The sequence below is a fragment of the Sorex fumeus genome, unplaced genomic scaffold (assembly GCF_029834395.1).
Source record: "Sorex fumeus unplaced genomic scaffold, SorFum_2.1 ptg000007l, whole genome shotgun sequence".
In the NCBI taxonomy this organism is placed as follows: domain Eukaryota; kingdom Metazoa; phylum Chordata; class Mammalia; order Eulipotyphla; family Soricidae; genus Sorex; species Sorex fumeus.
The window spans coordinates 43,553,595-44,130,310 of record NW_026606064.1 but is presented as its reverse complement, the minus strand read 5'-3'; the positions used below and the strand labels follow the sequence as shown (position 1 = coordinate 44,130,310).

The following is a 576,716-nucleotide window of genomic DNA, read 5'->3' as shown; positions in this document are numbered from 1 at the left end:
CTGTATTTGTAGCATTCTAAATGAAAAAAAATAAGGATGATCACTGCCACAAATACCCTTTAATTTAGGAATAAGTGTTTTCTCTTCAGGCAGATTTAATTAAATATCTAAATGTTAATAAAGCATTTGTCAGTGGAGTGCTTAATTACTTTAAAAGCAATACACTCCCCCCATGTTCATTTTCCAGATGAGAAAGTTAAGAATTACAATTGAGGAGATAATCTCCAGGACAATGGACCTCATAATCTATATAACTTCATAATTTATAATATGAAGTTATAATAGCCAGAAAGAAAACATCTCATCTCCTCTTTATTGTAAAACCATTGCTAGTCATTGTTCTTTTAATTATTTGAAGTCAGGAGATAAAAATCTCCTTGAATTTAGAGAGTAAAATCACTTTTCTATTAGTTCCTCTTAGACTGGACTACAAATTGAAAAAAAAAATCCATCGTACTCCTCTTCTCTGTATTTATATATTCTGTATTTACATCAGAAGTGAATTTTAATTTAAGAAGCACAACAATTTGCATTTTAAGAACAAATTAGCCTCTTTAAATGGTAAGTATAAAATGCTGCTCCTCCAGCTATCATTCTGAAAAATTTTTTTAATTGGATTCATCTTTCTTTTGCCATCAGAAACCAATCTTCAGATTAAATGACAGCTTCCAGTCGCAGAGAGATAATATAAAGATCAATTTATTGCTATTTGTCACTGCATTTGTAAATATCAGGAGGATGCCCCAAACAGAATTTATCTGCCACAAATTCTCATTTCTTTTATAAAGCGTAGGCTAGAAATGTTTTTTTTTTTTTAAAGTTCATCTCTAAGTGGAATTCTGCAGAGAAGCAAGCATCCAGGGAAACTTTGGGGGTTTTGATAAACAAGCAGTTTTATTTAACTCTTCAATGTGAAAGGGTCATGATCAAGGCAAATCAATGGCTTTGGAATGAAAAGTATGATAAAAATGCAAACTCATACTTTCCCAGTCATAATCCTTCTTTCACTCCCCTTAAAGAGATAGTTTAACCATGTCATGGCTTTCATTCACAAGAAATTTGATTTTATTTTTAATTCAAGTCTAGACTTCTGTGCTAACCTTAATAGTGCTAGACTAAAAGGCATAAGATAAGAAAAAATATGCATTTAGATATAAAACTTTGATTCTTATTACTCTTCTAAGCCAAACCACACAATCCAGTTTTCTTATAAATCAGCCCATCACTTCCTAATCATTCATGTTGCTTTATGCTGATTTCCCTCTAGTTCATCTATATCTGCCTGTTCCCAAGATATACAAACCTGAAGACAGCATTCCAGGTGTGCTTCTGCCAAGTGCGTTAAATTACTTCACCTCTCCCTCTTGACGGGATGTCTCTACACATACAACCCCAAATCACATTAGCTTCCGTGGCATATTGCAAACACTTCTAATTTGTTGTCCATTCTCCCCCAGTGTCCCTGGCATTGTTACTCTTTTCTGAATTTTTTTCTCTCTCTGCTTATCTAGCCTGTTTTCTCCATCCAAATCATCAGGGTTATACCTGTCCACCCTAATTCTCATTTTATTTAGTTCTTTCCATATTTTAACCTCAGAAACCCTGTGTAACATTTCTTTTTATTTACTGGTGTGTTTCCAACAGTCTTGATTTAATTTAATCTGTAAATCTAATTAACATGCTGTTTACTACATTTTTTTTCAGGTTACAAATGGATATGCAGGGGTAAAAATAGCACTAAAAGGGATTCCAGGGACCTTCTCAACATTTCTTCTACCGGGACAGCCTCAGAAAGTGCAATTAACTTTTTCTAGCTCAAGGGATGGCTGCATCAGCTACTTTACACCATTTTGATGGACAGCTGGGTCTCTCCCCTAATCAGCCAATTTGGAGATAGAACAATTACAAAAGACAGCAATTATTGAATGCAGTCTGTCATTGTGAAGAGGGAGGTTGAGGGGAGAAAAAGGAAAGAGGAAAGGGCCTAAGTTTTAGCCAGATAATAAAATAGATCTCAGCCCTGTTAAGAAAGTGGGGGAGGGGGTCTGTTCAGGTCAGGGGTATGGGGGAGAATCTGGAAAGCAAAGAGACTCCTACATTGGAGGATATGTAATTATAAAGACCTGATTTTCCTGATTCTCCAGATCATCTTCCCCTCTGCTAATAACCAAAGAGTAAAAATTTCTTTTTCTTTTCTTAAAGATTCATAGTGTTTTAAAGTCAGGCTCTAACATTTAATCAATTACTCTTACAGCAGTTCCTTATGTCTATCTGATCGGGATTTTTTTTTTGTTATAATTAAAGTGTATTTCACTTTATTGGCAAGATATTTCTTACAATGATTACAAACCATAGAGCTTTGAACAGATGTCCTCTCAGTGTTCCTTCCCCGGGCTCAGTAATTCCAAGTTCTTTATCTTTCCCTAGATTCATGTTAGCAATTGTCTTTTAAAAACCCTCAAATACCCACTCCAGTGGTACTAATCAATGAAACCAGAGTACTAATCAATGAAAAATATTATTTCTCAATTTAAATGACAATGGTGTTTTGTGAATTTTTTTTAAAAATCATAGAAGAAAAAAATTCTATTTAAATATATATTTAAAGATAAAAGGCCCTCCCGTTGTTTGTCGATTTGCTCGAGCGGGTCCAGTAACGTCTCCATTGGAGACCTTGTTGTTACTGTGTTTGGCATATCGAATACATCACGGTAGCTTGCCAGGCTCTGCCCTGCGGGCAAGATACTCTCGGTTGCTTGTCGGGCTCTCCGAGAGGGGCGGAGGAATCGAACTCGGGTCGGCCATGTTGGCTGCGTGCAAGGCAAACGCCCTACCGCTGTGCTATCGCTCCAGCCCGAAGATTCAGAATGTTGTCCTAGAATTTGAAAGGGGTGAGCTCAAAGGGCACCGAGTTAATCAAAATGAATCAGAGGGAGAAAGACAAATATAGGAGGCTCAATTTCAAGAACTCAATTCCCAGACATCTCATGTAGTTTCTCTGAGCACTGCCAGGAGTAATCTTGAGCATTAAACCAGAAATAGTCCCTGAAACTGCTGAGTGTGACTCAAAAAGCGGTCACGGTCACAGTCCTCCCATTTTTCATCAATTTGCTTGAGTGGGCCCAGTAACATTTCCATCATGAGACTTGTTGTTACTGTGTTTGGCAGATCGAATACATTGCAGGTAGCTTGCCAGGCTCTGCCATGCAGGCAAGATACTCTCAGTAGCTTGCCAGGCTCTCCGAGAGGGACGGAGAACTCAAACTCGGGTCAGCCATGTTGGCTGCTTGTAAGGCAAATGCCCTACCGCTGTGCTATCGCTCCAGCCTCAAAAAGCAAGAAAAGAAAATTTGTTCTTACTAATTTTTTGTAAATAAACTGTACCCAACATGTATTGACTGTTGACCAGGAAGGACATTTAAAAAGATGACTATCAGGGAAAACTTTTTCATATTTGGGGAAAGAACGGAAAAATCTCATTTAGTTTTCCTATGGATGTTTTACAAAAGTCTTAAACCTTCTTCTCTCCAACTTTTTTTCTGTTCTCATAAAAGAAAATTATAGGGGAACCACATAAAAATACACTTTTCCTGTGAGGTAAAAAATGGAGAAGATATTTTAAGATGATGTCCAAGAGAGATGAAAATTGTGACAGGAATCTACTATCCTCTGTCTGGTAATGAAAAGTGGGTTCTGACACCAGAACTTGCTGGAGGCCTGCAGCAGAATGTGCTTACTGCAAGTTTCCACAGTGCTTTGGGTAGGCATGAATTCAAAATAACCAAATCTCTGTGGATCAAAGTAAGTTACATATTTTCTCTCTGAACAGATTGTAGTAAAGTGCAAATTGTGAGCCTGATCACAGCCTTTATCCTTTGCTGGTGTGACCTTGCTTAAGAGTTTGTCCCTATCTCAGCTTTCTCATCTATTCAGACAGACTCCCACTGAGTTGCAGTAGTGAACAAATACAATAATGGCCCAGTGGAATAACTTCCTAAAAAATTAAGTTAGTTTTCATAATTAGGATTTCACAAAATTTGTTGTAACTGAGAGTGTTTATTTAGCATTATTCACCACTAGAAAAGAATTACATTTCATGATTATTAATCCTAGGCAAGTGATATCAATACTTTCACTTTCAAATAGACTAGGAAACAGAAAAAGAGATACACAAAGGAAACTGAAACTGAGAACCACTTTCCAGTAGAAAATTCACCAAAGGGGAGAACAGGGGGGTGCAGGGCGGAGACACAGAAATGATGGTGGAGGAAAGTGGACACTCTGGTGAAGAGTTGAAGCTGAATTTTTATGCAGGAAAATCTACAAGTAGCAGTTTTGTAAGTCATATTGCTTAAAATAAAATGTAACCAAAAATTAAAATTATAAATGCTCAAACAAGTCATAATATAGTGGTGAGCAATAAAATATATAAGGTAAAAGGTAAAGGCCCTCCCGTTGATCATCGATTTGCTCGAGCGGGCCCAGTAACGTCTCCATTGGAGACTTTGTTGTTACTGTGTTTGGCGTATCGAATACGTCATGGGGAGCTTGCCAGGCTCTGCCGTGCGGGCGAGATACTCTCGGTAGCTTGCTGGGCTCTCCGAGAGGGGCGGAGAAATCAAACTCGGGTCGGCCATGTTGGCTGCGTGCAAGGCAAACGCCCTACCACTGTGCTATCGCTCCAGCCCTAATAAAATATATAGTTAAATTCAATTATCCATTAGCATTTCCAAAAGAACTGGAACTGTCCCTTGCACACTAGCTATGTCTCAATGAAAAGTTGACTCGTTTTAGCTGCATATATGACTAAAATTAATGAGATATAAAATATTTACTATGATTGTCCCAATTGTAACTAATCAATCATCTATTAGTCATTGATGAACCTATAAAATACCTATATAATAATATATTTAGTTGTACAAAGCATGTTATAATTTAGATTTGGCCCCAACAATGCATAGGCCAGAAAAATACATACAAAGTATGCTGTGGGAAAATTATGTCCATGTTTGTGTATGAAAAGTTGATCTTTCCCATTGTATGGTTTTTAACAAAATAACTCTCAGAAAATATTTTAGAACTTTCTATTGATTGTACAGAATAATGAGAAATATGTAGCAAAGGTTTGAAATAAAGGTAAAGGTAAAGGCCCTCCCGTTGATCGTCGATTTGCTCGAGCGGGCCCAGTAACGTCTCCATTGGAGACTTTGTTGTTACTGTGTCTGGCATATCGAATACTCTCGGTAGCTTGCCAGGCTCTCCGAGAGGGGCGGAGGAATCGAACTCGGGTCGGCCATGTTGGCCGCTTGTAAGGCGTGCTAATAAATATATCTTAAGAGTCAAGAATATATACCACTTGGCTACCTCAATAGCAATAAAAATGAAATAAAGAGATGTTATATGCTCTTACCATAATGTAATAGAAAATAGTGACATACAACTGGAGGCAATCTGGAGGGGGACGCCTATGCCCAGCACCTGTCCAAACAGAGTCTCAGCAGCCAAAAACCTCCACATTTCACAATCACCTCCATGCTCATGGCTGGACTCCAGTACATAGGAAGAGCTGCATCCAGAAACTGATCTGTTGAAAAACTCGGCTATGTGGGTTTTGTGATTGAAATCTCCAGACTCTCATGGAGCCGGGAATTGGCTTCATGGAGCCAGGAATGGGTGAACTTCCTCCATCTCCCTGTACTTCTGGAAGCCTTGGCAGTCATGCCCATGAACTGCCTCTGGTGCCAAATAAGCTCATTAATCAGCCATGATCCTGGACTCATAAATAAATCTCAAAAGAGATCAACAAATTGCAGAGATGCTTCTGACACCATGCAAGACTGAGTCATCAGGGGCACCCAAAATCACCATGCATTTAAAAATTTATTTCAACTGTATCACATCACTCAAAATTTTTGAATTCATGGAACACATAGTTGCAAATGTGGCCACATGGTATCTCAAACTCTACATCACTGATAAACCAGGAATAGCACATGACATTGGTTGGAATGTAAAGTAGAAGGCAACCAGTCTTGATGAACAAAATATAAATACACAGGGCTTGACCTGTAACAACATTTTAGTAATCTTTTATACTAGTGCTTAATGGCTCTATGGTTAGATTCAACAATCTTCACATACTTTCTTCTAAGGAAACATCTTTTGATCATTTTTGGCAAACTACGTATAGCAACAATATAATATTGTTGATGGCCTCCTATAGAGGCAGGTTTAAGGGGTGGTTGGGAAAATTGGAAATAATGTTGTTGGGAAAGAATAGTGGTGGTGGGATTGGAGTTGGAATATTGAATGTAACAAATCATCATGAGCAATTTTATAAAATAAAGAAATTTTTTTTAAAAAAAGGAAAGAAAATTGAAATAGCACCAATTGCAAAATGTCCTACCTAAAACTTTGCCAGAATCTAATCGAGTCTAGATCATGTAAATAGGATTTACAGAAAATCCATGGATAGAGGTTCAGGTTAAATGTCCTCATTGACAAGTGACCTGATACAGGTTGCTAATTAATAAAATGGAAAAGGAGAAAATGGAATAACTTTTAGGGTTGTAGGTAGGATATTTTGGGTCCTGAATCAGATAAACTATTTAAACACACCTCTGCAATAAACAGGGAAATCCAAAGACAAACTAGGATGAAGAAATATTTTTGGTCTTCTGTTTCTAAAAAAATTACTCTTATCTGTGAGGAATGATTATCAAAGCATTTAAGTGGAAAGGGTATATGTGTGTTTCTGTGTTTATGTGAAAGAAAAGGTGAAACAAAATTGGAAATACGCTAGTAAATATTAAATCTAAGTGATATATGTACAATAGCTTCTTACACTTATCATTAAGTTAAAAAATATTTTTTCACTGGGTAAATGTATCTATACTTCAATGAACTTTTTATTCCCATAACACAATAATAAATATCAGCACAACACTTTTGGAAAACAAAATGTAACTTAAGTCTTGATTGGCTTACAAGTTCAGGACCACAGATATCCTATGATAAGCTGAATTCTAAGATCCAATGATAGTCTTCATGCCTGGAAACCAGAAGTCTAACCCACAGCATTCTGTGCTTAGCAAGGTGTGCATATATATGTGTATGTGTGGGTGGGGAGGTGGGGTGGGGAGGGGGATGGTAACATTGCTTCCACACAAACAATCTTTGTGCAGAAGTTGACACTCTTGACCCCAAAAAGAAACAAAGGTTTAAGTATAGACTTAAAGAAAGACCTGTAGTCAATACTTCAGAAAAGTTCTGGGGAAGTAGAAGGCTAAGTCTGCAAATAAAATTTCCTAAATTCTTAAAATATGATTTGTATTTGGCTTTGCATGTTTTCATTTTAGATGATGTATTTATGTCCACCACTTCTCCAAATAACAGATTTTTTAAGCTTAGGAAAGAGATATATCCAGGTTGCTATGTGCAAAGAGAAGTCGTTCCAGGAACAGTGGTGAGGAATAATGCAGAGCAACTATTTGAAGGGTGGAATGGAAGCACATCCTGATGTCTTGGAACTGAGAGAAGGAAAAAGATATTTACATAAAATGAGACGCCAATAAATTGGAGAGTTTAATGTGCTTAGAAATAGAGGCGGAATCTCACACCACAGAGACTGGCTCACATCCAAAAGAACAAAAGCAATTGGTGCTGGTGTGGATGTTGCGAGAAAGGGACCCTCCTTAACTGCTGGTTGGAATGCCAAATGGTTTAGCCCTTTTGGAAAACAGTATGGACAATTCTCAAAAAATTAGAAATTGAGCTCCCATTTGACCCAGCAATACCACTCCTGGGAATATATCCCAGAGAGGCAAAAAAGTAAGGTTGAAGTGACATCTGCACTTGTTTGTTCATTGCAGCACTGTTTACAATAGCCAGAATCTGGAAAAAACCTGAGTGCCCGAGAACAGAGGACTGGTTAAAGAAACTTTGGTACATCTACGCAATGGAGTACTATGTAGCTGTTAGAAAAGATGAAGTCATGAAATTTACATACAAGTGGTACTACATGGAAAGTATCATGCTAAGCGAAATGAGTCAGATACACAGGGCCAGACATAGAAAGATTGCATTCATCTGGGGAACATAAAGTAACAAAGTAGGAGACTAACACCCAAGAGTGGCCAAGATTAGTACCAGGAATTTTGCTCTATGGCTTGGAGGCCAGCCACACATGCTGGGGGAAAAGGCAGCTCAGATAGAGAAGGGAGCACCAAATAAAGGGTGTTGGGAGATCCTCCCAGGATGGGAGATGCATGCTGAGAGTAGACTCTAGACCGAACATGATTGCCACTCAATGCCTCTTTTGCAAACCACAGCACCCAAGAGGAGAGAGAGAACAAAAGGGAATGCCCTGTCACAGAGGCAGGGTGGGATGGGGAGGATGGGCTGGGAGGGGTACTGGAATCAGTGGTGGTGGAAAATTGGGACTGGGGGAGGGATGGGTACTCGATCATTGTATAATTGAAACCCAAGCACAAAAATTTGTAAGTCTACAACTGTACTTCATGGTGTTTCACTAATAAAAATTTAAAATAAATAAATAAATATATAGGAAACCAGGTTGAAAAAAAAGAAATAGAAGTGGAGACAATAATATAAGAATCAAATTGCTAATTACTACAGCAGTTGAATTTTTATTTATTCCTGAGGAAGTCGGAGGCTCAAAGGAATGTCTCAACCCCAATCTCTTCTTCTGAAGACTTTGCCAACCTCTCAAATGCCAAATTCCAGAAATACCTCTATTTGCTTTTTCCTTAATTGATGATTTTCCATAAAACATTTGTTGACTATAAGTAATATTAATCTGAGTTTCAGTCACCAACCAGTGTTTCAGAGCAAAAAGTATTGAGCATAGACACTTTCTGCCTATTCACCCTGACTAATTTACCTGTCATCATCTTTGTGCCCAGAAAGAACAGTGATCCCTCTAACCTCCTCTTCTATCTCTTAGTTGCTCTATGTCACAAAAGTACAGTTAACAAATTAAGATATTTTATCTCTTTAAAGGAGAAACATTTGTGTCATCTCAGTCAAGAAATGAACTAAAGTCAAGTGATAGAATTAAAGTTCTGAATAATAAGAAAAGCTTAGTTGGGTTCAACAAGAGGTTAAACAAAGTAGAAGAAATGGGAAAATTGAAATAAAATATGTTTAAGTGATTTTCAAAAGTTTTTAGTATTAAATATAGTTAATAACATACAAGGCCATCTGGAAACAAGTAAAACATGTTTCCTATGGTCAAGAATTTGACATTATGAAAGAAATAATAAACCTTTATTAAAATGGTTTCCCAAATGGCTCAAATACATACAATACATTCACTGTGTTGCACTTATAATTAAAATAAGTTGGTTTACTATCCTTATAATAGTTCAAGGAAAACTCAAAAAACACTAAAGAATTTTGGATTTACATGGAGACATAGGGTAGATGACATTCAATTCATCTTTCTTATCTACGATTTCCCTAAGGGGAAAGAATTTGGCTAAAATGTTTGTACCAAATTTGAGGCTCTATGAAGCATTGAGCAATTTACTTTGTTTCTTCCTAACAGAAAATTATTATTACATTGATAATGATTATTGATTTTTAAAGGTCCGAATATTGGTGCTTATTATCCATAGTTTCATTGATTCAATAAAAATTTATATAGTGTCTGCTCTGTTCAAGAAAATGTGCACATGGAGGAGACTTAAGAATGCTTTAATTCTTTGTGATGTTTTATTTATTATAAGTTGATAGTAGTTTAGGGATTTCCCATAATATAAACATTTTTTGCAACAATAATATTAGAAGAAAAAAGTGTTTACTAGTCACTAACAAGTTGCTTTGTTCTCCCAACTTTTATCCTGCCATTAAATGTCAGTGCCCAAAAGATTATACTATATTTTTTTAATCCAAGCCCAAATTATAGCATTTTAGATAAAAACAGAGCCAAATCCCATTGGTATTTGAAAGTGGCAATATCATGCTTTCTCCATATTATGGATTCCAGCATTTTTTTCTCCTCTCCTCAACCTGTTCTGTAGACAGGTTTCCAATTCTGTACCATGTCTTCAAATGTGATTCTATCAGAAATTTAATATAAAATTGGGAAGTGCTTATTATATTTTAGAAACAAATAGTCCTTTAATAAGGTGAATGTTTAAATGCAAAACATACTTTTATTACTAAGTATCTGCCCTTTATTTACAACAAAATTCCTATGAAGATATTCCATTCATGAATTTTATCCATACCAGAACAAAAATATCTAATTGCCTCTTCATGAAATCTGTATTTATCAATTATGGCTTTCTCAGGGAAATTCTAATTTGCAAAAATGCTCCATATTCCAAGCTTTAACAGTTGGAGGTGGATGTCCTTAAGGATGGAGGGGGAAAAAGTTCTTTTTTAAATGGCACATTTACTAATTATAAAATGCTCTTATCTTTCTGCAGCCAAAGCCAAAATGAACATGTGCCTTGTACTAAGAAATCCCAGGATTGTCACAACTTGTGCCAGCTGTTGAGGTTATGACACCTGTGCCAGCATCGCCAGCTCTGCCCACTGTCATCTGTTCCAACTGTTCCATCTGCACTGTTTGTACCAATTCTCCCATTTCTGCATCTGTACCTTCTGCAGAAACGTTTCCAACAATGCCAGCTGTGTCATTGGTGCCAAATATGCCAGATGTTCTATTTGTCCACCCTGGGCCAAATCAATGCAGTTTTGTGCTCATTAGTTTTAGCTGGTAGATTCTATTTTACAATTTTTTGAGATGTATTTAGATTGAATCCAGGGGAAAAATCCCCTTGCAATTATTTTATATCTATCAATTTATCTTTTTGCTACCAAAACTTTATGTAACGATATAAAGTTTGTCAGTATTGTCATCATCAGATTAAATCAGCTTGAGATAACTAGTTCAAATAATTGTGATAAGGCATTTCCTACAATGTAAAATTATATAAAAGAAAATATTGCAAAAACTGTAAAGCACAACATTTTGGCAAAGTAAAAAAGAATAAACTTTGTTCTGATAAAAACCACTGAGAATTTCAAAAATCATGTTGAACTGATTAAGATACGGCATTAGTCCCATTAAGTTATTTGACAATTACATGTGCACATTAATGTGTACACCATACACTCTCATTTTCTTTGTTCTGCTCTATAGAGTATTAAATAGGGGTGCACATTGGTAGTAAGGCCAGACCTACGACATCCACCACTCCTTGCTAGAATGAAACAAGCTGGTTTTCTGCCCAAAAGCTAGCTTCTATCTTGTTTCTCAAATGCCAGTTCTACCAGTGCCAACACAAACCATTCTCTTTCAGTTTTAATGTGAAAACAAAGTATTTTCATATTTAAAACCTCAACTACCACAGATCAGTCTACACTAACTACAAATCAAAAAGTAGTTTTCCTCTTCTCACATTCAGGAAAACCATTTTAAGGAATACTGACAGTTAATCTATGAATTTAACCCAAGTTACTTCCTTTCAAATCATTTCCCAATGTGGAAGATGGCCCAGAGGTTGTCGTTTGAAACTGATGCATTACCAAGATCTTGAGGTCCAGAGGACGCAATGCTACCTCATGTTTATCCAGCTTGGATAATATAACTTGCCATTCCAATAATGAACTTTGCACCTATTCACTAATATTTGAATATATTAATGATGACGTTCCTGTCAGCTCACAACTGCACCTAAAATTTTGTATTCAGCCTTTACCTACCATGAGGTAAAGATATGTCTCAACAACTTAGAAGATTTTCAAAATCTATACAGAAAGCACTAACTGTCCACAGTGAATCACCTACTTACCTAAAGACATATATATTTATCTAGGCTAAGGCTAAAAATCCTGGTGACATGAGCTAGAGAAGTAGTACAGGGGTTAAGGCATTTGCCTTGCATGCACCACAGATGTTTCTCAGAGTGTTGCCAAGAGTGATCTTTGAGCACAGAGCTGGAATTAATCCCTAGGCACCATTAAGTATGCAAAAGCAAGAAAGCAAGCTAATAAATACGAAGAAAAGGAAGGAAAGAAGGAAGGAAGGAAGGAAGGAAGGGAGGGAGGGAGGGAGGGAGGGAGGGAGGGAGGGGGAGGGAGGAAGGAAGGAAGGGAGGGAGGGGGAGGGAGGGAGGGAGGGAGAGAGGGAGGAAGGAAGGAAGGAAGGAAGGAAGGAAGGAAGGAAGGAAGGAAGGAAGGAAGGAAGGAAGGAAGAGAATCATGCCAATATCATTTCTCCCCATACAAGGATCTGTATGCTGTGGTTCCAGAACCTAGCACAGACAGTGGCTTTAGTACCTGATATTGAATATTCTAAAATATTCTAACCTCAAGCATGTGCTTCCCAGACTAAGGCTTAGATCTGTGGTTATTTTTCAGTAACTCAAATTCTCAATTTTACTACCCACAATTTTTTGTTCCTTATCTTCTTACACTATACTTTTTCTTAATTCCCTCTAAACACAAAGAAAGGTGGAATAAATAATTTAAGAAGGGGCTCTCTGTCAAAATTTATCTAGGTTTTAGAGATAATATTCTAAGTTTACTAGTCCTACTTCTAAAAATGAAAGAAACTTTAAAATTTTAAGCTTCTATATTACTTTATGCCAGGAGGGAACATCCATAATTAGAAATAAAATAGTTATATGACACGTTAGCGCACTCTGTACCGTCTCAGAACATTTTAATTAATATAACTTCTACTCCCTGCTGACAGAGATGTTTATGATAATGTTTTGGATCAACATATTTACCGCCTTCATTGATGTGAGTCATTTTAATATTTGGAAGAATTCATAAACTTCATGATTCTGTGTAAAATAGAGAATTGCGTGTTGGAAGAACCAGGTAGGCATACACAGCTGAGAATATGTCTCATCATCAATCTGGTGTCTTTTACAAAAGTTGGTGGGCACGAGAACACTCAGAATCACAGAAAAAGATCAAAAATCAACAAGATTTCAATGACAAGGCAGAGAAAAAGACCTGAGTGATTTCAAAGTTGCTGCAACTACATTAAACTTGCTGATAAATTGGCACCTTTCTAGAATTAGTAAGTCACAATGAAGAATAATGTTCTTTATCTACAAGACATGTGGATTAGAAGACATCAGTGCTCTTAAGTTACTTGAGTACTTTTCTATCTTCTTCCTCCATCTCACTGTCCACACTTCAAATTTGGAAAAAGAATAGATAATAATGCTCGGGGCATTCAAACTCAATACATCAGGATCCTCCGTGAGCTGTATTACGGATTCACTACCAGGATCTCACCATTCTACAAAGAAGTAATCAGTGATGTCAAGAGAGGGGTTCGGCAGGGTGATACCATTTCACCGAAACTCTTCAATGCCACCCTCGAGAACATCATGCGACGACTGGAATGGGAAAGAATGGTAGTAAAGATAGATGGTTGGCAACTACACCACCTCCGCTTTGCTGATGACATCGTTCTAATAACACCAAATATTAGCCAAGTGGCACAAATGCTGGCCGACTTCAACCGTGAGTGTGGAAAGGTCGGACTACAGCTGAATCTTACGAAGACAATGTTTATGAGAAACAGCCTCGTTCCTGACACTCCATTCGCTCTCAATGGAACGACCATCTCTGAATGCAACAGTTATGTGTACCTAGGTCGAGAAGTCAACATGATGAATGACTTGGCATCTGAGTTGCACAGGAGGAAGGGAACGGCTTAGAACGCCTTCAAGAGTATCGAAGAAATAGCTAAGAGGATGAAGAACCTCCAGCTCCAGGCACATCTTTTTGATTCCACTGTTCTTCCTGCATTAACATACGCCTCAGAGACCTGAGCCCTACGCAAACAAGATGAGAATGCTATTCAGGTCTCCCAAAGAGGAATTGGAGTATCACGCTTCACTCAAATGAGAGAAAGAATTCAGAGTTCTGACCTCCACCGATGGTCAAGAATCAGGGACACTGTCTTGTTTGGCAAAGCATCAAAAATCAGATGGGCTGGACACATGATGAGATTTGGAGATGACCACTGGACTAGAGCTGTTACCCACTGGATTCCACAGGACATCAAAAGACCGTGTGGCCGCCCACCTACCAAATGGTCAGACTTCTTCATCAAGATCCTGAAAGATCGGTTTGAGGCTCTTCGTGCTCCTAGAACGAACAGACGCCATTGGGCTACACTAGCATGTGACAGGGACAAATGGAGACATTGCTGATGTCCATTCGAGCAAATCGACGATTAACGGGAAGTCAAGTGATCAAGTAGCTGAGACCATTATTAGGTGAATTAGTATACTGTTGTCTTTCTTTAAATTACAGACATACTAACAGGCATATGACTAGTATTTATAAGAATTTTATTTAAAAAATAGCAAAAACACTGAGATGCCTTAATTTGTATTGTTGCTCTCATCCTTTATCATTACCAATTTTACAGTTATTTTCAGATTATGTCATTGTTTAATTCACTGATGTTCCAAGACTTCTATATTTAACTCTTAAATGGCAGTTCCCAAACTCTAATGGTGGTGCATAAACAAGGTATTTGCATCTATAAGAAAAGTCAAGATGTAGAAAAGTTTGAGAGAAAGAAAAGAGGTTCATAGAAAACAAGTATAGCAAAGATAGAAAAGAGTAAATCTCTGCAATGAGAGACATCCTCACCTATCAGAATGGTCTACACCAATATAGACTTATAAAATTCATATATACACACCACCAACCCCCCCCCCACACACACACACATAATAGCAGTGTTGAACATTCTCAATCTGGAGCACATGCAATTTTCATTTACCTCTTTTATGTCAACCACAGTTTTTGAGGTCTTGGTAAGCATAACGTAAAACAAAACCACAATAATTCTGGAATGAAAAAACTTCACTGCAAATGAAATGAGTTAACCATGATGAAAAATTAGAAAACAGAAAAGATATTATAATGAGTCAGAGTAATAGTACAGAAAATAGGGAGCTTGCCTTGCATGTGGCTGACCTGGGTTCTGTCTCTGGTACCTCATATAGTCCTCCAAGCCCACCAGTGCAGTGTTCACTGAGCACAAAACCAGGAGCAAGCCTTAAGCACTGTTTGGTGTAGTCAAAAACAAACAAACAAGAAAAATTTTGGAATCAGCACATAATAAAACTAATCTACTATGTTTGTAAAAACACTTTCTATTTCTCAGTATCTTAATGTCATCTTTTGGTTCAATACCTGACTGTATAATATCTCAGGGGGTTGGCCAGGGGGAGGTCCCAACAGCAATTCCCCTAGCCGCCCGGGTTCGGGTGGGCCTCAGGTCACTGTCCCATTCAAGGCGGCCGGGGCCATGGGGCAGACAGAGGAGGAGACAAGGGTCAAACCAGTTGATTGATCAGATGGTGTTTATTCCATTCTTTCCACGCACCTGACCCAGTCTCTCTGAGCCTCCCATTCTAATCTCGCACTGTCCCTCATTCCCGTCTCCTTCTGTCTCTCCCGCTCATCTCTCCACCCTCCATCTCGCAACTTGGGTTCTCTCTTGCCATGTGCCTGTTCCTGTATTCTTCTTCTACATTCTTCTCTCCTTGTTCCCCTTGCTAGTCTCTCCGCACTCCATCATGCTGCCCTGTGCTCTCTCCTCTCTCTCTCCAGCTACTCCAGCTCTCTCCAACTCCCTAGAACTCTGGGCAGACATTGCACCCAGTCTGGCAGCAAAATCAACATAAGAAATCCCTTCCTGAGGGCCCACCAGTTTCAAAGGAAACACCACCCAAGAGGTATTCCTGATTGCCCAAGGGCAAAATACCTCTTAAGGTGTTTTTCTCTTTTCCTCAGTCCAAAAAATATCAACATCTTAATACTAGTTATTTTTGTATGGACACAGTAAGAGATAACATTGAAACTTGTAGGGCAGCTCTCCTGGGAACATATTTCCACAGACTCAGACTACAGCGCTCAGGCCAGATTAATCAATCCTAACCCTAGCAGGGACTGAATCTAGTTATTACTTTTTGGATCATAACAGCATTTGTTCATGACCAAGCTCTTAACTTAGTTAAGCATTATGGCGCTTTGGCCAGGCCCATCTCTATCCCAGGGTAGCACATAGCTTACCACTTGACCTGGTTCCATCCAGTTCCTGGTCGGGACCCTGCTTTGGGGGGCGCTAGGAAGTAAGGGCAGCTGGGGCTTAGGTCGAGAGAACAGATGCCCAGGAGGAAAATATCACTGAGAGTCATGTTACAGAAGCATAGCATACACTGTCTTCTTGTGTCCATACAGAAAGGACATTGCTCTGAATAAACTATGCAAAGGACTTAGGGAGAAGAGAAAAACAATACTTACAAGTAAACAGAGCACAAAGAAAAGTTACAAATAAACACAGAGGAATGGGGGTACTGTGATGGGAGCAACCAAATAAACCTAAACTACCTGAGGCTATGCAGGAAGGGTAAAACAGTGTTATCTTACACCTGACCACATATTAGATTCATCTAGTACAAGGTTTGAAGAATAAGATGCCATACCAATTAACTGTGACTTTCCTGGTGATAAGATCAGGTGTCTATGTTTTCTGAGATATTCACCAGGCCCTTCTAATGTGCCAGAATGATCAAGAAACCTATTTTCAATACAGTCAAATACAGTAATTCCCTGAGTATTATATTCTCTTCATTGAAGCAGTGTTCCAAAAGCAATATTTTTATTAATTTTAATTTTCAGAAGACGATTTGGGGCTTTAATCATTCATTGTTAGATCATTTCAAAGTGTTGGATTAAGTTTTACCCTTATAAAGTTATGTTTTCAGATTTATTTCTTGCTTCATCCCAAGACATTCAAGTGGGATTAAATCACAAGAGCCAAAGTGTGAATATTAACTTCTGAAGTTTCTCCATATGATTCTGTGGGAGTTTGCTTTGTTGATAACATTCTAAAGACTCAAGATCTATCATAACAAGTGTGGTGGTGATTGATGATATAGATGGAAACCTATTAGAGAAATAAGTCACTATTCTGGTATTTGTTGCTATCACAAATGCATAACTATACCTAAGCCTCATTAATGGTATCATAAGTATAAATTTATCCATGTTGAGCATATGAAACAGATTATTTTCTCAGACAAATGTTTTGAATTATGTTTAAAATGGTTCATAGCACTTTTATATATGGAAGCAATGTGGACAATGTGGACAATGGCACACTTGTGTGACCCAGATGGTTCTTGGGTATGCCAAAATAGTAACCCCTTCATCTCAGGGGCAGCCAGAGTTTCTGGGCTAGTTGCCTTCAGAAATTAGCAGCTTCACCCCATTGACCATTTGACAATACCCTTTTTGCCATTATCATTTGCTGTATGTTCCAGGACATGAAGAACACTGTTAAACACTGAACAGTACACTTAAGACATCTAGATTTCATGATCCGGTGAAAATAAGAAAAAAATCAATCTATGGTCATCAGGCTTTTGATTTTAGATATTAATTCAAAGCAACTAATTATATAATAACAATAAAATATTTTACTAAGAGACCAAGTCTTGTTTTGTTTTGGGAGCTAACCAGCAGTGCTCAGGGCTTACTCCTCTCTCTGTGCTCAGGATCACTCCAGGTGGACTCAGGGACCATATAGGGGACCATAAAGGGGTGTACCATACAGAGTGCTAGAAATCGAAACTGGGTCAGACATATATAAGGAAAGTGCCCTAATCACTGTACATTCTCTCCACCTCCTGTTTGGTATCTTTAAATCTAAAACAATCCCCCTTGTATATTTAAAAGATGGTTTGCTTTTTATTACGTTGATCCTTTTGAAGAAGACAGGTGACTTGTCTTGCATAATTTTCCCTCCACAATCTGGATTTGTCCGTTTATTCATGTTTGTTTAGATATTGGAAAAAAGGTTATTGTCAAGTTCCTAAATTATGAAAGATATAACTATTAAGTTATGAAAGATAATAAGTGAATACACTAAACTTAAAGGAAAACCCCTCTCCACAGTGTCTGTCTACTACAGGCCAGGGTTAGGTAGCCATCATTCTACAGAGAATTATTCCATCATAGACTATGTACCAATCATGGCATCATCAAAAAAAATTAAAGATACCAAATTTTCAAAAAGACTAGCCTTAGATTCTTAAGGAGTTCATTTACAGATATAAAGTAGTAGTTTATCTCCATATAGAAGTTAGTATATAAGTATATAAGTTAGACAGAAATGGTCTATTATTGCATTTTATCTATGGTCAAACTAAAATTTGCTGTAGTCCCAGATCCATTAAACAGAAATTAGATTTCAGCATTCACTTAGTGCTGAGGAACCTACACAATTCTAATGTTCTCAGTACCTATGCTGTACTTAGAGGTACCCATGTTCAAAGTACCCGTGGTGTTTGGAAACTAGTGCAAGGTTTGCAAATGAAGTGAGATAGCCAAACTTTAAGCACAGACTCACAATAGTATCTTGCTCACCAACCTGTTTCATGAACATTCTAATTACTCTCATTATTCCTATTTGTGACAATAATTTTCTGTTGATAACAATAAAATGCTCGAGCGGGCCCAGTAACGTCTCCATTGGAGACTTTGTTGTTACTGTGTCTGGCATATCGAATACTCTCGGTAGCTTGCCGGGCTCTCCGAGAGGGGCGGAGGAATCAAACTTGGGTCGGCCATGTTGGCCGCGTGTAAGGCGAACGCCCTACCGCTGTGCTATAGAGGACAAAAAAACTCTATCACAACACCCTGACTTTCATCAAGGAACTTCCTTATAGTTATTGGAATTGCAAGGTGATGTTGGATAACACTGGGTTGTTCTTCCTGCTCCCACAGAGAGTTTAGGTTTATTGAGCCATTCCTACAACAGTGCAATTGAGACACACCCAATTCCATCAGACACTAATAATTCTATATTGCTTTCCTCTTTCCTTTATGTAATTTGTATGGTTTATTTAGCAATGTCCTTTTTGTATAGACACAGGAAGACAGTTGATGCTATGCTAAGTAACATAGTTCACAGTAACATAGTTAATTGACTTCGAAATAATATTTACTCCCAGGCATCCATATTTACTTGACTTAAGCCTCATTCATCCTTAGTTCCTAGCACTCCAAGAGCAGGGTCCCGATGAGGGACTAATGGACCTAGGGCAAACTGTGAGCTACCCTGGCATCAAAATGGGCCAGGCCATGCATCATAATACTATAAGTTAAGAGCACAGTCATGGACAAACTCTGTCATGACCCAAAAAGAGGGAACTGAATAAGGACCCTGCTGTTGTTAAGAAAGACTAACCTGGCCTGAGGACTGTGGTCTGAAATATGTAGTGCAATGACCCCAGGAAGAGCCAAACTTTAAGCTTAATATATCTCTTGCTGTGCTTATACAAAATGATATTGATAGAAATATTATAAGAAGTAAATTTACTATAACTTTAAATGGATTACTAGCTTAGGAAAGAAGAAAGCAGCACACCCTGGATGGAATCCCACCCTTGGGCAGATCTCCTAGTAATCTGAGTAATTTCATTAGATGAGATTTTGTCCTTGAGTTAATCTCCTGAAGAAGTGACTCTTACATCTCTTTGTTGTTATGATAATGTTCAACCCCACCTTTGTATCCCAACCCTACATGATTTCTATATAACTATTCTATAAGGGGCTGGAGAAGATTGAAGACAAAAACTTGAGGAGAGAGGAGATTGAGATAGAAGACTTAAGAAGATGAGAAGAGACTTGTGGCAGAGAAGTGAAGAGGATGAAGACTTGTGATGGGGAGAAGAGACTTGTGGCTGGCAGAGAAGCTCGTAGGAGGTAGACTGGACTCTGGGAAGGAGATGCTGAGAAGAAGATAGCGAAGACTAGACACTGAAAACTAGATGTTGAGAATGAAAAAGTCGACACTGAAGACAAGGAGGAGAACTGAGACTTTAGAGACTTTGAGGTCTATGAAGGGACTAGGATGATGGAACTCTGATGACTGGGACTATGGGCAAAATGACTATGACTGCACCACAAAGAGAGATCAAGTGATGCCGGGGAGGAGAGAGAAATAAACCAACTGCCCACCAGCCTGGGGTCCAGTTCCTGTTTCGCCGTTTCCCTCACCTGTCCTTCACCCATTGTCTGACCTGTGCAGGCGGCTCTTTGTCCGCTGAATGCCATGGCTGTGTCCTACCTGTGTGGGCCCACAGCAACCACCATCTCATCTTTTATTGAAACTTACAGTGTATGACCACAGGCTCCAAACTAGGGACAGACATAAGGCAAAGCCAAGGAAAGCAGTATGGATTTGAGAATACTTCTCCACTGGGTGTATTCCCTCCACCCTGCAAAGTAGCAGGGGAAGAAGGATGAGTTGCAACTGCCTCTACCTGTCTTTTATTGGATAATAGCCCCCATTTGTACCTGACTGCTCCTCCACCCTGGTGTCCTGTATATAGTATACAGGGAAAAAAGGCATTCAAGTATCACAATGAAACTACCAATATACTTTAAATGAACACTCAGCTGTATCCTTAAAAGTATTGGCTGTAGGTGAGAGAGATTACTTAAAGGACCAGTGTGTCCTCTGCATGTGGCAGAGCCTGGGTTTGATCCCAGGCAGCCCATGGTCCCCTGAGCATCATTGAGAGTGACTCCAGAGCATAAGACTGGTAGGACTGCAAAGATTACACCAGGTGGACACCAAAACTAAATATTTAAGAGCTTGTAACAACAGACACTGCTTACAGTTCCAGTGTCAGCTTTGGCTCTTGAACTTCTCTGTGACCTGATGCTTTTCAGGGCAGTTGTTTCTTAGATCAGAGTCAGCAGAAACTACACATTGTGTTCTATCATTCCCTTTGGCCCAAGCGGGTGTCTTTTCAATCATTCAGTCATCAAGTCTTCATCTCCACCATACCTCAACAGGTTGGAGGCTGAGCACCAGAATTCAGAGCTATGTAAGAAAAGACTTTGGATTAGATGGTTATAATCAGGCTAGAAGATGAATAAAAATAATGATGCAGATGGTTGTGAAAATCTTAAGGGGATTTGTGCTTAAAATTTTCAAGAAATTAGGAACCATGGGGCAGACCAGACAGAATGTGTTTTCTGCAGACAATCAAAGGTAAATGTAGTCAGGCAGGATAAATAAGCATTCAATTAAGATATAGGCATTGTCAGAGAAAATAATTAATTGACTCAGAGGTTTCTATCTCTAAATATAAACAAATTAGGGCTGGGCATGTTTGGGCCACAACTGGCTATATTAGGAGTTTACTCCTTGCTCTATGGTCAGGGATCACTCCTGGTGGGGCTTGGGGACCATGGGATGTGGTACCCAGGATCAAACCTAGGTCAGCTGCATGCAAGTCAAATGCCATGCTTGGGGACCATGTGTGTGATCGAATCTAGGTCAACTGCATGCAAGTCAAGCATCCTACCTGCTGTACTATCTTTCCTGGCCTCAAAGGATTCTATTTTGATATCTTAATCTAAATATCAGTGCCAATTACTTATAAAGGAAATTCAAAGGTATTTGATTTGGGATGGAACAGAATACATTCATTTCTCCATCAAAAATATTTCTTTGTTGAGAGCTGAAAAAATAGTACAGTGGTTAGGGCACTTGCCTTGAATGCAGACAACTCAGGTTCAATCTCTACCATATGGTCCCTGAGTTCTGCCTGAGGTGACCCATGAGTACAGAACTAGACCTGAGCTCCTCCAGGTATTGCCCAAAATTTAATACATTTTATATATATTTTTTGTCTGTACTGAGAACTTTTCTAATTTGGGAAATCATAATAAGTAGATCAAATATCTGTTTAACGAATTTCAAACAAATCAAGCTTAAAGAGCACCTAAATATCAAGACCTACTTAGAAATAAGGAATGCCCCTTTACCAGTGTTTCTTCCTAGACAAATTTTATTTTCTCTTTGAACATATACCTTCTATGCACAGATCATCTCTTTAGATGGATTAGATTATCATATGCTTATTTATCAAATGTAGCTATTTCCTATTTGTTTTTCTGTAGTTCTAGGAGAAAGCCTATAACTTACTGCTACCTTTGATTAAATTAAGTTTCACAGACATACAAAAGAATCTCGAAATTAAGCACTTCCCTGCGGAGAGGCCTCCGAACTTTGTGCCAGAGCAATTTCACCAGGGTGCCTCAGACAGGAGCAGGTGTCATCTCTCCATCTGCCCCCTAGGAATCCTGGTGGCTGCCAATTTACAGAATCCAGTGAGAAGTCTAGGTATGGGGATCAGTGACAACAAACACCAGGTCTCAAGGGATAAGGGATGGGTCAGTTCTTTCATCTCCCAGCCCCATGGGACCATGGATGTCACACCCACAAACTGCCTCTGGCTGCTATTTAAGTTCCCTAACAGCCATGATCCAGAGACACACAAAAGAATCTTTGAATGGAGCAGCTCACTGCAGAGATTTATCCAGACCCAAATTATATAAAATTTTAGAATTCCAGGAGCATGTGGCCACTCTTGCGGCCACTTGACATCTTATGCTATTTATCACAAGTAATACAAAATAAATCATTTAGCATCTGCCTTTTCGGCAGGCTTGAGTAGTGGCAGGAAAATTAAAAATAATGGTGGTGGGAAGGTATAATGGTGGTGGGATTTGTGTCAAAATATTGAATGCAATCCGTTATTGTGAACAACTTTATGAAAACAAATAAATTAATTAAGTTTTACATTCCGGGGAATATTATAACCTAGAGTACCTAAGACATATTTACAAAATGAAGAAAACAGAAGTAAAACAGAAGCCAGAGAGAGAACACAGCAGGTAAAACATTTTCCTTGCATGCACCCAATCCAGGTTCAATTTCAGGCACCACATATAGTCTCAACAATCTTCATCAGGAGTGATCCCTGAATGCAGAGCAGAAATAAGGCCTTTGCACCACCAGGTATAGCCCCCAAGAAAAATTTTTTTAAAAGAAAAGGGAAGGGAAGGGAAATGTAAAGGGAAACAGTATATATTTGAGACTTAACTAAATGTTTGGTGCTTAGAAATCTGTGCAAAAGTATTAAAATGGTAAAAAGTAACTTATTTCCAGCTATTATCTACTATCCTATTCTGTGACCAACATGTTCATCTGAGTTAATGATGGATAATTTGAAATCAAATAAACTGAACAAATCGATGAACAACAGGAGGACAGTGCTACAGTGCAGCTATAATATGGATCTTAAATAAAATACTTAGCTCTTTATTTCAATCATGACTCCAAATACTGCCCACTATATAGAAACTTAATTTCCTGTTTAATGAAACTTGAAGGGCACAGGATAAAATCAATAAAGTGATATAATATGTTAGCATCTTCCTTATAGAACTCACCATACTAATAGTCAAACTACATTGATCCATTCATACACAAAAAACCTCTACTTATTCTTAATTGAACTTATATCCTTCATCAGTATCTCAACATGATCAAAATCACTTGTAATGGAAATTCCCAAGTTATTAACAATGTAGCAGCATATCTTTATGAGATAGAGCTCCCAACCTTTGGTTAAAAAAACGTTTTTTTCCAACCAATCTCTTGGTTCAGTAAGCTGAAACTTTAAGACTTGAACTGTTGTTTGTTTTAGCTGTTAACATTCCTTTGGAATCTGCACAATTCTCTCCATTTTCTAATATAAGAACATATCTGTTTGATTAAATTAGCCTGTCTCAGAAATCAGCAGATATGGTCATAATTTCTTAAAAAACCAAACATGGAACCTAATGTACAGTCTACATTTTGGGATAACCTGATTTGTTAATTTTTTAGGAATGCTACAATAATAAATACCACAAATTGGATGTATTAGAACAACAGAAATGAACTCTTTCAAAGTTTTGGGAGATTGAAGTTCTAATTTAAATTGTTTGTAGAGTTGTGCTCCCTAAAAAAATGTCTAGGGGAGTCTTCTTGCTCTTTTTATTTCAGTGGTGGTCAACAATTTTAGGCAGTCCTTGGCTTGTGACAGCATATCACCAATCTCTGTCTTATCAATGGTATTCTCATTGGATGTCTGATTTCTGAAGAGGACACCAGACACTGGATTAGTACACACCCTAACCTAATATGACCTCATCTTACAGAAATTATAATTACAACAACTCAATTCGTTACTAAGATCATTTTAACATCTAGAAGAGGTTAGAACCTAAGCACATCACTTTGGAAGATTAATTCAATATAATGAATACATAGAAAAGTCCATAATATAAGGATATTGTATCTTCATGACCTTTTTTCTTTGTAATCAAAGGAGGTATAAAAATACGGTTTTTTAAATGTAAGTTAGGTTGGTACACATGTTCTATAAAAGGCAATATTTAAAGGTTATATAAAGTAAGTGAGACTTCATTATATTTTTTATTTCTTTTATGCTTAACACATGAACCAAAAATACTCTTAAGATTCATGAAGAGACAGAATACAGTACAGAGAAATCATGTGAACGCAAAAATGTAGGTTAAAATAACTCTTTGGACCTCCAAAGATTAATATTTTTCATAATTTTTAGCACCTTCAGAGACTTTCAGCCATTTCAAGCATTTAAGATTCCACTGCAGAAACATGGCATGAAATAAAAAAAAAACAAGATATACATATTTCCATACTTAGAAATGGCTTTGTATTAGATGCCTCACAAATCAAAATTTAGACATAAATGCCCAGACTAGATTTGTGATCTAATTTAGTAAAGACAGCATTCCATATTGCTTTGAAAAGAATTACTATAGTAAAAGTAAAGGCCCTCCCGTTGATCATTGATTTGCTCGAGCAGGCCCAGTAACGTCTCCATTGGAGACTTTGTTGTTACTGTGTCTGGCATATCAAATACTCTCGGTAGCTTGCTGGGCTCTCCGAGAGGGGTGGAGGAATCGAACTCGGGTAGGCCATGTTTGCTGCGTGCAAGGCAGACGCCCCACCCGCTGTGCTATCGCTCTTTCAGCATGACAAGTTATTCTAACACTTTTCAGTCCATATCATCAAAGTAATAGGTTTTCGAAACAACCTGAAGAATTTTGTTTCTCAAAACTACATGTTGCCTGGACACGTAGTTTTATAGTCACCATTTTCTCATGAAGCTAAAAGGGTGAGTCTTAGTTCCACCCTTGAAAAAATATTTGAACAAATAAACTTTTAGTCACGCTAAGATGATAGCAACTTTTTGACACCAGTATCTAAAACTCATGTCAAACATGAAAAGCAACGGAATTGTCAAAGATCAAAAGATAGACAAAATTAAGGCACTCTATCGTTGGGTCAGTCTCATTGTGCATTGTTCTCTATGAATTAAGGCTCAAGAATAAGTTAGCAGTCATTTTTTTTCCCCTGCTTCTTATCTGAGTTCTTATGATGTAGTTTCAACCTACATTCTAACCAAATGATGTGGGGCAGAAAATATTCAAAACGTGTGAGCCGTACTTCCTAAGTCACTGGTCACCACTCATATGGGTGAAGGTGCACAGGAAATACTTTATAGACTATCATATTAAAAACATGCTTAGATTTCTCTATTCTGTACTATTTTCTTTGTCACTGGAATTAATATTTGAGTTTCTTATTTTTTTTTAGACATTATCCTTTGCAGTTGTATTGAAATCATTATTGAAGTCAGTTGCAGTGTTATCAAACCAATTTTTCAAGCTCCTACTTCCATTATCCCATGCTTCCTCTAACCCCTCAGTTTACGGCTTTATTGATAAAATCTTAGGGTTTGTTTTCATTGTTATCTAATTAAGATTCTCAATTTTTGTTGGAGGGTGGGCCACAAAAAAGTAAGTGGTGTCAGGGCTTACTTCTAACAATGCTCAGCGGACCATGTGTGGTGACAGGAATGGAGCCCAAATTGACACGTGGAAGACAAGCACCATATCCCATGTTAAATATGTCTCTTTCCCAGTGGCTGATAGCAAAGATTTTTTCCCCCAGGCATGTGTTCTCCTTCTCTCCTTCCTTCCTTCCTTCCTTCCTTCCTTCCTTCCTTCCTTCCTTCCTTCCTTCCTTTGTCTGTCTTCCTTCCTTCCTTCCTTCCTTCCTTCCTTCCTTCCTTCCTTCCTTCCTTCCTTCCTTCTTTCCTTTCTTTGTCTTTCTTTCTTTCTTTCTTTCTTTCTTTCTTTCTTTCTTTCTTTTTTCCTTCAGTATTGGGGCCATGCCAATTGATGCTTAAGGTCTACTCCCAGCTCTGTGTGTCAGAGGGCTTGGAGAATCATCTTGAGCTATCTCTCTGGTCTCCAAAGATAATTTTATAGTCAACTTTGTACCCCCAGGACCTAACTCAGTGTTTGATATATAGTAACAGTACAGTAAGTTTTTTGATCTATAAAAAATATTTTCAGGAAGGGTCATACATAAGGCCTGCCTTTAATCTGGGTATAAATTCAATGTGTTGAAGTCATTAAATTAGTTATTTTACAAGTCACTAAGGAAGTGAGATGTAATTTGCATGCAAACCTTTTCTTTGGGTCAGCGGGAGAGTTAAAATCACAATTTAGGTGAGGATAATTGCATACATAGGCCAAGGCACATGAATTGTAAGGTCCTGCACCCAAGATTTTTTGAATATTCTGAGTCCATCATAATTTTGCATTTGACATTGTGAAGGGTTCTTCACGTGTACAGTTACATATATACATTCTGTAAACTTCAATCCTTATGGCAGGAGCTCTCCCTGATCTCACATATAAACTCACAATCATACCGTTTCTCAGATTAACTACAATGTCTATTGGGCAGCTTAACATGACCTAGAAAATTCCACTTCCCAAATCCAATCCCTTAGGCTCTTCCAACTGACACAGCTCTCTATGTCTCCCCATCTGTTTATCACAGATTACAACTTGTCTCTGATCTCTCTGAGCTTTCTTGACCAGAATCTGGGGGTGTGCAGATAAGAGCTTTGTCTCTGCCTTAGCATGCTTCTTTGTTTGTTCTTTTTTTCTTCCCTTTTCTAGTGATTTTTGCACTATTGTGAGTATATTTCTTACTTGCTTTTAAAGGCACATGTCATGGTATAAACTAGAGTTGTATTGGGCAGTAAAAACAGTGTTACTGAAAGTATTAATATAAAACTAGTGGAATTTAAGGTCAATCTGTTAAGACAAAGAACTAAATAATTTCTCCTTCCTTTGAAATGATAACCTGAAATAGATTCAACATTAATAGTCGATTTCTTTTATTTAAATTAGTCCATTTTAATTTGTGCATTTCTTCCTGACTTTGGGTGATGGTAGGAAAACAACTTGCATCATCTTATTGGTTATTTTTAAACCCATTTTGTACTGGGGTACCAAGATTTATAATACTGTTATTCATACTTTTCATGAATAAGTCATTCCAATACCACATCCATCACCAGAGAGCCCACTTCTCTCCACCAGTTCCCCAAGGAAATATACCCCCTATGCAAGCTCAGGTCTCTAGACAAAATCTTCCAATGACCTCATCTCTTAAAAGCCCTCTTTAAATTAAAACAAACAAACAGTAATCTCTGTTCTAACCTGAGGCATGAGCCTATGTTTCCCACAGCCCAAAGTCAGTCCAAATGCATTTCACACTCTAGTAGGCTGATTCCTTCTCGTTTTTCAGAAAGTCAGTGATAAATATCACCTCTTAGAAGGGATCTTCCCTAAGTACATCCCTCTGTTTACATCTTATCTATCAAAATATAGAGAGATAAGATGTATACACAGATACACACATGTATTTACTTCATTCCTTTTTGTTCCTCTTATGTCTGCCTTCAAACCATAAGTTTCAATAAGGTAAGAACATGCCTGTATTTTATCCCATTGTTTTGGCAACACCACACACAGTCAGGAATGAACATCATTGCCATGACAATGGATCAGATCACGTACTCATCTTAACTTTTTTTACCAGTCCAGATAAGAGAGAATGTTTGTTCCAGACTCCTTGAAGAATGTTCCCTAGGGGTAGAGGAACAAAGGAACTTTATTATTGTCATCTATTTCAGAGCTCAGGCAAGTGCTTTTAAAGTGCTACTATAATAGCCTGCCATGTCTGAGGTCTAAGTCTTCTGTGCTTGCTTAGTGATTCACAAAAGATAGGCTGAAATCAATTACATAAGAATGAAAGGCTTTACAGTTCCAAGAGAGCTTCCCTCTTTTTGATATAGTGGAGTTCCCAAAGGCATCAGCATTACACAGTTTATCCATAAATGAGGAGATGGGTTAGATTTGTTTACTTCAATACAAGGGATGGTTCCCTGGGCCTGAAGAAGACAGGAAACTTGTGCTCTGGGCCTGAATGAGGTTTCTGGAATTTATCCTCTGACTCATTCTCTCCTTTGTTACCATTTTGAGCCACACTTCTCTGTTATAATTCCAGAGGTTCAGAGAACATTAAAAATATATAGTGAATTCAATGTTAAGATCCACTCAGCTCCCAGAGCTCAGGGATTTTCCCCTTAGAATCCCAAATCTTGGACTTACTCCTGCCATACTTGGAATGTGTATGGCTGGGGTTTAGGGTAGGAGCAAGTTCAGAATCCCAACTTCTTCTTCTTCTTCTTCTTTTGTTTGTTTGTTTGTTTTTGGGCCACACCCAGCAATGCTCAGGGGTTATTCCTGGCTCTACACTCAGGAATCACTCCTGACAGTGCTTGGGGGACCATTTGGGATGCTGGGAATCGAACCCAGGTTGGCCACGTGCAAGCCAAACACTACTGGCTGTGCTATCGCTCCAGTCCCAGAATCCCAACTTCTTCCATCAGGAATTTAGTCTGGTTCTGTGTGACTTAGTCTTGGCAAAATAATAACTTGGAGATCATTTGTTCTTACTACTTTTACCTTCTGTTGATTCCTGTAGAATGCAGTCATTATATGGATTCTAGCTCAAAATGTATTTAAAGTTATAACTACCCTTTAAGATGAATGGAAACAAAGAATTTTCAAATACCTTAGAAATTTCCAGAACGCAAGTCCTCCATTTTCCTTTAAGACCTAAAAACATAGCTAAGAAACTCTAATTGTACCCCTTAAAATGTTCACACTGAGATTGCTAAAACATGTTAACTGGTTACTGAGATTAGCACAACTCTATAAGCAATATTCTTGAGATATCTACAACAATAATTTAGAAGGGATTAGCCTGATGTCCCTGCCTTTAGTAACTGGCAGGAAAAAAAAAATAAAAACCACTAGCAAAGATTCATGTTTGAGGCAGAATAAACTGCTTTCTTAGAAGTTTTGTTCTAAACTCAGAGTATTGCAACCCAAGGGAGTTAGCAGGTCAGTGAGAGCAGAATAATGCAGAAAATAAATGCAAGAGGCATTTCTTGAACTTAAAAACTATTGTCTTTTACAATTTTTATAACTATTGACCTGAAAAGATTCATAGCATCTAACAATTCTTTTAATGGATTTAGAGCTAGATGAATTAGACGCAGAAACATCTACGCATTTTTTTAAAACACAATGTGTCTCTTTATACAAAAAAAACCCACCATATTCTGTCTACATTCATTTTATGATAAATACATAAGTATATGGTCTCTGCCAATACAGGCACATACAGGCATTGAATTTTAACTGCCAGTCTAAGACAAAATGTCAAGACTTAGTCCTTCAGATAACATACTAACAAGCAATGATATGGTTTGTTCAAAAGGATAAAATACCCATGCAGTAATCATGTACTCGTCATCAGACATCAGGTCAATCCTGAATCTTCTGACTAAATAGAAAGAGGCACAGGTATGGATCTATCCTATAGAGGAAGGCTAACAAGAACTAAGTATTGTATAAAGCAATTGTTCTAGCAAGCTAAAGGCCAAGACAGAACTCTACTAGTAGAACTGGTACTACTAGAATCATCAAGCAACTGATATATAGAGCAACACTGGCATGGTTGGTAGGATGACTCCACTCAGGGAAGGCATATGAGAGATATGTTCTTGGCATCAAAGAACAGTGAAGAGCAACCCGAGACATCCTGAGTCTGCAAGGTATTTGATTTCATTCTCAGAACTACTGAATATAGGTTAGGGCTGAGATTGTAAACATCTTTCTGTCATAAGGACTGTCAGGATTGAGACCAGACTGGGTCAGTCATAGGGACATTCAGTTAGACTGAAACCAGCTCCAGAGGTAAATGGATGCAATATACAAACCCAAGAGAATAACAGAATACCCTAACTTCATAACATACAATGGCACATACTCCCTAAGATTCTGAGAACTCAAGAAGTTATTTAAGAAGAAAAAAAGAGAAACATGAAATAATTGCAAAGTCTTCCCTCTTTTTTTTGCACTCAACATGCATAATTGCATTCAGTTGGGGAAAACATTAATACTTAGGGCCTCACTTCCAAAAAAAGAAAACGAGAGTGAAACAGCTTTATGGGCAGAATCTTTGTGGGCTCTCTTGATTCAAATCCTTATTGTCATTCAGGAGCCAAAAGATTTTCCACACCGCCCCCACAACTCAGACTGAATCTGCCTCTCCAGACTGGAAGAAACAGCTCTTAGAAACAGCTCCCCTCCCTAAGCCCTACAGAAACAGTTCCACATCCTTTGTCTATGCATCAAAAACAGGATGATTAATGTAGATGGTGGTGAAGCTTTAAAAAGGATCACTGAAGTCTAGGGATGTTATCTAACTGCAAGTTTCTCAAAAATGCTTTTCACAAACCTCAAAGTGCTTTCCATCAAACATACCCAACAGAGCAGCCACAGAAGACCAGGACAATAAATTGAGAGTACCGGTGTTCAGAATAGTACACAATTCTAGGAATGATCTAAAGTCAAAATAAGCATTTTGGCAGGGAGGGATTATTCCCAATGATGAGTATGCAGGGATAGTAATAAATAAAAACTTCAGAGAGAATGAAAAAGCCCAAGCCAAAAAATAGAGCAAGAATTGGCTAGGTAGGACCTTACTTACAATGCTAATGGGTGCCACATATGGACAACCCTACCAGAAAAGGATCCCTTTTTTTGGCAAGAAATAATTTTAGTTTATTTAGGAGAAAATTTTCAGATGACACCGTATTCCCCTGTGCTAGCACAAATCCTTTGAGACCATAAGGATTCCCACTCAGACTGGAGTCTCTTCATGGCCCACATAGTAAGGCAAGAACTTCAGGTTTGGTTATGTTTGTTTTTTTGGGGGGTTTTTTTTTTTGGTTTTTTTTTTTTTTTTTGCCTTTTTGGGACATATCCCGGCAATGCTCTGGGGTTACTCCTGGTTCTGGAATCAGTAATCACTCCTGGTGGTTCTCAGAGGACCATATGGGATAGCAGGAATCAAACCCGATTGACCATATGCAAGCCAAATGCCCAACTCGCTGGACTATTGCTCTGGCCACATGGCAAGCACTTTGGGCAGAACTCCAAACTGGCTTCCAAGGCTGTCTCCTCGAACTTGTAGGAAATTCTGTTTCCCCCCACCCTTTCTGGACACCTTGACATTAAGACACTCCACAGGCAGTGAAGGAAGGCTCATTCTCATCCCATCTCACCACTTTGCTCTTCCACACAGATAAAGATCAAAATGCTTACCACCTCTCCCCCTCCACCACATTTAATAAATAGTAATAAAAACAGAAACAAGAGCTAGCATTTTTTACTAGTGAATATAGGCTCTGCCACAGGCTATCCACATGAAAGTTACTATCTAATCCAGGGTCCCTGGAGAAAGGGATATATTTTGTTGTCATTCATTCCTTCTCTCTTTAAAGGGACCCTGATCAATCTCTCTTCTGTGAAGCACAAATGACTATAGAGTATTTAACTCACTCCTTTCTTGAAGAGTTGGTCTAAATTAATCATGAGAGCTCATCTCCTTGTCAGACATTAATGTGTTCAGGGGTGCAGACACCCACATTCTACCTCTGTCTCTGTCTCTATCTCATCTCTTCATGAACTGCCCCTCCCCCCACGACCATGGTAAAAGTCATAATTCTCAGAACAAAGTCAACACATTGAGATTCATTAGATAGACAGTTCCCAAGAAGTTAGCACAAAACCTTAAACACAGATACTTTGTCTGTCCTACCACAAGGTATCTTAATATATAAGGCATGTTTATGCCAGTTTGAATAAAATGTTATTTACAACTGTATCATCCTGACTGAAAATTTTCTCTCTCTCGTCTCCCCTATTTTCATCCACTCTCCTTATTTTCTAAGGAGGCTATCTCACTCTTCTGATTTTTTAACTGATCAAGTCTCTCATTCAACCTTTCTATAGTGTTAACTAAGGAGCTAAACTATAAAGATCTGTGGGATCCCTTTAACCTCTAATATGTAGAGTACAAAGATTACATAATATAATATTCCTAGCAAAACGACAAGTGTCAGAGTTAGTAGGTAAACCACTGAGAGTACTTCAAACTAGCTTAAGGCAGAGAGTTGCCAAGGCAATAAAATGATGGCGTGAGAAGACACGAAGCAAACTCCCATACACAGCAGGCTTCAAGTCAATGAACACAGAAAATCAATGAGGCGAAAATCATGTACCCTGGAGAATGAAGAAGGTGAAAGAAATTGACCACAAAATTTTATATTCCCTTTTACCCTCAGCCAAATATACACTGTATTTCCAGTTACTCTGTCATGACTCCTGGCTCTGACTACTCAAAGATAAATAGAAAAATGACCCTTATTCATGAAAAAGGACAGTAGAAAACACTGGGGATGACTGAAGGAAGAAGAAATGTTATATGGGCCAAGAGGTTCTGAGACAATCTTGGCAGCATTTTTTGTCCCTTCAATATTGTTGTGAGCATTTTCTTCATTTTTGGTCTCTAGTTATTGTATACTGGAAAGACTGTTTTCAGCATGGAGTAGTTTTGTCCCATTAAAGGGCTATTTGTGAAGACTTTTTATACATATCTACCCTATATATATATATATATATATATATATATATATATACCTATATATCCTATATATCCAATGAGGTACGGATACTGTGAAGGAATCACAAACACGGGTAGTTAAGTGGAAGAAAATTTAGGGCTAATAGAAGGAGAATACTATGCTTAAAAAAAATAACAAGTGAACATTCTATATTATAGGTAATGATGACAGTGAGAATTTGAGAACAGTGTGTTAAAATTCAAGCAACAGCAAAAAAAGGACACATTTATTATATTGTCTGAGATCCCCTGCAGTGGGAACACATTGGCATTAAAAGTTCTACAAACAGTTGTTGCAGTGATGACACAAGTGGGTAAAAGTATACATCTCAGTCAATGAGAATAATTTATGGCAACTAAGATATGGTGGAAATTGAGCAAAGGTAGAGATTATTGGGAATTATGCCTCAAAGGATAGGGTCCACTAACCAAAAAGATATTTATAGTAACAAATTTAAATTCTGGGTTCACTTAAAATCAGGAGGAACTGAGGAGATAATAAACTTTTAATACTGAAATCCCATCCCAAGATTTGGTTGGTCTGGAGGAGGGTTAAAGTTTGGAACCATTGGGAGGAAGTAAAAGCATGGCTTAGATCAACTGGTTACTGGATGAACTGTTTACTGGATCTCCTGGTCCACAGGTTCATGACAGGGTAAAGTACCTTTTTATAACCATATGACTTGTTCTATGTCTTTATTTTTGCCAGTCACCCACAGAAGTGTCTTTCCAAAGCTTCTGCTTCATAACCTTAGTGATTCTCTCTTCAGGTTAAAAACACTAAGACAAAATAATGGTTTCATTGGGTCTTTTCTTTCTTGTGATCTGTCATTAGCAGAGTCATTCTTTATACTTCAACATGTCCCAGGAATATTTCAAAACTAAAAAAAAAAAAGAAGAAGATCAAAAAGAAAAGAAGAACATTAAACTGAGTCATGAACATTTGCTTCAAAGGAAAGATCCGGAAACGAATCAATTTAGAGATTTTTTTCTCTCTGTACACATTCTTGCAGGTAAAAAGGAAAGCCCAAAAATGAAACCTGGTTAAAGATCATTAGATTCTTGACTGACAGTTCTCTGAGTAGGTGGGACGCTAATCTCCCAGAGACAGGTTCTCTTTAAGCTTGTTAAATTTTATTTAAAATTACTTTAGAATTTTGTCAGGAATATTAATATTTCCCAGAAGGAAGTTGAGAAATACATCATAGAAAAAGTTTTATCAAAACTAGTTTGGGGACTCTTTTTCATTTTCAGTGGAGACATCAAAACGTTAGATAGTACCCTTTTTAGGACCATTTCAAATTCAGTTCTAAAACCAGAAAATAATGAGCCATATTTTCAGACTTTTCAGAAAAAAAAAATTGTGAGGTTCAGAATTTCTAGATCTGACAATAAATTATTTATCTGTAATTTTTTTCATAAACAGATTTCATAAATCTGAAATATTTTTCATAAACAGAATTCCAAATGTACCTCACATTACTCTCTTTCTTTAAGACAAAACTGGTGAGATAGATAATGGAAATTGTATGTCTAAAACACAACTATGAATAATTTTATAAATCACAGTGTTTTAATAAAACGAAATGGGGGAAAATCAAGGACTTAGGATGTGGCTCAGTGGTAGAATATTTGTTTTGCACAGGTGAAGCCCTGGCTTCAGTGCCTGGCCTTATCTTTCCTCCCTCTGAAAAAACAACAAAACTTCTAGAAAAGGGGTTTTTAATTTATTTGAATAAGTAAAAAGTCAAATTGGCTTTATTGAACCATTCACTAACATCCCATGTAGCAAAAAAAAAAGAGGAGTTCCGAGTTACAAAATGGAAAACATGGCCAAAGAGAAAGCTCAATGGACAGGAAGGCATGCTTTGCATACAAAAGTCACACATAGTCCCCTGAGCAGGAATGACCCCCAAGCACACAGGAGGAACCTCTGAGGACCTCCAGATATAGTCCTGAAAACAAATAAATGAAAAAAATAAAATGAAAGACGTTTGTAGTGAGGAGGGACCAAGATGAAGAAGAAAATAGATTATAGTAGTGGTCACCTTTTTTGGAGGACAATAGAGATAATTACCTTTGTTTACATTAGGTTGCACATTCCACGCTGAGTTTAAGATTACATTCAAGGGAGGAGCCAGGGCAATAGTACAATGGGTAGGGTGCTTGTCTTGCACCTGGCCATCCCAAGTTTGATCCCTGTCCCATATGGTCCTCAGAGAACCACCAGGAGTAATTCCTGAGTGCTGAGCCAGGAACTCATAAGCATCATGAGTGTGGCCCTAAAACAAACAAACAAAATTACATTCATGGAAGAAACTAAAGCTTTTAAAGATTTGATTTGGGGAAGTGAATTTGCTATAAGTGACTCCATTCTGGTTCAAGTATATATTTTTATTTTATTAGAGTGATGCAAACTATATACAAATTATGGGAACTTATTAAGTAAAATGTAGTAAAATAGGTGATAATGATGATCTTATAAATGTAAATATAAAACAAATGTTAAGAAAGAGTTTAATAGATGCATGCAAGAAAAAGCATTAATATTATATTCTTCATTTTTTCCTGTGGCCATCATTACCTCTGATTTTGTAGTGATATATCTGCCTCAAGACTGATTTTTTTTTAACGTACTAATCATACAGCAAAAATTGCCCTTTCTCCAGCAGCATCAATGATGGAGATGGTCTGAACTTATTCCTAAACATGGCACTCCTTAGAAGTAAGTTAAAAGGACATTCAAAACTAAAGAGGTGAAGGACCAATAGAGAGAAAAATACAAAAAAACACTACTTCAAGAAATAAAGGAGGACACTAGGAAATGGAGACACATTCCCTGCTCATGAATCAGGAGGACTAACATCGGCAAAATAGCAATCCTCCCCCAAAGCATTATACAGATTCAATGCAGCCTCTATAAGGATACCCATTACATTTTTCAAAGATGTAGACAAAACACTCCTGATATTCATATGGAGTAATAAAACCCCACGAGTAGCCAAAGCAATTCTTGGGAAAAAAAGATGGGTGGCATCATCTTCCCCAATCTCAAACTGTACTACAGAGCAGTTGTAATTAAAACAGCATGGTATTGGAGTGGAAACAGACCCACAAACCAATGGAACAGAGTTCAATCTGTTGAACAGTTCAAACAGTCTCTCAAGTATGCAATCACTTAATTTTTGATAAAGGAGCAAGGAATGTGAATTGGTGCAAGGAAAGCATCTTCAACAAGTGGGGCTGAGAAAACTGGACAGCTACATGCAAAAGAATGAACTCAGACCTTTTTATAATACCAAGCACAAAAGTCAGATCAAAGTGGATTAGAGATCTTGATATCAGACTTGAATCCATAAGGCACATGGAAGAAAGTGTAGGCAGAACACTCCATGATATTGAAGCTAAAGGCATCTCCATGGATGAAACACCACTGACCAAGCAGGTGGAAACAAATAAAAACAAATGAGATGACATTAAACTAGGAAGCTTCTGCACCTCAAAAAGAAACAGTGATTAAAATACAGAAAGAGCCCACAGAATGGGAAAAAATATTTACCCAATACTCATCAGATAGGGGCTTAATATCCAGGATATTAAGGTGGAGTTCCCTTATGGCCCAGTAATACCACACCTGGGAATATATACTGGAAATGTTAAAAAAAAAAATAGTAGAAATGACATCTGCACTTGTATGTTTATTGCAGCGTTGTACACAATAGCCAGAATCTGGGAAAAAAAAAAAAACAAGTGTCCAAGAACAGATGACTCGTTAAAGGAACGTTGGTACATCTATACAATGGAATATTATGCAACTGTTAAAAGAGATAAAATCACAAAATTTGCACATAAGTAGATGGAAGTGGAGAGTACCACACTAAGTGAAATGAATCAGAAAGAGAGGTACAGACATAGAATGAGTGCACTCATTTGTGGGATATAAAGTAGCATACTAGGAGACTAACACCTAAGGACTGTGAAGATAAGGACCATGGAGATAAGTGCCAAGAGGATCACTCCAAGGTTTGGAAGCCGGCCTCACATGCTGGGGAAAAGGCAGTTGGGACAGAGAGGGGATCACTAAGTAAATGATGATTGAAGGGATCACTCGGGATGGGAGATGTGTGCTGAAAGTAGACTAAGGACCAAACATGATGGCCTCTTAGTATTTGTATTACAAATCATAACGCCCAAAATTAGAGAGAAAGAAGGAATGTTCCTGCCACAGAGGCAGCAGGTAGGATGGAGTGGGAATAGCAGGAGGGACACTGGGAACAATGGTGGAGGGATGGGTGCTCAATCATTGTATGACTGAAACATAATCATGAAAGTTTGTAACTATCTTGTGGTGATGCAATAAAAAATTTTTTTAAGATCACACTTGGAGAACTTGCGGGGTTTTTTTAAAAAGAAAAGACTTTTAATACATACAGCAAGAGATAATAGTAAGTGTCTTAATATATGAAAGTGGACAGAATCTTGGACTTTTATCCTCCTAATAACAAAGCACAGAGTAAAGTTTCATTTTTCCAAGCCACCCTCCATAAAGAGGCTAAAGGAGAAATTCCCTGACCAATTGTAAGCAATGCATATTTCTCTGGAAAGAAATCAAATAGAAACAATCAATATCACTGACTCTCCTTTCTGAAGTAATCCATAAAACTACATTGGCCATATATGATAATCTGTCAGTACCTGTATTGCAAGCCATAATGACCAGAAGAAAAGGCGTGGGGGGAAGTAAGGAGGGGAGGATAGGAACTGGGGGTAGTGGTAGGAGGGAAACTGGGGACATTGGTGATGGGAAATGTACACTGGTGAAGGCATGGGTATTGCAACATTCTATGACCAAACCCCATTCATAAACAATTTTGTAACTGAAAAATAAAGAAAAAAAACTTCATTGGACAAATAATGTGCAACCACATTAAATAACTATGAAGATTCTTGCTCATCTCATTTGTCTGGACATGAGATTGCAGAGCCTGGCCTTTAGTAAGTGTGCTCTATTCCTTATGTGTAAGCTTGCAACAAAGATGTTTTGGAGGTTAAAAAGGTGGGAGGTGACCATTCCAGAGCACGGAGAATGGGGGCACAAAGTCATGTCAAAGTGGCCAGCACAGACTCAACCTTTCTGCCCACACCTTGAAGCCCTCTCCCATCACTAACACCCGCCCCTCCCCGCACCCCAAAACCACTGTTACTCCATAGCCTTCAATCTCTTGCCCTACGAGGACAGATTTTTTGTAGCTCAAGAAAATTTGGAGTTCAGAATAGAAGCATTGGAAAGTTGCCAATTTATTTTTATTTATATTATAAACAGAGATTTATTTTAAAGGTAGTTTCTATTTGTTTTGTTTGTTTTGTTTTGGAGCCATACCCAGCGATGCTCAGGGTTTTCTCCTGGCTCTGCACTCAGGGATCACTCTGTTGTTGGTGGTGGGGTTTGGGGTTTTTTTTCTTCTTCTTTTTAATTTAAAATATTGGGGTTAGGGTTTACAATACTATTAGTAATGGTTTTTCTGGAGTATAAACACTAACGTATCCAATTCCCTCCCTCAGAGAACCCAGCCCCCCTCCCTCTCAGGGCTTTTGGTGTGCCTGGAAGGAAGCTGACTGGGTTTGATCTTGGGCACCACACATGATCCTCTGAGCTTGCCAAGAGAGATCCTTGAGTGACCCATTGTACTCAGTCCAACTCAGAAACTGAAAACAATTAAAGTAAGAACTTCATCTTCCAAACACACACTTCTCTCTCTCACACTCCCACCCATCCTGACATTCTGAATCATTTTACATGGACACTAATAAGCAGCATTCAAATTTGATGTTTGTGTCTGTGAAAAAGCAAGCCTAAGACTCAGGTCCTACTTCTAGTCTTACTCTTGATTTAAACTGTTTTCTCACTCTTGTTCCTGCTATCTGTAAAATGACAGTGAAGGTACAGAGAGTGCCAACTGTTCTTCTGCAAGAGAATGAAGCCACCACCCCATCAGATCTCAATTTGCATTTTCAGAAAATTCGAACAGATGCATGACATTTTCTTTCTCTTTTGTATGTCTTTACCTTTTCCAGAAACAGTCTCTTTTAAAATAACCAGGAGTTTAGCCCAGATGCTGTGCAACTGCCCTGGCCAAAGCAGTGAGTCTTCAAAATAAAGGAAAAACCGCAGTGCTTTCCTTTGCTTACAAGCCTTTTGGGGTAGCTGAAATGGAAAGTGCTGGGTAGTGGCAGGCCCTGGGGGCCAGGGTGGCCTGGGGCTATGTGGTTGCCCTGTTGTTCTTAGATAGGCTTGTTTTGCTGCTCTGCTCCCACCACGGAAATCTTCGAAGGAATGAGAGGAATGAGCCAATGTTGCTGCAATGCTTTATCAACTGCCTCGCCCCCTTTCACAGCCAGGGCCTTAATCCCCTCTTTGTGCTTTCAGCAGGCACCAGTCATTTAATTCCTCTCCCTTTTCCAGACCCAAAGACTCACAGGAGAGCTCTCTTTGGTGTGCCGGGGGTAGCTTGGGTCCAGAGGCAGAGATTTCAGCTTGTTACCAGCCCACCAAGGCCTGGGCAACACTTCCCACACTCTCCAATGTGGGAGTGGAGTTGCATTCTGATGAGCGCAGAGGAAGTGGCACAGCCAGATCCTGGGGCCTGAGGGGGCCCTGACAGATTCCTGCTCTTAAGTGAAAGCACTTACAGGCCCCTTAAAAGTGAAAGTGGCTCGCCTTAAAAACAAACCAGCAAAACAAAACCAGAATCCATGTTTATGAAGTCCCAGGGGAAAGGACTAGAATCAACTCTTTTAGATTTGCTTATTGCTCAGAATGCCAAGGCATGGTTCAAAAATTCAAGGATAGAAAAGGAATAGAGTAGGGAAGTAGGAATTGAAACTTCTACCCAGATTTGACTATTTCTCAGAATGTTATTGCAGGATGACAGAAAATGGAAGAATAGCCTGCGAAAGAGAGAAGGGAAAGAAACAGATCCAGACAGAGAATAACCACTGGCCAGCAACATTATGTATGGCAAGCATCTTCCTGAACTGCCCAAGGCACATGTCTCATCACAGTGCTTTGCACCTCAGGTAATGTTATTCTTACCATTTTGTCGATAAAGACACCAAAACTTTAAACAAATCTGTATTTGAATGAAGACTTGAGCCAAAAGTCATAACCCAGAGCGGTCAAGAATTTCCCCTTAGCACTGCTCCTTTTCTATTTCACAAAACTAGGTTAATTAGCAGATTCTTGGGAATTCACCTGGTTTTAGATAAATTCTAGATCCTCAGAATGAAATGACAAGTCACTTAATCTCTTGAATTTGTTCCTTTTCTGGAATAATTATTGCTAACTTTTCAGAAATGTGAAAATCAAAAGAGTTTGCTTGTAGTTTGTGAGTCAAAAGATCTTACCCTTAAAGCATTAAAAATATATGCTAATTATTTAATTAATAAAATAATTTTATATTGTCCCATTCCATACTTGGCATGGAGGCCTTAAAAATATCTCCTGAGTAGGGTACTCATGCACATATATTAGCCTTCAAAGAAACTTATACCTTCACTATTTGCAAAACAGACAACGAAAAAAGAGCAAAACAAAAATCTTATTGCAATTAGGACTCTTTCTCCTTTAGCAGTATTCTTTGTTCATACATTCAGTATGTTACTGAGTTCAAGTTGCTTCCACAGATATTTTCTTGTAACTTAAAAACAAATTTTTAGAGGGACCAGTGCAATAGTACACCATATAGTTATATGCCTTGTACACAACTGGTCCCCAGAGCCTGCCAAGAGTGATCTCTGAGCACAGAGTCAGGAGTAAGTCTTGAGCACTGCTAGGTGTGACCCAAACTACCCCTCCACACCAAAATAATTGTTAGACATCATGGTGGTTCTATGGTTAATATCCTAGTCTGGGTTTTAGAGATGGTTCTTTTAAGCATGGAGGGTCAGAGTGTGCTGCCTTTTTATTCACTGCTTAACTCAGGTCTCCAAAGAGTTTATAGGTCTTCCCCTATTTTTCAAATCTATCTGAGGGAGTGTCTGGAAAATTAATTAGGAAAATTTAAGGAGTTCCTTCAGGAAAAGAAAAAAAAATAGTGTAGAAGCTTCTACACATGTATTGAATTGTTGCCAGGGTCGCTATAAACAGAATGAGTGGCTTAAACAACAAAAAATAGTTGTTGTTTTAGAGCTGCTGAAGGATACCATGGGGAGCAGGGTGCTTGTCTTGCACCTGGCTGACCTAGCACCACGTTATGGTTCTCTGGACACCACCAGGAGCGATCCCTAAGCACAAATCCAGGAGAAAGCCCTGAGTACTGCCAGACGGCCCCACAAAACAAAACAAAACAAAACAAAACAAGCATTTCTCACATCTTGAACTAAGAAAGCCTAAATCTAGACCAAGGTCTAGTTCAAGTCTTAATGCCTTCCCACTGACCCCCAGTGCCAGCACTACTGCAATTTTATTGTCACCTAGGTTTTTGTTCTGCGCCCCACATCCCCTGATTACTTTCAAAATTTCCCCCTGGGATTCTAAATTCAGAATACTTAGTTGACAAAATAAAAATTTAAAACATTAGAGGCAATATTTGCTATTATGGTATTATAATCATAATTAGACTCATAAAAATAGGACGCTTTAGTTTCATAATGAAGCCTAGGAAAGCAAGGTACTGCTGTCCAAATATTGTTCATGAAGGTGGCAGGAGATCAGACAGCACACAGAGCGGTGCTACCCAAAGGTAAATTATCACTTAATATGCATCAGTAGTTGATGTCCAGAAGTCAGCATTGAGCATCTTGATAACATGATGAGCAATGGCCATCTGGCCCCACAAAGCCAGGCAGCATGACCTTCAGTCCCAGACATTGCCAGCATTGTGCTCTACCATGATGATGAGAGAGCAGCTCTAATTTTTTTTTAACAACAGCAAAAACCCAAGTGCTTGTCCTATATTTCATTACATATTTCCTCCTAGAAGAATAGAAGAGTTAATAGAAACCTGGACAGCAAGTTAAAGCTTAGGGATATCTGATTCTCTTTTCTTATACAGAAGATGTAGGCATATAATTAATATGCAATCAAAAAATAAAGCAGAGCATATGCATTGTAACAGAAATTCCTTCATGTTTTATTAATCTAAACTACATGACAATATCTGGCTAGAACAAAAGCCATAGCTCAAAACCTCGGCTACTAATCTCTATTGACAAACAGCATGTCACTCTAAACTGTGACTGCTGTAGTTGGCAGTGAGAAGTAAACAGTAACAGAAATAGGTGAGAACAAATCACAGCAAAACTACAACTTCACCAGTGAAGGGTTTGTAATCTAGATGGACTCATTAAATACTTATGTGAATTGAATGTCTCCCCCCCACCACCCATTTGTCTCCTACATTCTTTTCTGTGTCTGTCATGAAGAGATCACAAGCATCATCAGAACAGAAGTGGGATGTAAGGGGGAGAAACTAAGAGGCTGCTTCTCGGTGGGAATTCATCATTTGACAGAGTAAGATAACCATGTCCAAGATCAACAAAACCAGACATTATAAAATGTTTCTTTAAGCCTGAGAGTTTCTCACAATATCAAGCAAATATGTATGCACTATGTTATTTTCGTAAAGAATTCCAGTTTTCCATAACCTTTTACTCTCAGATTTTTTTTAAAAAAAAGTTTACAAAAATATGTCATTTCCTAAGGAATGATTTAATAGATGATTTAAAGGAATAGAAAACATAATACAGACATTGGTTATGTATCCTTAGCATGAGTTAGGCCATAAGGGAAAAATAGTCATGGGTTATTTGTTAAGGATAAATAAGACCTAAGAATTACTTATTACCCTCCTCTCAAGACTCTGGAGGCAGGATGGCATTAGAGTAATTCAGCAGATAGGTAGCTTCGAGGGCCCAAACTCCATTCATCTGTTCTACCATTCTCTGTGTCACAGTTTAGAGTCTCAAGTTGGCTGGCAAACCTTAGGTACACATTCTCTCACTGGAATCAGCATGGAAGAAAAGGAAGGTTTTGCCAGATTCCCTTGTCTGCCCCCAGATTGCTCGTTGCTGCTGCCTCTTGCCATTGTCCTACTGTTATCTGTCATGGGGCACATGGGTGGAACTCTCCTAGATCTAGTTTTGGCCAAGACCTGCGGAGAATCTGTATGGAGGAAACAGAATTCCCAAGAGCTGTAGAGACTGAGTTGGGAGGGCAGTGAATATAAAACAGTAGTTTAGGCCCATGGTTATTCCCTCTAACTTCAGAGCAGGAGTGCTTGTGGGCTTGGCAAAAGCCTCCCCACATCTCACCATTTCCTTTAACTTTATGAAGAATTACCCATGTGAAATAACTGCATTTCTGATTGTATATGATAGGCAATCTCTCTACTTTCTATCTTTTGGGGCATTTTCTTACATGTTTTTATTCTGACATTGGCCAAACAAACTTTATTTGTTCTTCTGGTATTATCTGTTTCTTTTATGCTTGTCTCTGAGTCTTCATTTCTATTATCTCCCATATTTGAATAACCTTGCACTTACATATCTACTGATTCTTCCCTGTTTCACTGAGAAAATTAAAATAAAAAGCTCAAGAAATCTGCTTATAGTTTCTAAATTCAAGTTCAATTTCTTGAAGCTATGATTTCAGTATCTGGAAACAGAGCTGAGAAGAGTAAAGCAAGTTCCTTCAAAGAGAACAGAGATAAAGGCAGAAGGGCAGAGACCAGGCACTGGGAGTTCATGTTATTGGCCTGTGCAGACTGTGAGCCACTTAACCACAAGTGTTGCTTTCTTAATTATCTTCTATAAGCATCTCTTAGATGCATTTAGTTGAAAAAAAATCCCATTTTCTAAAACGAAGAATTCCTGTCCAGTCAGCAACAACGGCTTACTGCCTTTCTCAACCCAACCCCAGCCTCATATGAGGTCTAATTTTGAGCCAGGTCTCAGGGACAAGCCTGACATAAAGTAGGACATAATTAAGTAGTTCTTTGCTCACAGGCTGTGATTCTTATCACTTGTCTGGTCCTAATAAAATGATAAGAAAACTGCAGGTTTCTTCCCTTTAAAAGAAGGGAGAGAGAGAGTAGGGAAACAGGAATGAAGAGAGTGAGTATGGGAAATAGGCAGAAAGAGAGAAAGAAGTCAAGTTCTGTCTGGGTGGTTGACAGAAGATTCTCCTGGTAGAAAGAACTCAGAGTACAGTAGTCTGTGAATGATTCTCATCAATTTCACCTCAATTAAAGCTGGTATTCTGGGGCAAGTGGGGGAAAGGGGAAGGCTGCATTCTATCCCTAAGGCCCCAATCTCACCATTTCTGATTTCCGCTAGCTCAGGTGAGGTTGCAACACATAATTAAGACTTTTCTAAAGAGGTAAGGGGGGAAAAGGAAGTAGTTACTACTAAATGATTTAACTTACTGCAGTGCCACTTTGAACTTGGGGGTCACTTCCAACTTGGCTCTAGATTCACCGTCTTAATACAAAAGAAATTTTCATAGAATGATCAAATGGGGCTACTACTGATAACTAACATTAGAGACCAGGGGTGCTGCTAAACATCCTGCAACAGGCCTCACAAACTGTAAGGTTAATGGTGCTTTTGTTAAGAGCCTCCAACCCCTACCCCAAGACATAGCATCTCACCTTTCAGGAAAAGCTGGAGACTGTGACCCTGATACTACTTAGCCCATTGCCTGCCAGAGGCTTAAGGGTAGGTAGAAAGTGGCATGAATGACTGTATGTATATTTGAGAATCTGTGGTGATCACTGGTTCATGAGAGGCCAAAGGGTAATTTTTCCTCACTTTGAATCAGAGTAAGAGATTTCAAGAAACTCACCCCACTTCCTTGCTACTGGTATGTGATTTGGGGGAAAGTAGTTCCCATATGGTTTCTCTGAAATAAAAATTCTGACATCACATCCTCCACTAGAGTATCCCCCTACCCTCAGCCCACTTCATCCACCCAGTCCCCCCCACCCTCACCCTAGCCATGGTAAGGTCAGTTCTACAGATCAGTTTTCAAGCTCTGTTGCCTTTGGGCATTTTTTTCTTTATAATCTACGTATGAGAAGAGCATTCTACATCTGCCCCTCTCCTTCTGACTAACTTCCCCGAGCATAATACTCTCCAGATTTACCCACATGACAGCACATTGCATGATTTCATCTTTTCTTATAGCAGATAGTAACATTCTATTGTATATACATAACATTGTTACTGGGAGAAAAATCTAAACATAAGGGGCTGGAGAGATGGCACAGCAGGTAAGCACACTTGACTCCCATGCGGCTGACCGGGATTCCTTGGCACACCATATGAGCCTCTAAGCTTCGCCAGGAGTTATTCCTGAGCACAGAATGAGGAATAAGCCCTGAGCCCAGTAAGTGTGAGCCAAATCAACAATAAGAACAAAATCTAAACATAAGAGGCTGACTATAGCTGGCAGAACAAAAAGAAAAAGACCTGCAGTGGAGGTAAGTTAGCTTTCTACCAATAGCAGCAACAGGTGATCTGGAGTTGTCCAACAAAATGAAGAAGAGCAACACAGGAATGGATTGCTAGAATTCCAGAAATTACAGCACAGACAAGCAGTCTATATTATGGTAGATGGTCTTGTTTTGAGGGAGTGGGGAGGATGGAAAGAACAGCTAACCTGTTTTTCCCTTCTAGAAAAGAAAGTGAAACCATTGGAATCTAGGTATTGTCATGAGTATTTTTCACCTATACAAATACCTTCAATCAACTCTTATGATTTGCTCGAGCGGGCCCAGTAACGTCTCCAATGGAGACTTTGTTGTTACTGTGTCTGGCATATCGAATACTCTCGGTAGCTTGCCGGGCTCTCCGAGAGGGGCGGAGGAATCGAACTCGGGTCGGCCATGTTGGCTGCGTGCAAGGCGAATGCCCTACCGCTGTGCTATCGCTCCAGCCAACTCTTATGAATTTATTCTTCATTCTGCTGCATATATTGCCTTATAGACCACCTATAGTAATGGGGCTATTGTGAATCAGTAATAGACATTGAAAATAAACATTGAAAAAATTTCTATGGAGTCATGAGTCAATTACATGCCTGGCAAGTCTGAGACTGTGGGTTCAATCTCTAGCACTTTTCAAAAAAAAAAAAGGAAAAGGATTATTGATTTGAATTCAAATTCTGACTCTGTCACTTACTAGTAGGGCCTTGCCCTTGCCATCTTTGTGTTTTGGATTTTTTATCTGAAGCTGTTATCTGTAGGTGTATGTGTGTTCAGTCAATTAATAAACATTTAGGACTGAATAGTTGATGGATAAAGGACAGCCTTTTATGCATTCAGCATGATCTTGCATGGAACCCATAAATGCAGGACATAATAATTTTTTTCTAATTAAAATCTTTATTGTAAAAAAAAAAAAAAGACTCACTTCCTCTTGCCAGACTAATGGACATGTAATGGTGCTTTCCAGGACTAACTGTATCTGCTTTCTGTCACAAGAATAGAAAACCTAGCTTGAAGCAATACAGGATTAATTATCTCATGCAACAATAAGACTATAGGTTGAGTCTCACCAGAATTAATTGGAAACCAGGCTTAGAGCATCAAGAATTTTTTCCCTCTTATTCACAGGAATATGATGATTGTCCTCAGTCTTCTTACCACAGGATCATAAGATGACTTGCAGAGGCTGCAAGCATTTTCATCTTCACACAATAACAAATTGAGTGGAAAAACTAGGAGTTTTGGAATTTTCTTTTAAAAAGCAAAAACCTTCCAGACAAGGTCACTACTCAGCACTCTTCCTTTTACAGCTACTTGGCCTGAATTATATTAAGTATTCTTGCTTAACCAATCACTGTTAATGAGAAATGAGCTAAGAACAGCTTGGACCAATCAAGATTGGCCCAGGAGTAAGAGGCATTTTCTCCTTTCTGAGTACAGGTCACTGGAAGATGAGGAGACAAAGTTTGGTGGGTACACCACCCAAAATGCCTGCAGGCAAACACATTGTGAGAACCGCATTCCATTTTATCCAAAGTACTAGGTAAATAAAATAACTGAAATATAGCTATCTATAGGAATGGGAGTAGTGTGTTTGGGTATCTCTCAGAATACCCAAACTTGGCCATTAGAAAAACTTGTTTCCTTCGTTTCTTTTTATTTATTTATTTATTTATTTATTTATTTTTCTGCTTTTGGGGGCCACACCTAGCAGTGCTGAGTGCTTGTTCCATTCACTCCTGATGGGCTCAGGGTACCAAATGGGATGCTAAGAATCAAACAAGGTCAGCCAGGTGCAAGGCAAACACCCTATCCAATGTAATATTACTCCAGCTCCTCCTTTGTCTCTTTTTGGGTAGTCTTCTACCTCAAGTTTTGGTCTTTTTTGACCAGTCATGCATATTTTTAAACTAATGACTTAATTGTTTATATTAAAATAATGTATGCTAAATACTTTTTGAATGAAAAGTACAAAAACATAACCAATCACTCCAAATCACACTTCCAGAACTAACTAATGTTAACATTTGATAAACATAATTGAAGATTATGTGTATGAGGTGGGTATAAAAAAAAGGGAACTCAATTTAATAAAGATGGCATGCCATTTATTCTCTCAATGATTTGAAATGTGGAATTCAATTTGACATGATTTCAACCTGCAGGAATAATAATCTGAAATAAAATTGAGTGGGTAGTTATGTCCCTGATTACCAGTCACAAATAGCAAAGCCAAGTACTTCACATTCTTTCGGACAACACAGAGAAGTACACTCCTAGTTTCTTGAAAGGAGATGATCTACCAAAGAAACCAATAAAACAAGTGGATCATTTCCTGTGGAACCATGTGAATAAATTAATAAACTTTTGATTTTTTTTGGTTTGGGGGGCCTGACCCAGTGGTGCTGAGAGGTCACTCCTGACTTAGTAGTCAGGGATCACTCCTGGTGGTGCTCAGGAGACCACTTGCAGTGCCTGATGTTGAACTCAGATTAGCAAGTACCTTGTCTGTTGTACAATCTGTCACCCAAATGAAGATACTTTTATCCTAGAAGTTATTGATTAACAGATATCTTCTTTTTAAAAAAGAATTATTATTGAATCACCGTGGGATACAGTTACAAAGCTTTCATGATTGAGTTTCAGTCATACAATGATTGAACACCTATCCCTCCACCAGTGCACATTTTCTACTACTAATGTCCCCAGGAGAGATAGCACAGCGGGTAAGGCGTTTGCTTTACACGTGACCAACCCGAGTTCAATTCCTCCGCCCCTCTCAGAGAGCCTGGCAAGCTACCGAGAATATCTCGCCTGCACAGCAAAGCCTGGCAAGCTACCCATGACATATTTGATATGCCAAACACAGTAACAAGTCTCACAACGTTACTGGCCCTCTCCAGTAAATCGATGAACAATGGGAGGACAGTGACAGTACAGTGATCCCTCCCATCACCCCCACTCCACTCCACCCCCTGCTTCTATGGCAGACAATTTCCCCTTTACTCTCTCTCTACTTATGGGCATTATGGTTTGCAATACAGATACTGAGAGATCATGTTTGGTCGTTTATCTACTTTATTTACTTTCAGCACATATCTCCCATCCCAAGCAGTCTCTCCACCATTATTGATTTAGTGATCCCTTCTCTATCCCAGATGCCTTCTCCCCCAGCTCATAAGACAGGCTTCCAACCATCTTCCTGCCCCTTGTTCTTGAGTGTTAGTCTCATAATATGTTATTTTATATTTCACAACAAGTGCTGTCCTTCTGTGCCTGTACCTCTATTTCTGGCTCATTTCAACTTAATATGATACTCTCCATGTCTATCCACTTATAAGCAAATTTCATGACTTCATCTTTCCTAACAGCTGCATAGTATTCCATTGTGTAGATGTACCAAAGTTTCTTTAACCAGCCATCTATTCTCAGACACTCAAGTTATTCCTAGGTTCTGGATATTGTAAACAGTGCTGCAATGAACATACAGGTGCAGATGTCCTTTCTACTGTGCTTTTTTGCATCCTTGGGATATATTCCCAGAAGTCATATTGCTGGGTCATATGGAAACTCAATATTTAGTTTTTGAGGAATTCCCATATTGTTTTCCAGAAAAGCTGGACCAGTCAGCATTCCCACCAACAATGAATAAGAGTCCCCTTTTCCCCACATCCACGCCAGCACTGGTTGTTCTTATTATTTTTGATGTGTGCCAGTCTCAATGGTATAAGATGATATCTCATTGTTGTTTTGATTTGCATCTCTGTGATGATTAGTGATATAGAGTATTTTTATGTGCCTTTTGGCCATTTGTATTTCTTTTTTGAGGAAGTTTCTGTTAATTTCTTCTCCCCATTTTTGATGGATTGGAGGTTTTTCTTGTAATAGATATCTTCTATTTTTGAAAATCCCTATTTATTTGTTTGACAAATATTATTGCACAACTGCTATATACTAGGTTTGAGCTTGCTGAACTTGATGTATATTAACTCTGTTCACAAGGAGAACAAAGGAGTGAAAAGATAAATATTAAACAAATTTAAAACTACTTTGATGGATAATTCTGGAGAAGAGTTGCAAATGATAATTGGACCCACAAATTTGAAAAGGCTTCCCTAAGGAAAGGCTATTTTAAGCTAAAGGGAAAGGGAAAAGAAAAAAAAGAAAAAAAGGAAAAGAAAAAAGTTCACTGGATTTTTGTTTGCTTTAGGGAAATTTTCACTGTGGTTTGTTTTTGGCTAGGAGGGAGAGGGTGTTTCTGTCACACCTGGCTGGGCTTAGGTCTTACTCTTGGCTCTGTGCTCAGGGATAACTCCTGGCAGTGCTCAGGGGATCATATGTGGTGCTGGGTTGGAACTGGAGTCTGTTGTGTGCAAGACAAGTACCTAATTACTGTACCACAATTACAAGTACCTAATCTCTCTAGCTCCCCAAAATTCACTGAATAGAACCTTCTAGTGGAAGATTAAATTCAACAAAATTTTACAAGCAAGTATGGAGTTAAATATCAATGCAGGCAGAATGATTTCTTTAAAACATTCAGCATTGAGTGAAATGATTAGCATATAATATCAGGGAAAACCAGGGTTAGGAGGGCTAGTCAATGGTTGGAACCAACCACAATTGTGTGTGGGGTGAGGGTAGGTAGGATAGAGAAGAGAATAGTATGACAATAATAAATGGGAATGATCCTGCTGGAAAAAATCTGAAGGCTAAAAGTAGGTAAAAAGTGTATTCTTGATTTTCATTTTATAATTTGTCGATTGCCTCGAGCAGGCCCCAGTAACGACTCTTTCATCCTAACCCTGAGATTATATTCAAGGCTCTTTAGGAGAATGAGACCCATCATTGTTACTGGTATTTGGCATATTTGGTACGCCACGGGGAGTTTGCCAGACTCTGCCCTGTGGGCAGGCTACATTCGATAGCCTGCAAGTTTGTCCAAAGTAGGAATGAGATAATAAGATGTCATAAAAGATGTCCTGATAAGATTCGCAGCCGCAGGGTTCCGGGAGCTGGATTTTATAGTCTCTGAGTCTTGGCCGTTGATGGGATTACATGGCACCAGGGGGCCAGGTGGTGGGTGTGACCCCCGCCTACTGGAATTTGGAGGATCTGGGTGGAGGATGCTCGACTCCAATCCGAGTAGGCTGGGAGATCTCGGCCCCAGAACCCGCGTGGATTTGTCCCTCTGCCAGTACCTTCAGGTGTGCGGAGAGTGGTCTCAGCATGGTGGTGGCTGGTCCTGGAGGTCTTCGGCTGCCGGAGCCCTGGTCGGGGCGGGGAGGAAAGCTCAACCCGCTCCCCTCCAACAGGCCCCGGCGAGGAACAGCCAAGCGCGGGGGCAGATTGATAACCTATTCTTGATAACCTTTCAATATCAATGTTGCATGCTACAATGTCCAAAAAGAGAGAGAGAGAATGAGAAAAAGAGAGAAGTACCTGCCATAGAGACAGGCAGGGGGTGGAGGGTAAGGGGGTGATGGAAGGAAACCTGGGGACACTGGTGCTGGGAAATGTACACTGGTGGAGGGATGGATGTTGGAATACTGTATGACTGAAATCCAATTATGAACAGCTTTGTCTGTCTCCCAGTGATTGAATAAAAAGTTAAAACAAAACATTCAGACGTTCAGCAATGTTTTTTTTTTTTTCCCCCTTTATTTTATTTTATTTTTTTTTAAAGTTGTAGATTTACAATTTTTTGTGCTTTGGTTTCAATTATACAATGATCAGATACCCATCCCTCCACCAGTGCCCATTTTCCACCACCATGGATAATATCCCTCCCACCCCCATCCCCCCATCCCCCCGTCTCTGTGGCAGGGCAATGCCCTGTGTTCTCTCTCTCCTTTTGGGTGTTGTGGTCTGCAAAAGAGGCATTGAGTGGCAAACATGTTCAGTCCATAGTCTACTTTCGACATGCATCTCCCCTCCTGGGAGGATCCTCCAAACATCCTTTATTTGGTGCTCCCTTCTCTATCTGAATAGCCCTTTCCTCTAGGATACCCGGCTGGCCTCTAAGTTATGGAGTAATCCTCCTGGTGCTGATCTCAGCTATTCTTGGGTATTCATCTCATACTTTGTTACTTTATATCCCCCAGATGAATGCAATCTTTCTATGTCTATCCCTCTCTTTCTGACTCATTTCGCTTAGCATGATACTTTCCATATTGTACCACTTGTATGTAAATTTAATGACTTCATCTTTTCTAAGAGCTACATAGTACTCCATTGTGTAGATGTACCAAAGTTTCTTTAACCAGTCATCTGTTCTTGGGCATTCAGGTTTCTTCCAGTTTCTGGCTATTGTTCAGCAATGTTTTAAAGCAATAATAAAGAAGAGGAACTAACTAGAAATCATGTATTGTCCTAGTATTTGTCAAAAGGCATGGATATTTAAATATAAAATAGGAATTCAAGCTTGATCTTCTTGGTAGAGATAAGTTAATAAATTTCCATCCCCTATATTTCAACACTTGTTATTACTGGCTAGTTACAAAGCTTAAAATAGAAAAGGTCAGTTACTTACATTTCAGTTCTAAGTAATAACTTTTCCCACAAGCATCCTGAAAGCTTTTTCTGTCACTACTGATTATATGAAAAGCTGAATGGCCATATCTTTTCCAAAAATATATCTACAAACTAATGACACATCAGTCTGTTTTATAAAAATATTGTTTGCCTTTCATCCAATACTTTTATCAGATATTTCTCAATCACTAGAAAAATATGTCATTATATTAACTGGATACATTCCAGCAGTGTGTGTACTTGTATATGCATATGTGTTTACTGTTACAGAAGAACCCAAAATTAAAAGCTCTAAAATGTGGGTTTCCTTCATCTATTTCTACCAGGGAAATACAAATGTCAAGCTAAAGGGGAAAATAAATTCTAAAAAATATCTTTGAATATAATTTTTGCAAAAGTATCTACTATGCTTTGGAAATAAATAGTTTACTTATTCACCAGTGGCCAAATTAGGTATTTCTTGTTTAGTTTTATTGCCACATGCAGTTTCATTACCTCAAACCATCTCCCCACCTCCCCCATGTTGGTCACTCTGCTTTGAATGGGACCTCTCAGCTGCCTGCCACAGAATCAGCTGATCTGTTAAATACAGATTCCTGGGGGGGGAGGGGGGGATAAGGAATAAAGTTTAGGAATAGGAATTTTTATTACCTTATTTCAAAGTAGGGGAAATTGAGGACTTTATGACAACACACGTATCAAAAGCTACTTCTTAGAACCCTCAGTTTCTCCTTCCTTACAAACATATACATATTTTCTTGTAATTGGTGTTTTAATACTCATCACATTGTAGCCTTGAATTTCCTAGTTTCTCTTCTTCTCTAAGGAAGCCCTCCAAAGCAGTCTCTGTATTATGTTTTTCTTTCCAGTCCTTCGTGTTTATCAAATGAATCAATAAAAGGACAAATTGAAGGGGAGGAAGATTTACTCTTTTTGAAGATGAAAGGGTTAAAATGGGATTTGGTCTTTGGATGCCCATAGGTGTCCTCCAAGAACCTTAAGTGGCCCCCTTCAGTGACCCCTTTTCCTGGGGTTCTCAGGCACCAGGATGGTCCTTCTCAGGATCCTCCCGGAAAGCAAAGCAGTTAGAACGGCTCTTCTTTGCTTTTGATCAGGAGTGAGATTGCAATAACAATGAACAGTGATTAATTGCACCAAATTGCAGACTTGGGACTCTGGGTACTGAACTCGATCACATTTGAAAGAGAAACACGTGTAGCTTGGGGGAGAATTGTGATAGGGTTCTGCCAATACATAGATCTCCTGCTATCTCCACAACCACCAGTGAGTCAGTTGTCACTTTCTGAAAATTAATTGTTGTAGTGAATGTGTATGGACAATTATCTACTAACAATTTTTCTGAAATCGTCACAATGACAGGAGGACAGTTTATTTGAAGAGAGAAGAAATAAAATGGGGGAAATAATTGTGTAAATTTGACATTATCCTCTCCAAGAACTAAATCAAGTTTTGATGGGCAGACAGGCCTTGCCATGGCACTTCTGTGGCATCACTTCAGCAGTGCTGCTCTCTGGGGGAGGATAAATGGGAGATAGATGGGAGAGGGAACAACACTGCCTTTTACACTCCCCCCACCCCCACCCCACACACACACACTTAAAAGGGAACCAGAGGACGTAGTTGGATAGGAATGCCTACATAGACGACTCTTATTTACCATTGCAGGGTTTAAGCCTCCCTGCATACGCATTCACAATATAAACAGGAAGGATTAGAGTGACCCCACGTCCCAGAAGACTGAAGCAGCCCGGGAAAAGCTCGAGTTACCTTGCATCCTGAGCAGTCTGCCCCTTGATGACAAATGTCCCAGATTCGGGCGTTCTTTTGTAGTTCATGGGAAAGCACGACTAATCCGTGCAACCCTGTGCGCACACATATCAGCTCCATTCAGCTGGCTCGCACAAAGCGCTGGCTGAGCTCCGCGGCCGCGTGAGGCCCGTGGGACGCGGCTCTTCCAGCCCGACCTTGCCCGGCTTGCTCAGCCTTACCTCCAGCGCGCTGGCTTGTCGCTCTACCAATTCCCTGCAGAAGCTGGGCGGGCTGCGGTCGGCAAGTAATAAAGAAACTGCATTCCTGTCGTTGGGGGTGAGGCTTTAGTAAAAGGGAAAAAACCAAGACTTGATCAGGCTGGTCTTTTTTCACAGATCAACTCTTCGTTTTTATCTGGGATGTATACCTGGTTGTTTTCAACCCTCCACACCCTGTTCCCATTTCTTTTTTATTTTCTTTGTTCATTTAGCATTCCCAGTGCTCCGGGCTCTAAAGCTTTATAGGAAGTGATAGATCCAACTTTAGCAACGACTTTGGGAAGTGGATGCATTTTACAGGTGAGAAACTAAGTCACAAACTAGCACCAGGGCACCGGAGGTAGACGGACTTTGTTCTCCTTTTAGCTACATGTTGTGGCAGCTCTCACTAGCTCAGAACTCTCTAACCTGCAGAGGTATTCACTCGAAAATAAACACTTCGTTTGAGGTTTCCATCTCAACTCTGGAGAACTTGGGAATTCAGACACCAGTCAAATGGAGAAGACGAGACAGACAAGATGCAGTAGATATACTGGGATTTAGTTTGTACCAGCATCGCTGGATATGGTCCAAAAACAAACCAAGGAAAGCTTTCATTCAACAACATAGAGTGCATACACAGTTCTTAAGCTCTTTCCAGAGAATTTAACTGCAAAGTGCTATTGTCCAGTGCTTAGCAAATGTTCATCCAAGAAGAGTAAGATGCAAAGAAAACTACAACTTGCCTAGTGTCCATTCTTCCTCTAAGCATGTTTTAGCATGGTACTACCAGTACTTCACACCAGTTAGATTATTAGATTTGCACACAGACCTCATTAAATTAGTATTTCTACAGAAATACTTTTAATGAATTACACTATCAAGTCACATATTTAATGTCTGTATGGACTTGAAATGGTCATATGAAGAATTCCTTTCCTTTATGTCCTTTGCTACATTGTTTTAAAATGTCATGTAATAGCTCTCTGTACTAATAGTTCCATGATGAAACCCCTTCAAAGTTTCAAAGTAGTGGTACTTCAGAGCTAACTTCCCAAAATCCGCTCAAGGGACTGAAAATCAAAGCCAATTTCCCTAAAGGACTTTACTTTTACTTGTCTTGCCACAAATGCCAAATGTAAAATCATTTCAACGTCGAAAATTAGCTATCAAAGAAGAATTCTTATATTTGAATTCTTAAACATTATCCCATATTACAAGATTTCTAAATCAATTATTTTTTTTACTGGAAAATGTTATCTTGAAAGCAAAAAAAAAAAAAAGCCTCCATAGATTTAAGTAGCTATTTCTAGAGAATTTTCTTATATTAGAAGTGTATATGTGTACTGAAACAAATCTTTATTTCTTAATTGAGGGAAAATTTGTTTAAAAGAGTGTAAATAGTTTTAAGTCAGGGGTTCAATATTACCACTCCATGTCCACCACCAAAGTGTCAGTATTCTCCCATCACTGTCTCTCCACCTGTGGTAATCTTAATTAATCTGAATTATGTTGCAGAATCTAAGGATTTATTTTCATTTGGCTTTGCCTATTTTTCTGCTTTGTTTCTTTGAATAACACAAGACTATCCAATATCTGTTTTTTATCTTTATCTACCAACTTTTTTTTCTTAGTATGACACCTTCTGATCCTATACATGCTATAATAAAGGATAATATTTTATCCTTTATTACAGCTGAGTAGTATTCCAACATGTGTGTATGTAAACATCTTCTTTATTCAGTCATCTGTTGTTGGAAACTTGGGTTGTTTCCAGACTTTAGCCATTATAAGTAGTGCTACACATTAACATAAATGTGTATGTATAGATATACGTGTATGTATGTGTATATATTAAATGTTCTTGGTGCCAAGGAGTGAAAATTTATTCATTTGGAGATGAATAAATTAAGTTTATAGCTAAGTTCTAGTTTCAGCTTTTTGAGAAATTTTCATATTGTTTCCAGAGGCTAAACCAGATAACCTTTCTCCTAACACTAAATGAGAGCTACTTTTCAACTCTCATTTGGAAGCATCCCTTACAGCACTGATTGTTCACAGATATTTTTTTTAAATAGGTCATTTTCACTGGTGTGAGGTGTTAGTCATTGTCACTTTTATTTGCATCTCGCTGACATGCAATGAGGTTGAACACTTTTTCAAGTACTTTGTGCTCATCTATAGACCTTTGAGGAAGTGTCTGCTCATCTCTTCTCTCTATATTTCGATGGGCTTATTTTAGAAGGGAGCTTTAAGGGGTTTATTTCTTGGAGGTATTTATTTTGTGCTTTATGCCTTTGATATTAGCCTTTTGTCAAATGTATGGCGTAAGAATATTTTGTTCTAGTTGGTGAAGTATGTTTTAATTTTAGCTATCACTGTGAAGAAACTTTGCAGTTTGATGTAGTGCTTTTTTTTTTTTTGCTTTTATTTTCTTAGCTAATGGAGTTGAGTCATTGAAGACATCTCTGAAATCAATTTTTCTTGGCATATGCCTAATCAGTACCATTTGTTGAAGATGCTTTCCTTACTCTGCACAGATCCTTTGTAGTAAATCAGCTGTCTACATATGTGAGGGCTTGCTCCTAGATTCTCAATTCTATTCCATTTAACTGAAAATCTACCTTTTGTATAGTGCCAAATAAGTTTAATTATGATAGCTTTGTAGTATGGTTTAAAATTAAGGACTGATACCCTTCGGGCCTCCTGAATGTGGTCACAAGTTTTCTTCAGCTCTGGAAATGTTGTAGCAATGATGTCTTTGACAGTTTCTTCTTCATAGAGGTTTTCTTCCTGTCCCTCTGGGACTCCAATAATTCTTATGTTACCCCTCTTGGCTTCATCACGATCTTCTCTTGCCATCTGTTCCCGAATTGTGAGTCTCTTTTCCATTTTCTGCTCTTTTCTGGAGAGTCTCTGAACTTCATCTTCGAGCTCACTGATTCTGTTCTCAGCCGCTCTTACTCTGCTGCTGAGGCCTTCCACTGAGCTTTTCAATTCGCCTATGAGATTTTTCAGGTCTGACATTTCTGATTGCATTTTCCTCATTTCTGCCTTCAAATGTATAGTTGAAGTGACATCTGCACTTGTTTGTTCATTGCAGCACTCTTTACAATAGCCAGAAACTGGAAGAAACCTGAATGCCCTGGAACAGATGACTGGTTAAAGAAACTTTGGTACATCTACACAATGGAGTACTATGTAGCTGTTAGAAAAGATGAAGTCATGAAATTTACATACAAGTGGTACAATATGGAAAGTATCATGCTAAGCGAAATGAGTCAGAAAGAGAGGGATAGACATAGAAAGATTGCATTCATCTGGGGGATATAAAGTAACAAAGTATGAGATTAATACCCAAGAATAGCTGAGATCAGCACCAGGAGGATTACTCCATAACTTAGAGGCCAGCCGGGTATCCTAGAGGAAAGGGCAGTTCAGATAGAGAAGGGAGCACCAAATAAAGGGTGTTTGGAGCATCCTCCCAGGAGGGGAGATGCATGTCGAAAGTAGACTATGGACTGAACATGTTTGCCACTCAATGCCTCTTTTGCAGACCACAACACCCAAAAGGAGAGAGAGAACACAGGGGATTGCCCTGCCACAGAGACAGGGGGGATGGGGGGATGGGGGTGGGAGGGATATTATCCATGGTGGTGGAAAATGGGCACTGGTGGAGGGATGGGTATCTGATCATTGTATAATTGAAACCAAAGCACAAAAAATTGTAAATTTACAACTGTAAAAAAAAATAAAATAAAATAAAGGGAAAAAAAAAGAAAAAGAAAACCAAAAAAAAAAAAATTAAGGACTGAAATGCCTCCCACGTCTTTTTTTTTTCTTTGTGTTTTGTGTTTCTGTTGTGTTTTGTGTTTCTTTGGATATACAGGGAGTTTAATAATTGCATATAATTTTTTAGCAATATTTGTTCTATATTCTTTGAAAATATCATGGGAATGTTAATATGAATTGCTTTATATCTATAGAATGCTTTGGGTAGGATGGTCATTTAAACTTTACTTTTCCATTTCTGCAACAGTAATTCATAGCATTAAAATATGTCTTTCACATCCTTTATTAAGTTAATTCCTAGGTACTTGAAAATTTTGGACACAATTATAAATGGGAACTTTTCCCCTCAACTTCAATATCAGTTTGTAAATTAAAATGTGGCTGGTTTTAGGCACGTGCAAACTGGTTAGGGACATGTACACTCAGTGTGTGGTCTGTTATTTCTAACAATATTTTGGCAGAACTTTTATTACTTTTTAATAGATAATAACATGATGGGGTCAGAGAGATAGTTCAGTGGGTAAATCGCTTGCCTTGCACACCGCCAACCTGGGTTTGATCCCTGCACCACATATGGTCCCCTAAGGTCACCAAGAGAAATCTCTGAGTGCAGAGTAAGCCCTGAACACTGCTAGGTGTGTTCCCCAAGCAAAACAAAACAAAAGTAAATAATAACAAATATGGCCAGGAATGCAATTCTGGATCACAGAGTAAGTGTATGTTTAGGTTTTTTGTTTTTTTTTTTTTGCTCATTTCTTTTTTTTAGCTTTTTGGGTCACACCCTGCAATGCACAGGGTTTACTCCTGGCTCTGCACTCAGGAATTACTCCTGGCAGTGCTCGAGGAACCATATGGGATGCTCAGAATCAAACCCAGGTCGGCTGCGTGAAAGGCAAACGCCCTACCCGCTGTGCTGTCGCTGCAGCCCCTAGTTTTTCTTTATATTTTTAAATGTCAAACTATTTTCCAAATTAGCTATACAATTGAACCCAGATCCATTGTATATACAGGGCATGTACATTTCCATAAGCAACATGAGAAACTTTCTCTGTGTACTTGCCTATTATGATTTACCACAAAAAAAAATGCCAACCAGATTGGCACCTTTTGATGTAGGCAGGTAGATAGGGAAAGGCCCTGGACAATGAAACAGGTCAGCAAAAGTCCTGGGAGGAAAATTCCAAGGCTGATCCACTTTGTGGATAGGATGAGACCTTGAGCAGCAGACCCTGAGGAGAATAGACCACGCCCCATGAAGGAGATTCCTCGAATTCCCTCGGACCTCTCCCTCAATCTGATTAACTTTAGTGATTCAGCCCAAAGAAGACCATGACCACTCCCAGCTGGCAACCTTCTTAGCAACAGACTTTTACCTGGGAAGAAGCCCCACATGGGGGCAGATTGGAAAAACCCTATAAAGGACACCTTGATCAAAGGAAGGAAGCGCATATACTGCCAGAGCCTATGTGGCACCTGAGAACATGTGTCTCCTGCATCTCCCCTCTTGAGATGTGTACTTTCATGCTTTCGTGTCTAATGCTAGGATGTGTGTAGCGGCTCTCTCCACCCGTAGAGAAGCCCTTGTTCTCTCATGAGTATATTATTCTCTCTCTCTCTCTCACTCTTTCCCCCTCCACACCTTAAAAACCCTCCAAATAAAATCTATTTATTTCACTGCTTGTCTACTCCTGCAATTCTTTTATGTGAGGTGAGACAAGAACCCAGTAACCCTGGGTCCTGGGTGGCAGAGGAGGTTGAGAAGAAAGTCACCATCTTTCTCCTCCCCACTTCACATAAGTCACCCGTGGGGCCAACCGACATCACTTTGACCTCTGGTTCAGCAAGCAGCCTCAACAGCCCCAAACAAGAGGATAGACTGAACATTTATCAAATGCAACTCTTTCTAACCCACCCTGGTTTCCTGGCTGCAAACACATGAGCCATTATTTAGGTTAACAGGTACGTTAAGAATAATTAGTAGGTGCATTAAGAGAAACGGCTAAAATATTTACATATGTATCTTTGGAATAATAAACAATCAGTACCTTCAATGTATAGCATGGTTGTTGAATTATAGTTACAAGCATTTTTAGTTTAACTTTGGTTTGTCCTTTATCCCCCATCTCCCAAGGGCTTAGTTTTATTGAGTTACTCCAACCACAGTGCTCTTGAGACACATCTAATTCCATCAGGCAATCCCAATTCTCTGTGTTTATCTTTAACCTCTCCTTTATGCTCCTTTGTGTTTTTCTTCCCTGTTAATCACTTATATTCCCAAATCAGACCCTGTCACTGTCACTGTCACTGTCCTCCTGTTCATCGATTTGCTTGATCAGGCCCAGTAAAAATTGTGAGACTTCTTACTGTGTTTGGCATATTGAATACGTCATGGGTAACTTGCCAGGCTTTGCCGTGCGAGCGAGATATTCTCGGTAGCTTGCCAGGCTCTCCGAGAGGGGTAGAGGAATAGAACTCAGGTCTGCCGCGTGCAAGGCAGACACCCTACCCACTATACTAGTAAAGTCAAATTCTTCTGAGGGTTCTAGATTTTGTACATGTAAGTGAAATTTTCTTTTCTCTTTCCTTTACTTCCTTTATATTCTTTGCATAGTTTATTTTAGAGCAATCTCCTTTTTGTATGGACACAAGAAGACAGTTAATGCTATGCTTTTGTAACTCTGGAGTGAATTGAGTCTGAATAATATTTAGTCCTGGACATCTGTCATGTTTACTTGAATTGTGCCTCAGTTGCCCTTAGTTCCTAACACAAAAGTGGGGACCTGGTGAAGGACAAGGATGGACCCAGAGCCGTAAGCTACCTTGACATAAAAAAGGGACAGGCTAGGGACCATAAAAAGTATAATAAATTAAGAGCATGGTCATGGAACAAACTGACATGATCCAAAAAAGAAGTGACTGAATAAAGATACTGCTGGGATTAGGAAATACTTACCTGGTCTGCAGACTGTAGTCTAGAATATATAGTGAGATGTCCCCAGGAAGAGATACCCTTTAAGCTTATATACCTCTTACTGTGCCCATACAGAAAGACTAGACATGTTATTAAGAAGTAAATTTAAGATAACTATTTAAATGGATTGCTAGCTAAGGAAAGGGGAAAGCAATATGCTCTTAGATGGAATTCCACCCTTGGGCAGATCTCCTAGTAGGGATCTAGAGTACTGAGTTCTTATTTGAGATTTTGACCTTGGTGAGTCTCCTAGAAGAACTTTCCTGGAAGGAAGGGCTTTACATCTGTTCACTGTTTATGATAACACCTAACTATGTGTATTTGATACCTCCAACCCTCTATGACTTCCCTATAACTAGTACTGTGAGACTTGAATTAACAGCCACTAACTACCAACCAGCCTGTGGCCCCTGTTCCTTCACTCATCTGTCACCATTTGCCAGCAGCGGGGCCAGTGATTGGCCCCAAATGCACCAGGGGACCTTCAGGTCACCACAGGTGAGCCGTGACCCCATAAACAGTGACAATAGTAATCTCCCATTTTATTCTAGCAGTATATTTGCTGCCCAGCTACACATTTGCATTCCTCATAATTTAAACTAAACTGAACTTGTTTTACTCAGGACACTATCCCAATCACGGAGCTCTTATTAAGAGACTATTTCTCGCTCTTGCCAGCATTTGATGTCACTATTTTTTAATTTTAGCCATTGTAATTGCTGTGTAGTTAATAGTATTCTATGATATTAATCTTCACTTCTCTTTTAATTAGTGCTATTGAACTTTTATGTGCTTATAACATATATATATTCCAGTAATTATGTCTTGTCTTTTGTCTACTTTCTAATTGAAATTTTATTGAATTTTTATTGGTCTTTTGGTTAACTATAGAGAACTTTTAGAATTTCTAAAATTACTTTTAGAGAATTTTTTTAGAATTTCTACTTTTAGAGAAAGTTTTTACAATTTCTCTACTTCTTTGTGTTAGAAACACTGTGAGGGCTGGCAGGATGGCAGTCTAGAGTTCATGCTAATCTCACTAAGCCCACTCAGAGGCTGTAGTGCTAAGTTGGCATTTCCCTGGACCACTGCTGGGAATTTGCAGTCACAAACTTACTACATCAGCTGTATCCCTAAGGACTGAGAGACAATGCTGCATCCCAAAGTTCTCAGTTGCTGGTGCCTGACCATGGCTAGGATATAGACATTATGCAAATGTGAACAAATTTGAACAGCAAAATGATACTCTCAGTTATGAATGCCTGACAGCATCTTTTCTTTAGTCTCTGCAGAAAGTCTCCTTTATGACTCTAAAGAAAGTCTGCACTCAGTCCGATGTGATTGAGAATGGATGCTATTATTTTGCCAGGGGCAGGAAGATGTCATTCAGCTTACCACTGACCACAGTTCCAACCAGTGTTTAGAATGGTGTAAGTTGCCCCTTTCTGAGAGGATTCATAGTTCCCTCTCTGGCTTGCAGAGGATTATAGATGTACATTTTCTGTAATAGCAAGCCCCGCATTGGCCTAGTTCTTACCTCCTTATAAGGCTATGTGAGTGTCCAGTTTTACCTTATTTTTATTGTAGTTAAGTAGCATGGTTATTACATTGGTTTATAGTTGTTTATAGTTTTAACATAGAAAGTTACAGTACCACACTGCCCTTCATAGCACCCAAGGTTCTCTAAAGGTCTTTATACCACCTTTAACTTACCTGTTTTGCTTTGTTTTGCTTTTCTTTAAGGGCTACACATGTGGTGCTCAGGGATCACATCTGTCAGAGCTCGGGGAATATATGGTGCAGGAGATCGAACCCTCTGTATTGCTTTGTAACCCTAGTTTTAAAAACAAGTCCAAGGATTTTTATTGCTCTGCTAGATACTGTCCATTGCCTTGTTTTGTGGCTCTATACATCACAAATGAATGACATCATCAGGTACTTGTCTTTCTCCCTCTGATTCATTTTGATTAACTCGGTGCCCTTTCAGCTCACCCCTTTCAAATTCTAGGATAACATTCTGAATCTTCAGGGCTGGAGTGATAGCACAGCAGTAGGGCATTCGCCTTGCATGCAGCCAACATGGCCAACCTGAGTTCGATTCCTCCACCCCTCTTGGAGAGCCTGGCAAGCTACTGAGAGTATCTCGCCCACACGGCAGAGCCTGGCAAGCTACCCGTGATGTATTCGATATGCCAAACACAGTAACAACAAAAGTCTCCAATGGAGACGTTACTGGACCCACTCGAGCAAATCGATGAACAACGGGAGGACAGTGACATTCTGAATCTTCAGTCTTTTTGCCTCATCTATGTCCCTGAGTTCAAGTTCCTTACCTGCTTACTGTTCCTGATTCCATAATGGAAAATCTTTTGGAGTTGGTTCCTGGTTTCTCCCAAAGGTTTCCTTTTTGTGATGACATATGGGATTTTGTGTTAAATTGCAGGTTTTTTAAAAATGCAGTTATTTTCTTTGGAATCTCAGGTATATTCTCAAATTGCTCCCTCTTCTGCATCTTGGTGTCTAACATTTTTTAAAATTTCAGTATATTGCAAGTATCTAGGAATTTAAGTGAATTTTCTGTGAGAGTCTTACATCCTACAACCTTGCTGAACACACTGCACTGCACTCATTGATTTGCTCAAGCGGGCCCAGTAACATTGGGAGACTCGTTGCTACTGTGTTTAGCATATCCAATACATCATGGGTAGCTTGCCAGGCATTGCCGTGTGGGCGAGATACTCTTGGTAGCTTGGCAGGCTCTCCAAGAGGGACGAAAGAATCAAACTCGGGTCGGTTGCATGCAGGGCAAACGCCCTATGTTATCACTCCAGCCCATTGAACACACTAATGAGTCTTAAATTTTGTTTTGTTTTTGTTGATTTTTTATTAGTTCCTACAAAGGAAATTCTTCTAATTTTTTTTTTTTTTGCTTTTTGGGTCACACCTGGCGATGCACAGGGGTTACTCCTGGCTCTGCACTCAGAAGTTACTGCTGGTGGTGCTCAGGGGACCATATGGGATGCTGGGAATCGAACCCGAGTCGGCCGCGTGCAAGGCAAACGCCCTACCCTCTGTGCTATCTCTCCAGGCCCACCTTCTAAAATTTTTTAAATTTTTATTTTTTAATTGAATCACAGTGAAATACACAGTTACAAATTTGTTTATGATTGGGTTTCAGTTGTATAATGTTAAAACACCAATCCCTTCACTGGTCTACTTTTTCTACCACCAATGTCCGAAGGGGAATTTCTATATAGACTACTATAGACTATTAGAATAGAGTTTCTCAACAGGATCAAAAGGCCCTCAATGGCCTCTTGTGATATTCCAAGGACAATGATAATCTATTGTATTCGCCATATTTTTTCATTTATTCTTTTCTTTTTTTTTAAAAAAAGAATTCAGGGGGCTGGAGCAATAATACAGTGCATACGGCGTTTGCCTTGCACACAGCCAACCCGGGTTCGATTCCCAGCATCCCATACGGTCCCCCAAGCACCATCAGTGCAAAGCCAGGAATAACCCCTGAGCATCGCTGGGTGTGACCTCAAAAAAATTTAAAAAGGAATTCAGGTACTCTTTTATTTATTTTTTAAAAATATTTAATTAATTAATTTATTTATTTGCTTTTTTGGGTCACACCCAGCGATGCACAGGGGTTACTCCTGGTTCATGCACTCAGGAATTACTCCTGGCTGTGCTCGGGGGACCATATGGGATGCTGGGAATCGAACCTGGGTTAGGCTGCATGCAAGGCAAATGCCCTACCAGCTGTTCTATCACTCCAGCCCCTCAGGTGCTCTTTTAAAGATCTACTTTTAATAACTTTCTTGTTTTTCTTCTAGAAAGTCTTAATTTTCTCTTTATTTTCAATTTTTTATATGGGTCACAGCCCTTGGTTCTTGGGGCACCAAGGGCTCTTCCATGAGGGTTAGCCTGGTCACGTGGACCTTCTGGTTTGGTACTCAGGCCCCCTACTGTACTGCTGTGACCCAGCAATGCTAAAGACCAGCATGGGAATCCAGGGGTTTCTCAGGTAGCTAGGCCATGCTAGGGATAAAACCCAAGTTCTGAACATACTAGATATGTACATCAGAGCTCTCTCCCTATTTGTGAGTATAAGATTTTAAGTTGTGCCACTTTGTTAGATCAGAAATCTGTCTTTTGAAATGTTTTACTCTCTTGTATGTAAGTGATTTTTTTTCCTTTTTTTTCGTTTTTATTGAATCACCATGTGCTACAGTTACAAAACTTTCATGATTGAGTTTCAGTCACACAATGATCAAACACCCATCCCTTCATTAGTGTACATTTTCTACTACAATATCCCCAGTATCCCTCCCTCCCTCCCCTCATCTGACCCTTCCCCCTGCTTCTATGTCTATTTTCAAGAGCTTTCCCTTCTATTATTTTCAGTTTTCATAAGCTTGACTAATGTGTCTTTTTTATTTTTCTTTTTGGGTCACACCCGGCGATGCACAGGGATTATTCCTGCCTCATGCACTCAGGAATTACTCCTGGCTGTGCTCGGGGGACCATAAGGGATGCTGAAAATCGAACCTGGTTCAGCAGCATGCAAGGCAAATTCCCTACCTGTTGTGCTATTGCCCCAGCCCTCTATAATGTGTCTTGATATAAATTTGTGAGGGGTTTATTTTATTTAGGACTTGCTTAGTTTCTAGAACCTCTAGGCTTACATTCTTGTCAAATTTTGGAGATTTTCTAACACTGATTTGATTGTTTTGAACCACCTTCTGTTTCTTTTCTCCAGAACTTCAATGACATGAATACTATATTTGTTATAGTCCTCATAGATCCCTAAGATGTTCTTCCTTTTACATTTTTTAACATTTTTCTATTGTTCTTCATATTAGCTGTTTATTTGTTCTACATGCAAGTCTATTAGTTCTTTCCTCTGTCCTCCATTTTCTTATTAAGACAACCAATTCATTTTTTATTTCAGTTAAAAGCTTTTTACCATTTTCTCATTGCTTTTTTTTGTTGGTTTCAGTGCTGGGTATCAAACCCAGGGCGTCACAACTGTGGACAATGTTCTCTAACACTAATTCTCATCTTCGGTCTCATTAACTGTAACTTTTTCAGTTTGAAAAATCTTCATTTGTCTCTTCCTTACATTTTCTATGTATTTGCTTATATTTTAAGTTTCTGTTGAGACTTTCTAAATTTGGGGACCATTTATTGGAGAGGGCAATGCAAGACTTCTGAATTCCCACCAGGTCAGGTCACACACACACAGTTACACACGGTCCTCCCGTTGTTCATCGATTTGCTCTAGCGGGCCCAGTAACATCTCCATGAGAGACTTCTTGTTACTGTGGCATATTGAATATATATTTGCAGGTAAGATACTCTCAGTAGCTTGATGGGCTCTCCAAGAGGGGCAGAGGAATCGAACTAGGCTTGACCAGGCCGGCTGTGCGCAAGGCAAATGCCCTATGGCTGTGCTATCGCTCCAGCCCGCCAGGAGAGGTAGGAAAATATATCTCACTAGTGCTCACCACAAGCCTCCACTGACACTGCAGGTTAAGGGAGGTTGACCTTACTACCCATGTTTCTTGGTCCAATGCACTGTCATCATAAAATACCATAGATGGGGTGACTTAAACCACAAAATTTTATTTTCTCAAAGTTCTGGAGGTTCAGAGTTTTCTAAATTGCAGTTGATAAAACAAATAAAATTAATTTGATTGTTATTGTATACAAAGTAAATATTTATTTGCATCGTGAGACTCAGAGACTATAAAACCCAGCTCCCAGAAGAGAACAATGCAGAGTCCTGCCCCCACGCCTGACTGTTCTCGCCGGGGCCCCTTGGAGGCATTCGTGGCCACGCGACATCTTATTATGACATCTTATTATCTCATTCCTACTTTGGACAAACTGGCAGGCTACCGAATGTAACCTGCCCACATGGCAGAGTCTGGCAAACTCCCCGTGGCGTACCCAATATGCCAAATACCAGTAACAATGATGGGTCTCATTCTCCTAACTCTGAAAGAGCCTTGAATATGGCACTCTTTTTAAAAATCTCAGGGTTAGGACGAAGGAGACATTACTGGGGCCTGCTCGAGGCAATCGACGAATAACAGGATGGTCGTGATCGTGATCGTGAGACCTCTACACTTTATTCAAAGCACAGCGGGTAGGGCGTTCGCCTTACAAGCGGCCAACATGACCGACCCGAGTTCGATTCCTCCGCCCCTCTCGGAAAGCCCAGCAAGCTACCGAGAGTATTCGATATGCCAGACACAGTAACAACAAAGTCTCCAATGGAGACGTTACTGGGTCCGCTCGAGCAAATCGACGATCAACGGGAGGACCTTTACCTTACCTATTAAAATGTCAAGATCAGTAAATCATGCTAAATTAAGTAAATGTAATGCATTATTTTTTTAAGCTACATAAAAATATACACTCAAAAATAGTCCTGGATCTTGTAGTTCAACCTCAAGGTGCTGGACAGGCTTAGTTCCTATTGTAAATGCTCTTCCTGGCTCACCAACTTCTTCATGCATCCTCACATAGAAGATAAAGGAGAGGAAGAGGTATAAGATTAGGAGCGAGAGAGGGGGCATGGGAGGAGGTAACCAGGAGGGGAGAGATTAAAAAGACAGAGGGGGAAAGATTTTGAGGGACCCCTACATATTCTTTCTTAGAAGGACAGTAATAATACTATCAGTGCACAGCCCTTATAATCTCATTTAACCTTACCTATGAGGATCATAGGCCTATATCCAAATAAAATCTCATTTGGGAATTTGAGCTTCAACATGAGAGTTTGAAGGAGACACAATTCAGTTTAAAATATGATGCAGTGGACGGTCATAGAAGCCTTATATCGTGGATGGTGTTTCTCTGACACAGTTCAAGTGTGGAGAAAGAGGATCAGTTCATGACCTCTGAAGGGGTACAGGGGTCTCCATTTTTCAAAGACAGTATCACAAAGGTGATGGACATAGTTACTTTTGAGATTACTTAGGTCTTGTAAGACTCTGCTTTACCAAAGTAGAGTGAGATCTGTTGCCCTTAAAAAAATTATGACTGCTGGCCCTGCTTTGATCCCTGCCATACTAAATAATCCCTCAGCCCATCAGGAGAGATCCCAGAGCACAGAACCAGGACTAAGCCCTGAGTACTGCTGGGTGTGTCCCCAAACAAAAAACAAACAAAGAAATAAAAAAAGAAGTTGTCATGTGGAAGGGCCTCTGAGAGGATGCATAGTCAATAACTGTTATGGGTCTTTAGGCATTAAAAGTGGCTCTGTTGACAACCAGCAAAAGAAGGAGTGCTACATTCCTATAGCTGAAAGGAACAGAATTCTACAAATAAACCATCTAAACTTGGAGGAGGACCTTGAACTGGGGAAAGGAAGCAGCTTGACTGTAGCACTGTGAGAATCACAGAAGGCCCAACAGATGTTTCTATACATAATAAAGGTGTATATATTTTATGCACTATTTTGTACATATTTCTAACATTATTGTGTAAAAAATAAAAATTTCTGTATAGAACTGTTGTGTAGCAAATGATTATATTTTTAGGCAATAATTTTTTGGTAATTTGTTACAATGTCTGAGATAACTAATGTCACAGTCTAAGTTATTATCATTATTATTTTTAAATAGGGACCATCTACAGTGGTGCTTGCGGGTGGAGAGAGAGGGCAGAGCAAGTACCACATTCAGCAATGTTTAGTCTAGTGGAATGGGTCTGGAGGTTTGGTACTTAAATCCCTAGTAGTGGGATGCCCTGGCCCAGCAGGGGTACAGGGATACATTCAGCAGTTCTCAGGGTTCCATGTTGTGGTAAAGATTAAACTCAGGGTTCATTCGTGTTAAGCATGTGCTCTACCATTTAAGTTGTCTCCCAAGTTTCTAAGTCTTCCCTTTAGACTTTTAATCTCCTCTCTCCCACCCTACACACTGCATTGCTGACAAAGAAATGGTTAGAATAAACATTTGGGGCATGCTTTGATGATTTGTATCCATCAAAAGCTGGTACGTTTCTTGTCATTAGAAGTAAGTGGGCTTATGGAGAATAGTATCTTCTGCCAACAGTTGGAGGGAACAACAAAGGATAATACAATTTAATATCAGAGGATAAGGTAACAGATGGACTGTAGGCTTTTGAAAATGTTGGAATCTCTAAGGTGAATGAATACTTTTAGACTGAAAATGGAAGGAAGGTTTGTAAGTTTGATATACAGCATGAAGAAAAGCTGGGCAAAGTTGAACAATAATTCAAAAAGTTTGAAAATAAAATTAAGAGAAATTTATGACTAGAATAAAAATACATTTGTGCCAAGAAGTTAATCAAAGAATAAAACAAAATAATTTTAATAAGGATGATATTCATAACTTGTTATGAGACACAAAAGTCAAGATAAAATCACTATGGAGTAAACAATGATGATGCTGGCATGGGTGCTAAAATATCACCAAAAAAACTGAAGCACAAACATGTCAGTCATTTCTGGCCCATTTCAAAATTCAAAAAAAGGTTTGGTCCAAAATACAGCATGAATCTCACACTAGCCAAACATCATATTATTTTCTCTTCAATTAAATCTTCTTGGTGAGCTACAAATATGTCTTTTGTAACTAACCACTCCAGGTGGGCCTTGTTAGCTCCCAATTTATTGCCAGATTGTTAAACCCACTGCTCAACTGAGTGCTGTCATTTCCTCCTCTTCCCACATTTGCTACCTCCACTCTCTTAAATCACAACTGCTTACCACTCCCACTCTCCCCTTATATTTCCACCTCCGCATGTGCTTCCACATGGCCCTTATATGGTGGAAACTAAATTCTCTTATCCATCTGACATCACCTTTTCCCTACATACTTACTTCTCCAACTAAGCCTCACCTCTTCTGGGTATGCAATTCTGAAACTATTTTAATGACAAATTTAAGTGCCTAGAATCTACTAACCAGAATAGTATTTTAAATCTCAACAAGGCGATTGGTCCCTTTCCCACATTCTTAAACATAGTCCTTTCCCTTCCATATGCCTCTGAGTCTTGACTGCTAAAACAAATGAATTATGAGGCCTACAAGCAGTTGCTAAGACCCTGAGAATATGTTCTAGGTAAGATCTCTCCTGCTCTGAAAGAATAGCAGACATAATTCTTAACTGATTGGTGGGAAAGAAAATTATTGGGAAATTAGCATCCAGTTTTGAAAAGTATATTATTTAACTGATTAATTATCAAGTCCATAAATGATTCTTTCTAGCTTGTATGTGCTATGTGCTATATGTACATGATGAAAAGGGGACAGGCTGTCCAGTGTAGGAGGCAATCAAGTTTAAAAAAAAATAAAGGAAAAATGCAAATTGTGACAAGTGTTTTGAAGGAAATGGAAAAGAGCTGGGAGTGAAGAATAAGGTGAGAAGGAAGTGAGTTGGTTAGCTAGTCCTAACTGAAGTTATTTTCAGTGACAACATTTTTGAGAGTTTCTCTTTTTGGTTTTAGTTCCATCCTTCTTTGGTTACAAATATCATTTCTATTCCACTTTCGTGCTCCTACCTGAATCAGTTTCTCTCTCTCTCTCTTTCTTTCTTTCACTAGTACTCACCTGCTGCATTCTTTCTCAAAAACTAAAGGGAGGAGGAGAGGGAGGACAAGCTGCACAAGTTTAACTTATGCAGCCCGCCTTCATCTGTCCTGGAATCATGGCTTTGCATCTGTGCAAACTTACACAAATTTCTTCTCAGTTCCTCACGGATAAAGTGATGATAATTATGATTTCTGGGATCTACGGTAGTTGAGAGAATTAATTAAAATAGAACATGGTAAGGTAAGGTAAGGTAAAGGCCCTCCCGTTGATCGTCGATTTGCTCGAGCGGGCCCAGTAATGTCTCCATTGGAGACTTTTGTTGTTACTGTGTCTGGCATATCAAATACTCTCGGTAACTTGCCGGGCTTTCTGAGAGGGGTGGAGGAATCGAACTCGGGTCGGCCATGTTGGCCGCTTGTAAAGCGAACGCCCTACCCGCTTAATACTGGCCTGGCATACATAAAAAATCAACAGATATTAGCTACTCCTATATTTCATGTTGCCTGCACTTAAACTAAACAGTATTTATAGGCATATGTGTGTTCATGGTATTGATTTATGATTTTATGGTCTCTAAGGATCCAAACATTCCATAGGCATTATTAAACATTTTTAAAGACTATCCATATCAGCCACCTAGTTTTATATAAATACATTTCCTTACTGTTGTGGTTTCATACACATGTTAAAGAACAGTATAGTCAGTTAGAACTACTCTAGTTATTTATAAATAAAATTTAAAGAACTATGATATACCCAAGAAGCTATAGTATCATTATAATTAATCTATTAAATCATTACTTATCCCAGTACAAATTTTCCTTTAGAATTCAACAACAGCTAATAAGAATTAGAAAGAAAATTAAACTCATCTCAAATCTCACTGGAGTCAGACCACTTGTATGTGTATTTTAAGGCTTTATGCTGGGTTGGCATTGAAGGATTTGTGGAATACCACACTGCAGCTCTAATTATTGTTTTCTTTCATTTTACTGTATTCATCTGCTTAGGTTGATGTTAAATATACTTGAGTTTCTACAGAGCTTCTGAACTTTGGTATTAATTTCTGTACACTCTTTCATCACGGTAGAGCTTGGCAATCTACCCGTGGTGTATTCAATATGCCAAAAACAGTAACAATAATGGGCCTCATTCTCCTGACCCTGGAAGAGCCTCCAACGTGGCAGTGTTGGGAAAGATGAGTAAGGAGAGGCTGCTGAAATCTCAGGGCTGGGACGAATGGAGACATTACTGGTGCCTGCTTGAGTAAATGGATGAACAACTGGATGACAGTGACAGTGATAACAGTGATACACTCTTTCATATTACATGCTATGTGCTTTCAATCTTTAAATTCACTTTGCTATTAAGCTGGATCCCTTTGGATTTTTATTATATTTTCTTTGGACTTTTCTCTCAATAAAATATTTTGACCACATTATTAATATCCATTCATAAGTATGCCTTTATCTTTCAAATAAATAAACATTTATCACCTGCCCAACTGCCTCTCTTCATCTCAACATTTTACTTTATGCTACTAGAATCTTACAACTTTTAATTTTTGCACAATCCCTCATTGGTTATGTCTTTGTACTTTTGAAAAGCATTTAATATAATGTTCCCATACAAGTTTTATTTGAAAATGTGGCCAACTCTATATGACACGTATCTCCTTGAAGATAACGTCTTTCTATTCCAGCACTTAGAAGAGTTCCAGATACATGGTAAGTGCTCAGGAATGTTTGCTAAGAACTCTTTTATCATCTTTGAGGGGTGAAGGGGTCACATCCAGAAGTGCTCAGGACTTACTCCTGTTGTGAGCTCTGGAATCACTCCTGGAAGTCTCAGGGGACTATATGGTATGCTGAGGATAGAACCTGGGTCAGCTGCACACAAAGCAAGCACCTAACCTACTGTACTATCACCCCAGCCCTGAAAAAATTGTTTAAGAATGATGAATAGACAATACTTAAATATACCCATGAAGCAGTTGTAATTCATAATAAGATTACTCCTTTAACATAGACTAGGTTCTGCTGCATAAATATAATTACATGCAAAATTTACTGAAGTCTGTAAAATAGACTGACTAATAAGCAGATTCATCACCATTCCTGTACTTTAGTAGGTGGTGGTTAGTTTAGAAGTACAAACTATTTTTCTTCCTTAAAGGTCATTTTTAATAATGAAATACTTCTTCGGTGTGATAATAGAATATGGTGACCTGCCTGTAATTCTGAGTGAATTAGAATGCACCAATTTCTTTGTATATCTATGTTATCTGTCAAGGTTCCACATCTGACTCAATATTAGTAAGTACATGTAGAAGCACTGTTACATACCAAAGACTTGAAAATGCATATGGAGAAACTATTAATAACATTTAAGTAGAAAACTACTAATTCTTAATAAATATTTTTAAATAACATGCAGTCCATCTGGGAGATGCATAAATTTATTTTCATTCATTAGGGTGATACACTAACTTGCTCATAATTGTAATTTCCTGATTTGAAAAATTAGTCACTCTATGTGGTAACATTAACAGTACAACTAAAGGTTATTATTCTGCATTTGAGTAATTTTTGAATACTATCTTTAAATCCTAGTTTGCTTCAAAGTTATAAATTGTGTATGGATAAAAAACTCAAGGCAACTTAGTGCAACCTATGTAAGCTTACTATCAAAGATCAGAAATAAAAACATTTTTTATGTTATTTTAACAAAAACTGTTATTTGAAATGAACTCAAGAAGCAGCAATAACTTTTTGGCTAAGCTGTTTTCCTTTATGATATTTAGTATCAATATTTACTCTTTTAATAAAACCTTTGCTTTATTCCTCTTCCACTTGCTCTCCCCAAACACACCTAAAAGGAACAAGGGTGGTTGAGAAAAGCCCGACTTTCTCAAAGTTCCCAAGAGTTGTTCTCATTCTCTGTAAATATATATATATGTAAACATATATATGGATAAAAGATGTATATATACCTATAAAGATGACTCCAAAAGAAAAAAAAGTTTCCAATACTTATGTTCTTCTGAAGATGTATTCTTTTGTAATGTAGCCTGATTTAGCAGAGTTTGAATAGGGTCTAGTTATGCTCTCCAAGAAAAAAAAAAACTAATATCTGCAATAGTTTTTCCTAATTTTCTGTCACGAATCTCAAGAATACTCTTCTGGAAAAGGGTATAAAAGCTATTTGATACTACTGCCTTTTAGATGCACCTTATATCTAAAATATCATTACAGAAGAGAACAGTTAGAAAAGAGGACAGACGGGTGAATTTCACTGAGCAATTGGGGAAGAAGAGATTGAGTTTCTTGCAGAAAAAGGAACAGATGGAAATCAGAGGCTCATCGTTGCCTTGTGTTAGAGGATCCCATTCAACATAGAAGAGACTGCCTAGCACATGTTCATTTCTGTATCAGGATGAAAAGAATAATGTTTTTTTTGGCATGTGTAGGGATAGAATTATAGAATTTGTAGCAAAGGACTTGTTTGTAAATATTCCTTTGATGATTTGCATTGAGTTGCATTTAACTTTCCTTGGAATGACTTAGGGGATATGAAACTGAACTACTGAGTGAATTCTCTGTTATCTACCTCCCTCTACAAGGAGAGAAAATATAGAGTGAAACCATGACATGAGTTAACAGAAGAGGGAAAGTCAGTTTCCAAAAAGCAAACTCCTCAAAATTCCCTAGTTTCAGATATTAGGATAGAAAAGAATGACTGGAAATTTCTGAGCCATAATGTGATCTTAGTAATTTCACTAGAACATCAAGGATGAGGTGCATGATGTTAGATACTGATTGCCTCTGGATGGAATTAGAGCTTTTAGTGTTTCTTCAAGAAGGCTTATTAATAGCAGAGAAATGAAGTAATAAGTGTGTGCCCTGTATGGCAATTGGAGGAAATGAGCAATGCCAGAGAAGTTTTATCAGGACTTGCTGTTTGTTCTTTCTCTACCCCTAGGGAAACAGATGTATTGATCAGATTTTTAGAGTAAAACAGCCTGCAGTGGGTTTGCTGTGCTGAGATAGGGTAAACGAGGAGCTTTTTTGCCCCTTAATGATAGTCCAGGAAACGTCCTGCCAGAAATACTCAAAGAGCTACTGGCCTCAGTAACAGAAGGAAGGCTGTAATACATAAAGTGAAAAATGTCTGTTTGCAATTTCTGTTTTAAATCTCTTATTCTTTTAAGGTTAAAATTGTAGACTTTCAATAAAACTTATTCAAGATCGTTGTACTCCAACTTTAATGGATCCTTGATTCAAACAAGCTACAATATTAAAATTCCCTCCTACCCCTATGACAATATCTCTATTATATCAAGCACTGTAAAATAGACTAAAAATGTAAAGGATTTTTGTAGCTAGACACCTGAAAAACAAGATATGTAAATGATTAAATATGTCAAACTAAACTAATGACAAAGTGAGTAAATATAACATAATATACAGGATGCTTTAATATGTCTAAATTGTAACACTACCTTTTCTATCTGACTGAATGTATTCCATATGGAAATAACAATGTGATATAAATTTAGAATTTTGGTTTAGTGGTTCATATAACAGAGATCTGGGGCCTGACTTCAGGCTGAATAGAGTCTAAATATTCAAATGAAGTCAATAGACTTACCCTTTACTATTCCTCCACTACACCTTACCCTGCATTGGCTTCACTGTTAGGGAGGTCTACCCAGATAACAGTTTTCCAGAAGTTACAAGCTCACATTTTAACTTGGTGAACCCAAACAAAAGTATGTTTCTCTTTTCAAATAGTTTTTTTGCCAGCCTTGCGATTGAATTTTAGATTTGTGTTTGGGGCCATCTCTGATCCAAGAACTGCACACATAGTGATGGAAAGCATTGGACTGATTTGGAGTTGAACACTTTTCAGGATCTAAAAGGACTTAAAGTAGGTGAGAAAGGAGCACATAACTGTATTATTCTTTGGGAAGAGGGAAGGATCCGCACACCTGGGTTCCTCTGCTGGTTCCTTCATGCGTGAGGCTCGTCTGAGCATGTGGAGAGTGGTCTTAAGCATGGCTGTGGCTGGAACAGGAGGTCTTCAGCTGCTGGGGCTCACACGAGCCTCATGCATGAAGGAACCAGCAGAGGAACCCAGGTGTGCGGATCTGGGGCGTAGATCTCCAAGCCTGTTCGGATAGGGACTGGGCCTCCTCCACCCAGATCTCCCTTCTTCCAGTATGTAGGCGTTACACCCACCAAGTGTTCCCAGTGCTGTGTAATCCCATCAACGACCAAGATCCAGAGACTATAAAATCCAGCTCCCGGAAGAGTGCGACCACAAATGCGGCCGCAAGACATCTTATTACCTAGTTTTTACTCTGGAGAACCTGGCAGGCTACCAAAAGTATCCTGCCCACACGGCAGAGTCTGGCAAACTCCCTGTGGCATATTCAATATGCCAAAAACCAGTCACAATGATGGGTCTCATTCTCCTGACCCTGAAAGACCCTCGAATGTGGCACTTTCTAAAATCTTAGGGCAAGGACGAAGGAGACGTTACTGGTGCCTGCTCAAGGAAATCGATGAACAACAAGATGACAGTGATTCAGTGATTACTTTGTATTGATTTTCTGTGATTTGCAATACTGTTAATAATGGTGTCCCATGCACAAAGTTGAAACATTACACTCATCACTAGGGTAGGATAACATTTGTTTGTCCTTTCTCCTCTACCCTTTTTCCTCTGTTGCATGGAGCTTAGGTTTACTGAGTTACACCCATCATGGTGCTCCTGAGGCACTCCCATTTCTCTGTGTTTATCTTTAACTTCTCTTCTGTTCTCTGCTTTCCCTATCTGTTAATCACCTATATGCCCAAATCAGTTCCTGTGACTTGTAAGTTTAGATCCTTCTAAGGACTCTGGATTTTATATCTGTAAGTGAAATATTGCTTTTCTCTTTTCCTTATGTCCTTTGCATAGTTTACTTTAGAGCAATGTCCTTTTTTATAGGAACAGGAAAACAATGCTATGCCTTTATAACTTGGGAGTTAATTGATTTCAAATAATATTCACTCCTGGGTATCTGTCATACTTACTTGATTTAAGCCTTAGTTGCCCTTAGTTACTAACACATCAGAAGGAAGGTCTTGACGAAGTAACTGGATAGACCCAGGGCAAGCTGTAAGCTACCCTGGCATTGAAAGGGGACAGGCCAAGAGCCTTATAAATTACAGTCAATTAAGAGCACAGTCATGGACAAATTCTGTCATGACCCAAAAAGAAGTGACTGGACAAAGACCTATTGGAATTAGGAAAAACTAATCTGACCTGAAGACTATAGTCTGGAATCTATAGTGAGATATCCTCATGAGAGCCATCCTTTAAGCTTGATATATCTCTTACTGTGCCCATACAAAATTTCTAGAAAGATTACTAACAAGTAAATTTAAGATGACCTTTTAAATGTATATGGATCAAGGTAAAGAGAAATAGGCTCTTAGAGGAAATTCAGCCCTTGAGCAGATATCCTAACAGGATAAGACCTTTGTCTTAGAAGGAATTTTCCTGAAAGGAAGGGAAGGGCTTTACATATGTTGATTGTGCTATCTGACCTGTGGGTATTTGCTATCTCAAACTCAAACTCTGGGGAATTGGTTTGATGACTATGGCTTCAGGACTGGGCTCAGGGAGACTAGCCTAAGAATAGTAGGAGATGAGAATGAGGGGGAGGGTATTGGAATGGGGCATGAGATTGGAATAAAGGGTGACTGATCACCAACCAGCTTGGCAGCCCTGTTCCCTTCTTCTGTTGGTGTTGGCAGGGTTGGAGGAAGCTGCAGGCTGGGGTGGGGAAGTGGCTCATGGCCACTGAATGCACATGGCGAGCCTCCCACACAACTATTTATTGAACACACAACTAGTGTACTCTCCTTTCTTCCCCAAGGACCTCAATGCCCCTGCCTTTCAACCTACTCCATCTCCCCCCTATCCTCACAATCACCACCCCCCCGCACCCTGTGTGTAGATCACTTCTAATTTGCTTTGGTGCTTTGTTGCTACCTTATTTTGTATCTTTAAATCCCAAATGGTCCCCTAAGCACCGCCAGGAGTAACCCCTGAACATCACCGGTGGTAGTCCAAAAACAAAACAAGGTAACCAAAAAATAAACCTGCAAATATTAGAAAGAGCATTCTGTATCTTTATCTTTCTTTCTGACTGACTTTGCTTAGTATATCCTTCACTTTGTACAGCCTTGCACAAATCCATGTTGCCCACCCCACGTTTCTTTCTCTCTATGTGACTCACCACCCTAAGAGAAAAGATTTTATTGAGAACCAGTTTTCTTTTCTTTTATTGGGGGGGGGGGTGGATTTGGGAGGTTCTTTTTGGTTTTTGTGTTTACTCACCTTGCCTTGCACACATGGCTTACTCCTGGCTCTGAAATCAGAGGTCACTCCTGGCAGTGTTCAGGGGCCATCTGAGTTCCTAGGAATGAGGTGTTAGGAATTGAACCCAGGAGAGCTGCATACAAGGCAAGTGTCCTACTCACTGTACTATCTTTCCAGTCCAAGAGCCAGTTTTAATCTAATAAGGGCCATCAGCCTTACCTCTTTTTGACTTCCTCACCCCTTTTAAATCTGCAAAGTTAGTCTTTGATACTCAGGTCTCCTCCTAGGCCTGTGACTATCTACCTCCGGGTCAGAGTTTTGCTCAGCTATGGTTATTATGGTAGAACTCGGGTTATTATTATCTTATGGTTATTATCGGGTTATTATTATCGTATGGTTATTATGGTAGAAGATAGCACATAAACAGTTTGACTTTTAAAATTCCTACAGAAGGTCCAGAGAGATCACTGTCACTGTCACTGTCCTCCAATTGTTCATCAGTTTGGTAGAGCAGGCCCAGTAAAGTCTCCATCGTGAGACTTGTTGTTATTGTGTTTGGCATATTGAATACTTCACAGGTAGCTTGCCAGGCTTTGCCATGCGGGCGAGATACTCTTGGTAGCTTGCCGGGCTCTCCGAGAGGGGTGGAGGAATCAAACTCGGCTCGGCCGGGCCGGCTGTGCACAGGTGAATGCCCTACCACTGTGCTATTGCTCCAGCCCCCAGAGAGATAATGCATATTATTATGTATTATGGGAGATAATAGGTAAGGCCTTATACAAATCTGATCTGGGTTCAATTCCAAGCACCGCATATAGTGCCTTCAACTTCATGAACCATAAGTAAGCCCTGTGCTGAGCTTGGTATGACCGCAAATCAATCAAACAAAAATCCCTATGAAGGGGGTTGTGGGTGTGAAAGCCCTCTGACGCTTCTGAAAGGAAAGACTCAAGCTGAATAAACACACTGCAAGGTAGACCAGAGGCTAGTTATCAGTTGAGGTTTTGCACTGTGGGAGTGATATCAGAATAAAGACAGGAAAATGAAGAAGATGAGAGGAAAGCAAGCATGTTATGGGGAAGCAGAACTGGCTGAACTTGGTGACTAAATTGCTTAGGTGACTCCTAGGTAACCATGACTCCTAGGCAGTAATGAACTGGTTCTGCCTAATAATATTTGGTAAATTAGGAAGCCTGTAGAGGGATGAAATGCTTTGTTATGGGAGGAAATGGAAGTTTGGTTTTTGTTGTTGAGACTTGAGACATTTATAGGACCACTCGTTTTGTTGACACACAGATAGTTGATTAATATCTGGTGAAGGTCTTAGTTAACTTTATGTAGAGATTTAGCACATTCTGGAGCAAAGAGAAACACCTGAAGAACAACCAAAGTAGACATCCAGTGAAGGTAGAGCTGAAGCAACCAGGCATTTACCTCCCTGGAAAATAAAAAATTCTGGTGGGAGAGATAGTATAACAGGCAGGGTTCTTGCCTAGCATGTGATGATCAAACTCAATCCATACCATATATGATGGTCCCTGAGCATCACTAGAATGATCTGGTGTGGTCAGATCACACAGCTGGGTATGACCCAAAAATCAAAAAGGAAAAAGAAAAAAAAAGTCTGTAATTATAGCTCTAATGTTTTAGACATTTGTGAGGAAACTTATCAGTCTCTGAATGTATTTAATAAGAACTGTATTTAAAGCTCAGATTTCTCTGCTGCATTTTGCAAAATTTGGATATATGTTGGAACACATCTAACAATATCAGATGTTTGCATCACCTTCATCTTCTTTTTAGACTGCTAAAGATGTAGTGCACAAGTGTTTCGAACAGATGTAGAATAAAAGATTAAACGTGGGTAATTTTTAGCTATTTATTTTTTTCCATATTCATCGCCATTTGCATGATATCAAGTCCTACATTTCTCTGTGATTTAGTAAGTGCCCTCTGGGAAGCATACCCTATTGAATCTAAGCTTGTCACTTTCAGGTCAAAGAATGCCCCATATTTTCCTGTGGATAAGACTTATGATGTGTCTACCTGAATACTATAACATTTTAGTAACATCTCTTGCTTTTATTTAAAATATACTTCTTGAAAATTCTCTGACTATTTTTAGCTTCATGCTAACCTATCCCAGACCACTCTTTTTCAAATTGCAGGCTTTAACAGTAGGCTATGAAAACAATTTAATAGGTCAGGTAAATACTTAAAAATTAAATAAAAAAAGAATGAAAATATAGTGTGTCATATGTAGGCTATTTGATTTGTGGATGTTTTTCTTCAGTTTGCATGTGTGTGTGTCAAAATATATGTATGTATGTGTGGGGAACAAAGTTGGGATACAAAGTTTATTTCATTCAGTGCTGCATAGAGAAAAAAAGGCTTTGGTTTTGAAAAGTACTTTATAACAGTTTGAGTTTATTACATATTAACGTAGTTACTAGCATACTATGAAAGCTTTTTTCATAGAAGTCCAGAATTTAGCACAGTGCTTTGCAAATACTCATAGAATAAATGAGTGAGTAAATACTTGTGTGTGCATTAGTGGTCTATGAGTTAATTTTCTCTGAACTCATTATCCTACTATTTTCTGATATTCAGGTAGGTTGTGATAATGGGAGAAAATAAGGACAAGAAATCAACTCAATCCCTTCAGGAGTTTTAAAAAGGGAAACCTGATTTTGACAGAACAATTATTCTGCATTGCAGTCATTCCACTTTGCAGAGAATGCCTGAAACACTAAATGGAAATTCAACATATAGAGTGTGCTTGTAGTTTTGAAATATTAGCATGCATTCTTGTTCATTCCATTTAGAGGAAATAAATTTCTTGTTTTCAAAACTTCTTTGTTCTGTTTTGAAATAATTTCTCCTGGTGCCTGAGCCTCCATGTAAAATAATCCAGAATGTGTACAATCTTAGCACTTCAATAAATAATTCTGCCATCCATATAAAAGAATCCAGCCTAAACTTAAAGTTTTTTAAGATAAACTAAAAAAGACAAAGACAGGCATATTGATATTTTTCTCCTTCTTGACAAAATTGTGAACCTCTGTATTTCTCAGGTAGCTAGGTCATAATACTTTGTCCGGAGATACTTTCCAGTGGGAGCTATTCTCTCTGGAATGAGCTAAGTTTAGTCAGGTTCTCAGATGGAATTTGAATGCAGAGAAACTCAGAGTTAATAGAAATAGAAAACAGCAGATGAATCCCACACTCCTGGCAAAGAGCAGCTGAAATCATTGGTGCAACATCCTGAGAAATTGATCCTTCCCCCTCCTTCCACCTGGGGGAAAATGTCAAATGTCCTCTTTTACAGTATCTGAACAGCTTGTGCAATTTTATCAATAGAGAAAAATCTGCAATCTAGTTTATTTTTCTCTTATTTTTCTGTTAGAAATTCAAGTGAACTGACTTAAATGTATTATATTGAGTGACCAGAATTCAAGGATGAAAATATCAAGCCACTTATTTTTTTTGAAAAACTCTAAAGATGGCAGAGGTTTTTTAAATTTGAAATTATCCATGGCCTTCCAAATGGCTGCTAGCACATTCTAACAAAAAAGTGTTATTTTTGAGCTCAGATAATAATAAATTATTTTGTTATAATATATTTTTATGATCACAGTATCTCAAAGTTGTAAGTACTCAAACTACCAAATAATTTGCACTTAGTTTAGAGGAAATTTTCCTGGTTTACAAGTGAGAATCTAAGGACTAGGGAGTGTTTATCTTCAATAAGTTAAATGATTATATTTAAAGGACCATACTTTATTCTGATATTATAAATATTAAACCTTTTATTTTTTTAAAAAATAAACTATGATTAGGGGGTATGGTGCTGCCAGCAGGTCAATCTGTACCTGTGAGGTGAGTGCATCAGCAGCCTAATGGTGCCGTCAGACTTTCAGATACACGAAAATTGCTGCTGTGCCTTTGGCCAGATCCCAGAAACTTGGGGCAAAGTTTAGCAAGAAAGTAAACGGCTAAAAGTTAGGTATGTGGGAGACACACCCACAAACAACCTCTGGCTCAGCAATATAATTGGAGGTGTAGCCTCTCTGGTTCCTTATCCAACTGCTTACTGGCCATGATCCCAGAGACTCAGAAACAAATCTTGAAACCCAACGGCTTTTGGCAGAAATGTGTTTGGACCCTGCAGTAGGTTACTGTCACCGGGCCACCCCAGGGGGGAAAAGGTGTTGTCCATCCACCTGCTCCCCCTAGGCGACTGATGGCCACCATCCTCCAGAGGCCACTGAACCGTCAGATTTGGGCCCTCAGTGATGAGACATGCGGGGCCTCTCTGGCTCCTGATCAAGCTGCTTAATGGCCATGATCCCAGAGACTCAGAAACAAATCTCAAAACCCAGCGGCTTTTGGCAGAAATGCGTCCGGACCCTGCAGTAGGTTACTGTCACTGAGCCACCCCAGTGGGGAAAGGGTATTGTCCCTCTGCCTGCTCCCCCTTGGGGGCTCGGTGGTTGTCAATTAACTTTCAAGTTACAAAAGCATAATATTAACTGTCTTCCTGTGTCCATACAAAAAGGGCATTGCTTTAAACTGCAAAAGACATAAGGAGAGGAGAAAGGTAATATTTCACTCATGAATAGTCACGTGTCCTTAGAGGAATCTGACCTTACATGTCAACAGAATCTGACTAAGGGGAAAAGGTCATTAACTGTTTGGGGAGTAGAGCACAGAGAAGAGTTTACAGATAAACACAGAGGAATGGTAGTGACTTGGGAGCACTGTGATGGGTGTAACCCAATAAACCTAAGCTCCCTGTGGCAAGAGAGAAAGGACAAACCAATGTTATTCTACAAAACTTTTTTAGAGAAAATTGAAGCATATTTTGGTTTTATTATAATAGTATTAATTTGTATGTGGGAAAAATCGGTTAAAATCTTCATCATCTATACCATGATCCTTTATCTTGAGAGGTTGTGAATTTCATGGCTAACCATTTTAAATTATCATGTTTTTAATCCTTTGCATCGTAGGGTATTTTGCAGTTTACCTAAGTGATTTACATAATTTAATTTATGATAATTATATAAGTAAAACTTAGGTGGCGTTTTGTTTGTTTGTTTTGGTATTTTTTTATTTGTCTTCTGGGTTCTCCCAAGCAGTGTCCATGGAACACAGGGGCAACTTGAAGAGATACTCAGTCAACAGGGCCAGTCAGCTGAGTCCTTGTATTCAGTATTGCATTTCTGCCTGGAAAACTTAGGGTCTCTGTTGTCACTCTGTTGGAACTTAGGGGCCACAAGGCCTATTTGAAACAGTACTGGGGTGTTGGGCCATGGAGAATCAATCCCAGGCAAAGCCTGTGCCCCTGATCCCTGCATTATTTTCCTGGCCTGTAAGGGATACGTTTTTAACCTTTGCTTCATAGTTGGTCAGCTAAAATAGTTCTAGTTTAAATTCAAGTAACTTGTAATTTACAGGCAAGAATTTAATCCTAAACTCGCTCACTCCAAAACCATAGTCTTCCAAATCAGGAAAACTTTCATTTGGTAGAGAATTAATTCATTCTTCTTATTTTCAAGTTTTCTAACATATAGTGTTAAATCCACTAAAGAGACGGTATATCAAAGAACAGATGAACAATGGTGAATCTCCGGTAAACAGACTTAGATCAATTTGTTCTATCTAAATAGAGCCAAACAAATAGCAGATAAGCCTTCTACTGTTCTGTGTACTTATGAGACTTCAGCAAATAATGTTGACAGACTGATGTTACAAAGCACAAAAAAAATGGATAACTAAAAAGTTGTGATACTTCTGTCTTGACACAAGCCCCAAAAGTTTACATATAAATATACTTGGTACATAGAATTCCCCACCACTCACCTTATGATTTTGAATGAACAACCCAAAATAAGATTTTCTCTCATATTTTTTATTTCACAAGAGTTATCAGTTCAAAATAGTAATAGCAATTAGTATTCTGTAAGCATCAGCCCATCTTCAGCTGCAATGAAATGGCAGGGTCTAAATAGCTTAAGCCAGAATCCATATGACAGAAGCTCAGTTCTTTTTATTTATTTATTCTAAACACATGTGGTTTCTGTAACCCATAGCTTAGGACTGTGACTATAGGGGCAGGACAACAATTTCTGCAAAGGAAAATGCTTATTTTATTAGCTAAAGGTTAAAGCTGTGACAGAAACTACTACAAAATAGAGAATTAACTTGTACTTTTACCTGATTGTTTTTAACAAGTTAGCCACGTGCAATAGTTTTTTTTTAAGGATATGGGAAAATTCATCCTGGTTTTGTATCAAGGAGCTAACTCCAAATAGACAAGAGAAACAAAAGCAAGAGCAGATAAAAGAGGCCTTGTTAGTGGACTAAAGCATTTGCTACAAATAGGGCAGTGGAAGGAAAGTTGGGAGGAGGGAGAGTGAAGCAAGGTCAAAGAAGGATGATATCAATAGAATATCTCCAAATAGCACAGAATGCAGCAAGAAGTAGCAGCAGATGTCAGTCCAGCCCAGTGTCAACCCCTGTGGAGCTATGTAGAAAGATTTGGAAAGAAACAGAATCACTGCAGTTGGTGTAGGAGTAAAGGGAGAACAGATGATACCTTTCTCCCCATGAATTGAAAACCATAACTTGCCACTGGCCACGCCTCATCTCCTTCCTGACTGACCCCATTCAAGCTTTCAGTTGTTTCCCTGCTCTTTATTTCAGGTCTTTCATCCTCTCCTTTCTTTTTGATTTCCTTTCCTCTCCCAGACTCTTGCTGCCAATTCTAACTGTTCCTCACCCCACTGGTTGTTTCATGCCTATGCCACCAGGTACTCTGATTCCAGATGCTTACCCTGGCCTCAGCAACGTTTCTGAACTGATGATGCATATCCAGGAGAATATATTTACTGCAGCACTCAGAAATTTCCCATCGTGATTTTAGACATTACTGGCATGGATTGACTTTCATAACAGTGGAGGGAAGCCAAAAATGTATAAAGGAAGTCTGTTTTCAGAGTTCATATCCCTTAATTTTAGTGAATGGATGTGGGTGTGTTGAAAACTTAGTTTCTTAAGAGCTGCCTAAATTTCATAATTATTTTATTTTCATCCGCTCACAGATGGCTTTGCCCTGGGTGTAAAAATTAAAGAGTCAATATAATATGATGCTACCTTTACTCTGGCAGTTAAATCTTTCGTTTCAAACATTGGTTTTCAGAACCTTGGAGAGCATCAAGCTCAGCCTACATTTCCCTCACTGGAATCAGTTCAAATGTAGGCTGATTTCTTCTACAAATGTGAAAAATAAGAAATAATCGGAGGGAGGCTGAAGAGATTGTATAGTGTTTAAAGCTCATGCCTTCCAGGCAAACATCCCTGGTTCAGTCTCTGATACCATAAAAGGTCCCAAAGCACCACCACATATAATCTTTCTGCACAGGAGTAAACTCTGAACACTGCAAGGCGTGGCATTAATGTGTCCCCCTTACCTCATAAAAAAAAGAGAAAGAATGGGATACATTGACAGAAGAAATTCATTATACAATAACATACTTTTTAAAACTTTTTTTTTTACTCTTTGAGTCACACCCGACGAGGCTCAGGGGTTACCATGTTTTAAAAAATAATCATATAGGAAAAGTGGCAAAACTTGTGAACAAAACATATATATGAATACACACATACACATATATATAAATTTACTTTTTATATTTTTTATATTCTGCCAGCAGAACTAGACCTAGTAGTTCTCAAAACAGTGATGATTGGGTGGACCAAGGCCATACCAAAATCGGGTGCTGAGAGTATGGGTTGAGAAGTAATAAACATGCTAGGCATGTGTGCTATCATTTATGCTCTATCTCACTCATGAGTAAAGTATTTTACTCAACATATACTACTTGAACTTTGAAAAATTAAGATATAAAGAGGAAAGCAAAGTTTAGACCACTTGATCACTTGACTTCCCGTTAATTGTCGATTTTTTCGAGCGGGCGCCAGTAATGTCTCCATTTGTCCCTGTCGCGTGCTAGTGTAGCCCAATGGCGTCTGTTCGTTCTAGGAACATGAAGAGCCTCAAACCAATCGTTCATGATCTTGATGAAGAAGTCTGACCATCCGGTAGGTGAGCGGCCACGCGGTCTTTTGACGTCCCGTGGAATCCAGTCCGTAACAGCTCTAGTCCAGCGGTCGTCTCTAAATCTCATTACGTGACCAGCCCATCTGATTTTTGATGCCATGGCAAAGAGACAGCGTCCCTGATTCTTGATCATGGAAAGAGGTCGAAATTCCGGATTCTTTCTCTCATTTGAGTGAAACGTGATACTCCACGCATAGCTCTTTCAGTTGCTCTTTGGGAGACCCGAATAGCGTTCTCATCCTGTTTGCGTAGGGCCTAGGTCTCTGAGGCCTATGTTAATGCAGGAAGAACAGTGAAATCAAAGAAATGTGCCCGGAGCCGGAGTTTCTTCGTCCTCTTAGCTATTTCTTTGACGCTCTTGAAGGCGTTCCAAGCCGCTCTCTTCCTCCTGCGCAGCTCGGGTGCCAGGTCATTTGTCATGTTGACTTCTCGACCTAGGTACACATAACTGTTGCATTCGGAGATGGTCGTTCCGTTGAGAGCGAATGGGGCATCAGGAACGAGGCTGTTTCTCATAAACATTGTCTTCGTAAGATTCAGCTGTAGTCCAACCTTTCAACACTCACGGTCGAAGTCGGCCAGCATTTGTGCTGCTTGGCTAAAGTTTGGTGTTATTAAAACAATGTCATCAGCAAAGTGGAGGTGGTGTAGTTGCCGATCATCTATCTTCACTCCCATTCCAGTCGTTGCATGATGTTCTCGAGGGTGGCACTGAAGAGTTTCAGTGAAATGGTATCACCCTGCTGAACCCCTCTCTTGACATCAATTATTACTTCTTTGTAGAATGGTGAGATCCTGGTAGTGAATCTGTAATACAGCTCACAGAGGATCCTGATGTACTGAGTTTGAATGCTCTGATTGGCTAGGGCTTCAATGACCAGTGAACTTTATTTAATTTTGTGGGGGAGGCGGCACACCAGCAGTGCTCAGGATTTACACCTGGCTCTGCACTCAGTGATTACTCTTGGTGGGACACAGGGGAGAATCAATATGATATGCTGAGGAAAAACGCTTGGTCAGCTGCATTCAAGGCCAGCATCCTATCCATTGTACTATTGCTCTGGTCTAAGATTTAAGAACTTTGTTTTAGTGTGTTTAGAACATTAAGTGATAGTTCCAAAAGCCTATGTTTTTGTACTTGCTTTTTATAAGTGCCACATAAGTAGAATTGACACTGATAAGTGTGGCCCTAACTTAGGCATAGGGCAACTACTGGGGCTGAACTTGACCTGGTGATTGTCGGCAGTCCTCAGGGGCCATTGGAGACACACTCACCAGGGCTACTGGTGGGGGCAGGTTGGTGGTATGCAGTCCTTCAGATTGAAGTCAGGACCTTACACAGCTAAGCATATGCTCTACCACTCGAGCTTAGTCCCATACCCAAGAGAGCCATTTTTTTTAATCTCAAGTAGAAATTATTTAAGATTGGTTAACATTTAAGATTTCAACCTGTTATTTTACTATATACACACACAGAGACACAGAATATATATGCATATATACATTTACACACTGCTATTATCATCCTAAACATTAGTGTCAGTGCTTTTTTTTGTTATTTATAAATTACATAATTATGAGTCTAATGGCCTTTCTCTTAAGAGAACAGTACTGGAGAAATAGTTCAGTTAGTAAACTGCTTGCTTTGTAGATGACTGACTGAAATTGAATCTCAGCACCACTGAAGTCTCCTGAGCAGCTCTCATGGAGTCAAGAATTGGCGACTTCTCCACATTTCCCTGTGATTCTGGTATCCCAGTAGTCATACCCACGAACGTCCTCTGGCACCACAAAAGCTCATTAAATAGCCATGATCTAGAGACTCACAAATAAATTTCTCAGAAGAGAGAAACACAGCAATATGCCATAGAGATGCCTCTGGACCCCCAAATCATCAACCAGTTAAAAAAATTTAATTCACTTCAGCTGTATAACTGTATTTAAAATTTTAGAATTCATGGAGCTCAAAGCCATGAATGCTGCTGCATGACATCTCATACTCTACATCACTCTTGTACCAAGAGTAGCACACCATATTTTGGGGTATTACTAGAAGCCAACCAATTTCAGGGAGAAAAAAATATATTTATAAGCACACAAGGCTCAACCTTTAACGATATTTTAGTTATCTCTTATACAAGATGTTACTGGCTCTATGGTGATATACATCAATCTTCATACAGGTGTAATAGTGATGGGATTGGTGTTGGAATATTAAATGTAATAAATTATTGTTAACAACTTCATAAAATAAAATTTAAATTAAAAAATTAATTTTCTTTTAGTTAATAAAAAGAACTCCTCTGAGCAATACCTGGAGTGATCCCTGAACACAAAGTCAAGAATAAGTCCTGTGAGTTATGGTTATGGCCAAAGAAGAATAGAAAGAAAGGAGGGGGGAAAAGGAAAGAAGGAATTCAGTGCCTACCTTTGAAATTTCTTTTTGTTTGTCTCATTATTTTTTGTACTTATTATCAATAACTTTTATGCTGCAGCCAGCAGCAAATAGAACCAATGTGCTTTGTGCTACTTATGATAAAAATAAACTCAGATCAATAAAGGTTAGTCTTTTGTAATATTTCTTTACGAGATCCATAGCAACTCAGAGGTAAAATTAATCTTATCTTCTTTCACTTGAAAATAGCATCTTCTTTTTTTTTTAAAAAAGTTAAATTTCAGTGCAAATTATTGATTTTCTGTTTGACATCTTGTTTTTGTTGTATTATTTAATCCCATCATGTGTATATAGACATTAATTTCTATAATTATTAATTATCTAAGTTCTTCTAAAACAGTTGAGAACTTCTACATATGCCTTGGAAATTAGCAAAATAACTGAAGCATCCATTAAGCATCCAGAAGGGCAGTGTTCTTATTGGGTACCTACTACACCTTTCTTGACCTCCATAACTAACTACTAAACAGAAAATGTTTGAGTTGTAAAAATCCCTATTATGTTTTAACAGAGCTCAAAGAATAGATATTTAAACATCTGCAGGAATAGGCTGTTCAGAATGAACGTTTTAGTCTATTGACCTCTTTAAGGTTTTCAAATAGGAAAGATTACTTATTTAGAAAGGAACGTGAAATTTGAAGCAATATTAATAACAGAAATTAACAAACATCAAGGAGTGAAATGGTAAGTGATTTTTAAAAAGCCGGAAATAAGGATAGACTTATGTAAACTATGGAGGACTACTGAGGGGTGGAAAGACAGTACAGGGGGTAAGGTGTTTGCCTTGCACACAACCAACCTTGGTATGGTCCCCTGATCACTGCTATCACTCTGAGTGATCACAAAACCAAAATAATACCTGAGCACAGCTGGGTGTGATCCCAAAAGCCAAGGGGGAGATTTCTAAGAGTAAGTTTGCTTTTTTTAACGGAAAGCAGTCATTTCTGTTTAATTAGGGAATTTATTTTTGGGTTTTTACTGAAAAGAAACTACCTCTAAAGCCAACAGTTGTATTTTGCAGTATGTGAATAATATTGAAAGACAGTCGAAATAAGGACTAGGAGAACAGGTAGGAAGCATGCCACCAAGGGGAGAGAGGGAAATTGCAGTTAGGAAAGAGAAAGGACCACTATGACAATAATTGAAAATGATCACTCATGTTCTAGAGGGGAAATAGCTAGGAAACAAGCAAACACATGGGAAGTAGAGGGTACAGACTGGAAAATATATTATTGATAAAATTTTGTGCATCAACAAACTATTTTATATTTTGTACAAATGAGGTGAGACAATAACTTAACTGCTATATTATTTGAAATAGTGATTTTGATTAAAATAACTAGTGTAAAATCATCTAAAATTAAGAGCTTCTGCAAAATGTTCATTATCCTGAAATTCTTTAGAGAGAGAAATAGACTTTCAAAAAGTGGTTTTAAACATAATTTTTCCTCTCCATGTTATTTAATACACTCAGTACTGGGTAAAAATTTAGTTACACTTTTAATTTTTACTTCCAATAAGTGTTTATATTTTTATTTTCCTTTCTGAGCCATCTCTTCATCTTTTTCTATTCTTTTTCATTTTGAGATTGCATTTATTCATGTGCTATCTTTTTTATTCTAAAGCACACTTTCCCGTTTATTCTCACTTGACATTTTTTAGAAGCATAGTTGAAAATACCCTCTTCCTTTAGACAAATTACTTTTTTTTAACACAAAAACTTCTTCAGGGTGGTGATCTGTCAAAATAGTACGCAGGAGGTAAAATCACTGAGGCTGGTATTTATCAATGAGAACTGCATGTCAACTTGTGTAGAACGATTTGAAAATTATCCCTAAAGAACAGTGGGAGTCTAAGCTGAATACACATATGAATCGATGTCAGAACAGTTACTGCAGAAAGGATTCATTAAATGCAATGCTGGCAAGAATTTTTTTTAATTATGGCAAAAAGAACTACTTGGAAAATTCTCCTTGTCTGGAACAGCCTATTCTTATGAAGTGTGTGGATTTAAATAAACTTCATTATGTCTGCTATTAAATATTCTTTTTTAAAACTTTATTGAATCACCTTGAGATATTACAAGATTTAATGTTTGGACTACAATCAAACAATGATCAAACACCCATCCCTCCAACAGTGCACATTACCCACCACAAATATCCCTGTATACCCCACCCCCCTCCCACTCTCCCCCAGCCTCCATGGCAGTTATGATTCCCCATAATCTCTCTCTAATTTTGGACATTGTGGTTTGCAATTCAGACCCTTAGAGGTTATCATGTTTGGTTCCTTATCTACTTTCTGTACACATCTCCCATCCCGACTGATTCCTCCAGCCATCTTTTTCTTAGCGATCCCTTCTCTATTCTAGCTGCCTTCTCCCCTTTTGCTCATGAGGCAGTCTTCCATCTATGGAGCAATCTATCTGTCCCATGTATCTACTATCCTTAGGTGTCAGCCTCATGTTATGTTGTTTTATACTCCACAAATGAGTGCAGTCCTTCTATGTCTGTCCCTCTCCTTCTGACTCATTACACTTAGCATGATACTCTCCATGTCTATCCATTTATAAGCAAAGTTCATGACTTCATCTCTCCTGACAGTTGCATAGTATTCCATTGTGTAGATGTACCAAAGTTTCTTTAACCAGTCATCTGTTCTAGGGCTCTTGGGTTGTTTCCAGATTTTGGCTATTGTGAACAGTGCTGCGATGATCATATAGTTACAGATGTCATTTCTACTGTGCTTTTTTGCATCCTCAGAATATATTCCCAGAAGTGGTATTACGGGGTCATATGGAAGCTCAATTTCTAGTTTTTGAAGGACTGTCCATATTGTTTTCCAGAAAGGTTGGACTAGTGGGCATTCCCACCAACAGTGAAAGAGTGGTCCTTTTTCCCCACATCCACGCCAGCATTGGTTGCATTTGTTCTTTTTGAATGTGTGCCAGTCTCTGTGGTGTGAGATGATATCTCATTGTTTTGATTTGCATCTCCCTGATGGCTAGCAATGTGGAGAATTTTTTCATGTACCTTTCGACCATTTGTTTTTTTTTCTTGAGGAAACTTCTCTTCATTTCGTCTCCCCATTTTTGATGGTGTTTGAGGTTTTTTTTCTTGTACAATTCTACTAATGTCTTGTATATCCTGGATATTAATCCCTTATCAGATGGGTATTGGGTAAATATTCTTTCCCATTCTGTGGGCTCTTTCGGTATTCTGGTCACTGTTTCTTTTGCTATTAAATATTCTTTAAAATGAGCCAAATAGAAATCTATCAGTCTCTTTGTAACTCTAAGGATTTGATTTCTTTTAAAGAATGCTTGCTACAGTGACAAATTAAAATGTCAATATAGAGTTTGCTCTGTGACAATTTCCCTTCTGGTTTGTATGTTACTCATCTTTTCACAACCTGTAATGTACATATAGCTATTCTTGGGTACAGCTGAGGACATTGAGCCTCTGAGACTTTGAATAAATCACTAACATGCAGAACTGACAAGGACAAGAAGGACTTGAACCCAGAGTCATGTCCTTCCAAAAGATATATTCTTTGAAATTCTCTTATTTCAATAAATTGTAGCACTGTCCTCCCGTTGTTCATCAATTTGCTCAAGTGGGCCCAGTAACGTCTCCATCATGAGACTTGTTACTGTGTTTAGCATATCGAATACATCACGGGTAGCTTGCCAGGCTTTGCTGTGTGGGCGAGATACTCTCCGTAGCTTGCCAGGCTCTCCGAGAGGGGCGGAGGAATCGAACCTGGCTCGACCAGGCTGGCTGCGAGCAAGGCAAACGCCCTACCCCTGTGCTATCACTCAATTGTCCCTAAAGACCTTTCTTCATATGCAAGCAGGTGTCCAATTGTTTTTTTTTCTATTTTTTGTGATTTACAATAAAAACCAGCTCTTGTTTGATGTCATCCAAGTGCATTTGGGAGACTAATTTTGGCTCTTCTCCACTGGAGGCATCACTGAAGAAAGTGGGGAGAGTGAATGAAAATTCCTTAGGCAGTGGGACCATGTTGAAAGATAAACCTGCAATATTTTTAATTTGTATTGCAAATAGCCACATATAATTACTTGATAAGCATTTATTTTTAATGATTTATATAGTGGCTTATATCCAGATTTTGAATATGAATCTGGATATAAATCTGGTTTATATCAATATAAATGTGGTTTATATCCAGGCTCAGGGATACTGCACTGAACAGGACAGACATGATTACCTGCTATCATGGAACTCATGTTATGAAGGAGAAAAAGACAGGAAACAAGCAAATACATGGCAAGTATGGTTATAGGCCGTAAAATATATTATTGATAAAATTTGAGCCAAGGCTTCAAGAAATAGGATGTGAAAACTGCATGGAAATCTGAAGACACAAACAGATTGTGACCACACCAAGAATGTTATAAGCCTTAGGTATTCAAGGACAGAAAATGTTCTGAAGGCTGAATATAAAGATAGGAAGAGAGCAGGAGGACAATCTCAGCAAAGATTTTGGGAGGTGTAACTTAATAGAACTTGGTAATGAGGATTGAGGGACAGTGAGCAATGAATATAAAAAATTCCTCTGTTTTGGATGGTAGACAATCTACTATGCTGTGAATGAACAATGAATCAACATATTTAGTGAGGGAAATTAAAAACATTGCTTTTAATATGTTAACAGTGAGGTATTTATCAGACACTCAACTAATGATAGAAGGATACTGTGATTAAATCTGAAGTATGAGGGCGCAGCTTGATAGTAAGAATAACAAAGAGAAAGAGAAAAGTTTATTATATAATAGTATGTATCTTTCTTTTGACGCAAATAGTTATATTTCAAGAAATTTACTTAAAGTATATCAGCTAGGGCATTGAATTGCACATGACTGAGCTGGGTTTGATTCCCAGAATCTCATACTGGTCCCCAAAGTCTATAAAGAGTGATCCCTAAGGACAGTCAGGAGTAAATTTTGAGCACAGTAGGTATAGCCCACCCCAGAGCTCCCTCCAGTTTTTAAATGTATGTACTTAAAGAAATGTGAAGGGAGAGAGGGGGAGAAAAGAGAGGGGGGAGAAAGGATGGAAGAGAGTGAGAAAAAGAGATAAAGAGAGGGGGGGCAGGAAGGCAGGAGATTTGTGTCTAAGAGAGAACGGGTATTTTCTTTGTGGATAAAAGCAGAGAACAGATTTTGGGGAAAGTTTGTATACAATTTTTTCAAATTGTCTTGGTCTGAAGTTCTCTGCCTGCATACATAAAAGTTAATCTGGGTGTTGTCAGAGAAAAATCCTTGGACACTTGATATCCCTTACGATTTGTTATTCTTTAGGTTCTTCTGTAGGTTTTCCTTTTCTCAGAGGATTCACTTTTCTCTTGGTGGAGACTCAGTTTATGAATCTGAAGTGATGGTGCCTGTTTCTCCTTCTTCAAAGAGCACAGTTCTTTCATCTCAAAAGGATGTGGACTTAATGCCTTTGGGCTACTTCTGGGATAAGTGATTTTTTCTTAGTTTGATTATTTCGCAAATAACTTATTATCAGGGTCTCCAGTATGTACCTTTTCTTTACTAATGCATTACATTTGAGTATCTATAAGTAGGTCTAATTACAACAATAATTTTGAAGTTATAATGATGCATAAATGATATTTTAAGATATTTTCAAAACTATGGTGCAATAGTAATACATCTACTTTCTACTGTTGATTATTATAGAAAGTCTTGCTAGTACTATTGTAATTTGTTTAAGTGGTGAAAATATAGAGGTGTAATACATTGTTTCATGGATTTGGCTACCATTTTCTCCTTGAGACAAGTAAGGTTGACAGCTGAGAGTGGGGAGAAAGAAGAGTAAGGAGGTATAAGTAGTAAAATACATCACTCTGATACAAAAAACAAACCCTTAGGGAATAGGAGTAAGCTCAATATGTCTCTTTTTTTCCTTCTTTTTTTAAAATTGAATCACCATGAGATATACAGTTACAAAGCTTTTATGATGGGATTTCAGTCATACAGTGTTCCAATATCATCCCTCCACCAGTGTACATTTCCCACCAACAATATCCCCAGTATCCCTCCCACCCACCCCCATACCCCCATCCCCCATCAGCATGCCTCTATGGCAGGCATTTTTTCTCTTTCTCTCTTTTTCTACCTATGGGCATTATGGTTTTCAATAAAGATACCAAGAGGCCATCGTGTTTGGTCCGTTATCCACTTTCAGTGCACATCTCACATCCAGAGCGATCCCTCTAACCATCACTGTCGTAGTGGTCCCTTCTCTATCCCAGCTTTCCTGCCCCCAGCACTTGAAATAGGCTTCCAACCACGGGTGAATCCTCCTGGCCCTTGTTTCTATTGCTGTTGAGTGTTATATTCATACTATGTTATTTTATATCCCACAAATGAGTGAAGTCATTCTATATCTGTCCCTCTCTTTTATACAATAGAAGTACTAGGTATTGAAGATTAATTTGATTAGGGATGAATAGAAAATGTCAGGTTGATTTGTACGGCAAAGGAGTTAGCTCAGTGGTCAGAAGTGTATGCTTTGCATGCACAAGGACCCAAGTTTGATCTCGAACACTTTATGACCTCCTAATACAATCAAATATCCTGGAGGCCCTTGAGCACTGCCATGTATAGCGCTAATTGCCCCAGAGCACTGTTGGTGTGGCACCAAGCACCAAGAGAACTGAGCAATCTATATCACCAATTGAATGATTTAGGCAGAAGCAAAGCATCACCAGCAGTTGCCCCTGTGTCTCCTTAGCACAGTCTGAACTCCCCTTTCCCCAGAAGAAGCTTTTGTACACTGAATAGAGGTTTGTGCCATTTTCTAACAAGTAGAATAGTGATTTATGGTAATGAATAGGAAAGAAATTGAGAAGGGGAAAGTCACAAGTGTCTCTCAAACCCAAAGTTATAAGGCCACAACTATAGGAGGTTGTTCCATCTCTGTGTCGGTGTCATAACTTGGTATTTCATCTTAATGGATTGGTAGAAAGCACATTCTTTTTATTCTTTTTTTTTATCATTTTTTTATTAGTGAAACACCATGAAGTACACTTATAGACTTATAAATTTTTGTGCTTGGGTTTCAGTTATACAATGATCAAGTACCCATCCCTCCACCAGTGCCCATCCTCCCCCACCACGGGTCCTAGCATCCCTCCCCCCCCCGTCCCCCCCCCATCCCACCCTGCCGCTGTGGCAGGGCATTCCCCCTTGTTCTCTCTCTCTTCTTTTGGGTACTGTGTTTTGCCAGAGAGGCATTGAGTGGCAATCATGTTTGGTCTATCGACTACTTTTAGCATGTCTCTCCCACCCTGGGAGGGTCTTCACAACACCCTTTATTTGGTGCTCTCTTCTCTATCTGAGCTTCCTTCTCACCTAGCACATGTCATGGAGCAAAATTCCTGGTACTAATCTGAGCCCTTCCTGGGTGTTAGTCTCCCGTTTTGTTGCTTTATGTTCCCCAGATGAATGCAATCTTTCTGTGTCTATCCCGCTCTTTCTGACTCATTTCGCTTAACATGATACTTTCCATGTAGTACCACTTCTATGTAAATTTCATAACTTCATCTTTTCTTTTTTTTTCCCTTTATTTTATTTTATTTTTTTTAAAGTTGTAGATTTACAATTTTTTGTGCTTTGGTTTCAATTATACAATGATCAGATACCCATCCCTCCACCAGTGCCCATTTTCCACCACCATGGATAATATCCCTCCCACCCCCATCCCCCCATCCCCCCTGTCTCTGTGGCAGGGCAATCCCCTGTGTTCTCTCTCTCCTTTTGGGTGTTGTGGTCTGCAAAAGAGGCATTGAGTGGCAAACATGTTCAGTCCATAGTCTACTTTCGACATGCATCTCCCCTCCTGGGAGGATCCTCCAAACATCCTTTATTTGGTGCTCCCTTCTCTATCTGAACAGCCCTTTCCTCTAGGATACCCGGCTGGCCTCTAAGTTATGGAGTAATCCTCCTGGTGCTGATCTCAGCTATTCTTGGGTATTAATCTCATACTTTGTTACTTTATATCCCCCAGATGAATGCAATCTTTCTATGTCTATCCCTCTCTTTCTGACTCATTTCGCTTAGCATGATACTTTCCATATTGTACCACTTGTAACACATTCTTTTTATTCTTACATCAAACCATCTTATTTCTCTTTGCCCAGGTTTGATATGAGGAAAGTGACCAATAATTCCTAAATATAAGCAATTTTGGGATGCTCTCTTCAGATTTTTAACTTTAATATTCTCTCTTCACTGTATCACTGTCATCCTGTTGTTCTTCGGTTTACTTTAGCGGGCACCAGTAACATCTCCATTCGTCCCAGCCCTGAGATTTTAGCAGCCTGTCCTTACTCGTTTTTCCCAAATGTATTGGAGGCTCTTTCAGGATCAGGGGGATGAGACCTGTTATTATTACTGTTTTTGGCATATCAAATATGCCACGGTTAGCTTGCCAGGCTCTGCCGTGCAGGCGGGATACTCTCGGTAGCTTGCCAGGCTTTCCGAGAAGCATATATATGTATATTTCTCTATCAAATATGGGGTGGCAATTATGGAAAATGGGTAAGGAGTGTCTCATTATGTGTTGTGTGGTTGCAAAAGTGGGAAAGCAGTCCAGGAATAAACAAACAAACACAAACACAGTCCTCCCATTGTTCATCGATTTGCTCGAGTCCTGTAATATCTCCATTTTGAGACTTGTTGTTACTGTATTTGGCATATTGACTACATCACCGGTAGCCTGCCAGGCTTTGCCATGTGGGCTAGATATTCTCGTAGCTTGCCGGGCTCTCCGAAAGGGGTGGAGGAATAAAACTCAGCTTGGCCAGGCTGGCTGCATGCAAGGCAAATGCCCCACTGCTGTGCTATCACTCCAGCCCAGGTCCAGGAATATGTTCACTCATATGTGAGGCTTGGCCTGAGCATGGGGAAAGTGGCCTGGAGCGCGAAGGTGGTTGGGTAGTGGAAGTCAGCAGCTGGGGCTGGGCCCCTTGTGGTGGGGGGGCTCTCACCCGCCCCTCTCTGGGGCACCCCGAGTGAAAACAGCCTGGCGCAGAATCCCAATATTCTCTCTTACTTACTCTGTTTTACTTATTGAAGATGCCCCAATACATAATACACTTTGAATATCCAGGTGATATTTCACATGAAAAAGGATTAAAATTTGCATGTGGAGTTTGTGTGTGTGTGTGTTGCCCAGGATTGAACTCATGTATGAGAAGTGATGCATCCCCCAAGTTTAATAATTGATGGTCCCCAAATATGACAGGTAATGCTTCACAACAATCATGCCAGAAACTGCCCTAAAGTATTGACTGTCAATCCATCTGACCTGCTAGAATTATATGGTCATATAAATAGATACATAGAAAACATTTGACAGGATTCAATATCCATTTATGACAACTTAACCAAAAGGGGATAAAGCAACTTACCTCAATATACTAGGACTCACATACAGCAAACCCCAGTTAACATCAATCTCAATGCTAATATAAGAGAGTCTTTCCTCTAAGATGAGGCACAAGAGATAGATGTCCACTCTTACCATAATATTCAACATAGTATTAGAAATTTTGGTCACAGCATTTAGGCAAGAAAGAGAAATTAAAGAGATTCAAATTTAGAAAGTCAAACTACCACTATTTAAGAAAATATTATGCATAGCAATCATAAACATTCTGCAAAAATATAAAAATATTCTATAAGCAATAAACACATGAAGTAAAGTGATAGATCACAAAATCAATACAACAAAAATCTGTTCCTTTTTTGGGTCACACCTGGTGATGCACAGGGGTTACTTCTGGCACATGTACTCAGGAATTACTCCTGATGGTGATCAGGGGACCATATGGGATTCTGGGAATTGAACCAGGGGCGGCCGTGTGCAAGGCAAACGCCCTACCCACTGTGCTATCACTCCAGCCCCCAAATCTGTTCCATTTTCTTTTTGTTTTTTTTTGGGGTTACACCCAGCCGATGCTCAGGGGTTACTCCTGGCTCTGCACTCAGGAATCACTCCTGGCAGTGCTTGGGGGACCATATGGGATGCTGGGAATCAAACCCGGGTTGGCTGTGTGAAAGGCAAATGCCCTACCCGCTGTGCTATTGCTACAGTCCCAAAATATGTTCCATTTTTATGTGCAAATATTGATGTAGAAGAGAAAGAAAAAATAAGTATTATTTAAAATGTTTTAAAAAATCAAATATCTATAAATCTCTTAATAGAGCAGGTAGAGGACTTACTTATGAAAAATTATAAATATTGAATAAAAAAGAAGAAAACATAAAGAAATGGAAACATGTTCTTCACCCGTGAATAAGAAGAATTTACACAATTTAAATGACACCGTACTCAAGGCACTCTGTAGACACAATACAACCCCTATTAATATTTCCATGGCATTCTTCAAGGACATAAACAGTGTTAAAATTTCTATGGAATTGAAATATTCCCTGAATAGCCAAAACAACAAGAGAAAAAAATATGGGAGGCATTATATTCCCTGACTTTAAGTGATACTTCAAAGTATGTCAAATTAGACTAGAGAATCAAAGAGACAACACAGGGGGAAGGAATTTATTTCGCACACAGCAGGCATGTGGTCCCTTAGTACTACCAGAAATGATTCCTGAGCAAAGTACCAGGGATAATCACTTAGCATCACCAAGTGTGTCCCAAATACCAACCTGCCCTCCCCCTCCTCCATCAAAAGACTGTGTGTTCTTAGGTTAAAGGCAAGTTTGTCAGGCCAGCAGAATAGAATTGGAAGTCCACAAATAAGGCCTCAGATATATAGTTAATTTGTGACAAATAATTGGGACCATAAAATAGAGGAAAAAATCTCTTCAACAAATTGTGCTGAGAAAACTGATTATCATGAAAGAATGAAACTGGGTCCCTATTCACATACACAAAAGCAATTCAAAATAGATTAAAGATCTTGGCTCTTCTTAGACCTAAACCTACTAAATATGTTGAGGAAGTCAAGAAATCACTCTCCATATATTGATGGCAGAGACAGAACTTCAGTGATTTTATTTCATTGGTTAAGAAAAACAAAAGCTAAAATGAACAATGGAAGTATGTCAAACTAGAAAAGTTTTGCCATGCAAAAGAAATTATGTGTCAATGAAATGACAATCTACTGTGTTGGAGAAAATCTTTGCACACCATGCATCTGACAAATAGCTAAATACCCAAGATAAAAAATAAATACCCAAGATAAAGGTAAAGGTAAGGTAAAGGCCCTCCCGTTGATCGTCGATTTGCTCGAGCGGGCCCAGTAACGTCTCCATTGGAGACTTTGTTGTTACTGTGTCTGGCATATCGAATACTCTCGGTAGCTTATAAAAGATAAACTCACCAAATTCAACAACAAAAAAATACAAATGACCCCATTAAAAAAATGGGGAGAGGAGATAAACAGACAAGTCCTTAAAGAAGACATACAGCCAGATACCCCAAAATTGATGCTGTGCCTTTGGCCAGACCCCAAAAACTTGGGGCAAAGTTTACCAAGAAAGTAAATGGCCAAAAGTTAGGTATGTGGAAAACACACCCACAAATTACCTTCGACTCAGCTATATAATCGGAGGCAAGGCCTCTCTGGTTCCTGATTGAACTGTTTAATGGCCATGATCCCAGAGACTCAGAAACAAATTTCAAAACTCAGCGGCTTTTGGCAGCAATGCATCCGGTCCCTGCAGTAGGTTAACAGTGCTGGGCCAACCCAGGTGGGAATAGGTTTCATGCCTTGGCCTGTTCCCCCTGGCGTTCTGGTGGCCACCATCATCCAGAGGCTACTCGACAGTCAGGTTTGGGCCTGCAGTGACGAGACGCAGAGCCTCATAGGATGGGGGTGGAGCAGGTCCTGACCTCCCCACCCCATTGAGACCCCCAAGTCATTGCCCACGAATGGCCTCTCTGGTTCCTGATCAAGCTGCTTAATGGCCATGATCCCAGAGACGCAGAAACAAATCTCGAAACCCAGCGGCTTTTGGCAGAAATGCGTCTGGACCCCGCAGTAGGTTACTGTCCCCGGGCCACCCCAGGGGTGAAAGGGTATCGTCTCTCCGCCTGCTTCCCCCTGGCGGCTCGGTGGCCGTCATACTCCAGAAGCATTGACCCAGTCAGGTTTGGGCCCACAATGATGAGACATTTTGGTCCTCACGGGATGGGGGTGGAGCCGGTCCTGTCCTCCCCACCCCAACGAGACCCCAAGTCATTGCCCACGAACGGCCTCTCTGGCTCCTGATCAAGCTGCTTAACAGCCATGATCCCAGAGACTCAGGAACAAATCTCGGAATCCAGCAGGTTTTGGCAGAAATCCCTCCAGATTTAAGTGTCAAAATTTCGGAATTTCAAAATCGCGTGGCCACTACTGCAGTCACGCAACATCTTATGTTATTCATAACCAGCAATAGAAAACAAATTGTCTACTGTTGCCTTTTCAGCAGATCTGAGTGTTGGGGTAAAATCTCAAATAATAATGGTGGGTCTGGTGTCAAAATATTGAATGTGATCGAAGATGAGAGTAATGTGGAAATCATCTGCCCCACAGGTAGCGGGAGGGTGTGGGATAGTGGTATACTGGGGTTTTTGGGGATGGAGAATGAGCACTGGTGAAGGTATGGGTGTTTCATTGTATGACCAAGTCTTAGACCCGAAAGCTTTGTTACTGCTCTCACGGTGATCCAATAAATAAAATTATAAAAAATTTTTAAAAAAGACATACAGATGACAAACAGGTATACAAATAGTGTTCATTTTCATTGATTATCAGGGAATTGAAAATAAAAATGACAATATCACCTCAGTCTAATGAGAGTGGCCTATTTCAGAAAGTCTGTAAACAACCAATGCTGATTAGGTTGTGGTGAAAAAGGAACCCTCTTTCACTGCTGGTGGAACTATAAACTGGGAGCTTCATGGAAAAAATATGGATATTTATCAAAAAATAAAAATAGAACTTCCATCTGATCCAGCAATTCCATTCTAAGGTATTTATCCCAAGAATACAAAAATAGATATATTTAAATAGCTATATGCACACCTATGTTCATTGCTATTTACAATATTAAAGATTTGGTCCAGAAACAGATGAATCGATAAAGAATTTTTGGTATATAAATATATGTCCAAAATAGAATACTATTCATTTATAAGAAAATATTAAATCCCACATTTTGTTGCAACTTGGATGGAATTAGAGAGTGTCCTGTTAAACAAAGTGAGTCAGATAGAAATGGACAAACACCGGATGATCTCATTCATTTGTAGAGTCTAAAGAATCAAAGAGAATAGACAACGACCAATGAAAACAAACTCTGAGATGCTTCCAAAAGAACTGCCTGTTTGCCAAGTGAAGAACTGGGGAAGCAGACTAGCAGGGATTAGGGGCAGTTATGGACGGATGTTGGCACTCTGGTAGTGGGTGTGGTGCAGTAACATTATAAGCCCAGAACATTGATATTAATAACATTTTATATTATGATGCCACAATTTTAATATAAGTCATGATACCATTTTACAATATTCCAAAATTAGGAAATTTTAGGTGCAAGTCCAACAAAATATGTGCATGATTTGTATGCCAAAACCAAAAATTATGCTGATGAAAGAAATGAAATATCTAAATAAATGGAAATACAGAATGTGTTCATATAAATTCTCTCCAAATTGACACGTATGTCTAAAGCAATTTCTATCAAAATTTAAACAAGAATGGGGACTAGAGCAATAGTACAATGGGTAGGACATTTGCCTTGCACACAGCAGACCTGGGTTCAGTCCCAAGCACCGCAAGTGGTCCACTGAGGCCACCAAGAATGATCCCTGAGGTCAGAATCAGGAGTAAACTCAGAGTAGAGCAGGATGTGGCCCCAGATCAAACAAAATTTAACAAGGTTTTTTTGTTGTTTGGGGGCCACACTCAATGGTGCTGAAGGATTACTCCTGGCCTTGTGCTTGGACATCTCTCAGCATTATTTTGGGGATCATGCAATGCTGGGGATCAAAGCAAGTCTCCTAAAAAAGATTTTAAAGGTCTTGTATCAATTGTATCACTTGTCATCCCGTTGCTCACCGATTTGCTCGGACGGGTGCCAGTAACATCTTCATTTGTCCCTGTTGCGTTCTAGTGTAGCCCAATGGCATCTGCTCGCCCCAGGAACATGAAGAGTATCAAACCATTCATTCAGGGTCTTGACTAAGAAGTCCAATCATTTCATAGGTGGGCGGCTAGGCATTTTTTTTGATGTTCTGTGGAATCCAGTTGGTAACGGCTCTAGTCCAGAGGTCTTCTCCAAATCACATTATATGTCCAGCCATCTGATTTTCGATGCCTTGGCAAACGAGGCAGCATCCCTGATCCTCAATCATGGACAGAGGTCCGAACTCCGGATTCCTTCTCTCACTTGAATGAAGAGTGATACTCCAAGCATAGCTCTTTCAATTCCCCTTTGGGAGACCCAAAGAGAGTTCTCATCCTGTTTTCGTAGGGTCCAGGTCTCTGAGGCATATGCTAGTGCAGGAAAAATGGTGGAGTTGAACAGATTTGCCCGGAGCCGGAGGTTCTTCATCCTCTTAACCACTTCTTCGACGCTCTTGAAGATGTTCCATGCTGCTCTCTTTTTCCTGCAGTTCTGGTGCCACGTCGTTTGTCATGTTGAGTTCTCGACCCAGGTACACATAACTGCTTCTTTTGGAGATGTTTGTTCCATTAAGAGCAAAATGAACATCAGGAATCGTTGGTTTCTCATGAACATTGTCTTCGTGAGACTCAGCTACAGTCCGACCTTTTCACACTGCTGCTTGTCAAATGTTTGATGTTATTAGAATGATGTCATCAGCGAAGCAAAGGTGGTGTAGTTGCTGACTGTATATCTTCACTCCCGTTCCTTCCCATTCCAGTCATTGCATGACATTCTGGAGGACGGCACTGAAGAGTTTTGGTGAAATGGTATCATCTTACCGAACCCCTCTCTTTACATCAATGATCACTTCCTTGTAGAATGGTGAGATCCTTGATGGTGAATCTGTAATACAACTCACGGAGGAGCCTGATGTACTGAGCACTCTGTTTGGCTAGGGCTTCGATGACCTCTTCAGTCTCAACAGAATCAAAGGCCTTCTTCAATTTGATGAACGTTAGACAGAGCAGCATCTTGAACTCTCGCCAAACCTCAATGACCTTGGTCACTGTGTGGATATGGTCAATTGTGCTGAACCCTTTTCAGAACCCAGCTTGCTCGCATAGTTGTCCTTTGTCTAATGTTCTGCCAATCCTATTCAGGATGACTCGAGTGAACAACTTGTAGACAACGGACAACAGGCAGATCGAGCAATAATTGCTGATGTCATAGATGTCTCCCTTCTTGTACAAAAGAATGGTCTTGCTGGTTTTCCATTGGAATGGAACCTTGCATTCAGAGAGGTAGCGTGTGAAGAGCCGAGTCAGTGTATTGATGAGTACTGGCAGAAGATTCTTCAGGTGTTTGGGTCTTACTTTGTCTGGACCAGGTGCTGTACGCTTCTTTACTGACCAAATGGTGTGTCTGATTTCAGAAGGGAGAACGCTGGGAATGACATATCCATCCTGCGGAATTTGGTATGTGCGTTGACGGATGTGGCTATTGAAGAGATCCGAGTAGAAGTCGTGGATAACTTTCTCCATTGCCCTTCTGGAAGATGTGATAGATCCATTAGGATGTCAGAGGGCAGTCATCTTGGTTTTATAGTTGGCAAAGGACAGGTAGGCATTGCGAATACTTTTCCCGGCTTCTTGCGCATCAGTAAACACTGCTGCTCTTCTCTCTTTGAGATCTTTATCACTTCTCTGCACAGCTTTGCAAGCTCGGACATTAGCTTGTGATTGCCTGAGGCTTGCGCCACACCACGTTGGTGAATGAGTTCCAGAGTTTCTGAAGACAGGTGTCTTTTTGTGGCTTTCTCACTCTCGGCATTCCTTGCACAGTCATGGAGGTGCTGAACCAGTTGATCATATTCCTCGTCGGTGTTGTCAACAGATGGCATGTTCCCATATTGCCACAATAGTGCCAAAGAGCTCTCAGTTGGTGGTCATTCTGGGAGTTCTCTTCTTAAACTTTGCAGTCCTTTCTCCCCTCTCCATGAAATAGAATTTCACACAAAGGAGACAGTGGCCTGATCCTGTTTGGAATTTTGGGACAACAGCAGCAATCAGTCAAATGAATATGATGTGGTCAATTTCATTGTGGAACTGTTCGAGAGACTCCCATGTCCAACGTTTCTGGAGTCTCTTTTTATGTAGTACTATAGTTATAGAAGAGTTAACCAATGGGAAAAGCAGGAGAAAGCATATTGAGGATTTATCTATATTATTGCAATTTGCTGTAATGGGTCAGCTGCAAGCAAGGAAAGTGCCCTACTTGCTGTACTAGCTCTCCAGCTCCAAAAGTATACAGATTTTATGATTTAAAATATTTGTGTTTATATTTCTGTATATATTCATGTATTTATTTCCTGGTAAAGTCAGTATAGCTTTCAAAATGTCCTGTTTTCTTTTTTAATAAACTCTGATGCCATTGGGGGCTGTAGCAATAGGATAGTGGGTAAGGTGTTTGCCTTACATGTGGCCGACCTGGGTTCGATTCCCAGCATCCCAGATGATCCTCTGAGCACTGTCAGGAGTAATTCCTGAGTACATGAGCCAAGACTAACCCCTGACTAACTAATTACCTCAACCATTTATTGATTGGAAGACTTTGAGTAACTTATCTGAATCTGCTTATAGTTTAAAATTGGGATGATTAGTCTATTCCACATGCTCAGTGGGCCAATGGTCAAACAAGGTACACTTAGGAAAGACTCTAGCCCCTTTATCTCACAAATGATAAACATTTAGAAAAAAGTAACTTTTTTCCTCTCTTGTTTTTGTTTTTTGGTATTTTGTTTGTTTGTTTTTTTGTTTTTTTGAGGGGGAGGCACTGGCAGTGCCCAGGGATTTGAACCATTGAACCATTGTTTGGGCTGCAGCCATATGCAAAGCATTTTTTTGACCTCTGCGCTCTCTACTTAATAAATCCTTCCATTACTTAATAAATCTTATTTCTTGTTGGATTTTAAGTTTTATTCTGGCTCCAACATATCATATATCACTCCTGCTTCCTTCTCTCTTTGGTCAGGATACAATGAATTTAAATGAGTCAGTTTCTACAATTATGAACCTTTCTAGAGAGAACTCATAAGAATTCTCAAAATAATGCCTCACAGCTAAGGCAGATGTATTTAATCAAATAAAAACCTTTTGGATAAAAGGAATTAAAATTCTTTATAGAAATGTTGACTCATGGTCTAGGACAGGAAATGTCTAAGATAAGTTTTTATTATATTTTTGTGCTGTAAAGTGAGAAAACTGTCATGGGCTAAAGGGATTAGTTTCCTAAAGAAAACAGAAGTATAATTGAATGTACATGATTTAGCTCTCAAATCCAATGCTAGAGAATATACCTACTTCATAGAGCATGTCAACATTCATGAAAACTGATGTCTTAGGCCATAAAGTAAATAAATTATAAAGTATTTTCTGGAAGTAATGATATCCAACTAAAAAATAATGAAACTTTTAAAAAGATAGAGTTTTTTCTATTGAAAAAAAAAGTGGAACATGCAAATAACAACACCTAGATCAAAGGATAAGACATTGAGAAATTATATTATTATTTATTTTAAATAATACTGAATAGTGGGAAATTGGGTTGAATCAATTTGAAAAGAAGGGATATTGAGTTCTGGGGAAGGGAAGTAGGTACACTGGTGATGAGAAAACATCATTAACATTCCTGTAAAACATCATTAACATTCTTGTAAACAAAAGAATCTCAATTTTGAAAATTAACAAATAAGTAAATATTTATTAATTAATTTATTAAAGATATCAATATCTGGGGCTGGAGCAATAGCACAGTGGTAGGGCGTTTGCCTTGCACGCAGCCAACATGGCCGACCCAAGTTCGATTCCTCCGCCCCTCTCGGAGAGCCCGGCAAACTACCGAGAGTATCTCGCCCGCACGGCAGAGCCTGGCAAGCTACCCGTGATGTATTTGATATGCCAAACACAGTAGCAACAAAGTCTCCAATGGAGACGTTACTGGGCCCGCTCAAGAAAATCGATGAACAACAGGAGGACAGTGACAGTGACAGATCAATATCTGGAATATGATAGGTTAGTGCCAAGCAGAAATTTTATGATTAAAGTAAATAAAAATTAAACTCAAAAAATTTTGAAATTATCAAGAAACGTAAACCAAATAAAATAGGAAGACTAAAATAAAAGCATAAATTAATGTAAAAAATATAGAGAAACAGTAGCACTCTTAAGTATATCTAAAAGCTAATATTATATCAAATTTAAAAGGTAAGCTATGATGTATTATTTTTGATGATTATATAATGAATTATCTCAAAATGTAACATGTTAAGTCAACCAATATTTATTATCTCATAATTTCTATAGGTCATGGATTCAGGCATGGTTAGCCTGATAAACTTTTAGTTTAGTGATCCTCTCATGGCTACAGTGAAGATGTCAGCCTGAACCATAATCATTTCATGGCTCTTCTGTGTGATCTACTCTCAAGCTCCTGTTTGCCTTGTTTGCCTTTTGTGTGCTTTACTAACTCAGATGTCAACTTCCTGCACCAATTTATTAAATTAATTTTGCTTCATTTTTTTCATTAGCCTCCATTTTTAAACAATCATTTTAGTGTAGTTTTTAAAGGGAAGAGAGAAATATGCATTTATCCAGATAGACACCATCAAAGTACCCTAACATTTCTTTTTTTTTTTTAATTATTTTTATTAGTGAGACATCATGAGGTACAGTTGTGGACTTACAAATTTTTGTGCTTGGGTTTCAATTATACAATGATCAAATATCCATCCCTCCACCAGTTCCCATTACCCACCACCACGGATCTCAGTATCCCTGCCACCCCCCATCCCCCTTATCCCACCCTGCCTCTGTGGCAGGGCATTCCCTTTTGTTCTCTCTCTCTTATTGGGTGTTGTGGTTTGCAAAAGAGGCAATGGGTGACAATCATGTTTGGTCTATATTCTACTTTCAGCATGCTTCTCCCATCCTGGGAGGATCCTCCCAACACCTTTATTTGGTGTTCCCTTCTCTATCTGAGCTCCCTTTTCCCCTAGCATGTGTAGTTGGCCTCCAAGCCATGGAGTAAAATTCCTGAGTACCCTAACATTTCTTAAAACTTCATTTGGTTCATCCATAGAGGACTTGTTGCATATGTTTGAGTCCCTGAGTTTGATACTTTCACAAAAGGACTCACAACTTCTTAGTGTCCTTACTATAGATACCACAAACCAAAAGTCTTTTTGTAACTATAAGACTTTCATTTTGCCTACCACATAGCATACACAAAATATATATTCATTACATGAAGAAATGAGAAATATTTACAAAGAAACATAGAATAAAAGGATGAAAAATGAAGAACTATAAGGAAATTCTATATAAAAGATTTTCACCTTGGCTTTGCAATGGAACCACCAGTAGATACAAAAGCTTCAGTAGCTGTCTTAGAATTAATTGATAAGAGTTCTTAGAAGCAATATTACCCTAATTGTATTAGCAGCCTCCAATTCTTATAGCTCTTCATTCCATAATTTTCACAGCTTTTAGAGTTCTCACTGAAAAACTTATGCACTGTTTGTTCCTTCTCTATTAAGATTCTGGCTCTTCTAACTTTCAATTTAACATGCACATTTTTTTGCATGGAATTTATCTATGCAATATAATCCCTATCACTTTTGAGATATAGTTACATATCTCTTTTGTTACAATTTGCCTCCTCCTTATATAGTGCTATAGATGTTCAGAACTGTTTGAAGTACCCAAACACATATGTCTGTTTTCTTATTTTTTTCTCTTCCCCACCCCAACCCCACCCACTGGTTAATTCTAAGGTCCTTAAACAGATCTAGAAGCTTCCTATGAAGTTTTTCCTTATTCCCTTGCCACCTCACCCCTTCTCTAGTGAAAGATGCCCTTCCTTTTTAGTTTTGACAATTCCATCTTGTATGCTTCTATCCTGTCAGCTAAAAACTTTCTATAAAAGTTTATACTACATGGCTAGGTCACAGGAACCTTCAAGGCAGAACCTGTTTTGTATTTGTCTTTGTCTAACTCCAGGCTTAGTAGAATATATGTTATAAAGTAAGTTAATAAAGATTCATTGAATACACCAGTTATGAAAATGCATTTAAATGACAGTTCTCTATGTTACTTTTGGTTTAATTTCATGAATTAGGTATGATGAGCCTAATAAGTGTGTATTATATCTATTTAATATTAAAGCCACAGAAGTGATTCTAAGTCCTAACTTCTATAACAAGTTGCAATTTGGTATAGAAAGACTATCCATTGATAACATTAAACTAAAATTGTACGACTCTGCAACAGGTGTTCTAAACTTAATTAAATATAGGATATGATAGGATATGATAGAAGCTGGAGTGATAGCACAGTGATAGGGCGTTTGCCTTGCACGCAGCCAGCCTGTCTGAGCCGGGTTCGATTCCTCCACCCCTCTTGGTGAGTCCAGCAAGCTACCGAGAGTATTCAATATGCCAAACACAGTAACAAAATGTCTCAAAATGGAGAGTCTCAAATGGAGACGCTACTGGGCCTGCTTGAGCAAATTGATGAACAACGGGAGGACTGGTACAGGACAGGTACAATAGAAATTTGCATGAGTGAAAGATAATTTCAAATTAGGGGAAATATGCCCCTTCTGAAGGAAAATGTCTTCAAAGACACCTCTAAAACAGGCTTGAGTGCTTCCAGAGCGTCATGGCCCACACCTAACGACCTCTGGTATAAACTATCTAAATAAGAGCAAAGGTTATATGTCTGGATGAAAAACAAGATCAAATTAAATGCTGCCAATAAGACACACATTCTAATTACATAAAACAAATGTATTAAATGGAAAAGTAATAAAATATACCATGTATACCATGCAAATGCCGGTCCTATGACAAGCTTCATGAAAAAGCATATATTATAATTAAAAGGGATATTCATAATGACAAAAGTCCAATTTTCTAAGGAGATATTATAATAGTGAGCTATAATCCTGTATTGCAATAGTAATACTGTAGCACTGTCTTCCTGTTGTTCATTGATTTGCTAGAGAGCACCAGTAATGTCTCCATTGTGAGGCTTGTTGTTACTATTTTTGGCATACCGAATATGCCACGCGGAGCTTGCCAGGCTCTGCCAGTGTGAGCGGGATACTCTGGTAGCTTGCTGGGCTCTCTGAGAGGGATGGGGAGTAGAACCTGGGTAGGCCACATGCAAGGCAAATGCCCTAACCACTGTGCTATCGTGCCAGCCCATTGTAAAGATATTAAATGCACACATACATGCACACCAAAAAGGGCAGAAATAAAAGAGGTAGACAATTATATTTGGAAATTTCTTCAGTGCTTTCTCACCAATTGATAAAACAAGAAGAAATTTTAGTTTCCCCATTCCTGTGTAAGAAGCTTACAAATCACCATTTTGTCCTAACAACTAAAATTCTGAGCAGGATAAAAAAAAAGAAGCAAACTTTCTGATTTTTTGATCCATAACAGCAATTAGGACCAGAGTTAACCCCTAAACCCAAGACTGGAAATATATACAGAAAAAGAGGGTTATAGTATCCTAGAACAGAGACCTATGAACAGATGTAACCTGAAATAGAGATTTATGGGAAGATACAGCCTTGATAACTAGAACAAGAATGAGGAAACCTGAACTGAAATGAATGAATTGCTAAAGGATCAGTGAAGACAAGTCTAAGAACTTAATCATTCCAGGAAAACTTAGTCATAGAGTGGACCCCACAATACTAAGATTTATTTCCAGAAACTCAACCAGGTTTTCAGCAAACATAGGGGAAAGCCTCCATGGTGCTTCTGGAGAGGGGTTGTGAAAGACATCACTTTCAAATATGCCAGCTCTAGGCTGGAGTGATAGTACAGTGGTTATGGCATTTGCCTTGCACACAGCAGACCCCCCCCCCCCCGGGGTTCGGTTCCCAGCATCCCATATGGTCCCCTGAGAACCTCCAGGTGTAATTTCTAAGTGCAGGACCCCTGTGTATTGCCAGGTGTGACCCAAAAAGCAAAAAAAAAAACCCAAAACAAATATACCAGATCATTGGAGCTTTGTAAACCAGACCAGTCCTCTGGAGAAACTAGTTAACTATAACCTATCCTGCTTGGGGGTATTTTTAGAGAGTTAATGACCCAGGGGAAATAAAGTACTCATGTTCAGTGTATTTTGTCCTTCCACTAATGAGAATGGGGGGGGGGCAGGGGATGGGAGTGGGTGCTGCACATCTAGCAGTGCTCAGGACTTACTCCTGTCTCTGCCTTCAGGAATTACTCTTGACGTTCTTCGGAGGATCATGTGGGATGCCAGAGATTAAATCTTGGTTGGTCATGCACAATGCAAGAGCCTACCCATTGTACTATCGTTCAGGCTCCTAAAAACTGATATTTTAATTAATTAATTTAATTTTCTACTCTTCATATCTTACCATCAAATTACTATGAACTTAATTGTAACACTTTACTTTTGCCTGATACATTATACCTAATTATCAAGAAAGAAACAACTTGTTAAAATGTATACTGAAATTACAAGACATATAATCTGAAGAAACAAGATAAGCATCAAAGCTAGAAGTGGCAAGGGGCAAGGATAGTGGAGTCATCAGACTAGGAATTTAAGATAACTATGATTTCAATGTTAAAGACTCTAATGGATAAAATAAGACAGCATACAACAGATGGGTTGCTGCAAGCAAAGAGTTGAAAGTACTTTGAAAGAAATAGAAAGAAATGCTGGAGATAAAAAAAAAAACTGTAACAGAAATGAAGTAGAAGATGAGAAAAGGCTTAAGAACAAATCTCTGAAGGTGAAGATGGCCAACTAAAACTAGTAGAGAGAGAATCTATTAAGGATACAGACTTTAATGTTAGCAACAAATCAAACCTAATTCACATTTATAAAACATGATATCCAGCAACAGTAAAATGTATTTTCTTTCTGGAAAAACATTTAGCAGGGTAGTCACAAAAAACGTCAATTCATTGTTAATGATTGAAAACATACAGGGTTTGAAATTTACCTGCAATGGATTTAAATTACAAATCAATAATAAAATAATTTAGAAGCTCCCAAACTGTTTGGAAAGTTAATAACACACATTGAAGAAACTAAAGCCAAAAAAAAAGTGAGACAGAGAGCCAGAGAGACAGTACAGGGTTAAAGCACTTGTCTTGAACACAGTGGATTAAGGTTCAATCCCAGGCACACCAGCACTGTTAAGCACAGAGTCAGGAATAATCCCTGAATGTCACCTAAAGTTGTCTTTCAAAAAAATCCAATATAAATTATAAAATATATTGGATGCCTTATAATATAAATGTAATACATCAGGAAACATAGTTCATCAAAACATGTGGTATCAGTGAAGCAGTGCTTATGTGGAAATTTAAATGATTATTTTGTTTGTTCATGTTCTTGTATTAATACTAACAAACAAACCTCTCAGGGCAGGAGCAATAGTACAGGGGGTCGAGCACTTACCTTGCGCACAGCTGACGTGGTTGAATTCTCAGCATCATACATGGTCCCCTCAGACCACCAGGAGTGATCCCTGAGTGTGGTACCAGGAGTAAGCCCCGAGCATCACAGGTGTGACTCAAAATCAAAAACAACAACAACAAAATTCTTTCTTGGGAATAAGGAATGTGACTCCATCATAAGGTAAGTTTATAAGATTTATGCACGTTACCTGGGTTCATTTCCCCAGCACCACAAAAGCAGAACAAAATAATAAACAAAAAATCTCCAGACCACAATAGCACTGCAGCACTGTAGCACTGTCCTCCCGTTGTTCATCGATTTGCTCGAGCGGGCACCAGTAACATCTCCATAGTGAGACTCGTTACTGTTTTTGGCATATCAAATACACCATGGGGAGCTTGCCAGGCTCTGCCGTGAGGGGGGGGGGATACTCTCGGTAGCTTGCCGGGCTCTGGAGGAATTGAACCCGGGTCGGCCATGTGCAAGGCAAATACCCTACCCCGCTGTGTTAACACTCCAGCCCAATAGCAAAACAAAAACAGCAAATAACAAAACCCTGTCTTGGACCAGGGATTTATCTCAGGTGGTAGAGGATATGCCTAGTATGTGTCAGGTTCTGAGTTTGATCCCCTGCACCACATGGCCTGCTAAACTCTGCTAGATGTGGCCCCAACATTTCCCCCACACTGCTGAACATGGCTCCCATAATATTGGATTAGGAAATGTATTGTAGTAAAAGGGAGATGCTTAGATAACCCTTGACTCCAGTGTTTAGAGAGGAGATAGAAAAGGAACGAAATCAAGGGGGAAGAAGAGAACAGGAAGTAATGAGTTAATGGGCATCAGGGCTACATCATACCAGTGATATGAGTGAGGGGCATACCCCTATATCCAAAACACAGATTCAACAGAACTGAAAACATGAGATCTAAGCAGAGAGTTTCAAGCAACAAAAAAGTCAAGTAAATGTAGTCTATCATGTTCATTGAATAGGGAAGAAAAAACAAAGTGTCCCGGAGAAATGCAGAAAATGTTTTAACATAAATTCAACATAAAAGCATGATAAAAGTCCCTCATAAACTAATAATATAAGAGATTTTTGTCAACTTTATAAAGGAAAGCAATCAACACCCTAGCATTTTACTTAATGGCAAAATACTAAAGGCCTCACCCCAGCTCTACCCCTTATCAACCGTATTCAGCATCATGTTGTAAATCCTAGTTAATGTAACAAAGCAAATTAATGAAGGAATACAGATTTAATGTGGAAAAAAAGAGATACCTGTACTTACACATGATACAATAATATGTACTTATAAAAGTTTTTAGAAATGATTAAATTAGCTTACAAGAAACTATGATACAAAATCAATATTCAAATATCAGACGCATCTATATGCCAGTGAGACTAGTGAGAAATGACTAGAAAAGCAAGTGTATGAAAATAAGTACCAGGGTCAGAGAGATAGGAAAGGGGGTGAGACACTTGCTTTGCTTGCAAGAAACCTCAATTTAACAACCAGCATTGCAGAGGGACTTCCCTTGAGTTCTGCAAGAACTGAGCCTTAATCACAGAGCTAAGAGTAAGCTCAGAGCACTGTTCAGTGTTCCCTTTCCCCCAATAAAGAACATATTGTTTACAATAACTTCAAAGACTATTAAACACATAGGATAAGATTAACAAATATATATATGTACATTAAATATTAAAATGTCACTGAAAAAGAATTGAAAATACTTAAACCAGTGACAAGGAGGTTTAAATATTTAAAATGTTTGATTACCTATTCATTGATTAAAGATTAATGTGATTCCAAACCAAAACTGCACAGTTTCAATTTTTTTTGCAGTCATTGACAAGGTATCTTTAAAACAATTACAAAGGCTTTTTGTTTGTTTGTTTTTGTTTTGAGGCCACACCACATCTGTACTCAGTAATTACTTCTGGCAGTGCTCAGGAGGCTGAGGGGGGACATAAGGGATGTCAGAGATCGAACCTAGGAAGGTCACATGCAAGGTAAGCACCCTTCCTGCTCTACTATCACTCTGGTCCTATAAAGGCTTTCCCCCCCAACTCTGTGGAAGCCTACACTCTCTCTTGAGCATGTATCTTTCTCTTTCCAACCTTTTTATTTCACAAATAAATATGTTTTTACCTAACCAAAAAGACTATAAGAATGGAAATAATTTAGAATAGACAAGACCATCCTGATAAAGAGACACAGTATCAAGGATTCTACAGCTATTCACAATTTATAATTAAATTTTAATCGTTATTAAGACACTATTATTTACAAAGTATTAATAATTGGATTTTAAGCATACTATATCCTAACACCATCCTACCACCAGTGTCAATTTCCCCCCACAAGGGTGCCCAGGTTCCTTCCAACACCTCCCTACCCGCCATCCTGCCTCCTTGACAAGTATATTTTTAAGTTTCGTTGTGTAGTTTGGATTTCTCACTTTAGTGTTATTGAATCTGTGGTTTGTATATATAGATACACCACTCTCCAACACCACTGATATACTCAAGACCCTTGACTTTGACTCCCCACCCCCCCACCAACACACACAAACACACACACACACACACTATTAATTCTTGTCTGCCTCTTCTTGCTACCCTGCCTCAATTTTCTTTCCCTCTCTGTTTTCCTTATATACTAGGGCCAAAGGTAATTGAGTTATCCCCTTATATGTATGTACTCCTTCACCCAGTTATCTGTATGTCACAGATAAGAGAGATCATTCTGTATTTGTCCTTCTTCTAGCTTACTACACTTAACATGATATCCTCCAATCCCATCCAAGTTGCAGAAAATTGCATCATTTTCTCATTTCTTGCAGCTCATAGTATTTCAGTATGTGTGTATCATATTTTTAATAGTAACTGATCTGTCATTGGGCACCTAGGATGATTCCATATCTTAGCTCTTGTACTCAGTGCTGCAATGAATAATGGTGTGCATATGTCCCTTTGAATGAATGTTTTTGTATTCTGGGGATAGATACCCAGAAGTGAAATTGCTGAATCACATGGCAGCTCAGTTCTGATTTTAATGAAAAAAATCTCAAGGCTGAAGAGCTAACATGGCAGACCCCTGTCTTGCTTGTAGCCAAATGGGTTCATTCTCCAGCACTCCATATGGTCCCCCATGAGTTATCAATGAATGCAGAGTGGGTGTGGCTCAAAACATGTTTAAAAATCTCCATACTGTTTCCATAGAGGTTGAATCAGACAACATTCTCACCAGCATATGATGAGTTCTTTTTCAATCATATCCTCACCAACACTGATTGTTCCCAGTATTTTTGATAAGTTCCATTCTCACTGATGTAGATGACATCTCATTGTCATAATTCAGTGAGAGCAGGCAAAGAAGAAAGTAGCTTCCAGCCTAATCCCTCAGCACCTTCCATGGGGGTCTAACTACAAAGATTCACCCCCAGAAAGCAAGGACACTAGAAAACTAATGGTAGAATCATGTAGAAACCCACCAAGTTTACTAAGTGAAAAAAATATCACCAAAGACATAAACACCAATCAGCTCAATAAATTCTCAGACAGTATCTTCAGTGACACAATGATTTGATTAAGTTGTTCAGTGATCTCAAAGAAACTATGGCACAGGTAGTCAACATAGCACAAGAAAATTAGAAGAGTCAAAATTGGAAAATGACAATAAGAAATGGCAGAAATAAAGATTATGGTAGGTGATATAAAAAAACAATAGAAGCTCTGATAAACAACTGCTGAGTGAAGAAACTGAGGAGCTTCAAGCTGAGGAGGAAACTGCTATGATATAGTAAAATGAGGAAAATAGTCTAAAATAAAAGAAACAGCATAACAGAGAACTATGGGATGTGTTCAGGAGGAACAATATAAGAGTTATAAAAGCATCTGAAGAACAGTAAGGAAAATGTGGTGAAAAACAATAGCCAAAGAAATCATCATAAGAATTTTCTAGTTGAGAAATCTATGCATTGATATCCAAGAAACCCAAAGGGTTCCAGTGAAAAATAGACTAGGAAACACCAAGACACATTAATTCAAAATGAAAAAATCCAAATACAAGGATTATTGAAAGCAGTAAAATCAAGAAAGGAATTTACATACAAAGGAAAGCCCATAAGATGTACAGCAGATCTATCAAATAAAGCTATATGAGCCAGAAGAGTATAGAGAGAACGCAGTAGTATGTACTTTGATGGAAATTATCTTTATATTGATTGGTGGTGTTTTTATTTATATAAAAAATTGGGGGGACTGTACACATAAGTAGATGCTAGTATTTTATGTAAATAGTGCCTGGGGAAAATGAATTTTTTAAGAGAAGCTGAAAATTTGAAAGTCTTAAAATGTGGTAACCCATAAAAACTTTTAGAAAAATACCCATATGAAATGAGATAAATACATCTGTGACCCAAAATTCTTTTCTTTTTTCTCCTTTCCACATTTTTTAATTAAAGCTCTGTGATTTACAAATTTATTCATAGTTGGGTTTTAGACATACAATATTGCAATACTGATCCCACCACCAGTGTCAACTTCCCTCCACCAATGTTCCCAGTTTACCTTCCAGTTCCACTCCCCACCCCCTTCCACACCCCAACCTCACTGTACCCCAGCCTGCCTCTTGACAGGCACCTTTCTAAGTTTGGTTGTTAAAGTTGGGTCCCTTGATTTCAGTGTTGTTGACTCTGTGGTTTGGATACTTGACTCTATCGTTCCTTAATACCACCTTTATACTGGCTCCTCTGTCCTGGTCCCTATTCTTTCTTATTTGTCTCTTCTCCCTTTCCCCTCCACTCTTTCTCTTCTTCTCGCTACACACTAGGGCCAAGATTGTTCAGGAAATCCATCCTTTAAAACATCATATTCCCTCATACAATTACTCTAAGTACCACGTATGAGTGATATCATCCTATGTTTATCCTTTTTCTTCTGGCTTACTTGGTTTAACATGATGTCTTCCAGCTCCAACCATGTTCCCATAATTGCATCATTTAATCATTCCTAAGATTTGTACAGTATTCTATTGTGTGTATATACGGCACCTTCATAATCCACTTATCTGTCTTTGGACATCATCTAGGTTGATTCCAAATCTTAGCTACTTACTGAATGCTGCAGTGAATAATGGTGTGCATAGATTCTTTGAATGAATTTTTCTCTTCTGGAGATAGATGCTCCAAAATGGAATTGCTGGGTCATGAGCCAAAATTCTTTTCTATAGACTACCAAGCTCTAACAAGCCATATATGTTAACTTTACAATAACCATCATTCTAATTACCCTTACTATCTCCATCTCACCAATTCGAAAACTGAAGGCTCAATATATCGGATCAACTTTTATAACAAGCTGTAATTCGGATGAACCTCACGCATGAAGGAACCGCCAGAGGAACCCAGGCACGCAGGATCTGGGCCTGAGATCTCCAAGCCTGCTAAGATCGGGACTGGGCCTCCTCCACCCAGATCCCCCATCTTCCAATAGGTAGGCGTTACACCCACCAACTGCTCCTGGCGCCATGTAATCCCATCAACACTATAAAACCCAGTTCCCGATTTTTCTTATTTTTCTTATTATCTCTTGGAGAATCTGGCAGGCTACCGAGAGTATCCTGCCTGCACAGGAAGTCTGGGAAACTCCCCGTGACATATTCAATATTCCAAAACCCGGTAACAATTATGGGTCTCATTCTCCTGACCCTGAAAGAACCTCAAATGTGGCACTTTCTAAAATCTCAGGGCTAGGACGAAGGAAACATTACTGGTGCCTGCTCAAGGAAATTGATGAACAACAGGATGACAGTGATACAGTGATAACAAGTTTTAATTCAAACTAGAATCCCAAGTCTTCAAATATCTATTTATTCCACACTATAATTATTTGCCTGCTTTTTCTAGAGAATATATTATTCTAATTCTCTTTTTCTTAATAATCTGAAGGAATTAATGAGCAAGATATCTAAAGATACATTTAATTCAGCCTTTTTCTTTTTTTACAACAGAAATAATCTTAAAACTGTACTTAGTATCAGCTTGCTTTCTTTCAGTCTTTTATCTGTTCACTGCAAGAGTAGTGTTCTACTGTTCACTGTAAAAGTATCTTGCATTATGTTTCTCTCCAAACCAAGTTTCTGTTCTTAGGAATTTTCCTAGTTATTCCCTCAGTTTCTATTAATAGGATTACAATTTTTAATTTATATGTTATCACTTCTGGTTGCTAAATATAACATGACAGCCAGGTTTAATGTCCATAATCTAAATAAATGTCCATAACTAAAGAATAAAGCAGCATAAGCATTAGGGACATAGTTCACTGGGCTGGGGTACATGACTTTCATGTATGCCCAAGACTCTGAGTTTGATCCCCAACATCTCATGGCCCTCTATGCATTATCAGGCATACAGCACTGTCCTGAGTATTGCTTACAGTGACTCTCTAAGCCCCTGAGCATCACTGGGAAATTTCCTTCCAAAAGAATAAGGAAACACAAAATATTGTTCAATTAATATTTTATCTTCCAAAAAGTCACTGCTTTTCCACCCCCCCCCCAAAGATGATGGGTCACTAAAAAAATAACAGTTATCAAATAGCAAAATAATTTACATTAAGAAAACAAACATCAAGTTGGAGAGGCTCAAGGGACTGAGCACATGCATTTAATGGAGGACACCTGGATTTTATACTGGCACCATATGGTTCCACAAGAACAAAGGCAGAATTAACCCCAGCATCACCCCAAAATTCATTAAACAAAAATAAGATAAACATAATTTATCTGTAAACTGTTATGATCCTAAATATGCAAACTCACAGGTACCACAGTTATTCTACTCAAAACAAATTTGGAACTCAGTACAAATTTTACATTTAAGTTCTAAACATATTTCTAAATAAGAATAATTACTCAACTAGGGAAAAGAGAATCTTCTACAAATATGAAAGTAAAATAACAGAAATTCTCATTCCTGGTAACTGTCGATTTTCACATATGGAACCTCTTTGGCAGCATGTCCTAGCTTTCTTATGATCCAGTTGGGTCTTATGACCCAATATTTCCATTCGTAGATACTCAAATGAAATGCATACATATGTATGCCAAACGTCAGGCATAAATGTTCATAGATAGATTATTGATAACAACCACAATGAAAAACAATCTACATTTGCATCAACATAAAATGAAATTTATGTTTCAATGTGACATAATTGTGCAGTGATATACTATACAGTAAAGCAAAGAATGTGAAAAAACAATCACGATCACGACCATCCTGTTGTTCATCCATTGCCTCAAGCAGACTCTAGTAACGTCTCCTTTGTCCTAGCCCTGAGATTTTTTTTTAAAAAAAACAATGCTACAGACAGTAAAGACACAAAGAAATCGGCCAGAATTTAAAATCACATGCAATTGATTTCACTTAAATAAACTTTAAAAGCACATAAAAGAAATGTATGCTCTTATTAGTTATAATAGTGGTTACTCTGTGGGAAAATAGTTGAGTGGTGACTTGGATTTTATATCCTGACCTAGGAGGTAGGAAGGTGGATCCACCTCATGATCTTTTATTTAGCAATCAACTAATGACTGGTGCAGTTTTTGATATATGTTTTGTGCCACGTAAAATAGTTCAATATTTTTAAACTGAAGGTTTTAAAAAGACGTGTTCAGACACACACACAAAAATGTGTAATAGATTACTGACAGATAGGTTCTCATTAAGGAAAATGTTGGGTTTATAGAGTAAGACCAGACTGTGAGCATTTGCAACTGGTCCAGATGAAAGAAATTTAAGAAGTTTAAGGTAGGCACTCAGAAAAAATTTTAGCAAAACAGAGCACTTTTATTTTCTTTGAATCTATTAGTAAAAACATGGCTGTTTAATTTTATAATTTTAAATTTAATTTTTATAGTAATTTGTGCAGCCAAACTTGACTTGATCCCTGGCAGTCCATAATGTCCCCAGAAAGCTGTCAGGAGTGATCCCTGAACACAGAGCCAGAAGAAAGCTCTGTACACTGCAAGGTGTGCCCACTCGTAACAGAAAAAAAAAGGAACTTAGAAAAGGGATAGCACTGTTCCTCTTCGCCCCCCAAGCTGTGCTGATCTTTTTCCAAACCCAGATCAGTTCATCTGCTGGTACTTGAACCTGGGACTTGGATTTCTCCCTGCAAGCCCCCCAGTTGTCCTGTCGAATACTGGGAGAAAAGCAGCCCTGAGCGTCTGCCTCTTCCTCTTTGCCCCCAAAGCTGTGCTGACCTTCTCCCAAACCCAGGTCATTTCATCCACTGGTACTCTAACCCGGGACTTGGATTCCTCCCTGCAAGCCCCCCAGACTCCTCTCGAACACTGGGAGAAAAGCAGCCATGAGCGTCTGCCTCTTCTTCGCTTCCCAAGCTGTGCTGATCTTCTCCCCTACCTCTCAGACAAGCTGTGCTGGTCTTCTCCCCTACCCAGTCTTTACTCCCTGCTCACACACCAGGTACCTGTGGGGGCGTGACCTTTTCAGAAGTGGGAGTGGCTTCTGTAGAAGTGGGCGTGGTCTAACTTTCATCGGGCCAACGCTCATGGGACCGCAGGTAGTTTAGCCATACCAAGGAACCTAGTCCCCAAATCTACACACCAACATGAAGAAACAATGCAAATCCCCACCACATGGGGAGTGTAGGATGACATTGCTTTGTCCTTCCTCCACAAAGGATACAGGAAGACTGTTAACATTATGCTTTGTAACTTAGGATTTGATTGGTTTTGAATATTATTCATCCCTGGGCACCTGCTTTCTCAATTTAAGCCTCAGTTGCCCTTAGTTCCTAACACCCCAAAAGCAGGGGCCTGGCGAGGAACTGAATGGACCCAGGACAAGCGGTGAGCTACCCTGGCATCGAAATGGGCCAGGCCAAAGTGCCACGATTCTTAACTATAAGTTAAGAGTTTGATCATAGACAAATGCTGTCATGATCCAAAAGTAACGACGAGACTAGGATCCTGCTAGGGGTGGGAAAGACTATCTGGCCTGAGCACTGTAGTCTGAGATCGAGATCGCCCTAGGAGAGCAATTCTATAAGTTTAAGATATTTCTTACTGTATCCATACAAAATGATTTATATTATATATGCTTATATGCTTGTCGGATGAGGAGAGGTGTAACACACCCATGGGATTCTGCTCTAGGGTGGGTCATCCTGCTGAGAGAGGATCTGTCCTAGGAGCGGATTTCCTCGAGGGAAAGAATTCTACCTCTATTGTTTGTGATCGCACCTATGTGTAATTATTACCCCAACCCCTCATGCTTTGGGATTTAACTGTACTGTAAGAGTGGGCTGGGGGATCAGAAGGAGGACAAAGGAGATCAGGATCAGAATTCAGACTCCAGAGAAGGAAGATGAAGGGGGATGGAGAAGGAGAATGAAGTAGCTTAGGGGAGGAAGAAGCAGAGGCAGAGGCAGAGAAGAGAGACTGGTGTGAATGGAATAAACTGCGACTAAAACCAACCAGCCTGACCCTCATTCCTTCCCTTGCCTGCCCATCGCCATCAACCTCCCCAGGGTGGGGGAAGTGGCGTGAGACTACCGAATGCAGGCGGTGGGAGAGATAGAGCCACCACCGCTGAGCTGTGCCCCCTTTGTTGAGTTTACACAGGGGAAGACAACGAAAAGAATCCAGAAGCCTCTGTCGATACTGCTCACCTAAAGGACCTCTCTGACAAGGAATTCAGATACGAAGTCATGAAGATGTTCAATCAACTCAATGAAACAATCAGACAGATATCCAGTAACATGACAGAAAAAATCAACAAATTATGGGAAGAAATGAGAGCAGAAATTTTACGAATCAAAGATTCCATAGATAAAATGAATAACTCAGTCTGTGCCCTCAACAGTAAAATGACCGCAGCTGAAGAGAGAATCAGTGAGCTGGAAGATCAGCTGCACCAAGCCAACAGGCAACAACAAACAGTGGCAAGGGACCTCAAAATAGCTCTAGAGAGAATCAGAGTTCTAGGAGATGATTCCAAAAGGAACAGCATTAGAATCATTGGACTACCAGAAGCTCAGGGAAACAATACCAATGAAAAAACATGGTTAAACAAATCATTGCTGAAAAATTCCCAGAGCTCCACAATGCAGCCATTCAGGTTCAAGCAGCCCGAAGGGTGTCAGCTAAAAGAGACCCTAACAAAAACACTCCAAGACATATCATAGTTAGAATGATTGATGCTGCCGATAGAGATATAATACTGCAAGCAGAAAGGTCAAAGAAGGAAATCACATACAAAGGAGCACCCCTTAGATTCACAGCAGACCTATCAGAGGAAACCCTCCAAGCCCGAAAGCAATGGCAGGATATAGTAAAAAAACCCACTGAAATGAATGCTTCACCAAGAATACTCTGTCCAGCTAAACTCTCACTCAAAATCGAAGGAATGGTACACTATTTTCTAGATAAACATCATCTCAGGAACTTCATAAACTTAAAACCAAACCTAAAAGAAGGACTAAAGGGTCTACTATAAGACAAGACAAACCCTACAAGCACAGCAGACCCTTACAGAAAGATGACACAAAACCCCATAACAATAATTTCTCTCAATGTCAACAGTCTAAATTCACCAATTAAGAGACAATCACAAAATCACAAATCATCCTGTTAATCGTCGATTGCCTCGAGCAGGCCCCAGTAACGTCTCCTTCATCCTAGTCCTGAGATTATATTCAAGGCTCTTTAGGAGAATGAGACCCATCATTGTTACTGGTATTTGGCATATTGGGTACACCACGGGGAGTTTTCCAGACTCTGCCATGTGTCTAATTAAGAGACACAGAGTGGAAAAATGGATTCAGAGACAGAACCCAACATTCTGCTACCTACAAGAAACTCATCTCAACAGTCAGAGCAAACACAGACTCAAAGTGAAAGGATGGAAAACAATCCTGCAAGCAAACAGGATGCTTCTATGCTTTATGTCTTTCTGCAAAAAATATTACATTTCACATTTTTCTTAAATCATGATAATCAATGATGGATGAAAAGTTATATGACATTCTTTATTTCATACACTTTAATTCAACTACTCTCTCTCTCACTCACACACACACATACACACACATATCCTCCTGCAAATATATACTGAGGAAAAGAGTAGAGCTAATATCTTTTTCTCCTCTTAAAACTGGAACTTTTACTACTGTGATAAAGTAGTTTAGATTCTATAAGTGTATTTGTTAAAATCCTTTTAATTAAGAAGTTATAAAGGCCACAAAAGAATTCAATGTTAAATTAAGTTGTATAAATATTTCTACAAATTATAATCATTAAAGTATTGATGTTCAGTTGAAATTTTTTGTTCTAAGGTACTGGTGAAAATGTTTAACTAGTAAAAGAATATTCTAAAGAGTCCAGACCATGCAAATTTTCTCTTGGTAAAGAATTTTCAAATGCTTGCTATGTTTCACACTCTAAATGATCAACCTCGCCTTTTGATGTGGGGTCTTTTATTAATTGTGGGGTGTTATCAATATTTCTGTAATGACTTAAAGTTCACTTATTTTAAAGATCCTTTTGACATAAAGAAAAGTTTTCCGGGGTTATGGTGCTGCCAGCAGGTCAATCCATACCTGTGAGATGAGTGTATCAGCAGCCTGATGGCAATGTCAGACTTTCAGATACCCCAAAGGCTGCTGTGCCTTTGGCCAAACCCCAAAACCTTGGGGGCAAAGTTTACCAAGAAAGTAAACGGCCAAAAGTTAGGTATGTGGGAGACACACCCACAAACCACCTCTGGCTCAGCTATATAATTGGAAGTGCAGCCTCTCTGGTTCCTGATTGAACTGCTTAATGGCCATGATCCCAGAGTATCAGAAACGAATCCTGGAACCCAAAGGCTTTTGGCAGAAATGCGTCCTGTTCCTGCAGTAGGTTACTGGCACTGGGCCACTCCAGGTGGAAATAGGTTTTGTGCCTTGGCCTGTTCCCCCTGGCAGCCTGGTGACCACCATCCTCCAGAGGCCACTGGACAGGCAGGTTTGGGCCTGCAGTGACAAGACACATGGGGCCTCACCACATGGGGGTGGAGCCAACTCTTTCTCCCCATCCCAACGAGACCCCGAGTCGCCGCCTACAAATGGCCTCTCTGGCTCCTGATCAAGCTGATTAATAGTCATGATATCGGAGACTCAGAAACAAATCTTGAAACCCAGCGGCTTTTGGCAGAAATGCATCTGGACTGCATACAAGGTGGCTGCTGGCTCAGAGCTTATTGGAAAGCCAGGTATGAGCCGGTGGTGACAGGGCAACTGCAGTCTCATGGGAAAGGGAGCGGTACCGGCTCATCCTTCACGCCCTACCGAGGTCACAAGTTGCCCCCCACGAGCAGCTCTCTGGCATGGCCATGGCTTCAGAGGCAAAAGGACTTAGTTCAGAGCCCGGAAGCTTGCGGCAGAAAAGTGAATGGATCATGTGTTAAACTATGGCGCCATGCCTCCCTGGGAGGAAAAGGGTGTTGCTCCCTTCCGCCTTTTCCCACCCTGGCAGCAATGTGGCCACCATCTCAGAGCATATTGGAAAGACAGGTATGAGCCGGCAGTGACAGGGCAACTGCAGTCTCATGGGAAGGAGAGTGGTATTGGCTCATCCTTCACGCCCTACCAAGGTCATGAGTTGTCCCCCACAAGCGGCTCTCTGGCATGGCCATGGCCCCAGAGGCAAAAGGACTTAATCCAGAACCCAGCAGCTTGCAGCAGAAAAGTGAATGGACCATTCATTAAACTGCGGCACCATGCCTCCCCGGGAGGGAAAGGGTGTTGCTCCTTTCTGCCTTCCCCCCCCCCCCCCCCCCCCGGCAGCAAGGTAGCCACCACCTCAGAGCTTATTGGAAAGCCAGGTATGAACCGGTGGTGAAAGGACAACTGCAGTCTCATGGGAAGGGAGGCAGTACCGGCTCGTCCTTCACGCCCTACCAAGGTCATGAGTTGCCCCCCCCCCCCCACACCGCAAGCGGCTCTCTGGCACTGCCATGGCTCCAGAGGCAAAAGGACCTAGTCCAGAGCCCAGCAGCTTGTAGAAGAAAAGTGAATGGACCATGCGTTAAACTATGGCACCATGCCTCCCCAGGAGGGAAAGGGTGTTGCTCCCTTCCACCTTTTTACCCCCTGGCGGCAAGTTGGCCGCCGCCTCAGAGCTTATACAAAAACCAGGTATGAACTGGCGGTGATGTGGCAACTGACGTCTCATGGGAAGGGGGGGGGCGGTAGCGGCACGTCCTTCATGCCCTACCGAGGTCACGAGTTGCCCCCACGAGTTGCTCTTCTGCACGGCCATAACACCAGACACACAGAAACCAATCTCATAATTATTTGGCTCTTCGCAGAAATCCAAAATCGTGGCCGTGTGACACTATATGATTCTCATAACCAGCTATAGAAAACAAAATATTTCACAATGCCTTTTCAGCAATTCTGATTGTTGGGGGGGAAATTCTAAACAATAATGGTGCATCTTTTGTCGAAATAATGAATGTAATCAATGTAGAGAAGAGTTAAGTAGAAACCATCTGCCTCACAGGCATTTGGAGGGGTGGGAGGGGGGGTATACTGGGGTTCTTGGTGGTGAAAAATGAGTACTGGTGAAGGGAAAGGTGTTTGATCATTGTATGACCGAGACTTAAGCCTGAAAGCTTAGTAACTTTTCCCATAGTGATTCAATAAATAAATATAAAAAGAAAAATAAAGAAAGAAAGAAAGAAATGTGGAGTTCATGCCCAATTCAATCAGCTAATCAGTGGCTGAATAAATAGGAGTACTCCTACCAAAAAAAAAAGTTTTCTGAGAATTTAGGTAAGGAAATTTTTTTCTTTTAGGTGCAGGGATATTTGGAGCCACGAATAGTGGTGCTCAGGGCTTACTAAAGAATGTGATCAGGGATCACTTCTGGAAGTGTTTGGGGAACCATATGTGATACCTGGGATCAAACCAGGGGCAGTCACGTGTAAGGGAAGTTCTTCAACCCTAGAACTGGCACCCAGGCCAAGAAAATGCTTTTCTATTGTTTATCATGTGAGTCTGTTGACACCCTAGAGCAATGCTGCTTAAACTTTTTCATTCATGACCCCTTTGACTCTTGAAATGCAGTGCAGGCAAGTGTTGCCAAAAACACATTGGATTCATTACATGATTGATTTTTAATTAATTTTGGCTGTTTCATGTTCAGATACTACTCTGTACGCGGTTGTAACCCACAGCTTAAGAAGCTAGGCCTTAGAGCACCCGATCCATCCATTTCTACTAGGCACTAGGTTCTACCATAGCATGCTTGACTGACAACTTGTGTCTTTTTTCATGTTTTATGACTGAAAAAAAAATTTAAGTTTCAATTGAACTGGATAAAGGCATAATCAGGTTAATCATGAATAGAACTGATGGAGAAAAACTAATTAAATATTAAAAGTTTTGCATTTAAATGCATCACATTGTTAAGATCCATGCTCAACTGAAGTCTAACTTAAATAAGTATAGAAGATGGACTTCCATCTTTCTGCAAAGTGTTTTTAAAAATCCAGATATGTAATCGGCAAATGGATTTAAAACATTAACCTGGGGTCAAGATAAAAATAAAACAGAAGAGCACTGAAACAAAGAAAAATAAAGTGAGGAAAGAGAGTTTGAAATCTAATATTTTTTGGGGGGAATTGTGGTTATTGGGGTGGCAATCCTGGAAGCTGTCATTGGGCAGTTATGAAAGCATGTCACAACAATTTGGAAAGTAGTTCTGTAATTTACAATGGAGTAAGGTACTTAAAAGATAGCCAACATGCCTCCTGTATTGTTTTCAATACCTTGGAGGTATGTATTGAAGAATTGTTACTATTATTCAAATAATTATTTAATTTTTAATGATTCCTTATGTTGATTTCTATTAATAAAACACTTCTATATTCAAAAATGGTCTCTTTATTTTTCTGAGGTGATGGCAATACTATTCAAAAATACATTGTTGAATTTGAGACAGTACTCTAGTGCAACCAGATTCAATTGCTGAATAGATGGGTTGACAAATGAGGACACGGCTACCAGTTTAATCCCCATATGGGCCAATTAGTTTCACATTGAGAAGAACTCCGTTCCAAAGCCACAGATTGCACCATTAACCCCAGTCAGACGTCTCCAAATTGTGTATCATTGATCACCAGAGGCCCAGGTATAAGTGTTGATAGCTCAGAGCAAACCCATCATCACCTCTGAGTAGAACCATTCTGTTATCTCATATATTTTTCATATTTGTAGATGGCAAGAAATATTATGAGATGATAGAGAAGTTGCAGGTCTTTTTGTTCTCCCATTTTCTCCCATACTCCATAATCTTACTATAAAAGGTCAAAAGTGATAATTATATAGTGTCCGTTTTTGCATAGAACCTGGTTGCTTCAGAAGAAACTAATAATGGGTCTTGTTAATATGCAATTAGCTGGGAAGCAGCAAACAATTTATGAAAGTTTGCTGATATTTAATGGTACCTTAGACATTCTAACATTTCCCACACATATAAGAAAAAGCAAGATACATGCTTCCTCGTTCTCAAAACCTTCTTGCTTCTGGTTAGTCTGTTGAGTAATGACTATCCAGGATGTCCAGGATGCTCAGTGGCTAAGAGTGCCTACATTGCAAATATAGGCTCAGAGTTCAAACCCTGTACTGCTGCTTACACCAAGTACCATCTAGGCAGCTCTATTGTCTGGGAATCTCAATATCACAATGATTTGATTTCTACCTGTATCACAGCCAGCTATGTGCGTGCACTGTAACTAAAAGACATGTGAGCACTATAGCCATGCATGTGTCTGTCTCCTAGTCATGCAATAATAACAACAATCAAGGCAAGGAAGGGAGGAAATCAGTATCACAACTAGAATAATATTAAATGTGAAATGTGAGGCCTGAAACACTGAAATGGTTTAAAAATTTGAATTTGAAATGGTTTAAAATTTGAATGTTTCTTAGTCTTATTTTTTTTAAATTAAAGCTTACCTTATTTTGTACTTCAGAAAAACTTTCAATAACATCCTTAATTTGAAAATAAGTCTGAAAAATTATCTTAAAGGGTAATTTGGGGTAAAATGAGGTCAAATTAAAGTAATTTAAAAATAGGATTTAATAAAATAGTGTCATTCTTACCATTACTTCTGCAAACCTGTAATAGATGTTTTGATATGTGGATCCATTTAGCATACTTATCTTTTGGTAATAAAATGTAATTAAGTTAATGGTAAAACTGATTTTAGCAAAAAGCTGATGCAGTTCTTCTTTGTAAGTGAGCCAACACTCTTTGGAGAATAAAGAAAAATGATTTAAATCTAATGACTGGTAGCCTGTGATTCATTCCTTCTCACTTCTTCTCATGTAGAACTTAGTTCATGGACATTTTAAAATATTGGAACAACAATATTTTTCTTAGTAAATGCTCTACATCATGTTTATTTATTTATTTTTGCTTTGGGACCACATCCAGAGGTGCTCAGAACTTACTCCTGGCTCTGTGCAAAGAGATCACACCTAGCATCTGCTGAGCTGGGAATTGAAGCCTGTAAGCCATTTGCAAGCCATCTTACCCACTGTACTATCTCTCCAACTCATCATATGTATATTTTATATTCGTTGTCACACTTGCCTATTTTTTATTATAAAAAAGTCACTCAAACATTAGTGTTTCCTTATCTTCTATTGATGTTGTTAAGGTAAAGATATTAAGCCAACAAATTAAGCCCCCTCTCTCCTTGTGAATTTGAATCTTAGTTGAAAAATACAATACAAAAATATGCATTGGTGAAAAGTTATCAGCTCTGCATTGGTAACAATTGGGTTGTAACATGTACGTTTAGGCCTGAGACAAGTAAACTTGCTAATCTTTCATCCTAGAACTAAAAACCAAGACCATAACACTGGGAAAATACTCTTTTGGCATAAAGTGGGAGTCATACTTATTTCTCAAACAGAAACCTCAGAATAGGCCAACTGTCTAGATGCTCTCATCTCTCCTCCTGCCCCCAATCCTCCAATCAGATAATCCCTGGAAAATGGGTATAAATGGTCCTGGGGACTTGTTTTGAACTAACCAAGGGCTAAACCTTAGATTCCCTGATTGAACAGCCATTGAGAAAGGATTGCTCAGGAGTATAATTTCAATCCACATTCAAAGAAGAGGATGTTATAAAAAGAAAATAATAAAAAGAAGGAAAGGAGGTGTTGCCCACCATAAAGTCATTTGTTGACTAAATTTTGTCAAAGCATGTTTTTTTTTTTATCTCAAGTTGTTTTTATCCCAGTGAAATAGGATCTGAGGTGAAGATTGGCAGGAAGTTTGTGGGGTGGCGGGGGCGTGGGGGGGAGGGAGTGCTTTCAGGTTAGATGCTTGAGGAAAGAACATTAAGAAAGCAGGAGCAGGTGGAAGGAAAATCTTAGTGTTATTTCCACAGACTTAGCCAATCCTATGTGAGAGAGTGGGGTGGGGTGGGGAAGGGAGGACAAAGGGAGGGTTGGGAGAGTGGTAGAGCCATGTGGGATATAAATTGTCCTGTAGACTTGTCCTGAACTAAGAAGGGCTGAGCATTACATTCCCTGACTGATAAAAAAAAATTGGGAAAGAGATATAATTGGGGTAAAGTATTCTCTCAGTGGAGAGAAATTTCTGGAATGGGGATTTAAATAGAAGTTTCAGTGACCAAACTTAGCTGTCCAGAAAATGCCTGCTTCAGATTCATGAAAGAAAGGGTTGCAGATCTGGATACAATGCCTGTGCAAGGCTGAAGGAATTCTATCGAATGCACAGATATATAACTTCTTATGGTCAAGACACGAAAACACAAAACACTGTGATTCAATTTTCATTCTGCATGCACCCCACAAGTATTGCTCCTTGACCCTTCTTCCTTCTTCATGTCATGAAGCTTAATGCTGTCAAATGTCTACATCTATGCAAATCTTTTCATGCTCACGCTTACCTTGGAGAAGTGCTCACCTTCAATTTAAGATGTATCCCTTTGGGTTTTCCTCTCATATATGTTAGAATCATTCCTTAAAAAACAATTCTGCCTGTCCTTCTTTTGTAATTTATCCCCCTGAGTTGGTGCTTTTCCTTTTTCCCATTTATACTGTCTCATTTTTCTCATTCTTAACTTTTGTTTGTTTGGGGGCCACACTCAGCTGTGTTTGGGGCTTACTCCTGACTCTATGCTCAAGGATAACATTTGGCAGGGCTTTGGGGAACATATATGAAGCAGGGCTGGGGATTGAAACCTGGTGGGCTACATGCAAGACAAACACAATACATATTGTACTATCTCTCTGGTTTCTGACAAACTTTTTGAAAGAGAAAAACAGACTGTTGAAGAGGACAGTGGCTACAATATAAGTAAGACTGTCCCATGAGTAACTGAGTAACTGGCTTATTAGTGTGGGAAAGTGTCTCGTTTTCTCTGAATTTATTTTATCAACAAGTAATTCCACTTCATGAAGCTACAATGATTAAATGTGATAAGTAGATATGGTGTGCGTGGAATTTATTCCCTATATGAGGCATGAATAAAATATAACTTTATTTTACTTCCCACCTTGATTTCTTATTTCAGTATCCATTTTCCTAGGTGGTCTGAAATTTTCCTTTACCAGTGGGTGTGATGAAGTTCTCCAAGATAGGCCTGGGAAGATTGGCTTACAGGGTAGCCATATTGCAAGTAGAAAGGACCATTAGTCTTGGTCCACTACGTGCACTAGCATCCTCTGAAATGTGACCGCTCAACTGCCCTGGGGTTGTTTGTCTTCCAAAGTTACTGCTGAGCTGTCATCACATGCCTTCAGTGTCTGTGCCGACAGCCACAATGCGAACACTGCACCAGAGCCAAGTGTGGGAATCTCTGCTGATTAAAAGACTATGCAGGCTCAGAAATAAAGTCACTCTGGGCCCCAGGAATCTCCTGGGGCCTGAAAAGATTATATTCAGCACAAGGTAAGTCAATCTTCAGGCTTTCACAAGAAGGGAATCACAACTCTGTCCCACTACTTCCTTGTTGCCCCTTAAAAAAAAATCTGAAGATTGATTGTTTACTCATTTTCCCGCTCTGACTGGTCCTGCAGCATCAATCCACCCATCTACTCCTACACTCTTCCTGCTGGCCTGAGTTTTCTCCTGTAGTGCTGGTGGTACAAGAATGTAAAGTCTTATTCTTCCCATAACATAATCTCCTGAATCCTAATGGACATTTTTTTTTAAATTTTTATCACTAGAGTCATCTTCCTTATCTTCTAAGACTTTAAGGTCTTGAAATTTTAAAAACCGGAAAAAGACTCCTTTTTGTATTAATCTGCTCTGCCATTTCTTTTCCAGGCAAAGAACTTCTCGCCCTCTAAATGGCAGGGAAGAGCTACTGGGAATTAAAACAGAAAATGAAGGTTAATGTTTCAAACAAGCAAAGAAACTTTACAGATATTAGTTTATAGTAAACTTTAATAAATATTACTTCCTACCCTCATTATTCCACCATCCTCTCTTCCTCAATTTTCCATTTTCTCTTTAGGGCAGTTTTGTAAAACTTTCAACCTTATTATCCCATAAAATTAAATCCACAAAGAACATCCTGTTGTAAATTTCCGTAAGCACTTCTTAGATTTTCTCATTGATTTGCCATCCTCTAGCATTTTCTCTGAATATCCTCTCTCTCTCTTTCTCTCTCTCTCTCTCTCTCTCTCTCTCACACACACACACACACACACCACAGCATACACACTCATAAAAATACCTCATCACTCCTGTCCACCTTCTGATCACTCAGTCTTGATTTCACATCATAAATTACTGAATATTTTTCATTTTCCCTCCTCCCTTCTGCTGCTCTTGCACAGATATATACTACTATTTCTTCTCAAGATTGCTCTTCAAGGCCAGCTCAAATATCAAGTGTCACTGACACCTTTCCCTACACATTTTCTTTTTCAGGAGTCCTTGTTATTATTCTCCGTTGCAGCTCTTAGTGTTCCTTTTATGACTGGAATGTTCACTCTCGCTTTTTCAACTGCTGACCTCATTTTAAAGCTCCACTATAATGCCATTAACCTCTGTTTCAGTTGATCTGACCCAGTCCCTCTCTTTTCACTATAATTTTTCCTGTGGTGTTTTCTTAGTCATTTATACATATTATGTGATTGTTCTCATTTGTGTTATAGTATTGATTTATGAAATCAATAGAAATGAATAAAAATATGAACTGTCATGTGAGGTAGAAAACCCTTTATCTGAGAACCCAATAGAACTAAGTAAATTAATAACTTCTTTAAAGTCCCAAATAAAGATTTTTAAAAAGAAGTTATGATAACCTGTCATATTTATGTGAAAACTCATTAAAAATTACAAAATTGAGGGGTTTATCTCTTTTCTTCAGTATTATTTTTCCTTTACAAAATCATCAAATAAACCTTTTGTTTTTAATGAGATTTCTAGGTTGCATTTTACTTGAGGAGTTCCTCAGATATTTAGAGAAAGACAATTGTAAGGATGTAACTTTTCAGAAGATATAAGGTGGATTGAAATCTATACTAGGCAAATCATGACATGTATTTAGTAAAGTATTATTCTCTCATGAATGCACTAGGCTCACAATAATGCCTTTTTTAACACTAAAGATTTTTTTGTTTTTATTAATATTTCTTTTTAGCGGGTAGGGCTGCTGACTTGCACGCATCTGACCCAGGTTCGATTCCTCCACCCCTCTTGAAGAGCCTGGCAAGCTACCGAGAGTATCCCACCCTCACAGCAAAGCCTGGCAAGCTACCAGTGATGTATTCGATATGCCAAAAACAATAACAAGAAGTTTCACAATGGAGACGTTACTGGGCCCAATTGAGCAAATAGATGAACAACAGGAGGACAGTGCTACAGTGCTACAGTGCTTATTTGTCATGGGTCTATAATAAGAAGAAACTTTAGGGATTTAGCCTCATACCTCTACATGTGTATATGTTCTACCACATTTATCCTGAAAGTTGTAGTGCCATTTCATCATCAAAAATTTTTATATTCATTTTTTAACCCTTTCTCCCCATTCATTGCTGTAACCACCATAGTTTTTATTGAATCTAGTAGTTAGGTTATTTTTTTCTAGTTTGGTTTAGTCACTTACATTCCACGTATGGCTGAATCCTCACAGTAATTGTATTTTACTTCCTTACTTTGCACAATCAAGTCAAGATCCAACCATTTTGTTCTAACAGACAGTATGCTTTTTTTAATGGCAGTGTAGTATTCTACTGGGTATAAATACTAAAATTTCTTTCTAAAATTTCTTTTTCTAGTCTCTGATGAACAGTTGGGTTTATTCCATGTAGAATAACTTCTTGGGTGGAAAAAGAAAAAAGTTAGAGTTTAAACTAAACACCAAAGTATAACAATTTTCTGAATCGACATAGAACAAAAGAAGATAAAATTTCTTTGGTAATCATGGTTATTAAAGGAAAATCAAGGGAATCTTTAGTGTTAAAATGTCATTTTACGTGAGATTATGTATGTATCAAGGATTCTTCATGGTGTAATTTTACCCCGCCAAAATTAGCAAGCTTTGGTACAAATTACTCTTTCTTATTTGTGTCTTGATTTTGTGCTACACTTGAATGCTGATTTTCAAGTGAAAATAATTTTATAGTGTTTAATGTAAATTTTTAAGAAATTCTTTTAAAAATTAAATAAGAGCAATAATCTAAATATTTGATATCAATGTAAATAACAATGCATAAATATAGTAAATTTGCTTTTGCATATTTATCTAACAGAGATATGCAAAAGGGGATAAGACATTAATACATTTTGTGCCTTGACACCTAAGGACATGTGTGTGTGTTAATAGTTGAAACAAAATATTCATACTATAGAAAGAATGAGTATTTTCTGTTTGTCCCCCCCCCCCATGAGAAATACTTGTTATACATCACTTTATAAGTTTGAGGCATACACCATGCTTATTTCATTTATATCTATTTGCAACACCTGCCTGTTCTTCACCAACTACAAGACCAAGATGACTGCCCTCCAATGTCCTGATGGATCTATCACATCTTCCAGAAGGGCAATAGATAAGATTATCCATGACTTCTACTCCGATCTCTTCAACAGACACGTCACCTGCCCACATACCAAATTCTGCAGGTCGGGTATGTTGTTCCCAGTGTTCTCCCTTCTGAAATCCGACACACCATTTTGTCCATAAAGAAACAAACAGCACCCGACCCAGAGTAGGTCAGACTCAAACACCTGAAGAATCTGCCGTCAGCACTCATCAATACACTGGTTCGGCTCTTCACACGCTACCTGTCTGAATGCAAGGTTCCGTCTCAGTGGAAAACCAGCAGGACCATTCTATTGTACAAGAAGGGAAACATCCATGACATTGGCAACTATTGCCCAATCTGCCTGTTGTTCGTTGTCTACAAGCTGTTCACTCAAGTCATTCTGAATAAGATTGGCAGAACACTAGATGAAGGACAACCATGCAAGCAAGCCATGTTCTTAAAAGGATTCAGCACTATCGACCATATCGACATGGTGACCAAGCTCATTGAGGTTTCACGAGAGTTCAAGATGCTGTTTTGTCTAACATTCATTGATTTAAAGAAGGCCTTTGATTCTGTTGAGACTGAAGTGATCATCAAAGCCCTACCCAAACAGGGAGTTTAAACTAATATATTAGGATCCTCCATGAGCTGTATTACGGATCCACCACCAGGATCTCATCATTCTACAAGGAAGTTATCACTGACGTCAAGAGAGGAGTTAGTCAGGGTGATACCATTTCACTGAAACTTTTCAGTGCCACCCTTGGAAACATCATGCAACGACTGGAATGGGAAGGAATGGGAGTGAAGATAGACGGTCAGCAACTACATTACCTCTGCTTCACTGATGACATCGTTCTAATAACACCAAAAATTAGCCAAGCAGCACAAATGCTGGCCAACTTTAACCGTGAGTATAGAAATGCTGGACTACAGCTGAACCTCATGAAGACAATGTTCATGAGAAACAGACTGTTCCTGGCATTACATTCGCTCTCAACGGAACGAACATCTCCGAATGCAGCCGTTATGTGTACCTGGGTCGAGAACTCAACATGACAAATGACCTGGCACCTGAATTGCGCAGGAGGAAGAGTACAGCTTGGAATGCCTTCAAGAGCGTTGAAGAAATAGCTAAGAAGAAGAACTTCTGGCTCCAGGCATATCTCTTCTACTCCACCGTTCTTCCTGCATTAACATACGCCTCAGAGACCTGGGCCTTACAATAACAGGATGAGGGCGCTATTCAGGTCTCCCAAAGAGGAATTGAAAGAGCTATGCTTAAAGTATCATTCTTCACTCAAGTGAGAGAAGGAATCTGGAGTTCCGATTGCTGTCAATGATCGAGAATCAGAGATCTGTCTCGTTTGCCAAGGCACTGAAAATCAGATGGGCTGGACACGTAATTTGATTTGGAGATGACCTCTGGACTAGAGCCGTTACCGACTGGATTCCAAAGGACATCAAAAGATCGCGTGGCTGCCCACCTACGTACGAGATGGTCAGACTTCTTCGTCAAGACCCTGAACAAACAGTTTGAGGTTCTTTGTGTTCCTGGAGCGAGAAGACACCATTGGGCTACACTAGCACTCGACAGGGACTAATGGAGATGTTACTGGTGCCTGCCTGAGCAAATCGATGAATGAATAACAGGATGTCAAGTGATCAAGTGATATCTATTATGAAATGTTTATTGTAATTGGTTAGATAATACCTACAGAATGTACTTTTTAATCTAATAGGAATTTAAAACTGAAGTTTCAATGAGATCCTAAGATATAAAAAAAACATGAAATTTCAAATTAGTTCACTACTATAAAGTAAATAGTTAAGTTTCTTATATGGCTCAAATACTATCCTTCACTATAAAAATATAAAATAGAGGCTGATGAGATATCTCAAAGACTTGGAATGTCTGTTTGCACACACGTGACACAGGTCCACCCACCTATCCAGAATGACCCCTAATCAATGAGTTAGGGGTAGACCCAAGCACTACTGGGTATGCATCCATCCTCCAAAAGATATAATAGGGGATGATTTTCAGATAGAGAGATTTATCAAGGGATAATAGTTGGAAGAAATGAAATCACTAACACCAATTCTATTGAGAGGAGGTAGAGGGTGTTTTTTTGTTTTTTGTTTTTGTTTGTTTGTTTTTTAATTTCCACTCAGGGGTTTCCATGGGCATCCATGAGGTCATATGTAGAATATGCAATATTTTCTGCAATGGAAAATTCTGTCGAAACTGAAAATCAGACTGCCCAGCTGCTTCTATAGCATAATTAAGAGGGAGAGAATGACCTGCTGGCAAATGATGTGACAAGTGTTTCCCTTAGCCCGAATAAAGTATTGTGGTGGAGAGAGAACTGGCCTGTAGCCCTCTTGAATACTTCCCAGGGCACCTTCTGCCATAACTTGAGAGGATTCCAATAGGGAGATAAAAATAGAGGTGAATAAACAGAAGCTGGAAAGTGATTAGTAACCACCTAATGAAAATAAAAAAGTTTCATCACTCATGTCAGAAGGGTGGCAGTTAGAACCCAGATATTTTCTCCAAAGATGCTCTCATGGTCAACCTTAAATTAAAACCAATAGCTTCTGGTAATGTGACCTGTGCATAGGTTTAATTTTCTACTGCCATCTTGAAATCCTTAACTCTATTTAGAAAGATGTCTGGAATTTTCATTTCATACTGGGTCTTGCAATTTCTATAGCTCATTTTACATGCCAGGCAGAGAGTGTGCATTGTTCCTACAATGGTAGCAACTAGATAAGAACAGTTTTGTCCTTCACTTACAGAATGACTTTGGGGTTGATGAGGAAAATAAGATAGAAAAATAGAGAAGCTAAGTTTACCTGCTTAGCTAATATATCTTCCAGTCTAAAAGCTTGGCTTCTAAATAAAAGAATCAGTATTTTGATTAAAATCTAAATTTTAATTGAGATTGTATTTATAACCTAGATCATAAATCTGTGTAATATCTAAATGTAAACAGAAACATTCTAGGGCTGAATTTCCTTCTGCTATAAAAATGAAATTGATTATATTTAACAAATTATTTAAAAAGCTGGGGCCAGGTGTGATTTGTGAGTACAACGGAAGGAGTAAGCCCTGAGCAAAGTGGTATATGGCCTCAAAACAAAAACAAAAACAAACAAGTGAAAAAAAATATAGCTAGGCAGATTGCTTAAAGGGCTAGAGTACAGGGGCTGGAGCGATAGCACAGCGGGTAGGGCATTTGCCTTGCACGCAGCCAACAGGACCAACACAGGTTCGATTCCCAGCACCCCATATGGTCCCCTGAGCACCGCTAGGAGCAATTCCTGAGTGCATGAGCCAGGAGTAGCCCCTGAGCATCGCCGGGTGTGACCCAAAAAGCAAAAAAAAAAAAAAAAAGGACTAGAGTACATGCTTTGCAGGCCTGAGTCCCAGGTTCAATCAAAAGTACCAAGTAATTTCATAAGTACCACCTGAAACAACTCTATGCCCACCACAGGAACAGGTTCTAAGGCCAGCTGGGAATAATAGAAAACAAAACAAAACAAAAAGAACACAAAATAAAATAAAACAAAACAATATCTCACAGAATGGAACTAAAGTCTATGACAGTGGACATAGCTGCTGGACTATTCCATCTTACATATAAAGAAATCTGGAATTATGATTTTAAAATCATACAGCATGTTTATAATTTTCTCAGCATTTCATTTGTCACTGTCACTGTCCTCCCATTTTTCACTGATTTGCTCGAGCGGGCCCAGTAATGTCTCCATTGTGAGACTTGTTACTGTGTTTGGCATATCGAATATGTCACGGATAGCTTGCCAGGCTTTGTTGTGAGGGCAAGATACTCTCGGTAGCTTGCCGGGCTCTCTGAGAGGGGCAGAGAAATCAAACCTGAGTTGGCTGGGTTGGCCAGGTTGGCCACGTGCAAGGCAAACGCCCTACCCACTGTGCTATTGCTCCAGCCCATTTTATTTGTAAAGAGCTAAACTATAAACTAGGGCCCAGAGCAATAGTACAGAGGGTAAAGCATTTGCATGACATGCGGCCGACTTGAGTTCAATTCCAGGCATCCCATATCATCCCCCCAACACTGCCAGCACTAATTCCTGAGTACAGAGCCCGGAGTGAGCCCTGAGCATTGCTCAGTATGACCCTGAAAGTAATTTACATACAGACATATATATGTGTGTTTGTGTGTGTGTGTACTAGTTAATGTGTAATAGAAAGTAATGAAATTTTCAAAAAACAGTATTAGAAAATATATGATGAAGGACTTTGCATCAGTCCCCTGAAATAAAATAAGTCACATAAAGATTTGAAACTTCTGTTTTCCTGAAGGTATTTTATTAGAAAAGAAGTTTTTTGTTTTGTTTTTGGGCCACATCTGGATGTGCTCAAGGCTTACTCCAGGCTTTGTGCTCAGGGATCTCTCCTGGCAAGCTCAGGGGGTCATATGGTAGAACACGGGACAGGTGCATACAGGGCATTTGCTTTACCTTCTATAAGAAGTTGTGTTTTAAAATGTCTGGGGGAGGGATGCTGAGGAGATAGTTCAAAACATGAGAGCACATACCTTACATTGTGAGAAGCTCAAGTTCTTTCTCTGGTACCATGTGTCATTAAGAAACATTCTGTGTGACCTGGTGACTCCCAAGCACTACCCAGTATGGCTCTGGTGGTCCACTGCAATATCCAAAAGCAAACTCTTAGATCTGCAGTGCAAGCTGAATATCACTGGGAGTGGCCCAGTCTCCTGAAAACTACTAAGGAAGTTCCCACACATCAAAAAATAAGTAGTATAAAAGTAGTATAAAAAGTTTGGAAAATAGGACACTTTCTGAAACAAAAGTGTATCTACACAAGATAACTGAGCAAAGAAACTGGATAATTATTTAAGTATTAGAAATTGCTGTCATTTCATTGCTTGTTGAAATAGTCAACAGCCATACAGAAGATTCTAAAATAATTAGAAACACAAATAATTTAAAATTGCATCCTAGATTAAGGATTTGGGATTATGATGTGTTTGTATTAGTTTGGGTACATACTTTGATTCACCAATAGAGTAAAGAATAATAAATATGCTTTACTATGCTTTCTTGTTTTGGAATTAGAGCACAAACTTTATGTCAAACCTCCTTTGTTTCCCTCCTTCTCTCCCCATATACAAGCAGTTATTTATTATTGGTCAGTAACTTCCTGAGACCCACATGTCCTGAAATACTATACTTTTAGATAAAGATACTGATTTATTTGTAATAGACTTTGTTCTTAAAAGAAAAAAAGAAGATAGGAGGCTTTTTAAAAAAATTATACTAAAAATTTCTAGTAACAAAGACGTTGTGTTCCTGGAATAAAGACAAAGCAATGGAATAGAATTAACCCCAGGGAAAGACCCTCAGACAAAGTAGCTAGAAGTATGAAGGAAAGCTTCCTCAACAAATGATGCTGGGAAAGCTGGTCAGTCACCTGTTAAAAAAAATGAACTGAGAATCAGTTCACTCCAAGCACCAAAGTCGATTCAAATGCCTAAAAATATAGCATGATCAAGTGGAATTCATTCCAGGGATGCAAGGATGGTTCAATATATGAAAATCAATTAAGATAATACACCACATCAGTAAAAGGAAAGACAAAATGATATGAACTTATCAGTCAATGCAGAGAAAACTTTTGACAAGTTCTATCATCCATTAATTATAAAAAGTAAAGACCTCAATAAAAATGGAGGTGAACCTTCCTCAAGATAGCGTGGCTATTTCTAAAAGAGTCCATGGCTAATATTAGTCTTAATGGTGAAAAACTAAAAGCATTTTCACTGATATCAGGCATAGGCAAGAATACCCACTGACTTCTAATACAATGTCAATGTCAACAGTGTATTAGAAGGCCTAGCAACAGCAATCAGGCAAGAAAAGGAAATACAAAAGATCCAAATTGAAAAAGAAGAAGTCAAATTATTTCTATTTGAAGATGACATGACGATATATATTGAAAACCCAGAACCTATCCCATTTCAAATAATGTCTGAAAACAGCAAGTGTCTAGGAATCAACTTAACAAGAGAGGTGAGAGACCTATTATATGAAAACTTCAAAAATACTTACAGAAGAAATTGAAGAAGACCTTAGCAAATGAAAAATAGCCCATGTTTATGAATTGGAAGAATCAATACTGTCAAAATGACCATCCTACCTAATCTACCATATAGATTCAATGCAATCCCTATCCACATTAAGTCAACATCTTCAAGGATATAAATAGTCCATCAAAAGGTTATATTGAATCAGAAACGATCCCAAATAGTCAAAATCATATCAAAAAATAAGAGACTCTGAGGCATTTCATAACCAAACCTGAAACTATACTATAAAGCCATAGTGATGAAAATATCATAGTATTGGAATAGGGAGAGATCCAATGACATCTCCTAATACATTTTTTTGATAAAGGAACTGAAAGTATAAAATGAAAATAGCCTTTTCAACACATGCTGGTAGAATTGGATAACAACATGTAAAACATTAAAGTTGGATTCATATCTCACACCTTACACAAGCATCAACTCAAAGTGGTTCAAAAACCTTGAGATCAGACCTGATCTACAAGTACACTGAGGAAAATATAGGTAGAATACTGCAAGAGCTGAGCCTCAAAGAAGTCTTCTGATGTGATGTCAACAGCTACAGAACCAAAAATAAATATATGGGACTACATCAAACTAAAGAGTTTCTGCATAGCAAAAGAAACACAGGTTAAAACCAAAAGATAGGAGAAATATTTACAATTAACACATCAGATAAAGGGTTGATAGGCTATATAAAGTACTCATAAAGATCAATGATAGCACATTTTTTTTAAAAAAATCAAAAAATGGAGAGAAGAAATGAACAGGAACTTTTTAAAAATTTTTTATAATTTTATTTTTGAATCACCATGAGATCAGTTACAAAACTTTCGGGTCTAAGTCTCAGTCATACAATGAAACACCCATATCTTCACCAGTGCCCATTCTCCACCCCCCAAAACCCCAGTATACCCCCATCCCACACCCTCCCCCTACCTGTGGGGCAGATGATTTCCACATTACTCTCTACTTTGATCACATTCAATATTTTGACACCAGACCCTCCATTATTATTTGAGATTTTACCTCAACACTCAGATCTGCTGAAAAGGCAATAGTACACAATTTGTTTTCTATTGCTGGTTAAGAATAACATATGATGCTGTGTGGCTGCAGTAGTGGCCACGCGATTTTGAAATTCCGAAATTTTACCACTGAAATCTGGAGAGATTTCTGCCAAAACATGCTAGGTTCCAATATTTGTTCCTGAGTCTCTGGGATCATGGTCATTAAGCAGCTTGATCAGGAGCCAGAAAGGCTGTTCGTGGGTGATGATTTGGGGTCTTGTTGGGGTGGGGAGGACAGGACCGGCTCCACTTCCATCCTGTGAGGCCCAAAATGTCTCGTCACTGTGGGCCCAAACCTAACTGTCCAATGGCCTCTGGAGGATGACGGCCACTGAGCTGCCAGGGGGAAGCAGGCGGAGGGACAACACCCTTTCCCCCCTGGGGTGGCCTGGCGACAGTAACCTACTGCTGGGTACGGATGCATTTCTGCCAAAAGCTGCTAGGTTTCGAGATTTGTTTCTGAGTGTCTGGGATCACGGCCATTAAGCAGCTTGATCAGGAGCCAGAGAGGCCTATCATGGGTGACGACTCGGGGTCTCGTTGGGGTGGGGAGGAAAGGGCCAACTCCACCCCTATCCCCCACGTATCTCGTCACTGTGGGCCCAAAGCTGACTGTTCATTGACCTCTAGAGGATGGCGGCCACCGGGCCGCCAGGAGGAACAGATCAAGGCACAAAACCTATTCCCACCTGGGCTGGCCCAGCAACGGTAACCTACTGCAGGGACTGGACTCGTTCTGTTCCTGCCAAAAGCCGTTGGGTTTTGAGATTTGTTTCTGAGTCTCTGGAATCATGGCCATTAAGCAGTTTGATCAGGAACCAGAGCCATGCCTACAATTATATAGCTGAGCCTGAGGTGGTTTGTGGGTGTGTCTCCCGCATACTTTTCGTTGTTTACTTTCTTGGTAAACTTTGCCCCAAGTTTTTGGGGTCTGGCCAAAGGCACAGCAGTAATTTTGGGGTATCTGGAAGTCTGAAGGCATCATCAGGCTGCTGATGCACTGCCTCACAGGTACAGATCAACCTGCTGGCTGCACCATACCCCCTATGGAGAAGATTTATAGATGAAAAACAGGCATATAAAAATACTCATCATCACTTATTATTGGGAAAATCCAAATCATCTTGTAAGAATGGCAGATACCAGAAATATTGAGAACAACTTGTGTTGGCGGGAATGTGATGAAAAAGTATTAGTACTAGTAGGAATGTTGCTTGGTTCAATCTTTCTGGAAAGTAGTATGGAAAATTCTCATTAAATTTTAGAATCAAACTACCACATGACCCAGCAATTCTACTACCTGCAGGACAGAAAAACATTCATTCTAAAGGACATATGCACACCATTATGCATTGCAGCACTTAGCATAACAGCTAAAATTTGGAATTAACTTATATGATAGGTAAGTGAATCACAAAGATGTGGTATATATACACAATGGGATTCTACACAGCTGTCAGAAATTATGAAATCATGCAATTTTCTGCACGGTGCCAGGGGGCCAGTTGGTGGGTGTGACCCCTGCCTACTGGAAGAAGGAGGATCTGGGTGGAGGATGCTCAGCCTCAATCCGAGCAGGCTTGGAGATCTCAGCCCTGGGACCCACATGCCTTTGTTCCTCTGCTGGTACCTTCATGCGTGTGGAGAGTGGTCTCAGCATGGTGGTGGCTGGTTCTGGAGGTCTTCGGCTGCCGGAGCTCTGCTCGGGGCAGGGAGGAAAACTAAACCTGCCCCCCTCCAAGGGACCCTGGTGAGGACAGCCAGGCGTGGGGGCAGGAGACTCTGCGCTGTTTTCTTCTGGGAGCTGGGATTTATAGTCTCTGGGTCTTGGCCGTTGTGACCCTTGCCTACTGGAAGAAGGAGGATCTGGTGGAGGATGCTCAGTCCCCATCCGACGACTCTCCACACGCATGAAGGTACCAGCAGAGGAACAAATGCATGCGGATTCTGGGGCTGAGATCTCCAAGCCTGGTCGGATCAGGGCTGAGCATCCGCCAACCAGATCCTCCTTCTTCCTGTAGGCAGGGGTCACACCCACCAACTGGTCCCCTGGCACCGTGTAATCCCATCAATGGCCAAGACCCAGAGACTATAAAACCCAGCTCCCGGAAGTGACATCTTATTCTCTCATTCTTACTTTGGCTGGAGCGATAGCACAGCGGTAGGGCGTTTGCCTTGCACACAGCCAACATGGCCGACCCGAGTTCGATTCCTCCGCCCCTCTTGGAGAGCCCGGCAAGCTACCAAGAGTATCTCGCCCGCACGGCAGAGCCTGGCAAGCTCCCCGTGACGTATTCGATATGCCAAACACAGTAACAACAAAGTCTCCAATGGAGATGTTACTGGGCCCGCTCGAGCAAATCTATGATCAACAGGAGGGCGTTTACCTTTACCTTACTTACTTTGGACAACCTGGCAGGCTACTGAATGTAACCTGCCCACACGGCAGAGTCTGGCAAACTCCCTGTGGTGTACCCAATATGCCAAATACCAGTAACAATGATGAGTCTCATTCTCCTAACCCTGAAAGAGCCTTGAATATAGCACTTTTTTAAAATCTCAGGGCTAGGACAAAGGAGACGTTACTGGGGCCTGCTCGAGGCAATTGATGAACAACAGGATGATCATGATCGTGATCTCAATTTGCTACAACATAGATGGGACTGAAAGATGTGTTAAATGAAGTAAGCCAGAAAGACAAACGCAGGATAATCTCACTTATATGTGGTGTTTTAAATAACTGGATGAAAGAATACAGTGGATTAAATAGGGCATACTTAGATCAACTGTGGATCCAGATTATAGGAAAGAATAAGAAATGGGGTTGAGGGAGAGAGATAGAAAAGAAGCAACAGAGGGTGGTGGTCAAGGGGACTCAGGTACATCAGTGATATGTATAGTGGAGCCAAATATCCAAGCCACAGAGTCAACAACACTGAAATCATGAGAGGCAAAATTTAATAATTGAACTTAAAAATGTGCCTGTCAAGATACATTCTAAGAGTAGGAGGTGTGGGGAGAAAATCAGGGAACACTGGTGAAGAAAAGTTGGCATTAGTGCTGAGAGTGGTGCTGGAACACAAGATATTCAAAAACTTAACTACAAATAACTTTGTAATTAATGGCGCTTTAATTAAAAAATTTTTAAAAAAAGATTTAAAAACCTTGGTATCATATCTGAATCAATTATGTCAAGGAAAACAATTCAGGGCACTTTATGACATTTAGTCTGGAGGAATCTTCAACAACTTAATGTTATTGACAAGCAAACAGAAACAAAGATAAACTAATGGGACTTGGTCAAATTAGAGATCTTCTGTACCATAAAAGAATAATGATACCCCAGAGAGAAAAAGATGCTCACGGACTAGGAATTGTTAGGAGAGAGATATGTAAATGAGAAAAAAATCATTCATACTCTCACAATATAACAAGAAAAAAGATCTTGACAGAGAAGAGTGATTTCCAAGGGCTTGAAGCCTCAAAGTACATAAATTAGTGACATATCTATTTCTTAGACGTCATTCAGACTCTGACCAACACCTTAAGAAAGACATCTGTGAAAAGAGACGTTTAATAACATTGCAACGGACTCGATATCTGGATTGAGACTATGTTCTTTTGGAAATTGCTCTATTAATCATTGAGGATATTCATTAATTATAGTTGTAGACATAACGTGATTATTTCAGAAACTAACTGCAGCAGAGAAATGGCTATTCATTGAAACTATTTCTTTTTCTTTCTTGGTTAGACTGTCTTAAAACCTGGTGGTTTGTTACATAGTAGAATGTGAATGAGAGCAATAAGTATAAAACCTTCTTTCATGCCTTTTCCCCTTCTACCAGCTGATATACGTTGAACATGTCAGAACTTAAATGTAAAGAAATTTGGGCCCAATATCATGGGCAACTTTCCTGTCATTCAGAACTTTACATCGATGAAAATTGAAATTTTGATATCGTATGCTTATAAAAATCTTTGCATTTATTTGTTGTAGCAGCAAGTATTATGTTAACTTAATATATTCACATTATGCTAAAAGGTTTTGACTTGCTGAATATTAAATATGTTTTAGATGTTATCTAATATTTCATTACATTAAAGTCATATGATAATCGATTGAAGTAGTTTGTTTCTTTCACAAGCCAGGAAATCAAGGTTTAGAGAACTTAAGGAAGCTCTCCGAGACATTAATTCTGCAGAGAAAACTTGAAATCTGGCTTTACTAGTGTCCAAAGTGCATGTTTATAATCTTTTCAATAAAATATTTTTCATCATAAGAAGTACATATAAAATACACATAGGACAAATTTATACACAACTGTTCACTAAACAAATATTTATTCTGTGCATATTTTATTGGGTGTTTCACTTTAGGGATTCTTCTGAAAAGGATCTGGGGCAACTCCTCCTGGGGTTCAGAGCGGTGCATGGGTTGTGGGACAGGCAGTGCAGTGGATTGAATACAGAGCCATTCTGCTGCAATATATGTGTTCTAGCATGTGTGGCTGGCCTCCAAGGCATGAAGCAAACCTCCTGGTACTAATCTCAGCCACTCAGCTACACATGCTAGGGGAAAAGGGAGCTCAGATAGAGATAATAAAATAATAAAATAATAAAATAATTTGGTTATCAGATAGAGATAACCAAATAAAGGGTGTTGGGAGGATCCTCCCAGGACGGGACAAGCATGCTGAAAGTAGACTACAGACCAAACATGATTGCCACTCAATGCCACAGCACCCAAAAGGAGAGAACAAAAGGGAATGCCCTGCCACAGAGGCAGGGTGGGATGGGGGGGGATGGGGGGGTGGGAGGGATACTGGGACCCGTGGTGGTGGGAAATGGGCACTGGTGGAGGGATGGGTATTTGATCATTGTATAATCGAAACCCAAGCACAAAAATTTGTAAGTCTACAACTGTACCTCATGGTGTTTCACTAATAAAAATTAAAAAAAAAAGATATGTGTTCTACCACTTGAGCCACACTAACAGTCCTTTGTATGTGCTTTTAATTAAATCCTATCCAAGGCACTGAAGACATCTATTAAAACTGAGACATCCATTAGAAAAAAGCAACAAAAACAAAACAAACAAATAAAAAAAACTTGAACAGCAGTAATTTGACTTTTATTACATGATGACTTGAAATTGTAAATGTACCTTAGAATTGTTCACTTCCAAGAAATGGTGAGAGTACTAAAAAGTAGTTCTGATTACCTAAATTAATCATTCTCAAGCAAGAAGAATTTCTCTCCTTGATCCCCACCAATAACATAAAAAAATAAACAAAGATAGATGTCAAATTCTAGTGGTTTCTGATATCTTGATTTATGGATAAGATACCAAACAGATCTTATGGCTATTCTTTGATCTGCCTAGTGCCAGATGTTATAAAAGCCCACTGCAAAAGCACCATTTTGAGAAGGCTGCTCAGCATGTGTACAAACTGTCCTGGTTCTTTTATTTATTATATTTTATTTATAAAACATACTTTTATTAAATTGCTGGAGCGATAGCACAGCGGGTAGGGCATTTGCCTTGCATGCGGCCGACCATGGTTTGATCACTCTGTCCCTCTTGGAGAGCCCAGCAAGCTACCAAGAGTATCCCGCCTGCATGGCAGAGCCTGGCAAGCTCTCCATGGTGTATTCGATATACCAAAAACAGTAACAACAAGTCTCACAATGGAGATGTTATTGGTGCCTGCTCGAACAAATCAATGAACAATGGGAGAACAGTGCTACAGTACAGTGCTACTTTTATTAGAGTATATTCCTTTTGGTTTGAAGAATAAAACTGATTTCATAAGCTCAGATCCATTATGCAATTTTGTGTGTGTGTGTGCCATAAAGCAAGAGTTCACGAGTCCTGGAGATTTTTTATTAGCAAATTTGGCATCCAATATGGGGCTGGGATCATGGTGATCATCACAGGCCACTAAAGGACGCAGGGAGTCGTGAACTGAACTTCAGCTGGTAACAGAGGGCTATTTTACCTCTTTGTGTTTTCTCAGTTGAACTCTCTGGTTGGATGATAGTTCAATGGAATGCTACCATTTCCCTCTAAGCCAAGAGTTAAGTTTATCTTTTGATCTGTTCACCTGTCTCTCTCTCAGAGTCCAAGAAAAAAAAATAGCTATCTTATCTTTAGCTTTTGAAACCAAAATCCCTAGGACATTTTGAGTATTTCAAGAATTAATTCATTAATTTCAAGAATTAATTATTTCAAGAATTAATTCATTAATTCATTTTCTCTAAACTATAGGTGATAGTGGAGGATACTGATGAAAAAAAAAAACCACACACCTCTATATGGGGTCAGAAAGATAGCGCAAAGGAATGGAATGTATGCTTTGTATCCAGAAGACTCAGGTTCAGTCCCTCCCACCGTGGTACCCACTGTATCATGAGCAGTGACACTTGAGCACCAAACTGGGAGTATCCCCCAAGCACTACCAAGTGTGAGTCAAATGAGCAAATAATAAAAAACCAAACAGACTAAAAAACCTCCCTACAAATTTCTGAGTCATTGTAACATCAGCCTAGTATAAGCTCCAGTGCTCCAAATTTAACATTACTTCTTAACATCATATATGAGTCCCACCACAGGCCTTAATAAATCCAGAGCAGTCTTCTATGCCTTGCTAGCTACGTGATGGGAGGACTTGATGGCCCAAAAGTAACCTAGCTATAGTTGATCCAGAATGTTGTCATTATGAGACAAGTTCTGATTACAATGAGTATCATGTGATAAAATAATCCCTTTATTTCTTTCTCCAAATTTTAAGTACTCTCTGGGGCTAAGAAGGTGAATACAGATTGATTTGAAAGTGAGATTACTTTTCCTATATAAACCACTTAATTAAAATTATAACAATATATAAGGGTAACAGTTATTATATGATAAGGCCCACAATCTCTTGTCTGAACAGTTCTGACTATCACAGACTGACTGCAGAAAAGGAAAGACCATTAGTAGCTCAATCTGAACCAGCAAAACAAGTTAGAAGAATCTATATATTTTTACTATGCTAATGAAAAATAATTGATCTAATCCATTAAAAGTAAACTTAACCTGCATTGTAGTTTTTTTGGTAAAATAGCAGTGAGGGTGAAGAGAAAAATGTTTCCAAAACATACCTTTGTGAAGATCCCATATTTGGCTAAGGATTTCTGAGCTTATGTTTTCAGTTTTTCTAGTTGGCTTACACTGACAAAGAATTGAGGTTACTTCTTTTTAAAGGCGATGTAATCTGGAGATAAAGAGATTGATACATGCAGTCTTCTTCTTAAACTTTTTCTACTCCTGATCTCATTTTACCCAAAAAATGCAACACTATCAGAAACACCTTGGATTCATTATGTCTTATTTGAAATTTTTGGTTATGTCATATGCAGAAAACTTTTACTCTTGTTAACCCACAGTTCAAGAGACTAAGATGTAGGACTGGAGAAACAAAACAGTATTTAAAGAATTTGTTTTGCATGTAGTGGACCTGGGTTCAATCACTGGCACCACACACACATATCCCCTGAGGTCCATCAGGAGTGATCCCTGAACACAAAGACAGGAGTAAGTCCTAAGCACAGGTGGATGTAGACCCTGCCCAAAATAATAAAGTAGAATATAGACTGCAGAAAGAAAAATCAGAACAAAATGATACCAATTACATTTGGATAGAACTCGAGGGATTTTTTTTGGAGGGGGGGGTTACACCCTGCAATGCTGAGGGGTTACTCATGGCTCTGCAATCAGGAATTACTCCTGGCAGTGCTCAGGGGACCACATGGGATGTTGGGATTGAACCCCAGTCAGCTAAATGCAAGGCAAACACCCTACAACACTGTACTACTGCTCCAACCCTAATTTGTACTTGTTTTTTTGTAGGTTGAGCTCCTTGAAAATTTACATTTCAGCGTGAAGGATCAGGTTCTTATAAAAACTTGGAGACAGGGAACAAAACAGTATTCAGCAGAAAAAGGGACTAGACACAATTTAGTCTTCCTAATCATTAGCTCTCCTATCAAGTCCTAGGACTTCCCTCCTGGATTCACAATGATAAGCTAAATCTTAGAACTGCAGTTAGAATACAAATACAACTAGAATAGGATCTGAGATTTCCATGTAGGTTCACATTCCTAGTGCCTTAGATATGTGGGCCAGAATCCCTTTAAAAAGAGCTTTTTTTTTTTTTTTGTCTCTTTCCTCTGTCTTTTCAGGGGTCCTGTTCTTTAAGGAGGAGATCCACTCTTAGTCCTACATAAGCATATATGCCTTTCTGTCTCATTCCCCAAAGCCTTGTTGGTGGTGTAGATATGAAATTGGGGCTTCAGGTTTGAGTCATTCAAGACAATCAAGTACATACCTCACTTTGCTAGTTGAGTATGGAGCTGATAATGGACCTCTATGCAAAGAGGACAACTTTTATTGTGGATTTATGTCTATTGACCTGTCTCAGCAGGAAACTGTTAAAAGACACTTAGGACTCCTACAGATTCTGCAATAGTTGTATTTTGGGGGAAATTAGCAAGTGTTATCATAGTTCTAGTATTTATGACAGTTAATATATTTTAGTGACCATCATTATTTATCATGGCAGAGCCTGGCAAGCTCTTCGTGATGTATTCGATATTCGAAAAACAATAACAAGTCTCACAATGGAGACGTTACTGGTGCCAGCTCAAGCAAATCGATGAACAAGGGGAGGACAGTGCTATAGTGCTATTATTTATCAGGATCAAGATAAGACTCCTTTCCTTGTGTGGGTTAGTATTTGTGACACCACACTTCTGTTTTTTCTTAAGCCAGGTGGAGGCTGAGGGGAGAGAAGTCAAACAAAAGCCTTCTCCAGACTCTCGTCATTTTTCTCCTTTTCCCCTACCAGAGATTTTTTCAAACTCTGAGTTTCTGCTTCCTCCACATTCTTTATACGACAAAGCGCCAAGTCCATGGACCTGCTTAGAGAAGAAGCTTACAAATGCCCACTGCAGAGAAGCCCTAATTGAGATGTCTGCCTTGCACTAATCTTGGTAGGGAAAACACAGCATCAAGGCTTCCCTGAAATCAGTGGAAACTAATGGCTCTAAGAATAATTACTTTTGGTGGGAGTGGGGCTGATGGGTTCCACTTGGCTACACTCAGGGCTTACTCCACATGCTCCACATGCCAGGGACCAAACCAGGCTGGCTTCATGCAAGGCAGGTGCTGTACCAGCTATACTATCTCTCTGGCTTCCAAAGGTTGTAATTTTAAGAGTGAATTAAGAATGCTCTGCAACTTGTGTCCTAAGTGTGACTGTGACGGTCACGTTCACGGTCACGGTCCTCCCGTTGTTCATTGATTAGCTCGAGCAGGCCCAGTAACGTCTCCATCATGAGACTTGTTGTTACTGTGTTTGGCATATCAAATACGTCATGGGTAGCTTGCCAGGCTCTGCCGTGCAGGCGAGATACTCTCGGTAGCTTGCCGGCTCTCTGAGAGGGGCGGAGGAATCGAACTCAGGTCGGCCATGATGGTCGCTTGTAAAGCAAACGCCCTACCGCTGTGCTACCGCTCCAGCTAACAGGAAATACTGTGGATGGCTTTTTGGAGGGAGAGGTTCTTTTTTTCTTTCATTCTTTTTTTAAAGTATTTTTATTGAATCACTTTGAGCACTTTGAGAGCATTACAAAGACACTCATGACTGGGTTTCAGTCATACAATGTTCCAACACCCATCCCTCCACCAGAGTACATTTCCCAGCACCCATGTCCCCAGTTTCCCTCCCCTCCCCCAAACAAACCCCACCCCAGCCTGCGTCTATGGCAGACACCTCTCTTCTCTCTCTCATTTCAGGCATTCCGGGCTACAATACAGATGCTGAAAAGTTATCACGTATATGGAGGGAGAGGTTCTGTAACTGGACCTGAAGGTCTTCCTGGGAGTCGGTGTGTGTGTGTGTGCGTGCGCTACAATACAGATGTTGAAAGGATATCATGTATATGGAAGGAGAGGTTCTGGAACTGGACCTGAAGGTCTTCCTGGGAGTCGGTGTGTGTGTGTGTGTGTGTGTGTGTGTGTATGTGTGCGCGCGCTACAATACAGATGTTGAAAGGTTATCACGTATATGGAGGGAGAGGTTCTGTAACTGGACCTGAAGGTCTTCCTGGGAGTCGGTGCGTGTGTGTGTGTATGTGTGCGCGCGCTGCAATACAGATGTTGAAAGGTTATCACGTATATGGAGGGAGAGGCTCTGGAACTGGACCTGAAGGTCTTCCTGGGAGTCGGGGTGTGTGTGTGTGTGTGTGTGTGCGTGTATGCGTGTGTGTGTGCGCGCGCTACAATACAGATGTTGAAAGGTTATCACGTATATGGAGGGAGAGGCTCTGGAACTGGACCTGAAGGTCTTCCTGGGAGTCGGTGTGTGTGTGTGTGTGTGTGTGTGTGTGTGTATGCGTGTGTGTGTGCGCGCGCTACAATACAGATGTAGAAAGGTTATCACGTATATGGAGGGAGAGGCTCTGGAACTGGACCTGAAGGTCTTCCTGGGAGTCGGTGTGTGTGTGTGTGTGTGTGTGTGTGTGTATGCGTGTGTGTGTGCGCGCGCTACAATACAGATGTTGAAAGGTTATCACGTATATGGAGGGAGAGGCTCTGGAACTGGACCTGAAGGTCTTCCTGGGAGTCGGTGTGTGTGTGTGTGTGTGTGTGTGTGTGTATGTGTGCGCGCGCTGCAATACAGATGTTGAAAGGTTATCACGTATATGGAGGGAGAGGCTCTGGAACTGGACCTGAAGGTCTTCCTGGGAGTCGGTGTGTGTGTGTGTGTGTGTGTGTGTGTGTGTGTGTGCCCGCTACAATACAGATGTAGAAAGGTTATCACGTATATGGAGGGAGAGGCTCTGGAACTGGACCTGAAGGTCTTCCTGGGAGTCGTGTGTCTGCGCGCGCGTGTGTGTGCGTGCGCCTGCTACCTGCCTGCGGAGGGGAGGTGTTCCCAGACGAGAGGCTGAGCGGCCACCACCCCTCCTCAGGTCAGGGAGCTGGGGATGTGCTGAGGGCGGCCCCAGGAGCCTGCAGAGGAAGCGGGCGGCGCGCCAAGGCAAGGCGACAGGCTCCTTCCCGCGAAGCCAGGCTCGGCGGCCGGGCCTAGGTGCCCGCCGCAGGCCACGAGGCCGCCAGGGAAACCCAGAACTTCCCGCCTCAGGAACTACTGCCCCCGTTCCCGGCTCCGGCGGACCGGGGTGGGGTGGGGTGGGGTGGGGTGGGGGTGTTCTCGCGAGAGGAGAGGGGGCACAGGGCACCGCGGGTTTGGGGGGCGCGGGGAAGCGTGAGGAAGAGGGCCGGGCAGGCGGGAGAGCTGAGGCGACGGGCAGGGCCGGGGACACGGGGAAGCCGCTCCCGCCAGTCGCCGAGAGCCAGCCCCTGACGTCAGGAGTTTTCCTCAAAGTCAACAACAAGCCCCGCGGCGGCGGCGGCGGCGGCGGCGGCGAGCGAACGGCGGCGGCTGCGGCCGGGAGAGGGAGGAAAGAGGGGGCGGGGAGGCGGCGGCGGCGGCGGCGGGGTCCTCCCGGTTAGGCGCGGCTCGGGAGTGGAGGCCGCAGCCCCCGGACCCTCGCGGGCTGAGCCGCGCCGGCGTCACCCTGCCTCCCCCCTCCCCCCGGCGCCGCGGGCTTTTCTGGTGCTGAATTGACTTTGTAGCCGATATCCGATTCCCATGTAGTCCCCGCCTCCTTCTCCCCCCCGCGCCGCCGCCGCCGCCGCCGCCGCCGCCCTCCCGGCTCGCTCCCCCCCTCCCGCCGCCGCCGCCGCCGCCGCCGCCTCCCGCTTCAGCTCGCGGCCCGGCCCGGCCGGCTCCCTCCCCACCCTCCCCAGCAGCCCTTCGCCTGCCCTTCCGCCGGCCGCATCAGGCTCTAGGGGGGCCAGAGGCTCTGCGGGGTGGGGGGAGGACAGGAGGGGAGGAGGAGGGAGGGGGACCCCCGAGTCGCCCCCTCTCCTCCCCCCGCCCCCCCCCAGCTCCATCCTCCGCCGCCGCCCGAGCAGCTGCGGGGCCGCCGCCGCCGCCTTTGCAGGTAACAAGCCGCCGCCCCCTCCTCTCGCCACCCTCCCCGTCTCGCCCGCGCTCCCTCCGGCCCTGGGCCCCGACCCTGCCTCCCGGCCCCTCTCGGGCAGGGCAGGGCGGGGTGGGGTGGGGTGAGTTGGGGGCGTCGGGGTTGTCACCGTGCCGGGGACGTGGGCGGGGGCCGGGTCAATGGAGGCTTCGGGTGTAGGTGTGGAGGAAGTGGGATGCCCGGCGCGGCTGACACCGGCACCCCCTCACTTTCCGGGGGAAGCTGGGGGCCGGCGGTGCGCTGGGGGCCGGCGGAGGGTGTTCCCGGCCTAGCGGTACGGTCCGTGTCGGGGCTGCCCCGGCCCTGGCGCCTCCAGTCTGCGCAACTCTCTCCCCTCTTCTTACCGCTCCCGATCCGCGCCACGGGACGTGAGGAGGGGGCGCCCGCCTCGACCCGGGGTGGCGGCGAGGTTATATAATGCGTGGAGCGCCCGTGTCAGTGTGTTTGGGTTGGGGGAAGGGGGCTGTCTGCCGCGCGCGGTGGAGCTGGGGCTGTCTGAGCGCTTGGGGTGGGGCGGGGGCAGTGAAGGCGAGGATGCACCGGCGTCCCTGGGGGTCTCCTTCGCACCTCCACTCTATCCCGCAGCCCTCACCCGAGAAAAGACGGCACCCGAGGGCCGGGGTGTGTGTAGCGGGGGGCGGGGGGTGGGGAGGTGGGTAACGTGCTTCTGTGTTTTTAATAGTAGTGGGTTTTTGATCCGCTTGGGAGTTGTGTGCCAAGAATAGAAATGTGCGGAAGATGATGCGTTTGGCGGATCCAGTGATGCTGTCGCTGCTGGCGGCACCGGTGGCGGCGGCGGCTCTGGCTGCAAGTAAACAAACCGTCTCTTCCCCCACCTCCTCCTCCTGCGCAGCGGTCTGCATCGGCCATGATGCTGGTAGTGCACTTCAGAGCCTAAAGTTGAAGCCTAGCCCGACTCCTAAGCGGGATCAACCCCTGCTTGGGATTTCTAGGCACCTACAATCTCTTTGGGGCCAGATTGTAAATACCGAAAATAATCTGTTCATTGAAGCAAGCAGAAGAGATGCTTATCTATCAGGCTAGGATGCCCACTTTGCCTTCACATTAAACTTAAGAAAACAAGACCAACTCCAATTCACCAATGTGGTAACTGGTTGAAACTAGTTTGTGATTGGTTACATTTCCAAATAGAAATTCAGCGTGAAACTTACGGATCCATTGATTAATTTCTAGTATTAAGAAAATGTTCACACTTTAGTTCATTATGAAGTTAAAGGATGCGAAATAATGACTATTTACAATTAATACATTGCCAGATGTCTCAAATCATCAATTTCGATGTGTGCTCCATATTAAACAAAAGTTGGTCAAATGTTTTAATTGACCAGATCACTAGATAATCATCGGTGGTGTTTGGTGGCGGGTGGGAAACTTAGTAGAGTCTACATTAAGAAACAATGGGAAAAGTAAAATGTTGAAAAATCCAATAAAGATGAAACAAAATGAAAATCAGTCTAAGAACTCGAGTTCCATTGCGTGTCTGTGTGTATAAAGATTCCAGGAGTTGGTGGACTAAAACATGAATGAATGAATGCACAATTATATGTAAGATAGGACTGTGATTTCTCTTTTTTTGCCAATACATAGTCTTAGCTTTGAAACTTTACCAAGGGAATTAAATTTGAAGGTCTGCTTTTTTGTTTTTCTTACTAGGGTTAATCCCAACACCTTAGTCTTTAATATAATTTTAAAGTGACGGGAGCATATAGAACACATGAATCAGCATTGAAATTTAGATGAATGTAGATATTTAGTTTTATGTTTGGGAAATTTACGTTTAAAAAAAAACTTAAACAATATTTCAAATGTAATGTGTAGTCTAAAGTAGTTTTTGCAAAATTTATAAAACTTGATTTTGTCTCTTATCTCTGGGTAATGATTATTTTAATGAATTGCTTTCTAATTTAAAATAAATTTTCAGTTTGACTTTGAGTAAATTGTATGTTGAGTTCCAAAACTCTTCTTTGAACTTTGTGTAATTTTATAGCTGTACATTCTATTTAAGATTTCACTAATTTCAGCGGATGTTAGTGTGTGAACTGGGTGCTAAGGACTAGACTGATTAAACTATTTCAGTATATACATTTCATCCAGGAGACCATTCTTTTTAGGAAGATTGTTTTCAGAATCATTGACAATAAAGGTGCATTGGTTAAACAATATGGGACAAATGAACTGAGCATTGAATCCTTGTGTATTTAAGGAATTAAAAAAAAACCCTAGCATTTGGGGCTGCTGTTTGCCTTGCACAGAGACTGACCCTGTTCGATTCCTGTCATGCCATATGGTCCCCAGAGCACCACCAGAAGTGATTGAGCACAGCTGAGTGTAGCCCCCAAACAAGAATCTAGTTGTTGATTGAAATATTTGAGGGATGTCATACAGAATGATGGAAAATTCCAGCGATTTTGTTTTTTTCAAAATAACTTTCACAAATTCATTTTATGGAAGGTTAAAATTTACTTAAACTGCTTATTTTTGAGAAATATAGCTATACTCTCTTAGTTGTTTTACCTTTTAGTTAAAGAATTCACCCTTGGGAAGATAAGGCAATTATTGTTAATGACTTGATAATTGGATTTTTACCTTGATTTGATAGGATCTTATTTTTATAGTGTGATTAAGATTCAAGCATTAAAAATTTAATCTTAAGCTATTTAGATTTGAATTACATAAGATGCAATACAGAGAAACAATTTTTATATTGTTTTGACCAAGTCAGTTTTATAATATTAAAATTTTTTAGCTGACATATGCAGATCATTTTTTTACATTTATAGTAAAATAGTGAAATCATTTGAAGTATTGTTCTTGACCCCAGGTTTCAGAGTTTATCAGTATTCTAATTGGGTTCAGCATGTGTTGTAATAATAGTCCTGAATTACGTGATATTACCTTAGATACATTATTATCAAAATCTTTAACATGTGATAGAACTAGATTCAATTTAGAGTTAATGTCATGTGCTTGTGTTATGTTTGCCCTTTACTCATACAAATTCATTTAGTTTTCATAACAATTCCAGCTCCAGTTTTGAAAGTGATTTTCACATGAGAAATTACTTTGACACTATAAAAATCCATTTCATTTTGATGTTCTTAATTTTGATATTTTCTTTTAGTGTTTTTTTTTAACATGTTTTATTATTAGGTTTCAATTAAGCAGTGCTGAAATCTTTAGACTGTAGTACAATGCTCCTCACAGAAATTAAATTAACATTAATAATGTTCAAATTTGTTGCTTAATAAGCCTCAGGTAGTAATTTTATTGTAGCACTAGAAACTTTTAGCAAACTTTTTTGTTTTGTTTTTGGGCTATATCCAGTTGCTCATGACCTACTGCTGGCTCTATATTGAGGGGATCACTTCTAATGGGCTTGGGGGACCATATATGGTGTCCTGGATTCAACTTGGGTCGCCTAAAGCAAGTCGAGCACTCTACCTGCTGCACTATCACTCAGGGCCCACTTATAGCAAATTTTACGTAAACAAGAGTCTTGCCAGGTTGTCTTCTGTAGTCTATAAAATAAATTCTTGGCCTATACATTTGCTTTTTAGATTTTAGTTAGGTTTATAACCAATTAGCATAATTTGTTTTCTGAATGGGTGTTTATTTACAATATTCAAGGGAAAAGTAAAAACATAAAAAAGAAGTAAAAACATTAATAGAAGAAATCTCTAGATGCCTTTTAACTTGAGAATTTTTCTCTGCTATATTAAAAGCCCCTGTCTTTATGAGATTGTGGATTGCAGGGGGAGAATGGAGGGGTTTAGAGTGGAATAATGCTTGAATATTTTATCCTGCTATCAACTTGTGTGCATAGGGTCTTTGTATAATTAGGATGCTATTTCTATATAGGGATATCATCTATAATAAGTATATACTCAACAGATTTGAAGTTGAAGAATCATCAGTATTAGTTCTGGAAGTGTGTTAGAGCTACAATTTTATTTTTATGGTTGAGGAATTGGTGGCGTAGAGAATTAATAGACTGTATAGTATCTTGGTGGAAGAGCTGGAAACATCTCTTGGCCTATCCAGTGCTTTTTCTAATTCACTATTGCAGTGAACTTTGTGTAGGATTCATATCTGCCTGTTAACTTGGTTTCAGTATCTGTCAAGCTGATTCTTGGCATTTGGTGGACCATGTACTGACTTATTGTGTGTTTGGACAAATTTTTTCCACTTCATTATCAAGGAAATGTCAAAGGCAAATTTTAGAATAATTTCTTACCTGTACCAAATATGTAAAGAAATTCTTTTATAAAATTAAAATTATTTATTTTTTATTGAATCATAAATTATAAAGTTATAAGGATATTTTTGTGAGTTTCAAACATATATTGGTCTAACACCAGTCCCTTCACTAATTCCCACTACCTTGCACCAATGTCCTCAGTTTCCCTCCAGTCCTTCAATCCTATCTCTGTGGCAGGCACTTTTCCCCTTCCCCAATTGGTAGATCAGTCTGTCTGTGTGGTAGGAGTAATTTTTCCATAGCAGGTTTTGTAGATTAGGTGAGCCTGTAAGTATTTTCTTAGTATTTCAAATGAGAATATTATGTGTCCTCCACAATAAATTCACTGTTGGAGAATAATGGCTATGTACCTGAAATGCTACTTAGATGCCTTAAATAAGGGTTAGGAAAAGAGGGGATGTGGCCTATGTTTTTGTATCTATTTAGATGTTTGTAAAGTTGATTTTTAAGATGGGACAGACAAATTGTGTAAGTTCAAATTTTGGTGCTTATTCAGGTATTTTCCCATAGTGTAAAACTCAGTAAAGGTATCTGTAGTTTTAAAACAGCCCACAAAGTGCATTGTGATTGTATTACGAAAAGCGGAAAGGTATCCACAATGTATAGCTTTTTCATTTCAGTGGGTTAACAACTCTGGTTTAGTTATCTGATGTGAAAAGCAAGTGTCCTTGCATTTTCCTTCCATTTTATCATTTTTCTATTCTTGAATCCTTGAAAAGTTTTAAATATCCTCATTCATGTAACATATTGGTTTGTGAATTCAGAAATATGATAGAATTGTATTATGGTTATCCTTGACCATTATAACCTATGCTTCAAATGAGAACACTTCCTCATTATTGTGCTAGCACAATCTATTTTTCTGACCATGGTCCTCATTCAAACTTGTTTCCTTCCTGTGGCTCCCATCTTACCTGTTGACCTCAAGTTTTATGTGATGACACCCCATTTACATGATATTCACCTGTGACCCTCTGGAATATCCTGGGGCCATATGACCTCTGGTTGAGAGATGCTGGGCTTGTGTATCTAAAATTAATTTTAAAATGTGTGGGTAGATTGAGTATATACTATGTAGTATATGTAGTATTGCAGCTAAATTTATAGTTTAGAGAAAGTTATAGGATGGTATTACGGCTTTTAACTTAATAGGTGGGATATTATAGGGAATTATTCACCTATTTGTTCTTGTTCATGAAAACAGAATATACCTTCTAGTTTTATCAACATACTTTAGTCTTTGTATAATTTGTTTTATGATGCCATGCTTAATTAAATTTCAAATTTATTTTTAAGTGGTTTACTGGAAAATAATTTGATATAAAATGTTCATAACGTTCACAAATATTAATTTATAGTTGAGAATTTACATTATGTTCTCTAGAAAAAAAGTACATCAGATTGATGGATGTCAATTCATTCTTTTTACTTTTTACTTGTCACTCTCCTGTCATGATACTGGGAGAAGTGATGTCATAAGTCGCAATTTTTCTGGGTGGGTTCAATAGCTACTACACAGTTTGTTTTTAGAGTCAAATGATTTGTATAAATCACTTTGATAACATTTATAGGCTTGGAAAGATTTTTGAATGCTTTATTTCACTTTCCTATTTTATATAGTCCATGTTATGGAGTAGATAATAGAGATTTATTGGCTGACTAAATGCATATTACATATTGTTTTTTGAGTAATATTTTAAAAAGATGTTTGAAGAATAATTTCCTCCAAACATTAAATGGCTATTTGACATAGTCAGAATCTTTAAAAAAAATTCTTAAATATGAAAAGAAAAATAGGCATTATTTCTTCCTTTTACTCCCATAATGGATACTTTTGGGTAATGTTGATGTTTGATTTATATAATATTTGAAGTGACCATTTCAAATTGCTAGTTCTTAAAATTAATAGAAGCCTATAGGAAATATGTTCTAATAAATAAGGAATGAATATTTGTTATGCTTTTAATTATCCTTACATATGGAGGTAATTTCATTCAAAAAAATTTTTCATTTTTTCCCAACTTTGCCTTTACGGTAGCTTAATACTAATCTCTCTGTTGACTTACCTTATTAGTTTGCTTACTCTGTTCTTTATTATCTAAACTGTATCATTCATCTTCTCATTTATTTATTTTGTATTTGTTAAGCATCTTTTATGTGCCAGACATACTAGGATTGCTTTACTAAATTATAGTGCTATTGCATGACCTAAAATATATGAAATGTCATTAAGTTGTATGGTAACGTTTAGTTTACTTTTCTTGTTTTTTGGGCCACACATGGCAATCTCAGGCCTTACTCCTGACAAGTTTACGGGGGGACCATCTGTTATGCTGGGGATCCAACCTAGGTAACTGTGTGTAAGGCAAGCATCTTACCTCTGTACTATCTCTCTCACCCTTAAAATGACATTTAAATGCAGTGATTATTATCAGAGTCTGAAGTAATTTTGTATAAAGTTAATTTTGGGTAAATTCTAAGGTGAATTTGCCAAGATTTTTGTGTGAAAAAATAATTCTATTTTGGGGGGTTTGGGTGGGCACCTGGCGGTGCTCAGGGTTTATTCCTGGCTCTGCACTCAGGAATCACTCCTGGCATGCTCAGGGGACTATGTGCACTGGGGATTTAAGTAGGTCAGCCAAGTGCAGGGCAAGTGCCCTACCCACTGTACTCTCTCACTGACCGGAGTGTGAAAAATTAGATTTTACAGTAATGAAGTGTTTAAAGAAGTAGGCTTGAAAGAATACATCAAATTTTGGATAATAAACATTTTAAGAAAAGTTTGGAATGTAGGAGGAGGTGAAATTTACTATACTGGGAAGCATATTTGGCGTCCTAAAATCCAGCTCATCATTTTGCAGATCACTGTTTTTAGTAACATGAAAGACTTGAGTAGGAATGTGTAAGAAGATGAATTAGTACAAGAGCATTAACTACTGTAGGAAAATTATTTTGTTTACTGCTTAAGAATCAATAGCATTTATTTTTTTACACAAAGGTCTGCCTTTATTTCTATCCAAATGATCATAACAAAGTATTTGGTAACTTATTATAAAGCAAAACTGATTTGGGTAATGTGAATATTATGATTTATTGTTTTGTATAAAAGAAGTACTGCAAGTGGGAAGAGTACAAGTGGGAAGAGTATGTTCTGATTTTGTTCTTGGGTCTTCTATCAAGTGATGTGTGACCTTGGGCAAGTTACTTTAATTGTGATCATTTTGTATCTTTAGGCTATAAAATGCTTCTAGTCTTAAGTTTCTAAGAATGAAATGTATACTAGTGTTCTTCATGAGTGTGTAATATAAATTATTTTAATAGGAAAGTAGATTAAAATTTTTGTTATTGTATACTTTTTCTTGTTACAGATTGTTGATTTCTAATCTCTAATGTTTCCAACCCAAACTGTTAAGATAAGACTTTTCTTTTACTTAGTTTGTAGTTTCAGATAGAGAATGTCTTTAATACATGTGAAATCCTTTGCTAGTGTATTGTTGAAGAAATCTGCTTTGCAGCTCTTCTGAAAACACCATTTTGTGATAGTGTTCCCAGAACTTTAGTTTCCTTATAATATGTATTGTAAACATTAATTCTTTCAGTTACCTAGAGCTATATTTTTTTGTAGCAAGTTAGGCATGTTGAGATCCTTAGGAAGTTACATAGATCACATTGAAGTGTTTGGATTAATTACTGGTGTAATGGATCTTGTTTTGAATTGTTTGTTTTCTATGATTGTTTTTCATGTCTTTTTGAATATATACTACTAAGGGGGAAAACTTCGTATATCAGAATGTTTGCTTTATAAATACAGTTGATTAATTTATCTTATTTTAAAATTTCTCATTTTTGACATTTCTTAGTTTTCTATGAATCATATTTTGGAAAATACACTGAGAGTATAGTATCCAACAGTAGTAGACTAGAATGATTTTGAGTCTGTTCTTTGCTCCCTCTCCCCACCATGTACTGCCTTCAGCCCTATGGCACATGAAAGGTTGGCCTTTTTTTCAGTCACATCAGCCTTGTCAGACTTTCTTAGAAGGACAACGTTAGTCATAATTCCTGGTTGCTCAGTGGTTAGGGAAATCAATTCTGATAGGCACTATTTAGCAAAATCCAGTTGGAGAAAACTGTGTCATAACATAGTTCATCCATTCACTTTTTTTCTAGTTATTTAAAAATGTGTGTCTGTTTTTGAACCACACAACATCAGTGTACATGAACCACATTTTTTTTCAGGCCCCTTTATGTGGCAGTAGGGCTGGAGCGATAGCAACAGCGTAGGGCGTTTGCCTTGCACACAGCCAACATGGCCGACCCGAGTTCGATTCCTCCGCCCTTCTTGGAGAGCCCGACAAGCTACCGAGAGTATCTTGCCCGCACGGCAGAGCCTGGCAAGCTCCCCGTGACGAATTCGATATGTCAAACACAGTAACAACAAAGTCTTCAATGGAGACGTTACTGGGCCCGCTCGAGCAAATCGATGATCAACGGGAGGGCCTTTTTACCTTTTATGTGGCAGCACTTTAACTCAAGTTTTCCTTGACTTTTTCATTTTTAATTAAGTTGAGAAGGACAGTAAGAAATAGCATTGTAAAGCTCATTGCTATGTGTGTGTATATATACATATATATCCTCACAGTCACGGTCCTCCCATTGTTCATCGATTTGCTCGAGCGGGACCAGTAACGTCTCCATTTTTTTGAGATTTGTTGTTACTGTATCTGGCATATTGAACAGCTACACCTGGCAGTATGTGTTGTGGGGTGCAAGTAGGGGGTCTGGGGAGGGTATGTAATACTTCAGAGCAAACCCTGGGCCTTATGTATACATACTGGAAACACATTTCTGAACTATGTGAAGATAATTTTGAGGACATGACACTGTAAGATGCCTTATAAAGATTCATTTAAATTCCACACTTTTGTCCCAGGAAGAACTGAGTATTTTTGGCTTTGGGCCACATCTGACTGTGATCAGGTTTTACTTCTGTGTCCTCAGAAATGACTGTTGGCAGCATTTGAGGGACTGTAGCATGCAAAGCTATCTTTCTGGCCCCCTAAATTTTTTTCTTTCAAATTGGAAAAATGATGCTCTTAAGTATTGAAATACTGTTTTCCCTAATTTACATTGCTTTGAGAAAACCTGTTGCTTAAACTGTAAATTTGTTACAAGTTTTCCACAAATATTTTGGCTTTTATTTTGGAAGCAGGAGCTCCCAAGCAGTGTTCAAGAGGTCTGAGCCCCTTTGGTATGCTTGGTCAACAGGGTCAGCAGTTTCAGTGTAAGATCCAGAGGATGCAGTGTTGCCCTAGTCCTGGGATGTTGGGTCTACTCCAGTTACTGCAGAGATGCTAGGGATCACCCGGGCCACAGATGGTGTGGTCAGATACATTCTAGGCATCTTGGTAGTATACTTTCTCCCAGCCTATTTGGCTTCTTTTTATCTTAAAGCTGTATAGTTTTGTAGTGAAGAATGTAAACGCTGGGGGAGGTATGGGGAAAGAATGTAAACTCAGGGCTATCGGGAAACAGGCTGAGCACATGTCTTACATACTAGAGACCCCAGGTTTTAACCCTAGCACCAAATAATCTCTTTAGCAGTCCTGATATTCAGCAAATAGGTTGTGAGCATGAGTTTCTACATTTGTAAAATGGAATTAGAAATAATTGTATAGAATTATTGTGAAGATTGCCTGGGAATAATAGAAGCAGGTATGATAGCTTTTGACATAATTTGAATATTGCATCCTTTTTCACTTTCATATTAACTTTACTACTCTAAAAAAGTAATTGATTTGGGGCCATAGAAATAGTATAGGGCTTAGATGCTTACCTTGCAGGTAACCAACTTCTCTTCAGTCCCTGACACTTATGTTTCCCAGAACACCACCAGGAGTGAGGTTTTTTTTTTTTTTTGCTTCTTGGGTCACACTCAGCAATGCAGATGCTGGGAATCAAACCCAGGTTGGCCACATACAAGGCAAATGCCACTGTGCTTTCACTCCAGCCCCCCAGGAGTGAACTTTAAGTGCAGAGCCTTGAGAATTGCTGGGTGAGGTCCCCAAAGAGCAAAAGAAAAAGTGTTTTTTAAGGTTATTTCTCTTACTTAGTATCATATACATTAATTTGTTCCTGGTATCAGAAACATAATCATGAAAAATTTCTTAGCATTTTATATTTTACATAAAGTACAGCATTTAAATTTGTACATAATTTATGATGTGTTTTAGAATTTACAGGAATTTTGAAAATGTACATACATGATTTAGTTTGCTTAACCCTCATTTTTGTTCTCTTTTCACCCCAAACCCATGTCAAACAAACTTTCTATATTATATGTGTAGGTGTGATTTTCTTAAGATATTTTCTGTTGCTGATTTGTAAGTTAAAAGTTATTTGAAATCTGTCACAAGACCATGGAAAGTGCATTCATTTTAGAACTATTTAATAAATACGTTCTCCAGCTTAAAGAGCTAGACTTTTATGTTAGGTCAGGCCAGTTGAAGACATTTACAAAGAATCAGTTGTTTGTTATTGCCCTGTGAGTTGCAAGAATGGAAAAAAAAGAAATTCTTTCTTCAATACTTCCTTCCAGGCTGAGTCATCACTAGAGAGTGGGAAGGGCAGCAGCAGCAGAGAATCCAAACCCCAAAGCTGGTATCACAAAGTACCATTTCTCCAAGTTGGGGGCTCAGAGGGGAGCCATCATGAGCGATGTTACCATTGTGAAAGAAGGTTGGGTTCAGAAGAGGGGTAAGTGTTCAACAAGGCAAAAATAATTTGGTTGGTAAGTGTACTAAACAGTTAATGGTGTCCTCCAAGTATTTTTTCTCATGCTGTTTACAGAGAAACTGACATACAATGTCCAGTAAGAAAGAAGTGATATTTAACGTATGTGTTAGGAATTTGTTATTTAGGGATTCTTTGTAATTCCTAAATGATTGTTAGGATAGTTAGGATTTCATGTTATATATGTGCATATTAGAGAAAGCTTGTGCTGTATTTTTTTTCATTTGTTTTGTTTTGACCAAATGTTCTGCCATAGTAAAATGTATGTAGAATGATTTAATATGAAGAAAAACATAACACATGCATTTAAGAACATGTGAATATATAAGTACTCAGACACGTTATCTTTTGGGGTGGTGATGGGGAAGGACTTCAATTACTAAGAGGAAAATGATTTTTCATAAACTCTTGAATTCAACAATCCCAAACATTAGGTAAGTAAAACTCTGGAGTTAAAGACTCAATGAAGAAAAACTTATTTCATTTTTAAAACTTTTTTCGGTATGTGTTTACTTTCATATTTTTTAATTTTTATGATCTTTTAACTATTTTTTGTTCACTTCTGCTTTGGATAACTAAATAAGATACATTTTTAATATTCATGAAATAACTTGGTTTATCCTTTATGAAAGCATCTGCTTGTATGGTCAATGTATATATTAGAAATCTAATTTAGACTAGTTGCTAGGAAACTTCTGTTTATCCACATGACCAAGTTGAGTAAGATGAGGGGAGGTTCCATTTAGAGAACTTTTAAGTTCCTTTGTATCTATTTTAAACAATCTTAAATAGCTCTTTTAGTACTTTTTTTTAAAACATGAAGTTAATACCTGTGTTGAAAAACTGTTACCAGTAGTTAAATGTGATTTGTATTAGTGCATCAAGAGATCAGATATACTACTAAGTTATAATTTACATGCAGTGGAATTCATAGAACTTTGAGTTATAACCGATGAATTTTGCCAAATTTATGCAGCAGTATAATAAACACTAGAATCATGATATAGAACGTTTCTATCACTGCCAGAGGTTTTGTCATTTTTTTTGCACTCAGTCCATTTCCTTTAACCTTGGCAACCACTAATATGCTATTACTATAATTTTATAGTATTTAGCATAAATAGGATTGTAAAATAGGTATTACAAAATATTTATATAATATTTAGCATAAATAGGATTATAAAGTAGGTATTGTGTCTTGCTTCTTTCTTACTGCACTTAAGATTTATCTCTGATGTGTATATCACTAGTTCCTTTTATTGTTGAGTAATATTCTGTTGTCTGGGCGTTCCAGTTTCTTGAGGGGCACTTTGGCTATTTCTAACTTTGGACTATTTTGAATAGTACTGCTATGAACGTCTGAGTGCATGTCTTGGCATGATTTGTTTTCAGTTTCATTGGAAAGTAACCTAGAAATAATAGTTCGGGATTGTATGGTAAATGTACGATTAACTTTATAAAACTATCCAAACTGTTCTTTTTTTTCTTTTTTAATGTTGGAGTAGTGCTATTTATTCAGCTATTGATTAGGCTGATTGAATTGGGCATGAGCTCCACATTCCTTTTTCAAAGAAATTTTTTAAATTGGATATCCGTGAGATAGACCATTACAAAGCTGTTCATAATTGGGTTTCAGTCAAACAGTGATGAGCACCCATCCCTCTACCAGTACACATTTCCCACCACCAGTGTCCCCGTTTCCCTACCATCATCCCCCAACCTCCCATCCCCTACCCCTAGCCTCCCTCTATGGGAGGCACTTTCCTTCTTGCTCTCTCTCCTTTTTCTCTTATGCATTATGGTTTGCAATTCAGGTGCTAAGAGTTCATGGTGTTTGTTCAGGGCATTTGGTATTTTTATTGAGACAGTAAGACTGGAGTAGCTTTTCAGTTGGGTGGCAGCTTTTGGGTGAAAGTCTGGAGATTTCAGTCACAAAACCTGCGTACCAAAATTTTCAGCAGATTATATCTTGGTGAGATCCATCCTGAGATGCTGGAGTCAGGCAGGGGGAATGGTGGCGATTTTATATTGTGCAAAGAACTGACTGCTGGGGGCTCTGTTTGGGCGGGCCCCAGGCCAGCTTGCCCTTCCGATTTACCCCAGTCTTTTTAGCCATGTGCAGGTCTGAGCTTAACTGCCTCTTTTGATCTCTTTCAAGATTCATTTGAGGGTCTCTGAAGCAAGGCCAATAGTAGAGCTTACAGGGTGCCTCTGGAGTTGGTTCGTGGGGTGACTGCCAGTGATTCCTTGAGTATTGGGAAGAGGGGGTGATGTAGCTCACTCCAACTCTGGGAAAGCCTAGAAATTTCAGTCACAAAACCCGCATACCAGAATTTTCAAAAGATTATATCTTGATGATGTCCATCCTAAAACGGTGGATTTAGGCTGGGAGTATGGTGGAGATTTTGGATTGTAGAAGCAAGTGGCTGCTGGCGGCTCTGCCTGGGTGCACCACCAAGCCAATCTGCTCTCCTCTGATTTACCCCAGTCTGTTCAGCCATGCATGGGTCCAAGAGTAACTTTGGCTTTTAATCTCTTTTGAGATTTATCTGTAGACCTCTGAAATAAGGCCAATAAGTGAGCTTGTATAGCTGAGCTTTGTGGTTTGTAGGTGTGGATCCCACATACCTAACTTTTGGCCGTTTGATTTCTTGGTAAACTTGGTCCCAAGTTGTTGGGATCTGGTCAAAGACACAGCGGCAATTTTGGGGTGTCAGGAGCCATCAGGCTGCTGATGCATTGTACGCAGGTACAGATTGACCTGTTGGTGGCACCATATCCCAAACTGTTCTCAAAGTGATCAACTGTTATGAGAATAAAATTATGAGAATATCATTAGAAATTAAATTTAGAAGTAAAATTTGAAATGATTTTAGATTTCAGTGTTGTAAGATGATTTTTAAACTTCAACTTTTCTATTTACATCATTTTATTTCCTTTTAAAAATTATTTTGTGGATCATAGTCCAGTGATGCCCAGGGACCACTTATGGTCACACTAGTAGTGCTCAGGGTCTGTGCCTTCCCCAGGATTGACTGAGGGACCTTAGACTTGCAAGTTATGTGCACTTCTACTTGAGCACAGCCATGGATCCTTCTGATTTTTTCTGGTGGGAGGTTTGAGCCACACTGGTGGTACTTCGGGACTATTCCTGACTTTGTTCTTAGAGGTCACCTAAGTTCTGGGTGACCAAGTATGGTGCTGGGCATAAAACTGGGGTCAGCTGCATTCAAGGCAAGCATCTTAACCACTATCTCTCTGGCTCCACTGCTGGTTTTTCTCAGGTTGGCAAATCACTAGAAACCATTGGAATTTCAATTGATCTCTAAAACCTGTTCTCATAAGATCATAATGAGGAATAAATGATATAAGGAATGTGGTGTGTTTTGAAATGTTTAATGGATATAAGCTGTTTCTGTTACTAAATTTTATGAAGAATTTATAGTGGCTCTTGCCTCAGATTGTTTTTCATTTGCGACAGTATAATAGATGGCTGGTGTAATATATAGGACATAGGAAAAATAAAAAGTGAATAGGCATTTCTCTAGTGTTTTAATAGGGTTGGTTAGGAAAAGGGAAGCAATGTGTAAGAGTGTGTGAGCACTTGCTGGTGTGTGTGTGTGTGTGTGTGTGTGTTTGTGTGTGTGAGCGTGTGCACATATTTACTTTGGGAGGTAAGTCATAAATGTAAGAGTTTGAATAACAAATAAGGCATAAAATGATATTTAAAATCTTTCAGTCATCTGCTCTTTACAAACTTGTTTCCCTCTTTAAAGATAAATATCTGGTTTAGATTTATTTTAGTAACAGAACTGCTGATTATTATACTGTTTCATTGTTTAAATCCTTTTTTTCCTGTTTGGGCCATATCTAGTGGTGCTTAGGTATTAATCTTGACTCTGCTCAGGGATGTCTCTTGGCAGGGCCCGGGGAAATTATACAGGGTGCTGGGAATTAAGCCTGGGTTGATCAGTTGTAAGTAGGTGCCACATCCACTGTTATTCCAACTTTTTAATATAAATTTTATATGTTGGATGTGGCCAAAAACCAAACAAATAAACATTCAAAACAGAAAAGACATGAGACCTATGAATAGAACTTATCCCAAAATTCAGTAACATATTAGCTGAACATCATACCCAGAATTTAAATCCCTTAAATTTAATATAAATTCCCATACCATATATTTAATATAAATTTTATAGACATTTTTCTCAAGTGACCTACTATTCCTCATGTTCATTGGTTTTGAAAAGCAGTAACAATATTAAGTAAATAAGCTCTAATCTCTAACTCTTGCTAATTTATAAAAAGTAGTATGGTTGAATCCACAGAGAACAAATTAATTTCTTATATTTTGTTGGTACTCAAGATCAGCCATATTTTAGGTTTACCTGTGATTTACCTGTATCTTCCCCTGGTATTTTCTTATTGCCATCATTTTGCCCTCTAGTTGAAGAGTCTGTATTTTTATTTAGTTTTTCAGTTATTTAATTTTACTATTGGTTGACATTCTAAAACAAATTGATAAATTTTCTGGGTATGATATTCAGCTAATATGTTGCTATTTTTGGATAAATTCTATTCATTCTTAGATATCATGTCTGTCTTCTGTACTGGATTTTTGTTATTTTTTTTTTCTGCCACATCTGACATTGCTCACCTACTCCTGGCTCTGTGCTCAGGGATCATTCCTGGTGGTGCGTGGGGCTTCATATGTGGTGCTGAGGATAAAACCCAAGTCAGTTTTGTGAAATGTAAGCACCTTACCCACTGTATTATCTCTCTGGTACTGAGTTTTTGGATTTTGTAGTTTTTAGAGTGAATCCCAAAGCGAACTTAAAAAAAACAAAGAGAATGTATGGGGGTTGGAGAGATAGTACAGACTTTATGGCACTCACCTTTCACACAGATGACCTGGATTCAATTGCCAGCACCCATATGTTCCCTCAAACCCTGGAGTGATCCCTGAACACACAGAGCCAGGAGTAAGCCCTGAGCATAAATGGGTATGGCTCAAAAAAACAAAAATCAATAAAAATAGAATGTATATAGGTGTTTGTTAGCTTAAGCTGAAAAATGCCCTTTTACACATTAACACCTAGTATATTTGTTGGCTGGACATGAAATTCAGTTTTAGGGGTTCAGAGCTAGCACAAGTGATATTCTGACCTCTCAAGTGTGAAGCATTGAGTATAGTTATGTGCTACACAGTCTCTTCCTAGCACTACAGCGTGTGTTCCTAAGGGCCCCCAAGCACTGAACTATTAGGCTGGAACCCTTGGGATGAACATTACAGAATGATTCTAGCCCGGTAACACTACTGGAGCAAACTTTACTGAAAAAAAAAGAGGGGAGTTAGAGTGATAGTATAGCAGGTAGGGGACTTGCCTTGCATATTGCTGACCTGAGGTTTGGTCCTTGGCACTCCATTTGGCTCCTTTGTCCTTGCCAGGAGTGATAACATGAGTATAGAACCAGGAATAAGACCTAAGCAGTATTTGGTGTGGCCCCCCCAAAACAAAAACAGACAAAGGTATAACGTATATATTTTTCCCTGCCTTTCTGTCAACACTGATTATTTCCATTCTTTTGATGTGGGCCACCCACACTGATAAGAGAAACTTCATTATTGTTTTGATTTGTATTTCTCTGATAATATTTTCCTGATAATCAGTTATGAATATTTTTTCATCTGCTCCTTGCCATTTTTATGTCTTTTTTTATTAAAAAAATTTTTAATAGTGAGACATCATGAGGTACAGTTGCAGACTTACTTTATGTCTTTTTTGAGGAAGTGTCTGGAGTTCATTTTCCCTTTTTATGATGAAGTTGCTCATTGTAACAGAGTTTGTGTATGCTTTATGTATTTGGAAATTAGTCCTTTGTCCTATGAATGATGTGTGAATATTTTCTCCTGTTTAGTAGTGTGTCTTTGTATTTTGGGTATTGTTTCTTTGGCTATTGAAGCTGTTAAGTTTGATACAATCCCATTTGTTTTTATCTGCTTTTGTTTTCTTTGCCAGTAGGGCTGTTTCACTAAAGACTCCTCTAAAGTCAATATTGAAGAGAGTACTATTTATGTTTTCCTCAATGCATTTGATACTGAGTTCTTTAATCTATTTTGAATTAATTTTTGTGTGTGGAGTGAGATAGGGTTTTAGTTCCTTTTCTTATTCCTTCACAAGGCTGGCCAGTTTTCCCAGCACCATTTGTTTGTTAAAGAAGCATTATAACAATAACATGGAAACCTGTTAAACATGGTGCCTCAATTAAAATAAAAGGTTATGCTCAATTTTTTAGAAGAAATAAAAATCACACTTTGAAAAATGGAAATTGGCACAATGTAACCAACAGAACTAATGTAGTTCAAACTTTATGGTACATTTGCATTTATTCAATATGTTTTACTTGTGACGTACTGATGGTTATAGTGCTAGTAACTGCAAAAAAAGGTGAAACTTCCATAAAATCCTCCTTGCCTTTTTATAAATGTCTGTTTTAACATTTGTGGTATAAAAGATATATACTTTTCTGACAAGTGAAAGATGATGAGGATATTTGTGTCCTGCAGTTTTTTTTAACCCATCATATTTTAGTCATTTTCTTTTAAGTTTACGTTTTCTTTTCTTTCTTTCTTTCTTTATTTAAATTTTCATTAGTGAGACACCATAAGGTACAGTTGTAGTCTTAAAAATTTTGTGCTTGGGTTTCAATTATACAGTGATCAAATACCCATCCCTCCACCAACTCTTTTTAAATATCTTTTTAAATGTGCTTTTATCATAAAATCGGGGCTGGAGTGATAGCCCAGCGGGTAGGTGTTGCTTGCATGGGGCTGACCTGGCTGACCTGAGTTTGATTCCTCCGTCCATCTCAGAGAGCCTGGCAAGCTACCGAGAGTATCTGGCCTGCACGGCAAAGCCTGGAAAGCTACCCATGACGTATTCGATATGCCAAACACAGTAACAACAAGTCTCACAGTGGAGATGTTACTGGGCCCACTCAAGCAAATCGATGAACAATGGGAGGACAGTGCTACAGTGCTATCATAAAATCATTATTGTTACAGATTTAAAAATTACTTTCTAATTAAAATATGCTTCTACTTAAAAAATTGGTATCCCTTCTTTTTCTTTTTTGTTTTTGGGCCTCCAAGGTGGTGCTTGGGGGCCTTCAGGGTGTTACTCTGCAGTGCTTGGGGAGCCATGTGATGCCGGGGAGTAAACCAGGGTGAGCACATGCAAGATCCTATACTATTTCCTCAGCCTCCCTTCAAGATTTTGGAAGATTGCATTCCATTACCTTTTAATAAAGTTTTTATGGTAAGAGATTTGTTTCGTCAATAGGTCAGTTTAGTAAAGTGGCAGGCTACAAAATCAACACCCAAAAGTCCATGGCTTTCTTATATTACAAATAATAAAAGAGAAGAAAGAGACATTAAAAAAACAATCCCATTTACAATAGTACCTCAGAAAATCAAGTACCTCAGAATCAGCTTAACCAAAGAGGTGAAGGACCTATATAAGGAAAATTACAAAACACTTCTTCAAGAAATAAAAGAGTACACTAGGAAATGGAGACACATCCCCTGCTCATGGATAGGGAGGATTAACATTATCAAAATGGCAATGCTACCCAAAGCACTATATAAATTCAATGTGGTCTCTATCAGGATACCCATGACATTTTTCCAAGAGATAGACAAAACACTCCTGAAATTCATATGGAAAAATAAACCCCCACGAATAACTAAAACAATCCTTGGGAAAAAGAAGATGAGTGGCATCACCCTCCCCAACTTCAAACTGTACTACAAAGTAGTAGTAATTAAGACAGAATGGTACTGGGCTAGAAATAGACTTGCAGACCAATGGAACAGAATTGAATATTCTGTCACAGACCCCCAAAGATCGCTTAATCTTTGACAAAGGAGCAAGAAATGTGAAGCGGAACAATGAAAGCCTCTTCAACAAGCGGTGCTGGGAAAACTGGATAGCTACCTGCAAAAAAAATGAACTCTGACCTTTGTCTAATGCCAGGCACAAAAGTCAGATCATAGTGGATTAAAGACCTCAATATCAGACATGAACCCATAAGGTAGATAGAGGAAAATGTAGGCAGAACTCTACACGACATTGAAGCTAAAAACATCTTTCAGGATGAAACAGCACTGACCATGTAAATGGAAGCAAACATAAACAAATGGAACTAAATCAAACTAAGAAGCTTCTGCACTACAAAAGAAACAGTGACCAATACAAAAAGAGCCCACAGAATATTTACCCAACACCCATCTGATAAGGGATTAATATCCAGATATATAAGACACTAGTAGAATTGTACAAGAAAAAAACCTCCAACCCCATCAAAAATGGGAAGAAGAAATGAACAGAAGTTTCCTCAAAAAAGAAATACAAATGCCAAAAGCCACATGAAAAAATGCTCCACATTCCTAGCCATCATGGAGATGCAAATCAAAACAACAATGAGATATCATTTCACACCACAGAGACTGGCATACATTCAAAAGAACTAAAGCAACCAGTGCTGGCGTGGATGTGAAGAAAAAGGGACACTCTTTCATTGTTGGTGCGAATGCCCACTAGTCCAGCCTTTCTGGAAAACAATATGGACAGTCCTTCAAAAACTAGAAATGGAGCTTCCATATGACTCCGCAGTACCATTACTGGGAATATATCCTGAGGATGCAAAAAAGCACAGTAGAAATGACATCTGTAACTATATGTTCATTGCAGCACTGTTCACAATAGCCAAAATCTGGAAACAACCCAAGAGCCCTAGAACAGATGACTGGTTAAAGAAACTTTGGTACATCTACACAGTGGAATACTATGCAGCTGTCAGGAGAGATGAAGTCATGAACTTTGCTTATAAATGGATAGACATGGAGAGTATCATGCTAAGTGTGATGAGTCAGAAGGAGAGGGACAGACATAGAAGGACTGCACTCATTTGTGGAGTATAAAACAACATAACATGAGGCTGACACCTAAGGATAGTAGATACATGGGGCAGATAGATTGCTCCATAGCTGGAAGCCTGCCTCATGAGCAAAGGGGAGAAGGCAGCTGGAATGGAGAAGGGATCACTAAGAAAAAGATGGCTGGAGGAATTGATCGGGATGGGAAATGTGTGTAGAAAGTAGATAAAGGACCAAACATGATGACCTCTCAGGGTCTGTATTGCAAACTATTATGCCCAAAAGTAGAGAGATACTATGGGAGATCATGTCTGCCGTGGAGGCAGGGGGAGGGTGGGAAAGGGGGGGTATAATGGGGATATTGGTGGTAGGGAATGTGCACTGGTGGGGGGATGGGTGTTTGATCATTGTGTGATTATAACATATACATAAAAGCTTGTAACTATCTCACGGTGATTCGATAAAATTTAAAAAAAAAGAGATTTGTTTCTAATCTGAAGTGTTGCATCAGATTCTAATCTGATTTGCTCTCTAGAAGTGTATGTTGTTTTTTGAACTGCCCCTTGGTATTATGACATCTAAGATTGTTATAGTACCTTTTTATTCATCCTATAAAGCAATGGTGAGTTCTTTATTAGGCTTATTTCTCTCTATATATTTCTTTAATTCTGGGAAATCTGTAATTCTTTCCGTTTGTCTTCCCATTTGTGTTTTATGATCATCCATGTTCTACTTTCTCTTTGTGAATGTGTGTACCCTTTTAGAAAGTGTCTTTCCCCTCGATTCCTTCCCTGGCATTCCATATGATGACCCTAGCCCACCAGGAGTGATGTGATCCTTAAACTCAAAGCCAGGAATAAGCTTGGGTGTACCTTGTTTCCTGTGCTATCCCCCCCCCCCGCCTCTCCATGCCACCCTCCTGCCCCCCACGTAAAAGAAAACATTTCCCTTGAAAAAAGGAAGAGTAAAGGTAAACATTGGTATTATTTGTAATGGGTGCTTTCCTTATTTTGATATATCAGTATTAGTGGTATATAATGACTAATTTCAATACTGAAACCATTTTCTGTGCTTTTCTGGAGCAACTGCAAAATGGTATTGAGATACCACATTGGTGTGTTTGTGTTAGAAATGACGATGAAAGAAAATCATGTAGCAAACATGTAGAAAATATTATCACTGTCACTGTCTGTCACTGTCCTCCCATTGTTCATTGATTTTCTTGAGTGGGCCTAGTAACGTCTCCATCATGAGACTTTGTTGTTACTGTGTTTGGCATATCGATAACGTCATGGGGAGGTTGCCAGGCTTTGCTGTGTGGGCGAGATACTCCTGGTAGCTTGCCCGGCTCTCTGAGAGGGGCAGAGGAATTGAACTCAGGTCGGCCATGTTGGCCGCTTGCAAGGCAAACGCCCTACCCACTGTGCTATTGCTCCAGCCCAGAAAATATTGTATGCATTATTATTTTTTTATGGTTCTGGGAGAGCACCTTTAACTTGTCTGCACAGCAGTATGGAAGGCCTTTTTGTAAAGTATTAAACATTTGTTAAACTAGACCGCCATATAGGTATACATATACTGGGTCATTCAAAATCTCTAAAATAAATGTCAGACAAGGGTTATGATGTATACAACTTTATATCCCCTTATATTCCAAAGTTTACTCTGGAACTACTTTGCCTTATTCAAAGTAAATATGGCGAAATTTAACTCGAACTTGGAAAACACTTATTTCTACCTTTGCTCCCACCTCTGTATTAGGTCCTACTACTATCTTTGAAATACCTTTGGTTCATGGTCCTTGAACTTTTCCTCAGAGTAAGATAAACCAATGTGCCCATATTCTATCAAATTTCTAACAGGATCCTCAGAAATTAATAGAGCACTCTGGGGGAATCTTCCCAGCCTTAACAGTCCTCTTTCCCTCTCAGTCACGTACCCCAGATAGCAGCATTATATGTACTGTGAAGATAATTTTTTTGGGTGGGGAAAGATACTTTTTAAAGTTTATTAAAATATATATTAATGAAGACATATACCAAATTCGTATTGGTCGTACCATTAGTAAGTTTCAAGTGTTCCCTTAGACAAATTGGAAATTTCCTATTTTCTGATTAGATTTCTGAAGTGGTAGAATTTCAGTATGTAATCTATTTTGATTTAGGTTCCTTCCTTTATTACTCAAATCCATTAAATTATATTTTTTATAAAGTGTACAGTAGTCAGCATTTGGTAGTAGATATTTATCTTTTTAAGGTTGCTAGTATACATGTAAGAAAATGTTAGCTTATTAAAAAACTACGTACAAATAAAAATAAAATAAAATAAATGTCAGACAAAAGTTTTACTTTCAATTTGTTCCTTTACAGAGTGGTAATATTTTCTCTGAGTATTGAGTACTGCATTAATTGAAATGAGAAATTTAAGTTAAAACTGTCACTGTCACTGTCCTCCCGTTTTTCATCAATTTTCTCGAGCGGGCCCAGTAACATTGTGAGACTTGTTACTGTGTTTGGCATATTGAATATGTCACGCATAGCTTGCCAGGCTTTGCTGTGAGGGCGAGATACTCTCGGTAGCTTGCTGGGCTCTCTGAGAGGGGCGGAGGAATCGAACTCGGGTTGGCCATGTTGGCTGCGTGCAAGGCAAATGCCTTACCAGCTGTGCTATCGCTCCAGCCCAATTTAAAACAAAGAATTATATAAAGTTCTAATCATCAAAAACAAAGAACAATAATGCGAGTAAAAAATAAATAAATTCCAACCTAGAACTCTATTAACAAATTTTAAATTCTAGTAAAAATAACTCTTATGAATGTTAGGCAAAATAAACACTGTCACACAAGTAAAAGATTAAAATATATTAAGGGCTGGAGCGATAGCACAGCGGGTAAGGGCATTCACCTTACACGCGGCCAACATGGCCGACCTGAGTTTGATTCCTCCGCCCCTCTCGGAGAGCCCGGCAAGCTACCGAGAGTATTCGATATGCCAGACACAGTAACAACCAAGTCTCCAATGCAGACGTTACTGGGCCCGCTCGAGCAAATCGACGATCAACGGGAGGGCCTTTACCTTTACCTTTACCATCAAAACAGACTGGTGGGTAAGAGGCAAATGGGGTTGGGGAACATTGGTGGAGGGAGGTGAAAACTGGTGAATGGATTATTGTTGAGGTATATGCCTGAAATCCAGTTATGAAAAATTGTAAGTTCACAGTGAGTAAATAGAAATTACAGAATTTAATTAGATGAAGAATTATTAAAGACATTTGTAATTTACAGAATTCCAGTGTTTTAATACTGTTTCTTAAAGTTTAAGTGTCATAAGTATGGGAAGTAATTCATTACTAACAAGTTGAAATTTTAATATAATGCTAATCAATTCATGATCTTATAAAATACTGAACGTGGTAAACATTGAAGAGTTGGTTTTATTATTAAAGACTTTTGATTTATAAAATTGTATGTTAATGTCTCACACTTTTTGTTGTTTTAAATCTGAAAGTTGCATTTATGCATATTTTACCATTTTGATTTATTAATAAGAATTTGCTTGTATTTCCTAAAATATTTCTCTGTACTCTAAATTTCAGGTTACAGTATATACTTGACTCAAACAGTTCTGGAAGTGACTTTTTTACTTTTTAAAGAAATTTACATAAGATAGGTTTTAATTATGATTATTTAAAAGAGTGTTGTTGAATTTCAGAATATGTAGGGATATTTTAAGTAACTTTGTGCTTATATGAAAGGTTTTATGATTTTTTAAAATAGTCTGCCATATGTGTGGCCTTATAATTTTCTGCTGTAGTGGGTATAGTGTTTTTAGGTCTGGTCAGGATAGTGAGTCATATATTCTATATTCTTTTTTCTTTTTTACTTTTTAGTTTAGTTTTGAAAATTGGATTTTTATTTTTAGGTATAATTGGGAATCAATCTCTCTCTCTCTCCCTCCCTCTCTCCCTCTCTCCTCTTTGTCTTTTTGGTCTCAACCCTGAACTATAGCTTTGGCTCCTCTTGATTTTATTAAAAAAAGATATTGTTCGTATCTTATTATTTTTCAAATGCTTTAGCTTGAGTTTTATATTTAATTTTCTTCTCCTGTGCTCAGGGCCTACTCCACGGTCTAAGGGGTCAGGGATAAATCCTTGTCAGGGATAAATACTGACTTAACTTGGATCATATTTAGTGCTGGGGATTGAACCCTGGTTGACTATGTGCAAAATAAGCACCATATCCACTGTACTCTCTCTTATCCCCCAAATTTATCTTTTGTTTTTAGTTTTACCTGCTTCACTTTGTTTGCATTAACATTCATGATTATCTTCTTGCTAATCATCTTTTAATTTCTTAATCAGATATGCCCATCTTTATCTCTGATGCCCTTTGTCCAAAAATTCAGTGTGTTTGATATCAATATAAACACACCAGATTTCTATTTTTGAGGAATCTCTCAAGTAGTGCTCAGGAGGCCTGGAAGCCCCTCCCATTGATTCTTGGCCAACTGAGCTGGCAGTTTATTTCAAGAGAATGTGGTGCCAGGGATTACTGGGGCCACCCTGGCAGTGCTCCGGGAGCTTCCAGGGTTGTCCCCTGTGATACTTGGGAGACCATATAGTGCTGGGGATTGAGTCAAGGTTGGTTGTATTATGTTGTATGCCTCAACTCCTGAACCATATTTTTGGCCCTTCTTGATTTAAAAAAAAATAATGTTTATATCTTATTTTCTCCAAATGTTTATTTACATTTAGCTAAAGTTTTATATTTAATTTTCCTCTCTTATTGATGGCATTAGCACAGCGGTAGGACGTTTGCCTTGCACGCAGCCAACATGGCTGACCCGAGTTCGATTCCTCCGCCCCTCTCGGAGAGCCCGGCAAGCTACCGAGAGTATCTCGCCCGCACGGCAGAGCCTGGCAAGCTCCCCGTGACGTATTCGATATGCCAAACACAGTAACAACAAGTCTCATGATGGAGATGTTACTGGGCTCTCTCGAGCAAATCGATGATCAATGGGAGGGCCTTTACCTTTACCTTTATTGATGGCATATGACGGGGTCTTGCTTTCATCTTTTAATTGGAAAATTTTAGACTACTCATATTTAATATGGGCTGGAGCGATAGCACAGTGGGTAGGGTATTTGCCTTGTAAATGGCCAATATGGCCAACCCGAGTTTGATTCCTCCACCCGTTTCGGAGAGCCTGGCAAGCTACCGAGAGTATCTCTCCCGCACAGCAAAGCCTGGCAAGCTACCCATGATGTATTTGATATGCCAAACGCAGTAACAATTGTCACAATGGAGATGTTACTGGGCCCGCTCGAGCAAATCGATGAACAACGGGAGGCCAGTGACAGTGACAATGATATTTAATTATATATTTGGGTTTTCTATTCCACATTTTCTTTGTTCTTCTCATATCCTTCTGTTCTTTGGCTGTAGCATTGTTTACTGCACCATTTTCTCAGCTATTGATTCATTATGCCTTATTTTTGAAAAATTTTAAAGGAATCAAGAGGCCCTGAGTACTGTGGGAGTGGCTGTGGGTCCCTAGAATTGCAGGGCACAAGTAGCTCTGCATCTCTAGCTTTGAATTATCAGGCCTGGTTGGCTGTATATAACCAGGACCTCCTAAGTACTGCTTGAGAGACCCAATAAGACAAAAAATATTATTACTTAAAAATATTTTGTTAGAACTTGGTATGGTAGGAACTCAGAACTCTTGGACAGTAGGGTTTTAACACCTCAGAATGGTAAAGGGAGTATTTTCCATCTTGTGGAATCTTCATACAATTTAGATAGTACCATCTACTGCTTTGTGTTCCAGTGGAAATTGCAGGAATGCTATACCCCTGAGCTTGTGTCATCTCTTTTGAAGATACTATCTTCATAGTTTTTCCATTCTTTGACATAGGAAACTTTCCCTAATTATGCTAGTATTCAGTTATCAGTTACATTATCTTTTTTGATAACCATGTACCTACCACTGTATTTATTTGTTTTTTGAGTCACAGCCGGTGATGCTTAGGGGTTACTCCTGGCTCTGCACTCAGGAATTATTCCTGGCAGTGCTCTGGGGACCATATGGTAAAACTGGAAAATGTGACAGCAGCGTTAGCAGTAATAGCCCTACAGATTGTGGGAGTGACAATCCTGCTATGATCTTTCCAGCACTAACCACTATGTAGTTATGTTCACTTCTAGGTTTCTTTTTTTATGGAGAGGAGGACCATACCCTGCAGTGCTTGGGGCCATGCAGACCCAGACCTTCCACCTGTAAAGCGTGTACTCAGCCCTGTGGGATATCTCTCCTACTTCTGAGTCCTACATTTTAAGAAAACCACTGAAAAACTGACATTTTCACAGTAGGATCCCAACAGGGAGAGACCTAGAAACCATTTCAAACAATAAACAAAGGCATAAAATGTTTTGCTTAAAATGATTTTAGGAAAAACAGTGATAGCCAAAGGCCTATCACATGAGAAACAAAAGTTTGTTTTAAACTGCCAAAGCAAAAGTTATATGCATTTCATTTTCTTCACGCAAGATTAAGACAGGGATGATCACATTTTAATGTACTATTTAAATGTTGACTACACATACTTGTTTATAGGCTGACTGGAGACTGTACCAGGGTTAAGGCAAGTGCATTGCTTGATCCTCGGTATCCATGTCCAGCTGGGCCAGTGGCTCAGTGGTTATGGTAAATGGGGCCACCAGGGCCTCCTCATCTGTAGTCTGGGACCATCAGAATCACATGTAGTAGTTCTCAGGGTTCCTGTGGTACCAGGCCTTGTGTATGTAAGACAAGCCCTTTGACCCCGGAATAAGTGAATGACTTTTTTTTTTTTTTGCTTTTTGGGGTCACACTTGGCGATGTATAGGGGTTACTCCTGGCTCTGCACTCAGGAATTACTCCTGGCGATGCTCAGGGGACCATATGGGATGCTGGGAATTGAACCCGGGTTGGCCGTGTGAAAGGCAAACGCCCTACCTGCTGTACTATTGCTCCAGCCCTTCAAACAGTAGAAAAACTGAAAATAAAATTAGTAAAAATGGTGAGAAAAGGGCAAGGAAGGAAGTCAATTTCTTATGGCGTCATGGTGGAAAGTCAGAATATGTGGCTTGTTATAAATGATAAATCAAGAAAAAGGAGCATAACGAAGTATTAAAGTGGCAGTTTTTGAGGAGTGGAGAGATGGTATGTGTATGGAAATGGTGGAAGAGACTGTTACTATTTTAATAGTACTTAAGTATTCTGCTTGATTACAATTTCCAGAAATATACAATCTTCTATGTTTATAGTTTTATAAAAATTTGAACAAAATATAGCAATATAAACAGCATTATGTTAAGTTCGTTTTACTTACCAGTTAGATTTATTTAGTCTCAAGTTACTTTTCATAATACAAAAATTACCTTTTAGGGTTTGGTTTCAGGGTTGGTGGGATGCAGGGCCAGTGTCTTAACCGTTATGCTACCTCTTTGGTCCCAGTTTATTATTTTAGGAGTTTTTGGTAGAGAGCCCGGCAAGCTACCGAGAGTATTGGATATGCCAGACACAGTAACAACAAAGTCTCCAATGGAGACGTTACTGGGCCCGCTCGAGCAAATCGACGATCAACGGGAGGGCCTTTACCTTTACCTTGGTAGAATCATTAGCGTTCTCTCTCTCTCTCTCTCTCTCTCTCTCTCTCTCTCACTCACATACACACTCACTCTCTCTCTATTTTTCTTTTTCTCTCTGTGTGTGTTTGTGTACATGTTATTATATTGTCTTCAAGTAGTGATGGTTTACTTTATTTTCAATTAGAATTGCTTTTATTACTATTTTTTCTTTCATAATTGCTGTGATTCAGACTTCCAACTTGATGTTAAGGAATAGTGTTGAGAGTGGATATCTTATCCTGTGCCTGATTTTAGAGGAAAAACTAAAAAATTTTGTTGATAAGGTGCATTAGATTAATTGATTTGCATATATTGAACTATCTTTGCATTTCTGCTATAAATCCAATCAGTTATAATTTTTCATTGAGATCATTTTGCTAAGATTTTGTTGGGGATTATTTTTTCATCTGTTTACCAGAGATACTAGTTTGTAGTTTTGTTTGTGATTTCGCTTTCTGCCTTTGGTATTGAGGTAAGATTAAATAGAAACTCGAGAATTATTTAAATGGTTCCTTAAGTTTTTGGAACCATTTAAGAAGGATAAGTAAAAAGGCATCTTTGAAGATTTGGTGTAATCTCATTTAGACATGGGCGCTTGTTTGGGGGGAGTGTTGTCATTACTGTTTCAGTTTAATTCATTATAATTGGTCCGTTTAGTTTATTTCCTGCAGAGTTAATATTTGGAGGTTGTAAGATTTTAAAATTCTAAGATTCTAAGGACTTTTTCTTCTATGTTTGTCAATTTAGTACCATAAAATAGTTCATAGTAGTCTCATGATTCTTTGGATTTCTCAAAAAAAATCCCATTTACAATTACTTTAAAAAATTAAGTACCAACAAAATACCAAATTAAGTATCAAAAAATTAAGAAACAACCAAGAAGATGAAAGATATGTTAAACCCTTTAGTTACTACTAAAATAAATTGAAGAAAACACAGGGATTGAAAAAATATTCCTAGTTCAAGGATTAGAAGAATTGAAACTGTTAAAATGACCATTCTCTCCAAAGCACTGTTGAGTACAGTTATTGTTAAAATTCCAGTGCTATTGTCAGGGACATAGAGCAAATAATTAACTTTGTATGTAACAAAACCCCCAAATAGCCAAAGCAGTCCTGGGGAAAAGAAGATGGGAAGTATCACATTTCCTGATTTTAAAACTATCCTATAAAGCTCTATTAATACAAAAGTGTGGTACTGGAATCTTAGCACTCATAGGTCAGTAGGATTAGTATGAAAGCCCAGAAATAAACCCTCAGAATTACAGATTAATTAACTTATGACAAAGGAGTCAAGAGAGTATAATGAAAGAATGACTGCCCCTTTGTGTTTTCTGCATGCAGAAAAATGAAATTAGACCATTATTTATAGTTTGACATATACAGAAATTATAATTATATAATGACATATACAAAAATTGTTATTGTATATTGACATATACAAAATTGTAACAATTTTTGTTATTAAAAATTGTCATATATAAAATGAATGAGGAAACCCAATAGCAAAAAAACAGAAACAAGAAACTCAATCAAAAAGGTGTAGAAGAGTTGAATACAATATGGCTAAGAGGCACATGCATGAAGTGCTTATTATCACTGATTATAAGAGAAATGCAAATCAAAAGGACTATGAGCTATCGCCCCACACAAGTTATTATGACTTATTCAAAATGGCTAGAAACAAGTACTTGCATTAGCAGATGTGTAGAAAAAGAAACTCTTACTCAACTATTAGTGATAGTGTGAGTTGATTCGTTCTCTGAAAAACTGTATGAAGAGTTCTCATAATATAAAAATATAACTGCCAATTCCTACTATTTCACTTCTAAGATATCTCTCCTGTCACTGTTTGTAAAATCTTAGCATGCTGAAGGTTGTGTGTTCTCAGGCTCTCTGGACGGCTCTATCTCACCGCCCGCATTTGGTGCTCTGGAGCCGCTGTGTGTGGCCTGGATCAGGACGGCTATTGGCCAAGGGCAGACGAAGGAAGAAACGAGGGCCAGGCTGGTCGATATCAATTGTAGTTTATTCCAATCCTCTTCACTCCTGTTCCTCCCTCTGCCTCCTTCTCTCCTGGATCCCAATCTGGAACCCTTTCTCAGTCTGCCTCTGAATCTTTGGGGCCCAGGCTCTCTCACTTCTGACTTTGCTCCCTCCAAGCTTACATTCTTAGTTTATATAGCAGTCACATAGGGTGGTGACAAAAGGGTGGGTTGAACATCACAAATCAGCAAAGAGAGGTAAGACCACTCCTCCAGGAGATTAATTCAAGGATAAAATCTCAATTGAAGAGATTACTCCAGATTACTAGGAGATCGGCTGAAGGGTGGGATCTTGAGGGTGTGTTCTTTCCTCAGCTAGTATTCTACTTAAATAGTTGTAGTAAATCTATTTCTAATATTTCTAGCAATGTCATTCTGTGTGGTCACAGTAAGAGATATAAACTTACGGTTTGGTTCTTCCTGAGAACATCTCACCATACATTCTGCAGTCCTCAGGCAGGTTAGTCTTCCTAGCCCCAGCAAGGTCCTAGTCTCGTCATTACTTACTTTGTGGATAATGACAGCATTTGTTTATGACCATGCCCTCAACTTAAAGTTGAGTATTGTGGCGCTTTGGCCTGGCCCAATTTGATGCCAGGGTAGCTCATAGCTTGCCCTGGGTCCATTCAGTCCCTCGTTGGGGCCCTGCTTTTGGGGTTCTAGGAACTAAGCAGATGCCCAGGAGTAAATATTATTTGGAGTCAGTCAACTCCCAAGTTACAAAGCATAATATTAACTGTCTTCCTGTGTCCATACAGAAAGGACATTGCTTACAATAGAAGTTCAGTCTCCTTAGAAGGATCTGATCTTACAAGTTATCAGAATCTGATTAGGGCAAAAAGGTGATTAACTGTTTGGGGAAGAGAGCATAGAGAAGTACTTAAAAATAAACAAAAGAATGGGAGTGACTCCGAAGCACTGGAATGGGTGTGACCAGATAAACCTAAGCTACCTGAGAAAGGACAAAACAGTGTTATCCTACAATTGTCACTGTCACTGTCCTCCCGTTGTCATCGATTTGCCCGAGTGGGTCCTGTAATGTCTCCATCATGACATTTGTTGTTACTGTGTTTGGCATACTGAATACGTCGCAGGTAGCTTGCCAGGTTTTGCCGTGTGGGCGAGATACTCTCGGTAGTTTCCCGGGCTCTCTGAGAGAGGCAGAGGAATCGAACCCAGCTCGGCTGGGATGGCTGCGTGCAAGGCAAATGCCCACCGCTGTGCTATCGCTTAGCTCAAATAAATAAAATAATGATGTCAAGCTTCAATTTTTGTTCCATTTTGCTAAGTTTCCGCCTATGATGATGGTCTCACTGTAGGTATGTGATTTCTGGAGCTCAGGACAGTCATCATGACTCACTATCCAGAAGAAAGGTGGTAGGCTTTTTTCCACAGGCTATGTCCTAAATATTAGAGTAGATTGTAACATTTTCCATCCCTGATTATCACTATATTGAGGAACCTGGCTTATGTGGTCCTTTTTTGAAGGAGAGTACTGTTCAAGGAATTGTGAGTTGAAGGAGTAACGTGACTCTGAAATTTTGGCGCACTTTCTTCCAGCCTGTATGTGTACAGTATATCAAACTAAGTAGGCTAATGAAAGCCTTGTGTTGAAATAAAATTCCTAAGGAAAGAATCAAGCTTTTGATTGCTTATGAGAATGTTAACAAGATTTTTAGTTTAGTTTATGGTTTCATAAAGATACTGAAGAAGCCTTTTCTCTTTTATAGGTAAAGTCTAAGTGTTTTATATGCCACACACATTATTTTAGGCCTTCACATAAATGCAGCAGTTGTAAATCGATCAATTTCAGTAGTAGCAAAAACTGAAAGAAATAAAACTTATCCATCACCCTGGCCCCTCACTCCACAAAAAACACATCTTAACACCTACACCTGCCTAGATTTTTATGTGGGTTTATGAAAGTATGAAAGAGGAGAAACTGTGGCTGGCTTTGGAGTCATAAACTCTAGACTTTCTGATTTTTTAGATTGTTTGGAGATGAAGGGATCAATATATATTGAAGAACTCATACTCCTAAACATGTGTGCACCTAATGAGAGACCATTAAAATAGTTAAAATAAGCTTTTATACATGAAGACATTGATAGTAACACAATGGTAGTAGGGGACTTTTATACTTCTCTGTTGCTGCTACATAGGTTAGCTAAACAGAAAATCAAAAGGAAATACTGGTCTTAAAGGAAGAAAGAAGTGGAAGACATGGGTCTAGTAGATGTATACAGGTCCTTTCACCAGGTGTACTCGCTCCCTCCACCCTCCCCTTCCATTGAGTACACATTCTTCTCCAGAGCATACTGGGCATTTTTGAAGATAGACCACATGCTGGGTCACAGAACATATGAAATCAAAAAGCTAGAAGTCAGGTATTAGCTATCCTTCCAGAATCACGGTGCTTTGAAATTAGAAATTAATCACAAATAGGAAAAAAATTTGAACACTTGAAAATCAAACAAAAAACAAACATAAAATGAATTCTGAAGAAAAGTAAAGGCCCTCCTGTTGATCATCAATTTGCTCAAGCGGGCCCAGTAACGTCTCCATTGGAGACTTTGTTGTTACTGTGTTTGGCATATCGAATACGTCACGGGGAGCTTGCCAGGCTCTGCCGTGCGGGCGAGATACTCTCGGTAGCTTGCCGGGCTCTCCGAGAGGGGCGGAGGAATCGAACTCAGGTTGGCCATGTTGGCTGCGTGCAAGGCAAAGGCCTACCGCTGTGCTATCGCTCCAGCCCGTGATCGTATAGTGGTTAGTACTCTGAAGAAAAAAAAGTTTAAAAAAAAATCTAGACCAGTGCTGGAATGATAGTCTCCCAATGTCCAAGAGGACGCCTGGGGGGCTTGCAGGGAGAAATCCAAGTCCCGGGTTCAAGAAGCGGCGGATAAACTGACGTGGGTGGGGAGAAGACCAGCTCAGCTTGGGGGATGAAAAGGAAGAGGCAAAGGCTCAGAGCTGCTTTGTCTCCCAATGTCCGAGAGGACGCCTGGGAGGCTTGCAGGGAGAAATCCAAGTCCCGGGTTCAAGAAGTGGCAGATAAACTGGGTGGGGAGAAGACCAGCTCAGCTTGGGGGACGAAAAGGAAGAGCTTAATGTGACTTTTAATGTCATTAAAAGCAATCATAAAGTCTTTTTATTCTGTTTTTTATTCTGCAACTCCAGTGGCTGTGATAAAATAACAATAAACTAATTTTGTAAAGTGCATATATTCTTAGAAAGTATTCTTATAAAATGCATATAAAGTACTGTGAAGACTCACAAGAGATGCTTGGTAAGTGATAGCTACTATAATAATTTTTATTATTAAGAAGCATTGATTATAATGCTGAAGAGAACTGAATGTGAGTCTAGCAGAAGCCCCGAGGTTTGTTTTTTTCTTTTTTTTTTTGCTTTTTGGGTCACTCCCAGCGATGCACAGGGGTTACTCCTGGCTCTGAACTCAGGAATTACCCCTGGCAGTGCTCAGGGGACCATATGGGATGCTGGGAATCTAACCTGGGTCGGCTACTTGCAAGGCAAACGCCCTACCCGCTGTGCTATCACTCCAGCCCGAAGCCCTGAGTTTTAAGCTTAACTCTTAGTAATCAACTTTGATATTTAGTACAAAAAATGGCTTGATGTCACTACTAAGTGGATTAAAAATATATTTTTGGCATTAGAGGTCTGAGTTCATTTTTTTTCTTTTGCATGTAGTAATCTAGTTTTCCCAGCACCTAGTTTTCCTTGCTCCACTTTACATTTCTTGCTCCTTTATCAAAAATTAAGTGATCATATACTTGAGAGTCCTTTGTCAGAAAATTCAACTCTATTACATTGATATGCAGACCTGTCCTCTTTTATTTCTTAATAGCAAGCATAAAAGTCATATCAAAATAGATTAGATATCTCAATATCAGACCTGAATTCATAAGGTACATAGAGGAAAATGTAGGTGAACCCTCCATTATATTGCAGCTAAAGGCATCTTTAAGGATGAAACACCAGTGACCAAGCAAGTGGAAACAAAGATAAACAAATGGGACTACATTAAACTAAGAAACTTCTGTACCTCAAAAGAAACAGTGACCAAAATACAGAGAGAGCCCATGGAATGGGAAAAATTATTTACCCAATACCCATCAGATAAAGGGTTAATATCCAGGATATACAAGACACTGGTGGAACTTTACAAGAATAAAAACCTCCAGCCCCATCAAAAAATGGGGGGAAGAAATGAACAGAAACATTCTCAAAAAAGAAATACAAATGACCAAAAGGTATAGGGAAAAAAAATGCTCAACATTGTTAATCATCAGGGAGATGCAAATCAGAACTTCAACGAGATATCATCTTACACCACAGAGACTGGCACACATCAAAACGAATAAGAATAACCAGTGCTGGCATGGATATGGGGAGAAAGGGACAATCTTTCATTGTTGGTGGGAATGCTGACTGGTCCAGACTTTCTGGAAAACAATATGGACGTTCCTTCAAAAACTAGAAATTATTCTTCCATATGACCCAACAATACCACTTCTGGGAATATATCCCGAGGATGCAAAAATGCACAGTAGAAATGACATCTGCACATGTACGTTTATTGCAGCACTGTACACAGTAGCCAGAATCGGGAAACAACCCGAGTGCTTTAGAACAGACAACTGGTTAAAGAAACTTTGGTACATCTACACAGTGGAATACTGTGCAGCTGTTAGAAAAGTTGAAGTAGTAAAATTTGCTTATAAGTGTATGAACATGGAAAGTATCATGCTAAGTGAAATGAGTCAGTAAGAGGGACAGACACAGAATGACTGCACTCACTTGTGGAATATAAAATAACATAGTATCAGACTAATACCCAAGGATACTAGAGACAAGGGACAGGAGGTTTGCTCCCCAGTTTGGAAGCCCTGTCTCATGTTCTGTGTATAGAGAAGGGACCACTAGTTATTAATGTTTGGAGGGATTGCTCGGGATGGGAGATGTGTGGTGAAAGTAGACATGGGACCAAACATGATGGCCTCTCAGTATCTGTATTGCAAACCATGATGCCCAGAAGTAGAGAGAGAGAAGGAAGGTGCCTGCCATAGAGGCAGGGAGTATTGTGGATTGGGGGTGGCAGGAGAAATACTGGGGACATTAGTGGTAGGAAAAGTGCACTGGTGGAGGTATGCGTGTTCAGTCATTTTATGACTGAAACTCAATCATGAAAAGTTTGTAATTGCATTTCACGGTGATTCAATAAAACAGCTATAAACAAAACAGAAAAATAAAGATCTATTTTTCAAAATAGGACCCACTCCCAGCTATGCTGGTGGGACTGTCAATGGTATTTATGTGGCCATGTGGTACTGGGGATTGAACTTGCTCTTTCACATGCTAGACATGTACGAAACCTCTGGAATTATCTGTGGCCCATAAATTCCTGCTGTTCAAAGTAGAATCATTTGTGTTACAGAAAAGTGTAAAATAGGAACTTTTGTATTAAAAATTATTAGTGACCTTAGTTTTGGTGTTAGACTGAGTTGGGTTTTGATTCCAGCTCTTTTCTTGAGCTCTGTGAACCTGGACAGATTGCTAACCCTTTTCCCTGTGAAAAGAATGGCAATTGTAATAATCTGTAAAATTTAAGCATGAAATGGATTTGTTTTATGCTTAATAAAATTTTACTTTGATTAGTATCTGTAAAATCCTTTACAACTCTGATGTCGTATTTGAAATTATTTTTGTTACATGAGATATTTACTTGACTCATCTATTCTTTTAAATTTTGAGTTATAGCACTGTAGCACTGTCCTCCCATTGTTTGATTTGCTCAAGTGGGCACCAGTAATGTCTCCATTGTGAAACTTGTTGTTACTGTTTTTGGCATATCAGATATGCCGTGGGGAGCTTGCCAGGCTTTGTCGTGCGGGCAGGATACTCTGGGTAGCTTGCCTGGCTCTCTGAGAGGGATGAAGGAATCGAACCTGGGTTGGCCATGTGCAGCCTACCTGCTGTGCTATCGCTCCAGTCCAAATTTTGAGTTGAAGTATTAAATTAAAAATATCATTACAGTAAATTAAAAAAAAATCGCCGGAGTGATATCACAAAGAGTAGAGCATCTGCCTTACTTCTGAGTGTGGCCCCCTAAAAAACATGAAATAGAGGTTACAAATGTTACACTCAGAGCTACATTTTTTTTCAGCAAATAAGATTTTGTTTTTTTTTTATTTATTTAAAAATTTTTTTTATTAGTGCAACACCATGAGGTACAGTTATAGACATAAATTTTTGTGCTTTGGTTTCAGATATACAGTGATTAAGTACCCATCCCTCCACCAGTGCCCATCCTCCACCACCATGGGTCCTAGCATCCCTCCTACCCCCCATACCCCCCATCCCACCCTGCCTCTGTGGCAGGGCATTCCTCCTTGTTCTCTCTCTCTTCTTTTTGGTACTGTGTTTTGCAAGAGAGGCATTGAGTGGCAATCATGTTTGGTCTATAGTCTACTTTCAGCATGCTTCTCCCACCCTGGGAGGATCCTCACAACACCCTTTATTTGGTGCTCTCTTCTCTATCTGAGCTTCCTTTTCCCCTAGCACATGTGGCTGGCCTCCAAGTCATGGAGCAAAATTCCTGGTACTAATCTCAGCCATTCCTGGGTGTTAGTCTCCCATTTTGTTGCTTTATGTTCCCTAGATGAATGCAATCTTTCTGTGTCTGTCCCGCTCTTTCCGACTCATTTCGCTTAACATGATACTTTCCTTTTTGAGGCAATAAACTATAGAGAGGTCAATAAACCTCTTTTAACAGGACACCTGGATATTTGGCTACTTTATCAGGAATCAAACTTAGTAGTGGGTTATGTTAGAATGTACCTTATAAAAGGTAAATCAGACTAGCCACACAGATTAACAAATTTATAAAAGAGAAAATTAAAGCAGGTATTTGGAAATAAGCTGTGGATTTTGGATATACTGATTTCGATTCAAGCTAGATAACCTAATATTGTTGTGAAGATCAAAGAAAATTTGCAACCCTTTTAGTATAATATTTTACACATAAATTATATTTTGTTTTTATTTTCTTGAGGTACCTTTTCTTATGGGGCCATAGCAATAGCATAGCAGATGGGGCGTTTGCCTTGCATGTGGCTGACCTGGGTTGATTCCTCTGATTCCTCCGTCCCTCTCGGAGAACCCAGCAAGCTACTGAGAGTATTCTGCCCGCACGGCAAAGCCTGGCAAGCTACCCGTGATGTATTCCATGTGCCAAAAAAAAAAAAAAAAGAAAAACAACCAGTAACAACAAGTCTCATAATGGAGACGTTACTGGTGCCTGCTTGAGCAAATCGATCAACAACAGGAGGACAGTGCTACAGTACTACCTTTTCTTATAATCATACCACAGTTGGTCAAAAGCAAATCCAGTGAAAGTTTAGCACAGTATGTACCCTGGGATTATACTGAAAAAAAAATTTCTTCCTTTGTTACTGGTTTAATTTCCCCCCCTGCAACTAAGATGATATGTGAATTTTAAAGGAAAAGCATGGGGGCACGTGGGACAAGAGCATTCGATGGCTGAGAACCATTTCCCTGGCCAGCCCATGGCAATGGATGGACGTATGACTGGGGAATGGAGAGACAGAGCCCCAGGCTGTTCTTTAGACAGTTTTTTTTTTTCTCTCTCCTCCCCAGCATACTCAGTCACTCCCTTACAGCACAGTCATAGTCATAGTTTTGGTTGTAGTCCAACTCATCATAGTTCCATCATCCTTGTCTCCTTGTAGACTTCAAAGTCCTCTGCTTCTAGTCCTCGATTTTCTGGTCCTTGTTAGAGTCCCCCCTCACCCCCTTACCTCTTAGAGCATAGTTATAGAGAAATCATGAAGGGTGGGGATACACATAGGTGGGGTTGAAAATTATCATAACAAGAAACATGCAAAGCCACTCCTTCAGGGGAAGTTCTAGAAGATTAATTCAAGGACAGAAATCTCATCTGAGGGTTTAGCACTCTAGTTTACTAGGAGATCTGCTCAAGGGAGTATTCCGTCTAGGGTGTATTGCTTTCTCCTTTCCTCAGCTAGTAACCCATTTAAACGATCATAGTGATTTTACTTATAATCTTTCTAGTCATTTTGTATGAACATAGTAAGAGATATATTAAAACTTAAATGTTGGCTTTTCCTTTGGACATCAAGCTATGTATCCCTGACCATAGTCCTCAGGCCAGGTTAGTCTTTCCTAACCCCAGCAACCCTGCTTATTCAGGGTTAACCTTATTCAGTTACTTCTTTTTTGGTCATGACAGAGTTTGTTCCATGACCATTAACTTATACTTATGGTTCTTAGTTTGTTATACTTATGGTGCTTAGCTTGTCCCTTTTTGATGCCAGGATAGCTTACAGCTTGCCCTGGATTCATCCAGTCCCTTCATCGGGACCTTCCTTTTGAGGGTGTTATGAAGTAAAGGCAGCTGAGGCTTAAGTCAAGTAAATATGGATGGATGCCCAGGAGTAAATGTTATTTGGAGTCAATCAACTGCTAAGTTACAAAAGCATAGTATCAACTATATTTCTGTATCTGTACAAAAAGGACATTGCTAAATAAACCATGCATATGACATAAAGGAAAGAGAAAAGCAATATAGAATTATTAGTGCCCGGAGGAATTGAGTGTGCCTCAGGAGCACTGTTGTGGGAGTAACTCAAACCTAAGCTACCTGAGGGAGAAGCAAGGACAACCCAATGTTATCAAGCAATGTTACACTTTAATATTAAATGTATATATGTGTAGGGCTATTATTACTGTACTGATAAGAGTTCTAGCGTTGGTGCTTTTTATACTTTTAATGGAGTTTTTTTTCTTTTAAATTGTCCTACTGTAAACAAAAGTCACAACCGTTGATATAGATCTACAGTTGAAACTGATTAGATAACAAAAGGTCCAATATTAAAATCAATGAGTGTAAATCATTTTATGTGTGAATTGTTATATTTCATCAAGGGGTATTAAGTCCTTGTCTAAGAATTTGCTAAGCTATTTGCTGCTAATTGAGTCTTCTGTGTTACTGTTTTTGTTTGTTGAGTTTCTTCTACTTCTATGTTATTTTCCCATGTACTTTGGTCTGGTCCTACTGGTATTTCGGTTTTGAGGAATTAGGTATCACACAGTCCAGAGAATTCAGGGTCTATGGTCTGGGCACCAGGATACCTGAAATTATTTGCAGTTTGGCATCTTTGGAGAGAATATTAGTGAACCTTTTGCGTGACTGCAGTGATGTAGTATGAATGTGGCTGCTGGGACTGTGGCAGGGCAGGTACTTGGCTTGCCAACCTCCTGAGGCTACCCCAGAGTTTCCAGCTGCCGGGATCTATGTGTATCCATGAGTTTTTTTTTTAGGCCATACTTGACTGTGCTCAGGGATCACTTCTGACCGGTTTTGTGTTGCTGGTGATTGAACCTGAGTTTACTATATGCAACTATTTACCTACCCACTGTACTGTCTTAGTTTCTGATCTTCAGTTTATAAATTCATCTATCATGAGGTGTTTTTTGGTTTTCTGCTGTTCATTCGACAAATGTTTACTTAAAATTAAACGTGTTGGGGCCAGAGCAATACTACAGTGTGTAGGGTGTTTGCCTTGCACACAGCTGACCCGAGTTGGATCCTTGCCATCCCATATGGTCCTCTGAGCACAATATTGGGTTAAAAACATTTCTAGGGTCTAAGTTGTTGTTATAGGTATTAGTTTATGATTTATTCTGTATTTAATGAGTGGCCTGGTTTGCCTAAAACAGTTCTGGTTTATACTGTTACTCTAGTGTTGCTTTAAATATCAAAAGTGTCCACTTTTGGAGACAGTACTTTGTCACATGTTACTCTTTGATATTAAATGTATATATGTGTAGGGTTGTTATTATTCTGCTGATCAGAGTTCTAGCCTTGGTGCCTTTTTTACTTTTAACTTTTTTGCTTTTTACTTTGAGTACTTTTTCACTTTTTATTTGCAAGACAAGCGTCCTACCCACTTTTCATCCCTGGCATTCCCATATGTTCCCTTGAATTTGCCAGGAGTGATTCCTGAGCTCAGCCAGGAGTAAGTCCTGATCACCGTTGGATGTGTAACCCCCACAAAAATGTGTCCCCCTTTAAAAATGAATGTTGCTGATTTCCTGTTGGTATACAATACAATAAAAATTTCAAGAGTATAGTTTATCCACTTTATAACTACGAAGTTTATACTCACATACCCACCACCAAAGTTTTTTTAATGCCTAGTTTTGATAATAAATTGTATGGTACACCTGTAACTGGCATTTTGGGATCACATAGTCCTTTAAGCATTTGATCTTTATTAACTGTTGTACATTAACTTAGTAATTATAACAACTCTGCAAAGATGGTGTACTGTTTATTCTCCCTCCCCTCCTTTTTTATTTTCTAAATGCGTAAATGAAGCAAAGAGAAGTTAAGTCTTAAGATTTTACACCTAGTGAGTAATGACATCAGGATTTAATTGTATGCATGCACATCTGGTTCTAAAGGCTACGCTCCTAACTTTTGTGTCATTTTGATGTAGATAGGATTGCTCAGTGATATTTTTTAAATTTATTTTTAAAATTTAAATTTATATTTATAAAGTTGTTCACAATAGTTCATTACAGATAATATTCAAACACCAATCCCACCACTGTGTACCTTCCCACCAACATAAGAGGAAACTATGTGGAGTGTTGTATTTCATCCTGGAGCCATTTTAGCCATTGTATAAGAGATTAAAAACATATATGTTAAAAACCCAAACAAATGTTTTCTACTTTTGTACATCAGTGGACTAGAGTGTGAGGTCGCATGTCCGGGAATGTGGCCGTGTGCTCCAGGATGTTCTGTGTCACTCTTTTCTCAGAGCTTTATTTCTGGATCTTGCCCATTGATGAGATTATATAGTGCTGGAGGCAGTTTGTGGGTATGACTGCCAAGCTATTGGAAAACTGGGGATCTGGGGAAAGGGGGCCCAGTCCCATTCCAAGTCAACTTGGGGGACTTTTTTTTAACCACCCAAACAGTGTTTAAGGCCAGGAGGCCAGACAGTTCAATACTTGGGCTCAGTGATGTAGTGCTGCTAGGGCCCAGCAGTGCTGGGATCCACCAGGTGTCCATACTCAGTGGTGCTTGGTTCCCTCTTGGTCTATAGCTGATGGTGCTTGGCACCTAATGGGAATTGAATTCATGTTCTTAAAGATGCAAGGCATGCACTGAACTCTCTAACCTTTATAGTGAATATTGTTCAGAGAAGATGGGTAAGGGCAGAACCCTGAGGAATTGTGATTTTTAAAAGCAAGGGTGGGGGAGAGAGTGAGAGGAAGGTGGGGAGAAAGAAGGGGAGGAAAGGAGGGGAAGAAAGAGAGGGAGGGGGAGGAAAAGAAAAGTGCCTGCCATAGAGGCAAATGGTGTGTGTGTGGGGCAGGGGGGAGAGAAACTGGGGACATTGGTGGTGGGAACTGCACACTAGTGAAGGAACATTATATGACTGAAACCCAGTCATGAAAAACTTTATAGTTGTGATTCTCATTGTGATTCAATTTAAAAAAAAAGAAGAAGCTAGTAGTAAAGCAAAGACTAGGAGCTAGAACCAATAAGCTTTGTTACGTATAGCAGAATTTGGTGAAGTGTTTCTTCAAGAATTGATCGCTACTTCTAATTTGAAAGATAAAATATTTTAATTTTCTCTTGAAATATAGTTGGGCAAATTATTTAAAGCAGTTTGTGTGTGCTTTCTTTTTAAAAGTAGAGGTAGCTATTTTGGGGAGATAGCTTAAGTGGTTGATAGAGCACATATCTAACATGTGTAAGGCCCTGAATTAGTGTTTCAGGGTTCTTAAGCACTGCTGGATGTAGATCTATTGATCCTTGAACACCTCAGGGTCTAAACAGTACTTTCTTACTGGGCTGAATATTGCTGTTTATGGTCTTATGCAAGTGAATATGACAATTTATTTTGTTTTCCTTTAGAAATCAGACCTTTTTGATTTTGCTTTTTTTCTGATTTAGAAATCAGAAAGAACTTTTAAAAACTACCCCAACTTAATTAGGCATTTTTCCCCCATAGATGTAAAAGTTAATTTTAGAAAATAATATTGAGCTTTTCTTTGACACCCTATCTACAGGCTTCACTGTTGTCCTTTTTATCTTCATTTCACATTGAATTTGACTTCATTGTGTTGCCCAACACTACCTCTCCATGCACTTCTCTACCACACCTGTACCTTTTGAAAATTGGAGAGCTGGAGAATGTTAAAATGTTATTGATTTTAACATTCCCACACCTGTACCTTTTGAAAATTGGAGAGCTGGAGAATGTTAAAATGTTATTGATTCATTGACTAGTAATTTATAAAACTGAATTTGCTGAGAAAAATTAACCTGCAACTATAGTAGAAAGAATAATTTTTACAACCGAGCCATTAGGATAAATGTACAGTTCATATTTTAAATGTGAGTGTGTATTGAAATTGAACAAAACAATAAACAAAACAAAATGTATGCATTCAGTTAGATTCACCTGGACTGGGGTGATGGTACAGCAGATAGTGTACTTGTTTTGCATGTGACTGACCTTGATTTGATCGCTGGCACCTCACATGGCTCCAGTTCCCGGAGTCTCAGGAGTGATCCCTGAGCTCAGTGCCAGGAGTAAGCCTGTGTGCTGCCTCTCCCTCTTTGCCCCCACCCACCCACCTCCTAAAAAGAACAAAACCCAACAAACCAAAAACAGATTCACCTGAAATTTAGGATTCACTGAAAAAATTTTTTCATGCTTAACTTCTGCTTTTCTTGGGATAAAAAGGTGAGTACAGCTGTTATTTGATTCTTCTTCCCATCCCCTGCTTTTTTCTCTTACCACTAGCTCCTCTTTTTCCTTTCTTACCACTCAAAGACCTTTATTGAGTGTCTACTATGTGCCAGAGTTTTAGGGATAAGAGATGTAAATATTAGTAAGCTCCTGTACTCACCCTCCTTGGAAGACTCTGTGGTATTGGTTTGAACAGATAACAAACAAAAATCCGAGTCAGATATCTAAAACAGAAAGTTGTTTAGTGTTGGAGCCACTTTCATAAACCCAGACCTGCCTGGTTTCCTTAAGGTTGAGCAGAGTATAAGTATCTGGAAAGAGGAGCAGAATTTAACTGGGCGGGGAAATATGATGACTGTCAGTCAGAGTTCTTTGCTGACCCATCAGTGACTGCAGGAAAGGCATTTGCTATATTCAGGTATTGACAACCATATTTGCCATGAAGATGGTAGTTGTAGAATCAATAGAAAGTGAGATTGTACTTTTCCGAGAAGTTGTTCCAGTGAAGCAGAATAGAGAACATTGTAGAAGTAAGCCTTGGAACTGACGAAGTGAAATTTGAATACAAGAGAAAAGATAATAAAATCCCATAATAAATTAGAAAGATAGTGTCATAAACAGAAGCTGAATAGAAATGTTTTATTTTGCTGCCACATCAATTTAATCATGTTGTAAAATATATCTTTTCATATCTTTATGACGTGTGGAATCTTTTAATAATAGTTGTATGTGCTAAAATCTTTCAAGAAGATTTTCTTAAAAGAACTAAGCTGTCATGTTATTAGATATTCCTCTATGCTGGGGATCAAACCAAGGGCCTCACTCATACTCTACCTCTGAGATACATCCTCAGTCCTAGAAATACTTCTTTTATTCATATCTTCTCTATTGTGCAACTCTATTCAATCAAAACCAAGTATGTTTTAAATGATGAGAAGGGAGAAAAATAAATATTTGGTTAAGGGTCAGATGTGATTGTTTGGACCAGCTGTCAGAGTATGCTATTTAGGCTGCTAAATTTCATATTGGTGATTATGCGTCAATGAGCTGGAGCGATAGCACATCAGGTAGGGCATTTGCCTTGCATGCGGCCAACCTGGGTTCAATTCCTCTGCCCCTCTCGGAGAGCCTGGCAAGCTACTGAGAGTATCTCACCTGCACGGCAAAGCCTGGCAAGCTACCCTGACGTATTCGATATGCCAAGCACAGTAACAACAACTCTCACAATTTGTTGTGAGATGTTATTGGTGCCCGCTTGAACAAATCATTGACAAATGGGAGGACAGTGTTATAGTTGCAGTTATAAATCAATAGGATATTTACTTAAAATGTATGAATTGTTGGGTCCCAGAAACCAGTTTATTGACTTACCAGTTTATTGAGAACTTTCCTGTCTTATTCTTATTTTCATTATGTACAGATAGATGTACATGTAATTAAATAAACATAATTTCATATTCGCAGGTCTTCCAAAGAAAGTAAACCATGGTATATACCGGAAAGTTACCCTTGCCTAGGAGAGAGATAACTCTGAGTCCATCTTTGAGGGTCACCTTTTTACAGAAAAGAAAAATCTTGAGATTTAAAAAATTACTTTCAAAAATTGTGGCAATAGACCCAACACAAAATTTGCCACTTTAATAATTCATGTGTGCTTTCTTGTATGAAGTCATATTGCTTTATAACTATCATTATCATCTATTTCTAGGACTTTTTTTCATCTTGCAGAACTAAAACACTGTGCCCATTAAGTAATAAGTTCCCATTCCCCTCCCTGAATGAATGAGATTACAACAGAACACAGTAGTTACTGCACTTTTTGAAATATGGAAGCAGACCAATAGGTGGTGACCAGTTTAACAGAGAAAAGTCTAAGTACCTGTGAGTGGGAAGTTTTTAAAGCAAATGTAGCAAGTTGGTATTCTAAATTTCCAGTAGATTTACCATTGTGAGTGCTACTCAGGTTCTCCAGTTCTGGCATCCCCAAGGGCACCTCATTGCTTGGGGGCCTCCAAGTCATACCTGGCAATGCTGAAGAGGCCATCTGATGATAGGGATTGAATCTGAATCACGAACATGCCTTGTACTATTACCCTAACTTCTGTACGCTCTCCCTCACCTGAGTAAGGTCTATTCATTTTCTGAAAAGTGCCTGCTTTTGAAACCAGGGGCAGTAGAAGACTTTTAAATAGATTAAGGGACATACATACCTGAAAGGGCTGGAGCGATAGCACAGCAGATAGAGCGTTTGCCTTATACGCTGCTGACTGGGCTGACCCAGGTTTGATTCCTCTGCCCCTCTTGGAGAGCCCAGCAAGCTACCGAGAGTATCTCGCCCACAAGGCAAAGCCTGGCAATCTATTCGATATGCCAAACACAGTAACAAGTCTCACAATGGAGAGGTTATTGAACCCGCTCGAGCAAATCAATGAACAATGGGCGGAGAGTGGTACAGTTCTACATACCTGAAGGGACATAGACATCTGAACTGTGGAACTCAGTTTGCTTCCTTTGTTCTCCTGAGTTCCAGAGGTTTACTGTCAGAGTACCACAAGTAAATATTAAAAGTTGACAAGCTCTGTCCATCCCCCTCCATCTTTCAGTTCTTTTTTACAACCTAATTCTTTGTTCTAAAATGTGAAGTAACAGTCCAAGACCATAGGACACTTTGGGAAAGCCTCCGTTAATGAGAAAGGTCAAAATAAGCAAATCAAAATAGGTAGTACCCAAGAAGACTTTACTTCAAGAAAAACAACAACAAAAACTCTAGATACTGTTAACAGAGAAGCTGCATATTCTCTCTTCACTAAAAAAAGAAGAAAAGCCTAATTCTGAGGACAGGTAGATTGAGGAAGAATGAGGAGACAGAAAATATCACTTGAATATTGGAAGCTGAGAACCTGATGCATGAATAGTAACTGATGTAATGATATAACTATGTATTCTAATTGAAACTGTCAGTGTGTCGTCCATCAATGCACTAGCACTAGCACTATCCTCCTATTGTTCCTCAATTTGCTCGAGCGGGCCCAGTAGCATCTCTATTGTGAGACTTGTTACTGTGTTTGGCATATTGAATATGTCGCGGATAGCTTGCCAGGCTTTGCTGTGCAGGCGAGATACTCTTGGTAGCTTGCTGAACTCTCTGAGAGAGGCGGAGGAATCAAACTCGGGTTGGCCAGGTCGACTGCATGCAAGGCAAACGCCCTAGCCATTGTGTCACTCCAGCCCGTCCACCAATGGAAAAATAAAAATTATTAAATCAGTTATTTTTTTACACTTCTCAATTGTCATATACTATATTTTTTTGCCCTCATTTGGGTACCAACAATTTCTAGAAATGAATAGCTATTTTTTTCTGGTGGCAGGGATGATAGGTTAAAAAGGATGCTGTAAAGAAATAATAAACTCTTCCCTGGTGCTACTGATGGCTCCCAGCACCACCAAGTCTGAGCATATCACATGCCACCCCAGCAACAAACCATCAGACCCATATGACCAGAGCCCGGATACTATTGGGGATGCCCTTGTAAAAAATAAATAATGAAAAAATAAATGACATTCAACCTAAGGATGAATTTTGAATTTTGTTTGGAAGTAGTTGTTTAAAACTCAGTGCTTCCTTTTGAAATAATGCAATAAAATTATTAGATTATTTGACCAGACTTAAAAAGGACTTTTCATCAGTAAATAATGATTTCTCAGGGTAACCAAACTATTTTGTGAAATATTTTTCTACTAAATAATACATTTATTATAGTTTTGATGCTAACCCTGCTCTGCTCAGAGCTCATTCCTGGCACTGTGGTCAGGGCTCACTCTGATGGGGCTCAGGGGACTATTTGGTGACAGGAATGAACTCACGTTAGCTCTTATGTATAATTTGCAGTATGAAAATATTCTATTACAAGATTTCTAACGTCATTTCTGTATAAACATTATATGATTACTGATCTGTGAAATGGAAGACGTCATTTTGCAACTCTGAGTTTTATGGAGAGTTGACCTGGGATACTTTTACTGTTTTAAATACTCAATTTATGTGGCCAGAGTTTATGTGGGCCATGAACAGCTGAACTGGGTGTGATCAACAGAACTCCAGATGTTATCTCGAACTCTGCCAGAAGTGATTCCTAAACACTGAGCCAGTGTAACTTCTGAGCACAGCCAGGTGTGGCCCCCAAACAAAAAGAAAGACAACTCAGTTTAGGGACAGAGAGATAGTACAAAGATTAAAGCCTTTGCCTAGCATGTGACTGTGAAACTGTTTTGAATTCTGTCATTGCATATGATGTGTTCTTTGATTTCTTCTCTCCACCACACATGGTATATCCCATTTGTCTCCCCTCTTCCCTAGAGCTGGTAATGTGTGTGTGAAACAGCCATCATAATTTTCTGAGTCATACAGATTTTACTTTTGTTCCTATTGTTGCTATTGTGGACATTCTGACCCCTAGAATGATTTGGTGTGGGTACTTTTGTTATAATTGTATTTAATGATTTTCTACTAATGTCAGTGCTAAAGGAATCCTCTGACAGCTGGGCTAGACTATATTATTTTATGTGACTTCTTCATAGTCTGGATTATACATAGCTAATAACAGTGTTTTTCCAGCTAGGTTGAATATACATGTATATATTTATTTTTTGTTTTTTTGTGCCACACTTGGCTATGTTCAAAACTTAGTCCTGACTCTGTTCAGAGTTTATTCCTGGTGGTACTCAGGAAACCATATATGGTGCCAGGGATTGAAACTGAGTCACCATGTGCAAGGCAAATGACTTAATCTCTGTACTATTTTCCTGACCCCAGGGTAGAATATTATTGGAGGACAGCAACCACACTCTATTGTTTGCCCTCATTACAATGCCTGGTATATAATTGACATTAAGGACTTAAAAATCAATTATGATCCTACTCCTCCAAACAATAAAATATAGTGGAGAATAATAGCTCAGTTCATATTAAAATTAATGATTGCATTAGTTATTTTGCTGTTACCAGTTACCTTTGAATTTAAATGAATATTTAAGATGGTTATATAAAATTGGCTTTTATTATTGTTTGTATAATGGTCACGGTCACGTTCCTCCCGTTGTTCATCGATTTGCTCAAGCGGGCCCAGTAATGTCTCCATTGGAGACTTTGTTGTTTACTGTGTTTGGCATATCAGTACGTCACGGGTAGCTTGCCAGGCTCTGCCGTACGGGCGAGATACTTTCGGTAGCTTGCTGGGCTCTCCGAGAGGGGCGGAGGAATTGAACTCAGGTCGGCCATGTTGGCTGTGTGCAAGGCAAACGTCCTACCGCTGTGCTATCGCTCTGGCCTGTTTGTATAATAAAAGAGAATATTTATTAGTTCAGCAACTTCTGAAAACTGCTGGAAGAAATAAGAAATTAGACTGTTCTTGAACCTTAGATCAAATGTTTTAGAGACTGAGTTTCCATAAATCATCTTCAGTTTTGTATAAATATTTAGGTGCAATAAAAATACTTATTTTATAACTGATTCATCAGAGCTTAACTAAATTTGCTAAAACAAAAGGAAAAATTTTCTAAGTTTTACTAGTTTCATTTTCAAAGTAGTTGATTTTCTTTAAAGCTCATAACATTTTAAAATTAGCTGAGCTATATTAGCAGATAAACATGTTCATTCATTTGGCCTCAAACTACTGAATGAATGAATCCTAGAGGGGCATTATTTGTTCTTTTCCTAATGGCAGAATATTTTTCTTCTTTTCTTCCCTTTTGAGGGTAAAGAACTGGAATTAGTGTAATTTCACTTGAATTGTTAGGAGAGAAGGAGAAAATGTTTTTCATTGACTTTTTTTTCACTCCTTTTGGCTTTTATTTTGGTTAAGATAAGGCACGTACTTCTCACCCAGTGCAGTGGGATAGTCAAAGAGTAACCTCAATATATTTACATATATGCATATAAATATAATATATACTCATTGTTGTACAATTTTTACAAAAACACTAATGCTCTCATTAATACTTAGTTGTGAGTTAGAAGTATCTTTGGATATGTTGCTCTTTGAGGATGGCTTAATTTTGAAAGAAAAGAGAATTATAGCCAGTGGTTTGAAGTAACAGGTAGGGCCACAGCAGTAGTACAGTGGATAGGGCACTTGCCTTGCATGCAGCTGACCCAGAATCAATCCCCAGTATCCCATCTGGTCCCCTGAACACCACCTGGAGTCCATCCTGAGTGCAGAGCCAGAGTAACTCGAGCATTGCCAGGTGTTGGATATAAACAAACAAAAAAATCTATTAGAATATAAATTTATGATAGAGATTTTATAAAATATATACTAAACTTTTATAAGAAACAAGATGATTCTTGGTATTTTGGGACGGTTTTTAGAAAATGACCAAAATAAATCTATTTTCTATTATATAAGCTATAAACATTTGTTTCTGCATACATTTTATGTTTTAAATCATACTATATGATATAAATGTAAAGATAGGGTATTCTCAGTAACTTTTGTATCACAGTTTCCCTAAGTGTAATTAATAGTTGTTCCTCAAAAACAAAATATTCCCTTTAAATAATTTTGCAAAACTTTTGGGCTAAACAGAACAGAAAGTTTCTTTAAGGTTCTCAAACTTATATATTGTAGAATTCCAAAGAGAAATTATACTTTGTAAGATTTCCAAAATTCCTTGATACAAGTTTTTTTCTCATGAAATTTTCTGGCTGCGATCCAAGGAGAGGAAGGGTAGGAAAGATAGTGATAGTCATATGTTTAAGAAGAGTATGATAATGTGTCATGGAAAAACCTTTGAACACATTGGACTAACATCAGACTCTTATTTAGCTCCTGGCTGTGAATGCAGTCTCAAAAGTCTAGCATTTGGTGCAGAATTTCTGTTTTTGCTTCTTAAATATAGCAGATCTTTTCAGGAAAAAAAAAGTCATTCAGCAATCTCCTGAAAATCCACCTTCTTTAAGTGAACAAACAGAAAGCTCCCCCAAGAACTGCACCTTAGGCTATTACCCCCACCTTCCATTTCAGTCTCCTCCAGGTTGCTGTACAGAATTTGTGTAACTGTAATATCCTCCAATGATAAACATGCTTTGAAATACTCTCTGCTTGTTTCAGACCTGTATCACTTTATGCTGCATTGTTTATATTGAATTTTTTCTCTAAACCTTCAACAGTTTATTATTGAGTAGGAAGATTGTCCAAATGCCTTAACCTGGTGCTGTTGTTGGATAGCAATCTACTTTTGATTTTATGCCATATGCCTTTTCTACTGATAACATTGCTGTAAATAATTCTGTAAATTATTTTTACAGCTTCTATTAGGTGGCATATGTCATTATAAGTGGAATGCCTATTTGTCACATATTTAATAACCTACATTTTAACAACCAGCAAAACTCACTGTAAATGCTTATACTTCCTTGGAAATCCCCAGGAAATCCCAACTGAAAGTATGTTTTTTATTCAGAATTCTCTTTAACTTTGTAATATTTAGATGCTATTTTGATGTATGTAATAGACACTAATATCCTTGGCTGATCCCCTTTAAATATAAATTTCTTGCAGGAGTGTTATATAGAACATGGCAGTTGGAATAGAAAAATTTAAACTTATAGTTTAAAAAATTTAAATGTTTAGTAGAATGAAATAACAAAGTTTTGCTTTATCAAAAATTTGTGCAAATCAAGTTTGGTATTTCAAGTGCAGTATGGGTGGTAGGTTTCTTGTGGCTATGCCGTTATTTTTTGCAGATGATTCCTGTTAATAATATTCACTCATCTGCTTGAAGCGAAATAGAAAGAACATGGGAAGATTACTGAGAAGAGGGGGTGATTTTTAGTGGGCCACACCTGAAAGTGGTACTCTTTAATTATCAAATTTCATTAACTTGAACTCAATTAAGTGCTTATATTTGAGAGGGAAATTTGTAAACGTGAAAATTGTGAACGTAAGTCAATTTTTCAAAACACTTAAAAGTTTATCTTTCATACCAGATAAGCCTGGGTTTTATATCTGGTTGTGTCACTAATCTTGGACAAGATGACTTAGTTCTTTACCTGTGAGATTTCACTAAATACAGGTGAGATACTTGGTGCATATAGTAATTACTTAATTTTAGTTGTCAGATTATCTTTAGAGACATACTTAATACCTTTGTTACATAGATTTTTATTAAATGTTAAAATAAATGTAAACTTGGCTAGGTTAAGGAGTTTTTTGTATCTCATTTAGTTAACAGTATTAAGGTGAGCACTATCAAGAGATACAGTTGCACCAGAACTTAAACTAATAAGTTATAGTAGTCATAAAAAAATGAGGGTGATTGAGAAGTACTGAAGGTGGCTGGATTTAGGAAACGGAACTAAATTCCAAATAAGGAATATGTAAATAAGGAAATAAATTCCAAATAAGGAATATGTAATATGTAAATAATGTAATATGTAAATAATGCAATAATGAATGTAATAATGAATATGTAAATAAATAAATATGTAAATAAGGAAATAAATTCCAAATAAGGAATATGTAAATAAGGAAAGGAATATGTAAATAAGGAAAGTGAGAAATAAAATGTTGAGGAGAGGGCTTTAGGCTCGTTTTGTTTTGTTTCAGTTTAACAAGCTATATCTAGTTGATTTTAAAAATACTGGTTATGCAACATTTATTTCTGAAATTAGATTTTGGAGAACCCACTAACTTTAGCAGAGGTTTTTCATAGAATAGCAATTTTTCGATTGTTCCAGCTTCTCACTTAACTGTTAAATTAAGTTAAAATTTCTGTAATGTGAAGTTCAGTCTTGAATACAGAGGTTGGATTTCAGAATTCAACAGTGGCTGTCTGAAAAGTTGGTGTAATTAACAAATATCACTGTATCACTGTCATCCTGTTGGTCATTGATTGCCTAAAGCAGGTCCCATTAACATCTCCTTCCTCCAAGCCCTGAGATTTTAAAAAGTGCCACATTTGAGGCTCTTTCAGGGTCAGGAGAATGAGACCCATCATTGTTACTGGTCTTTGGCATATTGAATACGCCACAGGGATTTTGCCAGACTCTGCCGTGTGGGCAGGATACTTTTGGTAGCCTGCCAGGTTCTCCAGAGTAAGACCTAGATAAATTCGCGGCCCTGTGCTTCTGGGAGCAAGGTTTTATAGTCTCTGGGTCTTGGTCATTGATGGGATTACACAGCGCTGGGGGGGTGGGTGGGGCAGTTGGTGGGTGTGACCCCTGCCTACTGGAAGGTGGAGGATCTGGGTGGAGGATGCTCAGCCCCAACCCGAGCAGGCTTGGAGATCTCAGCCCTGGGACCCGCCTGCCTTTGTTCCACTGCTGGTACCTTCATAGTAATCTTCATAGATCAAAAAAATGTGAAGGTTTTCACAAATTCGGAAGAGATCATTAAACAGCATTAGCAGCTTTAGTTGGGAATCTGAAAGGAATTTTTTAAAACTCTCAGGAATAGGAAACAAATTTTCATGTCTAGGGATATGGCTCAGGAGTAGAACACACACACACACAGACACACACAGACACACACACAGACTCACACACACACACACACACACACACTCTTGCATGTGTGAGAACTGAGGAAGAAAAACCAGACAAACAAAAACTCAAAATAATAACAGATTACCACTTTCTATTTTGGTTGGTTGAAAGATCAAATTAATTTCACAGAAAATATTACAGTCATTGTCATGTAAAAAGGCAATCACATACTGTACAGCCAAGATATAAACAAAACCTGCCCACATGGCAGAGTCTGGCAAACTCCCCGTGGCGTACCCAATATGCCAAATACCAGTAACAATGATGGGTCTCATTCTCCTAACTCTGAAAGAGCCTTGAATATGGCACTTTTTAAAAAATCTCAGGGCTAGGATGAAGGACACGTTACTGGGGCCTGCTCGAGGCAATCGACGAATAACAGGATGGTCGTGATCGTGATTATAAAATTATACTGGGGACCAGAGAGATGATGTGGTTCATCTGGGTTTGATCAGTCTTGACTTGGTCCCCAGAGCAAGAGTGGGCACAGTGATGGAGGCTTGCAAGTATTGTCCCAAGTAATTGCTGCAAGTAATCTTCAGTACCTCAGGGCCTTAGTGAGACCTCTCTTTCACATTGCTCTGAGAGCCTAATTGTCTGAAAATTGCAAGGGGGGTGAGGGTGGGGAGGGCAAAAACTCAGAGCAGAAATGCTATTTGCACTTCTGTCTTCTTGCAACACTGTTCACAATAGAATCTGAAAACAACCTGAGGGCTTGAGAACTGATAACTGGTTAAAGAAATCTTGGTACATATACAAAAAAGAGGGAGGGAGGGGGCAGGGATGGGGGAGAGTGGGAAAGAGAAGGAAACAGAGAGACAGACTGTGGGGAGGAAGGCAGAAGGGAAACTGGGGACATTGGAGTGGGTAATGTACACTGTTGTAGGGATGGGTGTTGGAACACTATTTGACTAAAACCTGACTATAATCAGCTTTGTAACTGTATCTCATAGCGACTCAATTAAAAAAAAAAATTGCAGGGTGAGGCCTCCAGTTCTCCAGAACACCCCTTGGGAGGCTCCTCCACTTAGAAAAATATACCAGGAAATTTTTAAGTTGTACCAGAGAATTATTAGAATGCTGTTATTATTTAGGATATTTTGATGTGATTGATAACTTGAAATGTTTGTATTTGGTGTGGAGAGATAGCTCAAAGGACTGAGCACATGTTTTACATGCAGAAATCCAGAATTCAATCCCTGATACAGCATGGCTTCCCACATACTGCTAGGATGTACATTGACACCAAGAACCAGGAGTAGTCCCTGGAGCCTCTGCTGGGTGTGATTCCCAAACAAAAACAAACAGGAAGTAAACCAAAGCAAAAAATCAAAAAACGATTTGTGTGTGTGTGTGTGTGTGTGTGTGTGTGTGTGTGTGTGTGTGTGTGTTTGGATCAAACCCAGGGTGATGCATAGGGATTACTCCTGCTCTGCACTCAGGAGTTACTCCTGGCAATGCTCAGGGGACCATATGGGATGCTGGGAATCTAACCCGGGTCGGCCGCGTGCAAGGCAAACACCCTACCCGCTGTGCTATCACTCCAGACCTCCTCAAAAACTATTTTGTGAAACTATATTGTATTGTCCTGAGTTAATACAGAATTTAGGAACTACTTTTGTTTATGTAGCCCTATGTTCCTTTTCTTAAGATAATCTTCCCCTCCTTGCATAAATTTCAACTATACTTATCCCTACACTTAACCATAGTCCAGAAACATTCATTGTTTTGTCCCCCAAATGAAGTATTAGTGAAAAACCATGTGGTACAGTTGTAGACTTACAATTTTTTGTGCTTGGGTTTCAGTTATACCCATCCCTCCACCAGTGCCCATTCTCCACCTCCAGTGCTCCCAGTATCCTCCCCACCCCCGTTCCCCCCAACCCCACCCCATTTGTGTGGCAGGGCATTCCCTTTTATTCTCTCTCTCCTTTTGGGTACTGTGGCTTACAAAAGAGGCATTGAGTGGCAGTCATGTTCGGTCTATAGTCTACTTTCAGCATGCATAGCTCATTCTGGGAGGATCCGCCCAAAACTCTGTATTTGGTGCTCCCTTCTCTATCTGAGCTGCCTTTTCCCCTACTGTGTGCAGCTGGCCTCCAAGCCATGGAGTGAACCTCCTGGTACTTATCTAGGCTATTCTTGGGTGTTAGTCTCCTATTTTGTTACTTTATATTCCCTAGATGAAATTCAGTCTTTCTATGTCTGTCCTTCTCTTCCTGACTCATTTCACTTAGCATGATACTTTCCATGTAGTACCACTTGTATGTAAATTTCACGACTTCATCTTTTCTATCACATCTTTCAGAAGGGCAGTGGAGAAGATTACCCATGACTTTTGCTCAGATCTCTTCAATAGCCACGCCCACCTGCCCACTTATCAAATTCCTCAGGATGGATATATCGTTCCCAACATTCTCCCTTCTGAAATCCTACACGTCATTTCATCTGTAAAGAAACGAACAGCACCCAGCCCAGACAAGGTCATACCTGAACACCTGAAGAACCTGCCGTCAGTACTCATCAATATGCTGGCTCGGCTCTTCACACGCTACCTGTCTGAATGCAAGGTTCCGTCCAGTGGAAAACCAGGAGGACTGTAGTACTTTACAAGAAGGGAGACATCCACAACATTGGCAACTATCGCCCAATCTGCCTATTGTCTGTCATCTACAAGCTGTTCACTCGAGTCATCCTGAATAGGATTGGCAGAACACTAGATGAAGGACAACCATGCGAGCAAGCCGGGTTCCGAAAAGGATTCAGCACCATTAACCATATCCACACGAAAACCAAGCTCATTGAGATTTCTCTGCTCTGTCTAATGTTCATTGAGTTAAAGAAGGCCTTTGATTCTGTTGAGACGGAAGTGGTCATTGAAGCCCTAGCCAATCAGGGCATTCAAACTCAATACATCAGGATCCTCAGTGAGGTGTATTACGGATTCACTACCAGGATCTCACCATTCTACAAAGAAGTGATCATCGATGTCAAGAGAGGGGTTCAGTGGGTGATACCATTTCACTGAAACTCTTCAGTGCCACCCTTGAGAACATCATGCGATGACTGGAATGGGAAGGAATGGGAGTGAAGATAGAAGGTCGGCAACTACACCACCTCCGCTTTGCTGATGACATAGTTCTAATAACACCAAACATTAGCCAGGCAGCACAAATGCTGGCTGACTTCAACCGTGAGTGTGGAAAGGTCGGACTACCGCTGAATCTCAGGAAGACAATGTTTATGAGAATACAGCCTCGTTCCTGATGCTCCATTCACTCTCAATGGAATGACCATCTCCGAATGCAACAGTTATGTGTACCTAGGTTGGGAAGTCAACATGAGGAATGACCTGGCACCTGAGTTGCGCAGGAGGAAGAGAGCGGCTTGGAATGCCTTGAAGAGCGTCGAAGAAATAGCTAAGAGGACGAAGAACCTCTGGCTCTGGGCATATCTCTTTGATTCCACTGTTCTTCCTGCATTAACATATGCTTCAGAGACCTGGGTCCTACGAAAACAGGATGAGAACACTATTCAGGTCTCCCAAAGAGGAATCCAAAGAGCTATGCTTGGAGTATCACGTTTCACTCAAATGAGAGAAAGAACCCGGAGTTCAAGAATCAGGGATGCTGTCTCATTTGCCAAGTCATCAAAAATCGGATGGGCTGGACACGTGATAAGATATGGAGATGACCGCTGGACTAGAGCCTTTACTGACCGGATTCCATGGGATGTCAAAAGATTGCGTGGCCGCTCACCTACCAGATGGTCAGACTTCTTCTTCAATACTCTGAATGATTGGTTTGAGGTTCTTCGTGTTCCTAGAATGAACAGACACCATTGGACCACAGTAGCATGCGACAGGGACAAATGGAGATGTTACTGGCACTCACTCGAGCAAATTGATGATTAATGGGAAGTCAAGTGATCAAGTGAAGTGATCATCTTTTCTAATAGCTGCATAGTACTCCATTGTGTAGATGTACCAAAGTTTCTTTAACCAGTCATCGTTCTCGGGCATTCAGTTTTTTTCCAAAAGATATTTTGGCTATTGTGAATAGTGCAGCAATGAACATAGAAGTGCAAATGTCATTTCGACTGTACTTTTTTTTGCCTCTCTGGGATATATTCCCAGGGGTGGTATAGCTGGGTCAAATGGGAGCTCAATTTCTAATTTTTTGAGAATCGCTCATACTGTTTTCCAGAAGGGCTGAACCAGTCAACATTCCCACCAGCAGTGAAGGGGTTTCCTTTTCTCGCCACATCCACACCAACAGAGGTTGCTTTTGTTCTTTTGGATATGGGCCAGTCTCTGTGGTGTGAGATGATATCTGATTGTTGTTTTGATCTGCATCTCCATGATAATTAGTGATGTAGAGCATTTTCTCATGTGCCTTTTATTCATTCAGATTTCTTCTTTGGAAAAGTTTCTGTTCATTTCATCACTCCATTTTTTGATGGGGTAAGATGTTTTCTTCTTGTAGAGTTCAAACAGTGCTTTGTATATTTTTGATATCAACCTCTTATCAGATGGGTATTGGGTAAATATCCTTTTCCATTCTGTATATTGTATTCGTATTCTGGTCACTGTGTCTTTTGAGTTGCAGAAGCTTCTTAATTTAAGATAGTCCCATTTGTTTATCTCTTCTCTTTCCACTTGGTTGGTCAGTGGAGTGTTGTCTTTGAAGATACCGTTAGCCTCAATATCGTGGAGGGTTTTGCTGACCTTGTCTTCAATGTATCTTATGGATTTTGGCATGATGTTGAGATCTTTAGTCCATTTTGATCTATATGACTCTTGTGCATGGTGTTAAGTCGAGGTCTAAGCCCATTGTTTTGCATGTGGTTGTCCAGTTATGCCAGAACCATTTGTTATAGAGGCTTTCCTTGTTCCACTTCACATTTCTTGCTCCCTTGTCAAAGATTAGATGTTCATACATTTGAGGTTGTGTGTACAGATATTCCACCCTGTTCTATTGGTCTGCATCCCTGCCTTTGTTCCAGTACCATGCTGTTTTAATTATTACCGCTTTGTAGTAGAGTTCGAGGTTGTGGAGGGTGATGCCTCCCCATGTTTTTTTCCCAAGAATTGCTTTAGCTGTTCGTGGGTGTTTGTTGTTCCATATGAATTTCAGGAGTGCTTGATCTATTTCTTTGAGGAATTTCATGGGTATCCTTACAGGGATCGCATAGAATCTGTATAATGCTTTCGGGAGTATAGCCATCTACAACAAATGCATGGCAAGCATTATCCTCATTGGGGAAAAACTAAGGGCCTTTACTCTAAGATCAGGGACAGGACAAGGATGCCCACTATCACCACTTCTGTTTAACATAATGCTGGAAGTACTTGCAATAGCGATTAGGCAAGAAAAAGACATTAAAGGCATCCAGTTAGGAAAGGAAGAAATCAAGCTCTCACTATTCACAGATGATATGATACTGTATCTCGAGAATCCTAAATCCTCTACCAAGAAACTCCTAGAAACAATAGACTTGTACAGTAAAGTTGCAGGCTATAAAATCATTGCCCCAAAATCCATGGCCTATACACTGCATTTAACATAGAAGTACACATGGCATTTCTGCTGCTTTTGTCCTCTGGGTTATATTTCCAGAGGTTTTATATGGAAGCTCAATTTCTGTTTTTTTGAGGAACTCCCATATTGTATTCCAAAACGGCTGGACCAGTCAGCTTTCCCACCAACAAAGAATGGGAGTCCCTTTCTCACCACATCAATGGCAGCACTGATTGTTCTTTTTGATGTGTGCCAGTCTCTGTGTGGTGTGCTGAGATATCTCATTGTTGTTTTGATTTGCATCTCCCTGATGATTAGCTATGTTGAGCATTTTTTTATGTGTCTTTTGGCCATTTGTATTTCTTCTTTGATGAAATTTCTGTTCATTTCTTTTCCCCAATTTTTGATGGGATTTGATGTTTTTGTAAAGTTCTACCAGTACCTTATATGTCTTGATTAATAACCCCTTATTTGATGAGTTTTGGGGTAGATTTTTTTCCCATTGTGTGGGCTATTTCTACATCTTGCTCATCGTTTCTTTTGGTGTGCAGGGACTTGTTAGTTTAATGTAGTTGCATTTCTTTGTCTTTGTTTCTTCCACTCTTTGGTCAGTGATATTTCATTTTCAAAGATGCCTTTAGCTTCAATGGAAAGTTCTTCCTATGTTTTCTTCTATGTACCTTGTGGATTCAGATCTAATACTGAGTCCTTTAATCAATTTTTATCTGCTTTTGTGCCTGGGGTTACCATGTTAATTTTATTTTACTTTTTTTGCAAATAGCTGCCCAGTTTTTCTAACACCACTTGTTGAGGAGCCTTTCCTTACTCCACTTCACATTTCTTGCTCCTTTATCAAAGATTAAGTGATCATATATTTGAGGGTCTTTGTTAGGATATTCAACTCTATTCCATTGGTCTGCAGGTCTGTCTTTATTCCAATACGATGCTATTTTAATTACTAATGCGTTGTAGTGTAGTTTGATGTTGGGGAAGGTGATGCCTCCCATCTTTTTCCCTAGGATTTTTTCCTCCATCTTTTTCCCTAGGATTGCTATGTAAACATACACAAAAGGATGGGCAAAGGGACCGCAGAGGCCTATATCCTGCCGCCCTTGTTCGGTAGTCTCAGGCAGTTTTCCCACTCCAGGGAGGTTGATGGCGATGCTCAGGTGAAGGAAGGAAACGAGGGCCAGGCTGGTTGGTCTTAGTAGCAGTTTATTACATGGAAGAAATGTATGTCATGGAGGCCCCAGGATCTCTCAAGCACGTGCTCTTTTGTTCTCTCAGCTTCTGTTCCCATTCTCTCAGACCTGTCTCTTTGGTTCTCTCAGCACATTACACCCCCTCCATCCCCCCCTTCTCTCTTTCTCTCAAGAACATGTTCCTGATTCTCTCAACCTGTGTTCCCCATTCTCTCAGGCAAGTGTTCCCCCAGAGGGCCCTGAAAATCTCTTTATATAGATCATGGTACCTCTAAAGGGTGCAATACAGGGATGTCATCAAAAGGATTTACAGAAAGAACATTGAGCTGGCAAAACATGCATTGTTTCTTTAAATCTGCAGGCCAGTAATTTTGGCCTCAGAAAAGAAGATACAAAACCAATACTGAAACCTTGCACAAGCTACTAGCACTTGGATTTGCATCCCAAAGACCAGTCTTCTAGAGCTTGGAATCTACATCCCAAAGACAAGTATCTGAGCTTTGCATCCCAAAGACTAGCCTGCCTAGAGCCTGGAATCTACATCCCAAAGATCAGACTGGCCAGCACCTGAGATTACTGAGAGAAAAGGGAAACTGCCTCTTACAATTTACTGAAATTATTTACTGAATGAAGGGGAGAAATGTTCAGTCTCATCCAAGCTAGTCAGGACAGATGGGAAAGCTGCTTCTAGGACAGATTCTCATTTAGCAGATCAACCCACCCTAGAACAGATTTCCCTGGGTGTGTTTCTCCTCTCCTTGTCCGACCAACATATAAGCATACATAATATAAATCATTTTGTATGGACACAGTAAGAAATACCTTAAGCTTATAGAATTGCTCTCCTAGGGCCATCTCTATCTCAGACTGCAGTGCTCAGGCCAGATATCTTTCCTATTCCTAGCAGGGTCGTAGTCTCGTCATTACTTTTGGGTCATAACAGCATTTGCCTATGATCAAACTCTTAGTACATAGTTAAGAATCATGGCACCTTGGCCTGGCGCATTGCGATGCCAGGGTAGCACATAACTTACCAGCTTGCCCTGGTTCCATCCAGTCCCTCGTTGGGACCCTGCTTTTGGGGGTGCTAGGAAGTGTGGGCAACTGAGGCTTAAGTCGAGAAAGCAGATGCCCTGGAGTGAATAATATTCAAAGCCAATTAAATCCTGAGTTATAAAGCATAATATTAATTGTCTTCCTGTATCTATACAAAAAGGACATTGCATTAAACTATTCAAAAGACATAAGGAGAGGAGAAAGGCAATATTAACTTACAGTACAAGTTCAGTGTCCTGGAAGGATCCGACTTTACAAATTGGTTGGGGAAGAGAGCACAAAGAAGTGGTTACAGACAAACAAAGTAATGGGAATGACTTGGGAGCACTGTGATGGGTGCAACCTAATAGACCTAAGCTCCTTTTACTCCAACAGATTGCTTTAGCTATTCTTGGAGGTATATTGTTACATATGAATTTCAGGAGTGTTTTTTTTCTTATTAAAAGTGTTGTGGGCATCCTTATAAAGACTGCATTGGATTTGTATAATGCTTTTGGGGGAGGATAGCCATTTTGATAATGATAATCCTCCTGATAAATGAGCATGTGATGTGTCTTCATTTTCTTATATCCTCTTTTCTTTCTTGAAGTAGTATTTTGTAATTTTCTTTGTATAGGTCCCTAACCTCTTTAGTTAAGCTGATTCTGAGGAACTTGGTTTTCCTTTTATTGAATCCCTATGAGATATAGAATTGCAAAGTTCCTCATGGTCATGTTTCAGTCATAAGGTGTTCCAACACCCATCCCTCCACCAGTATACATTTCCCACCATCAATGACCCCAGTTTCCCTCCTGCCACCCTCCCTTCTGTCTCTATAGCAGACACTTTCCTTCCTTTTTCCCCTCCCTCTCTCCCTCCCACTCCCTTTCTGGACTTTTAGGCATTATGGGTTGCAGTATAGATACTGAGATATTATCATGCTTGTTCCTTTACCTATTTCAGCACACAGTTCTTATCCAAAGTGTTCATTTCCAATTATCTTTGTCAGAGTTGTCCCTTCTCTATCCCAACTGCCTTTCCCGCCAGAACTTGAGTGAGGCTTTCTTGTGTATTTTTTTAAAATATCGCACAAATGAGTCTGTTGATTCAATGTCTATCCCTCTTTTTCTGACTCATTTCACTCAGCATGAAACTCTCCATGTCCATCCATCTATAAGTAAATTTTAATACTTCATTTTTTTCTAACAGCTGCATAGTATTCTAATGTGTAGATGTACCATATTTTCTTTAACCAGTCATCTGTTCTTGGGCACTCGGGTTTTTTCGATAAGACTGTATTTTCAGGGATCATTTCTATAGTATGGTACTTGATTTTCTGAGGAACAATTGTGAACAGGATTTTTAAAAAAAAGATCTCTTTCTTCTCTTTTATTATTTGTATATAGGAAATCCATGGACTTTTCATTATTGATTTTGTAACCTGCCACTCAACTATATGAACCTATTGTTTCTAGGACTTTTTTATAGAGTCTTCAGGATTTTTTGAGTGTAGTATCTTGTCATCTTCAAGTTGTGATAGCTTGACATCTTCCTTTTCTATCTGGATTTTCTTGATATCTTTTTCTTATCTACCTGCTGTGGCAAGTACTTCCACTACTGTATTGAATAGAAGTGGCGAGAATGGGCAACCTTGTGCCTGTTCTTAAAGGGAAGGCTTTTTGTTTTTCTCTCTTGAGAATAATGCTTGCCGTGAGTTTGTGGTAGATGGCTTAGAATATATTTAGAAAAAGTTCCTTCAGCTCCCATTTTGTTGAGAGTGTTTATCATGAATAGGTGCTGGATCTTGTCAAATGCTTTCTCTTAACCTATTTATAGGATCATATTTTTTTCTTTTATTGATGTTTTATTATGTGACTTGACTTACAAATGTTAAACCATTTGTAAATCAATGAATCCTACTTGGTCATGGTGTAATTGTTGGATTCTTAGTATTTTGTTGAGGATCATTGCCTTGGGGATATTGGCCTGCAATTCTCTATCTCCCTCTCCACCCCCATCGTGTGTGTGTATGTGTGTATGTGTGTGTGTGTGTGTGTGTGTGTGTGTGTGTGTGTGTGTGTGTGAGCTTTGGGTATCAGGGTGAAACTTGCTTCATAGAAAACTCTTTGGGAGTGTTTTAAAATTTTCCTGGAAAATCTTGAAAAGGATTGGCAGTAGGTTCTCTTTAAAGGTTTGAAAGTATTCACTGGTGAACCATTTGGGCCTGAGTTTTGTTTTGGGAAGACTTTCAGTTACCGTTTTAATTTTCTCGATTTCTTCAGGTATTTCAAATCTTCTTGGTTCAGCTATGTAAGGTTATCAGAATCCAGGAATTTAATCATTTCTTCAAGGTTTTCTTATTTCATGGCATAAAGATTCTCAAAATAATTTCCAATAATTCTTTCAATTTCTGTAGTTTATATTCTGATGTCTCCCTTTCCTTTCTCATTTGGTTTATTAGGGTTCTCTGTCTCTGTCTCTGTCTCTCTCTCTCTCTCTCTCTCTCTCTCTCTCTCGCTAGTGATTTATCAATCTTGTTTATTTTCTCAAAGAACCAGCTCTGGTTTCATTGATCTTTTGAATAGTTCTTAGTATTTGAGCATGTTAATTTCTGCTCTAAGTTTTATTATTTGCTTCTTCCTGCCTGGTTTGGGCTCTTTTTGTTGTTATTTTCCAAGATCTTCGGCAAAGCCTGGCAAGCTCCACGTGACGTATTCGATATGCCAAACACAGTAACAAGTCTCAAAATGGAGATGTTACTGGGCCTGTTCGAGCAAAAATCAATGAACAACGGGAGGACAGTGATTTTTTTATTTGGTTTTCCAAGATCTTAAGGTGTGAAGTTCAGTTATTTATATGAACCCTTTTTTCCTTCCTGATGAATGCTTGCAGAGCTATAAACTTACCTTTTAACACTGCTTTTGCTTTGTCCCACACATTCTGTTAGCTTGTGCATTCATTTTCATTTGTTTCTGGGAATCTTTTGATTTTTCTCTTTGATTTCCTCTCTAAGCCACAGGTTGTTCAGTAGTGAGCTGTTTAATTTCCATGTGTTTAATTTGCTTTCTCTGCTTCTGTGTCTGATTATTTTATATTTTCAAGACCTCATGGACTGAAAAGATAGTTTAAAATTTCTATTCTCTTGATTTAATTAATGGAGGTATGTTTTGTGGCCCACCATGTATTCTGTGTTGGAGAATGTCACATGCTTATTATACACAGGAGAAGAATGTGTTTTCAGCACTTTGGGGATGAAAAGCCCTGTATATATCTACTAACCCCCCTCTTCCATTTCTTCTCTCAAAATATTTTCCTGATGAACTTCAGTTCATCTGCTGGGAGGTGACAAAGCAGTGTTGAAATCTCCCAACTTCTATTGTGTTGTTACCAGTGTCTCTCAAGTCTCTTAGTTGTTTTAAGTATTTTGCTGGTTCCTCATTAGCTGCATGTATGTTTAGGAGTATGAGTTTTTCCTGATGTAAGATCCCTTTATCATTAAGAAATGATTTCACTGTCTTCTATAACCTTCAACTTGAAGTCTATGTTGTCTGATACTAGTATGGCCAACCCTGGCCTTTTTGAGGGAGTTGTTCGCTTGAAGGATTGTTTTCAAGTCTTTGACTTTGAATCTGTATTAGCTCTGACTGTTCAAATGTGTATTTTTGGAGGCAGCAGATTGTTGAGGTCAATTTTCTAATCTATCCTGCCACTCTGTGCCTGTTATTGGTGCATATAGCCCATTGACATTGAGAGAGATTATTGTTACTTCCCCCCCCTCCATTTTTCTGCAGGAGTTTGGTGTGTTTGTTGTGGGGCTTATCTTTTTTTTTTATTAAAATTTTTTTAATAGTGAGACATCATGAGGTACAGTTGCAGACTTACACATTTTTGTGCTTGGTTTCAATTATACAATGATCAAATACCCATCCCTCCACCAGTGCCCATTCTCCACCACCACTAATCTTAGTATCCCTCCCATCCTTCATCCCCTCCATCCCACCCTGTCTCTGTGGCAGGGCATTCCCCTCTGTTCTCTCTTTCCTTTTGGGTGCTGTGGTTTGCAAAAGAGGCATTGAGTGGCAATCATGTTTGGTCTATAGTCTACTTTCAGCATGCTTCTCCCATCCTGGGAGGATCCTCCTAACACCTTTATTTGGTGTTCCCCTCTTTATCTGAGCTCCCTTTTCCCCTAGTATGTGTGGTTGACCTCCAAGTCATGGAGTAAAATTCCTGGTACTAATCTCGGCCATTCTTGGGTGTTAGTTTCCTATTTTGTTACTTTATGTTCAGTGGGGCTTATCTTAAAGTAGACTGTTTAGTTCTTATAACAATGGTTTTGAGTCTATGAAGTTCTTGAGTTGTTTACCTGTGAAATTGTGTGTTGTTTTTTCAAATCTGAATAAGAATCAGGCTGGGTAAATTATTCTTGGTGACGTGTTCATTTCATTGAGTTTTTTCACTATGTCCAACCACTATCTTCAGGCCCAGAGGGTTTTGTCTGGTAAGTCTGTGTGAATCTTAAGGGTGCTCCTTGAGAGTAATTTCCTTTGATTTTGCTGCATTCAGTTTGTCTCTGTTTGCATAAAAAGTAATGATTTTCTTTATTCTGTTTATGATGTCTCTTGGAGCATTTTTGTTCATATATTTTTTAGCTGGTATCCTTTGGGCCAAAGTGAGCACTGTGATAGCACAGCGGTAGGGGTTTGCCTGGCACATGGCTGGCCTGGCCAAGCCGGGTTCGATTCCTTCACCCCTCTCAGAGAGCCCGGCAAGCTACCGAGAGTATCTTACCCACACGGCAAAGCCTGGCAAGTTACCTGTGACATATTCAATATACCAAACACAGTCACAACAAGTCTTAAAAAAATGGAGACATTACTGGGCCCGCTCGAGCAAGTTGATGAACAACGGGAGGACAGTGCTATCCTTTGGGCCACCTGGATCTGGGTGCAAGCAGTCTTCATTTCTAGGAACTTCTTAGTAGTCGCAGCTTTGACAGTTGATTCTTCATTAGGCTTTTCTTCCTGCCCCTCTGTACTCCAGTTGTTGTTCTTGAATTAATCACCTTGTTCTCTTGTCATCTCTTGGTTTATTTTGAGGTTCTTTTCCAAAATTCTGCTATTGTCTAGAGGTTCTCTGCACTTCATTTTGGAGCTTTCTGATTCTGTCCTCACAAGCTGTTACTCTGCTGCTGAGGCCTTTCAGTGAGTTTTTTCATTTCACGTAACAGGTCTTTCAGATCTGTCATTTCTGTTTCTGCTTTTGTTTGTATTTTCATTTGTGCTCTCATATCCTCTTCTATTTTATTGGTGGTGTGTTCCATTGTTTCATTGAGCTCCTTATGCATCCTCAACAGTTTCATTCTAAATTCTTTATCAGAGAGCTTATGTAGTTCATTATTACTGGTTGGGTCATCTGGGTTACTGGTTGGGTCATTTGGGTTAGTGTCTTCACTCACTAAGCCTGATGGGTTTTTGCTTGCTTTACCATTGTGATCTTTGCAATTTGGAATTGTTTCTTGTGTATTGTTGTGTACTTAGGAACCTACAGTTTGGTCATCTGTTTGTGGTAAGTTATGGAGAGATTAAGAAAATGGGCTGCCTTTTCAGGTGTTTGTTCCTGATCTGGGGAGGAACTGTGATGTTCCTGAGCTGCTCCAGAGCCCCCTAATCAGTGTGACACTAGCCTTTCTTTAACTCTCAGGGACTTGGTTGAGATGGTCAGAGCCAAGCCAGGATGGCTGGTTACACTTCCCTCATTGCTGTCAGGGTTCACTTCTGACCTTGTGGATAAATAGCTGGTCCCATCTATCTTGTGGCTCAGGGTGGATCACTTGTGGCACTGAACCCTACAACCTTCTTTCAAAGGGTCTTATCTAATCCAATTCCCAGTTACTCCATTATCAACTTCTTGGAAAGTGACAAGTAGGTCACTTCTGCAGTCAATTCTGAGCTTCTAGACAATACTACTTAATATATATTTTTTTTGTATTCCTGAGACAATACAACTTTTCTAAGGTTTTCTGCTTTTCTACTGATTCTTTCTGTTTTGAAAACTGATGATATTTCTGTCTCCTAAGGTCATTAAGAGAAATGATTAATTTCATTTGATTTTGAGTCAGTTTTTCATATCCCTGAAATGTTCTATGGGATTTTGCTTATTTTAAAGAATATAAAGAACATGACTTTTTCATTAGCACGTTGCACTGTCCTGCTGTTCATCGATTTGCTCTGGTGGGCACCAGTAACGTCTCACAACAAATTGTGAGACCTGTTGCTGTTTTTGGCATATCGAATATATCAAGGGTAGTTTGCCAGGCTTTGCTGTGGGTGAAATACTTGCGGTAGCTTGCTGGGCTCTCCGAGAGGGGAAGAGTAATCGAACCCGTGTCGGCCACTTGCAAGGCTAACTCCCTACCCACTGTGCTGTCGCTCTGGCCCAGGGCTTAGTAATAATAAAAAAGAAAAGAAAATGTCAAGAAACAGAAGAAGGCGCTGCTTACTGAGGAAGCTGGAGACTGGCCCAGGACTCCGGCCACGTCCATGCAAGGGAAGAGCTGCCAGGACAGGCACATTCTCCGTGGCACCCTCCTCCCTCCTGCGTTGGCCCAGAGCCCCAGAACTTGGCTGCAGGAACAGGACAGCCCTGCCATGCAGGGATCCCTGCTGTGCCCGGGGCAGAGTTTGGGGATCACGATGGGGCCAGTAGCCTTCAGTCTGCCCCTTCACCACTGCCACACCCGGGAAGGCCCCAACCACCAGCCAGTCTACTCGGTCTGCGGCTGACTTCGGGCCTCAGGCTTCTCAGGTCTCTCGGGTGTCGCAGGTACTGTCAGGGGCGACGCCCGGTTCTGGCCATGACTCCCTCCTTTCCCACTGCTTGACAATAGCCTAAATCCAGTGAGACAAAACCTCAGAGGACCACCGAAGAAAAACCAGTGATAAGAAGTGATAATCCAAACGTGTGAGGAGTGAAGATTTGTTACCCTTCATTCTTCTGTTGGTTTGTCTGTAAATACGCAGTGTCTGCTTCATGCTAAGGCAACTGTTGAAGTCTCTTTCTTATTCTGAGTTTGGCTCTAATTTCGGAAATGCCTTTTTTCCTCTCTGCCTGGGTCCCTTCAGAGTTGGCTACTTTTCTTTAGAGCTTTGCCATCAGGTTTTCTTTTTTTATTTTTAAAGAATTTTTCTACGTTATTTCAACTACTGTCTCATCTTTTGTCCTCGTTCTGGGATATATTGTTATGTGGTTATCAGTCCTTTGTGACATGTTTTGGGGTATTTTGCCTTTTCCCTTTTGTCTGGGAGCTGACCTCAGTCCAAATTCCCTCTAGCTCATGCCTCAGGTGAAACACTCTCTCCTGCTTTGAGGTTTCTGGTTACTTGTGTTGTTTGGAGACTCGGCCTCATTGCTGGGGCAGCTCTTGGTGCAGTACCCTCTCCTGGCTATCACCCAGGGCCTGTGCGGTCCCAGAGTTTGGACCCGGGACTGTCTCTGTGCAGTGTGTGCTCCGGCCCTGAACCCTGACCTAGCCCCAGCCCAGTAGATATACTCTTAATAAAAAATGTCCGAATTTTTTTTTTTAAGGTTTTTGGTTCACACCCAGCAATGCTCAGGGGTTGCTCCTGGTGGTGATCGGGGGACCGTAAGGAATACCTGGGATGGAACCTGGGTGGGCCAGGTGTGAGGGAGATGCTGCCCTCCCCGCTGTGCTGTCCTTCCAACCTCCTGTTTTCTTTCCTCCTTTCCACATGTGATGAAGAGAAGTTTAAATTTGTAATCTAACTTTTTCATTAAAAGATAAAAAGTGCTTTATAAACATATAATCCCATCACCAAAAATAGCATTAGCAATCCATGATGATTTGATTCAGCAAAAACCAAATCTCTATAACAAAAGTTATCTTGTAGAAAAAAAACAAGTTAAAAAGTAAAAAAGTAAGACAATATTCCTGTTATATAGCATGTTTTCATAAAATCATCAAATAAGTGATTCTATAGAAAAATGAGCAAAGATTATGAACAGACACTTCACAGAGAAATATATACACATAGCTAAGATAAAAGAATTGAGGTAATATGAAGGTATGCAAAAATAAGCTAGTTTTTCCCCAGAAAATTTTATGAACGAAATTTTCATTTTTATAAAAAATGAAAAAATGAAAATCTTAGAGACATTCTCAAATACTTACAGAAAGGAACTGGTACAGTTTTATCAGAACATCCATGTGATGGAATTTTAATCATTTATTGAACAATGTGAGAGGATTTTTTAAAAAATTTTTTATTAGTGAAACACCATGAGGTACAGTTGTAGACTTACAAATTTTTGTGCTTGGATTTCAATTATACAATGATCAAATACCCATCCCTCCACCAGTGCCCATCCTCCACCACCATGGGTTCCAGTATCCCTTCCACCCCCTATGCCCCTCATCCCCCACCCTGCCTCTGTGGCAGGGCATTCCCTTTTGTTCTCTCTGTGAGAGGATATTTTTAACTTTGTATAATTTGGATTTTATTATTTTTGCAGAATAAAAGTTTATATAATGTTATGTATATAATGTATATGTATATGTATATATGTATATGTAATGTAAATATACATATGTATATATGTATATATAATGCTTGAGCAAATCGATGAACAACGGGAGTACAGTGCTGCAGTGCAGTGCATATGTATGTATATAGTTTTCTCTTAAGTCATTTGAGAGGAAATTTTTGATGTAAGGTCTCTTTTTATACTAATAGACATGAATCCGCTTTTTTAAAACAAGGTCTTTATATTCTATTATAAAAATACGGTTATAAAAATTAAGAAATGAGCAAAGTTGTAATACTATTATCTAGATATTTCTATTAGTGAACTTTATTGTCTTCTCAACAAAAGTCATGTATCATTATGTAATCACTAAAGTCATCATAGCATGTGTCTCACTTCGTTGTCATGCAATGCGACATTATTGTCATATCTTTATTTTTCTTTAATCATGAGGCACATGATATTGACTTGCCCCAATCATGTGGTGTTAATCATGGATTATAGTGGTAAATACCAAGGTTTTTTCTTCAATTGTACATTTATAGTTTTCCCTTTGTAATTAAGAATCTCGTTACATGACACTTTGTGACTATGTAAATATTTGGTTTCTAGAATTGGTTTACTAATTTATGCATTTATTGTTTGAAGTAATTATTAATGATCAATGGTAATTTTCTTGTCCTATTAATTTTAATTGGAATTGTAGTATGAAGAATTACTTTTCCTCCCTAAGTAACATTTTATTCAGTGAGTTGTATTATTTTATTAGCGCTGTAGCACTATCATCCCGAATTGCTTGAGCAGGCACCAGTAACATCTCCATGGCGAGACTTGTTGTTACTGTTTTTGGCATATCGAATACGCTACAGGGAGCTTGCTAGGTTCTGCCGTGCGGGTAGGATACTCTCGGTAGCTTTCCGGGCTCTTCGAGAGGGACGGAGGAATTGAAGCCAGGTTAGCCACATGCAAAGCAAATGCTCTGCCCACTGGGCTATGGCTCCAGCCCTATATGGAGCCATAGCCCAGCGGGCAGGGCATTTGCTTTGCATTTGGTATAGGACTGGAGCCATAGCACAACGGGCAGGGCATTTGCTTTGCATGTGGCCAACACGGCCGACCTGAGTTTGATTCCTCTGCCTCTTTCGGAGAGCCCAGCAAGCTACCGAGAGTATCTTGCCTGCACGGCAAAGCCTGGCAAGCTATTTGTGACATATTCGATATGCCAAACACAGTAACAAGTCTCACACTGTTACTGGGCCCACTCGAGCAAACCGATGAACAACGGGAGGACAGTGACAGTATATACATATATATGTGTGCGTGTACACATGTAAAATATAAGCTATTTCAGCCTACTTCAAAAATAGCTTTTCCTACACATAATTCGGTCACACACTTCTCTCATTGATTCATTTACTTGCTATCTTTTTCTGAATACTTTTCATTTCTAAATAAATGTTTTGAAACATGTGAAGAGAAGGAACAACAATATTCTAGGAATAGAGATACTATTTTATAAATATATTTCATTATCAATAAAAGGTATTTATATTTTATATAAAACTGTTTACATTTCTGACTGCAGTAAGATATATCAAAGAGTTAGAAAGCTAAAGGAAATAATATACCACCAATAAGCCAAAACCCACACTTTTTGGAGGAAAAAACACAAGGTCCTAAAAATCCACATGTATCCCAAGTTGGTGATAAAACTTGGTATCACAACTTGGTGATACATGTATTATTTTATTACTATCATTAATTTTGAAATGCTCTAATTTTCCTTTTTGGCTCAATCAAGCCTCTTGAAACTACTTCCTAAATTCTTTTGACATTTCTCATAATTTTGTGAAGATTTTCTCACTGTCTGACATATGAAATATTTCAGGCTCGTCATATACATTTTTTCCCCTAATATATAGTATATATATCTTAGTTCTGTAACTTGTCATTTGTCCAGGGAGTGCAGATTCTTTAAGTGGAGAATATTTGATTTAAAATAAGAATAAACTCTTAGTTAAAAAAATTTATTGCATTTGTCTTTAATTATGGTATATTAAGTTGTCTTCATCTGTTTTATTTGCTTATAAGAACAATAGTGCCTTAATTATTTGTCTTATGTTTTAATCAATTATTTGTCTCATTGGGCTGGAGCGATAGCACAGCGGGTAGGGTGTTTGCCTTGCAAGTGGCCAACATGGCCAGCCCGAGTTTGATTCCTCCACCCCTTTATCTCGCCTGCACAGCAGAGCCTGGGAAGCTACCTGTGTTGTTTTTGATATGCCAAACACGGTAACAAGTGTCACAATGGAGATGTTACTGTGCTCGCTTGAGAAAATCAATGAACACTGGGAGGACAGTGACATTGACAGTGATTATAATTATCTACTATCAGTTTGACACTGATGAACAATCATCTGTTCTCTCTGTTTTTCTGTTTGCCACATATGTTAGGTCAACTTATGCTTGTCTTTCCTGTCTTATTTTGCTTAAAGTGACCTCCTCATTTCCATCTGTGTTATCAAAAAACAGTAAGAATTCATCTTTTCTTAGAACTGAGTAATACTCTATTGTGTATATAGGCCATACTGTTTACTACTACTACTATTATTATTATTATTATTTTATTGAATCACCATGAGATACACAGTTATAAAGCTGTTCATTGGTTGGGTTTTAGTCATACAATGTTATAACACCCATCCTTCCACCAGTGTACATTTCCTACCACCAAAGTTTCTAGTTTCTCTTCTGCTACCTGTCCCTCACCCTGACCCTACCTCTGTGCCTGACCCTGCCTCAGTGGCAGGCCCTTTTCTTCAGTCTTTCTCTCCTTTTGTACATGAAGAGCATACTGTATTTATCTACACATCTGTCTTTGGATATTTGGGTTGTTTCTTGACTTGATTATTAAATAGCAAGAGAGATATTTCAGGGGTTAAGGCACTTGCCTTGCAAGCAGCCAAACTTTGTTTAATTCCTGACACTATATATGTTCTCTGAACACTGATAAAAGTGACTCTTTGAAACACTGTATGACTGAAACGCTTTAATGAACAATTTTGTAATGCTCTATGTTGGTGATTCAATTTAAAAACAGCAATAAAAAGGAGAAAAAATGTTAAGAGAATGAAAGTTACAAAATGAAAAGTGACATATTGGTAAATAAGTTGTATTTGAAATTCATTAAAAAACCTGCCTCAGTGCAAAAAGCACAGTAAAAATGACATTGCACCTGTATGTTTATTTCAGCAGTATTCACAATCTTGAAACAACACGAGTGCATGAGAACAGACAATTGGTTAAAGAAACTTTGGTACACCTATAAAATGGAATACTATGCAACTGTTAGGACAGATGAAATTATGAAATTTGCTTACAAGTGGATTGTCATGGAGAGTATCATGCTAAGTGAAGAGTTAGAAAGAGAGGGACAGATAGAGAATTACTGTACTCAATTGTGGAATATAAAATAAGATAATATGAGATTGACACCCAGGAACATTAGAGACAGGGCCAGGAATATTACTCCATGATTGGTAGCTTACCTCATGAGCTGGGGGAGAAAGCAGCTGGGATAGAGAAGGGATCACTTAGTCAGTGATCATTGGAGGGATTGTTCGGGATGGGAGATGTGTGCTGAAAGTGGATAAAGGACCAAACGTGATAGCCTCTTAGTATTACAAACCATAACGCCTAAAAGTAGAGAGAAAGTGTGGGGAAAATTGTCTGCCATAGAGGCAGGATGAGGGGTGGGATGGGGGTATACTTTGGACATTGGTGGTGGAAAATGTGCACTGGTGGAAGCATGGATGTTTGGCATTGTATAACTGAAACTCAAACATGAAAACTTTGTGACTGTATCACATGGTGATTCAATAATTAAAATCCCTCAAAAATAAGAAAAAGTGACTTCTGATCACAGAGCTCTAGTAAGCCCTGAGCAATGGCAGTTCCTCCCCCCAACCCCTATAGAAAATAATTAAGTACCTAGGAATACACTTGACAACGAATGTGAACTACTTTATGTTGAAATTTGTTCAAAAATACAAATGTAGCTAAATGGTGGAGTGCTTGCCTTGCTTATGTATGACCCTGGATTAGATCCCCAGGAATTTGGAAAATAAGTACATTTCTTTGATTAAATAAAGAAGATTGTTACTGTTAAAGGAAATGGAGGGGAATACAAAGAGATGAAAAGATATTCCATGCTCATGGACTGAATGAATTTACATTACTAAAATGACTGTCCTAGAGAAAGCTATCAATATCACATACTGGATTCAATCTCAGTCAAAATTCTAATGCTGTTCTTTAAGAAAGAAATGAAACAAAGGTTGCTTAAAATTCACAGAATCACAAAACACAGCAAATAGTCAAAGCTGTCTTGATTAAAAACAAAGAATAAGAGGCATAATGTTCTATAATTTTAACTACAGTGCAAAGCTATAGTAATCAAAACCATAGTTTTGGAAATAGATAACAAAAACAATTGAATAGAATTAAAAGCATAAAATTAAATCCTGATGTGTGGACAATTACTTTATGATAGAAGAACCAAGAAGATGAAACGGAGAAAGGAACTTTTGATAAATAATTTTCGGAAAACTGGATAGCCACATGTGAAAGAATGACACTGTTTAGCTATCTCGCATCATGTGCAAAAGTTAACTTGAAAAATGGATTAAAGACATAGGTTTTAGACAGCTAAATCATAACATGTATTGACGAAAATGTAGGCAAAATGTACATCCCCTTCTCCCAAAATGGCTGTCCAAGATAACTGGTTTTCATTACATGTTTGGGAATTTAACTCTATTACATAAAACTAAAATGCTTTGTATAGTCAAAGACTTAGCACAAAAGACATCCTACCAAATGGGAGAAAATATTTGCACACTATACATCTGGCAGATGGCTGATATCCAAGATATATAAAGCACTGACAAAACAACAACAAACAAACAAACAGCCACATCAAAAAAGGGGGAGAAAAGCTGAACCAAGAAGACATACAGATGGCCACCAGGCACATGAGAAAATACTTAACCATCCTGACAATTAGAGAAATAAAAATAAAAATGACAGTGAAGTATCACTTCATACCACTGAGAATGGCCTATATAAAAATTGTTAGAAACATTAAGTACTGGCAAAAGGATGAAGAAAAGGTACTCTAGTCGAGGGGTACAAAGAAAATGCTACCCTCTACACTATTAGTAGCAATGTAAAGAGCTGTAGCCTCCTTGTATAAAGTGTGAGCTTTCCTTAAAATACTAAAAATATATCTACTTATGATCTAGCATTCCCTTCTGAAGATTGTGTCTAGTAGATACACAAATACTGATTACAGTTTTAAAGGTTAGAGCTTCCTAGGCTTCTGCCCTTTCTGGGGAACCAAGGCCTATCACATGCTCATATTGTGTGATTTTCTTCACATGTCAACAAAAATAATAGATCACAAAATACTAGTAAATCTCAAGTGTCTATTAATTGTGAGTTGCAAAGTAAATTATGATGCATCAGCAAGTGAAATATTATCAAGTTAAAAAGAACAGGAAGAATATATATGAAAATTATTAAAAAATAATGGCAAGTAAGAAAAAGTAGTAAAGAACATTATATATAACATGATGGCCTCTCGGTATTTGTATTGCAAATCATAATGCCCAAAAGTAGAGAGAGAGTAAGAGAGAAATTACCTGCCACACAGGCGAGGGAAGGGGTGGAATGGAGGGGGGAGGTATTTTGGGGACATTGGAGGTGAAAAATGTGCACTGGTGCAGTGATGGGTGTTTGATCACTGTATGACTGAAACTCAAACATGAAAGCTTTGTAACTATCTCATGGTGATTTAATAAAAAATAATAAAGGAGATAAGATAACATGGTTATATTTGCTTGTATTTGACATAATTGAATTCTGGAAGGAAAAAATAGAAGCTAACGGATCAACATAGAATGATCTCAGTTCAAAAAATTCTAACTCCTATGTATTTGAAGAGACAGGTTTCTATTAAGTCATGATGATAGATTCCCTCCATACTGGGCAAATGACAGGGATAAGATGAAACTCCTTTCTGAATATCTTATAGTATGTTTGCTTTTACATGCATATAGACAGATACTGAAATAAAATTTCAGTATCTGAAATAAAGTATCTGAAGCTTAAAAAAGAAAAAGAACAAAAATAAGCAAATGGATTAGGAGAACACAGTATTGTTCACTACAGGGGAAATCTGGGGCTACAGATGGGTAAGTTGGGTTAAGGGTGTATCAGTTATATAGTGGTGAATGATGCTAGACCTTTGATGAGTATCATGGTGGTAGTGTATACTAGAATTATAATGCTTGGAACTTACGTAATTTTGTAAACTAATTACATAGTAAAGTAAAATATTGATAGTACTTGTTAATTCAGTTTTTAAAATACCTTCCATTATCATTTTTTTAATTTTATTTTTGGGCCAAACCTGGCAGCACTCAGGGGGTAATTCTGACTCTCCATTCTAGAATTAATCCTGGTGGTGCTTGGGGGACCATCCGGGATGAGGGGGATCAAACCTGGGATGACCAGGTACTAGGCAAACTCCCTATCCAATGTGCTGTCTCTCCAGCCCCTTCCAGTATAATTTAAATCTAGTTTTGACTAGATACAGTACAAATGTATACTTTGTAGTTTTAAGCAATTGTTCTACATACAGCATAGTGCTCTTTAAAACACTAAGTGGACTTTTTTGTCTCTCAACAGTTTTTACTTGGCTACTTTGAGCTCCCTATTTCACGTTCTAGCAACTTTCTGTTTCTTGTAGTTTTTCTTGTATACAGCATTGTTTCTTAATTTGTGTATGCTATATACTGTATCTTCTTTGTGTTAATATTCTAGGGATGTTTGTCAACTTCTCTGAGAAACTATGCTGTAATGATTAGTTCTCTATTGTATCTAGACAAACTGTCAAAAGTCCGCTTTCATTTTTTCCTTTGTAGGGTAGAGACTATTCCTCAAATAGCTTATAGTCTTAGATGAAGATTGAATACACAAATGTAACTACAATAGGACAGTGTAATAAGTGAACTGTTGGTCAAGGAATTCTTGAAGATGCATCAGAGTCCAAAAGGAGACACTTTAATATATCCTGTTTAGAAGCAGCTAACTGGGAAGAAAGGAAAAATTGGCAATTTATGAGAGGCCATCATTCTAGTTTTAAGGAATTTAATTATTATCTTTTGGGTACAGTAGGACTACTTAATGTTATGAATCACTTTGATATGTTATAGGATGATTAATTTTATACTTTATGCAAGATGGTCTATAGGGTACCAGTTGAAATAGCTTTGCACTATAAACTATAGTGTTGAACATGGGATCAGAAAAGGAATAGTCATTTTCAAACTCTGTTTTTGTCTATATATTTCAACATAGAATGATATCATGATCCAAAAAATTCTAACACCTATATATTTTAAGAGACATGTTTCTGATAACAAATCATGATGATAGATTCCCTCCACATGTTATTGCACACTGTTCTGACTGCATTTCCTCTTTAACATATAGTAGCTATACTAATGACATTTGAAATTCATTTCTTTCTTCTAGAAACCCCTATGTTACTTTATTTGATACACTCATGTAATACTTACTATATTACCGTTACTTGATGGTTTTTCTGTTTTGTTTCAAAAAACGTGTCTTGGGTACTAAACCTTGAAGAATTCATACTTTGGCAGTCCATATGTATATATATATGACCTTTGACATGCAGCTCTTATTTTTTCCAAGTATTTGTTTTATTTTCTTTGATTCAATTGGTGGTAGGTTTTTCTGTGAATTGATGAAAGCAGAAGTATCATTTAGGTCTTCGTTCACAAGTAATACTAAACATTTTTTTGTTGGATTTTAAAAAATTTCTGATTCAGTCATTGATCTTGGACATATTTTGATATTTTAAAGTTGGAATATAATCTGTTCCTACTCTGTAGCTTTTGGATATAGGCTTTCTCCTCTCTAATGAATCAAGGACTTATTTGTTATCCTTTCTAGAACTATTAAGAATCTTGATTTCTTTCACTTTTGGCAATAATTGTCTCCACATTTACTTTATAGAGTCCTCTTTGGTGGAGTCCACAGGAGGAGAGGAAGCACAGGATTCGTAAGATGGCGGGCGGGTGAGTGACTGAGAATTTGGGCTGAAACTTGGGAAGAAAAAGTGGTTAGTGGTTTCTCCTTAGTAGGAAAAATTTAAAGTATAAATTTTAGTATTGTATTGTCTTATTAAAACCTATAAAGACAATCTAAGGGTTTTAAATTTTTTTAAAGTTTTTCTTTTTTAATGTAAATTTTATTAATTTATATGGCATAGCTGTTATGCCATCTGCTTATGATTTTTATCAAACTTCACAAGTGACTCAGAATACAGTTGACAGTTTTGAGAAACAGAACAAATAGTTTATCCTATAGTACATCTTTTCCTTGATGATTAAATTGCATCGTTAAATTGCAGTTTGGAGCTTTGTTTTGTTTTAATAACAAAACTTAAAATTAAGTAATAAATACTAAATTGTGATAAGCAGACAGATGTGCTTCTGGAGTTAAATAAATCAAACTTTAGAGAAATAAAATAAGAGAACTTCCAAGAGGATCAGGAAGATAATGTACAGAGCTGGAGCATATGACTTAGAGTTTGATCCACTGAATTGCATGACTCCCACAGCACCTTCAGGTCTATCCCTAGTTATTCTAGTACTGCAGACCTAAACATGGAATTGTCAGTCCTACACAGTTTGGCTAAGCATCACCAGGAGTGGTATGTGTCCCTGAACACTGATAGGGATCTCCCTCACATTTAAAATCTATAAGCAAGATAGTTTGTATTAGCATAAAATAAATGGCAAACATTTTGTGCAGAAGGAAAATTATCTGTGTTCCACCCAGATCAATTTTATATTATTTAAGCTCAAAGTCCTGATTTTAATATGACTAAAAGCTGGTCATAAGAGGAGTGGAACCTCTAAAAGTGGGAAGTTAAAAATCCCTGGGTCTGTATTTATGACAGTTACTATGCTTTTCAATCTAAAAATAACCTTGAGTAGGTGATGAATTCATAAGTTTTCTATGAGTATATGCTGTGGCATTTAGTTATATGAGGCTAATAGTAAGTAGTATTAGGAAGCAGAAAATGGTTTGTTTTTGGAACCCTTTTATTTTTATCTTATTTATTCATCCTTCACATTTAGTAGTCACCCTCCAAAAGTGTTTTCATTTTACACTATCAGTAAAGATTTCCAGGGACCCAGAATATGTCTCAATGTTCTACAAGTTTGGCTGCTTCTAAACTATGGGTTGTGATCCCAAATGGGGGTCATAGAACTTTAAACATTTTTTTGTTTTAATATAAATTTCTTTATGAATTATTGTCAGTAAATGATTTGTATACATTTTTAATATGAATATATGCCTGCTGTCATGCAAAAATGTCTTAAATGTCTTTTAAATGGTTTTAAAGTAGTAGTAGAAAAAGTTTAAGAAACTTCAGTTTAAAGCATTTCCTGTACAAGTGCCAGTCCCTAAGTTCAAATCCCAGTGACTTGTATATGCTGAGGCAGTTTTGGAAACTCTGTTATTATGGATCCCCAGTGAGATAGGACTTTAAAGATGACTCAGTGACTTAGGAAACACTTTAGGCAAAGCAAGTGTGAGGTCATGAGCTTAGATTCTGATAGTTCCTGGCAGAATGGGGTCCCCAACAAGTGAAAATATTTTTTATTTTAAAAGAGATTTTCTCTAAGAGCCTTGAGGATATATATTTGAAAGATGAATAGACATACTAAATGACAAGATTACTTTATATTGAATGGAGGCTTTGGAAAATCCAAACAGAATTTCCTTATGATAAACCTTTAAACATTTATATTTGTTAGAAATATTTTAGAAAATAGAGTTTTTTGGACTCTGAAATAAGTTATAATCTTTTGCCTGGTAGAAAGGGAGTTTACAGTGTTAAATTACAGTCCTATTATTTAATAGAGTCTTGGAATCTGTTCTGGGTTTTTTTTTTTATCTACACAGCAGTCATTTGATCCGGACAGTGAGCTTCACATTCTTATATACATTTTATAAAGGAAGAACTGAAAGTGGCATGAAGAAATAAAGGTCACAGTGGAGGCATATCTTAAAACAAGGAGGTCAAGCCTCCAAAGCTTTAACCTTTACCACTAGACTAGTATTTTCCAGTAACTTTTGTTTCTTTTGTTTTACCCGTACTTCTTTTTGGTGACTTATAATATGTTGCCCTCAAAAATTTCTTCATATGCTTCTATAGTGATGGTTCCAAACTCTTTGTGTATTACCAGATTAGACCAGGCTGCTTGTGATTGATTAGTTTCACTCAAACCTTTTATTCTGTTTTTGTCTGGGGTATAGAAATTCCAGAAATTATTAGACATTTAAAAATATTGAAAATATCCATTCAGCGAAGAGTTAATACAAACTGAAAACATGTTTTTTTTCCTGTTCTCAGTAAGATGATAGTTCATAATGGAAACAAATTATTTGTTACTAGAATATGATTACAATACTTGCGGTAATTGTTCAGAAGGAGTGGGGTTGCTGTAAATGACTGTTTAACTTGCTTTAAGCCATTAACTGCTTTAAGATTTATGGGATAGATTATAGTGTTGAAATAGTTGAAAGTGATTTATGGGGCCGGGGGGTAGTTTAGAGTATAGGGTGCTTTCCCTACATGTAGCTGACCCAGGTTCAATCCCATATGGTTCCCTGAGCTCCACCAGGGGTGATTCCTGAGCACAGAGCCAGGAGTAAGCCCTGAACACTGCCTGACATGGCGCACAAAACCAAAAAACAAGCAAACATACCATCTCACCCTCTAAAAAATAAATAAACAGAACCCAAAGCTTTAATATACTTTTGGTTACAAGGAAATTTATCCTCTTCTTATACAAAATATGTACTCAGCATTTGCATAGACATTAACATGAATGTAGTGCTAAGGTTGAATACTTCACTTTTTCTTTAATTTATGCATAATCATGTAAGTGTATTCTCCCCTTATTCCTGCATGCTTTACAATAGTCAGTAGTGAGTGTGCGATCACATTGGTGGGAAGTGGAGAGCAGTCACCGAGTCAAGATAAGTTCTTGTGCTAAAAATGAAAGTGAGGGCAGCTTGGAAAGAAACATTGTGTTTGCGGATTTATTATTTTTTGGTCCAGTTTAGTTTTTTGGTGAGTTATAAAGGATTTCCCAAAGATTAAGTATTCATATCCTTATATTTGTCTCTCATTTTATGTATTTGCTAGTTCTCACTGGCCCATTAATGAATGTTTAAGCAGTTTTGATTTATTGAAAAGTCTCATGATATTGAAAGAGCTCTACATCAAAAACGAGGGTAGAGGACAGGAGAGAAAGATCAGGGTTAATGTACTTGGACTTGCTTGACCATGGTTTAATTCTCAGCACTGCGCATGGTTCCCTAAGCACCATCAGGAGTAAGTCCTGAACACAGCTGGTTACGGTTCAACCCCTTCCCATCACCCCCTCCCTCTCAAATGAGTAGACTTCTGATTTTAGCTCTGCTTTTAATTTGTTTGCTGTTTTTGAGCAGGCGCCTTAGACCACCCGGCCGTTTGCCTTGCACGCAGCCAGTCCGGCTGAGCCAGGTTCGATTCCTCCGCCCCTTTCAGAGAGCCCGGCAAGCTACTGAGAGTATCTTGCCCACACAGCAAAGCCTGGCAAGCTACTTGTGATGTATTTAATGTTCCAAACACAGTAACAACAAGTCTCAAAAATGGAAACTTTACTGGGCCCGCTCGAGCAAATCTATGAACAATGGGAGGACATTGTTTGTTTGTATGTTTGCTGTTTTTGAGCTTTTTAACCTCTTAACCTTAGTTTCTTATTTTTTTAAATATAAAGAGGATAATGTTCTCTGAGATGTGCCAACTCTAAAAGTCCTTATCAGTTTATTATTGACATCGATATCTGTTCAATTACCAAATTTTTATTGAATGTTTCCTTTTTTTTAGGGAGGCAGACAAAGGATTTACTATGTTAGGGGCAGTCAAAGATTTACTCAGCATATGCAAGGCCCTGAGCTCCACCCATTGCCCTGCGTAGACCCCTGAACACCAACAGATCTGGCAATGATGACCCCCAGCACTATTGAATCTGAATTCTACAGTGCTGGAGCTGAACACTAGAGTCTTAGGCCTACACTGCTGGGAGTACTGCCAGGAATGGTGCCTGGACCTACCTTAAAAGAAAAAAGGCAAAAATGAACAAATAAGAGATAGTGGTACCAGAGATACAGTATAGTAGCTGAGGCACAATCCTTGTATACTGCTGACCCTGGCTTGACCCCTACCACTTCACTGTCCTTCAAGCAATGCCAGATGTGACACCTTGAAAGCCCCAAATACTTTAGGAATGCCCATATAATCTCTGGCAGTGTACCCCTTCCTTGCATTGTACCGCTGTCCTGGTTGGCACAGTGGTATAGAATAACAAGGAGGGTTCTCTGGATTTCCTGAGCACCACTTGAAAGACATCTGTATTCTCCAAAAAAAGACAAAAAATAAGAGTCAGAATTAAATAGAGGTATAAAGAAAATTGAAAGTCCAGAAATATGTATTTTATGTAAGTTATTTTTGATTTATCTTTGATCATTTGGTTTTCAACAACAATAAGAATATTCCATGGGGAAGAATAATTTCAACACGTTATTCTGATTTGATTTTCACATGTAAAATAATTTGGACCCTGGCTCCTATTATGTACAAATCATGAATCAAAGTGGATTAAAGAACTAAACTGTAGCACAAAACTGTAAAAATTTTAAAAGAAAATCACTAATTCTTTGTGACCATGGATTGGGCATTAGTTTTATAGTTTGACATCAAAAGTGTAAGCAAACAATGAAAAAATTAATGAAATGAATTTCAACAAAAATAATTTTTTTTTTTTAGTTTGGGGCCACACCAAAGTGCTTATTTTCTGTTCTGTGCTCAGAGGTCACTTCTGGTGTGTGTGGGACCATGTGTGATGCCAACATTCCGCCGGGATTGGCCAAATGCAAGGCAAGTTCTTTAATGCTTGTACTACATCTCTGGCCTCTCAAAGCTTTCCATACAGTGTCCAATTCAGGGACCAAGGAGATAGCACAGAGGCTGGACACATGCTTTGAATGTGCAATATCCTGGTTTACTTCCTTGCACTGCATAGACCTCCAGCACTACTTGGTGGCAGGTACACAGTAGATTATACAGATGATGATTTAAAAAGTTATACAACTGGGACATAAAGTTTAATTGTTTTTTATCCTTAAAAAAAATTTTCCTTCTTCTCCTTTTGTAGGTGACCTCCCCAACGGTGCTCTGCAGGCCATATAGTTTGATGTTTGGATCTCACAGTATAGTACAACTTGACCCACCAGTGCTTCGGGAACACCAGGGCTACAATTGGCCTTGCTGAAGGCACCATATAGCACTGGGGTTTGAACTGGTGGCCTACCTGAGACTTGTTTTGTGTCCCTTTTATCTGTCTCCCTGCCCATCCCCTTCCCCACAGTGGTGGAAAAAACAAACAAACAAACAAACAAACAACTTTAATATGGGGGCCAGTGAGATAATACAAGAGGAAAGGCACTTGTTTTGCATGTGCTGCCTCAGCCATGGCCCTAGTTGAGTCTCCAGTTCCACAGTACAACAGATAGTCCCTTGAGCACTGCAGGATGCTCTTGAGCATAGAAATAAGAGGTCAAAGCTAGTTTCAGTTATAACAGATATAAACTCTGTCACTATGTAATCAAGAACCTTTTGCCTCAAGTAATTTTATTGCTTATTTCATATATGTATATTGTTGTGTATATATATATGTATATATATATATACACACACATATATATCTTAATGCTACCAAGAGTATCTCGCCCGTACGGCAAAGCCTGGCAAGCTACCCGTGATGTATTTGAATATGCCGAACACAGTAAGTAACAAGAAATCTCAAAATGGAGACATTACTGGGCCCACTCGAGCAAAATCGATGAACAACGGGAGGATAGTGTGTGTGTGTGTGTGTGTGTGTGTGTGTGTGTGTGTATGAATATAATTAATATATCAGCTTCTAGGCCTGGGAGGTAGCTCAAAAGGCTGGAAAGCATGCTCTGCTTTAAAAATGTAAACTTAAGGCTAGTTTTATATTAAGCATATCCTTCTGTTCTTTTCCTCTTGAGTTATTTATAGGCAAATCCCATACCTGTATCATTTCTTACATGTTTTTTCTTATCTATATGACAAGAATTGTTTTGCTGTAATTGTTGCTGTACTATAGCAGGAATCCTAGCCAGAAGTGCTGTGGGGCCACAAGTAGCGTTGGTGGTGGTGTGAGGAATACTCTAGCACTGAAACAATGCCCTGGTTAAGAGTCCTTTACTTTCTGAAAAGGGGGATGTGGTCCACATGGGTGGAGCTCATGGCTTAGCAGGGCTTGCTCCTGGTTCTGTACTCAGAGATCACTCTTGGCAGAACTCTGGAGTGACCGTGGATCAGTTGTGTCCAACCTGTTGTATTATCTTTCTGGCCAAGAATTATTTTAAAGCTTATTTTAGTAATTTTTAAATAATTTTGAATATTTTATAACTTGGAACTTTTGCTTGTTAAAAATTACTTGAAAAATTTATTAATGGAAATGACTAGTTTTTATCCTCATGCTCTTTTTTATAGTTTTTTTAATGCATATTTGATTCTTTTGTTAAACATATATTAAGAATATTTATAAAATTATAAAACCAGAACTTGGTTATATGCTTGTCTTTATTACCATATTTTAATTAGGATTAATTAGAATTTAGGTATGACAAACCTAAATCGAGTATCTCCTTATACTATGTTCAGAGTTTATTAATTTGACTTTTAGATGTGTCTTTATCATTTAGTGTTCTTGACTGCTCACTCCTAATAAACACACTCCTCTCTTGACTTACATGGTATTTGACTTTTTAGGTTCATGCCAGGTTTGGAGAGTGCTCCTTTACTGATACTTTTTTGGGGGTATATAACAATATGCATGATCACAATCATTCTGTTCATCGATTGCCTCGAGCAGGCACCAGTAACGTCTCCTTCGCCCTAGGCCTGAGATTTTAAAAAATGCCATATTCAAGGCTCTTTCAGGGTTAGGAGAATAAGACCCATCATTGTTACTGGTATTTGGCATATTGGGTACGCCACAGGGAGTTTGCCAGACTCTGCTGTGTGGGCAGGTTACACTTGGTAGCCTGCCAGGTTGTCCAAAGTAAGAATGAGATAATAAGATGTCGCTTCCGGGAGCTGAGTTTTATAGTCTCTGGGTCTTGGCCATTGATGGGATTACATGGTGTCGGGGGTGGGGGGGGGGTGTCAGTTTGTGGGTGTGACCCCTGCCTACTGGAAGATGGAGTATCTGGGTGGAGGATGCTCAGCCCTGATCCAAGCAGGCTTGGAGTTCTCAGCCTTGGGACCCACATGCCTTTGATCCTCTGCTGCTGCCTTCATGCATGTGGAGAGTGATCTCAGCATGGTTGTGGCTGGTTCCGGAGGTCTTCGACTGCCAAGGTTCTGCTCATGGCGGGGAGGGAAACTCAACCTGCTCCTCTCCAAGGGGCCCCAGCAAGGACAGCCAGGCGCAGGGGCAGGAGATATGCAAGAATATGTTATATTATTTTTACATGACCTCCTTTTTACTGAAAGTATTTTTCATTCATGGTGGATGTTTTCTGTGTTTTACCTCACATTTTAAATTTCTACATTCAAGAAGCATAAATCCCTCCAAAAGGGATCACTGGTTAGAAAACGATGGCATACTAGATGGATTGAATATATTTAATTGAAATGCTAACATTCTGTCTAATATGTTAGACAGGAAACACAATTTTGAGTCTCCAGCCAACATTTTAAAAGCTGAAAGGAGTAAAACTGAAGAGACAAGTCTTCAGGTCAGATTAAGAGAGCACTGATATTTATAGGCAACGTACAGAGAGTCTGCTTGATACAAGGAAGCTGGAAGTCATCCTCATATTTACACATTTACTTCAAGTCATCTCTTGCCTGGTCTTAACTCATCAAAAAAAATAATATATTGTTAATTCTGTTTCAGATAACTTATTGCAAATTGCTTTTTTTCGCAGTGTCAACTTGCAGTAAGTCACCTTAGTGATTTATTTTTCTTTGAATTAATAAGATTAGTGCCTTATTTCTTTTATTTTCTGCTTGATCATATTGGCAGCAGTGTTTCTTGTAACATCAAGCAAATCTTTGATGTCTGGATAGATTGCAGCCAGAATAAATTCAAAAAGTATTCTTTGGTCCCCTTTCAAGAATTCTTGGTCCAAAACAGGGTTATGATCTATCCTATTTTTTGTCTGTTCTCTTTTGTCTGTCATCCTTAGGTGGAGAAGGTTCATGCTTGCTATGCGTATATCACTAAAGAATGCTTTAAAAAATATTTTTGTTCCTGGGTGAGTTTTATATGTTGACATTGAGTGAGATTATTGCTATAAAAAGATTTACTGATACCAGGTTTGTAGGAGTTACTTACAATTGTGGAGTTGTATTGTCTTTCAGAGAAGATCCTGAGTGCTACTTGTAGATTGGTTTTAATGCTATGAAGTTTCTTGGAGAGTGCTGAAGTTTTGTATCATTCCATTGAATCGGAATGATAATCTAGCTGGATAAAGTATTTTGGAGAGACTTTCAGTCAATATTTTTACTATGTCTTCCCATTCCTGCTTTTATCAATATTGTAAATCACAGTGACTAAAATAAAATTTAAAAAATATATACATTAACATTTGGGAAAGAAATGAGTCATCTCCTATATCAATTCCCAACTCTTAACATGATATTGATAGTTATTGACTGACAGTTACCACTGTAGCACTGTAGCACTGTTCTCCCATTGTTCATTGAGTAGCTCAAGTGGGGCCCAGTAACATCTCCATTGTGAGACTTGTTGTTACTGTGTTTGGCATATCAAATATGTCATGGGTAGCTTGCCAGGCTTTGCCTAGAGGGACCTGGGCCAGCTGGGTCGGCCTCATGCAAGGCAAATGCCCTACCCATGTGCTATCGCTCCAGCCCCATATCAACTTAAAATATCTTCCACCAAAACTCTTCAGTTAAATTGAAGGCATGGTATTTGGTCTTGAGAAAGGAGACAATGGGTCACATTACATTAGGTCTTGAGGAAATGCTGGGATGGGCCAGAAGCTGTCTGACAAGTCAGTTGGGAGAAAAGTCAGGGGGAGAGTAGTGCTACTAACCTATTATCTCTGAGCTGCTTCTATCTTTTATGCAAATTCTTAGTTCTTTTATCATGGTTATGTAATACATTATCTATGCATTTGTACAAATCCTGTATTTGTTACTGGTAAAAGAGAAAACTTTAGTGAGTGCTCTAGTTGACTCTTTTAATTCCTATGGATATCCAATTGTCATCATAAATTCACATCTTTAAAATGGAATCCTTTTAAATTTTTATTTACTTTTTAGTTTTACTTGAACCACTTTGTTCAGGTCTTCAAGTTCAAATATTGTCTTCTTCCTTCTACCTCCATATACACTGTGTTCTATCAATTCTTCCTTCTGAATAGGTAACTTATTTTAATTTTTTTTAATTGCTTATTTTAGGCACTTTCTTTCTTAGAGAAATTTCCTAACTGGTTTTAGATCAGCTAAGTGTAATTTTTTTTGTGATCCCATAAGTCACATGTGTTCTGCACTGTCAAGATGATTTTTGTATGTGTCTCTCCCTCCTGTACTGTTTCTCAAGGCCTTGTAAGATTGTTGTTAAGCATGTCTTCTCAAATTTCTTTTTTTTGTTATTTGTGTAAGTTTTAAAATAAAAGTTTACTACTGCAGTCATATTATCTCAATTTTTAATGCACTGTAGAACTTTATAGAAAATTTAAATTTCAGATATTTTAACCTAGATTTCGCTGTGAAATGAAGTATTAGTAAATGATCTTAACCTTAGATTATTATTTTTGAAATGGTGCTAAGCAAATGTGCACCAAAAGTAAATAATGTGTAAATGACTTTACATTATTCAAAATCACAGAATTAGACATCTGTCTAATGAATGCTGTTCTAAATGTTGCTAAATGATTAATAGTAATTAAAAGGTTAAATATAAGCTGAAGAAAGCTTTGAATTTTGAAATGTTTGCAATAGCTAGTAATCTGACTGATGCAGACGTTTTTGTCAAAGTTGAAAAAGTTAGAGCTAATTAATTTCTTGGGAGACATATGATGAAATTGTAGGTGTGATAACATATTTGCGTAACATATGGTACTTATGGGGCACCTTTCTAATGAATGAGCAGCCAGTTAAATATAGACTTTTTGATATTTTTTTCTTACATTACCATTCTTTGTTGCTGTGTGTTTTTAAGCTGGTGTTGATTTTTAGAGGTCAGTACTAAGGATTTAACAATTCATGTTTGAATTATAAATGTGAACATGTAATTCTGTTCTAAATTTTAGCAAAAAGTTCTCTTATAAATATAGTCAATCTTCATTTTCCTTTGGCATACACAGGTATGACTTAATAAATTTAAGATGCAAGGAATTGTGTTCTCAGTTCACATTGCTTCACTAAGATAATGAGGACTGAAAAAAGTAGTTCTGTGTTTACCTTTGATATATATCAAATATAGGTATAAATTTTTTAAATGTAGCTATTTTATCCTCATAAGAATTTACTGTTCACATCGTGCTTATTTTAGTTTTTTTTTAATGGTAATTTAGATGCATGTTGGTTATTAAAATGGATTAAAAATAAATTAACTTTTATTAAAATAGTATGTATTATCTTGGTAACAAAAATTTTAAGTTAAGAATTTTGGAAATATGATATGGTGTTAAAGCTGTGAACATGGGACACCTTCATTTTATAATTATTATTGTTATTTAATTGAGGGCTGGAGCAATAACACAGCGGGTAGGGCATTTGCATTGCATGCAGCCAACACAGGTTCGATTCCTCTGTCCCTCTTAGAGAGCCCAGCAAGCTACCTAGAGTATCCTGCCCGCATGGCAGAGCTTGGCAAGCTCCCAGTGATGTATTCAGTATGCCAAAAACAGTAACAACAAGTCTCACAATGGAGACATTATTGGTGCCTGCTTGAGCAAATTGATGAACAATGGGAGGACAGTGCTAGTGCAGTGCTATTTTATTGAATCACTGTGAGATACAGTTACAAGCTTTCATGTTTGAGTTTTAGTCATACAACAATCAAACACCCATCCCTTCACTAGTACACATTCTCCACCACCAATGCCCCCAGAATACCCCCCTCCCCTTTCTACTCTTCCCCCTGCCTCTGTGGCAGAAAATTTTCTGCCCCCATACTCTCTCTCTACTTTTGGGCATTATGGTCTGCAATACAGATAATGAGAGGTTATCATGTTTGGTCTTTTATGTACTATCAGCACACATCTCCCATCCCAAACAATTCCTCCAACCATCATTGTCTTAGTGATCCCTTTTCTATCCAGCTGCCTTCTCATGAGACAGGCTTCCAGCTATGGGGCAATTTTCCTGGACCTTGTGTCTACTGTCCTTGGGTGTCAGTCTCATTTTATATTCCACAAATGAGTGCAGTTCTTCTATGTCTGTCCCTCTCTTGCTGACTCACTTCACTTTGCATGGTACTCTCCATGTCCATCCACTAGGCAAATTTCATTTACATCATCTCTCCTAATAACTGCATAGTATTCCATTGTATAGATGTACTAAAGTTTCTTTAACCAGTCATCTGTTCTTGGGCACTCGGGTTGTTTCCAGATTCTGGATATTGTGAACAGTGCTACAATGAACATACAGGTGCAGATGTCATTTCTACTGTGCTTTTTTGCACCCTTGGGATATATTCCCAGAAGTGGTATTGCAGGGTCGTATAGAAGCTCAATTTCTAGTTTTTGAAGGACCGTCCATATTGTTTTCCAAAAAGGCTGCCCTTTCGGCATTCCCACCAGCAGTGAAAGAGTGATGGGACACCATCATTAATGCTGTTTAATATTAGTCTAAAATGTTCTAATTTTATCACTGTATCACTGTCATTCTGTTGTTCATTGATTTACTTGAGCGGGCGCCAGTAACATCTCCATTTGTCCTAGCCCTGAGATTTTAGCAGCCTCTCCTTACTCGTTTTTCCCAACGAACTGTATTGGAGGCTCTTTCAGGGTCAGGGTAATGAGACCCGTTATTGTTACTGTTTTTGGCATCCTGAATACTCCACGGGTAGCTTGCCAGTCTCTGCCATGCAAACAAAGAAACAAACAAAAAAACCCACATTATTTACCATTAAAAATCAACTTGAAACCAAAGTAAGAGAATTTAAATGGAGAATTGGTTGTTGGGACACCACTGGCAGTGCTGGGGGTGAGGGGCTCTCCTGGTTCCTTCCTCAGGGGTCAGCTAACTGGTGCTTGGGGACTATGCAGTAATTAACCACCCCCAGCTCCTGACCTCAGAATTTTATACCCAACTAAACTGTTCCTTAAAGTTAAAGGCTAACAAGAATCAAAATTAAAACATTTTAAATTTCTCGGGTCTGTCTTTCTCCAAAGTGAGTAATACCACCCTCTGGAGGTAACAGAATGATGGGGATCAGGGAATGTTCTGGATTGTAACTGAAGTGTCTTGTGTCTACTGTCCTTGGGTGTAGACTAAAATGTTGGGGGAGGCTAAAATGTTCTAACTAGCATTCAAAAATAGCCATGGTGAAATAGTTCAGATGAAAATGATTTTCCACTGAAGAGTGATTAAGTTAACTTCTGATGGTTTCAGCATTTGACTGATTAGGTTGATCAAATACAAAAATAAAATAAATGGAGGCTGTGCATATCTAAGTTTTCTGATATTAAAATAAAGGTATAAACTGAAAGGAAATGTTATATTTAAACATAAAGAAATGTGCTGGTTATATTTTTAGAACAAAGAAGAGAATTAATGACATTTGTAAACTTTGTACTACTACATCTCTATTGTGACCACTCGGTTTCAAAACATGATATTTTGAAATATAGCTTAGCAATTTGAGAAATTACTTTAGAGATTTATTTAGGGCTATTAATGTTAAATAATTCAATTTAGTTGATAGGATTATTATAGAAATTAGAACATGGTCTCACCAGAATAGGAGGTGAGTCTGGTTTTGGCTGGCTCTTCTCCATTCATTTACCTATTTTGTCTGGAAATACGAATTGTTAATGTGCCTTATAAGCAAATGATAGAGATAGCAAAATAGAGGGTGTCTATAACATACTAGAAAATTTGATGTGCTAGATATATTAGTTGATATATACTAGAAAATACGAGAAAATTAAGGTCTGCAAAAAGGATGTGAAATTTTCAGGTTTGCAGGCATTGTGCAGAGGTTGTCTGGGTTAAAATTTTAGATAGAATGGTTGAAAGGATATGTTATATTAATTGAGTGTAGGACAACCACTCCAATAAAGAAAAAGGATTAACTTGAATAAAGACTTTGTGATTGGAATTTGTTTCACATGTGACCTCTGTGAAATTTCTCTATATATTTCTGAGTATATTTAACCTTTTCTCCTTCAGGTAGATAAACGTGGGCTGGAGATGAGTTTCATTTGACGAAGTGTAACTACTTTGAGAGTGGCCTTATCAGGGAGCAAGACCATATCAGTAGTACTTGATAATTGGACTTCTTTAATTTATGTAGATTACTAGGCCAGGTGTATAGCAAACTTTCTCTTCCAATATGTGGATGCATATTTCTAGTAGAATCTATTACCTCTCTTAGCCAAGTGCTTTTATATGTGACAGAGTGCAACATCTGAAATGTAAAACCATATGACATGCCTACATTGAAGTTTAGAATATTGGGGTAAAGTGTATAGAAGTGGTGTGATATAAATGTTAGGTGCCTTTGTTAATGTAGAAAATGCATTCTAGCCATTCTGTATGCTGTCAGAAGAAATAGTATTCTACAGAAGGACATTTCTCAATATAGTAGAGGAGTTTCTACCATGCTGATAGCAGTGATTATAAAATATACACAAATTTTATTAAATTCTCCCATCTTTGTTAAAATATCCCATATTCCCAGCTATGTTTGATTTTTGACCTATCTTTTTTTTTTTTGCCTCTGCTTCTAATGTTCGTTTCCCCCCCTCAAACAACAACAACAGTAACAATAACAACATCAACAAAAACCCCAGGTTGTGTTTCAAATATACTATATTAAAACCTGGAGTGCTTCAAACACATATTTCATAAGGTTAAAGATAATATCGTGAATTTACATCTACTCACCGTGCAAATGGAGAAACAAAATAATAGCCAGTATCTGAGAAACCATTTTTTTAATGTACGTTCTTATGACTATGTTTTCCTACTAGAAGTAATTGGGTCTCTGTTATGGCATTAATTTAGCTATTTTTTTATTACAGTTGTAGACACCCATGTATGTTTCCATTTCCTTAATAAGGAATTCTTGCTCTTTGAACTATTTGAATTGTAGTTGCATTTTATGTATTTTTTCACTTCATATTCAGTTTGTAAGATAATTCATGTTTAGTATAAATTTAGTCCAGTTACGTTTCATTAGCAACTACCACAACTTAACTCTATTATAGAAGGACTTTGAATTGTTCACAATTGTTACTACAAATAATGCTACACTGAAATATTTTTACTTGTCTCCTAGTGAGTTATAAGCATCTCTTACCCAGGAGCTAAATTATTTAGTCATAGGTGATCACCTACATTTTTTTTCACCTACATTTTTGCAAACAGTGTTTACACCATATTCTTTCTAACATTTGCTGTTTTCAGGCTTCTAATTTTTACTAGACTTCTTTGTGTGTGTGTGTACATTTTTATTTGATTTCTTGGTTTGCAAAGATTTTTTATCTAGATTGTGCATTTTCCCCTTTGAAGTATATTCTGTTTTTTAGAATATCCTTTAATATGGGGGGTTTATGACATGCTTACTTAGTAACTTTGTGGTAAATAAAAAGGTAAAAAAGGTAAAGGCCCTCCCGTTGATCGTCAATTTGCTCGAGCGGGCCCAGTAACGTCTCCATTGGAGACTTTGTTGTTACTGTGTTTGGCATATCAAATACTCTCAGTAGCTTGCTGGGCTCTCCGAGAGGGGCGGAGGAATCAAACTCGGGTCGGCCATGTTGGCCGCTTGTAAGGCGAATGCCCTACAGCTGTGCTATCGCTCCAGCCGTATATAAAAATTATTATTTCAGTCATTTTAAAGTTTAAAATTTTATGGCAATTATTTCATTTACATTGTATTACCACCATCCATCTTTAGAATGCAAAGCAGAAACTATGTAACTGTTATAAGACCAACCAATTTTACCCAATGCTGACAATCACCATTACACGTTTTATTTTTATTTATTAAAAATTTTATTATTTTTCGTGAGGGGGGATCACATCCAATGGTGCCTAGGACTTATTGTTCCTCACTCTGCACTCAGGAATCACTACCGGTGGGGGTCAGGGAACCATGTGTGGTGTCAGGGCTCAAACCTGGATCAGCCACCTGCAAGACAAGCATCCTCCCTACCTGTTATACTATAGCTCTAGCCCCTACTTTTTAGTTTTAATGAATTTGTCTGCTTTAGACCTCAGTGAGATCATACAGTGTTTCCCATTTTGTTGCATTTAACTTAGCATAGTATTTTTCAGATATTCCAGACTTACTTGGCTACCACCCCTTTTTCAGAAATGTAAAAAAACAAAAAAAAAGAACAACTCCTCCACCCACTGTAACTTGTCCCCCTTTCTTCCTGTTGTCCCCAACTCAAACTGGCCTTTCAGAAAACAGAAAATATTCTTCCCTTGCCACCCAAGGCTACTGCTGTCCTCTCATCATTCTAGTGACCTTTATAGGGCAGTTTTGGATACTTTGCAAAACTGATCCATATTGTAGCTCATGTCAAAGATTTCTTTTGAAGACTGAGTAATAGTTTCTGTATTTATTGACCCCTGCATTCTTATGTGTGCTCACCAGTTAATTTTTTTAATTATTAATTAAAGGCCCTCCCGTTGATCATCGATTTGCTCCAGCGGGCCCAGTAACGTCTCCATTGGAGACTTTGTTGTTACTGTGTCTGGCATATCGAATACTCTCGGTAGCTTGCCGGGCTCTCCAAGAGGGGTGGAGGAATCGAACTCGGGTCGGCCATGTTGGCTGCGTGCAAGGCAGACGCCCTACCCGCTGTGCTATCGCTCCAGCCCTTAATATATTTTAATCTTTTATTTGTGTGACAGTGTTTATTTTGCCTAACATTCATAAGGGTTATTTTTACTAGAATTTAAAATTTGTTAATAGAGTTCTAGGTTGGAATTTATTTATTTTTTACTCGCATTATTGTTCTTTGTTTTTGAACATTTGCTATTATGGTTGAAATACTAGTTGTTAGTGTCGATTTTGGACATTGCAAAGGTATCGCTCTCTCTTGTCTCTGTATACTTTAATTTTTTCTCATTATTTGTGCCTAATTTTTTTTATTTACCCTGATTCAGTAGTTATAGCTATACTGAATATATGTCTTTCAGAAAAATTCTTAGTTCTTTACATCTTCAGATACTTATGCCAGACAATTACTCTTAGTTTCCAGGATTCCCCCCAAATGTCTTAATTCACTGAAAAAAATCTTATTCCCTTTTTGTGTTTTCCATCCTTTTTTTTCTGTGCTTCATTCTATATAATTTCTTCTGAAAGTCTCCCAATTCAGTGTTTCTGTTAGTGATATTTGATATATTAACCTTGCCTTTTTCAATTCTTAGTTTTTGATCACTTGGTCATTCTTCAGTCTTTCAGTTTGTATAGTTCTATATTTCACTACTGAAAAATTTTAGTTTGATTTCTTGAATACATTAATCTTTTTTTTACTTATACTCTATGATCCTTCAGATATCAAATAAAATAGCAAATTCTTATAGAACTACTTTTAAATTTGGTGTTTCTATTGATTTTAACCTCTTGTGTCTTGGCTCATTGAATACTCATCAAAACTGTCCACTATATTCATGGTATCTATGCATTAGAAAGTGACTATAAATACCGAATCATTTATTGGGGGAGAAAATGCAGGGTTAGGTTCTTGCAAACTTGTGATAACTTTGTCATCAACTAATTTATACAGAGCCTTGTTTTACATGTGTTTCTGTTTAAAGATATATATATATATATATATAGAGAGAGAGATTTCTGAGATATATTATTGATTTATGAAACTCATAGCTATAATATACAATTAACAACTGAATGAAATTTGTCATACTTATTTTTAGCTGTAAGTCATATAAGAACATTATTAGTTTCTGAACAATAGATAGCACTTGAATATTACTCTTGAAGATTTTTATTATCATTTTTCTTATAATTATATTATTTTCTGGCATATAGAATACTCTCGGTAGCTTGCCGGGACACAGTAACAACAAAGTCTCCAATGGAGACGTTACTGGGCCCGCTTGAGCAAATTGACGATCAACGGGAGGGCCTTTACCTTTACCTTTACCTATATTATTTTGGGGGCCACACCCAGTGGTGCTCAGGTCTTCTGACTGTGTTCAGGAGACCTACTCCTGATATTCTACATTAGGGAATCATATATGCTGGCAGGGATCAAATGTTGGTTACTGATTTAGTAAGAGCACCAACTTCTGGCTCCTTTGAGGCCGTTTTAAAAGGTAAAATTAGTAACATGAAGCACTGTAGCACTGTCTTCCTGTTCATTGATTTGCTCGAGCAGGCACCAGTAACATCTCACAACAAATTGTGAGACTTGTTACTGTTTTTGGCATATCGAAGACGTCACAGGGAGCTTGCCAGGCTTTGCTGTGCTGGCAAGATACTCTCGGTAGCTTGCCGGGCTCTCCGAGAGGGGAGGAGGAATTGAACCTGGGTCAGCAGTATGCAAGCAAACGCCCTAGCCTCTGTGATATCGTTCCAGCCCAACACGAAGCACAAAAATGTAAAAATCAAAGCATTAAATACAAAATGAAAAGGATAGTTATTTACAATAGGAGAACTGAAAGAAGTCAAGGAGATTCACAAGAGAATATTGCATTGAGTGGTATGAATATTTTCTACAGCCTATGAAATATCTGCAGGCAATCATAAGAATACTTTATTAATTTTGGATTACAACTAGAATTTATTGAGTAGGAACATTTGTATGTCAGAATCTGAGAAGAATGAGAACTGATTTTGTATGCTAGATACTACATTTGGAAATGATTTGTTGAAATGTGAAAGTTGTATCAGCTTTAAAGGATTTTTTTTTCTCATTTTCTCTCTCAGTTATCTTGGATGCATTAGAGTCTAGGAGTAATTTAATGCAAGTCTAAGTCATTGAGTTGTTCTTGTCCACTTCTATCATGAAATTGACTGAAGATCTGTAAGATATAGTTTAATTTTTTATTCTCCACCAATAGAGGATAATTAATTGTCATCACAGCTTAAGATGGGAATTAGATCATCAGAATCTTCATTTTCTTTTATTTTCAAATTATTCTAAATGCAGTATACATTTAACTGCATAACATTCATTTATTTATTTATAGGTTTTGGAATCATACACGGAACTGCTCAGGGTTCACACCTGGAATTGTCCTCAGGGATTACTCCTGGTGGGCTCAAGGGACCATATGAGCTTGAACTCGGGTTAACCACATGTAAAGCAAATGCTCTGCTATCATATTTCTTCAGCCTCACTATATAACAGGGTAGAAAATACTTCTTCCTTTTTTCCTCTTCATTGTTTCTCCTATTTCATATGATTTTTGTATTATCCTATTCTTTTTTGAATTTTCTTTGGTGTTTGAAACATTTACTATAATTATGTAACTTTGAATAACTTAAGTCTGTTTATTTACACACTTAAATTCAGGATACTTTAGTAATATCAGAAATTCACACTAAAAACAGAAATTCTGGAGATGTGGCTTAGGTGGTAGAGCATATACCTTGCATGTATGAGGGCCTGAATTTGATCCCCTGAGTATTTGGCATTAAGACAATGCCAAGAGTGGCCTTACACCACCCACCTCCCAGCATGACCTCTTGGTTATTTTATTAACACCTAAGTTAGATACTATATATGTGTTCTCTGCTCATAAACTTTACATGACTTTCTGTCTCACTGAGTAAAACCAAAGTCTGTCCTGGGGCAAAGAAGACTCTAGGTGATAGAGAGCCCCTGATTACATCTCTGTTCCTGTATTTTTAAGTTTTTTCCTTGTTATTCAGGCTCTAATCTTTCCATCTTCTTTTGCAGTACTAGAATATATCAGAAATGTACCATATTAGAGCCTTACTGTCCTCTATGTCAGAACATTTTTGCTCCTCTGCCACACAATGTGTGCAACTAGTTTCCTTACATCTTTTCTGATTTCTCATTAAATTCTTTATTTAGTGATCTTAACCTAGTTCAACCCCTAATACCCTGTTTTTTCCCTTGAGCACACTGGGAATGATCCTTGAGCTTAAAGCCAGGCATGACCGCTGAACACTACAACGTATAGTCCACCAAACCAAAATAAATAAATGTCATCGTGGTTATCTTGTGTAAACAGCCACCACCCTCCACAGAATTTAATATTTTCTCCTTCCCTGTTTTACATTATTCTTCTTAGAAGTTTATCATTTTTTTATTTTTACCTTTTTTTGGGAAGGGCACAATAGACAGTGGTCAGGGCTTACTCCTGGCACTGTACTTAGGATCACTCCTCGTGGGATCAGGGAACCATATGGGGTGCCAGGGATTGAACTGGGCTGACTGAATTCAAGACAAATTTCCTTCTGCTGTACTATTGTTCCTGCTCCAGCTGTTTTAAGTATTTATTGAACATAATGCTTATTTACTCCTTTGAAACACAAGCTCTGTGAAAGTAGTGATTTTTGTTCACTTTTTCCTATTACGGTCCTAATGTCTGGCAGAGTAGGCACACCACTCCGTATTTGCTGAATGAAGAAGTTAATGAGTAAAATTTATTTTTAGGCCTTTAAAAGTTTTGTTAGATAAATATATATCAAAGCAAATTGACAATTGAAGTGAAAAATTTTCACTTTCCAAAACATTTAAAAGTAATTTCAGACTTGATATGAGAATAATAGTATTCAGGTTTATGTTTTGTATGTATACAGTTCCAATTTCTCACTACCTCTAAAGTACCAAACCCTCCACAACTGCCCTTATATTTCTTCTAGTCTTCTTCCTTCTCCTTAACCTCACAATGGTTTGGTAATGTGAGTTACGATCTATTGGTAATGTGAGTACTATCTGTAAGTACTATTTACTTGTTTCTTTCGCTTTACACCACAGATAACTGAGATCATCTGAATTTGTCCTTCTCCTTCTGCCTTCTTTTGCTTAACATGAACACCTAGTTCTATCCAAGTTGTAACAAACTGCAAGATTTCATAGTTTTTTAATAGCTGTATAGTATTTCTTATATATATACTGTAGCTTTTTGCATGTGTCTGATGATGACATTTGTTTTTTAATTTTTTTCCCCACTCCATGTTATGGTTTTTGTATACTGCAGTCAAAACAGATATGCATATTTTAACAAATTGATGTTTTTGTGTTGGGGGATAGATGCCAAGAAGTGGAATCACTAGGTCATGTAGAATCTCTATTCTTACTTTCTGGAGAAATCTCTGTACTCTTTTCAATACAGGCTAAACCAAACAGTACTTTAGTCAATAGTGAATGTGATTATAATGGAGTTTATTAAAAGTCTTCAATGTGGTATTGGGATTTTGATGGGGCTTCTGTTAAATCTGTATAATGGTTTAGGTCATTCTGACAATGGTAATTTTTCTAGCAAATGAACATTGAATATTTTACAATTTTCTAATTGTTCTTATTTCACTTTTTCTAGTTACATTGGGATTTATAGTCCTTTTCTAGTTTTTAAAGCTGTGAGTTAGGTTTTTGATTCGAGCTCTTCTTTACTGATGTAAGCTGGTGTTGCTGTAAAGTTTCCCATTAGTACTGCTTTTGCTGTGTCCCATAGACTTTTACAGTTTTTGTCATTCTTACTCATCAAGGAATCTTAATATTTTATTTGATTTACTCTTTGGCTCAATAGTTATTTAACACTATGTTGTTTAGTTTTCAAATGATGAAGCTATCCCCAGTTTTTAATTTTTTTAATGCTTAAATTCTAACATTATGCTATTATGCTCTGTAAAAATATTTTTTACTCATTTGAGGTTATTGTTTTCTACCTGATATTCTTCTGTCTGTGTGATTTATCTAGTGATGAGAGTGGGATGTTAAAAGTCTCCAGCTTTAAAGTCTCTATTGTGTTACTATTGGTATATTTCCTCAGGTCTCTTAACACTTGCTTTTTAAATTTTGTTTCTCCTTCATTTGGTGTATATGAGTTAAATATTCTTGATCTCTTGAACCAGTATGTATTGTCCATGTCTCTTATTAATAACTTTCTTTAGTTTGAATATTAATTTAGTTTGGTACAAGTTTGGTGGTTTCTGACTTTTTTTCAGTCTGTTGTCAACTTATATAATTTTACTATGGTATATAAAAATTTTGTGATGTTTTGAACATTGTAAGTTATGATAGCTAACTTAAAGAAAATCTTATGAAATATTACAGTACACATAAGAAACAGTTTGAAAACCTTTACATTTTTAGGGTGAATATGATTAACATATAGCACTCTAAAGTCTCCAATGGAGACGTTACTGGGCCCGCTCGAGCATTTTACATTAATCTATTAGTAATTAGACCATTTAAACCCTTGATTTCCAATCTTTCATGTGGATTTTTAAGTGTGACAAAAAGGCAAGGAGGAAAAAAATAGCCAGTGTAAGAACTGGCAAAATTTATTTAGTGATGCATTTATTCATTAATATGGCAAATATTTATTGACTATCTCAAACATTTCAAGCATGGTTCTACTGGGTAGATTTTGAGTGAAAATAGGGTTCTTGAAGCAGCTTTAAGGTGAAATATCTCCCCCATATCCCTCACCTCCCAAAAAAGGGGGGATTGAGTACTTGGTGTGTTTAAATGCCAAGACCAGAGAATTTTAGTTGTTTATGAGAGTCCGGATATAAAGTCGAGCATTTATGGATCCCAGGAAAGATAAACGTTTTCCCAGAATTGCATTGCATACCCAAATATGTGAATAGTGGTAGCCAAAGTCACTCATCATTATATAAACACTGAATAGAGTTATAACAAAATTATTATGTAACTTTGGGGGCAGTGAACAGAGAGGTGTGTGTAATGGGGAAGAAGAAATCCCCCTTTAGCTAGAACCAGTCAGAGTCTAGAAATATAGAAAGGTCAACTACATATATATATATGAATAAGTTATTCAGAAGAGCGTCCCAGCCAAGAGGTTGTCGCTGAAAAATAAAATCTGGGACAGGTAGAAAAGGCGGGGAGCACTGCTGTGTTTTCTCCAACAGTATAATTTGATGTCTTAACTGTGTACTTGATTAAAAAATTAATTAAAAAAATAGGGTTCTTGTACCATTTCTTGTAGCTTTTTGAACCAGATAAATCTTCTTTATTATAAAATAGCATCCTGTGCATTGTGAGATGCTTAACAGCAATCCTGACTTTACCCACTAGATACTAGCAGTCTCCCACTCTACCAAAAACATTGAAGTAACCAACAATATCTCTAGATACTATTAAATGCCCAATATAAGTGATAAAATCACAACTGTTAGGTGCCTCTTCTTGAAAACTTGGTATCAAGTGCAGATGTAGATGTTGAACAGCTACTCATTCAACTATGTGCATACTTATGTACATATACACTCAATTATACATATATATGTATGTATATATAATTACCAGCTGTGTTAAGTGCTAATTTAAAAAAAGTACAGGAAGTCATGAAACTGTAATCAAGAAAATAACTCCATATGCTGAATTTGGAATTTAGTTAACCAAATAAAACCTCCATTTAGTATTTTATGGAAGAAAAGAAACCTAAGATGTGATATTTTTCTTTAAAGATAAGCAAATGATGTAGCATCCAAACAAGGACTCTTTTTAACAGTTAAAGAGTTGGATTAATATAGTATGAGGAAATGAGGTACATGTAAGGATTTTGTAATGAATTTCAAAGTTCCTGTAATCTATTCAGAGAAAGGATCAATATAAAAAGTTACATACAGTATAATTCAATGTAATTTATCAGTTGATTTCTAAACTTTATCCCATTATTAGTATAGAAGGTGGCTTATCATTCTGTCCCCACTCTATCTCATAGACAAAGACTCAGCTCATAAGTTTAATTCTTGAAGTTTTCTCAAACATGACATCTCTCCCAACATAAATCTTACATTCTAGTAACTTAACCTCTTAATCTTTCAAATAATTTGAGCTTGATGTAACAGATTGTTGAGAATCATTATAAAGAGCTATGGCGAGTATTTTGACCTGATCAGGGGGTTATATCTCCTGGAAGAGAGTTTATTTCTGTATCAGTCTTAGTAATATTAACATAGAGTTGGAGAAGAACTAGGAAATTTCTTTTCTAAATTAAACTCCAGTATATATGAATTTATTAAGTGAAAATGTTTTGTAAAGACCCTTCTTATACTAAACTGTATTCCCTAATTTTATTCTGTAAGTGTTATTCCTCATTTCTTTGGGGGATATAGCACCAGGAATTGCTGTGGGGTCACTCCTTGCTCTGTGCTCAGGAGTGAACCCTGGTGTTGCTCAGAGCACTTTATGCAATTTCAGGAATTTAACTGGGGTTGACCCTGCCTACTGTTTTATCTCTCCAGCCACCAAAGTTTTAAATTTCATACTGATACTCCATAAATTATCAATGCAAAGTTGGTGATCCTCTAATTTAATTGTTTGAAAATTACCTTTTAAAAGGTTCAACATGTCTTTTTTTGTTAGTTTTTGAATCAGTCTTATTACTTGTTATGATCAGATGGTGGTGGAAGGAAGATCATAAATCTTTAAATCTGGGGCATTTGGGGAAATTAATGCAGATAGAGATAGTATGAGATAATAGAAGAAGCAATGAAGATCTTGAAACTTGTAGGGATTGCAGCAGAATGTAGGAGAACGTTTTGGGATAAGAGACAGTTATTATGCCAAAGGTATACTTGCCCATTTCGTTGAATTGGCAATATGAAAACTTATACCTTCCTGTTTTTGCTAATAAATTTTTAGTTGTTGTTTGCATGTTTTTGTTTTGGGGCCAATCTGCCAATACTCAGAGGTTACTTCTGGCACTGCATGCAGGAATTACGCCTGTCAGTGATTGGGAAACCATATGGGATACTAGGAATTGAATCCAGTTGGCAGCTGCAATGCAAATTCTCTACCCACTCACTATCCTGTAGCTTCGACCTCTATACCCTCCCGTTCGAAGGACCTAGATTTAAGACTATTTTAACTGATACTAATTCTTAGTATTTAGCTGAACTAATGAAACTTTTGTAATGATATTCTCAAGTTTAATCACTACCCTAAATAGCATTATTCTTTTAGACAGGTGTTCTGAATACCCAAAAGTTACCAGTGAATTTTTTTTAAAAAAATATTATTATTATTATTACCAGTGAATTTAAGGAGCACTTAACACTTAAAAATCAAGGAAATATCTGTAAAGTATTAGAAAATAGGGGTCTAGAGAGATAGTATATAAGATAGGGTGCTTGCATTACATGTGGCTAAGCCAGGTTTTATCCCAGCACTCCATATGGTTCTCTAGGCACTACCAGGAGTGACCCCTGAGCACAGAAACAGGAGTAAGCCATGAACACCGCTGAGTATGGTAGCACTGTAGCACTGTCCTCCTGTTGTTCTTTGATTTGCTCGAGCGGGCACCAGCAGGCACCAACAAGTCTCCATTGTGAGACTTGTTGTTACTGTTTTTGGCATATTGAATATGCCACGGGGAGCTTGCCAGGCTCTGCCTGCCATGCAGACGGGATGCTCTCTGTAGCTTGCCAGGCTCTCCAAGAAGGACAGAAGAATCAAATCTGGATCGGCCATGTGCAAGACAAATGCACTATCCACTGTGCTCTCGCTCTAGACCACAAGATAACACCCCCCCCAATAAAAAACAGACACTTAAGGGGCTCTAGAGATAGTAAAATAGGCAAGGCATTTTGCCTTTCATGATGCTGATGCAGGTTCCTTGGCCCTTTAAGCCTACCAAGAATGATTCCTGAGCACAGAACCAGAAATAAGCCCTGAGCAACATCAGGTGTGACACCAAAATGGAAAAAAAAATAAATTTATTTGAGTTTGAAGGGCTGGAGCGATAGCACAGCGGTAGGGCATTTGCCTTGCACACAGCCAGCTCAGCCGAGCCAGGTTCGATTCTTCTGCCCCTCTCGGAGAGCCTGCCAAGCTACCGGGAGTATCTCGCCCTCATGGCAAAGCCTGGCAAGCTACCTGTGACGTATTAAATATGTCAAACACAGTAACAGCAAGTCTCAAAAAAATGGAGACATTACTGGACCCACTCAAGCAAATTGATAAACAACGGAAGGACAGTGTTTTGTTTGAGTTTGAAAAAATAAAAGTTGAAAATAAAACTTAAGACTTGTATGTACTTGAAATGTGGTTGTTTCAGGAAATTAAATTTGGCAAGTGATTAACTCTTAATAAGGAATAATTGTTTTATCTATTTTAGGGAAAAATTAATTTGACAAACCCATTATTATGTGAAATTTAGGTAATGAACATGAGTAGTACATAATTTCCGTAACATTTATAGCAACGGCCACAAAAAGACTGAATTAGTACAAATTAATACAAAGAATGTTCATTTTGGAATCAAAGCTGTTCAGAAAGCACTGATAGTTACTATAATTAATGCAACATTTCAAGACAATTTAAAAATGTTATGCCATATCATTTTATTAGATAAATATTATAGATGCTTATGTTTGATTTTTATCACTATTTTTGTAGTTTTCATTTTTGTTGAAAGTATTGTGTCATTCAGTAATTTGGGGCTTTATATGAAAAGTAAAGTGACAGTTCTCTTAAGTAATAGAGACATACAAGTCAACATTGATTCACATTTTGTATACAGTGTTAGCCTTCACTCAAGGATGTTGAATGTTTCATTGAGCCAGAATTTTGTAGGTAGATACTCATATGTTTACATGAGCCAGTAGAGTTTTAGTTAGGTGGTAAAGGTAAAGGTAAAGGCCCTCCCATTGATCGCCGATTTGCTCGAGCGGGCCCAGTAACGTCTCCATTGGAGACTTTGTTGTTACTGTGTTTGGCATATTGAATACTCTTGGTAGCTTGCCGGGCTCTCCGAGAGGGGTGGAGGAATCGAACTCCAGTTGGCCATGTTGGCCGCTTGTAAGGCGAACGCCCCACCCACTGTGCTATCGCTCCAGCCCCTAGTTAGGTGGTAGTATCTTTAAAGTGAACAGCAGATTGGCTAATCAAGGTAGTTTTAGAAGTTGTAAACCTAAAAGTTTTAAGTTGTTAGAGGCTAGACAGCATCTGAAATCAAGCCCCTTCATAGACTTAATTACATGTTTTCTGCTTTTCTGTTTCTCCTTCCCACCTGCCCATTCCCCTGTGTATTTCAGTTCTTTCGTGCATTCTAATGTTTATCTCAGTTCTGTTCTTGGAGACAAAATTTCATTCAACAGTAAATATTGCTACCATCTCCATTTTGTATATCTGAATTGGAATCTCCCCACACCTTCCAGATCACAGTGCCCATCTCCCTTCTAAATAGGCAATATTTGCCAAGGTCCTGTAAGATATAACAGATTATTATGCCTCTCTCCTCTAGGCTAAAGAAAAAAGAAAACAAAACACAGATAAAGAGTTACATTTTAAAAGATGAATATTGTCCTTCAGAAACAGTAAATATAAATATATACATACATAATTTCAATATATTGCATTTCTTAGAATATTACTGGTTTATGTTTTTTACTTGAATCCAAATCTAAGCATTTGGCAAAAATGTCCACTTCATTTATCATTGTTTTGGATATACTTTAAACTACCTGTCACAGTTGGTCTATGAATGAGTCTTTGAACACAACTGGCCTTCTAGCCGATATCTATAACAATATATTTTTGTTACTTAAAGTATAGTTTTCTTCAAGATTTTGGATTGATAATTTTTTTCTCTTTAATACTCATTTTTTGAGAGCCATTTGAAATTTGTGTCCGCTTTTATGTAAATTAGAGTTATATTAGAAAATAGAACAGTTTTCACAAACAAAATGGTCAGTTAGCTCAGAATTAATCCTTTTTCTTTCAAAGTTTTACATCACTGTATATTTAAAATCTAATAGTTTATATCAGCCACTAAAACAAAACGTTTTTTTTCCATCTGAAATATGATTTAGTTGTTTCTCTTCTTTATATTAACAAATTATTACACAGCCCTAACCAACAGATTTTACTAAGGATTTAGTGTGTAAAGAGTAGTATATTTAGATTAAAAAAATTGTTTTGACCCAAAAGGAGAAAGAGGGAAGGTGTCTGCCACAGAGGTTGGAGGTGGGGGGATTATGGGGGGATACTGGGAACATTGGTGGTGGAGAATGGGTACTGGTGGAGGGATGGGTACTCAAACATTGTTTGATTGCAATGTAATCACGAACATTTGTACGTCTAAAAAAATTGTTTTTTGTTTTGGGGCCATACCTGACTATGCTCAGGGCTTACTCCTGGCTCTGCACTCAGGGATCACTCCTTGCAGGCATCTGAGACATACGAGCTGTGAATGATCTAACCCGGGTCAGCCATGTGAAAAGCAAGCACACTAACTGTGGTTCTATCTTTGGCTTTCAATTCGGAATTTTTTAAAGAGATACCTCTAACTGTAAGACTAAGGCATTGAGCTTTCTACTCATATAAAATTAATGTGTTGAAGAAAAGGGTGTCTTCATGTAGTAATAAATATTATGAAATGAAATGCCTTGAGACGCATCTGAAATAGACATAATATGTATGTTAATATGCTTTAAAATTTGGTTCACTTGGAACCAATTATGATTGAAAATGGGGAAAATTTACATGAAATGGGGTTAATAGGTAGATGGGAGGCATATTAGCGGAATGTAAAAATAAGCTAATAGTTTCATTGGCAAACTTCTGCGTTATGCCATATTCTTTATGGAAATATTTTTGTTTATTTTAATGTATGCGATATCACATTTAGTATGAGAAGTAGGTAAGGAAAGATTTTTTTGAAGGAAAAGAATAAAATTATTTCTGTCACATGCAACCAAGTGAGTAATCACCACAACTTTATATAAAGATTTCAGAAGTACGAGGCTCCAAAAGAGACTACTATCACTAATCCTAAGATCAATTTCAATAGAGTTGTGATACAAAGAAAGAGTGAATGGGTATAAATGAATTGAGAACATAATTAGCATTCTTTAGTTTTTGTTTTAATAAAAGGAAAGGAAATTTAATTGTAGCGGATCAAAGAAAGGTGATGATTGAATGTGATGGGCGTATTCATTGATTATAGGTAAGGAGTAAAATAAGGGAGGAAATTATGAAGTTTCAGGAACTAAATCTTACATACAGGAATACTATAAAAAAGACAAGAGTTAGTGTTTGTTTGGAAAGAGTTTGCATATGTATTTTTTTAAATAAGAGATTCCAAACAGTCTTAGAGAATTAGGAAGTTGTAGTTATTTACACTTAGTCACTTCCAAGTTTTAATTGGGGTGAGGTTATTTTATAACATGAGAGAAAGGGTTTGAGAAGAAGGTTCTAAATAAGGTAAAGAGGAGGTATCAAGGTAGCAACAAGTTTCTAAAAGCAACATAATGTGAGAACTGATCCACACAATTGAGTTGTGGGAGGGTATGAGAGGGAGGGGTGTAGGAGTCCTTGGGAGAGGGAGATGAGTACACTGCTGATGAATGTGGTGTTGGAATTATGTGCATGAGGAACGATTGTTTTTGTTTTAATTTTGAATTACACCCAGTGGTGTTCAGGGTTTACTCCCAACTTTGTGCTTAGGAATTACTTCTGGAGGGGCTCAGAGGACTGTATGGGGTTCTGGGAATTGAACCCTGTTGACTGCATACAAGGCAAGTGCCCAGTCTATTTCTTTTTTTTTTAATTTTTTAAAACTTTTTAATGTAGGAGTACTGCCATTTATTCAGCCATTGATTAAACTGATTGAATTGGGCATGAACTCCTTTAATGTAGGAGTACTGCCATTTATTCAGCCATTGATTAAACTGATTGAATTGGGCATGAACTCCACATTATTTTTTTTTATTCAAAATGTTAATTTTATTTTATTATTTTTATTATTTTTCAGTCACTGTGAAATGCAGTTACAAAGCTTTGCTATTTGAGTTTCAGTCAATGATTGATCTCCCAACCTTGCACCAGTGCACATCATCCACCACAAAGGTTCTCAGTATCCCCCCATCCTGCCCCTCCCCCTGCCTCTATGACAGTCTTCCCTATACTTTCATTTGTATTGCTTGTTATGAATAGCATAAGATGTGTGGCCACAAGAGCAGCCACACACTCCTGGAATTCTAAAATTATAGATAATTAGGGTGAAATCTATGCAGTGAGTTGCTTGGTTCAGAGATTTGTGTCTCTGGATCATGGCCATTAAGGAGCTTAAGTAGCAGCCAGAGGCAGTTTGTGGGTGTAACCTCCAGGATCCCATGGGGATGGGGGATGAGAAGGACAGACCCATCCCCTATCCCTTGAGGCCTGGACTTTGCCATCACTGAACTTTGCATACCTGCACTTGTCATTGGGTTCTGGAAGTTGGCAGCTCCTGGGGTGTTTAGGGGGCAGGTGGAGGGATGATACCCCCATCTGAGGCACCCAATGAAGTACCCTGGCTTAAAGTCCGGAGGAATCTCTGCAGTGAGCTGCTCAGTTTAGAGATTCCTTTGTGTGTCTCTGGATCATGGCCCTTGTTTCCATCTTTTCCAGAGAAATAAATTATTAGCATAGGCCCTGCAGGGCATGCCCACTCCCCTGCAGTATGCCACGCTGGCCCTAACTGCGGCTTTTGATTTCTTTTGAGATTTATGAGTCTTTGAAATAAGGCCAATAAATGAGCTTATATAGCTGAGCTGGAGGTGGTTTGTGGGTGTGGCTCCTACATATCTAACTTTTGGCCGTTTAATTTCTTGGTAAATTTGGTCCCAAGTTGTTGGGATCCGACTAAAGACACAGCGGCAATTTGGGGGTATAAGGAAGTCTGAAGGCACCATTAGGTTGCTGATGCACTCTCCCCACAGGTACAGGTTGACCTGCTGGCGGCACCAGACCCTCTCTTCTTTGAGTAAATATTTATGAATCAGCTAAAGGTAATTTAACAGGGGTTTCATAATTTATGATAGATTGACTTGGTTTATTTTTATGTTTCACTATAACAGTATTCAGAAAATTACACAGTAAATGGAGAGTGTGCGTAGTGTGAATATTCATAAAGTGTGTAAACTTACAAAAAAGGCAGATGAGGGGCCAGAGAAATACTAAGGTGGGTAAGGCATTTGCCTTGCATGCAGCTGACCTGGGTTCCATCCCCAGTATCCCATATCGTCCTCTGAGCACCACCAGGAGTAATTCCGGAGTACAGGTCAGGAGTAAGATCTGAGCACCACTGCTTGTGGCTTTGCCATGCCAACCCTCCCTCCTCCTCCCTCCGCACTGTTAACCTTCAAATAAGAGTTTGACCACAGAGGAGACAAGTGTTGATAGGAGGGAAGTTACAGACTGGGAAAAGAGGGAGAGAATTTAGGACTAGAAATTACAGTGAAAAAGAAGGAGGAAATACAGTAAGAATGAGAAAATTGAAATACTGCAATAAAGGGAGAGTAGTTTCACATATGGTTTGAGTACCTATCTATCCTCTTCTAGTTACCGATTGTAGAGATGAGTACCAAGTATGTCCTGTTCTATGAAATTGCCACTAGATGTCAGTCTGATTCATATGGCAGAACTGGTTTTGACATTCTTTAAGTTACAGGACTTTGAGAGTCAGACCTATGTAAACCATCTTATAAGAGTTTATGCAGGTTAATTCTTTTTTAAAACAGATTTTGAAAAATGAAATACATATAAATTCATGTGATATCATGATATCTTTATACTGAGGCTCATTTTTTTGTGGTGTTTTGTTTTTTATGCTTCTGAAGCAAGCATTAAATTGATTTTGTGAAATCCAGATTTTTTTTTAGTCTACATATTGAGAGAATGCCTATTTAGAACAAAAGCAAATCTGAAACATTTATTGATTTCATACTCTCCCTACCTTGTTGGTTTTCTTTTACTAAGCCAATAAGACTAAATATTATGCCCCCAATGAGCTTTAGAGTTTTTTGAAATTCTACACTGAAGTTTGTGAAGTTATTTTTCCCACAAATACTATATTAGTTGTTTGTTAGATTGGTTCTGATTTACAGGGATAAGTGAATTTTTGTAAGCACTGATTATGTAGATTATTTCTAAGTATTAAGATTGTATATGCCTACACTATAGATATGGGTATCAATTTTTTTTATTTGGCTTTTGGTTTTTAACTATTAGAATTATGTAGATTTTTTTTTACATTTTGATTTTAATTTTTATTCATTTATTTATTTTTGGTTTTTGTTTTTGGGTCACACCCAGTGATGCTCAGAGGTTACTCCTGGCTCTGTATTCAGGAATTACTCCTGGCAGTGCTCAGGGGCCATATAAAATGTTGAAGATTGATTCAGTTCGCTATGTTCAAGGGAAATGCCCTGTCTGCTGTATTATCTCTCGAGCCCTTAATTCAACATTTCAATTTTTAAAATCTTATTTTCAAAGAAAAGATTCATATTTAGAAAAAATTTTTTGCATCTTGGTTCTTTTTAATTGTCTTTGGACAACTTTTCAATGCAGCAATAGGATTATTACTACTCTTATTGTTCTTGTTATCATCACAGTTGCCAGTGCTCAGGGGCCTACAATGCAATGGTACTATTATTATTATTTTGTTGTTATTATCACAGTTGCCAGTGCTCAGGGGCCTAGCACCATTCTTATCAATTGCTTGGACCCAGTGGTGTGTACTCAGAATTGATGGTGCTTGGTGGCTGTTAGAGCCATAACCAGGGCTTTACCTATGCAAGGCAAGCTCTGTCACTTGAACCTCATACCCAGCCAGTGAAATATAACTATTGAACACACATGCAATAAGTAAAATTGGTAAGACTTTGTTGATGTTTTCAGAAATGCATTAACAATGTCCATGCACACTATATGTTTTGTAGTGTCTGCTTATATATTTTTATTTCTTATTTTTTCCCATTTACTCCAGGAGAGACTGCTAGAATTATTTCATTTCAGTGTAAAACAATATGAAAATTATTATAGTAAAAGGATAGTGCCACATTTTCTGTATGTGATAATGTGTAACTGTTAAGTGCATTTTTTATTCTGACCCTTAAGTCAACTGTGATCTATTATGAAATTAAATAATTTTAATAATCTTATAGTATATACTAAATTTTAAGAACATCATTTTAAACTTACCCCTTTTAAATTATTTTTATGTTTATGGACAGAGTGTTTATATTCTAATTCTTTTTGGTAGAGCTTTTCAGTGTAACATTATTACTTTCATTTGAAAAGGCAGTTGGTAGCATTATAAATCTATAACAGTATATATTAATTGGGAATGCCCCTTGCATTTAGTGGCCAAGAACAGAACCTGTGTACCTATATCTGGGAAACTATAGAGAAAAATTAATATGTCAATTGGAACAACTGAAGATAGGCAAAAGATGGCATTGTAACTTGCTTTGAAAACTGTACATGAGACTTTTCTTTCACTGGGAAAATAACATACCTTTTTTTTAAAAAAATGAACAACATTTGGGGTACAGCATTAGGTAGGGTATTTTCCTTGCATGTGGCCAACCCAGTTTGATCTTTGCCACACCATAGGGTTCTGCTTGCCTTCCAGGAGTGATCCCTGAATGCAGACCCAGGGGTAAGCCCTGAACAAAGCCAGTGAACAAAGCTGAATGAAACAAGCCCCCCCCCCCCCCAAAGCCACGTGAGGGGTGATTTGGACTACATAAGGGCTTACTCCTGGCTCTATGCTAAGGCATAACACTCCGCAACACAACCCTTACACCTGAATTGAGTGCATGCAAAGCCTTACCAGCGTTCTACTAAAGTTTCTAGTTTGCTTTTTACAAATAAAAATGTATATACATGTTAGGAAGCGTGCTAAAATAAGAGAGATCAGTATCAATTTTGTAGCACTGCACTGTAGCACTGTCCTAAATCATTTTGGAAATTATCCTTCATTATTCTTAAATTTACTTTGTCGTATTCTCAAAATGAAGCTTTTGACATTTTTATTGGTAAAATGTTTCATTTTTAAACCCTTTTTGGTTAATTTAGGTTCTGTGATTTACAATACTGTAGCACTGCCTTCCCATTGTTCACCAATTTGCTCAAGCAGGCACCAGTAATGTCTCCATTGTGAGACTTGTTACTGTTTTTGGCATATCGAATACGCCACAGGGAGCTTGCCAGGCTCTGCTGTGCAGACGGTATACTCTCAGTTGCCTGGCTCTCCGAGAGGGATGGAGGAATCGAACCCGCGTTGGCCGTGTGCAAGCCAAACGCCCTACCTGCTGTGCTATTGCTACAGCCCTATTAATGATAATTTCTGTGCACATAATTTCAACACCACATCCCTCACCATTGTACTCACCTTACCTCCCAAGGACTCCAGTGCCCAACTCACTTTCAACATTCCTCTTTCCCCCAGTCTCTGTTGTATGGATCAACACAACTCTTGTGTTGCCTTTGGTTGCTATCTTGCTATCTTGCTGTGTATCTATAAATATTTATTGCTTTTCTTTTAACTTTGCAGTGAAAGTATATAAAGGAGTATATTCCTTTATTTTATCACAAACTATAAGTTTATTTAGATAATAGTCATCTTTTGCCTTATCTCTCATCCTTATAGGCCTTAACCTCTCTTATAAACAAATGTAGCATTTATTTCCTTGACATGCAAAAAGTCTTTTTTTTTTTCTTTCTTGGTTTTGGGGCCACACCGTTGGTGCTTAGCAGTCACTCCTCATTCTGCACTCAGGAATTACTCCTGGTAATGCTTGGGGACCTTTTAGGATGCTGGGGATTGAACTGGGGTCAGAAGTATGCTTAGAAAGTTCCTTACCCTCTGTACTATCTCTCTGGCCTGATGACTTGAACTTGAGTACTTATATTTATATTATTGCTGTTTATAGTACTAAAATAATCTGGCACTTTTGGAATCTTTAAACTTTTTAACATTTATAAATTAGGTGTCTGAAATAATTGTATTTTAGTAAAAGTATCAATAAGAGTAGTTTGTAAAGTAAAGTAAAAGTAAATCTACCAGTAAGACCTTTGTTAATACTTCTGAAAAAATATCAGACATTGATATATTCTCAAATTTTTTGGAAAATATTTTCTAACATTAAAATTCTTCTCTGTACATCAAACCATAACAAAAGGAGGATCCCGACAAAGGGATTGGATGAACCCAGGGCAAGCTGTAAGCTATCCCTGGCATCAAAAGGGGACAAGTTAAGCGCCGTAAGTATAATAAGTTAAGAGCATGGTCATGGAACAAACTCTGTCATGACCGAGAAAGAAGTAACTGAATAAGAACCCTGCTGGGGTTAGGAAAGACTAACCTGGCCTGAGGACTGTAGTCTGGAATATATAGCGAGATGTCCCCAAGGAGGAGCCAACCTTTAAGCTTAATATATCTCTTACTTTGTTCATATAAAATGACTAGAAATATTCACGATCACGGTCCTCCTGTTGTTCGTCAATTGCCTCGAGCAGGCCCCAGTAATGTCTCCTTCGTCCTAGCCCTGAGATTTTAAAAAGCGCCATATTCAAGGCTATTGCAGGGTTAGGGAAGGAGACCCATCATAGTTACTGGTATTTGGCATATTGGGTATGCCACGGAGAGTTTGCCAGACTCTGCCGTGTGGGCAGGTTGCATTCGGTAGCCTGCCAGGTTGTCCAAAGTAAGAATGAGATAATACGATGTCTTCTGGGAGCTGGGTTTTATAGTCTCTGGGACTTGGCCGTTGATGGGGGTCAGGTGGTGGGTGTGACTCCTGCCTACTGGAAGATGGAGGATCTGGGTGGAGGATGCTCAGCTAGACTAGAAATATTATAAGAAGTAAATTTCCTGTGCTTGTTTAAATGGATTACTAGCTGAGGAAAGATTAACACAGTACACCCTGGGTGGAATTCTGCCTTTAAGCAGGTCTCTCAGTAATCTAGAGTGCTGAACCCTCAGGTGAGATTTTGTCCTTGAGTTAATCTCCTAGAACTTCCCCTGAAGGAGTGGCTTTACTTATATTTGTTTCTATAACAATGTGCAACCCCACCTATGTGTACCCCAACCCTTCATGATTTCTATATAACTATGCTGTAAGAGGTAGGAGGGGATATAATGAAGACTAGAAGATGAGAACTAGAAGTAGAGGACTTTGAGGTCTATAAGGAGATGAGGATGATGAACCAGAATGACTGGGACTACAACCAAAACTATGACTAGATTATGCAGCAAGGGAAGAGATTGAACTACACTGGGGAGGAGAGAGAAATACACTGTTCAAAGTTCCCCTGTCCTTTTGCTATGGGCCGGGTAGAGGAATGGTTTTCAAGCACCGAATGTTCTTGTCCCTTGCGCCCACACTTTTTCTTGGAAACTCACAGTCTGTCACTCTATTAATCAGGGTTGATTTGTCTGATATGGCTGACTAAGGAGGTGTTCTCCTTTTCCCTCAGCTTTACATGTGTCCCTCCTTCCTGAAGCTTCAAGATCAGTCAGAGTCAGAGCAGACAGACTTTACCCAAGAGCAACCCTTTTTTTCTTTTTTGAAGGCATAGGAGTAGCTGCACTCCATTTCTAGAACCTCCAAACAAAGTCCAGTTTATCTTTTAATTCAGAGTATGGAATTTCTTTATGATCGTATTTTATAGCTGTGTATTTGAGGTAAAGTGTGATTTTTTTTTTAAAGTGTCTCTCCCTCCTAAACTTTTCAGCTTTCTTTGCTGGAATGTTAGATCCTTATGACTGGTTTATGGCCAAAGAACTATGAATGAAAATATTGTCTCATTTCTGGATGGTCACATATAATTACTGTGACCTTAAGTCCATTACTCTAGAGCATTATTTCCCAAAGCAGTAGATTCCAGTTCCTTGTGGAATGGTGCACTGGAATGATTAGGGAGAGGGGTGTTGCTAGCTTTGGGTGCAGTGCGGGAGAATGTACTTTGTTTTTGACTGAAAGTAGATTTTTAAGAGGGAAGTGATTTTTTTTTTTTGCTAATACCTTTTCTATTTTTACTATTTCCTCCATTGAAATTCTGTGATATACAGTGCTATTCATGATAGTTTCTGATGTTTTTAATTCCAATACCACACCCATCACAAGTGTACCCACTTCCTTCTTACTTCTTCCAAGGACTCCAACACTTCTTCCCCTGCTCTATCCCCCACCCGGCCCCCTTCCCCAGATGTAGTTGTGTGGACATGTTCTCCCATTTTGTTGCCTTTGTACCTTTGTAGCTACTCCCTTTCAGGCCTGTAGGAGGTTCAGATAGAAATCCAGTTGAGACTTACTGATGTTTAGAATTAGGGTTGTGGCAGCATGCTAAAAAGATACACTTGAAAGATACCTGAGTTCTTTATGAGGATTTGACATTGATGTTTAATTCAGTAAGGAATTTGGTAAGTTGATTATAAAGAAGGAAAAGGAAACGTCCTAATACTAAAATATGAGGAAATGTATAATAGTAGATGAGTAGCAAATTGAAATACATAGCTTTTGACAACTGAACTAAAACTATGCTTGTAAAACAATCTTTTGTTACTTTTTATTATTTTTAAACTCTTTGTAATTTTTTAAAGCATTTTTAGTATTTGGTGTTTAATAGGAATTACTCTTTATGTAGTAGAAGACCATCTCCTTACTGGCAGTTGTAACCATGGTGGTTTTCAACCACTGGGTTTTCAACCTTTCTACGGCTGTGAATCAGCACTGTCCACAGACCAGAGGTTGAAGAACACTGATTTAGAGTATTTAATTTAAAGTTATGTACTTCTTCATTTTCTGGGCTGTAGCTGAACAGTAAGATTTACTGTGTAATGGTTTACCATTTTTATGTCTATGTCACTCATCTCCTTTGATCGGTTACTAAGTCAGAAATACAGGATACAATATTTTTTATATAATTAGAGTATATAAATGAAGCCTCTAAAATCTGATAATTGAAATTTATTTACTTGGTTTAAACAATTAAACAGCTATTTGAAAGAATAGGATCTTTATTTACCTGAAAACATATGCTAAAGTCAAGTTGAAGCTCTAAAGTATCTGTTGAATGTTGAACATTTTGTACTTTTTTCTGGTCTCCTAAGAAATAGGATGCATTTCTGTATTCATTTTACAGTCTCTTAAGCTTATGAAAGTAGTGGAGACAGAAGACAGTTTGTTGACCCCAAAGAAACCTTTTAGTCTCTTGCTTATTAGACAGCAGGGTCTATACTCTTCATTGGCATTCAGATCACAGGCAACCACTGGGCTCATTGAAAAGCCAAACACAGCTTTAGGATTTAGACAAAGCCACTCTGGCACAGTTGTCAGGGTAGCTGGCTGTATTGTAAAGAACTGTTGCATAATGGGGAGACCAAGTAGAACTATTAGGATGCAAATGTGAAAAAAATGGTGGCGCTAACCTGCAAAAAACTAAACACTTGGAGAAGGGTCTATTTATTGTTTTCTTCTGTTTAACTTCTGGGCTGTAGATGTGCTTGATGCAATTTGAGTCTATTAGTTTATCTAAATCTCTAGTTATAATGCTGATATATATATATATATATATATACATATATATTGTTTTAAAATGATCACCTAATTTGTAGGAAAGACAAGAGTACTTTAGTTTTAGCCTAGGTCAGTTTTCATATGTAATTTTATTCCTAGATAAGAGTGTATCTTCTGGTCCTTCATCTAATAAGTCTCATGATTGACATCCAGTAACTCTTCCAAGTGGACTCTGATTGTGCTGACTTAATTGAAAAGAAAAAAGTACTGACTGGATTCTTAAAAGACAAGTTTAGTTTTAACTTACTAATTATAAGTTGCGTTGAGGGTACAAAAGGCAGTTGGCTGATGATATAGCTACATGTTTCCAGAATCAGAGATCACCCTGCCCCTGCTAGGAAGACAGGACTTATTGGCCTGATGGCCCATCCCTGCCTGGTAGCTACCAGACTGCATTCCATGATTCCTTACATCCACCCCCTACAGATAACAGATTGCCAGACCAAGCATACTGCTCCCACTGGTCTTTGTTCTCTTCCTACCAAAATCAATTTAAAAATCCCAGAGTCTCTCCTAGGACATGGTTCTACCCCAGCCTCACTAGAAGTCAATAAGGTCAGTACTGGAGGGCATTCCAGTAAACTAATCATGTTTCTTAACACCGGGTGAGGTTAAAGACCTGTCACTAATATCTTGTTTTGAAAATATAATGTTTTGTTCACTATCATTTTCTTGAGTGCCCACTTTTCTTTTGCCCTCTACTTCTTTCTTCATTTTTGTATCTACTTTTCATATTTCTTAATAAAATTAATGGAATTTTCAATTTTGAATAAATTGTAGGTAAAAAGATATAATAATATGTAAAAAGCCTCAACCTAGACTTCTGTGTGTTAAAGAATAACCAAAATTACTCTTTCATTAAGCAGATACTTCCTGCCAGTTGCTGTTTAGCCACTTGGACTTGCCTTGTTTCCTTCACACAACAGTTGTAAGAAGCGTGCACTAACTTTACCCCCATTTTGCAGATGTGTAAACTGAAGCATAGCGAAAGCTTTTCCAATCTTATATATCTTGTATGGAATAAAGTGTGTGTGCATCTTGTCTGCAACCTCAAGAAAGACTTTCTAGAAAAATTGTCAAGGTGAAGAAGGTAAAGCTGAAATCTAAAAGAAAAGTAGAGTTACCTGTTGAATATGAAGGAGAGCATGTTTCTGGAAGAGGGAAAAATGAGTGTAGCAGAGATAAGTCTGGCTCTTTTTTGGGTTTTAGTACATGATCTGGAAGTTTTGGGATCTGTTTGCAGTTTCGTGCTCTGGGGACTACATGGTGCCATGGTGCTGGGCATCAAACGAACTGGAGTTTGCTGCATGCAAGGAAAGCACCTTAATACCTGTAGTAATCTCTGGACTTGCTTTTCTGGAAGTGAAAGTAGACCTGTAGGAATGAAGTGTGTCTGTGAGAAAGAAGTGGTTAAGAATTAATCTGGAGAGAGAACAACTTTGTGTTATATATATATAATGTATGTACATATATATTGCATATGTTATTTATATGTGCCAGAGTTCATGTATCTAGCAAACATTTTACTTTTCACAGAGTACCAATTACAGGGGAACTATTTATTAAAAAGGTAGAAAAAATATACAAAATATGAGTAGCATTTATCTGAACAAAAGATGGGCTGGCGCAAGTGCTACCTGTGCCTGTGTGTCACTCGGAGCATGTGTATAATTGCCAGTTCATGGTGCTAGGGCACATGCAATCTGCACTCCCTTGTTGAGGGATGTGTCCTTTCCTCCTTTTCTACTTGACTACAGGAATGTGTACCCTCTCCCTCCCCTGAAGCCGGAGCTCTCTCTTGAACATGTTCTCTCTTGATCATGTATCTTTTATTACCCTTTTTATTTCCTCCCTTTATTTCCCAGTAAACTTGGTATTCTTAAAAATAAGATAGATTTTTTAAAATTTTTTTTTTAAAAAATCTTTCTTTCTAGTAAATGTCATTAGCATGGGGCATTGAGTATACTCTCGATGTTTGAGGCAGTTCCCTACTCCCACTTCGATTTTATTTGGGGAAAAAAAAATTAGCAGGGGCAGGGCTTGCCCCGATGTACTCAGATCCCATGGTCTACTCCTGGTGATAGTTGGCCAGCAGTCCTATGCAAGTTCCAGACTCTGTTTCTGATGAGTGCTTCTCGGGCTTGTTGGTGCAGGGTGGACTTTGTGGTGCCTATGATTAGACTCAAGGTCTTGTGTGTGTGGTCATGTGCTCCACCTCATTCTGTTCTCTCCCTTGTCCCTTTATCTCAGTTTTCTAAATTTGAACTTTCAGTTATATGAAGAGATAATGGTTGGTGATTTAATTTCTAGTACATTGATGACTCTGTAGTATATGCTAGTCACTAGTGACTGATTTATATATTATGCAATTGAAGCTTTAGAACAGTCGGTGGTATTATTTTATCCAATATTATTATAAAACAAATAGATTTTCAGAGGAGTTAATTTGATTAAGATTACACTGATTATGGAAAGTCAGGATTTGAACCAGAGATCTGAATGCAAAACTATACCACTGAGCCACATCTTTAGTCATTAGTCCCCAAGATTTCACATTTTTACAAACATTATTTCTAACATTTCATTTTGTAGACTTTGTTTATGTACTCATTTACTTATGCATTCTTAATGAACTGTTTGGTCAAATATTACTGATGAAAGTTACATCTTTGAGGACTCAAGTTACATCTTTGATCACCACATGGAATTGACAGCCTATTACTGGGTTGGCATTGAGGAGGGTCAACCTAACCAATTATTTTCCTAGTGAGATACTGTGTCATATTTGCTTTGGTGGTTTGAGAGCTTTATATTAAAAATTTTATGATTCTGGGGCTGGATATATAGATTATATAGTTGGTTGCCTTGCATATGACTCAGGTTTAATCCTTGGAATCCCAAAGTGTCCCCTGAGTCTGCCAGGATTTATTCTGGAGTGCAGAGCCAGGTGTAATCCTTGAACACAGCTCAGTGTGACCCAACAACAAAAAATTAATAGCTCTAACTTCAAAATTATTTTTATGGTTATATAGATATTGATTTAGTTTTATGTTTGTTTTATACCGGATAAGCTTTACTTTGTAGAATTCTGAATATTTTACTCATTTGTATGTTTTTTTTGTACTCTTTTTTTTTTATTTAATTAAAGCTTTTGGCAGGTCATTCCTTTTAATTATTATATAATATTGCATTTGCATCCATGGCAGTACATATTATTGTTAAATTGATTTACTTTTAGAATATTTCTCCCCTCTAGTCAATACAACAGTAATTTGATTTTCTTCTAAGTCAAAGCTTTAAACAGCTTTTTAAATTAACATTTTTTGTCTAAATGTGTTATAAAAATATGTTTTTCAATCTTACCTTAGATATTTTTATCAGACTGCTCTGCAGAAGCTTCTCATTAAATCAGTTTAAATTTTTCCTTCGATCTCATATCTATACCATAAGGGTAAGAGTCATGAATGGTCATTTAACTTAGTATAAAATGATTATATGCCAGTTTAACACTGGCAAAGCACAGTGCTGAACAGGTAAAGGGAAACCAAGTGTAGGAATGCACCTAATTATAGTAATTGCAGCTGGTTTCAAAGTACTTCTAACAGTTTGTGCATAATGCTTACTTGAAAGCTTCAAATGGGTGCTAGTTGTGAAATAGAACACCTGTTTGTTGTTGAGCATGTGTTTATGCAGATGATTGTTGTTGTCAAAGCACCTTGATGTAGAGTAGTCCTGTTTACATTTACATTCTCCCCAAAGGATTAACAGTGTTCTCTCAATAAATTTGCAGTCTATTCTCCTCTCAAAGGCTGCTGTTTGGAGGGTGGTGTGAAAGAGGCAACAAGTGCTTGCTAATCACTTGAATATACATAATTAGCTACAGTCTGGTGCACTGGATTCTTTGTAGATTCATAACAATATTGATTGGAAAAGGCATATAACAATAGATGTGTTACCATGTAGTTTTTGAAGGTACATGTTTCCTTTATTGGTATTTATTTTTTTAACTTCATTTTTAGTACACAATGTATTGCTTTTTTTTTTTTAAAAAAGTGAATCCATGCCAACTATAACTAAAACAAAATATCACAGCGTTATAGAGGAAAGGAAGAAACTACTGCCCACTCCCAGAATTTAAGTATGCCTTGAGAAAATCAGCAGAGAGTGAATTCTGATCGATTGTTTCTCTCTCCCCTATTGCAAACTCTGAGTAAATGTCCTATTGTAGCAGGCATGCTGTTCTAAAAAGACAACTGTACAACAACTCTTTAAACTCAATACTAAGTTACTGCTTAGTTGCAAATTTCTAGATCTGAGTCTTGACGTCATTATTTAAAAAGACATTTGATGTATTTAGAAATTCCAGAGATTTAAGAAACATTCAAGCTTATAGGTAGCTTAATTTAATTCATATTGGAGAAATTGTAGACAAATTTAAGATGGATAGATCTATCCAATAAGCAAATAAAATACATGGTAATATTTCCAAATTGTTGAATAGTTCAATTGTAGAAATTTTCTATGACTTGAATTTTGCATCTTGAAATACAGATATAAAGAAGGGTCATAGACACAAGAGCTTTCTACAAAGACTAGTAGACTGTGATAATTGTTTTCCTTTCCAATTTTGGGGGCACCAAAATTCCTTGCCTGATTTCTGTAAAGTTGTAGACAGATGGTCACTCCTTAACTTAGCATTCTAGAGGTCTAAGTGTATTTTTTCTCTCTCCATAAAACATTCTGATAGCACTGTCAGATTTCAGAGATTCTGATTTTGAAGTGTTAATGAAGAAGACATTAAAAAAAAAAGTAGGTTAGAAAGAAGCTTGCTAGCTTTATCTCCCTAGGAGGTTATAGTGTTGGCCTATTTTAATTCTGCAAGTGGCCAGGAATCCTGTCTATAGTCAAATATACAGTAGTATTTTCTTAGTGTGGCATTTGGGATTATTTTAGGTAACAAATGAGGGAACATTTAAAATTTCAGCATTTAAGTATTTTTTATATCAAATAAATATGCTTAGTTTATCAAAACTGCCCTTTAATGGTTAGAAATTGATACACACTCTCTTTAACCAGAAAGCTTACTCATAGCTTGAAAGCAAAGAATTTGGTCCCTTTAATTCATATCTGGTTGATACTCTGAAGCAGGCAGTGAAGTCTGAAAGCATATAGGTGGGAAACAAACTTTAGGTGTGTCTAGATGGGAGGTTGTTGGCATGAGAAAGCAGGAGATAGACAGCTGGATGGTTCGGAGTGTATTGTTAGCTTTCTCTAACAATACAGTGGACTGGGAGCATGGTTAGAAAGCTAGAATTTGGTCATTATATTGCCTGATTTCTCTGGACATATTATTACTGACTTGTGATTTTGGCTTCCTGGGCTGATTATAGAGGTTTTAGGTCAGAATTCTGCTATCATAGCGAAGTATGTTTACATAGTCATCTTCTCAGTAGCTGACAGTGAGACTAAATATATCTAAAACAAAATATATAAACAGAGAAAATATCTCTATGTGTTGGAATTTATGCTTTGATGCTGTAGACCCAGTTTTGATCCCCAACATGTCATTGTCCCCTGAGCACCACTGAGAGCAATTGCAGAGTGTCGATATCAAAGTAACTTATAAGGACTGTTGGATAAAGCCCAGCAACATTATCTGTATAACTATGTATATGTAAACCTCTGTAAAGAACACTGCATGTAAAATACAAATGGTATTGTAGTAGTGAGAAATTATATGCATGTGGAAATGGATGAAATTCTGGAGGGAAACTGGAAATTGTTTTTTATAATTTTATCAGAAATATCATTAAGTTACTACATTTTATTTGATTTCATCCTTTATAATCCCAAAACCTTAAATGAATACCTTAAGGTTTTAATTATGAACTCAAAGTTAATAATTAATAATCAGAGCAAATACGATACTTATCTAAAGATGTTATTCTAGAAAGAGGCATGAAAACTTAATTTCCAAATGTGAGCATTTTATTAGCTGTGATAATTGCTATATAAAATTACTTTTCAAAATATTACTTTTCAGTGTTCTACTTCTACAGCATTAAAAAATATTCTTTTACTTCACAGAACATGTTTGCATAAAGTGGAACTGAGCTATTAATTTTCTGTGGACTTTTAAATATCTGTGACTGCTGGTTTAAACTGGGAAGATTTAACTACAATGGGCTGTAGTTATGGTCTGGGTTGTAGTTATGGTCTTTCTTATTTAAAGTTGGCTTTGCATAAAGGAAACTTTATCTCACTCTTATTATTAGTGGTCTAGTGAGATTCTCTAATAAGAATTGCTTGTGGGACCAGGGAGATAGCTCAAGGTGTTGGAACATGTGCATTGCATATGAAATCTCAAGTTGAATTCCCTGCATTATATGGTCTTTGCATAAATGCACCACGCTTAACAGCACTGCTGGGGAGACCCCCTTCTCCCTCAAAGAAAGAATGTCTGGGATTTTTTTTTCTTTTTCAGCTTTTCTGGATCAAAGCCAAGTAGATTATTCTCTATGTCCTTGTCACTGGTGATCTTGTCATTTAATTTAAAAGTATATGTATGGAACCAGAGAGATCTGATGATAGAGGTTAAAGGACTTCCCTTGCATGTGACCAAATCAGGCTTGATTTCTGGCACCACATATTTTTTTCCTTAATATTATAATTTTTTTCCATATCATTAAGGCTTTTCATATACATTTCATACCGTAATTTTGTGCATGGATGGTACTCGGGCCTGCACATGCTACACTTGCTCTTCACCCCCTAAGCTGTCACTCTGCCCAGATTTCAGATTTTTCTAAGTATTTTACAAATAAAATTACTATCTCTAGAGTATAACAATTTCCAGATACTTTTTTTTCCCTTTTTTGGGTCACACCTGGCAATGCTCAGGGGTTACTCCTGGCTCATGCACTCAGGAATTTCCTCTGGCGGTGCTCAGGGGATCATATGGGATGCTGGGAATCGAACCCAGGTCGGTCATATCCAAGGCAAACGCCCTACCTGCTGTGCTATTGCTCCAGCCCCTCCAGATACTTTTGTGATTTATAATACAATTTTTTTAAATAGAGAAATACCAAAATTTGTGTACCTGCTACATTGTGATATATAAACTCAGCAGTCTATTTTTATTTGTATTTTGTATTTCTTCCCACATTTTTTCTTTTCTTTCAAAATAGGGTCCACCCTCCCAGCAGTACTGAGTTGGTGGGGGTAGGGTAGGAGAGTGCCCCCAGCAAGATTGCCTGACGCTTTGGTGCTGAGACGTAGCTATATGATACTAGCAGTCAAACTCAGTGCCTTACTCTAGCTTGGCATGTGCTCTGCCACTCGATATCTTTTCCCAACTCTTCATCCCTTTTCATCTTCTCTTCTTTGTTTTTTTCTTTTCGGGTCACACCTGGCAATGCTCAGGGGTTACTCCTGGCTTTGCACTTAGGAATCCCTTCTGGCAGTGCTCAGGGGACCATATGGGATGCTGGGAATCGAACTCGGGTTGATGGCGTGCAAGGCAAATGCCCTACCCGCTGTGCTATCACTTCAGCCCCTTCTTTTCATCTCCTTAAGGACAGTTCTGTTCTAGGTATCCTACCTCTCTTTTATTACGAGCCCTCCACTATTTTGATCATTCACATTAGCATATAAAGATACACGAGTGTCTTCCACCTTAAAAATGAAAAGCAAGGAGCTCAGGAGAAGTACATGTATATGTTTGTATGCTGTATATTGTGAAGCCCTGTGATTCTTGCTCTGGCCCAAGTGGCTGAGCATCTCTGATACCTCTGGCTATGATCTCCAAGATCACAATAGTTGTGACCCCAGGACTACTTAAGCCACCACAACAAAATAAAAAAAATAAGTCATCTTATCATGCTCCTTATTATAGTTATTTTTGATTATTTTAAAATAGCACAGTGGTAGGGTGTTTGCCTTACAAGCGGCCAACATGACTCACCTGAGTTCGATTCCTCTGCCCCTCTCGGAGAGCCCGGCAAGCTACTGAGAGTATTTCGCCCACCCGGCAGAGCCTGGCAAGCTACCCGTGATGTATTTGATATGCCAAACACAGTAACAACAAGTCTCATGATGGAGACGTTACTGGGCCCACTCGAGCAAGTCGATGAACAACGGGAGGACTGTAACCGTGACCATTCTTCAGTGATTTGTTTACGTTATGAACTTATACCTTTTTTGACTTTCTAAACCATATAGTCCAATTGCGTATCTTGTCTATTGAAAAGACTTGTCATAATTATTAACTAATAGTGTTCATGTTTCCAAATCTTTGCACATTTCCTCCTGTTTATATGTTTCAACATTTCTTGGTATCAATCAGCACATTTGTGGCTAGACTCTTTTGAAACCTTAAAAATAATTTTTTTCTTGAGGTCACACCTAACAGTGCTCAGGGCTGCTGACTCCTCAATCAGGGCTCATTCCTGTGACCATATGGATTGCTGGATTGAACCTGGTTTGACCACGTGAAAGGCAAGTGTATTATACTACCAGGATAGTTTTTCTAGCAGAACATTGTGATTATTGCTGTACTATTTGGCACCTGAAACATTTTCTTATCTTGACTTCAAACTTATTGGCCTTTTCTATGTAATCTGTTCATGATTTTTGAAAATCTGCACAATGTTTATATATTAGGGGACCTAATGACTCAATATAAGGGTTTTTTTTTTTATCTAACCAAGATTCTCTTTAGATTTTCCCCTCCCTCAATAACTAGATGGTATTTTTCTCATTGCAAGTTATTATGTAATTTTAAGCATATGTATTTTAAATTCATTATGATAGCACTGCACATAGGGCGTCTGGCTTGCACGCAGCTGACCTGGGTTCGATTCCTCTGCCCGCCTTGGAGCCCAGCAAGCTGCCAAGAGTATCTCACCCGAACGGCAAAGCCTGGCAAGCTACCTGTGACGTATTCAATATGCCAAAAACAGTAACAGTAAGTCTCACAGTTTGTTGTGAGACATTACTGGTGCCCGCTCGAGCAAATTGATGAACAATGGGAGGACAGTGACAGTGACTATTAGAAGTACTTAATTTTGGTGTTTGGACCACACCCAGCAGTACTAGCTCTTTGCTCAGGTTTACTTCTAGCTCTCTGCTCAGGGGTCATTCCTGATGGTGCTTGGGATACCATCTATAGTGCTAGGATTAAACCAGCCTTCTATATGCAAGGCAAGCATTTAAGCCTGTATAGCCCTCACTTTTTTCAAGTTATTTTTCAACAGGTTATCATTTGAAACCTTAAAGAACTAACAACCCATGACGGGAATAGTTTTTCTAGCAAAACACTGTGATTGCATATTCTTTGAAAGTTTTGGTAAAGTAGAAGCTTTATAATCCAAACTCATATTTGTTGGTATGATCTATTAGCAAGTTGAAAGTTCCCAATATATAACTGCATATATTAAAATTAATAAATAATTGTTTATTAAATATATTTTATGTCTATATAAACTATATTCATAAACTAAGTATATTTATATTAAATCAAAATATACAAATTTTACAAATAAATATGAATAATATAACTTAATATATGTTATTATATATTATAACTTTAATTGAAATTTATAATTGACATAGTTTCAGAGCTTTCCAAATATTTTCCTCACAATGTTGTTATTAAGTAGACAGAGCTGAATTTATTAATAAATTGCTTGTTGTTTTACAATACAGATACTGAGAGGTTATCATGTTTGTTCCTTTACCTACTTTCAGCTGCAGTTCTTATCCTGAGTGATCATTTCCAGTTAACATTGTCATAGTGGTTCCTTCTCTATCCCAATTACCTTCTACCCCAGCACCTCAGGCAGGCGTCCAACCGTGGACCAATCCTCCTGGCCCATCTACTGTTCTTGGGTATTAGTCTAATGGTATGTTTTTTTTTTAAATGTATCACACAGTGATTAAAATTTTGTAAATTTTACTAAAAAAATAAAATAAAACAATTGCTTGTTTTACGGAGAATACCAGCAGGACAGGCAATGTCTTGGAGTGGAAAAATCAAGAACTGTATATTTTGAGGACCAAGGTGAATTAGTATGTGGATATGTGTGATATATTAGGATTATTTGTCCTTCCTTTTTTTTTTTTTTCTTTTTGGTTTTGGGACTGCACCCTGTGGTACTCAGGACCTATTCCTAACTCTGCACTCAGGGATTGCACATGTCTGGCCTTGGAAGACTGTTTGGAGTTCCAGGGATCAAACCTGAGTTGGTCATGTGCAAGGCAAGCACCCTACTCACCATACTATTGTTTTGACCCACAGATATATGAGGATTATGGTAAAGGTAAAGGCCCTTCCGTTGATCATCGATTTGCTCGAGTGGGCCCAGTAACGTCTCCATTGGAGATTTTGTTGTTACTGTGTTTGGCATATCGAATACATCACGGGGAGCTTGCCGGGCTCTGCCGTGCAGGCGAGATACTCTCGGTAGCTTGCCGGGCTCTCCGAGAGGGGCGGAGGAATCGAACTTGGGTTGGCCATGTTGGCTGCGTGCAGAGCAAATGCCCTACCACTGTGCTATTGCTCCAGCCCATGAGGATTATGATAAAACTATAATAATTTAGAGAATCTCAGTGCAGAATACCCTTTTAATGCAGACAGAGAGTTTTATAAGGAATTGACAGTTTCATTCTTTAGTTTCCAAGTTCTTTACAGTTTCCACTAAGCTAATGATAGGGTTATACACCATTTTACCCAAACTATTCGGGTAATTTTTAGTTCATTCTAAAGAGGTACAGTTTTAAATGTTTATAAATAGTCATTGGAAACTACCAAATCAGTATTATAATTCTTATTTTATATTCAGAGCCAAGTCTGTTACGTTTTTACATTTATATTTATAAAATATTTATGATACTTTACTTTTGTTTATGAACATACTTTAATATATAAGAGTGATACTTATTTTCTGTAGAATAAAGGGTTGGGAAACTTTTTTTTCATGAGTTCTAAATACTCCTAGAGTTTTAAGAACAGGTAACTGCATATTTCAACCTATAAATTGCAATTAAAAGCGATTTTTTATGGTAATAAATTTTGTATTATCATTTTATGAAGATTGACTCTTGAATTAAATGATTTTCTGCCATTTATTTTTCCTTTACTTATTTATTTAGTTTGTTTTTAGGCTGTACCCATCTCTGTGGTGTTCAGGTTTACTTCTGGTTCTGTGCTCAGGGATCATTCGTGGCAGGACTGGAAGCAGTGACCACATGGGGTACTAGGAATCCAATCAGGGTTGACTTTTCTCAAGACAAGTGCCAGACCTTTTGTACTCTCTCTCTGGCCCCTCATTTTCTTCTTCAATAGGTGTCAGATTAAGCTTCCTTTTCTTGACTTTGGTCAGTAGTGCAAATTTTGTCTCCCTAGATTGGGTTACATGTTCCATAGATTGGGTTACATTAAGTGTTAATATATTCACATTAGCTGAAAATACACTTGTGTGGATTGTGCACTTTTCTGATAAGCATGTAAAAAGATTGAGGGGGGTCCTATGATAGGAGGCAAGTTTTACCATGATATTGGCATCTCTCAGGCAGGGAACCCTGGTGGAACCACTTATGCAGCTGCTTTATAGGATGAATTGGTGCAATGTTTTCTGCATTATTTTGAGTATGGACAGATAATTGAAGAATGACAGGTGTTTTGTCAAAAAAATCATTTTGCTTTTTGTTTCTACCAAATTTTCTGCCTTTTTTATAGTAAAGTTTGACTTAAGGACTGTGGAGACCATAAAAGAAGATGAATTTGATTCAATTTGAGCATTTTAAACTGTTTTTAATTATTCACCCCATTCCAACCTATTTTCCATATTTTTGACAATGATTTTGGGCCGTGGGACTGATTTCTATCTACAGATAAAGAGTTTTTTCTTGGGCAAAAAGTCTTGAGAAAAGCCATGTTTTTATGTTGAGTTAAAGGTTTAGAATATTACTTGAGCAGTTTCTGTTATATTATAGAAACTTTCCTTAGGTAATGTTAAAAGACTATCTTAAAATTTCAGGGTTTTTATTTATTTATTTGCTTATTTTGGGGGACAACAGCTGATGATGCTCAGGAATTACTCCTCGCTCTGGACTCAGGAATTACTCCTGGCAGTGCACAGGGGACTTTATGAGATGCCAGGGATTGAACCCTGGTTAGCACTACCTTCCGAATTTTTACTCTGGCCTCGTTAATCTATTTTTTAATATCTGGAACATAGGATCTCTTGATGGATTGCAATAAACAGATACTTCATGCAGGAAATTTTTGCACATGCTGCTACTGGAGTATACTTAGGCATCCTCTATGTTTACATAATCAGTTTAGACCTTTCATAAGTAATTGAAGTGTATATGGCCTATATATATAGGGAATAGGGTATACCATACTAGAACTCCAGCTTATAAAATTTACAATCCATTATCATGCCCAGGCCGCAGTAATCAAAACATTAAGATGTCTGTTAGCATTCATCAGCATAACAGACACTAAGAATGAAATGATACATGATCTTTTGGGTTAGGGAGATAGCTCAAAGGGCTGAACTGCATGCTGTGTGCAAGTGCCCCAGGTTTGTTCATTGGTACCACAGAGTTTCCGGAGTACTACACTGGGATCATCCCCTGAGTTTCTTCAGGTTTGGTGACCCCTTCACCCCACAAAAAATAAAAGGATATTTTGAAAACTGGGATTCCATTTTGCCCACCTGAGCCCTTGAAAAGCACTGTGTATGATGAACAATGTTACTGCTCTATTATCTTTGAAGGAGAAAGCAAAAATGCTGAGATCTTTGGCTCTTTCATCAACTTAACTTGGTCAACTTTTCATGAAGAAGTGACATGGCATTTCTTTTATACACCTTTGAGGGAAGCAGTTTTTCCACCTGAACTCTTCACTTTAGTCAGCAGGTTATCAGTTGTTCAAGATGTAATGAGGTTTCCTTTCTTCCATTCAGCTTTCCGTTGTCCACACTTGAAAATGCTACCTTTTGGAGCTCTACCAGCATGGCGAAGGAACTTGTCTTACGTACTTTTCATAGTAATATGATTTATACAGCTAGATTTCCCTTCAGTATTGTGAGGTAATTTAGAATGGTAATTGTCATTGTTTTTTCTAAAATTCTCAGAACCAACCATATAAAAGTTTCTGTGATTAAAAAATCAAATATTTAGTATAAATATAGCACTTAAGATTGATGTATAATTCATCCATATTAGAAATCCTTTGGGATGCTTGTTACAAATATAGTTTTGGGGATGTGGTGATGGCAGCAGGTCAACCTGTACCTGTATGGTGAGTGCATCAGCAGCCTTCAGGCTTCCTGATACCCCTAATGCCACTGTGCCTCTGGCTGGACCCCAACTACTCGGGACCAATTTTCCCAAGAAATTTAATGGCCAAAAGTTAGGTATGTCGGAGCCATACCCACAAACAACCTCCAGTTTAGTTATACAAGGTCAATTTTTGGCCTTGCTTCAGGGACCCATAAATAAATCTCAAAAGAGATCAAAAGCCACAGTTAATCTTGGGCCTACACAGGGTGAACAGACCAAGGTAAATCAGAGTGAGTGGGTCAGACAGGTACCCACCCAAGAGAGCCCCTGGCAGCTACCTGCTCCCAAAACTCCAAAATCACCACCATGCTCCTGCCACACTCTACCATCCAGGATGATCTCACTGAGATATAATCTGCTGAAAATCTGGGTATTTGGGTTTTGTGACTGAAATCTGCAGGCCTTTTTGGGGTCTGAATGGGCTACCTCCCCCCACTTCCCTATACTCTTAGAAGTGCCAGCCACCACCCCCATGAGCCAACTCCAAAGCTACCATGTAAGTTCTTTTACTGGCCTTGCTTCAGAGACCAATTAATAAATCTCAAAAGTGATCAAAAGCTGCAGTTAATTTCAGACTTGTGCAAGGCTTAACAGACCAGAGTAAATTGGAGGGGGAAGGTCAGCCTGGTGTTCACCCAAACAGAGCCCCTGGCAGCTACTTGCTTCCACAATCCAAAATCACCACCAGACTCCAGACTCCACCATCTGGGGATGGACCTCACGGAGCTATAATCTGAAAATTTGTGATGCAGGTTTTGTCACTGAAATTGCCAGGCTTTCTTGGGGTTGGGATGGGCTACCTCACCCCACCTCTCTGTTCTTCTGGAAGCCTCGGCAGTCATGTCCACATCCCAAAGCTGCCATCCAGTTAAAAAACTATTTGAACCTTTCCTTCCCAATAAAAATACTGAATGCCCTGATCAGACATGATGACCTCTTAGTACTTGTTTGCAAACCATAATGCACAAAAGGAGAGAGAGAAAGAAGAAAAATGTCTGCCATAACAGTAGGCGGGTGAGTTGTTGGGAGGGAAATGGGGGACATTGGTAATGGGAAATGTACACTGGTGAAGTGATGGGTGTTGAATTATTGTATGACTGAAATCCAATCATGAACAGCTGTGTAATGGTCTGTTTCACAGATACTCAATAAAATTTTTTTTAAAAAAAAATAAAACAAAGATGCTATGAAAAAGTAAAAAAGAAAGCAAACAAAGTAGTTTTTCAGTGGCTAGGAATGCTACAGTCGTTGGGAACAGGCCTAGTGTATACCTCTTGAATTAGATTCCTGGCTCTACGTGATCTCTTGAGTACTGCTGCCGTGTTCGTAGATGTCCCAGCCCTTTTGGGGTGGTACACTGCCCTTGGCATAATGGAGCTGGAGCAGCATCCTAACCTCTGACCCTTGCTTTGACCCTGCTCTTCCAGTTGGCTGAGAATAAGTGGGGAAACTTTACAGAGCAGTCCAAAAGGATGGGTATTTGATCGTTGTATAATTGAAACTCAAGCACAAAATTTGTAAGTCTACAACTATACCTAATGGTGTTTCACTAATAAATATTAAAAAAAAAAAAGCAGTCTTCCAAAACAACTTTTTTTAAAAGCCTGTGATTATTTCTTATAAAATGTTACAGAGACTGCGTCTGGAGCAATAGTACAGTAGGGAAGGCCTTGTATGCAGCTGACTTGGGAAAGAAAGGAAGGGAGGGAGAACCCAATAGTGCTTAGGGGATACTAGGCCTCTCGAGCACCACTTGGGAAGGCACCCCTTTTCCCGAGTATATTTTTCCAAAAAATCGAATTAGAAGTTTTGAGATAAATTGAGCCTCCTTGGTAAATATATTACAATTCAGGGCTCTTTTTCTTAAATTATGAAAATGAACTAAAAATGTGTTTCAGGTAAGCGGGACACAGAGCTAAGGACCGTTTCTTCCCAGTTTGTCTCACACACAGCATTGATAAATGATTTCTCAGTAATTTGAGGATGACTTTTGTTGTTTAAAATGGAATTCATGTTTTTGATTTAGGAAAAAGTAGGAACATTTTTTAGAATTTCAAATGAAGGGTCTTAAGAAACTTTAGTGTGAATTTTATAATGTTACCTTTAGGTTTTGCCATGCCATTTTCCTTAGGGATTGGTGGCTGAATAACCTGTATATACTTGTGAAAGTAATGATAAAGGTTTTGAGTGTATGGATAAGATCCTTGAAATAATAACTATTAAATGAAAAGTGTTTACTAAGCCTAGTGAACTACCTAAAATGCTAGAGGACATTTAACTGTGTGCTTAGATCTGGAGATAGAGGGGCAGCATAGACAGGCTTCAAAGTGATAAATTCTGTATTTATCTTTACTATGACATATAGAAAAAATAAATAGCTATGAAAATATGGCTTTTTTCTTTTCTTCTACTTTTTTTTTTGAATACTGACAGGCATCCATGAATAATGATGAATCCAGGAAAACTCCTAGGCAAGACATTATCTTGACAGTTGGCGGACAGATGCTCCTGAATTGAGTGTGAGACTGAGGTATTCAGAAAGCACTTCAAAACACTCCTATGCCAGCCAACTTTATTTTTGTTTTACTGGAATTGAGTTTTTAGATGCTTTGTAGTAATGTTTCTTGATGAAAATGACCTGGTAGGAACTAGGTCAAATATTTGTGGTTTATTTTGGGTATCACAGCACCTAGTCATTTTTGTGAATTTTCTTCTAGACTTTATTATTTAGTGAAAATTAATGTATAAGAGAATAAGACCATACACATATCAGAATTTCTCCTTGGATTTTTTAGGTATTGATTGATTTTTGTTTGGGGCCACACTCAGTAGTTCTCAGGGGCAACTCCCACCTCAGTAATAGGGATCACTCCAGGCTGTGCTTCGCAAAATGTGGTATCAGCATTGACCCCAGACTGCCTACATGCAAAACATGCTTACTTGCCTTTAAACTGTCTCCTCTTCTTGCGCTTCGAATATTTTAAATAAAAGTGATAAACACTAAATAAAATACCATTGATAACTTTAAAAAAAGTACCCAAATCTCTTTCATCCATTTTCGGTGAAAGATTACATTTTTTCCTAGATAGAGCACTTGTAGTGATGTTTTCAGTGATGTTTTTGTATTACTCATGTGTGATATAATATTTGAAGTGTGATTTCTCATATTTCTTTTCCTGAGCTGATGCTTTATTGAAGAGATGAATCTTATTTCTCTGCAGTTATATATATATACATATATATATATATATATATATATATATATATTTGGTGGTGGTATCAGGATTCAAATTCAGGATTTTCATTCTGCATATTTCCCTGCATATTGGGAACTATTACTCAGTGTGAGCATACGTCCAGGGATCATTAGGTTGAAATTTCTTCTTCTTCATTTGAAAAAATTGGCTGATTTTTTATGTGTAGTATAAAAACCCCTCTGATTTTATTTAAAGGGTTTGGCAGGAGGTGTGATGGCCACTGTAAGAAAATACCTTACATAAAACAAATATTTGGAATTATGTTACTTTATCCTTTACATTTTTTCATCTGCACAAACTATAAAACATGTAAATATGTTTTAGAATTGGAAAAAATAGAACTGATTTGATAGAATTATGATAGTTGATTTAAGGTGTTGCTATTTAGATACTTTTTTAAAAAATTGTATTATGTGTTTTTCTTTATGGTTAACAAGTTCAGGTATAATAGTAACATAATAATTAAAAATAACTTGGTGCTGGTTTACATCTGGTATGACTTTTGCCTTGCGAACAGTTTCATGAGCCCCTACCGAAATATGATTCCTAAGTACAGAGCCAGGAGTAAGCTTAAGCACAGTAAAAAGTCGCCCCCAAACCATGTATGTGTATATGTGTGTATATATATATGTACACACACACACCCCATATGTATGTATACATGGTATAAAATATTATATTAATATATACACATCTCAGAAGTTTAGTACTTATACCATGAATATAGCAGAATTGTCAAAATGTACAAATTGTTCTTAATGTTAAACATTTTTTTGACAATAGCATAACACCTGCTGTGGCCTTTTAAGCTTCATGAATTTTAATGACTATAAAATTAAAATGTATTCATTTTAAAATTGTGTTTGGAATTATTTAGAATGTTTTGTGCTTGGCTCTTTAAAGATTTTATTATATAAGAGGAAGAGAATTAAATCTGGTATTAAAAAATGAAGTGCATGATTATGCTAAGGTTTGCAGGGTTCCCAGATTCTATTCCCACTTTTTGCTGGAGTGCCCTGGTGGGAATAAAATCTGTTCAATATGTTTAACATTAAGAATAATTACACATTTTGACACTTTTGCTGGAGTGTCTCTGGCTGTCCGTATTACTGACTGTAGTATTGAACTGACCAGCTCAGCCAGGTATCACTGGGAATGACCCCAGAGCTCCTGAGTACTGGTTGGTAGACCTTTCTCCACCCCCATTGTCACCCCTTCCCCCACAAAATTATTTGTTGCATCATCTCAATTTTAATCTCCTTTGTTCAGGAGCAAGAAAAAAAGTATTATTTTGTACTCTAATAATACCTTTTTACTTTTAGAACTGGCATTCTTTGATTTTCCTGTATTGATACCTTTTTAATACCTTGTTAAACCTGGTATCAAATATATAGATATCTTGGAATAATAAACTTCCAAATATTATTCTCCTTTATGTCTCTCCATGGCATTAAAAATAGTAGGAGAAATAAGTCTGCTTGTCCTTCATATCCCTATTTGTCTCTTGAGTGAGTTGCAGGATATATTTTGTTTTATTGATTTTTCACTGCTACATACAGGCTGCTCCTGACTCTGTGTTTAGGGGGTCACTACTGACAGCTCAGGGGATGTATTCTTTGCTAGGTATTGAATCAGGCATGGTTGCATGCAAACATGTGCCATAACACCTATACTATCTCTCTGACCTTTGTAGCATGCATTCATTTATTTAATTTTCGTGAAATGACAGCTTTATTTAGAGAAATTCTGAGGGGAGAAATAGAAACACCTATCTGAGTTTACTTTTGTTACTCGATTAAATACTTTAAGAATATTTGATATTATAAAATCTGTTTTTGTTTCTTTTATCTTTTTAGATTAGAGCAACAAATCAAGTCTGGTTGAAACCCCATTTATTTTAAAAATCATAAAAATCTATACAATATAATAAAGCACATGTACATGGTACTGTTATCTTCTATTTGCATTTCATACCTGCTCATATTTGATTTTTTCCTTTTTACATTGAATTGTGCCTTTTTCTATTTTGTGTTTGTGTATGTGTTATAAAATAGTGACAGAGCCACCTTTCTTTTTTATTGTGACAGAAGTTATTATTTTCATAATTAGAAAAGGTTTATTTAATGGATGATGGTTCACAAGACAGTATATACTTATACCTCTTTAAACATATTTAACTATACTACACCTGTTAGCAAAGTAACAATTTTCCTTCCTACTACATTCCTCTAGAATCCTTTCTCCTTTTCGTTTGCTTCCACCCTTTCTGGTAAAATTAGTAATGTAGACAGAGTCTAAGGTTTTGATTTTATCTGGCTTTGTCTTATTTTGCTTCACTTTTCATTTTGTCACATATGAGTAAGGTCATATAATATTAATCATTCCTTATAATTTATATCCCAAAACATGACAGTTACCTTCCAGATATTTTCATGGTGTTCCAAAAGGCAAAACTTTTTCTTTTTTCTGAAAACTGAGTAGTATTCCATTGTGTTACTTTTAATTTATTAATTAAAATAAATGCTGAGCTGAGCTTGGGAGACTCAGTTTTGTTGTCAGGGTTCAAGAGATTGTTTCCACAGGGCACTGTCACTTGAAAATTATCTGTCCCTTGCTTTGCTTCTGTCCCACTGTTCCTTGCTTTGTTTCTTTATAGGCCACATATGAATTATATTGCATTTCTCTTAAGATTTACTTTAATCAACATTGTACCTTTCTGTTAGAGATGAGTTGTTGGTTTTTAATATCCAGTGATATTCCATAAGCCCCTAATTATCAGTAATTTTTTAATCACTAATTTACTAATACATCTGACCCAGCAGTTCCATTATGGAATTGAAGAAGTGATGAAAAGCTGAAGAAGCTAAGATTGTCAAGGTCAGAATTGCTATTAAGGGCTATCTGCAAGATAAGTTTATGTGGAACAAAACCTGTGAGGAAATTCAGGAGCTAGCAGGTAGGAAGAATGTGAAAATGCAGGTTGGGACCAGGGGGAATTTGGCAGGGGGGGGGGGGGGAAGAGAGGAAGAGGGATGGAGAGGGGGAGAGAGAGAGAGAGAGAAAGAGAGAGAGAGAGAGAGACAGAGAGAGACAGAGAATCAGAGATGAAGCAGCAAAAGCATTGGAAACCAGACTACTCACAGTCCCCAAACAAGAAAAAAGGAAAGTGATTTTGTCATGCTCCATATCTGTTTTCGCTTAAGTTGCTCCTGACTGGAACGGGTTTATTTTTATAATAAATAAGTCTTTGCTTGTATTTGTTTTAATGGTTGTTATGTGGAACTAAAGAACTCTAAAATTAAGGTTAAAGATGAACTATCAAGGATACATCTTTGACTGATGCCTGCTTCTGAATCTAGATACAATTCTGGCCATAACCCTTTTATCTCGTCTTTTTTATATCAACATAATAAAATATTTGCTAATCATTCTTTTAAAAATTTCTAGACTTTCCTAATTTGGAATTTTTAGATTATCTTAAAGCTAGATTTCTTTTACTGTAGAAATGTGAAGATTGTTTTAAACTTATGCACTGCTTTTATTTATTATAAGAAAGACCTTTATGAATATGTGAATCTTCTTGAATTTGAAGGTTTAGATCAGTTTTGCCACTATTGTTAGGGCATGAATACCAATACATTATTTTTTGTTTTGGTTTGGTTTTTAGCCACACCTGGCAGTGCTCAGGGATCACTCTTGGTGGGGCTCTGGTGACTACATGAAGTGCTTGGATTGAATCCATATAGACTGTTTGTAAAGCACATTCCTTTGTGTGGGGTGGAGTTTGTGAGGGCAGGAGTGGTCAGGTGGAATCCAGTAGTGCTCAGGGCTTACTCCTGGCTCTGTGCTTAGAAGTAAGTCCTTGCAATGCAAGCACACTACCTGGTGTACTATCATTCTGGCCCCACAAGGCAAGCCCCTTACCTGCTGTACTATTGCTACAACCCTGCATATATATCACAGACTTTAATCACACTTATGTAAATATTTAAGAGTATCCCACACATTGTAAATTGCACTTGATACCAGCAAACTCTGTGAAAAGAACTTCAGTTATTCACATTTTAACAATAAAATTTAACTCAAGAATATTATAGGTAAATTCAAATGAGAATGCATAGTAGATGTAGTACCACTTGTTTCTAAATTCTAATTAACATTTTCTTAAAAGCTTAGTTCTCATTGGTGGAGGGAAGCTGACACTCTATCCTGGTGCTTTGTATGGTGTTAGAAAAGTGTATGCATGAAACTATTACTAACAGTTTAGTAAACCACAATGCTCGATAAAAATTGTAAAAAGAAAAAAAAAAGCTTAGTTCTGTCTGAATTTAGTTCTCCCATTACCATCTTCCCTTAGGTAAAGAATAATATTCAGAACTTGATTACACAAAGGCAACATTCATTTAAACTGTTTGAATTCTTGCCGAATATTTTATCTCAAACCCAGGAGCACCAGGTTTTGGTTGGGGAAAGGGATGAGGGGAACGAATAGATTGCTGTAAAGTATCATGGGAACATAGTGGATATAGGTAACAGTATGCACTAAATAACTAGTAATCAACAAATAATAGGAGGATGATTAGAGGGAAGGTACATTTAGCTGGAGGAGACAAAGGGATGGGAGGAAGTTCAGGTCACTTTGGTGGCACTGGTATGTGATGGCTTTGAACATCTGTACAGAGACCTTCACATTATTTTAACCTTATTACTTAACCTAACATAATATAAAAATGAAAAAACCTAAGAATCTCGATTTGTGGATAATTAAATTATTTTTTATTTTTTGTGTTTGGGCCACATCTAGCTGTGCTCAGAGCTATTCCCGAGTCTGCTCTGAGTTTGGGATCACTTACTCTTGGCAATGCCTGGAAGACCATATTATGGTGCCAAAGATTGAACCCTGATAAAGCAATGCAAGAGCCTTACCCCTGAATTATCTCTCTGGTTCCAAATAAACTTTTTGCTTTGTTATAGTTGACATGATAAAGAACGGTTTCAAAAGTTTAGAAATTGTTGATATATTTAAGGGAAATTTGTGATCAAGTGCTGTATATTTTTCTGAAGACCATCTATAATTATTGTCTTTTGTATTAAAGACTTGTATTAAAGCTTATAGATTTAAGTCATTATTAAGACTTTATTTTATAGTCTTTAGATCTCTTGTTCATATACAACACCTAAGATTTATAAACTAATGGATATTTCAGCTTACAAACATTTCATTAATTTTCCTAAATACAATTAAATCCTTGTTTCTTCATAGTGACTTCATTTTGTCATAGAAGTTAGTCATTTGATGGTAACGTTATCCTCATTTCTTTTGTTCATTAAATCAACCAAGATAATTACTATAGTCCTTAGGTTTAGAAAATCATTGATTCCCACCCCCCGCCCCACCATATTGTCATTTAGCCCTCCCCCTTATAATTTATTTGCTTAACACAAGTATCCTGACTGTATGAATATAATTAGATTGACCTGGTTTGAAAGTTTACCGATTAAGGTGGCATGACTGCTCAAATAGTTCCCAACCAAAACAGTGTATGTGTAACCAAATTCTCTTCTTTATATCATATAAAATTATTGATTATACTTTTTGGGTTGAGTCATTCCTTCTGAATGTCCTTATGCCTATCTGCCTCAGAGGTGTGGAGAGATGTCATGATCTTCTAATGTAGTAATATGATATACTGTGATGATTGAGTAAAGGTTTTGAACGATGTAGATTTCAAGCTTGAGTATATTGAGCTAATCCTTAAAATATTTTATTTTTTCATTTTACAAAAATACTGATCAGAACTGGTCTTGTATTCAACATGTTAATATCGGAATTCAGATTTATTTTTTCACCTCTTTCAAAATTTCAGATCTCTTTTTTACCTCTTCCAAAATTTCTTATTTTAAGTTCTACATAATTCAATATTTTAGTGTTTAGAACAATTTATAGAAGGTAAACACTTTATATTTTTGTCTAAACTTAGCTCTTAGCTAGCATTAAAATGAATTTGATTCTGAAACAGAGAAAAACAAATTTGACAAGTTTCTAACACTGTTTTATTTTGTTTTAAAAAAAATCCTACTTGTATATATATTGGACCTTGATATAAAATGCCCCAGTGTTAATTGAAGCTTTCGAATGGTAGGTATATTTTTTATAGATTTTTAAGTAGACAAAAATTTTAAGTTTATGCTTTGATATTATTTTAGACTTAAGAAAAACATTTATTATTATATTCACCTCCTGTACTTGACCCACAGTTTAATAACAATTTACTGAGTGTCAGGTTTTTATTTTTTTAAGTATATTTGGGATACGTGGAAGGAAATTGTTAAGTCTAAGTTTACTGATATACATGGAGAAAAGCTGTCTCTGTTTTCCTGGAATATGGCATTGAGACCACTGGTCTTAATGAAAGGTCATTCTCAGTGATACAGTAACATTGACATGGATCAGTGGAAATCTTTCCCCAAACCATGGCTTGTTTTTTGGTTATTTTCAAAATGTACTGTACCTTAACTTGGTCATACTCTAGTGAGCCAATATTCTTTTCTTCTTTTTTTTCAATTACTGCTTTAAAGAAAAAACATTTTACAAAGTGGACACCTTGTTTAATTTTGTTTTGCATTTACAAGATTGCAGTGCAAGGCCAATAAATTAAACCCAGGCAGTTCTGTTGCTAATTACACACAACTTCTCTTGAGTATCAGATATTCAAATTCATTTTATGAATATGGTAGAGAGAATAACAACTGTAAAACAAAGCAGTGTGCATGTAAGTGACTGTTAGAGTGCATTTCAGAAAGGATAAATGCTCACCATATGGTACAATTACTGTGTCCAAGTTTTCAAATTAGCTTCTCTCATCCTCCTTATTACTGTCTTTAAAAAGAGAGGAAAAAACCCAACATGATTTATCTACTCTGCAGCAGAACTCTTGACGCAAAACAGCAGCCCAGTTCTGTCCAGTTTTTTTTTTTCCTTCGCATAATAGAGGCTGTCGGACTTTTTTTATACTAATTACTGTGTGAGCCTCAGATGAACCCCCTTCAATTCACAGGGCTTTGTTAAGGGAGGAGCTGTCAATGTGTCTGCCCGTTTGCAGCTGTGCTGTGGCTTTAGCTTGCTTAACATTATGCTGCTTTTTAGACTTGACAGAAGGGATTTTTTTTTTTTTATTAAGGCAAAGCAGCCTTGTAGCGAAATGGTTTAAGCAGCTGCATTGTAGGGAAGCACAAAGAAGTTATTATTGTGTCTGTTTGGGGGGGGGGCAGAATGAGGGGGAGATATTCGGCTGCTGTTGATGCCGATTGTTGACTTGCCATCTGCCAGATAGGGAGAAGAAAAAAATGACAGCTCCAGCAGGGTGTTCAAGAGGTTGTTTGGAGAGACGCATAAACATGTGCAGATGTCGAACTGAATAATGGCTAGAACTTGAGACGGTTTATGATGCTGCTGATGTTTGTGCATATACAGAATGGATGTATGTGTGGATTTGGTTAACCAAGGGTACATACTAATTATCATTGTTTTTCTGCATGCCCCCTCCCCTTATTTTACTAATTAGTTTGGGGACTTACTACTCCCCTTTCTTCTCTTATTCACATCTAGCTTTAGAAAGCAATTTTTTAAATGGCAATACAAATCTTTTCTTTTTTTATTATTTAAATAGAAGAGCACTAATCTATTTAGTTAGTATTAAGTGTGAACTACTGAGAACAGGAGATTTGATTATGAATTCAGGTGAATTGCCATGCTCTTGATACATACATTAACCATTTAACACTGTTTGGTATGTAAATTATTATTTGAAACTGATATGTTTGTAGATATGTTTTATAGCCTACCACTAGGGGTGAGATAGAGAATACCAAATTAATTTTACTAAGTAATTCCATTATACTTTGAACTTAGATGTTAGATTGTAAAATAAAGTTATATGGAAAGCTGGCCTCATGGTCAAACTCTTTGTCTTGTTTCTTGTTCATTCTATAAAACCAAACATTGTGAACTAATAAATTGATTAGGAAGTTTTCTTCTTAGGGATTAAAGAACCACTTATTGGTTCTCTCCTCTTTTTAAATGCTGTGTTCACAAGTATTTGGGGTGGAGTCAATGTGTTTATTTTAAATGTTTGTCTTAATACTTTAACCTTAAATCATTGAGAAGAAACAGTGAGTGATCAGGGCCAGGGAGATGGTACAGCGGGTTAGGGATTTGCCTTGCATGTGACTGACCTGGGTTTGATTCTTACCACTGCATAAGATTTCCTATGTCCCACCAGGAATGATCCTGAGCTCAGAGCCTAGGAGATAAACCCTGAGCACTGTTAAGTAGGCCCAAAACAAACAAAAAGAAGCAGTGAGTGATCTTAGGTACTTCTTTCTTTCTTTCTTTCTTTCTTTCTTTCTTTCTTTCTTTCTTTCTTTCTTTCTTTCCCCTCCTTTCACCCAAGAGAATCCTTTTTTTTTTTTAACTTTCCAGACCAGTAATGATATGAATAAAATGTGGGCGATTAAGATTAGGGAGTTTTTATTTTGACTTTTTATACTTACCAAAATTTAGGGTTTTGATGCATGGTAATTAGGCAGAAATGGCCCAAGTGGGTTAAAGGCAGTCATGCCAGCAGAACTTTTGGGTTTTTTTGAAAGGGCTAAAGTACATATACATATACATTATACACAGAATCCTATTATTACATTTGGGAATAATCAGTATGTCATTGTCTGGTTAGTAGTTTTATAAAACTGAGAGAGTAAGTTGACAATGAGTTAGGATTTTAATGCTGAACAAAAAACCAAACCTGTTTGAAAGCAACTTTACAGTTCTTAGAGTTTTGTATTTTATTCATCATCTCTTATTATTTATTTCTTTGGTCATTTGCCAGATCTTAGTAATACTGGCAAGTATGCATACTGAGGTGATTGGCATACTAGAAGAAAAGTGTCTTTGAAGTTACAGACTAGAATTAAGTATCACCTAACTTAGATGAATGGCTATGAAAGTCCATTAACATATTTGTTAGTTTCTCCATATGTTTAAAGAAATAAATAATAATTCTTTGAAAGGATCTTATGAGGACTAAATGAGATAATATATTTAAAATGTTTGGAACCCATGCAATTGTAACTATTAGTAAAATTTCACTTTTGCTAGAGGTAATGTGTTTGTACAATGGTTGGTAGCAATTGTAAGTGGAGTGCTTATAAAATGTTCTGTTGCAAAGAGAGCTCATAAAGTCCTCAAGGCCATTTGAGAGCTATAAGGTTTTTTACTTGGATCCTTAGGTTTATTTAATGATTTGTGATTGTTTCGTATATCTTATGGAAATAAGTAAAGAGAATATAGAGAAAATTTTAATATATTTTTGGGCTGTGATATGAGTGTTCTTACATAACTATAAAAAGACTCTACATATAAAATAATGTAAGATTGCTTAAAATTGAATTCATTAATTTAATATCAATCTCATTTTGAGTAATATTTTACTCCACTATAAGCAGTACTGAAGCTGTTTTTAGGTTATAATTATTCTTAAAATAAGAATTTTTATATCACGTAGTTAATAAATGCAGTGATTGGAGCAATATATTATAAAGCAATACTTATTTTTTCAGAAAGTTTTTAAATATTTTTGTTTGACACAACTCTATGTTGCAAAGAAACTGTTTAAGGTCAGATAGTGACAAAAAGTTTAGGATAGTGATCAGGGAGATATTTCAAAGAAAGGCTAGAGCACATGAGCATATCCTTTGCATGTGAGAACCTGGGTTTGATTCCTGGTACTGCATAGTTCTCCAAATAATGCCCTACTGGCTCCCTGATTGAAAAAAATGAGAGAAAATTTTTGAATAGACACAGGTGTTTTCTTAGCAAAATGATGAGGAAATGGCTTCAGTTGACCTATTATTTTGATATAATCATTAAATTTAATGTAGGATGGTTATTTTCCACATAGAGATAATTCTTTAAAATTTTTTTATTAAAAAGAAATGTTTCATTACCTAAAGAAAGTAGTTGTTGTTACTAAACAACAAGTTACTATTGTTTCTGTCAGACTTTCTCTCTTTACTAAATATTACTCAATAATTTTGAATGAAGGAGCAAGAAATTTGAGGCTGGGAAAGCAGCCTAATGACATTTCTAAAAGAGATTAAAGGGACTGAGTATAGTGACACTGGGGGATTGGAGAATAAATTGGTTACATTTAAAACATCTTTTGTTTAAATGTAAAATGTAATATTAGTGTCATAAAGTTTTCAATTTTACTAGAACACAGTGATGGGATCAATTATTCATATACATATCATTGTTATAGTTAGCTTCTAAAAGAGATACAACTTACCATGCCAGAGTAGTACAAATACCCCATTGCCTATGAAATGTTTTACAAATTAGGATGAAACTGTTAAACAATGAGGACATTTCATGTATGAATAAATCTGTACTTGGTATATATCCAGGATAATTAACAAAAGTTAAAAAAAAACTCTAGCTTTAATGGCATATAAATGTATTTGAATTGTGCTTCAGAAAAATTCTGCATGAATAGTAATCTTCAAAAATATTGGCCAGTATGTCGAAAACAGAAGAGTATTTCACTGTCTGACATATTCTTTAAGGCATCTTGCTAAATGTTTTGGCTTAAAATTTTTAATGTGTTTAGTTTTAAGAAAATCTGATTAAAGATGTTGGTAAACTTGGTAGCACTTTTTAGAACAGAAGATGATTAAGATACAAAGGCAGAAAGGCATAAGCCATGAAGTTTGAGTATTTTTTTGGCTAGGCAAGTCACTTATTTGCTTGAGACTGGAACACAGCATCAGAGTTCATAATTTTATACTTTTTAAGTGAAAGCACATAGAACAGCAGCTGTTGTTTCCTGGCATCTTTCTGAAGAGATATTTAAGCTTAAGTATATATTTATTATAGAAAAGAACTTTATGAAATGACCTTCTTTCCCTTCTTTGCTTCTACTAGTCAGCTGTCAAGATAGCTCTTTGTACTTTTTGCTTAATATTAAGTGCAGTTTAAAATTTAAAAACTTTCCTCTTGACCGTAACATTTCCATATTATAGTATAATTTCAAAAGAATAACAATATTTAATTTCAATGATACGTAATTTAGGAAAAAACCCAGTTTACTTGAAGTTTTGCCAGGTAATGGCATAGTTTCTGAATGAAGAATTATTTTCTAAGCTATAGAAACAAGAACTCTTCTTATAAGTAAATACAAATTCAAAATGAAAACATTGTTCTGCTAAACTGAAACATGTTTGAGGAGATATTACTGTATAAAAGTTATTTTTCTTATACCTTTGTAATAGTTTTTCTCTATATGTACTTTGTCATTATAAGATTGCTTTTTCCCTTAAGGTTGAAATTTATTTTAAGAGGGGTGGTAGTGGTGTGTAATTTAAACTTGAGCAGTCAACAATATATTTATGCAAAAGGAGAGCACTTGTATGTTCTTAAGAGTCTGTCATGCCACTGGATTATATAGTTATTCAGTGCTTTGTACATTCTAAAAAAAACCTGACAGGTGAATGACAGAAAACTTTTCCTTACTTTGTGTAAAAGAGGTATTGTCTGAGGTAAAAGAATACAATACCCAACACAAATTGCATTTGAATTTTGAAAGTGAATTGTTTCTTATGTAATGATTTTTATAACTTTAGAATCAGTATGTAAAGTAAGTGACTTTGATCCTGTGCTCTCAATCTAGTTATCTGTATTAGATTTTAGTAATAAATTAGTGATTGATGACTAATGAACTTATTATCTATTGCTTGCTTGCAGAATAAATCCCACTAACTTATTTTGGGTCTGATTATCTTTGAGTTTTTAATCTTCAGTGAAAGATTTCTTTTTTCCAATCTGCAGTTTTGAAAGACAAAATTATTTTATGGAAATCAGTTTTATAGAACATGAATAAAGTGTTTGCACAGTGCAGAATCATTTATATATATATTTTTTCAGTTAATTGTTTTGATAAATTTCATAATATTGAAGTTTCACGTATCCTTTGGATGCCTTAGTTTTAAGAATATTTTTGCTTGAAAGTATCTTTGAAACATTTTTAAAAGGCATTGTTATGCACATAAAGATATAAATAATGCTAGGAAAGAAATACTAGTATATTGAGCAAATGTGTCACTTTCAGGTGTTTAAAACTTACTTTTATTAGAATAGTAGATAAAGATTATTTTGTTTATGTGTTAGGTAATACTGCCCTCAGAGGGCCAAGGTAAGTAAATTCATTTTATAACATTGACAAGTTCGCTTTTTGCTGTTTAATCTGAGCTGTAAGCTTGACTGAGATAGGAGATAGGGACCTTTTTGAATAATTGAGTATTTTTTGATTTGTGGTTGTATTTTTATTGTATTTTTATTGTTCTTTTGAAAATGTTCTATTTGTCTCCAACTTGATAGCAACTTTTAAGCATTTTAAATTATTTTCTTAAAAAATGATAACAGATGACTGACTTAAAATTGCTAAATTAGATAGGCCTGCAAAGAGAATAAGAAAATTCGGACAATTAAGATGATTTTACTCTGGGTGTTTTACTTCTTTTTGTTTCTTTGTTATATTCAAAAGTATTTGTACTGTATTTCTAGTGTATTGCAGCCTTAATTAAAATCCCTTTAGTTTCATAAGTGTAAGCATAATTTCATCTTTAAAATATATCATATCACAAGAAAAAATTATTTTATCACATTAATAATTGTTATATCTAAGAATAAATATGCCAAAAGCTAAAGTACAGTTATTCCTTAGCATTTATAAAAGCCAAACAGTAGGTTTGTTTTAGTGCATTTCTAAATTCAGAATATTTGAGGTAAATGATAATTAGCAATACGAAAGAGTGAGAAAAGCCTGATGTCAAAGTAATTAGCTGTTTTTTTAATTTTTGTATATAGTATATTTTATAATGTGACACTTGAAACATCTTTAGTAGTAAATCCAAGAGTCTTATTCTTGGAGTAAGGCTATTTCTGTGACTGCATTATCAGTTTTATAAAGATTTTAGTTGGTTAAGCATAAGTAATATTATCTGAAACAATGTGTGTTTGTGTGGGGGAGGATTTAGGACATAACAGGAATAAGAATTGAATTTTTTCCATAAAAATAGCACATACTTTATTCGGCTAATATGGAATGTTTGACAAATTAGACTATTTTAAATACCCAGTTTACCTTATGCAAGCTAAGATTCTGTACATTACTTTATAAATAACAATTTATTCCTTCCTTCCTGTTTAATAGTCTGTTTCCTTTACATTTTAGGAAACATTACACTTTGAATCAAAATTGTGATACTTATTAGTCTTTAAAACATAAAAACATCTTGAGTTATAGTATGTATAGTTTTACTTTGAGAGAAAGTTGAGAGAAAGGATGATTGGAGAGATGGTGAAGGGGGAGGAAGGGAGAGAGAAAAGAGAATGGAGGAGAGGAATGAACAGAAAGGGAATGGGAGATAGAGCAGGAGGGAGGTAGGAATGAGATGGATAAAGAAAGAGAGGAGAGAGAGAGAGAGAGAGAGAGAGAGAGAGAGAGAGAGAACTAAAACCAACAAAGCATTCATTCAAACTAGCCAACAGAAAAATAGCATCTTGGCAACTTAATGAAGAATAAGCGGTGAGATTAGTTTACATAGCAGTAGATATGTTGTGGAGAATTATTCAATCTGTGCTTCACTTCCTGCTGGGTTAAATGTGAACTAAATTATTATTTTGCTTTTACACTTACACCCTTGTAGATTGTGAAAGCAGAGCTTTCTTTTTAATGTTTTCTGCATTATACCAAAAAAAATCTCCAACTCCATGCACTGCGCTAAACACAAAATCATTACTGCATTTGTTTAGCAATGATCCTAGGGCCACGGAATTTTAAACTATTTTAAAAGAAATGAATATAATTTTAAAAATTTATAGAACTTTTACAACTCTTACTATAAATATTTTCCATTTTGCCACACCATGATCACGATCACGATCACCCTGTTGTCGATTGCCTCGAGCAGGCACCAGTAACGTCTCCCACCTCCTAGCCCTGAGATTCTAAAAAGTGTCACATTCAAGGCTCTTTCAGGGTTAGGAGAATGAGACCCCTCATTGTTACTGGTATTTGGCATATTGGGTACACCACGGGAAGTTTACCAGACTCTTCCGTGTGGGCAGGTTACATTCGGTAGCCTGCCAAGTTGTCCAAAGCAAGAATGAGATAATTCACCACACCATATTCTGAAAATATTTGTCAGTGAAATATATACACATACATTAATTAAATAAACCTACCACTGTGCGAAAATAAGGACTATTTTTAATTATATATTTATTTACTTATTTTTCAAATTTTTATTAGTGAAACACCATGAGGTACAGTTGTGGACTTACAAGTTTTTGTGCTTGGGTTTCAGTTATACAATGATCACTCCCTTCACAAGTGCCCATTCTCTACCACCAGTGAACCCAGTATCCCTCCCACCCTCCCCATCCCATCCCGCCTTTGTGACAGGGCATTCTCTTTTGTTCTCTCTCTAAGTACTGTATTTAATTTAGAAAAGTTATCACAAATAGCAATCTCACTATAGCACAGCCCTGTCTAGCTCTTCCATATTTTGTTTTAACATACCTAATGGGTATGATAGCAATAAAAAATAGTGCCTGTTGTTGTATTAATCAGAAATTCTCATAATTCTTACCAAAGTGGCCTGTTCCATTAAACAAAACAAAACCCTCAGAAAACTTAGCCCACCTATCACTTTAACATAAAGACTTTTATCTTAGTTTCACACCAACAGAATCACTCCTATAATAAATTTCCTGTAGATTGAATCCTTCATCAATCATGAGACTATTTGAGGAGTAGTCCATGCCTATGGATAATCCATGCCAATCTTAATTCCTCTATTTACTCTACTTTGTGTTTTCCTTGATATGTATTATAAGATTTTAGTGAAGAAAGGAGAATTGGCAAAATCAAGGATAGATGAAAAAGATTGTTCTAAAGATGTAAGAATAGGAGACCAACACTGTCAACACTGTCATCCCATTGTTTATTGATTTTGCTCGAGCAGGCCCAGTAAAAACTCCATTTTGAGACTTCTTGTTACTGTGTTTGGCATATCGAATAAGTCACGGGTAGCTTGCCAGGCTTTGCCGTGCGGGCGAGATACTCTTGGTAGCTTACTGGGCTCTCTGAGAGGGGTGGAGGAATCGAACCCGGCTCGGCCAGCCTGGCTGCGCTCAAGGCAAACGCCCTACCACTGTGCTATCGCTCCAGCCCAAGAATAGGAGAACTACTCACAAAAAACATGGGCAGATTGGTAGGAATCCTTACTTTCACAGACAGCTAAGATGCAGCCCTAAGACAAAGGTAGTAAATAAGAACAGAGTAGAAATAAGAATAGAGATATGTTGAAATCAACAGAAGCCTACTCTGAAATGTTGTCTTTCAAGATCAGATAATGTGCTGCAGTGTTTAGGACCTCTTTGGCATCCAGTCAGATGTAAGCTTTGCCAAGTTTGTGCCTTTGAACATGTCACTTTTTCAGTGTTCTTCAAACCTTTACATCTGCAGACCTGCACCTATCTTGCTTACTGGTCCTTGAACTTCACTTAGAACCCAGGTGATAGATACTGGTTTTTTGAACCTTTCTGCACTTGTAGACCAGCACTCACCTGTGGATCAGTGGTTGAAGACTCCTGACAACCTATTTGCCTCAGCTTCTTCTGAGAACTGGGGACAAGAATAACAAAGCAGAAATAAACTAATATTTACAGAGCACATGGAACATTTGATACTAATAAGCATCACACAAGCACTTGTTTAATGTGTGACTAGTCAGAAAAGATCTGGTGAATTCCTAATAAGGACAATATATTAAAATATGTAAATTGAGTATTTAAAATAAAGCTTGATTGTTCATTTGTCCAGAATACAACTGTTCAAAGTTGAGTAAGTAGATGATTACTTATAGAATACCACAAAATAAATACTAAAATGCTTAGAGATAGATGATAACTTGTACAATTTTGTGGTTAACAAAAGAAAGTCAAAGTAGATAAAGTACTGACAGACCAGCTGTTTGGAGATCTCAGAAAGTTGTCATGATAAAATCATGTGATACTCAGTACATAGGTACTTTTCTCATTATTTCTTCATCTTCAAAATAAAACATAGATCCCAGTCATTTTTAGTAAGTATATATGAAAGCTACATTCCATATAAAAATGACAAGTTCATACATTATGCAGTGGAAGCAAATTTTTTTTACTATAATAAACTTTTCAAAATAATCAGGAAGGATCATATGCGGTAAAGCAGAAGAATGTGTGTATATCTGGAAGACTTTTAAGGTATTCTGGAAGTAAAACAAAGTCACCAAACTTGCAAATACCTTCTGTCTGACCACTTGTGTTGGTAATGTTGATCGGTATAAAAACAAATTTATCAAATGACCTTTTGCTATAGCCAGAGAACTGGGATGATTATAACGATTTGAGTGTTTTGAATATGACTTCATCAATGAATGATATACAGAAATCCATGAGACAAAAGCACAGGCATGAGCAGTATCTTAAAACTTGAATCTCTTGGGGTCTGGAACGATAGCATAGCAGGTAGGGTATTTGCCTTGTACAAGGCTGACCCGGGTTCGATTCCCAGCATCCCATATGGTCCCCTGAGCACCGCCAGGGGTAATTTCTGAGTGCAGAGCAAGGAGTAACCCCTGTGCATCAACGGTTATGAACTCAAAAAAGCAAAAAAAAAAAAACAACTTGAAACTCTAAGGTTTGCTGAAATGTTGTGCTCTATGAAAATCCATTATAACTTATATATTACTATGTTTCTATTTTATTCTCTTGAGACTTCACAGCTTAATAAGAAATTGAATGGAATTTGAAATGACAAGCCATAGGAGACACTTCCCATCCTGCAGCATGACATCATACACTAAGAAAGATGAAATAAGTGGGTGAAATTTGTTTTGAAGTTCAGTTGTTAAGCTCAACAAGGGCAGATTCTGTGTCTGTGTTCAACACTCACTAATGTTTGAATGCGCGAATCTAAATGTTCTACTCTTCTAGGTGAAAAAAGTTTTTTTGGTTTCTTTTTTTTTAATGGGGTTGTGCAATACCCAGCACACTCCAGGGCTACACCTGGTTCTGTCCTCAGGGGCTATGCCATGGAGTGCTCAGGGTACTATATATAGTGCTGAAATTCAAACCACTGTAGTAACTACAGTCACTTGCTAGGCAAACTCTTTAATCTTTATACTATCTCTATCCCCCTCCCCCAGTTAAAAATTTGTAAAGAAATTTATTTAATCTATCCTCTTCATTGAACAGCTGTCTATAAAGGGTTTTAGCAGGGTTATAGGTATCATTTCATTTTTAAAATGTTAACATCTATTCAAAGCTGATTTGTGACAGCCGGTTAAAGAAATTCCCATAGAATTTAAGACTAAATTTTTCAAAGGGTAGAAAAGAACATGTTTGAAAGGACCTAATAATAAATGGCAAGTAACTTATTCTGAAAAATAAGTTTTCAGAAGCTGCAAAACCACATATATTTATGTTTAGCAAGTATCTATAATACTTCATTTTAGCTTTAATTTTTTTTTTTCATTTATTTTATGGGGTGGGGTGCATGGCTCAGGGGATCCAAGATCATTCCCAACAATACTTGACCCAGCTATGCAGGACTGATAATTAGTGTTTGGACCTTGATGTGGTCCTGCTCTGGAACTGTGGTGATGAGGGCCCCCAAGTGCACATGCAGTGGTATTAAGGGAACTTACATATTTCTAAAGCTACATTTCAAATTATTCCTATATTGTTGAAAAATTATTACATTTATTGAAATGTAGCTAAAAATTATTTAGAATTATTTTCACTATGTGTAAAAAAGAATAACTATAGTAAGAAATAATCAGTTTCCTATACCCCGAGAGATCACTGTCACTGTCACTGTTCTCCTGTTGTTCATCGATTTTCCCGAGCGGGCCCAGTAACGTCTCCATCATGAGACTTTGTTGTTACTGTGTTTGGCATGTCGAACACATCACGGGTAGCTTGCCAGGCTCTGCCGTGAGGGCAAGATACTCTCAGTAGCTTGCCAGGCTCTCCGAGAGGGGCGGAGGAATCGAACTCGGGTCGGCCATGTTGGCTGCGTGCAAGGCAAACACCCTACCCACTGTGATATCGCTCCACCCTGAGAGATATTAATAGGAATATTATTTAGAACCAATTATAATTTTATTATTGCAATACTCTGTATAAAAATATAACAGGAGATTAAAAAGATTAAAAAGACAATATAGCAGTTAACATGCTTGCCTTGGACTCAGTAGACCCCCCCTCAATATTGCAAGTGGTTACCTAATCACTCTACCAGGAGTAATCCTTGAGCACAGAACCAGAAGTAAAGCCCTGATCCCTGCTGGAGATAGCCCCCAAACAAAAGAAAAAGTAACATGCAGTTTTAAAAAGTTGAAAATATTTATATCATAATAAATTTCCTTAGTAACTGTTTTGGGACTGAAGAAATTTAAGACACAGGAGCTATCATGAATTATAACATTCAGTATTTATTGGTTTATGATATATTTATGCATGAAATCATCCATTAAAAAAGATTTTGTCATGTTTTCTCTTTTTTGGTAGTTCATATGTGTAAAGTCGGTTAGCATCTGTCAACAGGAAGCTAAATATTTGCTATATTATAAGCCATTGTTTGAGTATTAAATAGCTCTTTAATTTCTTTAGATAGATTTGTAATTTTACATGCTTCACAGTAGTAAAAGAAACTTTTGCTAATAAATTTACTATTATTATTGATTGAAAATAAGACAATTCTTGTTGGTGAATCACTATTTATGCACTGTTCTCACATAGTACATACTTCACCACACATTTTTCCTATTTTCTAGTGCTCATGAAATTATAATTGGGACCAAGTTTTGAAATGTAATCTAGCCTAAATGTAAAATCTAATGTCCAATGACATGATTTTTTTTGTGAAAACACAAGCTATTTTTAAGGGTATTTTCTTATTTATTTATGAATAAATGTAGACATTTCCTAAGTTATTTGAGATGTTAGAACATTTGAACATTTTAATCAATTCATTTTTAGTTCATAGATATTCCTAGCTCCTGTTTTGGCAGTTTCTGATGACTTCAGCTTTTAAAAGTGCAAATATGATTCTCAGTAAAGTGTGAATGAAATAAGGTCTTGTAGTATATGAGGATTAATTTAGTTTGACCATTATTAAGTATGTAGTAAATTGTAATTAAGTGAACAGGTAATTAGCACTATCAGTTTTGTAATAATTCTTAATTGAATGCCTGCCATTCACAATAGTGGTAATCTATTTCATTATTCCATCCGAAGTATGGACTTTGGATAAAGTTTAAATTTAAATTTATACTATCTCCTAACTAAAGTTATTATTAATGCTTGAGAGCCAGAACCAAAAATTATTATTTGTGCTTTGCTGTGGAAATCAAGAATGTCATCTATGGTCAAAATTTATTCAGAAGCACTGAGATATTTTGTTTGTTTGTTTTAAGAGATTACAGGAATAAATAATTAAGTAGGGTAAAGATGTTGGCAAAAGTCCAAAATCTGAAGCCATTGTAACCATGTAGAACTGTGAACTCAAGGAAATAGCCTCTTCCAATCTCTATTAATAGGACACTCCAACATTTGTTGGAGTGCTGTGTATTTTTCTTTTTACATTTTTAAAATATTTACTATGAGTCTCTATTCCACTCATGCCATGATGGTTTTTTTGTTTAACTCTATAAATAAGTCGTTATAGTACTGAGAAGCAGCATTAATTTTCTAGGACTACTGTAACAAATAACAAATTGGGTAATGAAATAATAGATATTTATTCTTTAATAGTTCTGGAAGCCAGAGTTTAGAAATGAAATTGAAAGAGAGAGGAGAAAGATAGAGAAAGAGAGCAAGGGAGAAAAAGGAGGGGGGAGAGAGAGAGAGGGAGTGAGGGAGGGAGGGAGAGAGAGAGAGAACGAGCGCTTTTGGCACTTGCCTGACGTATAGCCAACCCTGGTTCTTCCCTCTGGCATCTTATATGGTCCCCCCAAGTACTTTTAGGAGTGATCACAGAGCAGGAATTTTAGTTCTGAATATAATCAGGTATAACCCCAAAAGAGCAACAATAACAACAAAATTAATCTAGAAATCAAGGTGTCAGTAGTCACATGGTCGCCAGAGGCTTCAGGAGATAAATCATTCTTTATCTCTTTCAGGGACTGGTGTCCTTCATTGTTACTTTGCTTTTGTTACATCACTATGTACTTTGTCTTTCTGGTCACATTTCCTCTTAGTCCTATCTTTTCTCCCTGCTTCACTCTTATAAGACTTTGTAATTTGCCTTAGGGCTCACCCAGATAATCCAGAATAAACTCCTCAAAATCCCTAATTTAACCATATAATTTGCCATACTATTCCTACGTTCAAGAAATTCTAGTGTCTCTTTGAGGGTTTGATCTTCAGCCTACCAAGGAAGCAAAATTCTAAGAATCCCTGTTGGAAAATATATGATATAAAAGTAACATACAGCTTGGGTTTAATAGACTAGGCATAAACTTAATTAAAATATGTTTAAAATATCAGATGCGATTAATTTTTAGAAGTCTCTCTCAAAGGATTTGGGGTAGAAATGCCCACTTTGGTTCTGGCATTTAGCTTTATAAAAACCAGAACTTGGACTGGATTTTTCAGTGGGCAGAGCACTTACCTTAGGCACTGAGGAACTAGCTTCAGTCTTTGGCCCCTGTATAGCTCCCTGAACACTGCAAGGTGTGTTCCAAAGCCCCCCAAACAAAAATAAATCACCAGGACACTTCAGGAACATATTTTTTAGAACAGCCTATGATCCTGGTGCCTTTGTGGAACTCTTACTTCTTCAGCTGCTGAGTTAGTAGGTCTGTGAAAAGACATAATCAAATTTTCTTGAGAATCCCAAGATTGTAGGAATAGTTCTTCTTTGTAGTTTTTACTACATAGAGTATTAAGATAAGATGTTTGTATAGCTTTAACTTTTGGTACTCTTTTGAGCTAGAATTTCTTTTCTGTAATGTCACTTGTAGTTTAAATTTCTTGGCTTTATGGTTTTCCACTGCCTTTTCACTTTTTTTGGTAAAAAAATTTTAGTGGCAGTGTGTTATATGTGTCAACATTTGAAAGAATAGCACAACTTAGTTAAATTAAATTATTAGATATTAAATCAATTAGAGCTCTCTAATCTAAGTGTCTAATGCTTGGTGCTACAAAATTATGCATTATGTAATAGATTAATTCACTGTACATATAAACCAGTGGATTTTCAGAAAATTTCTTATCTTTATTATAGACATTTTGTTAATATGCTTTTAAGTTCCAATTGCAGCTACCTTTTAGAAACTCATTTGTTAAATTCTTGTGCAACATATATTTTTAAAAGTCATACTATTGACTTTCTAATTATATTTCTCTTTAAGCCACACATTTTCCCTTTAAGACCACTAAATAGACCACTTCAACAGGTCGAATGCAGGTGTAATTCTGGCCATCTTCTGTTAGACCGCACATTAAAGAGGACTGCAAATATCTTACAGTACTGTTCTCACTATTTTTTTTATCAGAAGTTACTTTTATTGAAATGTTTAGTTGAATATGATATTTTTATGAAAATCATGGATTTCATAATTTTTCAAATTTATAGAATACATTGTGATGTGTATATTATATCTTATCAATCATGGGTGAAAGCATTTCATATATCAAAAGATATGTCACGGTCATGGTTCTCTCGTTCATCAGTTTGCTCGAGCGGGCCCAGTAACATCTCCAGCGTGAGACTTGTTGTTACTGTGTTTGGCATATTGAATACTTCACAGGTAGCTTGCCAGGCTTTGCTGTGTGGGCGAGATACTCTTGGTAGTTTGCGGGGCTCTCTGAGAGGGGCGGAGGAATCGAATTGGGCTCGCCCGGGCTGGCTGGGCGCAAGGCAAACGCCCTATCGCTGTGCGAGGTTCTTAAAACATCTAGGGGTGTGAAAAATCTGAGACTTAAAAAAAATCCTGACAGTTGCTGATTCAGAGGAATGATTCCAAATGGCATCCTGATTTCTAATTTTTGTTTGAGATAGTTATATGACTTAACATTGCCCTCCTCAAGTTCTTTACATCTTGTCACAAAAGGCAATGTTTCCTTTTTCCTTAACTGAGTGGGTAGTATTTCATTGTGTATATGTACCACAGTTTATTTCTTCACTCATTTGTGGGCATTTGAATTGTTTTAAGGTTTTGGCTATGCAGTAAACTAAGCATGCACACGTATTTTCAAATTATTGTCTATAGAGGCAAGACTTTACATTCCCACCAAAAATGTAGGAGGGTTTCTATTTCTCCATACCCCTGCCACTTGGGTGTGGTGTTTTTGATATAAACCGTATTCTCAGGTATGAAGTGGTATTTCATAGCCCTTGATTTGCATTTTCTGGATGATAAATGATCATGAGCATCTTTTCCCTGTGCCTATTCACCATTTTTTGTGTCTTCCTGCTAGTTTCTGTTCAGCCCTTTTCTCCATTTTTGGATGGTGTTGATTTCTGGTTGAGTTTCTAAGGGATTTATGTGTTTTGGATATTATTAGCCTTCTGTCATATGTATAGCTATAGTCCAATTTTTTTCCTCCTCTTCAAATGGGCTATCTTTTTGTTTTAGAAGTATTTCTTTTGCTGTGCAGAAATATTTTAATTTCATGTAATTCCATTTATTTATTTTTGCTTTAGTTTCTTTTGCTGTTAGCGTTGAATTCCTGAGTATATTATTGAAGCCAAAATAGCAAGAACAGTTTTGATGAAGTTTCTTCAACATATTTTCTGCATTTTTAGTATCACATATAAAATTTCATTCCACTTTGAGTTAATATTTGTGCATTGTATGAGATGGCAAGACAGTTTACATTCTGTGGTTTTAAAAATTGTATTTTGATAGCTTGGCGATACCATACCCAAATTTTAAAATATATACTTACTGATTTTTTTTTTTGGAGTTCAGCACTGTACTGTGTGTTCTTATAATTACGTTTATTTGTTGTTACTGTGTTTGGCTTTAAAGCTTTATCCTTGTCCTTTCATATCATTGACTTAAATTTATAGCATTGTATACAAGGTTATTTTCTCATTGGAAGCACTGTAGCACTGTCCTCCTGTTGTTCATTGATTTGCTTGAGCGGCCCCAGTAATGTCTCCTTTGTGAGACTTTGTTGTTACTGTGTTTGGCATATCAAATACGTCATGGGTAGCTTGCCAGGCTTTGCCATGCGGGCGAGGTACTCTCGGTAGCTTGCAGGGCTCTCCGAGAGGGATGGAGGAATCGAACTCGATTGGGTCAGCTGGGTTGGCTGCACGCAAGGCAAACGCCCTACCTGCTGTGCTATTGCTCCAGCCCATTGGAAGCACTAAATATTGCCAGTCCTGCTTAAATTGGTTATAGAATCATAGTTTAACATCAAAAATGTACCTTGCCTATTATAAGAAATGACAGTGATATTGGAAAAAGGAAACATATTGTCCCATTTATGATATGGTTTTTATTGAAATCCCTTGATATTTTGTGGATTATTTACAAAGACTTTTAAATTGCTGAAAATAATGTTGTAAAACTTTTGATAAAAAGAAAATCTGAACAAAATGTGTACTTAAGATGAATGATTTTCTGAAAAAATAGTGGTGTAAATGAAATATCAAAGTGAAATCATTCAAAACAAAACATGTTTGGAATTTTATTGAATATTAATTACATGCTTATGTACTTTTTTTTGTAAATTAAATTAAAAGAAAATTACCTAACTATATTTCTTAAGCTAGCATTTGCAGGGCTTTATATTATGCCAAAATTTATTTTTCACGTAAAAGCTGATGTTTATTTTTTCAACATTAACATGCATGCTTTTCTCATGCAGGAGAATATATAAAAAACTGGAGACCAAGATATTTCCTTTTGAAGACAGATGGCTCATTCATAGGATATAAAGAAAAACCTCAAGATGTGGATTTACCTTATCCCCTTAACAACTTTTCAGTGGCGAGTAAGTTTACTATAACTGTTGATTCACCTTTTTATTCATGCCTTTTTATTGGCATGTCCTTATGTCAGAAAATTGGAATGTCTACAAAAAAGTTTAGATTTTTGATGAATAGCAGAGAATTTTCAGATTTAATAGAATTTCAGTTTCATAGCATCAGTCTTATCAATAATATATTTTTTCATGATATAAGTGTTTGATATTTATTAGTTAGAATTTGAATATGATAAATGTGATAAATATAATTACTAAAGTATATATCTATACCTATGCATAAATATGTGTATGGATATGTAAAGTATATCTTTATACTTTACGTCTTTATAAAATGAAAACCAAAGATCTTTGAATTTAGTTGCCCCACTGAACTTGATAATAAGATGTTAAAATAGTTTATGCAATTATAAAATGTTTTTATCGTGATCTTAGCTCTTTTCTTTATTGATTGTATGATGAGAAACAAGCGAGTCATGTTAGAAATTATTTTGAGAGGAGATTTTATTTGTAGTAATTCTTCCTCAGGGATACCTAGCAAAATCTTTATATGTTAAACTTAATTAAAAGTTATGTTTTTGCTTGAATATAGCATGAAAATAACTGATGGTAATGATAATGGCAACAATTATAAACAAGCTCTTAAAGACTATTGAAGCTGCACAGTGAAAGGTTCTTTCTGTGTTAATTCAGAAGTAAAGTATATTAAAAGTTATGTTATGTAAAATAAACTAGTATAAGCCCTAAAGTATGTACAACTCAGATAAAAATCTTTAGATACTTTTAAGGTTTTTGCTTGTATTCTAGCTTCATTTGCAGAACATGAGGAAAACTGAAGCTAAAAAGTGCAGTAAAATAGCAATATAACAAATCCAAGATAACCAAAGTTCTTGAATATTACAAAAGTCACTTTGCAATATTATACACTGTTTTATACTTAAGTATAGTGTCCCAGCCTTTTACTATGAAGGCAATCTTGTCATTTTTTTTCTAAATAATACAAGCCAAAGGATTTGTGAAAACATTAAAATTGTAAGCATACCAATTTTTAAAGAAAAGTACCTTCTTAGAAGTGTATTCTTATGTATGAAATTCTGAGAAAATAAAAGGGAAATATTACATATTGAAATGGGAAAACATATATGTGTGTTTTTAGTTAAGGGGAAAAATTTCTACTACTCAAATGCTCATTATATTTATGTGGCTTTCTCTCAGCAGCAAATTATTTTTAAAATCCTGTCAAGTGAAATATCTTATATATTTTGTTTTGTCTAAAGAACACATTTTTATTATAGATATGTTGAGCGAGGATTTGCTTTAAAGTGATATAAATTGACTTCCAAAACATTAACAACATGTATTATTATATCCTACTTAAAACCAGTGGTTTCTTAATTTCTCTTACTCAAATACTATTGGTTTATCTGAAATAATTTATGAAAAGTACAGAACTCCTGTATCTGCTGATTAAAATGCAGCATTTTTTGACCTTATGAAATTTCACACCCCAACAAGTTTTAAAGACATACTGTATGTCACAGTCTGCCAACATCTGCTCTAACACTTCCACTGGCAGAGGCTGAAAAAATGCTGCACTCTTGGGGAGAGATTCTCTTTACTGACTGACAGTCAACTTATCCATGAAATAAATATTAGTTGACATCTGTAATCTTGGATTATCAAGTTGTTATAGATAGTTAATTCAAACTAGCAAGTAGAATTACAGACAACCTCATTAGTTTCCAGAAGTATTTTTAACACAGATCTCTCACTAAATAAACTTTGAAAATGGATTATTCTTAAAGCTTGATTTATTGCAACTTTAAATTTTATAAATAATAATTACTTGTAGAAATACTAAGTTTATTTAATGGAAACTGGTTGAAGGAATAATTCAGTTCTTATTTTCCATAAACCATGAGTATATATGTTCTTGGGCAGGTCACTCTCTGAAACTCTCTGGATTACAGTTCTTTTATCTGCACAGTGAGAACAATTGAATTCAATGACTCAACTAAAGCACATTTTTTTTTCTGATATTCTTTGGTTTTGTGAGATGGTACCCTTCAAGAGTAGGTAAATGTGTGCAATAGAAGTGAAAGACATTCCAGATATTGGGTAACAAAGAATGTTTTTAGGAGATATTTAGAAATGTTAACCATTAGAGTTAGAGAATTTCATCATACTAATAATTTCCCTTAAAATAATTGAAAAATAAGAGATTACCTAGTACTTCTAAATTATAATAGGAAACATTTTATATATATATATATTTTCTGTTGGTAACTGTAACATAATTTCCTTAGTTTAATTTTCTGATAATTGAAAATGTTACTTGAAATTTAATCTGAGTTTTAATGAAAATTAATAAAAATTGACATATTTTTATATGAAAAATTAGAATGTGAGAAACTTGAAGGACTTAAAATTGATTTTTCTAATATTTATTAATTTTTAAATTCCATCTCTATGGATTTTTAAATTTGTTAGTTTTTAAAATTTATAAAAAGATAGTCTGAATACAGTTTCCAATTCTCAGTCAACCAATTCTCAATCTGGAATCTAATCTTTTTTCAGTTCACTGATTGAAATCTTTATTAGTGTGGGGGTGAAGAGGGTTGGGTGAAGGGCGGTGTGGTGCCAGGAATTGAACCTGTATTGACTGCAGGTACGGCAAGTGCCTTAATGCCTGCATTATCTCTTCAGCCCTAAAACCACTAGTCACTTAGAATATTAGACATTTTTCAGTCTGTTTTTTTCTGGATTTGTGTCTGGACTACTGCTCTTACTATTGTACTTTAAAAACTACTTTCCATTTTAAGATGAATTCCCCATTGTGTTCTGGGAACTCTGCTGATTTTTCTCTTGCTTTTTCATATATTTTGCTGTTTAACTGAGTTCTGTCCAGTGATTTTTTAAAACATTTTTTATTAGTGAATCACTGTGGGGTACAGTTACAGACTCACAAACTTTTGTGCTTGCATTTCAGTCATACAATGATCGAGTACCCATCCCTCCACCAGTGCCCATTTTCCACCACCAATGATTCCAATATCCCTCCCACCACCCCCATCACATTCCCCAACCCTATCCCATCCCCCACCCCACCCCGCCTCTGTGACAGGGCATTCCTTTTTGTTCTCTCTTTCCTTTGGGTGTTGTAGTTTGCACCAGAAGCATTGAGTGGCCATTGTGTTCGATCTGTAGTGTACATTCGGCTCGCATTCCCGACCCGAGGTGGTCCTCCAAATACCCTTTACTTGGTGTTCCCTTCTCTTTATGAGCTGCCTTTCTCCCTAGCATTTGAGGTCAGCTTCCAAGCCGTGGAGTAAACCTTCTGGTCCTTATCTCTACTATTCTTGGGTGTTAGTCTCCCATTATGCTACATTATATTCCACAGATGAGTGCAATCTTTCTATATCTCTCCCACTATTTTTGACTCATTTCACTTACCATGATACTTTCCATGTTAATATATTTATATGCAAATTTCATGACTTCATCTTTTCTAACAGCTGCATAATATTCCATTGTGTATATGTACCAAAGTTTCTTTAACCAGTCACCTGTTCTTGGCACTCAGGATTTTTTTCAGATTTTGGCTATTATAAACAGTGCCACAACGAACATAGAAGTGCAGATGTCATTCCTACTATACCCTTTTGCCTCTCCAAGATATATTCCCCAAAGTGGTATAACTGGGTCAAAACAAGGCTCAATTTCTAATTTTTTGACAATCGTCCGAACTGTTTTCCAAAAGGGCTGAACCAGTCGGCATTCCCACCAGCAGAGAAGGAGATTCCCTTTCTCCTCACATCCACATCATCACTGGTTGCTTTTGTTTTTTGGATGTGGGCCAGTCTCTGTGGTGTGAGCTGATATTCCATTGTTGTTTTGATCTGCATCTCCTTGATGATTAGTGATAAGGAGCATTTTTTCATGTGCCTTTGGCCACTAGGATTTCTTCTTTGAGAGAGTTTCTGTTCATTTCATTGCCCCATTTTCCTATGGGGTTGGATGTCTTCTTTTTGTAGTTTAACTAGTACCTTGTGTATCCTTGTTATCAACCCCATATCCAATGGGTCACTGTCACTGTCCTCTTGTTGTTCATCAAGCGGGCCCAGTAACATCTCCATTGTGAGACTTGTTGTTACTGTGTTTGGCATATTGAATACATCATGGAGAGCTTGCCAGGCTTTGCCGTGCGGGCAAGATACTCTCTGTAGCTTGCTGGACTCTCCGAGAGGGGCAAAGGAATTGAACCTGGGTTGGTCGGGTCAGCTCCGTGCAAGGCAAAGGCCCGCTGTTGTATCGCTCCAGCCGTATTGGGTAAATATCCTTTCCCATTCTGTTGACTGTCTTTGTATATTCATCACTGTTTCTTTTGATGTGCAGAAGCTTCTTAGTTTAAGAGAGTCCCACTTGTTTATCTCTGTTTCCGCTTGCTTGTGGCCAATGATTTTTCTCATTTGGTCATCATCATTGTTTGGTAGTCACATTCACTTTTAATGTTTCAATTACTACCCGTGTGCACCTATTCCACATATAGATATCTTCAGGCTGTTCTCGTTAGTCCAGTATTGAACTGACTGCTGAATATCTTTTCATTTATACTTTTGAACTCATTGTGTCCTAAGCTGAAGGTAATTAAGGTAATTTCAACATTTTCCCCAGCTGTTGTGAAGTTGTGGTATAAGTTTCCATGTCTGGATTCATTTCATGGGTTTGGTGGGGAAAATTGGGAAATGGATTACCTAACAATACTAAGAGGCCATTTCTGGCTCTTGGCCATAGAACATACCTAGCAGTGCTCAGGAGACTATATGCAATAGTAGGATCAGCCACATGAAAGGCAAGCATCTTACCCCAAATTAACAAAGGTTTTTTTTTTTTTGGAAACACCTGGAAATATTCAAAGGCTGTACTTAAATTCTCTACTGGTGGTGTTCTGAAGACCATGCAGTACCTAGGATCAGACTCAGGTTTCCTGCAGACAAAGCTTTTGCTCTAGTACTAAGTTATTTCTCTTTCCCTAGTTTTATTTCTTTTAATTTACATCTTTATTCCATCCTCAATTTATTATTTTTAGTCCTACTGATTAAGCAGGATGTAATAGTATTCCAAAAGGTCTTAAATACTGGTTAGATATTTTCAATGAAAACCCTTTGGAAGGGTTTGGAGCATTTGGAAGCATTGGAAGCATTGGAAGCTTTAGAGCATTAGGTATCCAATCACCTAATGTGAGTTAATATAGAATCTATGGTTATAGTATAAAATAGAAGGATACATACAGAAAAATAGTTCTTTTCTGTAGGAATATGTCACTACAAGCAAGATATTGTCTTATTTTCTTTATTTTCTACTCTTATGGCTGCCATTCTTATTTCAGTTCTTTATTAATTCCTATGATTGAGAATACATGTATCATTTTCTTACATTCAAATATATTTTCCTTGGAATGTCTGAATGCAGTTCATAGGAAAGATTCATCTTCCCCCAAAATTCATTTTAAAATCCCATGTCCTTATTTATTCAAAGCTCAAATTTTCTCCATTTTTAAGAGTGGAAAATAAATTATGATGGTATATATATTAACATTTATTCATCTGTCAAAGGCTGGAGTGATATCACAGTTGTAGGGCATTTGCCTTGCATGCAGCCAGCCCAGCCGAGTTGGGTTCGATTCCTCCACCCCTCTTGGAGAGCCCGGCAAGCTACTGAGAGTATTTTGCCCACACGGCAAAGCCTAGCAAACTACCCATGACGTATTCAATATGTCAAACACAGTAACAACAAGTCTCAAAATGGAGATGTTATTGGGCCCGCTCAAGCAAATCGATGAACAACGGGAGGACAGTGACAAAGGTATAAAAATGTTTAAATTCTGCATTGTCATTTTTCTTTATATGGTACTCATATTTATACATTTTCTTTGTGACATAAATCGTTGTATTCCATTAGGTTTAAATGCCTATTGAATACCTTCCCATTTTTATTTTGAGTGATTTTTAAACATTTGACTTTTGAACAATTGTTGTTTTCTTTTTCCTGATTGTGATTAGATTTTTAATTCAAAAATTACTTCTGATAATAGGTGAATCTTACTAAAAAAATAGATACTTTATTTAAAGATTAAATAGGGCCAGAGATAACCCTAGGGGGTTGGAAAGCATGATTTGTATACAGGACTCCAATATACCATCCCAGGCACTGCCTGGTCTGAGTCCCACCAGATATGGCTCAAAACTCGAAATCAAAAAGAAATAATAAATAATTATATATGTAATCAAATTTTCCTTCTATTAATTATTTTGTTATGAAATATAAAATGTACATATTTTCAAATATATGCTATTATATATATTTGAAATATTTAACCAATAAACTAAACTTATAATGGAGAGAACATTTTAAAACATCACAGTAAGGGGCCAAAGAGATAATATAGCAGATAGGACACTGGCTTTGTACACAATGAACACTGGTTCAGTTCCTAGCACCCCCTATGGTTACCTGAGTCCAGCCAAATATGATCCCTGAGTGCAGAGCCAGGAGTGAGGACTGAGTACTGGTGGATATGGCCCCAAACCAACCAAACAAAACAAAAATCACATTAACAAGATAAAAAAGGAGATATTACATATCTAATATAAAATATTATTATAAAAATTATAGCATGATAGCACCACATTAATCCAGATTTAAAAAAGGAGATAGGTTATAAAAATTATAGGATGATAGCACCACATTAATCACATTCATCTATCATTAAAATATCAATTCAAATGATAAAAAAATTTTACCCTTTTCTCCCTTTATATACTACACAGCAAATTAACAAAAAAGGGAAAGTACAATCCTATTTAGTGAATATGAATATGGCAGTTTATATTTTCAGGTCTAGTACTAGAGTATGAGAGTGTGCTTATGTTGCATCTTTGAAAGATTTCTCAGTGCGCTGTCCTTTACAGAGACAAATTTATGTGCATACAATATGATTTTTGTATTAGGTAATCTCACTGTTTCAGTGCATACTTTATTGTAACACTGTAAGTGACTTGCTCAGATTTCCATGGTAATTTCATCATCTCTCACTGACTCTCCTAATTTACTCAGAAGCTAATAGTTCTCAAAGCTAATTTAGTTTAAAATTTTGCCTTCTAACCCCCATCTATCAGAGTAGAAAGTTTAAGAACTTAAGTCATACAGTTCCGTAGAAGAATGACCGTATATTCCTTTTAAAATTTCCTGTAATATTTTGTTTATAAGATTTAGTGACACTCTATTATTGGACCAATGGACTTGGAGTCAGAACAACTGAGTTTGATTCTTGGTTCTAATTTTCTAGCTGTGTAAATTTGGACAAATCATGTAACATCTCTGATCTTCATTATTTCATCTTTGAACTAGAGATTAATAATAAACCATGACTCAGAATTAGAATGAGTTTTAAGTGAGATTATATATGTGAGACATTTTTGTAAATTATAAAATGTTATACAAGTAAAATGGTTTTTAGTAATGTTTTCTCAGTTGAGTGAAATGGCAGCCATTCTTCCTTCATTAGCTGAATTGCATTGGAATTTAGTAGGGAAGACTACATTATTGGATTTACTGTGTAAAGTTTTTTTTTTTGAAATAAATAGATTTTATTTGGAGGATTTTTAAGGTGTGGAGGGGGAGAGTGAGAGAGTAACATACTCAAGAGAGAACATGGGCTTCTCCAAGGGCAGAGAGAGCCTCTACACATATCCTAGCATTAGGCATGAAAGCATGAAAGTACACATCTGAAGAGGGGAGTAGCAGGCGACACATGTGCTCGAGTACCACATGTGCTCAGCCATGTGAGCGCTAGCAGCATATGGGCTCAGGAAGCATATGCACCTTACTGTGTAAAGTTTTTAGTAAAATTTGGTTCTGGCAATATCATAGCAGTTGATGTTGCTTAGTTGGGGTTTGGAAATGGTGGAGAATCCTGATTTTATTTATTCAAAGGACCTCATGTTATAATGGCTAGCCTTTCTCATAACTATGCAGTGTGAACTGGATTCCTATATCCTGCCTGTGATCTTTCTAGCCAATGAAAGACATATCTACAGCTGAAGGAATATTCCTACTGAATTAGCCTCAAGACCAAGTTGGTGCAGACTTCCTTAGTCCCTTGCCTTTGGAAAATAGTTCTTCAGCTAAAGTTCATTTGACTATCCTTTCAATTTAAATTGCTTTTTGGTATTTAATGAAAGAGATTCTCAGATATCTCCCTGACTATTCTAAGCGGACCCCTTGGTTATCATCCATTAAGAGACAAATTAAAATTAACTTTTTCTTCTGTTAGATCAGTGTTTCCTAAAGTGGGTAAGTAATACTGCTTCCCGCAGGTTGCTGGAGAGATTGGAGAGTTGAAGGGGTTGGGGTGTGCTGCTGTGGTAGCAGTTTCTAGTGACACCGAGGGGTACTTTTGGTTTGTTCACCTTAAGAAGATAGATTTCCAGGCCACTCAGTGATTTATTTTTTTTCTGAAAAGAGATGGCAGATCAAATAAATTTGGAAACCTCAGCATTAGTTTTTCACTAGGTTTTTTGTTGTTGTTGTTAATTTTAATTTTTAAGATGGAGGATACAGTGGATATTGTTCTTACTAGAAGGCAGAAAAGTTACATTAAGGGTTGTGTTTCACATAAAGAGATCTCTATAGGACTGGGGAGATAGTACAGCAGAGCAGAGAGGGCACTTTTCTTGCGTGTGACTGACCTGAGTTTTATCCTGGCACTGTATATGGTCCTCAGAGCATTGACAAAGCACAGAGCCAGGAATTAGTCCTCAGTACAGTTGGCCCAAAGAAAAGAGATTCCTCCATAATCAATCATTCTTCTTCCCTTTTTTGTTTTTCTTTTTTTCTCCTTTTCTTATTTCTCCTCTTTTTTTGTCTCCCTGCTCATTCCTACTTTGTTTCGCTCTTCTTCTCCTGAGGTCAACAGTCAGATGATCTCTTGACCAAACACACTAAAATAATACATTCAGCTTACGTATAAATCTTTTCAGTTAATTATTATTAAATACCTCTAATTTCTTCCTTGAATTCCTTTCCTAGTCATTCCAAATAATACCCAGATACACTCTTCAATATACTTTATGTATGACTTAAAGTAGCAGAGTTTGGAACATGCGCATTATTAAATTATTTTTAAATATTTTAGGAAATCTAAGTTCTAATTATTTAGAAAGTTTTTATTGAGGGTTTATTGTATTCTCAACATTGTACCAGGTACTGAGGGGAAAAGAAGGAAATAAGGAAGGAAACCAACCTTTCTTTGAGCGTTTCTATGTGCCAGGCCCTTTCACATATGTTATCTCTTTTAATCTTCACAACAACACTTTGAGGTAAGTATTATATTCTCCATTTTAAAGAGACTGAGTTGATGTGACTTGGTCACTTACCTGGTAAACAGTATAGTCAGTACAGAATTTTGAGTTTTCTCCAGTTACATATTAACCGCAAAACTTGTGTTTATTTTATTATTCGCCACACATATAATATAGTTATTGGTTTGAACAATTTTGATCTAGTATTAATAATCTGAAATAGGCTCTTGGGATTGGTATTTTGAGATGCTTTATGCTTCAATTCTAATGGAAGTTTTACGATTAATATACTAAGAACTTAGGTTTTAAGGAAGATGTCTTAAGGCTTTATTGAAATTGAGGTTATCTGTAGAAATAGTAAGATTGCAAAAGATGAAGTACATACATTCTAGGAAACAGGAATAGCATTCTTTTGAAAAATTGCTTCTGAGAAACTGACAATAGCTGAGTCTCTTATTGTTGATTTAAATGGGTATAAAATCCTCAATATGAATGAAAGCTCCAGATGGTATGTTATTTCTTTGTTCCTGTAGAGTGAAAAATATCAGAGGAAGAAATTGGATAAATGTTAGGAGTAAATATGGCACTTGAATATTTTTAAAAGAATGTCATAATCATACTAGATACTTGTTTTTATCAGGGTCAGAGTTAGGCATTAGCTGAAGTTAACATATCTGGACTTTTAGGGACTGTTTCTGTAATAACACTGCTATTTGTCATAATAGAAAAATCTGTTTACTGAGGTGGGGAAATAGCTTTAAGGTCTGGGGTTACCCTGCTGACTGCCATCACTGCCAAGCCAAGCATAGTTAGGTTAGGTATTTCCAGTTATAAGCTATAGGCCTCTGCACAATTTGGTTGCACTTTCCAAGAAAAAAAAATGACTAATGGAAATAAATACAGTATTTTAAAGTCTCATTAAGAATGCCCTGGGATTTTTCTCTTTTTTATAGCTATAAAAAGGTTTTAAACTAGCTTATATATGAAAGGAGTATATTATCTCTTCAGGTTTATTAGTATGTCAGTGTATCTTAGTTTCATAGTAAACTTTGCTGAGTGTTTAATACCACTCAGTAATAGCTGTTGTTTTATTGATGCCAGCTTTTTCTCCAATATACACCTATATATCAAGGATAAAAGTAATTATTTTTGTATATTTTTAATCTATGTACTTTATAACCTGATTAAAATTATTGATCATTTTTGGTTGTTACAAGTAGAAACTTGATTTGCTTAATATTTATTATGTTCAAATTGTTAAACATGAATCCACATGGTAGAGTTTCTCAGTAGCTTGATTTAAAAGTTATAATTGAAAGTAAAATATGCCTTTTGCTTTATTGCCATCTAATAATGAATGCATAAGAAATTAAATATTTAGGAGGGCAAGAGAACTGATATTTTGGTGGGGAGTATTTCATCAGTGGTGGGGCTAATGCATGGGTTCTATGCATGGACATCACACCTGCCATTGCTCAGGAGGAACATATGGTGCTGGGGATGGAACCTGGGCCTACTGCATGCTAAGGATGAGCTATATGCCCCGTTAAGCCATATCTCTCACCCTGAGTATTTGGAATATTTAAAATCTGTGATGATATAAGAATTTTATTTTATTAAATTTAATTTTGGGCTGGAGCGATAGCACAGCGGTAGGGCGTTTGCCTTGCCCGCAGCCAACATGGCCGACCCGAGTTCGATTCCTCCGCTCCTCTCAGAGAGCCCAGCAAGCTACCAAGAGTATCTCGCCTGCACAGCAGAGCCTGGCAAGCTCCCCGTGACATATTCGATATGCCAGACACAGTAACAACAAAGTCTCCAATGGAGACGTTACTGGGCCCGCTCGAGCAAATCGACGAACAACGGGAGGGCCTTTACCTTACCTTTTAAATTTAATTTTAATAATTCAATTAAATTCCATTGTCATAACAATAACATAAAATAATACCTTAAAACCCCAGTATAATCAAACTGAATTTAGAATAAGAAACTTCTGGAATCTCCAAGCATATACTTGACAGAGCTGTGGTTGAAACTTTGGTTGGTCTAACACTTGGCATGAATGTGCTTAGTCATACATAAGATTCAGAGATGAAAGCTGTTTTAAGTTGTGTTTAGTCAGCACCCACAAAACTTTGTGTTATGGCAAATATTATACATAGTGGATTAAGAGTAGATTCTTACTGTTCATAAGAGATGTATTTTATTAAACAGTCATTTTTATGTTATTGCTGAAGAACAAGCATTGAGGTGGTAGTGTCTGGTTATTGGATAGAAATTAGTTATGTAATATAGCACAGCGGGTAGGGCGTCTGCCTTGCACGCGGCCAACATGGCCGACCCGAGTTCGATTCCTCCGCCCCTCTCGGAGAGCCCGGCAAGCTACCGAGAGTATTCGATATGCCAGACACAGTAACAACAAAGTCTCCAATGGAGACGTTACTGGGCCTGCTCGAGCAAATCGACGATCAACGGGAGGGCCTTTACCTTACCTTTAATACTGGATTAGTCACTTAACTCTCCTTGTATAATTTTTTGTCATCTGTGTTTAAGTTAGAGTGAAAGATACCTGACATCCTTTAACCAATGGTTGGAAGCTTGTCACAGTTGGGGGTGGGGGTAAAGGACATTTAGGATAGAGAAGGGAGCAGTATGATAATAATAGGTAGAAATGATCACTCTGGATAAGAACTCAGTGTTGTAAGTAGGTGAAGGGATATACATGACAGACTTTCAGTATCTGTATTACAAACCATAATGCCAGAGAGAGACAGAGACAGAAAGAGAGAGAAGAAAAGTGGGGTGGGTGGGTGGCAGTAGGGAAACTGGGGACATTGTTGGTGGGAAATGTACACTGGTTAAGGGATGGGTGTTTTATAACTTATATTACATTATATAACTTATAACTGAAACCCAATCATGAGCAATCATGTAACTGTGTGTCTCACTGTGATTCAATTAAAAAAAATTCATTGACCTATCTTTAGTCTATAATGTTTTAAAACAGTTTCTGAGAATTAGTATAACAGTAATTACTATCATAATATAGCTTATTGCTCCCCCATATGTATAGCTTTACATATACATATAAATGGTTAATTATGCTAACAGTATTTCAGTATGCTTAGCTTTAGTAACTGTTTTGTTCATTTAGGGTTTTTGTTTTCGGGGTGGGAGTGGTAGACTCCCAAGCAAGACTCAGGAGGCCTTTGGATGCCCCCTGGTGATTCTTAGGTACAAGGCTAGTGACTCAGTGCAGGACTCTGAGGATGCAATGTTGCTCAGTCCCCATGATGCTGTCAATTACCTAGTCCTCCACATTGGTGACTGGGGTCTACTGCTACTGGGCCACAATCAGTGATGTGTAGAGACCTGTATGGTTACACTCACCAGTGCTCAGAGGACTGATGTGCTGAGGATGAATTGGTGTTGGCCACATGAAAGGAATGTGCCTTAACCCTTATGTAATCTCTCCAGCTAGTCCTGTTTTATTTGGTCCGAGCAGTTGGCTAGTGGTCATGCTTGTATCAAACAATAGAACAGAAAGTTAACGGATAACTTTCAGGTTTTAAGTCTACTGTTTTTTTCACTGCTGTTAAACTAAAACGTCTAGAGATTCACTAGTATGGATTGTTCAGAGGTATGTGTTCTGTTTGCCCCTAGATTTATATATCAATACTGTGAATCAAATACTGTCATTTTTAACTGATAGAGAAAGATGTGTCTCAGAGCTTTTCGATGTAAGGAAACTAAAATTAATGCACTGGATTCATTTATATGTGAAAATTCAGTTTTACTCATATATCAAAGGATTCATGCAAGAAGCAGTAATTTTTAGAGAATATATTTAATTATATGGCTATTTGGCAGGTGAGGGGGTTTGGGCCACACAAATAGTGTTCAGGTGCTCACAGATTGCTTACAGAGATATTCAAGGGATTGTGGTCATGCCAGAGTTGACCACATGCAATCCCAATGCCTTAATCCCTATACTGTTTCTCACTTAGTTTTCTTCTGTTGGCACAACTATTGAAGTCTGTGTCCTGACTTAAATGTTTTCTAAAAATGAGAGAAAACCCTTAGCCATGTGCTGTGGAACTGACAGCTCATGCTCTGCAATGTTCATTACACAGCCACATCCAGCAAATGCTGGGGGTAGGATGGCCATGTTCTAGTGAGTTATAGCTGTGCCAGAAGTTGAACTTAGAACCTCACAAATGCCCGGGAGGTATTTCCTTGGTCCTTATTGTTTGCATTTTTTCCTAGGGCTTGGGGCCATACTCAGCAGTGCTCAGGGACTATTTATGACTCTGTGCTCCAAGGTACTGTATATAATGCCTGAGATTCAAGCTAGTGGTAACCATATGCAAACCATTGCCTGAACTCATATACTATCTGTCTGGTGCTATTTTTTGCCTTTTTAATAAATCGAACTTAAAAGACATGTTTTGTGGATCTCTCAGCAGTCATGTGCTAATTCACCATCTTTCTCTCTTTCCTGTATGGTTATGTCAAATTAAATGGACTTATATATTGTCAATACAGTAAAATGATACTCAGGACCACAGTGGAAGGAAAGAGGGACATTTAAGCTTTCAAAGTGAAGAAAGATATCGAGACATTATTTTGGGTTGCAAATAATACATAATCAAGCAGATGCAAATGAAAAAAGTGAAACAGGAAAAAAGAAAAACTCGGGGTGCCTGTTTGAAAGTTTTATAGAGAAAAGTACATTGCCCCTTTATTACAATCATGTTTCTGCACTATAATACGGTCTTTCATTGCAAGTTCAGCTTTTGTGATTCATTTGTTTTGTGCTCTGCTTCCTGTTACTAATTGTCAGCACAATAGTCTTCCAACTATTGAAGTCTGTGTCCTTTTGGACCAATTTGTCATTGTTGTTCTCCCTCACCCCCCAACCCATGCACTCAGAATCTATTACTATGGGTACATTTTTAGACATTTTTTATGTTTTAAAATGGCAGTGCTTTTCAAACATGCCAGAATAGTTCATGATAATTGAATCATCCAACCAGCAACAGCTATTGCTTCCAAAGCACATTATAAAGTGTCCATTTCTATAGAATATTTTATAAATTAATTTACGGCAAATAGGCAATACTTTATTTCTTATGTGTTATTTCCTTTGAACTTTTGGTCATTCTGTAGAAATATAATATTTGTTAAAATATTTTCTTAAGCTGTTATTTACATATCCATAAAAGATGGGAAATTTCTGTGACATCAGAAAGTCGTATTTCTATTTTAATAGACTAACAAACAACTCTTGTTTGTTAAGTACACATAATTTTTTATAACAAAGTATAAGACAAATTCACGGTCACGGTCCTCCCATTGTTCATCGATTTGCTTGAGCGTGTCCAGTAACATCTCCATCATGAGACTTGTTGTTACTGTGTTTGGCATATTGAATACGTCACGGGGAGCTTGCCAGGCTTTGCCGTGCGGGCTCAGTACTCTCGGTAGCTTGCCGGGCTCTCCGAGAGGGGTGGAGGAATCAAACTTGGGTCGGCCATGTTGGCTGCGTGCAAGGCAAACGCCCTACAGCTGTGCTATCGCTCCAGCCCCATAAGACAAATAAATCATTAATTTTATAAATTGGATTTCACCTACATCTTTCTATTCTCCTTTGCAATTTTAATTCTTCTAAAAAATATCCTTTGAAAATATATCAGTAACACTGAAACCAGATTCTGGACATAAATTAAATTACATTTAGCCAATGGCTTAGAAGTTAAATGTCCTGCAGTTTTCTTTAGTATTTAGCATTGACAGCAGACAATTGCAAATTTTCAAATGTGAAAATATATAAACTTTAGAAGGTAACGATTGCACTTTAAAATAAGAAGGTATTCCTATTTCAAATTAAAAATTTTAAGTCATCGGGATTGAAAATCCCAAAGTGGATTTTCCTGTGCTGGTGGGTTCTTGAGATTTTTATGAAAGATTTGCGTTCAAAACTTGAAAGTGCTGAAAGGTGGTGAAGTATGAAATCTTAGCAGCAGCAGTACAGTAAACCATGTACAAAAACAACATATTTATCAAAAGTATCCTTCATAGAGGCAGACTGGTGGATGAGATGCGAAGGAGGGAAAAGGGGACAAATGGTGTAGAGAAGTGGCCACAAGTGAAGTGACTGGTGTTGAAACAGTGTATGCCTGAAATCCAATTATGAATAACTTTGTAATTTCACAGTGACTAATTAAAAAAATTTAGAAGGTTAGTAAATTAGAGTTATTACGCAGTTTATCATGTAATTCATATAGATGGGTCCAGGATCCTCGCCAATGTCCAAGCCTCTCCTTTTATTCTGCCCATTTCAGTGTACGAGACTTCCTAAGTCCTGTCCCTTTCCATCTCTTCGCCTCCAATGTTTGATGGCCTGGTTTTGTCCCTATGCCACTCTCTATCCAGTGTACACTTTCCTAGTCTGAACTCTTGTTGCTGGCCTCGGTGGAATTGTACCCCAGCTGTTCCCTGATGTATAAACTTTCCTTAGTCTCTGGCCCATAGTCATGTTTACATGGACTATATCCCTGTGTTCTGTGCCTATTGCTAGGCCGCGCTCAGACTGTACCCCAGAAGTTTCTGTTGTCCAGCTTTCCTAGTTTCTGGCCATGGACATAGTATGAATCTCTATGCTTAGTGTGAGACTCTGCTTAGCACCTTTCACTGCCTGGGTGTTTGAGCACTGCCTGATCCTGCTGCCTGTCCCGGCCTATGAGACTTACCTGTATTTTGCCATCTGTCCAGGCCTATGAGCCTTTCCTATACTAAGCCATCTGTCTGGGTGCAAAAGCCCTACCTCAGCTTGCAGTCCATCTGGGTGTATGCAAAGAGAGAAAACTCTAACGAATTTTTATTCTACTATTTCTGGAGTGAATTTAAGGCATACCTGAGAGTGCTCTGACTTACTTCTGGCTCAGTGCTCAGGTGTCATTCCTGGCAATGATCAGGGAACCAGATGGGTTGTTGAGGATTGAACCAGTGTTAATTGCATACAAGGGAAGTACCTTAACCCCTGTAGTGTCTCTTACAGCCCTATGACATTTTATTCTTAGGGTAATTTTATTATGACTAAGGAATCAGTAGGTTGGTTTAAATCGACTAAATTACACAAGTTAAAAATATCAGACTTCAAAGAACACTAGTTGTTAATATTAGTGTCTAATGTGAATTAATAAACATTTGCCAATGAGTATTTTAAATGTGGTCTCAACCAATAAAAAATATTTTTGAGATAAACATTTCTATGTGTTTCAATTATTAAATCTTGAAATTGTATTATTCCTTGATAACTATAGTCTAGAACTTTGCCAGTCTTGTAATCTTATCAAATTCCCTTGATGTATTGATTATTGTAATATTGTAATATTCTCATCATAGATAACAATTATTTTTAGTATTTGATTACTTAACAAATTATAAATTTTCAGTGGGTGAAAGCTATTTCAAAACAGTTATGTGTTTATATCAATTTAATTGCAGAAAACTAGAAAGTGAAACATATGAAGCTTGTTATAAAGAAATAAAATCTTCCTTCTTCTGAGCAGGGAGAATTCCTAAAAGAGTATATCACATCCTAACAATCAAAAATTTGTTGTTTTCATATTTTGTGAAATGCTTTCATTAGAAATAAGCCTGCAGTTTGAGAGAGTTCTTTGTTAATCTTTTTTTTTTTTTAATTTTTTTCAGGAGGGTGTGGGGGCAGGATTTGGAGCCACACCCACTTGTGCTCAGGGCTTACTCCTGGTTCTTTGCTTAGGTATTACTGCTGACAATACTCAGGGGACCATAAGAGATTCCAGAGATTGAACCTGGGTCGGCCATGTGCAAGGCCAGTGCCCTATCCTTTGTACTACTTCTTTGGTTCCTGGCATTGTTGTTTCTTTTTTTGCAGTACCAGGGATTGAACCCAGGGGCTCACACATGCAAGAGAGGTGCTTTGTCACTGAGCCACATTCCTGACTCATTATTATTTTAACTTTTTATGGAAATGATAAAGATGATAAAGAAAGTTTTTTTATTAATGGTGATAAAAATGACTTTCTAAGACCCTGGGATTTGTGGCATGTCAAATATTAAACGTTTTTTCCTATATCACCTGTAGAACATTTTCTTTGACCAAATGTTTCTCTTTCAAAAGACTTTCTGCTACTCCTGATACTGGTTTTAAATTAAATTTTTTTCTTTATTTTGTTGATTGATTTGTTTTTTGGCAATAGTTGGCAGTAATGGCCAGTAATTTAGATCTAGAAAACCTGAGGCTTAGTTTTACAAATAAATAATACCACTTCTTTATTTCTTTATAGGTAGTTTTACAGTATTAATGAATTGATTACTTTGAATAAGTGAAATGTAAATCAGAGCTGCCATTTTCTTTTATTTTTGTCTCTTTTCTTTTGGTGCAGAGCAAACACAGCTATACTCAGGGCTTACTTCTGTCTCTGTGCTCAGGGATCTCTTCTGATAGGCTCAGGGGACCATCTAAGGTGCTAGGAATCAAATCTGGGTTGACTGCATGCGAAGAAAGCACCTTATTCACTGTGCTGTACTATCACTTCAGCCCACACTGGTGGAAGGATTGATGCTGAATTATTGTATGCCTGAAACTCAACTATCACTAGCTTTTTGAATCATGGTTTTTTAATAAAAATAAAAATATAAGTTGAAAAAAAGAGTTTCCATTTTCTTATTTATTAAATGGTAATACCTAAAATACCTTAGAATTATATTAGGAAGATTAAGGGAGAATAAAAGGTAAAGGTAAAGGCCCTCCCGTTGATCGTCGATTTGCTCGAGCGGGCCCAGTAATGTCTCCATTGGAGACTTTGTTGTTACTGTGTCTGGCATATCGAATACTCTCGGTAGCTTGCCGGGCTCTCCAAGAGGGGCGGAGGAATCGAACTCGGGTCGGCCATGTTGGCCACTTGTAAGGCGAACGCCCTACCCGCTGTCAAATAAAATTTGTTTCTAATTTTTAAAATTTTTTTCTGCTGATTGTAGCACTGGTTTACAAGTGTGTAAATGTGTTTCAGGGGTTCAATATTAGTGTACCATATTCATCACTAAAGTGCCAATGTCTATCCAGTACTTTTCTTGCTTTCTTTGTTTTTGACTTCATGCTATCCTTTAGTTCCATTCATGTTGCTACAAATTGTATGATTTAGTTCCTTTTGAGAGCTGCATAGTATTCCATTGTGTATATATACCACAACTTCTTGATTCATTCACCAGTAGTTTGGCAGTTGGGTTGTTTCCAAATTTTGGTATTGTACTAAGTATGGCAACAAAACATAGGAGTGTATATACTTCTGAATCAGTGTAACTGTATATTGGAGATGGGTTCCAACGAGTGATATTAGTGGGTTGTGTGGTAGTTCTGTACTATTTCTTTTCATAAAAGCAGAAAGAGATGACATTTCCACCAGCAGTGGATGAGGGTTTTTTTTCTTACCACACCCTGCTAGCATTGGCTGTTTCTAGATCTTTTGGATATGTGGCATTCTCACAGGTATGAGTTGATATCTCATTGTTGTTTTGTTGCCCCCTCCCCTTTTTTTCTGGTTTTTGGGACACATTTTACGATGCTCAGAGGTTACTTCTGACTCTATACTCAGGAATTACTCCTGGTAGTCTTGGTGGACCATATGGGGTATTGGGGAATCGAACCTGGGTTGGCTGCAAGGCACATGCCCTACATGTATTATCACTCTGGCTCCTGTTGTTTTGTTTTTGATATCCCTAATCATAAGTGGTGATGAGTAGGTTTTCATATGCCTGTTGGCCATCAGAATATCTTCTCTGGGGAGGTGTCTATTCATCTCTTTCTGCATTTATGGATGGAGTAATTGGATTTTTTTTTATGTAGGAGTACTGCTATTTATTCAGCCACTGATTCGCTGATTGAATTGTGCATGAACTCCACCTTACTTTTTTTTTCATTTTTTTAAATTTTATTTATTGAATCACCATGAGAGCAGTTACAAAGCTTTCAGGTCTAAGTCTCGGTCATACAATGAAACACCTGTACTTTTGTCAGTGTCCATTCTCCATCACCAAAAACCCCAGTATACCCCCATCCCATACCCTCCCCCTACCTGTGGGGCAGATGATTTCCACATTACTCTCTCTCTACTTTGATCACATTCAATATTTTGACACCAGACCCACCATTATTATTTGAGATTTTACCACAGCTCTCAGATCTGCTGAAAAGTCAACAGTAGACAATTTGTGTTCGATTGCTGGTTATGAATAACGTATGATGTCACTTGGCTGCAGTAGTGGACGTACGATTTTGAAATTCCGAAATTTTAACACTTAAATCTGGAGGGATTTCTGCCAAAAGCCGCTGGGTTTCGAGATTTGCTCTTGAGTCTCTGGGATCATGGCCGTTGAGCAGCTTGATCAGGAGCCGGAGAGGCCATTGGTAGGCGATGACTTGTGGGCTCGTTGGGACAGGGAGACCAGGACCAGCTCCACCCCCATCCTGTGAGGCCCAGGCCAAGGCATGAAACCTATTCCCACTTGGGTTGGCCCAGCACTGGTAACCTACTGCAGGGACTGGACGCATTTCTGCCAAAAGCCGCTGGGTTTCGAGATTTGTTTCTGAGTCTCTGGGATCATGGCCATGTTCTCTGTCCTTATTAAAATTCTCTTTCATTGGTTGGATTTAGAGATCTCTTCTTAGTTGCATGTTTGGGTTTTTTTTTTCTTGGTGAGAGTATCCTTCTAACTGGGGCTATACTGGGTACCCTTCTGCTGCCCATTTCAGGCCCAATGTTAAGTTTTGGTGTAGAGTTTACATTGATCACAGAAGGAAGTAAATACAGATTCTTCCTACTTGGCTAAACTATTAGCCCCTCTTCGTATAAATTCTTAATGTTATAGGTAAACATTGATAATATGGTAAATAACTTAATAGTTAATTATTTAAATAAGTAAATGCTTGAGAAAGAACATGGAATGTAAATTTTATCTACTGTCCTAATTTGGCAAAATATTTAAGAAGAAAATACGTTTCTAGTATTTTTTGGAGTTGGATGAGTTCATTATCAGGATTAGAGTCTTAAATTTGCTTATGTCTGATTAAACTCAATCATGAACAGCTTTATAACTATGTATCTCATAGGAATTCAGTTTTTAAAAAACATTACTTTGCTTATAATGCATAAACCAAAATTTAAAATGAGAAGTTTTTGTGCTTTATTAATGGTCCAGAGACATTTATTTCTTTGTTTTTTATTATTTTTGGAAAGAAATAGCTATAACAATGCTTATGGGCCCTAGGGGCCACTGCTAGTGATACTTGTCTCAGTGTGAGAACCTTAGTGCCTCAGCCCGGTGGTGCTGAGTGTCACGAATAATTGTGGCTGGGCAGCTGTGCAATGCCAGGGATTGAATTTACCATGTATGTACTCCAGTCCTTTGTGCTATTACCCTGGCCTCTGTGGTTGAAACCTTTTAAAATCAGAAAAGTTTATGTAGGTTCAGAATTCCTGGATGAGAGAGAGACTCTATTTATCTTTTCCTTAAAGTTGCTAGAAGTTTCAGAGTATTTGCCAGATAGGTCTGATTCTATTAATGACACTTTGGTTATCTTTATGTGTGTTTTTAATGACAGTGCCAGGATTGTTCACAGTGCTTTCCAAAATTTGCTGTTTTCTTTACAATTTCATATTTTCTGATTGAATAAATCTATGTTTTCATTTTTCTCCAAGGGTATAAAAACTCCTTTATCACTCTCTATAATTCTTTCTACCGCATTTTCTAAAGAAAGAAAATGTTAAATGCTAGAGCATAGTTGTAAAGTGAAGATTTTTATTCAGCTTTAAATTTATTTTCAACATAATGTTATTAGGATATATTTTAATAAATACTATGTTTATTACACACACACACAGACTTTGGGTTGTGAAGCCTCCAAAGAGTGTTTAGGGGCACAGGAGTTACTTTTGGCAGTGCTCAGCCAGACTGTAGTCCTATGCTATGCCTCTTAGACCCAGCAGTGCTCAGGTGCCACAGAGAGCAATACCTTGCAATTGTGATGAACTCTGTTGTTTCAGAAATGTTTCCCAAAGGCTTATTTTGAAACATTTTTTGTGTGTGTTTGTGTATAATGCTAAATACAAACAAATGCGAGGGGTCAGGGATATAGCTCAAGTGCTAGAGAACATACCATGCATGTGTGAGACCCTAGGTTTGATCCCTAGTATTAAATGTGTACCTCTTTCCCATAACCTGGCCCAGATAGCCAGAATGTGGTATCCAGAGGAACAATATCACTGTCACTGTCACCGTTGTTCATCAATTTGCTATATCAAGCCAAAAATATTTCTTTTTAAATCTAAGAGAAGTGCTCCACATTCCCTAAAACAAACAGTATTATTGATTACTTGATCACTTGACATACCGTTACTCATCAATATGCTCTAGCGGGTGCCAGTAATGTCTCCATTCATCCTTGTCGTGTGCTAGTGTAGCCCAATGGCGTTTGCTAGATCTAGGAACACAAAGAGCCTCAAACTGATCATTCAGAGTCTTGACGAAGAAGTCTGACCATCTCATAGGTGGGCAGCCACACAATTCTTTGAAATCCCATGGAATCCAGTTGATAATGGCTCTAGTCCAGCAGTTGTCTCCAAATCACATTACGTGTCCAGCCCATCTGATTTTTGATGCCTAGGCAAATGAGACAGTGTCCCTGATTCTCAATCGTCGACAGAGGTCAGAACTCCGGATTCCTTCTCTCACTTGAGTGAAGCATGATACTCCAAGCATAGCTCTTTCAATTCCTCTTTGGGAGACCCGATAGTTTTCTCATCCTGTTTTCGTGGGGCCCAGGTCTCTGAGGCGTATGTTAATAATGCAGAAAGAATAGTGGAATTGAAGAGATGTGCCTGGAGTCGGAGGTTCTTCATCCTGTTATCTGTTTCTTCGATGCTCTTGAAGGCATTCCAAGCCTCTCTCTTCCTCCTGCACAACTCAGGTGCCAGGTCATTCGTCATGTTGAGTTCTCGACCTAGGTACACATAACTGTTGCATTCAGAGATGTTTGTCCCAGTGATAGCGAATGGAATGTCAGGAACAAGTCTGTTTCTCATAAACATTGTCTTTGTGAGATTCAGCTGCAGAGCAACCTTTCCATACTCATGGTCGAAGTCGACTAGGATTTGTGACACTTGGCTAATGTTTGGTGTTATTAGAGTGACATTATCAGTGAAGCAGAGGTGGTTTAGTTGACGGCCATCTATCTTAACTCCCATTCCTTCCCATTCCAGTCGTCACATGACGTTCTTGAGGGTGGCACTGAAGAGTTTCAGTGAAATGGTATCACCCTGCTGAGCCTTGACATGGATGATCACTTCCTTGTAGAATGGTGAGATCCTGGTAGTGAATCCGTAACACAGCTCACAGAGGATCTTGATGTATTGAGTTTGAACGCCCTGTTTGGCAAGGGCTTCAATGACCGCTTCAGTCTCAACAGAATCAAAGACCTTCTTCAAATCAATGAACATTAGACAGAGCGGCATCTTGAACTCCCAAGAAATCTCAGTAAGCTTGGTTATCATGTGGATATGGTCGATTGTGCTAAATACTTTTCAGAAACCGGCTTGCTCGCATGGTTGTCCTTCATCTATTGTTTTGCCAATTCTATTCAGGATGACTCGAGTCTACAACAGCTTGTAGACGACAGACAACAGACAGATTGGGTGATAGTTGCCAGTGTTGTGGATGTCTCTCTTTTACAGTAGAACAGTCCTGCTGGTTTTCCATTGAGACAGAACCTTGCATTCAGACAGGTAGCATGTGAAGAGCCGAAACAGTGTATTGATGAATACTGACGGCATGTTCTTCAGGTGTTCTGGTCTGACCTTGTTCTGGGCAGGTGCTGTACACTTTGAAATGGCGTGTGGGATTTCGGAAGGGAAAATGTTAGGACCAAGATATTCATCCTGCGGAATTTAGTATGTGGGCAGATGGGCATGGCTATAGAAGAGATCCAAGTAGAAGTCATGGATAATTTTCTCCATTGCCCTTGTGGAAGATGTGATAGATCCATCAGGATGTTGGAGGGCAGTCATCTTGTCTTGTTGGTGAAAGACAGGTGCTTCTCTCTTTGAGGTCTTCCTTGATCTCTTCTCTGTACTGCTTTGTGAGCTCGCACATTCACTTGTGGTTGCCTGAGGCTTGCACCAAGGCATATTGGTGAATGAGCTTGAGAGTTTTTGAAGACAGGTGTCTTTTTGTGGCTATCTCTCAGCATTCCCTCACACAATCATGGAGGTGCTGGACCAGTCAATTGTATTCCTTGTTAATGTTGTCAATGATGGCATCTTCCCATGTTGTTGCAATAATGCCAAAGAGCTCCCAGTTGGTGGTTATTCTGGGAGTTCTCTTCTTAATCTTTGCAGCCCTTTCTCCCCACTCTGTGAAGTAGAATTTTGCACAAAGGAGTTGGTGGTCCGATCCTGTTTGGAATTTTGGGACAAGAGTGACATTGTCAGACAAAAACGTCGAATGAGTATGATGTGGTCAATTTCATTGTGGGACCATCCACCGGGAGACTCCCATGTCCAACGTTTAGATTCAGCCTTATGAAACTGTGATTTACCGTGGATGTTCTTGGTCAACATGATGAACTCAGACAGTCTCTCACCCTGTTCGTTCCATTCAAGGCCATGGGTCCTGATGTGGAGTTCTTCGGCTGATCTTCTCAGTCCTATCTTGGCATTAAAATCACCAACAATGATCTTGTAGAAGGTCTGTTTTTTTTTTTATAGAACTTCTCCAGCTTCTTGTAGAACTTTTCAATTTCTCCTTCATCATAATTGGATGTTGGTGTATAGACAATGAAGATAGAAACTGCCGGCAGTGAGCCACTTCTATTCAAGTGTAATCGTCTGATTTGGGTTGTTAGGCATTTGAATGAATCAATGCTCACAGCCAAATTTCTGTTGATAAGGACACCGACACCACCGAAGTCTCTTTTGTAGCATGTTCTGAGGAACAGTTCTTCTCCTGTGTCAAAAATAGCATGATGTGGTTTATGCTTTCTCATTTCTGTCAGACCAATGATGTCATACTTGATCTTTTGCGCTTGCACCATCAGGTCCTTGATGGATGCATCCAATGCCAGCATGCATGCATTCAAAGTACAGACAATGTTTTAGTCTTTCATTTTGGTAGTCTAGTTCAGCCTTTAGATTTTATTAGCCTCTCCGTCCTCATCCTTCTTAACGCTGCCATATTGGTGGCTCTTTCAGCATCCAGGGAATGAGACCCATTGCATTTACTATTTTTGGCATATTGAATACACCACGGATAACTTGTCAGGCTCTGCCGTGCCTGTGGGATACTCTCAGTAGCTTGCCAGACTCTCTATGAGGGATAGAGGCTTTTATAGCAGTCTCTAATTGCCCTTGCAGCTGTTCCCATGGTTCTAACCATATTTGAACCCCATCAAATATGGTGTGGTAATCTTGGAAAATGGGTATTGTCTTATGCTCCTTTGAGTTTTCTTTCAAGCTCCCCCCTTTGAAAAACATTTATTGAAATATTGTTAATTTACAGTTACATGTATGTGTTTCAGATGTGTAGCATTATAGTTTGATATCTAAATATGGCATGGTATTATCCCCACAAAAATTCTAGTCTTTGTAACCATCACCATATAATTTATCTACATTACCTTAATATATCTTACTCTAATTTTCTTACCTTATGATTAATATAGATCTAGTTTGCATCCATCACCTAAAAGCCAACATTTCCTCCTATCTTCCCTATCAGGCAACACCCTTTTCCTCACTTTCTCCCTGTTAACCAACATTCTGTTGTCAGAATGTAAGGATTTATTTTGTTTTATTTTTTAGTCTTTGTGTTGTTTCACTTTCATTTTCTTATTAAGAAGTGCTGTGTTTAGAATATTAGGTAATCAAATAAAATGAAACTTGTCCTTAAGAAGGTTATAACCTAAAGCATATTTTTTCTTGGATTGTTTTGAAATTTTGTAACCAAATCCCAGCTTCACCATTATTTAAAATTGAATCACCATGAGATAGTTTATCACAACACTACTCAGTCATACAATGTTCCAAAACCCATCCTCCCAACAATGTACATTTCCCACGACTGGTGTCCCCAGTTCCCCTCCCCAATCCCTGAACCACCCCCCACATCTGCCTCTGGGGCAGGCATCTTTCTTTTTCCTCTCTTCTGCTCGTGCTCTCTCTCTTTCTCTCTCTCTTTTTCTCTCTCTTTCCTTTTGTGCAGTATGGTTTGCAACTGGGTGGTGGCTTTGTGTTGTGCATATAACTGTCTGGGTTTCTGGAAGGATAGGGAGGTGGGGGATGTTGCCCCATCCCAATCCTGAGAGAACCTGGAGATTTCAGTCGCAAAATGCATTCCAGGATTTTCAGCAGATTAATATCTTAGTAAGGTCCAACCTGAGACGGTGGAGTCTGGAAGGAAGGAAGTATTGCAGGGATTTTGGATTGTGGGAGCAAGTGGCTGCTGGGGGCTCTGCTTGGGCAGGCACTGGCAAGCCTGCCCGCCGCAAATATACTCAATCTATACAGCATTGCATAGGTCCAAGATTAACTGCAGCTTCTGATCTCTTTCAAAATTTGTGGGTCTCTGAAGGAAGGCCAGTGGAGGAGCTTCCATAGTGGTACTGGAGTTGGTTTAAGGGGTGACTGCCGTTGTTTCCAGAAGTATAGGGAAAATGGAGGGAGGTAGCCCATCCTGACCCCGAGAAAGGATGGAGATTTCAGTCACAAAAACCACATACCTGAATTGTCAGCAAGTTAATATCTTGGTGAGGTCCATCCAGAGACATTGGAATCCAACCGGGGGCATGGTGTCAATTTTGGATTTGGGGTTAAAGTGGTTTCTGGGGGCTCTGCTTGGGTGGGCACTGACAAACCTATCCCCATCCGATGTACCTTGTGTGCAAAGCCTTGATTCTGAGATTAACTGTGGCTTTTGATTTCTTTCGAGATTTATTTATGGGTCTCTGAAGTGAGGCTGATAAATTAGCTTTTATGACTGAGTGAGAGCTGGCTTGTGGACATGGCTCCCCATGCCTAAGTTTTGGCAGCTTAATTTTTTGGCTGGTGCTCCATCGTGGGGACCCAGAGTGCCTCCTCATCTCTAGCACTTCAACACCCGTGTATCACTGCAGTCTGAGTGGGTCCTGAAGAGCCCTGTTTGGACCCATTAAAACTCTTCCACACCCCCCGTAGAGCCAAGAGCTGCAGAGCCTTCACCAGTTTGTGGTCGCCATCCTCACACATCCCATTCATGGCTGGTGCTCTGCGGCAGCGACAGGCTGGTTTCATTTAAAGGTGCTCTTCCTGAGCCAGAATAACCAAGAGGCATTCACATTCACTCACACAGAAATTCCCTGCCCCATTGGCAGGTGAGAGTCTGAGATCTGCTGTCCATTCGTCCCTCCTGTGCGACACTGCAATCTTGATCAAAACCGCCCCAGCTTCACCATACCTTAAATATAAATTTGTTTTTCTGTTTCATTAAAGCAAAAATAGTGAATATTACTACTTTTCAGATGTTAACATAGTTCATATTAGTCATATTAAATATTGGTTCATATTGAATGTACTCCTATTTAGTACATAGTACATATGAGATAATTAGATAGCCCTATATTTATCTGAATATTCACTTAAGATAATTTGTACCATAGACTATGGACACATAAACTACTAACTTTACTGGTATACCAGTAAAATGCAGTTCTATCTCACTAAATATTATAATACAAATATTTAATAAGAAAATATACTACCCAATAAAGAAGCATTTACATACGTAGCATTTTTATACCCATAGAAAGGGACTCACTCATGTTTATTTTTAAAAAGTGCTTACAAAATCTGAATAAATATACACTAAAATGTTAGCAATATTAACATCTGGTAGTAGGAATATTTTCCTTTTCATTTATACTTGTGTTTGAATTTTTTTTGCAGTGAGAATGATGATTTGTGCAAAGAAAGTGAATAAAGACATACTTAAAAACTTGCTTACATATCATGTAAAAGTGGTTAAAATGACAAATGTTTTGTAGGAATTTTTGAAGAGAAATTACAGTGGTTTTTTTGTTTGTTTGTTTTGTTTTGTTGCTTTTTGGGTCACACCTGGCAATGCACTGGTGTTACTCCTGGCCCTGCGCTCAGGAATTACTCCTGGCCAGTGCTCAGGGGACCACATGGGATGTTGGGAATCGAACCCAGGTCAGCCACGTGCAAGGCAAATGCCTTACCCACTGTGCTATCGCTCCAGCCCCTACAATAGTTTTTTTAATGGGAATTTTTGAAAAGAAATTAATGGAATTTTTTTTAAGGCAATGACATTTGTTCTATAAGATTTTTGAGATTGTGTATTTAGAAGCAGAATTTGGTGAGCAAACAAGATGGAAAAATGTCAGTGGCAATAATATTCAAGATACATAGAATCTTGTAAAGGTTGGTGACAACAACAACAACAACAACAACAAAAACAATATAGGGAGAAGATCTGAACAGTTGTTTTCTCAAAGAAGACATTATATATGACCAGAGGTATACTAAAAATGGCTTCTTATTACTTGTCATCAAGGGATTGCAAATTGAAACAAATGAGTATCTCATGCCAGACTATTGCATACCTCAGGGTACCTCACACAAGAGTAACACACACGTCAAAGAGCACAGACAACTAGTGCTAGCCAGTTTATGCAGAAAAAGGAATGTTTATTTATTGTTGGTGGAACTGATATCTGGATCAGCCTCTATGGGAAAAAGTTTGGAAGCTCCTCAGAAATTTAAGAATTGAACTTGCATATAACTCAACCACTTCTTGCTATTTGCTCTACAAGCCCCCAGATGCTATATTGAAAAGATACTTGTATTCCTAGTCAACTCAGAGTAGCCAAGGTTTGTAAGTACCCCAAGTGCCCAAGAATAGATGAGCAGATGAGCAGATAAAACTGGTGCATGTGTGTGTGCATGTACACATGTGCGTGTGTATGTGTGAATACTCTCAGCTGTAAGAAAAGATGAAGTAATACAATTGACTGCTATGTGTATTGAACTAGAGGATATTAGGCTGAGTGAAGTGAGAGAGAGAGAGAAAGGGAAAAATACAGAATGTTCTCTCCCATGTAGCATATAAAGAAACACATAATTAGAGAATAACAAATGATCACTGGTATTAGACCTTGAGAATAAGCCTATGGAATTGAATTTGCCATGGTGGATTAGGATGGGGGGGGGGCGGGGGAAGGATCTTGAGACATTGGGAAACAGACTGATGTTGATGATGGGTAGGGTGTCAGAATATTTCATGCTTTAAAGTAGTAGCAAATGTAACAAAAATCACAGTGCCTACATTTTTTCCCAGTGTATGATCCCTAAATGCACACCGAGGGGCACAACCCAGTACCCCCTCACCCTTTGCCCCCGCTCCCACACATGCACACTCTTTCTGGTAGCTTGTGTTGTTGTTCTCTTTTTCAAGGAATTTTTTAAATTTCTTATTTGACTTTCTCTTTGATCCTGTTATTTAACAATATGTTGTTCAGTTTTTGAATTAGTCTTTTCTCAGATATCTTTTAATGATTAATTTCTAATTTTGTAACTTAAATATCTGTTTCATAGTTTTGTATTTTTGTGGATGTTTGAATTGTGGCCCAACATGTTATGCATCCTGGAGAATTTCCCAGCTACACTGGAGAAGTACATGTTTTGGTTTTTGGGAGCAGAAAGTACTGAGTATGTCTATTAAAAATAATTCTTTTAATTCTTTATTTCAGGCTTTTGCTTTTTTGCTTTTGTTTAGTCTAGTTTTATCTGTTCAGAGATGACAGAAGGTATTAAAGTCTCCCACTACTATTGCGCTGCCATTGACGTATCTCTTTATGTCTATTAGCAATTGCTTTATAAACTTTGGTATGTTTTCATTTTGTGTAAATGTTGATGAGAATTAGGTCCTCTTGATCTATTAATCTTTTTACCAGTATGTAATATTCCTCCCTATCTTTTATTAATTAACTTCATTAGTTTGAATCCTTATTGATCTGAAACCAGTATAGCCATCCGTAATTTTTTAGTTTGCTATTATATTATTGTCTTCCACATTAACTCTTCCCACCTTTCATTTATTTTCATGGTAGTTTAACTGTGTCTCCTGCAAGTAACAGAAGGTTGCATTTTGTTCTCTGATTCATCCTGCTACTCTATAATTTTATGGGAGAGTATAGTCCATTGACATTTAGAGAAATTACTGATAGGAAGGATTTTTTTTGCCATGTCTTTATGAGATGTTTGATGTTTCTCTTTTTATGTGACTTTTCAATGTCCTTTCAGAAACTGGATTAGATTCAACTGCTATTTGAGAACATTTTTATCCCTCTTTCCATACTGAGTAACAATCTTGCTAGGTAGAGCATTCTAGGTTTGAGGTTCTTTTCTTTTAATGCTTTGTATATATTCTATCCTCCCTTTAAGAGTTTTGCTAAAGACATCTGCTGTGAACCTGATGCTTTCTTTTTATTTAGTTTGTTCTCTGGGTCATACCTGGTGATGCTCAGGGGTTATTCCTCGCTCTGCACTCAGGAATCACTCCTGGTGGTGCTCAGGGGATCATATGGAATGCTGGGGACCAAACACAGGTTGGCTGCATGCAAAGCAAGTGTCCTACCATCCCACTTTACTATCTCTCCAGTCCTGCTCTTTCCTTTTTTGTATGTGAGATTTTGCTCTGTCTTGAAGCTATGAGTCTCTGTCTTTGGTTCTTACTATTTTTACTATAAAATATTTTGTTTGAATTTACCCTAGCTGGTACTCGTTAAGTCTTTTTAATCTGTGCTCCTGTCTTGTTATTCACTATCACTATCATCTCATTGGTCGTCGAATTACTTGAGCAGGTGCCAGTAATGTCTCTGTTCCTCCCAGCCCTGAGATTTTAGCAGCCTCTTCTTAATTGTCTTTTCCTAACGATTGGAAGCTCTTTCAGGGTCAGAGAAATGAGACCTATTGTCGTTACTATATTTGATATATCGAATACATAACAGGGAGCTTGCCAGGCTCTGTCCATGCAGGCGGGATGCTCTCGATAGCTTGCCGGGCTCTCCAAGAGGCATAAATGGATAGGAAGTGTCTTATAATGTGTCTAGAAAGCAGTCTGGAGCATGGCGGTGGTTGGGCAGTGGAGATCAGCTGCTAGGGCTGGGTAAATTGGGATGGGGAGGGCTCTCACTTGCCCCATAGCCTGACGCAGAGTCTTGTTCTTCAGATTGGGAAAAATCTCACTGTTAGTGCGAAAGCAGATTTTCCTGAGCTGGTGAATTCTTGAGAATTGTATGAAAGATTTGCATACTAAACTCAAAAGATTGAAAGTAGTTTCATTGTACAGAAAAGGTAGATGGTTCCAGGGCCCTCCCCAGATGTCCAGGCCTCTCCTTTACTCGTGAACAATGATTAAGCCCTGTCCCTGACACTGCCTGGTCCTGTGAATGACTTCCTTGTCCTATCCCACACTGTCTTCTCGCCTCTCATGAGCAATGGTCAAGTCCTGTCCCTGCACTGATCTCTATCCCCTGTACATTTTCCTCCATTTCCGGTCACAGCCATCCACGCAGGAAAGATTCCTATATTCTGTACCATCACTGGGCCTCCCAGCTGTACCCCCGTAGTCCCTGTCATCTAGTCCCAGTTTTCCAAGGTTTTCCTACTCTCTGGCCATGGGTGATGTACTCAGTACCTTGTCACTACCTGCGCGTCCAAGGCCTACTTGCACCCGAGCTACTTGCACCTGAGCTATCCTGGGCATCTATATCCTGTCTGTACCTGCCCCCCTGTCTAGCCCTGAATGGCCTGCCTGTACTGGTCCTCTTGTCTTTCTGTGCCACCCTGCCTGATCTGGGGTGTGGAGAGTCCAAAGTGCATGTGCAGAGAGAGAGAGAGAGAGAGAGAGAGAGAGAGAGAGAGAGAGAGAGATGAGATGGGGCTGAGGACTTCCTTTCTTCTGCTGCCAAATCCATTCCCTAGCCATCTCATAGCCTGGCAAGCTACCCGTGACGTATTCGATATGCCAAAAACAGTAACAACAGGTCTCACAAGGGAGACATTACTGGGTCCGCTCGAGCAAATCGAAGAACAACAGGAGGACAGTGCTACAGTGCTACCTGTTCCACAGTGGAGATTTAAAATGGCCTGGTGTTCTACACTTTAGCTCTTGTTTTATTTTCACTAGTCATTTCTGCAATTAGTCTTTTCCTTTCCTCTCCTTCTATAATTCCTATGATTCTGAGGTTGTTCCATTTGGTATTGTTAATAATATCCTTTATATACTTTTTTTTTCTCATAATGTGCTCTACTTCTTTTTTCTTGCTCAAGTTGCTTATTGTATCTTCAACTGTACTTTCAATTTTATTGATACTACTTCTGACGCTTACTACTGTATTCTTAAATTCCTTTACTTCTTTTTGGATGATTTCTTTCATTTTTTTCTATCAGTCTCATTTATTTTCTGCTTGAGTGTAACTTACTTTATTTATTTATTTATTTTGCTTTTTGGGTCACACCTGGTGATGCACAGGGATTACTCCTGACTCTGCACTCAGGAGTTACTCCTTGTGGTGCTCAGGGGACCATATGGGATGCTGGGAATTGAACCCAGGTCGGCCATGTGCAAGGCAAATGTCGTACCTGCTGTGCTATCACTCCAGGCCCTTGAGTGTCACTTTTTAAATCATTGAGAAGTGATATGATTGTTGTTCGACCTTTACATACATACAGAGGTCTAATTGGCATTGGGGTTTTCCTGTGCTTTTGTCCTTTCTTGGTATCTTGGTGTTCTTCTATTTTCCTTGTCTTAGGTACTATATTTATCATTGACAAGGGATGGATTGTGCCTGTGCTGTCTATGTCCAGACACTACTCTCAGTCTGATGCTGGTCATAGGCAGGGGTCTGAAAGAGCCTGGGTCTCACTTTTTATTACTGCATGTATGCGCATGCTGCAATCCGAGGATTTCCAACAGGACTTGAGTGTGTGAAGAGGATGGAATAAGTGGCTTGTAGCTGCTTGTGCTACCAAGCAGTACAGGGTTTGAGAGGTAACCAGTTCACGCAAAGGCTAGGGTCAGTGCAAGTGCACAGCTCCTAAGTCCCATAGGCCCAGTGATCTAACAAAGGAACCCAAGCTGAGAAGTTCAGCTAGTGGAGAAATAAGGCTATGAGGTGAAACTTCTGATCTGGAAGAGAAAAGGGGCAGCTTCTAGTTGGCAAAATCCCTTTGAGAGCAGCTCTGTGCTCCTTTGAAATCATGATGTCTGGGGAGTTTGGTGCAAAGAGACAATGTTAGGAGTTCTCAGGGCCTACTAATGGCTTGGGGGACCATTCACTACATATGGCCCCTGAGCCCTACCAGACGTGATTCCTGAGCACAGAGCCAGAAATAACTGCTGAGAATTACCTCCCCTAAAAGAGTAAAAGTGGAGATTAATTTCTTTTTTTGGCTTCTTGGGTCACACTGAGCGATGTTCAGGGGTTACTCCTGGCTCTGCACTCAGGAATCACTTCTGGTGGTGCTCGGGAGACCATATGGGATGCCAGGAATCAAACATGGGTTGGTCATGTGCAGGGCAAATGTCCCACCTGCTGTGCTGTTGCTCTAGCCCAAGATTCTTCGAGAAAATATTATTAGGACTGCAGAGAAAGCTCAAAGGACCAGAGTACTGGGTTTAATCCATGGCACAGTATGGTTTCTTATTAAAGCTGTAGTGACCACACTCCTGTAAAAAAAAAACTTAGAAAAGCACCATCAGGGAAAAATAAGAATAAAATTTGTGGACTTAGAGATGACTCAAAGGCCTGAAATTCATACTTTGTAAATGGGCACCCCAGGCTTAACCCTCTACTTTGGATTTCCCTCCACCCCCAGCACTGACTAGGGAGAGGCCCATAAACGTGTGTGTGTGTGGGGGGGGGGTATTAAATTGTTACTTAAATAGCATAGGTAAGATAAATTGATCTTATAAAATCTGAGTGTATGATACCCAAATGAATTGTTTGGTTAAATAGATTATAGAATAGTTACAACTTTGAATCAGATTACTCTTCTTTGGTTTAAAGTAATGTAAAGTAAGCAGGATATTTGCAAGTTATCTTTTAGTTCAACTAGTAAGGAATGATACCTAATAATAGTAAAATATATAACAGAAATTGGACTGAAAAGTATCATGGTAATCATAGTAATAAATATTTACAATTTGGCATTTGGCCTAAGAATACTTATTTGTATTCATGTATATCAAGTGGTTCTAGAAATCAATTACAATCAGCTGGTTAATAAAAACATATTGTTAGAATTTTTTTCCCTTCCCCCATTGTGTGTCAACATATTGTTGACTTCCATGGCAAAATGATTTTGCCGATACAAGTCAACTAAGAATTTTGAGAGGAGGGTATGATTTTGGAATACCTGGTTAGGCCTGGTATAATCACAATGATCCATACAAGAAGGAAGCAAGAGGATGACATGAAGAAAAGGGTAATGATGACAGGTTTAAGCAAAGCATTTCAAAGATGGGAAAAAGGAACCCCAGCCCAAGGAATTCAGAAGACCTTTAAAAGATGGATAAGACAAGGAAATATTCTTTCTGAGAACATGCCAGAGAGATAATATAGTGGGAAGACACTTGCTTTGCATGCGAGTAGCTCCAGTATGATTCTCAACACCAAATATTGTCCCCTGAGATTTCCAAGAGTGATTCCTGAACTCAAAGCCTAAACCCTGAGCACTGCTGGGTGTCCCAGAAACTCCCCTCATAAAAGAATAATACTTCCAATATACTGATCTAATCTTTCATTCAGATTTTTGACTTTTAGAAATATGACAATACATCTATAGTTGTTTTATTTTTCATTTTTAAACCACACCTTGTGACTCATGCTTACAGATCACTCCTAGTCAGACCTCTTACATACAAACATGCATATTAACCTTAATTAATTAATCCCCACCACGAGGAGAGGACAATGAAAAGAATCCAGAAGCCTAAGAAACCTCTCTGATAAAGAATTCAGATATGAAGTAATGAAGATGTTCAATGAACTCAAAGAAACAGTGACAGATATCCAGTAAATTAAAGGAGAACTGAAGATAGAAGTTAATCATGTACAGATCAAATCAAATAAAACACCTGGAAATTAAACAACTCAATGTTGAACAATGAGTGGGTCAGGAAAGAAATCAAAGAAGAAATCAAAAGATACTTGGAAACAAATGAGAATGAAGACATGAGCTGCCAGAACCTATGGGATGCAGCTAAAGTCATTCTAAGCGGAAAATTTATAGCTCTGCAAGCATTTCTCAGAAAGGAAGAAAGGGCCCACATAAACAACCTGACTTAACAGCTCAAGATCTTAGAAAAAGACCAACAAAAGGAGCCCAAACCAGGCAGAAGGAAAGAGATCATAAAGCTTAGAGCAGAAATAAACAACATGGAAACCCAAAAAATAATCCGAAAAATCAGGGAAACCAAAGCTGGTTCTTCGAGAAAATAAACAAGATAGATAAACCACTAGCAAGTCTCATAATGAAAGATAGATAAAGAAACCTAATAAACCGATTCAGAAATGAGAAGGGAGACATCACAACAGAAACCAAAGAAATTCAAAAGATCATCAGAGATTACTTTGAAAGTCTCCATGCCACAAAACAAGAAAACCTAGAAGAAATGGATAAATTCCTGGATTCCTATAATTTTCCAAGGATGAATCAAGAATATACAGAATACCTGAATAGTCCTATTAATATCAAGGAAATTGAAACTGTAATCAAAAGTCTTCCCAAAAACAAAAGCCCAGGTCCAGATGGATCCACTAGTGAATTTTTCCAAACATTTAAAGAGGACCTATTGCCAGTTCTTCTCAAACTTTTCCAGGAAATTGAAGAAACAGAACCTCTCCCAAACAGTTTCTATGAAGCTCATATCTCTCTAATACCAAAAGGAAACAAAGACACCACAAGAAAAGAAAACTATAGTCCGATATCCCTGAAGAACACAGATGCAAAGATTCTCAACAAAATACTAGCAAATAGAATTCAACAACTCATCAAAAAGATCATACACCACAACCAAGTGGGATTCATCCCGGGGATGCAAGGATGGTTTAACATTCGGAAATCAATCAACATAACCCATCATATCAACAAAAGAGAAGATAAAAACCATATGATCATATAAATAGATGCAGAAAATGGATTTGACAATATCCAGCACCCGTTTATGATGAAAACCCTCGCCTAAATGGGCATAGAAGGGACTTTCCTCAATATAGTTAAAGCCATCCATTACAAACCTATGGCAAGCATCATACTCAATGGGGAAAAACTAAGCCTTCCCTCTAAGATCAGGGATGAGACAAGGATTCCCACTCTCTCCACTGATGTTTAATATAATTCTGGTAGTACTTGCAATAGTGGTTAGGCAAGAAAAAGATATTAAATGCATTCCGGTAGGAAAGAAAGTAATCAAGCTCTCACTATTCGCATATGATATACTTAGAGAACCCTAAAACCTCTACCAAGAAACAGTAGACTTGTATAGTGAAGTTGCAGACTATAAAATCAATATCCAAAAGTCCATTGCTTTCCTATACGCATATAGAGAGAAGAAATTGACATGAAAAAAAAATCCCATTCATAATTGTGCCCCAGAATATCAAGTACCTAGGAATCAGCTTAACTAAGGATGTAAAGGACCTGTAAAAGGAAACAAAATGCTACTTTAAGAAATAAAAGAAGACACGAGGAAATGGAAAGACATCCCCTGCTCATGAATTGGGAGAATTAACATTGTCAAAATGACAATATTCCCCAAAATCATTGTGCAAATTCAATACCATCCCTACAATGATACCCATGACATTCTTCGAAGAAATGGAGCAAACATTCCTGAAATTCATATGGAACAATAAGCACCCAGGAATAGGTAAAGCAATTCTTAGGAAAAAGAAAATGGGAGGAATCAACCTCCCCAACCTCAAACTCGTCTACAAAGCAGTAATAATTAAAACAGAATGGTACTGGAGCAAAGGCAGAGCTGCAGACCAATGGTGCAGGGTTGAATTTACTGACACCTCCCCCCAAATATATGATCATCTAATCTTTGATAAGGGAGCAAGAAATATGAAATGGAGCAAGAAAAGCCTCTTTAACAAATTGTGCTGGCAAAACTGGACAGCTACATTAAAAAAAATGGGCTCAGATCTCTACGCAAGACCATATACAAAATTAAGATCAAAATGGATTAAAGATCTCAACCTCAGACTGGAATCCATAAGGTACATTGAAGACAAGGTTGGCAAAACTCTGCACAACATTAAAGTGAACAGTGTCTTCAAAGATGACACACCACTGGCCAAGCAAGTGAAAACAGAGATAGACAAGTGGGACTATCTTAAACTAAGATGCTTCTGCACCTCAAAAAAAACAGTGACCAAAATGCAAAGACAGTCTACAGAATGGGAAAGGATATTAGCCCAGTATCCATCTGACAAGAGGGTGATATCAAGGATATACAAAGTACCAGTTGAACTCCACAAGAAGAAAACATCCAACCACATCAAAAAATGGGGTGATGGACAGAAACTTTCTCAAAGAAGAAATCCGAATGACAAAACGGCACATAAGAAAATGCTCTACAGCACCAAATAAAGGGTGTTGTGAAGACCCTCCCAGGGTGGGAGAGACATGCTAAAAGTAGTCTATAGGCCAAACATGATTGCCACTCAATGCCTCTCTGGCAAAACACATTACCCAAAAGAAGAGAGAGAGAACAAGGGGGAATGCCCTGACACAGCGGCAGGGTGGGGCGGGGGGGGGGGGATGGGGGGTGGGAGGGATGCTAGGACCCGTGGTGGGGGAGGATGGGCACTGGTGGAGGGATGGGTACTTGATCATTGTATAACTGAAACCCAAGCACAAAAATTTATAAGTCTATAAGTGTAAAAAAAAAAAAGACATGTATCTGATAAAAAAAAAAAAAGAAAATGCTCTACATCACTAATTCAGGGAGATACAGATCAAAGCAACAATGAGATATCATCTCACACCACAGAGACTGGCCCACATCCAAAAGAACAAAAGAAACCAGTGTTGGCGCAGATGTGGTGAGAAAGGAACCCTCCTTCACTGCTGTTGGGAATGCTGACTGGTTCAGCCCTTTTGGAAAACAGTATGGATGATTCTCAAAAAATTAGAAATTGAGCTCCCATTTCACTCAGCAATACCACTCCTGGGAATATATCCTGGAGAGGCAAAAAAAAGTACAGTCGAAATCACATCTGCACTTCTATGTTCATTGCTGCACTGTTCACAATAGCCAAAATTTGGAAAAAACCCGAGTGCCCGAGAACAGATGACTGGTTAAAGAACCTTTGGTACATCTACAGAATGGAATACTATGCAGCTGTTAGAAAAGATGATCACTTGATCACTTTACATCCCGTTACTCATTGATTTGCTCGAGCAGGCACCAGTAATGTCTCCATTTGTCCCTGTTGTGTGCTAGTGTAACCCAATGGCGTCTGCCCATTCTAGGAACACAAAGAGCCTCAAACCGATCATTCAGAGTCTTGACGAAGAAGTCTGAACATCTAGTAGTAGGTGGGCGGCCACATGATCTTTTGAAGTTCCGTGGAATCCAGTCAGTAATGGCTCTAGTCCAGCAGTCATCTCCAAACCTCATTACATATCCAGCCCATCTGATTTTCGATGCCTTGGCAAATGAGACAGCATCCCTGATTCATGAGCATCAACGGAGGTCAGAACTCCGGATTCTTCCTTTCATTTGAGTGAAGCAGGTTACTCCAGGCATTGCTCTTTCAATTCCTCTTTGGGAGACCTGAATAGCATTTTCATCCTGTTTCCATAGGACCCAGGTCTCTGAGGTGTATATTAATGTAGGAAGAACAGTGGAATTGAAGAGATGTGCCTGGTGCTGGACATTCTTCGGCCTCTTAGCTATTTCTTCGATGCTCTTGAAGGCATTCCAACCCGCTCTCTTCCTCCTGTGCAGCTCATGTGCCAGGTCATTTGTCATGTTGACTTCTCCTAGGTACACATAACTGTTGCATTCAGAGATGTTTGTTCCATTGAGAGTGAATGGAACATCAGGAATGAAACTGTTTCTCATAAACATTGTCTGTGACATTCTGCTGCAGTCCGACCTTTCCACACTCACGGTTGAAGTCGGCCAGCATTTGTACCGCTTAGCTAATGTTTGGTGTTAGTAGAATGATATTTTCAGCAAAGTGGAGGTGGTGTAGTTGCTGACTGTCTATCTTCACTCCCATTCCTTCCTATTCTAGTCATCACATGATGTTCTCGAGGGTGGCATTGAGGAGTTTCAGTGAAATGGTACCGTCCTGCTGAATCCCTCTCTTGACATCAGTGATCACTTCCCTATAGAATGGTGAGATCCTGGTAGTGAATTCATAATACAGCTCACAGATGTTCCTGATATATTGAATTTGAACACCCTGTTTGGCTAGGGCTTCAGTGACTGCTTTCGTCTCAATGAATCAAAGGCCTTCTTTGAATCAATGAACGTTAGACAGAGCGGCATCTTGAACTCCCTAGAAACCTCAATGAGGTTGGTTATCATGTGGATTTGGTCGATGGTGCTGAATCCTTTGCGGAACCCAGCTTGCTCGCTTGGTTGTCCTTCATCTAGTGTTCTGCCAATCCTATTCAGGATGACTCGAGTGAACAGCTTGTAGATGACAGACAATAGGCAGATCAGTCGATAGTTGCCAATGTCATGGATGTCTCCCTTCTTGAACAGTAGTACAGTCCTGCTGGTTTTCCATTGGGACAGAACCTTGCATTCAGACAGGTAGTGTGTGAAGAGCCCAGCTGGTGTATTGATGAGTACCAACAGCAGATTCTTCACGTGTTTGGGTATAACCTTGCCTGGGCCTGGTGCTGTTTGCATCTTTACTGACTAAATGTCGTGTTGGATTTTGGAATCTAGAATGTTGAGAACGACATTTTATATGTCCGGGAGCTGGATTTTATAGTCTCTGAGTCTTGGCCGCTGATGGGATTACACGGCGCCAGGGGGCCAGGTGGTGGGTGTGACCCCCGCCTACTGGAATTTGGAGGATCTGGGTGGAAGATGCTCGACTCCAATTCGAGTAGGCTTGGAGGACTCGGCCCCAGAACCCGCGTGGCTTTGTCCCTCTGCCAGTACCTTCATGTGTGCGGAGAGTGGTCTCAGCATGGTGGTGGCTGGTCCTGGAGGTCTTCGGCTGCCAGAGCCCCGGTCGGGGCGGGGAGGAAAGCTCAACCCGCTCCCCTCCAAGGGACCCCAGCGAGGAACAGCCAGGCGCAGGGGCAGGAGACTCACTATAAAATCCAGCTCCCGGACGAGACCAGTGCAGTGAGTCTCCTGCCCCTGCGCCTGGCTGTTCCTCGCTGGGGTCCCTTGGAGGGGAGCGGGTTGAGCTTTCCTCCCCGCCCCGACCGGGGCTCTGGCAGCCGAAGACCTCCAGGACCAGCCACCACCATGCTGAGACCACTCTCCGCACACATGAAGGTACTGGCAGAGGGACAAAGCCACGCGGGTTCCGGGGCCGAGTCCTCCAAGCCTACTCGAATTGGAGTCGAGCATCTTCCACCCAGATCCTCCAAATTCCAGTAGGCGGGGGTCACACCCACCACCTGGCCCCCTGGCGCCGTGTAATCCCATCAGCGGCCAAGACTCAGAGACTATAAAATCCAGCTCCCGGACGAGACCAGTGCAGTGAGTCTCCTGCCCCTGCTCCTGGCTGTTCCTCGCTGGGGTCCCTTGGAGGGGAGCGGGTTGAGCTTTCTTCCCCGCCCCGACCGGGGCTCTGGCAGCCGAAGACCTCCAGGACCAGCCACCACCATGCTGAGACCACTCTCCTCACACATGAAGGTACTGGCAGAGGGACAAAGCCACGCGGGTTCCGGGGCCGAGTCCTCCAAGCCTACTCGAATTGGAGTCGAGCATCTTCCACCCAGATCCTCCAAATTCCAGTAGGCGGGGGTCACACCCACCACCTGGCCCCCTGGCGCCGTGTAATCCCATCAGCGGCCAAGACTCAGAGACTATAAAATCCAGATCCCGGAACCGCGCGGCCGCATTTGCGGCTGCGCGACATCTTATCAGAACATCTTTTTATGATATTTTATTATCTCATTCCTACTTTGGACAAACTTGCAGGCTATCGAATATAGCCTGCCCACAGGGCAGAGTCTGGCAAACTCCCCGTGGCGCACCAAATATGCCAAATACCAGTAACAATGATGGGTCTCTTCTCCTAAAGAGCCTTGAATATAATCTCAGGGCTAGGATGAAAGAGACGTTACTGGGGCCTGCTCGAGGCAATCGACGAATAACAGGATGATGAAATGAAATGAAATGAAATGAGAACGACATATTAATCCTGCAGAATTTGGTATGTGGGCAGGTGAACGTGACTATCGAAGAGATTTGAGTAGAAGTCATGAATAATCTTCTCCATTGCACTTCTGGAAGATGTGATAGATCCATCAAGATGTCAGAGGGCAGTCATCTTGGTATTGTAGTTGGAGAAGGACAGGTGGGTGGTGCAAATGCTTTTCCCAGCCTCTGCCGCATCTGCCAGCACTGCTGCTCTTCTCTCTTTGAGGTCTTCCTTTATCGCTTCTCTGCACTGTTTTGCGAGCTCGGATGGTTTGCTTATGGTTTTCTGAGGCTTGCACCAATCCACGTTGGCGAATAAGCTCGAGTTCTCAAAGAGAGGCATCTTTTTGTGGCTATCTCTCTCTTGGTATTCTTCACACAATCATGGAGTTGCTGAACCAATGGATCGTATTCCTCCTCAGTGTTGTCAAAATGGCATCTTCCCATGTTGTCGCAGTAGTGCCAAAGAGCTCCCAGTTAGTGTTCGTTCTGGGAGTTCTCTTCTTAATCTTTGCAGCCCTTTTTCCCCACCCCGTGAAGTAGAATTTTGCACGAGGGAGAGGTGGTCCGATCCTGTTTGCATTTTGGGACAACAGCGACATTGGTCAGGCAAAACTGTCGATTGAATATTATGTGGTCAATTTCGAGTGGAACTGTCCACCTGGAGACTTCCATGTCCAACATTTAGATTCGGCCTTCTGGAACTGTGAGTTACCATGAATGGTCTTGGTTGACATGATGAACTCAGACAGTCTCTCACCCTGTTCGTTCCATTCTAGGCCATGGGTCCCGATGTGAGGTTCTTCAGCTGATCTTCTCGGTCCTATCTTGGCATTAAAATCACACACAATGATCTTGTAGAAGGTGTGGTCTTCTTTATACAACTTCTCCAGATCCATGTATAACTTCTCAATTACTCCATCATAATTGTATGTGGGTGCGTAGACAATGAATATAGAAACTGCCAGCCGTGAGCCACATCTATTCAAGTGTAAACATCTGATTAGTATTGTTAGGAATTCAAACGAATCAATGCTTATTGCTAAGTTCATGTTGACAAGGTCACCAACACTACCGATGCCTCTTTTGTCTTATTTTTCAAGGACGCTTTCTAGACCATGCAGCTGCGAGGCTGCGACACATCATAAGACACTTAATACCCATCTTGCAGGTTTGCAGCACTGTATTTGATAGCGTTCAAATATGTTTGAACCATGGGAACACCTGCAAGGGCAACTGGAGGCTGCCCTAAAAACTTCTATCCCTCTTGGAGAGCATGGCAAGCTACTGAGAGTATCCCACCTGCACAGCAGAGCCTGGCAAGCTATTCGTGGCGTTTTCGGTATTCAGTATAGGAAATATGAAGTCATAAAATTTACATACAAATGTTTCTACGTGTAAACTATGCTAAGTGAAATGAGCCACAGAGAGAGGGGCAGACATAGAGAGACTGCACTCATCTGTGGAATACAAGGTAACAGAATGGGAGTCGAACACCCAAGAATAGTTGAGATAAGGACCAGAAGGTCTGCTCCACGACTTGGAAGCCGGCAGCACATGCTGGAGGAAAAGGCAGCTCAGATAGAGAAGGGAACACCAAGTAAAGGATGTTTGGAGGACTCGCCTGGGATGCGAGATGCGTGCTGAAAGTAGACTATAGACCAAGCGCAATGGCCACTCAATACCTCTATTGCAAACTACAATACCCTAAAGGAAAGAGTGAGCAAAAGGGAATTCCTTGCCAAGAGGCGGGGTGGGATGGGGGGATGAGGTGGGGGGTTGGAGGGCTACTGGGATCATTGGTGGTGGAGAAGGAACACTGGTGATGGGATGGGTACTCGATCATTGTATAACTGAAACCCCAGCACGAAAGTTTGTAATGTCTATAACTGTACCTCATGCTGTTTAGCTAATAAAAAATAAATAAATAAATCACTGTCACTGTCCTTGCATTGTTCATCGATTTTCTCGAGCGGGTCCAGTAACATCTCCATTTTGAGACTTGTTGTTACTGTGTTTGGCATATTGAATACGTCACGGGGAGCTTGCCAGGCTTTGCTGTGCGGGCTCAATACTCTTGATAGCTTGCTGGGCTCTCCGAGAGGGGTGGAGGAATCGAACCGGGCTCAGCCAGGATGGCTGCGTGCAATGCAAACGCCCTACAGCTGTGCTATCACTCCAGCCCAAATAAATAAATAAACAAAAATTTAAAAAATAAGAAAGTTTCTGTTGATTTCATCACCCCATTTTCTGATGGGGTTGGATGTTTTCTTCTTGTAGAGCTTAACCAGTGCCTTGTATATCCTTTATATAAATGCTTTATGAGATGGGTATTGGGTAAATATCCTTTCCCATTATGTAGACTGTCTTTGTACTTTGGTCACTGTTTCTTTTGAGGTACAGACGCTTCTTAGTTTAAGATAGTTCCATTTGTTTATCTCTGCTTGGTCAGTGGCATTTCATCTTTGAAAAATACCTTTAGCTTCGATGTCATGGAGCATTTTGCCAACCTTTTCTTCAATGTACCTTATGGATTCTGGTCTGATGTTGAGGTCTTTTATCCACTTTAATCTGACTTTTGTGCATGGTGTTATGAAGAGATCTGAGCCCTGTTTATTTTTTTATTTTTTTATTTTTTTGCATGTAGCTGTCCAGTTTTCCCAGCACCATTTGTTAAAGAGGCTTTCCTTGCTCCACTTCACATTTCGTGATTCCTTATCAAAGATTAGATGATCATATATTTGGGGAGAGGTGTCAGTATATTCAACCCTGTTCTCTTGGTCTGTGGGTCTTTCTCTGTTCTAGTACCATGCTATTTTAATTATTACCGCTTTGTAGTAGAGTTTGGGTTGGGGAAGGTGAGCTTCCCAATTTTTTCCCCCAAGAATTGCTTTAGCTATTCATGGGTGCCTATTGTTTCATATGAAGTTCAGGAGTGTTTGCTCAATTTCTTTGAAGAAAGTCATGTGTATCCTTATATGGATCGCATTAAATCTGTATAATGCTTTGGGGAGTATTGCCATTTTGACAATGCTAATTCTCCCAATCCATGAGCAGGGGATGCGTTTCCATTTCCTTGTGTCATCTTTTATTTCTTGAAGTAGCATTTTGTTACTTTCTTTCCACAGTTCCTTTACCTTCTTAATTAGGCTGATTCTGAGGTATTTGATTTTCTGAGGCATAACTAGGAACGGGCTTGCTTTTTTCATATATCTTTCTTCTCATTATTTGAGTATAGGAAAGCTATGAACTTTTGGGTATTGATTTTTATAGCCTGAGACTTTACTATACAAGTCTGTTGTTTCTAGGAGTTTCTTTGTAGAAGCTTTAGGACTCTCTAAATATAGTATCGTATCATATCTGCAAGTGGTGAGAGCTTGATTTCTTCCTTTCCTACCTGGATGCCCTTAATATCTTTTTCTTGCCTAACCACCATTGCAAGTACTCCCGTACTATATTAAACAGCAGTGGAGATAGTGGCCATCCTTGTCTTGTCCCTGATCTTAGAGGGAAGGCTCTTATTTTTTTTCCATTGAGGATAATGCTTGCGATAGGATTCTGGTAGTTGGCTTTGACTACATTGAGGAAAATTCTTTCAATGCCCATTTTGCTGAGAGTTTTCATCATAAATGGTTGCTGAATCTTGTCAAATGCTTTCTTTGTGTCTTTGATATGATCATATGGTCTATCTTTTATTGATATTGTGGATTATATTGATTGACTTGTGAATGTTAAACCATCTTTGCATCCCTGGGATGAATCCCAATTGGTCATGGTCTTTTTGATGAGTTATTGGATTCCATTTGCTAATATTTTGTTGAGGATCTTCGCGTCCATGTTCATCAGGGATATCAGCCTGTAATTTTCTTTTTTTTTTTTTGTGGTGTCTCTGTTTGCTTTTGGTATTATTGAGATAAATGTACCCAATAGAAACTGTTTGGGAGTGTTTCTGTTTCTTCAATTTCCTGGAAAAATTTGAGAAGAACTAGCAATAGGCCCTCTTTAAATGTTTGGAAGAATTCGCTAGTAAATTTATCTGGACCTGGGCTTTTATTTTGGAGAAGACTTTTGATAACAGTTTCTATTTCTCGATAGTAATAGTTCAGATGTTCCAGATCTTCTTGGTTCCACCTTGGGAGATTATAAGAATCCAGGAATTTGTCTATTTCTTCTAGGTTCTCTTGTTTTGTGGCATACAGACTTTCAAAGTAATCTCTGATGATCTTTTGAATTTCCTTGGTTTCTGTTGTGATGTCCCATTTTCATTTCTGATTTGGTTTATTAGGGTTCTCTCTCTCTCTCTCTCTCTCTCTCTCTTTGTTTGTGAGTCTTGCTAGTGGTTTTTTTTTTTTTTGTTTTTTTTTTTTTTTTTTTATTTTTTTTTTTATTAGTGAAAAACCATGAGGTACAGTTATAGGCTTACAAATTTTGTGCTTGGGTTTCAGTTATACAATGATCAAGTCCCCATACCTCCACCAGTGCCCGTCATCCATCCCCATGGGTCCCAGCATCCCCCCCCCTCATCCCCCCCCCCCCCCCCCGTCCCATCCTGCCTCTGTGGCAGGGTATTCCCCCTTGTTCTCTCTCTCTTCTTTTGGGTACTGTGTTTTGCAAGAGAGGCTTTGAGTGGCAATCATGTTTGGTCTATCGACTACTTTTAGCATGCTTCTCCCACCCTGGGAGGGCCCTCACAACACCCTTCATTTGGTAATCTCTTCTCTATCTGAGCTTCCTTTTCACCTAGAGCCTGTGGCTGGCCTTCCATTCATGGGGCAAAATTCCTGGTACTAATCTCAGCCATTCCTGTGTGTCACTCTCACTTTTTGTTGCTTTATGTTCCCCAGATGAATGCAATCTTTCTGTGTCTATCCCGCTCTTTCTGACTCATTTCGCTTAACATGATACTTTCCATGTAGTACCACTTGTATGTAAATTTCATAACTTCATCTTTTCTAACAGCTACATAGTACTCCATTGTGTAAATGTACCAAAGTTTCTTTAACCAGTCATCTGTTCTTGGGCACTCAGGTTTTTTCCAGATTCTGGCTATTGTAAAGAGTGCTGCAATGAACAAACAATTGCAGATGTCACTTTGACTATACCTTTTTGCCTCTCTGGGATATATTCCCAGGAGTGCTATAGCTGGGTCAAATGGCAGATCAAATTCTAATTTTTTGAGAGTCGTCCATACTGTTTTCCAAAAGGGTTGGACCAGCCGGCATTCCCACCAGCAGTGAAGGAGGGTCCCTTTCTCGCCACATCCGCGCCAGCACCGGTTGCTTTTGTTCTTGTGGATGTGGGCCAGTCTCTGTGGTGTGAAATGATATCTCATTGTGGTTTTGATCTGCATCTCTCTGATGATTAGTGATGTAGAGCATTTTCTCATGTGCCTTTTTGCCATTCGAATTTCTTCTTTGCGAAAGTTTCTGTTCATTTCCTCACCCCATTTTTTGATGGGGTTGGGTGATTTCTTCTTGTGGAGTTTAACCAGTACCTTGTATATCCTTGATATCAACCCCTTGTCGGATGTGTACTTGGTGAATATCCTTTCCCATTCTGTAGGCTGTCTTTGTATTTTGGTCACTGTTTCTTTGGAGGTGCAGAAGCTTCTTAGTTTAAGATAGTCCCATTTGTCTATCTCTGTTTTCACTTGCTCAGCCAGTGGCGTGACATCTTTGAAGATACCATTAGCTTCAATATCATGGAGAGTTTTGCCGACTTTGTCTTCAATAAACATTATGGATTCTGGTCTGATGTTGAGGTCATAAATCCATTTTGATCTTACTTTTGTGCATGGTGTTAGGCAGAGATCTGAGCCCACTTTTTTGCATGTAGCCGTCCAATTTTGCCAGCACAGTTTGTTGAAGAGGCTTTCCCTGCTCCATTTCACTTTTCTTGCCCCCTTATCAAAAATTAGATGATTATATGTTTGGGAGGAAATGTCAGTATATTCAACTCTGTTCCATTGGTCTGCAGCTCTGCTTTTGTTCCAGTACCATGCTGTTTTAATTATTACTGCCTTGTAGTAGAGTTTGAAGTTAGGGAGGTTGATTCCTCCCATTTTCTTTTTCCCAAGAATTGCTTTAGCTATTCGTGGGGGCTTATTGTTCCAGACGCAGAGAAAGCTTTTGACAAGATCCAGCACCCATTCATGATGAAAACCCTTGCCAAAATGGGGATAGAGGGGACTTTCCTCAATATAGTTAAAGCCATCTACCACAAACCTACAGCAAACATCATCCTCAATGGGGAAAAACTGAGACCCTTCCCCCTAAGGTCAGGGACGAGACAAGGATGCCCACTCTCTCCACTACTGTTCAATATAGTACTGGAAGTACTTGCAATAGCGATTAGGCAAGAAAAAGATATTAAGGGCATCCAGATAGGGAAAGAAGAAATTAAGCTCTCACTATTCGCAGATGACATGATACTATACTTAGAGAACCCTAAAACCTCTACCAAGAAACTCCTAGAAACAATAGGCTTGTATAGTAAAGTGGCAGGCTATAAAATCAATACCCAAAAATCCATGGCATTCCTATACGCAAATAGTGAAAGAGAAGCAAGTGACATCAAGAAAACAATCCCATTCACAATTGTGCCCCAGAAAATCAAGTATCTAGGAATCAGCTTAACTAAGGAAGTAAAGGACCTGTACAAGGAAAACTACAAAACGCTACTTCAGGAAATAAAAGAGGACACGAGGAAATGGAAAAATATCCCCTGTTCATGGATGGGGAGAATCAACATCATCAAAATGGCAATACTTCCCAAAGCACTATACAAATTCAATGCAATCCCTATAAGGATACCCATGACATTCTTGCTAGTGGTTTTGTCTATCTTGTTTATTTTCTTAAAGAACCAGCTCATGGTTTCATTGATCTTTTGAATTGTTTTTTTGGTTTCCATGTCATTAATTTCTGCTCTAAGTTTTAGTCTTTCCTTCTGCCTGGTTTGGGATCCTTTTCTTTATCCTTTTCTAATATCTTGAGCTGTGAAGTTATTTATGTGGGCCCTTTATTTCTTCCTGAGAAATGCTTGCAGAGCTATAAATTTTCTGCTTAGCATGGCTTTAGCTGTGTCCCATAGGCTCTGGTAGCTTATGTCTTCATTCTCATTTGTTTCCAGGTATCTTTTGATTTCTTCCTTTATTTCTCTCTGAGCCACTCATTGTTCAACATTAAGTTATTTAATTTCCAGGTGTTTGATTTGGTTCTTCTTGTCTGTGTGTGATTAACTTCTATCTTCAGTGCATCATGGTCTGAAAAGATAGTTGATAAAATTTTTATCTTCCTGATTCTATTGAGGTATATTTTGTGACCCAGCATTGTGGTCTATCTTGGAAAATGTCCTTGTGCACTGGGAAGGAATGTGTGTTCCTTTTTTTGGGTGATGTAAAGCCCTGTATACATCTATTAGCCCTCTCTCTTCTATTTCTTCCTTCAAAGCCAATGTTTCCTTGCTGAGTTTTAATCTTGTTGATCTATCCAGAGGTGATAAGGCAGTGTTGAGGTTTGCAACTACTATTGTGTTGCTACCAGTGTCCTCCTTAAAGTCTGTTAGCAGTTCTAAGTATTTTGCTGGTCCCTCATTTGGTGCATACATGTTTATGAGTGTGTTTATGTTTATGTTCTTCCTACTGTACATATATCCCTTTATTAAAAATGGCCTTCTCTGTTCCTTCTAGTCTTTTTCAGCCAGATATCTATGTTGTCGGATACTAGTAAGCCACCCTGGCGTTTTTGAGGAAGTTATTTGCTTGCAGGATTGTTTTTCATTCTTTGACCTTGAGTCCGTTTTTGCTCTGACTCTTCAGATGTGTTTCTTGTAGGCAGCAGAATGTTGGGTTCAGTTTTTTAATCCCATTTTGCCACTCTGTCTCTTAATTGGTGCATTTAGACCATTGACATTGAGAGAGATTATTGTCATGGGGTTTGTGCTATCTTTCTGTAGAGGTGTGTTGTGCTTGTGGGGATTTTTCTTGTCTTACACTTTCCCCTTTAGTCCTTCTTTTAAGGTTGGTTTTAGTCTGTGAAGTTTCTGAGCTGTTTTTTATCCATGAAGTAGTGTATCATTCTTTCAAGTTTAAGTGAGAGTGTAGCTGGATATAGTATTTTTGGTTAGGCATTCATTTCATTGAGTTTTTTCACTGTATCCCACCGTTATCTTTGGACTTGGAATGTTTCCACTGATAAGTCTGCTGTAAGTCTAAGGGATACTCCTTTGTATGTGATTTTCTTCTTTGACCTTGTTGCTTGCAGTATTGTGTCGCTATCCGTGGTATCCATCATTCTTTTTATGATATGTCTTGGAGTCTTTTTATTAGGGTCTCTTTTGTTGGTACCCTTTGGGTTCTTCGGATCTGGGTGCCTACATTCTCTAGCTCTGGGAACCTCTCAGCAATGGTAGCTTTAACTGTTGCTATTTCATTGGGGTTGCCTCCCTGTCCTTTTGGTTCTCCGATGATTCTTATTTTGTTCCTCTTGAGTTCATCCCCTAAGTCTCTGATTCACCCTAGAGCTATTTTGAGGTCTTTTCCCATTGTATGTTGTTGCCTGTATACTTTCTGACGCTCATCTTCAAGCTCACTGATTCTGTCTGTGGCTGTAGTCATTCTACTGTTGAGGGCATCCACTGAGTTTTTTAATTCCTCTATCGAATCCTTTATTAGTGACACTTCTGTTTGTAACTTTCTTAGTTCTGCTCTCATTTCTTCCTGTATTTTCTTTACTATCCATTCCTCTGTTTGTTTCATGTCCTCCTATAATTTACTGGATGCCTGTTCCACTGTTTATTTGAGTTCCTTGAACATCTTAAACATTTCATTTCTGAATTCTTTATCGGAGAGATTGTATTTGTGAATAATCCCTGTTGAGGCTTCTGAGCCCTTTTTTTCATCTTCTCTGCATGGTGGGGGTTTGCAGTGTTTCTTAATGTGGTAGTGGTAGTGTGGTGGTGGGACCCTCCAGTTCATTATCAATATTCTTCTCTCGATACGAGAAAGGATTCTGGATGAGCTCGGTCAGTGATGGCCACCTTTTTCCGCTTCTGGAATACTACCTTCCTCCTCAGTGCTCCTCTGTGACTTATGTGAGGCCTCTAGTAAAGCTTCAGAGGATGTGTTATTTTATATTAGGCTTGCACAGCTTCTTCTGTTCACCATTATTTTGGTGACATTGGAATAGACTAGTGGATTATTGGCCTAATGTGTTATAGATAGCCAGGATATTCTCCACAAAATTAGGTAATGGAGAGTGAGATGTGAGTCCGGAGTGCTGAGAAAGGGAAAATAACTGCGGGGCATGAGCACTGCCCTGGAGCCCGCGCCCCCTGCCATCCTGCACATCTAGTGGAGGGAGCCAGGACAGCTCTGTAAGCAGGCTGCAAATTCATGGGATGCTGTCCAAGTTCCAGGTTGGGGTGCACGCAGGGAATGATTGTTAGAAATTTTTACTTTAAAAAATTTATCTTTTGCTTTGGGCCACAAACATGCACTCTGGTAGTATATAGGAGCTATACTTGACTCTGTGGTCAGAGATAGCTTTTGGTGGTTCTCAGTCATGAGAAGTGAAATGAAGTGAAGTGAAGTGAAGTGAAGTGAAGTGAAGTGAAGTGGAGGAGTTCATGTATAGCCTGTGCTTAGTCCATTGAACTACTATTTCAGTTCCTCACTTTTGTTTTGAAATTTTTTTTAAAAAATTGTGTTCAATCCCCAGCACCCCATATGGCCCCCCTAGCACTACCAGGAGTAATTCGTGCAGAGCTAGGAGTAACCCCTGAGCATCACTGGGCCTGACACAAAAAGCAAAAAAAAAAAAAATTGTGTTTTGGGTCATACCCAGCAGTATCTTGGGGATTACTCCTGACAAATTGATGAATGAGAGGACAGTACAGTGCTACAGTGCTACATATATGGAGGCATATCAAATATCAAATATGACATGGGTAGCTTGCCAGGCTCTGACCGTGAAGGCAGGATACTCTCAGTAGTTTGTCGGGCACTCCAGAGGCATGCATATATATATGTGTGTGTGTGTGTGTGTGTGTGTGTGTGTGTGTGTGTGTGTTGCCTATTGTCTAAACTCCATCAAACACGGTGTGGTAATTATGGACAATGGGTAGAAAGTGTCCCATGATGTGTTGTGCAAAGTGGCCTGGAGCATGGCAGCAGTTGGGTAGTGGAGGTTGGCTGCTGGGACTGGGTCCCTTGGGGCGGGGAGGACTCTCACCCGCCCCCCCCCCCCCCGGGGCTCCCGAGTGGAAGCAGCCTGGTGCAGAGTTCGGTGGTATCGTTATGGGGGCCTCCTTTTATACTCCAGTTTGGGAGGAGCAGCTGTTAGTTCTGGAGGGTGGTTGATGAGGAGATTATCTGGTGCCAGCAGGGTGTGGCTTATAGGTGTGACCCCTGGGTCACAGGTGACTGGGGGAAGCAGGCAGAGGATCTCTGTTCCTGGGCCCCATTGAGTCAAGAGTCCAAGGTCACAAAGTTCTGCATTACTTGCGTTCCTTACCTGGGTTCCATGGGAATTCTGCGTGAGGTTCATCCCGAGCTTACAGAAAGTGGCCTGGAGCGTGGCGGCTGTTGGGTAGTGGAGGCCAGCTGTTGGGGCTGGGTCCCTTAGGGTTAGGAGGGCTCTCGCCCACCCCCCTCTGGGGCTCTGCATGTGGAAGCAGCCTGGCACAGAGTCCCATCTTGTATTCGATATGCCAAAACAAGTAACTATAACAAGTCTCATTTCCCTGACCCTGAAAGAGCCTTCAATCGTTGGGAAAGATGAGGAAGGAGAGGATGCTAAAATCTCAGAGCTGGGACAAATAGAGACATTACTGGCACCGGCTCAAGTAAACTGACGAACAATGGGATGACAGTGATAGTGATACAGTGATACAGATATGGAGAACTAGATGGAATCTCTTATACGTGCTCATTTACAATAAGAACATGTAGATCATTCTTGTATCCTAATTGTCAAATCTATTATCATAGGTAACTGGATATGGAAGTGGTAACTGTTAGTAAAACAGAAATAGGTGAACCTAAGATTGGATGATTTTTACTTTCCTTTTTGGCTTTTCCTATTTTTCTATAGCCTCTAATTAATTAAGGTCTACTCCTGTTTTCAATATCTATTTCGTAAAAGCCAGTTGGTGAGTTGCTTACACCAAGTATTTAGTCTGTAAGTTTCTGGGCTGTCACTGTCCTAGGTGTTATGAGAAATGGTTGTACACATAATTTCTAATTTTTAATTTATTTTTCTAGCTGGGGCATTAAATTAGCATTATTGTGTAAGACTGTAGTTAATAAGATTTTGAAAAGAAGGAAGTGGGAAGGAACCATCATAGTTGCTGTGTGTAACCAACTGAACCTTCGTGTAAACAATATGCTTCAAAGAGAATCTGTTACCTATTACTATTACCTAATGTGCCTCTGATAGGCAAAGAAAGTTCAGAAATCATGAGTTATAGTACAAATTGCTTTTTTATACTATAATTTTTTGCCATTTAAAAATTTTTCATCATTTAAAAATTTTATACTTAAAATGAAAATATAAGTAAGAATACAGTATTTTCACTTAAAGGTTATATGCCAAAAAGAACTATGCATTGGAAAGGAATACTGACGTCAGGTTCTAAACGCCGAATGGAGATTCATAGAAAACTGGGTTTGCAGTGCTTTTGTTTAAAATAGAAATATGTTTCAACACTTTCCTTCATGGTTTAAATATAAGTTATTCAAAGAGTTATTTTACTTAATTCTAGAATGCCAGTTAATGAAAACAGAACGACCAAAGCCAAACACATTTATTATAAGATGTCTCCAGTGGACTACTGTTATAGAAAGAACATTTCATGTCGATACTCCAGAAGAAAGGTAAGAAACTGTTTTATTCCTGTTGTGAAAAAGGAACCAACAGATTAATGATGTAGTTGTATCTCATTTCACCACTTGCAAATATATTCAGAAAATTCTCTAAACTGTTTCAGGTATAATAGAGGATAATAGATATTTGCAAAATACTAAATCAGACTTTAGGTTGACCTTGCGACCACTCACTACTTTCGGGCTGGAGCAATAGCACAGCGGTAGGGTGTTTGCCTTTCGCGCAGCCAGCCCGGCCGAGCCGAGTTCGATTCCTCCACCCCTCTTGGAGAGCCTGGCAAGCTACCGAGAGTATCTCACCCGCACAGTAAAGCCTGGCAAGCTACCTGTGATGTATTCAATATGCCAAACACAGTAACAACAAGTCTCAAAATGGAGACGTTACTGGGCCCACTCGAGCAAATCAATGAACAATGGGAGGACAGTGCTACTGAATCAGAGCATTCTAAAGTATTATTTCTTGAGGGAGATATATTTTTAAACTAAAATAAAATTAGTAGGAGACAGTATTATAACCAAATTAGCTTCCTAAAAATTGGAAGACTCACTATGTTCACATATGGAATTCTGAAACTAGTGGTAGTAAAATGTTTTAATTACCCAAGTGGCTGTAGAATTCTTTAGAAGTTTCCCCAAGCTTTCTAAACTATGAAATATTCTTTTAATATGCTTTTTTTGATCAATAAACTTTATATAGTAATGTGTGATTACCTTGGGAAAAATTGAAAAGAACTATAAATTCAGTCCTAGTTTATCATCAGAATTAAACAATGGTACTTTCTTTTCTTATACTTCTTATTCTATGCAAATATATTTGGATTTGGGGGGGGGGGGGTCTCAGAAGTGATTCTTAAGATACGTCCCAGTGATTCTCAGCCAACTGGACCAGTGATTCAGAGAGAGGATCTGAAGTGCTACTTGGGTCCTGTGGTACTGGGAATTCCTGGACTGGATCTCCAGCAGTGCTCTGGAGCTTCCAGAGGTGCACCAGAAATTCGCAGGGGAATCATATGATAATGAGGATTAAACTGGTATTGTCCACATGCAAGCCATGTACCTTAATTCCTGTACTTTGCTTCCAGCTCCTGTATTTGAATGACTTTTTGTTTTGTTTTTGGGGGGCCACACCTGGTTATTATCAGGGCTTACTGCTGGCTCTGTGGTCAAGCTTCACTCCTCGTAGAACTCAGAGGGCCATATGGGGTGCCAGGAATCAAACCCGTTTAGACTGCATGGAAAGTAAGCGTCCATTCACTATACTGTCTCTCTGGATTTTTATTCTATGTCTAATTTTGTGTGTCTTCTTTCCATACCTCATGCTCATTTCCCCCAGGCATATCTATATGCTTGAGTCTGGTTTTCTTATACCTTTACCAAAAACTATGGTTTGACTAATTCCTAAGTATCTCTCAGATCTGAGCTTGGATTCTCATATTTTCTACGAAACCTTGTAGAACATATATGTCCCCTTGCTATATTTTTATACCCCCTTGTACCTATTATATATAAAACACGTCACTATTGTTTAACCTTCATTTTTTTAATACATGTCCAGGTTCTGGCATAGTATTTGACTGACTGAATGGAATTTATATCTATCTATCCATTGAAAATTGTTCTTAATGGATTTATAACATTCCTTTGAAGTGTGTGATTTTGCTTGTGAGAACCTTAGCCGTATCTTAAGATTCTTTAATTGTTCTCTATTTCTTTAACATCACAGTGCTTTTCTGGACAGTTGGTTTCATTTGCTTTTTCAGTAGAAGAAAGCATTCTAGATAGTCCATAGCGCTTTGGGCCCTAGTATCACAATATTGAGATGAGTACTGGACTTGTACTCAGAGCCCAGCCACTTCTGGAATTCTCTGACGTCTCACAGCACTGCTGGGTATGGTTGTTTTAAAAAAAAAAAAAATGGAAGAGTAGGTGTGGCTGCTTGAAAAAATGGGGCTAGGGATATTTAAAAGGATAATCATAGACAAGTCCCAAATTTCACCCCTGGTACCACATTGTCCTGTCCACCAAGTATAGTTCTGGGAGCCTCAAAGTAACACTTGGTGTCACACTGGTGTCCCAGCCCTGCAAGGCCTGAGCAGCACCACAGTACCTAACCTAATCGGGCCCAGTATCACTAGGTCTAATGTTGTATGAAGTGGCTTGTGGGCTCCCAAGAACAGGTGATGAGGATTACCATTAAAAAATGGAGGTTCCTAATTATTTTAAAGTTATGAAAAGGAAAATGTGTATATTTGTCATTGGAGTATTTTTTTTCTGTATTTATCTAGAATCATCTGCTTGGAAATATAGTACAGACTTTGCTATTCATGAAGACTTACTAGAAAGATCTGTTTTTTTGGTCTGATTCCCAAAATTCTTACCTGTTGTGGGCTAGAGAGTTAATACAAGGCATTTGCTATGCACGCAGCAAACCTCGGTTTGATACCCACCACCACATACTGTTCCCCAATACACTCCATGAGTGATTCCTGAATATAGCCATGAGTAAGATCTAAGTACAGCCAGGTATTGTACTTAGACTTAAAGTAAATCTTAGACTTAACTTTATTGTGTGATACCACTTTGGAATCTTTTCTCCAGAAGGTGAACCTGTTCTTTCATTTCCATTTATTGAATAATTCTTCTTTTATCACTGACTTTGGACGAAATTGAAATACTTGTACTTCATTTTAACCACATTTTAGGGAAATCTTACAAAACTTGTATCTTTAAATAAAACATGTTTCAAAATGTTTTTAGACTATAACATATTTTGTAGCTGTGTTTAAAGACAGCATGAAATGTATTTTCAAAACGAGTTTAAGTGTACAGTAAAGTAAAGTAAAGGCCCTCCCATTGATCATCGATTTGCTCGAGCGGGCCCAGTAACGCCTCCATTATAGACTTTGTTACTGTGTTTGGCATATCGAATACGTCACAGGGAGCTTGTACAGTACAGTATTGATTACATATGACTACATAATAGGTCTCTAGAATGTTTTGATCTTGGTGGACACATTGTATATCTCCTGAAAAATAACTGCAATTCCCTTTTTCATTCCCTTACTGTCAATCACATTTACTTTTGCTTTTGAACTTGATTACTTTAGAAATCTTCTATGAGTAGCACTGTAGCACTGTAGCACTGTCCTCTCGTTTTTCATCGGTTTGCTTGAGCATGTCCAGTAATGTCTCCATTGTGAGACTTGTTGTTACTGTGTTTGGCATATTGAATACGTCACGGGTAGCTTGCCAGGTTTTGCTGTGAGGGCGAGATACTCTCAGTAGCTTGCCGGGCTCTCCAAGAGGGGTAGAGGAATCGAACCCAGCTCGGCTGGGCTAGCTACTCATAAGGCAAATGGCCTGCCACTGTGCTATTGCTCCGGCCTACAAGTAGGAGAATTTAATATTTGTCAATTTTTACTGGCTTATTTCACTTAACATAATGTACTCCACATGAAGGAAAATTTTATATATGACAGGATTTGTTTCTTTTTTTTTTTTTGAAGATTTAAGTACAGGCCATTGTGTGATTATACTGTATTTCCTTTGTCAGTCAATTTTTAGTTTGTTTGAAAAAATCTAGTCTATTTTGAATAACATTGCAGTGGATGTGGTAATACGAATTATCTCTTAACCTGATTTCTTTTTGTTGTTGTTAGTGTCCAGAAGGATTAATGGATTGTGTGATAGTTCTGTTTCTATCAGAGAAATTTTCATAATACCTCTACCATTTTATGTCGTCACCAGCAGTGTAGCAGGCTTCCAGTTTTTCTTCATTCCCACCAACTCTTGAGATTTAAATATGTATTTATGTATTTTATGAATATTCATGTATGTACTTGCCATCCTAATAGGTATGAATTGATATTACTGTATCTCGGGTGGCTTAGATTTGATAATTTCATGATAATTTATGATGCTCAGCATCTTTTTTATATACTTGTTGATCATGTATATATGTTTGGAGAAATTATTGTTTTAAATCTTTCAGTCATTTTTCTATTTTGTTACTTTTGGGGATTGGAGGTGTTCTGAAGTGGTGTTCAGGAGACCTAGGGTTCTACTAGTGATTCTCAGCCAGCAATGCTAGAAGATGGAATATGGCTGGGACCTGCAAACCTGGTATTGGGAATGTAGTATTGGGGATCAAACCCAGATTGGGTTCATGCCATGTGTTTCCATGATCTGTATTAATTCTGGCCCATTTTTGACCATTTTGAGGGTTTTATTTTTTAATTTTTGCTGTTAATTAAGACATTTTTCTGTATATTTTAAATTTTTGTTTGTTTGTTTGTCTTTAGACTACACCTGGCTGTACTCAGGGCTTACTCCTGGTTCTGTGCTCAGGGATCTCTCTTGGCAGGGCTCTGATACTATATTAGATATGGGGACTGGTTTGGCCACATGCAAGGGAAGCACCGCCTTACCTAGTATACTGTCTCTCTATCCCTCTTTTTAATATTAACCCCATATCAGACTTATGACTTCTCTGATTCTGTAGGTTGTCTTATACTTCACTGTTTGTCCTTTATTTTGCAGAAGATTTTTTTGGTTTGATGTACTTATCCGTTTGCTTTTGTTATCAAGATGCCATTTCTAAAGTCATTCTATTCCAGGAGTTTTAGAGTTTCAGGTCTGTGATTGTCTTTGTATGGTGTAATAAGATTCTTTTGCATGTGTACATTCAGTTTTCCCAACATTACTTGTTGAAAAGAAAGTCTACTGAGTTGTGTTTTCACCCTTAGGAAGGTCATTTGACTGTGCATGCAAGGTTTTATTTCTGGCTTTCAGGACTTTATTGTTCTATATGTTTGCATGCCAGTATGAGACACTTTGCATTACTTTGTAATGTATGTTTAAAGTAAATAAATAAGATGTGTGCAGCTTTGTTCTTATTAATGGTATTTTTGCATATTTGGGTTTTTATGTAATACCATACTAATTTTAGGATTATTTTTCTTCAAAGAATGTCATTTGGGTTTTAATAAAGATTTCATTGAATTTGTAGATCCCTGTGGGTGGTATGGGCTGTTTAAATAATGCCATATCAGGGATCAGATTCAGTATCTAACACATGAAGAATACCCTTTACCATTGGATGTATTTCTGAGTTCTGGTTATTTTCATAGTATTATATGTAATTTATGAACACAGATTCTCCATCCTTTTATTTTTTTCACCAATACTTCTTCAGTTTTCAATATAAATGTTTTTCCTTAACCAACTTGTATCATTAAATTTGTTTCTATTTCATTGTTTTTAATACCATTGTAAATAGGATTCTGTCCCTAATGTTTTGATGGTTATTAATCATGTATAGAAATAAACCCAATTTTTATCATTTAATCTTGTAGCCTTCAATTTTGCTAAATACTTTCAATCTAATAGTATTTTACCTAGAATTGTTGTTTATGTATAATATTGTGTCATATATAGGTAATTTTGCTTATTTTCTAATATGAATGCTTTTTTTGTTTTATCTTGTTACCCAGCTGCACTGCCTAGGATTTGTAGTACTATGTTGAATAGAAGTGGCAAGAGTGAGTCCTACACTTCTGAGTTTGGATGCTAGGGGTTTTTTAAGGAATTGTCCATCAAAATTTAACAGTGACATTGCCTATAGATTTCTTTCAGTGTCTCTTTATGCCTGTGATACAGGGGTGATGCTATTATTATAACAATTTCAGGGGCTAGAGACTTAGTACAGCAGATTAGAAGCTTACTTTGCACATGCCAATCTAGGGCACATTCTCAAATACACTATATATCCCCTGAGCACTACTGGTTATGACACAAAAATAATAATCATAATAAAAATGTCATTAGATTTCTCTTTTCCACCACAGCGGTAGGGCGTTTGCCTTGCACGCAGCCAACATGGCTGACCCGAGTTCGATTGCTCCGCCCCTCTTGGAGAGCCCAGCAAGCTACCAAGAGTATCTCGCCCACTCGGCAGAGCCTGGCAAGCCACCCGTGATGTATTCAATGTGCCAAACACAGTAACAACAAAATCTCCAATGGAGACATTACTGGGCCCGCTCAAGCAAATCGATGAACAACGGGAGGGCCTTTACTTACTTACTTACTTACTTAAAGATTGATATTAAAATTTGTTTAAAATTTTAAGCTAATTCACCAGTGAATTCTGGATTTTCTTTACTCAGAAAAAATCAGATTTTGTTTTTAATTTTTGACGGTAGCAGTGGTTTATAGGGTTATAAATACATGTGTTTTAGTTATAAAAATTTACCACAACACAGTCACCAAAGTTCAAATATCTTTTCTCCACTGTCCTTAAAACCCTTCCTTTCCTTCACTTTCTTCCTCCTCAGAAACCTCAGTTTTCTCCTTAGAGTCAAAGAATTTGGTTAGCTGGACATTGTCTATTTCTCTGCTTTTTTTTCTTTGTTACTCGAGTGAGAAAGTTCCTTTATCAGTTCTGAGTGTATTTGTCTTTATCCTTCTAACTTTAACTTCACCATAGAACCCACCACTTACATACATGTTCTAGCAAAATTCAAGGCTTCATCTCTTCTTCCAGCTAAATAATTTTTCTTCAGCCACTCATCTGTCTTTATGCTTATAGATCTTGCCTATTATAAACAACAGTGCAGTGAACATAGGCATGCATATCATATTCTTTCATAATTAGTGTTTTTGTGTTCTTTGGATAAGTGGAGTGGAATTGCTGAGTTATATGGTAGTTCCATTTTAAGAATTTTAGGAATCTTCATACTGTTTTCCATGGAGGCTGATCAGATAATATTCCAGTCAACAGTGAATAGAGATATTTTTCTTACCATGTCCCCTCTTGATTATTTTTGGACTTTTTGAGATAAGCCATTTTCACTGGTATGATACAATTTTTTTTTAAGCACAGCGGGTAGGGCGTTCGCCTTACAAGCGGCCAACATGGCCAACCCGAGTTCGATTCCTCCGCCCCTCTCGGAGAGCCCGGCAAGCTACCGAGAGTATTTGATATGCCAGACACAGTAACAACAAAGTCTCCAATGGAGACGTTACTGGGCCCGCTCGAGCAAATCGATGATCAACGGGAAGGCCTTTACCTTTTACCTTACCTTACTTTGATCTGAATTTTCTTATAGCCAGTGGCGTTAAGCATTTTTAATTTCTTTGTTTGTTTGTTTTTGATTTCTTGGGTTAAAGCAGTGCTGCTCATGGCTTACTCCTAGTGGGTTTCACAGGAATCAAAACTCCCTGTGGTACCAGGGATCAAAACTCAGTTGGCCAAGTACAAGGCAAGCAACCTCTCCATTTTACTATTGCTCCAACCCCACATTTTTTCTTAAGTTTGCCTTTGACAATCTATGTCTTCTTTGGAGAAGTGTCTGAGCATTTTTTCATATTTTTGATTAGGTTTTTGTTGTTGTTGTTGTTGTTGTTAAATTTTGTGAGTACTTTCTGTATCTTGGATTAGCCATTATCAAATTTATGGTATATAAAAATGTTGACCCATTTTATTTCATAGTTTATATGCTTTTTATTTCTATTTAATTCCATTTGTTTATTTTTGGCTTTTATTCCCCTTTGCTCACAGCCAGCAATGCTCAGGGCTTACTCCTGACTGGCTCTGTGCTCAGGGATCCTGGCATGATTGGCAGACTACACAGTATACTCGGGATTGAAACCCTGGTCAGCCACATACAAGGCAAATACCCTATCCACTATACTATTGCTCCGCCCCTATTTTTGCTTTTGATTTTCTTGCCTATTGAGTCAAATTACTCTAGCATCATGGGCGTTTGCACATATTTCTTCAATATAGTCTGTGGATTCTGGTCAAGAGCTCTCTTATTTTTGTTGATTCAATGATATTTGTTTTTAAATTCATAGAGAGATATATAGTCACAAAGTTGTTCATATTGCATTTCAGTCATACAGTGTTCTAACACTCATCCCTTCACCAGTGTCTATATATTTTCAACTACTGATATCCCCAGTTCCCCTCACCCTATCCTTGCAACCCTCCTCGATGGCCGACACTTCTCTCTCTCTCTCTCTCTCTCTCTCTCTCTCTCTCTCTCTCTCTCTCTTTCTCTCCCCCCCTTCTCCTCTCGCTCTGTCTCTCTCTCCCCCTCTTTCTCCTCTCACTCTGTCTCTGTCTCTGTCTCTCTCATTATTTCTTCCACATCCTCTTATTTGGTGCTGTAAAGTTATTCATTGTAAGTCTCATGATGTTTCGTATTTCTAAGATACCCATTGTAACTTCTAACTTTTTAGGATTTTATTTTTCTTCCTTTTGTGGAGCAATCCTCCTGGCCCTTGTTTTTACTGTCCTGGGTATTAGTCTCATATTATGCTTTTTATATCCCACAAAGGAGTGTAATTATTCTATGTCTGATCCTCTCCTTCTGACTTATTTCACTCAGCAAAGACATATAATTTTTAATGTTGCTTTTGTTGATAATATGTATCACATTGATTCTCATATGTTGAGCCATCCTTTCATCTTGAGTAAAGCTCACTTGGCAATGTACAATCATTTTAATCTGCTACAGAATTCAGTTTGCTAGAATTTAGCTTAGGATCTTTATGTCTGTGTTCATCAAGGATATCGGTAAGTAAGTTCTAGATATTGCTGTAAGTTCTAGAGGTAACAGATTTCTCCAGCTTTTGTTTTTGCCTGTAACAATCTTTATTTTATTGTTTATTTTTAAAGGATAGTTTTTCTAGATACTATATGCTTGGTTGCCAGTTTTATCTTTCAACATTTTGCCTTGAAAATATATTATCCCCTTATCCTGGCCTCTGATTTTTAATTGAGGACTAAAATAATTATTTATTGAATAATATTGAGGAATTAATTTTAAAAATTATTGAGGAAAGAAATACTAGTAGCATATAGTAGCACCCATGTAGTTGAGGAATTGCTTTTATCTTGTTGGTTTAAAAGTCTTCTCTATTTGGCTCTTGATAATTTGATTTTAATGTGTCTTACTTTAGACATATTTTGATCTAGTGTAATTAAAACTTGCATTGTTTCCTAACCCATATTTGAAGCATTTTTGGTCATTATTTCAGCAGCTATGCTTTTTCTTCTCTCATTCTCTTCTTAGACCTTCATTATGCATTTTAATAGTTCATTTCATGGTCCTCCCATATGTTCTTCAGGCTTTATTGCTGCCTTTATCATTATTTTTCTTTGGTTATCTTATCTAAACTATTTCAAATGTTTTTTTTTATTTTGCTGATTATTTTATCAAAAGAGATATCCAACTATTCAGTATTGCAATTCAGTTATTGTCAAATTATAAGAATTTTATTTATTTTTAATATATTTTCTGTTGATAATTTTGCTTTTAGTATATTATCTTATTGTAAACACTATCTGATGGTTAATTTGAATTCTTTCTTAGATAGTTTATCTACCTATTTACTTAGAATATGCTTCTAGAGATTCATTTTTTACCATTGATACAGCCATTTGTACCTTTTTTTTATTGCCTTGCAAGTTCATGTTACGATCTTCCAGTTTGAAAACAAAATTACCTCATTCATCTTTACTGTAAAGACCAGTCAATCCAGTCAACCCAGCTAGAAATTCTCTGGGTGTCTCAAACCTTTTCTGTGGATGTAGCTTTCTTCGGATGTCTCTTCTTTATGTATGTCAATTTTTAATTAGCTGGACCTTCAGGTTTCTATTTTCTGGAGCACATAATCTCTTGCCCCATCTAGTGCCTTTCTATATTACTGCATGTTCTGGACCCCCTGTAAGAAAAACTATTTAATTCAAAGGCCCCCATCTCCCTTCAGACCTCCCCTCCCCACCCTAGGGCTTCTAGCTTATGTAGGGTCCCATCTCGGAGTGGGAGTAATAGAAACCAATGTCACGAGCAGTTCCCAGAGAAAGAAGCTTAATATTAGATGCACATTCAGTTTTTCTCCTAACCCCCTGAGGGAGAGGCAGCTGAGTTTTGTCATCCTGTCTGCTGTACAAGTGTCTGAGGCAGCAGCTAGCTACCCAGCTGTCTTTTATACTCTACCTTCCTGCATCTAGCTTATCCTGATCTAGTCCATGCTTTCAGATAGTTGAAAGAGAAAAAAGTTGTTTTGACATCTTCTTCCAGTTACTTCTCTCCCTGGGAGACTTACTGGTTTTTGTCCTGCTCATTGTATGCTAAACTAAAAAGAGGAATTAGGGTGAATGTATTGTTAATCCAAATCATATCCTTTGTTTTCAGTGTCCTCAAGCCTTGTTCCTTTTACTGTTCACACGTTGATTAAAGCAATACCTACTTCTGTCAGGGCAGCCTCCTCCAAGAAAGATTAAACAGTGGATTTCTTTTTCCTGGTTTAGCTTTAATTTTCTTTTCTCAGTAAAAGTTGAAGTTCCATCTCTGATATGAAAAGCCAGGAGAAGAGCGTATGATAATTTAGTGCCTCAGATTTCTCTTCTGGCTTGAGTGTAACTCTCTTCGTATACTGGAACCACTCTACTGGCTTTTTATCGCATAGCAAATTAATTAAAGTATTGTTGTTAAAAGGATGTCTTCAGAGGGAACAGTAGTACCTATGGTTTCTGTTCATCATCTTGTTAATGTCTCTAGTACATTTTTAAAGCAAATTCTTGAGTTTTTTTAGTACATAAGAAAATTTTTGAATACTTTGGATACTAGCCCAACCTAATGGCACAGCGTATAGGGCCAGTTTGCCTTGCACGCGGTCAACCGGAATTTGATTTCTCCATCCCTCACGGAGAGCCCGGCGAGCTATCAAGAGTATCCCACCCGCATGGCAGAACCTGGCAAGCTCCCCGTGGCGTATTCAATATGCCAAAAACAGTAACAACAAGTCTCACAATGGAGACGTTACTGGTGCCCTCTTGAGCTAATCGATGAACAACGGAAGGATAGTGCTACAGTGCTACTTTGGATACATTTTCTTTTAAAATGGTAAATACTGATGCATATAGAATAGTTAGCATTATACTATAGTACTTGCTATTTTTATTTAGCTAATTCTTTTAATACTTTTCCCATTTTTATCCAAAATATTTGAGAATATTGTTTATACTCTTATTTGGAATTACTTTATGCTCTTATTTCTGTTGAGAAAATTTGTAAAATTTTTAAAAATGTGTTTGGAAGGGAATCTGGGTTCTGTGAATCGTGTAAGTCAGCATTTATTCTTTTGTCCCAGTAGCATCTGCAAGATAAAAGTTTTGCCTATTCATATTATTTTTATAAATTATATATCTGTGCTTTAAAGCAATACTTAATAGATCATGGGAGAAGATGTATATTTTTATATGATTTCAATGACTACACTTTAACTTCTTTACTCTCTTTAACTTCTTTTCCTTTCTTACAGCTGATCGCTTTAGTTGCTGTTACCTTGTCCCCACTTTGCCCATACCCACTCACAGACACATTTCCATGTATGCTCAGTATTTTCTACTAACAAAAACAGCCTATTTTGACAAACAGCCTATACTGATACATTATGCACAAAAATTCTCTCATAATTATACCACAGTGAAACTGATCCCTATGAGCATTTTGCATTACAGGCCTGAAGTTTGTTACAACATTTACTGGAATGTATGTTAAAAACAAAAAAGATGAGATATAAGAAAATTCCATTCAAATTTTTTTAATTAATTTATTTTTGCTACAGTTAAAAATTTTTTAAAGCACCATGATTTACAAAGGTTTTCATAGTTAAATTTTAGTCATACAGTTTACAGCAGTGGTCCCACCACCAGTGTCAACCTCCAGCTACCAATGTTACTAGATTCCCTGCCATATCCCCGCCCCTCCCCTCCCACCCCACCGCCCCCTCCCCCCCCCCCCCCCCCCCAGTCTGCCCTCTTGACAGGCACCTTTCTAAGTTCAGTTGTTAAAGTTTGGGTCTCTAGATTTCACTGCTGTTGACTCTCTGGTCAGGGGATTTGGCTCTTTCATTCCTTAACACCACGTTTGTATCTGAATCTCCTGTCTTGGCCCCCATTACTTCTCATCTGTCACTTCTCCTCCCCCCCACCCCCCACTTCTTCTTTCCTTCTCTTCCCTATACTTTAGGCACTTTAAAAGTGAAACTTAGCCCATCTATACAAAACATTATACTGGGAACTTAAATCTGAAAAGTTTATTTTTATTCTTATTCATTATATTATTCTCTAATAGGATTTCTGAGCTTTGTTTTAAATCAATTACGAGATATATTATTTTTAGATAGTTAGGAGTTTTTCTGATTCTCTTACCACTAATTTCTAATCAGTGATACTGTGATCAGACCAATAATGTATTATTTTAATCCGGCCAAGTCTCCCATAATCCAGAATATGATCTCTGCTGATGAATATACCCTGTGCATTTGAAATGTGTGCTCTGCTTCTTTTAGGTATATTCTTTAAATATTAATTTTATCAAGGTATTCAGTAGTGTTTCTGCATGTCTACTGATTTTTCTCTCATTATTTTATCAATTTTTGAAAAAGAGTTAAGGATCCAGAGATAAGTACACTAGTTAAGTCCCATGCCTTGCAGTTTAACACCAGGCACCACTTGACACACCTGATACCATTGAATACAGCCCTGGGAGTGATAGGGTGCTTGCCTTGCACATGGCCAACCTGGTTTCACTTTTCCCACATCCCATATTGGCCTCCAAGCCTGCCAGGACGATATCTGAGCACAGAGCTAGTAATAAGCCCTGAGCACCACCAGGCAAACCAAAAAAAATTTTGTTGTACAGTTTGACTTTGTATTCTGCTACTTTTCTATAATGGTTAATTATTTCTAATGTGTTTGGTTGGAATTTTTAGAGTCTTCCATGGAATATGCATGGAAGTGAGAGTTTAACATATTTTCCAATTTCCTTCCATCCTCCTTCCCTCCCTCCCTCCCTCCCTTCCTTCCTTCCTTCCTCCCTCCCTTTTTTCCTTCCTTCCTTACTTCTTTCCTCCCTCCCTCCCTCCCTCCCTCCCTCCCTCCTCCCTCTCTTGTTTACAAAGTTACTCATAGTTGAGTTTAGACATAAACATTGCTGCACTGATCACACCACTTGGAGGAAACAATTTCCCTCCAAGTTTCCAGGTTCCTTCCCATATCCCACCCATCCTGCACCCCACCTCCCACTCCCTACTCCCAAAACCTGCCCACCTGACAGACCCTATTCAAAGTCCAGTTGTTAATGTTTGGGTTCCTAGATTTTAGTGTTGTTGACTCTGTGGTTTAGATATCTGACTCTACCATTCCTCAGAAACAATTTTATGTACCTGATTTTCTTGTGGCAGTTTTTTAAAATTATCAATCACTATCTCTTCAAATACTTTATTTCCTTTTTTATCCTCTTTGAGATATTTATCGTGTAGAGATTTTCTTACTGTTTTATTTCTTTCTCACTGCTTCATTTGTCTTACATTATATCCATATCTATTTTAATTTTCTATTACTTTATCTCTTCATGTTTCATTCCAGCTATTTTATTATAATTTTTTCCACTTGAATGATTTCCCCATGTTAAAACCTTTAAGTGATCACAGACATAAATGTTTCATTTTTAAATTTCAGGATTTCCATTTTTTTATCTCTCTTTTCTGATTCCCTAATGAATTTCCAGTCTTAAAGTTTATTTTCTTAAACATAATAACTTTTTTCAGTTTCTTTCAGATAACTCCATATCACCTAAAGCTTTAGTGAATATGATTCTTGTTCTTTTTGTCTATGATTTTGAACCTATGGTCTTGTATCTGTGTACTTGTTTATTTTTCAATTATTATTGAATTATGTGCATAAAAAGGTAGAGAGACAGTTTGAAGTCTTGAAGAGATCATTGGGCCAAAGAAATGATACCATTTTCCTTGCATGTGGTCAACCTGAGATTAGCTCCCCAACACCCCATTTCGTCCCCCAATCAATGCCAGGAGTAATTCCTGAGTGCAGAGTCAGGAAGTATGGCCGAACACAAGTGTGTGTGTGTGTGTGTGTGTGTGTGTGTGTGTGTAAAGAAAATATGTATTTGGTGATTTTATTTACTTTAACAGCCAACTTGGAGACTAGCAAAAGTAAATGTTTTCCAATATGAAGGCCTTCAATAATTTAATTATTCTAGACTTCATTCATAAAAAGTAACTCTAGATAGGTAAGCCCATATATTTCTTGTACCCTCTTTTTGAAAATTTGGGTCAAATTCTATGGGTTGTCTACCTAAAATATAGTGATTAACCATGTCTCTCAGCTCTTTGAGTTACTACAAATTTCAATATCAATTTCAGAGGATAATCTCACTGTATTTCTTTCTTTTTTTAGATCGAATCACCATGAGTTACATCATCATCATCATCATCAGTTACAAACTTTCATGTTTGAGTTTCAGTCAGTCATACAATGGCCAAACACCCATCCCTCTACCATTATACCTACCTCTTCCTCCACCACCAGTTTCCCCAGTATCTCTCCCCCCTCATCCCATACCTCCCCCTGCCTCTATGGCAGACAATTTCCCCCTTACTCTCTCTCTACTTATGGTCATTATGGTTTGTAATACAGATACTGAGAGGCCATCATGTTTGGTCCTTTATCTACTTTATTTACTTTGAACACATCTCTCATCCCGAGGGATTCCTCCAACCATCATTGACTTAGTGATTCCTTCTCTATCCCAGCCACCTTCTCCCCCAGCTTATAAGGCAGGCTTCCAACTGTGGAGCAATCTTCATGACCCTTGTCTCTACTATCCTTGGGTGTTAATCTCATATTATGATATGTATATTTCACAAATGAGTACAGTCCTTCTGTGTCAGCCCGTCTCTTTCGAATTTCACTTAACATGCTACTCTCCATGACCATATAAGCAAATTTCATGACTTCATCTTTCCTAACAACTGCATAGTATTCCATTGTGCAGATGTATCAAAGTTTCTTTAACCAATCGTCTATTCTCAGACACTCTAGTATAGTTTCCAGACTCTGGCTAGTATGAACAGTGCTGCATTGAACGTACAGATGTAGATATCATTTCTGCTGTGTTTTTTTACACCCTCAGGATATATTCCCAGAAGTGGTATTGCTGAGTCAAATGGGAACTCAATTTCTAGTTTTTTGAGAAACGTACATACTGTTTTCCAAAAAGACGGGGCCAATTGACATTCCCACCAACAATGAAGGAGAGTCCCTTCTCCATGCCAGTAGTCGTTGCTTTTGTTCTTTTGGGTGTGTGCCAGTCCCTGTGGTGTGTGATTATATCTCATTGTTGTTTTGATCTGCATATCCCTGATGACTAGTAATGAAGAGCACTTTTTCATGTGCCTTTCGGCCATTAAGTTTTTCTTTGAGAAAATTTCTGTTCAGTTCATTGCCACATTTTCTGATGGGGTTGGATGTTTTCTTCTTGTAGAGTTTAACCAGTGCCTTGTGTGTCCTTGATATTAGCCCTTTATCAGTAGGGTATTGGGTGACGATCCTTTCCCATTCCATTGGCTATCTTTGTATCCTGGTCACTGTTTCTTTTTTTTTTTTTTTAATTTTTATTAGTGAAACACCATGAGGTACAGTTGTAGACTTACAAATTTTTGTGCTTGGGTTTCAGTTATACAATGATCGAGTACCCATCCCTCCACCGGTGCCCATTCTCCACCACTACTGATCCCAGTATCCCTCCCACCACCCATCCCCCCCATCCCACCCTGCCTCTGTGGCAGGGCATTCCCTTTTGTTCTCTCTCTCCTTTTGGCTGCTGTGGTTTGCAAAAGAGGCATTGAGTGGCAATCATGTTCTGTCTAGAGTCTACTTTCAGCATGCGTCTCCCATCCTGGGAGGATCCTCCCAACACCCTTTACTTGGTGCTCCCTTTTCTGTCTGAACTGCCTTTTCCCCTAGCATGTGTGGCTCGCCTCCAAGCCATGGAGTAAACCTCTTGGTACTTATCTCGGCTATTCTTGGGTGTTAGTCTCCTAGTTTTTTAACTTTGTGTTCCCCAGATGAATGCAATCTTTATATGTCACTGTTTCTTTGGAGGTGCAGAAGCTTCTTAGTTTAAGATAGTCCCGTTTGTTTATCTTTGCTTCCACTTGTTTGGTCAGTGGCATTTCATCCTTGAAGATCCCTTTAGCTTCAATGTCGTGAAGGATTTTACCGACCTTTTCTTCAGTGTACCTTATGGATTCTGGTCTGATGTTGAGGTCTTTAACCCATTTGGTCTGATTTTTGTGCATGGTTTTAGGTAGAGATCTGAGCCCATTTTTTAAGCATGTATGTAGCTGTCTAGTTTTGTCAGCACCATTTGTTAAAGAGGCTTTCCTTACTTCACTTTATATTTCTTGCTTCCTTATCAAAGATTAGATGATGATATATTTGAGACTGTGTTTCACTGGATTTCTTTCTTCTGTAATATTTGTTCCCATAATTCTTCACAGTCTTAGGGCTCTGCAATACCTTTCTTCCTTGTTTTTAACATTTGTTCGGCTTTTCAATGTATTTTTGGTTGGCTAATGACTGAAATTACCTAATGTGTCATAATTAGACTAAATAGGCATGCATATAGTAAATATTACAGTAAAAAGGAAGTAATGGTATTGAGAATAAGCATAACATATTATAAACAAAATGATAAGTATCCACCGAGTACAACAGTATACTAAGAAAAATGATATAAAATTTGAAAGGGAGACCCAAGGATCAGTGAATGAAGATGTACAAGATGAGTTGATATTTACCAAAATGATGAAAGGGAATGCAAGGAAATAGTCTTGGCATTGGGAAAAAGAGACAGAAAGCCACAGGTTATGTGATATCCAGCAAAAACAATTAAGTCTTACAAAATTACAAGTAGTTCGAGCTAGAAAATGATTTCATATTTCATTAGGGCAGTATTTTGGTTATTTATGATTTTCTATTAGTGCAAATTTTTTACTTGTTTTTTTATAGAGAAGAATGGACGGAAGCTATCCAAGCAGTAGCAGACAGACTTCAGAGACAAGAAGAGGAGCGGATGAACTGTAGTCCAACTTCACAAATTGATAATATAGGGGAGGAAGAGATGGATGCATCTACAACACATCATAAAAGAAAGGTAGAAATGATAATTTATTGCATTATGTATCACAGAATTTATGTATATGGATAAAATATGCTAAAAACTGTTTTTGTAAGAGAAATGCCAGTGCACATATGAGCAGATATATTTGTACATGTAGAGAAGAATGCTTCTGACTAACCAGAAGTTAGTCAGGTGATTCTAAAATGATTGTTATTGTGTAAAATCAAATAATTGAAGCATAATTTTTTATTTATTTAGTCAACATTTAGGATCCAAAATGTTGATAGTTCTTATTAGGTAGTTGTTACTTAAGTGCTATCATACTACCTCACAATTTTTACCTAACCTTTGTTATTTTTAATGTCATTTTAGAAATTTGAAAATAAGTGTTTTCTCTAATCAGTTCATGCTTCTCTATTTGACATTTTATGTGCTTCTGAAAGTGAAAAACAGAAATAACTCTGTTGTACTTTTTCTTAGTATTCTGGCCTAATAAATTTCAACAGAAAAATAAACAATTTTAAATACAGTGACATATTATCCTGATGACTTATCTTGAGCCAGTGAGAAAAGCTCTTTTTTTTCTTCAATCAGTGGTCCAGAATAATTTGTGATAATTTCTCTATGGGAATTACAATTTTAATTGCTATGGAATGTTGAAAAGAAGAGCATCTTGCATGTAAAATTTGGTGTTTTAAGATTAACTTACGTTCAGAGGAAGTTGTAAATGAATATGCCATTGATCATGTTTAACTGTATTTGTTATAGTATAAATCTTCATGTTGGAAAACATAACTTTATAAAATTTTAAAATATCTTTAATTTTGAGGGGACAGAGATAGTTCAGGAATTAAGGTACTACTTGCTTTCAATTCAGCTGCATTAATCACAATTGTAGTTCAAATCCCTAGCATGACATATGGTCTCCTGAACAGGAGTCACCTCTCACCACAGGGCAAAGCCAGATTCAGTTCCCGAGCATTGCCAGGTGTGATCCAAACCATCCTGCAACTCAAATTTTAATTTTTTTTATAATTTTATCATGGGTTCACAGTATTATAGTATTTTAGATGTTTAGCTTCACTCCTCTGAGTCAGTGCTGACCATACTCACCACCTATGTATAAGAGTGCTCACTTCTCCTTCTTGTACGAGTTTATTTTCCTCTTGTAACCTGCAGGCTTTCCCCTAGTTAGTTTTATTAGTTTTTGCAAATTTGCTTTAGTTTTTCATATTTATCAAATGACTAAGATCAGTCTTTCATTTTATAAATTAATCAAAAAAGACAATTCATAAAAGTTGTTTTTCATTCCATTCTTATTTAATTTAGCATATTTCTTCAGGACCTATCCAGTGGAGGTTGGGGAGGGGCTGACATTGGGACAATAGTGGGGGAAAGCAAACACTGGTGGAAGGGTGTGTGCTGCAATGTTTTATGCGTGAAACCCTATCATTAGCAGTACTGTTCATCACAGTGACTAATTTTTTTTAATTTAAGGCAAAAATTTTTCTTTTTTAATGGTTGAATTGTATTCAATGAGTATATATATTATAGCTATTTTATGAAATGGGACTTTGTAAATTTCATATTTTGGTTATTGTAAATAATAATACAGACAAGGATACAAATATTCTTTTCCTGTGGAAATACAAATTTTTAAGATAATTATGTGCTTTGGTATTAGCAGTGATCAAGAACGTTTTAAGGCAGAGCAGATAAGGCACTGGCCTTACATATGGCTGACTTGAGTTCAGTCCCCTGCAGCTTATTTAATCCCTAAACACAGAGACAGGGCTAAGCCCTGAACATTGTCAGGTTTGGTCCCCTGATTTGTTTTTTTATTAAACCAAAATTAATGAGTAACTCTTTGAACTTTGAATGCATGGGTTGAAATTTTGAACTTTGAATGCATGAGTTGAAATTTTTCTTCTTTTGTGTTGTATAATCATCTGAAGTTCCACAGTTACAACTTTAAGTTTGTTGATTATACTTTCCGTATTCAAAATTTCTATTCGAATTAGAATAATACTCTTTGCTGAATCCTCTTAACCAAATACATGAGAACCTGTAGTATATTTTTGAAAACTTACTTGAGTCTTGCTGTTCTTAAAAATCAACTTAATCTTATGTCTCAGTCATTACAAAATTTAAAAAAATACATCTTTCATAATTGCTCAAATTTAGGAAATCTTCTGCACTTATTTGTGCACATGTATACAACTAATTCCAAACTTTACTGTATCCATGAATTTAAATACAGGTATCAATTGATCTCTTCTTTTGAATTATGTTATTCTATCAGTAACATGACATGCTCAGTTTAAGTCTATGAAATTGCTAAAATTCTTCCTCTGAAGTAAGATTAGCTATAATAATATGCCATTGAGGCCGCTAGAAATTGAAAATGCTTAGCTTATTGAAAGAAAACATACAGATGGCAAACAGGCATATGAAAGAAGTGTTCCTCATCACTGATGATCAGGGAAATGCTATTCAAAATGACAATGAGAATTCACCTCATACTAGTAGAAATGGCCTGTACGCTGGTGGAGATGTAGTGAATAAGAAACCCTCATTCACTTTTGGTGGGACTCTAAACTGGGTCAGTCTCTATGGGAAACAGATGGAGACTTCTCAAAAAAATTAAAAATAGAACTACCATATGACCAGTGATTTCACTCTTTGGTATTTTTCCCACGTACCCAGAATCACTAATTTGAAAAGATATATGCACATCTATGTTAATTGCAGCACTATTTATAATAGCAAGATATGGAAACAACTCGAAGTGGCAACACCAAATGAATGGCTAAAGAATTTGTGGTATAGATGAGTGGATAAGGAATTTGTGGTACATATACACAATGGAATACTACTCAGCCATAAGAAAAGATGAACTAATGTATTTTGCTATTACTTTGATAGAATAAGAAGGTGTTTTTTCAAGTAAAACTGAGAGTAGTATCAATTATATGATCTATAAAAGAGCAGAGAAGGGGAATGTCAATGAAAGAGAACCCTTGTACTCTTTAACAACAGACTGAGGTTGCCAGATGTGTGTGGGGGCAGTAGGGTTAGGAAGGGTGTGGTGGACTAGATATCTTATAAGGACAGTGGTAAAGAGGTTTTGCTATTAACATAACATTTTTCAGTTACCACAGTATTAATAAAGTGAATAAGGAAAAATATTCTATACTGTTGTAGGCTACAAAAAAAAATCTCTTGAAAGGAAAAGATACTGGGGGATATATAAATGAGACAATGATCTTGCTACCAAATACAAATCACCATTTTTTGTTTAAAATAAAAGATGATGTTTCAAAAGATTTTGATTAGAAAATTTGAAGTACCTAATCTTGGTCAGCCAGGCTGTTCTCTGTTCTGTTCCCTATCAGGCATGTGAGGAGGAGTAAAAAAAAAAAAGACAATAGCCTAATTAAATCAAAATCCTGCTTAATTTTTCAGTGACAAATACAAGTCTTCCTGCATACAGCTGGTTATCATCTCATGATTTAGGCATAAAAATATAAGCAATACTTCCTGCCTTCCCATTGAGTATGATATGGATTCTTTGAATTTTATTATTAAAATTTATTATTTATTAAAATATTTATTAAATATTCATTAAACAAAATTTATTAAAAATTTATTTTAAAAATAACTTAAAAATAGAAAAGAAGAGAAAGTTGGTCTGCTGAAATGATCTTTCACTGTCTTCTCAAGTAGGGAGGAGTATCATAATCAGCATTGTAGAAATTAACTGATTAGATTAGAATTCCCCCTTCTGTTAAGATATGGAATTATAGTAATTATATAGCAATGTGGGCAAAAAGCTGAGCTTCTTAAGAGCCCCTCTTTTTACTTAGATAACATGGGGATTTATTTGGTTTAACTCTTACACTGTGTATTGGGGTATTTTTGGCCCAAGTATACTAGAATGTTTATATTCTCTCTGATAGGTTACTGTATTTCTCTTTAATAATATTAGGATTAATATTTTTAAACTAACCTTAGATGAAACAGTTGGATTGGTCTTTTTTTTTCTCGCATTCTAATGTGTATGATTTAATACGTTCATTAAGTACTTGTTATGTATTTACGTGCCTTTCTTAGGTTGAAATGATGAGTTTGGCATGCTAGAGATTATATAAAGAAAAAAGTGCAACTATATACAATATTTCCCTTATAAGTTATTGGAATTTAGAGGATTAATTTTCTCTAGTGTATCCACACTTTCATCTTAGTTAAAATATTGCTGTTTGAATGTCCCTTCGTGGTAGTTTTTGCCTTGTATGTTTTTAACTTCTAGCATTTTTTGATCTTAAACAAAGTGCTCCACTAAGATCCCCTGTACCATACAACCAATCCTTGAACTGCAACAATAGCTAGTCTTATAGTATCTTTTCCCTTAGTGCTATACATAAAGAAAACATTTTGCAATACTTTGCATTTTATTTGTAAAAGCTTGATGCTGTCTATTGTTACACATTTAGTGTCAGAACAGTTTTTATTTTTGTGTGTACTCATTTAGTTTTATGTAGCAAAACAACTTATATACTTAGTGTTTGATATTGAGAACCATCTTTCCAGTGAAAAAGAAAATTTTTGAATAAATATGAACAAAATTGCAGTAGGGAATATTCAGTTTCAAACAAGAACCTATAGTTTATACTGATTCTCCTATCTGGCAGGGCTATCATAATAGAAAATTTAATTTTTATAGTTTAGTTTTACTTTTAAAATTTTTTTCTATGCAGACTCCTGGTTTTTATTTATTTATTTTGGTTTTATTGAAACTATACCTAGCTATGTTCAGGGACTGTTTTGGCTTAGTCCCCAGAAGTTACTCCTGGCATTGTCCCAAAGGACCAGGCAGTCGCAATGATCAAACTTGGGGGTCTTAACATGCAAAGCCTACGCTCCAGCCTTTTAAGTCATCTCCACAACCCCAGGCTCCTGATTCTGAAATAAATGTATGTATAATTTAAACATATGTAAACAAAACTCAGATTTTGTCAGGAGTTTGGAGGAGGAAAATATAGGCAGAATCCTCCAAAACATTCAAGCTATAGTGTCATATGAAAGGATTCCATTATACATCACAACTAAAATGCCAAAGGAAAACCATGTTGTCCAAACATTTCAAACTCACTCTTTGTTGACTTCCCATCAGGGTTTAAGGGTGTACGTTTTTCTTTTTTTCTTTACAGAGCATGTTAAGTTACATAGTTTTTTTTTTTTTTTTTTTTGCTGTTGGAGCAGAAAGGATAAAAATGAATTTGGAATAGAAAGGGATAGAGATTATTACTGCATTTTGCTTAAGGTATTTCTTCCCCCAGATTAGAAAATCATCAAGGACTACAACTTGTTCCCATGGATTGGAACAGTTTATAAAGGAAGATAAAATTTAACCATATTCTGGGTAGGGCACTTTCCTTGCTCAAGGCCAACCCAGGTTCGATCCCCACCACCCCATAAGGTTCCCCCAAGCCCTGCCACGAGTGATTCCTGATTGTAGAGCCAGGAGTATCCTCTGAGTATTGTTAGGTGCAGTACGTGTTCCTCCTCTCCAGGAAGTGCTGACACTTGCAGATGATTTAGTTATTAGTTTTAAAAATGGTTAGTGGAGTTTGTTGTATTTATATTCTTACTTCGGGCTGGAGCGATAGCACAGCGGGTAGGGCGTCTGCCTTGCACGCAGCCAACATGGCCGACCCGAGTTCGATTCCTCCTCCCCTCTCGGAGAGCCCGGCAAGCTACCGAGAGTATTCGGTATGCCAGACACAGTAACAACAAAGTCTCCAATGGAGACGTTACTGGGCCCGCTCGAGCAAATCGATGATCAACGGGAGGGCCTTTACTTTACTTTACTTATATTCTTACTTCAAAATTTTCTTTACTGACTTTTTTATTAGGTCTTAATTTTAGTTCATTAATATGTTTCTGGGTTGGAGCAATAGCACAGCAGGTAGGGCATTTTGACTTGCACGCAGCAGGCCTGGCCGAGCGGGGTTTGACTCCTCCGCCCCTCTCGGAGAGACTGGCAAGCTACTGAGAGTATTTCACCCGCATGGCAAAGCCTGGCAAGCTACCCATGACGTATTCAATATGCCAAACACAGTAACAAGTCTCACAATGGAGACGTTACTGGGCCCGCTAGAGCAAATCGATGAACAACGGGAGGACAGTGCTAAAAGTAATAGGTTTCTATTAATTTTTTGCAAAAAGGAAGAAAGCTAATGCTTCTGTGTGTAAAGGCTAATTCTGCAGGCCTGGGGAGATAGCTCTAGAGGCCAGAGCACAAACCTGACATGCATGAAGCCCTGGATTGATTCCCAGCACCACATGGCCCTCTGAGCACTGCCAGGGAGGCCTTCCTCCACCCCTAAGTAATACTATATCTGGAATTGACACAGTATTACTTTGATCATGTTTATATATTTTGGTTTTTTGGTTTTGGAGCCACATGCAACAGTCTCCAGGCTTACTCCTGGTCCTATGTTCAGAGCTTTCTCCTAACTCTTTGCTGAAGAATCACTTCTGGAGTCTATGTGTGGTCCAGTAGGGGAGCAAATTCCAGTTGACTGCATGCAAAGCATGTGCCATACCTGCTGTACCATCACTTCAGCCTCATATATCTATGCTTGTAGGAGACTAAGGCAAGTCCAAGTAGAGAGAAAGTAGACTCCACCTTTTCATGGAAAGAATAGCATGTGTATTTGGGAATGGCACTTATCTTTGGAGACAACTGAAGCCAGATTTGTAGTTAAATAGTATCACTGTGACTGTCATCCTGTTGTTCATTGATTGCCTCAAGCAGGCCCCAGTAACGTCTCCTTCGTCCTAAAAGTAAGTAAAGTAAAGGCCCTCCCGTTGATCATCGATTTGCTCGAGCGGGCCCAGTAACGTCTCCATTGGAGACCTTGTTGTTACTGTGTTTGGCATATTGAATACGTCACGGGGAGCTTGCCAGGCTCTGCCGTGCGGGCGAGATACTCTCGGTAGCTTGCCAGGCTCTCCGAGAGGGGCGGAGGAATCGAACTCGGGTCGGCCATGTTGGCTGCGTGCAAGGCAAACGCCCTACTGCTGTGCTATCGCTCCAGCCCTGAGATTTTAAAAAGTGCCACATTCAAGGCTCTTTCAGGGTCAGGAGAATGAGACCCATTAAATAGTATTGTTTATTTTTAAACATATCTAATATTGCCTATTAACTATTTGAAGGACACCGGCTTTTTTCAACTATATTCTGTATATTTAGTGCTATAATTTTGATCACATTTGAATTAATGTATGTACTTTGCTATTTTTTTCTGCTGTCTTTACTGCTTTTATTTTCAAAAGGAGATAGTAATGAATATATCAATGTAGCCTTACATTTGTAAACCTAACAAAATTACAGACAACTAATGTTCATTTATAAAATTTGGGGGGGAGGTTACATATGAGAGTATTGGTTTATAGTTTTCATCTGGTTTTGGAGTAAGGAGAATGATGGCCTCATAGGATGCTTTGGTTATCAGGTTTTGTATGAATTGTTTTTGTAGTTGATATGGCTTCTGTTTTAAATGAGTAAAGAATTCACCTGTGAAACTGTTTGATTCTGGAGCTTTCATTCGTTGTTTCAAATCACAAATTTAATTTTGTTAATAAATATTAGTTTATTCGAGTTTTTTATTTATCAGAAAGTGAGTTTATAATTTGAGATTTTCATGGAACTTATTTATCTCATAAAATATTTAATTTACAGCTGTTTAAAGTATTCTTTCATAACACTTAAAAGTCTATAAAATCTATATCGATGGAAGTATTCCTCCTCATCTATAACATAGATCATTTTTTGTCTTTTATTTCCTGTGCAGTATGGCTAAAAATTTTACAGTTTTGTTACCTCAAAGAGCTAAGTTTTGGTTTAATTTATTTTTATCTGTTTTTGTTTTTTAAATTTAATTAAGATATCTTCTTGTCTTTATTTTGCCTTGCAAGTTTTCTGAGTTTAAGTTGTTCTTTTTCTATTTTCTCAAAATTTTAAGTAGAGGTTATTAAGACATGTCTGATACATCTGATGGTTAGTAAGATGATCTGATAGTTAGAACAAAATACTTGTTTAAAAACCACAAAAATAATCACTAACTTTATTGTAAGATAAAGACCTTACCTTGTTATTAATAAAACTCCTTACAACTGTATTTAAATGTAAGGTGTTAAACTGATGACTTACTAAAAAACCATTAAAATGATAGTAAAGGAATTTTTTAAGTGGACTGAGTCTAGTAAAGTAAGTAAGTAAAGGCCCTCCCGTTGATCGTCGATTTGCTCGAGCGGGCCCAGTAACGTCTCCATTGGAGACTTTGTTGTTACTGTGTCTGGCATATCAAATACTCTCGGTAGCTTGCCAGGCTATAAAAGTAAAAAGTTGGGTCGGGCACTGGGGACAAAAAGTGAAGGAGAAGGAGAAGAAAAAATTGAGAACTACAAAGAAAAGCTGGAAAGAAAAACTGAAACTGAAAATAGGAAAATTAGTAAAATATACTCCTATATTCAGAAGAATTGCACCTATTGCTTTTTCAGAAGTGTCTTGCTCTCTTTCTTAGATTTCTTTTTGCTGATCTCCAGATTTTCAGTTTGGGTGGAATATGGGGGTTACAGCTGATGGTACTTAAAGCTTACTCCCAGCCTATTGATAGAAGGTCCATATGGTTCAGGGGATCTAACCCAGGGCTCCTGTATGCAAGGCACAAGATCCAGCCCTTTGAAGGGCTGACCTTCCTGACCCTCATTGTTTAATCATTGGTTAGTACTATTACAATCATAAGTATAGCTTTATGCCTTCATACACTTATAATATTACCATAACCACAACTAAAGTCCCTACCATTGTTTTAGTGTCAAATACCACTCTAACTTTTATATACACATATTTTTTCTTTAATTTTATCTTTATTTTCCTATAATACATTTCCAAATAGTTCTCTTGGAAGTACTGATGTCTTATATGTACTTGGCAATGTTTGTGGGATACAGTTTAGATTTTCAAAATTGGGAATAGTGCTACCACTAAATTCTTATAAACTTGAATTTTTGAAAGCGAGTGAAGATAATTCTCCATTTACTCTTGCACTTGGCTGGTAATTTGACTAAGTAAGAATTCCTCAGTTCAAATAATTTCTTTCAGTGTCTGAGACATCTTAAATTATTTCTGCATTGATGATTACAAATGAGTTAGCTAGTGTGCTAGTCTTAAATTTTATGGATGATTCAAAATTCATTTTTAAGTGTCTATTACAGATTTACACATTTATATTTACAAATAATTTGCACCAAATATTTTATATATTTTGCTTATATTTTTCAGACAATGAATGATTTTGACTATTTGAAACTGCTAGGTAAAGGCACTTTTGGGAAAGTTATTTTGGTTCGAGAAAAGGCAAGTGGGAAATATTATGCTATGAAGATTCTGAAGAAAGAAGTTATTATTGCAAAGGTAACTTATTACTAAAGACAGTCTATAATTTTTTATTTATAGTGTGTACATATATGCTAATGTGTATACATGACTACAAAGAATAGAAATCCTATATTGAACTGAAATGCTGAATCAAAATGTTGAATGTAGACTACTGCTATCAGTATTAATCTGTATACCAATGCTTATTTATGATGTTAGAATTTTCAAGCCTATGATATTTGAATATTGTATATTGACACTATTTTGTTTTATTGATGAGATAGCCAATTCTCATAGTTCTAATTTGAATCCCAATTCCCTCAGTAGACAAAATTTGATATACTTTACAAATTGGTCCATGCTTTATGTCTTGCTTAATTAAAAAAAATAATATCTTTGTTATACTTACTGGATGATTTTAAATTTCAGGGTTTTTTTTTAAAGTTATAATTTCCTCATTGAAAGTGTATTACTTTGTATGCTTGTGACATTAAGTTGTCTATGCCTTTATACATTTTCAGTGTTTTGTTTGGTTAGGTTTTTTGGGGGAGTTCACACCTAGCAATGCTCAAGGGTTACTCCCGGATCTGCACTCATAAATTATCCTGGCCATGCTGGGGTACCATATAGGATGCTGGGGATCGAACCCAGGTTAGCCTCATGCAAGGCAAACACCCTACCCGATGTACTATCGCTCCAGCCCCCATTTTCTGTGTTTTGCAACCTTTTTCTGATTCTGGCCTCCTTCCACCTCCTTCCTTCATGTGCCCCCTCCCAATGCTAGTTGTGGTCTAGTCTCATGTTTTGGCCCCCATATACGGGATTTTCACCTGTGACCCTCCAGGAGTCCATGTCGCTTTGGTTAAGAAACACTGGTGTTGATCTCAACTCCTCCAGAAGTCAGTTTCTGGTTTTAGCAATAATATTCACATTGGAATCATGCAGATTTAGGTGCATATCAAACTTTACATCCTACAGTCTTTTTTATTTTATTATTTTTATAAAGCAGTTTACATTTGATTATATTTAATATTCAAACACCAATTCCACCACCGTTATACCTTCACACCACCATATTTTGGATGCTTTCATCCTGAACACCAATCCCTGCCCTAAAGCAGAACAGAAATAATTTATTTTGTATTGTTTGTTATGAATAAACTGCTGAAAATGCTCAGTGTGTGGAGATTGTTATATTTCACCAGGGGCCAGTAAGCCCTTCTGTAAGAGATAACTAATATGTTGTTAAGGGTTGTGCCTTGTGTGCTCATGTGTGGTGTGTGTGAGTGTGTGTGTGTGTGTGTGTATTATTTATATATATACATACATACATATATATGTAAAAGTATATTTCCCTCTAAGATTTGTTGCCTTCGACTTTAAACCCCATCAAATGAGGTATGCTATTCTTGGAGGATGAGTATTGTGAAGTATGAGATGTTCGTCCAGGGATAGGTTTACTCTTGGGTGAGGCTCAGCCCGAGCATCTGGAGAACGGCCGTGAGCATGACAGTGGTTGAGTTCTGGAGTTTTTCGGCTGCTGGAGCTGGATCCCTTGGGATGGGGAGGGGCCTCACCCACCCCTCTCCAGGATGCCCCAAATAGAAACCTGGCACAGGGTCTGGCAGCATGGTTATGGCAATGTCGTGTTATACTCTCTTTCGAGAGAGAAGGACGATGAGTCTCTGGATCCTGGCTGTTAATGAGATTATCTGGTGCCAGCCAGAGGTGGCTTGTGGGTGTGACTGCCAGGTTGCCAGAAACACGGGGACTTAGGGAAAGGTCACCCTTTCCTGGTTCCATTCAACCTGGAGTTGAGTCACACATCCCACAAAACTGGGTTTTGTGAGATTCTCTCATGGTTGAAGCTCAGAGGGAGCATATGAAGAGTACCTGTGAGCATGGCAGAGCTGGAGTTCTGGAGGTTTTCAGCTGCCAGAGCTGGGTTACTTGGGGAGGGAGGGACCTCACCTAACCCCCTCTTGGGTGCCCTGAATGAAAGAGCCTGGGGCAGGGTCCGCATCTTACAGTCTTAGGGTCTTCATAAGCCAATTTTTGCATGGAGTTCTGCTTCCTTAATGACATTGAAAATATTTATGGGAGGCATATTTTCTTATTTCGGACACTTAGAAGAAGTTGAAACTACTCATGATTATCAAATAGAAACCAAGCATAGTAATTCTGCACCTTATTGAACATCCTAGTAAAACTGAGTTTTGTTTTGTTTTGTTTTGTTTTACATTTGTGTAAAAACAATCGTGATCTGGGGAGATAGTTCAAAGAGCTGTAGCACTTGCCTGGCACTCAACAATGTTGAGTTTTACCCATAACACCCGAAGGTTCCTTGAACATCACTGTGATTGTAAGCATCTTCTTGGTCTATTCCCTTGCTTTTTCACTTTTTTGGAGGGGAGGACATTTGTTTGGACAGTGCTCAGAGTCTTTCTGACTGTTCTCAAGAATATCTCCTGGTGATTCTCATTAACATGTGCAATGCAGGCATTACATATGGGGTTAGCCACATGCAAGACAAGCGAGTATTAACTCTCAGGCCATCCCTTCCTCTTTTTTCTTTTTTTTTTTTGACAAAATTAATTTTTATTTTATTTTATTATTTTTTTATATTTATTAAATTTTATTATTAGTGAATCACCCTAATGTACAGTTACAGACTTAGAAACTTTTGTGCTTGCATTTCAGTCATTCAAAGGTCGAGTACCTGTCCCTCCACCAGTGCCCATTTTCTACCACCAATGGACCCAGAATCCCTACTACCACCCCACCCTGACCCCTCCACCCCACCCAGCCTCTGTGGCAGGGCATTCACTTTTGCTCTCTCTCCCTTTTTGGTGTTGTGGTTTGCAATAGAGGTATTGAGCAGCCATCATGTTCAGTCTATAGTTTACTTTCGGCACGCATCTTTAAAGCCGAATGGGTCTTCCCAACATCCTTTAATTGGTGTTCCCTTCTCTATCTGAGCTGCCTTTTCCCCGAGCATGTGGAGCCGGTTTCTAATCTGTAGAGCAGACCTCCTGGTCCTTATCTCTTCTACTATTGGGTGTTAGTCTCCTATTCTTTTACTTTATATTCCACAGATGAGTGCAATCTTTCTATGCCTGTCCCTCTCTTTCTGACTCATATCACTTAACATGATACTTTCCATGTTGATCCACTTATATGCAAATTTCATGACTTCATCTTTTCTAACAGCTTCATAGTATTCCATAGTATAGATGTACCAAAGTTTCTTTAACCTGTCATCTGTTTTTGGACATTCGGTTTTTTTCCAGATTCTGGCTATTGTGAACAGTGTAGCAATGAACATACAAGTGCAGATGTCATTTCAACTATACTTTTTTTTTCTTGTCCAGGATATATTCCCAGAAGTAGTATTCCTGGGCCACATGGGAGATCAATTTCTAATTTTTTGATAATCATCCATACTGTTTTACAAAAGGGCTGAACCAGTAGGCATTCCTGCCAGCAGTGAAGGAGAGTCCCTTTCTCCCCACATCTGTGCTAACACTAGTTGCTTTTGTTCTTTTGGATGTGGGCCAGTCTCTGTGGTGTAAGATGATATCTCATTGTTGTTTTGATCTGCATCTCCCTGATGATTAGTGATGTAGAGCATTTGCTCATGTGCCTTTTAGCCATTTGGATTTTCTCTTTGAGAAAGTTTCTGTTCATTTCATCACCCCATTTTTTTGATGGGGTTGGATATTTTCTTCTTGTGGAATACCACCAGTGCCTTGTATATTCTTGATATCAACTCCTTATCAGATGGGTTTTGGGTGAATATCCTTTCCCATTCCGTAGACTATCTTTGTATTTTGATCAATGTTTCTTTTGAGGTGCAGAAGGGAGCACCAAATAAAGGGTGCTGGGAAGATCTGCCCAGGATGGGAGATGCCTGCTGAAAGTAGTCTATGGGCCGAACATGATTGCCACCCAATGTCTCTTTGGCAGACCACAGCACCCAAAAGAAGAGATAGAGCAAAAGGGAGTGCCCTGACACAGAGGCAGGGTGGGATGGGGGATGAGGGGGTAGGAGGGATACTGGGATTGGTGGGAGTGGAGAATGGGCACTGGTGGTGGGATGGGTACTCGATCATTGTATAACTGAAACCCAAGCACAACAACTTGTAAGTCTACAACTGTACCTCATGGTGTTTCACCAAAAAAAAAAAAAAAAAAAAGACACGCTACTGGCCAAGCAAGTGAAATCAGAGATAAACAAATGGGACTAAAATTAAGAAACTTCTGCACCTCTTTTTCTTTATACTCCATATATGAGTGAGATCATATGCTATCTGTTCTTCTTTTGACTCACTTTGTCTAATATAAAGCCTTCCAGTTCCATTCAATTTTCTTATCCAAGGCTTTATTTTTCTGCAGCTTAGTGTAATATTCTGTTGTGTACATCCATTGCATCTTTTTTATCCATTCATCTATCAGTGGACACTATAGGTGTTTTTTATATCTTGGCTATTGTGAATCATGCTTTTATGAATATAGGAATCCACATAATTTTTTAAATTTTGTTGTTGCTGTTGCTTTGGATAAACATGCAGAAGTAGAATATCTGGACTATACACTGATCCTGTTTTTAATTTTTTGACAAAATTCCAGAGAACTTTTATAGTGAATTTACATTCCCACCAAAAGTCTATAAATAGGGCTCTTTTTTCCTACATTTTCCACAACAAAATAATTACAATTCTGACAGGTGTGAGGTGATATCTCATTATTGTTTTGATTTACATTTTTCTATTAATAAAATGACAAACATCTTTTCTTACCAATCATCTGTATATCTGAGGAAATGTCTCTTTCATGCCTCTAACTTTTTAAACCCATATACGTGTTTTATGTTGCTATAGACGTTTTATGCCTTTATATATATTTTATTCATAGGTTTTTGAATACTAATGCTATGTTAATTATATGATTCTTAATGTTTTTGGTCAGTCAATTTTATTTTATCTTTTTAACTTTAGACACCATGATTTACAATACTCAGTCAGGTTTCATGCATACAATGTTCTAACACCAAACGCTTCAACAAAATATCACCCCTCAGCCTACCTTCCCCCCCTCACCACCACATCCCGCCACACACACACACACACACACACACACATATTGTTAAATCAGTTCTATAGATAGGTTTTAAGGCTTTATTACCTTTGACCATTTATTAATCCTGTCCTATGTTTCTTAATATACTACAGAGGAAGATCATTCTTCATCTGTCCCTCTGATTTACTTCACTCAGTATGACAGTCTCCAGATCTATTGATATAGCAGCAGATTTTGTGACTTCATCTTTTCTTATAGCTAAGTAGTATCCCATTGTGTATATGTAGTTTCTTTATCCAGTAATCTGTTTCTGGTCACTTGGGCTGTTTCTGTATTTGAACTGTTGTCAGTAGTGCTACAGTGAATATAGGGGTGCAGATGTCTTTTCTGATTAGACATTTTAGACCTTAGGGGTAGTTTCAAAAAATGTGGAATTGTTGGATCAAATGAAAGTTCTAATCTTAATTATTCAAGAAGTACCCATATTGTTTTTCCAAAAGATAGAACCAATCCATATTTCCACTAGCAGTACATTCGGTTTCTTCTTTCCCACATTCATGCTGATGCATGCTGGGATCACAGGTGAAATGGTATCTCCTTGTTGTTTGGATTTGCGTTTCCCTAATTACAAATGATGAAGAGCTTCCCCCCTCCCCCACCATAAACTAGCTATCTGTATGTATTTGAGGAAGTTTCTGTTCATATCTTCACTCAAATTTTTGACGTGGTTGATTCTTTTGCTTGTTAAGTTTTTACAAGTGCTTGGCATATGCTGTCTGTGCCTATGTGTTGTTGCCGAGCACATGTGATGCCCAAGCATGTAGGTTGCCTGCATCTCCCTTCTTGAGATGTACACTTTCATTCTAATGCAGGAAAATGTACTTGTGAACTATATCTCCACTGTGAAGAAGCTCTTCTCTCTTATGCTTTTAAGTGCATTATTCTCTTTCTCTCCCTCTCTTCTCTCTCTCCCTCTCTTTCTCTCTCTCTCTCCTCCTCTCTCTCTTCTCTCTCTCACTCCTCCTCTTTCTTTTTCTCTCCTCTTCTCCATTCTCCTCCTCTCTCCTCTCTCTTCCCTTCCTCAAATTTCCAAATAGAATCTGTTATACCTCCAAGAAAAATTTTTTCAAAGTGCTTTTAATATCTTATATATTAACTTTTATCAGATGAATGGTGGGTAAGTTGTTTTTTTTTACACTGAGGAAACCGCTAACTCGCTGTAGTCGCTTGTTTACCTTTGCCTCCATTTTCTTGGACACTGGCTTTGAATTATTGAGGATGCCTCTAGATGTAATATCATGAAAAGTTCTGCCTATATTTGCATTAGAATAATTTATGGTTTCTGATATCAAGGTCTTTAATCCATTTTAAATGGCCCTCTCTGCATTATATGGATAAAGATATAACTTCCTTTTTTTACACATGACTGACCAATTTTCCCAGCTTCAGTTTTGAAGTCTTTTCTTGTTTCACATTAGATTCTTACTTCTTTGTCTAATCTATGCCCAAGGATCTGTTTCTGAGTTCTCAGTTCTAGTCTATTGGTCTGAGAGTGTCTTTATTTTAGTGCCACATTTTTTATTCCTATAGTTTTATAGTATAATTTAAAGTTGGAGAAAGAGAAACTACCATCTTCCCCCCTCACTAGGATTGCTTTGTCTATTCAGGAAGTTTTATTACTCCATATAATTCAAGCAGCATTTGATCTATGTCTTTTTAGAAGTGTCACCAATATTTTTATAAGGACTCTATTGAATTTGTAAAGTGTGTGGGGTAGGATTGTCATTTTGACACTATTGATCCATGTGATTGATGAACAGGGAATGTGTCTCCTTTCTTCGTGACTTTTATTTTAGCTATGATTTATAGTCTTATTTACAAAAGTATGTTGTCTTTTATTAAGCTGACTTCCATGTACTTAATTTTCTGAGTCATGGTTGTGAATCTTATTCATTACATTTATCTTTACTTTATCAGTGAATTCACAATGCAAAAAGATTTTCTATTTGGTATAATCCAAGTTGTTCTCCTTATAATTGAAATGAAATCTTCAAACATCAATAAGGTAAATATCATTGACTTTAGGGTTTTACCTGTGTTTTCAGATCATACATTTAATTCTTCAAACCATTTTATACTATGTGCCTAGTATAATAATATTTTACTTTTGGCTGTCCAGGTTTACTTACAGCATTTATTGAGGGCACTTTCCTTTCCATTTCTAATATGAATGTCTACATTTTTCTTGCTTAAATATTCTAGTTAGGATTTTCAATGTGCATTTAATAAAATTGGCAGGAGTGTGTATTTTTGTTTTCTGCCTGATCTCAGGTAACAATTTTAGCTTCATACCATTAGTGTTTACTGTAGGTTTGTCATGTAATGCTATTATTACTAAGGTGATTATGTTTAGTATATGTTCACTTCACTGAGAGTTTTCATGGTAAATGTATCTTGAGTTCTGTCACATTCTCTGCACTATTTAATAATTGTTTCATTTTTATCAACCTGGTACATTGTATTTGAATCATCCTTTCTTCTCTGAAATAAATCTCAAATGAGTATGATGTTCTGTGTTGAATGTGGAATTGATTGTATTTTGTTTGAGATATTTTGCATGTAAGATCTTCAGAGGTGCTGGGTTGCTATTTTCTATTCTTATCATTTTTGTTTTTTTCTTCAGGGTAAATCTGGCCTCATATGGTATGTTTGGAAATATTTACTCTTTTTTTTTTTGGATGAGTTTGAAAAGTATTGATATTAATTCTTATGTTATTGTTTGGTATTACCACTATATTCATCTGGTCCTGTATTTTTATTTTAGAGCGATCTGAAAGGTTTTAGCTATCTCTTCTTTCACGTATATGTATAAATGTTCTGTGCATAAATTATTTTCTTCAGTTTTTGCAAATCTCCCTGTATTTCCTGTGTATTTTTAAGATGTATCTTTTTTTAATTGAAGTTTTCTGGCAATTAAATTAAAAATTGTAATTAAGATTTTCTGAAGGATAGCTTCTTTTGCTTTCATTGCCTTTCCTCTTTTTGCATGTGTTTTTATTTTTTTGTTATTGTTGAAAACTAAAAATCTGAAATTTATTATAAAACTTTGGAGATCAGTTTCTTCCTTTATTCTCCAGGGTTTCCTTTTTTTTTTTTTATCATCCTGAGATGTAAAAGTCTTCCAATATCTTTTCTGGGCTATGTCTTTCCCTGAACACATACTGAGATTTCCTAATTTCCCTAGTATAGAGAATTCTGTATGTTGTAAATTATGTTCTTTGGTTTTATAACATTTATCTGGTAGTTGAAATTAATGTATTATTTCTATTCTATTAAGTATTTTTGAACTTTTTATCTAGAACCAGGAATGCAAAAAGCCCAGCTAGTTTCTTTGTCTGTCAGGGCCCATTTGTAGAATCTGCAGGATACTGGTAGTGAGTGAATCTGTGTAGTTATTTGTATGTGGTGTACGTATATGTGTTGGAGGAAAAGGGGTTTCCCTCCCAGGAAATTGACCTCATAGTCCATTATATTATTATTATTATATAGTTTATTGAAGCAAAAGGATGTTAGTTATGTCTTTTGGCAGACCGGTTGGTTTTTATTAGCATTTTGTGCCATAGAAGGGTATAAGATTGTCATCCTATTTCTGCTATGCTACAACTCCTCTGTGTCCACTTATTTTATGGACACAGACAATTTAATAAAAAAATAAATATTTGAATGTTCACTTGTTGGTTGCAATCTCCTTTTGATTCTGGAAGAGAGCTCCTCTGATGTTTATCAATGTGTGCAACTTTTATAGTAATTCTAATAAGCTTTCCATAGGATTGTCCCCTATAATAGTTCATTCTTTTAATAGTCTGCTGAGTAGTCAACTGTTTATTTCTCATCAATCTCTGCATATACTGTTAAGAAGGCTACTCCTCATTTATTAATATATACTTAAATGATTGATATCTTGTTATTTAGTTTTTCCACCACTGCATGGAAAACATGCAGTTGAGCCTCTTGAGCTTACTTATTCTTATTTATTTTAAAATTTTATACATCAGTCATTGTGGCAACTTTCCAAACAGGAGCTATCTGTTCACCTGGAAACTAACATCAGTAAACCGGACCATTCTTTGATTGTCAGTTGTCAGCAGTTATCAGAGCATTGTCCCGTGAAAATCAGGATGTGACAATAAGAGCTGGCAGCTTTTTATGTGGCTCAAAAATTGCTGTAGAGGAAAAGAGGGTACCTGTCTCTGAATACCATGAGCACCTCCTTGCATTCTCCAATACTATGTTTCTATTAATTACCATTTTATTTTGGAGTTCTTCTAGACCCTGTGTACTTTTTTAGTGAGTTTGTTATGATGGGTTTTCTTGTTTGTTTGTTTTATGTTAGAGAACTAATCTAGGTATTTCAGTGTTTAGAATTAAGTCCTTTAATCATAGAATTGAGTCCTTTAATCACACCCCAAGAAGTGCTCATGAGACCACAGAGTCCCTTTCAGTGATTCTTAGCCAACCAAGCAGTTCAATTCGAGCACCCAAAGATGTGGAGTAGCTCAGGCTCTATATTGTTAATTCTAACTGCACTGCATCAGTGATGGTCAGGGGACCAGGTTGTGCCCTTGACTGAACTGGGATCAGCATCCAAGGTAATGTTGTAATACTCGTACTATAGGGCTATTCGAACTCTGTGCTGAGGTGTGCCCAGGAGATTGCTTGATGCCAGGGATCAAATTCAGCCTTCCTCATGCAAAGCGTTTATCCTAAGAGTTACCTTTCCGGTACAACAAACTGAATTCTTAATCAGGAGATAGACAGTAACAATACATATGATAAGTAAATCATATGTGAAAGAAACTAATATATTCTAGAAAGAAAAAATAAGAGTAGGTAACTAAGAAGTAACAGTGGTGATGTTTGTGGGTTTTGTATATTTATTAGAAACAGTTTATAAAATCTCACCAAGAATTGACTCATTGAATATTTGAAAGAAGTGTGAAAATAAGCCATTCAGGTATTTAGGAAAAAGAATATTCCAGAAAAGAGGGAATCAGAATTAAAAAGGTACTAGAGAAAGCAATAAACATAGTAATGTCATACCTAGGAGTTAGGAGCTTAATATGGTCTATACTTATAGAGATTTCTAAGGATATTGCTTTTTACACTGAAGTGGAAGCCATTGGAAGTTAAAATATTACAGTAACATGAACTTCTTTTCGTTTGCATGTTGACTGCATGCATTGTTAAGAATAGATGGTAGATCTAAGAAGGGAACCTGTTTCAATCAATTAAAATAATGATGAAGGACTTGCACCATGGTGCAGTGGATGTGGTAAGATATCTGTAGATGTTGGATGCATTTTGATTATAAGCCAAAGGATTATGTAGCATTTTAAGTTTAGTTGGGGAAGAAAGAAGGCTTAAGGACTGTTTCAGGGTTTTTGACTTGAGCAACCGGGCGAATGATGCTACCATTCATTTGATGGGAATGATTTATGTGTGAGGATAGGGGAACCACACTTTCTGGTGCTTGTCAGCATATTTATGTAAATTTTTGCTTCTTTAGGTGTGGAAAGTATAGGAAGTAGAAAAATGGACAAAAGAAAGGAAATTAGTATAAAATAGTGCAGATAAGCAAGGTAGTCAGTCTACAATTTAAGAAAGAGTAGGTTCTGAGTAATTATTTCATGATGTTAGAAGTCACTGGAATTAATGTAATCCCTATCCAAGTGATATTTTGAGCAGTATTTTCAAGAATCAAGTATCACTTAGCAGTAACAAAATCTTGCCGATGTCAGAGTATTGGAGTTTCCTATGTATAACGATGAGTTTATTTACCATTGACATGATTTTCATTTTAAATTTGTTTTAAATAAAAATTATTGAAAGTTTTATAAATAGAAATCAAGGAACGTTAAGACTTCTTCCACTTATACCCAGGTTGTGGTGAACTTTACCATGTCATCTTTTCTCATTCCATTGTGTTTTTATACAGCAATTTATCCACTCATTTCTTTGCATTGTTTCCAGAACTAGTCTATCTTAAATAATGCTATCTTGAACACAGGTGGACCTAAATCCTTTTGGATTATTTGTTTGATTGTTTTTGGTTTGTTGGTGCCATCCAGGCTGACCCTAGGTGCTCAGAGATTATTCCTGACTGTGCTCAGGATCATTCCTGGAAGTTGTTCAGTGTTAATTCTTCCAATCCATGAACAAGGAATATATTTTCATGTGGTCTTAGAATAAATGCCCAGGAGTAAGAATTGCAGGGTCTGATAGAAGTTTTCTTCTTGATCTTCCTGAAGTCTCTGAACCATAAAAAGGCTAAATCAAGCAACATTCCACAGATAGTGATTAAGAATTTCTTTTTGCCACATCTTTGCCAACTTAGTTTTTTCTGAATGTTAATTATTAGACCATTGTTGCTGATGTAAGGTGATACCTCCCTGTTTTAGTTTGCATTTCTCTGACAGACAGTAAGTGATAATAAACAATTTTTCATATATCTGTTTTATATCTTTCTGCTGTCTTTGTGGAAATGTCCATCTCTTCTTCCAATTTTGGATAGGATTTTCTATTGATAGGTTTTTTTTTTAAGCTTCGAGAGCGCTTTAAATATCTTGGTTATTAACCATTGATTAAGTAACATGTGAATATTTTCTCCCTATCAGTGAGGTGTTATTTAATTTCAGGGCTCATTTTTTCCACAGTGCACAAGGTTTTTAGTTTATTGTACTCAAATTTGTTTCTCTTTACTTTTGTTTTCTTTGCTGGTGGATTCATATCATTGGAGACTCCTCTGAGGTCAATATCTTGGAGTTATTGATCCTCAGTATATTTTATAGAAGCAGGTTTGGTACAAGGATCTTTAGTCCATTTTGAATTAATCTTTGTGTATGTCATAAGCTAATTTTATTCTTTTGCATATGAATATCCAGTTTTCCTACCACTATTTGTTGAAAAGTCTCTCCTTGCTCCACTTTATGCACCTATTCCCTAGGTCATAAATTAACTGATAGATCTGTTTTAAAAGATAAATCTGAGGATTTATCTTCTGGCTTTCAAATCTGTATCATCAATCCAAAAATCTTATCTTTTGTGAATGATACCATGTAGTTTTGATTACTATATAGCTTTGTATTAAAGTTTAAGGTCTGGGACTGCAATGTTGCCCACATTTTTTTCATCCGTCTTATGATAGATTTGGTTATTCTGGGAGTTTCATGGTTCCATAAAATTATTATAAGCTTTTGCTCCTTGAGAAAAAATGCCCTAGGAATTTTGATGGTCATTGCACTGCCTCAGCATATTATTTTGAATAAAATGGTTGTTTTAATGGATTCTTCCAATCTATGACCAAAAACTGAATTTCCATTTGTTGTGACTTTTATTTCATTCAGAAATAATTTACCGTTTTCTCTAAGTAGATATTTCACCTCCTTTGTTAAATTGATTCCTAGATGTGTGAATTTTGTTTACACATTTTATTTATTTATATAGGAGTGCTGCTATTTATTCAGCCACTGATTAGCTGATTGAATTGGGCATGAACTCCACCTTACATTTTTTTCATTTTTTATAATTTTATTTATTGAATCACCATGAAAGCAGTTACAAAGCTTTTGGATTTAAGTCTCAGTCATACAATAAAACACCCGTACCTTCACCAGTGCCCATTCTCCACCACCCCAAATCCCAGTATGCCCCCATCCCACACCTTTTTACACATTATTAAAGGTATCTTTTTAATTTGTTTCTCCTCTACATTGTTGCTTACATATATACATGCAACAGATTTATTATGTTAGCAACAATTAGACTCTTACTTTACCAAGTTTAGTCTTATATTTATCTTCCTTATCCAATTGCTGTGCCAAGGCACCCAATAGTTTACTGTAGAGAAGTACTGAAATTGGACGTTCTTGTCATGTGCCTGGTATTTAGAAGAAGGAAGTTTATGATTTTTTCCCCATTAAGTATAATGTTAGCTGTGGATTATTGTGTATTACCTTTACAATAATGAGATAAGTTCCATCAGTCTCCATTGTGAAGAAGGTTTTCACAATGAATAAGCTTTGGATCATGTCAGAAGTTTTTTTGTCTTTCCTTCTGTTATTTTGTTATACCATTATTTGATTCATGAATATTGAATCATTGTTGAATCCCACTTGATCATGATATATGACAAATACCTGAACTGCTATCAAATGTCACTCTTATTACATCTCTTGCTGTGTTTCATAAATTCTAGTAGCTTGTGTCTTCATTCTCATTTGTACTCAGACATCTTTCTGTTACTTCCTCTGACTCAGCAGTTATTAAGTAATAAGCTTGTTGTTCAATTTTCAAGTGTTTTTTTTTTTTTTCACAAAAAACCAAACACTTTCTTTCTGTTTATAGTTTATTTTCAGCTTCAAAGCATGAACTGAGAGGGTGCTTGATACGATTTATGTTTTGTTGACTATAGAGACTTGAAAATGATTTATGATCACTTAAGAAGAATGAGTACTCAGCTTTTGGGGAGATGGAGAGCCTTATAAATATCTGTTAAGTTCATGTCTTGTACTTTTTCTTTTAAGGCTTCTGGTTTCTTACTGATTATCTGATTCATCTATACAATGGTAGTACTAAAGTCTACTTACTTTTGTGTTGCTGTCGATATTTTTCCTCAGGTATGCTCATTGTTTTTGTTTTTAGTATTTTGATAATCCTTTTTTAAGTACATATATGTTAATTAGTTTTGTCTTAATTTGTAAATTCTTTCATCATTATATAATACTCACCTTTATTTTTTATGACCTTAATCAGATTAACAATTTTATTTGATATAAATATAGTTGTCTTTGACTTTTTCAGGCTACTATTTTGCATGTATGATTGTTTCTCAACCTTTGTATTTGAGTCTGTTTGTCTTGATAGTTTAGACAAATCTCATATAAGCAAGGTTAGGTTCAGTTTTCTCCCAGCCATTTATTCTGTATCTTCTAATATATGAAGTCACACCATCATTAACATTAAACATAATTCTTGAAATAATGGAACTTATTTTTGTTGGTATGAATCCTGGATTTTTTGGTTGTTATTTTTAAAGGAGGGTGTGTGTGTGTGGGGTGTGTGTGTGTGTGTGTGTGTGTTGTGTGTTAATACGAGATCATTTAGAGTATCTTGCAGTTCAAGTTTAGTGACCAACAACTTTAGATATTTTTTGTTAGTGAAGTTTTTACATATTCTTAATTTAGATGTCTGTTTGATTCAGTGTGTTGGATATATCATGCCACTTCTTTTTAGCTTGTACATTTTTGATAGACCTAATGTGACTCCTGCTTTCTGGGACTTCCTCCCTAAATGGCAAGTCAGTTGTGGGTAACTGGGCCAAGAAGAGGGGGGGCTCTTGGGGCTGGACCGATAGCATAGCGGGTAGGGCGTTTGCCTTGCACGCAGCCAACATGACCGACACAGGTTCGATTCCCAGCACCCCATATGGTCCCCCGAGCACCGCCAGGAGCAATTCCTGAGTGCATGAGCCAGGAGTAACCCCTGAGCATCGCCGGGTGTGACCCAAAAACCAAAAAAAAAAAAAAAGAGGGGGGCTCACCTAAAAGGTGAGAGAGAACTGGCCACTCAGTGGACACTGATCTGCCAGATTGGGACTGTTCTTCCAGGTAGATGGACGGTATGGGATGCCAGGCTGGACAGGTTCAATATTGACATTTTTTACCTACTGCTTGTGAAATGTAATTACTGTTAATCCCATGTATTCAATTAATATATTAGAAATAAAATGAGCCTTGGTGAGTTATTCTAAGGATGTACCTACATTTTTTTAAATAATAAACAGATTTTAAAAGAGATGACACGTTTGTCCCTGATCCTGGAGTAAAGATGTTCCCTTTCAGGGGATGGAAAAATAATACAGCAGCAAAGACACTTGACTTTCTTGTACCTGACCCAGATTGTATCCCAGGCACCACATAACATTGCCTAAGCATCCTCAGAATTGTTTCCTGAGTACAGAGCCAGGAGTAACCCCCAAGAATGTCAGTTGTTGCCCAAAACAAACTACAAAAGATGTTTTCTTCCTGCTTCTTTGCCATTTCCTACTGTTCATTCCCATCAAAACACCAACCACCGCCCGCCCCCCCCCCCCCCCCCCCGCACCGGGTATAGAGGTGTATTACCTGTATATATCTGAACCTCTAGATCCAAACTCTCATAAGCATAAGCACGGATCTAAACTACAATTAAACTTAAAAAATGTGAGTGTGAAGGAGTCAGGTGGTTGGGCAGGAGAGAATCTGGGGTAAGAGGTAGAGGGATGGGGACACATGTTAGTGAAATTGGAGGTGTAAATACTGTATGCCTGAAAACCCAATGTAACCAACTATATAAATCACAGTGTCTAAATAAAATTAAAAAATATATAACTATCACAAAACAACAAGTGTGGGGCAAATGAATTTTAGAACCAAATATTTTTAAGGGAAATGATAAATAAGAGAGGATTGGGAAAATAAATGTGATGAGAGTTATTTTTCTCCTTCCTGTCCTAAGAAACAATCTCATTTTTAAAAGAAATTATATTTTCTATAAAAATATTTAATAATCATTACTTAATATTTTACTGTAGATGAGTATATTTGTAGCTTTTTCAAAAGCATTTTTATTCTGTATACCCAAGTGTTCAGGGTGGTATGGCCATGCCTGCTCGAGCAAATCGATGAACAACAGGAGAACAGCGCTATACCCAAGCATTTTTAGGACTCTTCATTTATAATCATAATCAACAAATGTTTTTTTTAAGTATCACATTGTTTTACCACTAAGTTTGTCACTGTTATTTTTAACTTTTTGTTTTGACATGTTGCTTTTAACTGTAATTAAAAATTATTGGCATCTGTGTTTATTTTTTAGCTTGTGCATACCTTATCTTCATAGCAGAACTAATTAGTATGTGAAATTCAGTACCATTAGATCTGTGTTAAGAGGAAATTCTAATATTATCAGACTCATAATATGGTAGAAATTTATTTTCATATATAAAATATATACATGTATTTATTCCAGTCTCGTTCTGAAAACAAGAAAGTGTTGCTTTTTTTTTTGTTTACTAATTCAAATGAATTAACATCTTAAAGCAGATCAGGTACATATTTACCTCTTCTGTGAATCTCATTTTGACTGCTTATAACAAATTACTGTCTTTTGACTCTGTAATGTTGGAGGTATGTGATTATTGCTATTAATTTATGTACTTTAAAAATAATTTAAAACTGCCCCATTTTCTTAGTCTTCTGCCACTTACCCCATCTCTTGTTATCTCTCTTATCATTATCACATCAATCACTTATTTTATTATTATCACTCAATATTTTCTCAATATTCTCCTTCCCAGAGTAGCCTGAGCAATATAGAAGTTGTGTCACTTCACCCTTCCCATACCGCCAACCAACACAGTACCTAGTTATACTCTTTGTGGGTCTTAAAAATACTTATTTAACAGTTATTTAGCTAAAATGGTTAAAGTAGTATTAGTTTTAACCTACTTTGTGTATTGTTTAACAACACCTCCACCAGTAGCAAAGTGCCAGAGACCATTTATCCTTATGTGACTTCTAGTGCACACTTCCTTCCCAGCCTCTTTTTCCCCTTCACTGGGTAACCTCAGTTTTGTTGACTTTCTAGTCCAGTCAAGTAGCAAAAGGGAAGATTTCATTTTTTCTTACAACTGATTGGCATTTTATTGTGTATATATGCCACAGCTTGCTTGCTTGCTTGCTTGCTTGCTTGCTTGCTTGCTTGCTTGCTTGCTTCCTTCCTTCCTTCCTTCCTTCCTTCCTCCCTCCCTCCCTCCCTCCCTCCCTCCCTCCCTCTCTCTCCCTCCCTCCCTCCCTCTTTCTTTCCCTCCTTGCCTCTCTCCCTCCCTCTGTCCCTTTTTCCCTCCCTCCCTTCTTTCCTTCCTCCCTCCCTTTCATTCTTTGGTCCACACCTGGCTGTACTCAGGAATCATTCTTGGTACAGCTTTGGGAACATATGTGGTTCCAGGGGATCAAACCTGCATCAACTATATGCACGGCAAGCACCCTACCTGCTGTACTATTGCTCCAGACCCTATGCAACAGTTTCTTATCTACTCATCTTATTGTCATTGTCCATTGACATTGTCCTCCCATTGTTCATCGATTTGCTCGAGTGGGCCCAGTAACATTGTGAGACTTATTGTTACTGTATTTGGCATATCGAATACGTCACAGGGAGCTTGCCAGGCTTTGCCGTTTGGGTGAGATACTCTCAGTAGCTTGCTGGGCTCTCCGAGAGGGGCAGAGGAATTGAACTCAGGTCAGCTGCGTAAGAGGCAAATGCCTTAACCCGCTGTGCTATCGCTCTAGCCCACTCACCTTATTACCACTTGAATTATTTCCAGATTTTGGCTATTGTAAATAATGCTGCAATGAACAGAATACATGTGAGTGTATCTTCAAATTAATGTTTTTGTGTTCTTAGGATAGATACCAGGAAGTGAAATTACTGGGTCAAATGGGAATTCTATTTTTAATTTTTTGGAGAAATCTCCGTAATGTTTTCTATAAAGACTGAATATGAGAATATTCTCACCAACAGTGAATGAGTATCCTTTACACACCATGTCCCAACCAATAAAGCTATTTCTAGTCTTTCTGATATATGCCTTTCTGGTGATATATCATTATTATTTTGATTCAATGGGGCTGGAGCGATAGCACAGCAGTAGGGCGTTTGCCTTGCATGCAGCCAACATGGCCGACCCGAGTTCGATTCCTCCGCCCCTCTCAGAGAGCCCGGCAAGCTATCGAGAGTATCTCGCCCGCACGGCAGAGCCTGGCAAGCTCCCCGTGACGTATTCGATATGCCAAACACAGTAACAACAAAGTCTCCAATGGAGGCATTACTGGGCCCACTCGAGCAAATAGACGAACAACGGGAGGGCCTTTACCTTTACCTATTTTGATTCAATTTGCATTTCTTTGGTAGTAAGTGATGAAGAACAGTTTTTCATGTCTGTCTTATTTTTGTTGTTGTTTATTTTTATTGGGGGGGGACTATTCTGAGTAGTATATGGACTTACTCCTGACTTTACACTCAGGAATCACTTCTGGTGATGCTTTCTTAGTAGGGGTCAAATGAGATGCTGGGGATTGAACCTAGTTCAGCAACATGCAAGGCAAGTACTATCCACTGTACTGTTTCTCTGGCCATTGCATCATGTCTTCTTAAAGAAATATCTGTTCAGCCTCTTTTTGCTGAATTTTCCGTCAGTCTTGGGATGTTCATTATTTTGTTATTCTGAGTCCTAGGAGTATGTTTTATATCTTGGATATTAGTTCTTTGTCAGATGTTTGGAATGTACATATTTTCTCCATTCATTATGGTGTCCTTTTATGTTAACTAATGATACTTTCCCACAAAGCAATTCTATTTGGTTTCTCTCGCTCCTATTTTTCTTTCTTTGCCAGTGGGATTAATTCATTATTATTTCTTTGAGGCACCAGAGTAATAGAACAGTGGGTAGAATGTATGCTTTGCTCTATCTGTGGCATCCTATATGGTACCCCGGGCACTGCCAGAAGTAATTCCTGAGTTCACAGTTAGGAGTAACCACTGAGCATCGACAGGTGTTACCCAAAAAGCCAAAAAATAAAAGATTTCTTTGAGAACAGAATCACAAAGATTGCTGCCTATTTTTCCTATGTGTATTTCATGAATTCGATATACTTTCCAGGTCTTTAGTTCATTTTAAATTAATCTTTGTCTGTGTATGAGCTACAGTGTTCTAGTTTCTTTCTTCTATTTTTTTACAAGTAACTGTCCAGTTTTCTCAGCACTATTTGTCTAAGAGACTCCCTCCCGCCCCACTAATAAGCACCTTTATTTCATACTTCAGAGGGTTTACTTCTGGGCTCTCAATACTTTATGAATAATAAGAGTTTAAGAGTCTGCTTTTTTTACCCACTACTAAGCTGCTTTGATTAGTATAGCGTATAGTAATTTTTTAAATTATATATGTTACCTACCATCTTCTTTTTTTCAATTGTTTTAGTTATTTGAGGAGTTTTATGCTTTTAGTAATTTCTTTTTCTGTGTATTTTCAGAATACCATTAGAGTTTTGATAGGGATTACACTGACTACATCCATATAATGTTTTGGGTCATATGAATAGTTTAGCTATTTTAATTCTTCAAATTCATAAACACTGAATTCCTATTTACTTCTTTAGTCTTCTGTTTCTTATAATAACAGTTTTCAAATATCTTTCACCTCCTAGGTATGTGATGTATTTGAACAAAATTTTAAATATGAAAATAGCTTTTTATGTTCATTTACATTATAAAATATGTCATACCTTTTGGGTTTATGGGGGAGGCATAACCTGTGATGCTCAATACTTACTCTGGCTCTGTGTTCATGGGTCACTCCTAGCAGTCCTCAGGGGCGCCCAAGTGAGTAGACAGGGATAGAACCTGTATTGGCCATTTGCCAAGCAAGGGTCCTATCTAACTGTACTACCTCTCCAATCCTACTATAACATATCTTTGAATGTTGATTTTATTGCCTGCTATTTCACTGTTACTGATTTATTTCTAAAAGTTTTTGAGTGGAATCTTTAGTTTTTAATATATATTTTTTCTATATATTATTCTTTTATACACAAATAGTGATAGTTTATCCATATGTACTCTGAAAGGACTGGTTTTATCACCCCTTATTCTTAGGAGACCCCCCTATTTCCTACTACAGCTTCCCAGAATATTTATTAAATTGTCTATATACCTGCTTGTCATGTTTTCTAAACTAACCTGTATCCTCTATGAGAAAGAAACTGTATCTTTTCTCTTTGTATAAATAAGTTGATACTTATATAATCCTTAAAATTGACTAGGAATTTTTTGAAGGCAACATTTCACATGATATAGATATCTAATTTACAGGTCTATCAGTTAAATTAATTTATCCCTTTCTTTTTCTGATGCTACTGTTTCTGCAGTGACCAGGTTCACACACACTTCATGCTTGCCAAGGACTAAACACTTTAACTTACATAGTTGTGCTGTACTGGAGACTGCATATATGGTTATGGTACCACTGATCAAAACAGCAGAACTGCTGCAATCACAGTCAGGCCTATGGGGCCATTCCAGTGATTGAACTCTTGACCTCATTGGCCTCATACTTGTAGGACTGTAATCTTGAACTGTTTCCATGCTCCCAAGAATTTTGTTTAGGGGACTGCAGAGATAGTAGAACAGGTAGGACACTTGCTTTGCACATGGCTGACCCAGGTTCAATCCCCAGCACCACATATGGTCCCTTTTAGCACTGGCAGGAGTTATTGCTAAGTGCAGAGCCAGGAATAACACTCCTGAGCATTGCCAGGTGTGTCAAAAACAAAACAAAAAAATCAATTTTGGATTTTTTGTTTGTTCAGGGGCCTCTCCTGGTGATACTCAGGGGTTATTCCTGGCTCTCTACACTTAGAAATCACTCCCGGTTGGTGCTCTGGGGACCATATGGATGCCAGGGATCAAACCCAGGTCAATCAATGCAAGTCAAGTGCCCTACATGCTGTACTATTGCTTCAGCTGCCGAGAATTTTATTTTTGAATGAATGAATTTTGTTTAGTATATGATAAAATATTTTTTGCATGAGAACTTAATTGTGCATTTTAAATTCTTTAAACAATGTTTATTAACTCTATCCTCTTTGCTTTGTTTTTTATAACACTGGGTACCATCTGACTAACTAGAATAAAAGTTCTTCGAGGGCAGCTGCACTTGTCTTCTTTGTATTTTCTAGTATTCTAGCTCAATAGCACAGTGATAGGGCATTTGCCTTGTGCGCGGCCAGCATGGACGAGCCAGGTTCGATTCTTCCGTCCCTCTTGAAGAGCCGGGCAAGCTGCCAAGAGTATCTTGCCCACACGGCAAAGCCTGGCAAGCTCCCCATGACGTATTCGATATGCCAAACACAGTAACAACAAGTCTCACAATGGAGATGTTACTGGGCCCGCTCGAGCAAATTGATGAACAACGGGAGGACAGTGCTACAGTGCTAGCTCGTTCATTTGTTCAGTGAATTATTGAATAAATGAAATAACCTTTCCCTGACATCTTGGAATTCATTCATTGAAATTTATTTGTTTGATAAACCATGTAGTTCAGCAAACCTTTATTGTCTATGATATGCATATGCTAAGCACTGAAGATATAGAAACAAGTTATAATGTGATTTGGGGGTCTTGCTTAATTAACTTAAAAATATTTGCTCTTATAATTAATTTAAGAGTTACTATATTATATGAAATGTCAAAGCCTTTGAACAGTTAGGGGACAGACCCCTGCAAGGAGTGATCTCTGAACACAGAGCCAGGAGTGCCACTGGGTGTGTGACCCTCCCACCACCACCACCAAATAAACTTTAAACTGTTAAACCTGACTTCTATTAAATAATACTGAGGTGTTTTTATACTTATTCTTTGTGTCACTAATTTTAAGTATTCAGATATAATTGGTCACACCCTATTGGAATTCAATGTGGATCATAGCATTTTTACTCAATCTGTTTCTCATTATCTTTATAGCTTAACAAAGGTCAGGTGTTTTTCCAAAGATAATAAATATGATGCAGAGTCTAGTGTTTTTCTATGTACATTATTTATACTATAGTGGTGATTTTCAGGCAGTGTTATATTGATCCATCAAGGGTTTTGTTTAGTATATTGCCAGAAGCAGACACTCGCAAAATTTCTTCTTTAAGATGGTGTTATTTTTGAAACATGAATCGTGTTTTCAATTCTTCATATGCTGAGAACTTCTGGTTAACATTAGTAGTTAAGATTTATGTTCAAATTTGGAGAAATACTGTGTCTTTTTATATACTTTTGTTTTAAATACATCGAGTTTAAAGTTGACACCTGAGTAGATTATAACTAATTTTCATAAAGTTGCATATGTAAAAAAGTGACAAGAAAGGAGATGAAATTTTTATATTGTTTCTATTTCCAAAATTCAGAGACTAAACTGTAATGAATGTTTTATGTGAAATCTGTATCCCTTTTCCGTAATTGATTTTTCCATTCAGTAGGATATTAACAAATCTGGTGATTTTTATTAAACTATATCATCATAGTTTCTCAAGTTAACGGATTTGAAACATGGAAATATTTTTAATTTTATTCCTATTTTAGTAAAAGGCATTTCTTTTCTTTACAGGGATAAAGGATTTTGGCTAATTTTCTGTATCAAGATAGTTTTTGTTTATTTTTTGTGTTATTACCAGTTGTCTTTTTTCCTCATTATTGATTGTCTTGTCCCAGGCTCTTCTGATATTGAAGAAAGTAAAATATTTGTATTTTTGGTACATAGAACACATATTAAACATTTGGCTTTTTCTTTTGTAGGATGAAGTGGCACACACTCTAACTGAAAGCAGAGTATTAAAGAACACTAGACATCCTTTTTTAACAGTAAGTGACTGGAGGACAGATGTTACGATCATAGCATTTTAAATCTGAGAAAATTTTATTTCTGGGAAAAAGCTATAAAAATGTCATTTTAACTAACCTTCATGCACGTATACCATTTTCTTTGTGGAAAGAATTTTTGGGGGTCTTAATTGGAATATAGGGTTGCATATCTTTATAATATCTTTCATTACATGCATTTATTACTTTCATGAGACTTCTCAAGTGAATCTCACTGCCTTTAGAAAACAGAATCCTGACTTGTAAATAGATCTTCAGTGACATTTTAAGAAGACCACTGAGAAAATGGTAGACTTGTAAAAGATATATTTAATATTAAATGTAAATATTAAATATACAAAGACTAGTACTTCTCTCAGTTAATAAGGAGAAAGATAAATTAAGGAGAATTTCCTTCACATGTGAAATGTAGAAATCTTTACTTAATTGTTTTTATAGAATTGGACCTTATTTTAGGAATAGAGTACTTTAAAATGTATACGAATCCTGAAAACACTGAATTAAAGATAGGATGTTTTATTTACTAGACTTAGAATAATGTGTATCACCTAATTTTAGACAGACTCTTTTGTTCTGTTCTTGAATTGTCTATATAGATGCAAAGTTTGAAAATATATCCAGTTACAGCAAAGTACGTTAAGATTAATGTGAAAACCATTCTATCAAAAGGGAACATTTTAAAGATTTAGTCTTGTGTGAAATAGAAATTTTCAAAGTATTACCAGATACCTAGACTAACTTTGTCATCTCATTGTGTGTATTGTTCAGTGTAATAAGACAATTCTAAAGTTTTTGTATTTTCACAGCCTATAAAATTTATATGAACCAATACACTGTTGTATGCGCCCAGTGTACAAAGAGTGATATTGAAACTATTAGAAACTAGACTATAACTGCTTCTATAACTGTGTACCTGAAATGTTTAGTGCAGTAATTCATAGGTCTTACTTTAAGGTTATGTGGATAAGAGCTTTGGAAACCAATCAGTTGTAAATGCTGCAATAGATTGAGAAGAGTTTAGCGTTTATCACAATAATTAAATTTATTTCCTTTTAACATAAATTTTAGTTCCCCCTTAATAATATCCATTGCTGTTGATATCCATCAGTATCCATCAATCTAAACAAAATTTGTTTTATGTTTCTCAGAAACTCTAGCTATACTTCTAAGGAACAAATAGACTCTTACGAAACGATAATTCTTTTCACTTATGCTTACTGTTTCTAAGTGTTCTATTTTTGGCACCATTGTAAGAACATGGGATTATAATATAACGTTTTTTCTTTTTCATTTCAAGTCCTTGAAATATTCCTTCCAGACAAAAGACCGTTTGTGTTTTGTGATGGAATATGTAAATGGGGGAGAGGTGAGTGAAGAAGTAAATTCAGCACTTGCATTTTAGTATTTCATTATTTAAAAAATTATTTAGAATAATAGTTATAATTTAGCTACATATTAGGAATTTGTATAGATATTTCTACTATTGGGTGAATGACAACTGAATAATTCCTAATGAATTACAACAATTAACTTATTTTTTTAGAACTACCATGATATATTGGGAACCATAATCATTTTTCTTCTGTTTTTAAAACTAAAAAAATTTACTACAAATATAATTCTTTAACTTTAAACTTGAAATGTGAAAATTTACGTATTTATGATGCTTTACAAAGTTCAAATGTTTTTGTGAAACTTGTAAGAAAAATAATCACTTACCCACCTTAAACTTAGATAAACAGTCTAAGGCACATTGTGACTGTTTTCCCATATGTAGTGTTAGAGACTATGGGTGATCTGTCTTTTTTAAGAGAAACTGGGTCATATTATAAACACAGTTTACTGTTTTGGTTATTTATCTTCTCCATGTTTTGTATCAAATATAATGTTAAGAGTACTGTACTTATATTTGCATAGTGAAATTCTGAAATAAGTTTATTTCATAGTTTAATGAGTATTATAATGGCTCATATTTTAAATTATCTTCTTTTTAAAAATAAGTTAGATAATCTCTATTGAGTATTTTCTCTTAGAATTATCTATATTATAGGATATAATTTATTACAAAATATCATTCATGCATTTGGTTGAATGCATTTTAAGTTCCTAATAGGGTTGACTTAACAATTTATGTTAAGACAACATCCTTTCTATGAAGGGGTTTGTATCTTATTTTGTAAGTATAAAATTTTGTAAGATAATTTTATATATTCTATAAATTAGAATTTATATTGAAAGTACTAAGTGCTGATAAATTAAAAATGCTTTATGCATTAGCTAATATTTAGGATAGGCCTTAAATGCTCGATAATTTCAATATGGAACTGATTTGGGAAGACATTTGAGGCAGAAAGGATGATGTGAGCTGAATCACTTGTGGGTGAACATAGCGCAAGAGGAATTTAAATTAGATAATTGAACCCTAGACATTCAGAATTTGGCCCTGAAAAAGAATTCTCAGGGATATTTTTTTTTCTGAGAAAAAAATAAAGTATATTGTGGAATTGTACCTGATTCAGTTATCTTAATGTTATAATGTAGTGATGTAATAATGTTAAATAAAAGATGTTGACAGTAAGAAGTATCAAAAGTTCATTTTTTGTTGTTTGGACTCAGTGGAAATTAGCTAACACATAGTAAGCTTAAATGCAGGAGGTTTGAGGGCAGCATTACAAATTTGTTTTTGAAAAGGTTTTCCTAAAATTTCGTGGATATGTCTGTGGATATTTCACAGAATAAATAAATGATCAGAAATATGAGTGGATATTTAGAAAGCATTCATATAGTACTTATAATTTAAATTAAGGAGGTGAATATTCTTGTATAGTTTTTGTATTTTATTCTAGATATTTGTTGTCTGCTTCTAAAATTTAAGGAGATGATGGATGGTTGTCTTGCAGTCTTGCCAACAAATAGTATAATAAAGGGGAAATGAGATAAACTGCATATAAGTGTTTTGAGATGCACTCTTAAATTAGATACTTTTAATATAGGTAGACCTAGTGTAGCAATGATGACATTTGAAATCATTACTTTTCTGGGTTTTTTTTCTGTCCAAGCTCTGTAAGAGTCACACACCTTTATTACACCACTTGACACAGTCAGACTTGACAATATTTGGGGAACTATTTGACAGAATAAATCATTGAATATATAAATGAAGTCCCTCAGGGAAATTGGGTTAAAATTAATTAAGCTAGTGAAACTGGTAAATTAAGAATTGCTAAGGATTCTTTGAGCCAGAGAGATAGTACAGGAAGAAAAGTGCTATCCTGAATCCAATTCCCAGCACTGCTAAAAGTTGATCTCTGAGTGTGGAGCCAAGAGTAAACCCTAAATCCAGGTGTGGATGCCATTAAAAAAAAAACTGTTTAGTATAAGGAAAATAGACACTAATTACCCACATCATTGATTTATGAGGGGGTGGGAGGAAGGAAAGAAAATATTTTTGGAGTATCATAGAATATATTTGTAAAATATAATTTTTGAGCCTTTGTACAGTAACTGGTAGATATCATGGAATATTTAAATTATTCCTAATTTAGAGGAGAATGCCCAGATAGCTCAGTCAGTAGAGCATCAGAAACCTGGCAAGCTACCCATGATGTATTCGATATGCCAAACACAGTAACAACAAGTCTTACAATGGAGATATAACTGGGCCCGCTCAAGCAAATCAATGAACGGGAGGACAGTGCAACAGTGCAGTGCTTAGAGGAGAATGTGAAGTGTTGTTTGTGTTTGTATGTGTGTGTGTGTGTGTGTGTGTGTGTGTGTGTGTGTATGTGTGTGTGTGTATGTGATTATAAAGTATTCCTAGAGGAAGTTTTTATTCTAAACCTAAAGTGATTTTGAAGTTAAAAAATTGATGATTGTTGAAAAACTTCCCATAAAAGTAGATTCTCAGATTTCTTAGTTTCTTTAGTGTAGAAGCTGCATTTTTCTTCTGCTTTGGTATATCTCATCAGAATGTCGGTTTTTGGAATATGCTATGGATTCTTAAAAATTCACTCTTCTAAATTTATTTTTAAATTCTTTTTTATTTGTTTTGTTTGTTTTAGAACCACACCTGGCAATGCTCAGAGATTACTCCTAGCTCTGTGCTCAGGAATTACTTCTGGTGCTGCTTGGGAGACCATATAGAATGCTGGAAATTGAACCTAATTTGGCCATGTGCGAGGCAAATGCACTACCTGTTGTTATCTGTCCCCTATTCTTAAATTCTTAACTTGACCATTTCTGGGAAGGAAATAGATGATTAATATATCCTATGATAACATGTTTAATTTTAATTTTGCTTCAGCTTCACCATGCCATTTATTTTGTTCAGGAATTTATCCTACATGTAGAATACTCAAATGGTATAGAAATAACTTTAAAACAGTACTTAGGTTTTTTAAATAGAGGAGATATCACAACTCAAATTATCATCAGGGGTTACTATCTATGCTAAAAAATTATAACTCTCCAAAACTGAACCAAGAAGAAACAGAGCACCTGAACCAATGAGTTACATCAAGGAAATTGAAAACAAAGATCAGAATTCTCCCCCATATCAAAAGTCCACTCCCAGATGGGTTGGCTAGTGAGTTCTTCCCGACCTTTAAAGAAGACCTACAGGGGCTGGAGCAATAGCACAGCGGGTAGGGTGTTTGCCTTGCACATGGCCGACTCAGGGTTTGATTTTCAGCATCCCATGTGGTCCCCAAAGCACCACCAGGAGTGATTCCTGAGTGCAGAACCAGGAGTAACCACTGAGCATCACCAGGTGTGACCTAAAAAGGAAAAAAAAAAAAAAAAGACCTACATCCAGTTATTTTCAGCTCTTCCAGAAAATAAAAAAAAAAAAAAGAAACTTTACGAAGAGTGTCTATGAGGCAATCATCAAAAAGTTCATACACTATGACCAAGTGTGATTTATCCCAGGGATGCAAGGAGATTTGATACATGCAAGTCAGTCATCAACACACCATAAGAGTACCAGGAAAATAAAAATCATACCATCATACCATGTAGACACTGATAAAGCATTTGATAGGATCCAACTCCAATTTGCGATTAAAATGTTTAATAAAATGGGAAGAGTAGGAACTTTCCTCAATATATTGAAGCTGTTTACCAAAAATCCACAGTTATCATCTTAATGGAGAAAATTGAAATCCTTCTCACTAAGATCAGGCATAAGACAAGGTTTCCCACTCTCACAACGATTATTCAGTATTGTTTTGGAAGTTCTGGCCATAATAATTACGCAAAAAAAAGATATTAAGGTCATCCAAATCAGAAAAGAAGTCAACCTATCACTGTTAGCAAACATGATACTAAACTTAGAAAACCATAAATACACTACATATGTATATATATATATATATATATATATATTTTGTATATAGAAAGACTTCCTAGAAACAATAAGCTTCTACAATAATGTGGCAGGCTACAGAATCAACATGCAGAAATCTATAGTTTCCCTGTATGAAAACAACAAAAGAGAGAGATAAACAATCCCTTAACAAGTGTGCCTCAAAAAGTCAGTTACCTTGGAATCAGCATAACAGAAGAGGTGGAAGACTTATATAAAGAAAACTATATTCCACTGCTGAAAAATAAGAATACAAGAACATGGAAACATATCCCCTGTTCATGGATCAGAAAGAATAACATTGTCAAAATAACAGTCCTACACAAAGCTATACACAGATTCAATGCAGTTCCTGTTATAATATCCATGACATTTTTTAAAGAGATGGACCAAATGCTGCTGAAATTTATATGGTAGTAATCTTAGAGTGATAAACCTCCCTGGATAGCTAAAACAATCCTGGGGAGAAAAAAATGAGTCTTCTTTTAAAACCCCATTAAATGATATATAAAGTGATAGTAATAAAGACAGTGTGGTACTGGAATGAGAACATACTCTCTGACCGACCAATTGAATAGAATTGAGACCCCGTAGATAGTTCCTCATATATATGAACATTTATTATTCGATAGAGAAGCTAGGAATATAAAATGAAGCAATAAAAGTCAGTAAATGGGCCTGGTAAAACTAGACACATGTGAAAAATGTTATATTTTACTTGTAATTTTATGGTCATTGTATTTTTATTTTCTCTAATGTAACTTATCTTTTTCAAAAGATAATTTTTTTTTACAAGAGGTGTGTTTTTAAAGTTTCAAATACATGGACATTTGCATGTATCTGTTATTTATAGTTCAGTTTATCCCTGATTAAAAATATACTGTGTCTAGCTTAAATCCTTTTAAAATTAATTAAAGTGTATTTTGTTCACAATTGTATTTTGGTTCTAAATATCTACCAGTTAGCTCTCTGTTATAACATCAAACAAAATGTTAGAATATCATTTTGTCTGATGTTAGAACAAATGTATTATATTGTTTTAGATTGATCTGTAAATGCCTACAAGGTGCTGATTTTGATAATGCAGTGTTGTTTAGGTGTTCTATACCTTTTCCAATTTTATGTCCACTCTTTCAAAATCAAATATCAATAGTGCACAATTGAAATATTCAAACACAATATAATGATTTATCTATTTCCTTTTATTTTCTCACAGTTCATAGTTAGGTCATACTTCCTTTTTACATCAGGTAAATCTGATAATTTCTACCTTTTAAATTCATAATGCTTAGAGCTTTTACATGTAGTATGATTATTCATATGGTTTGTTAATGTTGCTATTTTTTAACTGTCTGTTCTTTGTTCTTGTTTAAAGACCTTTTTGTACTGACTGCTTAGAAGCAACTATCATGCTTAATGAATTGAGTCAGAAGGAGCAAGACAAATACTGAATGGTCACTCTCATATGTGGAAATTCAGTAAACAAGTCAAGGGACAAGTAATAGCTAATGAAAATCGACCTTAGTATATTGCCAACAGAACTGAGAACTAATGCTGCCAAAGAAGGAGGGCCCGGGGGGGAGAAGGGACCAAGGGACAGTGGTTGAAGTATACTGGCACTCTGACGGTGGATGTGGTATAATAGTATTTTAAGTACAAAGCAATGATATTATTGTTAAACCCTGATACCTCAATTAAGTTTGACTAGGAGATGTATTTTGTGGTACAAGTGAACAAACTCCTATAGTATAAGAATTAGTGAGTCACTGTAAACTTAGTTTTGTCTTTTAGAAAGTTTTTAAGTTGAGACTCAAGAGCATAAAGTTGGGGAAGAGGAAAGTGAGGTAACTGCATGCTCAGATTCTTAATGACAGAAACATATTAAGAATGAAATTACAGCATATGACTATAGATGCTTTGATATTTTGAGAAAGTTTTGTGTAATTATTTTTCAGTTCTAGACTCTAAGAAAACAACTGTAGTCCATATAAGTTCTATCTTCGGGAGACATGATCACTTAATCACTTAACTTCCCGTTAGTCGTCGATTTGCTCGAGCGGGCGCCAGTAACGTCTCCATTTGTCCCTGTCGCGTGCTAGTGTAGCCCAGTGGCATCTCTTCGCTCCGGGAACATGAAGGGCCTCAAACCGATCGTTCATGATCTTGACGAAGAAGTCTGACCATCTGGTAGGTGGGCGGCCATGCGGTCTTTTGACATCCCGTGGAATCCAGTCGGTAACAGCTCTAGTCCAGCGGTCGTCTTTAAATCTCATTACGTGACCAGCCCATCTGATTTTCGACACCTTGGCAAATGAGACAGCGTCCCTGATTCTTGATCATCGACGGATGTCAGAACTCCGGATTCTTTCTCTCATTTGAGTGAAACGTGATATTCCAAGCATAGCTCTTTCTATTCTTCTTTGGGAGACCTGAATAGCGTTCTCATCTTGTTTGCGTAGGGCCCAGGTCTCTGAGGCATATGTTAATGCAGGAAGAACAGTGGAATCAAAGAGATGTGCCCGGAGCCAGAGGTTCTTCATCCTCTTAGTTATTTCTTCGACGTTATTGAAGGAGTTCCAAGCCGCTCTCTTCCTCCTGTGCAGCTCGGGTACCAGGTCATTTGTCATGTTGACCTCTCGACCTAGGTACACATAGCTGTTGCATTCGGAGATGGTCGTTCCATTGAGAGCGAATGGGGCTTCAGGAACGAGGCTGTTTCTCATAAACATTGTCTTTGTAAGATTCAGCTGTAGTCCTACCTTTCCACACTCACGGTCAAAGTCGGCCAGCATTTGTGCCGCTTGGCTGATGTTTGGTGTTATTAAAACAATGTCATCAGCAAAGCGGAGGTAGTGTAGTTGCCGACCATCTATCTTCACTCCCATTCCTTCCCATTCCAGTCGTCGCATGATGTTCTCGAGGGTGGCACTGAAGACTTTCGGTGAAATGGTATCACCCTGCCGCACCCCTCTCTTGACATCAATGATCACTTCTTTGTAGAATGGTGAGATCCTGGTAGTGAATCCGCAATACAGCTCACGGAGGATCCTGATGTATTGGGCTTGAATGCCCTGATTGGCTAGGGCTTCAATGACCAGTTCTGTCTCAACAGAATCAAAGGCCTTCTTTAAATCAATGAACGTTAAACAGAGCGGCATCTTGAACTCCCGAGAAACCTCAATGAGCTTGGTTATCGTGTGGATATGGTCGATGGTGCTGAATCCTTTGCGGAACCCGGCTTGCTCGCGTGGTTGTCCTTCATCTAGTGTTCTGCCAATCCTATTTAGGATGACTCGAGTGAACAACTTGTATATGACAGACAATAGGCAGATAGGGCGATAGTTGCCAATGTCATGGATGTCTCCCTTCTTGAACAGTAGTACGGTCCTGCTGGTTTTCCATTGGGACGGAACCTTGCATTCAGACAGGTAGCAAGTGAAGAGCCGAGTCAGTGTATTGAAAAACATGGATAATCTTCTCCATTGCGTTCTGGAGGATGTGATGGATCCATCAGGACGTCGGAGGGCAATCATCTTGGTCTTGTAGTTGGCGAAGGACAGGCGGGCCTTACGAATGCATTTTCCGGCTTCTGCCGCATCTACCAGTACTTCTGCTCTTCTCTCTTTGAGGTCTTCCTTGATCGCATCTCTGCACTGCTTTGCGAGCTCGGACATTAGCTTGCAGTTGCCTGAGGCATGCGCCAAACCACGCTGGCGAATTAGCTCAAGAGTTTTCGAAGATAGGCGATTTTTTGTGGCTATCTCTCTCTTGGCGTTCCTCGCACATTCATGCTGGTTCAGCACCTCGGGAGACATGAATAGAATTTATTTTTAATAGGATTATATATAGTGTCAGATTAACAAATTATTTGTCATATTAGCAGTTTTCTTGTTGCCTAGGTTTTTTAGGTGGTGGTTTTAGGTTTTTGTTTGTTTGTTCATCTGTTTTGTCTTTGGGGCCATACCCAGCAGGAATAAGCCTTGAGCTTATTCCTGGTTTAGAGATCATTCCTGGTGGTGTCCTAGGGAACTATATGGCATGACAGGGCTCAAACCCAGGCTAACTGCATACAGAAGCAAATGCCCTACACACTGTGCTATTGCTCAAGCCCCAATAAAACATTCTAGAGTTTGGGGTTTGTTTGTTTGTTTTCTGTTTTTGGTTTGTAGGCCACAACCAGGCTTACTTGTGGATTTATGTTAGAGATCACTTCTGGTGGTCTCAGGGGACCATATAGAGTGCTGGATATTGAACCCAGTACAAGGCAATTGCCCTACCACTGTACTATTTCTCTAGCTAGATGTTTTCTGTAAATAGTTGTTTATGAATATTTTAGGTGGAGATTTTGAATCACAAGTTTAGTATTTGTTTAAATCACTATTAAATAGCTTGTGATACTAAGTTTTAAAATATCTTAAGCCCTAATTTTCTCATTTATATGATGGAAATAAAAATTGTGCCTATTACATTAGGGTACATTGAGGATAGGGCTGGAGCGATAGCACAGCGGGTAGGGCATTTGCCTTGCACCCGGGCTACTGGCCGACCCAGGTTCGATTCCTCTGCCCCTCTCGGGGAGCCCAGCAAGCTACAGAGAGTATCTCACCCACACTGCAAAGCCTGGCAAGCTCCCCGTGATGTATTCGATATGCCAAACATAGTAACAAGTATCACAATGGAGACGTTACTGGGCCTGTTCAAGCAAATCGATGAACAGCGGGAGGAAAGTGCTACAGACAGTGCTACTTTGAAGATTAAATTATATAATACATATAAGTTACTTATCAGTAGTCAAAATAATGCCAGTTAGTAAATTTGAATAGTTTTATATATTTAATAATCTATAACATGGAGATAGTATTATAACTTTTCTAATTGTTAGAGTATAGTGTCCTTTGTGCTCAAAAATGGAAATATTTTTATTATATTGTATTAAATCAATCAATCACAAATCATCCTGTTAATCGTCGATTGCCTCGAGCAGGCCCCAGTAACATCTCCTTCATCCTAGCCCTGAGATTATATTCAAGGCTCTTTAGGAGAATGAGACCCATCATTGTTACTGGTATTTGGCAGATTGGGTACGCCATGGGGAGTTTGCCAGACTCTGCCGTGTGGGCAGGCTACATTCGATAGCCTGCCAGTTTGTCTAAGTAGGAATGAGATCATAAGATGTCATAATAGGTTCCGGGAGCTGGTTTTTATAGTCTCTGAGTCTTGGGCGCTGATGGGATTACACGGCGCCAGAGGGCCAGTTGGTAGGTGTGACCCCCGCCTACTGGAATTTGGAGAATCTGGGTGAAGGATGCTCAGCCCCAATCCGAGTAGGCTTGGAGATCTCAGCCCCGGAACCCACGTGACTTTGTCCCTCTGCCAGTACCTTCATGTGTGCGGAGAGTGGTCTCAGCATGGTGGTGGCTGGTCCTGCAGGTCTTCGGCTGCCAGAGCCCTGGTCGGGGTGGGGAAGAAAGCTCAACCCGCTCCCCTCCAACGGACCCCAGTGAGAACAGCCAGGCGTGGGGACAGGAGACTGCACTGTTCTCCTCCGGGAGCTGGTTTTTATAGTCTCTGAGTCTTGGCCGCTGATGGGATTACGCGGCGCCAGGGGGCCAGTTGGTAGGTGTGACCCCCGCCTACTGGATTGTATTGAATATACGTCATAAATAGAACGGGTATTTCATATAAATTTTATTACATTGAATTTTTTAACAATGTTCTGAGAACATTCACTCTTTTATCAGTATATTTTGTTCATCAAATGAAAAATTAATATTTCATGTGATAGAACTTAATAGCTCATTAATCTCCTTAAAAGTCTCTTTAAAAATTAGTCATTGGAGTCAGGGCTAGAGATATCATAAAGCAGGTAAGGCGCTTTCCTTGAACGTGGCTGAGACTAAGTCAATCCCACGGTTGCCCCAAGGCCTCCAGAAATGATCCCTGAGTGCAGAGCCAGGAGGAACTCTTGAGTATAATGAGTATATCCCAAAAATTAGAAAAAAGTTGAACGAAGGAATAATTTTAAATATAAAACAAATTTAGAAAAGTAATTTAAAGTTTTTTTAATGCACTTGGAGGGTCATTGTTTTAATCTTTTGAAGATACTGTGGTTTACAATAATTTTAATGATAGTTTAATGGTTTCATGCAAACATTATTCTAAAACCAAACTCACCATCAAAGTGCTCATTTCTTTACATCAAGATCCAAATGCTTTTCCCTTTGTTCAGTCCTCCTCCTGTCCCTATCTCAGTCTGTGGACCTCCAATTTTGTTATCCTTTAGCTTTTTTTTTTCATTTACACTGTCTCTTTAAATTCTACATATGGGAGAGATTATTCTATATCTGACCCTTTACTCATCATGATACCCTCTAATTTCATCTATATAGCAGTAAATTGCACGTTTTCTTCCTTGTTTACAGATGCATAATATTCTGTTGAGTATATATACCATAACTTCTTGATCCCTTTATCTATAGTTGTCATTTATATTGTTTCCATATGTTGGCTATTATACTGAGAGCTGCAGTGAACATAGGTGTGCATATATCCTTTTGAATTACTATTTTTGTACTTTGGAGGTAGATGCTAAGAAATGGTATCACTGGGTTGTATGGGAGTTCTATTCTTTGTTGACAAATTTTAAATGAGATTTTTTTTAATGTGCATGACTTATTTATATTATTTTTATTAGTGAAACACCATGAATTACTGTTGTGGACATTACAAGTTTTTGTGCTTGGGTTTTGGTTTTACAATGATCGAATACCCATCCCTTCACCAGTGCCCATTCTCCAACCCCAATGATCCCAGTATCCTTCTCTTTTGTTCTCTCTCTCCTTTTGGTTGCGAGGTTTGCAAAAGAGGCATTGATCAGCAATCATGTTTGGTCTATAGTGTATTTTCAGCATGCATCTCCCATCCTGAGAGGATCCTCACAACAACCTTTACTTGGTGCTCCCTTTTCTGTCTGAGCTGCCCTTTCCCCTAGCATGTGTGGCTAGCCTTCAAGCCATGGAGTGCACCTCTTGGTACTTATCTCGACTATTCTTGGATGTTAGTCTCCTGTTTTGTTACTTTATGTTCCCCAGATGAATGCAATCTTTCTATGTCTGTCCCTCTCTTTCTGACTCATTTCACTTAGCATGATACTCTCCATGTAGTACCACTTGTATGTAAATTTCATGACTTCATCTTTTCTAACAGCTACATAGTACTCCATTGTATAGATGTACCAAACTTTCTTTACCCAGTCATCTGTTCTTGGGCATTCGGGGTTTTTTTCAGATTTTGGCTATTGTGAACAGTACATCAAGGAACATAGAAGTGCATATGTCCTTTCGGCTATACTTTTTTGCCTCTTCAGGATATATTCCCAGGAGTGGTATTGCTGGATCAAATGGGAGTTCAAATTCTAATTTTTTGAGAATCGTCCATACTGTTTTCCAAAAGGGCTGAACCAGTTGGCATTCCCACCAGCAGTAAAGGAAGGTCCCTTTCTCGCCACATCCACGCCAACACCGGTTGCCTTTGTACTTTTGGATGTGGACCAGTATCTGTGGTGTGAGATGATATCTTAAATAAGATTTTTTTTAGTACTGCACCATGCTAAGTATTTTCACTGGATAACAGAAAATTTCCTTAACTTTTTTTATATTAATTAAATATTGCCATCTTACATTTTCGATATCAAGCACCAGGCTGCTGTTAATTGAACAATTGAGAGATTACATTTTTAGACTTGTAAAAAGAGGGCAAGGGGTAGAGGAAGTAGAGCTTGAGATATTTAATTGATCATGTATAATTAAATTACCAACAGTTGTTTCAGAGTCTTGGAAATCTGATCCTTGTCTCCTTTTAGTTTCCTATAGAATCTCAAGGGTTTAACTTGTATTCAAAGAAATTTTATTGAAATGAATTACTAAAAGATGTCATTTGTAATATATTTAAGATTTAATTATAATACCATCGCTTCTGAAAGATACCTCAAAACTAAATATAAATTTGGTAATTTGCTTTAATTGATTTATGTGAAAATGTGTAAGATTTTATCAGCCTCTCCTTTCTCATCCTTCTTAATGCTAACGTATTGGTAGCTCTTTCAGGGTCAGGGGAATGAGACCCATTGTAATTACTGGTTTTGGCATATTGAATACACCACGGATAACTTGCCAGGCTCTGCTGTGCGGGTTGCATACTCTCGGTAGCTTGCCATGCTCTCTAAGAGGGACAGAGACTTTTAGGGCAGCCTCTAATCACCCTTGCAGGTGTTCCCATAGTTTAAACCACATTTGAACCCTATCAAATATGGTGCTGCAAACCTGTAAGATGTGTAGTTAGTGTGTTATGATGTGTCCACTCACCACTTTGACCGTGAGTGTGGAAAGGTCGGACTGCAGCTGAATCCCACAAAGACAATGTTTATGAGAAACAGTTTCATTCCTGACGTTCCATTCACTCTCAACGGAACGAACATCTCTGAATGCAACAGTAATGTGTACCTAGGTCGAGAAGTCAACATGACGAATGACCTGGCACCTGAGCTGCGCAGGAGGAAGAGAAAGAGGCATGGAACACCTTCAGAAGCGTCGAAGAAATAGCTAAGAGGATGAAGAACCTCTGGCTCCAGGCACATCTCTTCAACTCTACCATAACATACGCATCAGGGACCTGGGGCCTACAAAAACAGAATGAGAACGCTATTCAGGTCACTCAAAGAGGAATTGAAAGAGCTATGCTTGGAGTAACCCGCTTCATGCAAATGAGAGAAAGAATCTGGAGTTCCGACCTCCGTCGACGATCAAGAATCAGGGACGCTGTCTCGTTTGCCAAGGCGTCAAAAATCAGATACACTGGGCATGTAATGAAATTTGGAGACGACCGCTGGACTAGAGCCATTACCAACTAGATTCCATGGACGTCAAAAGATCGCGTGGCCGCTCACCTACCAGATGGTCAGACTTCTTCATCAAGACCCTGAACGATCAGTTTGAGGTTCTTCGTGTTCCTAGAACCGGCAGACGCCATTGGGCTACACTATCACGCAACAGGGACGATTGGAGACGTTACTGGCGCCCGTTTGAGCAAATCGATGAGAAATGGGATGTCAGGTGATCAAGTGAAAATGTATGGGGACTGTGAGCCAGCTTGTGAAAAGGTGACATTTTCTGAAACATGATTTTTATGAATTGCCTGTGAAATATGAGAATAATTTAATAAAACATAAAAATAAGTGTTTAAGTGCCTGATTTATTCTGTAATATTATTTCAGTTGTGTTGCATAGTAATTGTAAGTATTTTTGTACCCTGGAACTCATGTGGTTAAAGCCTATTATAGTCATAGGCCTTGAGAAATGATTAGGTCATGAAATGAAGTCCTCTTGAATGGGTTAAATGCCCTTATAAAAGAGACACCATGATGTTCATTTGTCCAGTTACTTCCATGACTTAAGGAGATAGGAAAAGTAATAAGACCTGCATGGAGAATGGTTTGTTATTCTTTAGTTAGCCAATCTTTAACTATTACAAAGTATAAATGTAATACATACATTTTTAAGATAATTAAAATTTTTCAGTAACACTGATAATACTAAGAACATCTTTTAACTTTGTATCTTTAGTTTCTTAGGAAGGTTGTTGCATTTATAATTATTTTTAAAAATATAGAGACGTTTTTTGAAAATAGGCATTCTGACTTTATAATAAAAAATAAACTTGCCTATTTAATACATTCTGCTGATTAATTTACAGTGTTACATTTTATACAATAAGGTTAAATACCTGTACATGCACAAACTTATTCTCTGCTCAAAGGAACTTAAATTCCTAAAGACATAATCTTTATATGAGCAGTAAATGACTCGTCCTCTTTGTTTTTGTTTTCATTGAGATTCTGTAGTTTACAATGCTATTAATAATTGTTTCTTTAATATCTTTCTGTATATCTCTAATTACCACATATAATGAGATTATTCTGTACCTATCCTTTCTTTCTGATTGAATTCACTGAGCAATATATCTTCTAGTTCCACTCGTGTTGCTTCATATTGCATGATTTTGTTCTTTTGAACAAAACAAGAGCTATTCAATTACCTCCATGATTGTTTTTCTGCCATCAAAAACTAATCCTTCAAAACTTTAAGCCTTTCTTTAAAAATTGATGAAAAGTAATTTTGAATTTAGCTTTATTCTTTTCTATGCATATTCATATGTAGAGTGTCTAAGTAGAGAATATATAGTGTGTGCTATATTAATGTGTTTATATTAATTGGACATGGTGGTAGGGAGGTGTGTAAACTCACACAAGGGTGGCTCGGCACCCACAGCGGCGGTGGCTCTATCTCTCCCACCGCCCGCATTCGGTAGTCTCACCCTTCTCCCACCCCAGAGAGGTTGATGGCGATGGTCAGGCAGAGGAAGGAACGAGGGCCAGGCTGGTTGGTATTAGTCGTAGTTTATTCTGATTCTCTCCTCATCTGTCTCTGCTCCTGTCTCTCTGTCTCTCCTCGTCTCTGCCCCCTTGCCCAATCTACCCTCTCCTTATATCTCTCTCCAAGAGGAATTGGGGAAAACAATTACATAGGTGGGTCACAATCAATAGGGGTAGAGATCAACAGGGGTAGAAATCTTAGCCTCAGGGAAGACTGCTCCTAGGACAGATGCTTCCTCAGCAGGAAGACCTACCCTAGAGCATAATCCCATGGGCGTGCCTCTCCTCTTCTTGTCCAACAAGCATATAAGAATATAATATAAATCATTTTGTATGGATACAGTAAGAAATATCTTAAACTTATAGAATTGCTCTCCTAGGGCCATCTCGATCTCAGATTACGGTGCTTAGGCCAGATAGTCTTTTCCACCCCTAGCAGGATCCTAGTCTTGTCGTTACCTTTGGATCATGACAGCATTTGTCCATGATCAAACTCTTAATTTATAGTTAAGAATCGTGGCACTTTGGCCTTGCCCATTTCGCTGCCAGGGTAGCTCACCGCTTGCCCTGGGTCCATTCAGTCCCTCGTCGGGACCCTGCTTTTGGGGTGTTAGGAACTAAGGGCAACTGAGGCTTAAGTCGAGAAAGCAGATGCCCAGGAGTGAATAATATTCAAGGCCAATCAAATCCTAAGTTACAAAGCATAATGTTAATGGTCTTCCTGTATCTATACAAAAAGGATATTACTTTAAGGTAAACTGTTCATAAGGCGTAAGGAGAGGAGAAAGGCAATATTTCACTCATACATAGAAAATCATAGATTTCTGGGAAACTGATCTTACAAATTAACAAAGACTGATTAGGGGGAAAGCTGATTAACTGGGTGGGAAGGAGATCATAGGGAAGACTGTTTACATGTTTACATGTAAACACAATGGAAGTGGAAGTGTTTCAGGAGCACTGTGATGGGTGTAACCAGATTGATGGGTGTAACCAGATAAACCTAAGCTTCTTGAAGGACAAAGCAATGTTACCCAACAGGGAGGCAAATTTGTAGAGTACTTGTATAGTTATCCCTACACCTTGGTCAGGAAAACAAATCATTAGCATTAAATTTGTGACAATGATAATATTAAAATTATTTAAAACCTTTATGTAATTATTTCCAGTTATAAAATTAATATTTGGTAATGTTCTTTGCAGGGACTATTGAAAAGAGGAAATTTTCTTTCAGTTCAATTAAGAAATTTATTGACTGCCACTAGCTAGTCAGAATGTTATGTATGTCATATATGAAATGAACTAAACAGATTTTCTCTGAATTTAAGAAGAACACAGTGTTCTGGTGAACAAATCTTAATAGCTAGGGTTGTGGCTCATGATAGAGTCTGGCCACAAGTTGTAGAGCATGGTAGAGCATGCCTCTCTTATGAATCAGTGGGGTTTTTTTTCTCCAAACTTCAGAAAACAAAACAAAAACTATCTTATATGTCAGTTATGATTATTTCCATGTTGATATATTTTTTCTTTGTGCTAGACAAATGTTTTCCTTTTTTTTAAGTGCTTTTGGACCACACTTGGCAATGCTCAGGGGTTACTCTTGGCTAAGCACTCATGAATTACTCTTGGTGGTGCTCCTGGAACCTTATGGGATGCCAGGAACAGAACTGGGGTCAGTCATGTACAAGGCATCCCCTTACTCCTTGTACTATCACTGTGGCACAATATTTTCTATTTTTAAGTGGATTTATAGTTTTGTAGGCAGAACACAATTTATTAAATTATTGCTCTTTTTTAATATTCATATTGCTTTTTAATTATTTTAGGTAGAATCTACATATAGTAGGACATGCTCACTTGAATTATATAGTTATCTGGCTTTTGAAAATCATCTGTAATCCTTATTGTAATAAAGATATTTCCAGTATCTTCCATAGCTGTTAGTGGCGCCCTGCTGTATTCACACCCAGCCAAATCTAGGTGATCTGTTTTTAACGTGAAAGATTTTATTTATTTCTTCTCAAATTTGGGTAAGTGGATTATACTTGCATTTTTATTTATACAGATATCTTAATATTGCGTTATAAGAATTATTAATACATTTTGGTTAAAAATAGTTTTTCCAGTATGTGTATTTTTCCCTCAGATTGTATTTTTCCTTTTTATTTCCTCAATATTTCTTGAGCTGGAGCAATAGCACAGTGCTAGGGCATTTGCCTTGCACGCAGCCAGCCCAGCCGAGCTGGGTTCGATTCCTCTACCCCTTTCAGAGAGCCCGGCAAGCTACCTAGAGTATCTACCCCCCACGGCAAAGCTTGGCAAGCTACCCATGACGTATTCATTTTGCCAAACACAGTAACAACAAGTCTCAAAATGGAGACATTACTGGGCCCGCTAGAGCAAATCGATGAACAACGGGAGGACAGTGACAGTGATAGTGACAATATTTCTTGCAATAAGAGTTTCTAATTTTGAAATATAGCACTGCACTGTAGCACAGTCCTCCCGTTGTTCACCAATTTGATCAAGCAGGCCCAGTACCATCTCCATTGTGAGACTTGTTGCTCTGTATTTGGCATATTGAATGTGTCACGGGTAGCTTGCCAGGCTTTGCCCTGCAGGCGAAATACTCTGGGTAGCTTGCTGGGCTCTCGGAGAGTGGGGGGAGGAATCAAACCTGGCTCAGCCAAGCCAACTGCGTGCAAGGCAAATGCCCTACCACTATGCTATCACTCCAGCCCTTTGAAATATAACTTATTAATCTTTACACTAAAATTTTTTTGTCATTCTGGGTGATAAATATTTTCTTCTTAAGCTTTTAAATAGTATCTCATAATTTAAGTCTGTGATCTTAAAGTCATATTCTTGGATGCTGTGAGGATTGAGATTTCCCCCATATTGATTCCCAGTTATTACAACTCTTTATTGTGAAGAATACTCTTTGCCCCACTGAATAATTTTCACACCTTTATCAAAAACCAGTTGGTTTTGAGTTTAACTTTTGCTTAAACATAAGTATTGCTGTACTACAGAGGCAGTAATCACAAGAATAGTGCAGGATGCCACTTTTCTTAAAAATCTTAACATGTCTTTCCATTCACAAGAGGACAGAAAGTGTTTTAGACTCTATGTGAACATGTATTTGTTTACCTGATTTTGATCAATGATCCTTCCTTCGGCTATGGTTGGGAGAGGGGGTGGGAACACATGTGCGCACTAATGCATAGACTGAATAGAAAGTCCTTTGAAAACCCTCTTCTCTATGGTTCTTTGCTTTATGGATTATAATTACCCCTCCAATTTCTAACTCATTTTTTATAGGAGCCTCCCACAAGTGGTGCTGGGAATGGGGCTGGGAATGTGATGGTGAGCACTTCTATCAGTGCCTGTCCTGGTGGTACTAGCTGGATGGTTAGGTGCTTAGTCATCAGCACAGTTCTGAGTGAGGTGATTGGGCCAGGCAAAATAAATCTGGTTTCTAGGATAAAACTCAGCAGCTCCTGGCAATCCACCACTTGGAATTATTTTCCTAGCCCCTAAACTCTGTATTCTTTTTTTAAATGTAAAACTAATTATTCAAATACCAATTGTTTTAAACATTGATGTGAATGCTAAAATACTATAACAAATATGTCAATTCCAAAGAATTTTACCAAAGCAAAGATCTTATTATAAATTGGTATTGAGAGGACAGGCTGGAGCGATAGCACAGCGGTAGGGCGTTCGACTTACAAGCGGCCAACATGGCCGACCCGAGTTCGATTCCTCCGCCCCTCTCGGAGAGCCCGGCAAGCTACCGAGAGTATTCGATATGCCAAACACAGTAACAACAAAGTCTCCAATGGAGATGTTACTGGGCCCGCTCGAGCAAATCGACGATCAACGGGAGGGCCTTTACCTTTACCTTACCTTATTGAGAGGACAGTAATTAGGAATGTAGTTATATAAAATTTGTAGTGATTACCACTTTTTAATATTTTACTCTTTTTATTGAGATATCAGTACACTAGTATTGAAATTGTTGTTTTATGCTTGCAGTGCTTCTGTACCAGTGCCCCCACTGATGTGTCAAGATCCCTCCATCATTGTCCCATGTCCCTTCCCCTACTCACATAATCTCAATTTCTATATCTTTTGATCATGTGTCTGAATTTGTTTCCATTGGGATTGCCTTATATGAGCAAGATATATTAACTTTTACTTTCTGACTCACTTCACTTCGCATGACACCCTCCAATTCCATGCAAATTGCAACGATCTGCAAAATTTCATCTTTTCTCATATCTAAGTAGTATTCCACTGTGTACGACAATTTCTTTAGCCACTTATATGTTACTGTATTGTTTCCAGATCTTGCCAACTGTAAGTAATGCTGCATTGTATGTGGTGTGTATATGCCCTTTTGGATTAATGTGTTTCTATTCTTGAATTAAATACCCAAGAATAGAATATATGAAAGTTCTATTCATAATTTTAAAAGATGTTTTCAGACTGTTTTCAAAGAGACTGAAGCAGGCAGCTGTTTAATCAGCAATGAATGAGAGTTCAATTTTCATCACATCCCTGCCAGCACTTTGTGGACTGATAGAGACCAGTCTCACTGGTGTGATGTGATACCTCATTGTTGCTTTGATTTGCGTTTCCCTGATAATCATTTGTAATGCATACTTTCCTATATGCCTGTTGGCTCTCTTTATATCATCTTTGAGGAAGTTCCATCTTTTCTAATTTTTTGAAAATGGGATCATTTAACCTTTTGTGGTACACTTTAGAGACTGCTCTATGTATTTTGGGTATCAGCCCTCTGGTGTATGGTATGGAGTTATGTGCTTTTCTAGTTGGAGGGAAAGGGGAATGTAAATCTGCTAATCATAGTCAAGCAAAATATTTTATGCAAAGCAATGATATTGTATGCATCTTCCCTCTAGATGTAGAATTACAAACAAAAAAATTTTGTTTTTCTACTTAACAATTTGGAAATACTGTTTCATTGTCCTCTTGTTTATATAGTCTGAGAAGACTGAGGGTATTCTCATATTTCTCTATATGTAATTTTCCTGAGGGTATTTCTCATATTTCTCTGTATGTAATTTTCCTCTTAATATTTTAAGCAATTTATTTAGCACTCTTTTTGAACAATTTGAAATGTATTCTGACTTACTTTCTCTGTGTTCATGCATATTTGTGACTTTTCACCTCCTTGAGGTTCATTGGTATCTCTTTGTTCTTTTTAATCTTAAATTTCCAAAAAATTATATATTATGTTGCAATTTTTTTAACCTTTCAGGAATTGTTATGCCTATGTTAGCCTCTTTGATACTGACCAACATGTCACCCTGACATGTTGTTTTTTTCCAAATGGCATATCTTTGACAATGATTTCATGTTCTTTGAAAAACATGTTTTTCCTTATAGGAGGAATCTGTTAATTCCAGTTAATGAACTTTTAATTTTAAATACTTAAGTAAATTTTAAATTTTAGATACTGTGTGTTTTATCTCTAGAAGTATCATTGATTTCTATTTCCCTTCTATCCTCTCTGTTCTATAGGCTTTTGGGGGAGAGGGCAGGGTATCTAGTTTTGTGTTTATGTGTGGGGTTGTGATTTGGGAGGGGAGGTCCCCTTTTGTTGTTGCTGTTTTGGTCACATCTAACAATGCTCAGAGTGATCTTGGCTGTGCACTCAGGAATTATTATGGTGGTGCTTGTGGCACCATATGTAGTGTTAGAGATCAAAGCCAGTTTGACCAAATGCTTTGCAAGCCCCTAACCTGTTGTACTCTCTCTCTAGCTCAGAAGTTCACATAGTTTTAAAGCTATTATTTATTCCACCATCCACCATTGTTACTTTTTGTTTAGTTTGATTTTGATTTTTGAGCTACACGCAGTGATGCTCAGGAGATACTAGTCCCAGCTCGTTGCTTGGGAGATCATGTGGTGCTGGGGATCAAACTCAAGGTTCTTGCATGCATAGCATGAGTACTGTCCCTTTGAGCTTTCATCCCAACCCCATAACTTAATCTTTTTATTTATTTATTAATTTTTTCAAACACTGGTTTACAAAGTCATTTGTAATTCAGTTGTTTGGGGCTTTCAGAGTTCCAACAAAAATCCCACCACGAGTGACTTTCCCTCCCATTTTTCCAAGCACCCCTCCCCAACCCTGTCCCCTTAGCAGGTGCACAATAATTTATTTTATATTGCTTGTTGTAATTGAATGACTAATGGAATTATAAAAAATACTTCAGTAAAAGAAAATTTGTGAAAATTATTCTATCTCGCCATGAGATTTTTAAGTCTTTAATGTTAACTAAGCTGTTTGTTGCTAGCTGAGCCTTCTGTGTTACTGTTTTTGTTTGAGTTTAATGAACCTCCTGTTAACTTTCCCATCTAATTTAGTGTGCTTATACTGGAATGTCCAGTGGTAGGGCAGTTACACCCACCAGCTTTCCCCAGCCAGTGTGATCCCGTCTGCGGCCAGAATCCAGAGACTGTAGAACCAAGCTCCCGGAAGCAACCAACAAACTGACCTCTTATTGTCTAGTTCTCACTCTCAGAGAACCCAGCAGGATGGCAGGCTACCGAGAATATCCTGCCCGCATGGCAGAGCTTAGCAAACTCCCCCTTGGCGTATTCAATATGCCAAACACAGTAACAAGTCTCTCAATGGAGACTTACTGGTGCCCACTTGAGTAAATCGATGAACAATGGGATGATAGTGATAGTGATACTGGAATGTCAGTATTGTGGAATTTGGAGGTATCACACAGTTGCATATGTGGCTGCTAGATCCAGAATTTTAGAAACTCTGTAACTGGGCCACCAGTTAATATGGTGGCAGCTGTGGAAGTGGGCGTGGCTTCCAGGCTACCTGAAGTATTTGGGTGAGGGAGAATGCCTTCACCCCACTCCGAGAAAACCCCAGAAGTTCATAGCCTAAAAACCATGTGTACCAGGAATTTTTTGCAGTTTGGTGTCTCTGCAGAGATTATTCATGATAAAGTAAGCTGTTGGTATAGCAGCAGCTCAGCTTTGGGTTGTGGGTGTGGTTGCTGGAGCTTTAGCAGGAATGGAAACTCAGCCCACCCCACTCTTGAATATGTCCCAGAATTTTCAGCCGGGCGATCCATATATCCATTAATTATATTTGCCTCCATCAAGCATTTTTAAGGCCTGTGTCTACTGACTGATTTTCCTCTTGGTTTTAGGTCCTTTTTATATTTAATAATTATTCACTCTCACTGTCACTGTCCTCTCGTTGTTCATCAATTTTGCTCGAGTAGGCCCAGTAACATTGTTAACAGGCAGGCACATTCCCCTTGGCAAGCACGTAACAAATTCATTTCATGTTGCTTGCACCAACAAAGCTTAAAGGAATAACAAACAAAATTGTCAGATAATAAATCAGTAAAATCTAATTTGTTATGATTACTATATGATTTAAATCTATGCAAATAAATTAAAATCATTAATAAAGCCAATAACTTTTAACTAATATTTATTACATTTAAAATTATTTGTGGGGGGCTGGAGTGATAGCACAGTGGGTATGGCGTTTTCCTTGCACACAGCCGATCCAAGTTTGATTCCCAGCATCCCATATGTTCCCCCCAAGCACCACCAGGAGTAATTCCTAAGTGCATGAGCAAGGAGTAACCCCTGTGCAATTCCGGGTGTGACCCAAAAAAATAAATAAAAATAAAATTATTTTGTGGTGCTATATTAAAATTTTAATTTTAATTTTTAATATGCTATATTAAAATTTTAATTTTAATTTTTAATATTAAATGAGACCTGTTATTATTACTGTTTTTATCATATTAAATACACCACGGGTAGCTTACCAAGCTCTGCCATGTAGGCGGGATACTCTTGGTAGCTTTCTGGGCTCTCTGAGAGGCCGGGCTCTTGAAAAAGAGGCTGCTAAAATCTCAGGGCTGGGACGAATGGAGATATTATTGGTGCCTGCTCGAGTAAATTGATGAACAGGAAAACAGTGATACAGTGATACAGAACACTAAATGAAATTCTAATTTTATGTTTCAACATGATCAGAGAATTTTATTTTTTTATGATTAAATGTACTGCTGCAGAAAATATCTTTGAGTAGCATTTCCTTTAAAAATGTTCAATTTTCTTTTAAAAAAGGAAATCCCTAAAAGAACAACTATTGTACTTTACAGTATATCTTGGAATCAGCTACCACTGTATTTGTTTATATATCAGATGTCTTTGTTTAAACAAGATACTTATCTCACTACACTTTGATTGACTTCATTGATAGTGCTTGACATGTTAAAGTGCTTTATTTGTTTTACTCTCTGCTGCATTGATTATTATAAAGGAGCATGTTTTCAAATGCTCTTTTAACTTGTAAATCTCATTTTAATTTTTTTTATTCTTTTCCTCCTGTTTTTTAAATTATTTTCTATATTTTTATTTTTTATCATTTATAAAGCTCATATTTTAATTTTCTGTCTTTCCCCCCTCCTTTGTGTTTTTTGATTACTTCATATACTTTTATTACAACATATCACTTAAATCACTTAATCACTTAACTTCCCATTAGTCGTCGATTTGCTCGAGCGGGCGCCAGTCCCTGTCGCGTGCTAGTGTACCCAATGGTATCTCTTCGCTCCGGGAACATGAAGGGCCTCAAACCGATCGTTCATAATCTTGACGAAGAAGTCTGACCATCTGGTAGGTGGGCGGCCACGCGGTCTTTTGACATCCCGTGGAATCCAGTCAGTAACAGCTCTAGTCCAACGGTCGTCTTAAAAATCTCATTACATGACCAGCCCATCTGATTTTCGACACCTTGGCAAATGAGACAGCGTCCCTGATCCTTGATCGTCGACGGATGTCAGAACTCCGGATTCTTTCTCTCATTTGAGTGAAACGTGATATTCCAAGCATAGCTCTTTCTATTCTTCTTTGGGAGACCTGAATAGCGTTCTCATCTTGTTTGCATAGGGCCCAGGTCTCTGAGGCATATGTTAATGCAGGAAGAACAGTGGAATCAAAGAGATGTGCCCGGAGCCGGAGGTTCTTCATCCTCTTTGCTATTTCTTCGACGTTCTTGAAGGCGTTCCAAGCCGCTCTCTTCCTCCTGTGCAGCTCGGGTACCAGGTCATTTGTCATGTTGACCTCTCGACCTAGGTACACATAGCTGTTGCATTCGGAGATGGTCGTTCCGTTGAGAGCGAATGGGGCTTCAGGAACGAGGCTGTTTCTCATAAACATTGTCTTCGTAAGATTCAGCTGTAGTCCTACCTTTCCACACTCACGGTCAAAGTCGGCCAGCATTTGTGCCGCTTGGCTGATGTTTGGTGTTATTAAAACAATGTCATCAGCAAAGCGGAGGTGGTGTAGTTGCCGACCATCTATCTTCACTCCCATTCCTTCCCATTCCAGTCGTCGCATGATGTTCTCGAGGGTGGCACTGAAGACTTTCGGTGAAATGGTATCACCCTGCCGCACCCCTCTCTTGACATCAACGATCACTTCTTTGTAGAATGGTGAGATCCTGGTAGTGAATCCGCAATACGGCTCACGGAGGATCCTGATGTATTGGGCTTGAATGCCCTGATTGGCTAGGGCTTCAATGACCGCTTCCCTCTCAACAGAATCAAAGGCCTTCTTTAAATCAATGAAAGTTAAACAGAGTGGCATCTTGAACTCCCGAGAAACCTCAATGAGCTTGGTTATCGTGTGGATATGGTCGATGGTGCTGAATCCTTTGCGGAACCCTGCTTGCTCGCATGGTTGTCCTTCATCTAGTGTTCTGCCAATCCTATTTAGGATGACTCGAGTGAACAACTTGTAGATGACAGACAATAGGCAGATCGGGCGATAGTTGCCAATGTCATGGATGTCTCCCTTCTTGAACAGTAGTACGGTCCTGCTGGTTTTCCATTGGGACGGAACCTTGCATTCAGACAGGTAGCGAGTGAAGAGCCGAGCCAGTGTATTGATGAGTACTGACGGCAGGTTCTTCAGGTGTTCAGGTCTTACCTTGTCTGGACTGGGTGCTGTTTGTTTCTTTACCGACGAAATATTTGTCATATTTATTCAGCTTCAAATATTTTTGATCTTTTGTATTTTGCTTTTATGCATTCTTACCATATTTTGCATAAATATGCATTTTATCAAATTTTCATTTATGATTTGTTTTCTGCTTAGAAAGTCCTTTTTTCTAACACGACTATTGATTTGATTCAATTTTCTAAGGTTTGGTTTTTGTTTTTGTGTTTTGGTTTTTTTCTTTCTGAAGAGTTACTACATTGGTTATGTTGCTTGTTTTGACTGGGGCCAATACCAGTTCTATCTTCGACACCTCATGTGAGGAGTAGAGCAAAACTGTTAGGTCTGGTCACAGCCAGGTGTGTCCCAAACCTCCTCCCCCAAATCTTATATTTTATGTTTAATTATTCATTATATCCAGCATTTATTTGGTTATGTAAAGCTAAAGTGAAATTTTGCTTACTCCAAAGATAGTAACTGTTGAGTCAACATTTATTAATAATTTCCCTGTATACTTCATCATATTGTCATCATCAACTTTATACTATATGTTAAATACTTGTGTCATTTTACCTATCTTTTCATTTATGTGCCTATTCCAGATTGAATAATTATAGTGTCACTCAGATACTTTCTGAATCTTCCTGAAGTTTTCCTGGAAGGATTGCTTTATATGTTGCAGCAAAAAGCTTTGGTTTCAGTATTATCTTGCTCATCTTACTAAGTTTCACTGAAAGAAGTATATACCTTTTTTTTCTTCATATTGCAATTCTGCCCACATAGTCAAAGCATCCTATCCCTGAAAGTTCTCAAATAGCCTAATTCAGATAAACACTATTTATTTTCCAAAAATCTTGGGTTTTTTTTTCATTTTTCATATATTACTTTCTTTTGTACTTAGAATTACATCCTTTTACAAATGACTTCTGTGTTTGTCTATATAACCTTGGTTCTTAGTTCAGAGTTATTTTCAAGTATTTACTTAAATGTTAACAGGTCAAATATAATCCATTGCTATTCCCTCACCATAGAGGAATTCCTTTCTTCATTGCTTTTGTCAAAAACCGCTGCTCAGCTTTCCGTAGGGAAATCTCAACATTGTCTCTCTTCTGTCCGGAATACTTAAATTCTTGAAAAGTCTGTTACTAGTAGTTATTCTCTTTGAGGTTCTTCAGAGACTCCTATCCAGATCATTTGTAGTGTCTAATATCATTACCAAGCATAATATTATTGTCAAACTTTTAAAATTTGCTGTTTTTATAACTATTCTGTTTTTGGAAAACATTTATGTATCTGGTTGCTGTGATCAGATGATAATGATACCCAGAGGGACTGGTGCCATTTCTTCTCATTGTGTTTGTCATTTTTGCAATGGCTGTATTAAATAGTTTACCTAATAGCTTTTTATTGTACTTTGTCTACCTGATTGTAGTATCTGAGTTTTTTGTTTATGTGGGTGTTTTTGTTTGTTTGTTTGGTGGCCACACCCCACAGTGTTCAGGGTGTAGTTCTGGCTCTACACTCAGGAATTACTCCTGATGGTGCTTGGAGGACCATATGCGATGGTGGGGATCAAACCTAGGTGGATGCATGCAAGGCAAGTGCCCTACCCACTGTACTATCACTTCAGCCCCCAATCTCAAAGCTTTTAAATTGATTGTCATGTCCATTAAATCATTTTAAATTGATTTCCAGGAGTTTTTTTAAACTATGCTAGTTATTTTTAACTCCAAAGTTTTGATTTTCCGTTATATATAAAATAAGTCTCAAAGCCATATTGTTCTACTCACTCTCCTTAATCAGGAGTGGGTTACTTTTTTCTTCCAAGGCCATTTGAATATTTATAGCATCATTCACAGGCTGTACAATATAGGCACATAGGCTGTGAGAAGCCAATGAGAAATATGTCTGTTCAGTCCAGTAACAGGACCAAACCACATGATTTTGCAGACCTTTAGATTATTGTAATAAAAAAATTCATCATTCTTTACCTCTAAAATATACTGTAGCATTGTCCTCCCATTGTTCATCGATTTGCTCAAGCGGGCACCAGTAATGTCTCTATTGTGATACTTGTTACTGTTTTTGACATATCAAATACATCACTGGTAGTTTGCTAGGCTTTGCCATGAGGGCAGGATACTCTTCGGTACCTTGCCAGGCTCTCCAAGAGGGACGGAGAAATCAAACCTGGGTGGGCCGTGTGTAAGGCAAACACCTTACCCACTGTGCTATTGCTAAAGTATACTAAATATCAGAATTATAAGATTGATTACAGATTTCTGTGTCATTTTTATCTTGACGTGTATCTCCTTTGTTGGACTGAATTAGTTAATTTGGGGGCTTATGTGTTAGTCATCACTATATTCCCTCTCTTTCATTTTTCATGTCCATTACAGTTAAAATAACTGATGCTTTCTGAATCCAGAAAAGTATCTTTTTTAAAAACTTTTTTTTTGTACTCTAAAAACAATGTTTTTTTTTGTCTATCACTATCATTATCACTATCACCCTGTTGTTCATTGATTTGCTCGAACGGGCACCAGTAAGTCTCCATTCGTCCCTGTCACGTGCTAGTGTAGCCTAATGGCATATTGGGGGCTCTTTCAGGGTCGGGGGTGTTATTGTTACTGTTTTTGGCATATCGAGTATGCCACGGGTAGCTTGCCAGGCTCTGCCGTGCGAGCAGGATACTCTCGGTAGCTTGCCGGGCTCTCCAAGAGGGATGGAAGCTTTTGGGGCAGCCTCTAATCACGTTTACAGGTGTTCCCAGTTAGGCATATATGCAGGCAAGATACTCGGTAGCTTGCCAGGTTCTCTGAGAGCAAGAACTAGACAATAGGAGGTCACAGTATTTTTTATTTTGTCTGTCAATATTAATTATTGGGATATTATTGGTTTTTATATTTTTTCTGAGACAATAAACAGTACAATAGTGGTACAATCCGTTGGACTTTTATTTATTTATTTTATTCCAGTTTGATTTATGTTAATTGTCAATACTTAAGTTGTCAAACAGTAGACATTACTTGTTTCATTTATGATATATTTCATCTTAAAGTTATTTTTACATGGATGTAAATATAGATTTGGTGTTTTGCAAAAAAAAAAAATAGTGTATGCTCACTAATTAGAAAGTTAGTTCAAAGCGAAGGTAGAAATTAGAAGGAATATTAATAGTTAAGTAGGAAATAAAGTTGCTTTATGAAGACCAATAAATTATATTTTAAGAGTAGATATCATTAGATGATATTATGAACTCCAGAAGAGGAATTAGGTATATAGACTAAAATATTTATTTGACAATTTAGAGGTGTTTGGTTATTAATTAAAAGTTCCAGAATGTAGCAGTGATAGACATCAGAGAACAGAAGATTGAGAAATAAATAGAATCCTTTGCGATAGCACAGCGGTAGGGTGATTGTCTTGCGCGCAGCCAGCCCAGCCGAGCCGGGTTCGATTCTTCCGCCTCCAAAGCCTGGCAAGCTACCCGTGACACATTCATATTCAACATGCCAAACACAGTAACAACAAGTCTCAAAATGGAGACATTACTGGGCCTGCTCGAGCAAATCGATGAACAATGGGAGGACAGTGTTTGTTTGTTTGGACAGTTATGCATATAATTCTAGTTGGTATTTTTATAGAAATAGTCTCAGAGACAAATTAAACATATAGGATCTAAATAAAGCTCTATAATCCTGCTGGTATTATATTAGTTTGGGAGTGTTATATATCTTTCAGGCAAAAGATGAAATTTTCTTCTAAGACAAATTTAGAGTATCAGTTTTCATTCTATGAGAAAACTTTATTAATCTACAGAGGTTAATGTGACTGAAATTATTAAATTACTTAATAAATACTGGTGTAGCATGATTTACGGTAGTGTTACTGTTGATGCATTTGGTATGCAAAGTTTCTGCCATTCCACCACACCAAAGTATCTATCTTTACCACTGTTCTTAGTGGTAAAGATAGATACTCAAGTCTTATACTCTTATACTCAAGTCTCCTTTCTCCTATGGCGTTGCTAACCTTTGTTCTGTTGTCAGAGTCTAAGGCTTTGTGTTAGTTATCTTTTGCTGATTCCCTTTCTAAAATTTTTATTAACTTTTAAGCACTGACTTAGAGTAGTGTTTCTAATAGGGTTTTATAGGTACAACATTCTAATATCACACCCTCCACCAGAATGCCCACTTCCCTCCCTCACTTCAGCTTATCCCCTTCTCTAGCTCAGATCTCTGGACTAGCTCTCAGGTTCTATTGCCTTTGGGCTTTGGTTATTTCCTTACTATTTCTCTTTGTATTCCACATATATAAGATTTCATTCTGTAGCTGGCCCTCTCCTAGCTAGCTTCACTCCTGATACTTAACCATCTCCATGTGGCAGCTAGTTAAAATTTAACTGTGAAACTTAACTAACTCCTAAGTGGATCCTTAAGTATTGTGTGTTAGATTAGCATATAAACTTCATGTGTTTCTGAAGTTATAGAACAGCTTAGCGAAGGTCATTTGGGGTCCCCTGATGGCCTGTGTCTTTTCCTCACTGGTCTTGTTCATCTGTGTCTGACAATGTCTATGAATTCACTGTCCTTAGAGACAGGTGCTCTCAATGACCCAATGTTGAGAACAATGAACTTCACGGTCTGCCTCTCCTTGCTGGTGCGTGCTGCTCTTTATCCATCTTGGTGTTTGTTTTTGTTTTGTTTTAATTTTTAATTCTTGGGCCATGTGAATTGGGTGAGAATTTCTCTTCCCCCGATTCACTGGCCACATACAGCTTGATAAGAACTGCTGATTTTGGACATAGGTAATAATAGGTCAAAGAGAGGCTGCCCTCCCTCCCTATGTGTGCATAGGGTCAAAGAATAAGTTACATGATGTATATTTCCTTTGTAAGTGTTTGGTGGTTTTACCCACAGGAATTTTAGTTGTATGTCTATCTTTCATGTAAGTGTGGTTGGGGGTGGAGAGAGGTAGGTGAGGAGGGAGTGAGAATGTTTGGGCTACAGCTAGTCATGGCCAGGGATTATTTCTGGCTATGGCCCTTGACGTGACTCCTGGCAGTACTCAGAGGGACCATATGTATTGCCAGGGATTTAAACTGGGTTTGTTATGACAAGTACCTTAATCCCGATCCTATAGGTAAGATTCAAAATGATCAATTATATTAACTAGATTAACTGGCACCCTTTCTGTCCCTCTGTTTTTACCATAACAGTAGGAAAAGGCCGAGTTTCATATTTTATTGCTGAATAGCATTCAGTTGTTCATATACATAATAGGTTTTTTAACTCAGTTATTAGCTATTGTACACCTGGGTTGTTTCCATTCTAGATTATTGCAAATAGGTGTGCATATATCTTTTCAAATTGTCATTTTTCTTTCCTTATAGTAGATGCCAAGGAGTGGAATTGCTGGCTCATACTGTAATTCTGATTTTTATTTTGTTATCAAGTTCGTCTGGGTTTCTACAGAGGCTGAACTAGACAACTATCCCAACAACAGTGAATAGGGATTTATATATGGCCATACTAATCTGTTCTAATTGTCATTAGTTCCTTCCCACTTTGGGTTAAATTTGTCTTCCTTTTACTAATTCTTGAAATGTGAAGTTAGGTTATTTAGTTCAACCTTTTCTTTATTCCTAATGTGAATCTGTATTGCTGCAAACTTCTCATGGAACTGCTTTGCTGTCTTCTGCAGATTCTAATAGCTTGTGTCTTCATTCTTATTTGTTTCCTGGAATCTTTGTTTTTCTTAGTCTCCCGATGTTTTAATTTTTTCTTTCATGGTTAATTTTTACTTTCATAGCATTGTGATCTGCAAAGAGACAATGCAATTTCTATACCTCTGTGGACATTTATGTCCCAGCATGTGGTTTATCCTTTATTACTGTTCCAAGTGTCCAGGAAAAGAGTGTGTACTTGTCTTTGAGGAGGTGGGAAATCTTTAGCATATTTGTTAGTCCCAAGTTTTCCAATTTCTCATTTAGAAATGTTGTTTCCTTACTGATTTTCTGTCTGATCTGTTTGATGATGATAATAGGTTGCTAAAGTCTCCTACTACTGTTACATTATCCTTGGGTTAAAAACCTTGCTGCTCTTCCATTTGGTGCATATATGTTGTTAAGGAGTTAATCTTATTGATATATGAGTCTGTTAATCAGTACTATTCATTCCTATCTCTTACTGACCTCTTTTGTGTGAGTCCTATTTTGTTTGATATAATTTAGGTCCTCCTTGCTGTTTTCAGATACCATTTTCTTGTATGATTAGTTTCCAGTCATTTACTCTGACCTTTTTTATTGTTGAGTTCATATCTCTCTGTCTCTCTGTCTCTGTCTCTCTCTCTCTCTCTCTCTCTTCTCTCTCTCTCTCTCTCTCTCTCTCTCTCTGTCTCTCTCAGAAGCAGCAGTAGGTGGGATATTTTTCTCCATTCCATTTAGCCACTCTGTTCCTTTTGATCAGGCAGCTTTATACATTGACATTTAAAAGAAATACTGACATAAGGAAGTTACTGCCATTTTTCTATGAGACTTTTGAATATTTTTCAGACTGACATTATTTCTTTGATTTTTACCTAATTTCTCTGTTTGCAGTTTGAGTCAACTGTTTTTTTCTTTTTGGGTCACACCCAGCAACGCTCAGGGGTTACTCCTGGCTCTGCACTCAGGAATTACTCCTGGCGGTGCTTGGGGGACCATATGAGATGCTGGGAATCGAACCCGGGTCAGACGCGTGCAAGGCAAATGCCCTACCTGCTGTGCTATTGCTCCAGCCCCATTGAGTCAACTTTTGATGTGATGATCTAGTTCCATTGTTATTTTTTCTACATATTGTTATTTTTCTTCTATATTTTTACATCTGAAGTTCTTAGCTTATTTTCCCTTGCAAATCTAAAGCAAATGAGTCTCAGGTGCATTCTGGAAATTCCTTTTATTACTCTCTCCCATTTTGTATTTTGTGTCTTATTCTGAGTGACACCCCCTTCCCTTTTTCAGAAGACCAGTTAATACTTCTTGCAGAGCTTATTTAGTGTCAATGAGTGCCTTCAGCTATTGCTTATCTTAAAGTGTTTTATCCCTTTTTCAAATCTGAGTGATAACCTAGAGGAATAGAGAATTTCTGGTTGGAGATTCTGCTTTTCATGTCTTTGAATATACCATTTCATCAGTTATTTTGACCCAGAAAAATTTTATAATGCTTTGACTTGTGATCCATGATTCGTTCTGCTCTCTGTCATCATGGAAGGGTAATACATAATGCTGTTTTACTTTAATATGAAATGAATTAATTATCAAAAATATCCCAAGAAACTTCTATGTAAATTAAATTTATGGTATACTATATTTAGTAAGTTCCAAGACACGTTTAACATTTTGGGGAGCTGGGGAGATAGTATAGGAGTTAAGGCACCTGTCTCGCATCCAGCCAACCATGGTTTGATCCCTGAACTGCATATGGTCTTCTAACATTGCCAGAGTTCATTCCTGAGCACAGATCCCTAGGAATAGCCTCTGAGCACTGCACACAAACCCCCCAAAAGATACTTTACTATGATCAGTGGGGTTTTTTTTTTGAGGGTGTATCATAGCTTTAATTGTGTTTTTTCATTGTTACAAAGCTTAAATGCAAATGAGTATCATTTACATAAGACAAAATTCAACAATAGAAACATTAAAATTTAGAGACTGTCAGCCAGGTATTTTATTTTATTTCTATATTTTATTTGATTATAATATTGATCTAGTTTTTGTTTGGCAACTTCTCTTTACTAAACAATGAGTTTATATATTTAAAGTTGATCTTACAATAAAAAACAGTGGAACTGGGAAAGAAAGAAGGAATTTGTAGGTACCTTCTTCATCTTAAATTATATTCGGTAAATGAATAACAAAATTTATTTTCTTATAAATGTGTGGAAATACTAATAATTCTTGTGAAGGTATTGTGAATTGATGATTTTTGCAATAAAAGATGCATTTCTTTAATCAGAGACATACATGAATACATGCTGTAGTATGCTTAGCACTACTATCTTCATTGTTCTTGGCAGTGAAAGGGAGTATTTTTTTAAACTTGAAACAATGCATATTAATGAAAATTTACAATTCTTTTGATAGCTTTATTGCATGTACAGACTGTTTACAGTCTGATTACACTTTGCTGTTTTCTGATTCTTTGCTAAGAAGATTTAAATTATTGAATTAGTAAACATAGGTCGATAGTCCACTCATTGTGCCTGAAATTGCACCTTCCTGTGGAAAAAGTCTAAAGAGCTAGCTGCTTTGTAATACGAGGGCACAATAGGTATTTATAAAATGTTGAGTGTTATATCTTTTAGATTAGCGATTTTCAGCAGCTGCTCCACTGACATAAAATGTAAAAGCATAATCTGGGTCAGGTAGATAACTCAAATGTGAAGCACGTGCCTCGAATGTGTGAGGCTTTAAGATCAATCCCCTGCACTCAATGCATGCCCCCACTTTAGCACCACCTGGTATAGCTCTGATGATCCCAGCATACCATTAGGTGTAGACTTGGTAGGCTCCAACAGGAGACACCAGCACTGAACTGTCACACCTAGCGTTGCTCAGTATCCCTAGGATTGGCTCATGGGCTTCAAAGCGCAGCCAGAAGTTATTTACAGCTAGTCTGGTACACAGTGCACAGATTAGTAACAGTCTGCACATGTAAAAAGGTTGAAAGCACTGTTTCAGATGATTAGGAAATAAATTAGCTTATAGTTTAAGTGATTATCTGAGAATAGACTGGTGTCATAGTTACTCATGAAAGTAGAATATATACCGAGAACTGTATGGAGAATGATGAGAGCTCCTCAGTCCAGTTTGAATATTACTCAACACCCTAACTTTAAGCCATACAGCTTACCATAGAAAACAGATTCAGAGACTGAAAATACTTCTAGGGATGTAAAGGTGATTCAGCAGGCACAACTGTAACAAGTTCACATAAATCAGTTAGCAAATCAACAGTCTCTTCTTTGAAATCATATAGAAATCAAGTCATATCTATTCTTGTGTTAATCAGTTTTAATAATAGCTCAATAGCTAATCCTTGAAAGACTGAAGCAAAAGGTATAGTGAGGGGGAAATGCAAACTGATGATGTGGATTTTTTTTCCTCTAGTAGCTGAAGGTTAAATGGGTAGCAAGCAGAATGCCTTAAACAAGATTGGTATATTGATTAAAACGCTGATTTAACAGCTCCCTGTCTCCCTCTGGAAACCTGGAAAAGATAAGCCAGCTGCTGTCTAAGAGTGCTCATGTCCACTGAGAACACACTATCTATCATCACAATATGGTGATGAGAGGTGTTTTATGTTTGTGTTAATTTCCCCCACTAAATCAGTAATTATTACAATCCTGTCCCTGCTGTTTACCCTACAGCTGTTTTTCCATTTGTCGAGAGAGCGGGTGTTCTCTGAGGACCGCACACGTTTCTATGGTGCAGAAATTGTGTCTGCCTTGGACTATCTACATTCTGGAAAAATTGTGTATCGTGATCTCAAGGTAAAAAAAATGTAATCAAAATTTGTTTTTGCATAGACTACAGGGACAGACATGAAGTAATTACAAAGTTAAACAGTTTGAAGAAAAGCAGATTTAGTTGAGAAAAAAGGAAATACTCCGAATGTATTCACTGCATATGACAGGAAATTTTTTATTCACTGGTAGGTTTGTGTTTCATTTGTGTCCAGGATTCTCTTAAGAAAAAAAAATGTGTGACTGCTCTCACAAAATATAATATACCAATATCATAGTTTGTTTCTGTATTATAAGAATATTAATATATGGTTAAATGTCAATTAACTTGACAAGTAACATTTTTAAAATTGCTTTTGTGATTATATCCTCTCATCCTTATGTATGGAGAATATATTAAAATAAGGTTATTTGTTAGAAAATTTTGATTATAGATACTAACTTTTTGTTAGGTTTAAATACCTGAGCATCTTAAAATATATAAATTTTATTAATTTTTCTTTCTATTTTAAAAGCAGTATATTTGTTTTATCTCAATAGTGACTTTCTCTTAAGTTCTTTTCTATGATCCTGAAGAGTAGCTCAGGGATTTTAGACTTTTTAAAAAGAGCAGAGATTACATGTTTTATGTTTTGCTACCCATGCAATTTTTGTTGTAACTCCTTAGTCCTACCATTATAGAGTAAATGCAACTCAGATAATACATAATGAGTGTTTCTGGTGATGTTCCAGCAAAGCTTTGCTTACAGAGATAGGCAATATGCTAGATTTTATACATTTGCCATAGTTAGCAGACCCATGGAGTAATTCACAAAGATAGTAATAATTTTATCATATTTTTAATTCTATTGACCACTTAAGAAAATTTGTACTAAGGCATATTTTCAACAAATTCTTTGTGAAAATCTTACTTTCTTGAAAAGTAAATCACATAGTTACCTTGTTCTATTCAAAGGTGGCATAAAATTTCTCTATCAAGTGCTAGTTTTTTAAAATATGTAATTTGATTTGTAGAGATAGAAGTAACATGACTCTTTTGAATTCTCTTTTACTGAACTGCAATATATAGCTCCATAGTATACCATATAAAAATTGTAGTTATCCACTTAGGTCATTCCTTTTTAACACTTACGATTCTTTTCTTTTCTTTTCTTTTCTTTTCTTTTTTTTTTTTTCAGTAAGTTGTTAGGGCTTGATCCCAGGGAGCTCATACATTGTTGATTCTTAGACTACATGATTATTTAATTAGTTATCTAGATTATCTCAGTATCTTCCTATCACTAGTTATAACACAGATCTTTCTTACATCAAGGTGTTACTCCTTAAGGAGTATACTGAACTATGTTATTCAGGAGTATTTTATATGATTATATAATACATTATATATCTTTGTATAACAGCTTTATTTATTAAACTTTATAAGGAACTTTATAATACTGTATTTTTGAAAAAAATCACCTTAAGGTGCAAAATATCTGGAGTAAGGATGATCGACTAAAGGGCAAAAGTGGATTTGAGATTATTATTGTGTTCCGCCTGAAACTTTTTATGATCAGGTGTATGGTAGAGTTCAGCTTCCTTGAATCTGATGTTTGCCATGCCAAATAATCCTATGGTGTTTAGATTGTCTGAGATTGACATTTTAAAAATTAAAGCTACATGATTTGACAAAAGTTATGGCACTTTCGAGTTTACTTAGAAATAGCCCTCATCTACCCAACTCTACACCTCACTCCATTTTATATTTTATGAATCCGATCTGTAGGAGGTGAGGAAGATTTCCTGGGTTGAAGGATATAAGAATAATTTTGGAAGTACTCAGTAATATATCCAAAATACTAAAGCTGGAAGAAATTTTTTAGCCTAAAGTAACCAAGAAAATGCTTCTTTGGTTTTCAGGAATTACTTAATTTTGATAATTTTGCTCAACGTTATCCATTACTCATTTCTCATTAAGTAAATCAACTTACTAGTTTTATTGTTCCACCGTTCAATGGAATTAAGCTAAATTTATTAAACTGAAATATAAGGTAGCCGTGTTTTCTGTTAACTCTAGTAACATAGTTGCCATATGCATAGATCACTTGCTTTACTAGACAAGTGATTTCTAATATATAGCTTTAACTTAAAAGCCGTGTAAATGTATGACACAGAAATCATCATGAACATATACCAAGAAAAAGTCTTTAAAATGTATTATGCCAGATATTTAAATTTTATTAAGTGCTATTCATATTCATAGTGAGAAGGATTATGCCTAACATAATCACAGCCATAGGTGGAAATTTAGACAATTAGAACTAGTTTTTTAGGTAAAGTTCTTGAAGCATAGAAAGCCTATTAAATGAGTTGTACTAAAAACCATCTATTCTGCTTACTTATTTTGCAAGTGTAGCCTTTCTTTTCAAGATCTTTGACCATTCGAGAATAAACTGAATAGAAACCTCTGCTAAGGTGCATATAATAATGCTAGAATTCATAAAGAATCTAAGAGTTTATGATGGAATGAGGAATAGAAAGTAATATATAAATTTATGCTATATATTTTTGTTTGTTGTTTTTTTCAATCACTATGAATTGCAAAGTTAGAATAGTATTCGTGTTTGGGTTTCAGGTATACAGTATTGCAACACCAGTCCTAACACCAGTATTCACTTCCTTCATCAATGTTCCCAGTTTTTCTGCCCCATCTCAGCCTCCTCCACCCCAGCCTGCCTCTATGACAGGCACTTTTTTCTTTTTCTTTTTTCCTTCCCCTTCTCCTTTTTGGCATTTTGTTTTACAATACTGTTACTGATCAAGTATTATGCATATCATTTTATCTCCTTTCAGCACCCATCCCTCAACCAAAGTGACCACTACCATCACCGTCATAGTGGTCCTTTCCCTGACTTATTTCCCCTCTGCAGTGGCAAGCTTCCTGCTAAGCACCAACTTTTCTGCTCTTGTTTCTCTTGCCTTTTGGCATTAGTTTTTTCCCAACTGTTTCTTTGTACCCTATATATGAATGAGATCATATGTGTCTTTCCGTTTCTCTCTAAATCATTTCAACTTAGCATAATACTCTCCAGATCTATGCATGCAGTAACAAATTGCATCTTTTCTTATAGCTGAGTAGTAATCCATTAAATATATATATATATAATGTTATTTATCCAGTCATTTGTTCTATAATAACAGGTCTAGTTTTCTTCTTGATTAGCATGTTCAATGATGAATTTTACCATATATGTTAATAATATAGAAAGTGCCAAGTATATTTATGATATCTAAAATTCGATTGTGGCACAGAGAGATGGTCTCAGAATCTTTTACCACAGTCCTCCCAATTTTCTTCAGCTCCCTGATACTCATTTCAAATAAACTTTCATGCTAAATGGAAACAGTTTACTTGCTTCTCTTATCCAGATTCTGGACATATCCTCCATCTCCAAAATTATGCATATGCTGTGCAGAGCAGACACCCCTTAATATATTTTTACCCTGAGATAGGCTTTGTAATGTAAGACTGCGTTTGAAACTCTTCTAAAATAAGTACACAAGGGCCAAGGGTAGTGCATTGGTAGAGCACATGCCTCACATGTGGAGGCTCAGGCATAAAAAAAAAAAGAGAGAATAGTAAACGGAATTGTTTATTTACATTGCTGTGATAGCAGAACCCTTAGAAACAGTGGTTGTTCATTCCTTAGTTTAATTATAATATTAGGCATTAAAAATGGAAAGCGCAGGAGCCAGCGCAATAGTCAGCAGGTAGGGTACTGGCTGTGCACACATCAACCCGGGTTTGATTCTTCTAGTGTTCGTGAGGGTGAACAGGCTGTGACAGCTTTCACTCCATTGATCTCCAGGGTTGAAACTGATCTGGTTGATCTGGCTGATCTGATTCAAATCAGCCAGAACTGACTGACTGATCAGCCAGAACTAACTCAGAAGAGGACAGCCTTTCCCAAATACACCATTCTGTCTCAAGTATAGGAGTAGCTGCATTTCCCTGCTAAACTCTCTAAACAAGCTCTCAAGGAGTAATTCCTGAGTAAAGAACCACCCAGAGCGTGGCCCCAAAACAAAAAGCAAAGCCTTTGTGTGTGTTTGTGTTTGTGTGTATACACCTATATATGTGTATGTATATATGTATGTATATAGATATTTTAAAATTCTCATAACTAGTTAGTTTGGCAAATATACAACCAGAACTTCACAATCTATGTGCCAGAAATCAGTTATAGGCTTGTTCAAGCCATGGTCACCCTCAGGAATCCACAGATGGTCAGAGAGTGAATTCTAGCCTCAAGCATCCTGTCCACTGATCTAGGTATGCCCTAACCTGACATGCATTGTACATTTCATGTTTAATTGTACTAAGGACTTTAAAAGGTTGGTAAATAGTATTTTAAAGACAGGTAATACTTTTATCCTAGGCACCAGCAATAGTAGGAAGGAGCATAGTTCTTTTTTATCCACAAAGCACAGAAAAAACTATTTCTAAATGTAGTTTGGGGATGACCTCAAGGCTATTCCAAGAATACTTGGCAAACTGGACTGTTGTTGAATGCTAGATGTGAGGATACAGAGCTACTTGAGCCTGTAGTACTAGGGAATACCAGACCCACATACTGTGGTTCATTCAAGGGCTAGAACCAGCATTGCTCAAAGATCCTTGTGGTACCCAAGTTTGAATTTAGTCCCAGTGCATGCACAGCATGTGCCTATAACTGCTAAGCTGACGCCCTGTCTCCACTGTACATTTTTCTTTTTTTTTAATTTTTATTAGTGAGACACCATGAGGTACCACTGTACATTTTTCTTTGCTTCACTCTACCAACTGGATAAAACTCATTGCCTTTTTTTAAAGGAAATTCTTTATATTTTCCATATAGTCAGATAGATAGATAGATAGGTAGATAGGTAGATAGATGGATGGATAGATAGATAGATAGATAGATAGATAGATAGATAGATAGATAGATAGATAATAACTCTAGTATTAAGCCTTATTCACATATTAAATATATAACCTCACTCTTTTGTTAACCAGTGGATGTATCATTAAGCCTACACATTAAACCTAAACATACTGTCCTCTTTGGTGTCTAGATTTTGGAACTGAGACTAGTAAAATCAGTGTATTTAGAATACCTGAACAGTCAGTGACATTATTTAATTTCACATTTGTTTTGTTATTTTTGTTTAAATATAAAAAGAGGGAAAGTCAGGAGATTTAGAAGATCCAAAGGAAAATCATTTGTGATGATACTGTTTCTCCTTTACACAGTAGAAGAGTTCTTTAGAAATGTATGTGTGTAGGCAGGGTTATGGTTCATTAACAGTACCTGCCTTGTAAACATGAGGCTCTGAGTTCTGTCCCTGCTCTTACCTGGTTCACATGTGCTGAGTTCAGTCTCAGCAGCTTTGTTGCTTTAGACCTGTGGTTCTACAACAGGTTGTATCAACTGATGCAAGACAATCACCGGAGATGTATGAAAACACTGCAGTGAAAAGTATATGAGCACCATAGCCGGGGTGAGACTCTTGGAGAATAGTACAACCTGAATATGCATAAGTACCCCAAGAGTGTGACTCAGGTGATACATGTTCAAGTACTGCAGCTGGAGTATTTTGTGATTTACAAATCAGCCATTAAACCCTCTTTATTTAGGAAGAGAGCAATATATTTATGATATATTGCTTATAATTTAAACCTTCATTCAGTATCTCATTTAATTCTCACAATAGTCACACTGGATTGTTATGTTCCTGTGCTATTTAGTTTGAGTCAAGGCATATATGCCCATACCACACAGGAGGATCAAGCTTGAATTTACATTTAAGTCCTGTGACTTGACACCATACTCTTTATTTGTTTGCTCTCCCCTATCCTATTACTATGTTCCTCACCTCAACTCTCACAAGTTATCTAGGCTGAAATTATTTCTCTTTATATTATTTAATTTTTTAAATCTAATTTATAATACAAATGGAATGTTGTCTAACAAGTCTTAGTTTGCCCAGGACTTCTACTTAAGGGTAGAAACTGGTGTCCTTGCTTGCATCCAAGGCGCATCGTAAGATCTGGGAGGACAATTTATGTTCATCTCTTTAAACTACTGAGGGCAGTGGTGTACCTCAATAGTACAGGTGTGAGACCCTGGATTTGATACCTGGCACACAAAATCAAATTATTCCTTATCATGTCCCTAATGTATCTAATTCATGCTTCATCTCTCAACCTTTGGTATGAGACTCAGGAGTAGAAGTCAGGATATATTATTTACATATATTTATATTACATTTATGGACATGTGTTGTAATACATGTGTTTGATATATTTGACATACATGTTGCTTGGTATTTGAAAGGTATTCATAGTATTAAAAAGGTATTGAGTTTGTATAATATACTTGATATGTATCATATGATATCTTTGGTATTTATCATTTGATATTTTTATGTATCATTTCATGTGTTTGAGTCTTCAAATAGTATCCCTAAGTACAGTACACCCAAGTGATTAAGCATCATTTGTTTAACTGGTTTCTGGTTTAAGGGAGCATATGAGGGAGTATGATACCAATTTTATGTGGCTGGTATCTGTATGTCTTCTCATAGAGTTCTGTTTTGAATTTTGATACTGACTTCAGAGTTTAGCTGAAATCTCATTTGTTATTTATAGGCTGTCATATTAAGGTATAGAATAAAATATATATTATTTAAATAACTTAGTTATCATTCATTCTGCTAATTGAGTTTTCATATGTGCTGCATATATATGTATTTCTTGTTTGCATCCTTTGGTTACATCTAGACGAGTAAGCCGGCTTTGAGGCTTCATCTATATAAGGCTTTAGGTAACCAGCTCAGAACTTTGTAATATAATCTTTGTGTGAATAGAATTTTAACCTTGGGCTCAAATTAAAAAGAAAAAATGATTGGTTATATTGTATTTTAATTGTTTTTCTTTTACAAATTTTTCCTCTTATGTTTTATAATTTTCACTTGAGGCAGATGATGTTTCTAATCATTTAACTCTTAATATTTTTGTGTTTTAAACTTATCATTTCATATTTCAACATTGTAATATTTTTGCTGTATTACTGTTGGATCTTTAACATGAATATCACTGTATCACTGTCATCCAGTTGTTTATTGGTTGCCTTGAGCAGGCCCCAGTAATGTCTCCTTCATCCTAGCCCTGAGATTTTAGAAAGTGCCACATTTGAGGCTCTTTCAGGGTCAGGAGAATGAGACCCATTGTTACTGGTTTTTGGCATATTGAACACGCCACGGGGAGTTTGCCAGACTCTGCTGTGTGGGCAGGATACTTTTGGTAGCCTCCCAGGTTCTCCAGAGTAGGACCGAGATAATAAGATGAAACTTGAAATATATATATATATATATATATATATATATATATATATACTGCTTTTTTGGTCACATCCAGCGATGCACAGGGGTTATTCCTGGCTCTTCACTCAGAAATTACTCCTGGTGGTGCTGGTGGTACCGTATGAGATGCTGGGAATCGAACCCGGGTAAGCCACATGCAAGGCAAACGCCCTACCCGCAGTGCTATCACTCCAGCCCCTTGAATATTATTTTTTATATTTAAAAGAGTTTTTTTATTAAAAAGAACTACACGAGGATTTCACCTTACCTTACAAGATTAGATTTAGGTCTGATTTATAGTAACCACAAAAAAAAAGCATTTCTGTGAATATTTTATAATAGCAGTAGAATCCCAAGAGATTTTGAAGCCCATCTGTATATATCTAGAAGAAAATGCCCTTGTATTTGGGATTGTTTTTAATCACTAAAAAGAATGAAAGGAAAGGAAAAATATTGACTTTGCTTTGAACAATTAATTAGGATATAGTTCTCAGAATTTGCACAATAATGGCTCTTAACTGTATCAGTTCAAAACTCAATAATTCTATCATTGTGAAGTATTTGACTAAGAAAATTTTTCTTTACATTTAACTTTATAAACTATGGGGTTTGCAAGTAATGGATGTTCTACTGCTACATCTATCTTTACTTTCCAGAAAATTCACTTTGTAATTTTTCTAAACAGTATTTTTCTATAATTGAAGACAATATTTAACAAATTATGTCATTTTTCATACACAGTTGGAAAATCTGATGCTTGATAAAGATGGCCACATAAAAATTACAGATTTTGGACTTTGCAAAGAAGGAATCACAGATGCAGCCACCATGAAGACATTCTGTGGTACACCAGAATATCTGGCACCAGAGGTAGTAACAATTTTATTTATAGGAAAAAATGTTTTTCAAAGAAATATTTTTAAAATGTAATACAACCATTTTTACCTGAATTTCAATATGAATCTATTTTGTTGCCACATCTTATATGATATTATGGGGTAAGGATATACAGAAATTAAGTTTTCATGAGCATAAAGACACTAACTGAAATAGATTATGTGAGGCTTTTCTTAGCTTTATACATTTTATTTCTTGATTCTATTGATTTTTTTTGCCTCGTTCTTTAAAAGTACAATTACTGCATAAAGAATGTTTAGATTCTAAACCATTTTGTATTTTCCTTGGAAACAAAGAAGCAATTTAAATTTATAATGTTGTGAATTTTAATGCTTAATTAATGGGAACTCTTTCATTGGAAATGTTAATAAAATGGCAGTAGGTGGTTCATTTGGGAATCTTGCCGGACTAAGCCTCAATCAGTGATCTTCCTGTGCATTGGACTCCACTATAATTTACTAATTTGTTAATTCAGCAAACATTTAGTATGTATTGGGTGATTTTTCTACATGTTATGGTACAGGAACAAGACATAAAGACCATACGTTTGAGGAACTTCTGGTGGAGGGAGCTGAATAAACATAAATAGCAACATGGCATGTAATAAATAAGTGCCAGGAAGGGAATAAAGCTACTTAAGAGGAACGATGTGTTTTTCAGATAGTGTGCCAGTTTCTGTAACGTTACAATCTATGGTGGAAATGACCATTTGGGCTGAATAGGAAGTAAGAAGCTTGCCTTGCTCGTGGCGCTTTTTTAGTCTTCTGCAGCACATGTGGTCCTCCCCAGTCACCACCAGGAGTGATCCCTGAGCAGAGAGATAGAAGTAAGTCCTGCTAGATATGAGTTAAGAAGAAAAGAATAGAAAATAAGAGCAGAGAAGAAGGAAGGCGAAAGGGGCAAGAGAAGGGGAGGAAGAGAAAAGAAAGAAAAATGAACAGTTATATTATCACAGATTCTGAGTCAAAATGTGACAGGGCAGCAAGGATGGATGACCTCTGCTCTGTCATATGTAGCATCACAGCTAGAAAAACCTTAGAGCAACTCATGAGTAGAGGCGAGAATCTGGAAGCATATTTATTTGTATATAAGACAGTCGACACTGACTGTCAACTAGTACTAAGTAGACCTGTCAAAGGAATGCTTTCCATTCAGCCTCAGCTTCAGATAATACCTGATTTTGAGGCTCGAGCAATAGTGCAGCAGACAGGGCATTTGCCTTGTACACAGCCAACCCAGGTTCCATCTCCAGCACCCCATATGGTCCCCAAGAAGAGAGATTTGGAGGCCACACTCAGTAATGCTTAGGGGCTGTTTCTGGGTAGGTGCTGGTCCTTTGATGTACTTGAATAAACCATTTGCTGGGGATGGCACCCATATCACTGCATTATTGTTATGTCTTTCTTTGTTCTTAGGACACACCTGGTAGTGCTCAGGGCTCAGTCCTAACTGCACTCAGATCACTCCTGGTGAGACTCACGGAACCATATGTAGTGTCAGGGATTGAAACAGGGTTTGCCACATACAAGGATATATCTGGTCTACTATGGCTCCGGCCCATCTTGGAGCTATTTCCCAAGCACAGACCTCACTTTTTTTTTAAATGAGGGAACATAGGGTAAGCAGTTTTTTCTAATGTTTTGTATATAAAAGGTGGGAGAGAGATCAGGTATCTCAATAGAATATCTTATAATTCTTCTTATTCAAATTTTTAAAACTACATGGCCTCCAAGAATCACATTTTCAGGGCTACATAAAAACATAAATTGTAGTTTCTTTAAATTCTGGCTCAGGCTGTGGAGCTGTGCTTTAACAGTTTAAGTTAAAATGCATACCTTGCCAGTGACTGACCCTGGTTGAATCCTTGGCACCATAGGTGCAGGTTTCAGCCATGTGTCAGGTGCAGCCATGTGTCACTCCCACACCCCAAAGACCCACAATACTCTTAGGGTAGCAGGGATATTCCTTAGCACACACCCCCTCAACACACACCACCCCACCGCCAACACAGGTCCTAGGCAGCACATATCTTTCGCCCCTTTCATTGAACTGCCAGCAGAAGATCCTTGAGAGGGTCTGAGAACTCTTAAGCACTGCATGAGAGGTAAATAAAGTATAATCATATAAACAGAATTAATGCTTTATCTTCTCAAGAAAAGATAAATAACATTGGAAAGAAGGAATATACTGCGAATAATACTAGCATTTTTTATAAATATAAATCATGACAGTTTATTACTATAATAGTTTTTTTCAATTAGAGATTACATTTACATTTCAGGAATGTTGAGTTACTATAAATAAGTTATTTTAACTGTAGACATTTCCAGCTATCATATCTTGAGGGCTGCCAAAATTACCACTTTTTTGTCTGTTACAAAAACTAAAGGTTAAAATTCTCCATATTTGGTACTGAATTAGGTAAAATTTTAGAAACATTGTTCCTTGTTTATTTAAATAAAAGATCATATTTTCTAGACTAGGATTGTTTTTGTGAATCTCATGAAAAACAAATTCTTTGTTTCTCTCTAGGGCTTAATTACCCCTACTATACATTTGCCATGGATGATGATATCCCATTTTTAGAATAACAGAATTAGTTTTGTCACAATTAGGGGAAATTATATCTGAAGAAGATAAATACATCTCATTTTAGAAGCAGATGATCTCCTAAGAAAGAAAGACATTGTTTCATATGCAAATGTCATCCACTAAAGAACAAAACCAAAAATTTGATTCAAGAAGAGCCCAATTATTTCTAAATAGAAAGTTTACAATTCACAAGAAATTATCAATTTCTTTTTAAATATAACTAAGAAAATATTTTGTGTACCTATTTTTGTTGCATAAGCTTGATCTTTAAAGTATCTTATATACCTATAGCTGACATTATTTCTAATTAAAACATTAATATTTGGGGTAATATTATACGGATAGACACTTGCCTTGCATGTGACAAATTTGAGTTCTATCCATGGCACCACATATGATCCGTGAGCCCACAGGAGTGACCCTGAGCACCAAACCAGGAGATAAGCATGCGCACAGCTGGGTATGCCCCACAATCCCCTTAAAAGATAAATAAAAATAAAATCTTAATACTTCTGTAGGGTAATTTCTGCCTCTGGTTGGTAAATCTTGAAATCACCAACCTCTTTTGCAGTTTTGTCTTAATCTGAAATATTTATACCAAATCTTGCATTTTTTAAAAATCAGTATATCTTAAAATGTGCTTATCCTTTTCAGAACAAAAAGTTAAGCTCAGTTTTCAACTCTTTCACTGAAGAACATATACTTTTGTAATAAAAATAAATATTGAATATTTATTAGGTGTCATGCATTATTGGTAGATGCGGGAAACACAAAGGTTGTAAAAAATATTTTTTTTCTCAAGTAGCTTACAGTTTATTGAGGTAATAAGATGTGAAAAATTATTACTATGCAAAGAATAATTTGTTTTTTTTAATTAATGTACCATGTAGTCAAAGAACAGAAATTATGCATAAGCTTGCTAAAAGATTCAGTGTTTATAAATGAAAGCAGGAAAATAGGCATAGATTGGAGTTTAAACTTGTATTCATGTGTAAGGGAAAGTCACTTTTGAATTAATGGAACAGATATACATAGAGCTAGAGAAAGATTAGCAGAGCTGAAACTAGCCACTTCCCGCTACTTCAGATGGTGTATCTCATGATTTTGTACCTTTAATACCATATTAATACTTTACTTTTCTTGGTGACCTAGTAGTATTCATTTGTCAAACCATGAACAGAATCCTAAGTACTGCTTGTCCTATGACTATCCCACTTTCATATTTTCTTGAGAAAGAATATTTTATACATTATGAAAAGATCATACTTTATGCTATATGTAGCATTGTTCATCTTTATAAATTTTAAACTACTTTAATCTAGTAAAAGTACTTTATTTTTTAAAAGATAAAATAAGTACTTAAAATTGTTTTAAAAGAATGTTAGATATCAGTTGAAAGCTACCAGCAAGTCTATGTTTTAGACTCTGATTTTTCGCTAAAACTTAAATGTTTTCAGTTCTTATTGCAAACTACCAGAAAAGATGCCTTAGAGTATAAGAGGACTATTTGTTGAAAAAGGATACATTTTAAAGTTTTTGTTCTCATTCCTCTTTTGATGAGGTATAGCTCTTTATTATTAATAGAGAATAAAGTGAAGTCTTTTTAAAAGAATTTGCAGATACATAGTTCTAACAGGCATATAGACTATGCATTTAGGGTGTCAAATCTCTAAAAATACATTAGTATATATAGTTTTAAGTGAATGGTTTTTGTACTTTTTTATATTAGAAATAAATAAATATGACCTGCTTTGCCATAGATATTTTGAAGGAAAATTGATTGTACGGTCTATACTATATTTTCACACCTAGAAATTATAAGAGAAATTAAAAATTACATATAAAAATCTTACTGTTAAATTTTATTACTTGCTTTGGCTCTCATTAAATCTCAGCCATTTTATGCAGTGCTAATTATTTAGAGTCTCAGCTTTGCTCTTGAGTTAGCAGTACCTGATCAACTTTCCAACTGTAAAACAGTTTGAAAATCAAATGTAGCCTACATGCAAGACCCAACAAAATTAAAAGTGTTAAGTACGTTTTGGCAGTTCACTTTTATTATGCCCAGTCCTCAAATGTACCAGCAGATAATCATCTGAATGTTAGTTATTTTTCACATGCTTATGTGATCACACAAAAAGTACATGCTAAAAAGAAGCAGATGGTGACAGATGGGGAAGGTTGAATAAGGTGGTTTTGGAAACCTAGAGAAATGCACTTCTATAATAGTGTAAAAATAAAAATTATTTGATAATCAAGTTAAAACTAACAAAAAGAATGTACTGAATGACTTGTTTGTTGGAAAATATATAACATCTACTTGCAGTTGCTATTCAAGAAAAATTATATATACTTTGATGTAAACCTACAATATTATTTTGGTAGCTAAAAATACATTTTCATGTATTCTTAGTTTATATAACTTATTTTTTAGAAAATTTTTGCTGTAATTTTAATTACTTTTGGGCAAAACCTACTATCTCTAATATACCAAGTGTTTTATGTTTTATTCCTTTTCAAATGTGTCTGAAATAGCAAGAGTATTTTATAATTATTTTGATGCAAAGATTTGCTCAAAGTCTTCATACAATAAAAATAATATTACAGGTAAAAGTTAAATGTTGTGCAAATCTAAAGCAAAAGATAGGCATTGCTTTCTTATGATTGCTTTGAAAGGCTCATAATAATAAAGGGAAATGTCGTTGTCAGATGCAACACTATAGGTGAGGAAAATCTGAATCTAATTTGGCTTAAAAGTATTAAAGTGAATTTTGATAATTTATTTTAAATATAACAAAAATAAATGTAAAAGACTGTTTCATGCATCTTTATCATTGATTTCTTAAGTGAAATAAAAGCTTAGAGTTACATATGTTTTAAGATTTTAAGTAAAAGTAGTAGCACAATTATATTTTTATTGCATCTTCAACAAAATTTTAGTGTTTTTAGACTTTTTTAGTATCTGAAGTAAGATCTAAGATTCCTAAGTTCTATGTTAAAATTAAAAATTATTTTAGTAACCATTCTATTTTGTGTAAAGCACTTAACTTTAACTGTTAATGATTCATGTAACAACTATCCCCTTACGGTATGTTTTTAAAAACTTCATCTTCCTTTTAATTCTGCTGAAGAGGTCTTTCACAGTATTAAGTGGAAATTTTTGTACACTGATGATGTATCATTGTATGTCTGAAACCCAATCATGAAAGCTTTGTAATAATATCTCATGGTGATTCAATAAAAAAAAAAAAATTTAAAAAAAGGGAAAAAAGTGGAAATTTAAAAAAAAAACACTGGTTAATTACAATAGAAGTTCTGCTTTTCAGCTGGAATTCATATTCAAGATATTCTATTTCTGGACATTTACTCTTTCTATTTTCTTATCCATGAATAATATTAAAAAGTATTCCCTTTTTTCCCCCAAATTTGATATTGTTTAAATTGCAGCTAAAAATGAGTATTTTTGTTGTTGTTGTTCAGTACTAAATACCTTTCAGTGTTTATAAGTAGTGACTTTTACTTTCCTAACAGTCTGTCAGTAATTTTGGTTTGATTTGGTTTGGTTTGGTTTTGATTTTCAATCACCACCTGACAATGCCCTGAGTCTACTCCTGGCTCTTTGCTCAGGGGACCGTAACCGTATTGCAGTGCTGGGGATGGAACGGGGATCAGCCACATGCAAGGCAAGCACCTTGCCACTGTACTCTATCTGCACCTCGGTCAGTTCACGTAGGAGCTTCTGTTCACCTGAAATTCTTTTCAGTGTTACATGATCTTTTGACTTTAGCGGTCAGAACATTTTTAGCACTTTAAAATGATCAGAGTTTTCTCACACCTAAAATTTAATTATCTGAAGCATAAGAATTTATACAAAACTGCTTATAACTAGAAACACTAACTTCAGTATTAATTTTTACATAGGTTTAGAGACTTAATTTCTTGGAATTCCAAAATTTAAAAAGTACAGAAATCTCTGGGAATATATATTGTAAGGTAAGGTAAGGTAAAGGCCCTCCCGTTGTTTGTCGATTTGCTCGAGCGGGCCCAGTAACGTCTCCATTGGAGACTTTGTTGTTACTGTGTCTGGCATATCGAATACGTCACGGGGAGCCTGCCAGGAGCTTGCCAGGCTCTCTTGTGCGGGCGAGACACTCTCGGTAGCTTGCCGGGCTCTCCGAGAGGGGCGGAGGAATCGAACTCGGGTCGCCATGTTGGCTGCGTGCAAGGCAAACATCCTACCCGCTGTGCTATCGCTCCAGCCCACATAAATATTGCCTTTTCTAGCCAGAATTGCATTTTGTAGTATAATGTTAAGTATTTGGTTCTATCTATAAGAAGTAAAACTAAATTCACAATAAATGGGATTTAAAATTTCAGTCATAAGAATTATGAGACGAGTAGAGTTCATGCCTAGTTCAATCAGCTTAATGGCTGAATAAAAAGCAGTACTCCTACAGCTAAAAAAACGAAAAGAATTAGAGACAAATTGATAAATGGGTACAAAATATGTATTTATGTCTATAAATTTATTTATAGCCTCTAAATATAAACTATAGAATTTGTAGTTCCTATGAATAGGACACATTTTTCTGAAATTAATAATACTTAGAATCTAAACTAGAAAGTTAATGTCTATGTAGAGAATTTCTGTTAAGACTACTAAAAGGATTTTTACAAACGATGAAGAATATAAATGTGTGTTTATATATAAAACAACCACATATCACTTACCTGAAATACAAGGTTACTAGAAAAAAAATTTTTTTTGAATTAGCGGTAAATTGGTTCATCCAAGTTCGCAGTTTACTTTCACAGCATAGGTGTGCAGACAGTTTGTTTAGATGTTTAATTTTCTCCCATCTGTTCTGTCAGGATTATTGATTGAGCAGTAAGTCACTCCAGGGCATACGTAGTATCCTTATAACTTTTTGCCTTGGATGTATTACGTGTCTTGGTGACAGAGGTATAACCTCAACCTCCCAGAAATCCTAATTACTAAAATAATATTGAAAAGGAAATATATTTTGATAGTACCTATTAGTCAAATATTTATATTGGGTTCATTGATTTTTATTTTAAAATATCATAAAAGGGACTGGAACAATAGCACAGCGGGTAGGATGTTTGCCTTGCATGTGGCCAACCTGGGTTCAATTCCCAGCATCCCATAAGGTCCCCCGAGCACCGCCAGAAGTGATTCCTGAGTGCAAAGCCAGAAGTAATCTCTTGAGCATCGCTGGATGTGACCAAAAATAAATAAATAAATAAATAAATAATCATAAAAGAATTTAATGTTCTAATTAATTTATTTTACTTAATTATATCTAATAATATAATAATGAACATAGCAGCAAACCCTGACTCTTCATGGTGATTATTTTAACTCACTTTTTATGTAAATGAAAATTACTACATCAAATATTATCAAGTGTTAATTGAATCTTATGATTTTTATATTAGAAAGTAGAGCGGTCTGACTTTTGGTAGAAAAAGTTATATTAGGCCTTTTGTTTTTTTAGAACTTTTGCAGTTTAGTAATGATTCAACATGTCCTTTCATTTTTTTTTTAACGTGTTTGAGTGTTTTAGTACTCCTCTTGTTTTTGTCTCTGGGTGTTTGTGTTCAAAGTAACTGCATAATAAATATGATTCTGTAGTTGCAGAGGACATAAGGAATAGAAAGAAACACTAAATGTCTACATTTATTTATTTATTTATTTTCAATTTGGGGGGCTGGAGCGATAGCACAGTGGTAGGGCGTTTGCCTTGCACGCAGCCAACATGGCCGACCCAAGTTCGATTCCTCCACCCCTCTCGGAGAGCCCGGCAAGCTACCGAGAGTATCTCGCCTGCGTGGCAGAGCCTGGCAAGCTCCCCGTGATGTATTAGATATGCCAAACACAGTAACAACAAAGTCTCCAATGGAGACGTTACTGGGCCCGCTCGAGCAAATCGACGAACAACGGGAGGGCCTTTACCCCTTTACCCCAAGACATTTTTAATTTTTATTAGTGAGACATGAGGTACAGTTGTGGACTTACAAATTTTTGTGCTTGGGTTTCAATTATACAATGATCAAATACCCATCCCTCCACCAGTGCCCATTTCCCATCACCTCGGATTTTTAAGTCTGGAGTTCAGTTTGCATGTCAGTTACATATTTTATGGAAAAAAATACTTTCTTTAGTCTAATTCTTCAAAATAAGACTTATGGGTTATTTCTCAAAGACATTTTTAGCATTTTTTATTTAAATTATTTGATAACTCAAGTTGTTATGGAATTTAAACATACCTTTTTATTGTTTTTCCTCTACATTGTCATTTACTATACCTCTTGGATCAAATTCTCATGATAACCAAGGAGTAGAAAAGTGTTGTAATGATCCCTTCCCTGACCTCTCCTTACTACCTCAATTGTAAGCTTCCTACTGAGGACTGGTTCTTCTGCTCTTTGTTTCATTTGTCTTTGGGTATTAGTTATTCTCCTATTTTGTTTCTCATATTCCACATACGAGTGACATCATTCTGTGTCTGTCCCTCTCCCTTTGATGCAACAGTTTTCAAGAAAGATTGTTAACCATAGAGACATTACAGGGAATAAGATGCTTGCCTTACCTGTAGCCAACCCCAGTTTGATCAGTTGCACTGCATATAAATCCCCTGAATTATATTTGTATATATTTTATATTATGTAGCATGTATAATATAAAATATTTGTTATACATATGTAATATGTGATCTATAATTACTTTGGGGGGATTTTATATTATTTAATTTCCCCAAATTATATTTTCCACTGAGGAATTATATAATTCCCTTAAGCACCACCATAGTACAGAGCCTGATTTAACTCCTGAGCACTACCAAGTATAGCCCAAGTTACAATCCAAGAAAAATAAAGATTTTCTTTTTGTCACTGTAATTTTGAAGAAGGAAGTACTTTGATTGAGGCAGAAAAGTTATCTTACAAAAATAATATAAAAGAGGATATATATTTTAATTTCAAGAATTTCTAAGCATTGTGTTTTGAAATAATTTACATTTAAGCAGAGATGGTACACGTATAATTGTAATGTGTTTTATATATTAACATGTTAAGTATTATTTGTTTCTTGAGTAGTTTTTTATCCTACTGTGACACCTAGGTGCTGAATAGTAATCTATCATTTTAAATGCTATCAAAGACAGATTAAGAAGACTGACTGATTTGTTAGGATATTTTCAACATAACACTTAAGTTTACATGTCAATAAGATAACATGTTACATCAATTTTGTTCAGCACAAAGTGATTTAGCAAATGGTTCTCATTGTAGCATTATGTATCAATTAAAGCACATATGTTCGGAAAGGAACTACTTATTTGAGAATCAGTACTCATTTTACAAAGCTAAATAAAATATATTATATCAGGGTTTTTGTTTTTTACAATGCAGTTTTATTTTTCAGTTGCTTAATTCTCTTCAAAAATAAACCTCTTTTTTTTTTTATGTACTCTCTCTTCTGGCTGCAAACCAGGTATTTAAACAAAAATAAAGGATTGCCAGTTTTGCCAGCTGGGGATGAGAACCCGGCTGGTGAAATGTGGGTTCGGGAGGCAGTTAATCCAGCTTTTATGATTTTTATGGTTTTGTGAAGGAAAAAAAAAGGTTGAAAACCACATTTGGCTCTTTTTCATATGTGCCACTGTTTCAATGGTGTTATAGGAATGCAGTACAAGGTTACTTAATTTTAAATGTTTTTGGTAAATTTTTATGAGACAAAATCCTGGATCTGTTAGATAAAGACCTACAAATAGTATATTCTGCTAATTGGATATGAGATTGACTCTTGAGTCCTCTAGTCACTGATATTTAAAAGCTACATATATAGAATTCCTTTTAATCTAAGTACACAAATAGAATTCTTTTTGCTTTTTTCACTTGTTTCTTGTGGGTTTTTTTTGTATGTACTTATATTAATCACTTTAAACAAGTCAAAATTTAAACTTTTTAGATTAAGATGGGATATCAAAATACTTTTGATTGGTTCATGATTTACAAAAGATATTGTGGAAAACATGGGAACTGGTTTCTAGTTTTGAGCTAAAAATAAGTAGATAAATTATGCAATTGAATTTAAAATAGTTTGATAGCTTTCCAAAAAACACTGCTAAGTAGATCCTTAAGTTCTGTAGTTCCTTTTTTAAATTGTTATCTCTATCTTAAAATATTTCATCAACTTAAGTACTATCCATAGTATTAAAATGCAGTCATATTGTAATGGTGAGATTGTTTGGTAATTTAAACATTAAATGTACATATTAATAATCTTCAGTGAACTATTAATTCAAACAAGAATGTTTGGAACTTGAACACTGCTTGATTTTATACCAAATTCTCTTATAGGTAACCAGGAAAAGAATCTTTAAATTGATGACTTATGACTTTAATTTTGTTGATCTGTGTGTTCCATAGCTAAAATCATCAGAAAAAGTAGACAAATGAAGTTTTAAGACTGTTCACATATAGTAACTTAAAATTAAAATATTGAAAGTTTCAATTCCATTACATGAGGGATACATTTGGTACATTTTATAAATTGATAAAATCAGTCTTTCTGGGGATAATGGAAAGCTATTGGGTTTCTTTTGGGGTGACTTGCTCTAACATAATTCATTGATACTTTTGTTTCTTAATATCCCTATTTTATTTATATAATGTATGTTTTGAAGTGGAGGTAAAGGCATGTACCATACAGATACTGAGCAGAAGCTTTTTGTTTCTTGGATTTAAATTTTTTTTTTATTGTAAGCTACCACAACTTTAGATAATAAAGTTACTGCAATACAAGTACAATTCTTTGTATTCGCTTTGTTAACTGAATATTTCCTAAAATAGTTTAACCATGAGGGAACTGCCAAAGTATTTAAGAGTTTTCATGCCTTAAGGTATTCTGTGCTCAAAGATTTGCCGTTTCCTTGTTCTCTCTCTCTCTCTCTCTCTCTCTCTCTCTCTCTCTCTCTCTCTCTCTCTCTCTCTCTCTCCCTCCCTCCCTCCCTCTCTCGTTCTCAGAGAGATCTCAGTTGTTCTCACCTCCCACACATTCCCTTTTCATTCTTGCTATTGTAATGACCAGTGGTCATATGCATCTGCCTCTCCTGCATCTCCTTTTTGGTTACTTTTGGTGTTTGGCAGGGCTCCTGTACCTTTAGTTTTCAAACACACCTAATTGTGGCATGCCTAGAAATAGCTTGCAGTGTTTGGGAGGTCACTGGCAGCAGACCTGTGAGAACCATGTTTAGTATTACCAGCAGGGATCAAACTCAATGAATGCTCTCTAAGGTACTGTAGTAACCTCAGGAAGCTACGTAATGATTCTTAATGCAAAAATGTGGCAAAGCACATTATGTGTTCTGTAATCAAAATGCTTAACTTTAATAGTTAACTTAATGTCCATATTACTGGTACCAGAATATAAAATTAAATAGGCTTAAGAGAAAAACCTACAGATATCCTAATAGTTTTCATTGAATTTTGGTGTACACATATACACCCTTATTTGGAATTTGTTGAATGAATGTCCCTTTTTGTACATGCTTTGTGAATATATATAGAACATTTTATATATTTGGTGTGATTTATGTCTTTTTTGTAGAATGCATCATGCTTTAAATGTCAAGATCTCAGAATAGCCTAACTAGACTTTCAAGCTGAGGATTCATTTTATGTAAAAGTCTTATGTTGTATAAATCCTATCTTCTTAAACTGTGGGTTGTGCAACCCCATATGGTAGCTGAACATGGGGTTGCAAAAAATCCCAAAAATTAGTTTTAAGATAATTTTTTATGATTTGGCATCATATCAGTGTTGTACAAGAAAACTCAAGCAAAAAGTGGTCATAAGTTGGAAAAGGTTAAAAAAACTGTATTCTAAATAATACTTTAAAGTTAGTTTTTAGTAATTACTCTTTTTACTGGTTTCATTTTTAGGTATTAGAAGATAATGACTATGGTCGAGCCGTTGATTGGTGGGGCCTAGGGGTTGTCATGTATGAAATGATGTGTGGGAGGTTACCTTTCTACAACCAGGATCACGAGAAACTTTTTGAACTAATACTAATGGAAGACATTAAATTTCCTCGAACACTCTCTTCAGATGCAAAATCATTGCTTTCAGGGCTCTTGATAAAGGATCCAAATAAACGGTAAGCCACAAAGAACACTCAGAGACTTACTAATGAATGTGATTGAAATTGTGATATGGAAGTTAATTCAAATATAACTGACTCCAAAAAGTGGTGAATTTGTGTAGACATCTCACCAAGGGACCAACTTATTTTTAACTGTTTAATACATAATATGTTTTCAAAATTACATCATTTCTTTTCTAGTATAAATATTTATATAGATTTTATTTTTAATGGATTTTGAGTTTTTAATTCATATTGTAAGTGAAAAAATGGACTTTGAGTTTTTTAATATATACTGTAAGTAAAAATTAGCTGTTTGCCTTAATACTTGCTCTTCTATGGATAAGATTTGATTTTCTTACCAGTCTTTTTGGGCTTTTATAACTATGTTGACTTATGCCATTAAAAGCCTATCTATATACTCTCCTTCCACACTAACGTATCATAGGATATCTATCTACCTTGCCTTTTTATATATTTGGTCCACATCCAGTGGTGCTCTGGGCTTACTCCTGGTTCTGTGCTCAATGTCCACTCTTGGAGGGCACAGAGAACTATATGTGGTGCCAGGTATTGTGCACAAGTCAGCTTCATGCAAAACAAGTGCCTTACCCACTGCGCTATCTGACCATTTATCCTTTCAATGCATTTTTTTCTATACACAGGTGAGTGGTATTAATGGGAAAAAAGAACTTTTAATACTCTGAATTTCATTTTTTTATAGCTCTAGTAGTACCTGAAGAATTCTTTGGTTGCTTTTTTTTTTTTTTTTGCGTTTTTTGGGTTACACCCAACAATGCTCAGGGGTTACTCCTGGCTTTGCACTCAGGAATTACTCCTGGAGGTGCTTGGGGGACCATATGGGATGCCGGGGATCGAACCCAGGTCGGCCGCCTACAAGGCAAACGCCCTACCCGCTGTGCTATCGCTCTGGCCCCTTGTTGCTTTTCTTAATGAATTATTATAATCTATGATTCTGTTATACATATTCATAAGTTTTAAAAAATAACAGCTTTAGGTGTCCCTTTACCCTTTATTTTATGAAAATTTCTTATATCTTAATCATCTTGAGGATAAATTATTTTATATAAGTCAAATTTTACATAACACCTCACAAGATGTTTTTTACATTGTCTTTATGATTGACTCTGAATAAACTGATTGACAGACTAAATTACTAAATGAAGGAATAAAGGAATCCTAAAATGTGCTCTTATTTTACATTAGAGATGGTTTCTATTGCATGTTTCTAGCCTACTTATGAGGATCAGTTTACCATCAATAAACAAACACATTAAAGTGGTATCATCTTTTAGCTTTATGAAAAAAATAATTGAAAATACGTTTAATAATCCTAGTAGTTGAGATCTTACCTAACATTTGTAAAGTTACCTAATGTTTTGCCTTCTTTTCCAGGACCCTTGCACATCTGTTGGTTTCTCTACTATTTTTCTCCCCAGTAGCCTTACAGGGTAGTGTAGGTATTTTTCTTGTTTATATTTGAGGAGAAAACAGAATCAAAGAGTGATTTATTCTAAGCCTCAGATAATTTGTATAGAACAAGAATGTGAATCAAATTTCTAGGTCTCTTTGCTATATTCTTTTAGGACCTTCCAAGAAGTGCTCAGGAGATCCAGGGACCTCTCCCAGCAAAAATTGGCCATTTGGATCAGACTGTTTAATGTTTTGGGGGGTGTTTGTTTGTTTGTTTGTTTGTTTTTGCTTTTTGGGGGGTGGGGTACTCCTGGCTCTGCACTCATAAATTACTCCTGGCGATGCTTGGGGGACCATATGGGATGCTGGGAATCAAACCTGGTTCAGCCACATGCAAGGCAAACACCCTATTTTGTTGCTCCAGTCCTCAGACTGTTTAATATTAGGGTCCAAAGTTTCATGCTCTTAGGTCCCTGTGAAGCCAGCGACTTCAGGGCAGTGCTGGGTTGTGCTTGGGGGCCATGCAGGCAAAGTTCACACATGCAGAGCATACACCCTGAACCCCAGTGCTGTCTCTCTGGCCCTATTTAAAAGTGTTTATAGAAATAAATATAGGTATACATACACATATAATCTGATTTATAACGCATCATTTATTCAGTTGATTGAAGTCTTTTATTTGTTTGGGAGCACCCCCAGCTGTGCTCAGGACTTGCTCCTGGCTTTGCGCTCAGATACCACTTCTGGTGAACTTAGAGAACCATAAGGGGTTCCAGGGATCAAACCCAGGTTGATGGCATGAAAGGCAAGCACCCTACTCATGTACTATCTCTCTAGCCCATAGTTGGTTCAAGCTTTGAATATGTGCTTTTTAATGTGATTATTTCACAACTGTATTTAACAAGCAGCACTTGGTTTTAAGGAACTTTTTAATAGATCTAAGATTTCTATTTTATCTCTTTGATTTGGATATCTTATATTTTACTTGAGGTTCAAGGGCAGAGGTTTTTTTAATCTCCTCCTGATACTTTGACAGTACTTTTCTTTGTGGCCTCTTAATAAAATATTTGGTTGGACGTAACTTTTCTTGTAGTTTTCATGTATTTTTGCAGTCACTGTATTTACCCTCCCTATCAAGATTCTTTACAGTTATATTAACTGTTAGGAAAAAGATGAACACAATGAGTGATCCTTGTTTTAATGTTTATAGACTAATGAGGAACATAAAACATATATTCACAAATGCTTAGGTTAAACTCCATATACATTTTTTATTGCAATTATTAGCTTTGCCTTGGGAATTAAAAGACTTGATCTGATTTATACAGAGGAATTAAAATTTACAGTAGTATTTTATTCAGAGGAAGACAAACACTTCACAGCTTTACTTGTGTTGTACATAAATGAACAAGTTAGTAGTTACCAAAAGGGAAAGGATCAGTCTAAATAATATAAAAGGGCTCCAGTGCAAGGTGAATGATGATCTTGGATTAATTTAATTTATTGGTGAACAAAATATATATGTACAGATATTAACTTAAAATAGTATACACCTGATACCAATAAAATATTATAAGCAATATGAACTTTAATTTTCTTAGTTATTTGCTGTAATTGCTGGTAATGTTGCTTTTGAGAAGTTGAGTAGCTGAGTATACAAGTAGTGTACCATTGGGAGATGAAGTTGACTAATTTTAGACTATAAGGGCATTAGGTTTCATAAAAAGTAATCTTCATAATGGGATAAGATTCCACTGAATAATTAAAAGTAAGAAATAGTATCATTATATTTGTGTTAGTTAAAGATATCTCTGACAACTTTTTCTTGGATGAATTAGAACAGTGAAGAGACAAAGACGGGTAGACAGAGCATTTAGGAATGTCTGTGCCATTGTCCTGATAGGGGATAGAGTTCTTGAATCAGTACCAGAAGATGATAAACATAAGTTCATTTTTGAAGTATTAAATACAGGCAGTGAGAAAGTAGGAGTCAATAATACCCTTGTGGTTTGTAGCTTAGATAACTAATTTGTAGAATGGAGGATTATGATTAGACAGGAAGTGGAGGAGACTTGATGGAGTAGATGTTGTTAGCTTTAGCTATCTGAGATTAAGATTTTTATCAAAGCTATATGGAAATGTTAAGCAAACAACTGAAAATACTACCCATGCTTAATTTTAAAAAAAAATATGTGAATACATGGATTTAGGATGATAGATGGCTGGAGATAGTTGGAGTTAAGATAATAGTGCAGAAAATAAATTATTTTAAAAAATTATTAAAAAAAAGAGGGAGAAGAGAATTTAGGACAGAATCTGAGGAAACATCAGTGTGTAACAGAAAGATATAGAACCAACAAAAGATACAAAAAGTTCTTGGGTACATAATAGAAAATCATATACCTCTGTATTATTCCTGTTCAAAATACTGCCTTAATTTTCCTAATACTTTTTTCCTGAACTATTGTCAGTTCAGTTTTTGTGTATTTGTATGTGTTTCAGTTGTTTTTTGTTTTGTGGCCACACCTGGCCATGCTCAGATTACTCCTTATTATGCACTTAGGAATCACTCCTGGCAATACTCAAGGGACTATATGGGATGCCAGGGATCATATCCAGGTCAACCACATACAAGTGCCTTACTTGCTTGTACTATCATGCTGGCCCATAAGTTATTGTCAGTTCTGATCAAGGAACAAGATCATTTTGCTTTTCGTAGTCTCCATTATATTATGATCATTTTTCAGTACTGGGTTTATCCTTTGAAAGTTTATAGGAAAAGTCTAAAACCATGTTGTGCTTAGTAACATTAGAAAACTGCTAATTTTGTGATGTTTGTAATGACATCATAAAATTTGATAGCTGAGGATTTAATTTGATGTACCTGTATTGTAGTTTAGTGCTCTTAGATATAACTATCTCAGTGGTGCAATTCATAGTTTTCTATTATATTCATGCCTTAAATTTTATATTAAGGGGTCATTTACCTTGACATTTTGACAGTTTCACACTTTGGGGAAGCTTGCATTAAAGAATCTTCCAAGTTTCTAAATTGCAGTCTAAGATTATATTCTTAGTGTTTGCATAGTATCCACCATTTGATAAATGTTGATTAAATTCTGGCTGTCCAAAACCAAACTGTGGCTGAATAATGAAAGGTAATACAAAATTAAATTATTAAAATACTTCAATAAATTTATAATATTAAAACATCGTAAAGTGATTATCCACTACAACTCTCATCTTACTAGAGATCTCAGCATATTTTAGAATAAAAATAATGTTGGGAGAAGCAACATAAATGTAATGAAACAAAAAAGTTTTCACTTTTCTCATGTAGAAAATCTTGATGCATTTTTTATGCATTTTTTAAATGTTGATTTTTTTTTCTGTAAACTTGTGTTTTAGTGCTGTTGCTTTTCTGGTTCCCTAAGCACATTTTCCCTTGAATGAATTTGTTGTCTACTCAGGAAGGATTTATACAAATTTAAATAAAATTAAATAGAATAAATCCAGGGAGTAGAGTGCTGAGAGTAACTGTGTACTGAATTGCTGATGTGAAGGACCCAAATGTGATCAGATCAATTATGATCTGGTGCAATTTGGGGGATACAAGTTTCATTCTATATCGACCTAAGGAAAAAAAATTTAGAAGATGCTGGACACTGATTATCAGAAAAGATACCAGATAGCAGTCCATTCTGTTCTGACAGTATGTTGCATTATCCTGGACTCTTCCCATTTTTCTTTAACATATCTAATAATTTACATAATTTCCTGTACCTGTGCAGTTCTTTATTTTCTGTAACTGTTTAGTTTTCCTTTCTACCTATTGATGTGTTAAAGTTGGCATGCACCAGTTCATGGAAGCCAGTTCTGTCAAGAATTTTTTGAGCTGGTTATTTAATATACTCATTATTAAAAATTGAATTATGCAACCTTAAAATTTTAACTGATAATATTAAAGTCAAAGATAATAATTACTCAAAAATCATTACTGCTTAGTGAATTTGTAATCATTGACTATTATCTGTGCTTTAAAAGTCATTTTGAAAAAATAAAAATAAAAAAATAAAATTTATTTTGTTGGATTTACTATAGAATTGTTAGCTATTGTGTGTCTATTAATTTATGTGTTGAGTCACATCAAATTGAAACTGAGCTTTGTGAGAGACTCCAGAACATAAAAATTGCCAAACGTGGGGCTGGAGTATAGCACAGCAGGTAGGGCATTTGCCTTGCACGTGGCCGACCTGGGTTTAGTTCCCAGCATCCCATATGGTTCCCTGAGCACCGCCAGGGTGATTCCTGAGTCCAGAGCCAGGAGTAACCCCTGTGCAATGCCAGGTATGACCCAAAAAGCAAAAAAAAAAAAATGCCAAACATTGTAGAAGTAGGGATTACTTTCATGCCTTAAATTGTTCTTTATTTGTTCTTTTTAATCTTATTTTCCTCTTTTCTTTTCTCTTTCCCTGTTCTTTTTATGCTATTTCTCCTATCCTTTCTTCAGAGTGACTAGTATGTAATATGTAAACAAAAGTAGTCAGAAAACACCTCAGTTTATCTTGTTGATTGTACATATTTGAGAAAGTAGTATGGAAATGTTAATAACTAAAACAAAGATTTAATGTTCATCATATCTGAATCTATTAAATTATGAATAAGAAAGAAATATGAGTAAATGTACTTTCTCTTTGGTACATTAACAATTCAGCAATGAAGTTATTCATACAATTGCCAAGTGAAGTTCTTAATTATGCCTTTTTGTATCATTTTCATTTTTATTTCTGCTGTAACAAAAATATCCAACAGCATTCATACCAGAATTACTTATAGGTTAGTAAGTGGATTTAGAGATAAACAAAAATTAACAAAATTACCATGTGAGAATCAATTGTCTAATGTAAAATTGTAAATATATATTTCTTTGTAAATTTTATGATTCATATATATCATCAGTATAAAACATAATAAAGATATATAAATTCTCTCAGAGATCTGATAGTTATTCAAAGCACACATCATTTCTAACTGAAGTAACGGAGACTCAAAGATTGCTAACAAAACTTCAGTAGATATTCTTTACTTTCTTTTCCTCATACTTGTTCTTTTTTATCTCCCTTTCCTCGTTTCTTTTCTCCTTCTCTATTCTTTTTTTCTATTTCTCCTTATCTTTTCTTCATAGTGACTAGTATGTAGTATATGAAACAAAGGTAGTCATAAAACACTTCAGTTTCAGTTTGTGTTAAATTTTATTTAACTGAAGCTACCTTAAAAGACAAGAAGGAAGTATTTTATTTTAAATTTTTATTGCAACTTTCATGGTAAGTTATGTTCCAATGATATTTCCATAGGATAGCAATATAATTTCTATGGAAATTCATTTTAGATATGAAAATAGTCCATGACTTGTTGTTAGCAGTCATCTGTAAGTTATTTTTTATTGGTCAAAATTTTTTTTGACCAATTATCTCCACATTTGGAACTTTTGTTTGTAGGGTACATTTTGACTTGACATACACACAGCTTGATTTCTATAAATCTTAGTTGTCACTGACCCACCTATATTATTTCTTATCCTCAAAACAATGCTCCAGACTGGATTATTGTACTACCAGACTGGTATTATTTCCATTCTATAGATGAGAAAACTGAGATTAAATAATTTTGTTGTCAAATATTGTTTCAGGTTAATCCACCAAGCCCTGTGTTCATTTCATATACCATACTGTCCCTGAGGTTAGTCCTTAATACTAGCATACTCATAAAATTACACATCTTATAGTAAAGGATTTTTTTAATTTCATGGCTATTTATAACAAAATGTACTTATCACAAAAAATATACATTTCATAAAGCATTTTTATGTTGTACTGGACCCAAGCAAATGTTTTATATTCATTAAATTTTATTTCTGGCTTTATAGCCTTGGAGGAGGACCGGACGATGCAAAAGAAATTATGAGACACAGTTTCTTTTCTGGAGTAAACTGGCAAGATGTATATGATAAAAAGGTATGTTATCTTTCAAACAGAGTATTTATATGTTTTGGCTTAAATTTCCAGTAAATTTTTTGAGTAAATATAATTTAATGTTGTATTGGTATTTTCAGTTTTTCTTTATTTTAGTGTTGAATTTCTTAGCATAAAATTATATTAATAAATTTTGACTCCCAGAATACATCCTGAAATTCTTTAATGTGGCAATACAATTTCTCTTCTTTCCTTTTCACAATTGTTAGTTTGCTTTTTACTGTTTAAGTTATTCTTAAGCAAAATCAGCCAAAACAGTTCATACGTTTCAAATTTATTCTTGGCGTTTAATTTTAAAGTTAATTCTTCAGATTTATTTATACAAATCCCACTTTTAAAAGAAATGTAAGGCTTTTGATTTTATTTTTATTTTTGGGCTACAAACAAGAGTGCTCAGGAGCTACTTAGTACATAGGGGTCGCTTCTGGTGGTGCTCAAACTTTGTGGTGCTGGGAATGAAACCTATGGCCATAAAACTATCCATCCATAAAAGTAGCTGTTTATTATTTAACAAATTATTACAATATTTTTCCTAGTGGGGGCCTCTAAGTTTTTAAAACAGAATTTAATGTTAACAAAATAGATGGCACTAATTATAAACTTAATTATTATCTGTTTATCTGTAGTCATTACTACTATAAATTATGAAAATTCAGAGAATTATTGTGTGTACTATCTCTTTAATTTTTGTTTATTTAATTTTCATCTCATCATTTTGTTTTCCATTTTAATTTATTCCAGAAAAATATGGAAAGATATTGACATTTATGTAGTTTCTATTGGGCTGGAGCAATAGCACAGTGGGTAGGGCGTTTGCCTTGCACACAGCCAACCTGGTTGGCCCAGGTTCGATTCCTCCATCCCTCTTGGAGAGCCCAGCAAGCTACCGAGAGTGTCTCACCTGCACGGCAAAGCCTGGCAAGCTACCTGTGGCATATTCAATATGCCAAACACAGTAACAATAAGTCTCACAATGGAGACGTTACTGGACCCGCTCAAGCAAATCGATGAACAACGGCAGGACAGTGCTACAGTGCGACAGTGCTATTTTGTTCCAAGTATTTTTTTCTGTTAATTCCCAAAATAAGGTAGAATGATTTATGAGTTAGAAAGGGAATTTGTTCCACAGTAACAAGTCTCACAATGGAGACGTTATTGGGCCCACTCGAGCAAATTGATGAACAACAGAAGGACAGTGCTACAGACAGTGCTATATTATCATAGTAATAAGAAATATCATGTTCTGAAGTATTTCTTGTTATTCGGTGCTTATATTATTGGCACCCTGTTTAACATGTATACTCAAAACTTCAATTGAACTTTTATGTCTTGGGTTTTTACCATGTATAAAGCACTGGAGTAAGTATTGGATTCTTCTAAACAAGCATGTCACTGTTCTTAAAATTTCTCAGTGTTTATTAATTTATATATCTAATTGTATGTCCAGATTGTTACATTGTCAATATTTATATGTATTGCACCCATATATTGTTTCTAATGAGTTATGCACTCCCTCCCTCCCTCTCCAACCACCCTACTGGGGACATTGGTAGTGGAAAATGTGCACTGGTAGAGGGATGGGTGTTCAATCATTGTATGACTGAAACTCAAGCATGAAAGTTTTTTAACTGTAGCTCGTGGTGATTTGATTTTTAAAAAAAGAAAGTAAAGGCAAAGATCCTCAACAGAATGATAGCAGACCATATTTAATATTCAGTTGTCATTCTGACACATTGGGTCCACGGAACCACTGCCGTGGAGTCCACCCAACCCCACCTATTGCACACTGGACAAGGAAGGAGGACAGCTCCTAGTGGGAGGATGAGTACACAGAGCCTATGAAAGATCCAAGACAGACAAAGACAAGACAGATGAAGATAACCAATGGCTCCAGGAGCTTCTGCAGGGAGAATACTCAGTTTATTGCAATCAGGCTTAGGTTTATATGTATACCTTAAGAGAAAAGGGAGAACAGTGAATGAATGCCTTTCAGGGAGTACTGTCCTGCACAAGCCTACAGGCAGTGGAAAGGGGTGTTCTAGTAGTTCCTTACTCTCCCAGGCTGGCTGGCAGTTAGAATACTCAATGGTCCCTTACATTTTGTTTTAGGCATAGTGACTGGACATTTCATCTGGCTATTTGAGGAGGGGCAGGGGGTTGGGGCTGCCACTGCTGTGAAGTCAAAGGGAGTCTGCCAAGGGAGGGGCCACCTATCACTTAACTGCTTGGTTGGATCAAGTCTCAACAGCTCATCCTCAACCCCAGCGTTTTCTCCAGTCGTCCCCTGCAGCACCCTATATTCAGTAATATATTAAAAAGAATTATACATCATAATCAAGTGGGATTTATTCCAAGAATACAAGAATGGTTCAACATATGCAGGTCAATTAATGTCATATTCCACATCATCATAAGGAAAATATGATCTCATTGATGCAGAGAACACTTTTTACATATTTCAACATCTGTTTATAAAAATTCTTAACAAAATGAGGATAGACTGAACCTATATCAACAAATCTACCACTGATATACTCAGTGATGAAAAAACTGAGCTTTTTCTCTGAGATCAGGAAAAGAATATGTCCATTCTCACCACTGTTACTCAACGTAATAGTGGAAATCCTGATCTGGGAAGGTAGGTAAGATAATGAAATAAAAAGGATTCAAATTGGAGGCAGAAGTAAAACTATATTGTAAAGGACATGATATTAAAAGTAGAAATTTCTAAAGATGCCACTAAAATGACTGGAAACAACCAACCAATACTTTAAGTGACAGGACACAAAAATCTATATATATAAAAATCGGTTGCATTTTTATATGCAAGCAGCTAAAATGAAGTATTGAAAAATCTGTGTCCAGGAACATCAAACAATTAAGGATTTAGCAATGAATTAGAAAGGGAATACGAGACTTAGAAGACTCATAAAACTAAAACAATTTCTTCTTGTTCAAAGAAATGGGAGACACAACGAGTTGGAAAGATATTTTATTTACATAGACTGTAAGAATTAACATGGTTTGGCATAGAGGCCAGCCGGGTACTCCAGGGGAAAGGGCAGCTCAGATAGAGAAGGGAGCACCAAATAAAGGGTGTTTGGAGGAACCTCCCAGGAGGGGAGATACATGTTGAAAGTAGACTATGGACTGAACATGATTGCCACTCAATGCCTCTTTTTCAGACCACAACACCTAAAAGGAGAGAGAGAACAAAAGGGAATGCCCTGCCACAGAGGCAGGGTGGGATGTGGGGATGGGTGTGGGAGGGATACCGGGATCCATGGTGGTGGAAAATGGGCACTGGTGGAGGGATGGGTACTTGGTGGTTGTATAATCGAAATCCAAGCACAAAAATTTGTAAATCTACAACTGTACCTCATGGTGTTTCACTAATTAAAAAAAAAAAAAAGAATTAACATGGTTAAAAATGAACACCCTCGAAAGCATTATTATATAGTGTAAAATCTTAGCACGCTAAAGGTTGTGTGTTCACGGGCTTTCTGGACGCCTCTGTCCCACCGTTTGGTGCTTTTGAGCCGCTGTGTGTGGCCTGGATCGGGACAGCTGTTGGCCAAGGGCAGACGAAGAAAGAAACAAGGGCCAGGCTGGTTGGTCTTAGTTGCCGTTTATTCCAATTCTCTTCACTCCTGTCTCTCCTCTGCCTCTCTCCTAGGCCTCAATCTGGGACTCCTTCTGGCTCTGCTCTGGATCTCTGGCCCGAGCTCTCAAACTTCTGATTCTCCCCCCTCCAAGCTTACATTCTTAGTTTATATAGCAATCACGTAGGGTGGTGACACAAAGGCAGTCCTCAGGCCAGGTTAGTCTTCCTAGTCCCAGCAGGGTCCTAGTCCCGTTGTTACTTACTTTTGGATCATGACAGCATTTGTCCATGATCATGCCCTCAACTTATAGTTGAGTATCATGGTGCTTTGGCCTGGCCCATTTCAATGCCAGGGTAGCTCACAGCTTGCCCTGGGTCCTCGTTGGGACCCTGCTTTGGGGGTGCTAGGAACTAAGGGCAACTGAGGCAAGAAAGCAGATGCCCGGGAGTAAATATTATTCAGAGTCAATCAACTCCCAAGTTACAAAACATAATATTTACTGTCCTCCTGTGGCCAGACAGAAAGGACATTGCTTTAAGCTAAACTATTCAAAAGACATAACTTACAATACAAGTTCAGTGTCCTTAGAAGGATCTGATCTTACAAGCTAACAAAATCTGATTAGGGAGAAAAGGTGATTAATTGGCTGGGGAGGAAAGCACAGAGAAGAGTTCACAGATAAACAGAGGAATGGGAACACTGGGATGGGTGTGACCTGATAAACCGAAGCTTACCTGAGGAAGGACAAAACAGTGTTATTCTACAAATAGATTCAATGTAATCCCTATTCCATTCCTAATGACATTGTTCAAGGAAATGGGAATCACAAAAGACTGAATGATAACAGTGCTGAGACAATAGAATGAATGCATCACATCCCTGAGTATTACCAATCCAAAACCACAATAAGCTGGGTACTTCTCTCATTTCTTTTGATGGTTGGAAGGCTTGCTCGGGATGGGAAATGTGTACTGAAAGTAGACTATGGACCAAACAGGGTGTCCATTTAGTACCTGTATTGCAAACCATAACACCCAGAGAGGGGGGTGGGGGAATGTGCCTGCCACAGAGGCAGCAGGTAGGAAGAGGTGTGGATGGTGGGAGGGATACTGAGAACATTGTTTATGGAGAACAGGCACTGGTAGAGGGATGGGTACTCGATCATTGTATGACTAAAATGTAATCATGATAATTTGTAAGTCTGTAATTGTATTTTACAGTGATTCATTAAATAAATAAAAGCTACAGTAAGCAAAACAATATAGAATTAGATCTTTCTACATTCTTTTCATTTTGATTGGACCAAGACAGAGCCCTATAAAAATATTTGTTCTGATAGTACAGATCATTGAAGACTATACAGACTCTACATGAAATGTGCATTCACTGTATGCTCCTCATCTGTATATACCCACTATTTCCCCTCATAAATATATATATATATATATAAGCTTCTTTAAAAAGTACTAAATCTGTATAGATAGTTTTGCCATCCCACCTCTTCAAGTGAAAAATAAGATCTTCACTTAAATTAAATACCTTCCTTGGAAACTTGCTTTATTGCCTATGCTGACAAGCATCCTTTCCAACCTTTTTTTTCAACCAATGAAGTCTTCCTTTCTATTAAAAAACAATATAGGATTGAAATGAAAGTGATGGTCCACCTATCAGTGGACTATGATAAAACATCTAAGAGCATAAGAAGAGAGAAGAAAGTGTATTCAATAAATGTTGTTGAAGAACCAGAGAGATAGCCTGTAAGCAGGACTCTTGCATGCAGCTGACCGGATTTAATTTCTCCCATGCCATATGTGCTCCAAGCCCACCAGGTGTGATTCTTCAGCCCTGAGCACCTAGTATTGGGTTGATGCTAATGTACCAAAATAATGAAACTGGATCACTGTCTCCTACCATTCACAAAAGTTAATTCAAAATAGATTAAAGACCTAGATATTACACAGGAACCCACTAAATGACCAAAGAGGCACATATGCTGCCCAAACCCATGTGCTGCTTGTGCCCATGCGGCCAAGCACATCTGTCACTCGAAATCTCTCCTCTTAAGATGTGTGTTTTCATGTTTTCATGTCTAATGCTGAGGTGGTGTGGGGACTCTCTCCACCCGTGGAGAAGCCCAGGTTCTTTCTTGAGTGTATTGCTCTCTATTCTCTCACGTTCTCACCCTCCTCCACTTCAACAACCTCCAAATAAAATCTGTTTTACTTCATAAATAAAAAGTAAAATAAATGCACCAAAGAAAACATAAACCACACACTTCATGATTTTGGCTTCATACTGTTTTTACAGATTCTAATCTAAATGCAAAGGGAATAAAATAAAAAGTAATCAAGTGGGAACTGAGCAGATGACCCAAAGAACGGGAGTGCATTCTTAGCATGTGGGAATCCCAGGATTGATCTTTGGTACCTCATGGTCCCAGAATTGCCACAGTGAGACATCCAAACAGCTAGCAGGAATAGCCTCCTAAGCACTGCTGGCTATGATCCATAAAGCAAAATATAAAACAAGATTATAATATGATCATTTGTGATCTCTAGCTTGTTTTATTCTACTGACTCTTAGCTTTACTTCCTCTTTTCTTTCTAGTTGCTTTGAGTGTTAAGTTTAGATTTTTTAATTTGTGATACTTCTTATTTCCCAAGGTATGTGGGTTCTAATAACTAATGTTTATCTTCATTATCTTCATATGTTTCTTAATTTCTCCCTGGATTTCTTCATTTCTTCAGTAATTGTTCCATCGCATGTTTACTCACCACATATTTATTTCCCCTTTTTTTCTGATAGCCCGGCAAGCTACCGAGAGTATTCGATATGCCAAACACAGTAACAACAAAGTCTCCAATGGAGACGTTACTGGGCCCGCTCGAGCAAATCGACGATCAACGGGAGGGCCTTTACCTTACCTTACTATATGAATGACTCTTGCTGTGATTTAAATATTCATAGATGTTTTCTTGTCCCAACACATGATTTCTTCTTTAGAATGTTTTCTGCATACTTAAAATTAATATATTATATATTGGTTTGCTCGGGCTGGAGTGATAGCACAGCGGGTAGGGCGTTCACCTTACAAGCGGCCAACATGGCCGACCCGAGTTCGATTCCTCCGCCCCTCTCGGAGAGCCCGGCAAGCTACCGAGAGTATTCGATATGCCAGACACAGTAACAACAAAGTCTCCAATGGAGACGTTACTGGGCCCGCTCGAGCAAATCGACAATCAACGGGAGGGCCTTTTATATTGGTTTAGGGCAGAATCCTCTATAAATATCAATTAAGTCCATTGCATTATTTTTTAATTTAAAGTCATTGTTTCCTTATTGGGCTGGAGCGATAGCACAGCAGGTAGGGCGTTTGCCTTATACGCAGCGAACATGGTCGACCCAAGTTCAATTCTTCCGCCCCTCTTGGAGAGCCCGGCAAGCTACTGAGAGTATCTCGCCCGCACAGCAAAACCTGGCAAGCTCCCCGTGACATATTCGATATGCCAAACACAGTAAAAAGTCTCACATTACTGGGCCCGCTCGAGCAAATTGATGAACAACGGGAGGACAGTCGCAGTGACAGTGTTTCCTTATTAAGTTTCTATCTGGAGTATATTTCCTTTTTCTGCTGTGTCAATATAGCATCTTTTTGCTGTATTGATCCCTTGTCATTCATTCATTCTGTTATGTTGTTGTCTTTAGCTACCTTTTGGTATGGAAATCAGTTTTAGCTGATGAAAGAATACTGATTCCTTTTTTTTTCAATTTTCCCTATTAGTTTGAAGTACTATTTTTTATCTCTTCATTTTGAGTCTGTCTTTATAGCATTTCTTATGGCAACATATAATTGGGCTTTGTTTTATAATTTTTCTTTTTTTGTTGTTGTTCTACCTTTTTCCTGTTCCCTAAACTACTCTTGTTTATATAGCATAATGCAAAGACAGTTGGTAATGGTCAGTCTTCAGCAGAGGTGGGCACTGTTAGAGGATCTGATCCCACAGAGGGAGGATGACAATTCTGGGTACCATATTTGTCCCAGCATGTATTTCTTTTTCTTTATTATATACACTCCTAATTTATATGTGTTGCCCATTTATGTTTAGTGCAATTATTAGCATAGTTGAATGTAAATTTACTATCTTGCCATTTGTTTTCTGTTTATTTCTTTTGGGGGGGACATACCTGGCTGCACTCAGAACTTACTCCAGCTTCGGTGCTAGGGATGATTCCTGGCAGTCTTCAGGGGACCACATGGGGTGCTGGGGATAGATCCTGGTTTGGTCACATGCAATGCAAGTGCTTTACCTGCTATACTGTCTCTTACTCCTATGATTTACTTTTTATTCATTCCATTTTTATTTGTTCAATACTTTATCTTTGTATACTTTCTCTTGGATTTAATGAATATTCAGGCTCAGTTAGCTACTGTATGATCTTCCTGGATATATAAAAATTAATGTGGGCTGAAAGATAGTATTTAAGGGACATGTAAGATAGAATTGTGGGAATGTCACATTTCAAGAAAGGGGCCAGTATAGGGGTGAGGGAAAATGTATTGATGTGTGAACTACATGAAGATATGCTGACTATGAAGAACTGAACTGAATGGAACCAGCTATTTTGAAGCGTATATGTTAATTTGGTATCATTTCCTGATAGTTTAGTTAATGTTTGATTCATCTGCTTACCAGAATTTATAGATCTTGAAGTCGGGAAATGACAGCAGATGTTTGGACCTTTCCAAGTTTTATTGATAGTGATTTGGGGAAGAAATTTTTAAAAAGAGAAGCTCATGAGACTACTGTTGTAATATAAATATTAAGTTATAGAGTCCTCTCTGAAGCAAAATAAGGACAATGAGAAAGATCAGGTAATGGTTATTCCACATATATTATAAAGAAATAAGAATTCATAATCCAGTGTGAAAATACTGGGAAAATATCTTGTTTGAGTACATTTAGGTACAAATGGGATATTTAAGGATAGAAAATATCTATAATATCTATGGACTGGAGCAATAGCACAGCTGGTAGGACGTTTGCCTTGCACGCAGCCAACCCGGGTTTGATTTCTCAGTCACTCTCAGAGAGCCTGACAAGCTCCCCGTGGGGTATTTGATATGCCAAAAGCAGTAACAACAAGTTTCACAATGGAGATGTTACTGGTGCCCACTCAAGCAAATCGATGACCAACGGGAGGACAGTGCTAAAGAAAATATCTATGAAATAAAAGAGGTGGGTAGGAATTGCAGAGAGAAGAAAGGCTTAAGAACATAAGGTTTCCTATTGTAAAATAGCCATAGTAAATAATGGAAATAAATTTTCTGCATGCCAGAAGAAAATGAGATAAAACTAAAAGACAGCTGAGTGGGAAAAATTTAGTTGCACTCAATCATATCAGATAAAGGATTGATATCCAGGATCTATAAAATCAACAACAACCAAAATATATATATATACATATATATATATATATAAGTCCCTTCAGAAAATGGAAAGAGGAAATGAACAGATACTTCTCTGAAAAAGACCAATATATGTCCAATAGACACATTTAAAAAAATGCTCATCATCTGTTTAAACTCCCAGGGCGGCCAGGGGAAGACCCTGGTGGCTCTCCCTCTCACCACCCATCTTCAGTGGGCTCGGCTGCTCATCCAGCCAGGGCAGCCCAGTCCCTGGGGCAGATGGTGGAGGAAACGAGGGCCAAGCTGGTTGGTTGATCAGTTTTTCTTTATTCCATTCTCCCCCAAGCACCTGTTCCAGTCTCTGAGCCCCCCATTCTAGTCTCACACTGCCCTTCATTCCCGTCTCTTGACTCTTCTGCTCATCTCTCCGCACTCCATCTCAAAGCCTAGGCTCTCTCTCTCCACGTGCCTGCTCCTGTATTCATCTACATTCTTCCTCTATCCTCCTTGCTAGTCTCTCAGCACTCCATCTTGCTGCCCTGTTCTCTCTTCTCTCTCCAACTCTCTTGCCTCTCTCAGACTGCAGCTCTCTGGGCCACACTGCACCCAGTCAGGTAGCAAAATCAACATAAAAAAGTCCTTCCTGACTGCCCACAGGCAAAATACCTCTGAGGTGTTTTTCTCCTTTCCTCAGTCCAATAACTCAGTCAACATCTTAATACTAGTTATTTCTGTATGGACACAGTAAGAGATACATTGAGGCTTGTATGGCAGCTCTCCTGGGAACATCTTGCCACAGACTCAGACTACAGAGCTCAGGCCAGATTAATCATTCCTAACCCTAGCAGTGTCCAAATCTAGTTGTTACTTTTTGGATCATAACAGCATTTGTCCATGACCAAGCTGTTATAGTTAAGCATTAGGCACTTTGACCAGGCCCATATCGATGCCAGGATAGCACATAGTCACCACTTGCCCTGGGTCCAACCAGTCCCTCATCAGGACCCTGCTTTGGAAGGGAGGGGTGGTGCTAGGAAGTAAGGGCAGCTGAGGCTTAGGTCTAGAGAATAGATAGATGCCCAGGAGGAAAATGTCACTGAGAGTCAGTAAACTCCCATTTAACAAAAGCATAGCACTTACTGTCTTCTTGTGTCCATACAAAAAAGGACATTGCTCTGAATAAACTAGGCAAAGGACTTAAGGAGAAGAGAAAAAGAATATTTACAAATTCACAGAGCACAAAGAAAGAAGTAAAAATAAAAAATAGGGGCTGGAGTGATAGCACAGCGGGTAGGGTGTTTGCCTTGCACGCGGCCAACCCAGGGTCGAGTCATAGCATCCCATATGGTCCCCTGAGCACTGCCAGGGCTAATTCCTGAGTGCAGAGCCAGGAGTAACCTCTGAGCATCACCAGATGTGACCCTCAAATAAATAAATAATAAACACAGAGGAATGGGAGCACTGTGATTGCAGAACCCAATAAACCTAAACTACCTGAGGCTATGCAGGAAGGACAAACCAATATTATCCTACAATCATCCTTTATTTATAGGGAAATCCAAATCAAAACAGTGAGATATCATCTTACATTGAGAATGGCACATATCTGAAATACTAGGAACAATCTCTATTGGCAAGAATGTGGTAAAAAAGGAACCCTCATCCACTGTTGGTGGGATTGTTGTCTGGTCCATACCCTACGGAAAATATTATGAAGGATACTCAGTAAAGTCAGAATTAATCTCCCATGTGACCCAGCAATTGCACTTTGGGCAGCTGTCCCCACAGTCCATTGTCCACTGTCCTCCTGTTGTTCATCAATTTGCTTGAGCAGGCAGCAGTAATGTCTCCATTGTGAGACTTGTTACTGTCCCCAGGAAAAAAACCATTTATTCAAAAGAACACATGCACACCATTATTATTTACAACACTCGATACAGTAGGTAAGATTAGAATCAACCTAGATGTCCAACAACAGATAAGTAAATTTGAACATGTGGTATATATACCCAGTGGAATACTACACAGCTGTAAAGGATGATGAAACCATGAAATTCATGGCAACATAGATAGAACTGGAAGACATGCTAAATGAAGTAAGCTGAAAGAAAATATAAACACAGGTGACATCACTTATATGTGGTATTTAGAGTAATGAATGAGGGAATGTGATGTTTTAAAGGGGGTGAGGTGCCCAGATCAGCCTTGGTCTCTGAGTACAGGGAAAAGAAGGAATGAAAGAGTGAAGGGGAGGGAAAAAAGATGAGAAGCAACTGGGGCCAAGGAAGGGGATTCAGATACAAGTGGTGTTAAGGAATGACAGAGCCAAATATTCAAACCACAGAGTCAACAACACTGAAATTAAGGTACCCAAACTTTAACAGCCAAGCTTAGAAAGGTGTTTGTCAAGAAGAAAGGCTTGGGGGTGAGGGATGGGGTGTATTTCTGTGATGATGAGCATTTTTTTATATGTTCTCAGCCCTCCCGTTGATCGTCGATTTGCTCGAGCGGGCCCAGTAACGTCTCCATTGGAGACTTTGTTGTTACTTTGTCTGGCATATCGAATACTCTCAGTAGCTTGCCAGGCTCTCCGAGAGGGGTGGAGGAATCGAACTCAGGTCGGCCATGTTGGCCGCTTGTAAGGCGAACGCCCTACCCGCTGTGCTATCGCTCCAGCAATCTTGGTCATCTCTGTCCTATTTGGATAATTATTTAATCAGATATTTCTATTGGTTTATTTTTTGTTATTAAATAATTTAATGAATTATTGACCCAAAAAACATTTCAAGCACTTATGGAATTGAATGTTTTACTTATTCAAGGTTTTCCATCATTTTTAATTTATTTTTTCATATAGACCTGGAGAATTAGTTTTGTTCTTTTTCCCGTGACAACGCATATTCTCATTTCTTTTATTGAAGAGACTATCATTTAGCAGAAAGATCTTAGATCCTTTGTCATAAATTAAATACCAAAAACATAGGTTGTCTTTTAATTAAAAACATAGGTTGTCTTTTAATTTTTTTTACATTTCATGTCTCTGTTTATGTTCTGATACCATATGGTTTTAATTACTGTTGCCTTGTAGTATATTTTGAAATTGGAATATAATACCTCCGTGTATTTTTCTTTCTTAGGATTGCCATAGTAATTCAAGATTTTTTAAATTTTATTTACTTTTTATTATCTTTAATTTTCTTTACAAATGTTATTCAACAGTACATTAGAAAGATTGCACATCATTACCAAGAGGGGTTTATTCTAAGCATGGTTCAGCATATGGTTCATCTTCTGAAGGTAAATCAAAGTAATAATTGGTATCAATAGAAGAAAAAGAAAGTATGTGGTAATTTGCTGAGAAGCAATTTACTAGTATTCATTATGCACTTATGATTAAATAAAATTTCAAAACAGGAATAGAATGAGAACCCAGTACAATAGAACCTGCATGATATAAAACCACTTATATACTTAATGGGGAAAACAGGGCAAAACTGAAAACTTTCTCTTTAGATTCAGAAATTTTTATTATTTTTACATTTTTTTTATTAGTGAATCACCATGAGGTACAGTTGCATACTTACATACTTTTGTGTTTGCATTTCAGTCATAATTCAGAAATTCTTAAAAAGCTATCTGCTCTCACTATTTCATTTGGTATTAGACATCTTAGATAAACTAAATTGCAGGAAGAAATTTAAAAATTCCTGGTCGGAAAAGTGGTAAGCTATAATTATTTTTCAGAAGATATGATGATGGAAATATGTATAAAACCCTAAAGATTCCATTTCTGTTAGAGTCAATGACTACAGCAAAGTTACTCACTACAAAATCAGTGCAAAAAACTTTTTTGATTTATTTTTATTAACTTGTTCATGATTTATTATGTGTAATATTCCAACACCAATCCCACCACCAGCATACCCTTCCACCACCATTATTTTCAGTTTTCCCAACTACCCCTCAAGCCTTTCACCCTGTTACAGGCCCTAAATACTTATTTTATATTGTTTGTTATAATTACTAAATACAATTTTTTTAAAAAGTACTTCCTTAGAAGAAGATGTGTGAATATTTTTGTATCTCACCGTGGAGCCATTAAGCCTTTCTAGAAGAGATTACTAACATGTTGTTACCAGTTAAACCTTGTATATTTATATTTTCTTAATCAAGATTGCTTGCCTTCTACTTTACATACCATCAAATGTGGTATGCTACTCCTGGTTCATCAGTGGTGTAGAGTTTGAAATGTCAAGCGGTCGTGAATGCAACTGCATGCTTCAGGAATTCAACAATTTGGGTTGGGGTAATACAGCTGGAGTTAAATTCTTAATTGCATGGTGATTTTGGGTGCCCTGGACAACAGAGCCTGGCCTGGTCGTCTCTCAACTGGTCATCTCATCAACAAGCATCTCTCAACTTGTTGATCTCTTTTGAGATTTATTTATCAGTTTTTGGATCATGGCCAGTTAATGTGCTTAATTTGGTGCCAGACGTAGTTCATGGGTATGACTGCCAGGCATAGAAGGTAGCCCATCCCCAATTCGTGAGAGCTTGGAGATTTCATTCATAAAACCCTTACCTGAGATTTTCAACAGATCAATACCTGGATGAGCCTTGTCCAGCAAGCAGTCCAGCTGTGAGAAGGGTGGATATTGTGGAGTGTGGAGGTTTTCAGCTACCAGGGCTCTGTTACAAGAGCTTTTTCCATGCCCCATATGCAAATACTGAGTGAGAGGTAGAAAATAGTGAAATAATCTTACTTACAATTACATCCAGAAATAAGTAGGAAAAATTTAATTAAGGAGATGAAATGTCATGACTTCACTGTTTTTGATTGTTGCATTCCATTGTGCAGATACATCATAGTTTCTTTAGCCAGTCATCTGCTCTTGAGCACTCAGGTTTTTTCCGATTCCAGCTATTGTGAATAGCTTGCAATGAACATAGAAGTGCGGGTGGCATTTTTGCCTTGTGTTTTTGGACTCCCAGGGTATATTCCCAGGAGTGATACTGCTGGGTCATATGGAAGCTCATTTTCTAGTTTTTTGAGTAATTCCCATATTGTTTTTCAAAATGTCTGACCAGTCGGCACTCCCACCAACAGTGAATGAGAGTGTCTTTCTCCCCACAACCATGCCAACACTGGTTGATCTTGTCCTATGTGATGTGTGACTGTCTTTGTGGTTTTAGATGATATCTCACATTGTTTTGATTTGCATCTCCCTGATGGTTAGTAATGTACAGCATTCTATGTGTCTTTGGCCATTTGTATTTTTTTCCTTAAGGAAGATTTTATTTCTTCTCCTCATTTTTTCGATGGGGTTGGGTTTTTTCTCTTTTAAAGTTCTACCACTATAAGACTTGTTTTTAAATGATAGAAGAGTTCAGACGACAGTCACAACCAGAGTTTCAGTCTTCCTGTTCCTGTTAGGTGGATTCAGTTACTCCTCTGTTTTCTAGAAAGAACCATGAAAATTCTCCATTCTTTCTTACCTTTGTATCTTTATGTGCACAGGTGTAAAAGAGAGCACTAGTATCTTAATGGAAGGAAGAAGATTTCTATCAACCTGTTTGCTGTGTCAGCATAGTAGCAGCTAGAAAGAAGCATGTCCTGACACTATGACAAGTTTTCTTCTCAGCATCAGCAAATGAGCTTGATCCATATGACATTAAAGGAGCTGAGGAAGGAAGGGGCAATTTTGCCCCTTATTAACTATTGCCAGCTGATGAATGGGACCTGAATTTGGTCCCACTCCTCAAAAATATAGATGCAAAAAATATAGACCTTAGAGTGGTTATGTAATCTAGAAAACAGAAAGGAAAATATAAAGGTTAAAAATTATTTGTAACAGTGGTACAATATGGAAAGTATCATGCTAAGCCAAATGAGTCAGAAAGAGAGGGATAGACATAGAAAGATTGCATTCATCTGGGGGATATAAAGTAACAAAATATGAGATTAATACCCAAGAATAGCTGAGATCAGCACCAGGAGGATTACTCCATAACTTAGAGGCCAGCCGAGTATCCTAGAGGAAAGGGCAGTTCAGATAGAGAAGGGAGCACCAAATAAAGGGTGTTTGGAGGATCCTCCCAGGAGGGGAGATGCATGTCGAAAGTAGACTATGGACTGAACATGTTTGCCACTCAGTGCCTCTTTTGCAGACCACAACACCCAAAAGGAGAGAGAGAACACAGGGGATTGCCCTGCCACAGAGGCAGGGGGGGATGGGGGGATGGGGGTGAGGGGATATTATCCATGGTGGTGGAAAATGGGTACTGGTGGAGGGATGGGTATCTGATCATTGTATAATCGAAACCCAAGCACAAAAAATTGTAAATCTACAACTGTACCTCATGGTGTTTCACTAATAAAAAAAAAAACTTCCATAAAAGCAGGAAAAAAAATTATTTGTAACATGTACCATAGCGTCTTGAAATCACAATTATTCTCATCCCTTGGTTTTATTAAGCATTGTCTATCTAAACATTTATTTAAAGTTTTTTGTCTTATTATTTAACCTAAATTTGGTGATAGTAAGATTGGTGAAATGCAGTGGTCTAAAGCATTTATGTGCTTCTATAAAATTTTTGTAAAATATAGTAATTCCTGTCATTCTATTCTTAATTTTTATGCACAAGGAACCTAGCAACTTCTCCTGTTCCAAGAGATACTCATCAGAATATATATTCAGACATAGGCTCTGGGACTAAACTTCTTAGTTATCATCTTACCCCAAAGAGACTGGCACGCATCAAAAAGAACAAGAGCACCCAGTGCTGGCATGGATGGGGGAGACAAGGACTCCTCTTCATTGGTGGTGGGAATGCCGACTGGTCCAACCTTTCTGGGGTGCAATATGGGCATTCCTCAAAAACCTAGAAATTGAGCTTCCATAATACCCCACAATGCCACCTCAGGGAATATAGCCCAGCGGCCCAAAAACACACTACAGAAACGCCATCTGCACTTCTGTGTTTATCACAGCAGCATTCACAGTAGCCAGAATCAGGAAATAACCCGTGTGCCCCAGAGCAGATGACTAGCTAAAGAAACTATGGTACATACACACAATGGAATACTATGTAGCAGTTAGGAAAAATGAAGTAGTGAAATTCACTTATAAATGGATGGACATGGAGAGTATCATACTGAGTGAAATGAGTCAGAAGGAAAAGGATAGTCATAGAATATTTTCATTCCTTTTAGAATAAAAAAGCTTGAGACTAATACCTAAGGACAGTAGAAACAAGGGCAAGGAGGATTAGTCCAAGGTTTGAAGCCTGCCTTGAGTGCTGGGGGAGGAGGCAGCTGGGATAGAGAAGAAACCATTATTACAAAGATAGTTGGAAATGATCACTCTAGATAGGAATTGCATGCTGAAAGTAGGTAAAGGAACAAACATGATAACCTGTCAGTGTCTGTGTCGCGGAGCATAGTTCCCAGAGAGAGAGAGAGAGAGAGAGAGAGAGAGAGAGAGAGAAGGGAAGTGACTGCCATAGATGCAGACTGGGGGAGGGGGCTTGGCAGGAGGGAAACCGGGATCATTAGTGTGGAAAATGGACACTAGTGAGGGATGAGTGTTGGATCATTGTATGACTGAAACCCGATCATGAACAGCTTTGTAACTGTATCTCACGGTGACTCAGTTTAAAAAAATTAAAAATTTAAAAAAATTAACATTATAAAATTGAAATCTGCTAAAAGTACTTATTTTCTTTCTTGCAGCTTGTACCTCCTTTTAAGCCTCAAGTAACATCTGAGACAGATACCAGATATTTTGATGAAGAATTTACAGCTCAAACTATTACAATAACACCACCTGAGAAATGTAAGTAAATACAGAATCTAATTGATAACATTCTCATATAACTGCCAAAACAGTCCTTTTTTTAAAGATATTCAAGCTCAGATTCTACTTACATTATAGAATCTGGAGTTCCCAGTGTAGAAATATATAAAGACAGCTGAGAAGAAACTATTTAGGGAGTAGGAAAATTTATATATGGAAAAATTGTGTACTGGGAATTTTCAGCGATTTAGCACTTCCTTACTGTTGTCCAGTAGATTATTTTGACATCAGTAGAAAGAATTTCGAAACAGAGACTTCCTATATTTTCAAGATATCTCATTCAGATCCCCCCAAAAATTCTTCAGGCTTCCTACACATATTAATATTAAAAAGAACTTTAAATCACTCTTTTTTGGGGGGATGGGGGGCTAGGAGTGCTTAGTACTCATTTCTAGTTTCATGCTCAGGGATCATGCTCAGGGATCAGGCTCAGGGGACTATATATGGTTCTAGAAATCAAGCCATGGTCAGTTGCATGCAAGGCAAGTGTCTTAACCTCCATACCTACTCTCTGGCCCTAAGTAGTTTTTGCAACAATATTTGTCTTATAATATTCGTGAAGACATAATAATTTTTATGCACATAATTGCATGTTTATTAAAAACCTATAGTCTCTACACCACTTAATCATTCTACGTGCATTAGTCTGTGACCTTGTCCTTCATGAACGTCTTTACATGAACTTTAATGGAATAAAGTTACCAAATATAATGTATAAACAATCTTAGAGGCATAGTTGATAACTAAAGGTTCTTTTTTAAGGCACGCATTTGAGGGGTGGGTCCTCACATATAATACCCTGTTCATTTTTTAGTTTTTCTCTTTTTCTTTATTTCCCACCTTTCCTCTTCTTTTCTTTTAAAAACTGGATTTATGGAGAGTGCTTCTGTACCCTAAGTGTCCCTGTGAGGGAAGATTGAAGAGAAGTGCTATTCTCACAATGGATTTTAACATGAAAGCCAAAGTAGAAGTCATCTAGACCAAGACTATTTAATTTGGGTTACATCCCCTGAAATTAAATGTAAAATTATGTATACTATGTGCACTCTTCTTTCCTTATATTTAAGGAAGTTATGAAGCTCTAAACTTTTATAAGGAAAGTGATTGAAACCCATAGGAACCTGAGCTTGCTAAAGTTGGTTTTAGCTATACCCCGGAACAGCACTCACAATATCAATAATATATCAAAGAAGTACTCATGGTATGTCACCAATGATAAGGCATACCACAATATGGTTTCCATTCTGTCACATACCTTATTGATAGAATCCTAGAATCTCTTAAGAGTCAAAGATAATGCCAGAATGCCTCTGGAGTTGTAGACAGGTAGGTCAAGGTCTGTCTGCGGAAAGAGAGTGGGCAAAGGTCTTGGCAGAGTTTCCTCCAAACTCCAGCATGTTCTATAGCAACACCAGTGGACTATTGACTTAACTCGTGAACACTTTCCACCATAGAGCATTTGCTAGACCATATTGCTTGAATACGACCTGAATGATAATTAGATCACATCATTCTCACATGATTCCTTTTTTTGGAATCAGTGCAATGAGAGCCAGGTCATGGAGGGTTCCAGTGGCCTCTCTTTGCACTGACTCTAAGATCCTCACACTGGCTTTTAAACACCTAGTGAGTTTGGATCAGAACCATCTATTTGATCTCATCCTATTTTTCATTGTCCCCTATTATACTTTTGTTCCAGCCACACCTTGAATATTCCTTGTATATGCCATGGACATAAGTATTGTTCTTTCTCCCTGATCACTCTTCACCAAGCATGTTTGAATATTTCCTTATTTTTCAGATCTGAGGCTTTTTTTGGTGGGATAGAGAACATAAACAGAAGTGATCTGGGGCTATTCCCAGTTCAGTGTCTGGGGGTTACATATGGTAACAGTCATAAGGTCGTGTATGGTAGGGATTGGTCCCAGGTCTCCCACATGCAAAGCTTCTTCTTTAGCTTTTTGCCCTCACTTTCTGGTCTCAGATCTCAGCTTGAATGTCACTTCATCAGAGAGCCGTTTTGAATCGCCCAATCTGAAAATTAATGCCACCTATCAGATGATACCAACCACTTTACCCTTCAAACCCCTTTTTTCTCTTCATTGATATCTCTAATAATATTCTTCTGAATAGTTTGTGGGTTTTCGTCAGTTTCTCCAACTAGAATGCTCCTAGAAATATTTGATGTGTCTTGCTCTTTGTTAAACCTAGCTTCTTGCTCAGTTCCTAGTCCATTATAGGTTCTCAATAAATATGTAATAAATGAATAAATAAAGAAATTGTGATGAGGGCCTGATAGTTTCAGGACAAGAAGGGGGCATAAGAAGCCTTAGCCTGTTTTGGCAATATTCCCATCAGTGTCCAGAAGTTCGCCTGGCCTTCCCATTCAGCATTCACCATATGCAAGTCCCAACCTTTCTCTTTCCTCAGTCTCAAATTCACTGAGACAGTTTCCATTCTTAAATAGAACTTTAGAATTTGTGGAGGATCACAGCTGTTTAGTTTTGGTGTTTGCACACACCTAGCTGTAGTACAGTGAGAAATAATTTGCCATACTGGGGATCATAGATAGCCAGGGCTGTCAGCCTCAAACAGAAGAGAACTAGGCTCTCACTTTGTGCATTCAGCCACACTGGTGATTAATCTCACAGCCTTCGTCTTGCAACACAGATATCTTAGGCTATCAAGTTATCCCCTGGGCCTCTGTACAGTTTCTTGAACATAATCTGCACCTCGTGTCTCAACATCTTTTTCAACAGTATAAAAGAATAGAGTGTTGGAATGTTTCACAACATGTTACCTTTCGTCACTAAATGCAGCTTTATTCTTAAAAGAATATGTCATTTTATCGGGCTGAATAGTACAGCAGATAAGGCCTGCCTTACTCAGTATGTTTTGTCCAACCCAAGATTGATCCTTAGCATCCCATATTAGTCTCCCAAGGATGGCCAGGAGTGATCACTAAGTGCAGAGCCAGAACTAAGCCCTGAGAACCAGTGAGTATGGCCCAGAAACAAACAAAAAGAATATGTCATTTTTTATATAAGCTGAGACTTTATATCTTTAAAAGATAATCTGTTAGAGACACAGACATCTATAAAAGACCATAAATTGTAACTAATTAGGTACCAGAATTCATACACAGTAGTATGTCTGTGAACATTTGCCTTTTGTGAGTCTCAGAAGTGGAGGGCAGCCTTGCCCTGATACTGGATGCTTTATAAACTGAAAGCACTAGCTCAGCAACTGCATCCATCTGAGAGGATAAGCTATAGTCTAGAGTGAAGACACTATGAGCTTGTCATCTGACTTCCTGATTCAGGATGTCTAAAGAAAAATCATACAAAATAGCTCAGCAGAGTGGGCCAAATGCCAGCCAGCTACCAGTCTGTTCTGTGTGGCAGCCTGTCAACCCTCAGCACCAGCCTGGACAGGAGACGGGCTGTGTTTTGAATTTCACAGTACTTGGGTCTGTCCTCAATTCCCTTACAATGCAAATCAAAGAATGCTCTGTGAAACCTTGAACTGTGGTTACTTTACCTAATCTTGCAGCTTTGAATAGTGTTGCTGGGGAGAAAAGCACCAAAGCTCTGACCCATAAAACATAGTGGTTTTGCTCTTAAAAGTCTTAAAACAGAATTACTGTTAGTGATCATCTTCCCACTTCCCACCTTGCTTTTATGAAACAGAATGGAGTTATTTTTTAGAACAAATCAGTAGTTAGAAAGGCAAAATGTTCTTTTTCTACAAACAGCTGCAGTAACATGCCAGATTGTCTTCACTGGTGTTAATTAATTGAACAGATTTTGGAGTGCGTCGTCTTGCATTATATCCATTAATGGTCTCTGGCTTTTTCTTAACCAAAAAAAAAAAAAAAGGATTTCTCTGAGATCAAGTAGATTAACTTCCTTACTATTGCATATGTTAGAGTTGTAAGAAAATCAAGCAACTAATACTGCTTGAATTTAAGGATTTAGATGAGAAGCTAGAGCTGATAATTTAGATAAGAAGCTAGAGCTGATAATTCTGTTTCCTAAATGTTTTTGTGTTTTTTTTCTCTTTAACATAGTTCATTATCATCATTATTCCCTATATTCTTCTCTCAGAGCACAGATGTAATATCTGTTGACTGAGTATTATAGGCTCTGGCTCTCTCTGCCAGCTGAGAACCATCTAGCACTTTCTATTGCTGTACTAGCCCCAGAGTGCCCATTCCTGGTGTCACTGCAGACTCCACGCCTTTTGAGGCAAGGATCATGTTAAGTAAAATTAGTCAGAAGGAGAAAAACAAATACTTGATTATCCCACTCATAGTTGGTATGTAAAGAAACAAATCTAGGGAATCATCGATGAATGAGATCAAACCGTTAAGTCTCTGAAAATCAAACTGAGGTTCCCAAACTGGGATTGGAAGAGTGGGGTAAAAAGGAGGAAGGGGAGATTAGAAGGGACCTGGAAACAATGGTGGGAGGATATTGGCACTTTGGTGTGGGTGTGACACAGTAGTGTTGTTGCCTTACAGCATATATGTTAACCCTATTGTAAACCATGTTAATTTAATAATAATGAATTAAGAAAAAGAGGTACAACATAAATACTTGACCTCCCTATTATCCGGGCTGGAAGAACAGGAAGGAACTGGAAAAACAGATGTCATGAGTTTGAAAGAATATTAAGGTGCAGGACCTTTCCATGGTTTCCTTTGAAATCTGGGTTATTTTTATTAAAGGAATGTTGTATATTTGTTGCTGAAGTAATTGACTGAAGGATGCTTTCAGTTCTCAGCCAGCATACATCTCCATTGCAGTAAACATTCCTCCTCACAAAACCTTTCCTGTAGAGAGCCTGGCTGATCTGGCTCAATCTGTCTAGCCTGAGATATAACTGGAGCCTGGGAAGGTTCTACAGCTCTCTGACCTGACCAGTCAAGCAACAGACTTCCCATCCTAGCTGTCCAGGGCTCTCTGCACGTTTACTTTGCAGAAACACATTCAGCAAAATAAAGCTGTTAGTTGGGAAAACTGTTTCTTTGAAATGTGATTGGCACATGTCAGAATCTGAACATTATTTCAGCTGCCTTTTCTCTAGATAATTGTGTATACTCAACAGCAGATATGTCATCCATAATTTCTACTGTCATTAGTATAGCTAAATCTGCTACATAAGGCATTTGATCTAAAGGGTTTTCTTGTACCAAATTAATATTTTATAATGAGACAAATTTTCCAAAACCTCAGTACTGTGTGGAAATACTATTGCTTACAATGCTATTGCTTACAATATCTGTTTGCCGAGACAGAGGTTAAAGAGACCTTTAGAGATTAGTGATTTGTTTGCATGGAACAGCAACCCACAAATGCTTCTTGATTAATTGGCTCCTACCTAATACAATAATATTTCCTAAACGCATTAAAAGCCATGAATCTTGGTAGCAACTTATGTCTAGAGTATTTTTCTTGTATTAAAAGTAGAGCATTGAAATGAAGTCAGAAAGGAGCAGAGATATTTGTTGTTCTTGAAGAATGAATAAGTCATACTCTGTGGTACAACAGGGTCAGTGCCTATAGTACACCAGGATCTGTCCTGTGTTCACTCTCCCATTCTAAGAAATTGATGCTCCCTGAAGAGGCTGGAACACTAAAGGAATTGGTAATGTACTGCCTATATGTATTTGAGGAAAAGAAACCATTATGCTTTTGACCGACAGAGTCTCTTTGGCTCATTTTAGCATAGGACAGCATGTCAACATGAATTTGGAGGTAATGGATTGTCTTTCTTCGGAGGAAACCAGAGAAGATGCATAAGGAATCTTTGTGGACTTATAAATAAAGCCATAATTCAGATAACATATAAGGAAAAACATACTAAGAGTATAAAACTTAAATAATCAGAACTGTTTCAGGAAGATGACTATTTGAAATATATATTTTTAATTTTTATTGAATATTTATGAGATAGACAATTGATTGAATTTCAGTCACACAATGGCCCTCACTCTTCCTCCCTCCCTCCCTCTCTTGTACTATTTGATTTGCTATTTGGTTTGCAGTACAGATACTAAGAGGTCATCATGTTTGTTCAGTGCATTCAGTATTTTTATCAGGAAGGTGCTTTGGGATATGGACATGACTGACAAGGCTTCTGGAAGTATAGAAAGGTGGGACAGATAGCCTATCCCAACTCCAATAAAGTCTGGAGATTTCAGTCACAAAACCCACGGACCCAAATTTTCAGCGGATTATATCTCGGTGAGGTCCATTTTGAGATGGTGGAGTCTGGCCAGGAGCATGGCAATGATTTTGGATTGTGCAAGCAAGTGGCTCTCAGGGGCTCAGCTTGAGTGGGCACCAGGCTGACTCGCCCCCCTCCAATTTACCCTGTTCTATTCAGCTTGGCACGGGTCTGAGATTAACTGTGACTTTTGTTCTCTTTTGAGATTATTTATGAGCCTCTGAAGCAGGGTCAGTAGAAGAGCTTACATGGCAGTGCTGTAGTGAGTCCATGGGGGTGACTGCCAGTGCTTCCAGGAGTATAGCGTAGTGGGGGGAGCTTGTCCATCCCAATTCCAAGAAAACCTAGAGATTTCAGTCATGAAATCTGCGTATTTGAATTTTCAACAGGTGAAGAGTGAGTTTCATCCTGAGATATGGAGTCTGACTGGGGCATGGCAGCATTTTGTATTGTGGCAGCAAGCATCTGCCAGGGTCTCTGCTTGGGTAGGCACCAGGCTGATCCATCCCACTACTCTTTACCCTCATCTGTTCAGCCTTGCACAGGTTCGAGATTAACTGCAGCTTTTGATCTCTTTTGGGATAAATTTATGGGTCTCTGAAGCAAGGCCAATAAATGAGCTGGTATGGCTTCCTTGGGGTGGCTTGTGTGCATGGCTCCCATTTACTTAATTTTGACTGTTTAATTTCTCAGGAAACTTGAGTCTGGCACAGTAGCAGTTTGAGTGTATCAGGAAGCCTGAAGGCACCATCAGGCTACTAATGCACTCACTCCGCAGGTACAGGTTGACCTGCTGGCAGCACTGCACCCCTATATTTGAAATCTTTTAAATATAAGTGAACAGAAGAGATGAAAAGGAAGAGCAGCTTAGATAAAAACAGAGTAAAAGAAAACCCTTATGTGTTAAGTCTCTTATCCCTTGTTTCTTGATGAACTGGTACTTTGGTACCAGCTGACATAACTCTCTTTTTCATTATCCTGTTTTCCCTTTTACTAGCAAGTTTCATAGGAAAATTAGGAAGAATAGAATGAGATAAATATTAGATCTTTATTTGACATTCACAGTGTTAAAGAATATAATATTTTAAACCCATGGCTCAAAACAATAGTTACACCAGAAATAAAAACTACAAGTGCTTGTAGACAGTTGTTACTGGGTCCTAGAAAGACACTTGAATACCTTAGCATTTGACTTCTATAATTTTCAACATGCTATTTTTATGAAATTAAAGACTATTGAAAATGTTTTTGTCTTAAAAGGTCTTAATTTCTTCATAGTAGTTTTTTAGTTTACTGAGCCTTGAAATATTAATCTCTTGAAGGATATGAGGCACTTGGAAATGAGATTATTTTGTTGTATTGTTAAATGTATCTGGGAGCTTATATCCTCTTCACTTTTATTATGTCATATGTTAAAACTATATTGACGTGAGATAAGATTGACTTACAGAATTAAGTGTAAATTTTTTTAAAGCCATTTCTTATCCACAGATGATGAGGATGGTATGGACTGCATGGACAATGAGAGGCGGCCGCACTTCCCTCAGTTTTCCTACTCTGCAAGTGGACGAGAATAAGTCTCTCATTCTGCTATTTCACTGTCATCTTAGATTTATTACTTAAAATGATTCCTGAATACCACACCAGTCCTAGCTCTTACCAATAGCAGGAGCGCCTTCAGACATCCCAGACCAATCAAAGGTCTTCACCTCTCGCCACCTTTCACCCACATGAGAACACACATAATGCGAAAGCACACTCGTCTTTTTGTTTTTGCATGAAATTGTATCTCAGTCTAAGGTCTCATGCTGTTGCTGCTACTGTCTTACTATTATAGCAACCTTAAGAGGTAATTTTACAATCTTTAGAAGTCATGAGCCCACCTTTGTGAACCAATTTTCATGTTTTGATCTTTGGTTTTTGTTTCCCCCTAACAGTGAAGGCTAAATGAGATACACTGACTCTAGGTACATTTTTTAACTTTCTAGAGGATAAATTAAAAATAATTAGACTAAGAAGTTCATAATTCAAAATGAGCAGTTGTGGAAGGGTGGTGATGTGCGTATGCAAAATTTTAGTAAGCCTAAAGTAGGCGTCTATCACTGAGATCTGTCTGGAATTTGTTAGGAAGCATTGAGAGAAGGACTGAACAACTGTTGGGATAGATGTTTAAGTTCCCATTGGATACTGCAGAGGAAGCCCAGTATTACATGTCAACATCCAGGTTTCATGAGCAGTCGTGGGCAAGTGAACATTATTCTGCCAAGGAAGGAAGCATATGCACAGCAGAGTCAAGGTCACTTAAAAAATCTCATGACACGATTTGCACCAGAGAACATTTTCCCCCATGCTTGGAGATCTTTTCCCTTCTTGATATTTATCACCTCTGATGGCTGAAGAATGTAGACAGGTTTAAAGATCCTGCTTTTCACCAAATGTGTACACCAAGGTAAACAGATGTTTGCCTTCTTTGTTTTACGTTTTTTACTTTCAGATCTACGTGAATTAGCTTTTTCTCAGATGTTAAAACTTTGAATGTCCTTTATGATTTTGTTTATATGGCAGTAGTATTTATTTTTTAGTGATGATAATTGTATGTCATGTTAGCAAATGCAGCTCCAACTTAACGTAAAATAGACTTAACTGCAGTTTATTGCTCCATGTGCAAGGAATGTACATGCTGATGAGAATCATGCACTTTTTCTCCTGTGTGAAAATGTTTTGATGAGACTCTGAAACTGTACATATTGGTTAGAATTTGGCTTTGGGAGAAGAGATGCTGTTTAACCCCTTGGTGCTAAAACATGAGAAAATCCCCACTATCCCAGCCAAGGGGTTAATGGAACAAATGGATATTGGTGTGTGCTCATTTGAGACTCTAAATGTTGTTATGATGACTTGGCAACATAATGTAATGAAGAAAACTGAGGCCTGAGCGATAAGAAATGTATGTTACTTGGCAAAATGAACACATCTTAAGTAAGCTGTAAAGGTTAAGAACCTGGTGTGTTTATTCTGATCATGGTACATTTATCACTGAATTAAGCCATCAGGGAAAAAAAAAAGAACACCTCCGACTTTTCTTTTTCTGTATATACTCATGTCCCCAAATTCCAACATTTCTCACTGAAAGGGGACATGTATGCAAACCTCATCTTTCTCCTTCATTAATGATGATCTTCAGATTAAACCCTTTGGTGCTAGGAGCTGACATTTTCCAAAGCAGCCTATGAAGTCCAAGGAGCTGGGGTCTCTTCTTGCAGCAAGCAGAAGGCAACCTGGCTCCATGGAATGATCATGGAAATGTATTTTAGTTAAACTATCTGACAGCTCCCAAATGGAAGACTACAGCATGATGCAGTATTATGACTGCCTTGTAAGAAAGAGCAAGTGACTTTCTAAGTAAGATGAATCATATTCATATGCAGATGTCTTAGCCTCTTGAAGCTGGATGTGTGGATTATAGATATGAAACCACTGCTGGCGGTGGGGAACCACTGGGATTGCAAGGGGGTTAAAGGGCATTTTACTAAGGCAGCTAAGACATATTCAGACATAGATTTTATCCTAATTTTTCATATTTCTACCTGAGTGAAGTTCATCCTTAGTGTTGAGTGGGAAGTTACAATAAATGGTAGTTCATTTTTACTTACACATATAGCTTAACTGTTTTTTCACTCAGAACTATGTTGAATGTTTTACTTTGACAAGAAAGTAGAATAGAAGGTATGCCTGTAAGTTGTCTTGCATCCATCAAATTAAAGAGAAACAGGTGAGAGGAAGTGAAGAATGCTGAGACTGGCTGGTGTTCAGAGCATTCATTCTTTTGGAGGGAAAATGTGATACCATACACTAAGCATATTGATAGCTTGTTTTCACTCTCTCTCAAGTAAGTTCCATGAACCTGGCCAAGGACACTTACGATAGATTAGTGACTGCATTTATAGGGCCTCAGGCTAGCCCAACCAGTGAGTACCTGTGGCCCATCCCATCCAATTTCATTTGTGTCTTGAAAGATGTTTTCTTGGCTTTTGCTTTGAAAATCCTGACTTTCACTCCCAGAACTCAATCAGCTGGCCTGGAGGAAAAATAGAAAAACAAGAAATGTGTGTAAAAGATTTCTAAAACTTCCCTTGTTGTGCACATAGCATTGGGATTTTGGCAGATGGAAAGGCCTGACCTGAATTCATTCTATTAGAGCACACTTTAGACTCCAAATTCATCTTGCTCTCTTTACCCTCTTGTCATAATGCAGCCATCTCAGAGGAAGTTGGTCATTTTTGCATGGATTTTTGTCAGGGTTACTCACAGCTTTGCTTTCTATACTAATTCCATGGCGTTATTCCAGTATTGTTTTTTCCATTTTCATACCTAATTTCTGGCTTCTTAAAGCTGACTGTTCTTGCAGGGGCCACTTGCTTCTCCTAGAATACAAAAGTGAGGGCCTTCCTTACTAACTGCAGGGTCTCTATATTACACCTCAGTGTACACACTTTGCTGCTACAGTTTGTACTGTCTACAGTAGAATTTCCTTATCTTGCTCCTGGTAGTGCATTACAGGCAAGCATGAAATGTAAAGTATTTATTTAAATAAAAAGAAAACCTCTAAATTGGTAATTGAGTTACCTCCCTGTAGCTTTATAGTTTGTGACATTTCTTGACCTTGCTAGTTCTCATTAGATCCACACAAGATCTAGTCCTCTGGTTAAGGATTTTAAGCAGACACAATTATGAACCCAAGAAACTGTATTACTATTACTGTTGGTCATACTAAAACTGTTTATTTCCTTAAGTATATGACCCACAAGGATGTGAAATAACTACAAGAAACGTTTTTGTACACTGTACATCCTTAGTATTTTTACACGTATATGATAGGGATGCACATTATTTTCCTTCGTACAGACAGCTTAAATAAAGCACTATGTCAATCTGATACTTCTCTGTTTATTGTTGTTGGATGTGGTTCTGTAGTCTCAGAAATTAACTATTACCCTTTCTGCAAAAAAAAAAAAAAGATTTTTAATAGCTCTACCTGGTATTAACCTTCCCTGTATAGAATGTGATAGGAAAATATGTAAATTTCATATATCTCAAAACACACACCGGGTTATTTTATTATTTCAATAAGATGCCAATAGTGCAGTCGTACAAACTTTGATGAAGGGCTACTTCCAATGAGAAGAAGCTATTTCCATTGGGGAGAAGCACTGGGTTTCCTTAAAATCTGCTATGATGCCAGAGACCCTAAAAGTCTTCACAACAAATGGTTTGAATTTGGAAGTCTTAGGGAGTGTGGCTCATCAATAATGTCTTCCTGATAATGTGTTGCTCGGCATACTTCCTTTTTTAGAGAATATTTTTAAACTCCATGGCAAATTAACAAACAGACCTGGGTAATAGATAGGACGGCTGGAGTACAATATGATTTACCTAAGTCATTTTGGTTGGGGCCTTTTTCTGATTTTACCTCATAAACCTACTATTGTAGAAACTTGGCTTTGCTCCTGTGACTAAGCCAGATAAGAGGAATGGCTTTGGGACCAAAGTTAGTCAGGCATATCTGTGTATGTCACACAATCACAGGCATGTATGTGTACGTCACATAGCCAAATTTGAGGGCATTCTCACATGTGCTCTTCTCTCAAAAACCACTGGGGTAGACAGATGCAGGAGGCTAAAATAAAGTGACCTCTATAAGTCTTTAAAGGTGCTATTTTTAGAATATTGTATAATTTATTTACTGTATTCCTAAAACAGAATTAGGGACAATTAACATATCTTATGTGACAGCCTTTATGTCCAGCGCATTTGATGAAATCAAAAACTTCTGAAATATAAAGAGAAGTTCTATTCTTTTAGGCTTGAACCTTTTTCATGCTCAAGAAACTCAAATGGTCTTTTCATCTGTATCATCCCACTTCCTCCAAAGCCTAATCCACATCCATTCTGAGAGGCCATGAAGATGCTAGACTGCTGGCAGGAGAATAGTCTAAGGTCAGGGACTTGTCCCAACTGCAGCCTTGCCCCTAGTGTTCCACTGTCATCCTCAAAGACAACCCAGCATTCTCAGCACCCATTTTTGTTACTTTAAAGCATTTGAGGGCTTAACTGTGTACAGTAGAAATACTATTTTAAACTAAAATAATGATCTGTGTACAGATATTTGATAGAACTCAAGTAAATTTTGTAATTTCACTAAGTACGTTTCTAGGGTCCTCTCAAATAATGCATATTGAAGAAGAAACCTGACACCACCGAGCCAAAGATGCTTTTTTTTGTCTGTTTTTCTTAACAGAATAGAGAGAAAAATGCTTAGTGCTTCCTGGGTCTCCTGATTGTGCACAAAGTAGCAGAATGATAAATGGTGGAGTCTTAACAGGATGTTGGTTAAAAGGCGAACAAAGCTGAAGGATGATCACAAAGAGGGAAAGAAACATGAATGGCAGGAAAAAAGTCTAGTCCTTAATGACCTTTGGCCTAATTAAAATGTGCCTTTTTGGTGTGTTTTGTTCATCATTACCAGGTATAAAGGAAATATTACAATCCAAGTCTTTAAAAAGTTCATTTACTGAAATTCATATATGTACTATAGCATACAACTGAGCAGATTTAAAAACATAAACTTCAAGCCATTTCTGAAACCTTATGCCAGGAGGTCTTCTCATCTAGTTCCCGATTTCATCTAGCCCGTCCATCAATGCAGGGACCACTCGGCAACTAAAGTGGCAATGACGACGCAGCCTGCTGCAGTCCGAGGTGGTGTCTGCTGGGAAGGTCGCGGTGCATTTTGGCATATTACGTGCAAATCAGATGAATGTAAATATTTCTTTGTAAATCATTTATTTCACTGTTTCATCCAGGTCAGCAATCAGATTGTGGCATGCTGGGTAACTGGAAAAAATGACAATAAAAAGTAAATTTAAATAGATCATGTTCTTCCATGTGATTTGTCGTCTTCACTGTTTCAGTCTTTGCTATGTTATGGGGGGAAAGTACGGGCAAAAAATGTAGGACGCAGCAGTAACCAGTACAGTCAGTGCCTTAAACTTACCAAAGCTCAGAGCCCTTATTAAATATGGTAGATTGTTTTGTTTTTATGCCTCAAATCTGAAAATAGCCTGTACAAAAAATATGGGCAGTCTGATAATAAGACATGCGGTCAAGAAAACCATCTCCAAGAGAAAGATTCATACCAGAGCCCGTGTACTGAAAATTGTTGACACATTATAACAAGTAAAGCTAAAACAAAAGCAGGAAGCTGGACCAAGTGCTCCCAAGAAATCCTGGTGAAATGATACAATGATACCCTCACACTTTCAGCTATTTATTGTAGTGATTTATTTAGTATATTTAGACATGTAAACCCCCATTCACACACACACACATACATCCTGGAAACACAGCATTAGGTATTAGTGGTCTCTTAGTCTGAAAACTAACTCATGAAAATTTGGGGAGTCACAAGTTAAAAAAGTATTGAATTCTGTTGCCTGATTATTCTAATTACCTTAAATCACTGGAGAGCTGAAAAGATACTATAGGAGTTAAGGCTCTTGCCTTGCATGCAGCAAACCCCAGCTGATCCCAGGCATTCCATATGGTTTCCCAAGCACCACCAGGAGACCCCTGAGCACACAGCCAGACTAAGCCCTGAAATGACCCAGGACATATCTGACTTGAGTGAACCTCTCCACTGGATAGTGAGTGATCTGGTTGTTCAAAAGATGGTGATTTTTTCCCTTAGGGATTCAAGTATACAGTTGTATCTTAGATAAAAGGATAAGCATGAATCACACAAGCAGGTTTCAAAAGAAAAATATAACAACCTCAGGTGAAAAAAGGCATAATGTATAGTATGGAATAATACAGAATATAGATTAATAGTATATAACCGAATAAAGATCAGAAGTGTAAGGATTTTTCAGACCAAGCACCATTTTCATCACGTATGTAGCATTTTTGAGCTCTAGGAACATCCAGTAGTTTATCATCTGATCTATCCTGTGGTGGCATTTGTTGAAACTAGTCACTTCCAGCTCCTTTGTGTTGCCTCAGAACACAGATGTGAGGTCCACCACATGAACAAACAAGGAAATCCACATTTTCCTCCATACAGCAACTCACTGATTACTGTCTCTTTGTTGATTTCAAACTTTATTTGCTTTTGGTACCCTAAGTCATCCTCACCATTACCTAATAGCACTTACTGTTCACTTTGTTAAATCTTTGAATAACTGCTTCACTACATTAAGTTCCCATTTGATCTGTTAAATACAGTTCTCCATGCTACCATACTTGCTGAAACTTGGAATAAAGAACCTATCACAGTGTAAATCCATATGCAAATCCCAAATCTAGTTTATCTACCATGACTTAGGGCTAGTGACCATAGTTACTTTCAGAAAGTTACTCTGTTGTGCACACCACACTCATCACACGGACAAAGATGCACATGTTGGTAGTAGTAGCCAGTCAGAGCTGTGGCTTGAACCCTCAGCCACCATCTTCCCATCATTTCTCTGCCTTTCCATTTGTCGCCGTAATCCCCTGGTGTGGTCCTGAGTGGCTGGCCACTTCTGCAGTTTTCTGTAGCTGCCTCCCCAAAGAGAGCAAGGTCAACAGCTGGCAACTTACTTCTGAAACAGTAAATGCTCCTAATCTGCAAGCCCACTCTTGCTAACCCACTCTTTGTTCTCATTTTAAATCCTAACTGAGCCTTCTCTCCTCTAACCCTGCCTTTTTGATATCTATTTCTGAAATTTGGCTTTAAATTCATAGTTTAAAATATGAGTCTCTCCGGGTGACCTGAATTGTTCCCCAGGCAACCATGCATTGGGACCTGGCCCAAACTTTGGTCTCTGTGGCTGCTTTGTTTCCAGTCTGCATAGCTCTGCTCCACCCCTGCTCATGGGGGTGCCTCAACAGAACTGATCATTTTCCATTTGTCCTTTTAACTGTGTTTCTCTCCCCAGCTTCCTAGTAGTCTTTGCAAAGGGAACACCCCCCCTCCTTCTGCCTTCCACCTTTCCCGTGTACACATTTTCTGTCACTGTGTGGCGAAAAACGAAGAAGAAAAAAAAGTTCTGTTCTACATGCCTTTAGCAAGAAGACACCCATTTTTAAGTGAAGAGGAATTCTTCTCCCCACATCATCTTGGGATTTTCTAAACTTCCCTAAGTTGGCAGAACTCCAAGGAAGCCTCCAGTATGGCCCTCATTGTGGCTTCCCACTCCTGGGCCCTCATGTTTGGGAATCAAGGACTGCTGATGTGCACTTTTCCTAATTAAGGCCAGGCTCTGGGACAGGGCCTCCTGATACATTGTGATGGTTGCTACCCCTTTCCTCCATCCTATGGCCCAGACAGTACCAGTCTCTACCTGCCCATTCGCTTGCCTGTGCTTTTACCTCATTTTTCTGCATCTCTAGCCAGAGCAAAAGGGTGCTAAGAGATTTATCTCTTTCAAGTCTAGTGATTTCAGTGTCAACCCTGTTAGCTTCTGCACTGGGCTGTGCAGGAAATCCCCTTTCTCTAGGGAAGCCAATTTCTCTTTAGGGAAGAATCGTTCAAGGAATTCATGCCCTCGAACCCCACCCCTGTCCTCTGCATAACCCTGGCCTGCAGGTGTGCAACCTGTCAGAAGGCAGACTTCCCCCAGACAGCAGGGCAAAGTCAGCCACCTACGAACAGTAGTACCCACCTTCCCCAGAATTAGAACCTTAAACTTGCTGATCTGCCTTTTCTCTCTGCATTCAACTTGGAAACTGGCACTAAACAGACCAGGAGTTCACAGCAAGGTTGCCACAGACCCCACAATTCACTCGTCCTATAAGCTGCTGGCTGGGCTTCAGACAATGTCACAGTCATAGTTCAAAGTTTTCCCTAGACTCTTGAGACTGGCTGGCTGCCTCTGGGCTCCAAAAAGGGAAAAGAACTGTGAGAGCCAGAATGAAGAGGTAGAGGCAGGAAAGGCTTCCGTGCAGAATGAAAGTGGGGAAGATGAGACCTTGGCTCTCAGGGAACCGCATCTTGGGCTAGACTGGAGGGGGAGGAAAGCCTGTGCAGGGACTGGTAAAGGTCAGTTCCAGGACACAGGATGCAGAACTGCCTCCCCAGGCTCTGTCTCAGCACGACCTGCCCTCCCCACAGTCTTTCACGGCTCCCAGCTCCAGAAGCACTTTTATAGTCTTCCAGCTTCACTCAGTCCTCTAAGTCACAAGAACTTCCTCTGCACATCGGCAGGTGTCTGTGTTTTACATGAAGCATGTTTCCATGGTAAATAGATTTTTAGAATTCCCAAAGGACAGACAGTGTCACCAACAGCAGAGAATGGAGCCTCTGGCTGCCTCATGTTTGAAAGCGTTAAAAATAAAGACAACATTGACATTTGGGGTTGTAATGTGACGGAATTACAGTCTTTTAAAGGCAAGAACCACTTATCTACACTACATGTAATATTCAGTGTTTTGTTCACTTGTCTAATTGGATTAAAATATTTAGCTCCCTTTAAAATCTTGATTGTGAATTTATATTGCAAAATGGAATGTCTGACTCAGGAAGCAATAAGTGGAGCAAATGTATCTGAAGCAATATAAAATTCAATTTATTTTTTTTCCACGAGTCTTATTCTCAAATTATTCATTCTTGGACAAACTGAACTGCTAACGGAAGAGCAAGTTTGGCTTAAATAAAGCCATGTATGCTTTTCAATATTAATTACACACAGAGCCTTTAGTTTAAAAACATAAAGTTAATCTATGCTATGTGAGTTGCTCGGGGAAGTTTCTCTGAGGGTCGTAAGACCCTCCTGCTAGAAATGCAGCACTAGGGTCCTATGTCATGACTGAAACAGGCAGCAGGGAGTTAATGACATTTTAGCTGCATATGTTCAAGTTTATTTAAAAAAATATGCAAGTCACTTTGGTTGACAGTGTCTTGTACACAGTTTTGAAAGAATCAGGGCAAACTTTAACAGAGTCAGTTTTTATTTGAAAAATATTTTCTGGGAATGTATCAGTGTTTATTTTTGAGACTGACAATTCGGGTGAAAATCAGGATAAAAACAAAAAAACAACAATTTGGTTGAAATCAAATTGTTTGTTTTCATCTATTTAGAATTCTTTCCAAAAAAGCTTGGTTCAGGAGGAGGCTTTATAATTTATTTTATTCAGTGTATTTGCTGTTCTATTTAAGCACCATCTGTCTTGCAGGTAGCTAACTCTGTGGAAGCTCCTGTATCAGCTGGGTAAAAACCCAGGACTCAGCAAGAACCATGGAAAACTAAGCAGCCCCCACTGCCCTCTGGGCTGACCTGCACAGTTACTCTGTGGGCTCCTCCCTGGCCTCCTTGTGCTCCCACTTGCAAATCCTCTTTTCCTGGGTTACTTCAGGTCACTCCCAGGCCTTCCCTCCTTTTCCTCATGGTCTGTGTCTTTGTTTCTTGGGCTTGTTTTCAGCTTTTGTCCATGAGGCCTTTAGTGTAATGAGATAATGTCCATGATTTTGAATATAATCACATATGGCTGCTGAATCCACACACACAAGTTTAAATCAAATTAGAAAGTAAATTCACTGCCAAGAATGCTCAGAAGTCATAGGGCCAAATGATTAACCGCTGATAAGTTCATTTCATATGCTGTTTTCTGAACTACAACAGTGATTCATCTGAAGGGACTGAAAAGGAATTCCTCCAGACTGAACTCTGGGGATGGAACCCAACAGCTTGTTGGGATGGAGGCGATCAGAAGCTAGAAATCAGCTGAAACCATAGTCATCACCAAATAAACATGAAACAAAGTGGTCAGTGTTGGACAGTGTTGGACAGTCCGCTAAGTGGATGGCTCACTTCTGTTTCCTCTCTCAGATGCCATTCACCGCAAGACTCTCATTTCCTCTCCAGCTGGCACCACCTTACCCAGCAGATGTGAGCACCTCAGGCTTGGGGCCACCCATTGGCAGGTCTTGACTGCACCCCTCTGGGACCCAGGCTGCTCATCCTGATCTCCCTCAGATCGAGTCTTCCCTGGCTGGGCTGCCTCTGCCAGGCTTCTACCAGTACTCTTGTAACTGAACCAAGACCCAAAGGCAACATTCGGGAATAGAACTAGGTTAGGGCTTCAATGTCAGTATTTTTCACAAATTTCAGAATACTTAGGTTTTGGGGGGTTAGTTGGGTATTTTTGTTTTGTTTTGTTTTAGGTTATTCTTTAGCTCTAGAGTTAAGTAGGAGAGTAGGAGTTGAGCTCTCAGATCCCCCAGCTGCCCCTCCTTTAGTCCTAAGGGCTGCAGCCTCCAGACTCCTGCCAGACTGGCCAAGGAGCATGGTTTAGAGAAGAAGAGAAATTCTGGCCCCAAATGCCACAGTAGCCTCATGACAACTGTGACCAGCTTTCTCTGCCAGATATGTTGCTTTCTATGATTCAGATTTTAAGCAGAAAGAATTTAGAGAAATAAAGACTCAAAAAAGGCTAGACATTTCCAGTCGGAGATCACAGGCCAGCTCTGAGCCCAGTCCACACAGGCCTGGCTACAAAGGAACAAATCTAAGGGAAGTGACAGCTTCAGACACAACAGCTGCCTAGGCCGTTCTCTTTGCAGAATTGGGGAGAAAGGGGGTTTAGAGTCTGACATGCAAAATGAAGTTATTCTGCTTAACCCAACTGTCCTGGCTGACAAAATTGGTGGTCTTTAAGCTAAATTTGAGTTGAACCAACGGGTTTTCTCCAGAACAATAGTGTGTCTGATTGATTACTCTGGAAATCTCAGGAGGCAGATGTCCCCCGAGATACCTGGTGGGGCAAACAGTAGCCTTAGATCATGGGCTCAGTGAATGCTAGACTCATTGCTGAGGGGTTGGAGCGATAGCACAGTGGATAAGGCACTTGCCTTGCACGCAGCTGACCCGGGTTCAATTCCCAGCATCCCATATGATCCCATGAGCACCGCCAGAAGTAATTCCTGAGTGCAGAGCGAGGAGTAACCCCTGTGCATCTCTGGGTGTGACCCAAAAAGAAAAAAACCAAGATAGACTCATTGCAGAAGTTAATGTCATGGGCGCAGAACTGCTGCCTCTCCAGAGACAGGTGGCCACGTGGGAGAGCAGGTTTAGAGAGTCCTTAGAACTGCCTCTGGTGAGCACTGCTCTTTCTACCTAAAGCTGATATTTGCTCTCCCAAATCTCTTATCGTGTTCATATTAACACCAAATGTACTATCTGAATCCAAGAAAACCCTTCAGAGATGAACCAAAAGGGCAAGTACCAGCTAATACAGGATGGTCAGATATCTGTTGCTTACGGCAAGGGACGATCTGCTAGTTTTTCTGAAGATTTTTTTAGATTCAGATTTGGGCTTCTTTGATGCATTTTATAAAAGTTTTGCAATCTGTCTGGCAATTATCCAGTTTTTGAAGACCTGGAAGAGGTTTCTAAGCTCTGACAGTTTGTGTAAAGATCTGTCTGTGCCTTTAGGTAGGCAGATGGGGAGTTCAAAGACAAAGTCCACATAACAACGATGTGATGCAGAGTTGAGAGAACACAATGAGCTCAGAGCCCAAGAACACTCCCACGGCCCTCGTTCTGAGTCCTGCTACGAGCGAATGCCACTACACACGGGTGGAACCTAGACTGGCTGGATCCACAGAGGTTCTCCCACCTACCTTTCCCAGACAGTCAGGTTTCAATGCAGCAGGTGCAGACGCAGGAAGGACAGAGAGAGAGAGGTATGAATGTGATCACTTTGCTGCTGGTTCCCTGAGTCCCTGCCTTTTCCTGAGCTGCTCTGGGCAGAGAATAGAAAAATAAAAACCTTGACATTTCCTTTGCCTGCTATGTGCAAGAGATCCTCATGAGCACCTCACAGTAGCCCCCTCATTCAGGCTTGCAACACTCCTTTGAGTTTAACTGGTAGATCATTACACAAATGTATGCACTGAAGCTCAGAAGAGACTTGAGTGACTTACTCAAGCCCTCAATCACTGCCAAACACTATGTCAGAATGCAGATACCTGGATCTTATCCAGAGATGTAGTCTCAGTGTGTGTAGGGAGAAGCCTGCAGTCTGAGTTTTTTTCTCACATTGAAGCTTGCTGGACCTGGTATCTATGCTATGTGACTTGGACTCTGAGCAGCATCCACATCCTGCTCTGTGAGAAGTTGTAGTGGGACCGTGGGCACAGCACAAGTATGTCCATCCAAGAGTCTGAACTCAGTGACTGGCGGCCTGGGGCAGGGGGACTTAATATTTGTGAAATGAATAGTGGGCTTAACAGGAAAAATCACTTCAAAGATAGGGGTTCCCTGATACCCATCAGAACAGAGACAGTTTGATAGGAAAATGAGAGATAGTGGCTCATCATTATATTTTCCTGGTGTATTTTCCCAATTAACTATTCTGAGCACTTACCATGTGATAAACTCAGACAGAGAAATCCAGGGTATATACCTAAGTAAGACTTGAAGTCATGGCTATCCCATTGATCATTCTGATTATCCTTAAAAATCAATTGTGTTGGGAGCCAGAGAAAAAGACAAGTATGATGAGAGGAAGTAAATGCTTTCATGGGATCAGCCCTGGTTTGATCCCCAGTACTGCATGATTTTCCAAGAACTTCCAAAAGCAACCCCCAAGCACAAAGCCAAGAGCAGCCCCTGAGCACTTCCAGGTGTATCCCACACAAAACTCAAACCCCAAAACCAATATTTGATGGGACAAAATTGTGCAAGATCTATGACAGGAAAAGAAATTTATGAGAAAAGGGAAAAAATGGTTTAATCTGATCTCCTATTCCAAAGTTACTGGACGCTCTATCTCTTTATCCCTATTGATAGACCTGATTTAAGCTCAGTCAGGAAAGCCTGGCCTGTGTTATAGATTAGATTCCATTTAGACTTGCTGGAAATTTAAACTAACTTGAATTAGCTTAAATTTCCAGCAAGTCCACTCAGTTTCCCCAGCTGTTAAGTTGAGTCAATAGTGATAATCTTGCAGATTGGTTCAGGGATTTTTTTCAGCTATACTACCCTTAGCAATCACGCAAATCTGACCTCAGAAGAAGAGTCAGCTCCCCTAGGATAAAACGCCTTCCATGTTCCATTCTCAATGGAACTGTGATTCCCTAAGGGGCAGCATCTCATATTTTTTCCTGGGTTTGAACCATACTCCATAGCTGGCCATCCTCGGGCTATCCCTATCCCACCTCTGTATTTTGGATCAGTCCTGGTGGTGCAGGGAGACTATGCAGTGCCGGTGATCCAGTCAGGACCTCCCACATGCAAAACATGTGCTTAGCTCATTGACCTGTCTCTCTGCCACAGGTCAGATTTTGTTCAATTCAAACTGGCAATTCCTCCAAGGCCAGTTCCAAGTTACCCCTCTGACCACAGCATTCTCCCTGCCCCTGTGGCCCTCTGCAGCAGTGTCTGCTTGGGGCAGCCTAGCACTCCCTGTGGCTTATTGATTTATGCATCTGTTCTTCACAAACTTTAGCTTTAGCTCCCTTGAGAGAATAGACCTGTGGCTCAATCTTCATGGCATCCTTCGCTGTGCCCTTCCCAGTTTTCGGGGTCTTCCTCTGGGTTAACTAACTACCAAAGTGATCAGTCAGACTTCTAGCCTGTTAATATGTGGTCCTGAGAGAAGGGAGGAGAAAGTCTCCTGTGCACCTTCATGCCTGTTCTTCACAGGGCTGAGCAGGCCTGAGTACTAGGGCCGTGTTATGGGTTTGGCACAGTCCCCACGCTCCCAGATTTCCCTCCTCTCCCAACAGGCTCTGCCACTCCAGCAGGAGCTGATTCTGCGTGTTGAAAAGCTGCACTGGTTGTTAGGCTGTGGCCTGTGCTTGTACAGTTGCAATAACCTGGAGAACAATTCACACAGAATTCAAGAGGGACCTGAGCATCATCGAAAACCAGCCTGCAGGAAGCAGAGGATGAACCTGACTTCACAGTGTGCTCCACTGTTAGGGGGATGGTTTTATTATCCTTTGCTTTGTTTTGGAGCTACCCGCAGCTGTGCTCAAGGCTTAATCCTGACTTGGGGATCACTCTTGGTGGGACTTGGGTGGGGGAAGGAAGGGGGAAGACCATATGGGGTGCTGGGCATTCAATCCAGGTTGGCCATGTGCAAGACAAACACCCTTCCTGCTGTACGATTGCCCCACCCTATGAGATTAGGGGGTGGGTTTTGACAGTGAGAGTGAGCTGGACATTTGGGTGACCCTAGGCTGTGAGCCTTAGGAACACATTTGTTAAACTCTGGATTACATCAAATGTGGAAGAGAATTGGGAATCTTCTTAACAAACTGCCAAATAGAAAACACAGAGATAAGTTGGAGGAGTAGGAGAAAATCTGAATTTGTCAACTCCCAGAGGTCAAAGATGAGGGTGTAAATGCCTCCATTGTTCATCTGGAAACAGCTTTGGCAGGCTGGAGCAGACGGCTGGCCCTGGCTAGGGAAGAGGGCTAGGGATGGTGAAAACACTGAACTAAGGGTTTTTCATTATTAATCACTCAGTCAATCATGAGCTCCGGCATCGCTGACCAGATGTCTTTAAAGATCCTAAATTTGTCATTCTGCTGATGGGCTCTTCTCTCCTCCTCTCCAGACTTGCTAATTCACTCAAACTATTATCCTCATTTGTCCACAGACAGCTTCCTACAGCCAGCAGCACACTCACCCATGAAAATGTGGACTTTGAGTTAAAATTAGAGTAGAACACATACCCAGAACCATTTTGGGAAAAAAAAGAAGTTGGATGCACAAGCCTTTCCTCAGTACTCACTAACCAAAAGCATCAATATTGGAAATAGCTGAAGCTTTGCAAAACAGCTCAGGATACATTTACAACTCCCACTGCCCATCCAACACTGAGATGAACTGCGCCAATGTTCTGCAGAGACTGGCCACAGGCTGCTTTTAGAGCACAAACAAACATTTAGAAGGGCAGAGATTTGGGCCTTAGTTTCTGTCAGATTCCTTTGCTAAAAATAATGAAACAGCTGAAAAAAGGTAAAACTGCGTTCTGGGAAACCTAATCATATTCTAGCACGTTACTCAGCTCTCTCCAGTCTTCAGCAAATAGCAGACAACACATCTACAATGCCGGCCCCCTCAATCTCTGATGGACTTTGCCTGTGTCTTTGGCCAAGTTGCCACAAAGGCATGCTAGATATTCCTCTAGTCTTCTGTACCCTCTGTAGAACATTCTTGGGTCTCCTGGTTTTCACCTACTACAGTTCATGCACTGTGTTGTGTATTTCCAAGGGGATGAAATGAGGGAAATAAGATCTCTAGTGCAGACCTGGAGCTGCAGTTAAGTCATTACTGCGCATGCTCTCACACCTGGCCACCATTTCTGCTGGAAAGAACTGGCTAACGGATACTACACAGAGGAATCCTTTTTGACCTGTCCCCTCAACAGCACTGTAGCACTGCCCTCCCGTTGTTCATGATTTGCTCAACTGGGCACCAGTAACATCTCTATTGTGAGACTTGTTACTGTTTTTGACATATCAAATACGCCACGGGGAGCTTTCCAGGCTCTGCCATGCGGGCAGGATACTCTCAGTAGCTTGCTGGGCTCTCCGAGAGGGACAGAGGAATCAAACCTGAGTCGACTGTATGCATGGCAAATGCCCTACCCACTGTGGAAAAGGTGCCTCAAGAAAATTAAAACAAAATATAATTTATGTGCAAAATATTACACTAAAAGGTTTACAAATTTTCTCTGATCTCCACAAAAATATTATCTAGCTGGAATTGGAATCAGTATATCCAAATAATTGGTTTAATTTTCTTTTTTTATAGTTTGTTTGTTCATCTGTGTGGATGTTCTGGTTTACCTTTTATAAGGTACATCTAATATAACTGACTACAAAGTTTGATTCCTGATCACTTGACATCCCGTTACTCATCGATTTGCTCGAGCAGGTGCTAGTAACGTCTCCATTCGTCCCTGTCATGTGCTAGTGTAGCCCAGTGGCATCTGCTCACTCTAGGAACACGAAGAGCCTCAAACCGATCGTTCAAGATCTTGATGAAGAAGTCTGACCATCTCTTAGGTGGGCAGCCACATATATCTTTTGACGTCCTATGGAATCCAGTCGATAATGGCTCTAGTCCAGTGGTTGTCTCCAAATCGCATTACGTGTCCAGCCCATCTGATTTGAGATGCCTTGGCAAACGAGGCAGTGTCCCTGATCTTCAATCATTGATGGAGGTCGGAACTCCGGATTCTTTCTCTCACTTGAGTGAAGTATGATACTCCAAGCATAGCTCTTTCGATTTCTCTTTGGGAGTTCCAAATAGTGTTCTCATCCTGTTTTTGTAGGACTCAGGTCTCTGAGGCGTATGTTAATGCAGGAAGAACAGTGGAATCGAAGAGATGTGCCCAGAGCCGGAGGTTCTTCGTCCTCTTAACTATTTCTTCGACGGTCTTGAAGGCATTCCAAGTCTCTCTCTTCCTCCTGCACAACTCAGGTGCCAGGTCATTTGTCATGTTGAGTTCTCAACCTAGGCACACATAACTGTTGTATTTGGAGATGTTCGTTCCATTGAAAGCGAATAGAACATCAGGAACAAGTTTGTTTCTCATAAACATTGTCTTTGTGATTCCTGACAAAGTAGCCAAACATCATGGTGTCCTGTTATAAGAGGTGTACTGACCTCTCTATAGTTTACTGTCTCAAAAAGGCAAAATGTAGCTCTGAAGGTAACATTTGTAACTTCTATTTTATGTTCTTTAGGGGGCCACACTTAGAAGTAAGGCAGATGCCCTACTCTTTGTGATATCACTCTGGCGATATTTCTTTAAGTTTACTGTGCTACTAGTTTTAATACTTCAGCACAAAATTTAAAAGAATAGATGAGTTAAGTAAATGTCTCACTGTCACTGTCCTCCCGTTGTTCATCAATTTTGCTCAAGCAGGCCCAGTAACAAAAATAATTCCAAATATAACATCCATAGCTGAAAAGGATTTTACAGATACTAATCAAAGTAAAATTTTATTAATCATAAAACAAATCTATTTTCATCCTTAAATTTTACAGATTTTTACAATTGCCATTCCTTCCACAAGGAAAAGAGTTAGTTATTTGCCCAGGTTCACAGAGCACAAGAAAAAAAAAACTGGAATTAAAACCCAACTCAGTCTAACACCAAAACTAAGATCACTAATAATATCATACAAAAAACTTCCCACGGTGGCATTTATCTACCATTTCTGTATGTATGATATGCTTGTTATACGTTCCTCAGCTGTGCATGTTTATGGTTTCCCCTCATTAATATGAAAAAATTTTCCCTGGGAAAATATGCAACTTTCTAATATTGCCTCACTTAAATCTACTTAGCATAAATCAGATCTCAAATTTGTCCTTCCTGGAACTCACTCTGAACTGGGCTGGCCCAACTAACTCCCTAAATTAAGACTGTCTTCCTGCCAATAAAGCCCTTCTTTCTGTTCAGGTGTTCCTGTGGTTTGGGGTGACAAGCTCTTGCCCTGTGCTTAATAGTTTTATAGATTGATGGAAACAGCACGTTTGGAGGCTCCTGAAAAAAATATGGATATCTGGTTAAGAGTTCAGAGTTACCATCAAGACCGAGCCTGCTCTCAGAGCAGTACAAAGAGTGGGCCAGGGGCTTTTTATGCTGACTCAGAAATCTAAATTCCTACCTAGACCGTCCTCTGAGAAGCTATCAGAATCTGCATGAGGTTCCGTTGGTGGTGTCTTTAAAATTTGGGTCACAGGCCCCTTAATCAGTGACCAGGGAACACCCAGAGTCACCCAAACTGACAAAATCAAGTTCCTAGTAAGAGCAAAGCATAAGAACAGGAAATCTGCTACCACTAAGGTGAGGAATGAGCACTGCCTCACTCCAAAGCCTTCACTAGCTTCATAGCTAATGAGCTAACAAAGATTCATTTGAACCATCTTGAACAATCCAGGCAGTCCCTTTTAGGACTGTTATTCTCCCTGTAGAAGATACGACCCCTCTGTTCTCAGGGACAGCCTGTGTTGTTGTCACACCCTATGTCTCAATTACAACTAAGCTCAGAAAAGAGAAAAAACTTAAAACCCAAACATGTGTGTGTATTGGGAGGCGAGGGATGAGGGGGTGGGGTGGGGGCAGAATCAAACTGTTAAATAAAATTTTATCTAAATTGTGTTTCTTTGATTTTTAGGCTATACCTGTTGATACTCAGGGGTTAGTCCTGGCTTTGCACTCAGGAATCACTCCTGGCAGTGCTTAGGGGACCATATGGAATGCCAGGAATTGAACCTGGGTCAGTTGCTTACAAGGCAAGCACCTTACCCTCTGTACTATTTCTCCGGCCCCCTAAAAGGGATTTTTATCAGTTTAGATAAAAGAGACCTCAAAGGCAACACTTCCAAGGTCTACTTCAAATATTAGGAAAACTTTTTTTTTTTCACTAAAAAGTTAGTTTGATTTTTCTGTCTGCTTGTGGTGCTAGGGATCAAGTCTCACAAGTGCAAAACTCTACTGAGCTATAACCTGGTCTTAAAAAGTAGTTTGTGATAGCCACAGAGCCAGCAAAAGGAGGTAGAGAGCACCCTTTTCCTGAAGGAGGCCTGAGTTCATTCCCAGTACCTCACAATCCCTCAGCACCTTTAGGGATGACTTTAGAAACCAGCCAGGAATAGCCTCAGTACTTCACCAGATATTATTCAGAAAAGAATTGAGAGAAAGCTTTCCTCACATACCACACAATGTGGCCTATATTCTATTAAGTATTGTGTCATTCCTACTACAGGAGGCGTCTTCTTTTTCCCTTTTGACGCGTAGAGTCTTTAACCTTCTGCAATGTGTCTTGCTCTTTGTTGCTGTCCTTCTGAGTTCACATCCTCACCCAAGCATAAGTGAAACTTTCAGCACTGATGAAGCTAACAGCAGTGAGCCTCTGAGGTATGCCTTCACACTGATGTCCCAATTAAACCTTCATTATAATCTTAGGAGGTTGGTCCTGGAATTATGCTCCCATTTTACGGACAAGAAAATCAAGCTGAGGCTTCATGACCTTGCACAAAATGACACAAGAAATGATCCATACAAAGCTATGAGACTTTACCCCTGAAATGCCATAATCTTATAAACCAGTGATATCAATGGAAAAGTTAAAAATAAACAAGTGGTAAGTGGAGATACCAATCTAGGAAGTGGCCACACTGACCTGAAAGGTCGATGCTTGCAGAATTCATGGAGTTAATTCAGCAAAGACAGTGAACCCTCAACAAATGCCCAGCAGAGGTCGAATACTAAGATAGGCTGGGAGTATAGTAAGACTTAGAAATGGTCTTGCTTTCAGCGGCGGTCAGCTAGGGAGGAGAGAGCAGCTTGGCGAAGGTACAGAAAGTTGTCTCCCTCCTCGCACCAAGCAGAACCCTGGCAGCCGAAAACCTCCAGGACCCAACCGCCACCATGCTCAAGGCCACTTTCCACATGCTTGGACAACCTCACCCAAGAGGGGACGAGCCTCACTCGAGATGAGATGAACCTCACTGAAGAGTGAACCAGCAGGAAAACTCAGGTACATGGGAACCTGTGATTGAGATCTCCAAGCCCGCTTGGATCAGGACTGGGCCTCCTCCTCCCAGCTACCCAGTTTTCCAGTAGCTTGGTAGTCACACCCACAAACAGCCCCCAGAGCCATGTAATCTCATCAACAGCCAAGACCCAGAGACAATAAACTAAAGCTCCCGGAAGAGAGCACCACAGAATTTCCGGTACTGACACAGGAAACAGTGAAACATAAAGGAAAATCATCCACATCAGGTCCAAGGTACAGAAATGCTGTGCCTCCTCATCCTCTCCATCATCTAGAGAGGGGTTTGGAGGTGCCAGGCCCATGCTCATCGTGCTCCCCACAATCCCACTTTCCAGGAACTAATTACTGCCGGCCCTTTCAGGAGGAAACTAAAGGCACAGACAGGATAAACGAGCAGAATGGGATCACTAGGTTGGAAGCTGGTGTCTGAAGTGTTGGGTAGGGGTTGGTCAGGCAGGGATAAGGACAGGGCCCCCCATGGAGGAGCTGTTGTTTCTGAGCCTGTGGTATCTGGAAACAGCAAACTGGATCAGAGATGGGGCTGCTTTAAGACAGGTGATACCAGACCTCTGGAAAGCTCTGCAGCCAAACCAAGCAAACCCGATGGTGGCCTCTGGCAGCAAAAGTAGCTCTCTTTCTGAAAGTGAATGGGAGGAGAGAGAGGCCTACAATAGAAATTCTGGGGTCAGGATGACTCCCCCTTATCCACTGAGCAGTTAAGTGGCTGTGGGTATTGGATGGCAGCACCTGCTGTGTGGGTCAAGTCTGCTGAGGGGGAAGGCCATGAGCATGAGTGAGATTCACCCAACAAAGATTGGCAGACATTCAACTGGAGAAGTTTGGTAAGAATACAGATATCCCAGCTGCCCTCATCTACTGGCTAAGAACTCTGCTGAGGGGGTGAACAAAGGGGGTCCTGGACAGAGCACATTTGAAGGCGGGCAGAGGACAGGAGCACATGAGATGTGGAGATTTATGATGAGGAGATAGGAGGAGAGGCTGGGAAAGAACTCAAAAAGTGGAACCTTTCTTAAGGGACATGCAGTGATTCTAGGCACTGCGTGGCAGACTGTGATGGCCCTAACCGACCAGGCTGGCCATGCTTTGGGGAGGGAGGAAGCCTGCCCCATGCAAGCCTGGGAGCCTGGTTACAGGTTCCTTAGAGGGGCTTGACTAATGACAATTGGACAAGAGGGCAGAGGTTGGATATTTGAACATAAAGGCCAGAGGGCTTTGTCCCCAATCCTTGAGGACAGGAAGGGACAGAGGCATGAGGGAGAACTTGCTCAGCAGCACTCACACTCTGTCCCAGAGGGCACAGTTGTTTGCTGAACAAAGGAAGGTCAGGGTGGTGGTGGCTGTGTTGCAGTTAGAAGAATGAAGGTGGACTGGACATATGAGCCAGTTGGGGCCCTCCCTTCCCAGGCAAACTTCCTTCCAGGAGCCTGGCCACTTCTCTGTCCCACAAGGCTCTGCTCATGAGGACTCTTACTTCCTGCTGCCACAGGTCTTCGTCCTTCACTCAGGAACTTCCTTCCTTCTGTCCATGTCTACTTCCTCTTATCCTCACTAAACAGAGCTTCTCCACCTCAGGTCTCAACAGAAAAGTCATTTCAAGAGGCTTCAGTTTCTCCTGCTATTGGGGTTCGCTGTTCTGAGTCACTCCATCAGTTGAACAGAGGTCAAGAAAGAGAGGGAGGCTGCATCACCAGGCTGCTGCAGTGGCTTTAAAGGCAGCAGCGCCTCCTGCAAGAAGGAGCCCCCAATAGCCTGTAACCCCCCACCCCCCCTTTGCTGCCTTAGGCTCCACCCTATTTCCTGCAGCCAAGAAAGCAGATGATCACGTTTCAAAATTCAGTCCCTAATGTGGACGCTTATTCCCTAAGACCTATTTAGTGTCTCTGTGCTGGTGTCGCCAGTTCTCAGAGAGGCCCTGGACACCTATGCAGTGTCTGCAGTACCCTGAGCCGCCATGGCAGGCCCCACTTTGGCAAGACCTGGTGGCTCCTCTTCCCCAGAATCCACCTGCAGGCACAGACAGTCCAGAAAGAGGTACACTTCTAGGAAAGCTCTGCTCCCAGACTTGGGGTTAGCAGCCTGAGTGCAATGCAGGACACATGTCCATGAAGACCTGCTTGTGTACAATCTCCATTCTGGGCAGATCTAGGGAAGCTTCTTGGTGCAAACCAAGTTCACCAGGAACAAGAGACATGTGAAAGACCCTGGGAACAAGCTAGTCCAGGTTTCTAAAGCCCAAGCGGCAGAAAAAAAATGGAAGAGGGTTGGTACATGTGCTGGGCCTTGGGCAAATCTCTATTGGTCCAACAGATCCTCTCCACCACATCCCACATGCATAATCTGAAACAACGTTTTATTTTTAATATGCAAGACTTTAAGATAAGACGGAGCAAGTGGTAAAATACAAAACAACTTTATGGAGCTGAGTGGGCTGGGGAAAATATCTTATGCAAAAGAGAAGCGGTGTAAGCTGCCAACTCCGGTCCTGTGCTTCAGACATTCATTTGCTATGAATACTGTGAAAGCAAGTGAATACATATATTTAAATTTTTTTTATGTTGTATGTGATACATACAAAATATATGCAGCATATAAATAAGTTATGAAGCATGATAATTAAATGAACACTTGTGAATCTGATACCACTACCAGAGCTATATCTTACATACTTTTTTTCCAAGCCAGACCCCATCTAAACCTAGAGGTGGCCAATTTCATCAAGCATATATGATACTTAATTAGCAGTTTTAGCTTTATTTCAGAATTTCACCTGGAAGCTTCCCACAGCCATTATATAGATGGGTGAGGGAGTCCCTCATTTGAAGGGTCTAAGTGGTGGCAAAATTTCTCTTGTCCTAAAAGGTTTTTAAACAGTTGGTCACTCTGGCTATAGAAAAATATATCTTCCCCTTTGTAGATAAGTACTTTCAAAATAACCAAGATTTCCCTGGAAGAGTTGAAAATATTTATTTCCTCATGGAATATTTTTAACTAATATATATTTTGTGACTGTAAACAATGTGCTAAGTTCTCTAGAGTTCCAGGGATAGGCTCTATTTATTTCCCAGGAATTTACTACTTGCAAGAGAGTAATACAATCATTTTATATTCATTGAATCTTCACAACATCTCATACCAGGTATTATTAGCACTGAATTCTTTGAGTGGAAAAAGCAGGTACAGAGAAGTCATTAGCCCCATCCACAGAGCTGCAAGAGTCAGAATTTCTGCATCTCCAGAGGCCTGAGTGCTGCTCCATGCTATCCTGTGTCCTGTAGGACTGGAGTCGCCTGGTCTCTCCTCGTCTCCTACCCTTTTGGTTCCACTTTCTCAGTCTCTTTTCCTTCATTAGATCTTAAAATATTGGCCTGTCCTAGGACTAGGTTCTTAGTTCTCCCCTAAAGCACTCTGCCAGGGAAGGTGAGATGGCTCAAAGACTGAAGGAAGCTTCAGGTTCAATTCCCAGTTCTGCATGGTTCCCTCTGCATATCACTGAGAGGAGCTCCTTAACACTACCAGTCCAAAAGCAAAAACAAACAAAAACGACTATAGCACTGTCCTCGCATTGTTCATCGATTTTCTCGAGCGGGCACCAATAACATCTTCATTGTGAGACTTGTTACTGTGTTTTGGCATATCAGATACTTCACGGGGAGCTTGCCAGGCTTTGCTGTGTGGGCAGAATACTCTTGGTAGTTTGCCGGGCTCTCGAAGAGGGGCGGAGGAATCGAACCCAGGTCAGCCACGTGCAAAGCAAACGCCCTACCTGCTATGCTATCCCTCTGGTCCACTGTATCAGAGGAAAAGTTTACAAAGTATATTTATGGCCCCCAATATGAATGGGTAGAGATGGAGTCTCCTTCAAACTTGATCTTTGTCTCAGTCTTCTTCCCTGCAAGAACCATCTAGTTGGATGTCTCCTAGTACTTCAAGTATGGTAAAGCAATCATGCAATGCACTGACCTCAACCAACCTCTCTGTGTCCTTCTAGCATGGTTGGGAGATCCCCTAGCCAGCTTTCTGTCAAGGAGTCCCACATATAATCATCCCATCCACAGCACCAGTCTCCTCTTTCTATAGATCAGCCATCTAAATCTTCTAAACATCTCAGCAGACCATTTCATCCCCCTCCAATTCCATATTTACTCCCTAAGTGGAGCTGTCACCTTCTTCATGCAAATTCCTGAGAAGCTTTCAACTGTCAGCTTCTGTTTAATTCCATCAAATCTATACTACCCACAATAACTCAACAAAAATGATCTTTCTGAAACAAAACTCCAATATGCCTCTCTGTTTTTATGGTTGGAGTTCCAATTGTAAGGTTAAACTCTCTTTTTTTCCTTTATAACTAACTTATTTTACTACAGTGTTAAGGTTCCTGTCAAAGTCCCCTTTGCACCCTCCCAAGTAGAAATGTCCCACCACCTTCTCTGAAACAATAACATTTGATTCTCTGCCTAGAACATCTTTCCCAGAGTCCACAAGTCTGACCCATCCAGACAGTTCCATCTTTGCTGTGTCCCAGAGTTCCCTTCTCTGCACCTTTGTGTGACTGTGCTCACTTCCAGAAGAGCCCACCTATGCTTCCCACAGTCATTTTATACACACACACACACACACACACACACACACACACACACACACACACACACCCCGAACTAGGACATTCCTAGACAGAGGAAAGGGGTCTTGTTCAGGTCTCCAGCTCCAACATTTATCCAAGATCATGTTAGATAAACATGCTGGAAAGAGCAAACCATTTAACCAAAGATACTATTTATACCAAATATAAGACCTGCATTTTCATTTATAGCATTGGTGTGCTTTACTATATAATAAAACTTTGTTCATGAGAGAGCATGACATATAAATTAAATAACTTAAGTGTGCTAGTAGAATTTTCCATATAATTAAAAGAATGCTAGATTGGGTGAAATGTTGCACTGGAAATGGGAGAAGTGGAGTCACATTTCTAGTAGTTTCAATGTAGTTCAACATGTCAACTACATCCAGTACTTTAAGCCATAATTTCAACCACAAAGCACCTATTTTCCTTGGGCAAGAAGCTTGATCTCTCTCAATCTAAGTTTCTCCATTTATCAAGCTGAAATCAGAAATGTCTGAAGCTGAATTCCTGGGATGGGGCCAACAGTAAAGGTTTTAATAGCCTTCTGGATGATTCTGGTGAATTCTCGACTTTAACAACCACTGGTGTGCTATATTTCACAATATTAATCACACATACAAACTGTGTTCTTCTGGAGAATTTTTTTTTTTTGCGGGGGGGATTGACTTCAATTTTGATCATTAAAGTATCAACAGCCAAAATGAAAACTCTACTGGCCTGCTGCTAAGTTTTCATGTCACTCACAAGAACTTAAATAAATTTTTGAATCACTTGGCAAGTTTTATTTTTCAAGGAGTCCATGTCCACTGTGGTTCTTGGGGCTATTGTGTTAGGGGTTACTCCCAATAGTGCTCAGGAGACTGTGATGCACTAGGATAAACAGTCACATGCAAGGCAAAAGACTAACCCCCTGTCCTATTGGTCAAGCCTATGGGGCCACTTTTAATGACAGCTCCCTCACGTGTGAAATGAGAGACTAAGCCAAAAAAAAAAAGGGGGGGCCAGCAAACTTTATACTACAGGTAAAGCCAACTGAGTTTATTGGCGATTTTTCAATAACCTGCAAGCAACCACTGTGCTAGGGTGTTAGCCTTGCACACAGCTGGCCCGGCAGAGCCGGGTTTGACTCCTCCGCCCCTCACCCCTCTGGGAGAGCCCGGCAAGGTACCAAGAGTATCTCGCCTGCGCGGAAAAGCCTGGCAAGCTACCCATGACGTATTCAATATGCCAAACACAGTAACAACAAGTCTCACGATGGAGACGTTACTGGGCCTGCTCAAGCAAATTGATGAACAACGGGAGGACTGTGCTGGACAGTGCTGCAAGTTAAAATGGTTTTTATGTTTCTAAATGATTAAAAAATAAAACAATATGATTTTACAACATGAACATTGCTTGAAATTCAATTTTCAGTGTCCCCAAATACATTCTGATTAAACTCAGCCGTGTTCACTCATTCACATATTGTCTGACTGCTTTTGCCCATCATAGCAGACTTGAGTAGATGTGACAGACCATATGGACACAGAGTCTGAAATATTTATTACTTCACCATTTAGCAAAGAGGTTTGCTAGACTTTGGACTCTAGAAAACAACTAAATCCTTTTCTAACTCCTAACTCCTAAAATTCTGGGACTTTACAGAATTTTACTTTATTATCTCCAAATTCTATCAGCATTTCCATCATAATAATACACCTGAGTTGCCCAAGCTGAAGTTTGGAAAACTCAATTACCCTAAGGACAGCGGCAGGCATTTAATTTTGGTGAATAAGCCATATTAATTTACTTTGCCTCAATACTTAGAAATTACTGCCACATTTTATGTACATCTATCTCACTAATGACCATACAGTATTAGTGAGAATAAACTCTATGCCTAGGATTGTGAGAATTATTCTAAGCAATTATTCTCACTTAGAAAATTAAGAGAGTTTCAATGGCAGGGTTGCACTTAATTTTCATTTACCCAATACTACACAATTCTAATCAAGTAATCCAGCCTAAGAAGTATTAATTCCAGGGAAAGTTTACAGCCCAATAAAGAGAATCTATATTGCTGTACAGTCTCTTTAATCTTTCAATCTCTTAAGTAAATGCCCATCACCTTCCTTTTCTACAGAGGTAGAGCAAGAGGCACGTAGGGGCAGCTGTGGAGGTGAGAGTGGGGAAGGAAGACCCTCACACTTCAGTGAATCACAGCAAATTTAGAACTGAGAATCATCCTGCTGATTTTTCATTTCTGCCCATCGTGATCCTGTGGCTCAGAGAGGACAAGTGACTGCCTAATGCTGCTCAGCACATTTCCTAAACTTAGAACTGAAACCCAGCCCTCCTGACTCCAATGCAGAGGTCTTTTAAAAACAGAAACAAAAACAAACCCTTATTTCTCTTACATACTAAAAAGTAAAGATTTAAGACAAGAACCTAAAGAAAGGGGATACAGTGGCAAACTTCTGGCAAAGGGATGACACAATAATTTTGGTTTGCTCCCCTGAAGCTGGGGGCTGGGGTACAAACGGAAGCCCCAACCTTGTGCTTTTCCACCTGGAAATCCTCAGTGAAGAGTAAGTACCACTCTTGTTTTAAGTTCTAATTGTTTAGCTTTAATTCTGGGACACACTCAGGGTTTTGAGAAGTATAAAAAATACCAAAATATTGTCATGTTGTTTAATTACCAGGATCATTTCTAAACTCTCAATTTCTGTTGTTCAACTAGAAGATACTTCAACAGTAAACTACACATGAGGGAAGACGAACTTGTTCCACAGTCTCTGGCCTGAAAGAGGTGGGAATGGGGGATGGGACAGGAAGCTGCCCACACCTAAGTCAGTAGCTCATAAGTGGACACAGTGGCTTCCTGGACAGGTTTCCTCAGGGCCTAGGCAACAAATGCAGAAGAGGTGTCAGAGATTATGCTGCAGGTGGGGGACTTGCTTTGCACATGACTGAGCCAAGTTCAACACCCCACAGCCATATGGTCCCCAGAGTACCTCCAGGAGCGATCCCTGAGTGCAGAGGGAGCAGTAAACCCTGATTGCTGCCAGATGTGTACCCCAAAACAAACAAAAAAGTGCAAAAGGACCCAGCAGGAGCTGTGTGCTCTTTAGCGAGGACCACTCTCCCCAGCAGGGCTCAACTGGGCTATCTTGGAATTATAAAACCCTGCGAGAATACTCATACTTTTTTCTGACCCAACTTTTTTTCTGATCCCAACTTTGTCAAGGGGAAGGTGAGAGCTGAGCAACACTCTTACCTTCCACCTCTTAGAACATCTGCTGCCTTCGTTCGTTATCCTTTAAGTGCAAGTGAGTCACACTGAGTGTTCAATAGCCTGGGAGGACTGGGTTCTCAAGAAAGAACCCTGGCACCCCCAAACAGCAGAGACATATCAAGAATCTTAGACTCTGAGGCACGTAGGGGACCTTTCACCAGTACCCCCAAAAGCAAAAGCAGAGTCTTGGTGAGCATATCCGGTCTGGCAAAGAAGCAAGGGCAGAGGAATCAAATAGCTGAAAATTACAATTTTTAGCAGAGTAGAATCCAGGCCACACCTGGCTTAAGGTTACAGAGAAGCACTAGCAGAAAATTCTGCTCTGCCTCTCTTACCATTCTCGACCCCAAACTCACTGCATTTGCTATTGTTATAAGTTGGTGCCATTTGACTTATTGTATTTTATTCTCTCTGATGTGTGTTTGTGTGTGAGCACTGGTTAGAGGTAATTATACATATATGTACATCTATGTATGTGTCAGTATTTTTTCAAACACTTGTCAGTAACTTGGGTACATCACTTATCTCTGTGAGTTCCTTTAACTTGAGGATAAAGTTACTCTCAAGGAACTACATTTTTTACTACTTTAATCTAGATGTCATAAATTTGCATAATGTGTTGGATTCCAGTTCTGTCAATTGACCAATGAAGTCTCCTTGACTTTCTTTCCCCTTAATTATCATGTTTATTTACTGTCCTTTACTCTGAAGTGAATTGGGCCAGAGCTGGTAGGGCGTTTGCCTTGAACGCAGCCAAAAACATGTTTGTTGTTCACTGGCATCCATGTTCCCCCAAGCACCTCGAGGAGTAATTCCTGAGTGCAGAGCCAGGAGTTACCCCTGAACATCACCTGGTGTGACCCAAAAAGAAAAAAAAAACTTTATGTTGCTTAATGAATTTTACCAGTAGAGCAACCAGAGCCTTAAAAGGAATGGGAAGACATCAGAAGGCATGGGGTTCATGTCCATGCACCCTCCAGCTTTTGCAACACAGTAGCGTAGTGGTTTTAGGAAGATTCCCATTCTAATGAGGTGCTTTTGGTACCCTGGGGATAAAAACCTTCAGGAAGCAGCTTGGAGTGTTTCTTCATTTTTGAGTACCCATTAAGAAAGTTAAATTGGTTATAGATGTGATCACAGAGGAGTGAGCCCATGGCAGTTAAGTAATCAGATTCGATCACTATAGCACAATTATTGGCACACATTTTAATTAGGTTTTAATGCAAGTAATTTGATAACGATTCTGGCTATCCACTGCAGAAGTGTCAATGTCCAAAGCTTTTTATTTAGTTCCTCTGCCATTTATACCAAAGCAGCCTCCCTGCTGACCCTTGTCAAAGGACCCCATCTGCTGGTTGCCACGGTAACTGAAGGCGACCAATTGAGCTGAACAGAGTGACTCAAATAAAATCTGCAGCCAGAGAAACTCTTTGAAGAGTAATAAATCATTTAGTAAAAGGGGGTCCTCAACACAGTGCTGAGTGCTGCGATAATATGTCCGCATCACTCTTCCAACGAGAAGGTCCACTGCAGATCAAAGTGATTAGGCCTGCTGGAGGCTCATTTGGTTTCAAGTGGCTTCTGACAGCAGAAGAGATGGCTTCTACCCAATAAAGTGCCGAGGTGGGGGAGAAGGAACTATGCTAGTTGTTGAAGGTTTGGGCTAGGCAAATCAGAATTTCAAGAAGAGGCAAGAGAACTAGTCTAGACTTCCAAAACTCTTTTCTCTATTTTTTAAGTTGCACAAAAATGTACCATGGAGCCCAGGAAGCCACAGTTGCATTGAGTAGTGGTGATGGAGAAAACTAATATTAAGATTGCTGTGGAACAAATGACCATCTCTCAGTCATTAATCAACGTTTTTTAGAGTTCCAAAGCAGAAATCATCTGTGTGCATAGGCATAGACAAGGGGAGAAGGAAGGCAGGATTCAACTCAGAGCCCAGAGGCTCACCTTAGGGAAGTCCCAGAGAGTGCGGGATCTCTTTAGCAGACGGTCAGTGTTCCTTGCAGAACGCAATACACGGCTTTCCTAAACTGTGATTTCCTCAACAGAAGGAAATCCCCTTTTGGGGCTGTTGGGGGTGACAAGATTGAACCCTTCAAAGCACAGACAACAGTTCCCACTCTTTGTGTCTCCCTGCTGTGGCAAGAATCCCCTGTAAGCAACACTGTCCAGATTTTAAGAAGAAAATGCCCAGACATGTGTCATCAGTCATTCACAGAACCCTCAGTTTCTCCATGCCAGTGCCTTCGTTTTGCACTGGGAGAAGCAACTCCTGAGCTTTTGAAGCAACGGATATGACAACAGGGGCTACGGATGGGAGTGGGACCAGGGGATCCGCACAGCAGCAGGGGCACTGGGGGGTCGTGGTGGGAGGTCCTTGCCCCACTAGCCTCTCTAGTCTTCAAAAGCAGCTGGAGACGCTGAGGGTCATCCCGTACCAGCTGACCCTCACATGGCAATGGGGCAACGGGGTATCCAGCTAAAGAAGTCATTCTCAGAGATTATTTTCTGAAGGTCAGTTTTATTGCCCCGGTCCTGGACGCTGCCAATGAAAGGCCTCTTGAGTCTCCATCACATATTTTGGTGATGGAGTCAGGCTAGGGTGTGCACGTGAGCCAGAGTTCGGGGCGCTAAGCTCCCGGCGCGTGGTGCGTCCGGGCCCGCCGGCTCCCGTGCGGTGGTTGAAGAGGCGGCGGAGTTCGGCGTGTGCGCGTCTGACGCTCCAGCCCGCGCTGCAGTCGCTCCCAGCGCGCCCGCCCAGGCTCTCTTGTCCCGCCGCCGCCAGGCTGACCGGGGGCGCAGCTCCCCGCGCCTGGGTACACCCGCCCCGCCCGCAAGTCCGGGGCCGCCTCCAGCCTATCGCAACCCCCAACCTCGCCGCTCTGTACCCCAGCGGTCGCGGGCTCGGCCGACCGGGAGCCTGGAGGACGACAGCTCCACTCAGGCCCAGGAGTGGCGTGGGGGGCGGTTGGATGCGGAGCATTTGGCCCTCGAGGCTACGCGGGGGCTCCCGGGGCCCCTGAACTTTGTCAGGCACAGGGGATTAAACCCAGATGAGCCAAGAATCATGGAGATGAGTAAAAGCCTTATTAGTTCTAAAGTGCACAGTCTCAATTTCTTTCCCTCCCCCCCGAGAAGCAAAGAGAAGAAAGTTTGATTCTTTGTGATGGGAACTCTGCATGCCGCGTGTACTGGCTCTTCTTACCTTTTAATTCCATATTGGTAGGCAGGCAAAAAAAAGTCGTTCATAATCCTGGAGGCCTCAATATTTAATTAAATAGAAAAATCTTGGCTAATAGGCTAAAGAAATATTAGAAACATTGTTTTTAAATTTCTGAGCTCATAATTTAGCAGCTCCTATGATTTAATTGAACTTGGCAAAGATCTTTAAAACTCAAAGAGGTTAAAAGCACAGGATGCTGAGTATGACATATCTTTATATTTGTTCCCTTTCTCATCCAATAACTACACTGATTTTTATGATCAGTCCTAAAATATGCCATGGCAAAAAAAAAAAAAAGAAAAAGAAAAAACGGGGTGGGGGCTTCCTGATTTCATAAAAATATTTTAAATAGGTACTGCTTCAGGACACAGTTGCTCTTACTCAAATCCCCCCCTCCCTCCTTTCTTTCACTTCTAAACCCTACTTGGAATTCTTTGTCTCTGCTCACTCTCCCGAATTCTCCTCCATATTTCAATTCTCAGACACTCTTGAACTTTTGCACATGCTGCCAGTTTGAGCCTGCACAGAATAATCAGTATATTAATTCTACTTGAAGACAGTGAGATTTTTCTAACACAATCTGCCCAACCTGAACTCTTTCCTTCAGAAACACTTTGCCTTTAAAAAGAAACTCCCAGCATGAACCTCATAAGAAGCGACATGTAACAGACAGTGCATGTGGCGTTGGGCATGCAGCTCAGAATTAAAAGAATTTTTACTTTGTTTCTTTGGTGCCATGTGCATAATGTACATGTGGACGAAACTGACATCAGACATTTAAAGCAAAAGTGATGGGGGTAGGGAGATGTGATGGTGGCAGGAAAGAAAGAGAAAATATGTTGATAAAAACAGTAACTTCTGTTAATCTACATTTTTTTCAGTTCTCATCTTAATTAAGAATGTTAGGAAATATGTTGCTGTTTAATTGCATTGTTTCAAAAAATTTGAATGCTGACAAACTTGGGACCATGTACACATGGAAGGTGTATATGGTAATTTCATATACTTAGTAGATAACAATAAAAATTATACTTTCTTATCTGAAGATCAGAAGGCAAAGTAAGACTGTCCTAACAAAACATGTTAGGCATAAAAAGAACTCTGAAAGAAAATGTGTTTTAACGTAGGTATATGATAGGATAGGAACATTTTTAATAGAAATACAAAAAAATCATAAAAACAAAACGGCACTTTATCTGAAATTACTGGGTGGCATCATTACCCTTGCAGATAACGTTTATGAAGAAGTTGATAACAATCTTAACATGATTCTCAGATCACATTATTTGAGGTAGTAGAAATTATTTGCCTCAGTCAAAAGTGAATGGAAATAATGGCTGTTTGAAAACGCATTCAGAATTTTGTACCCTATGCCCTTGTCTCTTGCTAAAGCCCACTCACTCATGCTCTGACTTTTATTTCTCATCTCGGGGAAAGATTTTGCATCATTATACAGCAAAATTAATTACAACATCTTCCCATTGCTCAAAAGTTACTTTGATAAAAGTGGTGGTAGGAAAGGTAGCTTTCTGTTTCTTACAGTTGTCAACAGTTAATTCAGGGCTCTCTTGGATGCTGCACATCTTACTTGATTGCACTGGGGGCTCTGCCAGTGTGAGAAAGGACTTGAGTCATAAAGGAGGCCAGGCTGGTCCATGCACTCTGCTTCTAGATGTGCAGCTGCAGCAGCTCCTGCTGGGGACTGCGCTGAGGGACTGTGCTGACCAGGCTTTACTCAAACTGTCTTGTTGACATGGTCTGATAAATGGACCAATTCTCTGACGCAGCTTTTCATGACCCTTTCTTTATCCATAATGTGGTCTTTACCTGAAATTTCAGAGTTATCACATCTACTGAGGAGGCAGACTTAACTTTTCTAGCAGCCAAAGAAATTATCCAGCATATGAAATTACTCTGAAAAATAGTAACAGCAAAATAAGATCTCTTCACCCTAAAATGCAGCCCAAATGTTCAAAGGTCTCCAAAGTTCTCTTCTGACTATTAAGTCGAACAACCCTGTTTCAGTTTCTTAAAATGAGATTGCTCAGAGAACCAGACCACAGGTGGATTTTGCTGAGTTTCCGCTAGGATCAGAGTCTCAATTTTAAACTTCTATTGCAGATCAGGGAATAAAATTCTGAAACTGGGTAAATGGCATGTGTGATCAAAGAGTTCACTTGCTTTAGAATTAGTTGCAAAGTGTCTAAAACACCACATACAACTGTCCAAAATAGTGGATGGACACATATCAGATGTGCTCAACACTTAACAACCGACGAGAAATTCTGGGCTGACTTCCTAAGAAATGAACAAATTTCCATCTCCTAATGGGGTTCATGGAAATTCTGATGAGAGGATAACATCGCCCAATAGCTGGGCAATCACTCCAAGAAAGGCCTTTTGTCAGGCAACCGGGGAGGTCACTGCTTGAGCCTAATCCCTTTAGCGGGCTTGAGGGGGAGGACATGGAGCCCAACAGGAAGGAAAGTTTATTAATTGCCAGGTTGGGGAGGGTGTGTTCAGGCAGACATCGAGGTGGGGAGGGCCCAGAGCACAATTATAAATTGAAAAAGTTCTGAGTTAATTTTCAGAGTTAGAAGAACATTAAAAGAAGGATACATAATGCTGGGGAAGAAAAAAGGAAGCAGTACCCGCCCGAGGGCCAATTGCTTCTCCAGCAGCGGCAAGGCTGTTCCTGGGCTCGCAGGACCATTTGTTCCATTACACAATCTCCCGAAGCCATTTAGAGAGAGCTGAAACAACTGCCTGTACCAACACGACACATGGCTTCCCATCCCGACTCTTTGCTAATCCAGACGCTCTAACCATCTTTCTTTAAGATGCCATATGGTTGGCAGAAGCCTGTAGATCTAGCAGCACATCTGCTTGTACGTTTCTTCTTCCCTCCATCCCCCAACAAAAAAGGGATAGAGACAGACCGAAAGGAGGGCATGCATGCGCACCTCTCCTATAAGCTCATTTCTTTCTAAGCATCTAAAGGAAACTATTAATGTCATGCGTGGTAATTATTCAGGGTTCAGTCATTTTTAACTAGACAACAAGGCAATTTATTTGCTTGTCAAGGATTTAAAACAAGATTAGAAAAACAAAGGATAGTTTCCTTTCTCCAAAGGATGCTTACTTAAAAACCATTTCAAAGCTTGCTCCCTTGGAATCCTGTAAGACTTTCTTGACACGAAAGGACAGCACCCTTGCCTGGAGCTATTTCTCTTCTTTTGGTCAAGGAAGAAAAGCTGAGAAACTAGCAGATACCCAGAGCCTGCTTTGTTAGCAAGCATGGTACGGCTGTATGCTAATGAGGCAGCACTGACACACAGATTTTTTGGTATGATGAGCAAAGATTGTTGACACTGTTGAAATCCCGGCTCTCCTGGCCTGTGAGTGTGCGGGCTGCCTCCTTGGAATCCGGCCCCCAGAAAGACAGGCTGCAAAAAATAATACATTCTATTCTCCTGATGACTGAAATCTGGCCATTTGTAATTTAGAGCAGTTTTGAGAGAGCCGGGATTAGGAAAAGATTCTAAATTATTCTCTCTGTCTAGGAGTTTCTTCTACATTAAAAGTTAAACCAGCTAGACACAGGTGAGTGGCTCAAGGCCAGAAAGATACTTTTCAGAAACAAAAAAGGAAAAGCTGCATGGGAGTGGCCCTTACAGTTCTCAGCCACATGGTGCAGCTGGGACCTTGACTCTGCCCCATGTGGAGGGTTTTCTGCTTAATGGACAGCCCCAATTGAGGCGGGGTGGGAGGTTGAGGCAAGAGATACCATTTGGGTCACACTTTAAAAACTAAGTATCTGTTGTTCTTGTGTATTCTTTGAATCATAAAGTTAGTGTCCTCTATCTGTGGCGGAAAAAAAGCAAGCAAAAATTTCATTGCTGCAAAAGTAGACCTTTCATTTTAAGTGAAAGAAAGGTAGGAAAGGAAATTACTATATTCTTTGTGTGCCGAACTTATATTATGAAATATCCTCTTAATTGTCCAGAAACTCTAGGAGAATTATTGCAGTCACTATTCTAATTTACCAGATGAGGAGACTGCATCTTTGTAGGGTAAATTAATTTTTTAAAAAAAATGACAGATGAATCAAGCGAAACAAATTTAGCAAGGCTTTGCAGTTCTGAACTGCCTAAATTAAAAGCCCATGCCTATCTCATTACAGAGCAGGAGGCTCCCTTTTACAGATGAACTACCTCATGGATCCATCCAGTGTGCTACCTGAGTTGATCACTGTTAGCTGGTGAGCAGTGGGCTATATGCTGTGTATGCAGGCAAAGATATTGAACTGAAAATTCCATTTACTTATCTATAATAGGAATAAAATTTCATGAAACAGAGATGTAAAAACATGAGTTACCAAAAAGTGTTGAAATTATAATTAAAATATCAGAGTTTATCCATTCAAAAAATATGTTGTTAAAAAGTTGTTCGCCTTGGAGACAGAACATGTTGCCATTTTCTTGGAGGTTGCTGACATATTCCTTCTTTCTGGAACTTCCTCAGAGTCTAGGATTCAGTGTATGGATATAGATGTAAATTTGTAAATGACTATGCATTAAGGGCATTTTATCAAAATTGTAAATGCATTTAATCAAATACATCTAGTATATACTATACAATTACGATAAATTGCAAAGACTAGATTATGAGTCCTATTATGTTATAAGTAGAAACAATACAAACCTGTCACCCTTGACATGTAGCTATATATTTGAATTATAAAAATGTATCTGGGGTGAAATTTGAGCACGATTTGGGGAAATGTTCTAAACTTATTTTTCCATTTTCAACAAAAAACAATATTACTTATCTCACAGGAAAACTGTAATATTAGACACAGTATAAAAAGTGCCTAGTACTTAGTAGATTCTTAATAACTAAAAATACAATAATTGCTGTTATTATTTTTAGTAGAGTACTTCAGAGTATATGCAAAGTACTATCTTACACTCATTCAATTCTAAAATAAGCCCTGTCTTTTAAAAAGCAGAGATACCTCCAGACCCTACATCAGGCTGTCTTAGCTGTGGCAACCTGGAAGGGAGGTGTGGCGATTGAATCCCCCCACCCTCCTCAATAGAGCCTCTGCAGCTGAAAACCTCCAGAAATCAATTGCCGACCATGCTCATGGCTGGCTTCCAGAGGCTGAGACGACCCTCATCCATGAGTGAATCTGCTGAAAAATCTAGGTATGTGGGACTTGTGACTGACATCTCCAGGCTCTCATGGGGCAACCTCTTGCTATCTCCCTGTGTTTCCGATAGCCTGTCAGTCATGCCCACAAACTGCCTCTGGCGCCATATAAGCTAATTGTTGGCCATGATCCAGAGACTCAGAAATAAATATCTCAGAAGAGAGCAACACAAGAGCAACTAACCTCAGCTGTAGTGCCGTATTTAAAATTTAGAATTCCTGGACATCTCATACTTTTCACCATTGATATACCAAGACAAGGGCTTAATGGTTCCAGAGTGAAATACAACAATCTTCACACACTTTCTTCTTCTAAGGATACATTTGGGTATTATTTTTAGTGCATTATTTATAACAAGAAATACAAAATACATACGTAGGTTCTGCTCTGGGGACAGGCTTTGGGGATTGGTGTGTAAACATTCAAAATATGGTGGTGGGAAGGTGTAATGGTGGTGGGATTGGTGTTGGAATTTAAATGTAATAAATTATTGTGAACAACTTTATAAAAATAAGATAAAAGTGTTCCTTCTATATAATGAATTTATAGTTGGTTCAATAAAAACATTTAAAAATTAATTATAAGCAATATTTTAAACTTAAAACTTCTAAATTTTAGTTAAAAGAATTTATAATACTGATAATGTTAGGGTTTTTACATACAACATTCTAACCCCACATCTCCATCAGAGTATCTACTTCTCTCCACAATTTTGTCATATCTGAAACATACCCCTCTCTCTCAGTTTTCCTCCACCATGGTTAAGCTTGTTTTTTTTTTTAATTTTTTTATTTTTTAAAGCTCGGTCTTGTAGAGCAGTTCTCAGGTTCTGTTGCCTTTAGCTATTTGTTATTCCCCTACTTGATTCTTTTCATATACTAAATATAAGAGATGATTCTTCATCTATTCCTCTCCTCCTGGCTGACTTTGTTGGGCATGATATCCTCCAGTTCCATCCAGGTAGTGACAAATTGCATGATTTCATCTTTTTGTATAGCCTAGTAGTATTCAATTGTGTACATATACCATACTTTTTTTTATCCAGTTATCTGTTCTTGGGTTGTTTTCAGATTAGGAATATTGAAAATAGTATTCTAATGATCATAGATACTCTGATGTCTTTTCTGAATAGAGTGTTTGGGTTCTTGGGGAATAGGTGCCCCAAAGTGGAATTGCTGAGTTACAGCAATATGGAAGATTCACGGTCACAGTCACAGTCATGGTCCTCCAGTTGTTCATCGATTTGCTCGAGCGGGCCCAGTAACATCTCCATTGTGAGACTTTGTTGTTACTGTGTTTAGCATATGGAACACATCACGGGTAGCTTGCTAGGCTTTGCTGTGCAGGCGAGATACTCTCGGTAGCTTGCTGGGCTCTCCAAGAGGGGCAGAAGAATCGAACTCGGGAAGATTAATTCTTAGTTTTTTTGAGAAGTTTCCATATTGTTTTCCAAAATGGTTGAACCAATTGACATTCCCACCAGCAATGGTGCGGGTTCTTTTATGTCCACATCTCTACCAGTACTGACTGTGCTTGTTCTTTTTGATGTGTGCCAGTTTCACTTTTATAGGTGGTCTCTCATTGTTTTGATGTAATTTTCCTGGTGATAAGTATTGCAGAACATTTTTCATATACTTATTATCTCTATGACTTATTTCAGCAATTTTTTGTTCGCCTTGCCTCCTCATGTTTTTATGATGTTTGTTTTTTATTGTTAAGTTTTACATGTGCTTTACATATCTCAGATATTAATCTAATGAGTGGTGGGCGATATTCTCTCCCAGTTGCTGGGGTGTCTTTTTTTCTGATTTATTTTTGTGATTCAAATGCTGCTTAATTTGACATTGAACCTCTTAAATATGTAGTTATTGAGCTAAGCAAGCTCTTTTCCAACCTTTTTGCTCTTTGTTTTGGGATTACCCCTTGCAATACTTGGGGATTACACCTGACACTGTGTGTAGGATGTCACCTGGCAGTACTTTGGGGACCATGTGTTTCCAGGGACTGATCTTAGTTTCAGACACTCCAGTTGAGTCATCTCCCAAACCCTTCCCAGCCATTTTTTTAAATCATAATGTCCTCCCATTCATCGATTTGCTCGAGTGGGCCCAGTAACATCTCCATTGTGAGACTTGCTGTTAATGTGTTTGGCATATTTAATACATCATGGGTAGCTTGCCAGGCTTTGCCGCATGGGCAAGATACTGTTGGTAGCTTGCTGGGCTCTCCGAGAGGGGTGGAGGAGTTGAACCCAGCTCAGCTGGGTTGGCTGTGCGCAAGGCAAATGCCCTACCACTGTGCTATTGCTCATAATAGCAAACTTTTATGAAGTTACTAATATTATGACTCTCACTTTAGAATGAGAAACTGTGGTTTTGATATGCAATAAATATCTTACCTATATCTGCAGAGATAAGAACTGACAGAATGAAAATATAGTTAGGTCTAATTCAGGAGAGGCAGTGTGGAAAAAGTACTGTAAGAAACAAAAAGGTATTATATCATTAGTTTAAAGAAAAACATAGGGCCTGGAGATATAGTAAAAAGAATAAGGTGACTGTCTTCCACACGGCTGACCCATTTGAATCACTGGAACTACATAAGGTCCCCTGAGCATCATCAAGTTTGATGCCTGAACATAGAGACAGTAGTAAACCCCCAACAGAATCACGTGAACTCCTAAATAAAATTTAAAAAGAAAGAAAAATAAAAGGACCTTGAGATTCCAACCTGCCCAGTCTTCTGCTTACTAACTTTCTGATAAAGATAAAAATTTTGGAAAACCACTTCCAGCCAGCTCAGCGGAGAAAGCCATGACCCTGTTTCACATTTTTTTTTTATTAAACCCAACGATTATATTTAAAAACTTATATTAATTTACAGGTCTCCTAGCTGCATAATTATAGGCTAGTAATACATGTGATAGATGAGAAAAATGTAGAGTTCTTATATGCATTCACAACTTTAGCATCACCTCAATCACACTATTTAAAGCCTAACCCCGTATGCACATTCCTCCCATTAATCAACTCACTAGTTAAAACCCCCTACCCAAAAGCGTAGTGCATTCATATGCTCCTTTGAGAGCTCTTAAATCCACAGATATCTCACTATGCATCTACACAAGAAAGACCACAGAGTCTTTCTTGGATTCTTTCTTCAACAAAGACCAGGGCTTATATTGCCTATGCCATCTTTTGTTGCTACCACAACCTAAGATTGTAACTTCGTATCCTAACTGAATTCATTCATTCAAGAAGATGCATAATCTGTTTCCTACAAGTGGAGGCCATTTTAATATATGTGTGGAAGAGCTAAATCATGTCCCAGTTTACCCAAGATTCAGGGTACCAGAAGTTAGTTTCCAAGCTGCACAGATCAAGTGTAAGTAGGTATGGCCTTATGATCTCCTTGTGGGTCAGAGGAAGTGATTTTCTGCACTAAGCAGGAACACTTCTGTACCTCCATAATTTTTCTTGAGGCTCTTCACCAATTTACATGTTGCTACCAAACCCTATAATGTTTGTGGTTTTAGTCATGTATGTGTTTATGCTCTCTACTTATAGTCTGCATCCTGGGTATTACCTCTAATGCAATGAAAAATTAAAACTATTTTCTTTATAAGATAGATGTGCATTTGAATCATCTCACACACAACACACACCAAAAAAGCTGTCATTAGATATTTGGAATCTAATATCACTGTCACAATTTTTATCATGAGAATAGTTTTTCAATAAAAATTAACTATCAATAGAATGCTTCCAAGTCAAAATTATTTTCCATGGAAGCTAGAACATTTGGAGATTGCTGATCAGATGCTGACATAAAGAAATGGGAGCTGGTGCAAGTAAATTATAGATTTATAGTGCACATATGTGCTTAACAAGTCAACTCTCCAAATAAAGCTATTGAGTTGTTCGCCTAATGCTTCCTTACCATCAATGTATTAGAAAAAGAACTTTATAATCTCAGGTAAATCTATTCTTTTTTTTCTCTCCTCCCTCCCTTTATCTGATTGGATATGCACTGATTTCTGAAAGTTTTACCACTAGCTCTCTCCTCTAAAATTCCACTTCCCAGATTCCAAGTTGAGCAGCTAACTCCCACCCAGTTAAAAAACAGAACAGGATTTTAAAATATTAACAGACAAACAAACACATGGAAGTCTTTATCATCACTCCAGAGCTTCCAATTTTGTTAAACTTTAATCCCATTGTCAATGACCAATAGAGCTAAACTGACTGTAAACAGAGATCTGTTGCTTGGGATTGATTTAGTTCTGTCTTAGTGCAGGGTGCCTCTTTGGGTTCAAATTTAGGAGGTATAAATTGTGAAGGCTTCCTAAGGCTATTTTGAACTACAGCATTGTCAAGCAATAGTCAGATCTAGCAAGAACCGAGACCTGAGATTGAGACTAGGTTTCCTAGAGTCTGGCTTCTTTAACTGTGGTTCAATGCCCTGAATGTGTGTGTGTGTGTGTGTGTGTGTGTGTGTGTGTGTGTGATCACCAGGAGACTAGGAATCCCGTGGTGGCTCTCTCTCCCTGCCTTGTGCCACTTCCCCACCGAGGACAGCTGATGCCACGGGCAGTCGAAGGAACAAGGGCCAGATTAGTTACCTTGATCATCTCTCGGGGCTCCCAATCACTGCCTTGGTCTCTCCCTAGTCTCTCATCAACTTCTCAGCATTGGGGTAGCACAATCAACATACCAAAACCCATCCTGATCTCAGATCAGGCTCAAGGGCAAAATATCACCTAGGGGGTTTTCTCCTTTCCTCAGACCAATTACTTAATTAACATCTTAATTCTACTTCTTAATATTAGTTTTTTGTATGGACACAGTAAGAGATACATTAAGCTTGTAGGGTGGCTCTCCTGGGGACATCTTGCTATAGATCTCAGATTACTGTGCTCAGTCCAGATAACTCTTTCCTAACCCTAGCAGGGTCCTAATCTAGTTGATACTTTTTGGATCATGACAGAATTTGCCCATGACTATGCTTTTAACTTATAGTTAAGTATTATAGAGCTTTGGCCTGGCCCATTTCAATGCCAGGGTAGCTCACAGCTTGCCCTGGGTCCATCCAGTCCCTCTTTGGGATCCTGCTTTTGGGATGCTAGGAAGTAAGGGCAACTGAGGTTTAAGTTGAGAACAGATGCCCCAGAGTGAATATGGAGTGAATATTATTTGGAGTCAGTTAACTCCCAAGTTACAAAAGCATAACATTAACTGTCTTCTTGTGTCTATACAAAGAGGACATTACTCTGAATAACTATGCAAACGGCTTAAGGAGAAGAGAAAAGCAATATTTACAAGTTAACAGAGTCTGATTAGAAGATAAAGGTGATTAGGAAAGCAGTGCACAAAGAAAGAATTTACAAATAAACACAGGTGAATGGGAGCACTATGATGGGAGTAACCCTATAAACCTTAAGCTCCCTGTGGCAAGACAGAAAGGACAAAGCAATGTGTGTATGTGTGTGTGTGTGGGGGGGGGAGTCATGAACAATTTTAAATGTTTGTTTTAAAATAAAATTAATTTGTTATTTATTATCACTACATTTTTGTAGGGAAGCAAGATAGCTTTTATTGAACAAAATATACTTAAGAAGACAAAAGGGGAGAGAAAGAGAGAAATAGTGTTCAATAGAGAACACAGGCTTCTCCAGAGTGAAATAAATCAAACAAGCAAAGATCAAGGGAGAACATGAGATTGAGATAAGAAATTTGATTTATTAACAGTGTACTGTTTTATATAACTTTGTACCAGATGTTGTATAAAAATTTCTTGAATTAAAAGGGATCGCAAATGTAAGAAGCCCTGCCCTAGAGGAAGACATTTAAAGTTTTTTGTCTTTTATAATTTTTTAAGCTAAAGGAATTCTGAATTGGCATGAGAATAAAAACAATGTTTTAGTCTAACTTGATCACTTGATCACTTAACATCCTGTTACTCATCGATTTGCTTGAGCAGGCACCAGTAACGTCTCATTCATCCCTGTTGCGTGCTAGTGTAGCCCAATAGTGTCTGCTCGTTCTAGGAACACGAAGAGCCTCAAAAAGTTTAAAAACTTAAACCAGTTTTAGTCTAACTTTGCAAAAAGCTTGGGTAAGATAAATTTAAACAATCCTATTGGACTTGATGGTGCTCATTTAAACTGCCTACTCAGCGTGAGTTTTTTTTTTTTTCTTTTTGGGTCACACCTGGCAACGCACAGGGGTTATTCCTGGCTCTGCACTCAGGAATTACTCCTGGCGGTGCTCAGGGGACCATATGGGATGCTGGGAATCAAACTCAGGTTGGCTGTGTGCAAGGCAAACGCCCTACCCGCTGTGCTATTGCTCCAGCCCCAGCGTGAATTTTTTAATACTCACCTTCTGAAACATAACAGAAGCTCTAGTATCCTATTTATTGCTCATTGTTCTGTGTTCTGAGCACTTTAGGTGGAGATTACTAATGTTTGCAGAACAGTGAATATGCACCTGCACTAATCTGAACACTTCTGATAATAACTAATTCAGCCTTCTCAAGAATTCTGTGAGATTGAAATCATAGCTGCCATCATTTTACAAATGAAGACATGTTGATACACTAGTTCCAGATCACATATCCCAAAAGTGGTAGATTAGAACTCAAGTGGATTCAGAACTCACACTCTTAACTACCCCCTACCTCTGATGACACAAAGGAAAGGACATAATGCCTAGCTTACTACGAGTCATGGAAATTTAGTGACACTTATCTTCTTTGAGTTTGAACCTATGCAACATACGATGCATTTTCCACAGTACTTGTCCTACCTGTTTTACCTATTTCATAAGGCTGTTTTATGAGTAAATGCATAATATGTTGATTATCATCATCTTCACCCTGACCTCATAAATTGTCACCTTTGGGTGGTAACTGGGAACTTCAAAATGAAACTGAGGTATTCTGGCTTTGCCAATTAAAGACAGAAAGAAAACTTGGCAGCTGGCATTTAAATGGCATTATCTGAAATGATCTCAGATGAATGAAAAGAAAGCACAATTAGCCAGCCCCACTAATATGCAAAGTATTGGTCTGACCTGGAATAGAGCAAAACATGTCATGACTTCTATTCTGAATGTCCCTGAGGTAAGGTTAGTCTATCTCTAAAACCAATGGTTTTCAGCCACCAAGACTGTCTGTCCACAGGTGTTTGAAGGTTGAAAACTACTCATCTAAATCATGGTGCACAAAGATAGTAGAAACAATACCACAACAACTGTCTGAATACCGCTAAAATGATGAAAAGGGTGATAAGATTACATATAAAAAAGGAATGCTGCCTTTCTAGAGACAGAGAAAATTGTTGTACAAACGAACAGCTGTTTGAGAAAAAAAGACATTATTTCCAAAACCCAGACAAAGCTCTATTTATTACGTTTCAAAGACATAGAAATTATAGTGTCTGAAAACCATTGTATCATGGGTATCTATGACACCTAAATTATTCCCTCCCCCACAAACCTGAAAGGTTAAGCCAAAATAAATATATTTTTCTTTTGTCAGGAAGATTTAGAGAGTGAAATCTCTGTTACCCCAAAGACGGAAAAACTCCACTGTGCGAAATAGCAGAATGAATACTATTCCTGTGGCAAATTTTCTGGAAATTCAATGCAGTATTAAATTAAAATGTTTTAAGATATGCTAATATATTTTTTAAGATCTAAATGCAAATTTAATAGTTCTCATCTTCGTTTGTCGCCCCAACTGTGCCCCAGTGATCCTGGGATATTCTCTGTGCTTACTCTGGCTGGTGAGACCTATAATGACAGGTACCACTGAGGCAGACCTGGACTGGGATTTGTTCCCATCAATTCTGCCTGTCCCAAAGGAGACCAAACTTTCCAGCATCTTTCCCTGGGTAGCAGGCATTTGGTTCCCTCTAGGTATTTCTATGACACTATGGACTATTGTATTTCAGTAAAAAAAAATCTGGCTAAGAAAACTGAAAAGAAACCATATTTAGTTGAGATGAAGGAAAGTAAACAACATGGAGCAAATGATCATATTCTGAGGCAGCCTATGTCATAGTATAACTTAACTCGAAACCTTTTCAGTTCATTACTCTACCTTAAGGTAAAGGTAAAGGCCCTCCCGTTGATCGTCGATTTGCTCGAGCAGGCCCAGTAACGTCTCCATTGGAGACTTGTTGTTACTGTGTCTGGCATATCGAATACTCTTGGTAGCTTGCCAGGCTCTCTGAGAGGGGCGGAGGAATCAAACTCGGGTCGGCCATGTTGGCCGCTTGTAAGGCGAACGCCCTACCTGCTGTGCTATCGCTCTACCCGCCCTACCCGCTGGGCTGGAGCGATAGCACAGCGGTAGGGCATTTGCCTTGCACGCAGCCAACATGGCTGACCCGAGTTCCATTTCTTTGCCCCTCTCGGAGAGCCCTGGGCCCGCTCGAGCAAATTACTCTACCTTATTAAAATAAAATCAGATGTCATCCTAGATATGAAGACGACAAAAACAACATAAAGATTTATACTGAAGTTCACAAACACTGTGTATTTAAAGATTCTTTCTTCCCCCACCCCCACTGTTTTCCTCCTTTTTTTGTTGTTGTTGCAATATCTGGGGAACTCACACTTTTGATTGTGACGCTCACAGTTTTAACTACAGTACTCACTGGGGGTCACGCATTTGGCTGCCGTTCACAGACATCATCAACTTTTGTGGTGTTAGGGCTACCAATGGCTGTGTTGCCAGGATTATCCAATATGGGTGGTGGTGGGGATTGGCTGTTTGGCCTCATGCCTCTAAGGCAAGTAATTTGTCACTGAGCCACATCTTCAAGGTACTTTCTCCTAAAAGTTTTCCTACTCTGGAGTGACCTAAACTTGAGCACCAAGGGACTAGGCAGTCTTTATGACCTAATAAAAAACAACATTTGCTTGTTTTCTTTCATCAGCTTCTTGTTTTGTTCTACCTTACTTCCTACACACCTCAGTGGGTGCCATGTAGCTAAGTAAGTTAGTGAAGGCTTGAAAATTTCCTAATGAAAGGTGTTATGGTGTTATGTAAATACACAGTACTATTTTGTCTTTATTCCAGCATTACTGGTTTGAAATAGTTCAGTGTGTGTAAATATGTTTAATCATGTGTATTACATTGATTTTTTTAGTAATTCCCTGGAATACTAGTTAAATAAGAGGTAGTAGGCTTACTTGTACAAAGAAATATTAAATATAATGCTAGAGAACTATTGATTATCCCTTTCACATAAAGCACTGAGATAAGTCCACAAAGCTTTTATAGTCATTTCCTTTAATACTAGACATAATCACTAAATCATAACCTTTCACAAAAATAGAAAAGCATATAAAAACATGCAAAAATTAAAATTCACAGCATATTAATCAGCCCTTTCCAACTTAGAAAAATGTGTATAAGCTCCTTGCACGTAACTAGCAAAACCAAACAGTGCAAAAGTACAGAACTCAAAAAGCGGGCTTCATTTAAGTTCCACTAATATCTCTACTAGCTTTAAATTGGATTTGCAAAACTAAGTAAAACTCAGGATCACATGTTAATCAGTGTCATATTAACTTCTGATAGCTACTTTCCTGTTTTATGAATACCATTTGTCTTACCTTGTTAGTAATCTAGGGACAAAAGGACCAGATGGTTGAAAATCCAATCTTTTTTTTTTCAGGAGATTCTGATAAAGAGGTTACTTTACAGCCTTTTCTTAGACAATAGTCCCCTATAACCTGCTGTATTTCTAGAAATACTGAATGATCACTCATTGCTGGATGGACATTTACTAAGATGTATACTATTAAGAATACATGTATGGACATGTGTCCATTTGGTAGAATACCCTCTTATACTCTATTCACAATAAAATGACTCCTATGCAAGTGGAGTAAAACTGTAGCACTAAAATTTCATAAAATTCTAGAGAAGTACTAATATATTATTGAAAAACTCACAAAATTCATCAAATAGTGAGTTTAATGAGTAATGTTATCATAGATAATGTTCTTTGTTATATATTATATTGTACATTACTTTTAATTCTTGACATAAAACTCTGCCTCTAGGCCCATACTATGTTTAGATTGTTTTGTGCAGGTATCCCTGTGCACTGCTGGATGTGATCCAAAAAGAAAAAAAGTAAAAAACAAGACAATCTAAGTCAAGATTGTCTTGGGGCTAGAGAGCCAGAGAAACACTACAGGTTAGCCTACTGGGTCCAACAAGGCTCAGAACCATTCTCTGATTTTAGAAAAATAAAAGCAGTTGGCCAGAAGTCAAATTCTGCAGTTGATCTATTTTTTTTTAAGAAGCCAATTTATTTTATTTATTTATTTTTCTTTTTTGGGTCACACCCAGAAATGTTCAGGGGTTACTCCTGGCTTTGCACTCAGGAATTACTCCTGGCGGTGCTTGGGGGACCATATGGGATGCCGGGGATTGAACCTGGGTCAGCCACGCGCAAGGCAAACGCCCTACCCACTGTGCTGTTGCTCCGGCCCCTGCAGTTGATCTTGAGTCTTGATTCTAAAATGAATAATAATAAGGTATTTTTAGAGAAAATGCCTTATTCTGTTATCCACATGAACCGAGCTTCTTCTTAGGCATCAGGTATTGTTCCTCTGTAGTCTTTTCTGTCTTCTCCCATCTGTGCCTTCTACATTTCACAAAGTCTTACTTATCACAGAGCATTAGAACTATCTTCTGCAGAAGATATGTTATTTTCTAGAGAACTTGCTAACTGATTCCTACAGCATCCATAGTACTCGACAATGATAGGTATTGAATGTAAGCATGACTAGAAGGCAATTGAATGTAAGCATGTAGGGATTGATACAAAATAATTTCTTTCATATGAAAGATGTAAAGAAGCATAGTGAGGGAATAACAAGTGACCAAGTGCAATAGAATCTGAGAACTGGTCAAAGGAACTGAGCTTACCTCAGTTGTGGGGGATGTGTTTGAGGTTGGGGAGACTTTGAGACAATTATTGAGATAAACAGATTTTCTAGTGAGGGGAGTCATATTGGAATGTTTAATACTAAAACCTTATAATTATTATAAATCACAGTGACTAAAATTTTTCTTAAAGAGTGAATTGTAATGATGGCATCATAGTCGACTATGCTTCAAAAGGCATCTATATTGGGGCTGGAGCAATAGCACAATGGGTAGGGCATTTGCCTTGAACATGGCCAACCCGGGTTCGATTCCCAGCATCCCATATGGTCCCCCGAACACTGTCAGGAGTAATTCCTGAGTGCATGAGCCAGGAGTAACCCCTGTGCACTGCTGGATGTGATCCAAAAAGAAAAAAAGTAAAACAGCATCTATAGGTCCAGGATCAGATAACATCACAGTTTTAACTTAAATATTCCTTATCCCTTTACAGGGATGGTTTACAAAGAACCTGGAAAAACTGCCATTTCTACCTTTAACTGAATTTGTGATAATTATGATATTTTGCTTTCCAAAGAGTCTAAATCTCATCTTATGTCTCTCTCTTTTTCCTCCACCTCCTCTATTTCCTCCAGTAAAACAAAATTACAAAATGTCTCTCTCTCTCTCTCTCTCTCTCTCTGCACCCCTCAGAAGGCTAATTCTTGGGAGCTTTCTAGGAAAATAATTTTATTGAAAGCATCTGGAGACCCATCAACACTATTGATTTTATTAAAAATATCTAAATGCCACAACTGATTCTACTTGACAACTGGACAGGGACTTTAAGACCAACTGAAGAATATAACACAACATTAATTATTCTATTATTCACCCATTCATTTGTTCAGCTGAAATTTATCAACCATTTACAATGTCTATTCTACTATTTGAGGAGTAGTGGGTGGTTTGGGGGTGAGTTTTGACTCCAAAGAGACTGAGAAATCACTAATAGGGAAAAAAAACACGCACACAAGAAAAAAAAAGCATAGAACATCTGTCTATGAAAGGAGTAGTTTAGGTATAATTAAAAGTCTTGGAATTCAGAAGAATTTATTAATTTTTTTATTATTCAAAGGCATTGTGGATTATTGATAAAATATACAAAGGCAGCGGTACATTTATACACATTAACTGAAATGAGCAATATAGGAAAATGACAATAGCTTGTAACAATAAATTTACAGTGATAATTTTAAGACACAGTAAAACAGAAATGGGACTCAAGTCTGACTGTATGTGACAAAAAGAATATTTCTCATTGAAGAAAAAAATTTTGAGACTGAGAAAATGGACTTCTAAAGTCTCTCAAGGATTCTGTAAATTATTCCACAGAGGAGTTAAAAGAAATGAATAACACCTGAAAAGCTGGTTTCAGGATTAAAATCGCCTTCAGAGGCTTCTCTCCACAAGAGTTTGTGGGATCATGAGGTCAAGGACACCTTTCAGAGCACACACATATAACAGCACAATGCATTTTTCTCTTTGATCAACCTTATATTTGACTGTATTTTAGTAAATTATCCATGTAGTTGTATTTTGACAGCTCTCTTTACAGCAGTAAAACAAAATGTGTGCATCGCAAATGGCAAAGATTCAAATTTCAGCTATGTTTATCCAAAATAGCACTGAACTGCTTCTGTACTTATGCTATACTGCCTACAGCTTTACGGAAGGGAAGACAGATGGGATGAATTTAGCAGGGAAACAGCTGTGGCTTGAAGAAGAGAAGCAAAAGTTTTGCTATCAGGCTTCATTATGTATCAAGGTACCAGTAGAATGTGTATCCGTAAGGCAGCCAAAAAGTGTTTTTCATTTGACTAGTGATAATTACCTCTACTCAACAGCTGACAATGTTCTAAGTGGCATTAAACAGGTATAATAATTAACCAAAAGGATACAACAGGCAGTTCCTTGCTGGGAATTATGGTTTCCCTCAGGTATGCTGGGAAATATAAGATAAAGGATCGCTGACCTTCACCTCCTCAGAAATATGGCAAGCACCAAAAGTTAATGATGAGAGTTTACACAGACAGATAAAAAGAATAAAATGCCATCTCGGGAGAATAGAAGTTGAGAGATTATTTTTGTGACTGTGATATTGCTGAAATTAATTAGGCTTCTACCTTCAATCGTCTCACTCATTTTCTAATAAGTAATTACATGTCATTCACACTTTGCACCAATCAACTGGAGCCATATTAGCTTTCTCTTGTGAGAATGGAGAGTTAAACTATCTTTGTGTTACAATGATCAAGGAAATGTTCTTCTGAACTAATTAGCTTCAACTTTCAGAAAATAGCCAATTTCTTTTTAACAATTTTGAGATGATGAGCAATGACATTGAAATCTCAGAGTTGTCATTCCTACTAGGCATGGGTTAAATTTTTTATTCAAAACCTCAAGGAAAATGAAGCTTCAATTCTCCCCTAGATTCTCCAATGTTCACTGAACAAATTTTGTGCATAAAATAAAAAGTCAGGGCTCAGGAGATGGTGCAAAGGGCTTACAAGCACTAAGTTTTGAGTTCAATCTCCAACAGCCACGCCAGAAAATATACAAAGCATTGAGCAGGCAGGCCTGCATAACCAAGCCTACTGTCACCACAAGTGGTTGCCAGTATCCTAGAAACTACTAATGGGTGGTGGAGGCCCTCTGTGGCCCCCAAATAAGAAACCATGAATTTTGTGAAAAAAGTGTGTCTTTTTATAAATATAGGTCACTATCACTGTCAAACACTGTGCTCCCGTTGTTCATCGATTTGCTCAAGCAGGCCCAGTAACGTCTCCATTTTGAGACTTGCTACTATATTTGGCATATTGAATACATCACGGGTAGCTTGCCAGGCTTTGCCGTGCGGGCAAGATACTCTTGGTAGCTTGCCGGGCTCTCCAAGAGGGGCGGAGGAATCGAACCCGGCTCCGCTGGCTGGCTGTGCGCAAGGCAAACGCCCTGCTGCTGTGCTATCACTCCAGCCCATAGGTCACTATATTGGTTGACATTTATGTAATATATAATATACATTATATACTATATTATGCAATATATGCATGTGAATAATGCATGATCAATTACTATATTAAATATATATTTTCATCAGTTTAATTTATGGTGAATTAGACCCAAGGGAAATCACTGATGAATAACATCATATTCCACCCAAATTGGCAACACTAATATCGCCATGGTAATTGAAAAGAGAACAGCAGAAAAGACTAGAAAAAGAACAAAGTACAACACACAAGTAATGAACCCTCGCATTACGGTAATATTTATTGGTAAAAGGTTTTCCTACAAACACTGGAATTATATCATTACTGAGTTAATAAATGAAAGGAATTATCATACTCAAAACCACGTACAAAATGAGTAGAAATGCATGCACTTCCTAAGTATTTTAACATCACCTTCCAGTCCCACTCTTACAAAAGGCTGTGCATTTTCTTTCTTTTTATATGCAGCTATTTTCTCCCTTTAGTTATTTTGGAACACTCTGATTTTTCAGTGACTTTGCTCCTGGCTACACTTCTCATGCCTCCATATGTCTGTGTCTTGATAAGCCCCTTGACAGTCACTGATTTTCTGGGTCCTTTAGGATCATCTTGTTAGAGGCAAACAAATAGCATTACTGTGCAGAAAGCTCAGATGCAAGAGTTGGGCAACCTTATCTGAATTCTCTGACTATGCAACAATGCTCATATTTTCTTCCTCTGAGCCTTAGCTTCTTCATTTGTATATTGGGGCCAGCCAGGGAGGGTTGCTTAATCTCAATTACACTGTTAATCAATTTTTTAATTAAGAGAAAAGATTTTATTGAATTGCCTTTCATGACCTCTGGTTTCAATTCATTCGTTCTTGTCCTTTTTTCTCATTGTCCAATAATCTGCTTCCATTACAAATTTGAAAATAATATTAGTATTTCACTCTTTAGCACATTTTATTCAATTTCTAAGAATATAGTATTTTAAAACGTTGTCAAAGGAATAGCAATACTTAACACAGGTATGCAGGACCAGCAAAGATAGTACAGCAGGTAGCATTTGCCTTGCATGTGGCTGACCCAGGTTCAATCCCTGGGAGTGAGCCCTGAACACACTCAGGAGCCGGCCGAAACATGCTCAGGTGTGGTCTAAACTACTCCTATATGATTACTAAGGGAGCTAAAATTGTATTAATGGGAGTTAAAATAATCCTAATATTCTTCATATCAAGGTCCTTTTTCACAGACTTGGAAGCAACAGTTCCCGGATTCAAGTTCTAAAAACTCTGTTATGCGTAACCTTGAATGAGGCACACATGACTCAGTCTCCTCAATAGTAAAATGGGGGAAATGTTAGTACTTTCTTAATAGAGTTGCTAGCAGAATTCAATGTGCTTTTAAAGGTAAGTGCTTAAAATGAGAGCAATGGTTGTTGCAGAGTAAGTACTCTTGAAAGTTGCTTTTATAATAATGGCCGTTATAATAACAACCATCAGATATTTATTATATTTTGTATAATTATATGCTATAAAATGATTGTCATAAGGAGTGTCAGGAAATTTTCACATAGTAGCAGGATATTTAACACCATAAGAAAAGGGTGACAAATAAAGAAAACTTGAAGTATAAGAGCAGTAAGAGCAGAAACATGTAAGTTTTGTCTCATGACCTGGGAAGTTAAAGGTATGAAAGGACTTATGGCAAAGAGCTTAAGATCATTTTTGTTGATAGACTTCTTCATGAGCATGCTTCTAAAACAAGTAATTTTTTAGTTGATAAATAACTTTACCCTCAAAGAAGTGAAGATCAGATAGAACCTTGTTTTGTATCTACTGAGCTCTCATTTTAGGATGAATTATAAAGAATCCCATTGGGAGATATTTATTCATATCAGGTTACTTGATGGTTGTATTTCTGACACATAGAGATACATTTAATATTTCAGTGAAAAGGAAAACAGGTTAGAAGAAATGCTGTCTCACATGATAAGTCAAGAGAATCCCTGGTTTTCTCATATCGTAAATGATAATTACCACCCTTAATCACTTATACAGGGGATTGAAAATGTGAACTGAAATTTGTAAAACATGATTGAGGCTGGAATTATCTAAACACAGAAATAATCTCTTTTTTAAGGATTATTTTCAGCAACTTAAATCCATATGTTAAGGACAAAAGCTTTATATAACCTATGAAAAATTGAACTTAGACATGGTACTTTGACATCAACCATCAGCATTTTAAATGTGATATTTGCTCAAGTATTTCTACCAGCAGACAGGTCAAAGTGAATATACTGTGTTTCAAAAATTATTTGTCAATACATGATACCAGCCAACAATCTATCATGTAAAAGCTATTGTAAATAAAGAAATTGATGGGCCAAGCAAAGCAAATACAATTTTTTTCTTAAGGTATGGTTATTTTCAACAGGGTTCCTACATTAAATTTTAATTGTAAGTTACAAGTGACCAATATTTTTAATAACTATACTTTATTTTTTAATACTGTACTTCCTTATTTAACTAAACACTTCAGCATCCATTATTTTGTCTGACTTAAAAAAGTAATCTGTGCTTGGATTCCAAAACCAACCATAAAGAAACTGAAAATTTATATAAATTATTTTTCAATTTTGTGATAATTTTTTCCTGATGCTGTTACACTTTTCAGGATCAACATACCACATTTACAATATTCTTCCCATAAAGAAAAATTATAATCAATGAATGGTTACAATGTGTTAAGCACCTGACCAAAAAGAATTATAGGTTCATTTATTAAAATGCATTAGCATTCCTAGTATGTGTTTTTAGCATCCTCTATTCAGTTTTATTTTTGATACTTTTTCACAGTATTATCAATTATAAAGTTAATACAGAAATCTCTTCATCAGCCCGGGTAGCATCAAGGATAAAAACACAAGTTGCCCAGTCTTCTCAGACCTGAATATACCAGACTCTCTTTTCATAGTCAAGGATATAAAGTTGAGAAGCAGGTTTTCATAAAGATAAATTCTTCATGGTTTATCCAGTGGATTAGCAGACAGAAAACTAAGATGAGGAGGAGCAGAAAGAGGAGTCTCTGCCTTGAGCCCCTTGAGAACCCTAACAAAGTCCAGGCTCTTCAACAAGTAAATGCCATTCAAGACTCATTTTTGGTTCCCTCCCAGTCTATGAGTGTGTCCAATCAAATACTGTGACATATATAAAATTGTTGTTTAGTTGGGTGACCTTATCAATTTAATTCTATGGTATAAACAGAGGATTCTAATGAAGCAAATCACATATGTGAGGAGAGCGGATGACAGTGAATTATGTCACTATCTAAAGAGACAACTAATTAACTAATCCACTTAGTAAATTTGGACTTAATATTTCTAAAGTGAGAAATAGTGCGAATAGTTCTATTTTTCATCAGGTAATGATTTTCAGGTAAATTTGAAGTATGATATTTTGAATTAGGTTTGTTTACTAAATTTCTGAGCTTCCCATCTCTGAGTGCTATTTCATCTCTTTGTGCAATTGAATATGACCACAATGTAACGCACTTAAGTGTTTAGCAATTGAATTTTTGTGTTAGGGTAAATGAAAACCTCAAATATCTCTAGAAAATTATTGTTACAGGTTTTAATCTTGAATTCCTTTATTTTGAAATAGAATATAAAAGTTGTTGCATTTTTCTTTGAAAACGTACCCTAAATTTTCTGTCTTAATAATTACGACGTTTTTCTTACCTAAGTAACACTGTCACTGTCACTGTCCTCCTGTTGTTCATCAATTTGCTTGAGCGGGGCCAGTAACATCTCCACTGTGACACTTGTTACTATGTCTAGCTTATTGAATATGTCACGGGTAGCTTGCCAGGCTTTGCTCTGCAGGTGAGATACTCTCGGTAGCTTGCGAGGCTCTCCAAGAGGGGCAGAGGAATCGAACTCAGGTCGGCCATGTTGGCTGCATGCAAGGCAAACACCCTACCACTGTGCTATTGCTCCAGCCTACCTAAGTAACACATGTCACTTTAAAACTAATATTGGTTTTTGCTATTAAAATGAAAATGAATACTCTTACAAAATTTGTGATGGTGGGTTCTAGTTACTTCATCAAGTATTAACTTTTCCCATGAAATTTCTTCTGGCTACCCAGATGCTCAGCATCTGGATGACCCATTTTTTATGTTTATTTAAATCTTCTAGTTATGAAGTATGAGAGTTGCTGCTCAAACACATGCAAGATACAAAGAACTCTTTTCTCAATGTGTTCACCATATAGTGGGGCAACACAGGTCTATTTAACCAGGAGGATGGTACGAATTATAGAAAGAGCATAAGTCTTAGAAACCTTGGTTATTTAGCAATTTAAGCCATGCAAAGATTCTCCTTGATCAGACTTGAGTTGGTTTTCCAGTCCTATTCTCAATATTGTGCATCTGTATTTATCCCTCTTAGACCTGTATTTTTGATTTTTTAGCAAAAATCATGTCAATATAGAAAGAATGTCCCACACTTGAATGCTTGTCAACCTACACAGCTGATCAAAATTCCTTATCTGATAACTAATTACATTGGCCTACTTTCAGGTCATCTTATTAGTATGGTTTAGCAAGAATCCAACCTTTATTCTGATGATTCTCCTTAGTAATTTTCAAGTGCCTGATTCTTCATATTTCTATCTGCTCTTTGGCTTTTAACCTCCTTTGTCATATCCCCCACCCTTCTCTTGTATTTTGAATCAAGTCCAATTTTACATAGAAGTGTTTTCTCTCTTTATTACAATGTCACCTAAAATAAAATCTGTTTTACTGCTTTAACTAGTATCAGGCTCTCTCTGTTTCTTTCTTTGATACCTCCCTAAGTCTCACTTTGCACCTTTGGGGAAATAAGATGATAACTACCAAGAATAATATGAGATAACAATAAACAAGATGACATATCACACATAGCTAGAACCAAATCCATAGTAGTCACCCAAAGGAAAAAAAAAACCAAAAACAAAAAAACCCTACTACCTCTTTTCTTACTCATACGGGAGGACAGTGACAGTGACTTAAAATACATGTCCTAACACCCACATATGAAGACAATAATACAGACTATGGAACTCTAGGGCTTCAGAGCAAGGAGATATGCATTTAGAGTGGATGCATCACCTCCTACAGTACTAATGTGAAAGAGGTCCTTGTGCCTAGGTGACAAGGTGTGAGTCTGTGAACAGGAATCTGAATTTTAACCCCATTACAACTGTTCTCAAATGTATTGTGTACTTCTGATTCTCAGACACATGTCAAAGGGAAGACAATACTAATAATCTATCCTGTGCAGTATATATGAAAAGTAGTATCTATTTCATGTTTTAAAGGTCACTGAATATATAAAAGCTAGATAGTTGAAGCAAAATACCATATTCATTAGTAAAATATAAAAGTTTAGCAGCATTCATCTGTTCTCATTTTAAATTTACCACAGTATGTAAATTAGAGGATTTAAAAAAGGATCAGGCAAAAATCTGAGCTAGGTGTGAATGAAAAGCACAATCAGAAGCAAATTTGTGACTGCTTGAAGTGTAAGAGTTTGCCAAATGGGATGGTACTTAAATTTTACTACTAATCTGAGTTTCTATAAAGCCAGTAGAAAGAGTCCAATTATTGTTAAATACCCAAAGTGGAAATTTGCTGCTAAACTGCTGTATAATATCAGTCTCAGGTTGGCTTTTGTAAACATCTTATTTTATGTACTAAATTATCACAGGAATACCATTCACAAAGCTGAACTTTAAACACACATTCCAGTTAAATACATACTTTGGAGAAAATAAGCCAAATCCAGCTTGGATTAAAAACTGAATTACATGATTTTAAAAATGCTTTTATAACTTGAACTTTGGTGGTGGTTGTGGTGAGTTTGTACACAAAAAGAGGTGTAAAACTACAACTGAAATTCTATAGTGTTGTTAATCAATAATAAATCAATTAAATATTTTTGTAGAGATGAGAGAATCTACTCAGATGGCAATAGTCATTATTCTATCAATTTAACATTTCAAAATATGATGGAAAATGAGATAATCTAATCATTCTTAACAGGATTTTCTTACATCCAGAACATTCACACTACAACAGAAATGTACAGAAGGGGGTTTGTGATTCACACTCTTGTAGATCTCAGTGGGCCAATATGTTACATTGAGACATCAGCCTACTATTTAAACAACACCCTGTCTGGTTTCCATGGAACAAAGTACCTCCAGAAACTAAATGATCCATAATAAATTAAGCCAAAGGGAAAGTCAGCCTAGAGATACTGGCCATTCTCTAACCTAGGAGTCTGCAGATGTTGTTTTTTGTATTTTGTGGCCTATTGCTACTTAAGGATGTAGTATAGAGTAACAAAATGCCCAGGCAAGCACCAAGTTCAGCCTGGAGACAAGGAGACAGACAGATACTTGGGTGCCAAATAAAACTCTACTTCAAAACCAATTTTGTGATAAGATTATGCATACCTTCAGTCTGCTTTACTAGATTCTTAGAATGATTTTCATTGCTTCATTCTTCCTCAAGTTGCATCATTATGTTTATGTATTTGCAGGGGACACACCTGATGATTCTTGGGGCTACTCCCAGCTGTGCTCAGGGATCATTCCTGGCAGTACTCAGGGGACCATGTAGTATAGCAGGTTGAACTCAGGGTTACCGTATGCAAACATGCACTCAAGCCTTTTGAGTTGTCTTCTTGGCTCCAGCATCATTATACTTCATAAACTCTAGAAAACGAGTGATTATAAAACAAGTGTCTTTTCTATCCCTTAATGTCTCATCACTCAAAATAGTTCACCTTTTGACTGACTCCTGTGTTCCAGACCATTGGGAATCAGTGACTAGCAAGACAGACATGTCCTGGCCTGATGACACTCACATTCCAAACATGAAAAAGAAACACAAAGGGAGTATAGAGACGGAGTCAGGAAATCTTCATGATTTGAGAGTCTTTTAAAGAATCAGATCCAGAATATTACCTGGTACAATGCACACACTGAAAACCTGGATCTGCTTCCCTGAAAAAGGAAGGAAATTCCATTAAATTCCACACACATTTTCTGGATTTCCGGTAAGAATCTTGCAGAAAGAAGGGAGAAGAGGTTGATGATGGCAGTGAGTCGGCAGAGGTGAACTGTCTGAGAACTTGGAGGAAAAAGAAATAGAACTGGATTTTTGTGAAATAAACAGGGCTTTCAGCAACTCAGAGTGAGAAAAATTAAGAGTACCAGATGGAAAACCAGAGAACTCTAAGCCTCTTTGGAAATGGTTAGGAAATTGTCCCTAAGGTGGTGCTTCTCAACCTTTCCCCCTTCCAATTCCATTTCCTTCCAGTGGCCCTCCTGTTCCACTAGTTGAGGCTTCTAATTTCCTTGGAATATCCTGGTGACCCACAAGAGGGCATATGGCCTCCAGTTGAGAAGTACTGCCCTAGGCAAAACCTGAGCTGAGTATTTTTCAAACTGTTATTTACTTCTCATTTGACCACACACACACACACACACACACACACACACACACACACACACATATTCAAATATATGAGTTTTTGGTACTCATTTTTCAGGATTTAAATGTAAAACCAAACACCCTAATATAAATAGGCATAAAATGGGCCTTATATATCCAAATGTATATGTGTGTATATATACACACATACACACATATGTACACACACTTTTTTTCTCAAGACAAGAACTGGGGCAGAGTTTGATGATTTCACATAATAAAGGACTCAGGAATGTGTGTGAGTCATAACATAAGAAGAAAACAATCTGAAAATATGGAGAGAAGGAGAAGCAGAGAAATTCTAAAAAGTTCCAAAGTGGAAGAGTCTACAAAAGTCTAAAAGGACAGACTCAGTATTAATGGAGACTATAACACTATATTCTTTTTATATTCTATTGTTTTTAAATTTTTTTAGTTGCCTTGATATACAATACTGTTAATGATAGGGTTTCATGCATACAAAATTAAGCACTACTCCTCCCAACCAGAGTTCATGTTTCCCTCCACCATTGTCTTCGAGTACTCCCCTCAATCCCTCGCCCTACTCCCTTCATAATAAAATCAGCATTTTTAAGGGATATATATATATATAGTATAAATGTTCTCCATTTTCTTTTAATAGTTTCAGTAAAAGGTCATACAGATAAATAGTGGTTTTGTGCAAATGAAAACTTGGAAACTTGAAAAGATACATATAAATTGGGATACATACAAACTCAGGAAGGTTCAGACAAATTGTTATGAGGCAAATGTGAGTCCACATTCATACAAAGCTAGGGTATGAGGAGTTTATGATATTATGCATATCCTATATAAGGAACCATATAGTCTATATTAATTTTCCTCTTTTCTTGGAGATATATTTTGAAAGTTTTACTTTGTCAACCCTCCTGCTTTATTTTGGGAAAAAAATAGAGGTCTTATTGGCATTTTGGAATTCCACTGTAGGGAATATATGCAACCTGCTAGTAAAACTAATCTAATAATGTTTTTTAATTATTTGATTTAATATGGGCTGGAGCGATAGCACAGAGGGTAGGGCGTTGCACGCAGTCAACACGGCCGACCCGAGTTCGATTCCTCCACCCCTCTCGGAAAGCCCAGCAAGCTACTGAGAGTATCTCCCCACACGGCAAAGCCTGGCAAGTTCCCCGTGACGTACTCGATATGCCAAACACAGTAACAACAAATCTCACAATGGAGACATTACTAGACCCGCTCAAGAAAATCGATGAACAATGGGAGGACAGTGACAGTGACAGATTTAATATATTGATTTATTATTTTCAGTGTTCTCTTAGAAATAAACTATTGCTTAGAATTATTACTGATGGACCAAAGTATATTTTTACACTTCATACACTGTATTTTATTATGCATTTTATATCTCTCCTGTACATGACTCTAACTTACCATCAAGTACGTGTAAGGTTTATGATAAATGCACTGCAGGGGGAGGGTTCAATCTCATTGGGAGGTGAGGGCAAGCTAAACTTTGGCAATGTCAGGAATTGGTACAAAAGGAGTTGATAAACTACTGTCACTTTTCTGATACAATTTTTGGTACTCATTTGTCAAGATTTAGAAGTAAAATCCTGGCTTAAATGGTCATAAAAATGGACCACATAAATGAAAATAAAAGTATAAATTTGCCTTAGGGTCAATTTAAACTGACTTAGGACACAATCAACAAGTGTGATTTAAAAGACATTGACTTTTAAGGCATTCTGAAGGTTCACTCCCAGCATCACTGTCACTGTCATTGTCCTCCAGTTGTTCATCGATTTGCTTGAGCGGGTTCAGTAACGTCTCCATTGTGAGACTTGTTGTTACTGTGTTTGGCATATTGAATACGTCACAGGTAGCTTGCCAGGCTTTGCTGTGCAGGCAAGATACTCTCGGTAGCTTGCCGGGCTCTCTAAGAGGGGCGGAGGAATCAAACCCGGCTTGGCCGGGCCGGCTGCGCGCAAGTCAAACGCCTTACCGCTGTGCTATATAAAATACATATTGTTGGAATTTAGACCACAGAAACAGATACAAAAATTAATGTGGAGAAAAAGCCAGATAATTCTTCCTTTCTCTCTTCTCATTTTCTACCAATCACTAGCCAATTTTGCCTCCTAAATAGTTATCTAATTCATGCCCTCCTCTTCATCTCTATTTCAGGAATTCATCATTTCTTATCTGGGTTCTTGTCTGGCTCTCTAAAATCCATCCTTCATGCTGCCACCAGAGTGAGCTATTTGAAATGCAAATCTGCTATTATGCCTTTTTGAAAATCCTTCATTGGCTCTCTGTTACTACAGAATAGAGCCAGCTCCTTGGCATGGCTCACCCTGCTACCTCCCTTCCACTCTATCAACACTGACCTGTGTTTCATTCTTCCACCACATTATGCCACTCACTTCTCTCCCCAGAGCTTTGTTCCATTTTCCTCTTTGCCTGGCGTGCAGCCTACTACATCCTCTAAAGTTAATTTCTGGCATCCCTTCCTCCAGAAAGTTCCCCCAGTGTCTCCCGGGCTGGATTTGTGCATCTCTTCAGTGGTCCTGTGCTACTACATGCAAAGCTCTACTAAAGCCTTTAAAACCTGGGGCTGGTGGGACTAAGTGAGGCCTTTTCCTTCCCCTCCCACCTAACTACTAATTGTTTAGTTGATCTTAACATAGCCTGAGGTTTTCTTCTCATGTAATAAGCCTTCAGCCCCCTTTTTACAAGTTTATTTTGTTTTGACTGGACTAAAGTAGATCATAGCTTAAAAGGATTGAAAAATAGCTTTGAAAATGAGGTTAAGTTCAACCTAAAGGGTTGGTAGAGAAAAACTAAGAGCACATATGAACTCTCATATTTTAACCCTAAACATCAGCCTACAGTTTTTTAAATTAAAACAAATTCAGTTCCTACAGAATTCATCACTCATTAATAATGTTTTGCATACTGATACTTCAGAGATTGATAACACATGGTTTAATCTGAAGATTTTGTAGTCTGAGAGAAATGGACACTAAATGCTATAAGCAAAGTGCTCCGAGTGCTAGAAAATAGATTTACTACAGAAACAATGGGCTGGAGCGATAGTACAGCGAATAGGGCATTTGCCTTGCACACGGCTGACCTGGGTTCCTTCCTCCATTCCTCTTGGAGAGCCTGGCAAGCTCCCTGTGGTGTATTGGATATGCCAAACCAGTAACAGTTAAGTCTCACAATGGAGATGTTACTGGTGCCTACTTAGTGCTACAGTGCTACAGAAACAATTGTGAGTCTAACTGGAATGTTGGTCTCCAGCTGAAAGTGCCAATTTTGTTTCTTCCACAGCTACCCAAATCCTATTCTGAAAGTAGTTCTCCTGTGAGATATCTGAAGTTCAGTCATTCCCTGGAATCTTTTGCACTACATATTGAGGATGGAGAGAGGTGAAAAAAGAAACCACAGAGGCTGCCCAATTTATGAAACTTTCTCCCAGTTTTAAACAAAAAGTCAAGAGAAATTTCAAAAGCACAATCCAGTCAAGTACAACAGAATACTATCCTGTAGGTGAATATAAAGGCATAATGGAAATGAAGAACTATGATGTGCAGCATAGTATTTTAAGGGTCAAATGGGAACATTAATGCACTTCCAGATATGGTTACAAAACTAATGTGTTGAAAATTGGAAGAGATAATTTATATTTTATAAAAATATAAAGTATATTTTATTGCATTGAGAAGATACATCTCAATATTACTTTGCCATTTAAAATGATGAAATTGTATCTTTAGGACAAAATTAATAAAATGAGGTAGTTACATTAATTACATAAATAAGGTGAAAAGCAGTTATCAAGTAGTTTCATTCATATGTGGAATATAACTTAATCACTTAATCACTTAGCTTCCCGTTAGTCGGCGAGTTGCTCGAGCGGGCGCCAGTAACGTCTCCATTTGTCCCTGTCATGTGCTAGTATAGCCCAATGGCATCTGTTCGTTCCGGGAACATGAAGAGCCTCAAACCGATCATTCATGATCTTGATGAAGAAGTCTGACCATCTGGTAGGTGGGCGGCCACGCGGTCTTTTGACATCCCGTGGAATCCAGTCGGTAACAGCTCTAGTCCAGCGGTTGTCTTTAAATTTCATTACATGACCAGCCCATCTGATTTTTGACACCTTGGCAAACGAGACAGCTTCCCTGATTCTTGATCGTCGATGAATGTCGGAACTCCGGATTCTTTCTCTCATTTGAGTGAAACGTGATATTCCAAGCATAGCTCTTTCTATTCTTCTTTGGGAGACCTGAATAGCGTTCTCATCTAGTTTGCGTAGGGCCCAGGTCTCTGAGGCATATGTTAATGCAGGAAGAACAGTGGAATCAAAGAGATGTGCCCAGAGCCGGAGGTTCTTCGTCCTCTTAGCTATTGCTTCGACGTTCTTGAAGGCGTTCCAAGCCACTCTCTTCCTCCTGCGCAGCTCGGGTGCCAGGTCATTTGTCATGTTGACCTCTCGACCTAGGTACACATAGCTGTTGCATTCGGAGATGGTCGTTCCATTGAGAGCGAATGGGGCGTCAGGAACGAGGCTGTTTCTCATAAACATTGTCTTCGTAAGATTCAGCTGTAGTCCTACCTTTCCACACTCACGGTCAAAGTCGGCCAGCATTTGTGCTGCTTGGCTGATGTTTGGTGTTATTAAAACAATGTCATCAGCAAAGCGGAGGTGGTGTAGTTGCCAACCATCTATCTTCACTCCCATTCCTTCCCATTCCAGTCGTCGCATGATGTTCTCGAGGGTGGCACTGAAGAGTTTCGGTGAAATGGTATCACCCTGCTGCACCCCTCTCTTGACATCAACGATCACTTCTTTGTAGAATGGTGAGATCCTGGTAGTGAATCCGCAATACAGCTCACGGAGGATCCTGATGTATTGGGCTTGAATGCCCTGATTGGCTAGGGCTTCAATGACCACTTCCATCTCAACAGAATCAAAGGCCTTCTTTAAATCAATGAACATTAAACAGAGCGGCATCTTGAACTCCCGAGAAACCTCAATGAGCTTGGTTATTGTGTGGATATGGTCGATGGTGCTGAATCCTTTGCGGAACCCTGCTTGCTCGCATGGTTGTCCTTCATCTAGTGTTCTGCCAATCCTATTTAGGATGACTCGAGTGAACAACTTGTAGATGACAGACAATAGGCAGATCGGGCGATAGTTGCCAATATCATGGATGTCTCCCTTCTTGAACAGTAGTACGGTCCTGCTGGTTTTCCATTGGGACGGAACCTTGCATTCAGACAGGTAGCGAGTGAAGAGCCGAGCCAGTGTATTGATGAGTACTGACGGCAGGTTCTTCAGGTGTTCAGGTCTGACCTTGTCTGGGCCGGGTGCTGTTTGTTTCTTTACCGACGAAATGGCGTGTCAGATTTTGGAAGGGAGAACGTTGGGAATGACATATCCATCCTGTGGAATTTGGTATGTCAGCAAGTGGACATGGCTATTGGAGAGATTTGAGTAGAAGTCATGGATAATCTTCTCCATTGCCGTTCTGGAGGATGTGATGGATCCATCAGGACGTCGGAGGGCAGTCATCTTGGTCTTATAGTTGGCGAAGGACAGGCAGGTGTTACGGATACTTTTCCCGGCTTCTGCCGCATCTACCAGTACTTCTGCTCTTCTCTCTTTGAGGTCTTCCTTGATCGCATCTCTGCACTGCTTTGCGAGCTCGGACGTTAGCTTGCGGTTACCTGAGGCATGCGCCAAACCACGCTGGCGAATTAGCTCAAGAGTTTTCGAAGATAGGCAATTTTTTGTGGCTATCTCTCTCTTGGCGTTCCTCGCACATTCATGGAGGTGCTGAACCAGTCGATCGTATTCCTCATCAATGTTGTCAACAATGGCATCTTCCCATGTTGCCGCAATAGTACCAAAGAGTTTCCAGTTGGTGGTCATTCTGGGAGTTCTCTTTTTGAACTTTGCAGCCCTTTCTCCCCGCTCTGTGAAGTAGAATTTTGCATGAAGGAGACGGTGGTCCGATCCCGTTCGAAATTTTGGGACAACAGCGACATCAGTCAGGCAAAACCGTCGATTGAATATGATGTGATCTATTTCGTTGTGGAATCATCCACCGGGAGACTCCCATGTCCATCGTTTAGATTCTGCCTTCTGGAACTGTGAGTTACCATGAATGGTCTTGGTTGACATGATGAACTCAGACAGTCTCTCACCCTGTTCATTCCATTCTAGGCCATGGGTCCCAATGTGAAGTTCTTCAGCTGATCTTCTTAGTCCTATCTTGGCATTAAAATCACCCACAATGATCTTGTAGAAGGTGTGGTCTTCTTTATAGAACTTCTCTAGCTCCATGTAGAACTTCTCGATTTCTTTTTCATCATAAAGAGAAATCGAGAAGTTCTACATGGAGCTAGAGAAGTTCTATAAAGAAGACCACACCTTCTACAAGATCATTGTGGGTGATTTTAATATAACTAACTACAGTTAAGGAGTATAACTAACTACAGTTAAGGAATATAACTAACTACAGTTAAGGAGTTAGCAAAGAACAGCACAGCTAACTTCTAGACGTGGTTAAAACTATGGTGTTGATTGAAGGCCAAGAGGAGGAATATGGGAAGTTTAAGCAAGGTGTGCTGTTTATGGGGAGATTACACTGGAACTTTGGTGATAGACATAGTGAATTTTAGATATACAGAGATATAAAACTATAACCCTGAAATTATCAAACCCTGTCGTTTGTTAACCAATTTAAATAAATTTTTTAAAATTGAAAGAAGTGGTAATTTCTTTCTTGCAAAGGTTGTTTCTTCTGTCCAATAGCACTGTATAGCACTGTCCTCCCGTTGTTCATTGATTTGCTCGAGCGGGCACCAGTAAGTCTCCATTGTGAGACTTGTTACTGTTTTCAGCATATCAAATATGTCATGGTTAGCTTGCCAGGCATTGCTATGTGGGTGCGATACTCGGTAGCTTGCCGGGCTCTCCAAGAGGGGCAGAGGAATTGAACCGGGGTCGGCCCGGGTCGGCTGCATGCAAGGCAAATGCCCTACTCGCTATGCTATTGCTCCAGCCCATCTGTCCAATCAAAGAAGAAAATTATTCCTCCAATCCAATTTTATGTTATCTCCTTATTTCATCACATAAAAATAACTATGTGAAATATCAAGTATAGGTGACTAAAATTTTTCAAAAAATTTGAAATTTTTGTGTTTTATTATTCTTTAATAAATCAAACTATCGGGGAAGCCAAAAAACATAGAAAATTATCATAAAATTTATAAGGTCAGAGACATATATAGTTGTTAGCAAAATTTATAAGCAGCTCCATTAAAAATGATTGACAAACTTTATAAAATGTAGACTAACAATAGCAAAATGAGCTATTACTAAACTAGATTGATTCCCTATGTGTTCCAAATAGAATGAGAGAGCCGGTCTAGTTTGAATCAGATTATAGCACACTTAATAGTTGAGATTAATATTTATTAAATGCACATCATTATGCAATAAGACTTTAGATTTAATGATAATTAAATAAATACATATTGAACAGTTATTCCAAATGTCAGAATATCAATAAGTGATTATACATATCTACACATATGTAATCTAGAACTGATATATATACACATCAAACTATTTTTTTTTTGCTTCTCTATGTTCTGGGTTTTGGTACGGAGGGAGCTTGGCCCACCCGCCCCCAAGTGCTCAGTACTTACTTCTGGGTTTGTGCTCAAAACTCACACCTGGCGGTACTCAGGGAACTCTATCTGGAACTGGGGATCAAACCAGAATTAGTGTGTTTTCCCTTAAACTAACTATTGTATCTCTTCAGAAATCTCTTGTACAGATCTTGAGGAAAACAAATTCATTTTGTGAATGTCTCATAAATACTTAGCTAATGCTAGATAACAAAAATGATTAATATATGGTTCCTGTCCTTAAAGAGTTCATAGTCTGGAAAGCTATATAATTAAGTGATTATTACTATTATGTTCGAAGTGCTATTTGAACAAATTAAGGAGAATTTCAGTGAAAAGGTGAAAACTGATCTGATTATTTAGAACTAAGTCTCTAAGCAGACTTATGGAAAGGTGTTCCAGGCTACAGCTAGCACTGGCAAGAATGTCAAAACTACCAGAAACTGCTTATATTTAAATTATACATTGATAAGATTTATATATTGTGTGACAATCTCCCAAATAAATACAATAAAATGACCACCCTCCTAATTTTTTCTGATAACCTTTCATTGTCATTGTAATATCGTTTTTCTCACCTCTTCATCCCACATCTAAGGCAATTGCTGACATGCTTCCTGTCATTATTGATTTCTTCTTCTTCTTCTTCTTCTTCTTCTTCTTCTTCTTCTTCTTCTTCTTCTTCTTCTTCTTCTTCTCCTTCTCCTTCTCCTTCTCCTTCTTCCTCTTCCTCTTCCTCTTCCTCCTCCTCCTCCTCTACCCCTTCAAAGCTCCTCCTCCACTTCCTCTTTCTCCTCCTCCTACTGCTCCTCCTCCTCCTTCTGCTCCTCCTCCTCCTGCTCCTCTTTCTTCTTCTTTCTCTTCCATTTCCTCCTTTCTTCTTCTTTCTTTGCCAACAGTAGTCAGGGCTTACTCTTGGCTCTGTACTCAAGGATCAGTCCTGGCAAGGCTCTGAGGAACTATGAAAAAATCCAAGTTGGTCATGTGCAAAGTCTTGCTTTAGGTTCTTGTTACCATGGTTGATACCAAGTAAATATCTTAAAATATATTTACAAGATGTAATTTTGTAGGGGGCTCCCAAATGGAGCTCAAGTTCCTTGTGGTCACTCTTGGTGTTGCTCAGCAAACCTGATCGGTGATTAAATGTTCCAGCGTGAGGATGTGGTATAGCTCAGGCTATGGTGCTGGGACTACTGGCTTAGGAAGCCCATGTGGTGCCAGGAATCCAACCCAGGTTGTCTAGCATGTGCCCTAACCTTGTCCCATCTCCCAGTCCATAACCGTCTTGAAAAACTAGTGAACCAACAAATTAATAAAACCTCTCTATGGAGACAATAAATATTCTCTCCTCCCTACAGATACACAATAACAGCTTTAGATTTCTAAAGGTGAACATGTAATAATAAGAAACCATAAACAGAAAGGATAAAATAGATGTTTACTGGGGCTGGAGCAATAGCACAGCGGGGAGGGCATTTGCCTTGCATGCGACCGACCCAGGTTTGATTCCCAGCATCCCATATGGTCCCCTGAGCACCGCCAGGGGTAATTCCTGAGCGCAGAGCCAGGAGTAACCCCTGTACATTGCCGGGTGTGACCCCTCCAAAAAAAAAAAGAAGTCCTACAGAAGAAAATATAGATGTTTACTTCATTGCTCCTCATAACAAAACAGGTGACAATAGAGAAAGTTGAGTCATCCATGACTCAATTCTGTCTGAATACATTGCTTGGCATGCTCCGATTGGCCTTTGATTAATTATTCCTAAAGGCTCTTCTTGTCTATGAGTGAGAAAACTTCAACTTGGTATTCACACCAAATATTATAAAGGAAAAAAGATATTGAATAAAGAACAGAGTTGAAATAGGGAAGGAGAAAAAAAGATAACAAAAGGGCAGACAGAGAGTACAGAGGTCAGTAAAGGTTTAAGGTGCTTATTCTTGCATGAAGTGGAACCTTAATTGACCCTTTGCACCTCATGATTTCTGAGCACTACCATGAACAGCCCTGGAATATAGAGCTGGGACTAGTGTCCCAAATCTATTCCCAGCACCACTGGGTGTGGACCAACACTCTTCCTTCCCTAAAATGGTGATAACAATGTCAGGGAGAAATTATTCAACTCCTCTATGAAGGGCTACCGTGGGTCATTTCCACTCTTAGACTGAGCACATATTTCCAGAAACAGTCATTCATGTCATCAGGTATTTTCCATAAGGCACTTTATATCACTTCACTTCTTCATTTGTAAGGTTTTCAGTTTGGATAAATATTTCGACTATGTTACTACTTGAATAAAGGAAAACAAACCTTTTTTTTTTTTAGTGAAACACTATGAGGTACAGTTGTAGATTTACAATTTTTTGTGCTTGGGTTTCGATTATACAATGATCAAATACCCATCCCTCCACCAATGCCCATTTTCCACCACCATGGATAATATCCCACCCACCCCCATCCCCCCCATCCCACCCTGCCTCTGTGGCAGGGCAATCCCTTGTGTTCTCTCTCTCCTTCGGAAAACAAACTTTTCTAGTGATTAATACTTCTGAGAATTTTCAAGGTTTTTATTGCTTTCTGGTGATTCATAGCCAACAAGACTGTGGGTTCAGTGCTAGCATCAGAGGGTGAACTCTTCAGGATCTGTAGTGCCAGGGATTATGTGCGCCACCTGGAAGTGCTTGAAGAACACTCAGACCACACCTGGTGGATCTCAAGGGTCTTCAGGATTGCACTAGAGAATGCTGAGGCATCATGTGGTTCCAGGAATAAAAGCCAGGTGATCCACAAGTAAGGCATGTGCTTTAACCACTGTACTTCTCTTTTGTTCCTTCAAGGCTTTTAACATATGAATGTACATTTGGGAGCTGGAGAGAAAGCACAGCAGCCCTGGCTTATGTTTTTTGTTGAATATATATGTTTTCTTGTTTTTGTTTTTGTTGAATACAGACTCCACGCCAGGCTGTGGGGCTGGTGAGAGCCCTCCCCAATCCGAGGGACCCAGCCCCGGCAGCCGACCTCCACTGCCCAACCACTACCACTCTCCAGGATGCTTTCTGGAGCTGCTATGTGACACATTATAAGTCACTTCCTTCCCATTTATGCCTCTGGAGAGCCCGGCAAGCTATGGAGAGTATCCCACCCGCACAGGCAGAGCTACTCCGTGGTGTATTTGATATGCCAAATACAGTAATGACAATAGGTCTCATTCCCCTGACTCTGAAAGAGCCCCCAATCGTTGGGAAAAGATGAGTAAGAAGAGGCTGCTAAAATCTCAGGGCTGGGAGGAATAGAGATGTTACTGGTGCCTGCTCGAGTAATTAGATGATAAACAGGATGACAGTGATACAGCGATACAGCGATGTATGCTACATCTCTTTTAAAAGTTAAAGCACGTGATTTACAATGCTGCTCATAGCAGGGTTTCATGCATACAGTGTTCAAACATCACACACTCAACCAGAGTATATGTTTTCCTCCCATCCATGCTCTGTTCTTGGGAAACTCAGTTCCTTATAGCTTTCTTTATCCAAACATTTGCATAAAGTCATTTAGCTTGACTCCATGTTTTATTTACTGTGACTAATGTTGCTATTAATATATACTTTAAATTAGTGTTTTCCAACAATGAGATATCATCTCACACCACAGAGACTGGCACACATTCAAAAGAACAAAAGCAACCAGTGTTGGTGTGGATGTGGGGAAAAAAGGATGCTTTTTCACAGTTGGTGGGAATGCCGACTGGTCCAGCCTTTCTGGAAAACAATATGGACACTACTTCAAAAACTAGAAATTGAGCTCCCATATGACCCCGCAATACCACTTCTGGGAATATATCCTGAGGGTTCAAAAAAGCACAATAGAAATTACATCTGCACCTGTATGTTCATTGTAGCACTATTCACAATAGCCAAATTCTGGAAACAACTCAAGTGCCCGAGAACAGATGAATAGTTAAAGAAACTTTGGTACATCTACACAGTGGAATACTATACAACTGTTAGAAGAGATGAAGTCATGAAATTTGCTTATAAGTAGATGGACATGGAAAGTATCATGCTAAGTGAAATGAGTCAGAAAGAGAGGGACAGACATAGAAGGACTGCACTCATTTGTGGAATATAAAATAACATGACATGAAACTGACACCCAAGGACAGTAGACACAAGAGCCAGGAAAATTGCTCCATAGTTGAAAGCCTGCCTAATGGGGGGGGGGCAACTGGAATAGAGAAGGGACCACTAAGAAAATGATGATTGGAGGGATTGGTCGGGATGGGAAATGTGTGCTGAAAGTAGATAAAGGACCAAACATGATAACCTCTCAGCATCTGTATTGCAAACCATAATGCCCAAAAGTAGAGAGTGAGCATGGGGGAAATTGTCTGTCATGGAGGCAGGGGGAAGGTGGGAAAGTAGGGATATACTGGGTAGATTGGTGGTGGGGAATTTGCACTGGTGGAGGGATGTGTATTTGATCATTGTATGATTGTAACTCAAACATGAAAGCTTGTAACTGCATCTCATGGTGATTGAATAAAAAAAATGATAAAAAAATAAATTAGTGTTTTCATATCTTTCAGATACTACCTGGGAGGGGTATGACTGTATCATATGGAGTTTGCCTATTTTATTTATTTAAAGAAATCTCCATCCAGTTTTCCATAGAGGCTGGATCAATTTGCATTTCCACCAACAAATGTGCCAGAGTTCGTTGTTAATACTTGTTATTTCCAATATGTTTTGTTTGTCTGTTTGAGTAATATCTGGCAGTGCTCAGGGACCACATGTGGTGTGGTGCAGGGATCAAAGTTGTTTAGATGCTGTGCAAGGCAAGAAAACACCCTGCTGGCTATATGATCTCTTGAGGCCTGGACCATGCATTTTTGTATTGTCCTTTTCACTTGGAGATTTTTATTTGGGGTGTGATAATATATCATTGTGGTTTTGATTGAAATTTCCCTAATAATCAGTGATGGTGAACTTTTTGTCATGTGTCTGACTTTTTGTTTTTTGTCTTTTTATTTGGACAAGTGTCATCTAGCTGTTTAGCCAATTAAAAAATTGATGACTTGCCTTTTTTTTTTGTTTTGCTGTGGAGTTGTGTGAACTCTTCCCTTGTGAGATGTGTGATATGCAAATGTCTTCTCCTCATTGGTAGGTTGCTTTTTTAATTTTGTGGCAATTTCTTTTCCATTGATGTTTCTCCCAAGGGTGCAGGCCCTATAATGCAGTGCTTGGACCTAGAAGTGCTTTTTTTCTTTGAGGGACGTGGGTGTGAGTGGAGGACGTAGGCCTTACCCAGCCGTGTTCAGGATTTACTCCTGGTTCTGCACTCAGGGATCACTCCTGGTGAATTGGGAGGTACATTTAGGGAGCTGGGGGTAATACCTGGGTCAGCCTCATGTAAGGTAAGAACCCTATCACTGTCTATTTTTCTGTCTCAGATCTGGCAGGGGTACCAGGTAACATCCTGCAGTGCTTGGTTGGGGGTGGGTTTATGAAATGAGTGCTATGGATAGAACTTGGGATCTCAGTCAATGCTTGACTCTACAATTTAAATTATCTTCTGACTCCATTTTTTATTGATTTTGTTCTCCTTGCATCAGAGTTGAATCTCCAAGTATATCCCTAATGTTGAGATCCTGTGTGATCCCTGTGTACATCAGTTATGTTTTCTACATATTTTATATCTACCTCTAGTTAATTTTGAGTTAGTTTTGTGTATGGGATTAGTAATCTAGTTAATTTTTTTCTATTGATGTGGCTGTCTACTGTTGCCAAAACCATTTGTTGAAGAGGTTTTCCTTTTCCTACTGTACTCTGTTTGCTCCTTTATTATAGAGTAGATGTTCTGTGCATGTGAGTCTATTTCTAGACTCTAGAATATTTTAATTGTTATTGGTTTGTAGTATTTATCAAAGTCAGGAATCATGGCCAGGCATGGGTTCTTGACTCTAGTGTGTATAAATAGTTCTTAAAAAAATTTATCTTGGCAATCCAACTTCCTAAAGAAAGCAATCCTTAAAGGACTTTGTGCAGAGAACATATTGGCTTTTTGAACCGAGTTATCAACAAGTCCCCTGAAAATCTGTAAAGAAGGGGGATTACCCAGTCTGCCAGCAGTTTTAGGCAATTTCTTGGAATAAGAATACTTAACAGGTCCAACACTTTTTAAACTTTATTTAAACATCATGGTTTACTAAGTTGTTAATAGTACAGTTGTTTCAGGCATTCAATATTCTAGCACCAGTCTCAACACCCCAACTTTTAAGTGGTTGAAGCTGGCTTCTTTTTTTTTTATTTTTTATTTTTTTATTAGTGAAACACCATGAGGTACAGTTGTAGATTTACAAATTTTTGTGCTTGGATTTCGGTCATACCATGATCAAATACCCATCCCTCCACCAGTGCCCATTTTCCACCACCATAGATAATATCCCTCCCTCCCCCATCTCCCCTTGCCACTGTGGCAGGGCATTCCCTTTTGTTCTCTCTCTCCTTTTGGGTGCCGTGGTCAGCAAAAGAGGCATTGAGTGGCAAACACGTTCAGTCCAGTCTACTTTCAACCTGCATCTCCCCTCCTGGGAGGATCCTCCAAACACCCTCCATTTGGTGCTCCCTTCTCTATCTGAACTGTCCTTTCCCCTAGGATACCCGGCGAAGCTGGCTTCTTAACCAGGAAAAAGAGAATGAGAATATAAGCAAGGAAAATTCCCTTGTTTCTACCTCAAGTGGGATTCTTTCTGCTACAAAGAGAAAGCAATGTAGATTCTTTCAATAGAACTAGATAGTTTATCAGAAGTCCTCTACTGCCTTTTCTGTTCTGACTCTACTAGTTCTCTCCAAAGTACAATAGAAGCTTTGTGGATAAATGGCAACTTACATGAATGAACTAATGAACCATCACTTCCTTTTAGTTAAGCTTATCCAATGCTCTAGGACACACCTAATGCTGACTGACTGCTCTTTCCACTATAAAGGGAAATTCTGCTTCTGATTCCTAGAATCATTTGTGCTTCTTCACAAGTATACTGTTTACATATAAGTATAGTGCTTAGAATTATAGTGCTTAGCGCTATTAATTCTATGTATGGAAACAAAGTAGAATAATTTAGAAAGTAAAGTAAAGTAAAAGTAAAGGCCCTCCCGTTGATCGTCGATTTGCTCGAGCGGGCCCAGTAACGTCTCCATTGGAGACTTTGTTGTTACTGTGTCTGGCATATCGAATACTCTCGGTAGCTTGCCGGGCTCTCCGAGAGGGGCGGAGGAATCGAACTCGGGTCGGCCATGTTGGCTACATGCAAGGCAGACGCCCTACCCGCTGTGCTATCGCTCCAGCCCAATTTAGAAAGAGTAAACAAAGTTTATTTTAAAATGTTTGTCAGGGCTGGATCCATAGTACAGTGGGTAGGGCATTTGCCTTGCATGCGGCCAATCCAGAATTGATCCCTAGCAGCCCATATGGTTCCCTGAGCACCACCAGGAGGAATTCCTGAATGCAGAGCTGGGGAACCCTTGAGTATCTCTGGGTGTGATCCAAAAAAAAAGCCAATAAAATAAAATAAAATGTTTTTGAAAGTAGGTATACAAACAAACAAATACTGTCCTCCCATTATTCATGGATTTGCTCGAGCGGCCCAGTAACATTTCCATTTTGTGACTTATTGTTACTGTGTTTGGCATATTGAATATCGAATACGTCACAGGGAGCTTGCCAGGCTTTGTCGTGTGGGCAAGATACAAAATAATTATGACTTAGTGGAAGAAAATCATTAAAGTGTCAAATTATGGCCTGGAGAGAGCTCAGGTTGTAGAACACAAACCTGGCATGTGCAAGGCCACGAGTTGAATCCCCAGCACCACATGCCTTCCCAGCCAGTCCAACAGTGTGTACCATTGGTAGTAACCGGAGAACCACTGAGTGTGGTGACCATAAAATCATCAAATTAAACCTAGCGACTATTCAAGTGTTTTAATGTCTATCCTCCATTTAGAGAAACCAAATTCTGTATATAAGAAGATGCATTTTGGGATCTCACTTTCTCTCATCTATAAAGTGTTAGGGACAGGAATGAAGGTGTGGAAGATGGTGAGATTAGAAATTAGATAGTAAAAATTAAAAGTAAAGGCCCTCCCGTTGATCATCGAATTGCTCGAGCGGGCCCAGTAACGTCTCCATTGGAGACTTTTGTTGTTACTGTGTCTGGCATATCGAATACTCTCGGTAGCTTGCCGGGCTCTCCGAGAGGGGCGGAGGAATCGAACTCGGGTCGGCCATGTTGGCTGCATGCAAGGTAGACGCCCTACCCACTGTGCTATCGCTCCAGCCCAGAAATTAGATAAAAAAAAGGGATATGATGCGGTCATCAGGTTAACCTGTACCTGTCGGGTGAGTGCATCAGCAGCCTGATGTTGCCTTTGGACTTCCAGATACTCCAAAATTGCTGCTGTGCCTTTGGCCAAACCCCAACAACTTGGGGCCAAGTTTACCAAGAAATTAAATGACCAAAATTCAGTTATGTGGGAGAAATACCCACAAACCACCTCCGGCTCAGCTATAAGCTCATTTACTGGCCTTATTTCAGAGACCCATATATTTCAAAAGAGATCAAAAGATGCACTTAAGGCTTGGAGTGCAGAGGTAGGTGGGAACCCATGACTGAGAGCTCCAGGCCTGCTTGGATTGGGACAGGGCTTCCTCCCCTCAGGTCCCCAGTTTTCCAGTAGCTTGGCAGTCACACCCACAAACTACCCCTGACGCCATGTAATCTCATCAACAGCCAAGGCCCAAGGACTATAAACTAAAACTCCTGAAAGAGAGCACTGCAGAATGTCCTGACCCTGCGCCAGACTGTCTTCATTGGGGCACCCCAGACGGGGGGTGAGTGAGAGCCCTCCCCACCCCAAGGGACCCAGCTCTGGTAGCCAAAAACATCCACAAACCAACCGTCATCATGCTCAAGGCCGCTCCCCACGTGCTCAGGCCGAGTCTCATGCATGAGTGAAATCCTATAGAACCCAGGTAATGCGGAACTTTGTGATCTTGGACTCTGGACTCAACAGGACCAGAAGCGGAGATCCTCTGTCTACTTTCCCAGTCTCTGGCAACCCAGGGGTCATGCCAACAAGCCACCTCTTGCTGGCACCAGATAATCTCGCCAATGGCCACCATCTAGATCACACGGTTGCTTCTGAAAGGGAGCATAATATGAGGCCCCCATAGCCATGCCACCAGACTCTGTGCCAGGCTGTTTCACACGGGGTGCCCCGAGGGAGATGGGTGAGACTCCTCCCCGCCCCAAATGACTCAGCTCCAGCAGCCAAAAACCTTCACAACCCAACTACCACCATGCTCAAGGCCGCCCCCCATGCACTTGGGCTGAGCCTCACATATGGGTAATCATATTCCTGAACTGCATGACCACTTTCACACTATCGTGGCTACGTGACACATCATAAAACATTCCCTATCCATTCTCCATAATTACCACAACATTTGATGGGGTTCAGATAGTAGGCAACAAATCATAGAGGGAAATATATATATGTATAATATATACACATATACATATTTTTCATATATATATATCAAAACTCACATCACCCAAACTTTAACAACATGTTAGTAATGTCCTATAGAATGTCTTAATGATTCCTCCCAAAATAGAACAATCTTCACACTGTTTCCTATATGAACACTTTTGTAAGCATGTTCAGCAGTTCTTCATAACAGACAATACAAAATATATTATTTTGGTTGTGCTTTGGGACAGGAGGGAACCATCCAAAATTTGGTGGTGGGGAGGTGTAATGGTGATGGGATTGGTGTTTGAATATTGAATGTAATCAAACATTGTGAACTAACATAAAATAAAAATTTTTTTAAAAAAAAGTAATGTGGAGTTTATGCCCAATTCAATCAGCTTAATCAATGGCTGAATAAATAGCAGTGCTCCTACATTATAAAAAAGTAAAGAAATTAGATAAAATAATCTTTCAGGTCTCTTTTTTGATTACTTAAAATGCCATTCTAATCAATTTAGCTCATATAAGATAGGAAGAATTCCCTAATTAGCACAGCGGGTAGGGCGCTCGCCTTACAAGCGGCCAACATGGCCGACCCGAGTTCGATTCCTCCGCCCCTCTCGGAGAGCCCTGCAAGCTACCGAGAGTATTCATATGCCAGACACAGTAACAGTAAAACATTTATTAGTTTTTATTTGTAATATAAAACATAAATATTTTAAAAAAGCAAAATTCATTTTTAAATGCTAAAAAAACAAATTTACTAGAGAAAAATAAATTATTTAAATTTTTTAATTACAGTGAAACTAGGGAAAATAAATTATTTAAATTTTTTAATTACAGTGAAACTATAAGTAAACATTTTATAATATATAACCTGAGCATTTTATATATATATGTGTATATATATATAATATACCATGATTAAAATAGAATTTAAGTTACCAGTCTGAGATTTTTAATTGATAGTTTTAAAATTTAAAACCAGGAAAATCTTCATATTTTTCTAAAATAAAATTCTTAGTAGGAAGTTAGTTTTTGTGTGTTTGTTACAACCACATATGGAGATCTCAGGATTTATTCCTGGCTCTGTGCTCAGGGGTCACTCCTGGTACTCAGGGAAACAGATGTGGTGCTGGGGACTGAACCAAAAGTGGCTGAATGCAATGTAAGCTACATAACCCCTATACTATTTCTCTACCCATTAAGATACTATTCTTATTAATTCATGCTAACAACGTGGATTACAATGTTAGTTTTAGAAATAACATATACAATTAAACTATTTAAATAATTTTCAGTATCAATTGTATAGCACAGCATAGGGCGTTTTCCTTGCACACAGCCAGCCTGGCCTAGCTGGGTTCAATCCCTCCGCCCCTCTTGGAGAGCCCAGCAAGCTACCAAGAGTATCTTGCCCACATGGCAAAGCCTGGCAAGCTACCTGTGACGTATTCAATATGCCAAACACTGTAACAACAAGTCTCAAAATGGTGACGTTACTGGGCCCACTCGAGCAAATCGATGAACAACAGGAGGACAGTGTTTGTTTGACAGTATCAATTATAACTTTAAAAATACAAAATTATTTTAAAAATTACTAATATTAAAAAATAAACTGCTTAAGGAAACAAAAGACTGCCTTTAAGTTAATTTTTACTTCTGCAACTGATAAAAATGAAAAATATAATTCAAGGCTCAATTTCAATCACAAGTGAATTTCTTTAACAATATGTTTGTAGATAAAAAGAAAAATTTTGGCAAGCATTATGTCAACATATTGTTTTGATATTTCTTTCATTTTAATTATTAATCTGAATTTTAGTTCAAATGGTGTCTGAATTACACTCTGTGACACAAAATGATATAAACTAGACAGATACAAGAGAGAGAGAGGTTAAAATTTAAGTGTATATCATCTTTTAAAACAACCGTTTGCCATTCATGAGTGGAATAGTAACAGAGTAATATTACATTTATTCACTGCCTTGAAATCTATGTCAATTTCTTTTATGTTTTCTTTTATGATTCAGCTATTGTGAGTCAGAAAATATTTCATTAAAAATTAATGTGTTATCCACAGTAATGGAAAATATTGAAAAATAGAAATATAAATAAAAATAATAAAAATAGTAAGTCTACTAATACTAAAGAGGAAGGAAAACAGGAGGCGGAGGAGAGCATGTGAAGGAGAGATTTTAAACATCCGGTTTCTATTCTGAACCGTTTATAGAAACAGACAGACACAGCAAACAGGAGCCAAATATATTCTTGGGCTCTGACAGGATTTGCTTTCTATCTTGTCATTAATTTTACTATGCTCTTCCTAATAATGTTTCACCAACGTTCTAGATGTTCTGAATACCAGGCAATATCAGTTTCATCATAAGCTTACAAATCTTTTGGAACATTTCCGCACTTTGATTAGGACCAACTGCCTTCTGAATCTACTCACTGGGAGTCCCAGGAACTGCACAGAGAGGCTTACACTCGGGACAATTTCATCCCCCATCCTATGACTCCTTTCCAAATATCTTTGGATGATTTTCTTAGGATCCAATATTGGATCATGGGCAGAGCACTTGGTACCTAACCTATTAGCCAATGGCAACAAACTCACATAACATGGGCCCTCTGTTCTTTTAATGAGTGGTTGTGTTAAATAGCAAAAGCCTACCTTTCTCTATCTCTAGTCTTTGACACTGAAAGTCACATCTTATCAAAATATAGTCATGGGCACATACTCCTACATCAAAATAAAATAAAATAGAAACTTCCTTACATTGAAGATAATAAATTATTGTGAAAATATGAAAGACTTGTTTATGCAGTCTATGAAAACATCCTTTTGCATCATTATTATACACTGATTATTTTCTATAGAATTTAAATTGTACATGAATTTATAATTGTTCCTTGTTTTATGTGAATTTATTGGGAAAGGACTTGCATTTTATAGATTATTTAATAGACTATTTTGCTGGAGCCAGGCCAAATAA

General features: G+C 38.2%; 1 protein-coding gene across 4 annotated transcripts; it reads left to right on the top strand.

Moving 5' to 3' along the window:
• Positions 1-152,967: 152,967 nt before the first annotated feature.
• Positions 152,968-502,037, top strand: AKT3 (AKT serine/threonine kinase 3). 4 transcript variants are annotated; one of them, XM_056107283.1, is made up of 15 exons: positions 152,968-153,257; positions 164,174-164,331; positions 229,814-229,875; positions 308,254-308,379; positions 361,005-361,116; positions 378,014-378,158; positions 387,478-387,609; positions 410,089-410,154; positions 411,470-411,538; positions 445,398-445,520; positions 453,618-453,746; positions 466,334-466,548; positions 473,894-473,981; positions 490,747-490,849; positions 498,593-502,037. In XM_056107283.1, the coding sequence occupies exons 5-15, from the start codon at positions 361,016-361,018 to the stop codon at positions 498,676-498,678; spliced, it is 1,257 nt and encodes a 418-aa protein (XP_055963258.1). In that variant the 5' UTR covers positions 152,968-153,257; positions 164,174-164,331; positions 229,814-229,875; positions 308,254-308,379; positions 361,005-361,015; the 3' UTR covers positions 498,679-502,037. The 4 variants fall into 4 exon arrangements, with proteins under 4 accessions (XP_055963258.1, XP_055963250.1, XP_055963266.1 ...); XM_056107275.1 differs by lacking the exon at positions 229,814-229,875 and having other exon boundaries at positions 153,119-153,257; XM_056107291.1 differs by lacking the exons at positions 229,814-229,875; positions 308,254-308,379 and having other exon boundaries at positions 153,119-153,257.
• The last annotated feature ends 74,679 nt before the right edge of the window (positions 502,038-576,716 follow it).

Excerpts from the sequence above, each read along its gene's own strand:
- AKT3 (XM_056107275.1), top strand. The coding sequence starts at position 164,286 with ATGAGCGATGTTACCATTGTGAAAGAAGGTTGGGTTCAGAAGAGGG. Across the intron at positions 164,332-308,253 it reads AGGTTGGGTTCAGAAGAGGG|GAGAATATATAAAAAACTGG; the intron begins GTAAGTGTTCAA and ends TTTCTCATGCAG. Across the intron at positions 410,155-411,469 it reads CTAGACATCCTTTTTTAACA|TCCTTGAAATATTCCTTCCA; the intron begins GTAAGTGACTGG and ends TTTCATTTCAAG.